The following is a 576716-nucleotide window of genomic DNA, read 5'->3' as shown; positions in this document are numbered from 1 at the left end:
AAAATATCAGGCACAGGTTCAAAATTGTATAGAATGGACCCCCTGCAAGCTACACATCACAAATGCACAGGGAACCTGCCACTTGCTGTTCTACAGTACCTTCAAGTCAGGGGTGGATTACATTTCTGGGGTTCCAGAGCACACACCCCCACCCCTCAAAAAAAAGACTCTCTAGCGGTCTCTCTGGAAAAGACAGTTGTAGTTACAGAGACTATGAAACAGCTCAGGAACAAGCCAGTGACACCAAACTCACAGAGAAACTTCTGGGCAGACCACTGCCAGCCAGACATTGGAAGCAAGGCAAACGCTCTCCCCCACAATTGCACCCCCTAATTCTCCAAAGGCAGGTTCTGAAGGACAGAAAGGCAGACATTCCCAGAATTTTGACAGGGGCTCTGCACAACAAAGTAAACCCACAGCAGCGTGGCAGGCACCCCAGCCACACAACACAAGCAGTGGAAGCATGCTCAGAACTCTCACAGCCTCCCCCCACCTGATTAAAACACACAAATCCAGAGCACACCCATCAACAGGGATGTCTTATACACAGCAAAGGAATGGAAGCACATGTTGAGCTGACAGAGCCACCCCCAGGCCTCCAAAGGTTCTGAAGGACAGAAAGACATATTCTCACAGTTTTGACAGGGGCTCCCCCAGACGGTAGGGGAAAGCATCCCCCCTTTTTACATCCCAACTCCCTGTTGCTGGTCCCACCTCAAAAGCACCCCTCCATGGTTCCTCCCAGCCTAGTGCCAGAGGGCGACTATGCATCCTACCTTCTCCAAGCCTGGGGCCCCATTTCCAGCCCACACTTTGGAAATGTTTCCACACCCTCCCCAGTGGCCCCTGTGTGGCAGAGTATCACATGTGCCATACCCATGACCAGAGGGGTGCAAACTCCCAACACTTGTCCTTCTCCATCCTCCATGAGCACTTGCAAAGGGTGTCCCCAACTATGTTGCTGCCAGAGGAAAGAGTGGTGGTCAGCAGGAGGAAGGCCAACTCCCTCCCAGCAGGGAGAAGCATACAGGAAGCTGGAGGCTCCTCCAAGAAAGGCTGTCCACACTCAAGGTGCCATGGGCAATGTTCCCTGTAAGTTGTGGAGTCTTGTGAGCAAAAATTCTACTTTGTGAGCTACTGGCATTAAAGTTGTGAGCTACTGCATAAATTAGTTTGCTCTAGGACTATTTTTCCTGAGTTGAGACAAAAATGTGTGATTAGGAGGCTAAAAAATTACGAGTTAGCTCATGCTAGACCACCCTCCAAGAGATCATTCCCCTGCAGATGTCATCGTCAGCAGTGCCATCCAAAAGGGCTACTTGGAGGACCCAGTGAGCAGTCACTCACTTTGTCAGTGAGATTATTGCTGTGATGGCCAGCCCTTCTCCCTCATGAAGGATGTAGCCTTTTACTGTCTGCTGCAACACCTGGCTCTCCAGTACTCTGCCCCTTCACAGAGGATCATGAGCCAACAAGTATCCCCACCACACACCGCTCTGCAGTGGTGATGGTCAAGACTCAGCTCTCCAGAGCACCAAGGCAAAGCCATGCAGTTCACGGTAGATGTTATGTCTTGAAACATAAGCTGATGTACCGCATGGCGATCGCTACAGAGGCGACCCCACATGTCCCCGGATGTAGCTCGCCAGATGCCCCGCCCATCAAGATCTGTGGCGGGAAGTTTGACTGACCAGGATTGGACTGGTCAGACTGGGGGGCAGTTCCGGGTAATGTATATAAGTGGGACCCGGCCCGCGTGTTCCCTCTCTTGTAATGTACCACTGAATAAAGCATGTTGCCTTTAACCCGTCTTGCAACTCAGTACATTACAGTAGACCTCTGGAGCAGCCAGCAGCACAGCTATCTCTCCCTCACCACTCACTAGTGGCAAACAGAGGGCCTCTCTGTCTGCACTGTCAGGGCACAGCTCAAGCCCCAGGAGGGGACAGTCCAGCCACAGGGCTACAAGGTGGTTCTGCTCCATGTGCAGGGGATGGATACTGACCACAGGGGCAAAACATCACTGCTATGATACAGGGTAGCTGGATGTCATGAGCCAGTCAGCTGCCTCCTCCTCTGGGGATGAGGAACTGGAAGAATCAGCCCCTAAAATCTGTCACAAACTTTAGTTTGTGAGCCGGTTCATGCCCTTCCTTAGAGAATATTTTAGGTTTGTCAATGGGGTGCACACTGCAGCCTTTATGATTTTTTTAAAGCTAACAAGTATTTTAATTTCCTTCAATCCTCCTTAATTTATTTCTCTAATTATACCAACTACTAGGTTGATTAAATGTTTGAATGGAAGAATCAATTTAACTAAGCATTGGTTTCAGAGTAAATTGGCAATTTCCTCCAATGCCCCCTTCATCGCACCCCCAGCCCTTTCATGAATTTGTCAAGGTCCCCAAGAGCAGTATTTCATGGAGCTTATTGCACTGATGTGGGAGAGAAGGAGGCAGGAAAGTTCCATTCTGTTATTAAAACATTTGGATCCAACCCTAAGACTCTAATAGTAGATGGTATTCATAATAAACCAGATTTTGCCCTGTGTTCTGAATAATCAGTCCCATAGGTATAGGAGGCATTTGAGACCAACACCCCCCAACCAAAATATGTCATGCCCCATTTCCAGATTTCACTAAAAATAGTTTCTATCCCTTTCTGTTGTGGAGATACAATGATAAATGTACAACCAGATTTGTAGAGATTTCAAACATCAGGTCAGCTGGAACTGAGTCAATCACTTCATGTCCAAATTCATTCCTATCACATCCTCTCTCTGGTCCTTTGCTTCTTTCGTGTTTGTTTCTCTTCTCTTTAACAGAGACAAGTGAGAATATTGGGCAGAAAACTGGAGTAAACAACTGCAGGTTGTTTTCTCTGTTTGCAGTGGGAAATTTGCCACAGGGTAAGGCATGTCCATGCAGCAGAAAAATTAATCCTCAGTTTCACTCAGCCTGGTTGTCTGGATTTAATCATTCTATAATATAGTGGGTTCCACGCAATGAAGAGGTGAGGTGGTAGTGATCATAGTTCTTTTTATTATCACAGCATAGTATAGGACTGTGCTCTAAGACTACCTACTGGGCCAACAGGCCCAACTATATATACACTCAAGGTTCCCGCGCTAGCATGCTATTGGACCATTGAAGCCAGCAGGAGGCTCGTGATTGGAGCAGGACAGCAGGAATTTGGATCCTACTGTCCATTGTTTCTTAGTTTCCAAGCTTGGTCCTACGGGCCCCAATGAGCCAGGCAAGAACCCCATACATCATACACGTTTCCGATCACATATACAACATCCTTCCCCCTCACAAGCTTGCAAGCCTAGCAGACATAGTCCTGTAGATAGGCTGGCTTGCGATGATCCTGCGTGGACCGCCTGGGCTCCAGAATGGGCAGAGGAGTGGTCATGGTTTACATGGCAGCAAGCAGAGGAGCTGGTGATACAAGGCTTTCAGCCGGCGGTTCTGGGTTATAAGTAGTTGCTGGCTCTGCCTGAAAGGCGGGGGCCTGGGCCTCTGACTCGGCCACGTCAGTTGGGGAAGGAGTCGGAGCAGCAGGCTGGTTGTCGGGACTGTAGTCCTCGACCTCTTCCTCAGGGGCCTCTTGTGACTGCAACTGGTCTATGTGCCGCCTTAGAGAGGACTCACTCTTTGTAGTTGCTTCATACATCACTGACCCAAGAACCCTGGTGACCCTTGCCAGAATCCATGCTGGGTCCCCCACAAAATTCTTAGCCATGACCAGGTCCCCTGTATCTAACCCGCGGGGTGCCCTGACTACCTCTGGTATCTCCTGGAAGTCCATTGCCCGGTCTGAGTGTAAATGGCGGAGGGGATCGCATGCAGGGCCAGTAAGAACTCTGCAAGGTGGGCCTCCCAGTCTCCTTGGATGATGCAGCAGAGATATTCCTTAGTCATCCGCACCATCCTGTCAGCTTGGCCATTGGTGGCCAGGTGGAAGGGGGCAGACCTGATATGCCTAATTAAGTTCCGGGCACAAAAGTCTTGGAACTCTCTCAAAGTGAATGCCATTCTGTTGTCGGAAACCAGAGTGTCCAGCAGGCCATGTGCAGCAAAAACTTGGCAGAGGCCACTGTTGGTGGTCCGATAGGAGGTAGATGCCACAGGAAGCACCTCCAGCCATTTTGAGTGAGAGTCCACTATTAGAAAGAAAGTTTGTCCCTGGAAGGGTCCTGCAAAGTCCAGATGTAATTGGGACCAGAGGTTGCGTGTGGACTTCCAATGCTGTGTTTGTGCAAGGGAAAAGTCGGTCAGGTCTCCTGGCAGGGCTGGCGTCTGGTGACCCAAGACTCAATCGCATCATTGATCCCAGGCCACCAAACGTAGCTGTGGGTGAGCCCCTTCTTTTGCACAATCCCTGGATGGGTCTCGTGCAATGCTGTGAGGACTTGCTGCTGCAATGCCGGGGGCACCACCACCCTGCTCTTTCACAGCAAACACCCCTTATGTACTGATAGTTCATCCCAGTGGGAAGCAAATGCTGTAAATTCTGGGCCCACCCAGCCGGTGGGCCATCCCCTCCACACCCAGTCCAAAACTCAGGAGAGGATCTTGTCCCTGGTGGAAAGGTGGGCAATGTCCTTTGTGTGCACTGGACAGTCCAGGAGAGTCTCAAGAAGCAGTATCTGGTGCGCTGGAGCTGAGTCTGAGTCCCCTGATGGCAGCGGTAGATGGCTCAAGGTGTCCACATGGCCCATCGCTTTCCCTGGGCAGTACTGAAGGGTGTATTGGTACCCTGCAAGGAAGATGGACCACCACAAGACCCATGGTGACAGCATCTGGGGCGTTTGGAGGTCGGGGGCAAAGAGGCCTAGCAAGGGTTTATGGTCAGTAAAGACGGTGAAGGACCAGCCGTAGAGGTAATCATGACTTTTTTTTTTTACCCCGGTCACTATCACCAGACCCTCCTTATCTATCTGTGCATAGTTGCACTGCGGTTTTTGCAGTGTCCTTGAATAGTAGGCTACCAAGACCTCATGGCCATCTGACAGCACATGAGCCAGGACTGAGCCCACCCCATAGGAAGAGGCGTCACAGGTCAAAATGATGGGCAGCTGCTCGTCGAAGTGCACCAGCAAGCCATTTGAGGTTAAAATGCTCTTTACTGCCTGAAAGGCGGCAACTTTCTGGCAACCCCACACCCACGGAGCCCTTTTGTCCAAAAGCTTATGTAAGGGCTCTGCTACAGCTGCCTTGTTGGGGAGGAAGGCGTGATAAAAGTTCAGAAGGCCAAGGAAAGCCTGCAGCTCAGCCTTGTTGGTAGGGGCTGGCATGTCGCATATGGCCTTGATCTTGTCCTGCGCTGGGTGGATTCCACTCGTGTCCACCGTGTAGCCCAAAAAGTCTATTGTTGGGATCCCCAGCATACATTTCTGCATTGTTTTGGTAAAAATCCAATGAGCCATTTTTAAGGAACTGGAGTTACACACTGGGACAACACTGCGATGATTACAAAGTTGTCTGAATACAAGGGCGGAAAACAGCAAGTAATGAAAATTGAATTTTAAGGTAGTCTGAAAAATACTAGTATTTCTACCCAGAAACAGAGTGGGGAGAAGATAAATTGCCAAGTAAGCCTGCATTGAGCCATCCACAATCACTCTGCCATTTATGAAGCTTCACTAACAGCCAGGACTGTGAAAGCAGCCATTAGATTAATTTATTGTGATTAATGTATACAATAATTTATTAATTATACAATACCAATGGCATTTAGGGATAACTTAAAACATGACAAACTTTCATTGAAACCCATAAATCTCCAACCTCTATGCTGTAAATGTAGAGTTGTACTAATAGTCTATCTACACTTTTAATATTAATGTAGTGAGCGGCAACTCATGAAAGCTAATATTCTACCACAAATTTTATTTGTCTTAAAGCACATATTAATGTAGTGTTTATAGTTGTGTGTGTATATTGTTGGAATAAAAGCCCAGACACTGAGAAACGCTACATCATTCTAAGTGTGTATAGATGTTATCTCCTTGAATGGGATGCCTCTTTTCATCTTAATTGGGAGCTGCCCTCTGACCTCTTCTCTCATGCCTTGTCCTCTCACTTTTTTACATGGCCTTCCATGAAGAGAGAGTCTCTCCAGGTCTCTCCTGCAGATACAATGACCCCATATTCCCACACACATGATGGTGGACATTGGACAAGTTCACCATTTGCGATAAGGAAATTACTCTTTAGATTAGGCTTTTTATCTTCTGACTGCAGCCTGAATGTGAACTGGATCTACTTGAATAAATAAGTGTACTTTTTTTTTTTGTACAATATACCAGGGGTGGCCAACAGTAGCTCTCCAGATGTTTTTTGGCCAGTATGGCCAATGGCTGGGGCTGATGGGAGCTGTAGGCAAAAAACATCTGGAGAGCTACTGTTGGCCACCCCTGCAATATATTTCTTGGGAGATTTATTTACTGCACTCAGTATCACACTTTATGACGGAACAAACTTTGCTATATTAACCAAATATCCACACACATAAAAATCATAAACTTCTAGTGAACAAAATGGGTAGCCATGTTAGTCTGTCTGTTGCAGTAGAAAAGAGTAAGAGTGCTTTAAGACAAATAAAATTTGTGGTAGAATATTAGCTTTCATGAGTTGCCGCTCACTTCTTTAGGTACCTGAAGATTATTGGTGAGCTGATAGTTGGAAAACAGCAGTTGGGAATTGGCAGTGAGGGAAATGAGAAGGAAAAGAACGTGTCTGGCTGAGTAAAACTGTAGAGATAAACTATTTGTAACAAATGATCCCTATTGCAAAAATAGGGGAACAGTTCAAAAGTAAGTTTATATAAGTCTGTACTGGAAAGAAGGTTTTGGGCCTAGGTCTATTTGGTAAACTGCAGATACTCAGATAGTCCTTAGGTCAGACCAAGCCAGGAGATACAGTGTTGCCAGGTGCCCTTACCTAGCCAGTGGAGGCCTTTGGGGGAGTTCCAGGGGGTATGTAGGTACATCCGAACCCCAAATGACATTTTGGAACACTTTTCGTAGCAGAAACTGGCCCAAAAAACAGCAAGTGGGATGCAGCCATTTGAATGGTCCTTTTAGTAAGGCGGAAGTGAAAAGGACCACTCAAATGTCTGCCAGACATTTCACAGCCAGTTTCACTCCACACTGGTTTCTAATCGGAGGTGGGGGAGGGGAGTGAAACTGATTGCTGAAAAGGCTTGCAGCTGGTTTAGGTGGTAAGCCTAAACTTGCTGCAAGCCTTCTCAGTAATCAGGGTTGCTGAAGGCTTGTAGCCAGTGAAGTAGTGAAGTGAAAGAGACCACTCAAATGGCTGCTTTAGGGGCAGCACTTTTGGGTTTTCTGGCCACTTCTGGTTTTATCACCATGACTAGGAGAGATGGTATAAAACAGAACTGGATTAGCTGGAGGGACAAGGGATTATTATTGAAAAGTGCTGAAGGTAGCACTCTCTGAAAAGCAAAGTCTGTTTCCAAGCTTTGAATCCAAAAAGGACACAGAACTTAAACTGCTAGTTGGGAAGAACTGAACACTCCTCCCTGAAAGGCCAGTGGTGGCTAGGAAGAGCTGAAGAAGCTGGGAAGGAGCAGGAATTGCTTAAAGATGAACTCTCCATTGACTGACTGAGATCAACACCCTAGTATAGAGCTGCCCCACTTAATCTTGCCAGGAGGAAAGGGGACTGCACCCATGGCAACAAACAAGCTTGAGTATTCCTTCAGCATCTTCACAAGAATTCCTGCTGTTGCAAAAAAGGCCTTCTGGATATCTGGGATTCTGTTCCAGGTGTAGCCTCTAGATCAGGGTTTCCCAAACCTTCCCCCCCTTCCGGTGGCCCATTTTTTTCCCTCATGGTCCGGGTGGAGGACCCTCAGGAAGCAATACAGAGACTGTGTGCTGGCCAGGAGCTTTCCCTGCCCTTGCTTCTGTCCAGCGCACAGTCTCTGTAGTGCTCTCTGAGCATCCTGGTGGTGACATGGGGGAGCGGAAGCTGGAACGCAGTGCTGCATTGCGGCGCCGAAGATAAATAGAGAGGGGAGGGGGCAGTCGGGCCAGTATTGAGGCTTGCATGGCCAGGTACCGGGTCACAACCCTGCAAATGGGAAATGCTGCTCTAGATGAACCCACAGTACTGTTTGTACCTTTTATACAGTGGATTGTGAGCAGGACTCTGCTCTGGGGACACTGGTTAATGAACCAGTATTGATATCTTTGGGAACTTTTTCATAGTTGCATTCTGTTATATTTAAATAATTTGGATTTACATTTTTAATTTGTGAACATTACTCTAGAATTTGAATCTTGAGTCTCAGGGGGTTACATATATATGGTCACACACATCATCAAGATGTCCTGATAATCATAGATTATTTGTATGCAGAAGTAGGAAACAACACAGAATCCAATATTGTTGGAAGATTTGGGCTAGAAGCACAAAATTAAGCAGGAAAGTGACTCAAAGAATTCTGTGAAGACAACAATTTGCTAATTATAATTCAGGCACCCAAGCAGACAATGTACAAATAGACATTACCTGAAAGGCAATATCAAAATCAAATAGATTACATAATTGGAAGCAGAATATGGAGAAGCTCTATTCTCTCTGCTAAAACCAGACCAGGAGCCAATTGTAATACAGATCATCATGAATTGTTAATATTAAAATTAGAATAAAGCTAAACAAAAAACACTATAATATTGATAGGGCCAAAATACAATTTAAGCAATATTATTACTGAAGAGTTTAAAGAACATGTAAAGAACAGATTTGCATTTTTAAGTTCATAAGAACATAAGAGAAGCCATGTTGGATCAGGCCAATGGCCCATCCAGTCCAACACTCTGTGTCACACAGTGGCAAAAAATTTTATATACACACACACTATGGCTAATAGCCACTGATGGACCTGTGCTCCATATTTTTATCTAAACCCCTCTTGAAGGTGGCTATACTTGCGGCCGCCACCACCTCCTGCAGCAGTGAATTCCACATGTTAATCACCCTTTGGGTGAAGAAGTACTTCCTTTTATGCATTTTAACCTATCTGCTCAGCAATTTCATCGAATGCCCACGAGTTCTTGTATTGTGAGAAAGGGAGAAAAGTACTTCTTTCTCTACTTTCTCCATCCCATGCATTATCTTGTAAACCTCTATCATGTCACCCCGCAGTCGACGTTTCTCCAAGCTAAAGAGTCCCAAGCGTTTCAACCTTTCTTCATAGGGAAAGTGCTCCAGCCCTTTAATCATTCTAGTTGCCCTTTTCTGGACTTTCTCCAATGCTATAATATCCTTTTTTAGGTGCAGCGACCAGAACTGCACACAGTACTCCAAATGAGACCGCACCATCGATTTATACAGGGGCATTATGATACTGGCTGATTTGTTTTCAATTCCCTTCCTAATAATTCCCAGCATGGCGTTGGCCTTTTTTATTGCAAACACACACTGTCTTGACATTTTCAGTGAGTTATCTACCACGACCCCAAGATCTCTCTCTTGGTCAAGTGAACATAGAAGAACTATGGATTGAAACAGAAGATATTATCAAGGAAGAATGTACAAAGACTATTCCTATAGCCAAAAGAAATAAAAAGTCTCAATGGATGACTGTTGAAATTATTTAAATTGCTAAAGTTAGATGAGAAGCGAAGGTGACAGAAATAGATTCAAAAGCCTAAATGCAGCATTCCGCTACTCATATGTTGAAATAAAGAGAATGTTTATAATAACCAATGTGAAAACAATAAGAACAACAAAAAAGGAAGGACAAGAGATGTGTTCCACAAGATCCAAGAAATCAAGGGGAAATTTAAAGCATAAGCATGCTGAAAGATCAGCACAGAAATGCATTAACTGAACAGGACAAAATGAAGATGGGAACAATACATTGAAGAACTATACAAAACAGATGAAAAGATGAGTGACAGAGCCTTCCAAGAATTTGACTTCTAGTTGACAAAGAGAACGGGGCGGACAGTGGGGACGAGGATGCCCGGATGAAACCCAGTTCCAGGTTTTTGGCGAGGAAGTCCTGCAGGGCTGCTAGCTCCGGTTCAGACATGGGGTAGAGCCACCCCATAAGCAGGGTGGCCCTGGTACCAAATTGATGACGCAGTCATAAGACCGGTGCAGGGGGAGCTGGTTGGCCCCCTTTTCCTCAAAGACATCGGCAAAGTCTGTGAAGGCCAGGGGAAGTAGAGGACCAGCAGCCAGGATGGCCGACCGGGCCTGGTGAGGACAAGGGTCCTTGAAGCTCAGCTTTCCCTGTGCCCAGTCCACAAGGGGGTTGTGCTTTACGAGCCAGGAGAGTCCCAGAATGAGGGGAAAGCGGGGCATGTGAGCAACATCAAATTGTACTTGCTCGTGATGGTGTTGGAGCGTGACCAGGTGGGTCTGGAGCGTGACCAGGTGATCTGGAGCGTGACCAGGTGGGTCTCCTGGGTCACCGGAACAGAGGAGGCGCCCGTCAATGGCTTTGACCAGGGTTGGGGTGTCTTTGTCCTGCACCGGGATCTGATGTTGCTTCACAAATGCTACATCGACAAAGCAGTGGGCAGCCCCGGAGTCGACCATGGCGTTGACGAACGGCCAGCACCCGTCCAGCAAGCTGAGTGTGACCGGTACGAGGAACAGGCCCTGGCTGGTAACATAGGGTTCAGGGGACCCAGCTAAGTGCCCCAAGTTGGGAGGATCCACTCAGACTTGGGGCTGGTCTTTTACTGGCTATGGTGACACGATACTGGGCTGGGTGCGCTTGGCAGGGCGCCAGAGAGAAGTGCACCACCCCTCCACAGTACAGGCAGAGATTCTGTGAGCAGTGCCAGGCTTTTTCCTCCGGGGGGAGCCGCGGCCCTGCAGCCCCAAGTTGCATGGGCTCAGAGTTGTCAGTCTCGGAACTGGTGTGCATCAGGGTTGTCACCGTCACTAGGAGGCGGGTCAGCTGAAAGGGACACGCGCTGCTTCATGCTTGGTGGCCGCTTTCCAGGTGGCCATCAATGCGGAGACGCAGCATTATTAGGCCTTGCAGTGTGGCCAGTCGGTCTACTCATGGCATCTCATCAAGGACTTCATCAGCCAGCCCTTCCATATATTGGTCCATGAGGGCAGCCTCATTCCAGGCCAGGTCTTGGGCCAGAAGCTTGAACTCGGTGGAGTACTGGGAAACCAAGTCCCTACCCTGCTTCAGGGTCCGGATCTTCCGATTGGCGGTGGCTGCTTGCTGGGGGTTAGCAAGGGCAACCACCATATGATCCAGAAAGACCTGGTAGTCAGTCAGAAGGGGTGATGGGGCTAGAAGCAAGGGGGTAGCCCATTAAGCTGCCTGCTCCTTTAAGAGGCTGACAATGAAGCATACCTTAGTCTTGCCATTGGGGAAGTTAACAGAGAAATAACAGGGAAGTCTCTGGGACGTAATTCAATATACAGTTTGCACTGTGCCAGGAATGCAGGAAACTCCTCCACCTTCCCAGTGAACTTCTCTGGGGGAAGCACCGGGCACTTGGGTGGGGCAGCGACAGTGGCTTGCTACTGCTGTTGCAGGTGAGCCACCATTTGAGTGAGGTGCTGTACCTGAGCGAGCAAGGCTGCTAGCTGCCCAGAGCCTCTGCTTGCCTCCTCATCCATCTTGCGGACAGATAGCTTCTTGGGTGAAAGCTATCTGTCACGTTCTCAGGGTACAGATAGGCAGGAGTCCAAAACCAGTCCAAGGTCAAAGTCCAGGATGTCAAGCAGGAGCCAAGTCACCAATGCAGAATCACAAACCGGAATCAGAAGTCAATGTCCAAAAGCCAAAAGGTCAGGGTGCCAAGGAAATCAAGCAGGTCAGGATCACAAAGGAGCGTGGATGCAAGCCAGAGAATAGACTTGTTGCTTCCGCAAGGTTACCAGATCCTGGGTGGGAGCTATATGGTAGTCTCAATCAGCCTGCTCCCTGGGTGGCAGTGACTCTGCTAGAACTCAGGGCTGAGAGATCTGAAGTATCGTTGTGCCTCGTGTCTTCGCTCTGAAAGTTCTTTCCGGAGCCTGCTTCAAACTCTTGTGATGGGAGGAGGAGAGCTTGGAGAAGATTGATCGTCAACAGCTGACACAGGTGCCTGGAGAGTGATTGATGGGCCAGCTGCTGTTTGTTCAGCTGAGGAACTGGCTGGCAACTCTTCCAGGTCTGTTAACCTTTCCAGCTTCTCATCAGGGCTCAGGGATAAATAAATTCCGCTAGAGCTAGAAAAATAGATGTACATGCTAATATGAGAGATAGTGATTGTGTTTTGATGTTAGATGGTGTATGCAAGAATAAGACGTTGAATGACGTATGGAAAATGGAGAGCTTCTTTCCGTATTCTCTATCCTCATTTTATGTATGTCGAATTTGTGTTGATGTTGTATATGTTTTTGTTGGGTTTTATAACAAAAAAAATTAAATACGAATTTAAAATTTTTTTCAATGGCACCTTTGAACTTTACAGTAAAGTTCTGAAAGTGATATTTTATTGTATTGTCACTTCATTAATACAACAGATGTTCCAAGTTCCTGAATATTAGGATATGAATGTTAGACTATTTTACTGAATAACTGACATGAATATGAAAAACACTACAAACGGCACTCTTCCGCCATGCATTTTTATTATGACAACACCTGCAGCAATGGGATCGGCCCATAAAAACATTACCGATGGTCTACCTCATCACGCCATGGTGATCCTAGGACCTCTTAGAATGGTTAACCACCAATGGTTAACCACGCTGTCTGAAACCATGATACTAGCACACGTAGATGTTTCAGAAATTGTTTTTATGTTTTTATTGTTGTTTTATTTTATTTGGTCACGCTAATGTGACTGTGTGACCTTTAATTTGTGAGCCACCCTGAGCCTGCCTTCGGCGGAGAGAGCGGGATATAAACCAAATAAATAAAAATAATAATAATAAAGTTAATCTGAGCAGAGAACCAGCAGCTCAGGAAATGTACTTCCAGGCTGCATTGGTTCAACCAACAGTGCATCATCATCTCAGCTTCCCTCTTGGAAGGAGATATTTCTTTCACCTTTCTTACATTTATGTCATCTCCCATGGCTTCTCTGACCCTAGCTTTGCCTGTGCATATCAGAAAGTACAGATCTTGCTCCACTCTCAGGATTTGACTGTCATAAACAGTCTATACCAAGAAGGGCTGAGACAGGCAACCTTTTTGGCCCAAATGTGGGGAAAAAATGACACTGACCTGTGAAGATGTTGATGTGCCAACAAACAAAATGAGGAGCAGGAGTGAATGTTGTACTTGGTCATAAACACTGTATGTGCTGATTATGGATTTTGTTAAAAGGATTAAAATAAGAATGCTTCAGAAAAGCCCACAGAAAATATCAGTGGTTTTTGCTTTCAATGCACTTATTTAGAAATGTGACTGCAATGAATGACAATAACATTGTGTAATTTGTGTTTTGTGAGCAGGGTCTTAGTGGAGTACAAGTGGAGACACAGAGGTTATATTCAAACTTCCATTGCAGAACTACCCCATACCAAATTCTAAATTTACATAATTGCTGCTTATCAATAACCTGTTGGCTTCCAGTCTGCCCTTCTACCTCCCAGCCATGATCTGACCCAGCCCAGCTGGGTTAGACCCATTTTAGGGAAGAAGCAAAGAAGCTACCATTCTGGCACATATGCCATGGGTTGTCTACCCCACATCCAGTCAATGGTAGCTTCATGACTCCTTTGGAAAGGATTTCCCACTCCCTACATTTGTCAGTTCAGCCAAGTTCTGAATATTAAACTGGAATACATGGTCAATCATAGGCCACCATAGTTGTTTGAAATAGGATGATTATCTCTCCAATCACATTATTGAGTCTGAAAATATCTGTCCATAGCCCTCATGATTAATAAGCAGTTGTGACAGAGCATCTAGCGAGGTGTGAGGCAAAGCACCCCAGCCTTCCTGCAAAGCTTGATGTGAATAGCAGTGGGCCAGGTCCATCCTGCAGATGTTGTTAATTGGTCTCTTGGCCTGCACAGTTCTTATCACCTTCAAGGCCAGAGATGGAAGTGGGATTATTAGCTTCTCTCAAGAACCTGCAGTTGGTGTGATGGAAGGGAGAGAACTGGAAATGATGTAATCTAGATGCTTCTCTTCAAAATGTGTTCTGATTGGATGTCATCCTCACCTGATATTGCTGGGCCAAAAACTTTCAGCTAAGGCCCTGAAGGAAAGAGACTAACTGGGATTTTGACAAGAATATAAACTTAAACTAAGACCTGCTTGAATTGCAATTGCTAGCAACATAGAGAACTCCTAAGCCACAGCTTTTAACTGGTGAAAATAAGGTTTGTGCCATCTAACACAAGTACTGAAATATGTTAGATAGTTGAGCTAGTTTTCTTGTTGCATGATTTTATAGTGGGTTGACTACAGATTAACTTTTGTGTTAATTAAAGATTGAAGTAAACTTTATAAACATTTTTTAAAAATAAACTGGTCTGGTGACTTGTGTACAACTGTCTTGGGGACCCATGGGGCTCAGCCTTGAACTCCTGATATGAGTTTATATGTTTTCCCAGTTTTCAAATGTTGGTGCCTTCAGGTGAGAATGACATCATAACACAATAAATAAGCTACACTGCGTAGTCTGTGGTCCTGTGGTCCAGATATGTCACATGAGACTGATAATATAAACTCCATGACTGCACAAAGATGTACACAGTTTTAGAGATGGTCCCCCTTTCATTTTAAGCACATGCACTAATCTTCAGCTGCAGAGCAAGCTTCAAGTTTTCAACAGAAGTCAGATTTGCACAACACTGGTAGACTGGCCCTTTCATCAGCCATGAAACATTAAAGTGAGCATTGCACCAATATGAGAACAGCTGCTTGGCTGGCAAAGGCACCACCCTGCCTGCTCAGAACTCTTTGTAAAGGTGTGTGATTTTTAAAATTTTATCTGAAAGAAGGCCAGATGAAAACAAAAACAGAGCAGTAGAAAAGAGTCCAATAGCACTTTAAAGATTAACAAAATTTGTGCAAAATATGAGCTTTCATGAGACACTGCTCACTCACTTCTTCACATACAGCTAGAATGTGAGTCCATTTGTCCTATATCCTGGAGAGTGGAGTGATTTCAGATGCCAAATGGCATTAGCAGGCAAATGACAATCGCAGATGAATGACAATAACAGGCATGATTGGATTAGGTGTGATATGCAGAGGGATAGTATGTGTGGAGATGCCAGCCTTGGCAATGAGCCAGGAAATCTAGGTCTCAATTCCATCCAGGAGGATGCATTGTTTTGAGCTTTATTATCATTCATTTCATTTATTCAATTTATATCCCACCCTTCCCACAAAGCAGGCTCAGGGCAAGTTCCATCAGTAAGTCATACAGGTAAGGTAAAACACTTAAAAACAATATAAACTGCTAAAAATACAAACAAAAACTTAAAACCAGACTGAAAAAGCAGGATGTTATCAGTTGTAATTCAGTGAAGAAATTTCAAAGGGAGATTAAAAAGACAGACTGCTGAATTGCTACTGATACTGAAGCTCAAGACAATGCATCCACCTGGATTGAACTGAGACCTATGTTTCATGTCTCATTACCAATGCTGATTTTTCCATGCCTACTACCTCACTGCATATCATACCTAATCCAATCATGCCTGCTATTTATCATTCATCTGCTATTGCCATTTGGCATCTGAAATCACTCCACTCTCCAAGACGTAGGAGACGGACTTACATTCTAGCTGTACCTGACGAAGTGAGCAGTGACTCAAGAAAGCTCACATCGTGCCACAGATTTTGTTAGTCTAGGTGCTATTGGACTCTCGCTCTTTTCTGCTGCTACAAACAGACTAACATGATTACCCATCTTGATCTGAAAACAGTAAACAGCCCACTGCGATGAGAAAACAGTGGGTTTGATCAGATGAAAAATTTGCCAGGGCGGTCTTCTGGCTTTGAGAAATCTGGTGCTCTTTGAGGCATACCACAGCAATCCCACAGTTTATGCCCTGCTGCTGGGAGTAGTACAGACCGCACATTCACACTGCTCTTGCATGTGCTCAGCACATGCATTGTATGCCCTGTTCAGATGGCCAGGAAACGTGACAATATGCATTTTGGAGATTTGCTACTGGGAAGTTCCCAGTGGCTCTTTAATCCAATCCCAGCCCATCCTATGACAAGGTAAGGCTGAGTGGGCCATGGGGGTCAGATGTGCATGTGTGAATGTGCACATTAAATCCAGGGGTGGCTATGGTGGATCAAATCCACCATGTGATCGCACCCAGTATATATGTTTAAAATGCAATTACTGCATTGGAGCTTTGGGTATTTCCATCACTCTTGTTCTACATTCATTTTGCCTGCAAATTTAGAACAGCTCAGTTACCTGCAGGGACACAAATGAAAAGAAGACAAAAACATAAATATAATTAAGTGGTTTTTATACCTTTGTAGCAGACTCTAGCTTGCAAGTTCTGATAATTTATTGGAAAGATCAGACAATACTTCTGACATTTTAAAATGGTTACCTGAGACAAAACAGGAGATTGGCACATCTTGGTCCCCAACAGTCATTTTGCAAACAATTTATTCACAAAAGTTTACTTTCTCAAACAGGAAAGTCTCATTTCAGCTAGAAAGATATAAATACATCTTCATGCATATTTGCCTTAATCTATTCATTTACCTGAAAAAAATGTAGTAATGACAAAAAAATCTGAGTTAATCCTGCAGTAATAAAATTTCAATATTGTCATGAACTCCTTGTAAAAGCAGCTCTCCAGGATAACTAACGATCTTTCTTCGTTTTGCAGCTTTAAGAGTACCCACTAATGCTTCAAAAAGGTTGGCACATTTTTCATCAGCAAAGAGTACACCAAACTTCACACTCAACATCCCATCAGCATCTAAAGAAAAGAAAGAGTATTACAATACAGAAATAATGCTTCCTATGCAAAAAAAAAAAAAGGGATTTTAAATAATATCAAGATCAGAAATCCAGAAAAAGCTATTCATGATTAGCTGACAGTGTGATCCTATCCTGCATTATTCCTGCTGGGTGGAGCAGGATTTCTGTTACACTGGTAGAACTCAAAAATACACCACTGTACAGAATTTATACCACTGCTGGGCTATTGGTAGCAAAGACCTTTTACCAGAAGATTACTGGCCACTTAAGACATGTGTTGCTCCTGTGTCTTATTGCAGCGCAGACAGGTAGCGATGTAACAGTTATAGCAGCCTTCAACCATGAGGATACAGTTACTATAGTAGATGATTATGTTCAACTTTTCCCAAAGGAAGACCACAAAGTTTGGAATTCCTTTGTTTGTGAACACCATATATTTTCAGGTGAGATAACAAATCAGCATCCAATCTTAATGGTGCGTGTCCAGGATCTCTTGAAATATTGTGGAGGATTATGGAATACTTTGCAGATCACGCAACATAGATGCTTTCAGTGGCAACAAATTTGGCACTGCTGAAATTGCCAATGATCTTTCCTTATGATGTTTGAAAATCAAACATATGGACAACTTTTTTTACCATCAGATCACAGCCAAGCAACCCCAGTCTCATCAGATCTCAGAAGCTAAGCAGGGCCAACCCTGGCAAGTACTTGGAAGGGAGATCTCCAAAGGAATATCAGGTCAGGGTGCAGAGGCAGGCACATAAAGCCACCTCTCTGAAAATGCCCAGGCCCCAGTAGGGGTCACTGAAGCCACCATAACTTCCAGGCACACAAGCACACATACATCCACATTCACACATCTACAAAAATACAGCAGCAGCAGCAGCAGAAGTCACGTCTGATTTACAGCTACCCTGTAGGATATTCCAGCCAAGAGACATTCAGTGATGGTTTGTCATTGCCTGCCTCTGATAGCAACCCTAGTCTTCCTTGGAGGTCTCCCATCCAAATAGTAACCAAGGCCAACCCCCTGCTTAGCTTCTGAGGTCTGATGCTTGCTTGGGCCACTCAGGTCAGAGCAGACAAATCTTTACTAATATGTAAAGAAAAAGAGTATGGTTTGAGAATGAGCCAGGTATTTGCCTAATATTTTGCTGCTATTTGTAAACCACAAAAATCTTATTACTTACTTCGGGTCCCCAGCCGCTGAATCTCTTCAACTAAAAGACTGATTTCATGTTCAACGTTCATTGTTGCCTACAAATGAATTGTTATTTAATAAGTTATTACTTGCTTTGCTCAATCTTCTTTCGTCTCTGTTCTGTCCCAGCTGAGACTGAAACCCAAAGAAGCAATCCACAGAGCATATAACAGAGCATGCAGAGCTTTCCTCTGAAGTTTGTTTTTTGAAGCTGCTCCCTCTCCCAAAGAGGCAAGCCACCATTCAGTTTCCCAAGCAGCTTGCCCCTTTGGGGAGCTGCTGAGAAAACTGCAAAGGAAACAAATTAAGTATGTGGTTCTCTTATTCACACAAAATTTGATTATTCATACCGCAACCTATCATTTTAAAGAACGTACCATAAAATACAGTTGTCTTGCATATTTTGTTAACATGTTAATTTCTTTCATATATTTAATTAACTCTTCAGAATGTTTACCAAAAACATGGTTTGTAATATTTTTAAATGAAATGGTCTAGGAATATAACATAAAAATGTTTTCTATAGCATCACATCTTAATTTGTTTTCTACAATATCACTTCTGATGAAAGCAACTTTGTCCTAAAAAATATTTGCCATTCATGAACACAAATTTGTAAGGATCTCCTCTTCCTAAGGAAGAAAAAAAAAACCTGACTAGTTTGCAGGGTGTATAAGGGCTGTTTATTATAATACAAGTTGAGAGTCAGTTTGGTGAAGTGGTTAAATGCGCAGACTCTTATCTGGGAGAACCGGGTTTGATTCCCCACTCCTCCACTTGTACCTGCTGGAATGGTCTTGGGTCATCCTTAGCTCTGGCAGAGGTTGTCTTTGAAAGGGTAGCTGCTGTGAGAGCCCTCTCAGCCCCACCCACCTCACAGGGTGTCTGTTGTGCGGCGGGGGAGGGAAGTAAAGAAGATTGTGACTGCTCTGAGATTCAGAGTATAGGGCAGGATATAAATCCAATATCATCTTCTTCAGATAGACACACAGTGTGTGTGTTAGGGGAGGATTAAAATGGCTGAAACTGCAGTAGCTCATACTTTTCTTAGTAACTACTTCCGTATAGTTTGTCCAAGAAGAGCAGCCATTGAATCATAGGGTTGCCAGGTCCGACAAGAAATATCTGGGGACTTTGGGGGTGGAGCCAGAAGCAAGGGTGTGACAACCACAATTGAACTTTGAAGGAGTTCTGGCCATCACATTTAAAAGGACCACACACTTTTTAAATGCCTTCCCTCAAGGTTTTATAGGAAAAGCCCAAGCCCAGGAGGAGTTCATTCGCATGTTAGGCTACACCCCCTGATGTCACCATTGTTTCACACAGGACTTTTTTGTAGAAAATGCCCAGCAGGAACTCATTTGCATACTAGGTCACACATCCTGATGTCAAAGCAGTCGGAACTGCGTTCCTGTGCTTTCCTGCTCAAAAAAAAAAGCCCTGCCTTTCTCCATTTGGAAATAATGAAGGATAGGAGCATCTTCTTTGGGGTCTCATAGAATTGGACCCACTGGTCTAATCTTTTTGAAACTCTGGGGGGTGTTTGGAGGAGAAGCACTGGATGTTTACTGAAAATTTGGTACCTCAAAAAACAGCCCCCCCAAGAGCCCCAGATACCCATAGATCAATTCTCCATTATACCCTATGGGAATTGGTCTCCATAGGATCAGGGCCGGCATGTGGGAGTCAGCAACCTAGGCAATTGCCTAGGGTGCCAGCTCCCAGCAAGGGTGGGGGTGGGTGCTCCCTCCCTGCTCGCACTGTCCCTGAGCCTCCAACTGGACGGTGAGGGGTCGGAGGAGCTCCCCCAGCTCCTCAGCGCCCAGAAAGAATGGCACTTCCAGTCCTCGGTGCCCTCTGAACTTGGAGAGCACTGAGGAGTGGAAACGCAGCATGTTCTTTCTGGGTGCTGAGGGATTGGAGGAGCTCCCTTGGCCCCTCAGCACCCAGAAAGAATGGTGCTTCCAGTCCTCTGTGCCCTCCGAACTTGGAGACCGCTGAGGAGTGGAAGTGTGGTGTGTTCTTTCTGGGTGCTGAAGGGTCAAAGGAGCTCCCCCGGCCTCTCAGCGTCCAGAAACTAAGTGCCCAATGTGATGATGTCACCTGTGGGTGCTGTTATCATGTCCCCCATTTGTGCTAAAACTTCTTCTGGTGGGGTGGGCATGCATTGGGTTTCTGTCTCGGGTGGCAGAACCCCATCTGCCAGGCCTGCATAGGATATAATAGAGTGCCCCACAGACATTTCCCCCCCACACACACTTTCTGATAACCCTCAAGCAAGGGGAGGGCCTCCAAACCAGGAGGCCTCCAAATGTACATGACTGAAATGTATGCAGGGCAGGTATAATTAGGTACCCCTGTACAGGTATTGGCACCCAGGTATGTAATATATTGTAAATGCCAACTACAGATCTGAGGGTATAAATGGTTGCTTTCTTCAGGCCTGGTCTGCATTAGGAAAGAGTCATTATGAGAACAGTATTTATCTGTCTTCATGAATAGTGTGTGCATGTATGTAAATCTACATTGTTCCAGGTACACCAGTGTAGTGTGGAGGTTAAATGTATTCAAACAGAATCTGGAAGACCCAGATATGAATCCCCAATTGTGCCATGGAAGCTCACTAGGGCCACTTACTTTCTCTCAGCCTAATCTACCTCACAGAGTTGTTGTGAAAATAAAATGGAGGAGAGAATGATGTAAGCAGCTTTTGGTCCCTGTTGGAGAGAACAGCAGGGTATAAATTGGTGTATACACAGAGTATTCATATTTTCATGCAATATGTACAGCTTTTCAAACTCTGAGAGTTTAGATTTTAAGATCATTATATCACAGTACATTTAAATTATTTCACATTACATTTATGGTAACTTTGCTGTAGCAATGTAGTAATAGTGCGCATTTCACCATGCACTTTATATAGTTTTCATCATCTTGTCAGTACAAACCTTTATGATCATTTGGTCTGAGATGGAGAAATTGACCTATTTAGTACTAAATTTATGTACACAAATAGTTCACAGTGTGAAGATAACAATGACCACATGAAGCAATGTAAAAGCTGTCAGAACATGATTTCAATAATATGTAAACCGGTATAGAAAAATTATAGATGGTTGAGGAATCATGTGAATTGGTACCCTGCCACTAGTAACATTATATACATTATGTGGCAGAAATTCTGAGTTGGACATTAAATATACAATAAGGAGCAGTCACTAATTGTGGCTTTCTGTTTAGTGAACAGAAAACCATGTTTAGTGTTTAGTGAACCATGTTTCTGTTTAGTGAACCATGTTTTCAAAGGCATGTTTGTCTCATTTACATGCTGCACATTTAGGTGTGCCCTTTAAGAAGCTATGTGCTGGGTACCCACTTGGAACGATACATTAAAAAGGACAGAACTCAGTTATACCATAAACAGACAAAGACAGCAATGTTTCAGCAGAACCACCTCTTCAAAATGTGCCTAAGCCAAAAGGCAAGGCAATATCAGAATTCCAGTCATATTGACCTGTGGAATCCAGTTACCTCTTCACCACTTGAAAGCTTGTTTCTAATTAGTATGCTAATAAAATCATTACTACTGTACAAGAAATCATATATATTCTCATAACTGAACCCATAAACAGGACTTAACAAACATTCAAGACCTATTTTAAGGATTAAGCCACAAAGTATTACATAGGAGCATCCGCATGATCACCTTGAAATTCAAAATTTCAAATGGGAAGCAGTTCCAGTAGTCTGAAAAATGTAGAGAGACAACCATTTCTTCAAAAAACCTCGACATGTTTTTCATAGAGCCAAATTCTATGTGAGAAAATAATCCTGTCTCTACTGTTACAATAGTCATGTCATAAACATAAATATATCCCTTGTTTCAGGATGGAACAGTTAAAAAAAAAATTACCCAAGTATACTTCAACTGTCAAATTAATCCAGTGTGAAATAGATTCTCTAATGATGGCTGGCCTCCCCTGCTAAGAAAGAATTTGTCAGAGACATGCTAAAACCAATGCATATTCAGGTTCCTATCACAGGTGAGAAGGGAAATCGGTTTTTTTGCACTACAGGCTTATAGCCACCTTTAAAGCATTGCTGTGCAAACAAGTAGGAAGAGCGCATGAGTAATTTCCTTCCTGAACTGCACCAAACCTAATTTGGTCATGGCGCTTCAAGGCACGGAGGTCTGAGAAGCCAAACAAGCCCCACTCGACTGGGTGGTATTCTTTTCCTCCTGCTTCTCGGAGCACCACAGTTTCCTTGCAAGCTACTCCACGGGATTCACAAATAGCTTTGGTCTCTGGAACTCCCACATGCCACACGTTTTTCATCGCACACAAGCCGGGTGTCAGCAGCACAATAAGAAAGCCTGTCTTGAGTACTTGCAGAGGAGGAGAACGGGGAGGAGACGTGTGAACTGCTGGCATGGAAACAATTAGAGGGACGCACGGAGAGAAGCGGCAGCGCAGCCCATTTTGAATCCCGTTTGTTTGGATGAAAGTCTCATTCATTTCAGCCAGGCGTACCTCTAAGCAGTCATGCCTTGCGATGCAGGCGCTGGGAGATTTACTGGGCTATGTTGAATCCCCAGAAGTCTCTTTTAAGGCTCGGGAGAACATATGGGAAGCCATAACGCAATGCCAAAATTACCTGGCGCAAACGCTCCCCCAATACACTAATAGCAAAGGGTTGCCGTAGACAGGGGTTGTTTTTTTTTTTAAATCTCCACGCGGATTCATTTAAAGCACGCTACTGGTTCCTCCCTATTCCCAACCGCGTGCAGTGTCACATGGGAGCCTGGTGCGGAAATCCCGGATTTTACTGCCTCCGTTTGCATCAGAGCCATGGGAGAGCACCACCCCCTCCAAAGGAGACACCGGCTTGCATCGAGGAACGTCAGAGCCCTCATCAGACTTCAGTCGGCGTCTCCCTGCCCTTCCCCAAGCGAGCCCACATCAGATCTTCCCGCTAGCCCGAGCCGCCCCCTCTCCATCCTCCTGGCTCAGCTCTGCCTGCTGGGCGCCGTCAACTCACCTCTCTTTGCTTTGGCAGAACGGACGGTTGACAAGGGAGCCGCTTGCAGACGCGAAGTCCAGGAAGAAGTGCGGCAGGGAGGGAGTGTCAGAAGGCGGAGAGCCGCTGCGGAGGTGGGGGGAAGTAGACTGAAAGTGAAGGCAAGCCTGCACGGGAGCAGGAAAGAAAGACTTGGGCTGCAGTCACACATGCTAAATAATGCAGTTTCAATCCACTTTCAGTGCACTTTCAAACTGGATTTTGGCAGTCCACACAGTAAAAACCAGTTTGAAAATGTACTGAAAGTGGATTGAAACTGCATTATTTAGCATGTGTGATCACAGCCTTGTTGTTGGTCAGATTCGCCTTTGCGGTGTTTTCTGAAAAAGGCGCTCACGTTCTCGCAAGTGACGTGAAGACCTACGTCGTCCAAGGGACACGTATTTACTGCTTGAGGACTAGTCTCAAGCGGTGACCGGCACAACAGGAACTGTGATGTCGTCTCTCTCAACAGCAACTCTTCCCCATCCCCCATAGGTAGCTTGCACCTTGAGCTACTTTTTGATGTATATGCAACATTATGCCCAGTAAATCAGTTGGTCTTTAAGATATCACAGGACTGTACACGCATACAAAGAAGGGTTGGATTTTATACCCTGTTGTTCTCTACCCTAAAGCAGCCCTGGATTAACCATTAAGCAAAATAAGCATGTGGTTAGGTCACCAAGGTAAAGGGGAGGGGAGGGACACCCAGGGTTGGTTTTTTTTTTAAATTTTTGCCTCTATTGTTTGCTGCTATTTAGTATTAATTTTTTAAAAAAAGTTTATATTTAATATAGTTGTGGGGGATGGCCTGGAAGACAACTGAATTTTTAATCTCTTACTTCAGCATTTATTGAGTCTTAATAGCTTCTTGTCAGTTAAGCAGTCGAAGGAATGAGGGGCACCTGTGTTGGGCCATGTTTGGGGCATCAATTGGCCTTAATTTGGCCCTGCCCAAGGAACTGCTCACAACCACTTTCCCTTCCTCTTCCCACATTCCATAAAAGGTGTTCTCTCCTAATACAAAGGGCCTTTTCAGATACATCTCTATGGTTTATTTATTGAAAACATTTTTATGCCCCCTTTTCACCCTATCTGGGTTCCCAAGATGGTGCACATAAAAACATTTAAACAATTAAAAACATTTAAAATTATAAAATGATTCAGTGAAAACACAAACAAACAATACCAGAACCAGGAGGGAGGGCCAATACTGGTATACTAAATGAAACACTGGAAGAAGACACCGATAAAGAGGCTGATGAGTCTCCCTGGGGAGGGAGTTCCAAAGTTTTGGTGCCACAACCAAGCCAGTCCTTTCTTAAGGAAACGACACACACCCTTCCTCTAGCCTTTGATGGTGCATGGAAAGCAGGGCCTCCAAAGATGAAAAGAGTAAATGGGTATGTACATACGGGAGAAGTTGGTCCTTGAGGTATGTACATAAGGAAGAAGTTGGTACATTGGTCACCAGCACCTTGAATAGAGCCTAGAAGCAAACTGGAATAAGACTGGAGTGATGCAGTCCCCATCAGGGGTTTGTTTGGTGTGTTTTTTTTAGCAGGAACGCAGTTCTGGCTGGCTTGGGGTCTGGGGGTGTAGCCTAATATGTAAATGAGTTCTTGCTGGAAAGAAAAAGCCGTTTGTGAAAGAATGGAGACTAATATGCAAATGAGTTTTTGCTGGGCTTTTTCTACAAAAAAAAGCCCTGGTCCCCATGACCCATTCCAGTTAATATTCTGGCTGCAGCATTCTTTACAGAATGCAGCTTCCAGGGCAGACTCATGTGAAGGACACTGCAGTAATCTAATCTAGATGTTACCAGAGCACAGTGGCAAATTCTTTTCCACCCAGAAAGGTTGGAAAAGGGATTATTTATGTTATCAAATTTTATTTTGGCTGCAATCTTAAACACAGTTCTTTGAGCACAAGCTCCACTGCACTTAATGCCTCCAGTGGCCTAATATAGGGTCCTGTGTCTCAGCAAGCCAGAAGACAAAAACTAGATTAGTACATTTTCTCAGTTAACACAAAAAACTAAGCAAAACTGCATTAATATCAAGAATGCTATATTGCTGTACAGTAGACTCAGCACTTGGCTACCAAGTTGCATAACCCCAGAATGTGATTAGCTATGAAAGATATGTATATTAGGGTATATTAGCTCAGCACAATGAGAAAAAAAGTGCTTCAGATTAATAATAACTAAAAACGAAAGGCGGAGGGCGGGATGTGATGACACGTGTACCCATTCCAAGTTACAAGAGGCGGTTGCAAATCTGAATGCTCACCACATAAAAACAAACAATCAAAAATCCTCTGCATTTGAAAAACAAATATCAGAAGAGATTACCCTAGCTGTTTCCCTGACATACCGGCAGTATACATGCAAGGTTGCTGTTTTTTTTAATGTGAGGTACACTTAAGTATATGATTGACTACACAAGGAGGGGTTCAGCTCAAGAAAGATTGTTGTATATGTGCTTAGAATCCTATCTATAAGCTGGAATTCTTGCCTGGCTCATTGGGGCTTGAAGGACTGAGTTTGGGGACTCAGGGACAATAGGCAGTAGGATCCAAATTCCTGCTGCCCTGCTCCAATCAAGAGCCCCCGGCTGGTTTGAATGTCCAATCACAGACAGCACGGGAACTTTTGGCGTGTATATAGTTGCCCCTGTGGCTCCAGTCTTCAGTCTTTTTAAGGCAGCGCTATACCATGCTGTATTCAATAAAAGAGCTATGTTCACTACCACCTCACCTCATCATTGCATAGAACCCACTATAGTAGGTCTATATAGCGACTTGGACCCAGAAGTGTTTGATTATAGGGCATAGCCACCAATTGTGATAAAATGTAGAGCGAATACCACATCCCTTAGTGCAGATGGGAGACAGGACTTTCAGAAAAGGGCGATTGGCATCAAAGGGGCCAGGGTAGTCAAGGTACAATATCGGAAATTTTCAGGGAACCTTCCTTTGTTGGTGGCGGAAGGGAATCTGAGTACCCTGTTGGGCCGGGCTTGGTTTGCACCCTTGGGGATCCAGGTAGAGGGAATCCATCATGTCCCTATGAGTATGGATTTTCAGGACATTTGTGGGGAGTTCGCATCCATTTTCGATGGGACTCTAGGAACATACACAGGTCCCCCCATGTCGTTACAGATCAACCCCAACATGCAGCCCATACGGCTGAAGGCCCAGCGGGTACCCTTTGCCTTGAAACCCAAAATCAAGGAGGAACTAGACTGCCTCGTGGCACAAGGGGTCCTGGAGTCGGTGCCAGCGCACAATGGGAAACCCCAGCCATTTGTGACACACCAGCCCCCACTAACAAAGTCAAATTACAAGCATTCCTCGGTTTGCTCAACTATTACCATGCCTTCCTTCCCCACAAGGCGGTGGTAGCAGAACCCTTGCATAGAGTCTTAGACAAATAGGCTCCATGGGTTTGGGGTTGCCGACAAGCAGCTGCCTTCCAGGCAGTTAAGGACCTCTTCGCTTCTAATAGCTTGCTGGCACACTTCAAGAAATGGCTGTCCGTCGTTCTGGCCTGCAATGCCTCCCCCATGGGGTGGGCGCTGTCCTGGCCCATGTGTTGCTGGATGGCAGAGAGGTCCCGGTAGCCTATTACTCCAGAACATTGCAGAAACCGGAGCACAACTATGCACAAATCGATAAGAAGGGCCTGGCAATTGTGGCGGGAGTTAAAAAATTCCATGATTACTTGTACAGCCAGCCCTTCACCATCCTTACAGACCATAAGCCCTTACCAACAAACGCCCCAGATGTTGTCACCCAGGGTACTGTGGTGGTCCATTTTCTTGGCTGGGTACCAGTATGGTCTTCAGTACAGGCCGGGGAAAGCCATGGCCCCCACACGGATGCCCTCTGGTGCCTGCCGCTGCCATCAGACAATCCAGATCCTGCCCCAGCGCACCAGATCCTGCTTCTGAAGTCCCTTCCAGACCGCCCAGTTCACGCAAAGGACATTGCATGCTGCTTGGCCAAGGATAAAATACTCTCCGGAGTTTTGAACTGGGTGTGGAGGGGAAGGCCCAAGGGCCGGGTGGGACTGGAGTTTGGGGTGTTTGCATCTCGCAGGGACGAGCTTTCTGTCCATAAGGGGTGTTTGTTATGGAGGAACAGGGTGGTGGTACCCTCGGTTTTGAGACACTGAGTCCTCACAGTGCTGCATGAAACCCACCCGGGGATCATGCGCATGAAGGCACTCGCCTGCAGTTATGTATGGTGACCTGGGATTGACAATGCAATCGAGTCCTGGGTTGCCCAATGCCAGCCCTGCCAGGAGACCTGGCTGGTGCCTCCCCGGGCTCCGGTGCAGCACTGGCAGTCCACATGAAATCCATGGTCCTGCTTGCACCTGGACCTTGCAGGGTCCTTCCAGGGACAAACGTTCTTTTTAATTGTGAACTTGCACTCGAAATGGCTGGAGGTGCTTCCGGTGGCTTCCACCTCCTCCCAGGCTGCCATCAGCAGCCTCCACCGGGTGTTCGCCACGCACAGCCTCCCGGACATACAAGTTTCGGATAACAGGACGGCCTTCATTTTGAGGGAGTTCTAGGACTTCTGCGCCCAGAAATTCATTAGGCATATCAGGTCTGCCCCCTTCCACCTGGCCACCAACGGCCAGGCCGAAAGGATGGTGCGGACGACTAAAGAATTGCTCCGCCACATCATCCATGGGGACTGAGAGGTCTGCCTTGCAGAATTCTTATCATCATAGCACATTATCCCCTCCACTACTACGGGCCACAGCCCAGCCGAACTCTTCATGGGCCACTGGTTAACCACCCTACTAGACTGGTTACATCCAGACAGAGCCCTCGATCTGCAGAAGGTTCCAGAGGTGGTCCGGGCACCTCAGGGGTTAGATACAGGGAATCGGGTTATGGCTAAGAACTATTTTTTTTGGGGGGGGGGCGCTTGGATTCTGGCAAGGGTTGCCCAGGTGCTGGGGTCCATGATGTATGAGGTTACAACGGGGGGGGGGGTCCACTATAAGGAGGCACATTGACCAGCTGAGGTTCCGTGAGGGACCTGAGGAAGAAGTTGAGGACTACAGTTCTGATGACCAGGCCGCCACTCCCACTCCTTCCCCAACGGCCATGGTTGAGGCAGAAGCCCAGGGCCCCGCCCTTCAGGTAGAGCCGGTAGTCACGGAGACCTGGGAGCCGCCGGCTGAAAGCAATATAGTGGTGGCTCCTTCACTCACTGTCGCTGCGACTGCGTCTGCTCCGCCACCCACTCTGGTGCTCAAGCAGTCCACCAGAGAGAATCACAAGCCAGCCTACCTTGAGGACTACGTCAGCTAGGCTTGTGAACATGGGGGGAAGGGATGTTATGTGCTTAGAATCCTATCTATAAGCTGGAATTCTTGCCTGGCTCATTGGGGCTTGAAGGACTGAGTTTGGGGACTCAGGGACAATAGGCAGTAGGATCCAAATTCCTGCTGCCCTGCTCCAATCAAGAGCCCCTGGCTGGTTTGAATGGTCCAATCACAGACAGCGCGGGAACTTTGAGTGTGTATATAGTTGGCCCTGTGGCCCCAGTCTTCAGTCTTTTTAAGGCAGCGTTATACCATGTTGTATTCAATAAAAGAGCTATGTTCATTACCACCTCACCTCATCATTGCATAGAACCCACTATATTCTAAAGGCATAACTGTTTTCATCTCTTAGAGCCAAGCTAGCAGCTTATCTTGGCTTCTTTTTTGCTTCTTGTGCACATGTACCATGCAGTTCTGGATATCCAAAAATCTCTTCTCAAAACCAGTTGTAGCTATATTGTAATGTACACTATCCTTCCAGCCTTCACGGTTCTTTATCCATAGCTGTATATTCTTTCTTATCCTCTTCCATGGTGATCTTTAAATCAAAAGAAGCCTCAGTTGTGAAGCAGAGGAAGTGGTGGTGACATTATTTTATTTATTTATTTACTTTAAATTTATATGCCACCCACTCCATGCAGACTCTGGGCAGCTCACAGTCATAATACAACAATAACAATACCTTATAATTATAAAATCAAAACACATAAACAATTTATAATTTAAACTTAAAAATGGTGCTATAAAATTTCCTACATAGGAAGTCCAGCTTCATTTTGGTTCTTAATTCTCTGTAATTGCTCTATTAGGTGTCTTATAGATGGATGGTAGTATTCAGCAACATAACAGTAGCAGCTCCTCCCGCATTAGTTATTGTAGGCCTGCCAAAAAAGGTCGGTTTTACAGGCCCTGCGGAATTGGGAGAGATCCCGCAGGGCTCTTGTGGCTTCTGGGAGTGCATTCCATAAAATAGGTGCTGCCAAAGAGAAGACCCTCACCCGTGTAGAGCATAATGTGGCCTCCCTTGGTCCAGGGATGGATAACAGATGTTGACTTCCTGAACGCAGTGCTCTCTGGGGTATATATGGGGAAAGGCAGTCCCTTAGATAGACAGGTGCTTGGATATATAGGGCTTTAAAGGTCAATACCAACACTTTGAAGCAGATTCGGTACACAATAGGCAGCAAGTGCAGCTCTTTCAGTACCGGTTGAATGTGCTCCCATTAAAGGAGCCCCATTAACAACTATGCTGCAGCATTCTGCATTAGCTACAGTTTCCGAGTCAAAGGTAGCCCCATGTAGAGGGCATTACAGCATATCCTCGAGGTGACCGTAGCATGGATCACCATTGCTAAGTCACGGTGCTACAGGAAAGGGGCCAACTGCCATACCTGCCGCAGATGAAAAAAGGCAGACTTGGCAGTAGCTACCACTTGGGCCTCCATAGTCAGAGAGGGCTCCAGAAGCACTCCCAGGCTCCTGACCTTAAGGGCCAGTATCAACGGCGCCCCGTCAAAGGCCGGCAAGGAAATCTCCTTTCCTGAACCATGACTCAGATAGAGAACTTCCATCTTTGTCGGATTCAGCTTCCGTCAACTCAGCCTGAGCCAGGATGTCACGGCTTGTAATGCCAGGTCTAAGTTGTCCAAGGTGGAGTTGGACTGGCCACCCATCAACAGATAGAGCTGGATGTTATCCGCATACTGATGGCACCCAAGCCCGTACCTCCTGACAATCTGGGCAAGGGGATGCATATAGATGTTAAATAACATCACGGATAGAATTGCCCCTTGCGGCACACCACATATAAGTGGGTGTCTCTGGGATGATTCCTTCCTATCACCATCCTTTGTCCCTGACCTTGGAGGAAAGAGGCCAGCCATTGCAGGGTGGACCTCCGAATCCCCATGTCGGCAAGGCCGCTAGACAGTAGCTGATGGTCAACCGTATCGAATGCGGTTGACAGATCTAATAACAGCAGCACTGCTGAGCCGCCTCGATCCAGATGCTGCAGGAGGTCATCTATGAGGACAACCAAAACTGGCTTAGTTTTCTCCTCTCCTTGAAGATACTTAGATCTGAGCATAGTCAAAGGGCAGGAGCCAAAGAGCTTATGGCCCTTGACTTGCAGCCTAAAATAGCAAACCCAGGATATTTGTTTTCTTTGTTGTCTTGCTTACTTACATTATTGTGTTTAACATGACTGTTTTGGAAACATCTATAAGGCATTTTAGGTCAAAATGCACCATAGAAATGCCATGATAATATCCAAAAATCCAAGCAGAAAAAGAATAAAAGAAAAATGAACCAAAGAAATGGGGTTCTTGGAGCCTCCCTTTAACACGTTGAAGAATTTGCAGTGCTGAGGACTGTTATCAGAAGTCAAGCCTGTCTTTCTTTTATAGTAAACAGGAGTATTTAAAAGCCAAGAAGCTTTTAATGTGGCATAAGATATTATAGACCAGCATCCATTTCTTCAGTTACAAGGCCGGCAGAAGGAGCAGCCAGCTTCTTAAGACTGCAGCTCTGGGCAGCAAAAGCAGAAAAAAGAGCAAGCATTTAAAGCCAAACCAGTTCTTTAGGAGGAATGCTTCTTCTTAAGGTAGTATTTCTGATACATGGTTCTGGATTAATAGTTTGCCATGAACATTTTATAAGAAGCTATAATAAGGCCTATTAAACTGCTATCTGGAAATGACTACTCAACTTACTTTTGAGTAAGCATGCAAAGGATTAGAGTGCTAGGTTGGAAATACACAACTGACAGCCAGTGTTCCCTGTAAGCTGCAGAGTCTTGTGAGCAAAAATTCTACTTTGTGAGCTACTGGCATTAAAGTTGTGAGCTACTGCATAAATTAGTGTGCTCTGGGGCCATTTTTTTGCTGAGCTAAGACAAAAATGTGCGAGCTGGAGGCTAAAAATCTGTGAGCTAGCTCAGACTAGCTCAGCTTAGAGGGAACACTGCTGACAGCCTATGTGTCACAACTGATCCCTCCCTCCACTATTAGTGTCACCTAATAAGTTAAAAACTTCTCCATTATGCATATAAACTGTGTGTTATTTCCCGAGCCAAACCAGTTCTTTAGGAGGAACAGCAACATATAGGGCTCCAGATCTCTCTCTCGGCTTGGCTTCGCGAACGAAGATTTAAGAAGGGTGCAATAGTCCACGTCTGCTGCAGGCTCGCTGGTGGCTGACAAGACCAATGCGGGACAGGCAGGTCCGGCCACAGTGGCTGCAGGGAAAAGTCTGATTTAGGGTTGGTGCTGTAGCAGTGCGATTCTTCCTCAATCTCCTTTTGTCCTCAAGACCAGCTATGCGTGCGTTCTCAAAGGAAGAGACAGCCTGGTGGATGGTGTGTCTCCATGCTTTGCGATCTGAGGCTAGGTCAGACCACTGGTGATGGTTGATGCGACAGGTGCCAAGGGATTTCTTCAAGGAGTCCTTGTACCTCTTCTTTGGTGCCCCTCTATTTCGATGGCCGGTGAAGAGTTCGCCATACAGGGCAATCTTGGGAAGGCGGTGGTTTTCCATCCTAGAAATATGCCCTGCCCAGCGCAGCTGCGTCTTCAGCAGCAGTGCCTCGATACTGGTAACCTCCGCCCGCTTGAGGACTTCAGTGTTGGTCACAAAGTCACTCCAGTGGATGTTGAGGATGGTGCGAAGGCAGCGCTGATGAAAGCGCTCGAGGAGTCGCAGGTGATGACGGTATAAAACCCACGATTCGGAGCCGTAGATGAGGGTTGTCATCACAACCGCTTTGTAAACATTGATCTTTGTGCCTTTTTTCAGATGCTTGTTGCTCCGCACTCTTTTGTGCAGTCGGCCAAATGCACGGTTTGCCTTTGCCAGCCTGTTGTCAATCTCCTTGTCGATCTTGGCATCTGAGGAGATGATGCACCCCAGGTAGCTGAACTGCTGGACTGTCTTCAGAACTGATTCACCCACAGTGATGCAGGGAGGGTGATAATCTTCCTGGGGTGCAGGCTGGTGGAGAACTTCTGTCTTCTTCAGACTAACTTCTAGGCCGAATAGCTTGGCAGCCTCTGCAAAGCAGGACGTCATATGCTGCAGAGCTGATACCGAGTGGGAGACGAGTGCAGCATCATCAGCAAACAGTAGCTCTCGGATGAGTTTTTCCATCGTCTTGGAGTGGGCCTTTAGTTGCCTCAGATTGAACAGGCTGCCATCAGTGTGATAGCGGATGTAGACACCATCGTCATCATCTAGATCTACTGCGGCTCTTTGAAGCATCATGCTAAAGAAGATCGTAAAGAGAGTTGGCACGAGAACGCAGCCTTGCTTTACACCTGTGCCTATTGGGAAGGGCTCTGAGAGGTCGTTGCAGTGTCTGACTTGGCCTCGCTGGTCTTTGTGTAGCTGGATGATCATGCTGAGGAACCTTGGGGGACATCCTAAACGTTCCAAGATTTGCCACAGGCCTTTCCTGCTAACGGTATCGAAGGCTTTGGTAAGGTCGACAAAAGTCACATACAGAGCCTTGTTCTGTTCCCTGCATTTCTCTTGGAGCTGCCTGAGAACAAATACCATGTCGGTGGTGCTCCTGTTAGCTCTGAAGCCGCACTGGCTCTCTGGGAGGAGTTCTTCTGCAATGGTGGGCACCAGTCTGTTCAGGAGTATTCTGGCAAGGATTTTGCCTGCGATGGAGAGCAGGGTTATCCCCCGGTAGTTGGAGCAGTCTGACTTTTCCCCTTTGTTCTTGTATAGGGTGATGATGATTGCATCGCGAAAGTCCTGTGGTAATTTGCCTTGTTCCCAGCAGGTGACAAGTACTTTGTGAAGTGAGCTATGTAGTACTGTGCCCCCATGCTTCCAGATCTCTGGTGGAATTCCATCAACTCCTGCTGCCTTGCCACTTTTCAGTTGCTTGATGGCTTTAACAGTCTCTTCTAGGGTGGGGATCTCATCCAACTCTGTTTTCACTGGTTGAAGTGGGGTGAGGTGGATTGCTGAATCTTGAACTACGCGGTTGGCACTGAAGAGAACCTGAAAATACTCTGACCACCGGTTCAGTATGGATGCCTTGTCTGTGAGGAGCACTTGGCCATCTGCACTACACAAGGGACTCTGAGCCTGATATGATGGACCATATACTGCCTTCAGGGCTTCGTAGAACCCTCTTAAATCACCAGTGTCTGCACACAGCTGGGTTCTCTCTGCAAGCTTGGTCCACCAATCGTTCTGAATGTCTCGAAGCTTGCGCTGGAGGTTGCTACATGCAGCGCGAAAGGTTGCTTTTTTCCCAGGACAGGAGGGCTGAGCAAGATGTGCTTGGTAGGCAGATCTCTTTTTCGCCAGTAAATCTTGGATCTCTTGATTGTTCTCATCAAACCAGTCCTTGTTCTTCCTTGTGGAGAACCCGAGGACTTCTTCAGAGATCTGCAGGACGGTAGTTTTTAGGTGTTCCCAGAATGCTTCTGGAGAAGGGTCTGTGGGGCAACTGGGGTCCTCAATTCTTGACTGGAGTTTTGCCTGGAAGGCAGCTTTAACTTCGGCTGACTGGAGACTGCCAACCTGAAACTTCCTCCGAGGGATACGTCCTCTCCTGGGTGTGGGTTTAAAGTGAAGACGGAGATTGCAGCGTACAAGATGATGATCCGTATGACATTCTGCACTGGGCATTACTCGGGTGTGTAAGACATCTCGAAGGTCTCTCTGGCGCACCAGAATGTAGTCGATAAGGTGCCAGTGCTTGGACCGTGGGTGCATCCAGGTTGTCTTCAGACTGTTCTTCTGCTGGAAGGTAGTGTTGGTGATGGTGAGCTGGTGCTCCATGCAGAATTCTAGCAGGAGGTGCCCGTTGTCATTGCAGTTGCCAATGCCGTGTTTGCCAAGTACTCCTTTCCAGGCTTCCGAGTCTTTACCTACTCTGGCATTGAAGTCGCCAAGGATGATCACCTTGTCCTCTGTAGGGGTCTTCCGTACGAGGTTGTGTAGATCAGCATAGAACTTGTTCTTTTCTGCAGGATCTGCTTGAAGGGTTGGGGCATACACACTGAAGAGTGTTGCATGCTGCTTGTTTTGAAGTGGGAGGCGCATGGACATGATGCGATCTGAGTGACCTGTTGGCAGGTTTTCGAGTTTGGAGGCAATGGAGTTCCTGACCATGAAGCCAACGCCAGAAAGGCGGCTCTCAGCCTTTGACTTACCCGACCAGTAGAGGGTATAGCCAGCACCGTGTTCTTGAAGACTACCTTCCTCAGGGAAACGGACCTCACTGAGAGCTGCTATGTCGATATTCAACCTGAGAAGTTCGTGGGCAACTAGAGCAGAGCGTCATTCAGGGCGACCACTGTCTACTGTGTCAAGCATGGTTCTGATGTTCCAACATGCAAGCTTTAGTCTTTGCACACTTTGTGAGGCAGGTACATGCCTTTTCTTTGTTGTTATTTTTTGACCGCAAGTAAGGATGCCCGTTGATCGCGGCTAGCCAACTGGGGTGGAGGAGACGAGCTTTGTTTAGGCCACCTTTTCTAGGCCCCTCTCCGTGTGGAGCAAGCAGTGCTGTCCCTAGATAAGGCTGCTTGGTCGTTCAGGGTGCTGCCGAAAAATGCTTTCGTCTCCAGGTTAGCATCAGGCGACCAATACCCTGAACCGCCTACATGCAGGATCGGGACTGCGGCTTCCAGTGGTACCTTCCACCTGCCGTTTCGCCCCTTACCCATCGCTTCAGGACTTGATGCGTTGTGGGTTGTGTATGTGGATATGCCCTTCAGGCCTGCGCAGAGGAATTTTTTAGGTGAAGCGCAGTGTGCGCGGTACTGGCTCCACCCTTTCACCTGGGGGTCATCTGCCATGGCCCAGTAAGCCGGGACGCCGGCAGCGAGTCCTCCAGGTGGTAGGTGTTACATTAACGAGCTCTATCTGCCCGGGTTTGATGTTAGAGTTTTCCTTCTCTTAGGCTGGCGAGGTTGGTGGGCCTAGCCTGCCCATCCGGTTATACCGCCGGACAATTCGGTCGCACCATGACGTAGCAAACTCTGTGAAAAACGGGGGGGGGGGGGGGACCAGCGAGAAGGTGTTGCTACGGATGCAGTAATGCAGGAGAGGCCATTGCAGTGACCATCTGCCAGGCATAGCCAGACAGTGACCACGCGGCGTTCACTACACCAGGAGAGGAGAGGCTATGTATTGCGCATACACTTTCCCTGGGGGGGGGGGTAGGATACCCAGAGGGAGTCCCCCACCCCCGCCCCCCCAAGGGGCTCCAGATATCGAAGTACAAACTACTTCTAAACAACAACTGCAAAGAGGACATTTCAGCAGTTACTGTAGCTTTTCCAGTCTTTGCAAGTCAATTTGTGTCCTTAAGAAAATTGTCTATTCTGTAGGCTTGTTAAAGCACAGAAACTTCATGCTCTTTCGAGCTGGGAGAGTGGAAAGATGGCTGCCAGCTAATAAGATCCAGGCTGAGTGTCCTGTCTCTTTCCAGTCCAGGTACTTAAGGGCAAAGCATGGTTGTTTGTGCAAGCACTTAGCTGAAAGTGACATCTGTTCTGCATTTAGAAGCCTTTCTCCTGCTTGTATTTGCATTATTCTAATTTTGTTGTTGTTGTTGTGAGCCTCCTTGGGTCCCCAATTAAGGAGAAAGGTGGTATATTAATGCATTGAAATGTAGGAACACATACTTTGGCACAATGTTTCCCTGACAAAGATTTGAGAAGAAGAAGAAGATATTGGATTTATATCCCGCCCTCCACTCCGAAGAGTCTCAGAGCGGCTCACAATCTCCTTTACCTTCCTCCCCCACAACAGACACCCTGTGAGGTGGGTGGAGTTGGAGAGGGCTCTCACAGCAGCTGCCCTTTCAAGGACAACCTCTGCCAGAGCTCTGGCTGACTCAAGGCCATGCCAGCAGGTGCAAGTGGAGGAGTGGGGAATCAAACCCGGTTCTCCAAGATAAGAGTCCGCACACTTAACCACTACACCAAACTGTGGCACAAGTAGGGTTGCCAACCTTAAGGTGGTAGCGAAACTATAGGATCTTAGCATACAGCTGTGTAAATAAAAAAATCTGCTAAGAGACATCATAAATTTTAAACAAGACAGTGTAATGTAAAGGTCAATGGTGTTCTGACAAAGCTTGCACATAGAACTTCAAATAGACAAGAGCATATAGCAAAAAGACATTCACAGAAGACAGTTCAAAAACAGTCTTTCCAATCACAAAGAAGTAACAATATTCCAGTATTTAGTTCATAGAACTAAAGGAAGCCCTTCCAAAGATGTCGGTTCTAGATATCAAGATGTTTCATCCGTCTTTCTTCTGTTTGGAGGCTTATTTATCATTGGAACCCAGTCTTTACACTACATTTACAGAAGACCAACAAGGTTCAGAATATGTCTGTAAGAGAACCTGGAAATCTTACAGGAAGGATATTCATTTTTATCGAGGCAATTCTTCCTATTAAGGATACATTCAGGTCTTTCCACCTTTCCAGGTTCTTTTTAATTTCTTTAAGTAATTTATCTGTCTTTAAACTACAGCATTTATTTGCAATTTAAATCCCCAGATATTTCACTTTCTTTTCATAAGAAAAACCTGACTTTTGTTGAAAAAAGATGGATTTGCTCCATTGTCACATCTTTAGTTAAAAATTTCGTTTTTTTCATAATTAATTTTCAATCCTGCCATTAATCCAAACTGGTTTATCTTATTCATAAAATAATCAATGCAGTCTAATGGTTGTTCTCATATGAAAACAAGATCATCTGCAAATGCTCTCAATTTATGCTGTTCCCCTTTGATCAATGTACCTTTAATATTTGGGTCTTCTCTGATTTGATAACTCAGTATTTCCAAGATAAGAATAAAAAGCAGTGGCGATAGAGGGCAGCCTTGTCGAGTTTCCTTTTGAATATTAATTGATTCTGACAATTCACCATTTACCATAACCTTCGCAGTTTGACAGGAGTATATAGACTGCATCATCTTTAAGAAATCATTGCCACACTCCATAATGTTCAGTTGTTGCAGCATGAACTGCCAATTAACATTATCAAATGCCTTCTCAGCATCTAGAAAAATTAATGCTAGTTGTTTTTCTGGATGGTTCTCAAAATATTCCAATATATTACATATTGCTCTAACATTGTTCTTCAAATATCTCCTTGGAAGGAAACCTGCTACTTTTAAAAGTTTAGCATAGTCTGAGTGTTGAAGAAAAGCATGAAGACCCTTCAGTTTCACTGTGTCTTGATACCCATGCTGACATCAAATGTCCATTATGGTCTTTTTTAAGAAGCCAATCGGCTCTAAAGTTGTACTTTCCCATCATTAACACTTCAGTTCACAGATCAGCAGCCAACCATTTCAACATGAATCCTGAAAGGAAGGAAAAAGGAATCAGAAAATGAAAAAAGTAAAGCATTAAAGTAAAACACCAATACTAAAAAAAAACATAAACAAAATGAGATACTAATAGAATAAAACATAACACTGTAATAAAATGCAACATGCTTAATATGTGGAGTGCCGCAGTGAGCTATTCTCTCGCCCATTTTATTTAACATCTATATGCACCCCCTTGCCCAGATTGCCCGAGGTTTTGGACTGGACTGTCACCAGTATGCTGATGGCACCCAGCTCTATCTGTTGATGGATGGCAGACTGTCTTATGCCCCTGAACAGCTGTCCAAGGCGTTAGGAACCATGGCTGGATGGTTACAGCAGAAGTTAATTGGTTACAACTGAAGTTAAATCCAACTAAGACGGAGGTCCTTTACTTGAGTCGAGGGGGGGGGGGGTTCGTGCATCCAGCTCCCAGTCCTGAGCGGTGCCGTTCTGGTACTGGCCCAACAGACAAAGAGTCTGGGGGTGATTCTGGACGCCTCCCTCTCCATGGAGGCCCAGATCACAGCGGCTGCTGGGTCTGCCTTTTTCCATATTCGGGAGCTAGCACCATACCTATCCCACCAAGACCAGGCTACAGTGACCCATGCAATACTGACTTCCAAGCTGGACCACTGTAACTCACTCTATGCTGGCCTACCCCTGAAACTGATCCAGAAACTGCAGCCGGTGCAGAATGCAGCAGCTCGCCTGCTGACAGCATCACCTGTACAGGTGAGCATATGGCCAGCGCTCCGTGACCTGCACTAGCTGCCTATAGTGTACCGGATCCGTTTCAAGGTGTTAGTTTTGACTTTTAAGGCCTTGTGCGGCCTGGGACCAACATACCTACGGGACTGTCTCCTCCCATATATGGCACAGAGGTCGCTTCGCTCAGCCTCCCAAGATCTTCTGATAGTACCCAGCCCAAGAGATGCCCGTATTGCCTCTACCAAGGCCAGGACTTTCTCACTCCTGGCCCCGACCTGATGGAATCAGCTCCCTATGGAGATCCGGGCCCTACCTGGCTTGCTGATCTTTTGTAGGGCCTGCAAAACGGAGCTGTTCCGCCAGGTCTTTGGAAGAGGCAGCAGGCATCTATTTATTGATCGATTTGCCTCCCCCCTACTGCTCTGCTGCACTACTGTACTGTAATGTTGTATTGCGGAACTATTTTGTGCTATACCACCTTGCTGCCATGTCATCTTGCTGAATCATCTTGCTGCGCTTTGATGAATGTTGTAATTGGTTTTATTATGATTTTATTTATATTTGCTGTACTCCGCTCTAAGCCCCTAATGGGGGAATGGGTGGAATATAAATAAACTAATAATAATAATTTATACTAATGAAATGTAATATTTTCAAGCGGTGTGCAGGAAAATGATACAAGTTAGCTTCTTCTGAGCATGATAACTCACACAAAGAAAAAATTATGTGCATTGAGCAAATTCTCATCATAAGAAACTCATAAAAATAAATATTGACTGTACATTTAGTAACACAAATCACATACCTTTACTGCATTTGAAGAATAGCACATCCCACAATCCTGTTCCACAACTGAGCACTTGAAGGCACAAAAAAGGAGAGAAAAGAGACTTATTCTGAAAAAAAGAGACTTTAAGAGACTAACCCAGAAACAAGAGACTAAAAGCTAAAAAAGAGACCCACTTTTCGGCCTGCATATGGCATTGTACCCTGCTGAGCCCCCACCCCATCCCTCTCCCAGACCCACCCCTGAAGTCTCCAGCTATTTTCCAACCTGGCAACCCTAGGTAAAGCAGCTTTCTGACAGCATACACTGCATGTCTTACTTCTTCCCTTTAAGGATTATTCAGATTCTTGGAGCCCTCTACTAGGAGCTTCATGGATTGGTTACTAGTCATCTCTATTTTCCCTGTCTCCCCATTTTTTGGTCCCATGCTTCTCTTCTTGAGGATGCTGGGAGCAACTGGCTCTTTACATGGGCTTCTAATATTGAGTGCTATTGTTGAATGCTTGGAACTAATTTGACAGCTTGAGTTTCACATTCCAGATATTTATCTCTTTATATAGTTGTACTGTTCTTCTCAATAAACTTTAGTTCTGTTTGCATTCTATCCAGATGTCAGCATTTCTTCAAAGCTTACAGTAGCACACCATTACTGTCAAAAGTCTCTTACTGGAAGTGGGGGCCACAGTCTAAGCCTCTTAGTTGAAGAGTGATAGGCTATGGAAGGAAAGTTTTCTTCCTAATACTTCGGCTATTTTAGTGTGAACTGGAAAGTGAATCACACTGACACATATTTATAATTACACATTTCTGCCCAAAGTGCCATTTTTATCCACCCAGCTTTTATTTTTGTTTAAAAAAACCCCATGCCATTTTGAACATATCTTGTAGCAGCCCCGTGGTGTAGAGTGGTAAGCTGCAGTACTGCAGTCCGAGCTCTCTGTTCATGACCTGAGCTCGATCCCTACAGAAGCTGGATTCAGGTAGCTGGCTCAAGATTGACTCAGCCTTCCATCCTTCTGAGGTCGGTAAAATGAGTACCCAGCTTGCTGGGGGGGAAGTGTAGATGATTGGGGAAGGCAATGACAAACCACCCCAATGTGGTGTCACCCCAGAGTTGGAAACAACTGGTGCTTGCACAGGGGACCACCTTTACCTTTTACCTTTTTTTACTGTAGTTAGTACCTGATTTACAATGAAGAATCTGCACATTCTCTCAATGACACTCTGAAAGAAATCTTTTAGGCTCCACCCCTATGAATAGCAACAAAAGGCTTTGCAGAGCTTACAGTCTGTTAGAATTCTCACTGTAGAAATGAGGATAAAAGACAAGAATTTTGACTTATGTCTAGGATTGCCAGCTCCAGGTTGGGAAATACTAGGAGATTTTGGGGTGGAGCCTAAGGAGGTTGGTATTTGTACGTCATAGTCCACCTTCCAAAGCAGCCATATTCTCCAGAAGAAGTAGAACAAATTAATTTAATAAATATGCAATCTATGCAACCAGTTGTAATTGGGTTGCCAGGTCTGACTCAGGAAATAGATGGGACTTTGGGGGTGGAGCCAGAAGCAAGGTTGTGACAAGCATGATGCGAAGGGAGTTCAGGCCATCACATGTAAAGGGATCACACTCTTTTTAAATGCCTTCCCTTCATTGGAAATAATGGAGGATAGAGGCACCTTCTTAGGAGAGCCAGTTTGGCATAGTGGTTAAGTGTGCGGACTCTTATCTGGGAGAACCAGGTTTGATTCCCCACTCCTCCACTTGCACCTGCTGGATTGGCCTTGGGTCAGCCATAGCTCTGGCAGAGGTTGTCCTTGAAAGGACAGCTGCTGTGAGAGCCCTCTCCAGCCCCACCCACCTCACAGGGTGTCTGTTGTGGGGGAGGAAGGTAAAGGAGATTGTGAGCCGCTCTGAGACTCTTCGGAGTGGAGGGCGGGATATAAATCCAATATCTTCTTCTTTTGTGGCTCACAGAATTGAAACTCTGGTCCAATCTTTTTGAAACTTGGGGTGGGGGGTGTAGGAGAGGCATCAGATGCTATGCTGAAAATTTGGTGCCTCTGTTTAAAAAAATAGCCCTCCCAGAACCCCACAGATCAATTCTCTGTTATACCCTATGGGGATCAATCTCTGTAGAAGTGCCCAGCATACATTTCCACCTCCCTCCGCTTTCTGAGAATCCTGAAGCAGGTGGAGGACCTCCAAACCAGGACATCCCCTGCTCCCAACTGTGAGCTGGCAATCTATTCCTGAAGATTTCCCGACCCCATCTGGAGGCTGACAACCCTACTTTCAAAACAAAGTTGGAGTCCAGTAGCACCTTTAGGACCGGGGTGGCCAAACTTGCTTAACATAAGAGCCACAAAGAATAAATGCCAGATCTTGGAGAGCCACAAGACATGAATGTCAGATGTTTGAGGGAAGGAAGGAAAGGAAGATGGGGAAAGGAGGGAGGTGGAACGAAAGCAACTTTAACTTTAAATGCATTCTCCAAGCTATTGGCTGGCTTGGGGAAGTGATTTAAAGAGAGAAATGCCTTCTCCAAGCCAGCTGTTGGGGTAGTGGGGATTTTGAGAGCCACCCTATCTAGATAAAAAAAACCACACGTGGCTCCCAAGCTGCAGTTTGGCTACCCCTGTTTAAGGCCAACAAAATTTTATTGAGAATGTAAGCTTTTGTGTGCTTAAAGCACAATCCATCAGACAATAGTATGGGATGGAATTAGTAGTCCTATTTATATAGAGAGTGGGCAGTGAATTAGTATGCAAAATATTGAAAATGTTTTCCCCAGATTAAAAGAACAATACATTGAGGTCTGGTAACTGTCCGTTTAGGTTGACTGGGCAGAAAAACCAGCAAAGGCAATAATAACCAAAATTGGAGATTGATATCTACGTCATTAGGTTTGTTAATTGTCAGGAGTAACAAATTAGAGTCTGTTGGTCTCCTCCAAAGCATGGGTTAAAATAACATTTTTCTGTAGAATGAAGCTGGAATCCACTCTTCCGATACTAACACAAAAATACATTAGAATATTGGGGATGTACACCTCTCAAGTAATTAAAAGTTTTTGGAACTTCAGCCTTGTAATTACACGATTTTAAAACTTCCGGTCAGATATGTATTTTTTCTGCCTTCAGAATCGGTTGGCCATTTAGTTTTGGAAGGCCAGAACTTGCCAATTTCGCTATACCTGAAAAGGTTTTCTTTACTACCTGTTAAGCAGAGAACCTACACCACTCCTCCGCACCTCTAGGGGTCGATGTAGATCGCACCCTGCATTAGAGGTAGCCGAACTCAACGTCATGCTAAACTTCGCATCCGGGTCCCGCGCGCCAACCCAACGACGACTTCCCTTTTTTCCGGGAACAGAGTTCGCATAAGAGTGTCTGTTTCTAGTGGAGTGGGCGTGGCCAGAGTCGAGCAGGGAGACGTACAGAAACTTTATTAGAAAACCCTTACGCACAAATACATTACCTATCCACTCATATACATACACTTACGCGCTCAGCCACGCCCCCTTCCTCCTGGCCTGTAGCGCTTCATCTGCCTTCCCACCTAACAACTCTGAAGAAGGCAGACAGGCTCCGCGAGATCAACAAGCAGCAACTAAGGCGGCGCGCTCAAAAGAGGGCGCGCGCGCGCGCGCTGTGGAGGGCCACTCGAGCCGCTACCGGCGCGAGGCGGTGGTGGCTGTGGCGGCTCCGCTCGCGGTCCCTCCCTCCCCCGCCCTACCCCGCCCCGCTTGGTCTGGGGATCGATTCCCGGGTCGGTGTAAAATGGAGGGTCTGACGCTGAGCGAGGCGGAGCAGCGTTATTATTGCGACCTCTTCTCCTACTGCGACACCGAGAGCACTAAGAAAGTGGCGTCCAACGGGCGGGTCCTGGAGCTCTTCCGCGCCGCGCAGCTTCCCAGCGAGGTGGTCATGCAGGTAGTCCGCCGCCTCTTCCTCATTATCCCTTTATACTTTCCCCCCCACACGCACCCTTTGCCCTCTTCTGAGGGGATGACACGGGGCGAGACCAACTCCCCTGCCCTGACAGGCCAGCCTCTGCCCACCCACGAGCCCACAAGGTTGTGTGTGAGGGGAGAGCTTCTCGCCTGGTGAGACGCGCCTCTAAAAGGAAGGCGCGGTGGCCTAGCAGTTACAGTCAGAGGGCCAGGGAGGGGCTGGTTTGTCTGTTCTCTGGGGTGTCTGAGGGTGGTCTTGAGGTTAGAAACTGCTTTAGCCGAATGTAAGTGCCCTGTTGCTCTGCTACTTGACACTACCGTGTTTCTTAGTGAATATTCTTTCAGAAGCCCATAGCTTGATATACAACAATAAATCCTGGAGTTTTGTTGTTGCTTTCTACCTTATTTTTAATAGTAACTTGCTAAAAAAACAACATGAGTTAGTAGCTGGTTACTGTTGAGATGTGATACTTGCTTGACTTACTCTTGGCTTCAAGAAGTTTAGAGGTAGTTTGGACACTCAAGAGATGAAACATTTTTAAACCTTGGGAGGAAACATTACATAGACCTTTGTTTGAATTATGCATGCTATTTCCCCCAACTTTTGTCAGTATGTTCCAATTACAAATATATTGCTACCTATTCAGTTTGACTACTGTTGCAAGAGCTTTGTATAAAGGATAGGAGATACTGACTCCTGGCAACATTGTGCTGCTGTGAGAAGTTATCTGTAATAGAGCAGTTGATTTGTAAAAGTTAACCCCAGCAAGATTTTATGGTCCTTAAATCCTCATCAGGTATCTAGTCTAGATAATGCAATCATGAATGTGTCATTACCATGCATCTATGTGGCTGTTGCTGAATTAATAGGTACTTGTTTATTAGTCACAAAATGTATATCCTGCCTTTCTGCCCTTACAGGAGCCGCCAAGGCGGCTAGCAAAATGTGAATTTTGAAGGTGAATGCTTCTCTTTCTCTGTCAGTAGTTCACTTGCAGTTTTGTGTCTTGTTGCACAAGAACCCTGAGGTACTGCAGTTCCTTCATTTCTGCGAGTGGGCAGACATGAATGCAGAACTTGGCCACAGTGCTGATATTGGATCTCAGACAGAAGCAGTGTATCCCATAAAGACTATGATTTCAAATAGTTTAATATAAATTTGTAATATTTATTTTCACTAATTTTGTAAATGTTATGATAAAATTAAGGGATCTATCTAGCATGCAGTGGTAAAGTTCATGTGAACAGAAACTAGCAACTTCTACTTGATAACTATAGCTGGGTAGTCAAAAACTGTATTACATGTTGATAGATCCAAAAGGGGAGCCGTGTTGGTCTTCAAGGTGCCACTGGACTCAAACTTTGTTCTGCTGTTTCAGACCAACATGGCTACCTCTTTGAATGTATTACGTTGCTTTAGTGTATGGTAGGCTGTTGCTAAAATACATGTGCATAGGAACTGTACTAATACTGCATGATTAGTAGCATTGTACCCAATGTAATATGGAATGGCCTTGAAGCTTGACGTAACCCAGCTTCATCTAAAAGATAAACTCTCTGGCAACTGAGTCTGTTTGCCTGTGAAAACAACCATGTATAAACAGGTTCAGCCTTCAATTACAATGGTATAAGACCCAAAAAGCTGTTTTTAAGGATAAAGTGTGTTTATTGGGAAGTTTCAGGTGACCGACTGTTGTGTTTGATAGAAGCAATTGAAAGCAAAAATAGCATTAAATGCCTTCTGTTATTAAAATTAATAGTTTTTTTCCTATCACTGTTTTTTAAAAACTTTGATTGCTCAGCATTTGGTGTAATAACTGTCATTATTATTATTTACTGTCTTCAATATTAATAAGATTTCAGACAGTTTTTTTTAATAGAGCAGTTTTTACCAGAAACTAAGGTTCATTCAACTTCACTTGAATGTGGTGTTGGATAACTGTAAACCTGTTGATCAAAAGAATTTCAGTCTGCTTTATCATTCTCTTCAAGTGCTATAAAACAGAAACATTGGCACATTTCACATAAACTGATGTATTTTTCATTAGCAATTACTTGGTGGCTGTTTAGCTCAGTGAAGAGGAAGTGTGGCAGAAAGAGTTCCAAGATAAGATTTCCTACATAGCTATCTTCCTAGTTCTAATGCTTATCTGTAGCTCATGGTCTGAAGCACCATGTTTCCTTTTCTACATGAGGATTCATAGCTGGCTTTGTGCATAAGTTGATATAACCCTGTGCTATGTGTCTTAAAGCAACTTTATTTATATGTTGGATGAAACCCAAAATTTAGTATGGTATGTTTTCTAGTCTTTTATCCTTTCCCCAACTGTGAGCAAAGTAGAACTTAGGAAACTCAGAATTTAAAACACTAACTTGTTGAGGTGCATAAGAGATTTTTGGCTTTGAGTCTTCAGATTGATCAGCCATGCTTCCCCATATATCCCCCAGAGAGCACTGCGATCAGGGACAAAAAATCTGCTGTCTGCCCCTGGCCCAAAAGAAGCCAAACTATGCACAACAAGATCCAGGGCTTTCTCGGTGGCAGCACCAGAACTTTGGAACACCCTCCCAGAAGCTATAAGGGCCCTGCAGGATTTGTCGGCGTTCCGCAGGGCCTGTAAGACCGAACTGTTTAAACAGGCTTTTCTGGTTGATTGAAAATGGGCTGCCACCGGACATCCTTACAGAAGCTGGCGATCATAATCAGAAGCTAATACCGCCAGATTGGACTGAGAAAGCGCAAATAGTTTTTAAATTGATAAGTAAATTATGGTTTTATATGTTTTATTGAATTGATTGTTTTTATGATGTTGTAAGCCGCCCTGAGTCCGCTTGTGGAGAGGGCGGGATATAAATGTAAAGTAATAAATAAATAAATAAAAAGTGCACAACTAAGCTAAAAGAAGTAGTATTACTTTTATTTTTATTTTTTTATTTTGTGTGTAAGTTGATATAACCCTGGCAGAAGCATGGTGGGATATACATTTAGTTAATTTTAGACCTTTCCACATAAGGATTTGGTCTTTTTATACCTTGTGCTAATGCCTGTGATTCTGGGCTGTTTCACAAAGCATCTAACCACGTTTTAGTGTGTAAACATGAAAGTATCTATTTATCTATTAAAGTATAAAAGGCACTGAACTATTTACTATATAAAAGCCAGTGCTTGGACTGTCTTACGATTTTTCACATACCATAAAAATGGCAGATGGGAAGTAGCCTTTAGATAACTCAAGACATATGAGGGAAGTCATGGCAAATCATCTATGGGAAGTCCCAGGATGCAAAGCATCTGTTCTGTGGTCTAGATAGTCTGTCTAAATCAGTTAGATAGATCCAGGTGGGCAGCTGTGTTGGTCTGAAGCAGTAGAACAAAGCAAAGTCAATAGCACCTTTAAGACCAACAAAGTTTTATTCAGAATGTAGAGCACATGAAAGCTTACATTCTGAATAAAACTTCGTTGGTCTTAAAGTTGCTACTTGACTCTGCCTTGTCTCAGTGTCTTTGATTTGCCTGCTGTAGAAATCATCTGAGCAACTTTCAGCTAATGCTGATCAGTTTTGCCGGATATTGACACTGCTGCAGTAAGGTCACAAAGCTGCATTCTCAATATCTTGTCTGATAGCAGACAAAAGTTGTGCAGTACTTTCTCTTGAACATCTGTCCTGATGTCTAAAATGCATGCTAATAGTGTACAGTTTTGTTTCATGGTCAAACTGCTTTTTAACCAGCTTAAATCAAGTTGACTTATTTATACCCTATTTCCAGGGGGAAGTGAAATCAGTTATCAAGGCACAGGCAAACTACAGCCAGTGTTGTAACACGTAATGGTAGTGGAAAGTGCTGTCAAATTGCAGCCTGGACACGTTATGGTGATGGAAAGCGCTGTCAAGTTGCAGCTGACTCATCATGACCTCTCTTGGGATTTTCAAGGCAGGAGACATTCAGAGGTAGTTTGCCATTGCCTGCTTCTGCTTAGTGAGGCTAGACTTCCTTGGTGGCTTTCCATCCAAAAACTAACTAGGTGGCTTTCCATCCAAAAACTGCTTAGCTTCTGATATCTGATGAGATTGGGCTCGTCTGGACCACCCAGATCAAGACAGTAAAATAGCCAGTGTTGAAGTGCAAAGCAGTGAATGTCCTACTTTCTAATAAGTTTATGTGAATTTTACCTTACATTCATTCAGAACTGAAGAATTTATCTGATAGTATTTTTAGAGAGCTCCAACTCAGTAGAGATGGAATGTAAGCATATATGGCAAATCAAGTGTTTTTAAAAAAAACGTTGGGTCAGGTTTATTTGCTCCTCATCAAATTGGAACTTTGTTATTTGTACATCAGACCAGTTAAGTGGCACAGAAGGATCACCAGGTTCAGTTCCAGTTTTTGTCAAGCCACACAAAATAAAAGGTTTAGGAACCCACAGGACTGTTATTATACTATTAACATGTATACATCCTTACATAAAAATGGAGATTTCTAATATTTTCTTGAAGAAGCTATTATTATTTGTGCCACTATATGCTGTTCTTACTGCATTTTTAAAAACTGTAATCCAGTTTCAGAAAGGTAAATTGCAAAAATACTGTACAGTACAGATTACAAATTTCAAGTTTTAATTATTGGTAATTTAAGCAAAATGAGCAGGAATAGTTAATGAAAATTAATATTATTTATTTAATAAATTAAATTTCTAGACTGCCCATTGTGGAGACAGTTGTGAATGTTGCTTGAGAAGAAATGTTACATTTCAGAGGTGGATGTTTAGGCCATTTTTATGCCCCCCCCCCCCCGATCCAAAGTAATTGATAGAAATTTCCCAAATAGTATAATTTAAATAAGACAAAGAAAGCAAACACATCCTGGGTGACTTCTTGCTCACTTGGCTGCCTATTGTATGCTACAGGCTACAGACCAAGGGCCATGATCCATTGGACTTGCACCCAGACCATGCCCAGGCTTTTATATGCCTGTAAGGAGGAAAAGCAAAGGCCGCACAGGTATACTCCACTGCTGTTGGCAAACTAGCAAGCTCTTCACAAATACTTCCTGTGCCTGAATGTGTGTGAGATCCTGCTAACTGTATCTTTGCTATGGGCATCTATACTGATAATTCACTACAAAAACATGGAACAGCTTTGATAAATACTACAAAGTACATTAACAATGACAGTAACCATATGTCATCTGTATTTTATGGTGGGAAAATTTAACATGTATTCGCTTTTTGAGTGAAATTTTGAACAAACTTTAGTAGGGTTACTGAGAGTAGATAGATTTGTGTTGTAGACTATTTATCGGTTGCCAGTTGGCCATCTCTGAACATAAGCATCCCTTTTTTTCCTGCATGTTAAAGGTCACAATTATAATGAGGGAGGGAGGGGAACTAAGTACAAATGAACCAGAAATGAAAGAGCAAACAAATTGTAAGAAAAACATATAAATTCATAGTATTAAGAATAAAAAACCAGTGAAATTAAGGAAAACTTACAAAACAATATGGAATTTTTTCCCACCATACAGTGCAGTTGAGAGAAAACTAGTACAAATGTAGATTGATTAAATATAAAATAAGTACACACAATTCTCATACATAGTACTTGCTGTTGGGTGAGAGAAAATTGGTCAGGTACACTGCTGCACAGAAGTGCAAGTAGATATAGAATATGATAAACGGAGCCCTCAGGGCTTATACATTGTGTAGTATTACTTTGGATTGTCTTAATAAAAGGTAAATACCTTTTATAAATTTATGGTTTGACAATGAATTAAAAGTTCCATCTGATTATACTTCGTACAAATGGGCATTACTAATAGGTCTTAAATCCTAGATTGTCTTTGAAACACATCAGATGAAGAGAGCCATGTTTCTCGAAAGCTTATGCTACAGTAAAATTTGTTAGTCCTAAAGTTGCTACTGGAGTCTTCACTATTTTGAAACTACACTTTTATTATTGTTTACACATTTAGAACTGCTGGTTTTCCATCATGTACGCATAGGTATTAATGTTTATACTGAGCTGCAGAGAAACTATCCACAGTAATGGAAGAAAATTCAAACCCAGAAGTTTGCAATTGATTTTATTGCAAACATTATCAGTGGTGTTACAATGCTGTTAGTTTTATTGAAAGAGCTTGTCCAATCTCCATGCAAAAATGTAATCTGATTGTAGATATTTTTGGTTTTCATCAGATCATGGAACTCTGTGGTGCAACAAGACTTGGATACTTTGGAAGAAGTCAGTTCTACATTGCTCTGAAACTTGTTGCAGTAGCTCAGTCTGGGCTTCCACTGCGAATGGAAAGTTTAAATTCTGGTAAGCCTTGAAATGATATTGAAACATAATTTCTGGTTTATTAACATGTGGCTGTTTCATGGTTTTGTCCAATATATTCCATTTCTGTTTGTGATCACCATCTATATCACCTCATGCCATAAATCTTACAGCATTTCTTGAATAGTTCTCTTGTAAGGAGAACTTGTGAGAAAAAAAGCTTCTGATTTTAAAACAATAGAAGCTATTCTATGGCTGCTTTTTTTCTGCTTGATCCTTATTTACCTGCTGTATTCCCCAGTGGGGACTCAAAGCAACTTACATAATTCTCTGCTCCATAGTTTCCTCACATGTGCTAGATTAGACTAGGAGTATGTGACAAGCCCCAGGTCACCCAGCAAGCTTCTGTGGCAGAGTGTGGTTTCAAATCTGAGTCTCCTAGGTCCTAGTTTGATACTCTAATTACCACATGACACTGATATAGAAGATTCAAGATGCTATTGTCTATTTCTGGTTCTAAAAAGATGGTTATTGTTATTATATCACAACACTCTTAACAATTTTCACTACCATCATAATATAAACGTTTATGGAGATGTGAAATTAAGTGCCTTAAAACAACTCTGAATAAAATATTTTATGAGTTAAGCATTTTGTAATTTAAAATATAATAATTTTTATCATTATTTTAACAGTCAAGGACCTTCCCCTGCCCAGATTTGTCATGTCAAAGAATGAACAGGAACTGAGGCATTCGTCCTTGTATTCTTCAGATGCTGATAATTCCTCCTCCTATTCAGGTGCAATTCCTCCTCCTCCTCCAGGCAGAATACAGGTGAAAAAAGGCTCAGTGAGCCATGATGTAGTCCAACAACGTCCATCAACAGATCAACAGGTAAGACAAGCTTTAGATGTTTTTGTATTGTATTGTACTGTATGGAAAAATACAAAGAAATATACTGCAAGCTGGGCAGTGTCTTTGTTTTATAGTTTTCCAGAAATTTATGCCAAACAGAACAGAGATGCTGGCTATTACTTTAGTCTTTGAAATAATTTATTTCTAGTCTGTTATTCTAGGCTTAAAGTTATTTCCTTAATATTTTGGATGTAACAAATCTTTTTTAAGTTGGCCTAAATGATTATGCAGTTGCATGCATTGGAAATAGTAATCAGAGGTGTCAAACTCATTTGTTAAGAGAGGCCAGATCTGACATAACATAAGAACATAAGAGAAGCCATGTTGGATCAGGCCAGTGGCCCATCCAGTCCAACACTCTGTGTCTCACAGTGGCCAATATGTGTGTGTGTGTGTATATATATACACACACACATATACATACATACACACACATATGTATATATATGTGTGTGTGTATACACATACATACATACTGTGGCTAATAGCCACTGATGGACCTCTGCTCCATATTTTTATCCAATCGCCTCTTAAAGCTGGCTATGCTTGTAGCCGCCACCATCTCCTGTGGCAGTGAATTCCACATGTTAATCACCCTTTGGGTGAAGAAGTACTTCCTTTTATCCATTTTAACCCGACTGCTCAGCAATTTCATTTAATGCTCACGAGTTCTTGTATTGTGAGAAGGGGAGAAAAGTACTTCTCTACTTTCTCCATCGCATGCATAATCTTGTAAACCTCTATCATGTCACCCCGCAGTCGATGTTTCTCCAAGCTAAAGAGCCCCAAGCGTTTTAACCTTTCTTCATAGGGAAAGTGACATAAATGCCACTTTGTTGCACCAGGCCATTTGTACCATAAAATGTAAAACAAGGTACTGGAGATATGAACTTTATAAAGATGATTTCAGATGTCGAATGGCAATGGCAGGAGAATGATAATAGCAGGCTTGATTGGATTAAGTATAATATGCAGAGGGGTGGTAGGCATGGAGATACCAGTGTTGGTAATGAAACAGGAAACCTAAGTCTTAATTCCATCCAAGAGGAATGCAGGAGAATCCAGTCCAGGAGAATGCAAAGAATAAACCTGCCGTTAGAAACTACAACAAGCAGTTGCTGACCTAAGAGTAGCAGTGCTTTTACAAAAGAATTTCATAGGAAAGAGAGACTGCTGAATTGCAGTTGATGATGATGCTCAAGACAATGCATCCTCCTGGAATGAACCGAGAGCTAGTTTTCCTGTCTCATTACTGATGTGTGGTATCATTTGACATCTGAAATCACTTCACTCTACAAGATACAAGGACCAGTCCAAGTTTTTTATTTCATAATCAGGGTCTTTTTGAAAGAAAAGAAATCAGATAGGAATAGAGAAATCTAATTTTTTTTAAAAAACAACTTTTCAAAATAAGCCAAAATAATTTCCCCAGTGTACATTGTGTTTGTCATAAGAATACATCCTCCCTCCCTCCCTCAATTCGAAGAAGTGTGCTTGCACACAAAAGCTTATACCTAAAACAAAACATTGTTGTTCTTGAAGCTGCCCAACTTGCAATATATTTCTTTGATTTCCAACTTTGTTTTCTGTCTCTCTTTTTCCTCCCCCTCCCTTCCTCCCCAAAAGAGGAGGAGCAGCCCTGAAGAAGAAAGCAGAAGCTCTGTGTGTGTGCATGCAAGAGAAAGGCTTGTTTTTATCTCTCTCTCCAGGAAGCAGCCATGGAGCTCTCTTTGTGCTTGTGTGTGTGAGAGTGTGTGTGTGAGGGAGGGAAAAGGAGGCAAGAGGCCGAAAACAGGAAGCAAAGAGCCACTGAGGGAGTTGGAGAAAGAGCAAGCAAAGGTGCAGCTGCAGTAGCAATCCTGGAAAAGGATGCAGGAGAAGGAAGTTGCTTGGGGGACAGATTTGAGCACTGCGCAGGCCAGAGCCATCCCATGGGCTGCATATTTGACACCTATGATTTGAATGATTACAACTGATATTGCTGGGGGGGGGGGCGGGTGTGATGCGGATATTGAGCTTTTTGCTTGTAAGCATTTTCTTTTTTAAGCATGATATTAACTTACAATTAAGTAATTTGTAGTGCAATCCTATGTACTTACTCCAGTCTAAACTAATTGAAATAATGAATTTGATCTGGAATAAACATGCATAGGATTGCACTGTTAATTTACCATTAATATGGATTGCTTCCTATTAACATAGACCATATAAAGATATGGTTTATTTTGTAAGCTTGAAACTGTCTTAATTATTGCAATATTAAGCGTCATTAAGGTATATCTTCAAATGTTTTTGATACGGTAAAACAAGGGTACGTGGAACTTCTGTTTATTCAAAAGAATGTCCACCTTTTGGGAGATGGGTTCTGATAAACTTGTATGTTCCAAAGGTGAAAGTGTGAATAGAATAATTCCTCTGGCAAAAAATGTATATTCATGCTATACCTCTTGATTTAATCCAAACTGATGAATTCTGATCTGTGTTTGTTATTGCAGTTCTTTAATTGTTAGCAGAATTATACATGTTCAAACAAACTGCTTCAGTTAATCTAAACACACTACATCTTCATAGAACATTCATTTCAGTAAATCGTATATGGGTTTTTTTTAAAAAAAAATGTTCATTTGTTTTGTTAGGAGTCCACATCTCCAGTTGTTTCACCACAGCAATCTCCACCAGCATCTCCACATTCATGGAGGAAGCACAGCCGCCATCCTAGTGGGGGGAATAATGAACGACCTCCTGCTGGACCAGGACCTTTTTGGGCTCCGTTTAGTGAAGCACAGTCATCAGGTATAAATAAATGTCTTGTTTAGACTTCGAGTGTTACCTTAAAGTGTGACTTTTTTAACAGAGAAAATGTTATGAAGGCCACAGATTTCTGCTATGTTTGGTAAGGTAGGCCTCTCTAGGAATTTATGTACTTATACCACAGAAAGTACAACCATAATTCATGACAATTCCATCTTTATCCTAGTCAGTGCAAAGTCAGTTTCAAATATTCCCATTCTTTCCTTACTTTTCTCTTGCCCCAGAAAAATGCCCTCCCTTTTTTTGCATTGGCCTTTGTTCTTAGGATGTTTGGGAAAGCCCTTAATTTTACTGATGGTGTTTCACTTCCACAGCATTTTCCCCTATGACACCATATTGCTCTGGCTTTGCACTTTTTCAAAATTCTATGTGTTCAATACCTTAACCTGTTGTAAAACTGAATCATCTGTCTTTTTTGGTCATGTTTGCACTTGACAAAGTCCAGATTTTGTTTTCATTTGGGGAGACTTTGTAATAACATAGGGTGATGAGAGCCATTAACTTGAAATTAATGTTCTTGAGGGCTCATTGAAAGAAAGTAAAATCTTGAGCTTCATCTAGGTTATTGCATGCTAACAATTTTAAGTTTGTGCTAAATTGCATAATGCTCAGTAACTTCTGTTCAGGGCTCACTTTCTAGCAGGAGCTCCTTGCATATTAGGTCACATTCCCCTGATGTAGCCAATCCTCCAAGAGCTTACAAAGCTGTTCTTACAGGGCCTATTGTAAGCTCATGGAGCATTGGCTATATCAGGGGGTGTGGCCTAATATGCAAAGGAGCTTCTGCTGGAAAGTGAGCCCTGGTTCTGTTTAATGTGAACAAAGTTCAGTTCGTAGAGTCAGAGGCTAGAGAATAAGAACATAAGAGAAGCCGTGTTGGATCAGGTCAATGGCCCATCCAGTCCCACACTCTGTGTCACACAGTGGCATAAAATTATATATATATATATATATATATATATATATATATATATATATATATATATACACACACACACACACACACACTGTGGCTAATAGCCACTGATGGACCTCTGCTCCATATTTTTATCTAACCCCCTCTTGAAGCTGTCTATGCTTGTAGACCACCTCCTGTGGCAGTGAATTCCACATGTTAATCACCCCTTGGGTGAAGAAGTACTTCCTTTTATCTGTTTTAACCTGACTGCTCAGCAATTTCATTGAATGCCCACCAGTTCTTGTATTGTGAGAAAGGGAGAAAAGTACTTCTTTCTCTACTTTCTCCATCCCATGCATTATCTTGTGAATCTCTTATGTCACCCCGCAGTCGACGTTTCTTCAAGCTAAAGAGCCCCAAGCGTTTTAACCTTTCTTCATAGGGAAAGTGTTTCAACCCTTTAATCATTCTAGTTGCCCTTTTCTGGACTTTTTCCAATGCTATAATATCCTTTTTGAGGTGCGTTGACCAGAATGGGAGGAAAAACTTGATAAAACATGGTTGTAACCATCACAAAAGTTCAGAGAAACAAAATACTTGAGAACTTTACATAGTGATTTAAAGAAAGTAAAACTCCAGTCTGTTTTTCAAATAATATTTCAGAAGATACTTATTAAAAAGTCCTTGAATTCTGCTGTGGCAGCACCTCTCAAACTAGGGTCCATTGGTGGTGATACTCAATGTATAAGTTTTTTCTAAGAGTGAAGGTTAAGCCTCTCATAACTGCCTGATGTGAAAATGGAATAATCTCAGTTTTCTAATAATGAGGATTCTCTGTCTTAAGGAAAGGTCTGGGTGTGGAGTTGGCTTTTTCGTATTTTGGAAAGCAGAAACTTGCAGATTGGCTACTACCTAAAGTCAGCTAACTTGTAGGACACATCAGAACACTCCAGAAAAACTGCTGATTAGTTGCTGGGATCTTATAGCTCATTCTTAGGAACTCTAACTGACTTAGTGGCTCCAAGAAAGTATAGTCCTAATGCAGTTGTCATAACTATTGCAGGTGTAAAGTGGAACTGGTTTTCCTTCTGTTTTCCAGTGCAAAGGTTTAGTCCCCACTCTGCATCCATAGATAGTAGTGGTTACTGAATGTTTAGTTTTGTGTGATGCTGGTCTTTTTCTACCTTTGTCAGCAGCTCTAAAAAAATTTCAAGGCCCCTTCCTACCACTGTTCATCTGGTATCTGTAAATTATTAAGGAGCTTCTTGCTGTCTCTGGTACAAAGTTCCTTCCATTCAAGTGGTGATACTGATTACAATTGAACTGGTGACTTCTGAGTTATGGTTCTATGGAACCAGTTTGAGATGAGACCCAACTGTCAGGCCACATACAAAAAAAATTACTTTAAAAGCAAGTTTGCGTAGTTAATGTCACTGTATTATTCTGAATGCTCTAGAAGAACAAGACTTTGGTGTGTACATGGATGTTTAAAAGGATGCTGTCTGGCGTATAGGAGCAGGCTCTGGAGATCTGTAAAAAACGAACAACAAAACAGTAGTTTGGTTGTTGTAGATTTTCTGGGCTGTGTGGCCATGGTCTTGGCATTGTGAGACCTGTCATTTCGCCAGCAACTGTGACTGGCATCCTCAGAGGTGTAACCCAGAAAATGGGAGTTCTCTCTGGGTCAAATTGAGAAGAAGTTGGTAGGCAGGTCTCACAGTGCCAAGACCATGGCCACACAGCCCGGAAAATTACAACAGCCAATGGACTCCGGCCATGAAAGCCTTTGACAAAACAGTGGTTCCTGGGTTGCTAAAGTCTGAGGATCACTGTTTAAAGAAATACTGTGGTAATATTTATTTTCTCCAGTTTTACCCCCTGCCCCTTCTTCTAAGTGCTCAGAGAGTGACATACACGGTTACTCCTTTCATTCAATTTATTCTCACAAATAGTGTTTTGAGTAGGTTTCTGACATTCTAACCACTGATGGTGATGGAGATTGCCATCAGGTTGCAGCCCAGTGTATGGCAATCCCATAGAATTTTCAAGGCAAGAGATGAACAGAGGTGGTTTGTCATTGCCTGCCTCTGTGTAGCAATCCTGGACTTCCTTAGTAGTCTCCCATCCAAATGCTAACAAAGGCTTAGCTTTGGAAAATTGATGGAATCAGACTGGCCTTGGCCATCCAGGTCAGGGCACTCTAGCTGCTGTGCAGGACATTATCTGGTAACACATGGTTTCTAGTCGAGGCTCTCTTGCTGATTGGCATCAAACCTAATGACATTTATTTAGAGTCCTCTTAAGGCCTAGCAGGAAATAGGAGCTCCTAATTAAGGAAATGTTATGCAGGACAATGTGTACTCTGCATTTAAAAAAAAATTCTGTACTAAATCAAAATCTGTTTGAAGAAAAGCTGAGTTATGCAGTCTTTAGAAATTATACACCTGTTTGTGTGGTTTGTCTTATTGTCCATAATTTTGCAATTTTTGCTCTTGCCTTATTTATTTTTACTTGATCATTTGGGAACAGGGTGATCCCCTGCTGCAAACCATTAAAGTTCAGATTTAGTCACTACTTAAGCTTCTGAGATTTTCGCAACCATTGTTCAAGTTATCAAAACCTTTCTTTGCAGTTGTAAGGCACAGAAGCCTACATCATTTGAAAAGAAGAACTTACTAGTTTGAAAGCTGTGAATTTTGTATCTAATATTACATTCTAAGGGTTTCTGTGTGGTCTTGTGGATTCATGTGGGCTCACAACACTGGAATTAGGTTTCTGGAATAACCTAGTACTGGAAATCTGTTCTCCCATCTGGTTCCTGCTTGAGACACTAACTTTGCTGCTTAATTTCTGTCCTCTTCCTTCTCCATTATTCTTTCAACCATCGTTGTGTTTCTGTCTCTTCATGGTTTCAGTACTTCCTGTTCCCCGCCGGGCCACCAGAGTGAATGTTCAAGAGGCCATGTAGAGCTCACATTCAATCTTGACAAGTGCTTGAAGTACAGATGTATTAGCCTTTGATTTTGCATGCTGTAAGATATAAAACCACTTGCCTAAATCTCTGCTTAACTCAAAGAAAATCTTCTCATAGCTTCTAGTTTCAGGGGTTAGCAACTAGGCTTCACTGGGAGGCACAAAGAGGTATCAAAGAAAATCCATAACTGGCTTGCTCTCGTATTTAATTTTATATTGTTGTTCTATCTTTAAGTTGGGTCAAACAATTTGATACAATCAATTACAAATACCCCTGACCTCAATAAGCCAGGCTAGCCAGATATTGGAAGCTGAGCAGGATCAGCCCCAGTTTGTACTTCAGTGAGAAACTACTAAGGAAATCCAGTTGCTATGTAGGGACAGACAATGGCAAATCACCTCTGAATGTCTTTTGCCTTCAAAGCTCTATGGGGTCACCATACGTTTCCTGTAACTTGACAGCAAAAAAACCCCCCAAAACCCAAATGCTTTACATAAAAGCTCTATGGAACAGCTACACAGAACTGAGCCAAATACTTTACAACACTCTAAGAAGGGAGATGTTCTCTGTTTGTAGAGCTTGTGGAATTGGGAGCAATCTAGTTTCCAAGGATATTGCTTGTACCAGTAGCTGGAAAACAAATCATAGAGGTAAAGGTAGTTCCCTGTGCGAGCTCCTGTCATTTCCGACTCTGGGGTGATGTTGCTTTCCCAACATTTTCACAGCAGACTTTTTACAGGATGCTTCCCCAGTCATCTACACTTTCCCCCAGCAGGCTGGGTACTAATTTTACCCACCTCGAAAGGATGGAAGACTGAGTCAACCTCAAACCAGCTACCTGAACCCCACTTCTACTGTGATCAAACTCAGGTCGTGAGCAGATCTTAGGACTGAAGTACTTCAGCTTTACCACTCTGCACCACGGGGCTGCTTAAAAGAAATCATAGTTCATCATTATTCACTATTTGTTCCATAGTACTCTAATTCTCTCACCACTGCCTAGAAAATGATTGCCATAGGTGTGTGTGCACACATATGCGTGTGATGTGAGTACCGTATATTGTTGGGATTTTTGTACCTACTTCTCTGTCTTCTCTCTGTAAGCCCTTAAGGTCTGCTGAGTTTCAAACAAGAGTCGTGGTTCAGGGGGCAAAATGAATGGGAAGAAAGGATAAGGAAGCAATAGGAAGGAAGAGAGATGTCAGAAGGCTGGTAACAAGGCTCCATTGGCCTATTGTACCTTCCTGCCTCTCAAGTACAGTTGAAACAGAGGTTGTTTTGTGTTATGAAACCTAGAGATCCATAAAAGTACAGGAAGAGCACAATATGGAAATCTCTCAAGGATTTTTTTAAAAGTTTGCAGAGGCTTGAGCAGGCTTCCCCTTTCCTCACCCCTTTTATAGACACTCAGCTTTTCTCAGCATTCTGTGATCCAGGAGCAAACTCAGTCCTCATCAGTCTGTTCTGTTTTGAAATAGGCATTTTTTTTTCTTTTGGTTGCCAAGTCACATTTTTTTTGTCCCTGAGTTTGTAGAACTCCCTTGTCTGAGAGTGGCATGGCTGCACAACTGATATAAGCTGCTCAGTTTACTAGATATAGTGATTATAAGTAGTGGGAAGTATGAGCAAATGAAAAAGATGTATGAGCAATTTCAAATTGTGGTTCTTTATTTCTAACTATTGTAATTTAAAGCTAGTAAATTGATAGTAAATATACATGAACTGCATTCCCAATGTCAATCTCAGAATTTAAAAAAAAAAAGTTTAGGTGCCTCTTGTTTTTCTGAATGAAATGATAATAGGTTATTATTTTAGTCTGTTTAAAGCCTTAGTGGAATACTTCCACATATTAGGCAATGCTGGATCTTTTGCTTTTTAATTTTTTTTAATTGTAGTGGATTGTCTTAAATCAGTGGAAGACGATTTTTCCATGGACCGGGGGGTGGGGGCTGAGAGTTTTGCAGCCCCAGGCTGCCCCCCACTCATGCCCATCCCTGCCCCCATGGAGGTCTTTAAATGGGGGGGGAGACTGGGGCAGTTTCCGCCACCCCCCATTAGGTGGCCAGGCACCAGAAGGCCTATCTGCCTCTCCTTCCCATTTAAAGACCCCCGCCGATCACATGATTGGTGTGTTGGTCTTCCGCGTTTATTGAGTAAGAGCTCTGAAGACGCCAATAGATCCAGTCCTGTACACAGCTGTGTTTAAACTAGCTATATACAATTTATTTACAATTATGATACAGACTGTCAAAGTGCTCCGCTTACAATTCACCATCCAACCTCCACAAGTAGTGAAGTACTTCTGTACATTTATACAAGTTCTCCAGGTGATGGACCAATCAGGTTTGTGTTGAGTCATGCTGACCTCAGCCTGGCTGATGCAATCTGGCAGTCTGCCAAATGCCCCTGCCAGCCAGATCATCTACTGTCATTTAGATCTTGTGCTGTCAGCAGTGGTCTGATGCCTGCACATATACTAACATGGTGGGGGTCTATAAATGAGTAGGCTAAGGTCACAGCAGCACTGCGCCTTCCACCAGCCTGGAGCGAGACCGCACTGCCTCTTTTGTCCATCTGGGTCCCAGGCAAAAGGGACTGCAGGGCTGCTTTGCCTTGCTCCGCTGCCCGGTTGCTAGCAGGCTACAGACTGGTACCAGTCCACGGCCCGGTGGTTGGGGACCCCTGTCTTAAATGATACAAGTGGCCTCAAAGGTCTGTTTAGATATAAGGAAGTATTGAATTAGAAAAAAAATAAAGAACTAACTTTAAAGATCTCTTTGGATATAAGGAAGATATTTAATTAGGAAAAATAAAGAGCTAGCTTATCTACATTGGCAGGTATAATTTCAGATTGAAATGCCTAACACTGGTCCCCCTTCACAGGTAGTGCAGGGAGTTTTATAATAAGCTGATTTCTGCTAAGGTATTTATTTTCTAGATCTAAGGAGAAGAGAGCTTTTTACCTTTTTTCTTACCTAGTTCAAATAGTCTCTTAACCAAAATCCTTACTGGAGGAGGATTAATGTTCTTCCATCATCAGGAGTCAAAGTGCAGGTGCCGGTGTACAGAAACCAACTAAGGATCAATGTGAGAGTTCTAAACTATTCTACCTGTAACTTAAACAGTAAAAACCTGAATCACTGGGCTTTCTGACAGATGTGCCGCTAGTTCAAAGTATTAGATAGTGCCACTATAATCTGTGAATGTAGTGTGTTCTTTTTTGTCTCTCCATTGTTTTGTTATAATTTGCTCAACCTATTAGAAAGAAGACAATAGGCAGAGAGACAAACTAGACTGGAGGCCTTATCAGTTCCATGGGCCCTTCTATCCAAAATCACATCAAGATCACTAGTTGGACGTTCGTAGAATAAACATAATGAGATTATAGAAGCTTGCTGTAACTCGTGGAACTTTACATTTTTCCACTTGAAACGTTCTTCATTCTATTTCAAGTGTTTGGAGCGGGAGTACTATTTAGGGTCATACAAGCCTAAAGATGCTGTGAGTTCTTGTTGTTGTTCTTGACCCTGGCCAAATCATTTAAGAAAAGTCTTTATGTAGCATTTGCTTGTCCTTAGATGGGTTATTTCTTTGTAGTTTCTGCACATCACACAGGTGAGTTTTGTGCATGCACAGAACACAATCTCAATTTTTTAGAGCTACAAGTTAAGTACTGCGGGAGGGGGGGGAGGCACTCTGTGATGGACTGTGCATGCTTGAGGATGAGTTGTGACTTTTTTACTTGTGGAACTACTTTTAACTTGTTATGTGAGTTTTTACCTGATTGAGGTACCTTGACCCTTCTCCATTTCATGGTAAAAACTACCTCCATTAAAAAGTGCAATGATTTGGGGAGAAGCTTCCATCTGTGGATGGTCATGAGCTTGCTGTGCCCTGGAGAGGCTTGTAATACTTAGACTTCTAGACATTGTCTCCAGTTCACCAAAGAGGAGAAGCACAACAGGCAATCTTTCCTCCATTTTCTGTTTTGGGACCAAGACTTGTTGCCTGCCAAGTCAGTACTCAATCCCAGCTGGATGTTAGACACATCTTCCCTATTGAAAGATCCCCTAGTATCAGCTGACATCTCAATGCCAATTCCATGTGCCCCTGCAACAGCTCCTTCTCCAGCACAAGATACTTCCACGCCAAGGTCATGTAAGAACAAGGACAAATCTCTGCAACTGGAAAAGAAAAAGAAGCCAAAGTGCTCCTACTTCTTCGGCTTCTGCTGTTCCCTCTTATGTTACCTACGTTGAACCTCACAGATCTGCCTCTGGACATCCTACTGGAGACTGAACATATTACGGAATCTATGTATGGCAAGATTTCTCTCCCACCAGAGAGAACTCACCATCTTCCAACCCACCTACTTCTAGGAAGATGGGAAAACTTTATAAACTTCAGGCCAATGAATGTGCCTTCCTTTCCCACATACACCTGCTTACTCAGTGGTTGTGAAAGCTGCACTAGAAAAGACTCGCTCCACTCCCACAGTTGAGGGCAGGTAGCTGAACAATTTTGGCTGTTAAGTATGTATCTGGTGACATGGCTTTCAAGATAGACAATGATCTAACAGACATCTCATGATACCAGTTTTTCACCTTCCATAGAATACCTCCTTGAATCACTTTGCATTGTGGCCCTCACTTTTCATGTTGAGGCCCTAAGAATGAGTAAGCCACAAATACGCATAACTAAGTATGTTGCAGAGACAAGTGCAAAACAAATGGCAACTAAGCATCTCCTTTTGTCCATCCTGAATCTATCTGTCAATTAATTTCACTGGATAAGCTTGAGTTAACTTGCTTAGTTATTTGGCAAGTGATTAAAATGTGGAATTCACATGTTAGCTCTCCACAATAATTGGTTGACCACTGTGTGAGACAGCTGGACTAGATGGAATAATGGTCTGATCTATCAGGGGTCTTTTTTTATTCTTATGGTACTCTAAACTTTATCCAAGACCTCAGCACTGCTGCCAGATCCATTCTGTCATTGGATCTTAAATTTGTACCATTTTGCATTCTGAGCCACTGCCTACCAGCTATGTGTGGCTCTGCTCACTGTACCGGATTCCTCGTCTGATGAAGTGTGCTTAGAGCACACAAAAGCTTACGTTCTGAATAAAACTAAGTTGGTCGTAAAGGTGAAACTTGACTCCTGTTTTGTTTTACTCACATGAGAAATTAATGCAGTGGTCTTATAGGTGTTGCAATTTTTGTCTCTTCAGAATTAGGCTTGCCAATCCCCAGGTCCCAGTGGAGGATCTCCCAGTTTTGTGAGCCCCTTCCTGCCCCAGTCAGCTAGCCGGTGGGGGGAGGCCCTGCCCAACAGCCACCATGTGCCTTTCCACTTTGGAAGGCTTAAATGATGCTTGGAAAGGTTTGCTTTTTAGATGGTGTGTGTGCCTTTAAGTATGTAGGAGTCAGGCTGAACGGGGGGCAGGATGAGGGGGCAGAACAATAAGAGTGAGCAGTATGAAAGGAAGGAAAAGCAGCCCAGACCCTCCGTTTGTTTTACAATCTTTTCAGAAGTCGTTTGCATTGTAAACTAGAACCTTTGGTTTTCCTGTGTTAGTCTGAAGAACTTGGAACTTCAGCAATTTGTGAGTTAATTGCCCCAGTGACACCACACAAGTGTGGGTTTGCAGACTGTTTATTTTGGCTATGCTGATGATGCAGGGACCACTCCATTCACCTGCTGTCAGGATAACGTTGTATGTTGACCACACTTCTTTCTATGTTTTTCTTGTCTTATGGAGTTCAGTGTAAGGGCAGCCTGTATTATCTCAATGCATCAATTGCTGAATCTCACACACCATTGAACACCATTGGGAAGGATGATGGCTCAGTGATAGAACATCTGCTTGATAAGCAAAAGGTCCCAGGTTCAGTCCCCGGCATCTCCAACTAAAAAGGGTCCAGGCAAATAGACATGAAAAACCTCAGCTTGAGATCCTGGAGAACTGTTGCCAGTCTGAGTAGACAATACTGACTTTGATGGACTGAGGGTCTGATTCAGTATAATCAGGCAGTATAAGAACTAGCATTAAAATTTCAATAGGAGCATACTCAAGTTAAATCTGTGGCAGTATCCCAGGCGTTTGTCAAAATCTGCTCTCTGAGTTCTGTTGAGTGGCTTTATGAGTGCAACCCACTGTGTTTGTGAAGTGCTAGGCACTCAACACAAGGCTGTGTGTAGATGCTTCCTTTGGCAAGGCTGTTCTTCAGTTCATTTTTCCATGAACGGTACTTGTACCATCTCCAGCTAGGCCAGCTTGCTATTGTACACCCATCACTGTGATGCATAGAGACCACAAAGAAGTAAATACAGGTTGAGTGGCCATCTGTGCATTTACACAATCTGCCTTCCCCACTGCAGGTACGTTGATTAACAGCAGTATCCTCAAATGTTTGAAGGAATTGAGTGGCAAAGGTGCAACTCTTCCTCAAGCATATGCAGTCCCGTCTATCTACATTGGGGGTGGGGTGTGTGTTTCATGCCTAGCCATAGAACTTTCCAAGATTGTGTTCTGGCCAGGCATAGAAGCCATTTGTGTGAATGCACAGATGATTACTTGAAGAAACAGTTACAGGTAAACATCCTGTCTTTTCAAGTCATACCTTGAAGAGACTGTGCGGCAATCTTGAAACTAGACTGTTTTCTGATTTCAGGCTCCTGTAATGCTGGTGATCCAATGTGGTCTGGCCATTCTCCTCCACCCCATCAAGAAAACTGGGTCAGTTTTGCAGATAACACACCAACCAGTACTATTTTACCCATGCATCCTGCTTCTGTCCAGGTGTGACATTTTTTGGTATTGTTTTGATTTGCTTCATTGCAGTTGCCAGTCATTTTTGTTATCACAAAACACTCATGCTATGAATGTGAAGTTCAGGCTCTGATCCATTTTTAATTTAAATATATGATTTCTTTTACTGAGCCAAAGTCACTAAAGATTCCAGACTAAGACACTTGCATTAAAGCATGCTGGCATGTCCCAAATAAACTTTCAGCTTTTTGTTTTGCTTAGATTTTTTAAAACTATTATGTGCATTACCTTGAGTTGCATACATGAATGTTGCCATTTCTGTCGCTTAAATGTTCAGATGATAGTTTTGATTTCTTTATAGTCTTACCTAACTACATTATTTTTAAAAACTATTTCAATAAACAGCTGTCTTTTCCTTTTTGTAGGCAAATAATATAGAAAGTGTAGGGCATCTGTTAAATTTAGATAATGCTGAACAATATTTCATTACAGGACCAGACAACTGTACGAACTGTAGCATCAGCTACAACAGCTAATGAAATTCGTAGGCAATCGAGTAGTTATGATGATCCCTGGAAAATAACAGATGAACAAAGGCAGTATTATGTGAATCAGTTTAAAACCATTCAGCCTGATCTAAATGGATATATTCCAGGTGAGTTATTTCAGCACACAAGTTAACAAAATTGCAACAGGTACTAATTTCAATTTTCTGCTTGTGAAGACAATATTATGGTGGTCTTTATATAGCTCTTTGTAACAAGTGCTGCAGATTTGCCTTTGGACTTCACAGTAACATTTGAACTAAGTTTTGCTTCCATTTGCTGTCACTTCTGTAGAAATGCAATATTGTTTAAGCATTTCTGCAGTGTATTTTAAAATGCATATAAATATATTTCATGAAGCCCTTTTTAATACCACTTTTAATATTTCAGGATCTGCAGCTAAAGAATTTTTTACTAAATCAAAACTCCCTATTCTTGAGTTGTCACACATTTGGTAAGTGTGAAATATGTCTAACTCCTTGTTAAGTATCACAGTTCTTTAATAGAAGTTCAGCAGATACATACAGATTACAAAACATTGTATTACAGAAGTTTGCAACTTGAAGGCTTAGTCTTGGATCCAGCCAGCTTTTCAGTAATCAGAAAAGGAAGATGGGGTCCCCCTTAAGCTCCCAAAAAGGCTGCACTGTAGATAATAGAACCTGGATGTACAAAGTCATGTGGAATGGGGGCTATGATGAGGGGAATTAGGCAATATTGTGTTAATAAGCTGGCTGGATCTAATCCTTAATTCTGTTTCCATTTAGGGCAAGCAATAAACTTCCATTGGACATCATTTGCATATTAGGCCACACCATCTGACATCATGAGAAGTGATGTCACCCATTCAGTAGGTTACTTTCTGCATATTGACACAGAACAGTACAGTGCCATCAGCCGCATTTCATGGATGTGTGTTCTCACATAGCCCAGTTAGAGACCTTGTTTTGCACACACCCCAAACATGGCTGGAAAGAGAGCCACGTGTGGCAGAGTGGACAGTGGTACACCCAGCTTCTTCTGGGAGGGGGCACTTGTGGGCAGCTCCACATCTCTTACTCTCTTTGCAAGCCTGTTGGAGGCAGCAGAAAGGGCGGACTGTGCAGTCTGGAAGTGTGTGGCTGCCTAGTGCCTTCCCTCCGCCAGAGACCTTTTTTTGAGCCGGAGCCCTGGCCAAGCCAGCCGAAAATGTGTCCTTGTACATTCCTGCTCAAAAAAAGACCTGAAAAACTGTGTAGTAAGCTAGAAATAAGGCTATTTGGGTCATGCAAGGTTTCATTTTAGTTATCCGTGCTTCAGAAATACTTAAGATAAACCCAATAACTTTCTCTCCTCCTCTGACCGACAGGTCTTGAGTAGCATTGGTCAATTCCAAATAGGAATAAGTGGCAGAAAGGAATAATCAAGCCAGAGAAAGAAGTCTTTGCCACAGGCTGCCCAAGCTTTTTGGCGTGAACAAGGAATTTAGCTAAAAAGATTATTTGATGAACTAGAATCTATTAAAACTTTAGTAAATAAAGTATCTAGGGGAAGCTGATTTTGCTGGAACATAAGTGTTTGATCCATATCTCTCTAGCCCTTACACTACAGACATTCAAATAGAATATGCATCTATTATCCCTAAACCTCAACCTCAATATCTGAGAATGGTATACCTAATATATGTCATTCAGAGAGCGTGGACAGTAGCGTATTTAGTCTTGTGAGCATAATTGCAGCACCATGGCACCGAATAGTAAAGCTGCAGTACTGCAGTCTGAGCACTCTGCTCATGACCTGAATTCGATCCTGGCAGAAGCTGGGTTCAGGTAGCCGGCTCAAGGTTGACTCAGCCTTCCATCCTTTCGAGGTGGGTAAAATGAGTACCCAGCCCCTGGGGGGAAAGTGTAGATGACTGGGGAAGACAATGGCAAACCATCCCATAAAAAGTCTGCCATGAAAATGTGATGCAACGTCACCCCAGAGTCGGAAACGACTGGTGCTTGCACAGGGGACTAGCTTTACCTTTTACCTTATCTTGGAATTGTAAGGTTAACGAGTATTTGGGGATTGTAAAGAGCAATGGGACACTCATATGGAGAGTTCAGCAAATGTGCCTAGCCTGGTAGATGGTATTGACATCAGTCTCCGTAATCAACTGCTTGATAGTCTTACATCCTGATAACTGCTTAAACAGTGTCTGATTTTTGCTTAGTATGTTGGATGCTTTGTTCACAAGAGATATTATCTCTTTCAGAATTCTCAAATCTAGTGTATCTAAAAATTTTGTCTTGTGTAATCTAGACCAGTTTTGCTTGATAAGGAGGGCCCTTTGCAAATATGTGCACACTTACTGTTGCAGTGTCTTCAGATGAAGCTACTTTACAGCATCAGATGATCAGTCCACCTGGCTCAGATCTGCCTTCTCTGTTTGGTGGTGAATCTCCAGGGTCTTAGGTAGAGAAGGATCTTTGCCACTTAAGACCTTTAAAAAAAAAAAAAAACCTGGCTATGCCAGGGATTGAAGCTGGAGTCTTCTGCGCACGAAGTATATGCTCTGCCATTGAGCCACAGCCCTGAGGTGGAAATGTTCATTATTCACTCTTGCCCAGAGGTAGCTTTATACATGCAAAGGAATGTACAGTTGGCCGTTCCACCTCTGTTAAAGTGAGTGGAAAAACTAGTAGTGACTACATTCTAGTGAAACCAGATAGCCAGTAAAAGTGTAAATGCACATATCGGTTCTGTTAAGTAAAAGGGAACTACATCATGACTTGAAGACAGAATGGGTAAACAGCAGTTTCTAACTTCAAATGGAAACTGAGTGTCACCCACATTAGATATTATTTATTTAGGGTGCTGCCTGTTCAGAGGCCTGCTTGAGGTGGCTTGCATTTGAAACATAATAATGTTTAAAAGTCATTAAAAACAAGCTGTTCCAAAGATAAGGTGAGACCACAGAAAATGCCCCATCTCTAGTCACCACCCACCTCACCTCTGAAGGTAGGGCACAGAGGAGGGCTTAAGAGGCGGATCTTAAAATATTCCTTTAACGAAAGCACTAATATGTCAGATGCCTAGCGTTTACCCTCTTCTGTATTATGCTAGTTGTGCGGAGAAAATTTAAATGTGATACATTCCATCAGAAAATTCATCATAGCTTGTTTTGCCTTCCAGTTTTTACAAGTGTGAACATGTATATAAGAATTAGAATGTGAGACAGTGTAACAATATTCCTTAATGTTTTCATAGTAAAACAGGATGTGTTGTAAAACCTGGTCTTGACTATAACTTTTCAAGTATTCAGTATGTTCAAAGGACATAATAAAATAAATGTTACTTTTCCAAAGTTCAGAAATAATGTTTCCCCCCTCCCCTTAGGGAACTATCAGATTTTGACAAAGATGGTGCATTAACACTGGATGAGTTCTGTGCTGCTTTTCATCTAGTAGTTGCAAGAAAGAATGGCTACGATTTGCCTGAAAAACTGCCTGAAAGTTTAATGCCTAAACTGATTGATTTGGAGGACTCAGCAGGTATTTTTCACCCAAAAATGTTTGTGGCAAGATATTAATATATGCTTAGCAAACTGAAATATTAGTACTCCTTAATTTGCTCATTTATTTGAAGTCACTTCTCCATCTGAATTGTATTCTTTAAGAAAGAATTCCTCCCTTTTCATGTACAAATCTATCTGTTAAAACAGCCGTGGATCTGATCTGCACACAAGATAGGGCTCAGATGAAGAGAATTCTCACAGGGTTCCTTTTTCCTGTCCTCATTACCCATTCCTTCCATCAAACAACCTCTGCAGCATAAGGACCTTTGCTGTCAATTTGCATTTCAGTATTCTACATCCCTCCTGCATTGCTTAGTGAATGGCATGCGCACTTAGGGTTGACAAATGTACAGACTCCTTGTTCTCCAATGGCTATGGCATGAAAAGAGGACAGGGAACACAGAACCCTGTGCATCTTCTACAGCACTATGCCTATGCTTGGACTAGATTGAGCACTAGAAATATGCCGTCTGTCATATGGCGACTTTGTGGAACATTTAAAAACTTGATATGTTCATAAGTTCAGTAAAGGATTGGTATCTCTTGGTAATTTTGTGTATTGTCAATTTCGCCTGGTTGAAAATATGAAGGCAATATGTGAGAAGACTCAGGCTGGCGAGTAGATATGCAGATACAATGTCTTTAAGCTAGAAGTTTTATTTTGTATCCAAGAACACCTCTGCCATTCTGGATACTATAAATGAACAGAGTTGAATAGCATTTTGTGAAAACTTGTCATGCCTCACAAAAAGGCAAATTTAAAGTAAGTTGTTGAATTTTTGTAATAAACAGGTATGAAAAAACTGCCTTGGAAGGTAGGGGACATTTTGCAAGAACTGGTTTCATTCCCATCTCAGAAGTGCTCTGCAGCTGCATGCAGACACACTTTGGATCCCTGCCAGCCCTGACACCTTGTTCACAAGTTGTGGTTGGGTAGCCATCAAATGAAATTAAAATAGGAAGCATCTGGATTTTCTTTTTTTAGAGAAACAAATGGTTTTAACATTTATGAAACATAAAATTGCAATAATGCAAACTGCTAGGAAAATGTTTGGAAACAGTACAGTGATGTTATCTTCCTTGTATCATGTAATTTACAATTTTTTACCATGCCTATTTGTAGCAAATACGCATAATATCTTTTGTTTTAAAAAACTTCCATAATGGTTAACTGAGGTTCATCTTACACAAAACTAATGGCGAGTAAAAATAAGTCTATAATGAAAAGTTGTAAGACATTTCGTACAACATTGTGTTTTGCCTTTGTAGTAGTTCCTGTTGCAGAAGTGGGAGATCAGTCTGGTGAGGTAGGTTATGCAAGTTCACCAGCAGAAGCCCCTCCAAGCAAATCACCATCTATGCCATCGTTAAATCAGACCTGGCCAGAACTGAATCAAAGCAGTGAGGTTAGCAAAAACTTCTCACTTCCTCATTTTCAGATCTAAGTGTGAGTGCACTGTGGCCTACATCTGTGGATATCATTTCAAGATATCTCTGCAGCCTCAGTCCTAGGCCATAACATTTAAAACAATGTTTTGAGATAATAGTCAACAAATGCTCAATCATTTCTCTTAACTAAATAAGGATTATTTAGATTTCTTTGCTTTGACAAAATGGCTTGCTTTTATCAGTCAAAGGACAGTCAGTATATTCTACACTGAATTTAGCAGCTGGCCTGTTGCTAGATATTCAGTGGTATTATTTCTAGATGTATTTTCACAGATGTAATACAAAAGTCAAGAAGACATTGCCTGTGCAAGTCATTCTGGGAGATTACTTGGGCTTAACTCTGTGTGTGTGTGTTTTAAGTTGTTTGTGACTTATGGCAACTCTATGAATTCATGACCTCCAGAACATCCTATGATTAACAGTCTTGCTCAGTCTTGCAAACTGAGGGCCATGGCTTTCTTGATTGAGCCAATCCATCTCATGTACGTTACTTAACAATAGATTATCCCACTTAGCTTGCTTACCTCAGAAAACATATGGAAGTTTAACAGTGCCAAGATCTGATATAGTCAGATACAGTGCACAGAATGATATTTCTGAACACACATCTCATCATCAACTTATATTGTGATCTTGGGTGTCATAGAGTAATAAGAAATGCATATTACAACATGACAGAAATAGCAGGTGCTGTTTAGATGCAGCTTTGCTAGACAAATATGTGTAGTTATAGGAAAACTCTGATCTCAAAATAGTCCGAGATCTATTGTTCACTTCACTAGATATGTGCAGTTTGGTGTAGTGGGTAAGTGTGCGGACTTGTATCTGGGAGAACCGGGTTTGATTCGCCACTCCTCCACTTGCACCTGCTGGAATGGGCTTGGGTCAGCCATAGTTATCCCAGAGCTTGTCCTTAAAAGAGCAGCTTTTGGGAGAGCTCTCTCAGCCCCACCCACCTCACAGGGTGTTTGTTGTGGGGGAGGAAGATAAAGGAGATTGTGAGCCACTCTGAGACTTGAGTGGAGGGCAGAATATAAATCCAATGTCTTCATCTTTAGATATGTGCAATTCTGGGATTCCTTGCTGCAAGAAATGGGAATGCTTGGATGACATTTAAATTTTAGACAAATCCAGTGGCTGATAGCCGTAACGACTATGCACAGAATTGGATTGAGCATGCTACACTGCCGGAAGGGAATTTAACCCTCCCCCAACTGTTTTTCTGTTTGAAATACCTTCCCAAGCTGATTTCCTTGGATGAGGGATCCCTGTCCAGAGAGAACACTCTCCCTCTCTAGCAAGCCCTTTATAGTCCTTCCTCCCAGGTCCCACCCCTCTGATCTTTACTGGGCAAGTTTTCCCTCCAAATCTGTTTTTACCCAATTAGAGGGATAGAAGGGATCCTGGGAAATGTAGACCCCATAGCTACTCCTACACAGGCTTCTCTGGAGCATCTAGGCCACAGTAAGCCTTGGATCATGACAGACTCCAGCTTTGTATTTTAGCTTTATGTAGACAAAGAATACTTTTCTAAATGGATTATTAATCTAAAATCCCTTTTGTATATTTCTTTCTACTTTCTCCTCTGTATCATAAATACTCTCAGGATACAAGTACCTGATTGAATAGTTGTTACTAGCAAAACTTTATAGTAAATTATTACTGATTATCTTTTAATAATCCAAGGTATCTTTTATTTGTGTGCTCAGCTATGAGGGAGTAGCTGTTTCTGTAGGAAAGACCTACCTGGTAGGGGTCACTTAAACAATTTCCAAGCTACTCACTGTCACGCCCCTACTGGCCCCCGCCATGCCACGCCATGACCGCTGCCCGCCCAGTGACCTGGCTGGGGCCGGTGCCCATCTAGGCGTCCCAGAGGTCTCAGAATACAGTTCTGGTCGCCGCACCTCAAAAAGGATATTATAGCATTGGAGAAAGTCCAGAGAAGGGCAATTAGAATGATTAAAAGGCTGGAGCACTTTCCCTATGAAGAAAGGTTGAAACGCTTGGGACTCTTTAGCTTGGAGAAACGTCGACTGCGGGGTGACATGATAGAGGTTTACAAGATAATGCATGGGATGGAGAAAGTAGAGAAAGAAGTACTTTTCTCCCTTTCTCACAATACAAGAACTCGTGGGCATTCGATGAAATTGCTGAGCAGACAGGTTAAAACGGATAAAAGGAAGTATTTCTTCACCCAAAGGGTGAGTAACATGTGGAATTCACTGCCACAGGAGGTGGTGGCGGCCACAAGTATAGCCACCTTCAAGAGGGGTTTAGATAAAAATATGGAGCACAGGTCCATCAGTGGCTATTAGCCACAGTGTGTGTGTATATATAAAAAATTTTGCCACTGTGTGACACAGTGTTGGACTGGATGAGCCGTTGGCCTGATCCAACATGGCTTCTCTTATGTTCTTATGAGGACAGAGCTGGGTTACTTCACCCACTTATGCTCTTGTCCTCCCCGGCTGTGCTGGGGCTCCACTCTCTCTCTGTCTTGGCAGCCCATTTCTTACATCAGCCAGCTTCCTCCCTGACCTCTCAGCCTTGCGGCCTTTTATCCCTCTCCCGGCCCCCTTCCTTCCACCCAGGTCCCACCCCCAGGTAGCTCCACCTCCACTTATAGGTGGGGACGCTGAGGAAGGGCTTCCTGGGGCGTGGTCTTCAGGTGGCTGGGGCGTTGCGGTTGCTCGGGGTTCCTGCCTCCCCTGCCCTCCTGGCCAGATGGCGTTCCTGCCCCCTCTCACTGCCATAGGTTGCGGCTCGGCCACCTGGCCTGGGCTTGGGGGCGGGCCCGTGTGTTCCCGGCTTCTGCTGGTGTTGCGGAGGGCTGGGCCGTGTCGGCCGGCCAGGAAATAGGTGGCAGCCTGGAGGGGTGCGGGGTGGGGGGCTCCCGACGGAGTCCCGTCTCAGCCGGGACGGGACAATCACAAATAAGCAATTTCCAAATGACTGGGAGAGCATAGAAGGAAGAGGCTGCGACTCATTAGTAGAGCCTCTGCTTTGCATGCAGAAAGTCCCAGGTTCAATCCTTAGCTTTGCCAGTTAAAGGGGTCAGGTAGTAGGTGATATGAAAGACCTCCACCAGAGCCCCTGCCAGTCTGAGTAGACATTACTGACTTGGATGGGCCTACGGTCTGATTCAGTATAAGGCAGCTTCACGTGTGAAAGGCATCTCAAAGTTGACTGTAATGTCTTGGATATTTTACTAATAACTTACTATTCCACTAACTGAGAAATATTAACATTCTTCATCTGAGAAGTAATCTGATTTTCAAATACTATACCAAATTCTTACTTGCTTTGAATGCTTGATTATTCCTGTTATGTCTGAACTTTGTTTTGTTTTCTGAGCATGAGAAACTCATTTTGCAGTTACGACAAAGCATGTCCTGTATCTTATTGAAATGATTGCAAAGGCAGATTTCCCTGTTGATTTACAGAGTTTGTACTTCTGATCCATTACCTTGATTCAATTATAAATTAAATATTCTACATTTGTATAAAAATTGAATACTAGTAACTTTCAGATGTTGCACTGGTGTTGAATTTTATCCCATTTGCAGTTTTGTAATCTAACATATGTTAATGATACTTTGTAATGAAAACTTCTGTTTTAATAACGTATTGGGGTGCAAAAAATGTTCCAAATGCCAGAAAAACAAGGAACCTTGTTTAATTACATGCATCAGCAACATCATTTTTTTAAGTTGTGTGTTCTGTTACCTGTATTCTGTTGGTAAACTTGGACCATCTTTCACATATAGAAATTCTTTAAATTTTCCTATGCTGGTTTCTTAGACCGTTTAGTCCTTGAGGCAGTTTAATATACCAGTTGCACTGAAAAACTGCAAAAACCCTTAAGCTTCCATTACAAAAAGAGCTTTGACTCTCAAAAGCTTATTTCTTGTTGGACTCTACCTCAAGCTTTCAGTGTGCTTTAAAAATACATAATGTCAGTTTTCACAAAACATCCACCAGTGCAACCTCTGAACTCTGCTAAATCTTCTCTAGGAAAAAAAAAACTTTTATTCCATCTCTTGTGCTGACTTGTCTCTCCTCTGTCTGTTCAGCAGTGGGAGACATTTAGTGAACGCTCCTCAAGCTCACAAACTCTGACCCAATTTGATTCTAACATTGCACCAGCTGATCCTGTAAGTCAATCACTTAGCTTGCTTGTTTGAAATTAATTTTATTAACTCTGATTTTTTTTTTGTTAATTGTGTTCCGCCTGTTAATGCATGATCCTACTATGCTTGGTGGGAAGTGGTATCAAGCTTGATAATTTTACCTACTCTTTAAGTTGACAAATTTTGTATGTGGGCAAGAAAATAGAAGGTCATAGAATATTTTATGCAGTATTGATATGGCATTCATTTCTGTAGTACTTTCAGTGTATCACAGTACATTGTGATGCTCATGTATTGCCCAGAATAAATATTTTTAATTATGGTTGTTAACTGCCTGGGGCCAAAAATGAGACAGAAATGGAAATATAAATAAAGCCTCTTTGTGAGTACCAGAGGTATCTGATTTTCCACCTCCAGCCCTCTATCCATTGCATCCCACTGACACATATACACAAGCCTTTTGTATTCATGCTTATAACCATATGACCTAGCTATTTATTACCATTGCCCCTTCCCTCCATGTGTAACATCACATGGAAATAAATGCCTGTGTACTCGTGCAGTAGCCTGCAGCCCTTCTGTGGATGTGATGGCATTAAGAGAAATCAAGTAAGCAAAATGAATGGATGGCTTGCGATAACTGGTCTAGAAGCCAGTAGTTTACCATATTCATCTTCCATTTCCTTCTAGAGAAGAATTTCTCAAACGTCTTGAATTCAGGCATGCTTACAAACTGACTTTTTTCTCAAAATAACTAGCAGCCCTCACTTTGACATGTGAACACACAGAATCATTGCACACAGCTTTATGTATGGTGAGCCAGCATGGTGTAGTGGTTAAAGAACAGTGAACTCTGATCTGGAGAACCAGATTTGATTCCCCACTCCTCCACAGAAAGCCTGCTGGGTGGCCTTGGACCAATCATGGTTTTCTGAGAACTCTCTCAGCTCCACCTACCTCACAAGCTGTCTGTTGTGGAGAGAGGAAGGGAAGGAGATTGTAAGCCGCTTTGAGACTCTTTAGGGTAGAAGAAAATGGGGTATAAAACCCTATTCTGCATTTTCATGTTTGTAGGTAACTGCTGGGTGTGATAGGATAGAGACTCCTAATACAGGCATAAGACAAGAACTAGGCTTCTCATTTATACCAGCTAAATGGAAAAGGAGGTGTTGTGGCCAAAAGAGTGCTATAAGTGACTGAAGCTGACCCATGGCATGAGATTATGAAATACATTGTTAAAATCATTTATGAAATTTAATACTTAAGCTTAGCTTACAAGTGTTCTTGTAAATTAATAGTAAATGCCACATTTACTCTGGGATTGAAGATTCTTCCAGTATGTAGAGAAATGGCTATGAAGTATGATAATGTAACTTCACAGTGCTCCTATTTGTCAATACAACCCAAATATCCTTTTGGCAGCACTATATGTGGTAGTATGTTGTTAAAAGATGTAGAACCTGTTTCTTTGCATGGTGGAAAAAGACCTCGCAGACAAAAAAATGAAGGGTAAACCTCAGGTTAAAGTAATGGTTTAAGCTATATATAAAATGTTTATTTCTGTCCTAGGATACTGCTATCGTTCACCCTGTTCCAATTCGAATGACTCCAAGCAAAATTCATATGCAGGAAATGGAGCTTAAAAGAACTGGAAATGGTGAGTTTAGTTGCTAGAAATTATTCCTGTTCTTTTATGAACAGGGTCTTGTGGCAAAAGTTTATTGCAGCATAAAATTTTGTGGGCTAGAACTAATTCTGCAGATGTAATCAGTGGACACACACTAAGATCTCACTTTAAGTCAAGGGTCCCCAGCCTTTTTGAGCCTGTGGGTACTTTTAGAATTCTGACGCAGCATGGTGGGTGCAGCCACAAAGTGGGTGCTACAGAATGGCTGCTGCAGGAGATGGAGCCAGCTACAAAATGGCTGCCAGAGCTTACCTTCAGTAACAGCGTGAAGATCCCTGTGCTGTGGTAATGGCTGCTGCCAAAACAACATTTCTAGAAATCTGAATCACCAGTCAAATTTCCAGTGGTCAGTTAGAAGCCTTGCTGGACAGAAGCCCTGCACATTTTTTAAAAACACTTGGTCGATGCCAGGTACCACATTGGGTACCCCTGCTTAAGCAGACAGTAGATTCAAGAGACCATGGAGTACAGGGTGATATTTGATTATGTAAAATTCATATCTAACAAAGAAAATTACAAGGGCTAAGCTAGATCCAGGTGTGTAGTTGTGTTGGTCTGAAGCAATAGAACAAAGTTAGAGTCCAGTGGCACCTTCAAGACCAACAAAATTTTATTCATAGTGTGAGCTTTCATGTGCCAAGCACACTTGTCTGATGAAGTGTGCTTGGCGTACAAAAGCTCACACCATAAATATGGTCTTTAAGAAAAAATGGTCTTAAAGGTGTCACTGGACTCTTACTTTGTTCAAAGCCTAAGCTAGTTAGCATCTGAACAAAGTGTGATTCCTGTGGCACCTTTAAGACATTTGAGGTGCCATTGGACTCAGACTTTATTTTGCTGCTTCAGATAAACATGGCTACCCACTGGAATCTAGTTATCATCTGTAATGTCTGGGGAAGTCTCGGATTTTGCTTAAATTCTTACAAATCCCTGTTCAACCTAAGGAAAGAATTAGTGTCCATGCTTGTTTCTTCCCACTCTTAAAGGTACAGGAATAGTTGCAGTCCCCATCATATTACATAAAAGCAATCAAAAGAAGATTTTCTTGGTTTACTGCCCAAAGCAGGGACGTAGCAAGGCAGGTCTGAGAGGTGGGTCACTCTAGCACACCCTTCTGGAACCATCTCACTGCCACTGAGGTACAAGGCAGACTCTCCCAGCCTATGGTAATTCATGTCTGAGAAGCATGGTTCTCCTACTCCTGTGTTGATATTACCTAGCTGGGTTTGAAGATGAGCTATAGGGGTGTGACTTCTGCAGTGCAAGTTGAGAAAGTAATCTGTTCCCACAGTGGGATGCAGCAGTCCAGGTTGGGATAGCAACCATGAGAGCAATAAACCTCTGAAACCAAGATTTCTCAGTGCAAAATAGGACTGAGTGCCACATGAGTCAAATTCTGGTTGGTTAAAATAAAGCAGAGTTTTCCATTGTGTTAGAAGTGTCAAATTTCCGTCATTAGCTAAGACCATCAGAAAAGAGCTGGGGAGTTGTATTGCTGTGCTGAAAATATTTTTTCTTATATTTTAGATCACACAAATCCTACAAGCCCTTTACTAGTGAAATCACCTGATCTTGCAGAAGAAAATAAAATGAGTTCATCTGTAAAATTTGTAGGGGGAAATACAGTTGGTAAGGACTCATCTTGATTTTCCTGCTAGTTCAGTGATAATTGAAAGTAATGATTGCTTTACCTTTCAACTTATCGCAGCATGAAATTTTCCGAAGCAATTGTTTTATAATGTTAGAAGCCATGTGTGTAGGTTTATTCTTAATATGTACAAGATTTGAGAAGGTAGTACTTGCACAGCTTCTCAATCATGAATATGCAATAGAGGGGAAAAACACTTTCTATTATTTAAAACATTACACATCAGTTCTCATAGATTAATGTTGACGTTGGGAAAAATAAATGTGTGAAGTAGCCCTCCAAACACACTCAAGATGAAAGTGAGTTGCCTTTCACCACAATCTGCCTTCCTTGTACATTCTTGGAGTTATACATATCCCCAGGGTATGATCAATCCAGTGCCTTCTGTCCATGTAGTTGAATACATATGAACCTGGCTTATATCAAGTCAAATCATGGTTTATCAAGGTCAGTACTGTGTATAGTGACTGGCAGTGGCTCTGGAGGGTCCCATGCAGAGGTTTGTCACATCACCTGCTACATGATACTTTTAACTAGAGATGCTAGAGATTGAACTTGGGACATTCTGCGTCTAAATCAGATGCTTTTTCACTAAGCCATGGCCTTCCTTGAGAGTTACTTCCACTAAATAATGTATTTAGCGTATCAAACGAGATTTATCCGTCTCATTTTGGGAGTGTGTCTCTCACACAGTATGCTAAATACACTTTTAGAGAAGCCATGCACATTTTAGTTTTGCATAGAACTCAACCACTATGGGAGCAGGAATGGAGGAGATAACAGCCAGCCCCCTCCCCGCCCAGGGATATGTAAAACGAGCACTATGGTCAGTATGGTGAAAGTAGTTAAAGTTCCTTTTTTTACTTGTCCAATACTGGTCAGGTTCATAGTAGGAAAGTGACTGTATAGAAATTGTTCTGCTAATAATTTTGATCAACTATGTCAGTTATGTCCAGTATATTTTTTATTTGTTGAACATGTAAATTTTATTTTGGTGGAATAATCCAACACTGCTGAATTGTGAAGTGTTGTGCCTTATTTTTTTTTTCTGTCAGCAGATGGTTACAGCAGTTCAGATTCCTTTACTTCAGATCCAGAACATATTGGAAGCACTGTAACTAGGCAACGGTAATTCATTGATAAATATTAAAGATGTTGAAATAGTATGCTGTGACCCCACTCCACAGACAGTACCACCCATCACCACCTCTGTCACACAGGTTTAGGGATACCAGGTAGGTCAGGCAGTCACAGTTCACCACCTGTCTTGTCTCTTTTTAGTATACAGAGAGCCCTGTCTTCTACACACCAGGTCTCCTCTCTCATTCAGTATTTCGAGTCATTTGAACTTTTGAACTCCAACTCTGCATTCTTCCTAGCATTTTTGTTACAAGTTATCATTCTGTCAGCCAGTGTCAGGCTACTATTTTCCTGCTCCTGGCTCAAGCTGTTCTCTCTTCCCAGCTGTAACTCTCCCTTCAACTACTTTAATGGCTCTAACTGCCAGCTCTACTCCCAGCTTTTCATAGCTCCCATTGGTCACTCTTAGAGAGAGGCAGAACTGGATCTGTCCACATACGCCCTTTCCTAAACATCCATTGAACACATAATATGCTTTGGTGCTCATATATACACAAGCTCCAAATGTTATATGCCTTTTCATCAAACTTTACTCTAAAAAAAACAAGTCCTATAGTATTTATTATTTATCTGTTCATATAATGCATATGGCTTGCTGCCTCTACAGAGAACAGCTTGAAGCAGCTCATATCTTCACATATGCTCTGAATTATATAATTCAAGGGAATACATAGTTCTGGAAAGAGACTTTTGCTAGCAGTCTGGTGATTAAATGGAAGCAAGTTGTGCTCTAATATGAAATTAATTGCATCAGTTGAGCCACAGCTTTGTTGTTTAAGATTTCTTTTTTAAAAGATGTACAAGTAAAGAAAGGAAAAAAGGTAATCACATGCAAAGCAAGACCAAGTTCTATCATTGCCAGTAGTTATTGCAGCTTAGATATTTTATAGGTCCATATTTTTCAATTTTCAATATTCTTATGGTGTGGGGTTGACACAGAACCTGCTACACCTATTTGCCAGTGTAGCATTCATAAGATTGAAGTCCAGGCAAGGTCCAAATATCAAAATGATTTTGTAACGTGCATTTAAGTAATTTGGTCACTGGGTTCCAAGGTAAGCAAGTTGGAAAGCGCTGGTCCAGTAATGGGAAAATCTCAATTATGACTAAATTTATTTCACTAAAATGTTTGTATCTTGTCTTTCCTTGTGGCTCAAGGTGGCATTAATCAAAATTTTAAATGTACAGAAGAAATAAAAGCCAGACCCTTCTAATACCCTCCCAAACACACATGCATTTTATTCCTCATTAAGTCTCAGCAAATAAAATGGCCTTGCGGAACCTTCTGAAAACTGCTGGAGATGACACCCCTCCATATACATACTTCTTCAGGGATCCTATTGCACAGAGCAGGAGCTACAATAGAAAAGGCATGGCTCCTGGTTGTTGCCAGATTGGGTACCTTAAGTGGGTGGCAGCCTGAGGATTGTAGTTGATGCACTGGGACGTATTAAAAGAGGTGGTTGTTTAAATGTTCACATTAAAGAGTTTTAAAGGTCATAGCTGGCTTTATTAGACATGTTCCCCCCCCCCCTTGGTTTTGAGTTATACTCACTAAAGCATTTTTTTGCAATCTGTACATCACTTATCAGCATTGTTTGATGTTCACAAAATAAGATAGATTTCCTTTTGTCCAGCCCTGAGTTTGGATGGACAATATGCAGTCTTTGTGTCAGTGGCTATAAGGTTTTGTTTTGTTTTTCATTCTAACTGGTGAAAAGGCCCTTGCTAGAAAACCTTCCACTGAAAGCAAAATACAGTGTTGCTGTTTGTGGCAGGTTGACAGCTTATTAATGAAACCATGTCACAATAAGACCCTGCGGTCTGAACAAGGTGGCTCTTTCCAGACTAGCAGACCTTAATGCTGGAGAGCAGCCACCTTCATTACATCTTGGCTGACAGGTCACATAATTCAACACTTTGCATTTTCGTTATCTTCAGTTGTTACAGTTCTGAACAAGCTTTGGCATTAAGGAATCTGTTGCTGTTATAGTCTATCAGAGGATCATGTAGGAGCAGAGCATTTGCAACTGAATTTTTATAATGCCCCATTGCTTTTCAGATCACATTCAGGGACATCTCCAGATAATGCTGCTCCACCTCCTCCACCACCAAGGCCTCATCCCTCACACTCACGATCATCATCTTTAGATATGAACAGGACCTTTACGATTACTCCAGGTACCTGTTTTCAGAAGCTCATGTTGTGATATACAGTGGCAATTCAATATGTTTTTCTGGTGTGTGTTGAGAAACACTTGAATTGGTTTGCCATCTTTTGTAAAACTGTTTTTCTGAATTACAACTGGTAACGAGCACTTTAGGACTGCTACTAAGTCTTAATCTTTTGAAAGCTTATGCCACAATAAATGTGAACTTCATTTTCCCTACAGAGTGGCTCCAAGCATGGCTCCTTTTATGGAACATGTTAGAAAATGCTTAACTTTCAAACCTTGTAAAAATATTTTTGGTTTTCAGATTCCAGACTTTGCAGTTCAGAGGAAGTTGAGTGAAATGCTTTTTAAGGGACTTTGCTAAAAGGAATTTGCAGCTGAATCAGGCACTTTTACTTGAAAGCATGTTTCAGTGGGATATTCTTCCAAGAGCTATATCCTTGGGAATTTAATTCTCTTGCCATGCATTGCCCAGTTTGACAAAGCAGTGTGCAGGAAATTGTAGTCATACAATTAGGCCTTATGGCCTGATGATAAATTACTTGTTTTGAAAAAAATTTAAATCATAGAAATGTTTCCAAAGTTTTCTAGATAAGCATTGCATGTTGTGCAAACAGGCTGTAGAGTGTTTGCCAGTTTATGCAGATTATGACAAGACCTTTCATGCAGTTTTTAGCTATGCTTTTGTTTTATGTAATGCATTTTTAAGAAGACTGTTAGAACTTAAGAGAAGCCTGTTGGATCAGGCCAATGACCCATCCAGTACAACACTTTGCCACGCAGTGGCCAAAACCCACTAACCATCAGAAGGTCTAGCAACAGGGCCAGAAGCTGTTGTCCCCCAAGCACCAAGAGCATCACTATCCTAGACATAGTGTTCCATCTATTCCTTGTGGCTGATAGCCACTGATGGACCTCTGCTTCATATGTTTATCCAGTCTCTTCTTGAAGCTTATGCTTGTAGCTGCCATGTCCTGCAGCAATGAATTCCACATGTAAATTACTTTTTAGGTGAAGTTCTTCCTTTCCTCTGTTCTAAGCTTACTGCTAATTAATTTTATTGAGTTCTTGTATTGTGTGCGTGAGAGAAAAGTACTTCTTTCTTTGCCTTCTCTATCCCATGTATAATTTTGTAAACCTCTATCATATCACCGTTCAGTTTCTCCAAGCTAAAAAGCCCAGATCTCTTTAACCTTTCTTCATAGGGAAGGTATTCCATCCCCTTAAATCATTTTAGTCATCCTTTTCTTCACCTTTTCCAATGCTGTAATATCTTTTATGAGGTGCAGTGACCAGAACTGTACACAGTATTCCAAATGAGGCCACAGCATAGATTTATACAGGGGCATTATAATGTTGGCTGGTTTGTTTTCAGTCCCCTTCCTAATAATCCCCAGCATAGCATTTGCCTTTTTTACTGCAGTTCTATACTGAGTTGACATTTTTAGTGAGTTATCTACCATGACTCCAATATCTCCTGGTCAGTTACTGGCAGTTTGAAATCCATCAGAATATATTTATAGTTAGTATTTTAGGCTCCACTTTGCACTTTTGCCCACGTTGAACCTCTTTTGCCACATTAATGCCTACTCACCCAGTCTCAGCAGATCCCTCTGGAGCACTTCACAGTCCTCCCTGATTATCACTGCCCTGAACAGTTTAGTGTCATCCACAAACTTAGCCACTTCACTTCCATTAACTTTAATGGACAAGTTCAAAAGCATCAGACCTTGTACTGATCCCCGTGGTACCCCACTGCTTACCACTTTCCACTGTGAAAACTGCCCTATGCTACTGTTAAATATGTTCTAAACTGCCAATCAGAACAGGTCAAGAGGCATTGAGACTGAAAAATAGTGGTGGGTGGGGAAGAAAAATTAGAAGTGGGTATAAATGAATGGCAGATCAGGGAACAGGGCTGCTGATAGCGACCATGTGCCCCAAACAAAGATTCCATCTGGGCTGCTGCTCCATATTCTGAACCAAACTAATTTTTGTAAGAAAACAAATTGCTTGGCTGGCTGCTGCCATGTATCTATAATAATTAAAGGATCCACATGTTCATCTGTCTGTCCATTGTGGCTGGCATAACTCTGAAAACAAAACTTGCAATCTCAGAATTGGCCACCAGCGTCAGAATGATTGTGGGAGTGCTAGGACCAAAAATGAAAGGATTTGGAATATCCTGGTCCCAGTTATCTCCAGACATCCCCCACATGCTTTTTGCAATGGAAACTAAGCTTGTGTAGTTGTTAAAATTCAGACTATCTGGGAAAGTCAGGTTCAAATCCCCAGTCTTCCATGGAAGATCACTGGGTGACTTTGGGCCAATCAGCCTAACTTTCTTCAGAGAATTGTAGTGAGGATAAAACAGAGGAAAGAAAAGCAGGATATAAAATAAATAAGTTCTAATTACTGTTCCTCATTTGTTACTACTGAGGCAAGTTGATGTTTATTATTATGCATGTTAAGAGGGGAACATTTTTACTAATTTGACTGATTATGAGGAAATATTAATTCCTGCTTCTGTTAATACTAGATTATGGGGAAATATTGTCCCACTTCTATTCATACTATTAACAAAGTTTTGCTCCTATGCTACTATTAAATATGTTCTAAACTGCCAATCAGGATGGGTCAGGAGGCATTGAGACTGAAAAATCGTGGTGGGTGGGGAAGAAAAATTAGAAGTGGGTATAAATGAATGGCAGATCATGAAAGGAGGAGAAAAATGTGGGAAAGAGCTGGAGAAATGCAGGAAAAGACAATTAAGGTTGTTGTTTTTTAATTTTTTGCTACCACACACTAACAAGGCTGCCCCTTTGCATCATCTGGCAGTTCAGGAGCTAGGTAGAACTAAAGGAAAAAGGAAACCATAGACCTTGTTAGGAGGCCACATGCTGGCTTTGACTGTATCCCTGGATAATTTTGCTTTGCTATAATGCTGACTTGGCTGATAGCTTTAGTAGGATCTGAGAAAGAAGAATTACCTTCTAAGTTCATTGTAAACTTTGCAGAAAGGCACATTCCAGAGTTTACTGTGCTCCTAGTGGCTGCAGTGAGAACTGCATTAGAAAAAAGATTTAAATGCATTCCATGAATACAGCATGACTTGGGCCCACTGAATCGGCAGCCAGCTGCCCTTGTTTCCCTTTAAACCTGTGACTGTATGAAAATATAATTTAGAAATACTTCCAGAACTTGTGATAGGAAAGTATGTATCCAAATGGCTGTTAAAAATATCTAAAGAATAACTGTTTTCAACAAACTACAAGCTGCCATTTGAATTAAAAATTTCAGCTCCCTAGCCTTTCCATTGCTGGTGCACAGCACATACAGGAACAGGGCTTTCTTAAGGTATGTGCAGTAAGCCACTTATACCCTACGCTTCAGTCCTCACATTTCAAAACAGTACAGTGTGACCCTTATTAGCTATAGTAAAAAAAAAAACCCTTATGAAAATGTTTTATTGCATGTACATGGCTTTAAAGGTCTTAACTTGGAGGGCAGCTGATTCTGTAGGGCCCTGACTCAATTTACTATCACTCCCCTTCTTGACTAGAACAGACTTTGCACCACAGATAAGCAAAAAAATTATTTATTGGTAGCTGAACAATATGAAAGGGGCCTAAGAAAACTTTCAGAGCTGCCCGTAGAAAATTATCAGTGTGAAATATTTCATTGTTTCCCTGGCAGCCACCACTGATGTTGTATATGACATCTGTCCATCTCTTTGGGGAAACCTTTCTGTTGAAACATACACAGCCAATCCAGGTTTACCAGAAGTATCTGTATTAAAACTGTACCTCCTTGTCACTTAACCAGTTAGAGCTGAACCATTGATTCCCACAGCCAGTCAGTACTTTTCTGGCAAGTGGTCTATGGTAATGTAGAAGCTGTATAATTGCAGGCATAGAAGTTCTGAGCTTTCCATTCTTTGAAAGAGGGGGCAAGCACATTCTGTCTCTTCCCCTGAAGTGGTGAATCCTTGCTTGCACTCTTAAAAAGTAGAAAACCATACATTTTCACCCTAACCAAATGAGCTTGTAGTTTGTCCTCAGAGGCCACAGTTTGAGAAACTCTTCTCTAAAAGGTAATATAGTTGGTAGCCCGACCTCTTATAAAAGTCTCATCAGCTTTTGTCATCTAAATCTTATTACCTTACAGGTCAACAGCAAGCTGGAGTGATTGCCTATCCCCCTGCAGTGCCTCCTAGACCTCAGCCCTCGCAGGTAACAATGATTTCTTCTAAGGTGCTATCAGTTCATAAGCTTAGTAGCATTCTTGCTGTGTCTCTCACATGAGCCTTTTCACCGTACTTTGAAGTGAGCCAGCATGGCATACTGGTTAGACTGTTGGACAGTGATCAGGAAGGTACAAGTTCAGATCACCACTCTGCCATTAAAGCTTACTGGATGTCACCCTGCTTTCAGAGAACTCAGTGAGACATACTTTTATCCTCGACAAAACAATGAAATGGGTTAAACTGAGAGAGGTGAGCAGTCTGAGATACTATCCAGAGAGCTTAATGGTTAAAGAGGTGTAGCGTACCCCAATCCAAGTCCAATGGATTATCCATGAAACTGCAGCAACCATTTGCCTGAGTTTGGCCTGTGTTTCATTGTTTGTGCTTCCTTCAGATGGAATCATTTGTGGGGAAACAATTTAGTCAAATTATTATTTATTACGTTAAGTTTATATCCCGCCCTCTCCGCAAGCGGACTCAGGGAGGCTCGCAACATCACATCACTTCCATTAAAAACCAATAAAACACATAAAACATAATTACATATTTAAATTATTTAAAACATTTAATGGTGCTGTATTAATACAGTACAGTATAGAGGTTCTGAAAGTTCAATGGTGACCCTTGGTACTCTGCATGGTGCTCTATATGATGTCCAGTGGCAGCTTTCTCTCAGTTAAATGTCGAAGGCCTGTCGACATGTTTGGCCCTTTTGCGATAGGAAGAGGGTATAGGTACAGGGTTTTTTTCTAGATTCTTTTCAGACCTGTTACAAGGATAGGCAAAAGAACATTGATAACTTTTATTGCACCTAATACAACATTATAGTACTGTTTCAGTACTTTGTCTTTTAATTGTGAGCCAGTTGAAACATTCAGCAGTTAGGAGGTAAAGTCTTCATGTACATACCACCACAGAAAACACATAGGGATCATGATTGTATGGCTGTCAAGTCTCCATGTGTTTCAATAATGACACTCTTTGTATTTTCAAATAAGTTCATTTATTGTAGAAGAGTATGACATCTCTTAGATACTGGCAGTGAGGAAATAGACTAGCAAGATCAGAGTAAGGGTTATATAGGTAGCTAATAAGGGTTATATAGGTAGCTAGTAGCCATCACGGAACTGGCAAGCATATTTCAAACGGCTGAAAGGTGAGAGGCTAAAATAATACACCTACATCACTACTAATAATAGCATGCAGGAACTGATAAGGGAAAGAAGGACCTGGGAAGAAAAGGGAGGATCAGAGACCTTGAACACCCTCGCTTTATTATCTGCATTCTTTAGAAGATATAACACAGGCCTAAGCATAAAACATGAGTTACTGCTGCAAACTGTTAGGAATAAACATGGACTTGACAGTGGCTCATACTGAGGTGTCCTTCCATGTGGAAAGCTTGAGAATCACCACTGTCCCTTGTGAGTATTGCTTTTCCCAGTGAAGAGAGTTTTTGATAAGGAGTGCTCTGAAGCGATCAACCCATGTCTCATGATGCTGTTTAGACTATACATATTGGAGTGGATCCTATCACTCCAGTGAGCAAAGTTGGAAGCCTTCCTCCAACTTAAGTGGCTCTTCCTTTGGGGGGGTAGTCTTCTTGGACTGGAACAAGGTTGGATCTACACAACTATATGATGTGCCCTTGTTGAAGAGTGGTCAGTTCTCCTAGAAGTGTATCTTAGGCCTGGTCTACGTTTACAGCAGAATGAGTTGGCAAACCATTTGGGATTAAAGGGAAGGAATAATATTTTTTTTACCAGTAACTTGCTTTTATTATGCTAAATAAGTGGGAAAGAGCATGTGTAAAACATTTCTCTTTTATATGCTGTTCTTTAATTTGTAAGGAATTAGCATTAAAAATGTTATTTCCCCCCTCCCCACAACCTGCTGTTATAACAGTGCATTCAATCCATTCTACCATTTCAGAATTCTGCCACCTCATTATGCTGAATGTGTAGTCCTCCTTTAAACTTCTATAGAGAAGAGAAGAACTTGGATAAATGCAGCCATATGTCATCTTCAGGTTAACCATTGGAAATTTCCCTTTTCTTCATGCATTTGCTTAGTTTAGGTGTTCTTTAAATACTTGACTTGAAATGCTTTCAGTGACAGATCAAATGCTTCCAAACACTCACTAGAGCAAAGTAAATGAAAAAAGCTGTTTAATAAGAAAAAATTTTCTTTATGATCTCTATCCATTGCATCTACCCATCCTGAACTCTGAACCTTTTATAGTTAAGTCTTTTAGCATGAAATTCTCTGTGTATGCCCCCGGAGGGGGGAAGTCAGCTGTCTTGGGACTTACCTGTATCCAATGTTCTTCAAGTTGTCATCTGTGCAGTCACACAGCTGTCCCTCCTTTCCTGCAGCAGGCACCTTTTTAATTTGTGGTGTTCTCTTTGAAAAAAATGAGGAGAAAGTGAAGACTGCTGCCCGGTAAGTATGCACAGTGAGCATAGATTCAGAAAGGGAGAAAAATTTTGTACCCTGTATGGCTGTAGAAGATTCAGAGTTCAGGCTGTGCACAGGGACAGACACTATTGGTATGTCTGCACATATTACCACTCAAAGAACATCAATTACAGTTTGAAGACCTTTGTTTTTTCTTGCTTAGTATCCAAACAAGATTTTCAGAAGAACTGAATTATTCTGTTTTTGGGTCGTTGTTTTTTAGGGTGGAGGTCATGTTCATCGACCATCAGATTCTGAAGGTCTAATAGCTCATTCCAGTACCTCACCTCAACAAATACCAGAACAGCCAAACTTTGCAGATTTTAGCCAGTTTGAGGTTTTTGCTGCGTCAGGTGTGAATGAAGAAGAGGATGAAGAAACTGAGAGAAATGCAGAGGTATTTCAAGTCAGTATAAGCACTGATACATAGTTCTTGAAATTGTTATGTCCTTGCTTCTTATGTACTGTCTTGTATTGTTGATCCCAATAGTTGTTATTGACAGCCTGATTGAGCTTCTGTTTTCACTAGTCTGCCAAAGTACTCCTCTCTTTCCTATATAGCTGCTGCAAAGAACACTGATGGTGTTAGTGATATTGTAATAGACATGGGCCAGGATCCAGAGAGTTAATTCAAGTAAGCCAAAGAGCTTGGATATGCACACTGGGATTGTGGGTTTCTTTAAGAAACAGATCCCTGTGCTATATAGAATGATCCTGGAAATCTGCTACATTTCAAAAGCAGCTTCCCGTGTGATATGGAGGCTGTTTTAGAAGCAGAAGTCCAAATGTCTTCAGATGTGTGGAATTAGATGGATTGTACTTTGGATTCTAGTCTAGTAAATATTGAATATTTCAAACACAGCTTCTAATAAGCATTTTTACTCTTAACCAGGTGGCAACAAGATATTCTGTGGTCAGACTATCCATTTGGAAGTGCAACTTTCATCTATATCTATACTTTTTTCATACCATCTGGTTAAGAGAATATAGTTATCTACAGTGACAATGAATAACTTTTGTACTTTTCAAAAAATTCTGATTTGTAATTTCTACATAATGTTCTGGGGATCAGGAGTGGTAGGTTCCATAAAAGTGGCATCCTCTAGTAGTAGTTCACAGTTATACATACCTGACCATAAATGCCCATTAACTAGTGCTGAACCACCTTCACATACTTTGGTTTCTTTCCAAGCAAAAACTAAAGTGCTGATTTTGACCCAAGTTCTAAAGAGGATCTAGCCAAAGTATCAGAAAATGCATCTATTCCTGTATGTATATGCCTGAGGATTGTCAGCTGCACCCCAATTCTGGGAGCCCAAACTTTGTAAGTTAGATAGGATGGTTTCAGTGAAAGAGCAGTGGAGCCTCAATTATGAAATGTACCATATGGCCACTACATTTGTCCTCAAGGTCCCAGATGAAAACCTTGTTCTCAGCTTCATAGAACTATGGAAAGTTTGGGCTTTTTACCTGTTGATATAGTTTGCATTGTTTTGTGTTTTATTCTTGCATTTCTTTAATTTTATACATAGCTGCCTTAAAGGCAGGAATTGGAAAGGTGGACACTTTAAAAATGTAGTAGTTATAAGAAAGTAAGAAGAGCCCTGATGGATCAGACCCATGGTCTATCTGGTCCAGCATCCTGACTCACACAGTGACCAACCAGTTCCTCTGGATGGCCAATAACATGGCATAGAGACTGAGGCCTTTCTTTGATGTTGTCTCCTAGCTCTGAGATTCAAAGGCTTAGTGCCTCTAAATGTGGAGGTTCTGAAACAGAAAGTGCTTTGGGTTTCCTTCTAAGTGGGGAAATCAGCTGGAATACCCAAGCCTGAGCATAAATGAGCTGGTCTCCATCTTGGGGCCTTCTAGGGACACACAGGCTAGTTTGAGGGGGGCCCCATGTCCTTTAGGGCTTCCCTCTTTATTTGACAGCGCTCTGGTATCAGTTCCCCTCAGTCACCATGGCTAGTAGCCAGTATTATGCCTCTCCTCCATGAATCTATCTAATCCCCTTTTAAAGCTGTGTATTCCCATGGCCATCACTATCTTCTCTTGCAGCAGATTCCAGATTTTAATCACTGTCTGTGTAAAAAAGCTTTTCTTTTTTGTTGGTTCCTAAATCTACTGCCCATCAACTTCATTCAATGCCCTTGAATCCTAGTATTTTGGGAGAGTGAAAATTTTTCTCTTCATCAGTTCTCTCCACCTCATGCATAATTGTATAAATCTCTATCATGTTCTCCTCCTCCCCCTTAGTCATCTCTTTCTAAACTGAAAAGTCCCATTGTCTTCAGCCTTTTTCTCATAGGGAAGGTGCACCAACCCCCTAATCATTTTGGTCACTGTTTTCAGAACTTTTCCAGATCTGCAGTGTCCTTTTTGCAGTACAGTGACCATAACTGTACACTATATTCCAAATGAGGCTGCCCTCACAGATATATACAGCAGCATTATATTTTTGGCAGTTTTATTCTCAGTCCCTTTCCTAATAATTCCTAACATAGTTTACCTTTTTCACAGCTGCAGCACACTGGGTTGACACATTCATTGTGGTATCCACTATGATCCCAAGATCTTTTTACCTCTTAGTCTCAGCAAGTTCAGGCCCCATAAACCTATAGTTGAAGTTGGGATTTTTTGTCCCATTATGCATCACCTTACACTTGCCAACATTGAACTTCATTTGCCACATTGTCGCTCACTCACTCAGTTTGTGGAGATACTCTTGGAGCTCTTCACAGACATTCTTGGTTTTCACTATCCTGAATAATTTTGTGTCATCTGCAAACTTGACCACAACACTATTCACCCATAATTCCAGATCATTGATGAATAAATCAAATAGTACCAGCCCCAGTACTGAGCCTTGTGGGACACCACTGCTTACCCTCCATTGTGAGGTCCATTTATTTCTTTTTACTTCTACTCTTTTCTTCCTCTCATTTAACCACTTTTTTAATCCGTAAGAGAACCATCCTCTTATCCCTTGACTCCTAAATTTACTCAGGAGTTATGCTGCGTACAAAATCCCAAGGGGAGAGAGGAAGGAAAGTTTATTTGCAACTTCAAAATGTTTTTGGCAGGGTTATCAAGAACCAGAAAGTGGTTTTACCCAATTGTCCATTCCTGTCGTGCTGTCAAGGTAGAAGGCACTGCAAACTAGTGATGGGAAGATTGCACCAGCAGTCAGCTAGAGCAACCTCTATAACCTTTATAATGCAACCTCTAAATAACCACATGGTAGAACAGAAGAGCATTCTGATTGTTGCTTGTTTCTCTTTGCAGGCAGAAAAACCCTCTGATTCTGCAGGAACTGTTAGAGTTGCCAAAACTGATGGCAGATTAGAGGATAAGACAGCTTCTAGTACTCCTGCAAATGCGGTATGCAAAATAAGATATTAAGTAGCAACTTAAATACATTTATTGTGTCATGAACCAAAGCTTGTCATTTCATCATAAGAAGCATTAAGTGTTCTACCCAGCAGATAGAAGTGTTTATATATACACAAAGATACAAACAATGGCAGTGTCGATATGCAATACAAAGATTTTTGAGATCAGATATGCGTGATTGTGGGAAGCTTTATTGTAGTTACCATCCCTTTGGAACAGTATAACCTAGAAGCTGTTGTTCCACATTGTCTCTCAGTCCCTGTTGACTCTTAAAATAGGCTTTATAGAAAATGCAGCAATATAACAAGCAGTACGGTGGCTCAGTGGTAGAGCATCTGCTTGGGAAGCAGAAGGTCCCAGGTTCAATCCCCAGCATCTCCAAAAAAGGGTCCAGGCAAATAGGTGTGAAAAACCTCAGCTTGAGACCCTGGAGAGCCGCTGCCAGTCAAGACAATACTGACTTTGATTTATTTATTTATTTATTTATTTATTTCATTTATATCCCACCCTCCCCCACCTTGGCAGGCTCAGGGCGGCTGATGGATCGAAGGTCTGATTCAGTATAAGGCAGCTTCATAGAGAGCCAGTTTGGTGTAGTGGTTAAGTGCGCGGACTCTTACCTGGGAGAACCGGGTTTGATTCCCCACTCCTCCACTTGCACCTGCTAGCATGGCCTTAGGTCAGCCATAGCCCTGGCAAAGGTTGTCCTTGAAAGGGCAGCTGCTGTGAGAGCCCTCTCCAGCCCCACCCACCTCACAGGGTGTCTGTTGTGGGGGAGGAAGGTAAAGGAGATTGTGAGCCACTCTGAGACTCTTCGGAGTGGAGGGCGGGATATAAATCCAATATCTTCTTCTTCTTCTTCTTCATATGTTCATATGTATCACTGCTGTATTTATTTTTCTAGGGCAAAGGCACCACATCTCTAGCTCCACCACCAAAACCTATACGCAGAAGGCCAAAATCAGAAGATGAACTGAGACCTGAATCTGAGGAGCATACACAGAAAACAGGTGTCATAGCTGCTGTTCTTGCTTCACAGCCATCTATTCCTAGGTAACCCGAGATGTGTATAAGTACCTCTAATTGATATATTTGTTAAGGAAAATGTCTTGGCATTATAGAAAGAAGTAGATGTCTATAATATTTGAATAATTGTTCTGGTAAATGAAGAGAACAGACAAGATGGAATTCTAAGAACAATGGCTTTTTACTGAACAAGAGTAAAACATAACTAGTTTAGTGTTACAGTCCATAAATATTAGAATTTTAATTCAATTTTTTAAAAATTGCACTACATCAAATTTGAATACTAGATGTACAGCTTATTCTATCACACTTTCCTTGCTTGTTACAAGAATAGCTGCATGCCTTTGATGCATTTATTGGTTCACCAAGTAAACATTGTTTACAGAGAACTCAGCATTTTGAAATTATCATTAGAAACCTAAAGGGGGTTAGTCAGACACTTTGATCTCTTTCATGTTACATTCTAGTTGTTGTTACTTCCAAGCTGGTCACATGCCTTCTTCCTGCTGCTCCACAGAGAAGCATATGAAAAATGAAATTATTAGAGAACCATGAATTCTGAAAAATTTGCAGAGTAAATAGATATGAATGTATTTCACATAACTGTTCCATCCCTTAGCTTTTCTCTGCACTAAATCTGGATTGGCAAACGCTTTTGGATGTAAATTTGTAGTTGTCAATACAGAAAGTAATTTTTAATGACAGCATAATTCAGTACAATGTACTTATACTAGAAGCATGCTACATGATGACACAAGTGTCACAATATAAAAAACTTATACAATTCAGTCCATGTAGTAGGGCTTTGACTTCTGAAAACAGCTTTGCAACATAATAAATTTGCCAAGGTAGTTTGAAATGTCATTTGGAAAGGTTGTCTGCAGGCCGGCCATAGTAATCTGTAGTCTGGCCAATGACAGGATGGGATGCCAAACATACAAAATCCATCCAACTAGAAAAAGTTAGAAGGCTAAGTAACATTGTAAACTGCTGTAATTTCAGAATACCTGTTTAATTGAGTCATTTGGAAATACATTCAGCCATTTCTGAAAACTATTTTGTGATATGTCTCCTCAGGTCAGTAGGAAAGGACAAGAAGGCAATTCAGGCATCAATCAGACGCAATAAGGAGACAAATACTGTTTTAGCCAGGCTTAATAGTGAATTGCAACAACAATTAAAGGTAAGTAATATTTTGAAAGATTTAAGGGAACAAGGGATTAATTGGATACCTTACAAACATGCAGTTTTCCTTTATGCTAAACTGGTGGAGGTAAGATTAATTATCTTTGAAGGCTGAAAATATGGTTTCCAAATGGGAAAACCCAGATTTCAACATGGATTGTTCTTTTAGTCTCTGTCAGCTTTCTCAGTTCATTCTGCTGTTTTTTTCATGCAGTGTAGCCTACCTTTTGCATTGGTTGGTGATGCACAAGGCCAGCCACCAGCTATTTTAGATTTTTCCTATGGATGACATAGCATAGATATTTTTCTTTGCGCATGTGTTTAAATAAGTAGCAATGTTTAAATAAGTAGCAATATTAAAACGTAATAGGTTGCATGTAAAAGATCTAGACTGAAATAGGAATTATGCATGATGAATGTTAATGCCTATAATTGTATCTTTTAAAATGTTATAGTGTTCTTTCACTCTAGACTATAAAATACAAATCTGTTCTTTTCAGGATGTTCTTGAAGAGAGAATTTCACTGGAAGTTCAACTGGAACAGCTTCGACCTTTCTCTCACTTATAAGCCGATTGCCATTAACTGTGAACTAATTAACTTTGAAAGGGGAAATTGGGTAAAAGGCCTAATTAAAAACTCATATGTTCAGCTCAGTGCACTCTAACATTCTGTGATTGTTTTGTCCTCTGTCCACAGTTGTATTTAAGTAACTTTTATAATTTTAATACAAAGAATTGGAATTAACGTTTCCTTGAATGTTCTATATATTGGCACTGCCATCCCTCCCATTTTTTGGGAACACAGTCTAAGTTGGAGCCAGGTTTTTACAATTTCAGTGGCCTAAAACTCAAACTGGAATTCATTACCTGATGCAATTTTTTTGTATTTCACATTATGGAAAAAAAAAAATTCCAGGTATCCAAATGGATGCCTTTGTTACCAGTTACCTTAAATAAACAGCAAAAGCACATTTTATCACAAATATGTGCTATATCTCTTCCTTTTGACTGTAAAAGTGAGATTTACCTGCTCAGTTTCTCATCACCATTTATTGCGACATTGCTAGTTAACTATAATTTCAAACAGCCACCATTTTGGATAAACCAACTTCTTCAGGTTGCATACTACTTTGCCATGTGAAATAGATTTGGTTATTATTTCATGTTTAGGTATCTTCTACAACATGGCCACAGCTTTACAGTGGTTGTAATTCATGACCCTTATTTTGCAGCATGCACATATACAACCCTTTTGTGAAAGAAATGGGTGTTCCTCTCAGTCAGGCATATTTCCAGAACACCTGTAGTTGCATGATTTGCACATTGCCTTTTTAAATTAACTGACACATTCACCAGACTCTCTTGTAAAAGAATCCATGGTCAAAAAAATGTGTCAACACTTCAACTCTTCTTTTCCTTCCCTTCAAGATGTGTGGTTTAAGAGGTTTGGGCTACACTTTCTCCTCATGTCTCCAAGCCTTACTCTTCTGGCTTAAAGACAAGTTGCATTATTAACAGAAAGTTCCCTGACTGTATCCTGCTCTTCAGGTTGATGTACTGTATTAGGATTTGTTGTATATTGTATAATACACACCTTTTGATCTCATATGTAAATTTGCATTAATGCTGACTAACAGCAGATATACTATTTAATGGCTTATTCTGGCTGTGGGATCATAGATGTTAAACTGCATGAATGTATCTCAGCAGAATCAGAACTAGCAATTGTGTGATTTTTACACCAATAAAACAGCACAATATTTTAATTTGGGGAATCTTTTTTAACTTTGGCTTAGTGTAACAAGAACACACTCTCTCCTGTTCTGTCAGTACAGTTATTCTGTGAAGTATTTGGTGGTGGTAGAACAGCTACTTCAGATATAGCTGGGTCACTATCTGTGTGATGACTTTCAGTACTGAATGATGATCTTAGAATGTCCTAGGAAACAGACCAGCAGCAATAGCTGGATGCAGATTGTGCTCTTTATTAGACAATAAACGTGGTGTTTTACAAAGAGAGAACAAAGTGAGATAACATATGTGCTTGAAATTTCAAGCAGGAAAAGTAAAAACAGTAAAAGGTATAATTAAGAATCACTGAGTTTGGCACGTGCATGAATTAATACATATTTTGACACATTGAATGAAAGGAAAAAGAATATTAGTCACAGTAAATAGAGTACTACTGATACTGAAATTCCATTCTGTTCATGTTACCTACAAGAAATATGTATTCAGGCTTGTATATGACAGGGATGGAGAGTAAGTCATGCAACTTGCTTGCTTTGGACTGCCATGATACAAAACACACACACACCATTTTCTTGGGAGTACAGCAGGAATTTGTAATTGCTAAGGCTGTTTTCAGAAGACTTTAGAAGGCACCATTGAGAGTACTGATCACCAGACTGCCCTTTGCTCAATACCGCTGGCACACAGAAGATTTTTTTCCAGCATCATCAGTGCTAGGGGTGAGGCCATCTTTCCAGCGCTGACCCTAAGGATTGGTGTCAGCCTAGTACTTTAAAAAACCACTCCCTTGTTTTGTATTCAGAAGAAGGAATAACATTTATGACAGGATGTTTCAGTTTTTCCAGGGACTGCTTTTAATACTGTAAATTAATAGAATTCCTATGTGTATACAATTTAACTTTTTCATGTCATCTGTCTATAGCTAATTGTTAAATCAAAAGTGGATTTGAGCAAAGGTTAATTGGAAATAGATTCATTTCCTGTGTCAAAGCTAGTGAGCATGGAATTAAGTTGCAGGCAGTTGTAAATCTTAAAAGATGCTTCCATTCTCCTCAGTGTTATAGATAAGTGCTCTTTGCAGTGCGGAAAGCCATGGGAACTTGTCAGCTTCCTCTGTAGAACAAATCAGTTGATGCCTTGGCCCTTGTAGAAGAAAAGCATTCTTTATATCTATGAAATAGAAATGGTTGATATTTTTCAGGACAACTTTACTGCAGTTATGCATATAGATGCGATGCTCGAAGATAGTAATAGGATAACTCCTGAAGATTTCCCTCTAGCCAAGCTAGAAGTCAAATGTGTGGTTATGAGAAGCTTCTGGTTTTTCTTATATTGCAGGTATTCTCTAAATTAACAATTCTGAATGTGTACCCATGGTACCATGGAAACTGCCAGTGAGTTTCCTGGGAAATTGCTGAGCAGTCAGGTGGACATTCAATGAAATTGCTGAGCAGTTGGTTTAGAACAGATAAAAGTAAGTACTTCTTCACCCAAAGGGTGATTAACACATGAAATGCACTGCCACGGGGTGGTGGTGGCTGCAAGCATAGACAGCTTCACGAGGGGATTGGATAAACATATGGAACAGAGGTCCATCAGTGGCTATTAGCCACAGCATATTGTTGGAGCTCTCTGTCTGGGGCAGTGAAGCTCTGTATTTTGGGGGAGGGGGCACAGTGGGAGGGCTTCTTGTGTCCTGGCCCCACTGATGAACCTCCTGATGGCACCTGTTTTGTTTGTTTTTGGCCACTATGTGACACAGAGTGTTGGATTGGATGGGTCATTGGCCTGGTCCAACATGGCTTCTCTTATGTTCTTATCCACTTGCTTCACCCTAAAGCAAAGAGCCAGTACTGGCTTGGAGTAGGAGGTGATTTAGAAAAGTATAGGAGGTATAATCTTTATGTGCACAGGGAGTACTGATTTGGAATGGCAGTTTCCATCACAGGAGAATTGCTTGGCTCAGAATCTAACAATTTATTTCCATTAATTTATACCCCACCCTTCCTGCAAACAGCTCGGGATTAGACTCAGGCCCCTGGCAACCATATTGTGGAACCAACTATCTGCTCACAGAATTCTGAAGGTGTGCAAACTTTTGTTAAGATTGTGGAACCTTCCTACTGAAATATCTAGCATGATTATAAACACTTTAGCTTTTACAATAGAACAGCTCCTCCAATAGAACATTACTAATACTAATCGTCCTTCATTTTCTTCATCCTGGTTTTATCTCACTAATATATATTTCTGCATTACTATTCTTCTGTGCGATGCCTAGCACTCATAGTGCTATATAAGTTACAAAACAGTTCTTATACAAAGGAATGAACCCTATCTAAATTTATTCTCAGAATTATGTACACTTTTCAGTTTGGATGTATATGGCTGGAAAAGATTTTACTCTTGCTTCTTGGGGATTAAGAAGACATGAATGGATTAGGTGGACAACTTGTTTCTGGGGTTTACAGTTCTTGCACTTCAAAAACCCTTTTTTATAGAACTACTGTGCAGCCATTTCTTGCACTTCTAGTTTTTAAACATTTTCAAAGAACCCAAGTGTACGTATGTGCAAGGGTATTATGCATGCCATAGGATCATCTACACATTTTGCACACGGGATAGCTACACATGGCTGCCTGAACCTAAAGTGCAGAATGTAGATCCTTGGTGGATCTTCCGTTTGTCATTGTTTAAAATGTTATAATGTCCATGATATAAAGTTACAGGGATTAGAAACCACACTATAGCACCCATTGGGAAGGAGCATAAGGTGACAGAACAAACTAAAAAGGTAGTTCTTAAAAGCAACTACTGTGTATGATATGCTGCAAGACCAGGCTACACATTGTATGGACTGGTAATCAAGGAAAGCTAAAATAAATTAATCTGAGGCACTGTGTAATGAAGGAGGAATAGCCAGTATACAAAGAACTGCATAACTTATTCTGTTTGCTTACAGAAGTTTTAGACATGCTTCTTAAACAGCAGTATGGCATACTACATAGTAAACTGTTTTTTAATACCATGGACTTTTTAAATACTATTTAAAGGGTGTGTTCACACTGCACAAAATAATGCGTTTTGGAACTGGATTTTTGCTATTCTTACACAGTAGAAATCCAGTCCCAAAATGCATTTTTTAGTGTGTGAATGCACCCAAAGAGTAGCAGCCTGTGAGAATTTCTAAAGTAACTATTTGGAAAATGCAGTAAAAAATTTCAAGCATATGTATTTCTTCCAAAGGCCACCAGTGTAAACTGAAACAAGACTAGCCCAGTGGGTTTTTGACTCTTCACATTTGTATTAACTCCCACACTAATGTGATCTATTTAGGATATCATGCCTCAGAACCATTTTTAGGCCAGCTTACACTTCCTGCATAAAATAATTAATTTCTTTGGATTTTGAAATATTTCATTTACTATCAAATTTATGCTAGAAAATTAAAATCCTAACGGACTAGTTTTACATGACATGTTCATATCAGTTTAAGGCACTGAAAAACATACATTTGGTCTCTAGAATATCTTCAAAAAAGAGTTGATGAAGTGCCACCATCTCCAAGAATTGGTGAGTTATCTTTGTGCTCCATTCAAAAGGCTTGTGTGAGATGCTACGCTGAGCGATAACAAGTATATCGTTGAAAAGGAAAAGGCTAAAGTCGCAGATGTGTTCATAGAGTCTGTAAAAATAAAAGCAAATAATCCATCTTCCAAACTATTTAAATATAAGAGTATTAATACAAGACTTCTGAGAAACTAGCCTAGATATTTTGCAGTTGAGGTCTTATAGTACTTTTTAAAAGTGAAAATAATAAAAGACAAACATACAGTAAGAAAAATGCAGAAGTGCAGAATAATAGGTTACAGCAGGATGCTGCTAGTTAAGATCCTTCTCTCCAGTCAGTGCAGCTGTGCTGACAGGGCAGTTTCAGCCTTTCTCCTCACTTCCATTCCTGAGGTATAAAGCTGCCTTAAAGCAAGTCAAACCACTGGTCTATCAAGGACAGTATAGTCTATTCTGACTAGCTTTGGCTCTCTGGGATCTTTCACATCATCTAACTGTCTTATTCCTTCATTCCTAATATCCTGTTCAAGTAGACTTTTAATTTGTTGCAGTTGAAACCAATTATATTTATAATCCAGTTCTTCCACTGATTTTAATTCCACCTTGCCGCCTTGTATTTTTAGCAATTGTTTGTATGTTATCCGTTTTCCTTCCTCAATATCAGAATATAACTTTATTACGTCTGTCGGCACAATCCAAAGTGGTTTCCTCTCATCACCAAATTTCTTGTATTTCAACCATGTCTTTAACAAATTACTTCTTATATAATGATGTGAGAAAAAACCATCCATCTTACTTTTCCCATAGCATACGTATGCATGCCAACCAAAAATATTTCCATGGCCTTCTAATGTTAAATAATTTTTTATTTAATAACATTATCCATTCCTTTACCCACACCAAACAAATTGCATCATGATATAATTTTAAATCCGGCACTTGGAAACCTCCCCTTTCTTTTGCATCTGTCAAGATCTTCATTTTAATTCTTGGTTTCTTACCAGCCTATATGAATTCTGAAAGTTTCCTCTGCCATTTATTAAATTGTTTATCTTCTTTCACTATTGGAATTGTCGGGAACAAGAACATGATCCTTGGTAATACATTCATCTTAATTGCCGATATTCTACCCAGTATGGACAGGTTCAACCTATTCCATTTTAATAAATCTCCATCAATTTTCCGCCAGAGCTTTTCATAGTTATTTTTGTATAAATATTTTTGTTGTGATTTCTTCTAGATATTTTACTTTAGAAACCACTTCACAATTTGTTAAGTTTTGTAATTCTGCCTGTTTACTCTTTGACATATTTTTACACAGAATTCTTGACTTTTCTTTGTTCACATAAAAGCCTGCCAGTTCACCATATTCTTTAATTTTTTGAAGCAGCAACAGTGTAACTTGAGTCGGGTTTTCGTTTATAAACATAACATCATCTGCAAAAGCTCTGTATTTGTAAGAACAACCTTTCAATTTCAGACCCTCTATCTCCTAGACACTGCATTGATCTTTGGAGCATTCATAAAGAATATGGTCTCTACTCATTTATCACCAAGAAATGCAATTGAAAGAGAATGAAGAACATCAAAGCCCATGTATTACAAAACCAGAAATTTGTGAATTGTACACCTCAGCAGAAAATTACATATACTTTTTCATTTTTATTCTTTTTTATTCTTCTACATCCATGGAAAAAATACTATCAATTTAACAAAAAAAATTAATCTAAACAATTAATCAAGAACACCATCACATTTAGATTACTCACATTTAGATTTTCTTCCTTAATACCCCAACTAATACTTACATCGATCCATTTACCTGAGTGGAGCACTGACTTTCTCAGAACAGCAGCGTAGCTGGGCTACATCTTGTGTTTTAATTAGATATCTGTTGGCTTTCAATAACTGCTGTAAGTTAAACAATAAAATATAAATTATGAAAACAAAATGTGACACATGGTGGTTGAGATCACACTGTTCCACATACAATTCTAAGGTGCCATGCTTAAACATCAACAGGAAGCATGTACGTTGGTATGAAAGTTGGCATGAATTTTCACATTTTTTTCTCAAATATTCTCCAGTAGCCCAAGGATTGGGGTGGTCCTTCACATATGGGATATGGCTCCTCGTCAGGGTTGGTCTCTTTGTTTGATCCATCTGGGGAGGGCTGTCCCTGGGGGACTTCCCCAGTCTTTCCAGCCCTGCGAAAGGAGCATGATGGTCTCACAGGCACTTCATTAGAGCACAACGATCCACAACAACAAAGAGGGGTGGAAGCAATGCCTACTCACAGACCCTTCCATCCTTCCCCACCTGAACAGTTGGTGGCAGGCAGAGAACACAGGCAATACATGTGCCCAGCGTGAACAACAACAACAGCAGAAAAGAGAGCCAGCAGCGCACATGGCTGGCAGCAGCCACAAGATGGAGGTGCACTGTGAGCGCCCAGAGACTCTCACTTCCAGAGAAGCTGTGGACCACGTGATACCCAGTGGCAGATGCCACAGAGACCCCAGCTGAGCACCGAGAGGCTGTCACTCCCAGTGAAACAGCAGACCACGTGGCACCCAGCAGTTAATGCTGCAGAACCCCCAGGCAGTCCTTGAGCCATGGCCAGCAGTGAAACCAGACACTGATCCCCTGCAGTTGCAAATTACCCACAGACTCCCACCCAGTCTTCCTGCATTGGCAAAAGGGCACCTTACCTGACGCTTGCTTCAGGGGAGGCGGGAGAGGCTGCTGGGAGCGCAGGGCAGCACTGAAGACCTGGTGACCTCCCAGCCCCAGATCCTTGTAGCATCCCATCTGAATCCCTGAAGTATGCCCAAGACAGAGACTAAATGCTCAGAGTTGCCACTCCTTGCAGCATTCTACAACCTGATGAAGGCAGAGTGGGAGCAAACTAGCACTCATTCTCTAAGCTTTATTCGCTGGTGCCAGAGTCTTCAAGGAAAATTAAGCTACCCATGGTGGATGACCCAGTGACCAGTCTGGTTTCCATGTTGGTGCTCCTGATGGAGGAGGATGGCCTGCCCAGGGACCAATGAGACAGACGGATACAGCGTATACGTAAAGCTATTGTATTCCCAGTAGTAATGTATGGCTGTGAGAGTTGGACCCTAAGGAAGGCCGAGCACAGAAGAATAGATGCTATTGAGCTGTGGTGCTGGAGAAGACTTGAGAGTCCCTTGGACTGCAAGAAGATCAAATCAGTCAGTCCTAAGGGAAATCAACCCTGACTGTTCCCTGGATGGTCAGATGCTGAAGCTGAAGATCAAATACTTTGGCCTGGCATGTCCACAGGGTCGCAAAGAGTCGGACTCAACTGTGTGACTGAACAACAAAAATCTGTGTATTGTAAAACAATAAAATAGGTGTTCAGTGGATATTGGCTTTTCTGCTAGCTGAAGGGTAAGATTGCCCTTTGGACCACCAAAAAGGCTGTGGTGCAGATTTGTAGGATCCATGTAAAAAAACCCACATGAGAGCGCAGCTACAGTAAAGCAATAAAATGGAAGAGAAAAAGTAGAAAGCTGGTAGGATCCAAACCAGTAGTTTTTAATCTTTCTAGAACTGTTACCCATTTCTAATTTGTGAGCAAATTTTAGTATTTTACAAATTTTATTATATATGTGTGCACCTTCCCTTTGTTATATTATGTTATATTTGTGACTACCATCTTTGTACCATGCTGCACTGTGTTAACATATGGCTATTTTCCTCTACTAATTTTTATTACTCTCCCAGTATAACTTGACATCAACAGAATACACTACAAACCTACCTTTTATCAGTATTATATTATTTCTATTAATGAGTACTCCATCACTATGAGTTATATTGCAACAAAGCACTCTTGGAGTGCATCTGCTCCACAATCTCGAAGATCTCTGACAAGATGATGCTAGAAGTCATGGGACCCATATGGATAAAAAGCATATGGATAAAAAGCATGAACACAACTTCCTTGAGTCCTGTGAGGGCAAAGCTTCCTCCAGCCAGTCCCACAGTTAACATACCTGGTCAATTGTTTTCAGAATTACTGCATAATTGTTGTAGAAGTTTGTGTATGTTTGAAACTGCTTGTCAAATTTGATGAATATGTTTCCTAAGTTTTGGGCTAGGCCCCATCCCTTAAGCCTTTGTATTAGCGCTGCCAAAAACCAGCTGCATTTGAAAAGAAATAAGGGTGTTTCTCAGTATCTGGCTCCAGGCAAGTGTCAATAGATAATAAGAATTCTGCATATTTAAAAATGCTGCCTTCTCATCCGAGATACATTTGCATGAAGGTAGTGATCATGCAGACCATGCTGTTTGCCTGTATGTTTTCTAGCCTCCACTTGCTTGTTCCCCAAAGCAAAAGGCCAACACTGCCTTTTCCCCACAGCACTGCAGAAGAGTGTGCTGCAAAAGACATCAGGAGACATAATATTTCAGACTACAGAGTGCATGCATTAGGAAATAGCTACCCAATCACAAGATTACACTTGCAAACTCACAACCTTTTGTGATTTGCCTCCCAATGACAGCCAGCAAGTCAGCAGTAGCCAAATTCCATCTGGGCTGAGTTTGTCTTCGACCGATTTCCCATTCGCCTTACGCTCCTCTTCTCAGCGGGGCTTCCCTCTGATTTCACACTATATGCCCTGGGGCTGCAACTAGCATTGGCTTTTTTGCTTAGCAAACAGAAACCTCTAAAAACCAGTTTGTTTGCTGCGCGAAAAAGCCAATGCGTAGTGTGAAATCGGAGGGAAACCCTGTCGAGAAGAGGAGCATCAGAGTGGCGTAGGGTGAGTGGGAAATCGGTCTTCTTCTTACTGCACATACTATACTATAAAGCTGAGATGTGAGCTAAAGAGCTCTTGGCCTTTGACTTCTTAGCCCATAGTTCACAGGTGGTACTTGTAGATGAACCTGCAATTTATTCCCAACCCAAAGTCATATTCCTCCCCTGGATTACATTTAACAGGAAGTTTCACTGAATCCAAGTAAAAGCATGTAGGTCTGAAGCCTTAGTTAATTTGTATCCTAATGCACTTCAGAACCATCTCTAGAAAGTACCTGTTGAGTTCCAAGATGTCCAAGATATCAGAGAAAATTATCTGAACATTAGCATGGTTTAAGATGGGTCGATTGGATGCTAATGCTGCTTTCAATGGCTTAGTATAAACATCTCTTATAATTTCTAGTACATGGACATAATTCTTCTCGCTGATCAGGAGTTCTTTAGCAAATTTCTCTCACTTCTCTGGTGTGTTCTCCTGAAGTTTCCAATTCTAAAAGTCAAACCATTCGAAAAGCCAGTTGACGTTTCTGTTTTAATGGTTTTTGCATCAGCCACCTGCTGCCTGGGATACTAGTGGTTATGGAAGGAGACTTGGAATATTATTTGGAAAAGATACTAAATTATTTTCATTCATCATTTCTAACTGCTCTGAACCTTCATAGTTAGGCCAGGTTTATCATCTAAATAAGCAAACTAAGATAAAGAACGAATGCCATGGGAAGACCATAGCACACATATTGCCTCAAAATAGGAGAAAAACCCTTTTAACATATTATGTAGGTTGCAGTTTAGATTCCAAATTCCAAAACAGAATAATAGGATCCAACTATATATACAGTTGGTCTGACAACACATCTAATCTGAAGCTGTTACTGAAAATAATTTAGTTATGGAGATACAGAAATGTAACAGCCAGTTTAGTGTAGTGGTTAAGTGTGCAGACTCTTATCTGGGAAAAGGTTTGATTCCCCACTCCTCCACTTGCAGCTGTTGGAATGGCCTTGGGTCAGCCATAGCTATCTCAGAGCTGTCCTTGAAAGGGCAGCTTCTTTGAGAGCGCTCTCAGCCCCACCTACCTCATGCAGCGTGTTTGTGGGTGGGGGGAGGTAAAGGAGATTGTAAGCTGCTCTGAGACTCTGATATTCAGAGTATAGGGCGGGGTATAAATCAGTTTGGAGAGCCAGTTTGGTGTAGTGGTTAAGTGTGTGGACTCTTATCTGGGAGAACCGGGTTTGATTCCCCACTCCTCCACTTACACTTGCTGGAATGGCCTTGGGTTAGCCATAGCTCTGGCAGAGGTTGTCCTTGAAAGGGCAGCTGCTGTGAGAGTCCTCTCCAGCCCCACCCACCTCACAGGGTGTCTGTTGTGGGGAAGGAAGGTAAAGGAGATTGTGAGCCGCTCGGAGACTCTTCGGAGTGGAGGGCGGGATATAAATCCAATATAAATCCAATATCATCATCAAATATGATCTTATCAAAGATTTCAGGTTTTCACGGCTGGTAACATCATTAGGGTTTGTAGAATCTTTCGGGATCAAGTGCCGTGTTCTACTGGAGAAAGTTTTCCTTCCAGACGTTTCGTTCTCAGCTGCGGAGAACATCCTCAGTGGCATTGCAGCCGGAGCAGGCGCTCAGACCTGCTCCGGCTGCAACGCCACTGAGGATGTTCTCCGCAGCTGAGAACGAAACGTCTGGAAGGAAAACTTTCTCCAGTAGAATACGGCACTTGATCCCGAAAGATTCTACAAACCCTAAATATGATCTTCATCATCATCTAACACATTTAATATAGCAAGAGGTTTGATAGGTTTGGCCTTATTCTATCTTGGCTGTTAGTTTCCATTGTGCCAATTTATACATTACTCATCTCATTAGAACAAAGTTTTTAGTCCAGTGGCAGGTTTAAGTCCAATTAAGTTTTATTCTGGGTATTTTTGTTAGTCTTAAAGGTGCTTCTGGACTCAAACTTCAGACCAATGTAGCGTTGCAAAGTCCGCCACAGCCTCTGGCAGGGGACTTTTTTCGCACAAGGTGCGAAGACGTCACTCACAAGTGATGTCATCGTACTGGTGACATTGTGTGCCAGCTGCTCTAGGAGCTTCCGGGAAAACTCTATGGTTTCCCTCCCAAATTGCTAGAGCTTCTGGGAAAACCATAAAGTTTTCCCAGAAGCTCCTAGAGTGACTGGCGTGCGACATTGCCAACACGATTATGTCATGTCAGGAGAGGATCCCCCCCCCCCACAACTCACTGTGGGCCAGTGGGTTGGGGACCGTCAGAGTGGGAGAACCCCCGCCCTTCCTGGGAGCTTGGCAACCCTAGACCAATGGCTACCCTCCTGAATGTATCATCTAATTAGATTTAGAAAATTAATTCACCTTTAAATCTTACACTGAGTCAGACCACTGGTCTATCAAGGTCAGTATTGTCTACTGTCCAGGGTCTTAGACAGAGGTCTTTGGTATCAGCTTCTACATGATCTTTTTAACTGGAAATATTGAGAGTTGAACCTGCAGCTTTCTGCATGCACAGCAGGTGTTGTACCACTAAACCACAACCCTTCTCCCCTTAAGGAGCAGAGAGGTAGAATGAAATATAGACCTGGACCACTGAAGTGTTATTGTATCATTTCTCTTTGACTAAACTGCCTCAATCTTGTCTGAAAATTATACAACATAATGAAATGAGATGTCAGACAACTACAGTGGTTGCTTCAGCTAGTAAATTGCTGAGGGTACCTTAACTGATGATCCAACTCTTGCTTCTGGATTATATTCGTCAAAAAAACTTGGCTTCTGAGTTCCTTGTTTTTACTATGGGCGTTTTCTCACAGGGCTTACCCCAGAGCGACATCCCTCTTCACCGTGCAGCGTCTGCGCAGATTTCGCACCAACTGCTCCGCAGAGCTGCGAAGAGCTGCAGCTTTTGCGTCGCAAATGTAAACTGGTTTTTGGCGGTTTACATTTGCAACGCAAAAACCATGGCACTTCGCGGCTCTTCCTGGTTCTGCAGAGCAGTTGGTGCGAAATCCGCGCAGACACTGCGTGATGAAGAGGGACGTCGCTCCGGGGTAAGCCCTGTGCGAAAACGCCCTATGTTTCTTTAACAGGAAATGTGATAAGAATTCCAAAGGGTTTTCCTTAAGAAACCATAATGTTAATTATTCAAAATGAAGCATATATCATACCTTTTTGAAGTGCGATTAACTATCTCATCCAACAAGACACTTGCAGAAGACTGTAATAAGACTAGTTCTCTAGTGCCAGTTACAACTGAATAGGAATAGAGACTGCACAAGAACAGTCTCTATTTTTTATTGTTTTACTGTTTGGGTTTAACCGTTTTATTGTGTTTGAAATCTGCCCTGAGCCCATCATGGGAAAAGGTGGAATATAAACTTACTAAATAAAACAAACAAACAGTATTTTATTTGATGGTCTGGTTTAGTTTACAGTCTGAAAATAATGTGAGTCTGCTAGATATTATTCTGTACAAATGTCTCCATATTGGTATCAAAGTTTAAAACTGAGTCCTCATGTGGATTGCCCCTTCACATAAACTCACATGCTTGTGCTGGCAGCTGTGGAAACAAGGCACATTAGCATGGAAGAGTTCAGGGAAACCCATGTTAGGAAGGCTTTTGAATGTTATGTCCCTTAAAGAACACACCAGCAATCTGAAGTGTTTCAACTAGACTTCTTAAGCTCTAAAAGCAATAAAAACACATCCTTCCAAGGTGGGTAAAAATAAGTACCTAGCTTGCTGGGGGTAAAATGTAGATGACTAGGGAAGGCAATGGCAAAACCACCCCATAAAAAGTCTGCCATGAAAATGTTGTGAAAGCAACATCACCCCAGAGTCAGCAATGACTGGTGCATGCACAGGGGACTGACTACCTTTACCTTTTTACAAGAAGGATATATACAGAAGCATATACAGTTGTCCCACAAGAATGACTCCTTGCTCCATGGGTGCTTGCTGATACTCATTATTTTTGTATCAGAAAATTATGTTGTTGTTGTTGTTGTTTGCAGCATTATACAAAGAAAAGGCTGCACTTCTGCATCTTTTTTGCATATTCCATTTTTAAGCAACAGTGCAAGAAAATGTCACATTTGTTTGCTTTCCAAAAGTTCAATTTGTACTTAGAGATATTCACCCACTTGCCGTATCTTACACATTCAGGAAAGTGTGAGTATGCTTGCTAATCACTGTCCCAGGGCCTGGAACATCAGGGCTTTTTATGAGTTGGGTCAGGAAAGTTTCAATGACAGAATTCACCCTGCCTACTCGATTTAAGTGTTGGAAAGTGCCTGGTGTGATGTCCTTAACATTAAGGTCCTTTAAATTGGTTCTGCTGCAACTCTTTGTGATTGTTCATATTGTTTCTTAGTTGTTTTGCATATTGGAATGGAAACACACAATATATATGAAATAGAATCAACACAGCGCAGCAGTCCCCAGTTGAATGTAAACTGATTTTTGAAAAATAACACCACTACAGGTCAGAGAGTGTAGCAATTCTGTTTAAAAACATAACAAATTTAGCTTACACAGTTTCCTTTTGAGTGTTCAATTAATCCATCAGTCAAAGCCTTAGCTATTGCTTAGTTATCCTATGCTTCTGACCAGCTCCGGGCATCAAATATAATCTGACCTGCACATATGGTGAATATTACATTAGTCATACAACAAAGGAAAGATTCAATAGATGATCCAGCTTCGGAATCTATCTCCTGATATTTGTAATCTACAACAAACTTGACTGCAGGGTCCAAGTGCAAATGGCTGTAAGAAGACCGTCACCCCTATTCATCAATTCCAAAGCTATCACCCATCTCCTAATGGACCTGTGCCTGATCATTGGACCTAACAAGTGAAATGTAACTGAATGAGGACAAATTTTATTATCTTTTTAAATGAAACTATCTACGTAGGTCCTAAGTCACTGCTGAAGAGTTGAAATCAGGAACTCCTTCTCCTCACTCCTAAGGGGCATATGAATCTTCTTGATGGACCTAAATGCTTTCAGGAAAACAGTCATGCAACAAGTAACCTAATGATTTGGCCACCAGACTACAATATTTTCTGTATTCTACTGTATTTCAGTGGACAAAATAGATAGCAGGAAGAAGAATTGGTTTTTATACCCTGCTTTTCTCTATCCTAAGGAGTCTCAAAGTGGTTCACAATCACCTCTCCTTTCCTCTCCCCACAATAAGCACCTTGTGTGGCAAGTGGGGGTGAGAGAGTTCTGAGGGAATTGTGAGTGGCCCAAGGTTACCCAGTGGGCGTCATGCAGAGGAGTGAGGAATCAAACCTGGCTCTCCAGATCAGAGTCCACTGCTCTTAACCACTATGCTACGCTGGCACACAGACAGATATCCAGGGGCGGGGAGCTTGTCAAGAGTTAACCATAAGGAACACACACAAAAAACAATAGTAGGTTATACAGCTCAGTGAGAGCTGGTCTACTCAGTCCCATTATTCAATGTATCATAGTGAAGACACATTCATGTGGAAAATGCAATATGCAGTCCACGTATTCCACATATGCCAAGTGAGTTCAGACATCATTCAGAGTCATTTTGGTGTAGTGGTAAAGAGTGGTGGACTCTATAATCTGGGGGACTGGGTTTGATTCCCCACTCCTCCACATAAAGCTAGCTGGGTGACCTTGGGTCAGTCACAGTTCTTTCAGAGCTCCTTCACCCCCGCTACCTCACAAGGTGCCTGTTGTGGGGAGAGGAAAAGTAAGGTGATTGTAAGCTGCTTTGACACGCCTTAGAATAGAGAAAAGGGGGGGTGTAAAACCGATACACTTCTTTATGCCATTTTTAATATAAGCATGAACAGAAAATAATATTTCTTCTTGCGGATGTTACATACATAGGAGCCCTAAATGTTCTGGCTGCCAGAAAAATCCATGCAATAGTGGTGTCTGAAACTTAACAACTGTAGCTTTGTTATCTGTTTTAAGTCTGTTTTAAGACTGGAACTAATCTGCAACTTCCTCATATCTGTGTTATTTTGAAGGTAAAAGGTGAGAAGTTACCAATAATCTTTCCAGTCATGTTCTTCTGTAAATCATAAAGGTATGGTCTCAGTTGTTTCCTGACAGCCTTCAGTGTATCTTCTAAGAGTTCTGTCAATCTCAACCACATCAGCAACTTTGCTTCAGTGAAGTACAGAGAAAGTGGAGGGTCCTCTCTCTCATTTCCCAACCATTCACTGATGACTTTAAATGACATAGCAAAGGAGTTTTCTCAGTTTCAGATACTTCTTGTCACTAGCAAATATAAGGTCAACTACTAAACCATCAATAATATCAGAAGGGGTGAGCATTTCTGTCTGATAGTGAACTTAAAAGAGAGCCAGTTTGGTGTAGTGGTTAAGTGTGCGGACTCTTATCTGGGAGAACCGGGTTTGATTCCCCGCTCCTCCACTTGCACCTGCTGAGATGGCCTTGGGTCAGCCATAGCTCTGGCAGAGGTTGTCCTTGAAAGGGCAGCTGCTGTGAGAGCCCTCTCCAGCCCCACCCACCTCACAGGGTGTCTGTTGTGGGGGAGGAAGGTAAAGGAGATTGTGAGCCGCTCTGAGACTCTTCGGAGTGGAGGGCGGGATAGAAATCCAATATCTTCTTCTTCTTCTTCTTAAAATGCAGTCCAAAAATACCTATATAAGCTATAATACCATAATAAATGCCTAAATGATTTATCAGACTGTTTAAATAAAAGCTAGCTGTGTATTGTATGAATTAAAAAATCACTAGACTATGTGCACAGAAAAGTGTTGACTGACTTAATGTTTGCTTTTTCTGTTTAAATCTTTATTTGGATTCCCAGGCTTTGTTCTACATGTGTGACATTTCAGGGTGGAAAAGTGCTTCAAAATGTACTTAGTTTTATCTGAAAAGGACAATTCCTACATATCAAGCAGCGTTGTTATTTGAGCAAGCAGTCATAACAAAATGATATTATAGGACTCATTAGCTATGTTTGGTCCAAGGATCTAATCTGGAAGAGGTACCCATGCTTCTTCCCAACTGACCGCTGCTCCTCTAACCAACAAAGAAGCCACCTGGATTCCCTTTTTTAAAATGTAGTACCTCCCCCACCCCACCCCCATTAGTCACCTGGATTCCCTTCTTTTAAAATGTAGTATCCCCCCCCCTTAGAAGAATCCCATTATTAAAATTATTGCAGCAATATCCAAAGAATACATGAGATATCTTAGATCACTTATCCATTTAGCTTAGTACTTTCTATTTTGATTGGCAGCAGCTCTCCATAATTTAAAACAAAGGAGTTTCCCTATCTTGTAACTATCAGAGTGGTCCCTGTTTCCCAAGGCCAACGTTGGGCTGGGGAAAAAGTACAGTAAGGATGCTTATAGACTGCTGCAGCAGTTATAGTAAGTGAGAAGATCCAAATATAGCTGATTTTTAAAATGTCTTGAAATTAACAATTTTAAATGCACTCTCCAAGTAGATATTACTAAAACAATTCTAAACTGCCTTTTGGGAAACTCTCCCACTGTCCTTCCACCTACTGTGCTGATATGATCCAGTTGCTATGCCTGTGGGAGTTCTGAAGAATGCTCTAGTTAGACAAGACAGCTGGGAAAGAAGCTCCATTCCTGCCTCTGGACAAATTAAAGAATGTACTTTACGGTGTAATAATTAGACATCAGTAAAAACAGCAAGCAGTAAGGATTTTCATTAATGCAGTGGCCACATTAACCTACATTTTGTTAAAAATCTGGGGAAACTTTTTGCATATTTCTGAATTATCCCTAGGAAATTTGATCTTGCACTGGATATTTGAAGGAAGAAGACTTGCTAATTGTTCACAGTCATCTCCTGTAGGAATGAAGACTCTCGACACGTGTATTGAGGAAGTGAGGAAAGCTTGCTCGCTCTCTGCAAGTCCTCGTTTTATTTATACATCTCTAGCTGATGCTAATAATCCAGCAGTTAATGAAACAGGAAGCTTTTGTTCAAAAGCATGAGGTTATGTCTTCATAGCCTCCAAGATTCGATACAGCCAGCAATTTATCAAGAATACACGTGTCAGCAAAAGGAAGCGAGAATATGAGTGTACGATGTCTGCGCCCTTTTAGCCTTTCAGACACAATGTGGGTGGCTCAGGCTGATATGCCAAATGCGTGATCCACCCACATTTCTGTCTTCAGGCTTTGTGGGGTCTGGGGGCTCAAGCGCATGAGCCCCACAATCTCTTCTCATCCTCTAACAGCAATGCGATTGACATTCATGAAATGGTGAAGGCTTTATGGCCCAATAGTAATGAAAACATCAAAATTGCTGGCAGAAAGTCCAGTGTTGTATAGATAGTAAAGGCACAGGCAGGGCTGGTTTTTTTGTAGAAAAAGCCCAGCAGGAACTCATTTGCATATTAGGCCACACCCCCTGGCGCCAACCCAGCTGGACCTGCTTTCCTGCTCAAAAAAAGTCCAGGGTACAGGATAATAAAAGTGAGGACACCTTATAATGAAGAAGGTGTTGGAAGAGACAATGTCTGGTGTACAAAGAAGAGCAGAAGACAGTGAGGTCAGGCACCTTCTCTCCTGTTAAGTGTCATTCCTTTTCTTTCTCCAGATTGCCACTCTTAGGGCAATTTCCTCTTTCTTCTTGGAAGTTCCACACATATTCAGTTTACCCTCAGCTCTCAGCTAAGGAATGTAGCTGTGAACCTATCTCTGTCTCTTGTCCTTCCTATCAAGTATGTCAGTTCCTAAATAAATATTTACCTACACTTAATCAGATTCTACACTGTTACTGTGTTAATTACTCTGTCAACAGGAAGGAAAGGGAGAAAAAGGGAAGCTGATCTGAGAATTTCTATGCCACTGATCATGGAACATGGTAGAATGGAGTTCTGGAACCTCATGGAAAGAAAATTCTTTAAAAAACATGTTTAAAAGTTCATGAGGGTCACCCATGTGTTTCTCCTTCATTTCCCTCTTGAGAGTTCTGGCACCTCTTTTTCCAGGAAAAAAGGGTCTGCCCTTGATGAAAGAATAAAGGAAAATATATCAACTGTGCTCCTGATTTTGGGGACTAAAGAGCCTGTTCTTGTTACGGCCAGAAGGCCAATCTATTTGAAAGAAAGGAGTTCTGGACGTGGGTCAAAGAAGCAAGTAGTTTTATTGCGTGGTTTGCAAAGCACGGAAAGATCAGGGCAAGTAAACCCACCCAAAAATCTTCAGCACAGCTCAATTTAAGCCTACCTTGTCCCGCCTAGTCTGGCTCTGCTGACCAATCGGTCACACAGGCTCACAATCTATTCATCCTATCGCGTACACTCTAACATCTGCGCAACCCATGTTTCCCCCCTCCCCTCGGTGCTTTTACGGCCGTTAAATCTTAAGTTTCATTTTCTTACTTTTGGCTCACTTTAAATTTTGTTTCTTTGTTCTGAAGCATAGAATGGATAGGAAGCATAGAATGTAAGCCCTTATCTACTTGGCTAAGTGAAGCATCCTGCTGCATAACTGTTTGACCCTGGGGTTTAGCTACATCCTGCTACACAGCATCACCAAGTGTCTTATAACAAAATGAAACATAATTTTCCCTGCTTCTTTATACTTTATCATTCTGACCATAGAACTACATTCAGACATGGTTAAGTAAAAACTGCACAACAAGAGTTGCCAATACCCAGTTGGGGGCAGGGAATTCCCTGGCTTGGAGGCCCTTCTCCCACTTCGGGGTTATCAAAAGTATGTGGGGGAGAGGCAATGTCCACTGGACACATCATTATACCTACGGAGACCGGTTCCCATAGAGTATAATGGAGAATCCCTGTGGGTATCTGGGGCTTTGTGTTGGCCAAGAGGTGCTGCCTGATCATAGAAGCACCCTAACAAGCAGTGGGGTCCCCATTTTCTGACCTGAATCAGAGTTACCTGTCACAGGCCAAGTGAAGACACTCTCTGCATGGGCCAGAGAACTTGCCCAGGCTTGTCTGACTGCATAAGGTTACAACATAGGCTTCCTCCAGGCTAACCCCCCCACTCTCACTCCACCCAGCTATGGAATGTGTAGTAGTAGTAGTTCTTTATTCACAGTAATCCAACCAGCTTAAAATACAAACAAAACATAAAAAACAGAAACAAACCCATCGCCTCTTACACAAAATTCCAAACTCCTACTATTACATATATTGTTAAAACCCATAACCAAGATTTACACTCTCAATTTCCCTCCTTTCCAACTGAGCAGTGTAACAGAAATGGGCAATCTTAGAGGAAACATCAGAATGAGCGTCAGACAGGAGGAAGACAATTTGCTCATCCTCCTGCTAGGGAATGTGTGAGACAATGGTTTGCAGGTAAATTATGTCTTATTCCTTAAACTCTGGTTAGCACTGCTAGTTAATCTCTCCTGTCTTCATACTCCAACTAAGCACCTTTTGTGTTATCTCTATACTAATACAGACAACATTGCAAAAGTCTCTTGTTCCTTTCCTGACCCATCCACAGAATATCAAGATGAAATTGATGACAAAAATCAACCCATCATGGCTCTTCTTTAACAACTATTAAGAGCCATCCTCCCCTTTTGTCTTAAACTGGGAATCTATTCAGAACACCCAGGAAAGCCTATCCAAGATCATTAACTCAGTCATATTTCAGGAGTGGGTCTCCACACTTACACATACTATATAAACTGAAAGCAAACCACACCTCTGTTTGTTCAATCTGTGGGCACATAGATTGCACCCCCATTACTCTAAGTAATGGGTCTCTTAGATGTGGCACGATGGCTGTGCCCATCTTTAATTTCTACATGGACTTCTGCATATCTGGATTAGGTAAATATCACCTCTGTAATAATTCCTAAAAGTCTCTATTCCTCACCCCTGGTTTCCTCAGGGTTTTGATTGTGTGATTGCTTATGTGTGATTATATCCCTACATATTTGTCTAAGTAAACATTTTAAACTATTTAAACCTGGAGTTTTCTTTCTGATACTGGACCTTCATATTATTGGTGTGAAAATCCTGCTCCAAAATAGCTCTACCTAAGTCTACCTCTTGTTAATTTCCCCCATCAAAAGAGACCCCAGCAATTAGCTAACATTTGTGGAGGCTGTTTTTTGAGGTAGACACCACATTGTCAGCATAGCATCTAGAGCCTTTCCTCACCCCCTCCCCCAAAGTTTCAAAAAGATTGAACCAGGGGGTCCAATTCTATGAGCCCCCCCCCCAAAAGGGGAGGCATTCAAAAGGAGCATGGTCCCTTTAAATGTGATGGCCAGAACTCCCTTCAGAGTTCAATGTACTTGTCACAACCTTGTTCCTGGCTCCACCCCCAAAGTCTCTTGGCTCTTCTTCAAGTTCCCAGATATCTCTTGAGTCAGACCTGGGAACCTATGCACAACCCAGCCTTGTTGTCTGACTTGCATGCCTCACTTTTCTCCCTTCCCTTCTCATGAAGAGAATTGCAGTTTAAAAGGAGCTCTGGTTGTCTGTGACATAAGAATGTAGGAACAAGTTAACCAGAATTAGTTTTTATCTCCCACTAAGCAGTGGATTGGACCTGATCTGGATGGCCCAGGCAAGCCCAATCTCATCAGATCTTAGAAGCTAAGCAGGGTCAGCCTGTATTTGGATGAGAAACCACCACAGAAGTCCAGTTGCTTTACAGAGGCAGGCAATGACAATCCACCTGTAAATTACTCTGGGCCTCGAACACCCCACTGGGTCTGTGACTTGATGGCACTTTCCACTACCAAGCAGGATCCTGCTGGTTATGTTAAATTATGTGCCTGCATTTCTATGTTGCTGGTAGTCCAAGTTACCTTTTAACCACTATTCTCTGCATTAAGAAGAGAGGGAGAAAAGAGCAAGAAGTGCAGATCAGCCTGGCAACAAGTCTGGTGTGTGCACATTATTACTTAGCTGTACTTGAGTGCAACATCTGATTGCAACCTAATTGTACCAAAACTAAGGCTTTAGAAGAAGAAGATGATATTGGATTTGTATCCCGCCCTATACTCTGAATCTCAGAGTTCCAGAATGGTCACAATCTTCTTTACCTTCCCCCCCCACCCCCACAACAGACACCCTGTGAGGTAAGTGAGTTGAGAGAGCTCTCACAGAGGAGTTGTCCTTGAAAGGCCATTCCAGCAGTTGCAATTGGAGAAGTGGGGAATCAAACCCAGTTCTCCCAGATAAGAGTCCACACACTTAACCACTACACCAAACTGGCTCTCTTTACAATTGAATTAGTAGCTATAGTGGTAGAATTTCAAAAGCATGCACTGTGGTTAGTAGAAGAAATCATCTGAAGAAAAATAGTCTGTTTTTTATTGCCAGCTGATGATCTTATCCCAGAAGGCCTGGGGTTACTAAGATAGCTCTAGCTTGGTCTTAGCTTTGCTGAAAAAGATACCAGGATCTTGTATCTCAGACATAGACAAGAAAGCAGTAATAAGAGTTTGTATCAGCCTCTTTTAGTAAAGCAGATATCTTCACAATAAACTTGTTTCACAGCCCAGTCAGGTCGGTGGATTGGACCTGTTGTAGGCAAAGCAACAAAGCCTAGTCATTGCAGCATACATTAAAACAGAACTGACCTGATGCTGCAAGAGGAAGAAAAATGTCTACATAGCCACCTTCTTGTTGTTGAGAGGTGACAAAGCTTCCTAACTTCTTCCAGAATTCTCTTACTTCAGGATTAAGAAGGTTCTTCATGCTGATTCAACAGCCTAAATAAAATTAAATACGTCAGCTAGGAGAGCCAATATTTTAAGGTTGGTTTTTAGACACTCTAGTAGATCCATGATGGGAACACGCCTTCTTCTGACAAAGACTCTGGGGAGAAGTAAGGGTCAGTGATGCTCAGGAAAGAAACCTTAAGGATAAATAAGGTGTTTCAGCAAACTTGTTGTTTCAAATTGAAAGAAGTCACAAGAAGCTTAGTTTATGTGGAAGAACAACAGAGGAATGGCTGCTTGAACTTTTCCCCTCTACTTGTTTTTAGCTAAAAATCACTCAGCTCCTTTATTTTAATTTGTTATTTATAATCCACTTTTCTCACTGGGACTCAAAGTGGATTACCCAGAGTGAGTCAATATAATCAACAAGATGGGACATTCAATAAACAAGGAAATAGGATTTGGGTCTAAATGAAACAGAGCTGAAACAAGGCAAAAGCATTCAATGGTGTAAAACTACATAGTAGGATCCACAACAAACTATACACAGTGGTAGTACAGACCACAGTTCCCAATAATTTATGCAAGTAACTTTGGGACACCAGAAAAGAGGCATCTTTTCAACCGCTATTGAGAAAGCAGTGGGATGGAGGGAGAGACTGCAGGAAAAAAATGGGTGTCAAGGGAAAAAGTTAAACAATGCCACTTTCTTCCCCACCTCCATTCACCTTCACACTCTCCATAACAGCTTTTGATTTTTCAATTATATGAGATTATTGCATCCACCTCCTGTGCAATGTTTAATTTAGCCCTTGGGTTATTCAGATGGAGCCCCACATGACTCCTGAACAATAAGAACAATTCAAGTATTGTGGGGATGAAAAGTTCAAACATATTTGAGGGTTCCAGGAAAATAAAACACAGGGCTTGATGGCTTTCATCTAGCTATGGAAGTTCAGGTTTAACAAAAGCATGCAAATATGCTCTAAACTTGTTAGAATCTGAGAAGAGAAAGGCTCTAGCCTCACTAACAATAAGCTTGGATCCAGCCAAATCTTTCAGTGGGTTGGAAGGATTTTTCACATGTGGAGTGAGACTTTTTCACCCTTCCCCTTCTGTTGCAGCATATTCTAAGTTGAGGGTACTTGAAGTGGGAGGGTTGAGGTTGAGGCAAGAAAATCATGTTCCACAGGTGGAAGAATTTCTGCCCACATAATCATTCAGCTGGACTCAAGCCATAGTGGTAACTGTGCAGATATCTTTCAACATGAAGAAAACTGTCATTGTTAAAGTTGCCTTGCACATTTTGGGAAAGAGATGAACCAGAAAAACAGGCAGGTCTAATATATTTTTATCCTATCTTTTCTCTCAGGAAAGTACATACAGCTTCTCACCCTTATTGTACCTTTACAACAAAATTGCAAGGTACATAATGTCAATGGGAAACAACTGGCCCCTGCATTAGTAATTCCATGGACTTCACAGCCAAGAGAGGATTTGAACCTGCGTGTCCCTGATCCTTAGCTAATCACAAAGGGTCTCTTGCTCCATTGTGCAAGCAAAAGTAGAGTCCTGAAAACAAAAGCTTGATACAGGAATCAAAGTTGCAATTCACATTCATCTCTTTGAAATGTTTGCTATTGAATGGTAATAATGAATTATTAGTTAAAAGCATCAAGCCATTTCAAATATTTCAAGTTGAACCCCACCTTGAAGTAAATTAATCCCTCTGGAATCTCCATCACTAATGATCCCAATTCTCTTCAGTGTTCAGCTATCCAGCTCTTTTTCTGTGTAATAAAAGAGGTTTTTCAGTGTTGTGCCACAATGTTCATATACTAGAGGGATTACTCCAGGCTTAACACTGTCCACCATCACCTGAAATAAAACATGGTAAAGAGAAGCAACAGTGAATGGATAAGTAGCTGCACTATTTGCAAAATAAAAGACCAAATTCTTGCAATGCAATATCTCTGAAATCTTCTGCAAGTTGTTATGATTTATTTGTTAATCGAAAAATGACAGGCGTTTTAACTACAATGATAATACAAATAACTGGAACAATAGATTGCAAAGTCATAATTTTACTTTAATGTATTATTTTTAAATGAATAAATTTACATTAGAAAGTTGCAATTTTAAACAGATAATTATAAAATTCACTCAAGGAAATGCTTAAGCATCTCCAGCAGATTAAAAAAAGAAGAACCTCCAACAGTCCATTGTTTTGGGAAGAAGATGCTGACAGCTAACAATGGTATATGTGCCACATCAGACATCTGTCAGTACATACAGTATAAGAGTTCCCAACATAACAGAGGCAATATTTCTGACTCCTGTACACTGATCTTCTCAGTTCAGGAAGTTCACTTGGAGCCAAAAATCAATGTAATTGATTTACATTACATTAATGTAATTAATTTTTATCCATTTCCAGCACAATCTTAAGAATTGACGCAGAATCGTACTGAGTCATGGCCAGGACTGACCCAAACCTGGGCCATATCCTGTGAAAATCTGTGCCCCAACCCCAGGATAGCATGGCCCTGTCTTTGGAAAGATATCAAGCTATCAGAATATGGTTGTGTATATATATTTCTTGTCAGGGCTTTTTTTTTAAGAGAAAGCCCAGGAGGAACTCAAAGGCTCCTTAGAAAGCTTGAGAGTCATGGAGTAAAAGGACAGGTCCTCTTGTGGATCAAAAACTGGCTGAGTAATAGGAAGCAGAGAGTGAGTATAAATGGGCAGTCTTCGCAGTGGAGGACGGTAAGCAGTGGGGTGCCGCAGGGCTCGGTACTGGGTCCCATGCTCTTTAACTTGTTCATAAATGATTTAGAGTTGGGAGTGAGCAGTGAAGTGGCCAAGTTTGCGGATGACACTAAATTGTTCAGGGTGGTGAGAACCAGAGAGGATTGTGAGGAACTCCAAAGGGATCTGTTGAGGCTGGGTGAGTGGGCATCAACGTGGCAGATGCGGTTCAATGTGGCCAAGTGCAAAGTAATGCACATTGGGGCCAAGAATCCCAGCTACAAATACAAGTTGATAGGGTGTGAACTGGCAGAGACTGACCAAGAGAGAGATCTTGGGGTCGTGGTAGATAACTCACTGAAAATGTCAAGACAGTGTGCGTTTGCAATAAAAAAGGCCAACGCCATGCTGGGAATTATTAGGAAGGGAACTGAAAACAAATCAGCCAGTATCATAATGCCCCTGTATAAATCGATGGTGCAGTCTCATTTGGAGTACTGTGTGCAGTTCTGGTCGCCGCACCTCAAAAAGGATATTATAGCATTGGAGAAAGTCCAGAGAAGGGCAACTAGAATGATTAAAGGGCTGGAGCACTTTCCCTATGAAGAAAGATTGAAACACTTGGGACTCTTTAGCTTGGAGAAACATCGACTGCGGGGTGACATGATAGAGGTTTACAAGATAATGCATGGGATGGAGAAAGTAGAGAAAGAAGTCCTTTTCTCCCTTTCTCACAATACAAGAACTCGTGGGCATTCGATGAAATTGCTGATAAAACGGATAAAACAGATAAAAGGAAGTACTTCTTCACCCAAAGGGTGATTAACATGTGGAATTCACTGCCACAGGAGGTGGTGGCGGCCACAAGTATAGCCACCTTCAAGAAGGGTTTAGATAAAAATATGGAGCACAGGTCCATCAGTGGCTATTAGCCACAGTGTATGTGTGTATATAAAATTTTTTGCCACTGTGTGACACAGAGTGTTGGACTTGATGGGCCGTTGGCCTGATCCAACATGGCTTCTCTTATGTTCTTATGTTCTTATGAACTCATTTGCATATTAGGCCACACCCCCTGATGCCAAGCAATCAGGAATTGCATTCCTACGTGTTCCTGCTCCAAAAAAAAGCCCTGTTCCTTGTTTAAATCAATATATATTTGTCATAATCTAGCAACCATCTTAGTGCCATCCTTTAATGGTCATGTAAATAATTTACACTCATAAGTTAAACAGGAGAGAATGTGGTCTTTATTCCACTTTAGATCTCTTGGTGATGGAATGAGAACACATCTGTCTCAATCACATACTCAGACCAAACACTGAATCTCTCTTTCTCTTCATATATTTTAGGAAACATTTATTATAGATTGGCTTGGATTCAAACTTCCTTTTCTTCTTGTAGAAGACACTTCTTCCAGAATGAGGCCTCATTTTCAGCTACTGTCTTCTCCCATGACAGTACCCTGTTCCACCCTCCCTGAGCATGACTGTGATCCATCTCATTGGCATGGCACTGCATCATTACAGCCAGTGTCAGAGATATGTACAAATTTTATGCTTGCCACAACAGGCAAGACTGTGTGAAGAAAGGATGTATATCACTCATAAGTTGATAAGTTCCTTGTTTCTCCTCTTTTCTCTCCCCCAGTTCTTCAGTCCACCAAGCGGAAAATGCTAGCACTGGGCAAGCAGGTGAGGGTGGAAGGCTTAGAAAATGAGGACTTCTCCTGTCCCACTGTTTTGTATTATTGCCATACCACATTTTATCTTTTAAAGATCGAATCCGATAGTACCCTTACAGTCCTAGCGCTTGTAGAGGGAAGAGAGCAGCAGGTTTCACAGCAATCCCCCAATAAGACAATCACTCACAATGTTTTGGAATAAAATGGCCATGACTTTTACTGGTTACAACTGTAAGAAGTCTTGACACAGCACGGGCCCACCAGATCCTGGCATCAACTGCCCACCTTCCAGTTGATGTACCCCATCCCACCCCACCCCACTTGCTGAGGTGGGGGAAACCATAGGATGGCAGGACGTTGGATTCCACAAGGACTATCACCACTAAGTGGTATCCCCTGCCACTTGAGTGTGATGATAACTTGTTGGGAGCCCCGAGCTGGGTATGCCCCTTGAAAACCCAAGATCCCTTAAGGGAATCCCCACATGCCCCTTGAAAGCCCAAGATCCCTTAAGGGAACCCCCTTTTCCCCTTGAAAACCCAAGATCCCTTAAGGGAATCCCCATATGCTGAGAAAATGGGCATGCAAGCCAATTTTCCTAAAATGAATCTGGTCCTATACTGATATCACCCTAAGAATGACAGATAAATGAAGCAGAAAACACCATGAACAGAAACATAGCCTATACATCCCCATAATATCACCTTTCCCCCACCACCCAAGCAAGACTATCCACAACCTCCACATGCCTTCTTCCCACAAGGTATTAACACACAGGGAGGGATGGGTAGACAAGCCATGCCACAAGGTCAGGTGAGCTGGCCAGGTGGTGCAGCAAGCTTTCCCCTCGGTGGCTTCTCCCCTTTCGTCTTCCCCAGCTCAACCTCCATCATAGGCCACCTGGGAGGGGTAGGGTCAGGTTTTCCTGCCATTGCTGCTACCTGGCCCCCAAGCTGCCCACGCTGCCTGTTCTGCCTTGCAGAATATGGCTAGTCATGGCCATCACCTCACTGGCTCCTCATCAGCACAGGACTGCAAATGGGACCCACAGATGAGCTGGGGCTCCCACTTCTGCTATGTAATTTTCCACTGTTCCTCCAACAGAAGATTCCTTCCTTAGTGGAAAAGAATCACTGGATCCAATCCCTAACACTTAGTAACTACATGACTGGAAAATCTGCATTCTTTTACAGCACTTTCATATTGCCCTGTTTATTTTTGGTCTTATGTTCAATTCCTTAATTAATCCATTTCTCTCTTCCCCACAAAGAGAAAAAGTCAAGACCTTATGCAACGGTTATACTTCATAAGCTGGAACTTGGGATGATAACAAGATCAGGTGTGGCAGAAGAAGATATGCCTTACTGGCATATCTTTGGGAAACAGTTAGACGATGTGTGTGAGGTGAGACTGGGTAATAGTTGCTCCCAGCAACATTCTTTCTATAAGAAAGTGAAAAATTGAGATCGAAATGAAGTGGAGTGACTGTTAAGATTGAAGGAGGGTTACATGAAATTAAATTGCTGAGCAGACAGGTTAAAACAGATAAAAGGAAGTACTTCACCCAAAGGGTGATTAACATGTGGAATTCACTGCCACAGGAGATGGTGGCGGCCACAAGCATAGCCACCTTCAAGAGGGGGTTAGATAAAAATATGGAGCAGAGGTCCATCAGTGGCCATTAGCCACAGTGTGTATATATGTGTATATATATGTGTGTGTGTATAAATATACATATATATAATTTTTTTTTGCCACTGTGTGACACAGAGTGTTGGACTGGATGGGCCACTGGCCTGATCTAACATGGCTTTTCTTATGTTCTTATGTTTTTAAACTTGCTGCACCAAGGAAGAAGTATGAAGAAAAGAATATTGTGCCAGTGGCCACATCAAGATCATCAGATGTGCCATGGTCAAAGTATCCATTTTACTTGGAATGGGGATTGTTTAAAATTGAGTTCAGGAGGAAGGAGATAGAGGTCCGGCAGCACCAAGATAGAGGATTTTTTGTCCTTTCTGCTTTCCAAATTCCTCACCCAGCAGTTAGTTGAGACTGCCTTACAGTGGGTCAGACCATCAATCCACCAAGACCTGTACTCCCTACTCTGATCTAGGCTGCCTCCATAGTTTGTTTGGAGTAAATGTGGTGGGAGTAAAAGAGGTCTGTAAATCATAAGATGGCGTGAAGTGATGGGGTTCCTTCTTTCTCTCTTTTTCTCTCCCCCATATCCTCAGCCCAGCATCAGTTGAGCTATAGAAATAATTTCCAGTTGGACTTTCTTATGATGACAAGACAATCAAGGAGATGAATGATAACAATAGTATGGTGATAGTACAATATCATAAGAACATAAGAGAAGCCATGTCAGATCAGGCCAATGGCCTATCCAGTATTGTTTGGATGCAGCTTGAAGCAGGTTTTTCAGTTTCTGGCCAAGGTATTTTCCTTAGAGTCTCCTTGACTAGGTTGCAAATTTGGAGCCAAAAGATGACCATGCATCTCAGCTTCCACCCAGAAAGCATAGTGTAAATGCAAGCCTTGTTCATTCCCTGAGTGTGCAGCATTTTAATGTCCCTTCCTTTGGACTTGAGCCCATCACAACTATTCCCTTCAGTCACCCAAACTTGAAGCCTTAGCCTGTAGCTCCACTCTGTTTTCTGACCCCCACAGCAATTTAAGAGATCTTTAGGCAGAGAACCTCATCAACCATGCATTTCCCTAATTCCTGATCTCCCACATCTTCATATATGAAGTTTCAAACAGATAAACTATTCTCTAGGTTTCAAATAGATAAATTATTCTCTAGGGGTTTTGAAATCTCTCTTCTTGCTTACCTTTTTGGCAAAGGTTTAAAGGAGGCTAATACAAAATGCTGCTCAGTTGCCAGACTGAAGTTTGGTACAGATTTGACTTCTTTGGAAACTTGTTCTGAAAGTATGCAGTTTGAGGACATTCTCTTCTGAAAACAATTAATAAAGATATTAAGAAACATTGTCCAGAATCCTGAGGTATAGGGGGGAAATGGGGCCAAAATGCCAGGCCTGCAGGATGCACTGAAGATCTGGCTAGGGTTGGGGAAGAGGGAAGGATGAAGGGGATGCCATTCTCAGAAATAAAGTATGATATAACACCCTGTCCCTCCAATCTTGCCCCCTACTGGTTTTTTCAACCAGCAAGGAACCATGGGAACAGATATTTGAAATGAAAGGCAAGTAATGCAACCTCATCACTGGAGTTGCTAGCCCTTTCTCATGTAACCCTGCTTCACTCTTAACAGTCACTCCACTGTCTGTCTCTAAATTCAACATCATTGGAATACTCAGGTCTTGACAGCAGAATATTTCATAATCTGTTTTATTCTAATTTGTATATCATGCTAACTGCAACACTTTAAACTTGGTTTAGGAGGATGTGCAAAGCTAAGGGTGAAAGAAACTTCCAGAAATAAAAACTGATCCTCCTAAACCCATTTCTGAAAAGACAGGCACACCCAAAACAAGAAATTACACAAATACTGCTGCTCATCCTTGGTGTAAGAAATCAAAAGTCTTCCGCGCTCTCTTTTGATTTACAGAATCCAGCAACATGCTAGGCTGTACAGAGCTTAAAAGTAACACTGTGTAGACACAGAAGACAGACAGAAGGCTGGGGAGCTGAGCACATGAAACTGCCTTACACTAAATCAGCCCATGGCTTAGTATGTATTGCCTGCTCTGGAAGTGGCATTCCAGGGATTTCAGGTAGAGATAGATCTTCTCCACATCAGCTGCCTGGGCTGGGATGCTTTCCAACTGGAGTTACCAAGGGCTGAGTTAGGAATCTTCAGTGTGCAAAACAGGTGATCTACCACTGAGCCAAAGCCTCTCTTGGAAAGGTGTGTGTGTGGCGGCGGGGGGGGGGGGGGGAGGGAGGGGAAGCAGCTTCATATCTACATGCATAAAGACTGAATCCCCTGTTCATAGGCTGATAAGTAAGATCTGAGCACATATACAGAATTATCCCCGGTATACCGAGAAATAGCTCAGGAATCTTGGCAATTCTCTCTTGACAGGGACATGAACTGTCACCAGATTCAAATATGTCCTGCATCAAAGAAGAAGAGGGGGAGGGGGGAAGAGGAGGAGAAGATTGGATTTATACCCCACCCTTCACTACCCAAAGGAATCTCAGCAGTTTACAATCTCCTTCCCCTCACCACAACAGACACCCTGTGATGTGGGTGGGGCTAAGAGAGCTCTGACAGAAATTGCTCTTGAGAGAACAAATCTGACAGAGTTATGTTGGACCCAAGGTCACTCCAGCAGTTGCATGTGGAGGAGTGGGGAAACAAACCCAATTCTCCCAGATAAGAGTCCACGCACTTAATCACTACACCAAACTGGACATGAGTTTTCACAGTTGCCCACCACCCTTGCACACCAATGTAAAATAAGAGTATGCAGAAGGTTTCAGGTTTGATCCCTGGCATCTCTAATTAAAAGGGTCACAAGAAGCAGGCATGCCCCAAGGTCTTGAAAAGCCAGTGAATACAGACAACACAGGGTTAGAAGGCCTTGGTTCAAATTTCCATTTTAAAAAAAAGCATTTGTTTTAACACTGAATATTTCAGTTGAGCAAAAGACAATTGCACCTTTGTCCCAACTCTAATATTTCCATCTGACCAGAATACTCACAACATTTGGAAATATCCTTAATGACTCCATAAGCATTAAGGCACTACCCCAAGAAGTGGGATAGCCAACAGATATAGCAGACACAATTCCTCCAACATCATCCTTCCATCAATCCTTTCTCAAACCCATGAATGTGTTGTATTTGAAAGAAAGAACAGCGAGAGGAAGAGCAACAAATACAGCCTTGTTCCATGCTTTATTGCAATAAAGGCAAAAGCAACCAGTCCAGCATTTTGTTCCACACAACAGCCAGCCATCTGAAATATAGATTTATATTGTCATAATTCCCCAGTATGGAATTTGCCTGTTTCAGCACCACTATACATTGATCCTATATTTTCATTTAGCTATCAATCATGCCTCCAAGATCATCTTCTGCAGTATCAAAGCCAGCTGCGATCCCACAAGTGTATATGTAGGTTTGGATGTTTTGCCGCACAATACATTAATTTATGCTTAGGGCTAAACTATATGTTACATGGGAGATCCATTACTGGATATTCCAGGTGTTGTTCTGCACTGACACATAGCCATGGGAAGCCATATGATTGATAATCAGAGTAGTGGTGTTGGGAGAAGTGGGCTTAATTTCTATCCATACCATGTTACAAATCAAAATTGCTTCATATAGCTGCTATTTTCCCAAATTGGCAGTCACCTGTGTCTACATTCCATCTAAAAAGGCAGAAAAAACTATTCTCAGAATTCACAATTTGTGTGTGTGTGTGTGTGGTCATTTTTATATAGAATTTTACTGCCATTTTGGAACCCGTTCTCCAAAGCATGTAGATTCAAGAAAAATACTGTCTCTCTACCTAATTTTAACCAGACTACTGAGATCAGATGAGAATTTATTGTAATTTTTACCTGAACTTATAGAAAATAAGGCAAAGCCCACTGTAAAGTCACGTAACTGCCAAACCACTGACAGCTTCAATCTTTTCTTACTTTGTTCTGATAGAAAGACACTCAGTACAAACTCTGATGTTTTAGTGCTACATCCAGTTACTAAAAATAGGTTCTTGAGCTAAGACCATACACAAAGTTGAGCTTCTACAATGAGTCAGCTACAATGCGGAAAAATAATACCTTCATTAGTAACAATGCTTCTGGTGATCCAACATGAGACAAGTATGGTTGAAATCCTGATTTGAAAAATCTGGAACTCTGTGTTCCACTTAGCCAAGGCGGATGCATTTTCAACAGCTTCTCTGAAAAACATGCACTGTTTTTAAAAATAACATTTAATTCAATAGGTTATAGTATGAATCTGTTGTCTCTCTGGTCACCCAGTTTATTCTCAATAAAAACAGTCCATATTCTGTTTTAAAACATTCTTCTAAACAGCAGTATATAAATTAAGTTGAAGGTCACTTATCCATGTTACAGAACTTTACAGAGAAGGTACTTACATAGGTAGGAATCCATGTATACATTTCATCTGTGTGTTTTTCATTTCACATATAAGCTGAGAAACTGTCCAATCAAAACCCACGCCACATGTTCATATTGCATTTTATATATTTTAATTACACCTTCAGTAGGTCGTATCCAAAGTACAAGTTCTGCAAGGTGAAGGCATTTATGCATGTGCAGGTGAGGGAAATCTGTTATTTCCATGCTGTTCCTCAGAATCCCTCAACCAATTCTTCAGGAAGCAAAAAATATCAATTCTGTGAGCAGAGCTCCACCTAGCTCCACCTAGCAATTTGAATCCAACCCAATATTTTTATGAATATTATACAAGTTCTTTCCTTTCTTTTTTTTCAGAATGCCTCTATAATGAAAGCTTTCACTTACAAATGTCGTCAAATAATTGTCTGAGAAGAAGGAAAGTTATTTGTAAGTCAGCTTTTCTGCAAGACCATCACTTCAGAGTCAGAAATCTGACAAGAACACATTAAACCTGCCTGGTTTTAGACACATACAAGCCAACTGCCGAGAAAGGTTTAAAAACACTTTAAGAGGCTAACATAGCCTTCTTCACTTATCCACATCCTCCAGATTTGAAATTCTATGCAACTGTATCTGCCAACATAAACCGAAGGTAATCCCACAGCAGACTATTTCCTTCATGTGAGGAGCTTAATTTCAACAACACTCGGTTTCTACAAAGAGAGTTTTCCCCACATGGAGAGTAGCAAGCTGTTACATTACATCTACAAGATACTGTCTGTACTCATTCTGAGAACAACCTATGAGTTTCCTGAGGCTTTCCCCATTAAACAGGACTAAAGAAAAATCTTCTTGGTCTGGTTCAAATAAGAAGCAAGGTGGCTGTTGGTGAAGAATCTGTGTAGATGCTTCACACACTGCCAATATTGGGGAAGGGAGCTTGAAGGGAAGGGAGCTCTATTTTCAAAATGGAGGCAACTCACTGCCACATGCTGCACCTTCACCTTAACTCTTTAAATGTTATTTTCCCTTTCCTAGCCTGGTCATGCTGCACCCTGGGAAAAGAAAAGTGAGGAGAAGGGGGTGTTTTCTGGGCCACATAAGGGCTCAGTAGGCTCGCCAACCTCCCACTGGGACCAGGGGTTCTTTTGCTCTGACAACTCCTCCACTGCTTTTAAAATTATTGGCAGTGGGAGACAAAATGGTGCCCATCATGTGATGCTCTAGTAATTCTTCTCTATGGTACCAAGTGGAGGCTAGAGCGTCACTGTGTGGAGGACTCCCCTATCTTCCTGCTCATTTTCTCCTTGCCTGCAGAGAAGGGAGGGGGAGAAAAGTTTGTGTGCCTCTGTGCATATCGGGGTGTGTTTGTGTGTGAGAGAGCCTCTGCCTATGTTTGTGTTAGAGGGAGAGCGAGCAGGGGGGGACGGACATGTGTGTTTGTGTGAGAGATGAAGTGCCTCCATTTGTCTGTGTGAAAGAGAGAGAAAGCTTGCCCAAGTTCCTGCCCCCGCCAAAGGCCCTGCACTGGAGTTCACTCATCATCGGACTGCCTCGGGAGGACTGCTAAACAGGTCGCTTGTTGAGTTGCTGGCTGCCCCCGCCACTAGAATTTGAAGGTAGCTTCAGAGTGCGCTTCAAAGCAGCCGCATGTGGGCATGGGTAGGGTGGTTTCAGCCATCCCCAGACCTTGGGACGATTTGCTGCCGCACTTTGGAGCCGTTGGAGGGGGGACAGTGAAGAGGGAACCCTGAATAATTATGAACACCCCTATAATAATAAATGAAAATATGGTTTTTGTGCCTTCAGAAGAGAATGTCTGAAGCAATATTTGAAGCAGCTGTAACTGTTAAAACCAGACAGGCTAAGGGTGGAATCCAAGGTTGTAAAATAGATAACAGACAGGGGCCCCGCAGAGAAGGAGCTTCTTGCTGATTACACAGAGGAACAGAGCAGTGGAAAACTACAAGAAATTACTGGAAGGAAAACAGGAAGGTGGGGCATTTGAATAGATAAGGAGGAGGGTTGTCTGCTTGTTTCGTGTTGTGAATAAAAATGGTCTGAAGGCTGATGATTTTAACTTTGTCATTTTGGGCTTACGCCGACAAGTTCTACTTTGATGTCAAAGTAAAATACCTCATTTCAAACCAAGCAATGTGTGGGCTTCGTTATTTTCCTGCTACATAAAATGGTTGCATTGGCCAGAGAATGACGTGGTAAGCATTTTTCCTTCCCTTGGATGACTGCATAACTATCTGCCCTCCACCCTCATGGCAGGAAGTAGACTAGACACCATGGTCACATTTTTGACTGAAGTCCAGCTCTCTGCCCTGGTGGAGGAGGGTGCCCCGGTCAGTCAACCAAGAACCCGTGCCTGGTTGAACCAATGTGTGTAGGGAACTGGAAGATCTTCAGGATTGTGAGTATGAACTGTTTGGAAATTTTGATTGCCTCTCCTTGGGAGAGAAGAAGGGTCTGATCACCCCTTGAGCTCTGTCTATTAGGCTCTGCTTTGGAGCTGAAGCACAGACGCTAGGATCTGGGAGGATTTCTGTGGTGTGTGTGAATGAGAGACGAAGTCTCTAAGCGAGAGGGATTTTCTCTTGTGTAGTTCCCAGTAGGGAGATCTTACGGGGTCACGAGAGAAAGGGAGTGTAAACCCTCAGGGCTCCCTGGCTGCCAGACTCCTTACTGGCAGCTCCTGTTTTTGTTTGAGAGCCAGTTTGGTGTAGTGGTTAAGTGTGCAGACTCTTATCTGGGAGAACTGGGTTTGATTCCCCACTCCTCCACTTGCACCTGCTAGAATGGCTATGGGTCAGTAATAGTTATCACAGAACTTGTCCTTGAAAGGGCAGCTTCTGGGAGAGCCCTCTCAGCCCCATCCACCTCACAGGGTGTTTATTGTGAGGGAGGGAGATAGAGGAGATTGTGAGCCACTCTGAGACTCTTGAGTGGAGGGCAGAATATAAATTCAATGTCTTCTTCTTTTTCTTCTGTTTTCCCTAGAAGTGTCTTGTCTAAATGTTTGGTGCCATGGGGAACTTAGAAGCCAGAATTCTGGGAAATGTTAGAGAATGGTAGTTCCACATGGGCAGGCAAGGCTCCTTTGTCCCTAAATCTCCCCTACAAGAAAAATCTAACTTTTGGATTGAATATCTTTTAGAACGGAGAGACCTGGTTTTGTAACGTAGCAAGGACCTCTCTCCCCTTAATAAAATAAAGAACAGAAGAGCAATGATTTGGACTAAAATTAGATGAGGCCAGTTCTTAGGGGGAGGTCTGGAGATCTCCTGGAATCACAGCACAGAGTTCCAGGCTGCAGACTTAGTTTTCTCTGCAGGGTAATGGAAGTTTGGTGTGAGTGAGAACTCAGAGCCTGGTTCCCTTGGGATCACATCTTTCTTTAGCCTTCCAATTTAGATCTCTAGCAATCTGTCCTGTCTGGATATGGCAACCCCATTCCGGAAATAAAACTAACTGCAGAGAAGGTGGCCTTGCCCAAAAGATGAGATCTCTGTTAGTGTGACAAAGTCTGCCACCTGTCTGGCCAAGGTGGGTCAGCAGACTTGCCAACTGATAGTCCAACACAGGTCCAAAGTCTGGTATTTCCCCCAGAAACACCAGGAAGGTAGGTTGCCACCAGACTGGATAAATCCTTTAGCACAGAGGCCCTAGTCAAGCCTCTGCCTATTAGGAAAACTCTAGAGAAAACCAACCCACACCACTGCAGCAAGGGGTTCCCCAAGTCAGTTTTCACAAATTGATAGTAGGTATTTCCAAAGGGTAGTGGGTAAGTTTGGTGGCCCTGAAAACATTGGTTTTAGTAACCATCTTGAGGGCATTCACTTTACCCCACAATGACAATGGGATGGGTTTCCATCGGGTAAAGTCAGCTTGTGTTTTCTCCAGGAGCTTTCTAAAATTCATCCCCACTAAGTTTTGACTTCGATTGGGAATTTGTATTCCTAAGTATTGAATCGAGTCCTCCTGAAGTCTAAACCGCCTTCCCACTGCCTCAGGAGTCTTCTTACCGCCCACTTGGAGTACCTCTGTTTTCCCCCAATTCACTTTGTTGCCTGCAAGTTGGCCAAATTCTTCAGTAAGCTTAATAATTGCTGGAAAAGAGGACTCTGGCTCAGTCACCATCAAAAGGGCATCGTCTGCATATAACAGAATTTTAAATTCGCTGAGACCGTGCTTCATACCATATATGTTCGTCCTTTGGCGCACCGCCTGGGCGAGAGGCTCAATGCAGATGTTAAACAGGAGTGGGGAAAGCGGACACCCCTGTCTTGTGCCGCATGCCAGATCGACTACTCCAGACTGCTCTCCATTGACTCTAATTCTCGAGGTCGCATTCTGATATATCAACTGGGTCCACCGAAGGAATTCTACCGGAAAGCCCAGGTATGTCATCGTCTTCCTCAGGAACCCTCTGTCCACACGGTCAAATGCCTTCTCAGCGTCAATAGAGATTAGAAACGCAGATTCCGGCTTCTCATTATAAGTGGCTATTAAGTCAGTAATTAACCGAACATTATCAGCTCCCGAGCGACCTCGGATAAAGCCTGCTTGAGCTCTGTTCACCACCGAAGCTATTACTGATTGAAGGCGTTGTGCTAATATAGCCGTCAGTATCTTGTTGTCAACATTTAACAAGGATATTGGGCGATAGCTTGAACAGAGATATGCGGGCTTCCCCGGTTTAAGAATTAGTGTAATCCAAGCCGCATTGAATTCTTTTGAAGGCATACCTTTGTCAAAAATTGCTTGATATGTCTTCAGCAACTTAGGAGCTAAGATATCCCTGAATCGGAAATACCAAACCGGAGAATACCCATCTGGCCCCGGGGCTGAACCATGTCGAAGTGATTCTATTGCAGCCGTTACCTCATCCAATCTTAGGGGCGCTGAGAGGATCCTTTGAGCCTCTTCCGACAGTTGTGGTAAGTCAAGCTGACGTATAAAGGCATCCTGTTTGTCATCTACCTCTTTAACATAACCCTTGTATAGCTCTTGGTAAAAGAGGCGAAACTGGTCTGCTATTCCAGAAGGTGTAGCATGGTTACTTTCCCCCGCTTCTTTTATGTTCTCCGAGGTCTCCATCAGTATATTCCACAGAAGTGGTTTAAAAGAGTCAATACTCTAATAACAAACTTCTTATGGGAAGGGAAAAGGCCGCGACTTTCCTTGGCTAGGCTCCAGCTCCCAATTGATCAAGGTGGCTTTGGTATGCCAGACTTAAGTGCATACCATAGGGCCTATATGTTGGCAAGTGTTAGTAAGTGGAGGCAAGATGTAGGGAAGGAATCTCCAGACTGGGTGGCCCTCGAGGCTTCAACAGTGGCCCCTCTTTCTACGCTAGAGGTTTTGGGTTCGAAGCACCACCAAGGGGAAGTATTGCTTCCAGCAGTTCAGGCCACCAGGCGATTATGGCAGCTAATAGGTACCAAGCAAGGCTTTAACGCCTTCTTACATGGATCAATGACTCTTTGGGGAAACCCAGAATTGAGGATTGGAGGGTGCCAAGTGGTCTGGAAGGGTTGGATTGAAAAAGGGATAACATCTCTTGATCATCTACGAGACCCAAACAGAGAAGAATTCTGGACATTTAAGGAGCTTCAAGACAAGTATAATCTTGAATCTAACCAATGGCTACATTATTACCAAATAAAGACGGCGCTGACGCAGTTGCTGGGTCCGGATGCCTTGGCTGCCCCTGATCCACCATCCCTTTTAGCTGTATTAAGGCGGACATGGCAACAAGATAATTCAGTGCAAGCCCTGTACACGCACTTTCGATATGGGACGCAACAACAACAGCTAATTGAAGAATTACGGGTAAAATGGGCAGATGAACTGAACCTTAATATTTTACCATTCCAATGGTTCACAATCAACAGGGCGATCCGAAAAGTTTCTAAAGATCAACGCTTGATATTAATTCAGCAAAAAATTCATTTCCGTATTTACTGGACACCTGTTCGACTACACAAATTTAACCTCTTGACTTCACCAGCATGTTGGCGATGCCAGGGAAGTGAAGCGGGGCTAAGCCACATGATCTGGGCATGTCCGGTGCTGCTTGATTTCTGGGGTGATATACTCAGGTGGATAAACCGCGTATTGGGAGGTCAGCACAGATTTACAGCCATGCAAGTTCTTTTAAACCACTTCCCGTCAACATGGGTGTTGTCTCGCCCACAGCGATATTGGGGATTTCGGGCACTGATGACGGCAAAGAGGATAATCATGCAGATGTGGAGAACGGATTTTTCAGGAACCGTAGCGCAATGGTTAGAGGACATGCTGCGATTGGCGGTGGATGAAAGGCTGGTCTACCGACGAATGATGCAACAACAACAATTCGAGGACATTTGGGCACCATTTTTGGCGGCTGTCAATAATTTACAGGGTCCGGGATGTGATCTTGAACATAGTTCCCTCTAGGCTGTGGGGGCCAAGGTGGTCCAGAGAGCTATATCAAGTATTAGGCATACAATAGGCAGTGATAGATAAGTATGGGCAACAAGGGTGACGGGTCACAGGGTGTTGGATGAGTGGATAATTATGAACTACGTAATTTTTGTTTGTTTAATTGTTAAATACTTATTATTACTATGGATCTGTTATATATACTAATCTCAATAAATGATGAATGTTGGGGGGGAAAAAAAACATTGGTTTTAGTGAGTTGTTCATTGTAGCTAGCTAACTGGGTATAAATTCAGAGAGCTAGATATTATCATACAGAGTTCAAGTGTTCAGATGGAATCCAAGGGTTTCCCCAAATGGAATTACGTCAGAAGGCTGTTCAGCATAATAGGCTCTAGTCTAGGTTAGGCTAGGCAAAGAAATGTACTTATTATGCTATTTTTATGCCTCCCAGACTCTCGTGGTGTATCCAGTTAAGGCTATTCAGCTATCTCAGCACTAAAATTCAGTTGGAGCATGGCTACTGCATTACAGTTAGCCCAAAAGAACTTAGGTTCAGCTCTTTTAAAATGCAGCACGGATGCAAATTAAATAAATACAATTTATTGTCATGACTGAGAGAGAGATTCAGAGTTGTACCTTTATTTTCACCTTTAAAATGCCAGAACCAAATACCTCTGAGAAAGAGAGATTAACATAGTTTTGTTAAATATATATTGCTTTAGTTCGATAAATTTCAGGCACAAGGAAAGGCCTCTGAGCATGTACAGAGAGTGCCTAAATTAGCCCCAAATTGGAGCCTGGCTTAGAGAAGTTAAAGACTGCAAATTTGCAGTCCTCCTGCCCTTCCCCCACAAGAACACCATGGCACACAGTGTTAGAGCTGCAATACTGCAGTCCTAAACTCTGCTCATGACCTGAATTCAATCTCCAGTGGAAGCAGGGTTTTTAGGTAGTCGGCTCCAGGTTGACTCAGCCTTTCATCCTTCTGAGGTTGGTAAACTGAGTACCCAGCTTGCTGGGGGAAGTGTAGATGACTGGGGAAGACAATGGCAAACCACCCCGTAAAAAGTCTGCCATGAAAATGTGAAGTTGTGAAAGCAATGTCACCCCAGAGTTGGAAACAACTGGTGCTCGCACAGGGGACTTTTCCTTCCTGCCCCTTCCCCCACCAGGAAGGAATGCTAATCCTCTTCTCTTTACTCAATCTGAAATCTTTAACAGAACCAGAAAAGAGAAGTAAATTGCCAGCATCTTTGCAAAGAGTCAAAGTTTTCTCTTTTGCAAGGAATTTATGTCCTAGAACATAAGAACATAAGAGAAGCCATGTTGGATCAGGCCAACGGCCCATCAAGTCCAACACTCTGTGTCACACAGTGGCAAAAAAAATTATATACACACATACACTGTGGCTAATAGCCACTGATGGACCTGTGCTCCATATTTTTATCTAAACCCTTCTTGAAGGTGGCTATACTTGTGGCCGCCACCACCTCCTGTGGCAGTGAATTCCACATGTTAATCACCCTTTGGGTGAAGAAGTACTTCCTTTTATCCGTTTTAACCTGTCTGCTCAGCAATTTCATCGAATGCCCACGAGTTCTTGTATTGTGAGAAAGGGAGAAAAGGACTTCTTTCTCTACTTTCTCCATCCCATGCATTATCTTGTAAACCTCTATCATGTCACCCCGCAGTCGACGTTTCTCCAAGCTAAAGAGTCCCAAGCATTTCAACCTTTCTTCATAGGGAAAGTGCTCCAGCCCTTTAATCATTCTAGTTGCCCTTTTCTGGACTTTCTCCAATGCTATAATATCCTTTTTGAGGTGCGGCGACCAGAACTGCACACAGTACTCCAAATGAGACCGCACCATCGATTTATACAGGGGTATTATGATACTGGCTAGGAAAGTCCTAGCAACTTTCACTGGATTTTGGCTAGGAAAACTTTTGCTGACATCTTTAGCTGTTTTAGGAACGAAAAGGCACTTAGCCAAATTTAGTCTTAATTGTACAAATATGAAGTGTAAAACCTGAACCACCACCAGGCAGATATCTCATCACCTTCCCTATCTTGTGTTTATATATATGCCCCATGGTGTCAAAGGGGGGGAGGCACAATTGAGATATTTTTCTGAATTCTCATATTCTCCTGATTTTGGGTCTAAGGATACAAATTCAAACTTTTAAAATTCTGCAAGAATGTCTCCATAAACAAAATGAGTAGTTCTATATGCCTGGAAGGAAGATGTGCATATGTTAAAAAAAGCAAGTCAGTTTGAAACCTCCTTGGCTTGCTCAAAACACTACTGTTTTGCAAGGTGGAACCTGGAGATCACTCCCAAAAATATAATGTAATGCCCAGAACATTAAGGCTAGTGCCTCTGGGACAGAAAGTGTCCAGGAGGGTGGACTGCATGTCTTGTAATCTTCAAATTTGATTCAGAGATTCAGAAATCTCCAGCCTGGAGCTGGTATCCCAAAGTTCCACTTACAGCTAATCTTTCTCTTCTAGAGAAAAGACCCTGCCTGAGGCTAAGAGTTCTTCTTGAGGCTAAGAGTTCTTCTAGATTAGAAGATATTCCTCTGATAATTTATATCTTTTTGCTTTACCTTTTGAGTCTGAGAATATTTTTCTAGTGGTTATCAGTTTCTCTTGTACTTAGATTTTGTAGCTTTAATTTAAAGGGGAATATTTTTAAGATATTTAGCTTGTGATCTCCTTTGTTTTAAAGAAATGGTGCACCTAACAGATCTCTTGTTAAGTTTTTTTGATCTGGGACAATGGGTTGGAAGTTTATATTTGTAATCTTGGGGTTATATGGAGCATCTATTCTGCTAAAGCAATACAGTATCCAACCTTTTGGAAATTTTATTCTTTTGGGATTTTTGTTAAGAACATCTCATATCCCTCAGAGAGCACTGCATTCATGGACAAAAAATCTGCTGTCCACCCCTGGACCAAAGGAGGCCAGGCTGCATTTGACACGAGCCAGGGCCTTCTCGGTGGCAGCACCAGAGTTATGGAATGCTCTCCCGGAGGCCATAAGGTCCCTGCAGGACCTTCCTACTTTCTGCAGGGCCTGTAAGACCGAATTGTTTCGACAGGCCTTCGATGCTTAAACTGAGAGAGAGCTGCCACCTGACATCAGCTAGAGTTCCCGGTGACCAACCGTCTGAAAAGCAGAACCGCCAACATAGTAATGGTACAGCACTGTGGAATAGTTTTTAAATTTTAATTGTATTAATGTTTTATAGATTTTATTGACTTATTGTTTTAATTATGTAAACGACTGTTGTAAGCCGCCCTAAGTCCACTTGCGGAGAGGGCGGGATAAAAGTCTAATGTAAATAAATAAATAAATATCAGAAGCATGTGGTCTTCAGGTGTTGCATCTGGCAGTTTCTCTGTCTTACTTTGGGCTGCTTTCCAATTTTTCTTTCATTTGAATCTGGGGGTTCCTTTTGATGGTTGGTACTGAGTTTTTGTTTAGAGCAGTGTTTTGAAGTTCTGCCTTATAAATGTTGGTTTCTACAAGACCTCTTTCCATTTGAAGTTATAACGTATTATAGAGAAACATCTGTGCCCTTCCTTGGGTGGAACTGCCCTCTCACTGTGCATCTTCTCTCTTAAGTCTTGAGAAAATAATACTTTGCTTTACCAGCGAGCCAGTTATTCTTAGTGTCATGTTTCCTATGGAAATACTCTTTCTAGATTTGTTAGTAATTTAGTAGGCAGGATTCCTGAAAACTCTTGGTCTTCATTGGAAATCTGGACTTTAATACTGTTCTGCATTCCTCAAAAGGTATATCTTCATTTGTTCTCTTGATGTCATTTATAGTTATGATCCATCTATGAACTGTGCATCTCAATCTTCCTATTCAGATATAGTGTGAACCTCTTACTTGTGGAAAGAGGCATCTATATGCTTATCCAACATATTTTATGCCTCCAACTATAGCATTTTGTTACAGCATGGCTTTTCTGAGTGTTTTGTTCAGAAAATTCTTTCTATGTTTCATGTTCTTACTATGGTAGGGCTCCAATTCTGCTTGATTTTGTGTTTCAATCCAGTCTCCAGTCCCGGCCAGGCTTGCTACTGGATAACACATTTCCATTTACTTGTTTTAAGTTCCTGCCTCTCTGTTATTTCAACCTTCTTTGTCAAGGTGTATTAACCAGAATTTGCCTTCCAGGATTGTTTTGTTATATATGAAGAAAATCGGGATCTGCAATTCAAGTTTAGTGCATGCTCATTATTATATAGTAATTTTAAGAATTACTGGTATGTCTGCTAAAGAATTGTTTGTTTAAGGATTAACTATTATTTGCTTTTAGGATTTTTGTTGTTAAAAGTTTGATGAAACCCACTCTCACACTTATGTGAGACCCACAGAACAAATTTTGGATGAGCTGACAAAGAGGAAGATGGGGTTCAGAGGGACTTGAACACCCCACTGATGTCCGATGGTTTAAATTCTCTAATCCAGTTCTCTAATCTTTTGGGGTCTGATCCCTCACATACATGTATGTTAAAAGCTGGCATTGTTCTATTGAGGCCTCGGTTTTGTTTTGTGTTTGTTTTTGAAGTTTTTCTTCCCTTTTTGTGATCATTTTCATAATCAGGGGTAACTTCAACTCTGGTAATCTCTTTTTGGAGCTCTCAAATTTTGTGCACAATTTTATGTTTCTTTTTAGATTCATATCTGTTGCAACAAAATAAAAAGCCTCTCATGAACCACTAGGTGCTCATTTTCTATATGGGTATGCACTAGCCTGAATCATGAGAAGTGATGCATAGGTTTATATTGTGAATTTATGTTTTGTATAATGTATGGTGTATGAAATCTGTCCTTTAACATTGGAAGGGTAGAGACCTTGTCAAACTGAAACACCATGTGAGAAGGAGGAAGTTTCCTGTCCAAAGTAAGTTGGTAATTTAGCTAATATGTGTGAAACTCTATCTCAACAGGGTTGGACTCAAGTTATGGCAATTTGTGGACAGCCAAGGAAAGCTTTAAAGGGAAAAAGCACCTATTGCTGTTTTATTTGTTTGTTTCTCCAAGTATGTTTTCCAGGCTCTTCCATATCTACCTAGAGGTCCTGAAATTTGCCTGGTCATGCCTCATTGATGTTGGAAGGAAGGCCTCCCCCAAAACCCCATCCAAATTGAGTTGTGGAGAAAACTTATTTCCAGGGAAATTCCTCTGCCTAGCAAAAGGCTGGTTGCCCCAGCTGATCATAACAGCAGCCCCACTGCCACTTCCAAGTTGTGCTTCCAGGAAAAGGAATTCCTTTTGGCTGCAACAGAAACAGATTTCCCTGTGAAAAGATTGTCATTTGGGGCTTACGCTGACAAGTTCTACTTTGATGTCAAAGTAAAATACTTCGTTTCAAACCAAGCAATGTGTAGGGCTTTGTTATTTTCCTGCTACAACAGTGCGGGTGAGGGCTTCTCCTCGTAGCTGAGATGCTTTCCTGGCAGCAGGGAGCCAGTTTGCTATAAAGAAGTGTGTATGAGGGAGTGCTCTTGCCCAACCTCAGATCCAGATGCTGCGCCTGCACCTTGGAGGAGGGAAGGAGAGGATGTGGATGCCACATGCTATTCCTCAGCACCGGGAAGCTTTCCTGGGTTGCCAGTCCACCTAGGCATGCTAGGAAGAAGCGAAGGGGGTGGGGATGGTTCCCCTAGGTTTTCAATTGGTGAATGTCCATGTGAGGAAGCAAGCAAGACTTGAAAAGAATGGAATGGGGTGTGTGTGTCTTCTCCTTTTAGTAAGGAAGATTTGTAGAGCCTAAGCTGATATCCCTTCCCCAAAAGGGTGGTTGGTGTGTAAATAAACATTCCTTCCAGGGGTAGAGGGACAGAAGATCATAGTGGAGATCTAGCAAGATTTTTCTCTTCACAGATGCTTTCCTTATGCCTTCACTGCAAAACAGAAAGCAGGGACGGCGCATGGGAGTAGGCCAAGTAGGCGGCCACCTCAGGCGCCACTTGGTCTAGGGGTGCCATGAATCTCCCCGTGGCCGCCCGCCCCCATTCGACTCCCAGAGCCCACTCCCGCTCACCTCGCAGTGCCAGCTCCTCGCTCACCTCCCCCCCGCCCTGCTGCTGTTCACCTCCCCAGCACCCACCCCCCACGTCCACTTGCCTCGCAGTGCCGGCTCCCCACTCACCTCCCCCCATTCGGCCCTCACCCAGCCGCCATTCACCTCCCCAGCGCCCGCCCCCGCTGCTGTCTGAGCCTGGCTCAGCTTTCTGGGGGAGTGTGACAGTGATATCATTATGACTTAGGATGTGTGCGTGTGCCCCATGCATGCGAAACTGACACGGGGAAGGGGGGGTGGAGGATAGGCCTTCAGCCTAGGGGCACAGGCACTCCTAGCCCCGGACCTGACAGAAAGGCATGAGTTGTTCTTGATGAGATTTTGAATGATGCATTGATAAACTGCCTGTCAGTAGCAACTTTTGCAGACTTTTGCAGTAGAATACTTATTGAGACCTTTTGAGGTTGCATTGCCTTTAAGAAAAACAACCTCTCTTCCAGATCAGGAAGTGACAGTGGGCACTGGGCATGCCAATCAAGCAGGGAGTAGTCTCCTGCCTCTGTTTTACTCTGGGACTAAGGTGTTTTGTATAGTGTTTATTTGATTTTAAATTATTTTAAAAGGTATTGGTTTAGAGAGCTTAACTGTTCATTTTATGTGCTTTTCAGCCAGGTTGAGCTGAGCAGAGTCCCAGCTGTGTTTTCTTGGTCTTGTGGATTCTGTTTCATGTTTAGTTTAGTCTTATCTGATTTATTGCCTCATCTACTTTATTGCCTTTCTCCTTTGACATATTTGCCTGCCCAATATTCAGATTAACTTTGGTATATGCTGGCTCGGTGGCTGGAATCTTCTGAAGAGATTTGTCTTAATTTTAAAAACTTTGTTAAAACTCTGAGCGCAGTGGTCCCTGTCCTCCCCAGGCTCCACCTCCAAGTCTCCAGGAATTCCCCAACCTGGAGCTGGCAACCCTACCCCTTGCCTCTGGTTGGAGGCAAGGCCTGGCAACCCTAGGGCTATTCTATTACATGATGGTAACCACAGCTGCTTGTTAGGGTTTTTGTTAGGGGTGATGTATGCAAACCTCCCCTCCCAATTGGTAGACATAGAGGAGGATGTAATATTCTCTACTGTGCATATAAGAATTTTCTCTGGTGTGAATTATCCAAATTGCCAATTTCCTAAAGCATAAAGAGCTGCAAATTCTTTTCTGTGGCAAAGGGAATGCAACTGAGAAATACCTGGCCACAGAGTTACCAGAGGTCTGATAGAGCTACTTAGGCTTGCAATTGTGTGTGTCCTGAGATAAGAGCAGTAACTGAGTCGTACCAGGCTGGGAATGGCTTCCAGTGTTTAAGGGGGAAGCCCATATTTATTTTGAATTAAGTGACATTATCTAGCAGGCTTTCATGCTAAAGTAGCCTGTGAGTATGGATAAAGGTAGAGTAGAAGCAGGTATGGGGGAGTGCCTTGAAAGTGATGTCACATGAAGGGTGGGTTTTGGTGCAATGTGCTGGAAGTGACATCGTTGGAATGGGGTGGAGCTCAGGAAGTGACATCACTTGACCTTTTGACCTGGAAGTGGTTTCACAGGACATGACATCACAAAAGTGATGTCAATTCCTTACTCCTGGCACCACCCCAAAGTCTCCTGGCTCCACCCCCAAAGTCCCCAGGTATTTCATTAGTCAGACTTGGCAACCCTAGGGCTCAGCACAATCTTTATTGTGTTATGGTCTCATGTGTGCATGAGGAAGGATCAGAGTTTGGGGCAACAGTAGTGAAGGGACCAAGATTGAAGGCAGTAATTGATTTTATGAAGACCCCATTCTCACTCATCCCTACACTTCATGGAGCTGTGATTGCACCACAAGGGTAGGTATCACATCCCCATGTTGATCCAGCCTGTTTGGAACCACCCAGAGTTCTGGATTATTCCTGTTAAATACTGGGTTCAGTGAAAGTGAATAGGTGTATTCAAACTTCTGCTCAGGCCCCCTATAGGTAGTCCGTGGCAGCCTGGCCAACCAGACTGCAGCTGTTTCAATCCCACCTCTCTATTGTCTACAGGGTTGAAGCTCACAGTTCTAAGTAATAAAGCCTGGCTACAACAATTCCTAATAAATAAAGCTAACAGTCTGGGTGGCATCTCCAACACCTCAGTAGCAGGACTACCCAAACATTAGGGAATCATTCATTACCCAGTAGGTGAGGAAACATAATCCCATGCCATGCCCAATAAATATTCACAGCTCTCATATTTTTCTCTCCAAATAATTAAACACACTTATTTGCAATTTAAAAAAAAAAAAAAAACAGGAAAAGAAATTTCAGATGTTTGAAGCTTCTTAAGGTGTTCCCTTTTATCAATACCTGAATCAGGTCACAGTTTCATCCAACTTACTCTTGTGTAATGATAGTCTCTTTCAAATTATTTTTTGTAGCAATTTTTCATATATTCTCTCTTTTTGTTTCAGGTCCACTGAGAGCCTCATGCATTTTCGTGGTTTCCATAGGGGCTGAGCCATCCAGTTGGGTTGCACATGCAATATAATGTTGTTTCCAAGCACTGTATTCATTTTGTGCTGGACTGTAGGGAAGAAACCATCCAAACCAAACACATTTTGGCATCCACAGACAATCTTTTAGTGAAGAAAGTAAAGACATTATTTTAAATCATACTTTCTTTTTAACAAATGAAATATCACTTTTTATGAAGCCTCATAAATCAACTTGGTTCAGACCTACTAGTAAAGTGAGGAAGCCATTTTGGTTGAAGGATCAGGCCATGGGTTTATATACAAATGGCCAGGGCTTTTTTTGTAGCAGGAACTCCTTTGCATATTAGGCCACACACCCCTGATGTAGCCAATCCTCCAAGAGCTAACAGTAAGCCTGTAATAAGAGCCCTATAGGCTCTTTGAGGATTGGCTACATCAGGCGTGTGTGGCTTAATATGCAAAGGAATTCCTTCTACAAAAAAGCCCTGCAAATGGCCATTATTCTCCTGGACCAGGTTTCAAAGTTACAGATGACCAACTTGGATAAAAGTGAAATTGGGTAACTTCTTAATTTAGAGAACCCTGGTAAAATCAGGGTTCTCTGACCCAGTCTAGGCTTTAACCAGTTTCATTTAAACCCACAATACTAATAGTCAAATGTAATGCCTATGTACATGTGCATGCACTGTGGGAGTGGGAAGACAGTAATTTGCTGGAAAAGTGAAGGATAGGAGGAGAACATTCATACCAGGCCACAGAATGTTAATCACATTACAGTCTGTGGATTGTGTTACTCAACAATGGCCACCATTCTGAAGCGGAAAAGGCTGTAAAGCCATGTTGGTCCATGCAAAATGTATAATAGTGTTTAATAGAATCAACCAAATTGACACTGATGTTTTGTATCAGATTGATTGGTCCTAATAAAAGGTATTACATGTGGGGTTTTCCCCCTTGTTTTACCTTCTGAAAACCTCTGTGATTTCACCTCTGCTCACAGAACACAGTGATTTTACTGTAGCACTAGAAATATCAACTTCTTAAGGTGTTCTTTCACAAATATATGTCGTGAAATGTTCTTTCACAGATATAAGCTACATAAAATATACAGAACAAAAGCCGAAAATTGGGAGTGATGCAATTAGAACAGAGAAGTTAGCAGCTGAATTAGGCAACCCTTTTTTCTATCTACCCCCTCCATTTGTATGCAATTCCAAATATATCTATCTCTATAAACATTAATTTGGAACTCTAATTGGAAGGGAGAACATATTAGGGTGGTCTACACTGAAGAAGTAGTAGGGAAGTTAAGTACACATGCATGCATTCACACAAACAGACACAGAGCCTCTTCTTCATGTCACTAGCTTCTCTTTCGTATTTTGCAAAGTGTAGTTCCACAACTGTAGACATAAGGTTTAGGACATTCTACTGGCCTCATGTTATGTATTGCTTGATTATATGGCAAGAGATCTAAACCAAAGCACACTCAAAATGCAGAGCAGATTAGAGAAAGTCTGTTTGTAGTATTGCCTATTTATATATTTGTTTATATCTTAATTTCTAGCCCTCCCTCCCCACAAGTGGGTTCAGGACAGGTATAACAATGAAATAACTCACTGACTCCATCCTAAATGCTGCCTTTGGATTTTCACCTGCCCAGCTTCCCATCCCTAAACTGTTTATTTAAACTGTCTACACATATAACAGGTCAATCCTAAAGGGGGCCCCCCGAAAGTGCTTTGGAAGCTGGCTAGCCGGTACGTCGGCGGAAGTCGCAGTTGCACCATGGCGGAGGGGACATATGCGGGCAGGGCCCTGCCTGACATCGCCCTGCCTGAGGGCAGCAGTGCCTGAGGGCTCTGCCCGAGCGGAGGTGGAAGTCTGGCAGAGAGAGCTGCACCGGCATTGGAGGGGGTGGAGTTAGGGGCACAGCCAGGATTAACTGGCTCTCTTAAGAACTTTGGGCCATGACACAACTCCCCGCCCCCCAAGAGGTGTAAAGTTACATCCATGAAAACGGTGGCGTATCCCATAGGCACTTGTTGAAACTGAAAACAAAGATTTCCCCCACCGCCGCGGGAGCTTGCAAACCCCTTAGGAAGCCATGTAATTGCCTCACCAATCCCCTCACACCCCAGGCTGGGTGAGCCCCCCCCAACACCCAATCACCGCTCCCCACCTTCTAGAAAAACATCAACTGTGGCCTCGCACAACTCTTTACGTAGGGGAGGGTGTGTGGCAAAGGGGCTCTACCAGGGAGCTCTTTGCCATGCAGACTTAGAACGAGGGCCGGGGTACTTTGGTGATGGGCACTGCACAGCGAGGTTGCTTAGGCAGTACAGGGCGAGCTCTTTGACTTGTGAGGAAGAGAACGAGGTCTCTCCTCTATGGCTAACCTCTCATTTCCAAGTCCCAACAGGTAACCAGTCTTCAGGGGCTCAGAGTGAAGAGATGGAAACACATGGATGGGTAAGTGTGACCATGCATGCCAAAGTTCCTCCCCCCCCCCACCGCGCTCACAGCTGGGCAGAGTGACCGCATCTCCAGCACTTGATCTGGGCTGCAAGCTCAGGTAGGGGCTCTGCCTTGTTTCCATCTCTGGCAGGGCGCGGGGGGGGGGGGGAGGAGGGGTCTGGCAGCTGCTCCAATGCCTGTGGGAAGGTGTTTCAAGATCTGTCCCTTTAAGAGTTTCCCACAGTGAAACACAGCCACACGCTGCAGCTGCTGCCCCTTCGGGTGCTCTTGATCTCTGTTTCTGTTTTGCAGGTGGGAATCCAACACAGCGCCTTCCATGTGTGGTGATTCCAATCCCCTCCCATACCCAGTCAGCTGTTCCTGCCCACCTCTCTGAGTGGAGCCTCGCACCCTGCAAGATGGTCCAAATTGTTCCTGGGAAACTGTTGCACTCACTTCCTGACCAATAATGTCTGAGATGTGCCCTACTTTGTCTCTCGTGTGTGGCAACTGCTGCATGTTACCTGTGCCCCTCCCCCTCCTCTCTGCCACTCTGTCAGTGGGCTCCCCAAGGGACTGTCTTGGAGGGCGGGCTAACTCATTTCTTGGGGAGGAGGAGGGGGTGAACAAACTATGAGCTACCTTGCCACTGCAGGGCTGGACAGGGGAGGGGGGGATCTTTGCCCCACTCCTCCAATGGGAGGGGGTGGCCTACAGCGAGTGAGGAGCGCTAATGGAGTGGCTGTATGGCCGGTGCCTCACTCTCTGCGTTCTGTGGCTCCTGGGGGAGAGGTTTCATGCACACAGCAGGGGGCGTCAGGGTGTCCTGGAGGGACTCTGAGTCCTTGCCAGGCAGGGCTTCCCTATGGGGCTTGGTGGCATGCCTGGACTCTGTCTGCTTGTTCCGAGACACACATTTTGCCTGGGGTCTCTGTGTGCAGATTGCTGCACTATGTGTTTCCTGTTTATGGCTGGAAGAGAGGTCACATGGCTCCACTCGTCTGCCTGCCATTGGCACAAGTCTCTGACAGTGGGTGGGCTCAGCCGCGGGACTGGCCAATCCTGAAGCTCCAACCTGCCCCTTCCCTCCCTCCGCCCCCACCTCGGCAGCGAGTCACGCTTCTCTTGCACCTCACTCCTTTCCCCTCTCTTTGTCGGTGGGATTTCTCTCTTTTGGCCTGGCCATCTGCTTGTGATTGGCTCAGTTCTCTGTCAGGGGGCAGGTTGGGGAAGGCAATCAGCCTCTCCAGGGCAGCCTTTCCCCAGCCCTGTCATCTGCCACGGCACCTGTGCCAAGACTGGCCAATCCGGGGGAGCCTGTGCTAGCCTGCCCCTCCTGCTGTCTTTGCATCATGTGCACATGGGGGATCCCATGCCAGCGGTGCTGCCATGGTGATGGTCTCCCATGCGGCGAGCTGTGCTTCTTCCCTCCGCTCGCCCCCATGCCCGAGCGGGTCAAAGCCCTTAGGGTGTCTACTAGCAGCGCCACACTTATGCCACAGCTGAGTGCCATGGAAGTAAGGATTGGGCTGTCCGAGTACTAAAGTCTGTTCTCATATCGGGAACATAGCATTAGAGGAATTAAAATACTGAACATGTATTGTCATAGAATCTATTTTTATTTGAATCAGAGAGATATTTTGATTGCCATATTAGTATTTGACAGAGTTAGATGGAAACAGGTTATAATTACTCTCTTATCACTGTTTCACATAATTAAACTATGCTCAATTTAACAAACTGCTTTACAGTTAATCATGCAGACGAACATTTTGATACTGTAAATATTCCCCCTTATTTGATCACAATATGTAAGGAAGATATACCTTTGAAGTTATAATTTTTGAATTGTACTACATATGCTAGCCAGGATGAAGTGCACAGTAGAGGTGGGTTTAGTCCATCGAGATCAATGGCCTTAAGACAGCTCTGTGCTGTGATGTGACCATCCTGTTTTTGACACCACATGAGATGTGATATCCAAGGCCAGCCCAAACACTAAACTGAGTGACGAAGCAGGTGATAGATTTGGCACAATATTTAAAAAGCAGGAAATTATTATTTGTGATATGAGAGGAGAGACAGGCATGCATAGTGCATAGTAACATAGTGACATGAATCACAATGCATCTGATTGCAATCATTGCAATTTTGTGTATTCTTCAGCAGGTTTCTTAAGGCTGCTTATAGCCTATTGGTTTCATTAGTGTGGTTTGAAAGTACAGCAATTTTCTTTTCTTGTACTAATTGGACAACTCTTCTATCTAGTGAAGATCATATTCATCCTGAACTTACCAGTTCTTCCAGCTTACTTGGGCTCCTGTACATAGATCGTGGCTCAGAAAGGAGAATATGTACGATATGAAACGTGGTAGCAAGCTGGTGAAGTCCACTTTGATCTCTGGGATATTTTCAATAAACCATTTTCCAACAAACCTGTGAAACAGACAGGAGACTGAAGTTGTCCCAAGGAAATAGAGTTCTATTTGTTGGTTGGTTACTTGTCTCCCTTCTGAAATTGTGATGGGCTTCCAAAGGATTGCCATGAGGCTCACAAGAGTTTCTATGAGTGTGACAATGTGGGTTACAGCAGTCAGTTATAAACACTTATTCATAACCCACAGATTCACTTTCTTCAAAAGCTCATAACAATTATATACTAGCAGCTATATAAATTAAAGGCTGGCTAGCTAAGCTGATCAGCTCCATATTATTGACACAGGACCAATTCTGGAAATTATATTTGAAAAGAGATTTGAATTATGAATGAAGATCCAGGAAGACCATGGTTTGGATGCCATGGATCCTTTCTGTGGATGGAGGTTAATTCCTGTTATCAGATTAATGTTTCCCCAAAGGCTCCTCCTAAGGGAGTGGGAACCCCCAGGAAAAGAAGATGGAGAATTTTATAATGATGCAGATAATATTGAGATTTCAACTTCCTGATCAGCTCCACGTTGCTATGCCTGAAGGCACTTGTTGCTCCCCCCTCAATTGAATTTTATAATATGTGTTTTTATTTTTCATGAACCACCTTGTGAGCCTATTCTGGGCAGAACAGTGCAGATGTGAATAAAGTATATAAGAGCAAATAACTATGGTTACTTGAAATACAATGGGATATACTTACTTTGAAGAATGGAACCACTTCTTCCCCCTCCTGAAACTCTATAGCCTTAGGTTAGTATGCATGCCTCCTGTCTTAAGAGAAGCAGATTCCCTTACTGGCTTTGCAGAAGGGAATGGATCAGTCCCCCCTCATCTTGAAAGGTCAACAGCATAATCCTATGTATTAGGGTTTCCCTCTCCCAACTTGTCTATGCTGCTATATTTTTAAAACTGCAGTCCTAGGCACTCACAAGATGAAAACCTTGAGAGGTACTACGGCATGAATCGGGCTGGGAAACCCTAATGTGTAGCTCCTGGAAAATCTGTCTTTAAGCCAGAGACAACTAGTTTCACTTCATTTACGGCATTGTGCAAATACCTGTTGGACCACAGAACTGTTGAACTGGCAAAGCATATTCTCAAAAAGTCAGCAATGCAAGGCTTCATGCCAACACCCAGATTTGAACAACTGTGCATGTGTTTCTTCTTGAGAGTGCATTAGATTACACCTCCAGTTGGGTGTCTTCCAGGTCTCACATTTCTCCTGGCAAAAGCTTTATGTCTTTAGTAGCTTGTGACAAACAAAAGAACAGGAGCCATTTCCCCCCTGGCATGTTAGCAATGCAATGATGGGGAAAGCTTCATCTGTTGAACTCACATCTCTCAGTTTAGCAGAGGCAAAGAGAACCTATCAGGGTAAAAACAAATTGCAGCCATCCTCTCTGCTAGGGTTGTCAAGCCCAATTCAAGAAATAACCAAGGACTTTGGGAGTGGAGCCAGGAACAAGGTTGTGACAAGCATAACTGAACTCCAAAGGGAGTTCTGGCCATCACATTTAAAGGGACCACACACTTTTAAATATCTTCCCTTCATTGGAAATAATGGAGAGGGGCATCTTTGGGGGCTCATAGAACTGGATCCCCTAGTCCAGTCTTTTTGAAACTTGGAAGGTGTTTTGAGGAGAGGCACCAGATGTTATGTTGAAAATGTGGTGTCTCTACTTCAAAAAAACAGCCTCTCCAGAGCCCCAGACACACAGAGATCAATTCTCCATTATACCCTATAGGAATCAGTCTCCATAGTGCCCAGCAGACATTTCCCTTCCCTCCACACTTTCTGATTACCCTGCTCCACCTGGGGATTGGCAGCCCTACTCTCTACACTGATCAGCCGTTTCACCATTTCCAGATTTCATTGGACTGCATTGATGTAAATGTTTTATTTTCATGCAGTCATTTCTGGAGTGGTGAACTCACTGTGGCTATGCACTGACTCCCTTTCAGACAGATGTACAACCTTTCTCAGCCAGCTATATGGTACAGAGTCCTAAATGGCTGTTTCACAGTTGTGGAACTATTCCCTACTTCCCTGCCGCAACATCAGCTAAACTGGGAAAAGACTTTTTAAAAAGTGTAAAATAAGCATAAAACTAGATAAACATGCAAAGGTATCCAATTGTCTTTCTTGACTAAGAGAAACAGGCTGCACAAAGCACATGGGAATCCTGTCAGGCAGGTAGCAGAAGAGGAGTTAATATAAGGAGAAGCAGAATTCACCTTGCATAAAATCCCACAGTAGTTACTAGAGGCAGGCATTATCTGTACATACCTTAAGGGGAGGGATTAACTCTTGTTATCATGGAAACAAATTCTTTTTATCAAACTTCACTTCTCTGCATGGCTTTGCTAAATAGGCCTTAATTAAACACTCATTTCACAAGAGTACAATGAGTTTATCACCCCTGTGCTTGGCTCTCCATGGACTGGTATTTAGTTTGCTATAAGCAGCAGCTGATTACAGTGCTGAACCCTACAGATGCCAGCATTGGCATGGACAAAAGATTAATGGGCTGGAAGGGAGACTTTGAATAACTTATTTTTACCCACACAAAAAATGTGGGAAAAGAACTTGTGACTCACTTATTTACTTCAGCTGTGATGCACCACACTTCAAGATAATCCAGTGCAAAAACTGCTTATGCTGCTTGTCAGTCCACATGTCAAACCAATGGCTTATAAACCTGACTCTTTCCTGAAAGAGCTAAATCAAACCACATGTTGGTCTCAAAGCACAGCTCAGCAACACAAACATTACAGATTAATACACCACTGATGCTACTGTGCTTTCTGTGAAGTACCAGCATTCTGTGGTATCAAAATCGTTTCATAATTTTTACCCTAGAGCACTTCTTCAATTAAATTTCTTCACAGACAAGCCACAGTCTGTCTGGGCTGAACACACTCTAAGATGTATCCAAGTGGGTAGCCCTGTGGGTCACAAGCATCAGAATAATGTTTGAGTCCAGTAGCACTTTTAAGACCAACGAAGTTTTATTCAGGGTATTCACACTCGAAAGCTTATACCTTGAACAAAAATGTTGGTCTTAAAGGTGCTACTAGACTCTAACTTTACACTCTAAGATGGTTTTGCTGACAGCTTATTTTGCATACTTTTAAATATGTTTCAGAAATTCACTGTTCATTATAATTAAAAAACAGTGAAAGCTGTTGGATCCTGTGCAACATTGGAACCTGTGCAACTTTCTTGCAAGCTAGGAGGGTTTTATGGTGCATGAGCTAGCATAAAAGTCTCCTTCACAAGCTGGTAAAGGAAATTATTGCCACTGGAAGAAAGTATCTGTAGAATCTAGCCTTCAATTACTAATTATATCTTTAATCTCTTTTCTTTTTCAAAGGCTGCTATCTTGAACATACTAACTAGGGAGTAACTAGGATTAAACAGAAGGTATGTGTAGGGAAAACTTTTGGAAAATATACAAAGGCTGATGTTTTAAACTAACATCTGTAGCAGGAAATGCAGGAAAAACATAATCCCATATAAGTTCTAACTGTAGTATGTGTTGGAGCAGTGGTCCCCAAGTTTTTTGGCACCAGGGACCAGCTTTGTGGAAGACAATTTTTCCATGGACCAATGCAGGTGGGGGTGCTGAGATTTTTCCTGCCCCAGGTTGCCTCCACACGCCATCCCTGCCACCCATGGGGGTCTTTAAATGAGGAGTAGGTAGTCACTGCTGCGCTGTCCCTTCCACCCACCTGGGACCCAGGTGAATTAAAGAGGTAGTGCTTCAGAGTGAGGCTGTGCTGCTTTTTTCAAAGTTACTTAAGAAGAGGCAGGTTTGGGGAAGTGCCCTGGAAGTGACATCACAGGAAAAGGTAGAGTTTAATGTGCCCTGGAAAAGACATCACTTGGCCCTTGACCCAGAAGTGATACCACAGGAAATTATATAATTCCTGTTTCCCGGCTCCACCCCTAAAGTCTCCTGGCTCCACCCCTGAATTTTAGTGGGCCATAAAGGAGAAGTGTAAAAATAACCGGGCCACAGGAAAGATAAATTTGGGAAACCCTGCCATAGAGTATAATGTAATGCCCAGCAGACATTCCCTCCCCCCCCCCAGCTGCTTTCTGATAACCCTGAAGTGGGGGGAGGGCCTCTAAACCAGGGGATCCCCTGCCCCCAACAGGGGATTGGCAACCCTACTGATTCCTGTTCAGTGAGCTTCTCCTGTGAGAGGTCATGCTGGGTAAGTCCAGAATTCCCTAAACAGATGATACTTGCATTCAGCTAATGTTATACAACCTAGCCAGTTGTCTTATATTAAAGTATTATTTAGGTTAGGCTTTCATCTACCCCTATTATAATGAATATGAACATACTTCAATAAATGTTTTATCTTTTTTTCTAATATATTTGCTTTGTAGGTTTACTTGCTTCCAGCCACAATACCTTAGCCGTAGCACTTTGCTATAGAAACTAATAAATACTCCCAATAGTAAGGCTAGGGTTTTCAACAGGCCTGGAGGGGAAATATCCTGTCACTGATATTAGTCTAATAAATGGAAATTGATAGCTAAAAACTTTTTATGCCATGGACGTAAAAAACCCTCATTAATTATTTTAGTTGCATTATTTATAGTCCACAATTCTCACTGAGACTCAAGGTGAATTACATAAGACAAATACAATCAACAGGATAGACATCCAGTAAACAGTGCAGTAGGGTTTGAACTGAAGAAATCTGAGAAAAACAACTGAAACAAAACAAAAAGTACTTAAACATGACACATTAAACCAGGAGTATCAAACATATGGCCCACAGGCTGTATCCAGCCTTGCAGGGCTCCAATCTGGGGTGTTCTTACACTGACAGTTTGTGACTCTCTATCATCACATTGGAAATTCACCTTTTACACTACCTAATGTTCTCACAACTGTTTTGCATCGTTGCTGCTCGAAGCATCTACATTTGTTAGGGTTTGTAGAATCTTTCGGGATCAAGTGCCGTGTTCTACTGGAGAAAGTTTTCCTTCCAGACGTTTCGTTCTCAGCTGCGGAGAACATCCTCAGTGGCGTTGCAGCCGGAGCAGGCGCTCAGACCTTCTTGGCTGCTGTGCATTGAGTGGGTGCATTGAGTTTCGGTGAGATGGGTTTTGGTGCTGCTGCTACGTTTTTCTCAAAACTAGTTTTGATCCAGTCATTTCTCTACAGGCATTTCAAACTTGTATTGTAGAAGTTTTCACGTGTTTTAAAAGACTCCTCAGCAACAGTAATTTGCATGAGAACTGACAGCACTTGAAATTTTTACATATCATTGCTTGCTTCATCTTGTAATTTAAATTTGTATTGTTTTTGCAGTGCTGACATGATTTCCAAGCAATCATATACATTTAACTAAGCACTGGTATTCCGGCTGCCCTCTGATCAGAGACCACCCCCCAATTGAAATGCTTTCAGCAGGCAATATAGAAGTCTGGCTATGCAAAATAAGCAGAGCAAATCCACAAATGTGAAAGGAAAATAACTAAAGCGGAACGGTGGCAGGCGATTTGAAGGCTCTAAAACTCTGGATCAAACTGAATGTAAAAACACCCCTGGTCTGCTGAGCAACTGAGTGTCTGCTGCTTCCTCCTTCCTGTTTCTTGCATCGCAGCTCCTTTTGCCCAGTCTCCCCTATTTCCTGCTTCACAGAGGAAAGAATGAAATATTCTCCCACTGGCTCCTGGATAGTGCCTTTTTGTGCCTGATTTGTATCCAGCTATTGCAGTGCTTCAGTAGGGAGGTTCCAGTGTGAAACAGCTCAGCTTAAATTTAACCCACAGCCCTCAATTTGCAAGACCTGTGCAAGGCTGTTAATGATAGGGTGCTTTAATTCATAGGGTTACCATAAGTCAGAAGTTACTTGACAGCATTTCACACACACACACACTTAATCAGCAAATTTGATTCTCTTTCCAGTTTGGATTTATCAAGTTTCGGTAACTCATGCCCACTGCAAAGGATTTCCTGGGCTACTCTGAAAGCATTATCAGTGATTGCTGTTGTAGGCAGGTCACAATGTTCTTCTTTTTTACCTGCATACCCAATCCATTCCCAGGTCTTCTGGCCCCATTGTATTAAAATTTATTTCCCCTGTCCCGTCTATGTACATCTGCCAAGTGGAGATAAAACTTCATGTATCTGACAAAGTGAGCTCTAGTCCATGAAAACTTATCTTGCAATAAATTTCTTAGCCTGCTTCAACACAACAAAGAGACTTGTGACACCATTAGAGATGAATGTAACTGTCCCCTCAGGAAGAAAAAAACCCATAATTTTATTGTGCATAAAAACTCTTGGAAGTTCACTCAATTTTTCTGTTGTTTTTCTTTCAATGGAGAGCCATTCGTCCTGTAGCTTTACAAAGGAAATAGATTCTCAAGATCTCTCCTAATTGAGTGTGTGGTACTTCTACCTTCTGTAGCCAAAAGGGTTCCCCCAAAGTAAAAAGTGTGTCCTCTGGCATTTTTCTTCCACACCCCTAATAGGGGAGGGAGTGGAAGCAGTAGCCACTTTTTCAGCTGCTTGCTGGTCTGGAGAGTGCCCAAAGGCTGGCATAGGAGCACTGGCCTCAGCGCAGCTTTTCCCATTGATCAGCTGATCGGCTGGGGGGGAGGCCTTGAAAGAGCCTCAGGAACCGGCGCTTCACCAGGTGGGGGGGAGGGAGGGGAAGGCGCCGTGGAGGGGGGAAAGGGCCGCCAGAGCGGGGGAGGGGGCCTCCATCAGAAATTTTATTCAGTGGGCCCCCCCCACCTAAAATTTTCAGGCTATGGGCCTGGCCCCTATACAGATCCATCTTTTCTATGTGCTGCACTTTGGACAGGAAAGAGCTATGTTACGGTTCCCATTGTCTTCCAAGCAACACACTTCTCTCTCTTTTTAAACTGTCAGAGGAATACCACACTGGGAATTAAACATAAACTTCTCTAAAAGGGAATCTACATTTCAACAATTTTTAGATCCCAGATTTTAAAAAATAAAGTATGCTTTACGTAGGCACAGTTCCACTAGTCTTAAAGAGATTACCAGGAAGTAACCTATACAACACACACTAGGTCTTTTAATGAGACTAGGTCTTTAAAAAAACAACCCTACATTTAACAGAAAGAACTGATGACTTACATGGAGTTTGTGCTATGGCTAACTATGGTCACTGTACAACATGATTCTTCTTCTATTCCCTTCACTGAAGAGGAAGAACTCCTTTAACATTAACTGAGGGATCAACTGAGTCTAACCCATTGAATATGGCATAGCTGTTCATGTGGCATCCTAATCACACTACTAGTACTTTGGTGGGAATTTTAGCATTTCCTTCTCTTTTTTTCTGTCAATCATCTGTGGACTGTGGGAGTGGTATCCCAAATAAATTATGGCATAACATCTAGTGCAGGGGTGTCAAACTCATTTGTTATGAGGGCCAGATCTGACATAAATGAGACCTTGCCAGGCTGGGCCATGTGTGTCATAAAATGTAATGCCAGGTAGCAGAGATACAAACTTTATGAAGTACACAGACAAACACAAAGATTTTTTTAAAAAAACCCTTTAAATAAAACATGCTTGAAACATTAGCACTTGTTGGTCTTAAAGGTGCTTGTTTTGTATCTTTCCTGTGCAATCTGGGCTCTCTCAGTTGCACAGCACAGCTACTGAGCCAAGCCTCTCTTCCTTCTATTGGCTGAGGCTCCTCCCCCTCCTGGTCCCCTGGGGAAGGAAGGAAAGAGCCAGAGCTTCCTTTGAAGCAAGCTTGCCCTTCCTCCTCAAGGGAGGAACCTCAGCCAATGAAAAAAATAGAGGTTTTGCTCTGTAGCTCCTGTGCAATTGAGCAAGCTTGGAAAAGTAAACTGCCATGCAGAAGGAAGCAAGAGAGGGGGAGAAGGAAGCAGATGACTGCCAGTTGTTCAGGGGCCTGATAGGAGCCCTCTGGGGGCCTGATTCGGCCCCCAGGCCACATGTTTGACATCCTTGATCTAGTGCATCTGTCAACAATAGGCAGGAAACCACAGGGAAGACCACTAGGCTACTATGCACCTTAAGACATGAATAATTAATATGTGGGGCAGTTATACTTTGTATCCTTGGTGCTTGGGGGACAACAGTGAGAGGGCTTCTGGAGTTCTGGCTCCACTAGTAGACCTCCTGATAGAACCTGGGTTTTGGCCACTGCGTAACACAGAGTGTTGGCCTGGTTGGGCAACTGGCCTGATCCAATATGGCTTGTCTTATGTTCTTATTCACATATTTGTACTGGCAAATAAGACATTATGCACATAGGCAAAACACATAAATGAACAACAAAACAGGAGTCCAGTGGTACATAAGCTTTTGTAAGTTAGCACTCACTCCAAGTGGAAAACAATATTGCATTGAAACTTCCAGATGTGTATTAAAATTTCCCTCAGAATTGGATGAGGACCAAAGCATGCACATATATGCCATGCTAGTACTGGTCATCCCACCTTAAAGTGCATGATTTTGAAGCTGTCAGTATTCTGGTGCATTCTTTGCACAATGATTTCTGCTTGATAGCAAATAGAATCCTGCTATAGACAAGTTGCCCTCATCTGGATAGCTCAGGCTAGATCAATGTAGCTGGAGCTATCCAGGCCAGGGCAGCTTGTCTATAGTGGGATTCTTGGGAGCTAAACAGGGTCACCCCTGCTTTGTCCTTGGATGGGAGACCCCAAAGAAGTCCAGAGGTGCTAGGCAGAGGCAGGCAATGGCAAACTACCTCTGAATGTCTCTTCCCTTAAAAACCCCACAGGGTCATCATAAGTCAGCTGTGACTTTATGGTGTGTATACACCCAAACACACAAAGCTGATAAACTTCCCAGCTATGGAAGTGAAATGCAAATATTTTAACATCACTGCTGATAAGATTTCCTATTCCCTTTGTCCTTACTACAGACTAAGAACAAATTTTATATAAATATTAATATAGTAATACTATGAATCAAAAGACAAACAAAATAATATAGCACTTCCACAACTGCAGTTCCTACTTTTGTGCCAGCTGAAGGCTGGAGAAGCCTGCAGAGCTGGAAAAAATGGAAAAGCAATGTTGTCAAAGCAATGGTTAACCAGATATTTTGTGTGCACTGGAAATGAACAAAATTTTATTTGATATAGTTTTGGTTCACTGAATTTTATTGCAGTATCTGTTGGCTGAATGTAATGGAACAGTTCAAAATTATAGGTTCTTAACCATCTCTACTAAAACTGGAATTACACCTGGCATTAACTCCTCACATGATTCCAGTTGAGGTAATGATGATGGCTCACAGGACGCCTGACAATGGTTTCCATTTGCCTTGCTCTCTAAAGATTTCAAGAATTTGTGTAGTTCTAACACCAAACCCTCCCGACAAAGACTCACCAGCATTGAATGCCTAAAATGATCAAGATTACCATTCAAATATATTTTGCAGTACAATGCACACAACATGATACGGCTTGCCATGCTGCATCACTAAAAAGGTAAAAGTAAAGGTAGTCCCCTGTGCAAGCAGTAAGACATCACTGACCCACGGGGTGACATCACATCATGACATTTTCTTGGCAGACTTTTTACAGGGTGGTTTGCCATTGCCTTCCCCAGTCATCTATACTTTACCCCTAATGCTACCTTTATTCCCAGATGTTCTACAAACGATACCAGGTAGAGGTTTCTTATACAATGTAAACAACCACAGACCAAGTTGCCCTCTGGTCAGCCCTGATCTGCAGTTGCCAAACAGTCAGGTACCCCTCAAACTGACTTACGTGATACAGGTCTTGCAGTTAGTGTTTGGGACACAGCTTGGCATCTAATTGGGCAAATAAAAACAGAAGTCAGGCATGAATGGAGCTGGAAGACAGAATTCCTGTCACACCAGATTTTTGAGATACCATCTGGCTCAGATGCACAATTACTCCACTCACTTGTGTTGCAATGATGCTGACAAACAGGATTAATTTAATATGGGAAACATTTAAGCACTTCCTGTTTAAATTACAAAAGCATTAATGTATATGCATTAGAAGGGGGAAAGCCATGTTCAGTGTGGAAGTAGTTACAGCACTTTAATATGCTACAAAAGCACAGCAGTTTGAAAGAGGTGCTTGACTTCAGACATTTTATTTTACCTGCTTGTTAAGAGATTGGTTTTCAATAGTTGTCCAAGAGCTGAATCGTGTATGCAGCATTTCTGTTGTTCAATTTGGGCTGGGGCTTGTCGTCCCCAAGCTCTCCAAATGCCACTGTTTGACACTGTGTGGTTCAGGTATCATGTTTGTGGCAATCATGATAGAAATAGAGGCAGTTTACTCAAATAACAGTTGTGCTCCACACTTCACACTGACTGACAGCTGTTAGAGGTCTCCTAGAAACAGAAAAGAAGCATGATGCTTTCTCACAGAGAATAAATTGGGGTTTCAGAATTTGATTTGGTTCTGCATTGGGACACAACCACTCTGAAAAACAAGGAGTTATTGGACTTTGCATTGCATCTGTCTGCAACCTACAAATGCTTAAATTGTTCCTGCTGCTTTCCTATCCATCATTTTTTAAAATATATATTTTTGCTTATAGGTTTATCCAGCATGTCAAAGTGAATAGCAAAAATGCAACAGAAAGGAACTTAGTACTAGTTAAAAATGGAGGGGGCAGGTATAAAAAATGACTAATTTTTAAAAAATAAAGCCTTAAAAATGTATGTGGTCTTTATAGCAAGTGAATTTCACCGCTATGAGTATGTTTTCCAATCATCATCTTATGGTAAATGAGTCTTTACTTCTCGCCCTTCTTTCAGCTTACTAACTAGGCACTAAACCTTTTTGGTTTTGCAAATATCTGTTAAACAATTGGGGCAATCAGTATCACTATAACCAGGCGACAACATGAGAATTATAGCAGAGAGATGTGCTAGATTAGTGTTACAGAAATGAAATACCAGAGCTATGATTCTCTGCTGTATCTGTGCATTTCAATCACATTTTAACTGCTAGGAAGCTGTTCCCATCACCCCGCTGGTATGTTACAAAATAATCCTTATGGACATTGCCCTAAGGGTTTCCCAAACTTTTTTTCCCCATGGCTTGGTTATTTTTACACTACTCTCCTTTGTGGTCCACTAAAATTCAGGTGTGGATCCAGGAAACTTTGGGGGTGGAGCTGGGAGACAGGAATTACATCATTTCCTGTGGTGTCACTTCCAGGTCAAGGGCCAAGTGATGTCACTTCTAAGGCACACTGAACCAAAACTCCACCTCTTCCTGTGATGTCACTTCCAGGGCACTCCCCCAAACCTGCCTCTTCTTCTGAAGTGATTTCATTTTCAGAAAAATCTCTCTGAAACTCATGCTGAGTCAAAATGTCAGCCTTCAAGCCTAGCTTTTATCTGCATAACACCGAGACAGGGGAAGGAAGGAAAATGGAGCTCAGGCTTTGCAGCCTCTGTCAGTCTTCAAGCCTAGTTTTCTCTGCACAACACAGAGACATTGGGGGATGTAAGGAAGGAAAACATAGCTCAGGATTTGAAGCTTGTGTCAGTCTTCAAGCCTAGCTTTTATTTGCACAACACAGAGACATTGGGGGACGGAAGGAAGGAAAATGGAGCCCAGGCTTTGTAGCCTGTGTCAGTCTTCAAGCCTAGCTTTCATCTGCACAACACAGAGACGGAGAAAGGAAGGAAGCAAAATGAAGCTCAGGCTTTAAATCCCGTGTCAGTCTTCAAGCCTAGCTTTTTTCTGCACAACAGAGACGGGGGAAGGAAGGAAGCAGAGCTTTGCTGGGGGCGGGGCTAGCTTTGGTTTTTCTTGGAACCTTGTATTGAGATTTCCGTGGCCCAGTGCCGGGTCGCAACCCTGCAAATTGGAAACACCGCCCTAGTGTTGTTACAGAAAATCTGCATGAAATATACACTTAATTCTGATTCCTTTTCTTACCAGAACCTGCTGTGTTTTAGTCCATTGAGTCTGAGAGGTCTAAAGACCATAAACTTTATTAAACATAGTGTTGCAAGAAAAATTATGTTTATCTCCCTCTCCCCATAAGAACAAAAAAAGGAAGTGATGAGAATGTTGGTTACTTTACCTCAAGGGAGAACTGCAGCCACTACTGATATCTTCTGAGAGCCAGAGTTGCTATTGGATTGGCTGAAGGTCAATACATCACAGCATTTTCATAGGAACCAAACTGCACAACTAATGCTCTCTGGGCTTACAGCCAATGCAGGGGAAAGAATCTTTTGTCACTCTGGACTGAGAAGCTAGCTTATTTGAGAAACTTTATAAAATGTTTTTCAAACCAATGTACACATAAAAACAAATCAATCCATCAATAAAATAGTAAGATAGCAATTTAATCATCTCAAATAAAACCAGAAACAGCAACAAAAATAATGTTAAAGAAAAACAAGAAAGATAATTTACAATGGCATCCTAAGCAGAAGTACAGCCTTCTGCGTCCATTGGATTTAAAGGGTATTTTTCTGCTTAGAATGGCATCACTAAGTTATTAAAGAAAAAAAAGGGGGGGGGGGAATCTGCAATAAATAAGCCTGCTGTTTTCAGGGGAACGTATTCCAAAACTCTAGGGCAGCCATAGAAAAGGCCTTGCCACTTGTGGAAACTAGTGGTATTTGAAACAGGGGCCCTTCATGTGATCTTAAACTGGCACAATCCCTTGGATTTAGTAGCCTTAGAATGTGTATGTTACTCTACTTTTCCTTAACTGTGTCCGTATTTTTAGCAACTAAAGATCCTATTTTAAGAGAAATCAGAAACTGGCAGGTGAAGGTTTTCCTGATATCAATAAATGTACAAGCAAGAGTCAGGGGATCCTTGCTGCTACCTTCATGGATTTGAAGGTGACTTTTGATACCATACCCTGTGCTCGATTGTGGCACAAGTTAAAATGAACCTTAATGCACTACCACCTAGAGTTTTACAAAGGAGGTATTTTAAGGCACCCTGTATCATGGGCTCTTTGAATGTAATTTTCTGAGCCTAGAAATCGTTTAATTCTTCCTTTGCTCCAAAATATATATCATATGGAGACATTTCATCATTTATTAGAAGATAACAGTAGATTCAGCAATGGGAAGTTTCATTTGTTTTCTGCATTCTTTGCAGCTCAAGGTATAGGAACCTGTCAGGACAAAAAAAAAGTTGACAAACCTACATTTAATTCACTAATAGCTCAATCCTAAAGCCTAATTATGAGTCTAAAATAGCCTTGGACACCCTGGTGGATGATCTGTGCTGGGAGTGGGCCAGGGAACGTGACTGTTTATTCTCTGGGGCCTAGCAGTTTTTGATACCCTCAGCTACGGTATCCTTCTGGACCACCTTTCCAGGCTGGAATTGAGAGGCACTGTTCTGTGGTGGTTCCAATTTTATCTGGAGGGTAGATCTCAGATGGTGGTGCAGGCAGATTGCTGCTTAGCCCCTTGGCCTATGGAGCCCTGCAGGGCTGCACCCTATGCTCTTTAACATTTACATAAACTGCAAGGTGAGATCTGGATGATGTAGTGCTTAAGACTGTCAGGCTAGTACCTAAGAGACCTAGGTCTGAATCCCCACTCATGCCATGAAGTGATTTTGGGCCAGTCACACCCTCTCAGCCTAACCTACCTCACAGAGTTGTTGTGAGGATAAAATGGAAAACTGTGTAAGCTGCTTTGGGTCCCCACTGGAGAGAAATGCAGAAAATACATGAATTAAATAACTAAATATTTCAAAAGATTTGGTCTGGGTTGTCACCAATATGTAAGTTGCATTGAGCTCTATCTCAGACCCAAAGCCAATGCTAGGAACATAAGAGAAGCCATGTTGGATCAGGCCAATGGCCCGTTCAGTCCAACACTCTGTATCACACAGTGGCCAAATTTTTTTGTATATATATATATATACACACACACACACATATATATACACACTGTGGCTAATAGCCACTGATGGACCTCTGCTCCATATTTTTATCTAACCCCCTCTTGAAGCTGGCTATGCTTGTAACTGCCACCACCTCCTGTGGCAGTGAATTCCACGTGTTAATCACCCTTTGGGTGAAGAAGTACCTCCTTTTATCCGTTCTAACCCGACTGCTCAGCAATTTCACTGAATGCCCACGAGTTCTTGTATTGTGAGAAAGGGAGAAAAGTACTTCTTTCTCTACCTTCTCCATCCCATGCATAATCTTGTAAACCTCTATCATGTCACCCCGCAGTCGACATTTCTCCAAGCTAAAGAGCCCCAAGCATTTTAACCTTTCTTCATAGGGAAAGTGTTCCAAACCATTAATCATTCTAGTTGCCCTTTTCTGCATTTTTTTCCAATGCTATAATATCCTTTTTGAGGTGCGGTGACCAGAATTGTACACAGTATTCCATATGAGACCGCACCATCGATTTATACAGGGGCATTATGATACTGGCTGGTTTGTTTTCAATTCCCTTCTTAATAATTCCCAGCATGGCGTTGGCCTTTTTTATTGCAATCGCACACTGTCTTGACATTTTCAGTGAGTTATCTACCACGATGCCAAGATCTCTTGATCAGTCTCTGCCAGTTCACACCCCATCAACTTGTATTTGTAGCTAGGATTCTTGGCCCCGGTGTGCATTACTTTGAACTTGGCCACATTGAACCTCATCTGCCACGTTGACGCCCACTCACCCAGGCTCAACAGATCCCTTTGGAGTGCCTCACAATCCTCTCTGGTTCTTACCACCCTGAACAATTTAGTGTCATCTGCAAACTTGGCCACTTCACTGCCTACTCTCAACTCCCAAATCATTTATGAACAAGTTAAAGAGCATGGGGCCCAGCACTGAGCCCTGCGGCACTCCACTGCTTACCATCCTCCACTGCGAAGACTGCCCATTTATACTCACTCTCTGCTTCCTATTACTCAACCAGTTTTTGATCCACAAGAGGACCTGTCCTTTTACTCCATGACTCTCAAGCTTACTAAGGAGCCTTTGATGAGGAACTTTGTCAAAAGCTTTCTGGAAGTCAAGGTAAACAATATCTACCAGGTCTCGTTTGTCCACATGTTTGTTCACCCCCTCAAAGAAATGTAACAGGTTAGTGAGGCAAGATCTTCCCTTACAGAACCCATGCTGAGACTTCCTCAATAACTCGTGTTCATCAATGTGCCTACTCATTCTGTCCTTGATAATGGTTTCCACCAACTTTCCCGGTATTGAAGTCAGACTGTATTGAAGTCAGACTGGCCTGTAGTTACCCGGATCTCCTCTGGAACCCTTTTTAAAGATGGGGGTGACATTTGCTACCTTCCAGTCCTCAGGAACGGAGGCAGATTTCAATGAAAGATTACATATTTTTGTCAGAAGATCCACAAGTTCAACTTTGAGTTCTTTCAAAACTCTTGGGAGTTCTGAAGAAGTTTGGGAGCAAATAAATTGACGCTTAATTCCAACAAGACAGAAGTGCTACTGGTAAATGGTCGGACCTGAGAGTTTAAGATGTCACTTGTTCTGGACGAGCCTGCACTGAAGGAACAGGTCCATAATCTGGGTGCTCTTGGGCCCAGGCCTCCTGCTGGATAAGTAAGTGGCAGCTGTCGCCAGGATTGCCTTTTATGAGCTTTGACTGGTTAGCCAGCTGTGGTCTTTGGTGGAGAGGATCTGGCTATGGTGGTGCATGCTCTGATTACACTTAGATTACTGCAATGGGCTGTGTCTGGGGTTGTCCTTTGAAAGAGTTCAATATCATCAACTGGTACACATTGCTACAGCCAGGATGTTAACTGGAATGGGTAGTAGGGAACAAATAACATATCTTGGCCTCTCTACAATCTGTGTCTAGGCACTATTCAAGATGCTGGGGTTGATCTTGAAAGCCCTATATGTTTTGGGACCAACATACCTGAACAAATAGAGGTGTACATTCCAAAATCCCCTAGCTGAAAATATGCAAAAAATAAAGTGCTGTTTCAAGTAGTTACAATTAGTTCCCAGAATGGTAACACAAATCCAGGATTCTTAGGCATTCCAAAAAGCACTCTCCCCTCCCTGAATAAATCCATGTTTGTTGTTGTTGATAGATCCAAGTGGGCAGTCATGTTGGTCTGAAGCAGTTGAACAAAGCAGGAGTCAACTTGCACCTTTAACACCAACAAAGTTTTATTCAAAATGTAAGCTTTCGTGTGCTAAAAGCACACTTATTCAGACCAGGGGATTTAGCACATGAAAGCTTACATTCTGAATAAAACTTTGTTGTTGTGTTTGGATGCTTACAATCAGCAGCAACAGGTGCTTTACTTTTGTTTGATTCTTCTGATTTCTGAGCCAATGGCATTTGTCCCTTCTAATCAGATCCTTGAAAGGCATCAGGAGGTAATCACTGACAGCTAGCCACTTTTGGAAACAAGCCCCAGAGAACAAATTTCCACAAATGTTAACATGTTATAATTTGTTAGCTACTCTGGTGGCTTTTATGACGGAAGAAAGACTTGAGTATACATGTTTTAAAAAATTCTATAGAAACAAGTCATGGCCATAATCTTTAAAACAAGTTTTATTGCTAAAATAAATTAAATATTCATTAAATGAACAATACCACTGTCCAAAAAACCCACACTAAGCGGTATGTTGATTTTCTACATTGTGTGAAAGAGACAGCAACATTTATTACTAACTTAACCAAAACTCTGTTTTATTAGAACTTTATATGAAATTCCAACTGATTTGAACACTGAGAATTCAAATGCACTTTCAAGTTTTCCCAACATTCTGTGTCGGATAAGGCAATAATACAAAGCATAGCAGCAAGACATGGCAATTTAGTACCCTATACTCCAACCCTGGCACAGTTGCAGCATTCACATCTGCCAAGAGGAATGTATGAACAGAAACATTTGCATTTGCTGCAGGAGATGCAGAAAGAATGCACTGCAAATTAAGATGACATCCAAAAACTGCAGTTTTAACTTGTGCTGGTATTTGAAACACCTTGAGCATCTGCTAAATGAAGTTTTTGTCTGCAATGAACAGTTAAGGAAATGAGTTTTAAAGAGTTTGAACTATACAAGCTTTAAGTTTCTAGCATTATCCATACACTGGGAACAACTAGATTCGAGATACTTGGGAAAGTGTTACAAAAAAAGATGGGCAGAGACTAGGCTTGCCAATCCCCAAACCCAGCGGGGGTTCTCCCGCTTTCCCAGGCTCCTTCCCATCCTCATTCAGCTGGCCAGCGGGGGAAGCCCCGTGCTCCACAGCCACCATGTGACTTTCCAACTCCGGAGGCTTCAGTCTCCAATTGGAAAGGCTTCCTCTTGGGATGGTGTGTCTGTGTTACTTTGAAGAAGTTGGCAGCAACTCGTGAGTAGAGATACTAATCTCTCGCTTCAGAGTCGCCAGAAACAGGGGGGGGGAGGGAAATGTCTGCTGGGCACTTCATTATTCCCTATGTGGAGATCGATTCTCATAGGGCAGGGGTAGCCAACGGTAGCTCTCCAGATTTTTTTGCCTTCAACTCCCATCAGCCCCAGCCGTTGTGCTTGTCACACCCTTGCTCCTGGCTCCACCCCCAATGTCTCCTGATTCTACCCCCCAAAGTCTCCTGCCTCCATCTCCAAAGTCCCCAGATATTTCTTGAAGTGGACTTGGCGACCCTAGCAGAGACTGTTGCTCAGTGGTTAAGAACTGATAGGAGGCAGTTGTTAGTAAAAAGAGGTTATGTTTTGAAGACTGAGAATCAAGGGTTAGGTTCTGAAGGTTACAGATGGGTGAGGAGATCTCAGAACTTTGGGTTATATTTCTTCATTATGTGAACTGAATATACTGAAGCATTACAGTAGACCAAGTAGGGCTTTGCTGGGCCTGATGTGTAACTCAGTTGCAACAGAGTACTTTGTTGGTAAGTTATACCTGAAAGAGAGTTTTCCTAATGTATATATGATTTAAACCCTAACATCCTGCAATTCCTTTTTAAGTGAATATTTACCTCAGTTCATGTATGCAGTATTTTTTCAAATTTTTATTTGTTCATTCTTGTTCATTTTAAAAAGCAGACCATCACATGCTGGTTAATTTTACCTCAGCTATAAATTCAGGCTTGAGTGGGCCTATACTAGGGTTGCCAATCCCCAGGTGGGGGCAGGGGATCCCCCGGTATGGAGGCCCTCCCCCCGCTTCAGGGTCGTCAGAAAGCAGGGGGGGGAGGGGAGGGAAATGTCTGCTGGGAACTCTGTTATTCCCTATGGAGATTTATTCCCATAGAAAATAATGGAGAATTGATCTGCGGGTATCTGGGGCTCTGTGGGGGGGCTGTTTTTTGAGGTAGAGGCACCAAATTTTCAGTACAGCGTCTAGTGCCTCTCCGCAAAATATCCCCCAAGTTTCAAAACGATTGGACCAGGGGGTCCAATTCTATGAGCCCCAAAAGAAGGTGCCCCTATCCTTCATTATTTCTTATGGAAGGAAGGCATTGAAAAAGTGTGCCGTCCCTTTAAATGTGATGGCCAGAACTCCCTTTGGAGTTCAATTATGCTTGTCACAGCCTTGATCTTGGCTCCACCCCTAATGTCTCCTGGCTCCACCCCCAAAGTCTCCTGGCTCCACCCCCAAAGTCCCCAGATATTTCTTAAATTGGACTTGGCAACCCTAGCCTATACTCTCAAATCAAGTTTTCCCTTTTTAGTTTCTGCTGGGAGCTGCTGGAGCAGTGAGGTAACATGGGTAATTGTACTGCCCTGGGAAAGAAGATTTCTATGGGGTGGTAGCTAGCCCCCTGGAAATCCATACATTCTCTTGATATTAATAAATACTAAAATTCTCTTTCAGAACTATTGGCAGCAGGGCTTTTTTGGTAGAAAAAGCCCAGCAGGCACTCATTTGCATATTAGGCCACACCCCATCACCCTTATTTTGCACATGTTTTTTGCAGAAAAAGCCCAGCAGAAACTCATTTGCATATTAGGCCACACGCCCTGATACCAAGCCAGCCGGAACTGGCTGTGCATTCCTGCTTTAAAAAAAGCCCTGATCGGCAGCATATTAATTGTAAGCAGGGCTTTTTTTTGTAGAAAAACCCAGCAGGAACTCACACCAAGCCAGACAGAACTGTGTTCCTGCTAAAAAAAAGGCAAAACCCTGGTTGTAAGACATAAAGCAATGTTACCCATGCTCTTGAGCAGAGTAGGTAACACTGCCATTTGGACAAAGAGGAACTAAGGAGAACCCAGTTGATATTTATGTGTGTGTAAACTGAAGACAAATGAGGGGGGAGGAGGTAAGTTGTTTATAGAGAAGGAAAAATATTGAAAAAGTGGACAGAAAATGAGAATACACATAGCATCAGAATAAATGCACTGTTTGAATAAAACAATATGCTATGAAAAGGCTTTGTGTATATTAAGAGTGAAAAAAATACAAGACAAATTCAGGGGGCAGGGAAATTTAAGAGAGAAAAATCTACAGGAAAAAGAACAAAATTTAAAGAAACTACATTTAGACTTCCTTTAGGACTACTCAGTATTAGTAGTCTAATTTAAATATCTTATCAAAGGTCTTTGAACTGGATTTCTGGATGGATTTTCATCCAGTATTCATAAAGTTTACTGATTAAAAAAGCAAATCAGTGAAATATTTGATTATTTCTCACCTATTTTCCCTATTAATCTTTTTTTCACACAACTACTAAGTATTTTCTCTTCTTACAGTAGCATCTAAATGATTTCATTGTTAACAAAACACTGTCACAGATGGGAGATCTCTGAACTAAGGAGAAGTGAAGATCTGTTTTTATCAAGGGCCACCTGCTCTATTAGAAATAACCCATACTTCCCAAAGCCTCACAGGACATTTTTTTCCTGACCATCCGCTACCACCACCCTGAGAATCCTCAAATTCAGTCCTCAGAGGAGCAATTTATTCTCACAATTGCCAGTGCAAAGTTACTTCTAAAAAAGAAAAAGGGTTTTATGTCTGAAGCTTGAAAATACTTTTTCAGTTGCTTTGAGCTGCTAAACTCATGCCCAGTTGCTTATTCTGTACTAAAACTGCAGGTCACATAAAGTAAGGTGTACAATTTGAGCAACTAACAGTGAAATCCTAAGCAGATCTACTCAGAATCCTACTAAAACCTATTCATTGGGATTTAGGATGGCTATCCTGAGGAGAACAAAATAGGAGTCGATTGCACCTTTAAGACCAACTTAAAGGTGCAATCGACTCCTATTTTGTTCTACTACTTCAGACCAACATGGCTGCCTACTTGGATCTATCCTGAGGAGAGTTACATGCTTCTAAGTTAATTGAAGTCAACAGGCTTAGAGGTATAATTCTACTTAGGATGGCATTGTAATACCTATTTTGTCCATTTAAAAAAAAAGGATACATCGAAGAATTCAGTTCTTCTAGCTGCAATATAAAGAAAGAGAGAAAAATGCCCTCAGGCTGCTGCTGCTTAGTTGTGAAAACCATTACTTTTCTGTAAATTATATTTAGTGACCATTGCAGAATTAAACTCATAAACTGGTTAAATTACAACTTAAAGTCAGACTGAAATATTTCCCATTAGACCTGGAAAACACTGGACTCTGTTCCATAGCTTTGTCCAGTCAGCCAGTGTAGAAAAGTCTTAGCTCATTTACACTGGCTTCCATGTGTTCCCAGGCCCCATTCAAGGTGCTGGTGTTGACCTTCAAAGCCCTGTATGGCTTAGGAACAGCATCTCAACTGCTTGACTGCTAAGATATTAATTCGAGGCCCTGCTTTGTGATCTCTTCTCCATGGTCTATGGCCCTTTCTACACATATGCTTTGCCTCTCTTTCACTGCTGTTTTCCTTTGCATTGTAAAATCCCATCCACATCTCATTCACTTTTCACTTCCCTTTCCTGTTGTGTTTTCCTCCTTCTTTTACATCTATTCTGGTCCAAGCAGCTGTCAGTTCTTGACTGCCCCAAATCTACTCAAAGTGCTATTGTCTCACTGCTTTCATTTGCCTTGGACCAGATTCCAAACTTTCCTGAAGTAGAACTGTTTCCTTGCAGCGCTTAACTCCTCTAATTACCTCTAGCAATCACATGCCCATTTTTCAACCTACAGGATGCATCTCCTCCCCTCACCCAATGCCTGCTGGGATATGCTCTGTGTGTGTGTGTGCCACTGTGAAAAGAAATTGGTGCAACTTCAAGAGCATAGAGATTTTTTTTTCTTTTTTTTAAGTATAGAGATTTTCCAAAGAAAGCTTCTCATGTGCTGTCTGCTTCATTTAAAAAAGTGTACTGAAAAGCATGTTTGGTGTAAGTTCAAGACAGGGAGGACTACAACTTGCTGTACACTCACTCTGGCAAGAAAGATTCCCATCCCCTCCTCTGCTTGAGTTTTGGGGAAAAATAAAGGCTCAGGTGAGCATGCCTGCCTTGTCTGTCTGACTGCATGTAAGTGAAAGACAGAGAGCCAGCAAATGAGCTAGGGAAGAGGCAGGGTGTTCATCTCCCCTCCTGGTAGCATAAACAGATGAACAAGAGGAGCAAGCTGTAAATGTAGAAAGGCACTCTGGACCACTGAAGAATCGAAACAAAATTAAGAGTGGGTCAAAGCAGCTGCAGGTAGGAAGTATAGAAAGGGCCTATGACTTAATTACAGTTTTAGGAGCTTTTAATACACACACACACACACACACTAAATGGTTAGTTTAAAACTCCAAAATATTTACTAACTAGTAGTAAATATTACAGCTTTTTCTCTTGCTTGATTTAGTTAGTTTAAAACTCCAAAATATTTACTAACTAGTAGTAAATATTACAGCTTTTTCTCTTGCTTGATTTAGTTAGTTTAAAACTCCAAAATATTTACTAACTAGTAGTAAATATTACAGCTTTTTCTCTTGCTTGATTTTTCTGCATGCAGATCTATCTGTGCAGGGAGTCAGTCTTCTCCCTATATTGATACTTACATCTGATAGCAATCTGTCCAGGTTAGAATCACTGGCTACTTTTCTCTTGTCTTCAGGGAGTTCTTCCAACTCCCCATAAAGCTCCAGATTCAGACGTGCCAGCTTCTCCTGCATCCCTCGCACATGCTCCATTTGCTCAATGGAACATTCATTTCCTGAAATGATCAAAATGCAGAGTTACTCAGCAGTCCGATAGTAATTTAAAAAACAACAACAATCTGCCACTTGCATCAAAATGGAAGAGCTTTGCCCAGAAAAATCACATCAATGTATCTATTAAGGTTCCTCATTAACCATAAAAATGAATAAAGATAATACAATATTTTAAAGCAAGACAGGCCTTCTACCTTTCTATTTGTTCCTGTTATTACTTCAAACTGCTGATGTCTGTTACTCGATTAGTGATTAAGTTCAGATGGGAAGGAGTTTGAAGAGGCACAACTGATGCATATTCCAACTTTATCCCATCCCTCACAGTTTGTGTGTGTGTAAAGTGCCATCAAGTTGCAGCTGACTTATGGTGACCCAGTGGAGTATTGAAGGCAGGGGACGTTCAGATATGGTTTATCATTGCCTGCCTCTGTGTCACTATCCTGGTTTTCCTTAGTGATCACAAATCTAAATACAAACAGGTACATTTGCATTAAGATTGTCTTCTAAAGCTCTCCATGATCACTGTAACCTTTTCTCTTTAAACTCGTATTTCCTCAGGTATTGCAAAGTGCTCTTCCCACTCTCCAAAAATCTCTAGGTCTTATTACACTTTTGTGCTTACTGTTAGGCCTTAAAAGATTTATGTAAACCATATGCCTTTGTTTGATGGAGTGCAAATTATGACACAAGGGCAAATCAGAAGGAAAGCTATTTAAGTCTGTTTGTGGGCATAAGGATCAAATTACAGATAAAATATTTTTCCCTGCGAGGAGTTTTGTTTTTTAAAAAACCACCCTAAATGTAGCCATAGAGATGGGAAACAAGTAGAATATCTGTGCATTAGGGGATAGGCAGTCTTAAACTTGACTCTGATTATAAAGATTTATGAAGACCCAAGCACAACAAAACACCAAAGTATTCAGGTAGCCCAGAAATAATTAAGATCATCATAAGACAATTCTGCTCTGCCACATAATCAACAATCTAAGAACATAAGAGAAGCCATGTTGGATCAGGCCAATGGCCCATCCAGTCCAACACTCTGTGTCACACAGTGGTAAAAAAAAAAGGAGGTTTACAAGTGGGGCTAGAAGCTTTTCCACTTTGCCCCCCCCCCCCCCCACAAGCACCAAGAATACAGAGCATCACTGACCCAGACAGTTCCAATAATATGCTGTGGCTACTAGCCACTGATGGAGCTCTGTTCCATATTTTTATCCAAACCTCTCTTGAAGCTGGCTATGCTTGTACCGCCACCACCTCCTGTGGCACTGAATTCCACATGTTAATAACCCTTTGGGTGAAGAAGTACCTCCTTTTATCCGTTCTAACCCGACTGCTCAGCAATTTCATTGAATGCCCACGAGTTCTTGTATTGTGAGAAAGGGAGAAAAGTACTTTTTTCTCTACTTTCTCCATCCCATGCATAATCTTGTAAACCTCTATCATGTCACCCCGCAGTCGACATTTCTCCAAGCTAAAGAGCCCCAAGCATTTTAACCTTTCTTCATAGGGAAAGCGTTCCAAACCTTTAATCATACTAGTTGCCCTTTTCTGCATTTTTCCCAATGCTATAATATCCTTTTTGAGGTGCGGTGACCAGAATTGTACACAGTATTCCAAATGAGATTGCACCATCGATTTATACAGGGGCATTATGATATTGGCTGATTTGTTATCAATTCCCTTCCTAATAATTCCCAGCATCGTGTTGGCCTTTTTTATTGCAATCGCACACTGTTTTGACATTTTCAGTGAGTTATCTACCACGATGCCAAGATCTCTCTCTTGATCAGTCTCTGCCAGTTCACACCCCATCAACTTGTATTTGTAGCTGGGATTTTTGGCCCCAATATGCATTACTTTGCACTTGGCCACATTGAACCTCATCTGCCATGTTGACGCCCACTCACCAGCCTCAACAGATCACTTTATAGTTCCTCACAATCCTCTCTGGTTCTTACCACCCTGAACAATTTAGTGTCATCTGCAAACTTGGCCACTTCACTGCCTACTCTCAACTCCAAATCATTTATGAACAAGTTAAAGAGCTTGGGACCCAGTACTGAGCCCTGCGGCACTCCACTGCTTACCGTCCTCCACTGAGACGACTGCCCATTTATACTCACTCTCTGCTTCCTATTAATTAGCCAGTTTTTGATCCACAAGAGGACCTGTCCTTTTACTCCATGACTCTCGAGCTTACTAAGGAGCCTTCGATGAGGAACTTTATCAAAAGCTTTCTGGAAGTCAAGGTAAACAACATCTATTGGGTCCCCTTTGTCCACATGTTTGTTCACCCCCTCAAAGAACTCTAACAGGTTAGTGAGGCAAGATCTTCCCTTACAGAACCCATGCTGAGACTTCCTCAATAACTTGTGCTCATCAATGTGCAAGGCTATATATAAATGCTGATCTTACAGAAGACATGATAATTAGTAAAGGTACAAGACAAGGTTATCCACTTTCTCCACTGTTGTTTATAATGACTCTTGAAATAGTACTGATGCAAATTCAAGCAGATAAAGAAACAGAAGGATTAAAAGTAAAAGGATTTATTTACAAACACAGAGCATTTGCAGATGATATGTTTATAAATGAAAACCCCATACAAGTCACACCTTGGTTGTTAGCCAAAATACAAGAATATGGGGAGTTGGCGGGACTTTGTATTAATAAAAAAAATCAAAACTTCTATGTAAAAATATGCAAATAAATAAGCAACAAGAATTGCAGAGACTAACGGGCTGTGAAGTTACCTCCAAGGTAAAATATTTGGGTGTGGAGATAACAATGAAGAATATTGATTTGTTCAAAAATAATTATGAGAAGCTATGGCGTAAAATGGATGAAGATATGTTAAAGTAGAACAAACTTAATTTGTCACTGTTGGGTAGAATAGCCGCAATTAAAATGAATATTCTACCAAGAATAATGTATTTGTTTCAAGCTATTCCGATTGTTAAAGACAGTAAACAATTTAATATACAGCAAAGAAAAATTTCAGAGTTTGTGTGGGCGGGGAAGAAACCAAGAATTAAAATGAAAATTTTAACAGATGCAAAAGAGAGGGGAATTTCAATTACCAGACTTAAAATTATATCATGAAGCAGTTTGCTTAGTATGGATAAAAGAATGGATAATGTTGTTAAACAAAAAACTCTTAGCGTTGGAAGGTCATGGAAATAAATTTGGCTGGCACGCTTATATGTATTATAGGGGAAAAAAGATAGACGGCTTTTTCTCTCACCATTATATAAGAAACAGCTTGCTAAATACATGGATGAAATATAAGAAATATGGAGATGAGAGAAAACCGTTATGGATAGTGCCAGCCGAAGTGATAAAAATAACAGCTGAGACGGGTGAGGAAAAGTGGTTGTCATATAATCAACTATTAAAAATACAAGTGGCAAAAAAGAATTGAAAACTGCTGAAGAGCTGAGTAATAAATATGATTGATTTCAAATGCAACAAATAAAGAGCTTGGTGGAGAACGACATTAAAACTGAAGGAATAAGAAAAGAGCAAACAGAAATGGAAAAAGTTCTGCATGGAGACAACGAAAAATTAATTTCAAAATTATATAAATTACTTTTAAAATGGTCTACGGAAGATGAAGTAGTGAAATCTCAAATGATTAAGTGGGCAATTAATGTAAATAAAGAAATACAGATGGAAACTTGGGAATATTTGTGGAAGAACTCTATGAAGCTTTTGATGTGTCATAGTATTAAAGAGAACTGTTTTAAAATGATGTATAGATGGTATATGACTCCTAAGAAATTGGCAAAGATGAATAATAAGATGCCAGACAGATGTTGGAAATGTAAAAAACATGAAGGTTCTTTCTACCATATGTGGTGGACTTGTGAAAGAGCAAAAAAGTATTGGCAGATGATTCAACAAGAAATTTCTAGGATCTTGGGATATGAATTTTAAAAAGTTGCAGAGACTTTTCTGTTAGGATTACAAATGGAAAAATTTCCAAAAGAACTATAATTTGGTACTTGCTTTCAGCTGCTAGGACATTATATGCGCAGTTGTGGAAGCAAGAAAAAATACCAAAGAAATGGGATTGGATTGTAAAAGTTATGACATGGAGTGAAATGGACAAATTAACAAGAATTTTAAGAGACTATGATTTAGAAGTTTTTAAGATGGAGTGGAAAAGTTCAGAAGATATGTAGAAAAAGAGTGGAAAATGAAAGGGCATTGGACAATTTTTGATAATGATTAAATCTTAGAAAAAAGAAGAATATTAATTTTTGTTTTTATTAGTTAAGGGTACCTTTAAACATTAGTACTTTAAGTAAATAACACTGGCGGGGGTCAAGTAACGGGGGGAGGAGTGGGTAGAAAGTAATATATGGGATAGATAAAAGAAGTTATTAATGATGCAAGAAATATCATTTGTTACCATGTTACCAAATAAAATTGTTTTAACTATAAAATAACTTGTGTTCATCAATGTGCCTACTCATTCTGTCCTTGATAATGGTTTCTACCAATTTTCCCAGTATTGAAGTCAGACTGACTAGCCTGTAGTTTCCCGGATCTCCTCTGGAACCCTTTTTAAAGATGGGGGTGACATTTGCTACCTTCCAGTCCTCAGGAACGGAGGCAGATTTCAATGAAAGATTACATATTTTTGTCAGGAGATCCACAAGTTCAACTTCGAGTTCTTTCAGAACTCTTGGATGTATGCCATCCGGACCTGGTGACTTATTAGTTTTTAGTTCATCTATCAGTTGTAGGACCTCCTCTCATGTCACCTCAATCTGACTCAGGTCTTTCTTCACCCCTTCCAAAATTAGTGGTTCTGGAGTGGGCAAACACTTCTCATCTTCCACAGTGAAGACGGAGGCAAAAAATGCATTCAGCTTCTCAGCCATTTCCCTATCCTTCTTCAATAATCCTTTTACCCCTTGGTCATCCAAGGGCCCCACTGCCTCCCTGGCTGGTTTCCTGCTTTGATATATTTGAAGTAATTTTTATTCTTGGTCTTTATGTTTTTTGCAATATGCTCCTCATGGTCCCTTTTTGCCTGTCTGATCACAGTCTTGCATTTTATTTGCCACAGCCTGTGTCCCCTTTTATTAAACTCACATGGACTAGCTTTCCACCGCTTAAAGGAATCCTTCTTACCTTTTACAGCTTCTGTAACTTTGCTTGTTAACCATGCAGGCCTTTTCTTATACCTGCTTGTGCCTTTCCTGACTTGCAGTATATATTTTATCTGAGCTTCGAGGATTGTAGTTTCAAATAGCCTCCAAGCTTCCCCAAGGGTTTTGGCTGCATTTACTTTCCTTTCAGTTTCCTCTTTACATGCCTCCTCATCTCAGAGATTTTACCCCTTTTAAAGTTAAAAGTGGTTGTGCTGGTCTTTTGAGGCAACTCCTTATTTATACAAATGGTGACATCAATAACGTTATGGTCACTGCTCCCAAGCGGTGCAATCACTTTTACATCTCTCACCAAATCTTGGGCATTACTTAGGACCAAATCCAAGATCGCCCCACCCCTGGTAGGTTCTGTGACCATCTGCTTCATAGCATAGTCATTGAGAACATCTAGAAACTCAACCTCTTTCTTTTGACCAGAACACATATTGACCCAATCAATCTGCAGGTAGCTAAAATCACTTACTATGACACAGTTTTTGTTTAGCCACTATCTTTAATCCTTCCATCATATTATAATCATCCTCTATATTTTGATTTGGTGGGTGATAACAAACTCCCATAGTTAAATTTCCTTTTGGGCCCACTATTTTGACCCAAAGCATTTCTAGAAGGGAATCTAATTCTCTGACCTCAGTCTTACTGGACTGTATACCCTCTCTGACATACAGAGCCACCCCACCTCCAACTCTTCCCTCCCTATCCTTTTGATATAACTTATATCCAGGAATCACTGTATACCACTGATTCTCCTCATTCCACCAAGTTTCTGAAATTCCCACAATGTCTATTTCTCCCCCCAACACTAAACATTCCAACTTACCAATTTTACTTCGAACACTTCTAGCATTTGTATACAAACATCTATAATTTCCCAGGCAAGTTAGGCTCGCAACCCTCCTCCTGCTGCCTCAAGACTTTGGCAGACAGTCCATACTGTTTGTCACCATCTCAGTGGACAACTCTGATCCATTACCCATCTTTTTACAATTCTCCTCGTTAACTCCCAGGTCTCAGTATATACATAACATTATGATAGATGCCATAACCAGCACAAATAATCACTCTAGAGTAGAGACCCAATATATAGCACATTTGCTCTCATGTTACAGGGTGTTTAATCAATTTGCTTGGAAAATTTACATGCTGCCTCTCTGGAGAGTCTGAAATACAATACCTATGTAAATGTGAAACGGTAATTCATGTTAGCAGTAAATTTAACAGCACAACTAACAACAATCTTCTATAACAAAATGTGAACACTGAGCAGTCAAAGTGGGCTGAATGACTGCTACAACCTGGTATCCACGTATCTTGAAAGAAAGCCTCTCCTGGTATGAACCCATTTCTTTCTCCTATTCCACAGAGTAACTGTTGGTGCCAGCTTTGCTCTTCTCAAGATTTTTTACTATCCTGTTCCTCTATGCAGTGCTAACATCTTTTAATACTACTGTCATCATGGCCCACAAACTCATTCTGTCTTAAGAGACTGCCACCTCATATGTGAGATTTCAGAGAACCGAGTGAAATACATGTTTGTGTTTGGCTGAACAGGAAGGCTTGGGAGAACAGGAAGGGGCCACAAAATTACCAAATGCTTGAAGTTTGCCAGAGTGGAAGTCATTCAGAAGATTCAGAAGCCCTTTTTCCATCTCTTGAACATCTGATACATCTGTAAGAAATGAGTGTTGGATTGGAGCTGACTGTGCTCCTTTGCTTTCTGCTCCAAGTGGTTTAACTCTCTCTTTTATGCCTCTGAGGAGAAAATAGATATTTAAAAATTACTTTCAGATCTCAGGTTTGTTGAATAACAACTGTATCAGAAAAGTCTTTAAATTGAGAGATATCACATGGTGTGGATGTACTTCCCACAGTCAATCTAAACTGTGGATTACTTCCCACAGTCAAGGCTAAGCTCTGCTTTCAAAATGGCAGAGCCTGGATAATGCCCCCCACTATGGGCTTCTCAGCTGTAGACAAAATGGTGGTCCAATTCTGAACCATGGCTCAATTGTGAAAAACAAAATAGGGGCTGCCAGGTTGCGGGGGGAGGGGGGCGGGGGTGTTGATATGATCATCAGAGCACCAGTGCCTTTGGGTGCATTCACACTACACTAAATAATGCATTTTGCAACTGGATTTTTATTGTGTATGAAAAGCAAAAATCCTGTTGCAAAGCACATTATTTAGTGTAGTGTGAACGCACTCTTTGTGTGAACACAGAGAGGTGGGGGCAGTGACAGTAGCAAGTAGTGCGATGAGTGCTGATGCTGTCTCTGCCTGCTTCCGCCTTGCTTGCTGCTGCTTCCTCAGAGGCGATGAATCTTCCTGCCCCCTTGTAGAAGTGGCCAATATTGTTTTAGAGAAGAATCAAAATGATTGGTACAGCAGACTATAGAATTCTGAAAATGTGTAGCGGACGCAGCAAAACAAGTGCATACAAATCTAATCAAAATCACATTCTTCATGTAAGATGCACAAGTTTTGTTAGGGAAAAATACTGATTTTACATATGATTAATACTATAATTTAGGCATGGGATTAAAATGTTTCTATTTACTCAAATATTTTAATTAATACTGTACTATTCTACTGCTTTTTAAAAATCATTCCAGGTTGGGAGTGGGATTACTTATTTATTTATTTAATAGGCTTATATTCCGCCTTTTCCCGTAAACGGGCTCAAGGCGGATCACAACATATAAAAATAGCAATAAAAACCTACATATCAAAGTTAAAACACCAATTTAAAATTAACAGTAAAAACAATAAATAAAACGCACCACCGGCAGACAGGGCACAGCATATCAATCCAGCTGCACTGTAATAAGCATGATGTCACCACAAGGGAGGCCAAATGATGGAATAGTAGGGCACCCGCTGCCTCAACCATAGGCCTGGTGGAACAACTCCATCTTGCAGGCCCTACGAAATGGCAGTAATTCAGGTAGGGCCCGGATCTGCACAGGGAGCTGATTCCACCAGGCAGGGGCCAGGGCTGAAAAGGCCCTGGTTGAGGCAAGTCAGATGCCCTTAGGGCCAGGGGTGGTCAGGAGGTGTTGTGTAGCCAATCGCAACGACCTCTGGGGCATATATGTGGAAAGGCGGTCCCTCAGGTATGTTGGTCCCAGACCATGTAAGGCTTTAACTGTCAGTACCAAAACCTTGAAGCGGATCTAGTACTCAATAGGTAGCCAGTGCAGTTGGCACAGCACTGGCTGAATGTTCGCCAGTAAAGGCAATGCAGTTAACAGCCATGCTGCCACATTCTGCACTAGCTGGATTGCATCTGTTATTGTTATTTTAGAGGGTTTTAGGTTGTTTGTTCAATTTATCATTGGAAGTCTTGCTGCAGAAAGGTAATTGATTAGTTACAGTAATGCAATTCTAATGAAGTTTATTATTTACAATCATTATTGATTTGAACCAGCTGTTATTCCATTCTCCTTGGAAATTGCAGCACTCAGATTTGTAGGTTTGCCATCTGTTCCTTAGTTCAATGAAGTATTCCTGATTTAACTATTTCAGAAATATGTGTAGAAAATGAAGAGGTGCTTCAAAACTGCAAAAGCAACTTCAGAATATACCATTCTTATACTATTAATAAAGTATTGCTAATATTCTGATTCATGTGAACAATCATTTTCTTATGGCTTCACAATGTGTTTCTTATACTGGAGCTTTCTGGGTGAAGACCCTGGGTCAACCTGGTAGGCTTTGATTGCAGGCAACATCTGAGTCTCTTACCTTTTCAGCTTTGGTTTCTGCAAAGACGGCTGTGGTGTAGAGTTTGAAAAGGCAGTACTTTTACTAGGAGGCAAAGAACTTTTCTTACTGTTGACCACCTGAGTGACATGAGTGTTGGATGTTTTGGGACTCTTCCTTTTGGTTTTTCTTTCTTCCATTCCACAGGGTAACTGTTGGTGCTCCAGCAAATGTGTTTCTATGTTATGAGGGGAAATTAAAAAAATCTGTGCTCATAAAAAGGAAAGTTAAACAACAACAAATGTATAAATATTTTTTAAAAAGGGTTTAACGAACTCCATGGAAACTTTAAAAGCTTTTAAAACTTGATCAGCACTTTAACAGCCTGATATTGTGTGTGTTTACTCAGAAACAGACTTTGAAACTTCAAGGAGTTTTACTCACCAACAACCATGGATAAAACTAAAGGTTTAGCTTTGCAAAGGATTTGGGTAGTTAAGATCTCTATGGGGAACTCTTTTGAAAGGCATCTTCCAAAAAGCTAGTATTTTCTGTTGATGGAGGAAAAGTGAGGCACTAGACTTTCATGTAAAAAATATGCCAATATTTTAAGATGCTTAATAATAGATTTCTCTGGAGCAAAATATCATGAAAGATGGAAATCCTGGTAATTAATTTAACTGAACTTAACAGGTTCCTATTGCATCAGAGTAAATCAAAGCTGGTCTCAGGGCCAGTGCTAGGGTTTTTGGTGCCCTAGGCAAGCTGCCCACTAGCACCCCTCCCCTGAAATTTGAAAACAGAATTGTAGGAGAAATGAAGAAACTTGAAACTATTTACATTTTAATTTACAGGGTTTTTATTTTAATTTTTTTAATGGGAGATTAAGCAATAAAAATTGTGAGAATACTACTTGATCCTTTTAGCTGGAGGTGCCAAGGAAAAGACCTTCACATGACCATTTCTACTTGATCCTTTTAATTGCAGGTGCCAGTGACAAGACCTTGTGCATGTGAGAAAGATGCTCTACCACTGAGCTATGGCTCCCACCCCATGGCTCTGTTAAAGTAGAGTAGGAAGGATGAGTGGCAGCATACAACTTCAACATGAGCCAAGTTTTAGAAATTGCATTTGGCTCTTCTTCAGCTTTTACAACTGGTTAATTTATCCCTGCCGGGCTCCAAGGAGTGCACCGTGCAGGTGCCATCCACTTTTGCATTTCCAGGGTCTGTAACACACTGGTCATGGCTGGGCTATCTGGGCCCAGAGCCCTTAATGGAAAATCCATTCCATGTTTTCCTTGCAACTTTGTCTGAGCTGCAACGTATTTCAATGGAGTGGAGCTAAAGTGGTTTCACTTTTGCAGAGTTTATGGCCAGCTGCTCGTAACTAAAGGGTTGATGCTTTGAGCCAGTTTTGTCTCTGCTGAATGGGCCTGAGAACTGGTGCCTAGTGAGTACTCTAACCTGGGAACCCACAGCCAATGGGAGCTATTACACTAGAGAGCCATTGTCAATTTGAGTAGATTTGGGGGGGGGGGGGGGAGAGAAGCTTGCAATGCCCAGCCATTTAATGGTTTCCTAGACTCAGAACATTTTACATTTTTAGTTTCTGCTGTGATTCTTGTGCTTTTTCTTTTATTTTAAAAGTTGCATTGCCAAATCCACTATTTCCCCACCTTCCATTTTAAGCAAAATATCACAAGAAATTTAAGCATGTCCACTTTCCAACATATGGCCAGTTGAAGCTGTTGCTTGCTGGAGTGGTCTCCTTACAAATAAAGGCTTTGAGCCAGCTTTCTCTGTTGAATGGACCTGAAAACTGGTACCTACTGAGTATTCTAACCTGGGAATCCACAGCCAAAGGGGGATATTACACTGGAGAGCCACTGTCATTCTAGAATCATAGAGTTGGAAGGGATCTCCAGGGTCATCTAGTCCAATCCCCTGCACAATGCAGGAAACCCACAAATACCTACCCCAAGTAGATAAGTAGATCTGAGTAGATGAGGGGTGGGGTCAGGGGAGAAGCTTGCAATGCCCAACCATTTCATGTTTTCCTAGGCTCAGAGCATTTTATGTTTTAGTTTATATATTTAGTTTCTGCTTTGTTCCTTGTGCTTTTTCTTGGTGTTTTATTTTAAAAACCGCATTGCCAAATCCTACTACTCCCCCACTTTTCCATTTTAAACAAAATATCACAAGAGTTTTAAGCATATTTGTATTTTAAGTTTAAAAATAATATCTCTGCTACCTGGCATGGCTCAGCCCCACAAAGTCCCATTTGTGTCAAATCCAGCCCTTATAACAAATGAGTTCAACACCCTTGCTCTAAAGTATTCTACTTTCTTTTTAGAATCTTAATTGCTTTTCACAGCACTAATATTGGATTCTAATTATAAAACTGCTTCTCGGACTCTGTAGACTGCTGATTGACTTCTTCCTTCTCCCTCTCCACACACACTTCACAGCTCTGCCTCTCTACTCTCAGTCACCAACCAATCGCCTCACTCACTCATCCCCCCCTTTCACCCCACCTTGTTCTTCTGCAACTTACCAAACATTTAAAGAAACACACACACAACACTTTAAATCATTACAGCCTGTTTATGCACCTCAGCCAGGCTTCTCTGACTACCTGGGGACCTGGGCTGCTTTCAAACTAACATCTAAATAAATAAAATCTTCTGTGTTTATATACAATTCCTGCTTCAGTGACCTCCATGTTCTAGTTGCTCACCAAAAAACTTATCTCACAATAGTGAACTCAAAGCATTTAGAACTTGCTGTCTTTTGAACTGAAGGGAAGGCTTATAGTTTAAAACAAACGTTCCTCAAAATCATAGGGGACTTGTGTGGTTTCCTCAGTTGGTAGGAAAAGCCTGCCAGAGTAACCTTAGACCAGTCATACACTCTTCATCAAACCTACTTCACAGAGTTATTGTGAGGACAAGATGGAGGAGAGGATAATAATTTAAGCTGCTTTGAATCCCCTGGAGAGAAAGATCAGCACAAATGAATAAATAAACACATGGAATTCACTATAACAAAATGTAATAATGGTTAGCAGAGTTGGTAGATTTAAACGGGGATTAGCCATGTTCATGGAGGTAATTCAAACAGGTATTCAATTATTCTTGGCGATCAAATACTACGGAGACAACAAAAGGGAATCTGTGAGTACTCTGATATGCCAACTATTTCCTAAAAATAATTAACAAAAAAAGTATCAGAGCATACTTATCAAAAAGATAAGTATAAGCTTTAATCAAATTCACAGTTATATATTAAAAGCCATCAACCATAATGGTTAAATGGAGCTGCATTCAGTGGCAGTGTAGATTTCTGAATTCTAGATGGCAGGAATGGGGAAACACAGGGGTAGGTTTTGCTTCTGCTGGGACCCTCATGGACAGTCACTTTAGGAAAGACGATGTTGGAGTAGATGGATCTGTGGTCTGATCCAAAAGGATCTCTTTTATGCTGCTGGATAATGTGAGCTAGGGTTGCCAAGTCCAATTCAAGAAATATCTGGGGACTTTGGGGGTGGAGCCAGGATACTTGGGGGTGGAGCCAGGAGTAAGGTTGCGACAAGCATAATTGAACTCTGAAGGGAATTCTGGCCATCACATTTAAAGGGACTGCACACTTTTTAAATACCTTTCCTCCAGCAGAGATGTAGGATAGGGGCACTTTCTTTTGGGGCTCATAGAATTGGACTCCCTGGTCCAAACTTTTTGAAACCTGAGGGATGTCTTGAGGAGAGGAACGTGATGCTATGCTGAAATTTTGGTGCCTCTACCTCAAAAAACAGCCCCTCCAAAGCCCCAGATACCCATGGATCAATTCTCCATTATTCCCTATGGGAACTGGTTTCCACAGGAAATAATGGAGTGCCCAGCAGACATTCCCGCCCCCCCCAGCTTTCTAATGATCCTTCAGGGGGGGGAGGGCCTCCAAACCGGGGAATCCCCTGCCCCCACCTAAATGCGACTGACATATGTGGAAGAAATACCGTTCCACGCGTCGCTCCTCTGGCGTCCTACTGTTCTTCCTAAGGTATTCCTCCCCCTTTAAATGATTAACAAATCCCCCCCAACCGCGAGAAATACGACCCACCTTTACCTGCAGCTTGACATTTATCCGATCTACCGCTACTGCGCCCTCATATTTACGGAAGCGAAACACATTCGTCACCTGCCTATTTGAAAGGCCTCGTTAATAAATTTCAGTATCACATGACGGAAGGAGAGCTCTTGTGGGTTTTGTAGTGCAATTCCGGCTGAACGATATGGTTTTCCGCAAGGGAAAAAATACAACTCCCACAATTCACCGCGATAAGGGACCGGAACAAGAGGTAGCTTCTGCCATCAAACTGAGAAGGGACTAAGAAGAACAAACCGAAAATGCGGTTTCCTGCTGCCACGCTTTTAAATAATACCGTACACTCTACAGGCTTGCTTACTACAAGCCATAGCCAGAAATTTGTGGGTGGGTAAAATGGGGGGGGGGGGCGTAGGGGCTTGGCTGCTTCTTCCAGCGGCCAGCCACCTGGCCCCGGCTCTCTCTCTCAGGCTCTCGGGGGTGGGAAGAGCCCGGGGAGAGCAGCCACCTGTGAAAAGAGGGCTGCAGGGAGAGCGGGGGAGATAAGAAGGGGGTGGGAAGAGTGGCGGCGAAAACAGGGCCGCAGGGAGAGCAGCGGTGACCAGTGTGAGGCAGCGAGGGCGGTGGGTGGCGGTGGGCCATACAGCTGGAAGGGGGGGGGGGGGTTGGGTGGAGGGGCCTAGTCCCCCTGCCCCTCCGCCCCGTAGCTAGGGGCTTGTGGACTGCATTAGTTCAGGGGAGAAAAGGGGACGAGCCATTCCTTTGAAAGCCGCATTGATAGGGTGCTTTATTTGTCTTTATTGGAATTTATTGGTGAAATTTGCATCAGCGCCGGTATGAAGAGGATGGGCGTGTCTAGATTTGAATTCCGGTTTAATGAGTGGAAAAAGCATGCCATCGAAGTACATAACAGACGATGTTGCTTTTAAAAAGTATTTTTCATTAGCTAAACAAAACCGTTTCCTTAATAAGCATAATGAATATTCTAATATATTTACTGGTAGTTAAATGCTTCCATTATTGTTATTACTGTTTAAACGTTTTCTGTTGTTTAATTAATAATGTATTAACAGAAGAACGCTCCAGAGTGCTTAGTCTAATAGTATACACTCCCTTCGTGAGCCCGTTGAGAATTGTAACTAGGCAATAGCGACTGGCAAGAAGGAAGTTAATAGGCAGGGCAATCCTCTCTAACCTTCTGTGCTTAAATCCTGCTTGGAAGAAAAGGCTGGCAAAAATTGCAGCCGGTTGGGCTAAAGAAACTCCTGCAGAAGTGAACCATGGTTGAGAAGAGACAAAGTTTGTGGTTCTACTGGCATATCTTTTGCCCCCTTTCCTAATCAGCATTCCTCCCAGTTGCAGTGTCCCAGCTCAACCTGCTGAGTCGTAAGAAATCGTATTCTCGAATAATCATCCCTGCCTAGTCCTAATATAAATCTGGCCTACATATGCGACAGAATGAGCTGGTATTGTTTCTACTCAGACTACGAAATCAGACTTCCATTTAGACTTAACCGCCCCCCCCCCCCAAAAAAATGGTTCTTTGTATATAAACTTGCATAGTAAGTGGTGTCAAAGCCGGTATCTTTCTTTTCTATGTGTTAATTAGATGCAGTCCAGAAAGAGTTTAATCATTGCAAGACATTTCTGCCCTATTTTGCCACATAACTAATTCTCATACAGTTCTCTCGATAACATCCAGGTCTCAGTAGTCACAAAATTATTGTCAGTTGTAACGTACTCGAAGCGGAGACGAGAGTAGGGCAACATAGTTTATTAGGAGCACGTTGCAAGAGAGCGAACACGCGGGCCGGGTCCCGCTTATGTACAATCTCCGGTACAGCCTACTGGACAGGTCGGGCCAATCCTGACCTGTTAAACTTCCCGCTGCAGCTGTTGATTGGCGGGGATTACGCGCCCCGCGCTGGAGGCGCCTGGGACGGCCCAGTCGCCTCTGCGCATGGCGCTTGTGGCTGCCGATACACTACACCCCTCCCCCCCTGGTTAATGAACATAGTCTTTAAGATACGCGGGAGGCCGGCGCTCCCTGGTGGACCGTCTGGGGAGGTCCTGTGGAGGGGGCGCGGTCGCCGCTGTCGGTGCGTCTGTGGGTCGTGGTGCGGACGGGGGCTGCGGGTCTGGTTCTGCTGGTCCATCGGGCTCTGTTGGCCCCGGCGCTTCTAGCGGGGGTATAACTGGTGTTGGGGCCGCGTCCTCTGATCGGTCTATAGTCGGCTCCACCCCTGCTCTCTCCCCCTCAGTGTCTGCTGGTTCCTCTGGTAGCGTGCGGCGGCGCAACTGGTCTATGTGCCGCCGTAATACTTGGCCCCCCTCCGTGGATATATCATAGTGGTGGGACCCAGTTACTCGTAGCACTCGGTCCGCCACCCAGTCGGGGCCCCTCGCATAGTTCCAGGCGTATACGTGATCGCCCGCAAAGAAACCTCTGGCCGCGTCCCGGACCTCTGGACTCTTGCGGGTGTCTGAAGCCCGGTCGGGATGTAGTCTGTCCAGTCGGGTTATGAGCTTGTGCCCCATGAGGAGCTCTGCCGGACTAACCCCTGTGACCGGGTTGGGTGTGATCCTATTATCGAAGAGGAACGCGGCCAACCTGTGGTCCCAGTCCGCCCTGTACAATTCGGCTCAGGGCTTCTTTTGTTGTGCGGACCATCCGCTCTGCCTGGCCGTTGGTGGCCAGGTGGAAGGGGGCCGACCTTATGTGCCTAATCAGATATCGCTGGAGGAACGCCTGGAAGTCGGCTGAGGTGAACGCGGTCCCGTTATCGGAGACTATGGTGTCCGGGATACCGTGTGTACATAAGACCCTGCGCAGCGCTTTGATTGCGGCGGCTGACGAGGTGGACCCTACGGGAATGACCTCCAGCCATTTGGTGTAGGTGTCCACGATTATCATGAAGATCTGCCCCTGGAATGGCCCCGCGAAGTCGAGGTGGAGTCTCGACCATGGCTTCCTGGTAGACTCCCGCCGTATCGCGGGGGTGCTGGGAGGCTCGGGCCGCGTTTCCTGGCATGTCTGGCACCTCCGAACCCAGGTCTCAATCTCCCCGTCCATCCCCGGCCACCAGACGTAGCTCCTGGCTAACGCCTTCATTCGGACTATGCCGGGATGGGTCTCGTGTAGGGATTCCAGGACCCGCTTCTGCAGCGGGGGCGGGACCACCACCCTGCTTCCCCATAATAGGCACCCTTTGTGGGCTGCTAGTTCCTCCCGCCTGGTCTTATATGGCTTGAATTCTTCCCCCATGTTCCCTTCTGGCCAGCCCCACACCACCCAGTCGAGCACCCGTGCCAGTGTCTGTGTGGCCTTGGCTACCTCCGCTGCGTGGAGGGGCTGCTCCGGGAGGCTCTCCATCACCATGACCTGGTGTGCGGGGGCGGGGTCTGGACCCGTTTCAGGAAGCGGCAAACGGCTGAGCGCGTCTGCGTGACCCATAGCCTTGCCGGCCCGGTGGACCAGTGTGTACGTGTATGAGTTGAGGAATTGGTTCCACCTCAACACGCGCTGTGAGAGTATTTGGGGGGTTTGTCGGTCTGGGGCCAGTAGACCTAAGAGGGGCTTGTGGTCCGTGGCAATGGTGAACCTTCTCCCGTATAAATACTCATGGAACTTGCGGACCCCCGCCACGATTGCCAGAGCCTCCTTATCTATCTGCGCGTAGTTGCGCTCGGCTGGAGTGAGTGTGCGGGAGTAGTAAGCGACGGGTACCTCCCTCCCATCCGGAAGCTGGTGCCCCAGGACTGCTCCCACCCCATAAGGCGACGCATCGCAGGCCAGGGTGACGGGGAGGCCCTCGTCAAAATGGTGGAGCACCGCATTGGACACCAGGATGTCCTTGACCGCCTGAAACGCGGCGGCTTGTCGTTTGCCCCAAACCCAAGGGGCTTTTTTGTCCAGCAGCCAGTGAAGGGGCTCTGCCAGGGATGCCTTGTGGGGGAGGAATGAATGGTAAAAGTTGAGCACCCCCAAGAAGCTTTGTAGCTCCGCTTTACACGTGGGGGCCGGGGCTTGCACGATGGCTCGGGTCTTTTCTTCCGTTGGGTGGATTCCTGCCGCGTCGACGGCGAACCCCAAGAACTCCACCCGTGGGACCCCCAGCAAGCATTTCTCCCTCTTAACCTTGAGCCCCGCTGCCTGGAACCGGCGGAGCACCTCTCGAAGGCGGTTGCCGAATTCTTCGAGGTCCGGGGCGGCGACTAAAACGTCATCGAAGAACGGCTGGACTCCTGGGATCCCTTTAAGGAGGGCGTCCATTATACTCTGGAAAATCCCCGGAGCGACGCTAACCCCAAACTGTAGCCTCTTCACCCGGAAGGCCCCCCTGTGCGTCACGATCGTTTGGGCCTCCGCCGTCTTGTTGTCTACTGGGAGCTGCTGGTAGGCCTGTGCCAGGTCTAGCTTCCCAAATATCTTAGATCCCGCTAGGGCGGCCAGGACGTGGCTCACCACCGGCACTGGGTAGGGGTTGTCCTGTAGTGCCTTATTAATGGTGCATTTATAATCGGCACAGATCCGCACCTCCCCGTTTGGCTTGATGGGGGTTACGATGGGGGTTTCCCAGGTGGCGTAGTCCACCGGCTCTAGGACACCTTGGGCCGTGAGGCGGTCTAGCTCTGCCTCTATTTTAGGCTTCAAGGCGAACGGGACCCTCCTCGCCTTGAGCCTAATCGGCCTGACCGTGGGGTCTAGTGGTAGGGAAATGGCCGGCCCTTTGTAGCTCCCTAGAGACCCATCGAACACGTCTGGGAACTCCCGGCATATTTCCCCGAACCCCCTGGGCATTAGGGTTTGCTCCACCCCCTCCACGCAGATCCCCAAGGGTTTGAACCATGCCAGTCCTAGCAGGGTGGTCAGCTGGCGCTTTACCACCAGGATGTCTAGTGGGCCGCAGAAGGACCCCCGCTCGACTTGCACCCGGGTCCACCCCGCGATTTGCACCGGATTCTTCTGGAAGTCCCAGAGTGTTAAGTCCGCCGGCCGTAGTCGAAGCCGCTGGCCGGGGCACAGTTTCCTCAGGGTTTCCTCGGCTATGATGGAAAGGGAGGAACCTGAGTCCACCTCCATTTGGCAGGGGTTCCCTTCTATGAGGACCGCCAGTTTAATTTTGCCGGGGGTGTTGAGGGGCAAGTTCAGTACCTGCGGGGTTGTGGAGTCTGTGGTGTGGAACTCTGCCGACTCGCGATGCGTGGTCGGCCTCCGGCGGTTGGGCTTGGCTCGGCAAGCTCGTGCAATGTGGCCGGTCTTTCCGCAGCTCCGGCAGTCCCAGGTCCGGTACTGGCAGTCCCTCCGGTCGTGTGGGTCGCCGCAGCTGGCGCACTTGGTGGCAGGGGCTCTCTCCGCCGCTGGGGGTCGTTCGGACGCTCGGGGCCGTTGGGCTGCTCTGCTGGGTTGCCCGGCTGGGCGGCACAGCTGGTGGGCCTCTCCCTCCTCTGGACGGTCGTGGGTCCAGCTCCTCGTGGTGGACGGCTTCTGTCCGGGCCTTGGGAAAGGTCCTGGAGGTCCTCTCGAACGCCACGGCTTCGTTGAAGGCGCTCTGGAGGGTGAGCTCTTCCTTGGCGAAGAGCTTCTGCTGGAGCCTCTCGTCGCGGAGGCCCCACGTGAAGCGATCGGCCAGGGTGTCTTCCAGCTGGGGGAAGTTGCAGTTCCCGGCGATCCTGTGGAGGGCCGCCAAGTAGTCGGCGGCCGACTCTCCCGCAGCCTGGTCCCTCCTGTGGAACAGGAACCGACGGGCCACGCGTGAAGGCTGAGGCATGAAGTGGCCGGTGAGGAGTCTGCTGATCTCCGCGAAGGACTTCTCCGTGAGGCGGGCGGGGGACGTGAGACCTTTGGCGATCTCGAATGTGGCCGCCCCGCAGACGCTCAGGAGAACGTCCCTCTTCATGCTGTCCTCCGTGACTCTGTTGGCCCTCAGGTAACATTCGACCCGTTCCAGGTAGGTCTCCCAGGCCTCTGGATTCGCGGGGTCGAACGGCTCAACGTGACCGGTGGTTCCGCCCTGGCTGGCCATGGTGGCTGCGGCGGCGGTCGTGGCCGGGTGATGCCCTTGGTCTCCGATGTAGCCGATGAGGCTAGAATCCCATCCTCGTCGCCAGTGTAACGTACTCGAAGCGGAGACGAGAGTAGGGCAACATAGTTTATTAGGAGCACGTTGCAAGAGAGCGAACACGCGGGCCGGGTCCCGCTTATGTACAATCTCCGGTACAGCCTACTGGACAGGTCGGGCCAATCCTGACCTGTTAAACTTCCCGCCGCAGCTGTTGATTGGCGGGGATTACGCGCCCCGCGCTGGAGGCGCCTGGGACGGCCCAGTCGCCTCTTCGCATGGCGCTTGTGGCTGCCGATACACTACATCAGTAATAGTTATAATTTTTTGTGGGGGAGTATTCAAAACCAACATCCAGCACCACATGTTGAAATGTTATAGTACTTTCTTCAGCTTCCTTTAACTGCATGTGCTACCATCTAATTCGATAGCGCAGAGTATAGTTGCTTGAGGGTGGGTGGTTGGATGTTCCTTCAGATTATTTGGCATGGCCAGTTGCCTGCTAAACTGCTGGTTTGGTTGACTCCCTGCTTTAAAAAATAAAAACCTTTTTGCCACATGATGTTTTGACAATGTCTCTTTCCCCCATTTTATGATGATTCTGTGATTTAAATTGTGCATTTTGCTCACATTTCTTGAGATATGCAGTGCTGGAAACTTGCCTGACCAGTTTGAGTACTGTATTGGATAGGGCGCAAAGCGCAGGCAACCTTTTTGGCTTAAATGTGCCCCCCATCAACATCTATTTGTACAGATATTGATGTTCCAGTAAACATTAGGAAGGAGACACCAGTTGTGGTTGACAAGACATGATGGGATCAACCTTGTCTAGTACCTTTGCTAATTTTCATATCTTCTGTAAGATCTTTGTTTATACACAACCTTGCACTTTGTTCAGAATATATTGATTTTATCATTCTTATAAAGCCAAGTCTCAGCAGTACTGCCATAGCATCAGGGACTACTCTTGAACCCTGTAAAGACTGTGTGAGTCCGGGAGGTGATATTAGGTATAAGCTATACCCTTTGCCTTTTCCAGCAGTGGCACTCCCATGGACTTGCCTTACTTGCCTTGGTGGAGAACTGATCCTGTGTGTCCATAGCCACCCGCCCTCTATTCAATGTTAACAAGAACGCAGTCCATTTTCTTTGGTTTAAAACAGTTTTATTGGTAACATATGGTAATAAATCTATATCTTACATCTTTTTAAAAAACTTCTATCTACACCATATATTGCTTTCTACCCACCCCTCCCCCCGTTACTTGACCCCCCCACCGGTGTTATTTACTTAAAATGCAAATATTTAAAGGTACCCTTAACTACTAAAACAAAAATTTATATTCTTTTTAAAACTTAATCATTATCAAAGATTGTCCAATGTCCTTTTATTTTCCACTCTTTTTCTACATATCTTCTAAACTTTTTCCATTCCATCTTAAAAACTTCCAAATCATAGTCTCTTAATCTTGTTAATTTGTCCATTCACCCAGCTCCATTTTTTCCATTACTGCAAACATTTAAATTATCCAATAATAATTATCCAATAATAAGTCCCAATTTAAATTATCAAATGCTTTCTCTGCATCTGCAAAGAATAATGCTACTTCTTTTTCTGGATGTCTTTCATAAAATCCTACAATATTTACAACAGTTCTAATATTGTCTCTTATTTGTCTTTTGGGAAGAAACCCTGCTTGATCTTCCTTTATAAAGTTTATCAAATGTTGTTTAAGCCATTCTGCCAAGATTCTTGTAAATATTTTATAGTCATTATTTAATAGTCATAATTTTTTACATTTGTAAAATCTCTATCTTCCTTAGGTATCAACGAAATAACAACTTCTTTCCATGTGTTTGGTACTTTCCCTTTTATTCTTATTGTATTCATCAACTTCTGCAATTTTGGTATTAACTCATCTTTAAAAGTTTTAAAATATTTAGCTGTATATCCATCAGGCCCAGGTGCTTTTCCATTCTTCATTGCGTTAATTGCTGCTTCAAATTCTATTTTTTCAATTGGATCATTCAAAACTTTTTGCATATTTTCAGTTAAGGGCTCTATTTTTATCTTTTGTAAGTACTCATCCATCTTCTCTTTCTTTATTTTAACATCTTTAAACAATTTGGCATAGTACTTAAAAAAATCTCTTTTTATTCCCTCTTGAGTAACCACTTCTCTTCATCTACCACAATTCTGTTAATAATTATATTTTCTCTCTTTTTCTTCAATTGCCAAGCCAAATACTTTCCCGGTTTATTTGCTCCCTCAAAGGATTTCTGCTGAAGTCTTTTTAAACTCCATTCCATTTCTTTATTTAACAAATGTCTCAATTGAGTTTGTAATATTGTAATTTCCCTTAAAATTTTCTTTTTCCCTGGCCTTTTTCTCAACTCCCCTTCCTTTTTTTAAAATTTCATTTTGAATGTCCAACAACTGTTTTTCTTTTACTCTCTTATCTTTATTATTCAAAGTAATCAACATTCCTCTCATTACTGCTTTATAGGCATCCCAGACCATCTGAAAGTCAATATCCTCTTTATCATTCACTTGGAAAAAAGCTTTAGTTTCATTTTCTAGGTATGTCACTGTTTCTTTATTCTGTAGCAAATCTTCATTCAATCTCCATCTTCTCACCTTCTTGGACAATTTTGTAATCCACATTATTGGGTTATGATCAGCACCAATTTTAGGTAAAATCTCTATTTTCCTTGTTATAAGACCTAAATCTTTAGTTCCCCATAACATGTCAATTCTAGAAAAAGTTTTGTGTCTTGCAGAAAAGAAAGTGTAGTCCCGAACTTCAGGGTTAAATTTCCTCCATATATCTTCTAAATTTTCTTGTTTAACCAGTTCAAAAAAAGACTTTGGCAATTTTCCTTCTTTACTATTTTTTTTTCCCCTCCCGACCTGTCCAATGAGTTCTTAACTGTTCCATTAAAATCCCCCATTATCAAAACTTGGTCATAGGTCAATTCATCAAACTGTTGTATAATGTCTTTTAAAAGACATCCTTTGCACCATTAGGCACATAAAGTCCCAATAACAACATTTTCCCATCTAATATTGTCTCTACTGCTACAAATCTTCCATCTTTATCTTTAAATACTAATTTTGGCTCCAATTCTTGTTTAATATAAAAAACTACTCCTCTTTTCTTTTGTTCAGCCAATGAAAAAAATTCCACTCCCAATTGTTTGTTCCATAAAAAATTATAATCCTTTTGTTTGATATCCACTTCTTGCAAAGAAATTATATTATAGTTTTGTTTCTTAATCCAATGAAATGTTGCCCTTCTTTTTTGTGGTGAATTTAGTCCATTTACATTCCAAGACAATAATTTGTAATCCATCATGGTGCAAATTATTTTCTTCAAAAAATCTACGCATATCCTGTGCATTTGTAATTGTGATTCTTTTCCCCTGGAGTTCAAAGCTCAGGCCTTCAGGTATTATCTATCTAAACCTCATTCCATTGTCTCTCAATTTTTCTGTCAACTTTTTATATATTATTCCATCATTTATCACTTGTCTTGGCAGCTCCTTCATGATTCTCACTCTACTGCCTCCCACTATCAATGTCTTTTCAAAGTTTTTACTCATGATCCTTCCCACCATTTCCTTTGTCATATATATATATATTATGACAACATATCTTGGTAAGTTGTTTTTCTTGGCATAAAGTGAGTTCACTCTATACATATAGTCATACATGTTTTTAGTCTCTTCAGGGTCTTCCTCTAAAAATTCTGCAATTATTTTTATTATATATTCTTTTATATCACCATCCTCCTCAGGTACTCCTCTCAGATGTATCTGAGTCTCCATCAATTTGTAGTCATGGATTGTCACTTTTTCTTGCATTTTCAATAAGGTGGAATCATATACTTTCATTCTGCCTTCTTGGATGTTTCCTCAGTTTCCTTTCTGAGATCTTCCATATCTTTTTTAATCTCTGCAATAATTTTTTTTCTGATTCATTTATCATCTCTCTCACCCCTTTCATCATTCTGGCCTCCATTGCCACCAATTGGTCCTGCATTTTTTCCAATGAAGTAGCCCTTGTATGGGGCTGCTTGTGTTCAGACATTTAAAAAACAACGAAAATTTGGACCTCACCAATTTCCAATTTGACTATCAGATTCAAAAGAGTAGGACTTGCCCTTTATAATAAGCCCAATTTTGCCGTCCTCGGAGCTCCCAAAGTCAAGATATTTATTTTTAAAGTTTTTAAATCTTCCAAAATGGCGGTCGCAACTTTTTACTGCTCCTTACAATTTTTTTCCCCTTTTAAAAACATCCGAGGTCCACACCAATAATATGACCAATAGTATTTAACTTCTTACCCTCTTCCCAGTTAACTCCAATAATTTTTAATGCCCCAAATTCTTTAAAAACATTGTTTTTATTTTGACCTCCAAACAATGGCCGCCGATGTTTCTCAATGGTAGTAAATTCCTAGAGTAGGTTTTCCTTCCGCTACTTCCTGCTTTTGTTGCCATGAAGTCTCATTCACACTGGTAAGGAGATCTCACGATACTTGACGTACTTCCTGTCTTGCTTGAATGTGCTGCAGGTCTGTGACGATGGTGCTCTTTTTTTAAAACTGCAGGTAGACTAAACAATAAATTCCTTTCCTCTTTTTAGCACTTTTTAACACTGTCTTTTATACTTATAAAGTCCAAATTTCACCTCTTCCTCCCCTCTTCTTTCAGACTTTCTAGATTTTCCTTTCCCACCTTTTAAATTTATTCCATTAAGCTGTAAATAGTTTCAGAATGAAAGATAGTAATTTGTACCTTCTCTTCCAATTATCCAAGTTTCCACCGGTCTTGCAAAGCTTTAGATGTTTAGCAATGTCCAAGAAGATTAGGATCCTGTCGAGCTTATGTCAAATAAATGACTCTGAAAACTTCTGCAGATGATGAAAATGCAACTCTTCCTGGAGACCCCTCAAAGCCACAAGGGAGCTCCCCCCGGGACTCCCTTTTAGCCAAAGTCAATCTCCTCAAAGTTTCCTGCGCATACCTTGGACTAATCTCTGACTGAGAAAAGTAGGCAGTAGGCATTAAATTGCCTTCCACTACCCCGAACAGAAGTTCCAGCCTGCTCCTGTTATGAGAAGCAGCTCAGCTCAACATTTTCCTCCCCTGGAAGTCCTCAGAACGCAGTCCATTTTCGAACAATATTTTACTGTGGAATCCTTTTATATAGCTATGTATACTTACCTAGTCAATGTGATTTTTGTGGCTGTTCTAGTAGACAAGGCATTAGTGTCCAAGTCAAGTCAATTAGGCAGATCATGAGAAGGAGGGCAGGAAAGATTGCATCAGTGCTCAGTTCTCTCAGCCCTTTCTTACATACCCAGGGAAATGCTGATTGCCACTTTGGGGTCAGTCAGCAATTTTTCTCCAGGCCAGTTTGGCAAGGAATTCTGGAGGTTTTTGCCATCTTCTGGACATGGAGCAAGGGTCACTGGGGATGTATGTGTGTGGGGGAGGTATCTGTGAAATTTCTGCATTGTGCAGGGAGTTGGACTAGATGACCCTGGAGGTCCCAACTTTATGATTCTGTGGTTTGTGACAGACACCCTTAAAATGTCATGTAAATGTTCATCTGTTAGTCTTGACGTACAGATGGATTTCACAATTTTCATCTTGGAAAATGTTTGTTCCCCGATGTAGGTGGTGCCAAAGACTATGAACATGCCTCTGCAGCAGATTTCTTTCGGCTGATAAATGTGCCAGGTAGACCAGAAGAGAAATATAACAGACTATTTACTTTGTAAGTGTCTCTGAGATGATCATTGGCTTGCAAGGCTATTATTTTCATCTGAAAAAAGTTACTTGCATCTTCTGGTGCTACTTCAAATGGATTCTGAATTTCCTTCCCATGTCTATTTCAATCAGTGAATCCGTTTTGGAATTCCACCTGCCATAGGGTCAATGTTTTGATGTATCGTTCAACATTGAATTGTACATTCCCATCCTTCTCACATTTTAATCCATTGCAGCATGAGAAGTTTGGAAAGTTCCCTTCAGTAACTTGCTTCAAATAAATGTTTAGTTCTGCTTCTTTCAGTTCAGAATACATGTCACACACAAGCTTTCCTTTGCCTTGCAACCTTAGATTCAATGTGTTCAGATGCCCTGTGATATCAGTTAAGAAATCCAAATCAAAAATCCATCCAGAGTCAGAAAGTACTTCTTGGCTTTTTCCTTTCTCTTTGAGAAAGAGATCAACCTCATGTTGAAGACTTTGCCTTGATGCTAGCAAAGCACCCAGAATGGCCAAAAATACTAATATAGAGGATAAGATCAAGAGGAGGATGACAGAAAGAACCATAGAGATCTGAAGAAACAATGCTGCTATTGTGTTTTTTGCAAGAAATGGACAGGAAAAACAGCAGTAAATTGTGCCTCTTGAGGCTGGAAGAACAGTGTGGGTCTGAAGGAAAATGCCTTGAGGGTGATTGCAGCAAACAAGAAGATTGGAGGGCCATACAGAAAGAGCTTGGGGGCTGCATATAGCCTGCAGGCTACAGGTTGAGCACCCCTGCAACATCCAAAGCTATAAGGATTTTGATCAGAATAGGAAGGGGATCACCATGAAATGACATCTTATGTTGAAATATGACATTCCAATAGAATATGAGAAATTGTATCTATTTTTCCTAGGGAGCAAAAACAAATTCTGCCAGAATAGGGGAAATGCAAAAAGTGGCCTCTCATAACTTGTTATATGGCAACAATTCTGTTACATTAGTTTAACAATTAATGGATACCATCTGACAGAGAGAAAACAAGTATTCCAATATTATCTTCTGCCTAAGCAGGAATTCTTTACAATAATAATTAATGTTATGATACAGATCATGCTTCACAGAACTCAACAACCACAAAAGGCAGCTTGCTGCCTCTATGGTGTTTACAATCAAAACATTGGTGGTAGGATGATAAAGAAAGTAAGGCAGGAGGATGAACAAGGATGTCAAGCAAGTATTTTTTTTGTAGCAGGAACTCCTTTGCATATTAGGCCACACACCCCTGATGTAGCAAATCCTCCAAGAGGCCTGTAAGAAGAGCCCTGTAAGCTCTTGGAGGGTTGGCTACATCAGGGGTGTGTGGCCTAATATGCAAAGGAGTTCCTGCTACGAAAAAAAGCCCTGATGTCAAGGAATGGATGGAGAAAGGCAGTTATAATTGGGTCATAGATAAGGTGTTAAGCCAGAGGCTTTATGGGTAATGTTTGTTTATTGTGTAAAAGATTACTAACTCACCTTTCCACTATTTAGGTCTTCAAGACAAGTTACAAATCAGATTTGACACAGTTGCCTTTGGTCTGAGCAAAACAGGCTTTCATCTGCAGATTTCCCAATGTGGAAAAGGCTTTCTTGCTCTACACTTGATATCCATACTATAGGGTAGGGTTGCCAGCCTCCAGCTGAGGCCAGGCAGTCACCTGAACTGATCACCAGATCATTTCCCCTGGAGATAATGGCAGATTTGGAGTGTAGAGACTAGGGAATTACATGCCTGTAGAGCTCATTCCCTTCCTCAAACTTCTCACAAGCACTGACCCCAATCTCCAGGAATTTCCCAAGTTGGAGTTGGCAACCCTAACCACAGGACATGTACAACTAGTTGACAGTTTACCTAAAATGCAAGCTGTTCCAGATGCATCCACTCCTTGAACCACAGTGGCAGGAGAACAGATGAAAATATGGGTTGGGTTTGGGAAGGTCAAGATTGTTCCTGTCACACAGTTCTACCCAAAAATACTTAGTTTGATGGCAGTTGAAGTTCCTACAGGAAGACCGACAGAAATTGCTCTCCTTCCTCATTTATGTCAGTGGCACTCTTGGGCCAGGACAGTGACAGAGCAGATGGGAACATCCAGATGTGGGGGGAGAACACACAGTCTTTCCTGCAGGCAGCTGTCTAATGATTACAGGAGGGTGCTTTTCAGGAATCTAAAAATGGAGACAGAGGACACACACTACATGGAAGTACTTCCAGAAATAAGCAACAGCATGCCATCTTATCTTAGCATGGTCTGTGGTTCTTCAGTTATGGGGCAGACACAATGAACAGTAAACATGGCTGGCTGTCCCACGTAGTTTGACCATTAATTTGCAGTCTCTGTAGTGTAAATAAAGAAATTACTGATGCCAGACTATCTGTTGGTTATATTTTTTAAAAGACAATATTGTTTGTTTCATATTTTCTCTCTTAGTGGGAAAAGATGTGTGCTATTTAATATGTAATTTTGTGTATAATTGTGGCTGTGTATGAAAATGATTACTTAGAATTTTCAACACAGTTCTAGAAATTGGACATGTGGCAGACCAGTGCACAAATAGCATCTTTACTACAATTATAAATCTTTGCCCAGCACTTCACCCTGTATTTGTCCTGTACTAAATTGTAGTTTTTTTCTATTTGTTTATGCAAGAGTTGCAGAGCCATTTTGCAAAAATATGTTAGAAATTAAAGTTAGGAAAGAAAAAAACTTGCTGAAATTAGATTTTGAAGTGCATCCTACTGTTGCAGGGAGACATCCAAACTGTATTAAATATTTGGTAGAAAGAAAGTGTGAATACAACATAACATTCAAGAAAAGCAGCAACTTTAAGTATACTGAATTCTGTTTTATAGGTAAAGTACAGAGTAAAATGTAATTGTATGAAATCCAGCATTTCACACTAGATTCTCCATTTGTAGTTTTGAAGGGGAATTGAAAATTTAGATTAACAACCAAATTCCCTAAAAGATTGAAATGTTCTCCCACTAGTTTCTGAAGGAGGCAATTTCCAGTAATTCTCTCTGAGGAATTAACCATCTGGAGAACAGGCTCTGACCAGCTCATCTCTAGATATAGTTGTTGCTTGCTGATGGTAATTTGCATGAGATTTTTTAAGCTGTTTTGCTGCTGTATATTTCCACTGGAAAAAAGCATCAAGCCAGAGAATGTTTCCTCTGCATGGCTGCCTTTAGAGAATAGTATTTTCCTCCGTTTTCAACAAGCTTTGTCTGTGGTTGCACTTTAAAAGGATTCCATGAATGATTTTCATCCTTTGACAAGGTCATTGTATTCCACAGCCACTCCCAGAATTTCAGTCCAACATAAACTAAAAGCCAAATCCATAGTTGCCCCCTTCCATCACTGGCTACTATACACAGGCTTTTCAAGTGCCTGGTTGGTTTTGTAAAGAAACCTTAAGAAAATTGTAAATCTGGAACATCTTAGAATACTTCTGGGAGAGCAATGCAGCAAACACTTGTATTTATGTTTGTGGACTTGTTTGCTACTTGCTAATTGAAAGTTTGAAAACCCCATGGACAGTAACAAAAGGCTAAAAGATATGGCACTGGAAGATGAACCCCTCAGGTTGGAAGGTGCCCAATATGCTACTGGGGAAGAGCGGAAGGCTAGTACAAGTAACCACAGAAAAAATGAAGCGGCTGGGCCAAAGCCGAAAGGACGCTCAGTTGTGGATGTGTCTGATGGTGAAAGAACAGTCTGATGCTGCAAAGAACAATACTGCATTGGAACGTGGAATGTAAGATCTATGAACCAAGGTAAGCTGGATGTAGTCAAACAAGAGATGGCAAGACTGAACATCGACATCTTGGGAATCAGTGAACTAAAATGGACAGGAATGGGTGAATTTCACTCCGAGGATCATGACATCTATTACTGTGGGTAAGAGTTCTGTAGAAGAAATGGTGTGACCTTTATAGTTAACAAGAGAGTGAAGAAGGCAGTAATGGGATACAATCTCAAAAATGACAGAATGATCTCAGTTCATATCCAAGGCAAACCATTCGATATCACAGTAATCCAAGTCTATGCCCCAACCACTGGTGCAGAAGAGGCTGAAGTGGACCATTTCTATGAAGATCTAAAACACCTAGAATTAACACACAAAAAAAAGATGTCCTCCTCATCATAGGGGACTGGAATGCCAATGTAGGAAGTCAAAAGGTGACCAGAACAACTGACAAGTTTGGCCTTGGAGAACAAATGGAAGCTGGTAAAAGGTTAATAGAGTTTTGTCAAGAGAACAAGCTGGTCACAGCAAACACCCTCTTCCAACCTAAAAGGTGATTCTACACATGGACATCACCTGATGGGCAACACAGAAATCAGATTGATTATATTCTCTGCAGTCAAAGATGGAGAAGCTCCTTACAGTCAGCAAAAACAAGACCTGGAGCTGACTGCGGCTCAGATCGTGAGCTACTCATTGCAAAATTCAGGCTTAAACTGAAGAAAATTGGGGAAGCCATTAGGCCATTGGATTTGACCTTGATCACATCCCTTATGAATATACAGTGGAGGTGAAGAATAGGTTTAAGGAACTAGAGTTGATAGAGTGCCTGAAGAACCATGGACGGAGGTTCGTGACATTGTACAGAAGGCAGCAATCAGCACCATGCCAAAGAAAAAGAAATGCAAGAAAGCAAAGTGGCTGTCTGATGAGGCTTTACAAACAGCTGAGGAAAGAAGGAAAACAAAAGGCAAAGGTGAAAGGAAAGATTCAATCAACTGAATGCAGATTTCCAGAGAAAAGCAAGGAAAGATAAGGAGGCCTTTCTGAAGGAACAATGGAAAGCAATAGAGGAAAATAATAGAACGGGAAGAACAAGAGATCTCTTCAAAAAAATTGGAGAAATCAAGGGAACGTTTCATGCAAAGATGGCCATGATAAAGAACAAAAATGGTAAGGATCTAACAGATGCAGAACAGATTAGGAAGAGGTTGCAAGAATACACAGAAAAATTATACAAGAAGGATCTCAGTGTCCTTGACAACCATGATGGTGAAATTGCTGACCTCGAGCCAGACATCCTGGAGTGTGAAGTCAAATGGGCCTTAGAAAGCATTAATAACAACAAAGCGAGCGGAGATGACGGTATCCCACTTGAGCTACTCAGAGTCCTAAAAGACGATGCTGTTAAAGTGATGCACACATTATGTCAGCAAATTTGGAAAACCCAACAGTTGCCACAGGATTGGAAAAGGTCAGTTTATATTTCAATCCCAAAGAAGGGTAATGCCAAGAAATGTTCAAACTATCACACCATTGCACTCATTACACATGCCAGCAAGGTCATGTTAAAGATCCTACATCATGTGGAATGCTGGCCTGGATGAAGCACAATTAAGATTGCCAGGAAAAACATCAACAACGTCAGATATGCAGATGACACCACTCTAATGGCAGAAAGTGAGGAGGACCTAAATAACCTTGTTGAGGGTAATAGAGGAGAGCGCAAAAGTAGGCTTGAAACTCAACATCAAAAAAACTAAGATCATGGCATCCGGCCCCATCACACCTTGGCAAATAGAAGGGGAAGACATGGAAGTAGTGACAGACTTCACATTTCTAGGATCCAAGAACACTGCAGTTGGTGTCTACAGCCATGAAATTAAAAGACGTCTGCTCCTTGGAAGGACAGCTATGGTGAACCTGGACAGTATAATAAAAAGTAGATGCATCACCCTGCCAACAAAAGTCCTTATAGTCAAAGCGATGGTATTCCCAGTAGTAATTGTATGGCTGTGCGAGTTGGACCATTAGGAAGGCCGAGCGCAGAAGAATAGATGCTTTTGAGCTGTGATGCTGGAGAAGACTCTTGAGGGTCCCTTGGACTGCAAGAAGATCAAATCAGTCAGTCCTAAGGGAAATCAGCCCTGACTGTTCCCTGGAAGGTCAGATGCTGAAGCTGAAGCTCAAATACTTTGGCCGCCAAATGAGAAGGGAGCACTCACTGGAGAAGATCCTGATGCTGGGAAAGACAGAAGGCAAAAGAAGAAGGGGACGGCAAAAGATGAGATGGCTAGACAGTATTACTGATGTAACTTAAGATGAATTTGAGCAGACTTCAGAGGATGGTGGAAGACAGGAGGGCCTAGCGTGACTTTGTCCATGGGGTCACAAAGAGTCAGACTCGACTGTGCGACTGAACAACAACAAAACTGAAAGTTTGAGGGGGGGATCCATTAAGACACTGAAACAGACAAACATAAGATGTTGTAGTTGATGATGTCTGATTGGGATTTGGAATGTCCTCACAGAATTTCTATATGACCCCTGAGAAACAGATTTATCTCAAGATGTGCTGGATTCATTCCATTCTTTTTTGGACAATGACTGTTTTTCTGTATCAGTGTTTTGCTTTGTGTTGGCGTTTACGCTGGATTTTGCTGATTTTTTGCCGTTCTTTTGCTACATTCAGCTGTATGAGAATATGTTCTGTTTTAAACAGTGCTGTCAGGATTAATCATGTCTGGTACTGAATGTCCTCCATTACTAATGGCTTAAATGAGAGATGGAAATCTTCAAGACAGTGAACCTGAGATAATGGAAAATAAAGTTAGACATTGGAAATCACAAAATCTTTCATTAATTACAGGCACATAGCCATGATGGGCATGCAGGGGTGTGTGCCCCATCACTGATGGCCCACGCCCCACAATTCCCGCTGTTCCTGCCCTTATCTGCCAGCTGCTACAGGAGAAGAGCCAGCTGGCCAGTGTAATTAATACTCAGGGAGTATGTGTTCTGGGCTACAATAGCAGGTAGGCGAGATCTACCACTAATGTAGCGCAGAGTGCATATTCACTGAGTATTAATCGCATAAACTTGCTGACTCTCCCTCCTGCCCAGTCTGGATGGGGCAGGTAGGCCTCACTGCAGTCATGTGACCTGGTCTGGATCACATGAGTCCAACAAGGCCTGCCTGCCTCATCCACTCACTGCCCTGCCACCAGGCTGGGGAGATGGAGAGCCAGCTGATGTGTTTAATACTCTGCAAGTATGCCTTGCCTGCTCACTACTGTAGCATACTTTTGCATACTTGCTGAGTATTAACTGAACCGGCTGGCTAACTCTCCTCCTATAGTGGCTGAGGTGAGCAAGTACAGCCAGCAGGTAAGGAAACACCCTTATTTTCTTTGCCTGCCAGCAGGCTCTCTCTCCCTCCAGTGCTCCGCTCTCCTGTTCCCCTGCTGCACAGGATTTCCCAATGTCCTGCCAACCAAAAAATTCTGACTATGTCCATAGCCTAGGTTAGCCCAGTCTCATGAGATTCTGGCTAAGCGGGGTTGGGTGGTCTGTAATCAGGAGGGTGCTTTTCAGGAATCCAGACATGGATACAGAGGGCGCACTACATGGAAGTACTTCCAGAAATAAGCAACAGCATACCATCTTATCACCACCAAGAAAGGCCAGGGTTGGGACACAGAAGCAGGCAATGTCAAACTACTTCTGTTCATCTTTGCCTTGAATATATCTTTTGCCCTATGTGGTTGCCATAAGTAATCTACAGCATGACAGCACTTCCCACTTCCACCCATATTAGTCTTTTGCAAAAAATTTCAGCGTCTGAAAAGCTGTGTTTTTGTCCATGAAAGCTTATGGTGGGATAAAATTTTGTTAGACTTTAAGATACCACAAGACTTTTGCATATCATCTATATTAAATCACCAAAGCACTTTAAATCTCTTATTGTTCCATATCCACAGCATATTTATGCTTTTTATAAGTGTAAAGCAATGTATTAGTCAATCAAGCAATAACAGTATATAATAAAACAGAAGAATCACACATTGTATCAGCAGAAACCACTGTGCTTGTAAAAATACTTCAGTGTCATTATAGTATGTTCAAATCAAAAAGCACTGCATGTGAAACTTTCAACCTGGAAACTTCTCAAAGGAAATAATGATATTTTTTCTGAGTAAGCAGTTCTTAGCCTATGCCTCCAGTGCCCAGGGTTCTAGTTGGATCAGTGCTAGGATTTAATTGTGCTCAGTGAATATCTCAACAATGTGGAATTCTTAAAAACACAAAATCCCCATTTGGGTGAACACACTGCAAACCTGTATGAGGCCACTGTGATATTGCATTGATCTAGTTGAAACAGCTAAAAGAGGAAAAGCATATGGATATTCTGTAAGAGAAATATTCAGTTAGAAACCCAAAGTAACATTTACTTATGTTTATGGAGTCTTTCAGAGATCTTGAATTGGTTCAACAGCATAGGCCCAATTATAGGATTTTAGAAGAAAAGTTTGCCCTTTATAAAAACAATGAACAGAGGACAATAGCATGGTTAGGGGGTAGTCAGATGCTACAATCACTTTGATACATAACAGCTAGAACTCATTATCCATCTAATCATTTCCATTATCTTTCTTGCCTGGTTGATCTTGTGACTATAGTTATCATGGCCAACTTTTCTATTAACTAGGTCTCTAAAACCATCATATTTTTATTATCTGTGTGTTGATGACTGAGGCTGTGGCTGAGGCTGAAATAGAGTAACATGCATAAGGACACTAACAGAGCTATCCTAAACCCAGGTATATCTTTTCATGCCCACTGACATCAATTGAGTTAAAAGGGTATAATTATAGTTAAGATTTCAGAAGCCAGTTTCAAACCAGAGTTTTCCTAATTTATAGCTGATAACTGCAATCCTACTCACAGTTACACCAGTCTAAACCCATTAATTTTAATAGGCCTAACAGAGTGTAACTCTACAAAGAATTGCAATGTCAGCTCCTAAAAATAAAGTTTAAACAAATTAAGTCACATATATTATTTCTATATTATGCGTTACAGATTTAAGCCTGGCTTTTGCATTGTGCTATTGTTTGGAGAGTCAATACAGGCCTCGGTTTATACAATATTTCATCTGCATGGAAAATAAACAACCAGCCATGCAATGTACAGGTTATGTGGATGTGCACTGAATGTAATATGTTTTGATCTTTTAATTGAGTGCGGGGTTTTTTTCATTGTTAAGCTTCTCTGGAATAACATGCCCGTCTAAAAGAACAAAACACAATATTCAATGAACAGAGAAAAGAGTTTCCACTCATCTTTTGTTGATACACCAAGGCTTTTCTTTATAGCTTTAATTATTTATCTCCAGCAGCACTTATGGAATAAGAACCCTTTAAAAAGTAAAACAGAACTCAAGCTTGCATTTAACACAAAGCATTTATGTACAGTGTAATTTTATCCTCTTTTAAACACCCTCTGAATGACCTGGATAAGTTCACATTTGAATCCTTTTGCATTAGTCAGTGCAGTGAATCTAATCTTGACATGCAAAGCTGCAGCTAACTGGAAACTGTAGCTGTCCACAGCCCAACATCACTAACTAGATGCTTACTTGGTTACACACTTTGGATCACAAGGGAGATGATTTCTGACTTACCACCACCATTTTTATGCCCTGTAAAATTCCCATTTTGATTTTGTTTCTTGTGAATTGATCCTTCAATTCAATGTCATTTACTCTGTCCTTGCAACATTTCTCTCATATATATTATTCAATCATATTTGTTTATTAGTAAGTCAAGGTATGACTTACTACATACAAACATATGTTTTAAGTACAAATATGTATAAATGCCATATAATATATATATAAACCATACAACTTCTGTGCACAATACAAATAAATCTACAAAACCAACAGTGAAAAAAACAGAAAAGAAACAATATATGAATATATAAGGCAGGTTGGAAGACATGAGTACAAATAATCTACCAGTCAATTGCAGGATAATACCAAGCACATATAGGGTTGCCAGGTCTGACTTAGGAAATATCTGGGTACTGGAGACTTTTGGGGTGGAGCCAGGAACAAGGCTGTGGCAAGCATGATTGAACTCTGAAGGGAGTTCTGGCCATCACTTTTAAAGGGACCACATTTCTTTTAAATGCCTTCCCTTCCTTTGAAATAATGGAGGATAGGGGCACCTTCTTTTGGGACTCATAGAACCCTCTGGTGCAATCGTTTTCGACCCTCTGGTGCAATCTTTTTGAAACTTTGGAGGGTTTTTGAGGAGTGGCACCAGATGCTATAATAAAAATTTGGTGCCTCTACCTCAAAAAATAGACACACACACACCCCCCCCCGGAGACCTGTGGATCGATTCTCCATAGTACCGTATGAAGACTAGTGCGCAGTGGACATTTCCCTCCCTTCTCCTTTTTGATAACCCTGAAGCAGGGGGAGGGCCTCTAAACTAGGGGATCCCCTGCCCCCACCTGAGGATTATACAACACACAGAGAGTAACACAGCAAAAGGACAAAAAAATCAAAGGTACATGACCCACCATGTAAACCAGCTTCTATTATTAAATTATACAAGGTCAACAAAAATAAACACAAATTCCACCATCATAAATTACAAAACAAGGCAAGGTTTCCCAACCTTTTTAAGTCAGCAGGCACCATTGGAATTCTGGCACACAGGATCATGGGTGCAACTACAAAATGGCTGCTGCAGGAGGCAGCACCAACCAGGTGTCATGGAGTGAGGTCATGAATAAATCAAATAATAACTCTTCAATATTTCAGGCTGAAGCTCTGTTTAAAATGATGCCTTTTAAAATGAACACATTGTCTAAAAATACTTCCTTGCAACACAAAGCTTACCTTCACATTCAATGAAGATCCTTGAGCTGTGGCAGCACTTGCTTCTGAATCTGCAAAACCAATCAGATCTCCAGTAGCCAGTCGGAAGCCTTGCTGGGCAAAAGCCCTACTTAGCCCTGCCCACCTTCTAAAAATTCATGACGAAAGCCAAGAAAGTGGTGGCAAGCAGCATGGTGCCCACAGGCACCACAGTGGGAACTCCTGATTTAGTGTTTGAAACAAACTTCATAGTTACTAGTTATTATTATGAGCATTAAAGGTTTTCCTGATAAAATTATCTTAGATTTAGAGTAATTAGGTATTAGTGCAATTTTACTGAGAATTAGGTTAGCCCTCAGGTGCTCCCTCCATTATAAATTCTGGATGTTGTGTCCTCAGTGTGTCCCTGTGTCCACTTTCAGCCATGTTGTGTTTCTCTTCCTCTGCTTATCACGTAGGGTTGCCAATCCTCAGGTGGGCAAAAAAATCAAAGTTACATAACCCACCGTGAAAACCAGCTTCTATTATTAAATTATACAAGGTCAACAAGAATAAACACAAATTCCACCATCATAAATTACAAAACAACCATAACTTTTAGTCCTTAATAGAAAAGGAAGCAATAGCAACAAGAGTCTTTCTTTTCATCCTATGGTAAAACTTCCCAACTTATTCAATGCAATCCTGGTGTAGTACTCCAGATGTTTAATGTCTGTCCAAAGATGCAGCCAATAATCCAAGTTTCCAAGGACAAGGTTGTACTGAACCCCCCAGCGCTCCAGTTGCCTGTCCACTGCTGCTGCAGTGGCAGTGCTCCACTCACTCCCTTCTCCCTGTCCGCTGCAGCTAAAAGTAAGCTCTGCCGGCTTCATAGCCCATGCCCACGCGTTTTGTTAAGAGACAAACTGGCAGAGCTTACTTTTAGCAGCAGCGAACAGGGAGAAGGGAGCAAACAGAGCACCACTGCCTCTGCAGTGGTGGTGGGCAGGCGAGCGGAGTGCCGGGGGGCGGTGGGGGGACAGCTATGGCCCGGAGGGGGCTAACGGCAGCTGCGGCAGGGAGAGGGGAGGGAGGCAAACTAAGCGCTTGCTTGGGGCACCAGAGTGGGGCGGAGAGCCCAATTTGTCACCCCCGGCCTCTCAGCTCCCTAGGCAACCACCTAGTTTGCCTAGCAGGCGAGCTGGCCCTGCCTATGAGGAAAGGTTGAAGGAGTTGGGCATGTTTGACCTGGAGAGGAGGCAGCTGAGAAGTGATATGATCACAATCTTCAAGTACTTGAAAAGCTGTTATATAAAGGATGGTGCAAAAAATTTTTTCTGTGGCCCCAGAATGTAGGACCAGAACCAATGGGTTGAAATTAAATTAAAAGAGTTTCTGGCTCAACATTAGGAAGAACTTCCTGACAGAGCGATTCCTCAGTGGAATGGACTTCCTCAGGAGGTGGTGGGCTCTCCTTCTTTGGAGGTTTTTAAACAGATGCTAGATGGCCATCTGACAGCAATGAAGATCCTGTGAATTTAGGGGGAGGTATTTGTGAATTTCCTGCATTGTGCAGGGGGTTGGACTAGATTGACCATGGAGGTCCCTTCCAACTCTATGATTCTATTGTATATACACAGGCTCACGATACAAATTGGAATATTTATCAAATCTATATAGGACCTGTCCGCTGCTGCTGCAATGGCAGCTGTAAAGAGGGCTTTAAAGAGAGAGAACGTTCATAGTTACTAATTATCAAATTTATCTTGTACCAAATTATTAAATCGTGTATACATTTAAAAACTAATTACTCATTTATAATAGGTGTAAATTGGCACAAGGCATAAATATGTTAATGAGGCCTCTTGCAGTAAAGTTTTATGTTCTAGTCAAATGCATACACATTGAATAATGTTTCTAGTGTATGCCTGAAAATAGTGAAAGATTATTCTAATATATAGGTTTAACCATTATGAAAAGTAATTCAAAACAACAAAAATATTTGGAAAATTACCTCCCAAAGAGATAATGTATAAATGGAACAACACATAAGCCATAACCTGAAATACTAAATCTCATTTGCTAGTAAAAGCTGCTGTTGATAATTGCTTATACATCCATGTCCTTAAAGTTTAGGATTTAAATTATGTACCTTGTGGAAATTTGTTGTTATGCCATCTTATATAATGTTAATTTCCTGGCCTGTGTGAGGGAACAGGATTCCCTCTACTTACGGGCAGAGTGGTAGTTTGGCAAGAGTTTGGCACCTTGTTTTTTTGGCCACTGTGTGACAGGGTGTTGGACTAGATGAGCCATTGGCCTGATCCAACATGGCTTCTTTTATGTTCTTATGTAGAGCTGGAATTCTTCCTGCATATGAAAGAAATGGCAGAGTTATCTCTTTAAAAGGTTTCTAGAGGTAAAAAGGGTAGGAGATTGTGGCACAGAGTGGTAAAGCTGCAGTACTGCAGTCAGAGCCCTCTGCTCACAACCTGAGTTGATCCCAGTGAAAGCTGGTTCAGGTAGCCGGCTCCAGGTCGACTCAGCTTTTCATCCTTCTGAGGTCGAAAAAATGAGTACCCAGCTTGCTGGGGGGAAAGTGTAGATGACTGGGGAAGGCAATGGCAAACCACCCCGTAAAAAGTCTGCTGTGAAAACGTCACCCCAGAGTCGAAAACAACTGGTGCTTGCACAGGGGACTACCTTTTTACCTTTAGATGTAAAAAGGGTAGGAGATTGTGGTGCTGGGGCACTGCTGCTCTGGTCCTTGGTGTTTGGGTCCTCCCCCTACTTTTCAATATCTAAGCTCCTGGCAGAGGTCATCTGGAGATCTGTACTGTGCTGCCACAGTATGCAGATGACAGTCAGCTCTGTCTCACAATTCCAGCAGATCCCAGAGAGGCCATGAAAACCATGAATAGTTGTCTAGAGGCAGGTTTGGAATGGATAAGGGCTAACAAGCTGAAAATTAATCCTGGTGAAATGGTGGTGGTACTGGTGTGGGGGAGGTCTGACCCACAAAATGGATTATCCCCTTGTCAGAATGGGATTGCACTCCATCTAAAGGAGCAGCTTCATAACTTGGGGGTGCTGCTGGACCCAGGCCTCCTTTTGGATAAACAGATGTGTGCAGTGGTGAGGGATCCCTCTCACAGCAGCTTTGGCTGTTGAGCTAGCTGTGGCCCTTCCTAGACAGAAAAGATCTTGCCACTGTGGTGCATCCCCTAGTACCATCTAGATTAGATTATTGCAATGTGCTCTATGTGGGGCTGCCATTGAAGACTGTCCAGAAGCAGCAGTCGGTATAGAATGCTGCAGCCAGAATGTTAAATGGAGTGTGTCATAGGGACTATATCAGTCCAGTCTTGTTCCACTCACATTGGCTTCCATTTTGCAGCTAGACTAAATTCAAGGTGCTAGTATTGACCTTTATAGCCCTGAATAGCCTGGTACCAACAGACTTTAAGGACTGCCTTCTCCCATACAACCCTATCCACTCACTCAGGTCATCCTTGGAGGCTTGTCTTTGGTTGCCCCTGCCATCTGAAGATAGACAGGTGGCTACTCAAGAAAGGGCCTTCTCTGTCATAGCAATAAAACTTTGGAAGTCCCTTCCCGGGGAGATTAGTTTGTCTTCCTCTTTCAGTGTTTTTTGCCAGCAGATGAAGAAGGCTGTTTTCTTTCGTCTGGCATACCCCCAATAACAGCTCTTGGCCCTCATTCAAGTGCCATTTGTTTATGTGTTGTTAACTGGATTTTATATTTTAACTATTTGATTGTTCAAATATTGTATGTTTTTTAATATTCACCACATGGATCATGGTTGGGTAAAAAAGTGGTATTAAAATGTTCCAAATTAATGAAGGGTACAGAATGAAGCAGAAAGGACAAAAAACTGGTACCCAAAGTTACCTGAATATACCAACCAGAAGAGCCACATAGTGATGAAAAAGATTCTGCATATAAATAGGTATATTATTATGATTATTATACTCTTATCCTGCTTTTCTGCCAAAATTGGCTCACAAGGGACTTGGACAAATTAAATTACATTGGCTGGCATGATTGATAGCTACTCTTACTAGCAGATCTTTTCCTTCTTTCTACTTCCCACAGCTGCCCTCCGCAGTCCCCATAAAAACATTGCTGAGTAGTGGGGCAAGGGGGTGGGACTACAGTGAAAAGAGGGAAGTACCACTACCTTGCGCTAACAGATAATTTACTTAATCATAAAGAGAGCCAGTACAGCGTAGTGCAGGGGTGTCAAACATGCAGCCTAGGGGCCAAATCAGGTCCCTGGAGGGCTCCTATTAGGCCCCCGAGCAACTGGCTATCATCTGTTTCCTTCTCCTTCTCCCTTCTGTGTCACAGCTTGCTTTGCCAGCCTTGCTCAATTGCACAGGAGCTACAGAGCAAAACCTTTATTTTCTCCATTGGCTGAGGCTCCTCCCTTGGAGAGGAAGGAGGGGGGGAGGCAGAATTTGCTTTGCCAGGCTCTCTCAATCGCACAGCAGAGCTAGTGAGCCAAGCTTCTCTTCCTTCTATTAGCTGAGGCTCCTCCCCTGCTGGTCTCCTGGGAAGGAATGAAAGAGCCAGAGCTTCCTTTACCCAGCTCCCTGGATCTCATAGGAGAAATACAAAGAAAGCACCTTTAAGACCAATGAGTCCTTATATTTTAAGCATGTTTTAAGTTTTTTTATTTAATTTATATATAATATTTAATTTTATATTTAACTTATATCTCTGCTACTTAATTTTAAATAGGTACACACATGGCCTGGACCGACATGGCCCAGCCCAACAAGGTCTCATTTATGTCAAATCTGGCCCTCATAACAAATGAGTTTGACACCCCCGAATATCACATCCGTCTTCCTCAAACTGATGCCTTCCAGCCTCAATTTCTTCACAACAGCAAAAGGGCTGTCAGCAAAGGAGTAGGGCTGTTCTGGCACATCCTTGAAGGCCTCGTCCCCAGATACCTCTCTCTTTCTGTCTTCGCTTCTCCAGTTTGGCAGCTCTAGCCTCAAGGGAACAAATTTGCTCCCTGAGAGCCACAAGCTCCATGCAGCAAGCACCCACCCACAATTTCCACCCAATTGGTAGATAATCATAAATTTGGCACTCTCTGCCTGGGACCAACATACCTGCGGGACCGTCTCTTTCCATATATGCCCAGGAGGTTGTTACGTTCGGCCTCCCAACATCTGTTGGCTGTCCCCGGCCCAAGAGATGCCCGCCTCGCCTCAATTAGAGCCAGGGCTTTTTCAGTCCTGGCCCCAACCTGGTGGAATCAGCTCCCTATTGAAATCCGGGCCCTATCTGGCTTATTAGCCTTCCGTAGGGCCTGTAAAACAGAGCTGTCCCACCAGCTTTTAGCTGAGGCTGTGGGCATCTATTCTTGATCTGGTTGACCTCCCCGACCAGCACTGTCATCTGTGCTAGGAATTGGAATAAAAACTGCCATCCGTATGATATATCATGATGTAAGATGGCTAGGCTGGGCAATATGTGATGTCATGGTAATCTGAGTGCTGTTGAATTGTCTGTTTTAAAATGTTTTTATTGTATTTTATTGTTTTATTATATGTTGTATTCCACCCTGAGCCCTATGGGGAATGGGCGGAATAGAAATTTACTAAAATAAATAATAAATAATAGTGGCACCTTTAACACTGACAAAGTTTTATTCACGGTATAAGCTTTTGTGTGCATGCATACTTCAGATACAAGTGGAGTTAATATTTAATAATGCCTATGGATTTGAAGTGTACAAATGAATAACAAATTAAATTAATACCTATAATGGAATATTGGTCTTGTCTTCTATTCAGCATAGGATGAAAGGACAATGAATACTTTTTGAACTTGAAAAGGCATCTGGACTCAGCCAAAGAGAGTTGTGATTTTTGGGGCTTACAAGAATGTCTGGGCTTCGACAAAACAGAGATGTTGGTATTTGGGGCTTGAATGGAAGTTGGTTTCATTAGTACAGTAGTGTAACTAGAGTGGATAAAAGGAATATTTGTCCCAAATTTAACCTGGATAGAAGAGTAATAATTGGCATTAAAAATATGAAATGTTCAGTTATAAGATCTGTTACAGAAATTATTGTTTCCTTTTCGGTATGGAAAAATTAAGCATGACTTAAAGATGGTAGATGGTAAGTCAGAAATCAGCATGTTTAGCTGTTTAGGCTTAGCATAGTGGCACCATCAGTTCTGACCCTAGTGTAAGCCAGAATGCCCCCCAAAGAGGTTGGGGAATTGACAAGTGGGCAACTTTGGCTCAAAAGGATCTAGAATCTATGTATACAGGATTCGACTTCCAGAAATTCTTGCTAAATTTACAGAGGACACTAATTAAGTAAAACAATTATGCCTTTATTACAGAAAACTATAGAACACACACATACAAGGTAATGAATACATATAACATACATACAGACCTAATAAAATAGAGAGAGATATACAGAGGTAACACAAGGATGAACAGGGTGATAATTACCGATCGTAGTCTTTGAGGAAGGCTGAAATGGCGACAAATGAGGGAGATGGGGGAAGGGACCGTCAACTGATCAGGTATCGGGGGCGTATCTAAACAGCAGGATTGGGGCACTGTAAGATGCACACCTGTGGGGAGTTGGGTCAGAAGTTATAAGGACTACCTTGAGCCCTTAGGGGGTAGGAGGTGCAGGGGCGGATGACAGGTGGTCAGCTGCTACGTGACCTCAGAAAAGGGGAGGCTGTGTAATGACCAAAAGGCCTGGACTTATGCGGTGACCAATGGCCAGTTTATTAGGGACACCTGATTGGATAGCCATATCTGGCCAATGAGTGGACCTGGTCCTGGTTACCTGATTGGGTTTCCAAGCAACAACGGGCAAAAGGGGGAGGCTCCAGGGTGACCATTAGGGTAAAGAATGGGTGAGATTATTGGGGTGGAAGTCATTAGCAAGTTATCAAACTTATCTATAGATGACAATAGAGAGTCAAATTGATACCTATGGAGACACCCGATTTATACAATAACTATGACCCTGAGTTAAGCTGTTCTTCCTCTTCTTTACTCCTCTACTGGCACCATCTTTTGTCTTGGGTTCTGTTGGACAAAAGCTTAGGCAGTCTGACAGGATCCAAACCTAAGATAAGCTTGAATGCCTTATGCATACGTGACAGCTGTTGGGTACGTGAGCCTCTCGCTTCGCTGTTATGGAGTCTGGCACTGCAGGAAAATAGTTGCTGATGATGTTAGCCTACCAACATGGATTTCATGGTCAAAACTGGAAGCTGCTTGCCTGGACAGTTCCTGGCGGCGCAACTTCTTCTGCTGCAACGGCCGAGATGGTGTGCGCGCGGAGCAGCTGAAAACCAATCTGTCCTCCTGGCTAGCACTCCTCCAGAGATAGAGTGCTGCTGCAACGCTGTGGCTGTTAGTACTCACATAAGTCCCTTACATTCTGGTAGACAGAACCCTCGCTTCCCTGGCAGATGTGTGTGAGTGGATTCTCCAGGCACCCTGGCAACCAAATGGGTGATTACGATGTCTGTATATCACTGAATATAGGGGTCTTTTTCTCACAGTGGGGTCTGGCACAATACAATAATCCAGCTATTAAATACTGTTGGAGGGGGTATGTGGCTAGGAAAGACAACTTTGAATTTGCATAGCAAAGCCTTTCTAGGTCCACAACCATTTTATCTGCTATTCCCCGCATAAACCAATCCAGTATAAAGATAGGTAATGATATTAGGTAACTTCTTTACCTAATATGTATACCATCACAGATTAGTTTGTGTGTGAAGAGCTGTGAACTCAGAAAAATTTTCATTGATGTTTTCCATTCTAACTGTAATGAGCCACTTTGAAAGACTAATTTTGTTCAAAAAGCAAGATAAAAGTCTTATAAATAAAATAATAAAGTGATGTACACTGCAATGCATCTGATGAAGTGCTCTCTGATAAGAGTTCCCATGGGAGAGGAAAGGTTGTTATTCTTTAAGGTGCCACTGGACTTTTTTATTTTGCTGCTGCAGACTCATTATGACTCGGCGGCAACTCCAAGGAGGAGCGGGCACAGGTAGCATTACAGCAAGCAGATGTGAGATTTAATAGGCGATTATTGAGGAGATACTTCCTGGAAAAACTAACACTCGGACCCGGAGGATGAAATATTCACTGACGCCAAGCGGCAGAAAGTTAAAGCAAAGGCTTGCTGGCGGGCAAGGAGTAGCTCCAGTTTGGGGAGCCGCAGGTAGGTGGCGGCCTTTTTTCCGATTCTCTTTCCCAGGTTTCTGTTGATTCGAGGGTTCCCCGCCCCCCCTTCCCTCCTCCCACTACGGTGCTTTCACTTTCCGGGTTTGGAGTGCCGCTGTTACTCAGGCAAACCAGCGCAGGGAATTCCAGGTGTCCGTGCAGGGGGTCGCCTTTCTTCGATCTCCTCCTTGGCCGTGCCTTTCCGCAAGGCACTTCCAAGCCCCCTCCCACGCTTCCTCCTCTGCTCGGCTTTGGGAGCAACTCGACTCTTTCCTGTTCCAGTAAGCTGAGCGGCAGCGGCAGCAGCAGCGAGGGTCCTGGCTTTCCCTTTATGCCACCCAGAGTGGAGCCGCTTCCTCCTGTTTTCCTTCTGTGTCTTGCCCGAGACAGCTGCCCGCCAAGCAAAGTCGCTCCCTGGCCGCTGAGGAGCAATGTACCTGTGGCGCCTCCTCTTTGACCCCTTGCCCAACTGCAGCAGCTCCCACACGTGAGCTACGGCTTCTCTTTGTGGCCTTACCATTTTTTTTTTTTTAACAAAAGGAGGCTAAGCTTTCGAGGCGGGGGGAAGCTTCAATTTTCTTTTGGATGCAGTTTGCTTTTGCTCAGGCAAGCTCCTCACAGAAGAGCGCGAGATGCCTTTTCCTATGAGAACTGTGGCACCCCTCAAGCTGTGCCGCCTGGAAGAGGATGTTGCCGCTCCGAGGGACAAAGAAGGTTACGCCGGGCGAGGTGGCGGCGGCGCGGGGCTCTGTTTCGGCTCTCTGGAGGAGGTCTGCTCACACTCGCTGGTCTCCCTGCTCTGGCAGCTCTCCGACCTTTCCCGCTGCGCCAGTGAAGTCTTCGGCGGGATCCAGGAGCAAGCCGACAGCCTGGGGCGCCGGAGCGCCCACCTCCAGCGTCGCCTGGACTGCCTCAGATCTCTTGTCTCCCGCCTGGATCACCGCAAAGTCAAAATCCGTGAGTGTGCCGCTGCTCTGTCTCCCGCCTAAACCATTTGGCTCTCTGCACTGATTGGCAAGCTGCCGGAGGGCCTTTCTCTGCCCCCTCCCCCAGTCGCTTGTGGCTTATGTTTGTTGTGTGGCTAGGGATTTGCTGGGCGGCAACTTGGGCAAAGCTTCTCGAAATAGTGGGGAGGAGGGCCTTAACGCCCTCACCCCAATTTCCAGGCCGCTAGCACGTGTCCACCTCATCCTGTGCAGACTGTGAGGATCAGGGAAGATAGTCATCTCACTAGTCCGACCTTCAAGTGGGTTGTCGGCACAAGTTGTGCAGGCTCCACGGGTTTGGTCACATTGTTGAGCTGCCTCTCCCAGATAGAGATCCAGCAGCAAAACGTTACAAAACAAAAACAGGACAGGGGTGTTTCTTTTGTAGTGTTCACAAATCAAGGCAGGATGAAGGCAACTGGAGTATCTTCACAGGTTCCGCCCAAGCACGTGTTCATTGTTTTTACCTAGTGAAATGAGGGTTCTTGCAATGAGGATTGTCTTGTGGAATGCTTCCTCCCCTACCCAAGTATGGAAGTTTCTTCTTTTGAGGAAAAATAGGATGTGAAAAGTAACAATGAGATGCTATTAATTAAAAATTTCTATTAAAAAGGCATATTGGACCACCATGGCTCCATACCTTTTTTATATAAAGTCACTATATATATAGTGACTAAAGACAAAAGTTGAATGAAGCAGATAATCCAAATCCAAAACTATTTTGTGATTTTCTTCCTGGAGAGCCTGCAGGGGCAGTCTTAAATGATTCTGGGGCCGGGGAACAAAAGTCCAGGGATGGCACTCCAGGTTCACTGCCCCTCTGTGACCAAACAAGGAGTGGCCCTCACTGGATGCAAGGTGGATGGGAGCTGCTGCTGCAAGCAGGGAAGGGGGGGTAGGTGCAAGTGGTTCTAGAAGCCTGTTTTTCTTGTTCTTCTCCCTCACTCCTTTAAGGGGGTGGGGCTGTGGGCAGTCAGGGAAGCTGCCCATGTTTCCCATTGGCTAAGACAACTTCAGGAGCCTCTTTTTATCAGTGATGATGAAGTTAACTGACTCTTTATTTCTAATCAAATGCTTCAGAAGCTTTTCAGGTGTTCATGGACATGTGGTTAATGGAGGTTTTACCTGATCAAAAGAAGCTTATTTTGGTCACTTGTATACTGATATTTCTCTCCTCTAGGATCATGGCCTATTCCAGGCCTGAACACAACCTCTATATTGCTTTGGATCCAGCTTACAACAGCTGGACATTTCCCTAGGAATGCTAAGACCTTTTAGAGCATTATTGAATATACCTCAGAAAAGGCTGTTTATTTATTTGCTTTATCCTGTACTTTTCTCCCCGGTGATGACCCAGAGTGTCTTATAACATTCTTTCCATCTCCATTTTATCCTCCCAACAGCTTTCTGGAGCAAAATAGAGTTGAGTCCAGTAGTACCTTTAGGAGCTTTGACTCTCGAAGCTTATACCACAGAAATCTTTTTTTAGCTCTAAGATGCTATTGGATTCAGGTCTAGGTTTTCTACTGCACACCGACACAACTGCCCTCTGGAAACTCTGAAGTAGTATAGGCTGAGAGTGTGAAGCTGGCCCAAGGTCACCCAGCAAGCTTCCATGGTGGAGTGGGGGGAATTTCCTAGATCCAAATGTGGCAGTCTAACCACTACTCTGTGCTGGTGTTAAGCTCCACTAGAACAATTGGGAATTGGGCAATTCAGTGTTTTCCCTGTATCAGTTCTGATATCTACTAAATCATGAGTTTTCACAGATGAGTCAGTGGCCGTTTTCGCACTAGCGTTTACTCCGGCGTAGCACCCCATTTACCTCCGGATCTTTTCCTGGTTTTCCCACCTGTTGCTCCGGCGCTGCAGGGGTTTCACGCCGGAGTATCTAGATCCACCTCCTTCCGGAGTTTTTGAAAACCTCCGGATCCACACCGGATCCACTCCTCGGAGTTTGCTGTGGGAAATCCATCCACGCCGGATCGACTGCTTTGTGGGCGTCACCCTCTCCCTTTCCGTCCTCCCACCCCATCTGAGTAACAAAATCATTAAGTATGCAGATGATACAACGTTGGTAGGGCTCATCTCTGAGGATGATGAGTCTGCGTACAGAAGGGAAGTTCAACAGCTGTCCCTTTGGTGTAAAGTAAATAATCTTATTTTAAATATAAATAAGACAAAGGAAATTATAGTGGATTACAAGAAGAGTAGTTTGGACACCCAGCCGTTGTTTATTGATGGTGTTATGGTAGAACAGGTGACAGAATGGAAGTTTCTGGGAATTACCATGAAACAGGATCTAACATGGGGGGCAAATACTTTAGCTCTAGAGAAGAAGGCCCAGCAACGACTATACTACTTAAGACTCTTAAGATCACTACAACTGTCAGGGAGTCTGCTGGTTGCCTTTTATCGTAGTTCCATTGAGAGCATTTTATCTTATTGCCTCTGTGCGTGGTTTGGGAGCTGCACGGAAGCAGAGAGAAGGGTGCTCCAAAGAGTGACGAGAAGAGCACAAAAGATTTGTGGATGTTCTCTCCCCTCATTGGTGGATCTGTATAATATGGCATGTAAAAGGAAGATACAAATGATCCTAAGGGACCATACACATCTGGGCCATTTGCTTTTTGAGATCTTACCGTCAGGTAGACGATATAGAGTGTTGAAGGCTAGGACAAACAGATTTAAGGACAGTTTCTATCCAAGTGCTGTGGTTAGGTTAAATGCAGGGTTATGAAGGATTATCTGTTTTAGATGTATTTAATGGTTTAAATGGTTTTAATGGTTTTATGAATGTTTAATGGTTTTATGAATGTTTATTTAATGGTTTAAATGGTTTTAATGGTTTTATGAATGTTTATCCGTTTTAGATGTATTTAAATGGTTTTAATGGTTTAAATGGTTTAATGGTTTTAGATGTATTTAAATGGTTTATGAATATGTGTGTTTGATGTGTTGGTATGTTTGTGGAAGAGCACCTCATTTCGTTGCTCTCTTTTTGTTGAGAACAATGACAATAAATTCATCATCATCATCCACCCCCTTGGCCAATCATCAGCCTTTCGCGGCGCTTCCCCAAAGTGCCAGCACGGCCATTTTTTTTTTAAACTTCACAGTTTTGCGTAATAGTGATATTTCGAAATTAACAAATAGAAAAAAAAACCCCTCCTGGAATAGCCTCAATTGCCACTTCAATTGGTTTCGTTAGAATTTTTTAAAATTATTATTGACTTTAGTTGCGTTATTTCGCTGTTGCGTTATCTCAATAATGCGAAAACGACCATTGTTGGGGGGGGGGAATCTAGTGCCGGTGCGGGCCAAAGCGTTCATGTGTGTGTGTTTTAAAAAGGGAATGCCTCCCTCAGCTGTGCCACCAGGATTTCTGGACCTGCACAAAATCGCCATGTATAAAATGGGAAGTTGGAGTCCTGCATTCTTCTCCCTGGCTACATTCCGCTCGGTTAGAAAATAGACGCGAGCTCGCTCTTCACACGCGCCACAGAAGGGGAAGGAGAGAATGGGGCGGGGGGGGGAGCTCTGGCAGCAGGAATCAGTCAGGTCCCCGTTGCAAGCGCCAGCCGGGGAGGGGAAAGAGAGCGGAGGAAATCCCAGCTTCGCCACCCGGGAGGGAGCGAGGCTGGGAAAGGAAGAAGCTGCCACACACACACACACCCCTCGATTTCTCTCTCTTCGTTATTGCGATATTTCGCAACTTCAGAATTTGGGGGGGGAATCTAGTGCTAGGATTCTCCACTGTGAATGCTTCTGTTAATACATAAAGGGCTATGGAGGATACTACAGCTGCAGCCAATCCATAAGCAGAAGCAGCACACGTGATGCGGTTTGTCCACGAAAAGAAGGGGAGGGAACAGCTGTGCCTGCTCGATGTTACGTTAGTACGTTAGTACGTCCTTACGCAACCAGACTTGCGCTTAAAAAAAAAAAGATTGACAGGGCATCGAACTCAAGTCGATGCCAGTGGGAAAACGATTTGAGCCGGGGCTTCAGGGAAGGCGACTCCGCAAAGAGTCACTAGTGCGAAAACGAGAAAAATGATCCGGACATAATTGCGCCGCGGAATAAGGGGAGCAAACGCTAAGTGCGAAAACGACCAATATTTTCATTTTCCGTGTCTGAGTAGCACTGATTAGAGTATGCATTTGACTCCCAGTTGTGAGTTCAGTGACTGTGAATGCTACACTGAGAATACTTTAAAAACATGGTAACTCTAGTAAGATGTCAGTCTTAGATAAAACATATAATCCTTGTGTTGCATTAACAGCAGACCTCAGATTCAGTGGGAGCTCACAGGAGCACAGCTTCTGAACCTTTCTGAGAGTTTCACCTTGTCCATTGAATAGTATTGCAGCTGCATAACAATCCCTAGATGAACTCCACCACCTATTTTTCTACAAAACGACCCCTGATTAACAGTATACAAAATCATGCAATTTTAACACCCCCCAAACCTTTTATGTTATACTTCATAACATATATGTTATATGTTATACTTCATATGTTTATGCCCTTTTAACCCCCCCAACCTTTTATGTTATACTTTGTAGCATATATGTTATACTTAATATGTTTATGTTATACTTCATATACTTCATACTGGTGTTCACAAGCTTTTTTAATAGTGTGCCTTGTGCTCTATATGGACATATTTTGGGGTGTTTCTGAATTCTAAACAATAGTTATTAATTGGTTCAGGCACTTTGTATTTAGAGGTTTGTATAGAAATATGCAGACTACAACAACAATAATACTTAGTCTGCATATGTTTTTTGTGTTCTAAATGAGCCCAGCTTTTACTGTTCAGGATGCATGCAAACTAAGCCAGACAAGCCATGCTTCTTTTGTGCTATCACATACCCTGTCATCTGAAGTTCAGAGATGGAACATGACATAGTTTTCTCCCTGTAAGCTCCAGCCTCATTCCAAAAACTTCGTTGTGTGCAGACTAAGTTTTGGAATTTTCTGCTGGCTCAATGTATTGAAACTGTAAATCTGTGTGTATGCATCCCCCTTCTCACTTCTGCCATTTGTCCCACAGAATGAAAAACAAGGCTACCGATGTGTGAAACATAGTGAGTTTGGTAGAGCAGAGAAGCTTGTTTGTCAGCATTTCTGATGGATATCTTTTTTCAGCTTTAATTTAGTAACTAGCCCAAGGAAGAATTTGGGTTTTCTTGCTTACACTGGGCTTTGTATGTTGATTTCTTTTTAATATAACCATGTTTCTATTCATTTGAACATAATTAATTGTTTATCAGACAAGAATATTAATACAACAAAAATGAATGCAGCCCATTGCTGTATTTTAAAATTATCTGTAATGCAATTAATAATTTTCTAGCATTTTCTACAGCTAATGCAGTTTGTTTCTGTTTAGTTATCAGTTTACAACATTTATATGAATTTCCTGGAAAAATACAAATAAAAATCTAGAACACTTTTCAGTATCTGAAGCAGACCATGATTTTGTTATATTTATTTCAACATATTTAATAAACACAATTTAAGAATTGCCTCATATTAATTTTATGCCTTATGGACAACTAATCAAGCTGAAAGATTTTAAATGTTCAAATACATTTGCAGCTTTATGTGGGAATTGGGAGCGGGGCTGTGGCACAGTGATAGAGCATCTGCTATAGATGTGGAAAGTCCCAGCTTCAGTCCCTGGCAACTCCAGTTAAAAGGATGAGGAAGTAGATGATGTGAAAGACCTCAACTTGAGGTGCTGGAGAGCTGCTGCCAGTCTTGAGTGGACAATATAGACCTTGATGAAATGATTGTCATATTTAGTATGAGGCAGCTTCTTGTGTTCAGTTATTTTTTGTTGGGATAATACAATTAAAGAAATACAGCATGTACATCTCCATTGAATTAATTGAAGATAAAACCCAAAGGCACTGAAAACTGTTGACACACTGATTTTAGCACACCCAAAGAATGGTGGATGATATGCTACAGATGTGGTTGACCAAGCATCTTTCAATGGAATTTAGCTGTCTTCATGTAAGTCACTGACAGTGCTGTTTTAAGCAAAGTTACACCCTTCTAAGTCCATTGAATTTAGAAGGGTGTCTTTGGTTGCATTGGGTGGCACCTTGGTTTTGCTGTCATTCTTCATAGCATCACTCGTTAGTTCCATATTACGATATCCCTTCCAGAATGAGTTTTTCTGTTTTGTATTGACAATGGCAGGCCTTGAATTCAGCAGCAGCTCACAGGAGCACAGCTCCTGAACCTTTCTGAGGGTTCCCCCTCTTCCTCTCCACCTACCTTGTCCATTGACTAGTAGGTGCAGCTGCATAGCAATCTCTGGATTAGGAGAGCGAGCAGCCAGCCACTAGGAGCTTTGCCACACTCCCAGCAGCCCTCATTATCCCGTGAAGAAGCCCACACACCCCTTTCTCCGCTTCTTATGTGATTTTGGACAGCAGGTGGCTTGCTGGCCTTTTGACTGTGGGGCCCCAGCCTAGGAGAGCCCAAATGAGCGAGGCCTGCTTGGCCTGGCTGGATTTCTAGCCAGCCCAAGCAGGCCTTGCTTGCCTAGGACTCTCCTTTCTTGCGTCAGGTTGCTTTTGGCTGGTGGGGGGGGGCAGCATATGCTAATGAGTTGTGCTAATAAACTCCACCACCTATTTTTCTACAAAATGACCCCTGGGCAATGGGATCCATTAATTGCTGTGAATTTTATAAAACAATGTTTAGAAACTAAACATTTTCCACATAGAAATAACACTAGAGAATTTGCTGCCTCACATCTCTGGTTTGTGGTGTTGTATATCCTTCAATCAAAATGGCTAAAATCAGTATCTTTGTTTACTCCACACTGGCTTTCTGAAGCTTGAGTATCAACGATGTGAAACTTGTGTATTCATCTATATCAGGGTTGTTAAACATGTGGGCTGCGGGCCAAACCGGCCCTCCGGAGGGCTTCAGTCAGGCCTGCAGGGCTCTCTCCCCCCCCCCCCCCCAATCTGTCCTCACCCTGCGAAGCTCCAAAGCTGCTGACATTCACAGCTCCTTCTGCCTTCTCTTTGTAGAGGTTCAAGCAGAAGCAAAGCTGCAGAGAAAATGTAGAATGGATTTTCCACTCAGGCCTGTGGACAGTGCAGACCGGAATGGGACATTCAATCCACGTTTTCCTTGCAGTTTTGTTTCACTGGAGAGGTTTAACTTCCCAGAGTTCCTATGGCCAGCTGAAGCTTCCTGGAGTTGTGCGCCTGCAAATCAAGGGTCCGATGCTCTGAGTCAGCTCTGTCTCTTAAGGGATATGAGGACTAGTGTCTACTGAGTGCTCTGACTTGGGAACTCACAGCCAAAGGGGGATATTACATTGGAGAGCCATTGCTAAGCTGAGTAGACCAAGGGGGAGGGGAACGAGAGAAGCTTGCAATGCCTTGCCATTTCATGTTTTCCCAAGCTGAGAGCATTTTATATTTTTAGTTTTCTGCTGTGTGATCCTTGTGCTTTTCCTTGATACTTTATTTTTAAAATTGCATTGCAAAATCCCACTATTCCCCTACCTTTCTGTTTTAAACAAAATATTGCAAGAGTTTTAAGCATGTTTGTATTTTAAGTTAAAAATAATATCTTTAATTGTGTTTGCCTGTGTCCTTTATAAAGAGTTTATCTCCTCTATCTAGCATTACATTTTAGGACACGCATGGCTTGGTCCCACAAAGTCCCATTTATGTCAGATCTGACCCTCCTAACAAATGAGTTTGACACCCCTGATCTATACCGTGGGCAATGGTTGCAGTTATTACAGTACATCCAAGTTGGCACTTTGGATCAGTGCCTTTTGCTGGCTACAGATCATGAGAGATGACCAATCAGTTGCCTAACTGTATTTAGATGAAACTGCCTACATGCAAATTGTAAGAAGATGGTTGCTGCTGTATGACGTTCTGTTTATGTTTCAGAAGAGTCACATGAACATGTTATGTAAATATAGCAATTCTTAGAATTTTTTATTCAATCCCCTCTTGAAGCTGGCTATACCAGCTTTATAGGTAGGTTTTGTCAAATGTTCAGTCTTTGATATTTTTATGTGTTCGTGGTGTGGTGATAATATATTGAGGAATGTCTTAATACTGATGTCTGTTTAGAAAAATGCATGTAGGTTTACTTGGTTCTTTTCTGTTTTATGACACTGATCAGTTTTCAGTTTCTCTGTTAATGTGCTACAACAGGTATTCAGTTTGCAGATCGTGAATAATACTTGGTAGCTTATATTAAAGAGGCTAGCTCCCATGAAAGCAGTACAGCATGGCCACTCATAGGCAACAGGAGAGGGAAATCCATGTGCTCAAGCCCCCAAAAGGTTACAGAATCTGAAAGAGGTCAATCCAAGAGGTGTGAGGGATTTTGAAATTGTTTTTCCTTTCTATGATTGCTGGCAGATTCCCAGAATGTTTCAATTGAATATTGATATCTGTTTATTGTTGTTCATCATGTTCTTTTAAGCAAAAATAAAACTTTATGTGGTGATACGCTAACATTATATGTTCATAATCAGGTTGCTGGGACCCTTTTGCATTCTTGGCACTTTTGTGGGCATAATTAACAAGTTATAGAGGCACTAGGATATCTACTGTCTTGTTGTACCTTTATTGGTAACATGCAGTGACTATGCATGACTAAGATAACATGTAATAGACAGTTTATACAGAAACAGGAAAGATCTTAGGAAGGATTGCAAGAATAAATATGTCTATTAGTAGAAATTATAATTTTATCTTGAAATTGTTATTGCTTGGTAGGATATAAAGGAATTATGTCATTGCTTGTGATGAAAGCTAATTGTCATTTTTTAATGAATCTGTAGTTGTGGTTAAAGTAGTATGGTATCTAGTTATATAGAGTATATAAACTGGGTAGGGGATAATTTCTTTCATTTTCAAATTGACACATTCTATACAAGTTGGTTGTTGGAAGGTTCATTGTCTATTTTTCAGAGACTGCTTCTTATATGTATGAGAATGACAGGTTCCTATAGTTCAGATTCATAGAAAAAGCTTCTAGCACCACCCTGTGTTTCTGTAATGCTTCTAAGAGAATTCTAGCTGTTTTCATTATTCTGCAGGATGCTGGCAGTGTGCTTGCTTGCTGTTCTTATGTCAACAGTATAGTTATCATTTCACACTATTCTTTGATGGTATCTTGTTCTTGTATGGAAAACAAAGGGAAGGCTAATGGTTTTGTTTTCTTTTTTTACATCAGAGATAATGATTGTACATTATTCTGTGTGGAAGAACTTCTTTGTTGGAATGAAAGCTTCCTTTCCCATTTACTCTAGTGATTCATACAGTTAGACAACTGGAGCTCATGTCTCCTCCATAGTCCTTGTTAGGAAGGAAATGCTGTGCAGTGCAATCTGTTACTTTTTGTTTTGTTTTGAATCAGCTGTTTCTGCAGGGAAGATCACATTTGACCCTTTACTCTTCCTGCAGTAATGAAAACAATTACCATTGTGGTGGTTATCCTGTGTACTAAATGTATTATAAAAATAAGAACGGGAATTGAAGGAGGAGTACCTCCATTCTTTTGGTGATTTGCTCATGAAAACATTTGCGTACTGCCAAAGTATGATTCTGTGGATTGTGAGCCATGATACAATTTATTTGACTGTTCGTTTATTTTCTTCTGTATATATGTTTCCCACTTTAAACCTTGTCTTTCCCATTTTGTTTTGGAAACTTCACCACCTGTTGGTGTGGTTGTTGGGCATTTGCTAGAAGTGGGCCAAATTTAATAAAGGGCCTTTGAGATTTTGAAAGAAGCCTGATATAACCTGTAGGACTATGCTTTGTTACTCCCTTAAAAACAACTCCTTACCCTTTTGTGGTTATCCTTACCTCTCTGAAGATGCCAAGTTTGCTTCTGTAACTATAAACTGTTTTAATGCACCACAAACCTAGCTGGGGATGTTGCTTACAGTTAAAATTATGTTAAATCCTTTATTATAAAATCTCCTTAGAAACTGAGTTAATCAGATTCACCAATCTTCTGTATACCCCTATTCTGTAATTATGCCTAGGAGCAGTCTGTCAAGAGTTACCAACAGTCCAAGACATATTATTTGTCAAAATGTTGTCTTTACCTCCAATAATTCTATTAAAACTAACAATATGATTTTATTTGAATGCAATTAAAAAACAAACCCCTACAAGCCCTTTTCTTCCAAGCCACCATTTGAATGTATGAATATCTTTTTACACTTCAGTCAGAATTTTGGTTTTGCCTGAGATATAAAAATATTTTTTATCTATGGAGCCTTAAGACAGATAATTTAAAAAATGCCCTCTTGCCTTCTGATCCAGTTATCTTCAAAAGTCTAATGTTACTTGAATAGGTAGTTAGTACAGTGAATAGGCAGGTGTGTTTGTTTACAGAAATAGCTCCTTCCCTTACAGTGAACAATTCTTACTTTTTCAGTAACTTTCCTTTAAAAAAAAGGTAGTCCCCTGTGCAAGCACCAGTTGTTTTCAACTCTGGGGTGATGTCGCATCACGATGTTTTCACGGCAGACTTTTTTACGGGGTGGTTTGCCATTGCCTTTCCCAGTCATCTACATTTCCCCCTCAGCAAGCTGGGTACTTTTGTTACCGACCTTGGAAGGATGAAAGACTGAGTCAACCTTGAGCCGGCTACCTGAACCCAGCTTCTGCCGGGATTGAACTCAGGTCATGAGTAGAGAGCTCGGACTGCAATACTGCAGCTTTACCACTCTGTGCCACAGGGCTCCTTACATTTCATTTAATTAGCTGTTGCTCCAGTCTTTTTTCTTGCAGATAACACTAGACGCCATCTGCACCATCTGTAAGGTAGCATGGTGTTCCACTGAAATGAACTGACTGCATCTATTTTTCTACAGCCTTCATGGAAAAGTAATAAAAGAAGAAATAGATCTGTTATGAAAAAGAAAGTGAAATATAATGGAAGTTATAAAGTGCATTTCCCCCCTCTATTTTCTATCATGCTTATCCAACAATTTTGTGAAGTAGGTTGTGAAAAAGGTAGTATTTCAAAGTCACCCCACAAGCTTTATGGCTAAAATGGGTATTTGAAAATGGCTCTCATCCTTGATCTGAATTCAGAACTCTGCCAGCTGTATGCTTTGGACATTTTGACTGATTTGGATTTATAATTGTAATAGCCTTTTCAAAAGAATAGTATGTGTATATCTAACTTTTGACCACTGCTGCATTGTGGTCAAAGAAAGTGTATTTTTCCCCAAGAGATTCATTTGGTAACTTGCTGCAGTTTGAGTGGTACACTGAAAATATTCACATTGTCCCTCTACTGATCTTGCCACTCTGTCTTTCCTTATATGAAAATATAGAACTGGAAGATATCAAAATGTGTGTTTAAAACTCTAGTACTGTTCAAAGTTCCTATTCCCCTTGCTTTATTGATAAGTAGGTGTTGGTAGCTAGCCCTTACCTGGGCAGTCCAGGCTAGCTTGATCTTATTAGCTATTGGCCCTGGTTAGTGTATTTGGATGGAAGACCACCAATGGAATACGAGGGCTGCTACTCAGAGGCAGGCAATGGCAAACCACCTCTTAATGTCTCTTGCCTTGGAAACCCTGTGGAGTTGCCATAAAACGGGTGTGACTTAATGCCACTTTCCTGCTAGCATAGATCCAGGTGGGCAGGCCTGGTCTGAAGAAGTATTTATGCATATGAAAGTTTACATTCTGAATAAAACTTTGTTGGTCTTAAAGGTGCTACTGGACTCCTACTTCGTTTTCCTGCTAGCAGTTATTGGCAATATGCAATCAAGCTGTGTCCTTGGCAACTGTTTACAAATCATACCTAACTGCTAATTACATTAATTATTGGGTATGTTAATCAATGGGTGTAGGTCTTTTCCTTGGTAGCCAGGTACTTGAAATATTGGAGAATATTCCCTTTGAAAGAGGCTGATTGATTTTGTGAGTTTTTGCCATCATTTGGGAAGAAAACATATTCCTGAATTTGTGATTTGTCAAAATTAGTATTGAAAATATATGGTGGCATTGTGCAATACTAGAAACACGAGGAAAGGCAGGGTAAAAATGTTTTAAACAAATACTTGCAGTTGGTCTGGCTGTCTGAAGAACCTGGTATACAGATGCAATAGTATTGTGCCATTGGTTATTGTTTTTTCAGTAAACAGTTTTTAGTTTTGGCAGTTGGAAGTTGGTAACCAAATGCACAGATAGAAGTGTTTTGCTTTCCCCAAACCAATGAAAGTAAAAGATCCATGCCTTTGTGACCTGGTCAAATCTTATTCTCCCATTCCATTAAAAGGGGGAGAGGAGAATATCAAGAGATTTTTGCCTCTCATATTTCTTCAGAAACTTGCTGTTACTTACGTGTTCTGCAGTTTCAAGTCCCTAACAGAACTTCTAAATCTGCGATGAGGGACCAATATATTGACCAATATATCTGAACTAGTGGTAGACAAAAGAGTTGCCAGCACCACCTAAAATGCTGACTTGCTTTCAAATATTTACATTTTTTCTATTTATTGAATTTATTCCATATTCCAAATACAGAAATGCTATGCCTTTATCGTTCTCAACAACAGCTATTTAAGATAAAGTGTGGTGGTTGTTTTTGGAGTATTTCCTCATTGTCATACCAAGTCTAATTTATGTTGTGTTGATTTACTTATTGATTGGATGGCTTGAGTGAAAATGTACACTTCTGTGGTGCTTGTATCAATTTGGCACCTGCCTCATGTTTTCTGTTTGGATTAGCAATGGCTTTGGTAACAGATGGAGTCTTTCAAAGGCAGCTCATTCTAGGGTTGCAGGCCTCCAGGTGTGGCCTTTAGATCTCCTGCTTCTACAACTGATCTCCAGCTGGCAGAGATCAGCTCCCCTGGAGAAAATGACTGCTTTGAAGCGTGAACTCTATGGCCTTGTGCCATGCTGAGGCCCCTCCCTTCCCCAAACCCCACCCTTTCCCAGATCCACCCCAAGAATCTCCAGGTATTCCAACACAGACCTGGCAGCCCTAAGCAGAGCTATGTGTGTGTTCAGTGTTCTTTGTGCAGAGAGGATCATGGGATTTACTGAGATAAAACCCTCTTTTTTCATCCCATCCACCAAAATGAGTGCACAAGTACTCGCAGGCAGAGTGAAAGGATGTGGCATGAAATGGAAGTTTGTATCCCCATTTATCTTTCCATATTTTCATCCAGCACCCAGTTTCTGTACCATCCAAGTGACTTGTGCTCTGGTGAGTGAATCATTTATAAGGAAAGGAGGGGTGATGATAGGTAAGGGAGATGTATGTGTGTGTTAAGTGTCATCAAGTCACTTCTGACTTATGGCAACTCTATGAATTAATGACCTCCAAAACACCCTATCATTAACAGCCTTGCTCAGTCTTGCAGACAGATAGCTGTACTGTTTTCTTGATAGAGTCAGTACGAGTACATCTCACGAAAGGAGGTGTACCTCCCCTTTTCAAAATGCTCCTTCCTGGTGCTTGTGTGCATGCTCTGTCATTCATGGTGTGTGGGACAGGATGGTTAGCTCTGTGGTCTTCTCCGTGTTTGGGCAACCCGCTATGCTCAAATGGATTGTGCCCATTTTGTTTGATTACAGTAGACATTAAAGGAAAATACAAGAATTGGATTGATGAGATTACATAGGGTGGATAGTAAATTCTATTTTTAAAATAATTCTTGCTGATCACTTACCTTCTACATTTTCTCAGCTAAGTTTTGTTTTTCTGTTTGTTTTGTTGCATTCAGCACAAGCAATAGAGGTCTGGGTGGGGAATGTACAAATGAGGGCCAGATAGATACATGGGAACCTGATGAAAGGTAAGATAGGTAAAACAGGCTAGAGCAGCAGATCTTCATATAACAGGACCAGTACTCCACCCACTTTCCACCCACTTTCTCCAGGTATTAGCATCAGACTCATTAGTGCGCACACAAAGAAACCTGTCAAGCAGGCCTTGTCAGAGCAATAATCAAAGCGAATAGTTAGAATGGGCTCTCTTTTGCTCCTTAAATTGCAGGCGTGTCAGGTATCTTCTGTCTCTATCCTAATCTAGCTAATAATTGCCCAGTGACAAACGTTACAATAACACCAAACATACTGAAAGAGCAGCATAGCTTTCTGGATTTTTCTTTTCTTTTTAACTTTCTGGATTTTTTGAACAAAGCATGTAAATGTGGATTAGTTATGTAATGTTAAATCTTTTTTGCTGCCCTGATTACACCTCTGTTAATCATATAATAAGCCTTCGTTATCTTCTCACTTTAGAACAAATCAATTTTTGAGTCTTTGGGGGTATTATTGCATGAAATCCAGTTATTTTAAAGGTAGATGCTTTATTGTGTAAGGTTCATATGCTGGGCAAAAATCTCCAGGTAACTGTAATTGTAAATATAGCTCACAACAGTTTCCCTCCATGATAATTGTGTCTGGTTCAGAATTTTTCCTCTGGTATTGTACAGTATTGGTATACAAAATTGTAGGTAAACAAAAGCCCTACAGAATGATAATGACTGCTTGGAAAATCCTAGAAATATGAGAGCAGAAAAAGTAATACTTTTAATTTGGGAAACTTGAAAACCAAGGGTTTTTTTGTTTTGTTTTTTGGAAAAAGCTCTGTGTAGGATTGATACCTGAACAATGTAGCCTGATAGTTAATAATACTGATAAAGATAACAACAACAGAAATTGCAGCTGGAAATTTGACAGGTGATACGAAAGAAAGTAGAATGCAGTAGGAATAACTTTAAAAAAGGAAGCAATGAGTGATAAACACAAAAAGTTGACGAATGTAGGTGTAATGGAGAAAGTTGGTTGGTAATGGTGCAAGGAGCCTAGAAACAGGAACAGCTCTGCATTGCTGTCAGAGTATATAGACAAGGGAAATTTAGAGCGATTAGGGGCATTTGTCTATGGTGAACCAAGCAAGAAATTAAATGGGTATCACAGTGTGGTAACAGAAAATATTTCGTAATCAGAAAATATGGTTAGTACTATGCCTGATAAAAAAACCCCCTCATATCTGAAATCATTATCTGTTGATCGTTCAGAATTGATTATGATGCTGACTATTCCTTGTCCTGAACCATTGTCTGGTGAACAGGGTGATCCTGCCATTCCTAGTCTGTAGGCTTATTGAGTTGCTGTCCTTTCAAGAATGCAGTAGAAGAGGGATTTTGAGTCCAGTTGTGGTTAGCATTGTAATTTGGAAAGTCCATTTGGGTGATTAACAACTGAAGTCAAGGAAGCCATGAAAGGCAGGAAAAAAGGCATTATTTAAAAATCTTTACCCAAATGAGGTATACAGATGGGAGCATAGGTTCTGGTTAAACAAATGCAAGCTGAGTAAAAAGAGAATTTGAGGAGCAAACTACTGAAAAACTTTAAGACAGATGATAATGATTTCTTCAAGTATAAAACCATGGACAAGAGGGGGGAGAATGACTTAAGGAAAATGGATAGACGGCAGAATAAACTAAATGAAAATGTGGGGTGCGCATTCATGCTGGAGCTGTTGTTTTTGGGAAGTGTGTTTGAAGAAATGAGTCAAATGGGAGGTGACAAGGAATAAAGTTATAAGACTAGTAGGCAAATTAGAAAGTAATAAATTTTCCGCAATAGGGTTTTCCTCACTATAACAAACCCAGTGTTTTCTCCTTCTCACTTTGCATTTTTGGAACCTCCAGTTCTAGTGAGTTCTGAAAATGTATGGTAAGAAGGAGAAAACTTTGAATTTGTGCCTGGTGAGGAAAAATCTATTGCAGAAAGTTTCACGTAATGCACAGTTTTAAAAATGTCAATACAGGGATTTACACTACTGCAGAACAGTACTCCCTCTAAGCTGTGGAATCTTGTGAGTAAAAATTCTACTTCATGAGCTACTGGCATTAAAGTTGTGATCTACTGCATAAATTAATAAGAGCCCCATGGCACAGAGTGGTAAGCTGCAGTACTGCAGTCCAAGCTCTGCTCACGACCTGAGTTCGATCCTGGTTGACTCAGCCTTCCATCCTTCTGAGGTCAGTAAAATGAGTACCCAGTGCTGGGGGTAAAGTGTAGATGGCTGGGGAAGGCAATAGCAAACCACCGCGTAAAAAGTCTGCTATGAAAACATTTTGAAAGCAACAAGGTCACCCCAGAGTTGGAAATGACTGGTATTTGCACAGGGTAAGATTCTCTTTACGTTTTTACTGCATAAATTAGTTTGCTCAGGCTAAAAAACTGTGAGCTAGCTCACGCTAACTCTGCAGAAATAGTCTAGAATCTAGATAAACCACTGGTTCAATTCAGCTGGGCTCATATTCTTAACAAGGTCTAATAATTAAGGATCGATGCTGAATTTCACATGCTAATTGGCATGGATTAGCTGTTCCTTTTCCTTCGTACAAATCTAGTTGTGTTACATCTAACTTCATCCAAACAAGTTCTTTTTATTATTGCCTTCTTCCATGCAGATTTGAGTTTATTTAATACTGTTTCTGATTTAGAAATTGAGACGTGAGAATTTATTCTTACATTTTTCTGTTGATTGTTCCATTGCTGAAGGACATAAGATGAATTTGCTACATCTAGATACCTTGCTATCCTTGTCTTGGCTAGGGTTGTTTGGTTAAATTAACCAGCATAACTTGACATCAAACCTTTAAATCTAGTCTAGACAAGAACATCTGTTACTGTACATCACATCTTAAGACATCAACTAAAAAGGGCGGTAGAGCTGGCCTGACTTGTCCTGCTTGGGACTTAGAAAAATATGAGATTTTCTTTTGATCGTAAGACAAATCACATGCAGATTTTTATTTTATTTTTTTCTTTGGTCATTCTCTCCTGCTAGGTGTGGTATGTATTTGACTCTGGGTGTATCTCTAAAAACTAATGTGATTAAAAATAATAAGCTAAATACAGACTCTGCCCCAATCTCAAATTTCAAACATAGGTGTAGCCAAGCATAATTCCTCCAGGTAAAATCCTGGCTAAATTTATAAATCTGATACACTGTTGCTAAGGCTTCATGGTCAGTCTGAAATTTTTGAAGTACCTTTAAAGCAGCTGGTACTGCTTAATCATTGCTTCAGGACCATATTCTTAAGTGATAGTCATCTCTGTTCCTCATCCTGGCTGAACATCAGTCAGGGTTAAACTGGGAAGCTAAAATGGCTTGCGGGGGGGATTGTAATGGCACACAGTCTTTGTGCCTCTTAGCCCAACATGGGGCTCTTGAAGCAGACTGCATTCCGATGCATGTCTACTTAGAAGTAAGGCTCACTATGTTCATTGGGGCATCTTAGATTTCAAAAAGCTGTGCCTATCTATGTATTTTGTCTGGTCCTCTTTTAAAAAGCCAATTACCGTAGTTGTATTCCTAGAGTTGTAGTATAGATTCAAGGATCTAAGATCAGTCAGTATCAGTAATAAATAAAAGCCCAACCACGGTGGCAAATCTGAGAATTTTCATTTGTTAGATGTGGATTGGCTTGCACTCTAGAGTGCCGTTGGCGGATTCTGCTCTCCCCTGCCCACCCACCGCCGGCCCTGTCAGGCAAGAACCCCACCAGAAGGCCACTGACTGAGAGGACAGTTCTCTGCTGACAGGTTCTTCTCCTGGGGGCTTACTGACCACTACTGCCTCTCCTCAGGGCCCACTTTAGGAAGTCCAGGACAGTCTGTCCTGCCCCCACATACACACAAACAATGCTGCCATGAAGCAAACAGTAAAGTGTGAGAGACATGTTCATGAGAAAAACAGTAACAGTTACTTCTCTTCAACTGGCACAAAATGAATGTTCATTCACAGCAGGGAGGGGCAAGTTCCACAGCAGCAGGTAAACAGGCTGCCCCCTTTCCAGAGATCAGTTCTGCTTGAGGGCTGGGGGAGTGAATGCCTTCACTTGGGTGGGTGGGAAGACAACAATGCTGGGGGGGGGGGCACTCTCCCAGAGGCCTTTAGTGATACCTTTCCAGGTTGGTGGGAAATTCCTAAGGTATCATTACAGGCCTCTGAGGGAGAGGTCTTTCCTTCTGGGGAACCACTATTGCCAGTCTCCAGGTGAGGGCCGTGGAAGCTGACTGGGTGATTTTGGACTGGTCACAGACTCCCAGCCTAACCTGCCTCATGGGATTGTTGGTCAGATCAAACGGGGGAGAGAATGATGTAAGCTGCTTTGCCCCCCCACACACACTGTGAAGAAAGACTGCCCTTTTTCTATGTAGAGACTTCAGGGAGGGGAAAGGCAATGAAAATCTGAAGTCAGAGGGGCAGATAAATGGGAGAAGGGTTGTCAACTCCAGGTTAGGAAATTCCTGGAGATTTAAGGAGTGGAGCCTGGAGAGGGTGGGGTTTGCGGTGGTACAATGCCATTTCCTCCTGGGGAACCACTGGAGATCACTCAGATTTACAACTGCTCTCTAGATGGCAGCTCCCCTTGAGGTGGGGGGGGAGGGAGTCATTGCCTTCACTTGGGTGGGTGGGAAGATAGCAGGTGGCAGGCACTTGCCCAGAGCTTCCTTCTAGAGCACGTTGTATTTTTCTTCACAACAGGTCTTATACCTAGTTCATGTAATAATTCTGTAGTCATAGAACCATCATCTATTCTGAATCTGACACTTTTCTGTCAATTCCTGTAAATGTAGTTAATGTACATCTTGTAACTCCTGTGTTGTGATCCTCAACCACCCACAGCATTACAGAATAGATCTTCACCCATTCCCAGGAAGAGATTAATAGTTTAGGTTGTAAATCCTGGGAGAATGAATGAGTGAGACCTCTTTTTATTGTCAGCTAGCATTGTAGATGACTGAGGAAGGCAATGGCAAACCACCCCATAAAAAGTCTGCCGTGAAAACAACATCACCTCAGAGTTGGAAACGACTGGTGATTGCACAGGGGATTACCTTTACCTTTTAGCATTGCTATGGAACCTAATATGTGGTTTGCAATAGGGAATAACTAGGTTTCTGTTAATCTGGGTTTTCATTCTGTACTCCATTGTCATTTCATTGATTTTTGCCCGTCAGATTGACCACTATCATGAATTTCAGTAATTCATAGCTGAGGTGTAGATTTTCAGGCAGTTATGCTTAGATTTAGAATGCCCACTTATATGTGAGTTTTAATACCACTAGCATAAATATCCTCAATAGTAACTTTTAAAAGTCTTTGTAATGAAATAGTGTAAGCTAAGACTCCATTCTGACAAACTCTGAGCTTTATGATGCATGAAAATAATAGACAATTCAAATGGACTCCGGTTATACCTCCAGCTTTTTTTTTTTTTTGCTAAATAGCTTAAAATATTTTATATGTTGTAATATACATTATATATAACATAGAGATGTATAGCTTTATAATTATTTGGTTATAGTTAAGAACATTGCCTTTACTAATATGGAAATATAGCTGTAAAGAATATAAGAAAAAGAAATGCTATGTAAAAGTGTTATGGAGCATTTAAGTCACAAACTTTGGCAGCTTTGCTGCCCTTTTACAGTTCCGCTAATAGCCGCACACACACACAAACACACACACACAAACAAGCACAAGGAGAAGAATTAGCAGGATATGGGTTTAGATCAGCATAGGGAGTAGGATGGCTGGGTTTTATTCTTCTCAGCTGAAGCTTTTATTTGTTTATGAGGGTTTTTTTAAAATGCTGACACTACCAAGGATTGCAAGAACAAGCTGTCTGAGTGTATAATTGCAAAAGCAAGAAAGCTTACAAAGAAACTAACTTTATTTTTGTAAGTGCCAGTAGATTTATTCTTCTATGGAATTCTTCTATCTCTCATTCAGTTGACATCTGAAGATTGCTGCCTGAAAATCTCTGCAGGTTGACTGGTTCCGAATGTTTTCACACAAGAACATTAGCCTTTAAATCGGTACATAAGCTGCCTTTTAAAAATAAGTGAATGAGCTTGTGAAGCAGTGTATTGGACGCTCAAAATAGGTCCTTGTGTTTTAGAGGCACATCTAATTCAGAAGGAGCATCAAAATAATTGTCACGATTTTCATTTTAAAAAGAAAGCAAGAAATCTTGGCGAAAGTATAAAAACTTTTTGTTGCTGCCTGGTTTGTGGCCTAGTACTAAATATTTGTTTCACGGAATCTTCACCAAAGACAGGAAACTGTACAGCAACTAAAATGCATTCAGTTGTCTGTCAGGCAGAGGAGATACCTTTAAACTCACATAACTTGTTGGAAGAATAGATACAAAACAGAAAAAAGAGTTTAAACTTGGATAACAGTAGAGAAAAAAAGTGTTTTGTAGAATTTTTAAGATTTGTTCAGCCACTTAGGTACTTCAGATTTGTTGCATTAAAAATATGCTTGTTTTTGCAGACCATCAAATTTATTACCTTATGATTAGCATTACTAATGGTTGCTTAAAATACTTCTGAACTATAAATCAGCAGCTACTTTGTCCTCTATGACTTTGATCCAACATAATTGTATACAGCCACATATGGTTAGTGGTTTTTATAAATTTCTGAATATTTAGGAAGAAAAGCTCAGACACTTCAGTTTCCTTTCTACTCAAGGAATGTAGCAGACATGCCATTTCAGTGACATTCTGGATATAGGCCTTTTGCAGCCCTTTGTTCTTTCTTATCTACAAATCAAGCCTGTTTGCTGAGTTTCCTCCTGGATTTTGTTCTGGTCATGCTTTAATGTGGTGGAATTATGGGCCAGGGCATTCTTTTGTTTGTGCGTGTATGTGAGTGTGTTGTGCACCTGGAAGTCATGGCAACCTCTTGTGACTGACCCCTACTGTGGGCCTGGAGGATATTCAGAGAGGTGGCAGAATAGAACTTGCCCTTGTCCTCCCGACTTTTGGTATTCCAAGGAGGTCTCCCATCCAAGTACTTGACAGTCAACCCTTCTTAGCTTCTAGGATCTGACAAGATCAGACTTTGCCTGTGCTTATCAAGATCAGGGTGGATCAGGGCATTTGTAAAACATCTACATTATGAATTCCGACACATATATAAATGGAAAGGAATCCTGTTAGTCATTAAAGCTGGATGTTAGTAGCCAAGCATTCATATATGGACTAAAAATATTCTTTCTTACTATATCATGTGGTTATTAGTTTCTAGTCTGTTTACAACAAAACCCTACTGATTCTCCAATCACAACACCTTCAATTCCAGATGAAGTTGCTGATTAATAAAGAAAACTGAAGTACTTGGCCATTTTACTGTTGGTTCAGTTCCGGTTTGCTCTGCTCCATCAGTCTGTCAGCAAATTTCCAAAGGTATTAATTTTGTACTTTTAGAAAATGTTATGTGTTACAGATGCTCCATGTGTATGTGTTTGCACATGTGTCTGTGCTTTTGGGTGGCCATAAATGGACTGTGTAATATTTATTATTTTTAGCAAAAACAATTTGATCTCTTTCCATATGCTTGTGAAATGTGTAGAAAAAGTTCTGATTTATTTTGGAAATATGGTACATAGTAATACTCTAGGTGTTACAGGTATTAAACATACTATCATAGCCATTTACTTTTTCCAATCTCGGGAGATTTTTTTTTTACTGATCTACTAACTTTTCAGTGCTGTTCAAAGGCTCAATACTTTTAAATAAGGTAAATGGAGGCTAATACGAAGCATCCTTCAATGCATAATTACTGAAAGTCCAGTTTGATTGGTTAGCAAGGTGGTTCTTTGTGTGCTATGCCCCCCCCCCCTTCCCATTGAAAAGGATGAATAAATTTCCATTTTTTAAAATTTTAACTGACTATAGATTTTGCAATTAAAATAAAAATACATATGGGGGGCAAACATGGAGCTCCCAAACCTGTTTGCCTCATAGTCTTAATTCAGGGGAAGAAGGAGTTTTTATGGGAAAGGATTAATTTGGAGTAGGCTGTAATCCTATGAACACTTTCCTCTTTGAATATAATGAAATTTATTTCTGAGCAGGTGTATTTAAGATTGCTGTCTTATAGTGTACACCTCAGAATGGTCCTTCAGTCTATTCGATGGGACTTTCTCCCATGAAATTGTTTTTAGGATTGCGTTGTTAGTGTGCTCTCTTCTATCAGTTATTCCTGCCACAGCTCCTCTACTGCAGCTGCTTTTCCTGTTTTTTCTTTATCTCAGAGGTGGGAATTAGCCAAAGGAAGGGGTTTTTGCAGGGACAAAACGTGTCTAATGACCTGGGATAGTTTCTTAAATAGGCTTCAGTGGTACTTTCCCCAAAAGATACACTTAAAGAGAGATTTTTGCTTTGATTTTGTTAGATATTAATGTCTCTGTGTGTGGGGAGGAGTAGTCAGGAAGATGCCAACTCTCAATGCTGAAAAGCCTCACGTATGTGTTTCTGCTTTCTATGTAGTGCAGTTCTAAACAGAATTAATCTTTCCAAGCTGATTGACTAATGTTGTTTGGGATTGCACTATGGTTGTTAAGCTCAACCAAGCAACCAGTGGGAGAATAGTGTGTGTGTAGTGGTGGTGGCAGGCAATCACAGTGTGACATCACTTCTGGGAAAACTCATAACTGATGCTAAGCAAACAGCCAGAAATTTTATAGTGAAACCATAGACTTTTTAGCACTTCCTTGACAGGAGTGATGTCACTTCTGGGGGAAATCTATGGAGGTATTTATCACAGATTTTCCAGCAATTCCTAGAAAGGCATAGCATTATATTTGGATTTTCCTTGGGATGCCAGTTTCCAGGTGTGACCTGGGGATCATCTGGGATTTCATTTCATCTGCAGAGATCAGTTTCCCTGGAGAAAATGGATGCTTTGAAGGGTGGACTTGGAGTTGCCAGGTCCAACTCAGGAAATATCTGGGGCTTTGGGGGTGGAGCCAGGAGACTTTGGGGGGTGGAACAAGGTTACAACAAGCACAGTTGAACTCTGAAGGGAGTTCTGGCCATCACATTTAAAGGGACCACACACCTTTTAAATGCCTTCCCTCCATTGGAAATGGAGGATGGGGTACCTTTTCTAGGGCTCATAGAATTCAACCCCCTGGTCCAATCTTTTTGCAACTTGGGTGGGGGGAGTTTGAAGAGAGACACCAAATGCTATGCTGAAAATCTGGGTCCTCTACTTCAAAAAACAGTCTCCCAGAGCCCCAGATGCATACGGATCAATTTTCTATTATGCCCTGGTCTCCACAGGGTATAATGGAGTGCCCAGCGGACATCCCCCCTGCTCCCCGCTAGCCCTGAAGCAGGCAAAGGGCCTCCAAACCAGGGGATCCCCTGCTCCCAACTGGGGATTGCCAACTCTGGTAAACTCTACCCACTGAAATCCCTTTCCACTCCAGACTACATTCTCAAAACTTCAGGAGTTTCTCAGTTTGAATCTGGCAAGCCTAAAAGCCTCTGTGCTTTCTCCCTCTCTCTGTGGAAGAGCCTAGAGCTCCAGTTAATCAGCAGACTGTTCCGGTTTAAAAGTCCAGGTGTGATCATAAAAACATCTATTTTGTGTAATAACAATATATATAATGGGAATGTAGTTACAGGGTGTCATTGACAGAACTACTTTGATCTCACTGCATAAAATAGTGAAGTCACATCAATAGTTTAATTAGTTGTACCTGAACTAAAATAAGATTTTCTTGTTCATATATATCTATTTTCTGGTGTTCACATCTTCAGATTACCAGTTGAGGTTATTCTGTTTTACAGTGCAGGCCTGTCCACGGCGGAGGCACTTGAAGGCCACCCCCACCCCTGCTAGCAATTCAAATCACACGGGAGAGCAGCAGGAGTGTCATGGGTGCTGGGGACCCTTCAGAGGAAGTTGAGTCTGATGAGGAAACTGTGCCCCTGCCACCTGCACCAGTGCCCCTGCCTCCTGCTGGAGAAGATCCCAGCCCCCCTGCCTCGCCCTCTCGGGTGGCTCGTGTGCGTGACCGCCTCCGGCAGGACCTCAGGGATCGGAGGAGGGCGGCACGCTCACAAGCAAGACGCTCCCTGAGCCCTGAGTTCTGAGAGGATTCTGGCCCTTCTAAGAGCAAGGATGCTTGAGTGGTAACAGGATCCTGGCTGCCTCCCTGAGCCAGCAATTAGCCCAAACGGGCAACAGCCAGCAGAGGGCTATATAGCTGTGGGCTTTGGGAGGAAGCTTTGTGGAAGCAACTAGTCATCTCCCTGACATTCTAGCATCCACTCCGGCTTGACTTTGGTTCCTGACTCCCTGACTTTGGCTTTGGACTTCTGGACTCCCTGACCTCGGCTTCTGGACCTCAGACCTGCGATACTTCTACAGTGATTCGGATTTGGCGCCTCGGACCCTCCTGCTTACTGGCTACAGACCTCGGACTGCCTCTGGACGTTGCCTGACCCGGCCCCAGCCGTGACAGATTGCTTCCACCCACAAACACCCACTCCACAGGATGGATGCTGAAGCAAGTGAAACCACAGAACTACTGGCTGCGCTCCAAGCCCAGGTACAGCAGCTAACACAGGCAGTAGTGCACTTGCAGCAACAACCTGCGGCCAGTGCTCCAGCCAAGTGCCCAGTTCCCCCACCTGACAGATTTGGGGGTGCCGTGGAAGAACTTCCTGCCTTCCTAGCACAGTGTCGGCTGTACTTTGAACTGAGAGCACGGGACTTCCTCAATGACAAAACCAAGGTGTGTTTCGTCATCAGTCTGTTAAAGGGGCAGGCAGCCAAATGGGCCACACCCTTACTGGTCGCGTCCTCTCCCCTACTGACTGATTACCAGGGGTTTGAGGCCCACCTGTCTGCTGCTTTCTCAAACCCAGTCCAAGCAGCCACAGCCAACCGGAAGATCAGGGCACTGAAACAAGGCAACTCCTCGGTGGCTCAATATGCCACTGAATTCAAGCTCCTGACCCAGGACTTGGCGTGGAATGAGGCTGCCCAGATGGACCAGTTTACTGAGGGGTTGGCAGAGGAGGTCCTGGATGAACTGGCCAGGGTGGAGCAGCCACCCACGCTCCAAGAACTTATCACCCTCTGCCTCCGCATCGATGGCCGCCTGGAAAGTCGCCGCCAAGCCAAGACCAGAGGGCGCCAGCTCCCTGCGCCATGCTACCTGGCTCCTCGCCCGTCCCCAGCTAGTACCAGCACCAAGGATGAGCCTATGCAGCTTGGAGCTGCTCGACCCCGCCTGACCCCAGAGGAAAAGACCAGACGCCGCACGCAGAATCTGTGCCTCTACTGCGGCACGGCAGGCCACTATGCCTCTGGCTGCCCTGCTAAGCATCGGATACCTGGACCTTCGCTGCCACCGCCGCCAAAAGGGCAGCCCCAGGCGTAAGTGGACCCCCCAGCCTGGGGCGACTAGCTGGGTCCTCCGAACAGCGGGCTGATACCCCAGGGCCATTCCTGCTACCAGTCAAACTCCGTCTGCCTGACGAACGCTGGTTGTTCGTGTATGCCATGCTGGACTCGGGAGCGGCCCACTGTTTTATAGATGCCGCCTTTGTGAAGCAACACCAGATCCCTGTGCAGACAAAAGGGATTCCGTCGCTGGTGGAGGCTATTGACGGGCGCCTCCTCCGTTCTGGCCCCGTCACCCAGGAGACCTGTCCCATCACCTTCCACGTCCAGCAGCACCAAGAACAGCTGCGGTTTGATGTCGCCCGCATGCCTCGCTTCCCGCTGATTCTAGGCCTTTCCTGGCTGAAGCTGCACAACCCCATCGTGGACTGGGCCCAGCAGGAACTACGCTTCCGAGACCCATGCCCCCATCTGACTCCTCCCACCACTCTAGCAGCTGGCATCCCGAGTGGTGGTCCTCAGCTCCCTCAGAAGTATGTGGACTTTGCTGATGTCTTCGAAGAGACAGGAGCTGATCAGCTTCCCCCTCACCGGCCCTACGACTGTGCCATTGATTTGGTACCGGGGGCACCACTCCCGGTGGGGCGTCTGTACCCAATGTCGGAGCCGGAGTTGGCAGCTCTGCGAGACTTCCTGGACAAGAACCTGAAACGCGGATTCATCCGACCCTCAACCTCTCCCCTATCTGCTCCAGTGCTCTTCGTTAAGAAGAAAAGTGGGGAGCTCCGGCTGTGCAATGACTACCGGGCCCTGAACAAGATCACCATCCGCGACCGGTACCCTCTACCACTGATCCCTGAACTCTTGGATCGCCTAAAGGGGGCCCAAATCTACACCAAGCTGGACCTCCGTGGAGCGTACAATTTGGTGCGCATACGGCCCGGAGACGAATGGAAGACCGCGTTTGGGACCCGATACGGGCAGTACGAGCACCTGGTAATGCCCTTCGGACTGACCAATGCCCCCGCTGTCTTCCAGAGGTTCATGAATGACATATTCCGGGACCTGCTCGACCGCTTCGCGATCATATACCTGGATGACATCCTAATTTACTCCCGCAATCCTGCCCAGCACGCCGAGCACGTCCGCCAGGTCCTGCAGCGCCTACGAGCCCATGGTCTCTACGCCAAGCTGGAGAAGTGCGACTTCGACCTGCGCTCCGTCGAGTTCCTTGGGCACATCGTGTCACCGCAGGGGATCCTCATGGACCCGAAAAAAGTAGAAGCGGTCCTGACCTGGCAGGCTCCTCAGAATCGCAAAGACCTGCAGCGGTTCCTCGGTTTTGCCAACTACTATCGGCAATTCATCCCGGCCTACGCATCCCTGACCACACCCCTGACTCAACTACTCCGCCCCAAAGAACCCTTCCACTGGTCCCCAGAGGCTGATAACGCCTTCTCCACCCTGAAGACTCGCTTTGCCACCGGGCCACTCCTGAGATACCCCGACCCCCAGCTTCCCTTTACGGTGGAAGCTGATGCCTCCAACGTGGCCCTGGGAGCAGTGCTGTCCCAGCGCGAGGAGCCGTCCCAGCCACTACAGCCCTGCGCCTATTACTCGCGGCAGCTCACTGCTGCAGAGAGGAACTATACCATCTGGGAGAGGGAGTTGCTCGCGATCAAGGCGGCGTTTGAGGTTTGGCGACATTACCTCGAAGGGGCTCGCCACCCTGTTCAAGTGCTCACCGATCACCGGAACTTGGAACACCTCCAGACCACCCGCCGTCTCAACCAGCGCCAGATCCGGTGGTCCCTATTCTTCTCTCGCTTCGACTTCCGGATCTCCTACATCCCCCATACCCAGAACCGGAAAGCAGACGCGCTCTCCCGGAAACCGGAATACGCCCCTGCCTCAACTGAGACCGCGCCCGCTGCTCCAATCCTGCCGCCCTCAGTATTTGCAGCCACCTCCACTTCACCAGCACTCGTGGAGGACATTCGGGCTAGCCAGGCCAATGATCCCTGGGTCCAGCAACACCTCCAGGCTCTCCAAGATGACCCAACAGGGGAGTTCACGACTCGAGGCGGCCTCTTGCTACACCGCGAACGCCTCTATGTGCCGCCCGGGCCCTTGCGGGCAGAAGTGCTACGCCTGACCCACGACTCGTTACCCGCCGGGCACTTTGGACAGCATAAGACCACCCACTTGCTGACAAGGGAATTCTGGTGGCCACGAGTTCGCGCTGATGTTGTCCGCTATGTCAGCTCCTGTGACGTCTGCCGACGGGCCAAAGACATCCCAGCCAAACCCTCAGGGTTGCTGCAGCCCTTGCCCACATCTTCAGGACCCTGGGATACCATCTCGATGGACTTCATCACGGAACTTCCACGCTCCAAGGGTCAGACTTGTATCTGGGTGGTCGTCGACCTATTTACCAAGATGGCCCACTTTGTTCCGTGCCCGAAACTCCCCACAGCTCAGGAGACGGCCCAGCTTTACCTGCAACACATCTTTCGTCTGCATGGACTCCCAGCCCATCTGATCTCCGATCGGGGCCCTCAGTTCTCCTCTCGGTTCTGGCAAGCCCTCCATTCCAGCCTGGGTACTCGAGTGCACCTATCCTCGGCCTACCACCCACAGACAGATGGCCAGACAGAGCGCACCAATGCCACGCTAGAGCAATATCTCCGCTGCTACACCTGTTACCAGCAGGATGACTGGACCACTCTATTGCCCCTAGCAGAGTTTGCATACAACAACGCGGTCCATTCATCCACCCAAATGACCCCGTTTGCTGCAACCTACGGGTACCACCCTCGGTTCTTCCCAGCGATCCTACCACCCACGAATGTCCCCGCCGTCGATGCCTACCTGCAAGAACTCCGTGCCAGCCAAGACTTGCTCCGAGAGCAGCTACAGCAAGCCAAGGAGGCATATAAACGGGCTGCGGACCGAAAGAGGCAAGAAGGCCCTCCAGTGCAGCCGGGGGATCAGGTGTGGCTCTCAACTCGCTACCTGCGCCGGCCTGGTCGGTCTCACAAGCTGGATGCACGGTTCATTGGACCCTACCCCGTCGTTGAACAAATAAACCCCGTCGCCTTCAGGCTCCAGTTGCCACCCCACCTCCGCATACACCCCGTGTTTCATCGCTCCCTCCTTGTTCCGGCTGCACCCCCTGACCCAGCTCGGACTCCTTCCCCACCGCCGCCACCACCAGTGTTGGTGGATGACGAGGAAGAATATGAGGTGCGCCAGATCCTGGACTCCCGGTACCATCGTGGAGGCCTCCAGTACCTGGTGGACTGGGAGGGATACGGCCCAGAAGACCGGTCTTGGGAGCCCGAGGACAATCTTCATGCCCCGGACTTGGTGCACCAGTTCCACAACGACCACCCCGACCTTCCAGGTCCCTCGACGGAGGGGGGCCCTGGGGGGGGGGATAGTGTCATGGGTGCTGGGGACCCTTCAGAGGAAGTTGAGTCTGATGAGGAAACTGTGCCCCTGCCACCTGCACCAGTGCCCCTGCCTCCTGCTGGAGAAGATCCCAGCCCCCCTGCCTCGCCCTCTCGGGTGGCTCGTGTGCGTGACCGCCTCCGGCAGGACCTCAGGGATCGGAGGAGGGCGGCACGCTCACAAGCAAGACGCTCCCTGAGCCCTGAGTTCTGAGAGGATTCTGGCCCTTCTAAGAGCAAGGATGCTTGAGTGGTAACAGGATCCTGGCTGCCTCCCTGAGCCAGCAATTAGCCCAAACGGGCAACAGCCAGCAGAGGGCTATATAGCTGTGGGCTTTGGGAGGAAGCTTTGTGGAAGCAACTAGTCATCTCCCTGACATTCTAGCATCCACTCCGGCTTGACTTTGGTTCCTGACTCCCTGACTTTGGCTTTGGACTTCTGGACTCCCTGACCTCGGCTTCTGGACCTCAGACCTGCGATACTTCTACAGTGATTCGGATTTGGCGCCTCGGACCCTCCTGCTTACTGGCTACAGACCTCGGACTGCCTCTGGACGTTGCCTGACCCGGCCCCAGCCGTGACAAGGAGCAGCCATTGCCCTTCCAGCATGATTTAAAGATCCTGCTGACCAGCTGCAAGCTCTTTAAATGGAGGAGGAGGCCAGCTCGGCTGCTTCTGCCAGCACTACCTGTGATTGGGAGAGCACCTAGGAGCAGGTGCTGGCCTCCTGGGCAATTTAAAGTCCTCATTGATCAGCTGATTGGCGGAACCTTTCCTGGGTGTGGGAAGCATAGTGGCTGCTCCTGGGCACCCTCCCACACAATTTAAATCACCCGGGATGGATGGGAAAGTCCCCACCCTCCCAGGGGATGCCCAGTTTGGTGCCCCCCAGGGCCACACCCTAGGCAACTACCTATGGTCACCAGTGGGTGTGCTGGCCCTGACAGGAAGGAAGAAGAACTCAAACAGGATAATAACTGTGGTGCAGTGATAACGATAACCAAACTGTGGTAAATTTCCTCATATAAACTGGAATAACTGCATTTAGAAACCACTTTGAATCAGTCTGTCAGGTTGAGAGTGGAGGAGAGACCACTGTTGCGGAAAAAATTAAAACTGATCTTCTTATATCAATAACCCATGTCAATTTTTCTGTTTGAAGCACTTAGAAATTACTGGAAGTCAAAGCTTGTAAAGTTAGCTGCTAGAAGAAAGTAGGTCAGTGAGAGAGAGTTTATCTGAGGATAATCTTAGATGTGAAAAAACTATTCTGGCAGAGAAGATGTTTAGGTTTAGTAGATAGGAAAGAATCAGATAAGGAGGAAGTTCTCACCGGACAGTAGCTGATCCCAGCATGAGATCTAAAAGATAGATGGACATTAGCAAAGGTGAGAGCCCATCAGCATTTGCAGCTGGTGAGAAAAATGTTAGATTGACCTGGGAGGGAGATATTATCACAGATAAGTGATAAAGTTCTCAGGCTAGAACCTATATAAACTTCAGAAATTTCGCACCATCTTGCTGCTTGCATCAGAGAGCCAAACGATGTCTCTGGGCAGGTCAAGGCAAAGCTGGGTTAAATGATCTTTTAACTAAAGACTGGGCTGATAGATTTTTAAGACAGAAGAGAAAATTGGGAATTTACAGCCCAATCCAGACATAAGTGGCGGCCAGCCATGGCATAGCTGCTGCGCCGCTAGTAGACTTCCTGAGGACTTCGGCATGCTGGAGCATGGGGAGGGGAGAGGCGTAGCTTGCCGTGAGGGAGACTGTCGCCATGGCAACGCCGCTGGCATAGGCATGCAAGGGAGGTGGAGGCAGCCGGAAGGGAGGGCCAGCCCACCCACCCCCATTGGCCAGTTCTTGCACATGCGCCGCGGCTCATGACAGTAAGGGATGGAGAGAGGCAGCCCTAGAAAGGCTGATAGCCATCCCCAACCTGCCCCCAAACAGAGAATGGTGCCAATGATGGGCAGACCATCAAAGGCAAAGGAGAGATGTCCCACCAACGTGGGGAGGGAACAGGAGTGAGGCTGGGCATGCATGCACGAGAAGCCTGGCTTGGTGGCGAGGTGGGGGTGGGGGCGATACAGGCCCGCACAGGACCATGGAGAAACCATCAATCCCCTCACACCTTCCCGCTGTCAGAGACTCTGCCAATGGCAGGCAGATAAGCAGGAAGTGCCAAGTGCAGGAGTTCGCTGTCATAGACAGCGGCTGGAATGTGTGTCTGGGAGTGAGCAGCCCAGCAGCAGACACCCCCCTACCCAGAGACCCTTTGTGTTGCCCTGAAGCCCCCTGCCATTTGCATGGAACACCTCCCCCGGGGGGCCACAGAACTCCAAGTGCGAGGTGGGGGTGGTGAGGCGGGGGTGGGGGTGATACAGGCCCACACAGGACCACGGAGAAGCCATCAATCCCCTCACACCCTCCCGCTGTCAGAGATTCTGCCAATGGCAGGCAGACATGCAGGAAGTACCAAGTGCAGGAGTTCGCTGTCATAGACAGTGGCTGGAATGTGTGTATGGGAGTGAACAGCCCAGCAGCAAACACCCCCCTACCCAGAGACCCCCTGTGTTGCCCTGACGCCCCCTGCCATGTGCACAGAACACCTCCCTGGGGGGGGCACAGAACTCAGAGTCTGAGTGCATCAGCTGCAGAACTCTGAGTCCACTTCATCAGCCCCCCCTTAGTGCCCTGCACACAACAGCTTGGGGTCGGGTAGGCTGTCAGCCTGGGCAGGCTGAGAGGCAGCACTCCCCTCCCCTGTCCAGCCACGCGGGGGGCAGCGTGGTGGCTTATAGACCGTCCCCCCCAATACCAAGTCTGCCAACCCTCCCAGGCATTCCCTTGGAGAGGCTACTGATGGGGGCGGGGTTGCCCAGGGAACGTGCAGCAGATGCCAAGCAGGAGAGGCAACAGAGGGCACAGCTCAGACTTTATTTTTCCGGAATAGAGCTTAACAGTCTCCCTGGCGCACGCTGGGCAGTCTCACCATGGGTGGGGCTCTATTCCGACTGGCAGGCAGAAACCACTGAGGGAGTGGGGGGGCGGTTGAGCAACACACGCGGAAGCCTCTGTGTTGGAGTCCCACCTGCAAAACGGAGATAGAGATCAAGAACACCTGCAGGGGCTGCAGCTGGAAGAGCAGGTCGCATTTCAGCTGAGCACCCTCTTAAAGAGACAGTCTCTGACCCACTTCCCTGTAACAGGGCAGCTGCCACACACACACACCCCGTGCCCTCCCAGGGGTTGGGAACGCGGCAGAGGGCAGACCAAGGGAAGGGAGCAGGCGGCAGCACAGGGGAGCGGGGTCAGCAAATTCCCCCTGCCGAAGCCCACTGCCTGGTTCAAGTGCCAGAGACGCTCGCACACCAAGCGGTAGAGAGCAAGGGGAGGGGGAGGCTGGGCAGGGGGGGGGACAGTGAAACTTACCCAGCCATGGGTGACAGTCCTCACATGCAGAGCCTCCAGGAGCCCGGAATTTGTGGAGATCTGGAAACAAGAGCAATTAGCCCTTGCAAGTCAAAGATACTGTCAAAGCAACCGTGCAGTGCAAAACCTGTCACCAACGTGCCTGTCTGTCCCTCACTCTAAGTCTGTATGGCTGAGAGCTCGCTGGCAGAGCTTTCCGCCACACACTCCTCTCCCTAACAACTGACTTGTGCGGGGCCAGAGTGGAAGTATTTCTAGGAGGGGGGAGACCGCGATTGGGTGCTGGGGAGGGTGCTTTTCAGCCTGAGGTGCAAGAGGATTGGCGAGGCAATCATGCTGCTCCCTAAGGGGTTTGTGAGCTTCTGCAGAAATGGAGGCAACCTTTGTTTTTGGTTTCAACGAGTGCCCGATGGGACACGCCACTATTTTTGCCGGCATAACATTGCGCCTCTCAGGGGGGGCGTGTCATGGACCAAACTGCTCAGGAAGGTGCCTAAGCCTGGCCGTGTCCCCAACTCCACCCCCTCCTCCGCCTGAACCCCATGCTTCACCTCACTTCCGCTCATGCTCGGGCGCAGCCCTCAGGCACCGCTGCCCTTGGGCGGAACGGCGCTCAGGCGACCCCCCACCCACATAACTCCCCTCCACTGTGGCAGTGCTGGTCGTACGTCGGTGCAAACCCTTCCTGTGCCCACGTAGCGGCTCGTCTGCTCCCAAAAGACTTTCGCCCCCCCCCCCCCGGATTGTGCTATTAGACTCTTAGCAAAATGTAGACTTAGAAGATATAAGATTGTATGAGGTTTATTAATTAATAGATAGAGTAAGTCTTAACTTCTGAAACTGGAAATTGTTTAACTGGATTCTAACTGTATATGAATGTATTTGAGTTTTAACCGTGAGCATAATGTGAATGTGCTATCTGTTTTGCTCTTCTATATATAGTATAAGTGCGCTGTCCTGAGAGAAAACTGGAGTATAATAAAGCTTATCTGTTGTTTGTGAAAAGTTATTGGATCTCATGTATTAGGTTCCTGAGAGCTTCAAATTGTTTGGAGGGAATTGTGGGAAGAGACAGTGTTTATGAAAAATATAAATAGAAATTACCCAACAACCACACTGGTATCTGTAAGCCAAAATGCCCTCAAAACGAGGTTGGGGAATTGACAGGTGGGCACCTGGCTTAAAAAGGATCTTGAATCTATGTATACAGGATACACATCCAGAAATTATTGCTTAAAATTGCCAAGGTTAATTACTAATTAAGTAAAAACAATTAAAATTTCATTGTAAAAAATATAGACACACATACAAGACAATAAATTAATAAAACATATACAGTCCTAAGAAAAATAGAGAGAGATTTACAGATAACACAAGGATGGACAAACAGGGTGATAATTACCGATCGTAGTCTTCAAGGAAGGCTCCAATGGGGACGAACGAGGACTAGAAGGAGGGGACCCTCAACTGATCAGGAATCAGGGATGTATCTAGATAGCGGAACTGGGGTACTGCTAGATGCACACCTGTGAGGAGCTGGGTCACGGGTTATAAGGACTACCTTGAGTCCTTAGGGGATGGGAGGTACAGTGGTCACCTGGTACATGACCTCAGAAAAAGGGGAGGCTCTGCAATGACCATAAGGGCTGGACTTATGCAGTAGCCAATAGCCAGTTTATTGGAGGTCCCTGATTGGATGCTCATAGCTAACCAATGAGCAGACTTGGCCTTAGTTACCTGATTGGACTTCCAGGTAACAATGGGCCAAGGGGGAGGCTCCAGGATGACCATTAAGGGAAAGAATGGGAAAAATTATTAAGGTGGGGGTTACTTAAGTCTATCAAACTTATCTAAAAAGGTGACAATACATGGCCAGATTGCTACCTAGGTAACACCCGGTCTATACAAAGAAACTTGGCTCTGGGTGAAGATGTTCTTCCTCCTCTTCGATCTTCTATTGGCACTAGTCTTTGCCTTGAGTTCCGTTGGACAAAGGCTTAGGTGGTCTGACAGGATCCACGCCTAAGATAAGCTTGATGGCTTTATGCATAGGTGACATCTGTTGAGTACGTGAGCCTCCTGCTTTGCTGTGATGGAGTCTGGCACTGCAGGAAGAAAGCTGCTGGTGGTGTTAGCCTCCCAAGATGGATTCTATGGTTGAGGCTGAAAACCGCTTGCCTGGACAGTTCCTGGCGGTGCACCTTCTCCCGCTGCTATGGCCGAGATGGGGATCGCATGGAGTGACTGGAAACCATCTGTTTTCCTGGTCAGCCCTCCTCGAGAGACACAGAATTCTGCTGCAATGTTGTGACTGTTAGTACTCATAAGTCCCTTCCAGTTTGGTAGGCAAAACCCACGACCTCCTGGCAGATGTGTGTGAGTTGAGTCTCCAGGCACCCTGGCAACCAAGTGGGTGACTACAATGTTCTGGAATTAGGGGTATTTTTCTCACAAAACTTCAAATTACACTACCTCTACCCTAATATTATCTAAAGCCATGACCTTTGCTGTCACTCTATGGAATAATGGGCTTAATGTCAAATTCAAATGGGCGGGGGGGGGACTGAGCTTTAAGTTTCCAGTCCACGACTAAGTTCACTAGAGTAACTTTGGGTCAGGCTCTGTCTGTCTTTTTAAACCTAATATACAGGGCTGTTACGATGAAATATAGGGGAAAAGGTATGTGTGCAGTCATGGGCTCACTGGGGGAATATAAAAATAAATATACATTCCATACTTTTAAGGCACTTCATTCCTTTTTCAAAAAGATTCCAACTTCCTGTCTTATTTTACACTCATGATTTCTTCTCAGTGTAATACAACCATTTTCCATTGTTTATTGGTAAAGACAGTAGATCTGTGCAATTTCTTTCTGTATTTAACATCCATGCATGTCACTTCTACTTTGGTCTTCAACTTCAAATCTGCTGAGCTCATTTTTTCATATGTAAGGCAAAGGCATAGATTTTCCATCTTTACAAACCAAGAAATTGACCTTCTTATTTAGCAATGTCTCCTTTGATCATTTTAGAAATAGATTGGATATACTGGATGTATGCCAGGAATGTAAAAAAATGTATAAGGCTTGTGGGATTTCTAAGAAAGACTTTATGAAGACTAGAAGATCTGGTTTCCATCACAGCAATAAAATTCCATTAGATGCGGAGAATGCCTGTCAGATTTGAAGGAAATAAATATTTTTTGCAAGTTATATAGTCCTGCATTCACAGGAAGATGAACCCCAGGAGGCTGGGTTCTAAAGGGCCCTTGGGGTATCTTTAGGATTAGATAGCTCATGAAAAACATCTAATTGAATGACACAAGATTGTTTCCCCATTGAGGCTTTTTGAATATCTTATAGGTGCTAATTGGATGGTCCCAGAGACAGTAAATGGATGAAAACAGAACGCTGCTTATGAGGTGTAGAAAAAAGGCAAATGCAATGCTAATTTGAATCTATTTTTAAAAATGTAGAATTCCCCCTAAGTTTGTGATTCATATTTTCTACAATTTTTTTCAGAACTGAGAGCAGTAAACAAATTGAATAAAATGCTTTCTACAAGGCTTACAGTTGTGAGAAAATTCTTGAGCGAATATTGATACAATAAAATGTCTGTCTTCCACATTAACTGTTTACTGTATGTAAATTACTGGACTTTCCCCTTTTAATTTAAAATACAGGATCAAATGGGCATAGGAAGGATGAGCCTGTAGGAAGTGCTGTTAGATATAATGACTTGATGTGGCAATTGGAGTTGACTGCTGATTTTATTTCCTAACTTTATGCTGTTTAATTCGTAATGAGCCAAAATGTAAAATGACAGGTCCATGTGGATTCTGTATTGTTTGTTTAGCTATTTCCAGGAATTTGTAAAGGCCATTTCTCCTTTAGTTGGGGAAGTAATCTAAGTAATTAGTTACAACGCCCACCCACCAGGCGGGTCACATGTTAGACTTGGTCTTCACAGCGGGAGTTTTAGTGAACGATCTTGCTTCTATAGCAGTGCCATGGTCGGATCACTATGCCCTCAAGGCTCGTGTGGACGTCCCACCCCAAGCCCGTTTAGGCAGCGAGCACATTTTAGCTCGCCCGCGGAGCCTGATGGATCCAGAACGGTTCCTGATGGCTCTGCAGGATCCCTGGCCCCCTGGCGATTCCCTAGATGACCTGGTGGAGTCTTGGAACGACAGGCTCTCCAGGGCCATTGATGAGATCGCACCTAGGCGTCCTCTGCGCCCTCGTTTAAAGCCGACACCTTGGTATAACCAGGAGTTGCGGCGTTTAAAACGGGGACTCAGACGACTAGAGAGGCAATGGCGGCGTACTCGAGACGAAGCAACTCGAACATCTTATAGAGAGTTTATGAAGTCCTATGAGATGGCAGTCAAGGCCGCAAAGAAAACATACTTTGCGGCCGAGATTGCGTCTGCAACTTCGCGCCCGGCACAACTGTTCAATATAATTCGGACTCTTACAACACTGCCACAGGGCAGACCAAATTCTAACTAATTGGAAATTGGCTGTGAGGCTTTTGCGAATTTCTTTGCGGATAAAATCGCGTCGCTCCGCTCCGACTTCCCTGCCATATTAGATACAGTTAGCGAACATGAGGCCCTGTGCCTGTCTTCGGATCGTGTTCTGGACGGCTTCAGTGCCCTCAGCCTGGAAGAAGTTGACAGGATCCTCCTATCTGCACGCCCAACAACTTGCAAATTGGACCCGTGCCCCTCCTGGCTTATTAAGACCTGCCAGAGGGAGCTGAGATATCCTGTGCGGGATATCATAAATAGATCCCTATTGGAGGGGCATTTTCCATCAGCGCTTAAAGAGGCGGTGGTCCATCCCCTCTTGAAAAAAACGTTAGACCCGGCCGAACTGGCACATTATCAGCCGGTCTCGAATTTGCCCTTTTTGGGCAAACTTATTGAGAGGGCAGTGGCGTTGCAGCTACAGAGTTTCCTGGAGGACGCTTCTGTCCTTGACTCCTGCCAGTCTGGTTTTCGCCCGGGCCATGGGACGGAGACAGTGCTGGTCGCCCTGGTGGATGACCTTCAACGGCATCTGGATCAAGGCGGCTCGGCGGTGCTGATGTTGTTAGACCTATCGGCAGCGTTCGATACGGTCGACCATTGGTTGCTGGCTTGCCGCCTTGCCGACGCGGGGATTTAGGGGCTGGCCTTACAATGGCTTTCCTCCTTCCTTGATGGTCGGGGACAAAGGGTGGCGATTGGGGACGAACTGTCCCGGAGACACACGCTTGATTGCGGAGTGCCTCAAGGGGCGGTACTTTCCCCGATGTTGTTTAACATCTATATGCGCCCCCTTGCCCAGATTGCCCGAAGGTATGGGTTGGGTTGTCATCAGTATGCTGATGACACCCAGCTCTATCTACTTATGGACGGCCGTCCTGCCTGCGCCCCAGAAAATTTGGACCGGGCGCTACAGGCGGTGGCTAGGTGGCTTAGGCTGAGTGGGCTGAAGCTGAATCCGGCGAAGACAGAGGTCCTTTGCTTGGGTCATTGTGGCCCGGGAAGGGAAATCCCCCTACCAGTCTTTGACGGGGCGCCATTGACAGCGGCGCACAGGGTCAAAAGTCTGGGGGTACTATTGGAGCCTTCATTGACAATGGAGGCTCAGATAGCAGCCACTGCCAAGTCTGCATTTTTCCATCTTAGGCGGGAGAGGCAGCTGGCTCCTTTCCTGGAGCACGACGACCTAGCAACGGTGATTCATGCTACGGTCACCTCGAGGTTGGACCACTGTAATGCCCTCTACACGGGACTGCCCTTGTGCCGAACTCGAAAACTGCAGTTAGTGCAGAATGCCGCCGCCCGACTGCTATTAGGGCTCCCTAGATGGGAGCACGTTCGGCCGGGGCTTCGGGATCTGCACTGGCTGCCAATAATATTCCGAGTCCGGTACAAGGTGCTGGTCATTACCTTTAAAGCCCTATATGGCCTAGGACCTGCCTACCTTAGGGGCCGTCTCTCCCCACACATTCCCCAGAGAGTACTAAGATCGGGCTTGCAAAATCTGCTAGTAATCCCCAGGCCAAAGGAGGCCCGTCTGAAATCCACCAGGGATCGGGCCTTCTCGGTAACGGCGCCTTACTGGTGGAACCAGTGATTCAAGATTCAAGAATCTGCCTGTTCTTGCAGGCAGCTTCTAATGTGGGTGGAAAGGAATTTCACCAGTCTAAAGGCAGAACACCTCAAAGGCCTACCCAACCTGGAAGAAGACTGGTTAAGTAGAAAGGACTTAGACCTAGGAGAGTAGAGAGGTTTTCCTTCAGATCACGCACAGGTTCAGGAACATAATGATGGACCTGTTACAGTCACCAAGCAACTGTCAAGTAAGGTGGTTTCTATCAAGATTCCATGACCTCAAGGTGGAGGATGAAGACACACTGTCTCACTTCTGACTCATGGGCCTGCTGTACACTTTCCCTCCTGTTCCCCTCATCAGCAAAATGCTCAACAGGAGCAGGAGAGAAGAGGCAAAAATGATATTAATGGCATTGTTCTGGCCAAAATGACTGTGGTTCTTGGACCTACTGCGGATGTCAGTTACACCACCCTGGAGTTTGGTGACCAGATCAGACCTCTTTCATCAAAGGCCCATCCTTCATCCAGACAGCTGATAGCCTGGAAATTGAAAGGGCAGACTTAGAAGCTCAAGGTTTCTCTAGATAAATAGTGAACATTATACTACAATCAAGAAGGCCTGCTGCAAGGTGCATCTATAACCACATGTGGCTCATGTTCAGGAAATGGGCAAAAGTAGGAAGTTGGACCCATTACGTCCCTCCTACATCCTATAAAGACATTATGGCCTTTCTCTATGACAGCTGGAAGCAAGGTCTGAATGTCAGCACATTGAGGAGGCAGGTTGCAGCCCTCAACTCTGTTCTAGGGCACTGGTGATTCAAGAATCTGATCATGAATAGGCACATTAAGTGCTTCCTAATGGGAACAAGAAAATTGGCCTCTCCTGTCAGACATAAGTTCCCCACTTGGAGCCTCTCAACAGTCCTGCGGGTGATCATGAAACTGTCTTTTGAACCACTGAAATCAGTAGAGCTTAAGCTCCTGTCATGGAAGGTGGCTTTCTTAATAACAGTAACCTCAACCATGAGGGTGCCAGAAATGGCAGCATTATCAGCCAGAAAGCAACTAAGCATCTTCCAAAAGTACTTGGTGACACTAAGAACAAAATCCTCCTTTGTACTGAAAGTTAACTCCTTGTTCCACCTCAACCAGCTGCTGATTCGTCCATCCTTCTGCCCAAACCTGAGGCAACTAAAAGAAAAAGCCTGGCACAAGCTAGATGTGCATAGAGCTCTGCACATTTACTTGAACAGAACATCTGCCTTCAGACTCTCAGATTCTTTGTTCATATCACACAAAAGAGTATCAAAATCCACCATCACTTTCTGAGTGCATATTCAAAACATATGAAGCAAAAGACTTGATGCTGCCCAGAAGGATCACCACACACTGAACTGGAACTGCAGTGGCTACAGCAGCCTTCCCCACAAGGGCATCAGTTGTGAAGATTTGCAGAGCAGCCACTTGGACTTCTTTTTCAACCTTTGTCAAACAATGTGTGATTGACCAGAAGGTCTCAGCAGAAGCAGCCTTTGGTAGAAGAGTACTGCACCAGGTGATGGAACCTTAGATCTTGGAAGGACTGCACCCAGAAGTACAGCTTGGGTAAAGCTAACTAACTTGGATGACTTCCCCCACTGAAGGAGAACAAAACAGTGGAACTTATCTGAAGGGTTCTTTTCTTCAGTGGAACGAACTCATCCACCCTACCCTCCAAAAATAGGGGGGGGGGAAGAGCTTCAAGAAATATGGTCATAAGGGAATTAAGGAAAACACATGTGGAAAACATATGCAGCCAGGCTTGGACATGAATGGAGGATCAACTCTCCAATACGGATATACACAAAATTTTCATAGCCCTCACTGAGCGAGCAGAGATTTGACCTAACCAGCATGGAAAACTTCACCTCACTAAAGAAAAACAACCTTCAGGTAAGTTCCAGTGTTTCAATCTTTGCCACTAGAGTTGCTTATTCTCTCTGTTCTCTTGCAGCCTGGGTTTTGTTTGCTCTTTTCAGCCCTCAGTATTAGACATTGGGATGTGCGTGATGGCTGTGTGAGCCAGTAGCCAGCATTCTTTCTCCAGCCATGTCCAAGCAGATGTCTCTGGAAAGTTCACATGCAGTGATGGTGATAGCCCTTCTTTATTGTTTGCTCTCAGTAATTGGTAATTAGAGATTTACCAACTTTGAACATAAGGCTTCAGTTCTTAGGTTTAGCTGTTGATTTGTCTAAGCCTTTTTAAAAGTCCATCCCATCATCATGAGGCAATAAATTCTACATATGAATTTAGAACTGAGCAGATCACTAAATATGTCATTTGTATTGAATCAGATCATTAGTGTATTCTTTTTGAATCTTTGGAATTCCAACACAGGGTGGTGGATACAGCCACAAAATGGCTGCCTTAGGAAATGGAAGGAACCGCATAATGTCAGGGAGTGAGAATATGTATAACTCCAATAGTAAGTCTTCAGTTTACTTTTCAGGCAGATCTGTTTAACGGAATGCCTTTTAAAATGAACATATTGTATTAAAATATTTTGTTGCATGCATATGCACAGCTTACTTTCAGTTATGCAGTGAACATCTTTGTTCTGTGGTATCAGCTGCAGCCATCCAGTGTTTTTAAAAAGATGCCAAGTCAATCAGGTCTCCAACAGCAAATCAGAAGCCCTGCTGAGCAATAGCCCTGTCTGGCCCTATCCGCTTTATAAAAATGCTTGGCAGACACTAGGAAAGATGTAGGTGGGTGGCACGATGGTGCCCAGAGATGCCACACTGGGTCTGTCTTGCCCTGTTTCATCCTGTGGAGTATTGTCTACTCTCATTGGCAGTGGCTCTGAAGGGTTTCAAACAAATGTTTTCATGCCCAAGATCATTTTAACTGGAGATGTATTTTGCTTTATTCTGTCTTAAGCCTGTATGTAGTTAACGTTAGGCAAGAGGTCAGTCATTAGTTACCTTCTTTTAATTTAAAAAAAAATCCTCAACAGTTTTCTTCGTACAGAAGATACTCCATTGATATGTCTTTAGTTGTCCATTTTTATAGACTTTTTAAAAGGCGAGGTTGCCTGTGCTGCACACAGCTTTGTCCAAATGCTTTGTATAGGTCGGTTGAAAAAACATTGATAAAATAATCAAGCCTGTAGTAGAACAAGTCTTACTAATGATGAATTAGCATGGCCTTTGTAAAGAGACAACATAGAACACCAACATTTGGGAGTTCTTTGAAAGTGTTAGAAAATATGTAGAGAGAGGAATCTAGAAGACATTATATATTTGAACTTCTAAAAACCTTTTGACAAAATCCATCACCAAAGGGTATTTTAGTCATAGTGTAAAAGGATAGGTAGGAACAGGGCTTTTTTTTTGTAGAAAAAGCCCAGCAGGAATATTAGGCCACACCCCCTGACACCAACCAGCTGGAACTGCGTTCCTGTGCATTCCTGCTAAAAAAAAAAAAGCCCTGGGTAGGAAATTGGTTAAAGATTAAGAAGCAAATGGTGGGAGTAAATGTACAGTGTTTGCAACAAAGAAGGAAGCAGTAGGATCGCACAGGCATCTGTATTGTGATTGGTGCTATTTATAACATTCATAAATGCTGTAGAACCAGTAATGTTCAATAAGGTTGCAAAATATGTAGGCTACATATTATTAAGAATGGTTCAAACACAAGCAGATTGTATGAGTTGCAAGGATCTCACCAAAAACAGGTCAATAGCATGGCAAATTAGATTGTATGTAAATAAATGGAGGTTAAAGTATATTGTGGTGATGTTCACATGCACATATATAGTGTTGGGTTCTGAATTACAATAACTGTTTAGGAAAAAGACTGATCTCAAGTTTGATATTTATTTATTTGTGTTATTTATTGGCCTGGTCAAGGTATGGGGGCCTCTGTTGCGCTAAACTAGGTTGGAAAAAGCATTTTTTGTGTGTTGTCTGCATTTACTTGCTTCTCCAGCAGTAACACTGGCTCTAGTATAACCCTCAGGTGCCTAACCTGGTCAGCAAGGGTTAGCTGAGCCCCATCAAAAGCAGGACGCACCATAGCCGAATTAAACCCTGTGGAGGCCCCTGGACAGTCTAAATTTCAGGGGCCCCCTCGCAGATTATCTTAGTATCAGAATGCCAACCCTGCTGCCCATGGCCCCTGCTGCAGCCTGCAGGCACCTTCTCAAAAGCCCCCTTGACTAAGCTGCAGGGGAGAGGCAGAGAGAGGCAAACTTGGTGACGCTGCCAGCAGCAGCCACATCAGGCAAGTTGGGCAAAGAGCAGCTCAGTTGCTGGCTGTGCGTGCAGGCTGAGAAGGCTGCAAGCAGGGGGAAAACCAGGGGGGAAAGCTGGCCCAGGGCCCCTAAAGATGTGGGAGCCCATAGGCGAGTGCCTACTTGGCCTAATTGTTAATTCGGCCCTAAGAAGCAGAATAGTGTTGAAGTCCTCAGGTTTCCCAATCAGTATCACTTCTATATTATCTGGGTTCAATTTCAATTTGTTCATTTTCAGCCATTTCATCACAGCGTTCAGGCAGTGACTCCTCTACCACATCACCAGGGGATTTGGACAGAGAGATACAGAGACGAGTGTCATCAGCATATTGATGACATCCAGTTCCAGAGTTAGGAATTATTTCTCTTAAGGGCTTTACATAGAGGTTGAAAAATGGGAGGGATAAAATTGCACCTTGTGGAACCCCACAGGACAATGCCCACACTGAAGACAGCTGGTTTCCAACAGCATTATTTGAGTCTGACCCATGAGGAATTATTCAAACCAGACCAACGCATATCCCCTGATACTTACCTTTGTCTTAAAGTGCCTCAACAGTATCCTGATAGCATGACTGGCTGTATTAGAAGCTGCAGATAGATCCAGTAGAAGAAGAAGAAGAAGAATTGCAGATTTATACTCCACCCTTCTCCCTGAATCAGAGACTCAGAGTGGCTTACAATCTCCCGTGTCTTTTTCCCCCCACAACAGACACCCTGTGAGGTGGGTGGGGCTGAGAGGGCTCTCACAGCAGCTGCCCTTTCAAGAACAACCTCTGCCAGAACTATGGCTGACCCAAGGCCATTCCAGCAGCTGCAAGTGGAGGAGTGGGGAATCAAACCCGATTCTCCCAGATAAGTGTCTGCACACTTAACCACTACACCAAATTGGCTCTTACACCAAACTGATGCAGTAGAAGCATCAAAGAAGCATGACCTTGTATTTGTACTTTTTTTGAAGACCCAGGGTTTCCCTTGGTTTGCAAAAACTTACTGAGCAGATATTTGATCTACATGCGGGGGCTCCTCTGTGACTATTGGATATAAGATTATTCCTCTGGAAATGTCAATTAATGTTTTTTTTTTTTTGCATAACACAAGGTGTTGGAATCAAAGAGATAAGAAGTTTTATGGAAATGTTAAAGCGGCAATACATGTTGATCTCTCTTATTTGACTTGAGGCAAGACAGCTTAAAGTCTCTTGTTAGGTGTCATCAGACAGCAGTTTTTACAGTTGCTAACCGTAGATATTGTAAGTATATAGCTTGTCACTTGTATTTGATAACAAACACTGTGATGATGAACATGACAGTATGTCCCCTAAGGAAACTTTTATCTGATTAGATCAAGGGAACATGAAACCTTAGCATGGAATAGACTGAGTAGCTGTGTCAAGAGCTGCCAGTGTTACAAACAGAAAGCTTTGGATCTGTGTTCTGCTGTCCTTTGTGAGATGCCACTTAAAGCTTCAGAGCAGATGTTTCCTGTGGCTATGATATCTGGGGGTAGGGAGATTGCATTAACCCAGACAGTTTAGGGATTATAAAAACTTCTGAGTGATGTTTGACTTTTCCTTGCCAACAGTCTACATTGTGCTTGCCTGACTAGTTGTTATCCTTTACTCTTTTTGCCCTACCTACAGAATTCCCTTTAAGCCCCAATCTGTGGGATGCAACCCAACCTTCATTCAGTTTGGTGTAGTAGTTACGAGCAGAGATCTCTAATCTGGAAAACTGGGTTTGATTCCCAACTCCTCCACACAAAGCCTGCTGGGTGACCTTGGGTCAGTCACAGTTTTTGCAGAACTCTCTCAGCCATCACAAGGTACCTGTTGTGGGGAGAGGAAGGGAATGTGATTGTAAGTTGCTTTGAGACTCCTTAAGGTAGAGAAAGACAGGGTACCAAAACCTACTTTTCTTCTTCATTCATGAATGTGCTGTCTCTTTAGGCTGCCTTTGGCATCACAGCAATTTACATAGTCACATTTATAGTTATAACTTCATACAAATGATTTTTTGTCATTCTGCTTTATATCTATAGAAGAGGAAATTACTATAGAATGAAATTACTAAATATGAGGAGAAAGAATAACTTTTCTGAGAATCCAGCACTTGCTTCCATTCGCGGGAGTGCCAGTATGCACCTTGAGATTCCAGTTTTGCAAAGGGATATTCTCTATCCTTTTCAGAGCTTAGTACAGTAGAGATTTGGATCTAGCTGTTTTCAGTTTTTTTTTTCTTGAAGCTACTGTTCTTGGTTTTTAAAAACCCACTGGATATTTACCATGACAAAGCCTTAACTTGAAACACACTTACAAAATATCTATATATCTGTATCTATATCTATATATATCTATATCTATATATATAAAAGCCTAACTTCCTGGCATTTTCCAGCTCTTCCATTGGCTGTGGTGTGTACCACATCAGCCATTGGCCCATGAACCGCCAGTCAAGACAACTTGCATTCCATTGGCTGGAGTGGAGCCTGGAGATGGCAGAGGTCAGATTCCTTTGAGGTGTGGGAGGAAGTGAATGCCTTCACTAGAGTGAATGGGAAGACAGCAAGGGTGGGGGATACACACCCAGAGCCTCTTTCTAGTGTCCATTGTATTTTTCCTCACAATGGGCCTTATTCCTAGTTCGTTTATATTTCTCTTTCAGGCTTTTGTTTTTGTATTCCATGAATGCTATCTAAATATTGGTTGATTCAGACTTTTTTTTTTTAAGATTCAGGAAGAAGTAACATGTCAATCATTGCCACTTTTGTCTCTATTGTCACTTTCTAATTTTAGATTTTATATATTTTAAATTGGTCTTTTATTGTTTTTACTGTTGATTGTTTTTATGATGTAAGCTGCCCTGAGCCTGTCCTATGAAAAGTAAGGGCTAAAAATCGAATAAAATAAATAAACTGTCATTCATAAAAATACATGGTTGACATAAATATATATGAACCAACATAATTGTGTGTGGCTGTTTATAGCTGGCCAAGCATCAAACCAATATTTCCAGAGGTCTGAATTCTCTTGAAGGTGGTGATAAAATTGTTTTTCTATTTAAAAGCAGCATAGTTTTGAGCATACAGTTTTTATATTAAAAAGGTAAAGGTAGTACCCTGTGCAAGCACCAGTCGTTTTTGACTCTGGGGTGATGTTGAATCACGACATTTTCACAGACTTTTTTACGGGGTGGTTTGCCATTGTGTTCCCCAGTCATCTACACTTTCCTCCCAGCAAGCTGGGTATTTATTTTACCAACCTTGGAAGGATGGAAAGCTGAGTCAACCTTGAGCTGGCTACCTGAACCCAGCTTCCACTGGGATTGAATTAGATATTAGGGAATATCTAAACCTGCTGTTGTCATGTGCAAAGCAGCTTAGTTTCCTACTGGTGTCGGCATTTTTGAAAGCTTTTGAAATAAATAAGGAGAAAATTAAGTCTGCAATCCCGTAAACATGTATTAGGGAACTTGGAATAAGGCCTGTTGTGGAGAAAAATACAATGGGCTCTATCTAGAAAGAGGCTCCAGGTGAGTGTCCACCACCCTTGCTGTCTTCCCACCCAAGTGAAGGCATTCATTCCCCCCCACACACACACATCAAGGAGGAGATGATTTCTGCCATCTGGAGAGCAGCTGTAATTCTGGGTTATCTCCAGCCCTCACCTGGAGATTTGGCAACCAGAGTGAGTCACATGGGAAAGACAAGCAGGGGAGCAAAAACTGCCGTGCACATGTCATGAAAACTTCATGAAATGGTAACACAATACTAAACACTATATATCTAAAATAGAAAAAACAGAACAGGGAAAGAGAAGGGTAAACAGATTGCAATTTTAAGTCCTTAAAGGGCAAATGCTTCGCTCTCTTACCTTTTGTCTTTTCTCCCTTGATGTTATTCCGACTCTCCCAAGTGGAAGGCAAACTGAACAGACCTCCGTCTGTGCTGTGTTGTTTGGCAAACTTCAGTCCGTGATTTAATTCAAAGTAGAATGAATATTTGAAGTATTTCAAAGACTCAAACAGGCTTTTCTAGAAACCTCAAGCCTCATTTTCATCATCTAGGCTTTATCAAAGCTTTTGAATTCAAGACAAATATTCTTCCAGAACAGTAACTGCTTTCTTCAAAACATTCCCAAAAGGCTTCTCTCACCTGGAGATTGGCAATAGTGGTTCCCAGGAGGAAATGGAGGTCCCATCCCTCCTCAAACCCCACGCTCTCCAGGCCCACTCCTTAAATCTCCAGGAATCTCCTAACCTGAAGTTGGCCTATCTCCTCCCCTTTATCTGCCCCTCTGACTTCAGCTTTCCATTGCCTTTCCCTCCCTGTAGCCTCTACATAGGAAGCACAGTCTTTCTACACAGTGTGTGTGTGTGGGGGGGGAAGCAGTTTGCATCAATTTCCACTTCCTCCTTTGATCTGAATAACAACCATGTGAGGTAGGTCTGTGACTGGTCTGAAATCACCCAGTCAGCTTCCTCATCAAGAACCTGGGTCTGGTAGACCCTGCCCTGAAGCCCTAACTCCTATGCCTTCCTCAAACTCCACCACAGAATCTCCAAGAATTTCCCACCAACCTAGAACTGGCAGCCGTAGTCAGGACTGGCCCCATTGAGTTCTGTCTCAAAGGCCTTTAGTGATACTTTTCAGACCATCAGTCTATCTCTGATAATGTTATTGGTCTTAAGCACCCTGCTTATTTGTCCACCCTGCAAAGCAACCATTTTCTCCAGGGGAAGTGGTCTCTGCCATATGGAGATCAGTTGTAATTCTGAGTGGTCTCCAGGCCTCACCTGGAGATTGGCAACAATGGTTCCCCAGGAGGAAATTGTTGGTTTGCCATTTATGGCATTGTACCTGTCTGAGGTCCCACCCCTCCTCAAACCCTACCCTTTCTAGACTCCACCCCTCAAATCTCCAGGAATTTCCCAACCTGAAGTTTGCAATCCTATTTCCTTCTCAGCCCCATCCTGGGGTGAGGCTGGGGGGAAGGAGGGAGAGAGAGAGAGAGAGAGAGAGAGTGACAAGAAAGAGGCAGGAAAGACAGTAAAGGTGGGACAGCCATGCCCTCTGAGGAAACACTCCTGGTGGTGGCAGGCCTTGCTGCCTAGTCACATTATGGCAGTTATGGCGGCTCCCTGGCTATTTTGGTGGCTTTCGGAGACTGAGTTTGCTGTCTGTGTGGGCTGTTGATGGGGCAGCAGAGGTATGTTGCCAGCAGTGGCAGTGATGCCTTTTGTGAGGCTGCAGTACAGCAGCAGGCCTTTCTGAGGTCGGTTGATAGAGAAGACACAGAGAAGCTTCGGAGATGTGTCTGTCTCTGAGGTAAGACTGTTTTGGTGGTTTGTTCAACATTCCTGGGCCTGCAGTAGGCAGGGGACGGAGGAATCAGCCAATGGGAGGCCAGAGACGGTGACAGTCACTTTATTAGCCAATAATTGATACCCCACATCCGACCAAGGAGGGAGCTGGGATTTGCTAAGACAAAAATGGAATTATATATAAAAGACAGACCCTACCAAAGAATTAGTAGGAATTATGTCCAAGAAAACATAGGATTGAGGTGTAAATCTTGGCAGTGGTGGCAAGATGCTCAGCTTTTTCTAGTTCTGTTGCCAGAGAAGAATGTTGTAACTAATGGTGTGTGAAATTAAATGCACCATGGATTTTTATTTTCCTGTTGGTACTGAAATACTGTTTATAGCTGTAGTAGTCAGTAATCTGGCTGGTTAAGTAAGAGATGTTTCCAGGTAAGCAAGCTAGAACATTTTATAATTTAAAAAGACTTAGTTCCCGTTTTTCCCTGGGTCATCAGTGTTCTCTGCAGCTGCTTTATTTAAGTATGTGTGAGTGTGAAAGTTACTAGAAAAAAATGTGGGCTAGGATATCCTTTGTTGTTTTAATTGCAAGGCTGCTGCGCAATTATGTAATTATTTACTTGGGATAGTTGTATGCCAGCTTTCAATTTGAAAATGCTCATTTGGAAATGGGTGAATATGATTTGTGCTAACCCAGGCTTTGTGTCTGTGATTTTGCAGCAGTTTTGCATCTTGGCAGTTTACATGACATTTTTTAGTTTGGGAAACAATTTTGGGCCATTTTGAAGAAGAACATGTAATTACTTCCCTCTCTGAAGTTACCCAGCCAGCTGAATAGCTAAGAGCCCTGGAAGTAGTGATTTGGGAGAAAGCCCCTTTCTAAGTAAGAGTTATTTGAAAATCTTAAGATTTAGAATGCAGACACTTCTCAGCAGAGTTACACTCTTCTAAATCCATTGATACCAATGGGCTTAGAAAGGTGTAATGCTATTTAGGGTTCCTCTGCCACAAGCATCATACATTTGGGTTTCTTTTTAATGTTTATTTTGATTTCAGAGCCCTAGGCACATGCTACAATTATATTTTTTCAAACTGTGTTTCTGCAAATGGGAGTGCAGCATTTTTAAAGATAAAAAACCCATGTATTCTTAGAAATCTAATAACTGTTAGCAGTCTTCTTCAGTCAAGTTCATTTTTAAAAATGAAATATTTGACTTTAGATAAGTTCTGACTCCTCAAGTGGTACTTTGAACACTGGCAATTCTGTTACAAAAGGTCAAGACTGGCAGAGTACTGGTCCTTTAAATTGCCTTCGTTTGTTAGTATACCTGTTTTTAAGTACAGAAAGATAGTGCAAGTTTTCCATTATTGTAACACATTACTATTACATGTGGTCTGAGAGGAGCAGAACAGAGCAGAGCAGGTCTGAGAGGAGCAGAACAGAGCAGAGCAGCTCTGATAGCTGAGACAGCTGGAGAAGTTGCTGAGAATTTCTGAGTTTTGAAAGACTTCATTCTGAGGTTTGTGGGGCTGCCTAAAATTCTGAGTTGTGATAGCTGGGGAACTGCTCTTTGTTTGGTTGAGTGGGCTAAAGGTGAAAGAGATTGAGAGTGATTGCTGCTGATTGCTTAGGAGTGCCTCTGCTCCCCCCTCTTTGCATTTTAAGCTGTGCCTTGCCAAAGGGCGAGAGCTAAAGGGCTCTTGGCCTGTGGCACTTCGCCTAGGGCCTCCCTAAGGACCAGGAACCCAGATCCCTTATTTCCTTGTTCTCCCAATAAGGTAAGTTGACCCTCCAGAAGGGGAGCCACTTAAACAGCATTTAAAGAGGACTGTATATTTTTTAAAATATATATATATATCATGAAGATAGAATGCCAGCTGGGGGGTGGGGGCTTTCCAGTGTTTTGCACTGAGTGTCACATGTACGACTATCTGCCCAAAGGACAGAAGTCTTGGGTGTGTGCTCCATGCAAGGAGCTCCTGATCCTCAAGGAACGAGTTCGTACCCTTGAGGCCGAGGTGACTGCCCTGGAGAAGCAGAGACGGTCAGTTAGGCACTAGGGGAAGACTCTTGGGGGCGTATTAGATGAGCCCCGCTCTGAACGTAGCAGCCTTGTTGCTGCCAGAGAGCGTGAGGGTTGAGAGGAACAGGGCACCGTGCTGAGGATAAGGGGAATGCTCCCTCAGAAGGGACCTCTTCTTCGGTTGGTGAGCAGGAATCCTTTCGCGCCAAGGAACCATCCCTGGGCAGGGGGAGAGGGAAGGTTTTGGTAGTTGGTGATTCGATCCTTAGGCAAGTAGACAGCTGGGTGGCAAAACCGCGTACTGACCGTATGGTGACTTTCCTGCCTGGTGCGAAGGTAGCGGACATTACGTGTGTAGTAGATAGGCTGATAGACAGTGCTGGGGAGGAGCCTGTGGTCATGGTGCATGTTGGCACCAACGATGTGGGGAAATGCAGTCGTGAGGTCCTGGAGGAAAAATTTAGGCTGCTAGGCGGGAGACTTAAGGCCAGGACCTCCAAGGTAGCCTTCTCAGAAGTGCTACCTGTTCCACGTGCAGGGCAGGAGAGACAGGCACAAATTAGAAGTCTCAGTGTGTGGATGAGATGATGGTGTAAGGAGGAAGGGTTTAAGTTTGTTAGGCACTGGGATGCTTTCTGGAACAAGCGGGAGCTGTACACTTGTCCCTGGGTAGAACCAGGCTGCTGGTGCTTAAAATCAAAAAGGTGGCAGAGCAGTTTTTAAACTAAATCTTGGGGGAAAGCTGACAGGAGATGAAATATCTCTGGTTCGGGAGGACTCATCTGAAAGAGATGAAGGGTTGGCTGCTATTTTTTTACCGGGTAACGGATCAGAGCTGTCCACTGTGATGGTGACAAACAGTATGGACTGTCTGCCAGAATCTCAAGGCGGCAGGAGGAAGGTGGCGGGCCTAGCTTGCCTGGGAAATTATAGATGTTTGTATGCAAATGCTAGAAGTGTTCGAAGTAAAATTGGTGAATTGGAATGTTTAGTGTTGGGAGAAAACATAGACATTGTGGGAATTTCAGAAACTTGGTGCAATGAGGAGAATCAGTGGGACACGGTGATTCCTGGATATAAGTTATATCAGAAGGATAGGGAGGGAAGGGTTGGAGGTGGGGTGGCTGTGTATGTCAGAGAGGATATACGGTCCGGTAAGACTGAGGTAAGAGAATTAGATTCCCTTCTAGAAATGCTTTGGGTTGAAATAGAGGGCCCAAAAGGAAATTTAATTATGGGAGTTTGTTATCGCCCACCAAATCAAAAGAGAGAGGATGATTATAATATGATGGAAGGCCTAAAGATAGCGGCTAAACGTAAAAACTGTGTCGTAATAGGTGATTTTAACTACCCGCAGATTGATTGGGTCAATATGTGTTGTGGTCGAGAGAAAGAGATTGAGCTTCTTGATGCTCTCAATGACTGTGCTATGGAGCAGATGGTCTCAGAACCTACCAGGGGTGGGGCGGTTCTGGATTTGGTCCTAAATAATGCCCAAGACTTGGTGAGAGATGTAAAAAGGATTGCGCCACTTGGGAGCAGTGACCATAATGTTATTGATTTCACTGTTTGTATAAATAGGGAGTTGCCCAAAAAGACTGCCACAACCACGTTTAACTTTAAAAGGGGTAAATTCACTGAGATGAGGAGGCATGTGACGAGGAAACTGAAAGGAAAGGTAAATACGGTCAAAACCCTTGGGGAAGCTTGGAGACTATTTAAAACTATAATCCTAGAAGCTCAGATAAAATACATACCACAAGTTAGGAAAGGCACAAACAGGCATAAGAAAATGCCTGCATGGTTAATAAACAAAGTAATGGAAGCTGTAAAAGGTAAGAAGGACTCCTTTAAGCGGTGGAAAACCAGTCCAAGTGAGATTAGTAAAAGGGAACACAGGCTGTGGCAAATCAATTGCAAGACTGTGATCAGGCAGGCAAAAAGGGACTATGAGGTGCATATTGCAAAAAACATAAAGACCAACAATAAAAATTTCTTCAAATATATTAGAAGTAGAAAACCAGCCAGGGAGGCAGTGGGGTCCTTGGATGACCATGGGGTAAAAGGATTACTGAAGGAGGATAGGGAAACGGCTGAGAAGCTGAATGAATTTTTTCCTCCGTCTTCACTGTGGAAGATGAGAACTTTTTGCCTGCCCCAGAACCACTAATTTTGGAAGGGGTGTTGAAAGACCTGAGTCAGATTGAGGTGACAAAAGAGGAGGTCCTAGAACTGATAGACAAATTAAAAACTAATAAGTCACTGGGTCCGGATGGCATACATCCGAGAGTTCTGAAAGAACGCAAAGATGAACTTGTGGATCTTCTAACAAAAATCTGTAATCTTTCATTGAAATCTGCCTCCGTTCCTGAGGACTGGAAGGTAGCAAATGTCACCCCCATCTTTAAAAAGGGTTCCAGAGGAGATCCGGGAAATTACAGGCCAGTCAGTCTGACTTCAATACTGGGAAAGTTGTAGAAAGCATTATCAAGGACAGAATGAGTAGGCACATTGATGAACACGGGTTATTGAGGAAGACTCAGCATGGGTTCTGTAAGGGAAGATCTTGCCTTACTAACCTGTTACATTTCTTTGAGGGGGTGAACAAACATGTGGACAAAGGAGACCTGATAGATGTTGTTTACCTTGACGTCCAGAAAGGTTTTGATAAAGTTCCTCATCAAAAGCTCCTTAGAAAGCTTGAGAGTCATGGAGTAAAAGGACAGGTCCTCTTGTGGATCAAAAACTGACTGAGTAATAGGAAGCAGAGATTGAGTATAAATGGGCAGTCTTTGCAGTGGAGGACGGTAAGCAGTGGGGTGCCGCAGGGCTCGGTACTAGGTCCCATGCTCTTTAACTTGTTCATAAATCATTTAGAGTTGGGAGTGAGCAGTGAAGTGGCCAAGTTTGCGGATGACACTGAATTGTTCAGGGTGGTGAGAACCAGAGAGGATTGTGAGGCACTCCAAAGGGATCTGTTGAGGCTGGGTGAGTGGGCGTCAACGTGGCAGATGCGGTTCAGTGTGGCCAAGTGCAAAGTAATGCACATTGGGGCCAAGAATCCCAGCTCCAAATACAAGTTGATGGCGTGTGAACTGGCAGAGACTGACCAAGAGAGAGATCTTGGGGTCGTGGTAGATAACTCACTGAAAATGTCAAGACAGTGTGCATTTGCAATAAAAAAGGCCAACGCCATGCTGGGAATTATTAGGAAGGGAATTGAAAACAAATCAGCCAGTATCATAATGCCCCTGTATAAATCGATGGTGCGGTCTCATTTGGAGTACTGTGTGCAGTTCTGGTCGCCGCACCTCAAAAAGGATATTATAGCATTGGAGACAGTCCAGAAAAGGGCAACTAGAATGATTAAAGGGCTGAAACACTTTCCCTATGAAGAAAGGTTGAAACGCTTGGGACTCTTTAGCTTGGAGAAATGTTGACTGCGGGGTGACATGATAGAGGTTTACAAGATAATGCATGGGATGGAGAAAGTAGAGAAAGAAGTACTTTTCTCCCTTTCTCACAATACAAGAACTCGTGGGCATTCGATGAAATTGCTGAGCAGACAGGTTAAAACGGATAAAAGGAAGTACTTCTTCACCCAAAGGGTGATTAACATGTGGAATTCACTGCCACAGGAGGTGGTGGTGGCCACAAGCATAGCCACCTTCAAGAGGGGTTTAGATAAAAATGGAGCAGAGGTCCATCAGTGGCTATTAGCCACAGTGTGTGTGTGTGTATATATATATATATATATATATATATATAAAATTTTTGCCACTGTGTGACACAGAGTGTTGGACTGGATGGGCCATCGGCCTGATCTAACATGGCTTTTCTTATGTCCTTATGTTTTAAGTTGAGAAAGGGAACAAACTTTTATACATTACAGACAGTAAATCGGAATGGCAGCATAGTATCATTGAGTTTCATTAGATCCAGAAGCTGAACAGGGTTGGTACTTGGATGGGGGACCACCAAGGAAGACTGCAGAGGAAGGCAATGGAAAACAACCTAGAGTTTCCAGGTCCATCTGGCAACTGGCAGGGGATGGGGAGAGGACTTACAAGGAGCAGCAGGGAGGCCCATCCAACTACAACAACATGTATATATCACTGCCTATGTGACCCAGATGTTAACTTTTCTGGGACACTGGTATTTGGGCAAAAACTGGTAAATTTGACTTCTCCCATAGAGTTTTTGCCCAAATACCACTTCTGGGTCTCGTGGGTAGTTACATGTGGGAGGATCTTGCCTCTTTTGGGGGGAACATCCACCTGCCCCTGGCAAGCTAGCACCTCCACCAGAGGGCCTGGCAGCCCTAAACCATCGCTGCTTCTCACTCTCCTTGAAAGCCCCTTGCTGGTGACAGCACTTAACATATGTCAGTCAGTCAAAAATGTATTGTGTATAGCCATTGACTGTTACAAAACAGAACGTGTACAACAAAGTTCCCAAACAACACCTTAAAAGTTCCCCAGAAAGGCCAACCTCAAGAAGTTACAGCATTTGATATCACTCTTGCTCTTCTTCGCTGCAAGGGCAAACAAAGAAACTCTATAGGACACATGAGCATCATTGTCAGATAACAGAAATATAATATTTTCAATTTCTGAACGTGCTTTTAAGGAGGTTAGTACTCCAGACCTAAATTTAATTTTGGGGGCATTGTAGAGTGGACAGGATAGAATATAATGAACCATAGAATTGGAAGGGACCTCCAGGGTCATCTAGTCCAATCCCCTGCACAATGCAGGAAACTCAGAAATACCTTCCCCTAAATTAACAGGATCTTCATTGCTGTCAGTTGCCCATCTAGCCTCTGTTTAAAAACCTCCAAGGAAGAAGAGCCCACCACCTCCTGAGGAAGCCTGTTCCACTGAGGAATCACTCTAACTATCAGGAAGTTCTTCCTAATGTTGAGCCGGAAACTCTTTTGATTTAATGGGGAAGGTTCTCTATCATAGGCGAACCACAAATGCAAAAACATTGTTCTCTTGGGATGTGAGAATATCGACCAGTTAACAGAGTCGTTTGCATAGTCTGAAAGCGAAGAGCTGTGAAGGATGTTCTGATGTTAAATCTGGAGATATTAACCAGGTGTGAGGATCTCAGATGATCAGATTTGATTAGTTTGAACCAGGGGGGCTTAACATATGTAATTTATAGAGAAGACTGGGTGTGTGGGTTCCCCATCCTTTATGTTATGGGTTATCAGGGCACATTATTATATAACACATTTATCATTATCTTGAGACTTGCTAGGTTCCTTCTTCAAGAAAGGAAATGATAAATAATTGGACATTGAGCATCTATAAAGCTATCCATATAAAGGATGTATTGGATGTGCTATTGGGGAACACAATAGCACAGACTAATCTGCATTTGGTTTGCTAGGCTGATGTCCTTTACTCTTCCATATTCAATTCATGCTCATCAAACTTTACCTTGATTTTTTACTCTTCCAGCTCTAACCTTATCTCAAAGACCAACAGCTACATGATCTGATAAACAGAATTTTCTGTTTTCTGTCATTTGATTTTCCCATGTTACTTTATTTTGTTACTATTGCTATTATGAAGATAGCAGCCTGAGGGACATGATATCGTGTGGGACAGGAATGGACGCCTAGAGCAGTAGCTGTCTCCAAACCTGACTATACTAAATCAATATCTACTCTATCTAAATACTATATCCTATCCTATGCTAAACCTGTAATTATTAAAGCTGAATAAACTATCTTATATAATTATAAGCCTATAATAAACAGTCTTTCTGAAGAATATATTATAGCAAAATCACTATAAATAAAATTACAACTAAACCCGTTGGTTCCTGTAAACAGGAGAGTAAAAACCTGTTTTTACTACCAATTCTGGCGTCTCTCTATGTATTGTACTCCAAATATTCAAATTTCACACTTCTCTACTACAACCAACCTTAAACATTGTGCTCCTTTCCTATTCAGTATGTATGCCAAAACAATCACGAGGAAGTTAGAGCTGGAAGAATAAAAAATAGAGGTAAAGTTTGGATAAAGAAATATCAACGATGTTCAATATGCTGACAACACAATCCTCCTCTTGGAAACTAAAGAAGGCCTGGAATATCTGATCAAGAAAATCAAAGATGAAAGTGAGATGTTTGGCCTTTTCCTAAACGTCAAAAAGACCAGGATCATGACTACTGGGAAGTGTAGAAACATCAGAATAACACGGTCATCACAATGACAATGAAATTGAATGTGTGGAAGAATTCACTTTCTTGGGGTCACTGATCAACCAAAGCAGTGGATGCAGTCCAGAAATGCTACCTCCTTTTAACAGCATGCCCCTCCCTTCTCTTTCCCCCCCCTGCAGTGGTCCCACACACTCACTCACAACTCCATAGCCTGTCAACTCTCCCAGGTTAAGCACAAGCAGAGGTCTTCCCAGGTGTTCTGGGAGGAGAAGCAGATTCCTCATTGGGGCAGTACCACCCACCTCCCTTCCCTCCTTTCTTGGCTAGCAATCCTGCAACTCCTGGGAGTCCGGAGCGCTGCTGAGAGGGGATTAGGGCCAGTCGTCAGTTGGGATTGTCTCCCAGGGGCTGGTAGAGTCCGGACCCACCCTGAGGTCTGGAAACCACCATAAAAGTTGACAACAGCCTGAGTGTGGAACAACTCAAACAGTACAGGTCTGGAAAACATGGAGAGAGCTGGCGCATAAAACTGCCAAGAGTCAGACGCAACTGAATGGTTAACAACAGCTCCAGGCTTCTGCTGGGTTTCCACTTGTGGAATATGTTTGCACATGCATGATGAATAAAGTACTTTTATTTGCCCGAGAATGAAATTTACTAAATTATTTGTCTTATTCCCAGTGGAGTGGTGTGATGGATGGCCTTTAGTTCAGCCTTAAATTCCCCCCTCCAGGTGTTGCAGCCAATCCCTACCTACAGGGGGAGTGTACTAAATCCCTGTGACATCTACCAGTGCAAGGCTGTGGAATGGGGAGGGGAGGTTTGGAGACAGAGAAAGATGATAAAGTGATACGGAGCTAGGGTTTAAACTAGAAAGGATAGGCTTAGGTGTCCTGGGTTAAGCAAAGGAAGCTATCTCAGGGAGCTAGGAGGTTAGGCTTTAGGAATTTGATCACTCTAGGATCCAGAAAAGCTAATATGCTATCTGTGGTTGAGTCCTGAGGTAAATTGGACTAGGTAAGTGTGGGGACTGAACAGAGTTCAATAACGATGAACGTCACCATTCTTCAGTAATTTGTGAGGGGGGAAAGGCTGAATCAAGAGTGTTGCTGAGAGGGGGTGGGTTTCCAGCTCTGGGTTGGGTAATTCCTGAATATGAATATTTGGGTGTAGAGCTTGGGGAGAATGAGCTTTGGGGAAGCAAGGTATCTCAGCAGGGTGTAATGCCGTACAGTCTGTCTTCTAAAAAGCCATTTCCTCCAGGGGAGCTAATCTCTGTAGCAGGGGTGGCCAAACTTTCTTAATGAAAGAGCCACATAGAATAAACATCAGATTCTTGAGAATCACAAGACGTGAATGTCAGATGTTTGGGAGCCACAAAACAGGAAGGCAGGCAGGCAAATATTTATTTTATTTTATTTTATTTTATTTTATTTTATTTTATTTTATTTTATTTTATTTTATTTTATTTATTTATTTATTTATTTTATTTATTATCTCGCCCTCCCCACTGGAACAGGCTCAGGGCGGCTCAACAATAAAATAAAAACAACCAATTTAAAAATTGCATAACATTAATACAACAATTTAAAATTCAATAATTAAACACTCAAAATAGATGGAGGGACGGAAAGGTGGAAAGAAAGGAACTTTAATATTAAATGCATTCTTCAAGCTGATGGCTGGCTTGGGCTGGAGAAGTGATTTAAAAAGACAAAGGCCTTCTCCAGGATGCCTGACGGGGCAGTGAGGCTTCAAGAGCCACACAATATGTGTGAAAGAGCCACCGCTGTTCTGTAGTCTGCAGATCAGTTGTAATCCTGTGATCTCCAGGCACCACTTGGAGATTGGTAACTCTACTCCCCTGCAAGGTGGATCAGGCATTCCATGGAATTCAGTTGAAATTTAGCTGGAAGCCTAGACAAGTAATTTAGTTGAAAGCAACTAAAGTCAGGTGCTAATAAAGAACCTCCTTCTCACTAGTCTATGGGAAAGAGGTGGTTCTTTTTTACCAGTCAAAAAGTGGGGCTTATGCAGATGTTCCAGCCAATACTATGAGACCCCAGGATTGTATGGATTTTTGCCCTCAGCACTTTCTAGTGTGTTCAGAGCCAAGAACAAGATATGGTGGACATGAGCTCTAGGTGTCAGATAGGAATTTCCCCCAATTAATCCCCCCTCCTCAATCATTGGCATGCTACTTTGACAGTCATTAAGGTGTCAGATTCTGGCTCACTTGCCTTAGCTCCTTGAAAGGAGTTTTGTTCAACTGTGATCCCTATGCAAAACTGGACTTTCCCCCAGTGTTAAGGATATCCCTCCCTTATAGTCTGGAATGTGAACGTTTATTTACTTCATTTATACACCACCATTCTTCTTAATGGAAATCCAGAGTGGTCTTCACATTCTCCTCTAGCAACTTTTCCCAGCCTATGTTTTCTTCCTTGATCATGTTGATTTATGAGAGGGTCTTGATGGAAATGGTAAACTGGATTTGTGAATGACTGACTAGTTATGTACATATGCTCTGATTTCATAGCCGCCCTGAGCCACTTCGGTGGGAAGGGCGGGATATAAATCGAAATATAAATAAATAAAATAAATATTGGGTCAGTGTGCATAAAGGAGAAATGGGTACTCTGCCCCTTGCCTCCCTGCAGTTGTTTGCTCATAGTCACAGAGTTGCCACATGGAAGAAATGTACATATGTGTGCACTATCTTGTGGTTGAAAATGCTGGTTTTCATATGATCCACACTGTGGGAACAAATGAACGTGTATATTTCCTCCACTCATAGCTACCATGTTCTTGAGCTGGTGGTCACATGGAGGCCAGGATGGGTGGGACCAGCATGGTTGTACCCATTCTCCTCTGGGGCATTGATCAAAATGTGCAGTGGAACATATGTGTGGGGCAATCTCGCTGCTGGAAGAGCAGTTTTTGTGGCAGTTTTTCTTTTGTTGCTGCGAAAGGCTAGAACCTGTTGTTCAAACAGAAATTTGTGACTACATTTTTAGATTTTTAACCATTATTTTGTCCATTTTTATGAGCATATAGCAAAATAAATAAATAGAAACAATTGCTGTATAAAGATGGAATAAGGAGCAACCAAAATGAAAGATGCATCATGGTTAGAAATACTGCTTTCATAGCCTCTGTAATCACCACATACTTCAGTAAGGCTTTTGTTAGCAGAACTGACTTGAGAGTCTCAGAGTAATGAGTTCAGATTTACAGCAGAGCTGACCATTTTGGGATCCTTGTATTAATTCATTCCAGATGTAGGAGATTATAATTTGAGGCATGAATCAGAGCTGTACAAAAATGGTTTTAAATTTGCTTAGAAGCACATGCCCTTTTGATTGGGTTTTGGCTCTTTCAGAACCAATTTGCATGGCATTTTAAGATGAAACACTTCACCTGCCTTTTCTTCTATTAGAAATGAGTAGCAGTGAAAGGGAAATGAATCTTTCAAGTGATTTTGTGCAGAATGTGGGTTCAAATTCCAGATTCATTAACAAGTTTTTATACATGTTTGTGCAGGATTAATACAGCTTGTTAGCATGGCAGATGTTCAGGAAAAACACTGTGAAAAATGCAAAACTATTTACCTTTTTGTTCATGAAGTATACTGCAGCTGTTTGTTTCATGAATTGAATTAATGATTTTTTGTGCACTTGGGATTTATTCAATAACTTGTTAGTAGCAGAGTATATAGAAATAAAGTATCTCTTCTGATAAAATACTATGTTCATAGGCTATATGAAATACAAATTTAGACTAACATTTTTATGATGTCTTTCATCATGTTCATAGGCTATATGAAATACAAATTTAGACTAACATTTTTATGATGTCTTTCTTCCAAGTAACTCAGGATTTTTGTTCAAGAGCTTTGTTCAGCCTTTACAATGGCCTGTATTCAGATAGTCACACTAACCATAGTTAAACCATTGGTGTTATGTGTCTAAACTGAGCCTAGTAGAATATACGTGAGGACCTGTGATACCTGTGGGGGGATCTTAATACTCTCAGGGATCCCTCCCCCTATAACTGGTGATTTCCCTTGGGAGGGAGACTTGCAGAGGGGATCCTAGCGCAGTTCCTCAGCCCAGCATCCCCCTCTGCTGGATCCCTCCTCCCCCCTGAGATATTGATAAACCTTTGTCATAAAATCTTTCTTATAGCACCTTTTATGTAGTTTAAATTGTTTATGTTCTTATTCCTTTATAATTGTATTTTAAACTGTTTTATCATGACTTTTAGCAGCCCAGAATCAGCTTGCTGTGTGGGCGGCATATAAATCTAAAGTAAATAAATAAATATCGTGGGTCCTCACATGCAGGGCTTTTTTTGAGCAAGAATGCGCAGAAACAAAGTTCCGGCTATCTTGACGTCAGGGGTGTGTGACCTAATATGCAAATGAGTTCCTGCTGGGCTTTTTCTACACCCCTCTGCTCACATATATATTAATAATATTCTGTGATTTCAGTGGGTTTTTTCAATAAAAGTTTTGTTTAAACTGAAAATATATATATATATATATATATATATATATATATATATATATATATATATATCATTTTTCCTTGTAGCTCAAAGCAGCTTACAAATCATAAAGAGAAACAAGTAGGGAGCTGTGCGATTTGTGTGTGAGGATATTATCTTCCCCCCTTTGTTTGCTTTGTGCTCAGGCTTGTGCTCTCCTCAGGACCATTCTAAATTCATGGAGGAGGGGGAAATCTCACTTCTTTCTTGCCTACCCCCCAGAGCATCCTTTCTTGCTTTCTGACTGCTCTACTGGGATGCAGTTGCTTGTGCATGTGCAGATGATTGGATAGGCTTTTATTCTTCTGCAAACCTGGGTTTCTTCCCCAGGGTTGGAAGGAAATTCTCCTTCAGCTCTATGTTGGTGGTCAATTGTGATTTTAAGTATCTGCACATGAGGCCATATTGAGAGTTAGGTGTATTGATAAAAAGACCCAGGTAATGCTCTCTCTCTCCAATATTCCTAATATCTGTACCCCATTAAAAGTGCTTGCAAATAAAATGGCCTTGCAGTGCCTCCTGAAAATCTCTAAAGATGTTGCCCTCTGCCTCCACAGGCTGTCCACTCCACAAAGTATGATCTGCAATGGAGCAAGTGCAGGGTTTGGTTGATACCAGGCAGGCTGTCTTAAGCAGGAGAACAGTCAGTAGTTGGCAGCCTGAAGATTAACTTCTTCTGCAGATAACTTCCATTAAATATTGCATATGGTGAATTTCAGTTGAAAACATGATGTAGTTAAGCTGAGTACCTAAGTACTTCCACATCCTCAATAGAAACATTGTATTTTCTGATTCTCTGTGTAGCTCCTTTTAGCCTATCTAAGATGACTCTTGAAGATTTCTACTTCTGGAGTGGCTCCCTGGCCTGTGGATACAGATAACCCAGACATGTAATCCAGGAGAAACTTCTGGTGCTTTCCCTTGGATCCTGTGCATAGTATATGATGCTTATTTCAGTTTCATACCTTTATTGGCATAAAAGCAGTGGTAATTTACAATCAGAAGTAGATACAGAGGCCTGATAAAAACAGGAGCATAAAACAACCAGTTAAAATAATAACCGATGATATGAGTCAAGAATGAATAGATGATGCTGCTTATTTATGACACGACAGATTCAAGTCCTGTAGCTGTTGGTGGCTGAAATGAGCTTTTGGTCTTGGAATAGGTGAGGAGCTGCAGCACAAGGCTTGCACACTTTCACTTAGGATCAGACCATGAACATCTTGAGAACTGAAAAACAAACAGGACTTGTGCTGCCTTATTTCCAGTTTTCTATTATCCTGCCAGCCATATACATTCTGCTTATTTCTACATCCTTGAGGGCCAAAAACGAAAATTAAATAACAGTGGTATTTAGATTTAAACAAGATCCTCTGGGACCATATGCTGTTCCCCTTTATTATTATTATTTCTTTCTCTCGGCTTGGCTTCGCGAACGAAGATTTAAGAAGGGTGCAATAGTCCACGACTGCTGCAGGCTCGCTGGTGGTTATTTCTTAAGATATATATATAATATATAAAATATATACATTTTCAGGGGTAGCAGTGGAGGAGATGGGCTTGCAGCTGGTTATTTTGCTGTGTTATAATGCTTTTGATTAAAATATAACTCCTATTTTATGCTTGTGTTACAAATAAGTGGGTGTGCCTCATTGCTTTGATTCTAAGAAAAACAGCACTGTCGACAATCTGATGTATTTCAGAAGTCTTATACATCCATGAATTGTATTGCTTGAAGTGTGCAAAATATCTTTTAACTTGCTGCTTAGGTCAGTGATTTCTATCTGTTGCTGATCATTAGGAGAACTTGCAACATTTTTACTTACATAAAATACTATTTGTGTTCAGCCCCTCTGTGTATTTTGCAGTCATGCAAGCATTGTTTAATTTTGCATAATTTTTAGATATTTCCTTTCATATTGTTAATTTACTTTGTATATTAAATATTCCCAGATGAAATGAGGTAAAATGAGGATATTTTATATTTGGATGTGGCCACAAACATATTACATGTTTTGTGTTGGTTTCTTCATCTTTATAGACATCCAGAAACCTTTGAACATATTGTTACCATTTAAAAAATAATTGAAACTGTCTGACGACAGGTGTGTACAGAAGTGTTTAAGCTTTTCTACTGGCATCCTAACGCAAGGCTTTTATACTCTGGGACATACATTTCTGGAATCTAAGTTCAGAATTCATATATCTCTGGTGTGATTCCCATGAGTAGAAATAGAACAGCTTTGCTAAATTAACACAGCACATTCCATAGTTTCTGTTTTCATTGTATCCATTACAAATGCTTTCCTGACTCTAGTCTTTTTTAGCAAACTTAATACTTTTTTGAGCTTTTAAAAATGATTTTTTTTCAGCTTGACTGCATAATCCTAACAAGCATATCTGTTTTCTTTAAAGCCTTCTTCCCTTGCTCTCTGACACATTATACTTTATATACTGTAATATTCCTACATTCCGGATACCCTCCAGCTATGTTTCAGACCACAAATCTTAATTTATGTGTTGATAACCAAAAAATGTCACAAATCAGTTAGGGAAGGGAAATTAAATGCTAATAGCTATAGGATAACGGGAAATGGTCTGCATAAATTGTAGTTGTCTGTATGGGTTTATGGTTTTCGTGAACCCCTTATGATGGGGTTGATGAGATTGATAGATGATTAATATTTGTTAGTATGTGATGCTCACAAGAACACCCTGTGCACAGCTAAATTTTTTGACAAACAAGAATTTTCTTCTGCTAGCAGTGATGTGGCAAAGTTTGCTGAAGACACCAACTTATTCAGAACTGTAGGGGAGTTAATTTCCCTGGTATGCTCTAACTTACGTGATTCTATGCCCTCATTGATGTACAATGCAACACCACCACCAACCTGCCCTGCCTTGCTGTATAGAGCTTATATCCCATAGATTTTCTCCATTCCACCATGTTTCTGAGATACTTACTATATCTAAATTGTTATCCCTATATGCAGCCCTTGTTGATCTTGCAGCTGCTTTTGACTCAGTCGATAGAGACAAACTCTGGTCTAAACTGGCAAAATACTAAAATTGATAAACGTCTTTTGCATCTAATAAGGAACTCTGTAGTACTATATTACCCAAAATTAGAGGAGGCTTCTCAGGTTCCCTGGCTGACAGCATCTCAGTAGTCAGAGATGTGAACAGAGTGTCAAACATCCTACCAGACTTCTGAGCAACTGGCTATCATCTGCTTCCTTCTCACTCTCTCTTGCTTCCTTCTGCATCACAACTTCCTTTGAAAGGCTTGTTCAATTGCACAGGAGCTACAGAGCAAAGCCTCTATTTTCTCCATTGGCTGAGGCTCCTCCCTTGGGGAGAGGAAGGGGGAAGGGGGAAGGAATAGCTTGCTTTGTCAGGCTCTCTCAATTGCACAGCAGAGCTACTGAGCCAAGCTTCTCTTTCTTCTATTGGCTGCGGCTCTTCCTCCCTCAAGGTCCCCTGGGGAAGGAAGGAAAGACCCACAGCTTCCTTTGCCCAGTTCCCTGGATCCCATAGGAGAAATACAAAGTAAGCACCTTTAAGACCAATGATATCTTAAGCATGTTTTAAGTTTATATATATATTTATTTAATTTATATCTCTGCTACTTAATTTTAAATAGGTACAGACATGGCCTGGACCGACATGGCTTGGCCTAAGCCTACATGGCCCAGCCCAGCAAGGTCTCATTTATGTCAAATCCAGCCCTCATAATAAATGAGTTTGACACCCCTGAAGATCACATCCGTCTTCCTCAAACTGATGCCCTCCAGCCTCAATTTCTTCACAACAGCAAAAGGGCTGTCAGCAAAGGAGTAGGACTGTTCTGGCACATCCTTGAAGGTCTCTTCCCCAGATATATCTCTCTCTCTGCCTTAGCTTCTCCAGTTTGGCAGCCCTAGCCTCAAGGGAACAAACCTGCACCCTGAGAGCCACAAGCTCCAAGCAGCAAGCATCCACCCACAATTTCCAGCCAATGGGTAGATATCATACATTTGGCACTCTCTGCAAAACACAGGATAGACCCTGCTCCCCTACTGGCTTTCTACCTTCATAACTAGTTAGTGGTTTAAAGGTATCTAGAGTGATGCAGAGTCTTCAGATTCGCAGGCTAAGAGGCACAGATTAAGAGCCCCTTGACTCTCACCCTTCATCTCACACCAATGTCTCACACCTTCGCCTAGAAGGAGCCTTAGAGTTCAGAGGCCCACAACCTAGTTTATCTTGATTTCAGTAAGGCTTTTGATAAGGTTCCACATACCACCCTTGTTGACAAGTTGGTGAAATGCGGTTTGGATCCTGTTACCATTAGGTGGATCTGTAACCGGTTGATAGATCACACACAAAGAGTACTTGTGAATGGTTCCTCATCCTCTTGAAGAGGAGTGACAAGTGGAGTGCCTCAAGGATCTGTCCTGGGACCTATTTTGTTCAACATCTTTATCAATGATTTGGATGCAGGAACAAAGGGAATGCTTATTAAATTTACAGATGATACTAAATTGGGAGGGGTTGCAAACACAGAAGAAGACAGAAACAGGATACAGGATGACAGGCTGGAAAACTGGGCTAAAATCAATAAAATGACTTTTAACAGGAATAAATGTAAAGTTCTGCATTTAGGTAGGAAAAATCCAATGCATGCATATAGGATGGGGGAGACTTGTCTTAGCAGTAGTATTTGCGAAAAGGATCTAGGGATCTTAGTGGATCATATGCTGAACATGAGTCAACAGTGTGATGTGGTGGCTAAAAAGGCAAATGCAATTTTGGACTGTATCAACAGAAGTATAGAGTCCAGATCACGTGAAGTGAAGGTATAGCTTTACTCTGCTCTGGTAAGACCTCACCTGGAGTATTGTGTTCAGTTTTGGGCACCACATTTTAAGAAGGCTATAGACAAGCTGGAACGGGTCCAGAGGAGGGAGACGAAGATGTTGAAGGGTCTGGAGACCAAGTCCTATGAGGAAAAGATGAAGGAGCTGGGGATGTTTAGCCTGGAGAGGAGGCGGCTGAGAGGTGATATGATCACTATCTTCAAGTCCTTGAAGGGCTGTCATATAGAGGATGGTGTGGAATTGTTTTCTGTGGCCTCAGAAGGTAGGACCAGAACCAGTGGGTTGAAATTAAATCAAAAGAGTTTCCAGCTCAACATTAGGAAGAACTTCCTGATAGTTAGAGTGATTCCTCAGTGGAACAGGCTTCCTTTGGAGATGGTAGGCTCTCCTTCCTTGGAGGTTTTTAAACAGAGGCTAGATGGCCATCTGACAGCAATGAAGATCCTGTGAATTTAGAGGGAGGTGTTTGTGAGTTTCCTGCATTGTGCAGGGGGTTGGACTAGATGACCCTAGAAGTCCCTTCCACCTCTGATTCTATGATCCTCCACCTCCCAGCAACAACTGAAAGACAGTATTTTTTGTGGATATAAACCATAACAAATATATGGAACTTCCAGGTTCAGAGGTGGAAAACAGGTTTTGGGGAGTGGTGGAGCAAGCAGTGCTGTTTGAAACAGGAAACTGGACAAAGATATGTCTTTGGTCTGATCCAGCACAGCTCTGGATTGGGAAATACCTGGAGATTTTGGGGGTTGAGCCTGGGGAGAGTGGAGTTTGGGCAGGGGAGGGATTTCAATAAGGTACAATGCCATGCAGTTCATTTTCCAAAGCAGTCAACTGATCTATGTTGCCTGGAAAACAATTGGGGGCACCTCTCCTGAGCAAATCATGGCAGAAGTGAAGCCTTGACATAAAAGCTGTTTTGATTCTCTATTGAAGGAAGGCTTCTACCTTTTGGAACTGGCTGGTCCCGTGTTGCATTAATCATTGATCTGAAATCCAGCAAGTACTTTCAGAAGAAGAATATCGGTTAAGGATTGTCTTGGAACAAATTCTTGCCTCCTTTATGTAGGAGGAGGTTTTGTTGTCATTGTTCATGTTCTGTGTTAATTTGGACTGTTAAACTTAAATTGGGAAAAGTGGTGTTTCAACAGACTTTCTGGCAATGGCTTCCAGATGTTTAAGAGAATTAGGGAAGAGAAACCTGTCATTTGCTAGGAACAGGAAGTGGAATCAAAGCTGCATTGGGATTTGCTGTCACCTTCTAGGCATTATATTTCTCCAAGAAAGATTCACCACCTCTGTTGTTTCCTGATTCCTTCCACTATATGTTTATTCACAGTAGTCCTAAACAAAATCTGTGTAATACCCTTTATTAGGATCTATCAAAATGATGTAAAACATTGTTCAGTCTTTTGAATTATTCAGATCTCTTAAACAGGCTGATGTTAAAACACAACAAGGGAGAGAAAAAAAGTGTTTCTGTCTCTGATCTTGAGTCACTCCTTCTGCTCCTGTTGTAGGGACCTACATACTCAAAAATCACAGGGGTGTGGAATGGTGGAGTTGGTATCAGGCACCCTTGACCTTGGGGGAAGGAGATATTGAGAACAAAGACAGTCTCTGTTATGGATACAAAAGCAAGTTACTTGGGGGGGGGGGTTAAGTAGATTGTAGCTGCTGTTCTCCTGTAAATTCAAATAGTAAAGTATGAAGGTTCAGAGTTTGCTCAAAGGTTTCCACAATAGCCGACAAATAACAATGGCAGTATGATTTGGAAAGTTAAAGATTTGTAAAAGGAAATAGTTTCTGGAAATTGGAAAGGAAATACATTTCCACTAAATTTCAAGAGACTGTCCTAGCAAATTGCAATAACTAACGGCTTCCAATGTAAAAACCAAAAAAGAAATTTATCTCAGTTACAGTACTCTTCTGCAGTATTTGTCTTTGCTTCCTCATGCTTTGTACTAGGAATCAGCCCAGCTGATTGTTTCTCTCTTAGCATTCACTTTGTGCCTGCTATTTGGGTACAAAGTAAGTCTAGTATCTGCAGTAAAAAGGATGTTCTCTAGCACTATATATATTGCCACACCTTCTCAGAATTTCCCAAAATGCAAGATTCATTATTGTGTGTATTTTAAGGAAGTGCAATTTAAAGGAAATAAGCATGGATATGGATATCAGTAGACAGTTTTTAACCTCAGTTATATTTTTTGAAATAGTAGGACTTTGAAAGCTCTGATTCTGTTCTTTGCATACCTGTTGGTGTCTTTCAAATGTACTTTATATGGCTTTGTTAGGGCTTTGTTAAACAATGTCAAAATCTATAGAAAATATTTTATACATGAAATACAGAAATTTAAAGTTTATGAATGGAATGAGAAATTATCTACAAAGGATCCTTTCCAAGATAGTATTTATGGTAGTAGAAAGTGCCATTTTTACGGCTGATTTATGCAACACTGTAAGGTTTTCAAGGCAAGAGATGTTCAGAGGTAGTTTGCCATTGCCTGTCTCTGTGTCATGACCCTGGTATTTCTTGAAGGTCTCCCACCCATTTACTAGCCAGGGCTGATCCTGTTTAGCTTCCAAGATATGGTGAGATTAGGCTGGCCTGGGCTATCAGCTCAGTGAGAAAATAGTTTCTGATATCAGAAGAGAATTCTCCTTAGCCTGATCTTCTGGGGCACAAGTTCACAATTTAAAAAAATTGTTCATTTATTTCTTTAGCTTGTACCTAGTGGGGAACCCAAAGTGGCTTGCAACACAAGCACGTATGACAATACACAAGAAACAACTGAACAGAAGAAGCAAAGGGGGAAGGCTTCTATATGCAGTGTAGGTCTTCCTTTCTCTTCCTCTCAGCCAGGAGATCCTCCAGCCGGTTCTAGGCTACAGTCCTCGGGGAAACTGAAAAAATTATATTTTGTAATATTTTGGGTTGTATTATTCAGCTGCTGTCTTAAAAATATACCAATATTTTATTCATACAGTGACACTGCAATTAATAGACCAATCACATTTTAAAAATGTTCAGCAAAATGTAGCCTTTTTGGAGTTCTAGAGATTCCTAGAACTTCCATATAATTTTTATGCGAATTAATATCTTGCTGGAATGTTAGAAAAGAACAACACATAATATAATTTGGGCTTGAAGAAAGCAGCCATTGTACTACTCAATATGTCTCAACCTCAACATTACCAAATGCGTGGATACTTAAATCCAGAGACTGGACCCTTGAACAGACAAGACAGATTCTTCAACAGATCTGAAAAAAAGCCCCAGGTTTGCAAAAAATGCTGAGAAATAACTGGAGGTTAACTCCCCAAATACAAAAGTTATAGTGCCTGTAATTTAAGAAACAGAAATCTATGGCCATTGCTAGGCAGCCACAAAAATATGGTCAGTTGCAGCCTCGGTTTCTGTAAGTAAAAAGCAGGGAAGGTGGCAAAGCTGTTTTGGCCTTTGTGGGAGAACTCAAGGTCTGACCTGGCAAAAACCACCATGTGACTTTCTAACATATGAGTTCCATGACTCAGTCAGGCCCAGTTTCTTACCATGGTTCAACAGCAACCACCCCATGAAAGCCAATGTGTGATTGTGGTTAGTTTCAGACTAAGATACTGGGAAACCCAGACTTCAATCCCTACTTTACCATGGAAGCATGTGGGTGACCTTGAGTCAGGCCATGTACTCTTAGCCTCACCTACCTCACAGGATTGTTGTGAAGGTAAAATGTAAGCTGCCTTGGGTTTTCATTGTGAAGAAAGACAGGGTATAAATATAATAAATAAGTAATAAATATAGTTGAAGATGGGAGACAGTCAGATAATGTGAAGGTTGGTTGTTGGGTAGAATGAAAGCAGGAAACAAAGAAATATGAGGATATGCAGGTTGCCAGGATATGAAGGGAGTGAAAATGAGATGCCTCTCACAAGTCCTTGTGGGTTTACCACCACACAACTTGGCCTAGCCAGGCAGCTGGCACTGTGCATCTCTGTCAGACTTTTCCCAGAAACCGGCTACTACAGGTAGAGACGGAAGGTGGTGGGCTCTGCTTCCTTGGAGGTTTTTAAACAGAGGCTGAGGGCCTTCTGACAGCAATGAAGATCCTGTGAATTTGGGATAGGTATTTGTGAGTTTCCTGCATTGTGCAGGGGGTTGGACTAGATGACCCTAGAGGTCCCTTCCAACTCTATGATTCTATGATTTAAGGGAAACTGAATATATAGGTTGATGGCTGGTGGGTGAGAAGGGGAGAAGGAAGCAGGAAAAAGGAGAGGTTATGGTAACTTTCACTACATCTATTATTGTGGGCAAGAGTCCCGTAGAAGAAATGGTGTGGCCTTTAGAGTTAACAAGCGAGTGAGGAAGGCAGTAATGGAATACAATCTCAAAAATGACAGAATGATCTTGGTCCATATCCAAGACAAACCATTCAATATCACAGTAATCCAAGTCTATGCCCCAACCACTGATGCAGAAGAGGCTGAAGTGGACCAGTTCTATGAAGTTCTACAACACCTTCTAGAATTAACACCAAAAAAAGATGTCCTCCTCATCATAGAGGACTGGAATGCCAAAGTGGGAAGTCAAAAGGTGACCGGAACAACTGACAAATTTGGCCTTGGAGACCAAAATGAAGCCTGGCAAAGGCTAATAGAGTTTTGTCAAGAGAACAAGCTGGTCATAGCAGCGAGCACCCTCTTCCAACAACTTAAAAGGCGACTCTACACGTGGACATCACCTGATGGGCAACACGAAATCAGATTGATTATATACTCTGTAGTCAAAGATGGAGAAGCTCCTTACAGTCAGCAAAAACAAGATCTGATGCTGACTGCGGCTCAGATCATGAGCTATTCATTGCAAAATTCAGGCTTAAATTGAAGAAAACTGGGGAAGCCATTAGGCCATTCAGGTTTGACCTTGATCATATCCCTTATGAATATACAGTGGAGGTGAAGAATAGGTTTAAGAAACTAGAGTTGATAGAGTGCCTGAAGAACTATGGACGGAGGTTCGTGACATTGTACAGAAGGCAGCAATCAGCACCATCCCAAAGAAAAAGAAATGCAAGAAAGCAAAGTGGCTGTCTAATGAGGCTTTACAAACAGCTGAGGAAAGCAGGAAAGTGAAAGCCAAAGGTGAAAAGGAAAGATTCACCCAACTGAATGCGGATTTCCAGAGAACAGCAAGGAGAGATAAGGAGGCCTTCCTGAAGGAACAATGCAAAGCAATAGAGGAAAATAATAAAATGGGAAGAACAAGAGATCTCTTCAAGAAAATTGGAAAAATCAAGGGAACGTTTTGTGCAAAGATGGCCACGATAAAGGACAAAAATGGTAGGGAAGCAGAAGAGATCAGGAAGAGGTGGCAAGAATACACAGAAGAATTATACAAGAAGGATCTCAGTGTCCTTGACAACCATGACAGTGAAATCGATGACCTTGAGCCAGATATCCTGGAGAGTGAAGTCAAATGGGCTTTAGAAAGCATTACTAACAACAAAGCGAGCGGAGATGATGGTATCCCAGTTGAGCTATTCAAAGTCCTAAAAGATGATGCTGTTAAAGTGATGCACACATTATGTCAACAAAACTGGAACACACAACAGTGGCCACAGGATTGGAAAAGATCTGTTTATATTCCAATCCCAAAGAAGGGTAATGCCAAGGAATGTTCAAACTTATCACACCATTGCACTCATTTCACATGCCAGCAAGGTCATGTTAAAGATCCTACAAGCTAGGCTTCAGCAGTATGAAGATCGGGAACTAGCAGAAGTTCAAGCTGGGCTTTGGAGAGGTAGAGGAACTACCGATCAAATTGCCAACATTCGATAGATTATGGAGAAAGTACAGGAGTATCAGAAAAACGCCTATTTCTGCTTCATTTACTATCCTAAAGCCTTTGATTGTGTAGATTCCAACAAACTGTGGCAAGTCCTTAAAGAGATGGGAGTACCAGACCACCTCACATGTCTCCTGAGGAACCTGTATAAGGGTCAAGAAGCAACTGTCAGAACGGGATATGGAACAACTGATTGGTTTACAATAGGAAAAGGAGTTCAACAAGGATGTATATTGTCACCCTGCTTATTTAATTTATATGCAGAGTACATCATGCAGAATGTTGGCCTGGAAGAAGCACAAGCTGGAATTAAGATTGCCAGGAAAAACATCAACAACCTCAAATATGCAGATGACACTACTCTAATGGCAGAAAGTGAGGAGGACCTAAAGAACCTCTTGTTGAGGGTGAAAGAGGAGAGCACAAAAGTAGACTTGAAACTCAACATCAAAAAAACTAAGATCATGGCATCTGGCCTCATCACTCCTTGGCAAATAGATGGGGAGGACATGGAAGTAGTGACATTCACATTTCTGGGAACCAAGATGAAATTTCATGTTCACATTTCTGGGATCCAAGATGAAATTTCATGTAGACATGAAATTAAAAAACGTTTGCTCCTTGGGAGGACAGCTATGGCAAACTGGGCAGTATAATAAAAAGTAGAGGCATCACCCTGCCAACAAAAGTCTGTATAGCTAAAGCGATGGTATTCCCAGTAGTAATGTATGACTGTGAGAGCTGGACCATAAGGAAGGCCGAGTTCAGGAGAATAGATGCTTTTGAGCTGTGGTGCTGGAGAAGACTCTTGAGAGTCCCTTGGACTGCAAGAAGATCAAAACAGTCAGTCCTAAGGGAAATCAACCCTGACTGTTCCCTGGAAGGTCAGATGCTGAAGCTGAAGCTCAAATACTTTGGCCACCAAATGAGAAGGGAGCACTCCCTGGAGAAGATCCTGATGCTAGGAAAGACAGAAGGCAAAAGAAGAAAAGGACGGCAAAAAATGAGATGGCTGGACAGTGGTACTGATGTAACAAACACAAATTTGAGCAGACTTCGGAGGATGGTGGAAGACAGGAGGGCCTGGCGTGACTTTGTCCATGGGGTCGCAAAGAGTCAGACTCGACTGTGCGACTGAACGACAACAACAACAAAATGGTAGCTTTCAGGGAAATAAAAGAGGGAATAATGGGAGATGGAAAGATGAGATGCCTCCTGCAAGTTCCCACTTGTTTGTGTTTTAATTTCAATGAAGAAAAGTAAGTTTAGCGTGAAGTGTTGAGATTTAACAGCTTGCTGAATTTTAGGCAACTCCTAAAGGGAGAACAAAGAAGTGTCTGTGAATCATAGGATATAAACAACTGCAACCACTATTTTATTACTATTATATAAAGTGTTAAAATGAAGACAGATGAGTGTTTGTCTCCTGAAGTTGCTCTTTTATACAAAGACTAATATTTTGTTTAATTTACATCCAAGAATTTTAGACAGGTTCTTGTTAAGACTACATTTTATTTAGCTGTCATCAGTTTAATTATTTAAATATATAGTTGCAGTGCTGACATCATTATAGGGCCCCACAGAGAGTTCTGAATTTTCAGGTATGTATTAGGGTTAACTAGACATCAGAGAGTGTTTATGTGAAACTCTGTAGGATTGGTCCATCAAGGTCAGTATTGTCTACTTAGACTGGCAGCAGCTCTCCAGCGTTTCAGGTAGAGGTCTTTCATATCTCCTGTCACCTGATGATCCTTTTATCTGGAGAGACCAGAGGTTGAACCTTGTACCATCAGCATGCTGAGCAAATGTTCTGCCTCTGAGCCTCAGACTGTCCCTTGGGGATTAATTGCATATTACTTCTTCTAGCACCACCTGGCAGGGCCTTGCTTATTCTTCCCCTTATTCACTCTTCCTAAATCTAGAGAGAGTTGTCTTTTTCTTGTTATCATTTATAGCAGGGGTGGCCAACGGCAGCTCTCCAGATGTTTTTTGCCTACAACTCCCATCAGCCCCAGCCAGCATGACCAATGGCTAGGGCTGATGGGAATTGTAGGCAAAAAAACATCTGGAGAGCTACCGTTGGCCACCCCTGACTTATAGTATAACTAGGAGTAAGGCCTGTTGTGAAGAAAAATACAGTGGACTCTAGAAAGAGGCTCTGGGTGAGTGCCCATCACCCTTGCTGTCTTCCTATCACCCAAGTGAAGGCATTGACTTCCCCTCCCACCTCATCTAGAGAGCAATTGTAAATCTGAGTGATCTCCAGTTGTTCCCCAGGAAGAAATGGCATTGTATTTGTCCAAGGTCTTATCCCTCCTGAAACCTAACCCTCTCCATGCCTCACCCCTTAAATCTCCAGGATTTTCCCAACCTGGAGTTGGCAACCTATTTCCTTCTCTTTATCTGTCCCTCTGACTTCAGGTTTTTATTTTCTTCCCCCTCCCTGCAGCCTCTCCATAGGAAAATGAATCTTTCTTCACAGTGTGTGTGTGTGGGGGGGAGGACCAAAGCAGTTTACATCATTCTCCTCTCTCCCCATGGGATCTGAACAGCAACCCTGTGAGGCACGTTAGGCTGGAATTGTGTGACTGCTCCAAAATCACCCAGTCAGCTTCCACAGCAAGAACTGCCCTGAGCCACCTGGTGGGAAGGGCGAGATATAAATTACAAATAAATAAATAAATAAACCTGGGTCTGGCAGATTCCACTCTGAAGTCCTAACTCCTATGCCACAGTGGCTGTCATAGAGTGGCTGCTGCTGAACAGTATGAAGCAGCCAGGTGTAGGATAGCTAACCCCCAGGTGGAGCCATCCCTTTATCTGCTCCTCTGACTTCAGGTTTCCATCACCTTTCTTGCTTCCTCTATATAGGAAAAAGACAGTATTTCTTCACAGTGTTGGGGAGCTTACATCATTCTCCTCTCCCCCTTTTGATCTGAACAACACCCCTCTGAGGCAGGTTAGTTTGTAAGTCTATGATGGATCTAAAATCAACCAGTCAGCTTCCACAGCAAGAACTTGTGTCTGGCAGATCCCACTCTGATGCTTTAACTCATATGCTCTCCTCAAACTTCACAGAACCTCCAGGAATTTCCCGCCAGCCTGGAAAGGTATCACTAAAGGCCTTTGTCTTGCCCCCCCCCCAGCCTTGCTGCTTCCCACCCACCCAAGTGAAAGCATTAATTCTCACACACACACACACCTCAAGGGGAGGTGATCTCTGCCATCTGGAATTTCCTAACCTGGAGTTGTCAACCCAGCAGCCTCTACATGGGAAAAGGACAGTCTTTCGACACGGGGGGGGGGGACCAAACAACTGGAGGTTGGCAACGGTGGTTCCCTGGGAGGAAATGGCTGGTAGCATCAAGCAGCTGACACTGTGAAGAAAGCCATTGCATGCCTCCCTTTCACTCCCTCTGAAGTGGACCCTCTCTGCTGTAAACAAACATTCCTTGTCAGTTGAAGAAATGTTAACTGCTACTGTTTGTGTGGATTAAAGAGAGGAAGGTAGACAGACAGATTTAAATAAAAAGACTGAAAGACAGAGATACAGAGAAAGAATGAGAGAAAGAACAGAAGGGGGAGGTAGACAATAGAGGGGGAGAAAGGAGTGAGAGAAAGAAAAATGAGAAGAAGGAAGATAGACAGGGCCCTGAGGAGAGGCAGTAGTGATCAGTAAGCCCCCAGAAGAGAACTGTCTCCCTCAGAGGTCAGTGGCCATCTGATGGTGTTCTTGTCTGACAGGGTCAGCGGTGGGCGGGGGAGAGTAGAATCAGCCAATGGCACGGCAGAGACAGTTTGCAAGCCAATCCTGCAAAGAATGTGGGGAAGGCTGCAGTGGATGGGATGGTAGTGGAAAGTTGTGACAGAGTGTCAACCAGTACTTGGTGCAGTACAGTCCTGTTGACTGCAATGAATCAGGACGCTGGAATTTAAGAACATAAGAGAAACCATGTTGGATCAGGCCAATGGCCCATCCAGTCCAACACTCTGTGTCACACAGTGGCCAAAATTTTTTTATATATACACACACACACATACATATACACACTGTGGCTAATAGCCACCGATGGACCTCTGCTCCATATTTTTATCTAACCCCCTCTTGAAGCTGTCTATGCTTGTAGCCGCCGCCACCTCCTGTGGCAGTGAATTCCACATGTTAACCACATGTTAATTACATAATTTTATCAGGAGATCCACAAGTTCAACTTTGAGTTCTTTCAGTACTCTTGGATGTATGCCATCCGGACCTGGTGACTTATTAGTTTTTATTCATCTATCTCTTGTCACCTCAATCTGACTCAGGTCTTCCAACACCCCCTCCAAAATTAGTGGTTCTGGAGCAGGCAAACACTTCTCGTCTTCCACAGTGAAGACGGAGGCAAAAAATGCATTCAGCTTCTCAGCCATTTCCGTATCATCCTTCAGTAATCCTTTTACCCTTTGGTCATGCAAGGGCACCACTGCCTTCCTGGCTGGTTTCCGGCTTCTAATATATTTGAAGAAATTTTTATTGTTGGTCTTTATGTTTTTTGCAATATGCTCCTCATAGTCCCTTTTTGCCTGCCTGATCACAGTCTTGCATTTGATTTGCCACAGCCTGTGTTCCCTTTTATTAATCTCACTTGGACTAGCTTTCCACCCCTTAAAGGAGTCCTTCTTACCTTTTACAGCTTCTGTAACTTTGTTTGTTAACCATGCAGGCCTTTTCTTATACCTGTTTGTGCCTTTCCTAACTTATGGTATATATTTTATCTGAGCTTCTAGGATTGTAATTTTAAATAGCCTCCAAGCTTCCCCAAGGGTTTTGATTGTATTTACCTTTCCTTTCATTTTCCTCTTCACATGACTCCTCATCTCAGAGAATTTACCCCTTTTAAAGTTAAACGTGGTTGTGCCGGTCTTTTGGGGCAACTCTCTATTTATACAAACGGTGAAATCAATAACGTTATGGTCACTGCTCCCAAGCGGTGTGATCACTTTTACATCTCTCACCAAGTCTTGGGCATTACTTGGGACCAAATCCAGGATCGCCCCACCCTTGGTAGGTTCTGAGACCATCTGCTCCATAGCACAGTCATTGAGAGCATCAAGAAACTCAATCTCTTTCTCCTGACCAGAACACATATTGACCCAATCAATCTGCAGGTAATTAAAATCACCTATTACGACACAGTTTTTACGTTTAGCCACTATCTTTAATCCTTCCATCATATTATAATCGTCTTCTATCTTTTGATTTGGTGGGCGATAACAAACTCCCATAGTTAAATTTCCTTTTGGGCCCTCTATTTCAACCCAAAGCATTTCTAGAAGGCAATCTAATTCTTTTACCTCAGTCTTGCTGGACCGTATACCCTCTTTGACATACAGAGCCACCCCACCTCCAACCCTTCCCTCCCTATCCTTCCAATATAACTGTCACACCCTGGGCACCCCTCCCGGTCTCCCGGTGCCGCCGTTGCCCCTTCCGGGCACTCTGGGGCGTTCCCCCGGAGGTCTCAGAAACAGGGGTGGGAGCCAGGTTACTTCACCACCGGCCCCCGTTCCCCTCCTGGCTGTGCTGCGGCTCCTGTCCCCCTCTCGCGCGAGGCAGCCTCAATAAGCACCAGCCAGCTTCCTCCCTGACCTCCTGGCTGCTCTTCCCTTTATTGCCCCATCCCAATCCTCCCTCTTCCTGTGTTCCGCCCCTCTCTGGCTCCTCCCCCCCTTCAAAGCCCCAGACGTCCGGGAGAGGCGAGCCAAGGCTGGGCTGCCTGGGCGTGCCTCAGGCGTCCTGGACCTCTGCAGCGCGCTGGGGTGAGGCGTCTCTCGCCGCCACGGGTCAGGCAGCTCTCTTCCTCCCTGCCCAGCACTGGGCTTAGCTTCTCCCTCCTGTTCCCTGGCGTCTCGCTCTGGCCAGGCTTCTTGGACCCGGAGACGGGCTCGGTGGCTGTGAGGTGTTGCTGTTGGCGCCCCGTCGGCCCAGGTGAGGGGTGGGGCTGCCCCAGGGGCTTGGGAAGGTGTGGGAGGCTCTCGGGGTGGCAACGGGGGCTGGGAGCGGCTGGCAGGTGCCGGGGGGTCCTCCTCACGCAGTCCTCGCCCCCACTGATTCTCCTCATTCCATCAAGTTTCTGAAATTCCCACAGTGTCTATGTTTTCTCCCAACACTAAGCATTCCAACTCACCAATTTTACTTCGAACACTTCTTGCATTTGCATATAAACATCTGTAATTTCCCAGGCAAACTAGGCCCTCAACATTCCTTCTGCCACCTCGAGACTTTGGCAGACAGTCCATACCGTTTGTCACCAGCTCAGTGGACAACTCTGATCCATTACCCGGTAGAAAATTAACAGCTAACCCTTCATCTCTTTATTTATTTATTTATTTATTTATTTATTTATTTATTTATTTATTTATTTAATTTAGGATTTATATCCCGCCCTTCCCACCGAGTGGCTCAGGGCGGCTTACAACATATATAAAACTAACATAAAAATAAATTACACTTTAAATTTAACATTTCATAATAAATAATTAAAATCCAACATTTGTTATAAATATACATATCGTTAAAAATCAGACAGCGGTCGTGAAGCTACACTCTATTCAAATTCAAATACTGATTCGGTATACAGTCTTCAGCATTCCGGTATTCCATAATCAATATTCAGTAGTCAGTATACAGGGATACAGGGCCGGTTAGTTGTGGGCCAGCCGGAAGAGGATTGTCTTACAGGCCCTGCGTAATTGAGTAAGACCCCGCAGGGCCCTTACCTCCTCCGGCAGCTGGTTCCACCAAAATGGAGCCATTACAGAGAAGGCCCGGTCCCTTGTGGTCTTCAAGCGGGCTTCCTTTGGCCCGGGGACAACCAAAAGATTTTAAGATCCCGATCGCAGTGCTCTCTGGGGAACATGTAGGGAGAGACGGTCCCTCAGGTAGGCAGGTCCTAGACCATATAGGGCTTTAAAGGTAATAACCAGCACCTTGTACCAAACTTGGTAGGATATTGGCAGCCAGTGCAGAGCCCGAAGTCCCGACTGAATGTGCTCCCATCTTGGGAGCCCCAGTAACAGCCAGGTGGCGGCGTTCTGCACCAGCTGCAATCTCCGGCTTCGACACAGGGGCAGCCCCATGTAGAGGGCATTGCAGTAGTCCAGTCTCAAGGTGACCGTAGCATGGATCACCGTTGCTAGATCGTCGCGTTCCAGGAAGGGAGCCAGCTGTCTTGCCCGCCTAAGGTGGAAAAATGCGGACTTGGCAGTGGCTGCTATCTGGGCCTCCATAGTTAAGGAAGGCTCCAGAAGTACCCCCAGGCTCCTGACCCTGTGCGCCGCCGTCAGTGGCGCACCGTCAAAAACCGGAAGGGGTATTTCCCCTCCCGGGCCGCGACGGCCCAAGCAAAGGAACTCTGTCTTCGCTGGGTTTAGCCTCAGCCCGCTCCGTTTGCTCCACCCAGCCACAGCCTGTAATGCCCGATCCAGGTTTTGTGGGGCGGAGACCGGCCGTCCGTCCATGAGCAGATAGAGCTGGGTGTCATCAGCATACTGGTGACAACCCAGCCCATACCTTCGGGCAATCTGGGCGAGGGGACGCATATAGATGTTAAATAACATCGGGGAGAGAACCGCACCCTGAGGCACCCCGCAGTCAAGCGTGTGCCTCCGGGACAGCTCATCCCCAATCGCGACCCTCTGTCCCCGACCTTCAAGGAAAGAGGAAAGCCATTGCAAGGCCAACCCCTGAATCCCCGCGTCGGCAAGGCGGCGGGCAAGTAACCGATGGTCGACCGTATCGAACGCTGCCGATAGGTCCAACAACATCAGTACCGCCGAACCGCCCCGATCCAGATGCCGTTGCAGGTCATCTACTAGAGCGACCAGCACCGTCTCCGTCCCATGGCCCGGGCGAAAGCCGGACTGAAGAGGATCAAGGACGGAAGCGTCATCCAGGAAGGTCTGTAGCTGCATCGCCACTGCCCTCTCGATAAGTTTGCCCAAATAGGGCAAATTCGAAACCGGCCGATAGTGAGATGAGTCCTCCCGAACCAGAGATATTTCATCTCTTGTCGGCTTCCCCCCAAGATTTAGTTTAAAAACTGCTCTGCCACCTTTTTGATTTTAAGCACCAACAGCCTGGTTCCATCTTAGGACAAATGGAGACCGTCTCTTTTGTACAGCTCTCGCTTGTTCCAGAAAGCATCCTAGTGCCTAACAAACTTAAAACCTTCCTCCTTACACCATCGTCTCATCCACGCATTGAGACTTCTAATTTGTGCCTGTCTCTCCAGCCCTCATGTGGAACAGGTAGCACTTCTGAGAAGGCTACCTTGGAGGTCCTGCCTTAAGTCTCCCGCCTAGCAGCCTGAATTTTTCCTCCAGGACCTCACGACTGCATTTCCCCACATCGTTGGTGCCAACATGCACCACAACCACTGGCTTCTCCCTAGCACTGTCTATAATTCTATCTACTACATGCGTAATGTCCGCTACCTTCGCACTAGGCAGGCAAGTCACCATGATGATGATGATGATGATGATATTGGATTTATATCCCGCCCTCCACTCCGAAGAGTCTCAGAGCGGCTCACAATCTCCTTTACCTTCCTCCCCCACAACAGACACCCTGTGAGGTAGGTGGGGCTGGAGAGGGCTCTCACAGCAGCTGCCCTTTCAAGGACAACCTCTGCCAGAGCTATGGCTGACCCAAGGCCATTCCAACAGGTGCAAGTGGAGGAGTGGGGAATCAAACCCGGTTCTCCCAGATAAGAGTCCTCACACTTAACCACTACACCAAACTGGCTCTCCCCATATGGTCAGTACGCGGTTTTGCCACCAGCAGTCTACTTGCCAAAGGATCGAATCACCAACTACCAAAACCCCTCCTCTCTCCCTGCCCAGGGATGGTTCCTTGGCATGAAAGGATTCCCGCTCACAAACTGAAGAAGAGGTCCCTTCTGAGGGCGCATTCCCCTTATCTGCAGCACAGTGCCCTGTTTCCTCTCGACCCTCATGCTCCCGGACAGCAACGGGGCTGCCACGTTCAGAGCGGGGCTCATCTAGTACACCCCCGAGAGTCTTCTCCGAGTGCCTAACTGACTTCCTCTGCTTCTTCAGGTCAGTCACCTCGGCCTCAAGGGTACGAACTCATTCCCTGAGGACCAGGAGCTCCTTGCATCGAGCACACACCCAAGACTTCTGTCCTGTGGGCAGATAGTCATACATGTGGCACTCAGTGCAAAACACTGGAAAGCCCCCACCACAGCTTCGGCTTTATGACTAAAGGATGCTGTGGAAGCTCTAACATTGTGTGCAGGGCTCCCAAAAATTGTACTATATTCTTGAGCATATGAACAAATGAAGCTGCCTTATACGTAATCAGACCCTTGGTCCATCAAAGTCAGTATTGTCTTCTCAGTCTGGCAGTGGCTCTCCAGGGTCTCAAGCTGAGGTTTTCCATGCCTACTTGCTGGGACCCTTTTAGTTGGAGATGCCGGGGATTGAACCTGGGACCTTCTGCTTACCAAGCAGATGTTCTACCACTGAGCCACCGTCCCTTTTTCTATTCTTTACAGTTATGTTTTAAAATGTGCTATTTCTGAGTTTCTGTTTTCCTGGTGAATGACCAGACTTCTTCAGGAGTTTGCATTAACAATGTTTCAAAGCTTTGGAAGAAGGCTCTTGAGTTTTTTCATGTAATTATGCGATGAATTTTCTGCTTCATTGCAGGCAAAAGAGTAGTAAAATGTTAAAATAACGGACTTTCCTGCAATATTTTTTTAAAGTGTCCTAGACATTTTCTTTACATGTTATACAGAAGATGAAAATAAGCTAAACTATCCAAATTATGTGAATTCTAGTGTGATTTCATTTTGTTGGTGATGGATGTAAAAGCTAGATACTCACCCTCTCTCCTATATCTTTTCCCCCTTTGTAGAGTCCTCCTTATAAAGAAAGGAAGTAGTTATTTGTGGTTCAAGTTTCTAGGGTATTTTGCCGCAGAAGATTTTGTATATTATGAAGCCACAACCACATCCACACACAATCTTGAAGTACTAATGTGAAATATGATATTGGCACGCCCTTAAATGTGGTACTTTCTCCTGGGACTGTTTGGATAAAAGCCATGTTTGAGTGCAACTGCCCCCTCCAAGGGATTAGGTTAGCTGGAGACAAGTTTACTGGCAGGGACAGCCATAAGAGCTAGAGCAGAACAACATGATCTTTCAATAAATTCATGTTCCTAACTCATGTTTGTTGAGATATCCAGGGTGTATTACCTTGTCTTTTTATTCTGTCCTCCCTGCTCTTTTCTACCAGCTAGGCTTCTGGTTTTAAAATGGGATATCACTTGATGATGTCACAGAGAATTTTGGAGAGACTTACCACCTAGCAAAGTTTGGGCAGTGTTCATTTGACCCACAGTTCCGGAGTAGCGAGCCATTCATTGCCACCTTGAGTTACTTGGGAAAGATGTCCTATTTTCCTGAAAAGTGTGGGTATTTGTAAATAATTGGAATGTAAGCATAGAGTTGAATAAGATTGAGGATAATAAAATGGCCAGTTTAAATGCTTATATATAAAATGCTTTTATGGTTGTTTCAGAATGAAATTTTTTTTTAAAGTAGACTATGTATTTGTGCCTCTGCTCTGTTAAGAAAGCCAGCGTGGTATAGTGGTTAAGACCAGGGGATTCTAATCTGGAGGATCAGGTTTGATTCCCCACTCCTGCACAAGTCTGCTGGGTGACCTTGAGCCAGTTCCCGTTCTCGCAGAACTCTCTCAGGCCCCCTATCTCACTAGGCGACTGTTATGAGGGAGGGGAAAAGAAGGTGATTGTAAGTTGCTTTGAGTCTCTGTAAAGGTAGAGAAAAGCAGGATATAAAAACCAGCTCTTTTCTTCTAAGATTGGCAGATACCCTGGTTCCTAGTTTTCACAGTTCTTTTGCATTTTCTTTTTAGGATATATTTTCTGACTTCAGACTTGTCACCTGCTGGCTTTTCTCTATCATTCAGTAGAAATTATCTTTAACATCTACTGTTTTACTCCAAAGCAAGCTTGGTTAGGATGATGAAGATGAAGATATTGGATTTATATCCTGCCCTCCACGCCGAAGAGTCTCAGAGCAGCTCACAATTTCCTTTACCTTCCTCCCCCACAACAGACACCCTGTGAGGTGGGTGGGGCTGGAGAGGGCTCTCACAGCAGCTGCCCTTTCAAGGACAACCTCTGCCAGGGCTATGGCTGACCCAAGGCCATGCTAGCAGGTGCAAGTGGAGGAGTGGGGAATCAAACCCGGTTCTCCCAGATAAGAGTCCGCACACTTAACCACTATACCAAACTGGCTCTCTGGATGTAGGTGTCTCTCTAGTTTGAAAGACAGCTATTTGAATCTCTCTCTTTTGCCTTTATTTTTTTTTCTCACCCACTCCTTTTGGAATGTTGCCATATGGAACATCGAGTTTTCCTGTCTTGCTGGGTTTGCAAAGATGCAAACTTGTGTGGTGAGGAAGCATGAATTGTTTCATGCTGCCATCTTGTGGTGCTACCTGTCATTTGTAATACCAGCATGCTTCAAGAATACATTCTTGTATGCATACTGTAACACTCATAAAGATTTTAGTAGCTGTCCATTGAAAGAGTGAAATGTTCTCCAACAGGTTTCAGAATGTTGCCATTGTTTATGCCAAATTTGTGCCATTTATGCTTTTGCATGGAGTCTAGTCTGTCCTGGGTAAAAGACAGAAGGGCATTTTTCTAGGTACTGTAGATTGCTAACATGTTCTAGCTAGTATATCTTGATAATGAGGAGCAATTCAATTCATGGAACACAATGCAAAACTAAAAATACAGTATGTATTGGTGAAGAAATGACAAGGAATGTTCTACATAGTACCACATCAGGGCATATCTTCTTTTTGGAGCTACCTGCTGTACCTCAGCAGCCACCACCTAGGTACATAAGAACATAAGAGAAGCCATGTTGGATCAGGCCAATGGCCCATCCAGTCGAACACTCTGTGTCACACAGTGGCCCCCCCCCAAAAAAATTAACCCCCCCAAGTGCCATCTAGAGGCCCATCTAGAGGCTAGAAGCCCTTCCACTGTGCCCATCCCAAGCACCAGAATACAGAGTATCACTGCCCCAGACAGAGAGTTCCAACAATAAGCTGTGGCTAATAGCCACTGATGGACCTCTGCTCCATATGCTTATCCATTCCCCTCTTGAAGCTGTTTATGCTTGTAGCCTCCGCCACCTCCTGTGGCAGTGAATTCCACATGTTAATCACCCTTTGGGTGAAGAAGTACTTCCTTTTATCAGTTCTAACCCTACTGCTCAGCAATTTCATTGAATGCCCACGAGTTCTCATATTGTGAGAAAGGGAGAAAAGTACTTCTTTCTCTACGTTCTCTATCCCATGCATAATCTTGTAAACCTCTATCATGTCACCCCGCAGTCAACGTTTCTTCAAGCTAAAGAGCCCCAAACATTTTAACCATAGGAAAAGTCTTCCAACCCTTTATTCATTTTGTTGCTCTTCTGTGCACTTTTTCCAATGCTACAATATGTTTTTTAAGGTGCGGTGACCAGAATTGTAACCAGTATTCCAAATGAGACCGCACCATCAATTTATACAGGGGCATTATGATGCTGGCTGATTTGTTTTCAATTCCCTTCCTAATAATTCCCAGCATGGCACTGGCCATTTTTATTGCAATTGCACACTGTCTTTTTCAATTTTCAATGACATTTTCAATGAGTTATCTACCACGACCCCAAGATCTCTCTCTTGGTCAGTCTCTGCCAGTTCACACCCCATCAGCTTGTATTTATAGCAAGGATTTTTGGCCCCAGTGTGCATTACTTTGCACTTGGTCACATTGAACCTCATCTGCCATGTTCGCTGCTTACTCCCAACTCCATATCATTAATGAACAAGTTAAAAAGCATGGGACCCAGTACTGAGCCCTGCGACACCCCACTGCTTACCATCTTCCACTGCGAAGATTGCCCATTTATACTCACTCTGTTTCCTATTAATTAGCCAGTTTTTGATCCACAAGAGAACTTGTCCTTTTACTTCATGACTCTTGAGCTTACTAAGAGCCTTTGATGAAGAACTTTTATCAAAAGCTTTCTGGAAGTCAAGGTAAACAACATCTATTGGGTCCCCTTTGTCCACATGTTTGTTCACCCCCTCAAAGAACTGTAACAGGTTAGTGAGACAAGATCTTCCCTTACAGAACCCATGCTGAGTCTTCCTCAGTAACTTTTGTTCATCAGTGTGCCTACTAATTCTCTCTTTGATAATGGTTTCTACCAACTTTCCCGGTATTGAAGTCAGACTGACTGGCCTGTAGTTTCCTGGATCTCCTCTGGAACCCTTTTTAAAGATGGGGGTGACGTTTGCTACCTTCCAGTCCTCAGGAATAGAGGCAGATTTTAATGAAAGATTACATATTTTTGTCAGGAGATCCACAAGTTCACCTTTGAGTTCTTTCAGAACTCTTGGATGTATGCCATCTGGGCCTGGTGACTTATTAGTTTTTAATCCGTCTATCAGTTGTAGGTCCTCCTCTCTTGTCACCTCAGTCTGACTCAAGTCCCTTAACACCCTCCCAAAATTAGCGGTTCTGGAGCTGGCAAACACTTCTCATCTTCCACAGTGAAGACGGAGGCAAAAAATGCATTCAGCTTCTCAGCCATTTCTCTATCATCCTTCAGTAATCCTTTTACCCCTTGGTCATCTAAGGTCCCCACTGCCTCTCTGGCTGGTTTCCTGCTTCTAATATATTTGAATAATTTTTTATTGTTGTTCTTTTTGTTTTTTGCAATATGCTCCTCATATGCAGTGGATGGGTGACAGAGAGGCTACCCAATGGTAGTGGAAAGTTGTGACAGAGTGTCAACCAGTACTTGGTGCAGTACAGTCCTGTTGACTGCAATGAATCAGGACGCTGGAATTTAAGAACATAAGAGAAACCATGTTGGATCAGGCCAATGGCCCATCCAGTCCAACACTCTGTGTCACACAGTGGCCCAAAAAATTTTATACACACACACACACATATACACACTGTGGCTAATAGCCACCGATGGACCTCTGCTCCATATTTTTATCTAACCCCCTCTTGAAGTTGTCTATGCTTGTAGCCGCCGCCACCTCCTGTGGCAGTGAATTCCACATGTTAATTACATAATTTTATCAGGAGATCCACAAGTTCAACTTTGAGTTCTTTCAGTACTCTTGGATGTATGCCATCCGGACCTGGTGACTTATTAGTTTTTATTCATCTATCTCTTGTCACCTCAATCTGACTCAGGTCTTCCAACACCCCCTCCAAAATTAGTGGTTCTGGAGCAGGCAAACACTTCTCGTCTTCCACAGTGAAGACGGAGGCAAAAAATGCATTCAGCTTCTCAGCCATTTCCGTATCATCCTTCAGTAATCCTTTTACCCCTTGGTCATGCAAGGGCACCACTGCCTTCCTGGCTGGTTTCCGGCTTCTAATATATTTGAAGAAATTTTTATTGTTGGTCTTTATGTTTTTTGCAATATGCTCCTCATAGTCCCTTTTTGCCTGCCTGATCACAGTCTTGCATTTGATTTGCCACAGCCTGTGTTCCCTTTTATTAATCTCACTTGGACTAGCTTTCCACCCCTTAAAGGAGTCCTTCTTACCTTTTACAGCTTCTGTAACTTTGTTTGTTAACCATGCAGGCCTTTTCTTATACCTGTTTGTGCCTTTCCTAACTTATGGTATATATTTTATCTGAGCTTCTAGGATTGTAGTTTTAAATAGCCTCCAAGCTTCCCCAAGGGTTTTGATTGTATTTACCTTTCCTTTCAGTTTCCTCTTCACATGACTCCTCATCTCAGAGAATTTACCCCTTTTAAAGTTAAACGTGGTTGTGCCGGTCTTTTGGGGCAACTCTCTATTTATACAAACGGTGAAATCAATAACGTTATGGTCACTGCTCCCAAGCGGTGTGATCACTTTTACATCTCTCACCAAGTCTTGGGCATTACTTGGGACCAAATCCAGGATCGCCCCACCCCTGGTAGGTTCTGAGACCATCTGCTCCATAGCACAGTCATTGAGAGCATCAAGAAACTCAATCTCTTTCTCCTGACCAGAACACATATTGACCCAATCAATCTGCAGGTAATTAAAATCACCTATTACGATACAGTTTTTACGTTTAGCCACTGTCTTTAATCCTTCCATCATATTATAATCGTCTTCTATCTTTTGATTTGGTGGGCGATAACAAACTCCCATAGTTAAATTTCCTTTTGGGCCCTCTATTTCAACCCAAAGCATTTCTAGAAGGCAATCTAATTCTTTTACCTCAGTCTTGCTGGACCGTATACCCTCTTTGACATACAGAGCCACCCCACCTCCAACCCTTCCCTCCCTATCCTTCCGATATAACTTATATCCAGGAATCACCGTGTCCCACTGATTCTCCCCATTCCGTCAAGTTTCTGAAATTCCCACAATGTCTATGTTTTCTCCCAACACCAAGCATTCCAACTCACCAATTTTACTTCGAACACTTCTTGCATTTGCATATAAACATCTGTAATTTCTTATTGTATTTTAAGAAATTTTTATTGTTGATCTCTTGGGAGATGGTTTCCACCTTACGGCAGTAGGAAAAAGGGTGTTTGGTAACAGCATTGCTAACCTAATAAGGAGGGCTTTAAACTAAATTGTATGGGGGAGCGAGACAATAATTCAAAGCCTCGTATGATGCCAGAAACTGGGGTTAAGAACATTAAAGATTTGCAAAGAGTGGCTAGGTAATGTTAACTTGCAGGTTTTTACAGAAGCTAAACCCTCGGGATGCATGTGGATTCTGATGTCTCTACACTAATGCACAGAGTATGAGAAATAAACAGGAGAAACTGGAAGTCCTAATACAGGAAGGAGACTATGACATAATAGGCATTACTGAAACTTGGTGGGATGACACAACTGGAATATTAGAATTCAGGGTTACTACTTATTTACTTTGCTTTACTTTACTTTATTTGATTTATATCCCGCCCTTGCCACCGAAGCAGGCTCAGGGCCGCTGAGGGACAGACAAATGAGAAAGGGCATAGGCGTAGCAATATATGTGAAGGAGGTATATACATGTGAGAAAATATGTGAATCTGAGCATGGCAGCTCAGTTGAGAGTCTCTGGGTAAAAATAAAAGGAGTAAGTGATATTATTGTGGGGGTCTGTTATATACCACCAAGCCAGGCAGAGGACTTGGATGAGATACTCCTATAACAGATTGCAAAGTTCTCCAAAAGAAGGGATACAGTGATCATGGGAGATTTCAATTACCCAGACATCTGTTGGAAGTCCAACTCTGCTAAAAATGTAAGGTCAAATAGATTCCTGACTTTTCTTGTTGACAATTTCCTTTTCCAGAAAGTGAAGAAGGAAACAAGGGGATCTGTTATCTGGGATTTGATTCTCACCAACAAGGAAGAATTGTTTGAAGAAGTGAAAATAGTGGGCACCCTGGGCAGTAGTGACCATGTGATTTTGGAATTTATAGTCTTAGGGAGGGGAAAAGCTAGACGCAGTCAGACTTATAGGTTGGACTTCAGAAAGGCTATGCTGGGTAAAATCCCATGGTCAGAAATACTTAGGAAGAAGAGGGTTCAGGAGAGGTTGGAGTTTCTTAAAAGCGAAATACTGAAAGCACAATCACAGATGATTCCTATGAGAAGAAAAAATGGAAAAAGCCTAAAAAAGTCGAGGTGGCTCCATAAACAGCTCTGTAAAGACTTGAGAAATAAAAAAGACTCCTTTAGGAATTGAAATGAGGGCCTCATAACCAAGGATGAATATAAACAAATCACCAGTGTTTGTAGAGAAAAAGTTAGGATAGCTAAAGCTCAGTATGAGCTTAGGCTGGCCAAAGATGCTCAAAACAACAAAAAAAGGGTTCTTTTCTTATGTTCAGAGTAAGAAAAAGAGCAAGGACACGGTAGGCCCATTGTGAGGGCAGGAAAGTGAAATTGTAACAGGTAATGAAAAGAGGGGAGAACTGCTCAATTCCTACTTTTCCTCAGTCTCCTCTTCTGAGGGAAACGGTGCTCAACATGGCAAAAACAGAACATATAATGAGGGTATGAAGTTCCAACCTAGGATCAGCATAGGGGTAGTACATAAACACCTTGTTTCTTTAAATAAAACTAAGTCCTTGGGGCCAGATGAATTGCATCCAAGGGTTCTACAAGAGCTTGCGGATGTAATTTCTGAGCCTCTGGCTATTATTTTTGAGAATTCTTGGAGAACAGGAGAGGTGCTGGAAGATTGGAGACAGGCAAATGTTGTCCCCACCTTCAAGAAGGGGGAAAAAAGAGGATCTGGGTAACTACTGACCTGTCAGCTTGACATCTATACCTGAAAAAGTTTTAGAACAAATCATCAAACAGTCGGTCCTGGAACATTTAGAAAGAATGGATGTGATTACTAAGAGCCAGCATGGGTTTCTCAAGAATAAGTCATGTCAGACTAACCTGATCTCTTTTTTTGAGAAAGTGACTACCTTGCTGGATCAGGGGAATGCTGTAGACATCGTTTTTCTTGTTTCAACAAGGCTTTTGATAAGGTTCCACATACTCTCCTTGTTGACAAGTTGGTAAAATGTGGTTTGGATCCTGTTACTGTTAAGTGGATCTGTAACTGGTTGACAGATTGCACCCAAAAGTGCTTGTGAATGGTTCCTCATCCTCTTGGAGAGGAGTGACAAGTGGAGTGCCTCAGGAATCTGTCCTGGGACCTGTTTTGTTCAACATCTTCATAAATGATTTGGATGAAGGAATAGAAGGAATGCTGATTAAATTTGCCAATGATACTAAATTGGGAGGGGTCGCAAATACAGTAGAAGACAGAAACAGGATACAGGATGACCTTGACAGGCTGGAAAACTGGGCTAAAAATCAATAAAATGAATTTTAACAGGGATAAATGTAAAGTTCTGCATTTAGGTAGGAAAAATCCAATGCATGGTTATTGGATGGGAGAGACTTGTCTTAGCAGTAGTATGTGCGACAAGGATCTAGGGGTCTTAGTGGATCATACGCTGAACATGAGTCAACAGTGTGATGCGGTGGCTAAAAAGGCAAATGCAATTTTGGACTGTATCAACAGAAGTATAGAGTCCAGATCATGTGAAGTGATGGTATCGCTTTACTCTGCTCTGGTAAGACCTCACCTGGAGTATTGTGTTCAGTTTTGGGCACCACATTTTAAGTAGGCTATAGACAAGCTGGAACAGGTCCAGAGGAGGGCGACAAAGATGTTGAAGGGTTTGGAGACCAAGTCCTATGAAGAAAGGTTGAAGGAGCTGGGGATGTTTAGCCTGGAGAGGAGGCGGCTGAGAGGTGATATGATCACTATCTTCAAGTCCTTGAAGGGCTGTCATATAGAGGATAGTGTGGAATTGTTTTCTGTGGCCTCAGAAGGTAGGACCAGAACCAATGGGTTGAAATTAAATCAAAAGAGTTTCCAGCTAAACATTAGGAAGAACTTCCTGATAGTTAGAGCGATTCCTCAGTGGAACAGACTTCCTTGGGAGATGGAGGTTTTTAAACAGAGGCTAGATGGCCATCTAACAGCAATGAAGATCCTGTGAATTTAGGGGGAGGTGTTTGTGAGTTTCCTGCATTGTGCAGGGGGTTGGACTAGATGACCGTGGAGGTCTCTTCAACTGTATGATTCTATGATTTATGCTTTTTGCAATATGCTTCTCATAGTCCCTTTTTGCCTACCTGATCACAGACTTGCATTTGATTTGCCACAGCCTATGTTCCCTTTTATTAACCTCACGAACTAGCTTTCCGCCACTTAAAGGAATCCGTCTTACGTTTTACAACTTCCATTACTTTGTTTGTTAACTATGCAGGTATTTTCTTATACCTACTTGTGCCTTTCCTAACTTGTGGTATATATTTTATCTGAGCTTCTAGCATTGTAGTTTTAAATAGCCTCCAAGTTTCCAGAAGGGTTTTGACTCTGTTTACCTTTCTTTTCTGTTTCCTCTTCACATGCCTCCTCATGTCAGAGAATTTACCCCTTTTAAAGTTAAAAGTGGTTGTGTTGGTCTTTTGGGGCAACTCCCTATTTATGCAAATGGTGAAATCAATAACATTATGGTCAGTGCTTCCAAGCGGTGCAATCACTTTTACATCTCTCACCAGGTCTTGGGCATTACTTAGGACCAAATTCAGGATCGTCCCACCTCTTGTAGGTTTTGTGACCATCTGCTCCATAGCACAGTCATTGAGAGCATCAAGAAACTCAATCTCTTTCTCCTGACCAGAACACATAGTGACCCAATCAATCTGTGGGTAGTTAAAATCACCTATTATGACACAGTTTTTGTGTTTAGCCACTATCTTTAATTCTTTCATCATATTACAATTGTCCTCTATTTTTTTGATCCAGTGGACGATAACAAACTGCTATAGTTAAATTTCCTTTTCGGCCCACTATTTTGACCCAAAGCATTTCTAGAAGGGAATCTACTTCTCTCACCTTCTCAGTCTTTCTGGACTGTGTACCCTCTCTGACTTATAGAGCCACCCCACCTCTAATCCTTCCCTCCCTATCCGTCCGATATAATTTATTTATATCCAGGAATCACCATGTCCCATTGATTCTCCTCATTCCACCAAGTTTCCAAAATTCCCTCGGTGTCTATGTTTTCCCACAACACTAAGCATTCCAACTCCCTGATTTTACCTTAGACACTTCTAGCCTTTGTATACAAACATCTATAACTTCCCAGGCAAGTTAGACCCAGAACCTTCCTCCTACACCAAACTGGCTCTCCAGTTAGAGGTTCAGTAACACTGTTACAGAAAGCTTTTATTATCCAGGGACATGGATCCAATCTACAAGTGGTGGTTTTCACAGTCTCCAGAACCCTGTCAATGTCCATTAGGGAGAGCTGGCAGAAACCATCCACAGAAATACCAGACAGCACTTTTCTGTAGCCTGTTCCATTCCCAAACTTAGGGATCTCACTGATTTTATCAGCACAAAATGAGCGGAAGTGTCACAGTCAATTTCAAGTTTATTTATTTTGTTAGATTTATATATACCGCTCTTCCCACAAAGCAGGCTCAAGGAGGGTTCCATCAGAAATTTAACATTTAAACAGTATTAATTTACAATATAAAAACAGCTAAAATACACAACATTGCCTCAACAGTCATGATCAAATCAGGTCCAGAGATCCATCAGATCCCCAAGGTCACGGGGGGGGGGGGGAGAGGCTTAATAGAGGACAGCATTCACTGCCTCAACTGAAGGCCTGGAGGAAGAGCTTCAGTGAGACGGGAATTCTAGTCTCCTATCAATTCATTCAATGAGGCATCAGAAGGCTTTGGATCCCACAGAGAATTCAGAAACCAATTGGGTCCATTAGTCTCTGTGGGTGAGCATAAATTTGCTCACAGCCTAGACAGGGAGGAGTGGGAATTCACATATGGGCCTTCAGGACCAAGTGGTCTGACCATGGCACTTCTTTTAAAGTCAGATCCACATTCATCCCCATGGTAAAGATCAAATCCAGGGTTGGCCTGCTTGATATATGGGACCTGAAACAAACCGGGAGAGTCCTAGTGCTGCTGTGGAAGACACCAGGTCTGAAGCCTTAAATGATGTGGAAAAGGAAAATCTCTTTGCTGCGATCACTGCCACCTCAGGCTTTCAAATGAGCTCTATAAACATGCTCTGATTTGGCACATCTTCCACCAACAGTTGTCTAGCTGTCGCCCCATCCCCCTCAGATTACCCATGTCCATAGGGTTCTTACACGAGAGAAGGAGATGACACTGAGGAGAAATGCTGTCTGTTGCTAGGAGCTTCAACAAAACTGTTGCTTGGGCTGGCAAAATCCTTCAAGGAATCAGTCTCAGAGTTTGGACTATTCTAATTGGTCCACCACCCTTTTCTGTTTCTGCCTTCTCATAAACTACAATGCAATAGAATTTAGTGTGTGTGGTTTCAGTCAGTATGATCTGAGTTCAAATTCATGTCTAGCTGATTAGCCTGCTTACTGGGTGATCCAGGTATGTTACATTGAGCATTTAGAGAAGGAATAGAATGGAAATGTAAATATAATGCAATTGGAAAAGTGATGAAATGTCTCTGGAATCACCCTTTTTGAAAGGGCCTGTAATACTTTGTAAATCTGAAAAACATTTATTTGTGTGCATGTTCCTATTTTCTTTCAGATTATTTTTGTTTAAATGATACTCATCAGTCACACTATGTGAGGTAGGCTTTACTTTTAAGACTTTGGAATGCAGACTGAATGATTCTGTGATGAAGCAGTGTCTGAGCAAGCATGAGCAATGTTCATTGTGGGCAGATCTTGTGTTTACAGATGGTGTGGGAAAAGGTGCATCTACAAACAGGGGAGCTTCTTTTGATGGTAACCTTGAATATGTCTCGTCTGGCTAAGCAAGGAATTCTGATACCTGAACAGTTTTTTTTCACCCTTAAGAAAATTTGTTTTTCAGAATTACTTCAGGGAAACTTTCAATGGTTCAACAGTTGCTTTGCTGAATCATCAAAATGAAATTATATGAATTGCAAGGTTTGAATTTATGTCGGAGCAATGCCAGAAACATGCACCAATCAGATGTCAGAAAACTAATGGTGTAATCCAAAGCAGAATCATACTTAAGTTTGTTCACTTCCATGAATTTAGAAGGTGCAATTCTGCTTAGGAGGCACTGTAGGAAATAGACTAAACTGAAATGTGTGGCCCATCAGTATATATAATGGTGAAATCTGTGGCTTATTAAATCTAGAGACTAGAGCCATGAACAGACCAGATAGACATTTATACAAATCTGCAAATGCCCCAGGTTTGTAGTTGGTAGTGGGTGAAGAGAAGGAAACAGGGGAAAGTGAGGGTTTGTGGGTTGCAAGGAGGAGGGAATGGGCAAATAGTATGGGGAGGAAGACTGGGGGAAAGTGGGGCACCCTCCATAAGTCCTTGGGGATTCCCCACTGTGCAACCTGGCCAACCTGGTGTCCAGCGCCGCACAACTGGGCCTTAGTTTCTCAGGTAGAGGCTGTCAGGAGGAGGAAAGGAGAAAAAGCCAAAGAATGGTGGTAGATAAAGGCAGATTGGCTGATGAGTGGAAAGGAGGCGGGAAATGGAGAGAGGTTATGGGGGCTCTCAGGATCAGGAATCAAGAAGGAGCGTGGATGCAAGCCAGAGAATAGACTTGTTACCAGGTCCTGGATGGGAGCTTTTCAAATTGTGACACAGGGTGGTGACTGCAGTCGCAAAATGTGCTGCAGGAGTAAGAGCCACATACAAAGAGGAAGCTCAAGGGGACAGAGGGGGTAATTTTTTTTTTTTTAAAAAATAGAGTTGGAAAGATGTGACCCCATTCATGTTCTAGAAACACTTGGTGGGTGCCAGGAAAATTGGGGATCACTGATATATATTGAAGTTAGTGATCTGGAATTAATACAGTAAAATACTGGAACTGATGTTATTTTGTCTGTGTGTGTGTTTTGAGAGCATGTTTATATAGTGATATCTTCTGCTTTTTTGCTGAAAGCTGGTTGTTATAGTTTTAGTCCTGGCATGGGTCAGGCTTCAATTTGCTTTTGGTTCTTTGCATTGGTTCTTTGCATTGTCTCTAAATTTGGCATTATTTCATTTCTGATTGAATGACAACCTGATTTCCATGGGATGCATCAATTCAGGGGTTTTAAAAAACAGGAGCTTCATCATGACATCTGTCACGTTCTCAGGGTGCAGGCAGGCAGGAGTCCAAAGCCAGTCCAAGGTCAAAGTCCAGGAAGTCAAGCAGGAGCCAAATCACCAATGCAGAATCACAAACCAAAATCAGAAGTCAATGTCCAAAAGCCAAAAGGTCAGGGTGCCAAGGAAATCAAGCAGGTCAGGATCAGGAATCAAGAAGAAGCGTGGATGAAAGCCAGAGAATAGACTTGTTACCAGGTCCTGGATGGGAGCTATATGGGAGTCTCAATCAGCCTGCTCCCTGGGTGGTAGTGACTCTGCTAGAACTCAGGGCTGAGAGATCTGAAGCATCAGCGTACCTCATGTCTTCTCTCTGAAAGTTCTTTCTGGAGCCTGCTTCGAACTTTTGAGATGGGAGGAGGAGAGCTTGGAGGAGATTGATCTTCAACAGCTGACACTGGTGCCAGGAGAGTGATTGATGGTCCAGCTGCTGTTTGTTCAGCTGAGGAACTGGCTGGCAACTCTTCCAGGTCTGTTAACCCTTCCAGCTCCTCCTCATCAGGCCTCATGACACTATCCCCCTCCTGCAGGACCCTCCCCCCACAGATGGGCCAGGCTGGTCAGGATAGGCCGTGTGGTATTGCTGCACAAGGTCAGGGGCGTGTAGGTTGTCTGCGGGTTCCCATGAACGGACCTTGGGGCCATAGTCTTCCCAGTCCACGAGGTACTGGAGGTCCCCGTGGTGGATTTGGGAGTCCAAGTGGCTTCTTTAGCCTGTTGGAGTCACTCTCGGACCAAGTCCTGCAGAGCCCGGAGTTCATGCAGTTGCGCATCAGCAGCAAGGACTGCTGTGGGGGGCAGGACTGCGGGGAAGAAGCGAGGGTGGTACCCATAGGTAGCAGCAAAAGGGGTCTGTTGCATGGACGCATGTACGGCGTTGTTGTAGGCAAACTCAGCCAGCAAGGCGGCCCAGTCATCCTGCTGGTAGCTGGTGTAACAACGCAGGTATTGTTCCAGCGTGGCGTTGGTGCGTTCAGTCTGCCCATCCGTTTGGGCATGGTACGCTGAGGACAAATGCACCTGGGTTATAAGCTGGAGTGCAGGGCTTGCCCGAATCGAGAGGTGAACTGGGGGCCTCAGTCTGATATCAAGTGTGCAGGAGCCCGGGCAGGCGAAAGACGTGCTGGGTTGTTTCAGGAGCCATGGGCGGCTTGGGACATGGAACAAAGTAAACCATCTTGGTGAAGAGGTCCACCATCGCTAGGATGCAAGTGTGCCTCTTGGACCTGGGGTGCTTGGTGATAAAGTCCATGGAGATGATGTCCCAGGGTCCTGCAGACATGGGTAGAGGATGCAAAACCCCTGGGGGCTTGGCCGGTACATCCTTGGCCCGCCGGCAGAGCTCACAGGAACCGACATAGTGGGCCACGTCGGCGCGGACACGAGGCCTCCAGAACTCCCACGTGAACAGGTGCAGGGTCTTGTGTTGGCCGAAGTGCCCAGCAGGAGGGGAGTCGTGGGTTAGGCGGAGCACCTCGGCCCGGAGGGGTCCCGGAGGCACATATAGGCGCCCGCGATGCAGAAGGAGACCTTGGCAGGTAGATATGTTCCCAGCCAGGCCATCTTGAACTTCCAGGAGGTGTTGCTGAGCCTAGGGGTCTTGGTCCTGGCTGGTCTGGATGTCTGCAGTCAAGGTTGGGTGAGTCGTGGTGGCAGCGAAGACCGAGAATGAGCCCAGCTGGAGCCTCCTCCGTTAGAGGCACAGCGTACTCCGGTTTTTGGGAGAGGGTGTCTGCTTTCTGGTTCTGGTTCTGTGAGATGTAGGTAATCCAGAAGTCGAACCGGGAAAAGAAGAGGGACCACCGGATGTGACGCTGGGTGAGGCGTTGAGCAGTCTATAGATGCTCCAGGTTCCGGTGGTCAGTTGGGACCTGGACAGGGTAGCGGGCCCCTTCAAGGTGATGCCTCCAAACCTCGAAGGCGGTCTTGTTGGCCAGGAGTTCCCACTCTCAGATGGTGTAGTTGTGATCTGCGGGCATCAGCTGCCGCGAGTAGTATGCACAGGGTTGTAGTGGCTGGGGGGAGTGGTCTTCCCACTGGGATAGCACTGCGCCGAGGGCCCCGCTGGAGGCATCAGTCTCTATTGTGAACAGCAGCTGCGGGTCTGGGTAACACAGGAGCGGCTCGGTGATGATTTTGTTCAGGATGCGGTAGTCATTGCAGGGCCAGAGCTCGCCGCCTTTCTTCTTGACAAAGAGAACAGGGGCGGACCGCAGGGACTTGGATGGCCGGATGAAACCCCATTCCAGGTTTTTGGTGAGGAAGTCCCACAGGGCTGCTAGCTCTGGTTCGGACATGGGGTAGAGCTGCCCCATAGGCATGGGTGCCCCTGGTACCAAATTGATGGCTCAGTCATAAGGCTGGTGTGGGAGAAGCTGGTCTGCCCCCTTTTCCTCAAAGATATCGGCAAAGTCTGTGTAGGCCGGGGGAAGTAGAGGACCAGCAGCCGGGGTGGCGGCAGCCAGGGTGGCTGACTGGGCCTGGTGAGGACAATGTCCTGCCCCTCCACAGTACAAGCAGAGATTCTGTGAGCAGTGCCATGCTTTTTCCTCGGGGGTGAGCCACGGCTGTACAGCCCAGAGTTGCATGGGCTTGGGGTCATCAGTCCTGGGACTGGTGTGCATTGGAGTTGTCACTGTCGCTAGGAGGTGGGTCCTTGAAGCTCAGCTTTCCCTGTGCCCAGTCAACAAAGGGGTTGTACTTTACGAGCCAGGAGAGTCCCAGAATGAGGGGAAAGCGGGGCATGCGAGCAACATCGAATTGTACTTTCTCCTGATGGTGTTGGATCTGGAGCGTGACTGGGTGGGTCTCCTGGGTCACCAGACTGGAGCGGAGGAGGCACCCGTCGATGGCTTCGACCAGGGTCGGGGTGTCTTTGACTTGCACCGGGATCTAGTGTTGCTTCACAAAGGTCATGTCGACGAAGCAGCGGGCGGCCCCGGAGTCAACCACAACGTAGACAAACAGTCAGCACCTGTCTGGCAAGCTGAGTGTAACCGGTATGTGGAACGGGCCCTGGCCGGTAACGTAGGGTTCAGGGGACCTGGCTAGGTGCCTCGAGTTGGGGGGTCCACTCAGACTTGGGGCTGCTCTTTTACTGGCGGTGGTGGCACAGTACTGGGCTGGGTGCGCTGGACAGGGCAGCCGGAGGAGAAATGTCCCGCCCCTCCACAGTACAAGCAGAGATTCTGTGAGCAGCGCCATGCTTTTTCCTCGGGGGTAAGCTGTGGCTGTACAGCCCAGAATTGCATGGGCTCGGGGTCATCAGTCCTGGGACTGGTGTGCATTGGAGTTGTCACTGTCGCTAGGAGGTGGGGCAGCTGAGAGGGACGAGTGCTGCTTCGCGTTTGGTGGTGGCCTTCCAGGCGGCCATCGATGCGGAGACACAGCATGATTAGGCCTTGCAGCGTGGCCGGTTGGTCTACTCATGCCAGCTCATCAAGGACTTTGTCAGCCAGCCCCTCCATACACTGGTCCATGAGGACACCCTCATTCCAGACCAGGTCTTGGGCCAGAAGCTTGAACTCAGTGAAGTACTGGGAAACCGAGTCTCTACCCTGCTTCAGAGTCCGGATCTTCCAATTGGTGGTGGCTGCTTGCTTGGGGTTAGCAAAAGCTACCACCATATGATCCAGAAATCCCTGGTAGTCAGTCAGCAGGGGTGATGCAGCTAGAAGCAAGGGGGTAGCCCATTTGGCTGCCTTCCCCTTTAAGAGGCTGACAGTGAAGCATACCTTTGTCTTTTCGTTGGGGAAGTCTCTGGCACGTAGTTCAACATACAGTTTGCACTGTGCCAGGAATGCAGGAAACTCCTCCACCTTCCCAGCGAACTTCTCTGGGGGAAGTACGGACACTTGGGTGGGGCAACGACAGTGGCTTGCTGATGTTGCAGGTGAGCCACCATTTGAGTGAGGTGCTGTACTTGAGCGAGCAAGGCTGCTAGCTGCCCAGAGCCTCTGCTTGCCTCCTCATCCATCCTGTGGAGTGAGTGTGTGGTGGAACATTTATCTAAATATACTTTAAGGAGTGAACAGCTCTGGAGCAAACAAACATGGCATCATGGCCAAATAGCAGGAAGGACAGTGGTCAGGGGTGTAGCCAGGATTTTTTCAGTTGGGGGGGGGCTTTTTAAAAATTTAGGGGGCACTCCAATTCTTAAAAAGCCCCCCTGAACAAAAAAAAAAAATGGGACCAGTAACCCAGGTTTTCGTACTTCTCGCAGACAGCCACCTTCAAGAAGCAGGGAGACCTGCCATCTCTTGTCTCTTCTCCTGCAGGAGCAGAGAGAGGGAGGGAGGGAGGGGTGGGGCCTGCAGCCTGGGTCTCTGAGCTTATGCAGCTTGCTTTAAAGCTGGCTGCAAAATCATGGAGAATGCTGCCTCTTTCTTTCTGTCCTCCTCAGGTTGAGCAGGATGAGAGAGAGAGGCAGGGCGAGCAGCCCTGGTCTCCATGCTTTTGCAGCCAACTTTAAAGCTGGCTGCAAAAGCGCTGAGACCTGCCACCTCTTCTCTTCTGGAGAGAGAGGCAGGACCAGCAGGACAGGTCTCTGTGCTTTTGCAGCTAGCTTTCAAGCCAGCTGCAAGAAGCAGGGAGACCCACTGTGGCTGCCTCTTGCCCTTCCCTGGTTGGGGGTCTCTGCCAGAAGTCAGGGGGCAGGGTCCCCAGGGTCCCCTCCCAGTTGGTACGATCTTGCGGTCAGTGCAGAGCAGAGAAAGCTGATGGTCCTGATTTCCCACATTGCTTACCTTTGCCTGTGTAAGGCAGAAATGTCTGTGTAAGACAGAACCGTTCTACTCTCCCCACAAATATCTTACCTTTTCTTAGTACTTGCTAATACTTTATATTTTCCTTTTTTTGCAGTTAACCATAATATAGTAAAACAAGTGAAAATTTCATCTTCTTTGCTTAGGCAATAGCTGTTGTGGTCAACTTCCATTGAGGGTGGGATTATTTAAATGGTCTTCCTTTGTGTAATTCATTTTATTTCCTGGAAAGAAATATATACTAAGTGATTTGTTTATAGTTCAATGATATATTTACCCTTCCTAGGTCATGCCTTCCTATTAAACTGTAGAATTAGATTTGCTTATGGATGATGGGCATTTATGAAATAAATTAGTTTTGTAGGAGTTTGGTGCTCTATGTGTAAATAAAGAAGGATGTTGTTTGTTGGACAAAGTGTTTTTTCTTATTTATTTACTAAAGTTACTCTCATTTGTATACTGAAGTTATTCATAACCTGAGAACTGACGATACAGGTACAGCAAAAATTAAAAAATACAACAAGAACATCCAGAAGTGGTTAGTGAGTGATCTGGTGAGGTACTAGATGTTGTCTTCTGGGTCCTATGACTTGCCCATAATAATAATTATAATACAAACATAGGAAGTTGCCTGATGCTGAGTCCTGTCTTTCTGCTGAGGCTACCTTTCTACTCTCACCAGAGTGTTGCTTTCCTGGGTCTATAATCTGAACATATTTCCTGTTTTTTTTTTTTTAATGAAGGGTTATGTAGTTTAGTATATGCTTCGATGTGTGTTTGTATTACTTTCAAACTTCATTGTAATCAAGATTATTTTTGTAAAGCGATACTATAAATAACATTTGAAAAGTCATATTAAATCAGAGTTTTTGCTGTCATTTTTTATTCAGCATGGTTTGGATCTTGCAATCCATCAGCAGAAAGCACTAATAGTTGCAGATCTCTTATATTCCCCTGTAATCTTCTGATTCCTGGAAAACTGATTCCTGGAGTAATAGCCTTGCGGGTTAGTGGGCTACATTGTGGGAAGCAAAGGATATGAAATTTCCATTCCACCTATTGAATCAGCAGAGCTGGTGCTTGCCAGGAGGCGGAGGGTTTCAGATTCTTTTCCTGCCTCAGTGCAGCCCCCCAACACACCCACCCCTCTTTCTCTGCCTCTTAATCCATTCCGGTCCCATGACAATGAGAATCAGCTTTCTTGGTGTCAGAAATGACTACAAAGGTGAGGAAATTTATGAAAGATCCCTGATACTTGTACTCACAGATCATGGGATCTAGTCTCATGTTTTTGATGCTGCCCCCCCAGAGCTGATAAAAGAAATGGAAGCTGCCAGAGGAAAAGCATGAGTGAGAGAAAATATGTTGTTTGTGCCCTTTTGCATAGGATAAAATATTTGAGCGTGTATGTATCACAGTGCTCAATTCAGAATGAACACCTTAACGCAGGAGTGTCAGACTCATTTGTTATGAGGGCTGGATATGACATACATAAGAGCTTGTTGGGCGGGGCCATGTGTATTTAAGATTAGGTAGCAGAGATATAAACTTTATAAAGGGACACAGACAAACACAATTAAAGATTTTTTAAAAGAAAACTTAAAACATGCTTAAAACATTAGCACTCGTTGCTCTTAAAGGTGCTTTCTTTGTATTTCTCCCATGGGATCCAGGGAACTGGGCAAAGGAGGCTCTGGCTCTTTCCTTCCTTCCCCAGGGGACCTTGAGGGGAGAAGAGCCGCAGCCAATAGAAGGAAGAGAAACTTGGCTCAGTAGCTCTGCTGTGTGATTGAGAGAGCCTGGCAAAGCAAGGTATTCCTTCCCCCTTCCTCTCCCCAAGGGAGGAGCCTCAGCCAATGGAGAAAACAGAGGCTTTGCTCTGTAGCTGCTGTGCGATTGAGCAAGCCTTTCAAAGGAAGCTGTGATGTAGAAGGAAGCTAGAGAGAGGGAGAAGGAAGCAGATGATAGCCAGTTGCCCGGGAGGGCCTGATAGGATGTTTGACACCACATGTTTTACACCCCTGACTTAGCCATATGAAAAATACTGAAATGGATCTGTGAGTAGTGTGTAATGCCAATAATTATGTTAATATACAGTTTAACCATGTATTGTTGCCTTTTTAAACTACACATCCTTCTTAAAATGAGCAACACAAGGCTTATGACTCAGCAAGTGATTCACCTGAGAGTCCAGACTCATAGGCTGAATGCTTTAGAATGTAGTGTCTTCTTATAACTTTGATTTTAGTTCAGAAAATCAGGATTTTTCTATTTCAATCTATTTGCTTGACAGATAATAGAATAAACTCAACATTTCTCCAGCAGATTAAGCTTCTTTTCCTTCTGTTGCACTGTAGGGGAAAAGGTTTTAGTGTAAGAAAATATGTGATGTCAAGTTTACTAGCTCTAACTGAACTGGCTGCATCTTCCATATGAACAGGGACTTTATAGCAACATTGACCTTGTCACAATAAATTGGGCTATTTTCCTTCTCCTGCTATAAAATATTACAACAAAATGACACCATATTTTAAGTTAAATGTCACATCATTACTTCCATTGGATTGTAGAAATAGAAAAATTTTCAGTTGATTATTGTAAGTTCAGTACAATATCTAGGTGTGAGAGGAAGACTGCAGAGATAGCATAATTACAGTACTGGAGAGCCTTTGTAATTTAATTGTGAAGGTTAGGGATGTATTTGATTGCCCATTTCTTCTGTTTTTCTCTTGCTTGGAATTGCAAGTTATTATTCTTAAAATTCTTTTTACTTTATACATATTCATTAATTGTGGCAAAAGTATAGTTTCTGAACCATACCTTTGGAGTGACCCAAGTGCTGGTTGAAGTTAAATATATTTTCCATATTAACTTTTAGTGGTACAGAAAGTGTGTGTGTGGGGGGGAGTGTTTTCTCAAAGGAGGTTCTATATAAATACAGCCTATTAAATTATTTACTGGAGACAGTTGGCCAAGCCATTGTTCAAGAAGCCAAAGGTCATTTTGGTGTGCCTAGCTGATTCATAGGTAATCTGATATAGTACTTAGCTATTTGCTACCCAGGCAGAAGGTTAAGCCTTATCCTTTCATTATGAGTCACAGAACCATAATTTTCAGGGGAACGGAGTTATTTGCATGCTTTCTGAAGTTGCTGCTTAGCCAGTTTTCAGAGAAAGTATGTCTAAGAATGCTGACCAATGGCTTGTGACAGCAGTTCTGACATAAGCGGTGTAATTTTGCTCCTAGGAATGCAACTTACTTCAGCTGTCTTTTTCTTACTTAGCATAATTTTCATTGTTTTGAATCTAAAAAGGTGATTACTGGATTCAGGAAACAATTGTGCACAAGTGGATTATTCACAGACTACTTGCATTGATGGGACTAAACTAGGGTAAGTGGCCTGTGGCATTTGCAGTGTTTGCTGACCTAGAAATTTACAGTGAGTTTAGATATGCCTTCAAGGGCTACTCTTTTAATTTACAGTTCTTCTGTTTAGAAATATTGATGACAGTCATTTAACATTACAAATATTAGCACCATAGCATGGTGTTCTCAGAAGCAGCAAGTTAGCTTCTTAGCTAAAGGATCATAGTAGAATACTGAATTTTGCAGTCCTCAGCGATATCTTGTACCCTGCACTGCAGTTGCAAAGTACTGCATCTTTACTTGTTTTCTGTTGACAGGAATTGGCAACAATTTTTGGAAAACAACATACCAAATATTGAAGTGTAGTTTTCCTTTCCTTTCATTGAAGCTTTTTCTTTAGCAGTCATGTAAATGTAGTTTTCAATAAGTTTTTAATTAATAGTTTTAAAATTAATAGTTTAATTAATAGTTTTCTTCCTTTTTCTAAATAAAAGTAAACATAGCTTAATTTAGGTGGAATGTTTACCATACTATAATACAGGGGTGACCAACGGTAGCTCTCCAAATGTTTTTTGCCTACAACTCCCATCAGCCCCAGCCATCAGCCATGCTGGCTGGGGCTGATGGGAGTTGTAGGCAAAAAACATCTGGAGAGCTACCGTTGGCCACCCCTGCTATAGTGGTAAGCAGAACAAAGCTGAAATCTTTGCAGCTGTGTACTGAAAACTTCCTGTTTTCAGATCTTGTTCTCAATACCAATTAAAACAGCAATGCTTGCAAGTTCATCATTAAGCCTGCCATGTGTGTAACAGTATTAAGTGGAGAACAAAGCACTATTTAAATATTGAGATTTTTGTTGGTCTTGTATGAGTTGACTTAGGTGCCCTTGAGCTCTGTATTCCCAGCTCAAAAGTTTGCACTGCTTTTGAGCTCTCTGAAATGGAAAGGAGGAGTTTACTGCCCTGCCTTTAGGAGAGAGAGTGTGCGAGAGACAGAGAGCCTATCATATTTCACCCTATCCTAACCGATAGCTACAGCCAGGCAGTCTCTTTTATTGTTAGGAGAATCCTTGTGGAGATCCTTCTCTAGGCTTTTCATTAACAAGCGAGCAGAATGGATGGGTTTCAGAATCAGAGCAGCAGAGTCCTTTCCGTACAGAAAAAGGAGAGCTACTCTAATTTATATCTTGGTCCTGCAACTTGTTAGCAGCGTTTCTGTCTTCCTGAACTGAGGAGCTGTGCTTTTTTATTTTTATTTTTTGCATGGGATCAAAGAGAAGACTGGATTACAAACATACGGCTGGGAAATTATATTGGGAGAAGAGAGGGGCTTCGTCGAAATTGAGTGGTGTTACTGATAAGCTTTTCTGAAGCGTTGTTTTTTGGGTGCAGGTCTGTTTTTTCTTTTTTTTTCCACGGTGTTTTGTTTGGCAGCTTGCAAAGCACGGTAGGCTAACTCCTTGGAGAGTTGAACAGCAGTCACTTGGTTCCAGGATCGATGCAGGTTTAAACAGGGCAAATGTTTTCATTTAAGTTCAAAGAAATATTGCAGTATTGGTACTAAAGAGGGGGCAGAAGACAAGACTTAACAGAAGTGTTAACTGTTGGGTTTTGGAGAAAATGAAAAAGGAGTCTGTCTCAAGGACATTCCAGTTTAAACCTAACTCAGGATCTCTCTCCCGTGCTGTGAGCTGGATAAACTTCTCCACTTTGTCCAGGCAGACAAAAAGGTTATTCCGCAGCGATGGTGAACTCACATCTATATGTGGGCAGCAGGTGGAAGAGGATGAGAATTGGACCTACAGACCCCAGCACAGAAATGGTGATCATAGTTATTTTTAATGCCCATTGAATGATTAGTATTGTTTCTTATAATGTTTCCCTTCCCCCTTCTTTCCATTTTCTCCACAAACAGCCAGCCTTTCCTCTGACCTTTTGGACTCTGTGACAAGTGTTTCCTCATAATGCATCCAGCTGCTTTGTAGTATGCTGCTGCAAACCATCCATCCTAGGAATCCCACCAATAGGAAAATGTGTTCTCCCTTCAGTGCTTCATTAACACAGCAGCCGTATTGTGATAGCAGCACCGCACATAGCAAGGGTTTCACTAAATCTGCATTAAAATGTATAGAAATCTAAAGGGATGAAAAAACTGGACTGTGAGAGGGATTTAACAAAAGCACATTGATTATTTTGAGAGAAATTGTCTTGCCATTTGGGGTGGTGATAGATAAACAGAGTTGCAGAAAGTTTCCATGTACAGAATGGTGAGTCATAATTGAGACAATAAACTATTAGTATGTTCCACTTGTTGAAGGGACATGAAGTGGTGCTAGGAAGTGTAACCAAGGAACCATAAAGTTTTGGGGTGGGGTGAGGTGTTTGCTGTGTGTGCATATGTTTTAGTGTCAGTGGCAACAAAGCAGGAATAGCTGTTACTCTACTTGTGTTGTGATACACAAATGCATTTCAGTCTATCATGGGTAGAGAATCTGGCTTAACCTGATGCCCTTTCACAGCTTTTTATCAAAACCATCCATTTACATTGTGTGATTCAGCTGTGTTACTGGGATCCCCCACCCATCACTCATCCTTCCTTCTATTCCTGTGTGTCTCATCACTAGCTGCTACTTTCTTCCTGCTAGCCAAATGAATCTTTCTGCTTAGGTCTAGCTTTATTTACTACCCACAGAAAGCATGTCCAGTATTTAATCAGGACTTGAAAGTACAGATAAAGGAGGTTTTATTGCACATTGAAGAAATCATTATCCATTTTGGCTGTTCTTGAAAGTGTATCTCATTATCCTAACCCAGAAAATTACCAATTATGGAAACATAGTTTCTTATAATATGACACAATTATCTTGGCAGGGCACTATATACTTAGCAGGTGATAATCCTATTTCAAACTATAGTGCAGTTTGCTGGCATGTTCACTGGACCAGAAATGTCAAACTGAGAATATTATTGGCAACAAAAGTCTCGGATATTCTTTTTAAAAGTAATGAATTCCATATAAGGAATATATTGATGGAGTCTTTGTTAATATTTAGTGTCCCCCTCTACTTAAATCCATATAGTTTCTGTCATCCAGAATTCAGAAATCAAAACCTGAAAATATTCTCATGAAACTTAATTTAAAAACCAGTTAACTTGCTTGCATAGTGGCTGATTTCTGTTTACCTAACTACTCAATTAGGTATGATTAACTCCTGAGCTGTTTATGTTGGGAGCTGATAAACTCTTTATAGTTCTGGCAAAATGGAGAGGTGTTTTAGTTCAAGTCTTTAGAACTCTGGGGTACCTAAGAGCAAAGTTAGTTAATGGAGAGAGTGAAAGTGACTGAGTAATTTACAAAGGCAAGTTTTTGATGGACAAGGTTTATATTGGTCACGTAAATCTTAGTCAGTTAGATAGTCCAAATGGCTTGCATTGTACCAAACACTGCTGCTTGTTTAGTACTTTTGATTCTTTAGTTCAGTCAAGGCAAATATAAATAGCTGGCTAGTACAGAGTAAAAAAAAAAGGTGACATAAAGATTGGGGTTAAGCTCTTATTAGGTATGGGGTCATTTCCATGGTTCATGTTTGGAGTTTGTACAAACCAATGAAGAGAATGCTTGTACATGAAAACACTGCTTGGAACACAACATTTCAGGATGTATAACTATAACAGATTTCTGTCAGATTGTTTGCTCAGATTCATCCTCCAAAATTGCCATGGATGGCTAGTCTCTCTAATGTTTCATCATGGAGATAACTTGAAGAGGTCTACCAAAGAGTTCAGAGGATTGGGTTGGATCTGATGCAAAATTTCTACTGACAGAATGATTGTCCAGTTTAACAGCAGAACTTCCCCACCTGCTCCATGAAATGCTGTTCCTGGAATGTAGAAGACCACAAAAATAGTATGATCATAAAGCTGAAGGTTTGTCTGGGGGAGGGAGAATCACACCTCTTCTGTCAGTGGATTTTTAACATAAGGTGAGCCCTGCTGGATCAGACCAGTGGTCCATCTAGTCCAGCATCCTGGTTCACACATTGGCCAAACAGTTCCTCTGGACAGCCAACAACAGGGCTTAAAGACTGTAACACAGATGCTGGTTTTACAGAAAACATTGGTCCATGCTATCCTCAGTATGCTATGCATATTGCTAAGATTACCTGAAAAACCAAGTGAACCAAAATTTTAAAAACAGTACTCTTAATAGTTGATTTAATTGTGAACAGTTGTTTAAGCCATTACCTACAAAGGCATGTAGAACAGATAATGAAAGGACATGTCCAAGCAGGGTTGCCAACCAGTGACTGGCAAATGGTGGGGCTCTGAAGGGTAGGGACTCAGGGGAAGGGTAACATTGGACAACAGCATTATGTCACTTGTGGAGGAAACCTTGGAATCACTGGAAACTCTATGGTAAAACCGTAGAGTTTCCATTGATTCACAGGATGGAGTGACATCACTTCTGTGTCTGCCTCTCTGAAATGATAGAATGCTGTCATGCTAATGATGATTTTAATTCCACCCCCCCCCCCTCTTGAGGGCAATGGGAGCTGGGGTGAGAGATCTCCCATCCAGCATCTGTAAATGACAAGCCCACTACCAAGCCAATAATTTTTATGGCAGTTGTATTGTTGTTCACCCAGATTATTGGTTTTACAGCATCTTCAACTGAAACTGAAAATAGGGTCAAGAGACGTCCCAGAGAGTACTGGTCTGCTACAGAATAGCTACTGGTCTGCTGCAGAAGAGCTAGATTTGAGTCCAGTAGCACCTTAGAGACTAACATGCATTCTGAGGTATATATTTTTGAAGGTGATTTTTGATTGTTAAAGCTCCCTTCATCAGATACAAATAGGAAGGTGTCCCAGTCAGAAGGTGGGAGGAGTGTTGCAAAGAAAGGAGACAGGATACAAAGGTACAATGTGAAATATAATCAGCTTGATTAGAGCAGGGGAGAAAATTAGCATCTGTAATAAGATAAGAATCCTATGTCTCAAGGTATGGGAGGTGGTTCATAGTTCTCAATATTTGAATGAACTCAAGTAGATCAATCTCAAATTATAATCTCCCCTTGGAGCTTCTCCTTAAGGGCTGCCACTCTTAGGGCAGCAATGCAGTGTCCCTGGAAGATAAAAATATTCTCCCACTGGTTTTTGGGTGCTGTGATTTTTGATATCAGATTTATCTCAATTTATTATTTTGCATAGGGATTGACCTTTTTGTCTGATGTAGAGTGTGGAAGGGCATTGCTGACACTTAATGGCATCTCTAACTTTGGAAGATGAACAAGTGACAAGTGGCTGGTGGTGTGGTGTCAGAAGGAATATGAGGGCAGAGTTGACATCCTGCTTTTTGCAGACCCTGGTCCCAGAGTGTGTGTTAGGAAGCACATTATTGTGGGTGAGAGGTTGTTTATAGTTAGGAGGCTGACTGTGGGCAAGAAAAGGATTGCCTCCCAATGTTTGTGATAGAGTAGTGTCATTGTCCAGCATAATTTGTAGGTCATTAATGATGTGTTGAACACGTTAGAACTGAGTGAGAGCTATGTATAACCACCAGTGGAGTTCTTTAACTGTTTCATTGGTTTTGTCTTGTAGCTGGTTTTCCCTTTATATTATTCTGGTTTTGTCGATTGGTTTCCTCGCTACATCAAGTGGGTATTGTAATTCCAAGACTTTCTGTTCTAGGTCCTGCAGATGAGAATGTCAGAGAAGTTGTAACAAATGTAGCTGTAGAGCTTAATTGTATTCAATAGATCGTTTGGTGTGTTCAGGATGGTGACTGGAGACATGTAGCTTTGTCTGGCAACCAGTAGGTTTCCAGTTATAAGGTTGTTTTTATGCTTCCATTATGTAGTTGTACAATTGTGTCTAGAAAATGTACATCTTGTATGGATTGATTCATGGTTAGGTTGATGGTGGAGTGGAAATTGCTGAAAGCCTTGTGAAATTTCTGCAGTGTTTCTTTTCCATATGACAAAAACATCAGTAAACCTCAAGAATAAGGGGAGTGTTAACAGATGGGAGCTGAGGAAATGCTGCTCCAGATCAGCCATGAAAATATTGGTATATTGTGATGCCATATTGGTGTTGATGCCTGTTGTCACTGATGTGAGGGAGAAAGTCATTACCATATCTAAACTAGATGTGGGTGAGGTCAGATTGGCAGAGCTTGGTGAGGTCAGCTGTGATGTTGTTAGAGATACTATGTATAATGGCTTGTAGTCCATTTTTGTGGGGATGTTAGTATACAGAGACTCAACATCCGTGGTGGCTAGGAGAAGAAAACCAGGGGAGGATGAGGAGGTACCAAAGTAACAGTATTCTAGCAAGCAAGATATTAGTTTATTTTCTTGAATATTGCTGCTTCCATATTTTGTTCTTATCTTTAGTTATAACTTTACTTTAAAATTAAATAAGTGATATATTTTGCTTCTGTAGCACATAACTGTTGGATCCATTAAGATATATGTTCTTTCTTGCTTGATACATTCCCATAGACTTTCTTGCAAGATGTTCTTTAATGAGAGTTCACACAGACAGTGATGGGGGAGGGAAAGGAAAATGCAGTGCATTGATTTTGATTGCAGCATTATTGTACACTTGACTTATAGAAAATAAAGGAGTCTATTGTACAGCGCACAGTACGAGTTAGTAAGACAGACCATTTCCCCCCTGTAATTGGACAGCTACTATAAAAGCTTGAATCACTTGTATAATAGAGATTGTAGAGCACTTTTTTTTAAAGTGAAGAAAGGGGGAAGAAAAATGTTGACAGCATTCAAAATATTCTACCCAGTACGGGTGGAGAGCAGAAGGATTACATTTCATGTAACTAGCACAATCAATGTATAGTGATTATACGCTGAAATTCTAAAACGTAATGTTTGAAGCCGTTTCAATATACAGAATTCCTGCACAGGAAGCAACTGGCTTCTACATTGCCATATGTAACAATCAGATCTGTATATTTTGTTTTATATGCTGACAATATAAGTATGCCAGGAAGCCACAGCTAACTTTCTTCTCTCATGTGCTAAATGCAGAGAAATAAACAAGTGATTATTGTATGTGTTATAGTCATTAATGTTGTGCAATGTTTCCTGCAAAGAAATGCTTATTTGTAGGAACTGTGCAATTTTAACTGTTGTGAAGGGAATATGGAAAATGAAACAGAGTAGAAGTGTATTTTTTATATCCTGGGGAGGGAGGAAAGACAGAACAATGTATAATTCAAATGCAATTTTTTTACAATATAAGATCCAAATTATATTTAAACTATTACAGAGGATGTTACAAAGCCTCTTATTCCATTGTGATATGTTTACTGTGTGTAGTTGTAATTGCCAGTGCCCACAAACAGTATGGCTAAGCTGAAAGTTCACCTGCTAGAGCTGTAAAGCTTTGAATAATGATAATTCCCAGAGGTTGCTGAGTCTGTGACAAAACTTGGTTTTATTGTGCTATTAAGTATATAGGGGGACTGTGTAGATTATGGTCTTCATAATTTTAAGGAATGGCTGAGAAGGAGAGAATGATGCGGAGAAGGAAGAGAGGATATGGCAGATGCCAGGCGGAGGAAAAAAGGAAACAGTGTGGGGAGGGGGGGTACAGGTAAAATTGAGGGGCCACCCCATAAGTCTCTGAGGTTCCCTGCCATGCAAGTGGGTTTGGGCCAGTGATAACTGGGCCACAATTTTCATAGAAAGAGACTATGGGGTGGTGGAGGAAATGCTGAGGACAGAACGGGCAGATAAATGGAGGCTGATTACTGGGTGGGAAGGAGAAAGAAGCAGGAAAAGGGGAGAGGCTATAGGAATTTTTAGGAAAGGAAAAGAGGAAATAGTGTGAGAAGGGAAAATGAGATTCCTCTTGCAAGTCCTTGCAGGTTCCTACTTTCATATTCTAATAGAGGTCCTCTGTGCAAGCACCAAGTCATTACTGACCCATGGGGTGAAGTCACATCATGATGTTTTCTTGGCAGACTTATTGTTATGGGGTGGTTTGCCATTGGCTTCTGCAGACATCTACACTTTACCCCCAGCAAGCTGGATACTCATTTTACTGACCTGGGAAGGATGAAAGCCTGAGTCAACCTTGAGCTGGCTACCTGAACCCAGCTTCCACCAGGATCAGGTCATGAGCAGAGCTTGGACTGCAGTACTGCTCCTGGACCTCCACCTCTTGAACTGCAGTACCTGTTCCATAGGGCTCCTATATTCTAATAGTGATGGCCAGGCCTTGAATTCAGCAGGAGCTCACAGGAGCACAGCTCCTGAACCTTTCTGATGGTCCCCCGACCTCCTCCCCAACTACCTTGTCCATTGAATAGTAGGTGCAGCTACATAACAATCCCTGGATTAGGAGAGCCAGCCACCAGGAGCTTTGCCACACACCCAGCAGCCCTCATTAACCCCTGGAGAAACCTGCATCATCCTTTCTTCACTTCTTATGTGATTTTGGGCAGCGGGTGGCTTGCTGACCTTTTGACTGGAGGAGAGGTGGCCAAGGAGAGCTCAAGGTGAGCGAGGCCTGCTTGGGCTGGCTGGATCTCTAGCTAGCCTAAGCATGCCTTGCTTGCCCAGGGCTCTCCTTTCACACACACAAGACAGCCTTTATTGGCATATATAAGAATATAAGATAGACGGTCGGCCATGTTACATATTAATACATAATCCATACAGAATAAAATTAGGATTACAAGATAAAAACAAAGTAGCAACACAGTAAAACCTGATACATAGTACTACTTATCAGGACAAGTAACCATAGTTTATAGAAAAACTTTGCTACTAATTCTGTTATTTCTGGATCAGAATTATCAAGCAAGAAAAGCACCTTAAAATCATCAGAGGTCTCTAAAATTTGGGCCAATATGGGGTATAAAAGATCCCGGCAGGACGCCAAATAGAAAGGACATTGGAGAAGAACATGGGCAAGAGTCTCAACACAATCCATTTTACAGGTACAGCACCTGCTTGAATAGGAGTCCCTTGGAATCTGCCAAATAAAATGGGTGATGGAAGGGCATTGAATCTGGCCAAGGAAAAGGCTCTGCACAAATTTGGAGCTAGAAGTTGGTAGAGGTACACAGCTGGAATATTTGCATTTGGGACAATCCCTAAGTTTAGGTAAGAACAAATTCTCTTGGTAAGACCATAAAGAGTTTGTATCTCTGAGCTCAGTAGACTAGCTTTTATTTCTAAAACAGCCTTGGACTCAGAAAGCAAGGATAAGGATTCTAAGGATATAGATTCAGGGAATTTATTTTAGCTTCAATGTAAGATTGCCAGCTAGAGTTATCAGATTCAGAAAGTAGCTGGTACAGAAAACTAGCTCTCCTTTCTTGTGTCGGGTTGCTTTTGACTGGTGGGGGGCAGCGGCATATGCTGATAAATTGTGCTAATGAGCTCCACCACCTATTTTTCTACAAAACGACCCCTGGTGATGGCCAAAACTGAAGATACTTAAACCAACTGGAGCTGTGAACAGACAAGACACATATTTCTACAAACCAGAAAATGATGCAGGTTTGAAGAAAATGTAAAATCTGAATATATATATTGATGGAGGAGTAAAAAAATCCCAAAATGATAAATAAGTGCCTATCACTTCCCTTCTCCTGGACCTGCACCTCTTGTTAGATGGCAGCAGTGGCTAGGAATATCTTTCACCAGTTTCAACTGCAGAACCAGCTGCAATTCTTCCTGGGGTGAGGGGGAGATCTTGCCACTGTGATGTATGTCCTGGTATCTAGATTAGATTACTGCAGTATGCTCTGTGTGGGGCTACCTTTGAAGACTGTCTGGAAATTACAGTTGATACAGAATGCTGTGGCCAGAGCATTGACTGGGGTGGGTCAAAGGGACCATATCACTCTAATTTCATTCCATCTACACTGGCTCTTAGTTGCTTCTGGGCTCAATTCAGGGTGCTAGTATCGTCTTTAAATTGGCCTACATGGCTTGGGACCAGCATACCTTAAGGACCCCCTTCTCCCATCTGAACCTACCTGTCTGCTCCAGTCATCTTGAGAACCCTGCTTCAGTTGTCCCTGCTATCTGAAGCTAGACGTGTAGCAGCCCAAGAAAGGACCTTCTTGATCACAGAACCAAAACTTTGGACCTCCCTTCCTAGGGAGGGAGCCTCCTTCTTTTGTTGTCTTTGACCTGGGGGGGGGGGCGAAGACTTTTTTGCTTTGATGGCATACCCATAAAACTGTTACTATTATTGGCCCTCTTCCCTGGTTGTAGTGTTGTGTATATATATGTTTTATTGAATTATTTTGTATTGTCTTTATTTTAAATGTTGTTTGATGTTGAAATATTATGATGCTCACCATCCTAGGAACCTTATTTGCAAGGAAAGGCAGCACAGAAATGTTTTAAATAAAATACCTTTAAAAAGGCATGTAGATGATGTTCTTCTGTAGAGAGTTCTTTGCATTTCTTTCTTTTTCACCTCAACATCTGCCTGATAACAAATGTCTAAACTCAGTAATTTAAGTGCTAACAATTGTTTTAAATGCCATAGGAATATCTACATACAGTTTTGGTAATATATATTTTTGTATAATCACAAGGATAGCTTGGGTAATTATATTTTACTGACAACAAATGTTAACTTGGATATGCTAAAACTATAGGTTAGCTTATGATGGTTTGGAAGTGTGCCTTTTGGTCTTCATTTGGGCTATTATCAGTGTGTTAAATTTAGAACATGCTTTGGGGGGGGGGAAGACAGTAAACTAAAGCAACAATATTAGAACTTCCTTTCCCATATTTTTAGAAACTTGGCATAATAATAATACTCTTGCCTTCTGTGATTCAGAATGGTTGATGGAATTGGTACAAAGATTCAAAGAACTTTTGGCAGTCCAGGATATGGTTTGGTTCCTTCCTTCCTTCCTTCCTTCCTTCCTTCCTTCCTTCCTTCCTTCCTTCCTTCCTTCCTTCCTTCCTTCCTTCCTTCCTTCCTTCCTTCCTTCCTTCCTTCCTTCCTTCCTTCCTTCCTTCCTTCCTTCCTTCCTTCCTTCCTTCCTTCCTTCCTTCCTTCCTTCCTTCCTTCCTTCCTTCCTTCCCTCCCTCCCTCCCTCCCTCCCTCCCTCCCTCCCTCCCTCCCTCCCTCCCTCCTTCCTTCCTTCCTTCCTTCCTTCCTTCCTTCCTTCCTTCCTTCCTTCCTTCCTTCCTTCCTTCCTTCCTTCCTTCCTTCCTTCCGAATTCCAGGTAGCAGAGTTCTGTTTTTCTTTTCAATAGCACTCCCATATAAACTGTTTTATGTATTGTACCTGTCTGCTTTAATTCGTTCATAATTTATATTTTATAAAATTGTATGAATATGTATTTTAGTAGTTGGTTAGTAGCTCTATTTTGGTAATAACTTTAATAATGCAGTTCTATGTACTGTATGCCCTGTCCCTAGGATGGCCCAGGCTAGCTCAGTTTAATCAGATCTTGGAAGCTAAGCAGGATTGATCCTGGATAGCACTTGGATGAGAGATCACCAAAGAGGTCCAGGGTTGCGACACAGAGCCGGGCAATGGCAAACCACTTCTGTTCATCTCTTTCCTTGAAAGCCCTATGGGGTTGTGGTAACTCAGCTGGGACTTGATAATGCTTTCCTCTACCACCATATATGGTATGTGTGGACATGCTGATTTTTCCAGGGAGAAATTGATATGCATATTTAATGCAGACATGAATGAATTATTGTATATTTAACACCAAGACATAAATAAGTTATTTTGCTTTGTTAAAGCAATAATGTGTGGCAACTTACAGCGTGTCTAGAAAATCGTACATAGATCTGGAATGTATAAATACTTAAGTGCTGAATTTTATGAAGTTTGGTAAGGGCTTGTTCCAAAATTGGCAGAAATTGCAGCAGAAGCACAGAACTGCTGTGTCTCAGTAGATAATACTGACCTTGATTGACCAAGGGTCTGGTTCAGTATAAGGCAGCTTCCTGTGACATGTGACAATGTCTACTCAGACTGGCAGCAGTTCTGTGTTGACAAAACAAACTTAACAAAAACAGAGAGAGAGAGAGAAAACAGCAAGGCAAAAACCTTATACCTTGAATAAAATTGTGTTAAAGATCTTAGAGGGTTTTTTTTTTTTGCATTTCTCCAGTGGGATTGAGGCAGCTGAGCGAAGCAGCCTCTGCTCTTCCCGTCTTTGCCCTTCCTCTTCCCCAAGAGAGGAAGAGGGAGGAGAAGCCTCAGCCAATGGAGGGACTTGGCTCTATAGCTCTGCTGTTTGGTTAACAGAGCCAGGCTCTATCAACTGCACAGCAGTGCTACAGAGCCAAGCCCCTCCTTTGGCTGAGGCTCCTCCTCCCTTGGGAAAAAGGGAGGGTCTAAGAGGGAAAGAGCAAGAGGCTGCTTGGCTTGGCTGCATTGCACAGAGAAACAGAAAAAATAGTGACCAAAGGAAGCAAGAGAGGGAGAAGGAAGCATATGAGGGCCATTTGCTGGTGGACCTGATTGGAGCCCTCTGAGGGATGGATTAGGCGAACACCCCTGCCATAAAGTATGCACCTCAAGGTGACCGTTTTCTATAGGGAAATTGATCTGACTTCAGCATTCCATCTCGTCTGCCCTCCCTGCAGTCTCTACCTAGGAAAAGTACGGTCTTCTCTGCAATGTGGACCAGAGCAGAAGGGAAGCATCCTTGACAGGGTATAATGACACACAGTCCATGCTGCAAAGCAGCCATTTTCTCCAGGGAAGCTGATTTGTGCCATCTGGAGAGCAGTTGTGATTTTGAGTCCTCACCTGGAGATTGGTAATAGTGGTTCTCCCGGAGGAAATGGCTGGTTTGGAAGGTGGAGTATATGGCTTTGTACCTGTCTGAGGTCCCATCCCTCCTCAAACCCTGCCCTCACCAGGCTCCACTCATCAGATCTCCAGTAATTTCTCAACCTGGAGCTGGCAACCTTATCTCCTTTCTAGGCAACTAGCAACCTACCATTATTGGGGCCCCTGAGTTCAGCTCTCCTCCCTGCAGGTTCTCCCTAGGTTAAAAACAGTCTTTCCCTGCAATGGGGACAAAAACAGCTTACATCATTCTCCTCTTCCCTTTTAATCTGCACAACAACCTTGTGAGGTAGGTTAGGCTGAAAGTCTGCGACTGGTCCAAAATCCCTCAGTCAGCTTCCAGAGCAGGAATCTGGATCTGACAGACCCCGTTCTCAAGTGGTAACTGAGAGCCAGCTTGGTGTAGTGGTTAAGTGTGCGGACTCTTATCTGGGAGAACCAGGTTTGATTCTCCACTCCTCCACTTGGACCTGCTGGAATGGTCTTGGGTTAGCCATAGCTATCTCAGGAGTTGTCCTTGAAAGGACAGCTGCTGTGAGAGCCCTCTGTGCCCCACCCTCTTCGCAGGGTGTCTGTTGTGTGGGAGAGAAGATATAGAAGATTGTAAGCCGCTCTGAGTCTCTTGATTCAGAGAGAAGGGCGGGGTAGTCTTCTTCTTCCTGGTACGTCACGCTGGCTGTTATAGGAAGGCTGCTGCTGAACAGTAGCAAGCAGCCAGGCCTATGGTAGCCAACCTCCAGGTGGAGCCTGAAGATCTCACGTTATCACAACTGAACTTCAGACAACAGATCTGTCTTCCCATTGGAGAAAATAACTGCTTTGGAGGGTGGAGTCTCTGGCATTATATACAGCTGAGGGCTCTCCCCTCCCCAAACTCTGCTTCCTTAGATTCCACCACAAAATCTCCAGGAATTTCCTGCCAACCTGGAGCTGGCAACTGTAGTCAGGACTGGCCCCAATGAGTTCTTCCTCAAAGGCCAAACTAGGCCTGGAAAGGGCCTCTTTCCCCTGCCTGTTGGTTGGTTTTAACTGACAAAAGCATGCTTAGTTGTGTAGCAATAGCCACTGCCTAACAGTTTCTCCAGTGGCCCAGCAGCTGGGAGAGAGGAGTGGCCTCAACCAATGGGAAGTAAGTACAGTTGAGTGGTAGCTGATCTGCCAATGGCTAATGCGGTATGCACCAGAGCCAATAGGAGAGGTGGAAAATGCCAGCATGCAAGGCTTTTATATATATAGGATTCAATAAAAACACGAACAATGCCAGCATATGTTAGTGCTATGCTTAGTACTGTGCAGAGCCCAGATGTTAAGCTGCAGGTTTCCAAAGGACTTGTAATCAAGACATTACTAAACTGTCCTATTGTAGAATTAGAATGTTAATTTTCATATTCAAAAATACGGCAAGATGGAAAAAAAATCTTAGTTATGCCTGAATATGTTAGAAAAATGGTTTTGCTCATATCGCCTCACTTCTGAAGAATGCTTGAAAGTTTAAGTAAATATTTTAATTATTTGTTTACTTCATGACCAGAGGTTTTGCAGCTGGGAATAATCCTTTTATTAAACTACTGAATTACTAATATTTGGAACAGAGAATTTAAGATTTAATGTATTTTTATTTTCATATTAAGTACTGTATCTCATGATCTCCGCCTCTATAAAAATGTTGTTTTTGTTGGCTTTCTAATTCATTGTTGTGATTCAACATAAGACTTGCAAATGTAGTTTAGCCATTAGCTATAGGGCAAGAAATCATGTTTTCAAATTTGCAAGCCTGATTTAATGACTTCTAACTTAAATTATGTTCCCCTGCTGGAAGATCGCACAGTCAAGCATAGTAATAACACTTTGCCTGATAGCTGCACCTGCTGACCATCCCTTGAGCAAAGCAAAGCGTTTTATTGCTACTGGTGTAAATCTCAAATGATGGCTCTTATCTTCTTTATTCATTCTCTTGCATTCCCTCTACTGTTCATGCCTTTTCCCTTTTAGATTTTTGTTTACTATCAAACTTTCTTTAATGTGTCTATATAATATAGTTTGCATTCTCTAATGATTCTGGTCATGTATCAGGCAGGCTTAGTGGATCCAGAATTGTTTCCTTGCTGCTAAATATATGAACAAAATAGGAGTCGATTACACCTTTAAGACCAACTTAGTTTTATTCAGAACGTACGCTTTCGTGTGCATGCACACTTCTTCAGACTTGGATCTGCTAAATATATGTTCTCAATATCAACCAATAGTTATGTTTTGTACAGTTATCTTTGTACTATACTGTACAAATGTAATACCCCCCCCCAAATGATTTCTGTGCCTTTTGTTCAGATAGGTTAAAACATGAGAAAGCGACCATATTATGGCCAAAAGCCTTGATCTTTATTGGTGCAAATAAGATTTATGTAAAAAATTAATAGCAGATAAATGTTGTCAGCATTTAAAGATATACAGCATTAGAATATATCCAAAAATATTCAGAATACAAAATAAGCAGCATTCGTTCTTAGAGTTAAAAAAAAAAACTTATACAGTAACACCTTTACTTTTGAATACAGAGGTACGTTTTTATTTAATTTGTTCACATAACCAAGACATCCCTGCCTTTCTTCCAGTGGGGATCCAAAGCAGCTTACATAATTCTCTTCTCCTGCATCTTATCTTCACAACAACCTTGTGAGGTAGGTTAGACTGAGAAAGTGTGACTGACCCCAGATCACAAAGCTGGGCTTCCATGGCACAAGTGGGTCTGCCAAATTCTAGTCCAGTGCTCTTAACCATGGTCTCATATCGGCTGTCTCTACACCTGGGGATAGCGATAAATCACTAAATTGGTTGTTGTAGATTTTCTGGGCTGTGTCTACATCCATGAAAACCGTCATCAACATATTAAATCACTAAATGTTTAATTTTTCCCCATTGGTGCTTTCATCATCTCACTAGTTCATGAGGAATTTAGGATGCAATAGAAGTTGTATTTTAAAAGATAATACAGTCAGTGTTACATTCTTTTTTAAAGTTAGGAGTAAAACCATGATCAAAAGCTCAGATTGAACTACTTACGGTATGTCCCTCATCCCAGCCTTTGAAAAGACAGGAATTATTATTATTATTATTATTATTATTATTATTATTATTATTATTATTATTATTATTATTATTATTATTATTATTATTATTATTATTATTATTAATTTTCCTAGCTTTGTCATTGACTTAGTAAATACTCCTTGTTTACATAGGTATGTTCTGTGGAGTTTGCTTTGCATGATGATCTAATTTACCTGTTGCTCTGGAAATGGCCCTGAGTCACTGTGCAGGAAACAACTTGTTTGTTCCAAATTGGCTTGAACTGCTTTGTAACAGGTCTCTTTTACACAAAAGGTAGTGGAAAACTTCACAGTTTTTCTGGTTTGTCTCATAAGAAACAAATTGAATGGGAATAATACAAGGACTCTGCAACATTTGGCAAGTTATCTGCATTTTTGTAGCCTGTTTAATACTGTAAATTGAACACAGCTACAGATTATAACACAGTGAGCTGTAATCAGTGATGCATATGCTGATACTCCTGAAGGTTTAGTATCTCAAGAATGCCAATAACCTGAAAATGAAACAAAACCCATGGCCAGTTGCTGGAAAAATAAGGACCAAGACCATTTCCTACCTTGCTGAACTAGTCTTTAAAAAAAAATATTGTAAATTTCAGCTGAATGGATCCATTTTATGCTAAACTAGGGGCGCCCAAACCACAGCTCAGGAGTTACATGCAGCTCTTTCATACATATTGTATGGCTCCTAGAGGTTGAAGCCTACTCTTGAGTAAGTGTGCATAGCATTGGGACCTCAGTCAGCTTCTGAGTACTGACTCATATGTAGGCAACTCATTTCTACTATGCGTGAAGGGGGAATTAGGCAGGCTTGCAAGCTCTTCTCCACCACCACAGAGGTTGCCCAGAGACCTACAGTGGGGAGAAAGCACAAGAGCCAAAGGAGAAAAGAGAGCATATAGGGGAGGGAAGCTGCCAGCTGCGCCACCAAGTCCAGTCTTAAAGAGTTTTATTAAAAATGTGTGTGTAGTATTTCTTTATGTATTGTGGTTCTCAGACATCTGATGTTTATTCTTTGTGGCTCTTACATTAATTATGTTTGACCACCCCTGTGATAAACTGTGGCATTGGACCCAACAAATGCAATCATTATTTGTTCTGGTCTATGACGATATTAATAAAGACTTCGACATAACCGTCACTATATAACTCTTGTAGATTCTGCATCCTGACCCTGATAGCTGTGCCTCTCTAGGTCCTACCTATGTACCAGAATTTTTGCTTTCAAGAGTTGACAACAAAATAGTTGGCAGAAAAACTGGCAATGAACAGTTGAAGTGGAAACATTTTTGGCTCAATCTGACATTTTCTTGTATGTGGCAGACTTTTCATTTAGTTGAATGAGGGGACAACATAGACCCCTCTCAGCTGAAAGCAAGAAGGAAGACCCCACACATGACAGGTCCATGTGAGTTTCAGACTACATATGATACTCCTAACAGTACTGCCTCTTTTTCCAAACCACTTTGTTGGATTCTACTGTCATTGCTGCATATTTTGACTTTAGCTCTTTGCCATGATCTCTACAAGTGTTTTCATTACTTGATAAACTGATAATTTCAAACAATTACTGCCCCATTTCAAAACAATATCTTGATATTTGGCTATGGTGGTGTGTCTCCTTGAGTTTATTTGTTAAATAGTCAACTGTAGTAATTACTGTTGTTTTCTTGCACTTTATTTTGATGTGAGGCCCTTTCTTTTCTCCTATGTGTCAATTATCATTTTTTGTGAGTCATAACTGTTATCACAGAACAGTTTCTAGGCCAATCCATGACTAGGAGATGTTAGCAGTTCTTTGCACACGCAATACTTATCCAGCCTTCTGCTTAGTATAAAACTACTCTTTGCTGCCACCAAGTGTAAGTCTACTTGAGTTTGGCTTACTCCACTGAAGTCTCACTATCCACTGGTTTCCATCAAGGGGAACTGTGTGAGTGAAATAATCAGAGGAATGCATCATAGGCAAATATCCAAATAAGTACATGCTGTCAAGTCACAACTGACTCACGGTGATTCCATCCACAGAGTGTTCCAGGCAAGAGATAAAACCTGATCTTTACTAAAAGTGGGGAAAAAAGAGATGTTGCATAAAGAACTTTGAAAGGGAAGTTCCTTTAAAAAAAAAAGCTATTAGCAGTAAAATAACAGTAGGTGGACTCAAAGTCCCCAGCCAGCCAGATTCTTCAAGGTCAAGAAGATAGATCATACAGTTCTTCCTTCTAGCTTCTACTTCTTGGGAGGAGATCAAAAGGCCAGAGTCAAGATGTGAACTCAAATGCAGGCTGTGGTCTGGTTATCCAAGGAGGTGATGGAGAGGCCAAGGACCAGAGTCTAGAGACAAGGTCCGGCAGCTAGGTGGTCTAGGGAGGGACAAGCAAACTCAGACTTGAATTAAATCTGTTCATGTCTGACATGTCCAGACTGAAGAACCTGTCTGCAAACTAGGCCTTTATAGAGATGAACTGTTCTGGTTTTCTCCAGTTTTCATGTGCTGTGGCCCAGAAGCATTGTGCATGAAGCTGGAATACAGATTTTAGCCAAGATTGAGCTGCTGAGCTACACACGTCCCAGATTCCCCTGTGAGGGCAGCTACAAAGTTCTGGGGACTGGTAGAAAAGATCTGCTTTCTCCTATCTGAGCGTGTTAATCAAATATCAAAAGTCTATATGCCTCCTGTGAGGACGAAACAAGGCAAATGTTTTCACTGACTATTGTCTTATTAAATACTTGCTCCTTTGACTTTGTGTTGAACTCTAATATTTTGGATGCTGCTACTTTTACATATGTCTTTTGCTGAGGAACTTCAAAAGTATATTTGGAGATGTAAGATTACAGTGGTTCGTTTGCCCTTTGGCCCAGGAGGTGTTGCCCTTTGTATGTTCCAGGTCTTTTGTTTGACTTGCTGTTAATGTGAGGCTAACTTTATTCAAGGCTGAGATTTGGCTTCATGAAGAGTCTTGGTGGCTTAATTGATTCTGTTCATTTAAAAAGAGTTGAGCAGTGCCAGATCTAGAGGCTACTTGTAGAGAATTCAGTTAAAATTGAATAAAACAAACTTGGTAGTGCAAAAAAAAAATAGTTATACAAAAAAAAAAAAGAGTTTGGAGCAACTACTTGTATATCTATTCATTTGTGAAACAGCAGGGCAGCTAACATGTTTCCAACCCCACAAAAATATAAAATACATTTTCAAATATGTTAAACTCACATCACCAATTTCTAGCCCGAAAGTTAAATCCAAAAGTGCATAGGGTTGAGGAGATCTCTGAAGTTGCAGAGCAGCCATGGACAATAGTACTCTTGGTGTTTTCTTGTGGAATTTCCTGACACCCGAGTTTTCAAGGAAGGCCTGACAGTGCAATCAATTTTCATCACATTTTTACTGGCCTGTGTTGCAACCCAGAACTAACAGGGATGTTTCAGCAGTGGCCGGACAACAGCCTTTCTAGTTTCTAATAATCTTAATCCTGGAACAGAGCTCATATTAACAGATGTCTGTGGAACTACAATGGCAGTGTCCAGGCTCAAAGTAAAGTAACTAGAGCTGGAAGACGAGGAGGTGGTACGGGTAAAGCTATAGCCCATGTGTATAGATTTTACAGCATAGGATATTTACATGTTGGGATGATTAGGGGCCTGTTTCCTTATTACTTGGTTTTATATTGACTGACTGCATAATTTTGTCATCATGTGGGGGGGACAGTCACAGTATTACCAGTTAAAGGATTGCGGGTAGCTGGGAAAGGTTTCTATTTGTCTGAGATATGGGGGTTCCACTGCAAATCAGAGTAACATTGAGCTGGAGGCACAAATGGTCTAATAAGTATTATCATATGACAGTGTGTGTAGTATAGCCAGGAGATCCTAATATTGTCCAGCAGCCAGAAATTCTAGCTCTTTTAGCATTATGCACCACTATGTGGTGAGCTAGGCTTGTTTTTAAGGCAAGGGTAGTTTCAGAGGTGGTTTGCCTGCCTCTGTGGCACACTCCTGGTATTCCTTGGAAGTTGCCCATTCAAATACTAGCCAAGGCCTACCCTGCTTAGTTTTAGAGATTTGATGAGATCAAACTAGCCGTAGCTATCCAGGTCTGGGCGGACATATGCTCTTGTGAGGGATCAAGTCAAAAGCTTACTCAGGAGGGTGACCACTTTAAATTTCTCCCAGTCATCTTCCTTCAGTCAGACTCACAGATATTCCGTCAGAACTCTTAAAAATTGGCACCAGACGGTTTTAAAGTCAAAAACCACAAAAATATTTATTAGGTAACAAAAGGCAAAGGAGAGCAATGAAATAATATTGATTATAACCGTATACTAATCAAAAGGCAAATCATTGGCAGATAGTTGTCAGAATAAATCAATTACTATTCACAGAGATGTATCAGGCTGAGGTAAAATATCGCAATTATTGTGGCAGAGGATCTTTAAAATAACACTAAACCAGGCAGGTTTCAGAATCCCACTAGATTCTGCTCCATGCAGTCTGTGCCTTTTGGGCACTCAGAATGCTGTTACTTCAGATGTTTAACCCTAGCTTCAGCAGTGCCAAATCATAAAAATAACAAACCACAATCACTCTTTCCACACACACATAGAGAACTCCTGACTGATGTCAGTATATTCTCCCTCACAGACCTTCTCACACTAGCTATCTTTCATGACTTGCACCCCTCAATACCGATGTGTCTCAGCCCCACAGCTAGTCTTCTGGTCTGAGTCTTGGGTAACCCTGCTGACCACCAGAATCCAGTTCTCCCCTCAGTGTGTATTTGTGTGATCTAGTCTGTACACAGAGATTGCCTGATGCGCTGGCAAAATCTCCCTCAGAGAGTTTCAAATCACCTTAAAACTCACTCTTCCAGACAGAGACTACACTGCTCTGTCTCCCACAAGGAGCCCAGCCTCTCTGACTGCTCTTAGCCCCTCATCCAGTTTGTTTTACAATTGCCTGGCCTAAGCCCACCGTCTTCACTTCAGACTCCTTCTCCGAAGACTTCTCTCAAAGACCCCCTGGCTAAGACTAAAAATCCTGAGGTGTTCCACTGCTAAGCAAAACTCAAAAGGATACTTTTTCGTTGCTTGGGCAACGTTGCAACCAATCGCTGCAAGCCTGTTTCCCAGCTACTCAGGCTAAGTTCCTGAGTCTGTCACAGCTCTGATTTAGTGTAAGGCAGGTCTGAACTTTTTTTTGTGGCTGACCATTTTAAATAAGAAGAGAAGAGATTGGATTTATACCCCACCCTTCACTCAGAGTCTCAGACAATCTCCTTTTCCTTCCCCTCCCTACAACAGACACCCTGTGAAGTAGGTGGGGCTGAGAGAGCTGTTGAGAGAACAGCTCTGAGAGAGTTATGACTGACCCAAGGTCACTCTAGCAGGTTCATGTGGAGGAGCGGGAAATCAAATTCGGTTCTCCCACATAAAGGTCTGCGTACTTAACCACTACACCAAACATGAACAGCTTGTTTCAGAGCATTTTATTTGGCTTCAGTTTCTTTGGAAACTTTGGCATATGGTCTTACCCAGTAATACAAAAATAGAATTTACATTGAAAATATGAAGAGCTATATATTGAGCACCCTGACCTGGATGGGCTGGGCAAGGCTGATCTTGTAAGATCTTTGATGCTAAGCCAGGTGGGAGACTGCTATGCAGAGGCAGGAAATAGCAGTGAATTTCAGTTCATCTGTTGCCTTGAAAACTCCATGAGATAGACTTGCCAGTCCCGAGGTCTGGACAGGGAATTCCCCAGTTTTGCAGACTCTTCCCTGCTGCCAGCCACAACGTGCCTTTATATCTCAGGCAGGGTTAGAAGCTTGCAAACTCCTTGTATTTGGAAGGTGTGTGTGTGTATCTTTAAATCTCAGTGAGACTGAAGCTATGAGGGTGGAGCGAGCAGGCAGAGCCACGTGTGTGAGATAGAGGAAAAGAGAGAGCTCCATCACTCTGTTTTGCATTCCTTTCAGAAGCTTCTTGTAAAGTGAAAGGGATAATAAATGGTTAACTGGAACTGGATTATGGAATAGAGGAAAACTCCACGCCCTAGACTTCTGTCTCCTTAAATTGGTTGAAATACAGCAGATTGTTACATTCAGCAACTTAGGCTAGTAAAACTATTGATACCATTGCCCCAGGGAGATCACAAAGTTATGGGAATGCAAACTGTTTATTTTGACTGTTTTGTGAGTGTGTGTTCACTTTCATTTAGTGGAAGTGCAGCTGCTGGGGAACAAAAAAGGCAAAAAAAAGCAGGAGAAAATGAAGATTGTATTCAGGGGAACAGCACTGCTGTATTTTTATTTATTTATTTGGAATGGGAAAGTTTCCTAGCTCCACCCCCAAAGTCTTCCAGCACCACCTCAAAAGTCCCCAGATATTTCCTGAGTTGGACCTGGCAACCCTACCATGAGGGGTCACCATAAGGGTTTGTGACTTGATAGCATTTTCCAGCACCACAGACCAAGCAGTGCTGCTGCTCATCCCATTTCTCATCAGTGGATCTTTGTTGGGAGCTTGTGTCCATGGATTCTGTGATTTTACATAGGTATATTCTCCTTGTGAGTGGCTTTGTTTGTTCATAAATACTGTGGTAGATTGAATAAACAGAGTTGTTGCTGCTTTTATTGCCTATCTTTTCCAGAACTTTCTTATAATTTTGCCTAGCTTCCTCTGGACTTTCTCTATTTTAAAAATAATTTTACCCTTGACTTCCAATAGAATAGTCAACACAGTATCGTAATACTTTCTTGGCAATGAGCCTTGAGCTGAGATTCCCCCATCTTTTTACATTAATATAATAGGATTTCTCTGATGTAGATGCCGGAGCATGTAACTGGAATGTTTCAAGCAGCACCTGTCTTGTGGGAACGCTCGTTCCCAACTGCAGTTTGATATTCAGAATTAGCAGACAGCAGACTTTATTCCTAGTGTGGAGATAAACATTACCTGCTAATGGCTACAAACCAAGTTGCTAAGGAATACAGCTAGAGGAGCCAGTTGTAAAAGTTGATACAAGTTCCAAGTAACTGTATTGGTCTTCAGAAAAATACAAAACAAATCCATTTAATTAAGACCAACCCAAATGATGCAGAATGGCATGCTAGCTGACTTCAGGTTGGATGTTATATGAAAATGAGGGGAGGGGAGAGAGAAAAAATGTTTCAGGCCATGATCTTCAGGCCATCCTTTTAACATACAGCTGATGAAGATTTCTGGAGAACTCAAAACCATGGATACTACTTTGTTTCTTTTTTGTTAGTCTCCATACATCATTTTAACATGGATTTTATATGTAGTTTTATAATTTGGTAACCTTCTGATTTCACCAGCATAGTGGAAATGGCTTCTGAAGACACTTTAAAATATTTGTGCTGGGGCTGTGCTAGAACTTTGATAATGGTGTATATAAGGGGTGGCCAACGGTAGCTCTCCAGATGTTTTTTGCCTACAACTCCCATCAGCCCCAGCCATTGGCCATGCTGGCTGGGGCTGATGGGAGTTGTAGGCAAAAAAAACTTCTGGAGAGCTACCGTTGGCCACCCCCCCCCCCCCCGGGGCTACTTCAGGTAATAGGCTTTTTAAAAAATACTGATTCTTAATTAGCTGGTTATATAGGAGTGCAATTTATTTATTTTTTTTCAGCACTGCTATCACTTTTTGTTGCATTTTAGGTTTCAGTTGTGCACTGATTTTATTATGATATGTTATTACGCTATGTGCATACATGCACATTCATGTGTTTTACTTCTTAATGACCTCTTATTGTATTCCTCAGTCTGAACTGGTTTTCACAGCTGCTCACAATTTATTGCCCCTTGGGAACTTCATTAATGTGTTGTTTATTTTCCCCTCCCAAGTAATTAATGAATGCATTTTTTAAAAGACTGAACAGGCTCTGTGGCTGTTATCCAAGTGCTTGTTCAAGCACATGTTTGTGTGTGCATGTACACATGCATGAAATGTCATCTTTTGGACATTTCCCCAAGAAACAAAATGGCAAATAATAAACATTTAAATGGCAGTGTTAAAACCACAAGAAATATTCATCTTACATACTGTTTCTAGGATGAAGCTTGTTCAGTCATTACATCACATGTGTGTTGCATCCTTCCTTTTACAGAACCAGATGGAGTTGAAAATTGTGTAGGGAGATTAAATAAAGGAATAAAATAGCAAACAATGGCAGTAGAGGATCAAAGACTATCTAACGCAATAGACTCCTTACTCTAGTATGTGTTCTACCCCAGGAACCAGTCCCTCTATTACAGCATGAGTATGATCCAAATGTTTCCCTTTTTTGCCTTTGCTACTGCTTTAAGGCCTACATGGTGATATTGTCTTCTGCACCTCCTCCCCTTTATCACTGTCTGCTTTCCTCTGTCCTTATTCTACTTCTTCTCTCATATGCTATCTCATAGGGATTCTGTATTCTGGAGGACAGGTTTGGTGTTGTGGGTAGAATGTTGGACTAGGATCTGGGAGGCCCATGTTTGAATTTCCATTCTGCCATGGAAGCTTCCTGGGTGACCTTGGGATAGGCATACACTCTCAGCCTAACCTACCATAAAGGGTTGTTGTGAGCCTTTTGGCTTGGGCCTACAGATAAATTATTGATATTCTCAGTTTGTCTGCACACTTTATGCTTCAGACCTCTGACTGGGGTAACTAAGAAGTAACTTTAATATATCCTTTGTTCTCTGTCTGCAGAGCTATTTCCCAAACTTTCACTGAGCTATCTGCTGTGACCCCAAGGTCATTTCCCTCTCAGTCTCAACAAGTTCAGACCCCATTAACCTATACTGAAAGTTGGGATTTTTTGTCCCAACATCGCCTTTACACTTACCAACTCTGAAGATCATTTGCTACATTGTTGCCCACTCACCCAGTTTGTGGAGGTCCTCTTGGAGCTCTTCACAGTCAGCCTTGGTTTTCACCATCCTGAATAATGTTGTGTCATCTGCAAACTTGGCCAGGACTCTACTCACCCCTAGTTCCAGATCATTGATGAATAAATCAAATAGTACTGGCCCCAATACTGATTCTTGTGGGACCCCAGTACTTCCTTCCCTCCATTGTGAGAACTGTCCATTGATTCCTACTCTTTGCTTCCTGTCATTTAACCAGTTTTTAATCCATAAGAGAGCCTGTTGTCTTATCCCATGACTACTCAGAAATCTTTGGTGAGATAATCTGATGTAATATGGAAAGAAACAGGTATAGTATTTTTAGAGGACAGTTTTTTACAAGAGTTTGTGATTGACATTCAAGGACAATGATAACTATGTGTCTTCTTTTTGTTTTTGTACATTTTATGTGTGTACACATGCACATGAATTATGGAAGGCTATCCAAAGTACTTTAGAAATAATGCATTCCAGGACATTTTGGAAGAAAGTGTAGAGAAGCAGAGTTTAGTTTTCATAGACTGAGGTAGATTGAGTGGTTTGTTTTTCCTAGCCCTGACCAGTTGCTGAGCATGAACTGTGTTCTGTGGAAAACCGTTGACAGTGGAGGTAAAACAAATATATGCAACTTTGTACAGTGCTGGATGTGGCTGAAGAGTTCTGCCTTTTTTTGAATTGCTTTTTAAGAATACAAAGACAAGGGAGATAAGAGTTGTCAGTCGTGCTGTTTAGAAATCAGTGGATTGGGCAGCTGCTTCTGATAATAGCCAGAGTTGGCTAGCCGCCAGGCTTCTCCGGCTGTGGCTGTGCGCTTGAATGGAGAGGACTGGGGAACAACTGTACCTAGCACTGGTGCATTGATTGCACTCTCTGTGGCCAGGGCTCTTTTGCTTTCCTCCATGGAACTGTCTCAGGATGTTTTGTTTGAAAGGTAAGTGACACTTTCATCACAGTGTAGTTCTCCTTGTATGCTTGACAGGACTGTAGTGCTGCTTTTTTGGCAGTGTGGTTTTGACTGTAAACTCTCAGCCGTGCTAACAACTCTTGGAAGTATATGAGAAGTTTGATTTATTGTGTGGATCTGAAACAAGAGCACAGCAAAATTCATTTAATCCTTTGTCCTTTATAAGCAGCAGGAAAAGAACTCATTTTCTTCTTGGAATTCTTCCCATGCTAAGCATGACACACTCACACCCCTTCCATACAAAAGGTTGCCATATAGGTTGTAAATTGCTGAACATGCAAATTGAAATGCATTGTCTGTTTTGGGAACTTTGGGAGTAGTTTTGTGGAAGTATGAGCTCTGGCAGTGTTGCTTAATAGGTCTTTGTCAATCAGTACTATTGTTTAATTATTGGCAAAGTGGTATGAGGTCTAATGAATGCCTGGAGGAGGATATAAATGTATTTTCATTATATAATAAATACAAATGCTAGCTATGCCTGTAGTTTCTTTTGAAGTCGAGTCCTAAATAAAAAGTTGTGCTGATGTGTGATGAGAAGCAAAATTTAGAGGTTCTTTGTTTTGCTGAAATCTGGTCTTAAGTTTTATTCTTTTCCTTCCTTTATGAGCAAAAAGGTGTTTCTATGCCCTTACAACTGCTTCTGCTTCTCAAATAACTGCATTTATTTTTCTCAAATAATTTAATGATGTGTAATTGTTTAAATGCAGGACTACTGGACTCTTTTCATCTCATCTTGTGATTGGGGGCAGGGAGTTACCAAAGAATAGATACAAAATTTAATATATGCTTAGAGGAGTTCTTTTATTACCATATTAAATTGGTATTAATTCTTTTTACTATTCAGATGTATAAAAGTGCATTGCATTTATGTGCTTGTTCCTCTCTGAGAGTGTTTCTTCATGCTATATATCATGATGAGAATATATATTTTGGTGGCAAAATACTGCAGATATTGAGTACATCTCAAGAACTGTGAACACAGAAACAAATACTCCTTTTAAATGACCTGACTGAACCACAGCAGTCATTTCTCACAGTCCCATCTGCATCTACCTTTTTGTGATTGTGTCACTAAAGGGCTGCTAAAGCAAGCCAAGAGTAGTGTTCAAGGATCACTAGTATCTCCTGTTGCCTCCTTAGCTTAGTAGTTTGGGATAATTGCATATATCAGGCTGACTCAGAAATCAAGGCAAAAGGAGTGTGCTGTGCTTCTTGGTCCTTTAATTAGGTTAAGGTTTGAAATTAATCTCTTGCCATCTCCCCAGCAGATTCTGTTTCCTATCCTCCCCTATTGTGAAAAAACAAAACATTGGTGGTTTGCATCTATGATGTTTGTGTGTTTTAATTGCAAAGTGAAGAGCAACTCTGAGACAGTTGGTGAAGTTGGGGAAACAAATGAGGAGGGGAAGAGGAAATTAAATCCTATTTGTATCCCTCTCCCAGAGTTTCCTGGACTGGCAACCAGCGGAAGAGTGCGGGAAATGGGGAGGGGCATCAAAGACAGTTTGATATAACTCCTGGGAATATCTAGAAGTGATGTTAGTCTTCTCTAGGAAACACTGGAGAAATCATAGAAGTTCTGGAAATACTTAGATCAAGATAAGTAACTGAGTTAATCTGTCTATAGCAGTAGAAAAGGTTCCAGTTGCACCTTAAAGACTAATAAAATTTGTGGTAGGGTATGAGCTTTTGTGAGTCACTGCTCACTTCTTGAGATGCAGCTAAAATGTGAGCCCCTCTGTCCTATATATTGGAAAGTGGAGTGATTTCATCTGAAATCTGAAGTGATTTAATCAGAAATCACATCCAGGAATATCTGGAAGTGATGTCATGCTGTCAGACCAATGGCCATTTAAATCCCCCCCCCGACATTGCTCAGAGCAGTGGCAGGAAAGGGGAAGGGGGGGGCAGAGGATCCCTGCTCTGACCATGTTGCTTTCAACAACCCTCCCCCCCACAGCTGCTAACTAAATGTAGCCCAGTTTGAACTAAAGTGAATTATGGGATTTTTTCCTTACATATCTTTGTTAGATGGCTGAGATACTCTCACGGTTCCTATTGTTACATGTACTGTTTTTTAAAAATCTCTTTGGAATCATTATCTACGTTATAAATTACTAATATAGCCAGTGAGAGCTGGTACAGCAATACAGTTTTGGGCTAGGATCCAAGAGATCAGAGTTCTGTTTCCCACTTTGCCATGACACTCTGCAAGTTATTCCAAGTTTATGGAAGTCAGTGGACTGTGTTTAGGATTGCACTATTAAGGCCAGTTCTTTGTCAGCCTAGTCAGTCCCCCAAGTTCTTGTAAGGATAAACTGGGGAAGGGATAACCATGTATTTAGTTGCATTTTGCATTTATTTATTTATATCCAGTTGGGACTCTAAGTGGCTTAGAATATTGTTGTTAAAATGGAGGAGAAAACAATCTTGGGATGTAGGCCATGCTGACAGTTTGTGATGAACCCAAAGTCACGTAGGCAGCTTCCATGGTAGAAATGGAGATTCATACCCAAGGTCTACCACTCTATACACTACACTACAATGGCACTATACTGTGCTGCCCTTAACTGGTTGGAGAAAAGGCACACTAGAAAGGTACAAGATTATTGGTCTTCAAAATACAGTCCGATATAATGAAATTTACCGTAGGATGAGAAAAATTGGCTGACAAAATTTACGGGCAGCAGTAAGTGCTGACCTCACTATGCAGGAGGTGCATTCAGAGGACCTTGCAGTTACTGTCAATATTATTATTTATTGAATTAATCACCCCATCCCAGCCAAGGCTGGGCTCTGGGTGATGTAAATCAGAAAAAAATACACAAAAATAAAACAACACTTAATTTAAAAACAATAAAATTTCAACCCCAATGGCAATTTGCTAATTATATTGATTTTCAACAGACTATCAGAGAATACCGTGGAGGGGGGGACATTCCTGGAGGGGGATAGGCAGAAAATAGGAAACAGCTATCACTGTCCTCCATCAAGTCTGGTGGAACATCTGGAAGTGATGTTATGCTGTCAGACCAATGGCCATTTAAATCCCCCCCCTTACAGGCCCTGCAGAATTGTAAGGGATTCCACAGGGCCCAGAAGTTGTCTGGCATAGAGTTCCACCAGGTAGGGGCCAGGACTAAGAAAGCCCTGGCCCTGGTTGAGGACAGCTGAGCTTCTTTAGGGCTGGAGATCACCAGCAAGTTGTTGCCGGCAGACCACAATGCCCCTACTAGGGACATAGCGGAGAAGACAACCCCTTAGATATGTTGGTCCTAGACCACTCAAAGCCTTAAAGTTCAACACCAAAACCTTGAACCTGACTCTATACTCAACCAGAATCCAGTGTAGCTGATGCAGCACAGGTTGTATGTGTGCTGTCCATGGTGTTCCCAACAGGACTTGTGCTGCCGCATTCTGGACCCATTGGAGTTTCTGGATCAGTACCAAGGGTAGGCCAGCATAGAGTTAGTTACAGTAGTCTAAACTGGAAGTGACTATAGCATCGATCACTGTGGCTAGGTCCAAATGGGACAGGAGGAAAGCCTGCTGTCGGATTCAGTGAAGATGGAAAAAAGTCACTTTGGCAATCTGCATGACCTGCACCTCCATTGAGAGTGTGGCATCCAGTGTCATGCTGAAACTCTTGATGGATGACACCAGTGTCAATGGTGTCCCATCAAGGGTCAGTGATCTGTGCTCCAGTCCTGGTCCCCCAGCCATAGGACCTCCATCTTTGATGGGTTCAGCTTTAACATGCTCTTTCTTAGCTTAGCCCACCATGGCCTCTAATCCCTTGGCCATATTTTGTGGGACCATAGTCTACTGGCCACTCAATAACAGATATAGATGGGTCTCATCCGCATATTGGTAACATCCAAGCCCAAAACTTGCAAGCTGGGCAACAACAGGGAGAGGAGTGCCTCCTGGGAACTCATGTGATTATATTGCAAATAGGGTCTGGTGCCACTCTGTAGAATGGAATTGTTTGATGCCTCCTAAAATATATATGAGAAACAATGTTTTTGAGATACAGTTGACAACAGTAGTTTCTTTTCCCCCTTCTTTCTTTTGTACTTTTAAAAACTCTAGTTGGCTCTTTTTCAATGACCTTTATTTGTTTGTTTTAGTCTAGTCATCCTATTTACATACAGCTAAAGAACAAGTTCAGAGGAAAATAATGAAAGGCAGAATGAAAGATTATGTGCAGTTTCTTACTGTTCTTTGGGCATAATTATCAACATATCCACAGAAAGTTTGATGAGTACTAGGCAATTTGAGGCCTAAGGGATCCAGACAGATATGGAATGGAACTTTCCTGCAGTTGCAGTCCACTGATTTACACAAAATTCTGCTCCTTGCAGACAGGAAATACTGAAGAATAACATGGGGGGTGGGTCTGTGGTAGAAAGGGAGAATTGGTGGAAATTGCCAATTTAGTCCAATCCACTGTGCCCCACAATGTTCCATTCAGCTGTGGTACACAGCATTGCTGTCTGTCTACCATTTTTGACCCAATATAATTTTATTTTAGAGGTAGTAAGTCCCATTTATGCATGTTCAGGCAGGATGGTTCCCTGGGGCTCAGCAGATGCATGCTGCAGTTCCTTTGGAAGTACTGTGAAGTAGAAAGTTGGCAAGCACAATTTTTGGCTGGTTGTCAAAGCTAGTTAGCATGTGGTCTGCTTTTTTAACTGGAGAGTTTAGAGGCCACCTTTTGGGCTCAAGAACTTCCTTTACATCTTGTAAAAGTTCTGTCCAGCTTTTTCTTATTCAGGTTATCATTACTGTATAGTGACAGATGTGCACCAAGGTTATTTTTGAACCAGCGGTCATAGTTCTTCTTAAAACCCAGATGAAACCAACCATGTTATTATTAACCAAATATAAAACTTTACCAGTGTAAATGCTGAAAATGGAAAGGATGGAGGGTTTTGTGCTAGATGTAGCTAGGGTTGCCAGCCTCCAGGTGGGGCCTGGGGTTCTACTTTTTCAACTGATCTCCAGCTGACAGATATCAGCTCCCATGGAGAAAATGGCTGCTTTGAAGGGTGGACTCTTTGGCATTGTACCATGCATTGTACCCTTCCCTCCCCAGTACTGTGCCTATCCTTAATCCAGTATCTGGAGACTTTGTGGGTGGATCTGAGAGAGGGTGGATTTGGGGAGGGAAGGGTACAATGCATGGTACAATGCCAAAGAGTCCACCTTCAAAGCAGCCATTTTCTCCATGGGAGCTGATCTCTGCCAGCTGGAGATCAGTTAAAAAAGTAGGAGATCTCCAGGCCCCACCTGGAGGCTGTATAATAAATAAAAAAGGGATCACAGTTAATGAGACAAGCAATGAAAATTAAACAACTACTGTGATATGCTGGCTAACAAAGTTTAATAAAACCATTTAAAAACCTTCATATATTTAAATACTTCATATTGTAACAGAGGTCCAATTTTAACATTCCCATATTATAAAAAAAGTCTATGAGCATCCAGATGTAGGCTCATTTTGTCAATAGACTTCCTCGGGAGTAATCCTTTCTATGTTTCTTCCAGGGTTAACAGCCAAATGTTTTCTTCTGCAACATCTTCTCTCTCATTCACTCAATGACACTTAAGTGTATATATTTTTCATAAGGAGCTTGAGCCAGTCCAAACTTATTTAACCAGATGCACAAACCTTCTAGAGTTTGCTGGCCTATAGCACTCTACAATATATTAAGCAAGCTGTTATTTAGATGGCCAGTTGCTCTTATATTCTTTATAATTAATTGTACATTTTTCATTTTAATTTCAAACAAGCCCTTCTTTTGACAGCAATGTAGCTCAAAGCCACTTAAGTGTATGATTTTAAGCAGGCCAGTACTGTGCCTATCCTAAATCTAAAGTCTCCAGATATTTTCCAACACAGACCTGGCAACCCTAGATGTAACAGGAAGAAGCACAGGGCACAACTGGCTTCTGATCATTTTAATTATGGGTAAGAGGTTGAGAAGTGTTAGATTTCATCCTGAGCCCTTGGAAAAGAGGGGTACAAATGGCCTTCTTGATATGTCCCCATCTTCAGATGCATGGTAGATGGCTGTTAGAAATAGAACCTCTTCTGTGGTGGCTTCGGTTGTGGACACGCACACCTACCTGCCATCTGCCTAGCACCCAATTTAAATAGTTTCTTATTCACCAGTCTTTTGGTTAATTTCACAGTTCTATTCTTTGTTAACTCTGAGTGCTTTGGTAGCATATTTTTTTGTTTTTCCTGATGGTCTCTCTTTCCATACACAACAGTTTTTTCTGTATACTGTTTTATTTTAAGTGTTGACTCGTGTTTTATTGATGTGGTAGTTCAAGTGCTTTAGTAATCACTGACTGATCTCTTTGTTAGCAACCTTGGGGGCCATATGGTTGAGAATTGTGGGGTGCATGTTTTAAACGTTAAAATTCTTGGTCTTAAAGTTATGAATGTGGAACCTGTTTGTTTTAATCAAACTCATAAGCATAACTAATAATTTATGTTTCATTGATTGAGTCTGTACAGTCAATAAGATTGATCATTTTATGATGTATTATTGTTGGACTAGAATTTGTAAGAGGTGTCAAGATACTGGAACTCAAATAGGGAATTGAATGAATGATATATTTTGAATAGTTTGGATTAGGAGATGAGACAAGGGAGACTTTAAGAGATGAAAATATTGTTGTTTCCAAAGTTATTTTTGAGAAAAATCAGACTAAACACGATGTATTATCCTGTACTGAAACAAGAGTTCCTGCTTGTCTGAACCATATTATGATTTCACCATAAAGAACATACGGCCAAGTACTGTAAACTTGGTTTGGCTGCCTTTAAGGACTATTTTTCATAGTACTACTTGTTTTACAGCTGTGGATCTGAGGAAGGAAAGCATAGCGAGTATTTTCTGCTAATAATAGCAATAAGTTATGTTGGATGCTATTCCTGAAAAATCCTGGGCATGTGGTTGTTGCTCCCTAGAGGAAAGATCTGTTCTAGAAATGCAGATTTATTTTCTCTTCTTTGAAAATACATCAATGGTCTGTTCACCAGTTGTCTTATATGTAGTGTGCATGTAAGGACATTCCTTGGATTCTTTTCTTGGCAATGTTCTTAGCAAATATCAGAAACAGATTGTTTCTGGTGTCTTTGGAGCACAAGCATTTTTTTCCCAGTTGTGCTAGGCAAGCAGTAGCAATTCTTAAAGGTGAACCTTTTTGTTTCTTTTAGTAAGAAGAAAGTGTTCTTGTTTTTAAACTATGATCTCTACAAGGTGGCAGAAAGAATTTAATTCTAATTCATTTAGGCTCAATGGGTTGGACTCCAAGGTGCTTGTGGGGGGACTGTCACTATGATTGCTGTGGAATTCCCATTCGAACTGTAGCTTTCTGTGCAACTTCTCTTATTGTTTGTGAGGAGGTCCCTGCACTTTGAGGGGCAGTTTTTGGCCAGTGAAGGGGGCTACTGAATCCTGCTTCCTGGAGATTTCAGAGTGGTGCCTGGGAAGGGCAAACTTTGGGGAGAGTGCTCAGCAAGCCTGTCACTCTAACACTTTGGGTTCTTCTAGACTCTCTAGTATATCATAGAGCTTGCAGTTAAAAGCTGTCATTTCCTCTGGGAAATTGTTATCTGTAGTCTGGGGGTCAGTTGTAATTTGCAGAGAACTGAAGGCATCACCTGGAACGTCCTATGACCACAGAAGGTGGGAAAAACCCCAAATGGTGCTCTGCAAGCCAGTGAATGCAACAAAGCAATGGGAAGTATCTGCACTCATGTATCTTCTTCGTGGTCTCTGTGCAGTCCCACACATGGGGTTTCGCCGCCAGGACGAACCCTACATCGGAGATTTTTTAAAAAGCTAGCCTAGGCATTATTTTTGGCGCGCGTTCCCTCCCGCTATGGGGAGCAGGCATCCACTGCGCATGCCTGGAGCAAGGGGAAAGCGCTCCACCCACCCAGTTTCTTTCCAACCGCCGCCCGGGATAGTCCTACCTCGCTGCGTCTCCTCACGTCTACTAGCCTTTTTTCCTCATCTCTTCGATAGTTCCTCCAACTTGTCCTTCGTTTCACTCATTTTCATCTTCCTCTACCTGGTATCGTAAAAAAAAAAAATTAACGTTACCCGCTTTTCCTCACTATTTCCCTTCCCTCTACCCCCCCCCCCCGGGCGTATGGAAGGAAAAGATAGTAAAATTACTTTCAAAAAGTGCTCGCGTTGCGGAGCTAAAATCCCCACCTCAGACGGCCACTCACTGTGCTTGTTTTGCCTGGGGGAAGGCCACAAAACAGACGGCTGCGCTCATTGTACGCAATTCGGCAAACAAGCAAGAAAAAACCGCGCCGCGAGACTAAGGAGTCACCTCATGGAATCTGCTCTTAAACAGGCTATGTTGCATTCCGCTGGGTCTCAAAGATCTCCACCCTCCCTAACTCCACAGGGGGACGGAGCGAAGTCGGCAGCTTCAGTGGCTTCGGATCCCAGGAAGCTTAAGTCCGGCAAACATACAAAGAAATCACATGACGGAAAGAAGAAATATTCAGATTCGTCGTCTTCTAAGACCCATAAGGAACCGAAGAAGATATCGGACCCGACCCCTTCGGATTCCAAGATGGCTGAATCCGGGACTTTGCCAGCGATCACCAACCCGAGATCGCCCCCGACCCTGGCACAGGGAGCGTTACAAATGGATAGGATTGAAGAAGAGGTCATCCGAATCCATTCACGTTCGCCTTCTATCCCTGAATCCATGCCGGAAGTCTTCCTCGAAGAAGAGCCGATGGAACCGCATGTCGATACACATCCGAAGGACCCAACGGACCCCTCACTTCAGCACAGACAACATCAGATTGATGTGCGCTCTTTCAAGGACATTTCGGATCCTAAGCTTAGGAGTATCACCACATCACCACTCCGACTGGCCCCTCGATGCCGAGATCCATACGCTCATCGGTACCGGGAAGCATCTCTCAATAGAGAGGAGGAAAGATACGCCTACATGCACCGCTACCATGATAGGTCTCCAACTCTGGAAAGGGAACGCTACCGGTACTATAGCCGATCCCAGTCGCCGTCAAGATCACCATGTAGGCGCTACTATGCCCCCTCGAGGTCTCCATCGGTTGACTATTATCGTCACCAATATGCTGACCACTACTACCACCACTACTCTGGGCACCGTACTGATCGCTACCAAGAGGCGCAACCTCGACTCCGTGAGGACCCCTCTCAATACCGGGAAGCAGTACGCTCACCTGTGAAGCCCACTTCACCAACGCCCTCGACATCGACTTCGAAAAACCAGCCCAAACCTAAGTCAACCCCGACTCAACCAATCCTACCTACACCTGTGGTCCGTGAGGAGGAGTCTGAATCCGAGGCTTCGGAGTCATCACACTCTCCTCTCCGGCCTCACCTGTTTCAGATATCGCAAAACCAGCCGACCTCTCCCCTTCTGAAGCAGCGAAGTCATATTTGGACCTAATCTCCAACATGGCCACCACCCTTAACATAAAGTTAACAACTGATGCACCCAAAATATCCGATGTCGTACATGACCTGGTGCATGCTGACCTTCCTGCTGGGTCCTTCCTGCCCATGCTTCCTGTACATCTAGAGGCACTAAAAGAAACCTGGGACAAGCCAGCTTCCATCCCCCCATCATCTAAAAGAATAGAATCATTATACAAAATTCATGCACCGGAATCTAAATTCCTGTTTAACCATCCAGCCCCAAATTCAATGATTGTGCACTCTTCCTCAAAGTCGAAACAAACACGACACCCGGTACCCCCTGAAAAAGAAGGGAGGAAACTGGACACGCTGGGCAGGAAAATGTACTCTATCTCAACAGCGACAGCGAAGATCAACAACTACCTCGCCTACTTCGCTGCTTACTCCTACAACATATCCTCACAACTAAGTTCCATGATAACGGCGTTACCTGAACCATCCCAAAAACAAGCATCTAAACTTCTCCAAGAATTAAACAGGATAAGCAAACAACAGATCAATACCATACGTCACTCAGTGGGCTGCTCCTCCAAGGCAATGGCTGCCTCCGTGGCACTGCGAAGACATGCCTGGCTGCGATCGTCTTCACTGCAGCCGGACATAAAATTTAAAATCGAAGACCTCCCCTTTGACGGTCAAGGCTTACTTAACTCCACCACCGATGACATCTTAACTACGGTGGATGACAGTCGCAAGAGGGCCAAAAGACTTGGTGTCAACCAACAACAGCCACAACCTTACAGACAAAGATCCTGGAAACCTCAGGCCTACAAACGACCTCGTTCACCCAGACAGAACGATTATTGGAAGTGAAAGGCTCCACCAACAAAGCAACCTTTCCACCAACGTCAGAGACCCCAACCAACCAAAAAGACCGCTACTACTACTAAACAGTCTCTTTGACTTTCCCAACCGACTGATACAATACGACCAGTCCATTGCACCCAGACTTCTACCATTCCATCATATTTGGAGGTCGATAACCTCGGACTCTTGGGTTCTGAACATCATTTTAAGAGGCTACATAATAGAGTTCTCTTCACCCCCCCCAAAACCATTGCTTTATACCTACCCCCCCTTCACCTGCTCTCCAACAGGAAATTACCACTCTACTCACCAAAGAGGCTATAGAGCCAGTTCCACCTCGATACCACCACACGGGGTTTTACTCCCGCTACTTCCTAGTCCCGAAAAGGGACGGGGGGCAACGCCCAATATTAGATCTGCGCAAACTCAACAAATTCATCCAACACAAAAAATTCCGCATGATTACCCTGCAGTCCGTTTTACCTCTAATTCTCGGGAACGCCTGGATGGCTCTCATCGATCTCCAGGACGCATACTTCCATCTCACCATCAACCACTGCCACAGAAGATTCTTACAGTTTGCCATAGGGAACAACCACTACCAGTTCCGAGCACTTCCATTTGGCCTGTCTACAGCCCCCAGAACTTTCACAAAGTGCATGGCAGTGGTAGCTGCATTCCTCAGACAACAGAGAATTGCAGTTTACCCATACATAGACGACTGGCTGATGGTAAGTCCATCACGGGAACAACTGGAAAAAGACATCTCAACCACTCTCCAGCTCTTGTCGAGCCTGGGACTACAAGTCAACACCCAAAAATCAAATCTTATTCCTACTCAAGATATCCAGTTTATAGGGGCTCGTCTATCCACTGTGGATCGCAAAGCCTATCTACCCACAGACAGAATCCTCAGTATCCAGTCGCTGGCTACCACTATAATCAATCAACCAACTCAAACAGCCATCACTTTCCAGCGCATGCTAGGCCTCATGGCAGCTACAACCGCAGTACTGCCCCATGCAAGACTTCGCATGAGGCCCCTAAAGCTCTGGTTTGTTCGCACGTTTCTCCCTCAACGACACTCGCAACAAACCCTGCTGACGGTCCCACAACATATACTACCACCTCTGACCTGGTGGGCAGTACAGGAACACCTCCTCACGGGAATGCCTTTCCTACGGCAACCCCCATCTACCATCGTTACTACAGATGCCTCGAGATGGGGCTGGGGAGCTCATCTCGACCAATTAACAGTACAGGGGCAGTGGACAATATACGAAAAATCTCTCCACATCAACTGTCTAGAACTTCTCGCAGTGCACAGAGCTCTCAAATCCTTCCTCCCATCACTTCGCGGTCGCCATGTCCAAGTCACATCGGACAATATTGCAACTGTATTTTACATAAACCGACAAGGTGGGACCGCGTCCACCCGTCTCTGCAAGAGAGCTCTAGCTCTCTGGTACTGGAGTATTGCACACCATATACACCTTACAGCAGTGCACCTACAGGGAGTCGAGAACACCAGAGCCGACACCTTAAGCAGACAACTGGTCAACGACCATGAGTGGTCACTCCACAAGAAGTACCTCCAACCAGTCTTCTCGACATTCTGGACTCCCCTCATCGATGTGTTTGCCTCCCTGGAAAACGCACAATGCGCTCAATTCTACATGCGAGGCCCCCCTTCGAACCTCTCCCTGGGAGATGCCTTCCTTCAGCAATGGAATGGGCCGCTTCACTTCCTCTTTCCACCCATCCCCTTGATAACGAGGGTGCTTCAGAAAATACAATTGGACGGAACAAACTGTATACTAGTCACGCCCTGGTGGCCCCGCCAACCATGGTTTACAACACTTCTATGTCTGTCCAACAATGTATTCTACCGCTTCCCTCCAATGAGGGACATACTCTCACAACAAGAGGGCAGAGTCCTACACCATGCCCCAGACCGACTTCGATTGACTGCATGGAGAATCTATTCCCAGAATTCCCTCAGGGAGTCAGACATGTCTTGCTGAACGCAAGGAAACCAACTACTAGAAAATCTTATAATCTAAAGTGGAAACGATTCATCACTTATGCAGTTGATCACAAATTCGATCCTCTTTTAAAGTGGAAAAGATTCATCACTTATGCAGTTGATCACAAATTCGATCCTCTTTTATCCTCCGTGCCACAAATTCTATCCTACGCTCTCTCCCTCTCTGAGAACGGGCTCTCTTATTCTTCACTCAGGGTGCATTTAGCAGCCATCTCAGCCTTCCATCCTCATATAGAAGGACACACGGTGTTTTCTCACCCTGCTGCGAAATCCTTTCTAAAGGGAATTTTACATCTACATCCTCCCATTCGTCAGTTATACCCAACCTGGAGCCTATCGTTGGTTCTGAGCCAACTTATGAAGCCTCCCTTTGAGCCCATGGCTTCGATACCGTTGCATCTGTTATCATGGAAAACAGCACTACTTGTTGCACTCACATCGGGAAAGAGAGCAAATGACATATGTGCATTTCGAGCGGACGCCCCATACACAGTTTTTCACCGAGATAGGGTAGTCCTTTGACCGGATCCCACTTTTCTCCCTAAGGTGGTGTCACCATTTCACATACAAAAGACAACCACATTGCCTTCTTTCTTTCAGAATCCCACAGACAGGGGTCAGAAAGCCCTCCACAATCTGGATGTATGCGGAGCCCTTGCATACTATATTGACAGAACTAGCTCATACCGTAAGGACTCGAGACTTTTTGTTGCCTACGGCTCTCGCAAGAGAGGGCAGCGAATCTCGACTCAGAGACTCTTGAAATGGCTAGTTGCTACCATTGCCCTATGTTATAAGCTGGCTAAGCAACCCGCCCCAGAGCACTTACGAGCTCACTCCACAAGAGCTTTATCTACATCTTCAGCCTTTTCCAAGGGCGTATCCATGGAAGACGTCTGCGCTGTTACAGTTTGGTCCTCCACATTGACTTTTGCCACACACTACGCAGTTGACGTTCGTGCATGGCGAGACTCATAATTCGGTCAGGCTGTACTCCGTTCCATCTTTGACTAATTGAAGCTCACGGCCTCACCATCGGTAAGCTCCTTTTCTTACCGTACTACCTAACTCTCATTGACTGATATATATAACCTATGAAGTTTCTTTTCAGAACCAGCACCCACCTCCGTGCAGTTTAGCTTATCAGTCACCCATGTGTGGGACTGCACAGATGTCAGAACTTGTAACTTTTCCTCTATCTGCCTTGACCAAACCGACTCCATGCTGTAACCTAATACTAACGTAGAGTGCCTAGCCTCAGTAATTAACCCTGCCCTCTTAGCTATGCCAAATATTTAGGGCAGCAGAGCAGGCGACAGATAGTCTCTGCTTAACATCCACAGGTGCCCTTTGAAGACAGGCCGTTTGGCCTTCACCACAGGGGAGCATCCTCCCTTCTGATAACGAATGCTGGGAAAAGAGACACTTGTCTGTGACCGTGTGAATGATAGCTTTATTGTGCTTTGCTGATGGCATAAAATGTAACCAACTGCCAAGAATTGGCATTACTGTTATCTCGTTGCTCTAGCACTGTAGTTCTTCAATAAAGATCCTAACTTTGTAACAAGTCTTGGAATCGTCTGAAGTTCGTCCCAGTTCTGACAACAGAGACCATGAAGAAGATAAACAGGTTTCTTACCTGTAACTGATGATCTTCGAATGGTCATCTGTGCAGTCACACACGCCCGCCCAGCCATCCCCGCTGCTGGTTACTCAGGCTACTTGCTGCTCTCCTACTTTACCACTAGACAGCGGCGGGAAAGAAACTGGGTGGGTGGAGCGCTTTCCCCTCGCTCCAGGCATGCGCAGTGGATGCCCGCTCCCTAGAGCGGGAGGGAACGCGCGCCAGAAATAACGCCTAGGCTAGCTTTTTAAAAAATCTCCGATGTAGGGTTCGTCCTGGCGGCTAAACCCCATGTGTGTGACTGCACAGATGACCACTCGAAGATCATCAGTTACAGGTAAGGAACCTGTTTTTCCTTAACTTGTAGAGAGCTTTTATTTTCCCGTCTTTATTATTGTTGCCTTTCTTTACCTTCTCTTTATTTTTATTTTTTCATCAGTACAAGATAGTTACCACTGGTGTGCACTTTGTAAAATTATATAGGTTTATTAAACTGTTCTTCTCTATATTCTAAAAAACCTTGCACTGTAAAATGCAGGGTTGAGAAAGAAGTGAGGAAAAGGTGGTGTCTTCTCATCAGGCTTGGGAATTGCCTTTGTTAAAGTGGGAGCTGACATTATGGAAGGTTGATGCATGATTGAACTCAGCTGTCCTAAAACTTTAGCTCTTCTTTCATGCTGGTTTAAACTATCTGATCCATATCTTTGGACATATGTTATTCCAAGCTGTCAGTTAACCAGCATCTCTGTATAAAGATGTCATAAAAAAGAAGAAAAATAATTTTATTTTGTACATCTATTTATTTTGTCCTGATGTATAGATTATAATATCATTGGTAAAATCTTGAACAAAACTCAGTTCCTGGGAGATCAAATTAACAGATTAGCTTTGGTTGCTGTGTCACCGAAGCAGAGCTCGTGCGCACAAAAACGTATACCCAGAGTAAAACTTTATTGGTGTTAAGGGTGACACTGAACTTAAACTTTATTCTGGAAAAAGTTTGGAAAGACTTTTCTTAAAATTAACTCTGTGAACTGTTAAATCTGCTGTGTATTCTTAAAGACAACCTAAAGCCATTCCGTGGTGTGGGTTTTTTAGGATTTGAGGGGTGAATGGGTGCTGAACAAAAAATGGGCTAATCTTCAGGACTCACAGTGCATATGCTTCTTTTAGCACTGGGCGCTGAATTATACAACCTGTGATTGTTAGTTAAAATGCCTTACTTTAAAATTTAAATGCATTCATAGCAGAGCAAATATTCAAGTATGTCAGAGAAGTATGTGCAACTGTTCACAACTGTAGGTATGGAAAGAATGTAGCACTGATGTGGTGTGTGAAATAACTTTCACATAGTTTAACTAAACCCTATGTACAGAGGGGAAAAATAATTCTCTCTGGCATTATTTTAGGTTGTTTAAGTGTTGCCTTACCAGCACTCCAAACAGACAATTATTTCAACCAAATGTCAGGAAGGTGCCAGAAATTACTTGAGATTTTTTTTGATGTTTATTCAACATAACCTAGATAGCAAAACTTATATCTTTTTAATAAGTTTTGCCACTTTTCTTCCTTTCAGATGTGACCTTGACATGCTTTTTACTTCAGAGGTTTTGTGGGTTTAAATAATCCAATAATGTTATTTTGCACTCATCAATAGAAAAGTCTTTGTCTTTTGCCCTGTTTTGCTTCCATATCTCTGCAGGTGAAATAATAGATGTAGGCAGTATGAAAGACGACCAAAGTATTGTAATCCCTGCATTCTTGCTGTCGGACAGGTAGCATGTTACAATAGATGTTGAATAAAACACTAGCAAATTCAGAGGTTAATAGGTTGCTATCTTTTCACATTTAGCTTTTTTATTTTCTATTTTATTTTTTATTCTACCAAATTTTGAAGAATACTTTAATACAGCTGTTATTGAGTAAGACAGTACAACACAACCAAGGACATCTTAACTATCACTTGCTGACATTCTTTGTTCACAATTACATGGTTTTTGCACAATATCATTGCTTCTAAATGCTAGGAGATGCTGTTCAGAGCAGCAATTGTAGTAAAGCCTCACAGTATGCATCAATTTAAGAGAAAAATTGCTGGAATGAAAGATAAATGCTGTAATTCTGGGCAAAGCATGATATGCCACACCACTGTGCTGTATTTGAGTGCCTTGACGTTTTTGCACATGGTTGATACTAGTTTTTATTAACTCTTCATTTTCTTACTAAAACTTCTTATGCCAAAAGTTATCCAGCATACCAGTTACTTGCCTCCAAACGTAATCAGGTTTTAGTTAATTCAGGGGTGTCAAACTCATTTGTTATAAGGGCCAGATCTGACATAAATGAGATCTTGTTGGGCTGGGCCACATGTCATAAAATGTAATTCCAGGTAGCAGAGATATAAACTTTACAAAGGACACAGACAAACACAATTAAAGATTTTTTAAAAACTTAAAACATGCTTAAAAGATTTAACACTCTTGCAATATTTTGTTTAACAGTCTCTGATAACTGTCACCTATTGTTCTGAATTATTGTATCAAAATCTGGAGACAGTGTCTGTGCTGTAGCAATCTTGAGCATGCTGTTCAGGTGTTGTTCAGGTTTGTATCCGTAAGTCATAAACCTACTTTTGATTTATTGACATTCATTACAGAAATCTCATGGTCATTGCTTTGAACCTAAGACCCAGAGGAAAACATGAAATGACTGGGTACTCTGAGTTTTTGTACATAAGTTGTTTCTTGTGCTGGTCAAGAACATGTGAAGTCACCATGACACAGACTGAGGGCTATGTGTTTGTCTACAAAACGATAGTCTTCCCCAGAGAAATAACCACAACGCCTATGAAGCAGTGGAAGATAACAGAGACAGTAACACATACAGTGGTCAGTATCAGCCTACTTATATGGAAAGTCTAGGTTAAAATCCCCAGTCTGCAAAACAAATGTGTTGGTTGAACTTGGTCTGGACCACACATTCAGCCTAACGCATTGCACTGGCTTGTTGTTATTCCTCATCTGCTTTCCTACTGAGAGAAATTGGATCATGAAGGCATTAATACAGAGAAAAGGGAGAGGCAAAACTCAGTTGCACCCAGGAGAGCAAAATACACACACTCTCATGGGCCTGGTATCAGTCCTCCACGGGCCTGATCTGGCCCCTGGGCCACACATTTGATACCCCTGAGTTAATTCCTATTACATTGTCCAACATAAGAAACTAGCTAGCAATAAACTTAGGACCAAACTGGACAAGACGCTGGCCCTGGCTTTGCATCAGAGATACACCTGCATTTTTTAGGTTTAGGGAATGCCATTTTAGAGTTCTGTGGTAGCCCAATTGTGGTTGGCACTAGCAGGCTACAGGGGGAGGAGGGGTTCCTGCCTTCCCCTCATGTGCTGTTCTTCCAACATTTACTTTTATTATTGCACTCTTCTGACCAAAGGTCTTGAGCAAAGTCAAAAACAAATGCAAGATAAAATACAAAATAGTATACATTAAAATACAACATGGCAAATTAAAGCCCATCTCTGTAACAGCATAGAGAAACCACAAGTATTTGAAATTTTATTTAGTAGATTTTATTTTATTTAGTAGATTTATAGTCTGCCCTTCCCCATAACGGACTCAGGGCAGATCATAAGCATGATAACTGTACAGGCAGTTCAGTCAACAATTGTGCTGCCACATTCTGCATCAGCTGGAGTTTTCGGATCAGTCCCAAGGGCAAGCCTGCGTAGAGCAAGTTACAGTAGTCCAGCCTGGAAGTGACCGTTGCATGGATCACTGTAGCTAAGTCCTGGGGGGCCAGATAGGGTGTTAGCTGTTTGGCCTGCCGAAGATGGTAAAAGGCAGAGCGCACAACTGCTGAGATCTGTTTGGTGTCAGTCTACCAGCAAAAAAAGAGATTGTGCTCAATTCATAAGGCAGCTCATATTTACTCAGGATAGATGTAATCCAGAGGTCCCTGAGTGGCATCCATCCATCACAGAATAATATGAGGTGATCTATGATTTTTGTTACTCAGATACGCAGAAACAGGAGCTGTCAGAATATGGAGTTTTGGTAAAGCACCCCTGAGCTCTACAGTTGGCAAGACATTCAGTCTGCCTAAGTGTGCCTATGTCTAGGAGTTGTAAAAAGTTACAGACAGGGTGGATAAAAATAAATGGTTTTTTAAAAAAAAAAAATCAAAAAAATCAGATTTTTTAATTTAAATTGGATTTTTTAAAATAAAATGCTTTTTGAGGAAAATATATTATCATCCAAAGGTTATTCCATCATGAAATAAGGATTAGTTTTTAATTCTGAAGCATAGGGCAGTATATTCATACAATCATAATGCCCCTGTATAAATCGATGGTGCGGTCTCATTTGGAGTACTGTGTGCAGTTCTGGTCGCCACACCTCAAAAAGGATATTATAGCTCTGGAAAAAGTCCAGAAAAGGGCAACTAGAATGATTAAAGGGCTGGAACACTTTCCCTATGAAGAAAGGTTGAAACACTTGGGACTCTTTAGCTTGGAGAAACGTCGACTGCAGGGTGACATGATAGAGGTTTACAAGATAATGCATGGGATGGAGAAAGTAGAGAACGAAGTACTTTTCTCCCTTTCTCACAATACAAGAACTCGTGGGCATTCGATGAAATTGCTGAGCAGACAGGTTAAAACGGATAAAAGGAAGTACTTCTTCACCCAAAGGGTGATTAACATGTGGAATTCACTGCCGCAGGAGGTGGTGGCGGCCACAAGCATAGCCACCTTTAAGAGGGGTTTAGATAAAAATATGGAGCAGAGGTCCATCAGTGGCTATTAGCCACAGTGTGTGTGTGTGTGTATATTTGGCCACTGTGTGATACAGAGTGTTGGACTGGATGGGCCATTGGCCTGATCTAACATGGCTTCTCTTATGTTCTTAATGTTTAAATTTTTTGGTAATAAATTCTGTTAATCCATTCACAATGTCATGCTCTTCCAGAGGTTTCTGTAAGATTACTGGGCAGTTTGTCTGTCTACAAGATATTATCACAGAACACAGATGCTTGGTTTTGCAGTTCTCAGAAATGTAATTTGTGTCTGCAGAGATCACATGCCTCTTCTACACAGCAAAAATATTATAAAATGAACAGAGTTGAGAAAAAGACCTTGATCTCATTGTTCTACAAACCTATGTACACAGAATCAACCCCTTAAGTGCTAATTTTCAAAAAGTTCAATGAACAGAAAAAGATTGCTTGGAGTAGAATAGATCTGTACAAGACGAAACTTAAGTGTAAGGAGGGAGGGGAAAGCAGTAAAAATTAAAGTGAAACTTTTTGAGCAGAATACTCCACAAGACTTTGGATCTTTTGTGTGTATAACCCGAGGTTTATCACATTCTTTCCCTGGAGGAGAAAATTTATAATGGCAGCAGGCTGTAAAAGAGATCCAGTTTGGGAATATTTTAATGAAGTTCCTCTACCTATCGGTAAGGCAGGCATGCGTGCAAAAGCCAAACACTGCAACAAAGAAATGCAAGGCCTGGTGGCCCGAATGAGGGAACATCATGAGAAGTGCTATACTGAAGATGACAACAGAAACATGTTTGAACAGGCAGGATCTTCAGGTTGGTAAATATTTTTATTTAATCATATTTCTTAAAGAGTGCCTTGAATTGTCATGATAGAGCAAAATTATACTTCTTATTATTACTGCATGTTACTGTCATTTTGATATAGTTATGAAGAAAAGCAAATATTCCTTTTTGGGCAGTGCTGCATGGCAATGAATGCAATAAGCAGTAATTTTATAAATAATAAAATAACAGCATTGATTTTTTTTTTTGTTTAGGGGAATTCATCATCAACACTAAGGATTCTGGAAACTATCGACCTTCAAGATCACCATCCTCCTGTTCTACAGTTTCAGAGTTATCTATCCAGAATAGTGTTTCAGTTGCACCATGTACCTCATCATCAGACACCCGCAGTATATCACCCAAAAGAAAGAAAAAAAATCCTTCCCTCTTGGAACCACCATAGATTTGATACAAACCAGCACATTTGAAAAAGAGTTAATTGACGAAAAAATTGCCCAGTTTGTTTATGCAACAAACTCTTCTTTCTGTCTGACTGAGAACTCACACTTCATTAATATGGTTCAATCACTGAGACCAGGATACAATCCACCCAGCAGAGCAGATGTTGCAGGGAAACTGCTGGATAAAATGTATGATAGAGAAATGGAACAATGTGCAACAGCTCTGGAGGGTAAAATTGTTAACCTAAGTCTTGATGGGTGGAATAATGTCCACAGTGATCCAGTTGTATGTGCTTGTATAACAACAGAAGAAGGGAAAGTCTTCCTTGCGCAAACAATTGATACGTCAGGAAATGCACACACAGCAGGATACTTACAAGAAGTGGCAGCAAAAGCTATAACATGTGAACAAAAATTCAAATGTCTAGTACGCAGTTTGGTCACAGACAATGCTGCAAATGTATCCAAGATGAGAAGAAATGTAGAAGAGCAGGAAGGGAATACAAAGCTAATAACATATGGTTACAGTGTTCGTTTGCTGCACCTCCTAGCCAAAGACTTCAGTGTTCCAGAAATAAAGACTAATGTTGTTGATGTTGCTAAATAGTTCCGTAACAATCATTTTGCTGCAGCGGCTCTGAAAAGAATGGGTGGAACCAAGCTAACGCTCCCACAAGATGTTAGATGGAACTCTGTGGTGGACTGTTTTGAGTAGTATATCAAGAACTGACCTATTCTGATGACAATTTGTGAACAAAATTGAGATAAAATAGATGGCACTGTCACGGCCAAAATCCTCAACATTGGGCTTAAGAGAAATGTTGAACATATGCTGAGCATCCTGAAACCCATTTCTGAAGCTTTTCAGAAAAATAGCTGGTTTTTTGCTGATGCTGTTGAAATTTGGAAGGAACTGAGCACTTGAAAACAGAACTACACATTGACAGAATTAAATTACAATTCAGACACACGAGAAGGGTGTGTAACACACACAACAAACCGATAGGCACACAACCTATATTGCTGCAAACACTTGTATACAAGACTTATACAAAAAACTTATATGAATTCATGAATGCATTTAATCTTGAGTGCTGACTCAATAAAAATACTTGAAACAGTTCATAAAGAGCAGTCACTCCATTTTACAACGACCCTTGAGGACACACACACGATCTGAAGAACAATTTCTATGGCTTCGTAGAGCTCCCAATATTGATCCACAGTCCAGAAGAGTCCAAAGTCCCTTATGTGGAGGTCTTGCACAACAGGACATCAGTAAGACCCCGTTTCCTGGAATCGCTTCCTCAGGCACATACGGGCTTCAAGCTACATATTTAGAGGGAGTGGCTGCCAAGAGTGTCCTCCCAGCTCTCCTCCCCTGAGTTCTGCTGCTATCTATAATGTGTTTCTAATAGTATTAAAAATCAATATTTTTATATAACTGTAAAACTAATATGAACAGTTGTTATTCTAAAAATGAACTCTTCAACTAATTGTGAATATTACCAGCAAAAATGAATCCTTGTGTAGAAACTATGGTTTAAATCAAGTCTTACTGACTAGTGATTTAAATCATGATTTAAATTAAATGCACCTTGGTTACGGAGCAGAGGGCAAAGGGCGATGGGAATGCCTACTGCAAAAATAGAGCATACGCTTCCTGCATGGGCCTATGTGCCGGCATGATCAAGTTCAATATCCTTTTCCTTACCAACCTTACAACTTCAGAATAGCTCATATCCCTGACCACAACAGGAGAGAAACCAAGAAACATTTAACATTATCCACGCATTTTCCCCATGCACTTCTAAATCTCACTCAGTAAATGTAAAAGGCTACCCCCATGTATTGGGCTTTGAAAAGAGGGCCTTCAGTCTTAAGCTGAAGGCATATATCCAGGCCCTTGACTCTAATGAGTGCTGCACAAACTCCAGTCAGATGGCAGTCCCTGCCACACAGCTGTATTGTGGTATTGCTGCTATCCGGCATAAAACTAAAGAAGTGAATGATCAATAAACTCAGTGACCATTAATCCAAATGCCTGCCTCCAATAAAACCTGTGGGATAACCTTACTAATAAAGGTCTTTAACTGAAAGAACTATTTTTCCAACTTGAAATTGCACCGGAGGGGGGGATATTATTTGCCAGCATGTCCCTGTCCTTACTCAACAAAATGGAGGCATGAACCCAAGGACAGTATCTTTAGCCCATAGTGATGGCTATCTGTAGGAGATTGCTGGTTTTGTCTATCTGTGCTCTAATGTGATAACTGACTATATCTAAAACATAGATTTCATTAGCTGTAAAAACTTTATATTTTGGTCAACTTTATTCAAAGTCTATTCTGTAGCATTTACCCTTTTGGGATGAAAATTAGTTCATTTTGTTTAAATCCAGAATACATCAAGAGGTGTCTCAGACAACTGCAGAAATTCTTTAATTCCAGATCTGAGAACATTTGACACTAGCTCTCTTTCCTTGAACCTTATGACTGTTGTGCATGCTGAACATAGGGTTTAAAATGTAGGAAGCCTTGCTATCTGTGGTGAAGGACAGTTTCCTTTTGTCTGTGCTGGTTGCTGTGGTGGACCAAGTGGTAAAATACAACACTTGCTGTGCTTATAGCATAGTATTTTCTAATAACTACACACAGCTGAAGCTTGTGTTCCTAGTTCCTTCTGTGAATGGTGTTTAGATTATTTTGAAGTAAAATTCTTCATAGACTTCTTTTAGGAGCGTAGCCAGGATTTTTTTTTAGGTAGGTAGGTGACTTTATGAAAATTCAGGGGGCTCCCAAATTTTTAAACAGCCCCCAACCTAAAAAGGTGGGGCCAGAAGGCCAGGTCTAACTTATTCTTGCAGCCTCTGGAGAACTCTCCAGCCAGCTACAAGAAGCAGGGAGACAACCCGACTTGTGACCTTCCCTCCCTGCCTCCACTTCAGGGCAGCGCCCTCCCTCCCATGTGATTCAGATCACATGGGAGGGCTGGAGGAGCAGCTGCCAGCCTCCCTGCATGATTTAAAGAGCCCACATATCAGCTGGTTGGCAGGCCCTTTAAATTTCATGGGAAGGCCAGTGGCTGCTTCTGCTGCCTCTCCTGCATGATTTGAATTTCAGGGGAAGGAGGAGGCCTTGGCAGAGGCCACCGCCATGGTGGGAAGGGTAGGCCACAGATTGGGGGCCCTGAGTGGGACGTCCTGCCAGAAGTCAGGGGCAGGACTCCCCATAGCTATGGACCTGAGTTCTTTACATTCTAAGAAGCAAAATATCTGACTGTTTTATGATATAATCATACCTTTAACATTTGTTAGATGTCTTCCACCAGAACTGGCATTAAATGTAGCAATATATTTAAGATTCCATCATCTTTCAATCTGTTCCTCCTCGAAGGTATGCTAGGGTCAAACTTGCAAAAGATCAAACCTGGATTCAGGAACATCCATAAACGTATTGTTTCGACTGTCCATTGCAATCTGTTCCACCATTCCATGCAGCATCATCCAGGATTGGTCTTTAATATGTGTGTTTTAAGAACCCTACAGCACATAAACAAGAGTTCAGCATCAGAAAAATCAGGGGTGGAATTCTAGCAGGAGCTCCTTTGCATATAGGCCACACACTCTTGATGTAGCCAGTCCTCCAAGAGCTTACCAAAAAGAGCCTTGTAAGCTCTTGGAGGATTGGCTACATCAAGGGTGTGTGGCCTGATATGCAAAGGAACTCGTGCTAGAATTCCATCCCTGAGAAAAATAATAAGATTGTGCCTAATAATTGCCAGAAGAGGACACTTCCTTTTGGAGCTGTAAATCGCCAAAGGGATCATGGAAATAGGGTTGTTGTTTTTTGTTGGTTTAACATGGTTATCTAGGACAGTAATGTGTTGATATTAGTGGGCCTGACATCGGTAATCTTGCTCCCACTGTATCTGAATTGCTACTTAAAGCCAGATGTAAATTTAGCTGCATTTCACAGATGTAAAGAATGTTTTGCTTTCATAGTGCTAGGACGTACCAGCCTTGGCAGTTTTGTCATTCCATTGTTGCTATAGATCAGAGACGTTTCTTTTTATTTATTTTTGGCAGCGTATCTTTGGTCCCATGTTTTTCAGATATTTCAACAGCTGCAATTGGTTTAAACTTCTAATATCATGAAGCAATAATAGTTTTTGTTTCAGCATTAGCTAGCACCTTGGAAGAAATATCTTGGGTTTAGAATATGTAATCTCTGTTTTTCATAATTCAGATAGTCTTTAACCCCCAAAGGGATCATAGCTTAAACTTGATGGGAAATGAAGCAAGAAACCTCTCACCAAATTTCATATTTGGCCCTTGGATTCCCTCCCTCCACTTATTACTTACCAATCTTTAAACTCAAGACTGTCTTCAGTCTAGGAATTATTTGGTATCAAATGGTTAAGTACTCATACTAGCCTGCTATCAGTTGTGTTAGGGTGTTATTTGATGCTTTGCCCTCCAAGGTCAGCCACCCCCACAGAGGTTTTATAATCCTTTTTCTTCTTTCCTTTTCCTTCCTATTGCTGTGTCTCTAGCCCATTATGCTTCCTTTCTGTCTCATTGGTCAGGTGAGTCAGTTGTCCCCACTGAAGAAAACACACCTTTCAGCTCTAGTTCCCATGGTACCTTATGTCACAGGACAGAAGGTGGAAATCATTGTGTACCTCTTATTGAGATTGGGGATCAAGTCCAGCAGGTTGAAGTGCTCTGGCAAAGCAGTAACATAAGTGATCCTTTCAACAATCTTGTACTGTAGACCAGTATAATTATTCCCCTGTTGTTGATGGTTGGGGAGATGGTAAAAACAAATATGGCTTTTGTTAAGGCCATCATATGACTGTGAAATTTAAGATTTGAAGCCAGGACTTCCCAGCTCCAGCTTGTTAACAGCTCCATCTGACACAAGGAATTGTAGGAGTGGGAGGACATTGAAAATCCTGTCCCATTCATTGAAATGTCATTTTCTTTGTTGTTTAGGCCATTGATGCTTGCAACATTCATTATTTTAGTAATACTGCCAAATGATATAAAAACTGGGCTTTCTGTGAAAAGTAGATTTGTAGTTAATCCCAGGCTTTGTTGCCACCTGTGGAATTGTACTGGGTTTTTTCTGTTCTTTCAAACTTCTTTTTAGGCAATTTCATAAAATCATAGGGTTGAAATGAACATATAAGTAACTGAGCACAGTCTCCATTAGTATGATTACTAAATTGAACTCTAAAACTGTGCTTGACTTAATTTGAGAATAAAGAAGACAACTGCAGATTTATACCCTGCCTTCTCTCTGAATCAGAGACTCAGAGCAGTTTACAGTCTCCTATATCTTCTCCCCCAACAACAGACACCCTGAGAGGTGGGTGGGGCTGAGAGGGCTCTCACAGCAGCTCCCCTTTCAAGGACAACTCCTGCAATATCTATGGCTAACCCAAGGCCATTCCAGTAGCTGCAAGTGAAGGAGTGGGGAATCAAATCCAGTTCTCCCAGATAAGAATTCGCACACTTAACCACTACACCAAACTGGCTCTCTGTGTGGTTTAGCTTAGGTTTTGTAAATATGCTTTAGCTTAGGTTTTGTAAAATTTTAAAATTGATAATAGACTTTATTAGAATATCTCTGTGGATTGTGATATGTTGCAAAGTGTTTCTGTAATAAAGCTATGTTTATAAACAGTAGGCTTGACCCAGCAGTGGTTTTCCACCAGTGGAGGAGGTGACAATTTTTACTGATTCCATTTCCCACTGTAGATCCCCCTAGTTCATCTTTTATGGTCCTGTATCTCCCAAGATCGACATTTCATGGAGTTCAGTGGGATACATGAAAAGGTGGGATACAGGACATTTCCTTACCATCAACAGAAGTGTCTGCCACTGGATCCAACTACCGTATTTGCCGGCGTATAAGACGACTGGGCGTATAAGACGACCCCCCAACATTTCCACTCAAAATATAGAGTTTGTTTAGACATGTTTAAAAATGAGTGGAAGAAATTTAAAGGATATATAGAGCAAGAGTGGAACGTAAAAAGACATTGGACAATTTTTTAGTATGAATGAGAAGAGAAAGACATTGACCTTTGATTGGTTGGGGGTACCTTTATAATTGAACTCATATAACTTCAGTGGAAGTCTAGTAATGGAGGGAGGGGGGATTGAAAATATCATATGGGTTAGAGATAGAAAGGATATAATTAAATATTGTAACCATATGTTATCAATAAATTGTTAAAACACAAAATATAGAGATTGTTATATACTCGCCATATAAGACTACCCCCTCTTCCGCACACCATTGTACGGCCGCAGTGCGACCGCAGCGCCTCCGGCCCGCCCCTGCATCTCCCTGTGACCGGCACTAGTGCGCATGTGCGAGCTCTGCGTAGACAAGGGGCGGGCCAGAGCGCCGCTGCTTCCCGCTGAGCAGAACGGGCCGGTCACGCCGAAAAGGCTGGCACCTGTCTCGCTGCTGATGCCGCAGCCACGCTGATGACCCGCCGCAGCCGCGCTGGATACTGCGCGATACTGGATGGTATGTAGAACGAGGTGGGCGGGCATCGGGAGGCCACTATGGGCACCGGGCAAGCATCGGAAGGCCACTATGGGCAGCTATGTCTATCCCAACTGAAGTGCACCTGGCGTATAAGACGACCCCCCCACTTGGAGGCATGTTTTTCAGGGCAAAAAAGTAGTCTTATACGCCAGCAAATACTGTAAGTATCTTTTATTTTCACAGCTTATAAATGGTTTGTGTTTAAATGGTTCTTAGCAGTATATGGATATTCAGATAAAGTGAGAGTGAAGGTTGAAATAAAAAATCCTAGAAACAGTGGAGAGAGCATTTCTATTTCCAGTTGGTAGTGTTATGAATGCCTTCCCTTGTACATCTGCGTCACTGCGTGTCAATAACAGTTTACTTTACTGTGGTCCCTGTTTCATGTTGTCAGTTTATTAAAATCTTTTCTAGTAATTCCCTTGAATTCAATGTAGTTCTAATTGCAGGACTTCTTACACACTAAAGTAGTGGTTTTTATTTTTTTCACATACAAGCAAATGCCAGGAAGTTATGTGACATCAGAGTCAAATGACAGGAAAAGCCAGAGTTATGACCACACTGCTATCAAGGCCAGGGCTGTGTTCAACCAACCAAGAGGGCTAGGAATCATAAGCACTAGAAGTGTATGACAGTGAGGGAAAAAGTGAAAGGTCAGCTCCATAGGAAAATCATCTCCAACCACTGAGTTATCTTCACCTTACCATCCATTGTTCCTCCCAGAGTGAATGGAAAGGGAGGGAGGAGGCAGTGCTTGGTCTGTATGTATACGCACAAGCTGTAGGTCTTTTGAAAAAAGTGACTCTGTAAAGAACTTATGGCCCAGCAGGCATACTTGAAGGTATTGGCCCAAGGGTTGAGGGCCACTGTTCTAAAGTTCTACATAAATTCCAGAATTATATTGCCAGTTTTATCTGTCTGCTTTGATAGTGATTTGTTTTACTTTAATTAGTTTTGCTTTATTTTAATTTGTTTTATGGAATTGTAAGGTGCCTCAGGAGTTTTAGAGTGTGGTTAAAAGTGTCCTTAGGCGTTTTGGGAGTGAATCTCATTGGACTTCCTCTGTATTTTTGCTTAGAAATGCACTGTAGGACTTCTAGTGGAAGATGTGTAAAAGGACTTAAATTTCCAGAAATCAGATTTGAATTTCCAGTATATGAATAAAATACTGGGGGGTGGGGGGAGAGAATGAAAATGAAGTTTTAAATAACTGTGTAGTGAATATGGAAAGATGATTAAAATGTATGAAGGGGCAATCTGCACTTCTCAATATATACCACCAGTACAGGCAAATATAAATTAAACTGAAAAGTGTTATTTTGCTTACACTGGAATTATAGTAAATTCAGCAGGTTTTTTTTAAAATATCCAACTGATTTATCTATCCATGATCCTCTTCTCCACCATCCCATTACATGGGAGAGATGACACTTATCTGTGGGTAGAGCTGTGGGACCCTAGATATTTTTTTGATCCTGCCTTTTACACTTAAAGCACAGACAGCATACTAAACCTCTCTGAATCTCTTTTCTCATCTTTTAATGCAGATAATGCTTCCCTCAAGGAGGTTTCTAAGGATTTGCCTATTTTTATTCATCACTTATAACATACATTTAATTATTACTTACTGCAAATTTAGTAGAAAGGTCAGAGTTTGGAGAAATTTGTGTTCAGCAAGTAAGGGATTTTTAAAAATTTCTTCTCTGGTTTTAATAATTTTACTCCAGTCCACATGTGACAATGCTTTATTTTAATTTTCTTTCTTAAAATTTGTGTGAGGTTTTTTATTTTTATTATTTGAGTGGGAAATAAGGAAGTGTGGCATGCTTCCCCCCTACTTTTTATGCTCTGTCTGCTGCACCGTATGCAGCTTTAAATAAGCTTTTAAGATATAGCCATCTGTGTGGGTGACTGTAGTACCTGTTCAGAGAGTTACAAATAATCTGGGATAAAGCTTAAGAGAAGCATCAGAGTTCAGCTGGAGTATAAAGAGGTTTCAGATCTGTCTTAGATGTCCTCGAGCTGCTGGTGGATTTTTCTGGGTTAGTTAGTACAGCACTGAGACTCCATTTAGCACTTGAAATGACAAAGTCATATCTGTGCATAGGGATTGAAAATTCAGTTGCCAAATAGTTCATACGATTATATTTGTTCTAGCTCAGTTAGAACAGCAAAATATCTAGTCTGCTGCGCCTCTTCACCTGTAGGGTTTTATGCAGGGCATCACAAATACCAAGATTATTTATTGATTGGATCTCCTCCTTAAAATGATCGCCTATATGCAGTGCGTGCCTTCAGATCCAGTAGTTTGCTGCCTGCATAGAAATAAGTGGCAGCCTAGCTGCATTGATGATGATGAAGAAGAACTTATTCCACTCTATTCCAGCAGTCACACTAAAATCCATGAGCACCTTGGAAACACATTGCTGAATACAGATGACAGTACCTTGTGGCCAAGTAAGAATGGTTCTTGTGTATTACTAATAATTTGTTTTCAGCTGCCTCATGTGTAACTTTTTCATATAGATAAGTGTATGTTTTTATTTTGCAGTTTATTTTAGATAAATATAATTTATGATTGTATTAATGTTTTTAAGTAGTAGATGACAGATACTGCTACTATATAATATTTGTTTAGCTCTAAAAGTGTTTGATTTACATTAAAAAGAAATGTGATGCTATTATACATTTAGAATTTTTTTGTTCCATAAAACTACCTTTTGTTCTCCTGTATTGAAAACACCAAGTTTTGCCATTAACTCAAAGATATGGATCTTATGGAGGATTTTTACCAGTTAAGCTCACCCAGAATAGGTCCCTCATTGCCCGCTTTTCACTGTTTTTGGGGATTACCTGACTTCCAGGAGCAGCATATGGGGAGGGGGGGCATTTTGATCTTCAGCAGGAGATGGGAAATGAAAAAGTTACTGTCTGCTAACAGAAATCCTTCTGTATCTGAGGAAGTGAGCACTGACTCATGAAAGCTCATACCCTACCACAAATGTTGTTAGTCTCTATGGTGCTTCTGTCAGATGGAAATCCTTGTCAGTGGCTGTGTTCAGTGGGATGCAAGCCAAATAGTTTAGCCTATAGTTATAATTTTGTTCCCAATCTGTGTGTTCCACTAGGGCACCCAGCAATTCTTGGGAAGGCTCAGGAGAGTATGTGAGAGAGGAAAAAGCATATTCTAACAACTTCCTAGTGATCTTTTGTCATAAGGCTCTACTGATTTCTTAGTTATCCTACTTTTCTATCTATTAACTATCCCCAACTCATGAAAATGCCCCAACTACATCCCTTGCACTCCCTTGTCCTTCTTTTTTCTTCAACTGACCATTTTTTCACCTAATAGCAATCACGTTATCTCTGCCAATCAAGGGGTGAATAGGTTATACCTCTTCATCTGTAATTTGCAAATCAAGTAATCAGCAGAGTACATCACAACAAAGTTTTGTTCTGTGTCTAAATGTTACAGATTCCTTTCAATCCTTCTGAAGGTCCTAAATTAAAATTAAGGTAATTTACAAGAAACTTAATAGTAATAGCTAAAACACAGTGGCTTACTTTTGTTGTACATTAGAATTACAGCTCTATTTTTAGTTTCCTGATTTATCCAAAAGCTATAATATATATTCCCTGCCTCTTACCTAGAATTTATTCTTCTTATTAAAGTGGTTTAAAGAAGTTGTCATTATTATTTTATTTAAGAATACATATATTCAGGGCTTTTTTTCTTTTAGGTCAGGAACACAGTTCTGACTCAGTTGGTGCTGGGGGTGTGGCCCAATATGCAAATGAGTTCCTGCTGGGCTTTTTCTACAAAAAAGCCCTGCATATATTTATGTCTTAAGTTCCTTATTATTGAATATTTTTGTTTTAATAAGCAAACAATTTGTTTAAATATGAGGAAAGTCATTTTTAACATGTTTTCATACTTTCTGAAAACCTGCTTCTAAAGAAAAAACACAATTAGTTGTCACTGCAGAAGCCAAAATAAAATATAACCATTTTGAGAAAAGATATTCCCCTTTCCCAGAACAATTTGTTAATGTTATTTTAATGAAGTAGGCAAGAAGTGAAGCGAAGATCTAGAAACAGATAAGTGATCGATTTTGATGCCCAGTATGTGCTTATTGGAAGGGTAATCTTTCATTATGAATATAAGTTGCCTTTTGACTTTATTTCTAAGGATCGCAACAGCAGCAAACATTTTTCATTGCCTTTCTTTCTGTAAGCCCCACCTTACCACCCCATGCCCTGCAGAAGGAAATCTTCAAAAGGAACTGTTATGGAGATTCTTTCCTAAAGTGGTAAAAAAATAAATCATGCTTCCACCAGTGAACCTGAGCCAAAACAGAGATGAGCTGCTTGACTAATTGAGCTCAGTAGCAGGTGCAAATCAAAGCAGAAAGGGACAGAATAGGTCAATATAGATTTAAGGCAGTGCAACTCAATTAATTGCTGAGAAAACTGTACCTCTTGACCTCAGGGCTTCCACTAGTCCCTATGCATCTGCTGCTTTGCCTGGCTGCCTGCTTTGCATTCCCTGTTGCCACATTTTCTCTGTGCATCTGAGGATGAAGAAAAGCATTTGAAAGATCAGCAACTTGTACAGAGACTGTGATGATAATGATAATTTTTACCTTGTACATGCATAGTATTAGAAAGGAAACAAACTTGGTAGATTTCTGGTGCCTTTATTGAACACCAGAAATGTAAAAAGTTCCATTACAATTAGAATTGACAGCCTCAGATGGGTTACAAACAAAGCAAAACCAGAAAAATTGCTATGATCCAAATATCACAAAATCTCAATGAATATTTGGATCATAGTAGTCCCCCCCATTTTGCTTTGTTTGTAATCCACTGTTCCATTACTCTCTCTTGGGTTGAGCCTCCAGTGGGGCCTGAAGATCTCCTGGGAGTACTGCTGATCTCCAGATGACAAATATCAGTTCTCCTGGAAAAAATGGCTGCTTTGGATTGTGGACCCTAAGGCATCATACCTTACTGAGCCTCCTCTCCCTAAATCCCAACCTAGACTAGGGGTGTCAATGATGATTAGCTTCTGTACTCTCTACCAACTACACTACTTCCTGGTCCCTGGGCCCAGCCTTTGACCACCATTTAGGTTCTTCCTCTTCCAAGTTATACCTTGTTTCCCACTCTATACCAGTTCTATTATCTTCCTTCAGCAATCCTAGATTCTCACTTCCTGAATGCAAACAGGGTTAGGAAATTTATCTCACTGAGCTTCCTGGTCCTCTTTGATATATCCTTCCGAATGCTTGTTCTCTTCCTGTTAAAAGGGCACAACATCACCTTAATCACATCTTTAATTTAATTGAATAATTTGCAGTGCTTATTAATATTTATATGATTTTTCTTACACAGTGAGAATGTTTATGAAGATTCTACAGTCTCACAACTCAGCCATTTGGTATATGGTCACTCAAATAACAGTCCATTTTTAGCTATGCATGTGATGACTGGCTGCATTTATGTCAATTTGAGTTACCCTTATTGCAAATATAAAACTTTATATTGACTGACAGGTTTGTTTGAAATGCTCCATTTAAGTGGTAATACTCAGAATATGTAAGGTAATTAGTTGCAAAGCGCACAGCTATATAATTCTTTCTTTGAGATTTATTCTGTATAGATATGGATAAATTATTCTGTATAGATATAGATAAATTCTGTATAGAATAAATCATCCATGGCCTAGTTGAGAAGGCAGGACAAAAGGGAAGCAGTGGGCAAGTGAAATGCTCCTGTGATATCCCTTTCTGTCATGGCCTGCACGTCCACAGTGACATACAAACCCAACAACCTAGACTAGGGGTGTTAAACTCATTTGTTATGAGGGCCGGATCTGGCATAAATGAGACCTTGAGGGGCCGGGCCATGTTGGGTTGGGCCGGGCCATGTCAGGCTGGGCCATATGTGTACCATAAGATTAGGTAGCAGAGATATAAATTTTTATAAAGGACACAGACAAACACAAATATATATATCTTTTAAAACTTAAAATGTGCTTAAAACATTAGCACTCATTTATCTTAAAGGTGCTTTCTTTGTATTTCTTCCATGGGATCCAGGGAACTGGGCAAAGGCATCTCTGGCTCTTTCCTTCCTTCCCCAGGGCACTGGGTGGGGAGAAAGCCTCAGTCAATAGAAGGAAGAGAGGTTTGGCTCAGTAGCTCTGCTGTGCGATTAAAATAGCCTGGCAAAGCAAGCTATTCCTTCCCCCTTACGTCCCAAGAGAAGAGCTTTAGCCAATGGAGAAAATAGAGGTTTTGCTCTGTAGCTCCTGTGCAATTGAGCAAGCTTGGCAAAGCAAGCTGTTATGCAGAAGGAAGCAAGAGGGAGGAAGAAGGAAGCAGATGACAGCCAGTTGCTCAGGGGCCTGATAGGAGACCTCCGGGAGCCTTATTCAGCCCTGAACTGCATGTTTGACACCCCTGACCTAGACTGACTTCTGGCAGACAGCCAGTGACAAAGTACAGGGATCAGGATTTAAACTGCTAAACATATACTGTGTCGGAAATGCCTGCTCAGCATCAATTTACACCATAAATTACACCTGAGCCCGCTTCGGCGGGGAGGGCGGGATATAAATTAAAAATTATTATTATTATAACTGACTGGTGGTTTTTTTTTTTTAGCATTTAGCAATTTCTTTTTTTAGCATTTAGCTATTTCTTTTTTAGAAGCTATTAATTTTTTAGGGTAAGTGCTTCATAACACCTTTATTCTTAAATTAGATTATTCAGAAATGATCACTCATTTCTACAGCTAAATTAGAATGATTGCTTCAGTATGTTTTCATGATGGTGAGTCAATAAAGATAACTTTTCTCACTCACAAAGAAACATTGTCTTTTATTATTTCAGTTGTAAATAGAACATGGAAATCCATAATTTATTAATTCTAGTTGCCCAGCAATATCTGCCTTTATGAGTATCTTTTTAACATCTCTGGCATGACACCTTGATGTCTTTTTTTTAAAAAAAAATACAGGCATTGTTTAATTGCTTCTTAAGACAGAAAAAAAGTAGAAACAAATGCCAAGGTTCTGATACTTTAAAATGCATGTGATGGAAATTTAAGTTGGAAATATAAACTAGCATTATTATTTGTTTATGCTACATTAATACTGGGTCAGGGCAAATAAATATCTTATATTAAAAATGCATTCCATGAAACAGAAGTCAGATTAAACAGATGTTAACACAATAAATATCTTGGCTTTCAAGCATTGCATGCTTCTGAGGTGGTGTGTTTTCCTCTGACCTAGAAGGTGCAGACACACACCAATAGGGCTTGTGAGAACTAAAGAAAGTCCTTGGTTGTGATAGAGATCTGTGGTGGTGGGTAGGAAGAGAATAATTCCTTCCTCTCTGGTGGTTTTGACTTGGGCAGGAAGTCTCAACTAACATTTGTAAGAACCTACTAGACATATGCATATGCAAGCATGCTCATATGTGTGGTGACTTGCTGTTAATAACAGCCTGGAGAAAAAATGTTCTGTCTCTCCCTATAGAGGCTTAATGTGTGCAAATGGGCAGGTGAAGTTTTTCATGGCATGTAGGCAAATAGGGTTGCCAATCGTCAGGTGGGAGCAGGGGATCCCCGGGTTTGGAGGCCCTCCTCCTGCTTCAGAGTCATCAGAAAGCAAGGAGGGGGGAGGAAAATTTCTGCTGGGCACTCCATTATTTCCTATGGAAACCAATTCCCTTAGGGAATAATGGAGAATTGATCCATGGGTATCTGTGACTCTGGAGGGGCTGGTTTTTTTTAGGTATAGGCACCAAAATTTCAGCATAGCATCATGTTCCTCTCATCAAAACATCCCTCAGGTTTAAAAAAGATTGGACCAGGGAGTCGAATTCTATGAGCCCCAAAAGGAGGTGTCCCTAGCCTACATCTCTACTGAAGGGAAGGCATTTAAAAGGTGTGCAGTCTCTTTAAATGTGATGGCCAGAATTCCCTTAAGAGTTCAGTTATGCTTGTCACAACCTTACTCCTGGCTCCACCCCCAATGTCTCCTGGCTCCACCCCCCCAAAGTCCCTAGATATTTCTTGAATTGGACTTGGCAGCCCTGTAGGCAAATCACTTGGTAAATAACATCCCATTAAGCCTCTGTTAATGGGGCAGGCATTTTTTTTCATCCAGGTTGTTGATAAGGCTACTCACTCATGGATGTGTCTGCAGTTAATACTAATCACTGTTCTGGGTATTTTGCTAGCACATCATAAAATTAAGAAATTACTAGAATTTGTGGAGAAAACTACAGAGAAACAGAGTGGGGGTATTTCTGCCGGAAGCTTACTGACGTGTTCTTTTAGGCTAGTTTTGCACTTGACAAGTAGTTGCAAAAAGCAGTTTTACAGGTGTGCTTATGCTGTTGTTCTCTGAAACATCATCTTGTGTTTAAAAAAGGGAACTCTCATCTTCCGAGAGAGAGAGAGAGCTGTGTGCTCTCTAGTTGCAAATCCCTTTTTCATATGTGCATTTGTTAGAATGCTTAAGTGTGGTGACCTCACACATCTGGGTTGTGCTCTATGTACATGAAATCACTTTGCAGTTTATTGTCATGCTTTACAGCTGAAACCTGTGGAATTTAAAATAATTGGTGGAAATTATGTACCCTTAAACACAAACAATTCAGACTATACTATATATGGGAAATGATGGGTTTGAGAAAATGTACTCATTGTAATCTGTTTAATCTCCTTGAAGATAGTAGATTTTTTATCTCAAGGAGCTGTTTCCTCATCCATGTGTCCATGTTTCTTCTGGCCTAGAGGAGGTCACTGGCATTAAGAGATGCTCTCAAATTGCAGTGGAGTGCCTAATATTTTGTGAAAAGAAAAGAAAAAAGCATGAATTTACTCCATTTTCATATGTAAAAGTGACATGGAATATGCAGCATATCCTGACTTTTTAAAACCAAACCCAATCGAGAATTCCAGCCTTTTCCAATGACACCAAAAGTTTTGATGACTTTCCAGTGAAGCAGAGTTTCACTGTTTTGAGTCAGTGACCAAATGTACTTATCTGTAGTTGTTTAGGAACTTACAGGTTCCACAAAGGGTAAAAGAAGGTTGGAGACAGTGTTTCCTAGTGAGGAAACAGGAAAGGAAAGGGTTAACGCGGAGGTGTTAAACTCATTTGTTATGAGGGTTGGATCCGACATAAATGTCACTCTGTTGGACCAGGACATGTGTGCTATACCGAAGATACAAACTTTGTAAAAGTTATTTCAGATGGCAATTGCAGGTGAATGACAATAGCAGGCTTGATTGGATTAGGTGTGATCAGGGATTGTTTTGTAGAAAAATAGGTGGTGGAGCTCATTAGCATATGCCACCCCCCAGCCAAAAGCAACCCGATGCAAAAAAAGAAGAGCCCCGGGCAAGTGAGGCCTCCTTGGGCTGGCTAGAAATCCAGCCAGCCCAAGCAGGCCTTGTTCACCTGGGGCTCTCCTCCCCCCGCAGTAAAAAGGTGAGCAAGCCACCCGCTGCCCAAAATCACATACGAAGTGGAGAAAGAGTGGCACTGACTTCTCCAGGAGTTAATGAGGGCTGCTGGGGGCATGGCAAAGCCTCTGCTGACTGCCTGCCTGCTCTCCTAATCTAGGGATTGTTATGCAGCTGCACCTATTCAGTGGACAAGGTAGATGGGGAGGAGGGGCCGTCAGGTTCAGGAGCTGTGCTCCTGTGAACTCCTGCTGAATCTGAAGCCTGTGATATCCAGGGGGCTAGTAGGTGTGGAAATACCAGCATTGGTAATAAGACAGGAAACCTAGGTCTCAGTTTGGTCCAGGAGGATATAAAGGAAAAATGGATATAAGTCTGACATTAGAAACCACAACATGGGGAAAAAAACAGTGGGAGAACATTTAATCTTCCCATGTGGAGGGACAGGGAGGGGGGACATGGTGGCAGGGCAGGCTCACGAGCACTGAGGAGGCCGCGATGGCTGGCAGGTTCCAAACTTAACGGATCTGTGGAGGCGGCTGGGCGGCAGTTGGCAGCTCTGACTCGCTTGAGTAGTCGCTGCTATCGCTGCCTGCGGGGTGACAATGGGAGGGGGCTGCTGCTGCTGGCGGCTTCTCCTGCTGTGGTGGTTTGGGTGGGTCTCCTCTTGGCTGTGCTGGGTCCAGGACTTTGCTTCGCTTCACCAAGTTATTTTATACCAAACCAGCCAGTTTCAGGCGGGGAAGGAAAAAGGAGAGGGTTTTTTTTTTAATAATTGTTTTTTGGGGTTTAAGGTTTTTTTTAATTTTTAAAGGTTTTTTTAAAGTAATAAATGGTGCGGTGGAGGTGGTGTGTCCAGGAAGGCCGGAGCACCCATACTGCACACACAGCACTGTCAGCGGCCAGGGGACAAGGGGGCTGATATTGCTGTTTTGAGAATTACCTAAATTGTAGTTGCTAGCAAAAGAGCTATTGACAATGTTAACACTATCTACAGGATGTACAATTAGAGCTGTTTTTCACTGCTTCTCGGAGCAACATTAGGAGAAAACAACAAAGTGGTCATCAGTCCAACAATGTAACATCACTTCCAGGGGAAAAACCTGGAAGTAATGTCGATTCTTGCTAGGAATCTCTGAAAACTCTGTGGTTTTACCATAGAATTTTCAGCAAATCTTCTTCGTGGTCTCTGTGCATCACACTGATGGGAGAAGGCGCCTGCGCCGATCACGATCGGTAAACTTCAAAGCTGCGGATTTCCGCGCCCGCCCCAGTGCGCATGCCCAGGAGCCCCACCACGCATGCCCACTGGGACGGGAGCGGACATCCCGCCAGTTCTCTTCTGACCGCCGCGCTAATCAGTCGATCTCTGGCTACGGTCGGTGAACTTGTTCTACTTCTTTAGTTAGGTAGCTGGTAGTTAGTTTTCAGTTAGTGTTAGTGATAGTTAGAGTAGAATTTGCTGCGCGGGAATGTCGGGTGAGTTTTCCCGCCCTCGGGCGGCCTCCCCGTCCACCTTCCCGCAACTCCTTCCCGCCGTTTCTTTCCCTCGCATGGAAAGGCGGTGGGGCTTCTTCAGACGGTGCGTCAAGTGTGGGAGCAAGATCGCACCGCCTGACGGACATTCGTTGTGTCTGTTGTGCCTTGGAGAGCGCCACAAACCGGACTCGTGTGTGCACTGCTCCAAATTTTCTAAACAGACTCGGAAAAATCGGGCGGCGAGACTGGTGGCGGCGCTAATGGAACAGGCGCTTTCCCCCCAGCAAAATGGCCGAAGGCCAGAAGACCGCCACCGAACAGGTATCGGCGCCGAAGCAGGTCGATACCAAGCAGATCCCCTCCGATGCCGACCGCCCACAAAAACGTTCGGGCTCGGCGGAAACGTCGGAGTCCTCAGTGCCTGTTAAGTGGCACAAGGAGGATCGCGGGGAGCATAGCAAGAAGGCCAAAAAGGCTGAGAAGCCTAAGCCTCGTAAACCAACCCCGCCAATCTCACCGGAGTCGGAAGGCCCGTCGGATTCGGCGAGGACCGTCCCTCCTCTGAAGCTGTTTGCGTCGCCTCGTCGGCAGACCCCTCTGGCGTCCATGTCGACCCAGCTGGTTATTTCGGATTCGGACTCTGAAATCGAACCGGCCCAACGCTCCGGCGTCGACAGGAGCCCTCTTCCTCGACTGGGGACCCCCCGTTCCCGAAGCCCTCGGGACCGATGGGATCCTTCCCGAGAACATCGATTGGAGGCTCACTCACCACGCCACATCGAGGGTATCCGCTCTCCGCATCGGCCAGCGACCCAAGTCCCGTGGGACCAACGTCAATGGCAGTACTTATACGGCGCATATCCAATGCAACCGCCTTTCCCGTGGCTTCAGCCACGACGGACAGACTGGGATCAACGATCGGAGTCGTCGTACCGATCCCGGACGTCCTATCGTACTCCGAAGCACTCCGCATCGGCATCGATCTCGAAGCCCCCCGAGCTCGAACCTCGTCGGGAACCGGTAAAGACCCCGGTGGTCAAGCCGAAAGCCCTGGTCGACCCCAAGTCGCCACCCCCCCCCGCGACCCGTCGGAACCCTTGCACTCCCCAGGAGACTCTACCAGGTCTGTGCGGGACTCTTCTCCAGAGGACCCGGAGGACTCTTCCCCAGCGGAACCCTCCCCCTCGGGGAAAACGTCGGAGGAAAACCCCATCTCCCCGTCGGAGGACTTGAAATCCTATGGGGACCTGATTAAACGGATGGCACTGGTACTATCGTTACCGACGGAGCAGCCACTACCGGAGGTCACGGACACTGTGTTTGACATCGTCCAGCGCGATACCTCGACGGCGGTGGCGCTTCCCCTTACGAACATGATGCTCCAGACGGCGAAGTCCTCATGGGACAAACCCGCCTCGACACCAGTGTCTTCCCGCCGTCTCGATCACATGTATCGAATTCAGGAGAACACGGCGGACTTTTTATATAATCATCCGAAGCCCAACTCGGTGGTTGTGTCAGCGTCTTCGAAGGCTAAGAAGACACACTCTATGCCCCCGGATAAGGAAGGCAGGAAGCTGGACTCTATTGGTCGCAGGCTTTACTCAGCAGGCTCCCTGGGTGTGAAGATAGCCAACTACTCCGCATGCATGGGCAGGTACCAGTATGCATTATGGGACCAGGTCTCTGACATTTTGCTCACTCTGCCAGAACAAAGTAGGTCCGCCCTCAGGAAGTTGCAAAGAGAAGGGATGTTGCTGGCTAAACAGCAGCTGAATGCCTCCAAGCACTCTGGAGACACCTGCTCGAAGGCGTTGACTACAGCAGTATCGCTGCGGCGTCATTCGTGGCTCAGATCTACTGCCCTCCAGCCGGACACCCAGGCTTACATTGAGGACCTCCCCTTCGATGGTTCGGGCCTTTTCAGCTCTAATACAGACTCTGTCCTCCAGGAGCTGGATAAGAGTATGAAGATGTCAAGGAACCTGGGGGTGTCAACGTCCCGCCCTACGACAAAGCGTCAGTGGACTAAGTCGTGGCAGAGGAAACCCTACGCAAAGTCCCCGGAACGCTCCTGGCGCTCGAAGCCGGCAGCTTCATTCCAGCGTCAGCAGTACTCTGCTAAGCCCAAGTACTCTCCACCGGCCACCCAGCCGGGCAGGCAGAAGGGCTCTAAGCAGCAGAAGCAGGGCCTTTGACTTCCTCCGGGCAGTTTGCCCACCCACGGCTGTGGACTCTATTCGCCTTTCCCCCTTCCTTTCGGTCTGGGGCCGCATTACATCGGACCTCTGGGTCCTGGCCATCATCCGGCGGGGATACAAAATAGAATTCCTCCCAAGTTCGTTTACACGTCACCCTCTCCGACCCTCCGAGAGGAGGTGCAATCTCTGCTTCAAAAAGGGGCCATCGAAGTCGTACCAGAAAATCAGCGGGGCCAAGGCTTCTATTCCCGCTACTTTACGGTGCCAAAGCGGGATGGGGGCCTCCGGCCTACCATGGATCTCCGTGCGCTGAATGTTTTTGTCCAGTGCGACAAGTTTCGTATGACCTCCCTGAAGTGTATTCTTCCCCTCCTCAGGCCGGACACTTGGATGGCCACCCTAGACCTGAAGGATGCGTATTTTCATATATCCATCCTTCCTTCCCATCGACAGTTCCTACGCTTCGCCATTGGGGACTCCCATTTCCAATATCGGGCCCTCCCCTTTGGCCTCTGCACTGCCCCGCGGGTCTTCACCAAGACCATGGTGGTCGTCGCTGCCCACCTGCGACTGCAAGGGGTGACGGTGTTCCCGTATATCGACGATTGGTTGATAGTGGCGACTTCACAGGGCTCACTGCTGCGACACATCGACGTCACTCTTGCCCTCCTAGCAGACCTGGGCCTCCAAATCAATTGGAGCAAGTCTCATCTACAGCCCTCCCAACGGGTGCAATTTATCGGTGCAGTCCTGGACTCGGTGGCCTGCAGGGCCTTCCTTCCTCTAGACCGCGCACAGGTCATCATCAGGACGGTTTCTATCCTCCGCCAGAACCCCACGGTGCGAGCTCGTCAGGTTCAACGGCTTCTGGGACTCATGGCAGCTACGACGGGGGTCCTGGGCATGGCGAAGCTTCGCATGCGCCCGTTACAACTCTGATTTCTTCGGGTCTTCAATTGCAACAACGATCCATTGTCTCGACTGCTGACAGTCCCTCCAGAGGTTCTGGAGTCCCTGGTTTGGTGGGGGACAGAATGCAACCTAGTGGAAGGGGTTCCCTTCCAGAGGCCCCCGCCTTCCATCACAGTGACGACGGACGCGTCCCTGTGGGGATGGGGGGGCTCACGCTTCGGGACTGTGCGTGGGAGCCCCATGGCCCAACCGGCTCCAGGGTCAGCACATCAACTTCTTGGAGCTGATGGCGGTGTCTCACGCTCTGCACTCTTTCCAGACTCTGGTTCGGGGCAGGTCGGTGGCCATTCTGACCGACAACACCACCGCCATGGCCTACCTGAACCGGCAAGGGGGCACGGTGTCTCGCAGTTTGTGCAGACTGGCCATGAGCATCTGGGAGATGTGTGGGTCCCTGGGGACGTCCCTGGTGGCCACTCACCTTCCGGGGGAGCAGAACGCTCGAGCGGACTTCCTCAGCCGAGGCGGGGCGCTCCTCCATGAGTGGGAGCTGAACTGGGACTATCTGGTACCGGTCTTCCAGCGTTGGGGCACACCGGACCTCGACGCCTTTGCGACGAGGGGCAACAAGAAGTGCAGGCTGTTCTGCAGCAGAGGGGGAGTAGACCCCAAGTCCATGGGAGACGGCCTCCTCGTCCCGTGGAGCTGGCACAAGGTGTACCTGTTTCCCCCCGTTCCACTCATAACGAGGGTGCTGCAGAAGATTCTGCAGGACCGGCCGGTGGGTATCCTCGTAACACCGTGGTGGCCACGCCAGCAGTGGTTTCCGCTTCTTCTGGAGCTGGCCAGGGGAGAGTTTCACCACTTCCCGCAGGTGCAGAATCTCCTACTGTCACATCAAGGTCAGGTACTTCATCACGATGTCCCGCACTTGAAGCTCACAGCATGGCGTTTGAGCCGCGACAGTTATCAGAGAGAGTGCGATTTGTTCTGTTGAACAGCAGGAAGCTTTCCACGCGCAAGTCATACTCCTACAAGTGGGGCAGGTTCTCACAATTCGCGGAGGCGGCAGGGGTCCACCCGCGTGAGGCGGGCCTGCCACTCATCTTTGATTTCCTACTCTCGTTGCTGGATACGGACTTGGCAGTATCGTCAGTACGCGTCTACCTGGCTGCCATCTCGGCAGAACACCCGCGGGTGGATGGACAGTCTGTTTTTGCCCACCCGGACACTAAGAGGTTCCTGAAGGGCCTTGCTCGGCTATATCCAGCAGTGCGGGTGCCCGCGCCAGCTTGGGACCTGGTCTTGGTGCTCAAGGCCTTAACTGGAAAACCATTTGAACCAATGGCTACCTGTGCTCCGCACCTTCTGGCCTGGAAGGCGGCCTTCCTGGTCGCAGTGACGTCGGCCAGACGTGTAGGCGAACTGGCGGCCCTCCGATGTGATACCCCCTATTTAACCTTTCACTCCTGAGGGGTTGGTGCTCCGTCCGGACATTACCTTCCTTCCGAAGGTCCTGTCGTCCCTCCATCTCAATGATGACATCTCTTTGCCAGCGTATTACCCCAATCCGGCTTCGGAGGCTGAGCGCCGGTTGCACGCTCTTGACGTGAAGAGAGCGTTATCCTTCTACGTGCACCGTACGAGGGACTCTCGTAAGGACCCTCGTTTGTTTGTATCCTACGCGGCTGTGACGAGGGGTCAGAGGATATCGTCCCAGCGGTTATCCAAATGGATTGTCGAGACAATCAGGCTGTGTTACCTGCTCCGCAAGACGCCGCTCCCGGGGCCGGTGCGGGCCCATTCCACCAGGGCGACGGCCACCTCGGCGGCATTCATGAAGGGCATACCTCTTCAGGACATCTGCAAGGCCGCTACGTGGGCGTCGCCACACACCTTCGTGTCGCATTATGCCCTGGACTTGAGCCGGCGTAGGGAGTCCTTAGTGGGCCGGGCAGTCCTGCAATCTGTTTCCTACTGACGTACCGTGGCACCCTCCTCCAGGTATGCTGTAGCTTGCTAATCTCCCATCGGTGTGATGCACAGAGACCACGAAGAAGATAAACAGGTTTCCTACCTGTAACTGATGATCTTCGAGTGGTCATCTGTGCAGTCACACTACCTGCCCTCCTTCCCCTCTGCGGCCGGTCCGTCAGTGGGCTGACGCAGCGGTCAGAAGGAACTGGCGGGATGTCCGCTCCCGTCCCAGTGGGCATGCGTGGTGGGGCTCCTGGGCATGCGCACTGGGGCGGGGCGCGGAAATCCGCAGCTTTGAAGTTTACCGATCGTGATCGGCGCAGGCGCCTTCTCCCATCGGTGTGACTGCACAGATGACCACTCGAAGATCATCAGTTACAGGTAGGAAACCTGTTTTTCCTGGAGAGGCGTGACATCACATCCGGGTTTTCCCCAAAAGTTGCCAGCAACTATCACTCCCCTGCCCCCATTGGTCTCCTACTGCCTGGTAATCCTATGTACAGTATAATCCTAAATGGAGTTATTTCCTTCTCAGCCCATTAAGTTCAATGGATTTAGGAGGAGGTACATACAGTTGTTTAGGATTGTCCTGTTAGTATGGTGATATAATTGTTCCTTCTGATGACAATGAAAATTTGTGCCTCTGTTTTGATACCTGCACTGATGTCTTTAAAAATATTTAGAAAGCAGTACTGAAGCTTCCTCTCTCAACAGCATTTATAGTGTTGGGAATGCTGAAATGAAAAACAGTAGGAGCTTTAGCAGTGCACTTTTAGCAAATAGTGCCTGACCTTGTTTGTTAAAAGAAACCTCAATTTTCTTTTAATCTATACTTACATCCAAAGATTGTTGTGGAGTAGAGGGCATCAGGATATTTCCACCACTTCAATGAGCTATTAATTGGTTGGTGTAATAGTTCTTTTTTGTGGGAAATGAATCTTCTGTGCTCTCATTTTTTGCTCTTTATTGACACTCCTTTAGAAAATCTTAAGACGACTGGTTATAGTAGCCTATCAGTTCATTGCTGAACAAAAGTGGTCCATCTTCATTTGGCTAATTAGCATTTGATATATAGACCAGCTGCCTCTTTGAACAAAAGGTGAATGATCAGAGAGTTTTATTAATTGCATATTAATTCATGCATGTATCTTAACCATATGGAAGACATTTCTGAATGCACTGAGATGAATTCATTATGAGAGAAGGGTAAACAAAAGACCAATTGTATCTTCAGGGAGCAAAAAACAGTGGTGGAAGATGGTAAATCATCCTAATATGACCCATCTGTTTTCCTTTTGATCTTTATGTTACAAAATTGAAATGTATTTAATAACAAAGCTAAACAATTATAGTTGTGTGTGTTTGATAGCTGTATTTCCATGACTGGGATAGCTGTCTTAAATCTAACACAGCTTTAGGGATGTGTTTAGATCAGTGGCCCTCAACCTTTTTGGCACTAGGGACCAGCCCCAGGGCTGGCCTACCCACTGCAGCCCCAGGGCCAGCAGGGTGGGAACAATGAATTTGACCTCACCCCGCCCCCCTGCGGTGCCTCCTCCCCCCTCCGTTTTCACAATTTTAAGGCCTGGAAGGGGCAGCGAAATGCCTCTGGGGCTCTTTAAAGGCCGACCACCCCAGCTAATCAGCTGATCAGTGGGGAAAATCGCAGCAGCAGCGGCAAGCAACCCACTGAAAAAGCGGCATTGCCCTTGCCTCCTCCCTAGTTCCTTCCTGGGTAGGAAGGAAGTGGGGATGAGGTAAGGGCAACACCGTTTTTTCAATGGGTCGCTTGTCATCGCTGCTGCTGCGGTTCTCCTCACTGATTAGCTGATTGGCTGGCTGGGGGGGTCGGTCTTTAAAGAGCTCCGGAGGTGCTTCACCGCCCCTTTCCAGGCCTTAAAATTGTGAAAACGGAGGGAGGAGGTGGCGCCATGGGGGGCGAGGGGGGTGAGGCTGTGTGGCCTGGTTGCCAACAGGCTGTGGACCGGTCCTAGTCCACGAACCAGGGGTTGGGGACCCCTAGTTTAGATATATCCGGTCCAAATATATATCTGAAAAATGCCTGGGGGGGAGGTTGCAGAATCCAAATACCAAACCAATTGGAACCTGGATAACCTGGAATACTGGGGGGTTTTTTTGGATCCTTGATATCTGCATCTGAAAAATTCATCTCTACCCAAGTCTTCATTTCCTAGCCTTTTTCGATCCCAATATTGCTATTTTCATTGATGGAATATCAGTAGTTTATGCAGTTTTAAACAATGAAAACATTTGAAACAATCACTGATGTAGTGGTTAAGAGTAGCAGACTCTAATCTGGAGAACTGGGTTTGATTTCCCACTCCTTCACATAAAGCCCAGCTGGGTGACCTTGGGTCAGTGACAGTTCTCTAAGAGCAATTCTCTCAGAGCTCTCTCAGCCCTACCTACCTTATAGGGTGTCTGTTGTGGGAAGAGGAAGAGAAGGCAATTGTGAGCAGTTGTGAAATTCCTTGGGGTAGAGAAAAGTGGGATATAAAAACCAGCTCTTCTTCTAAGTTCAGTGCTTTATGCTATTTTAAACTATGAACGTTGTTCTGTAACCAGGATGCTGTATACATTCAGTTTATGCAGAGAATACAGAGTTCTCTATTGCTTGCTGCCTTTAGATAAATTATCATAATTTAGTTGTTACAGATTTTTGTGATGAAGATTACCGTATATGTTCTGCTCTTATTAGTATGTAGAGGGTTGAGAACTAGTGTGGCTGCCTGCAGATGGCAGCATTTTGCTTTTTTGCTGATTCTGAAAATTTTTACAGCTTGGGGAGGCAGCTAATTAAATTTCTCTTCCCACCCCAACCATCTGTTCTTTTTTATATTTCTGAAATTAATATAACAGGTATATACTGCCTCCTTGTGAATATTCTTAAAGTCCTTTTGCTCAAGCACGTGTCTCTGAGCACATTGCAAGCTTCTGTGTCTGTTTTGGTTGCTTAGTGTGCCATTCTGGTATGATAAAAAATTATAGTTCTAGAATATTTTATTACATTAGCTATTTCAAACAGTGTTTGTGATGGACAAATATACAAAACTTAAGATCTGTCAATCAGATAAGGACTGCTGATTTGTCAGATGAGAACTGCTGTATTCGAGTAATAAATGTCTGTCACAGATTCAAATCCTCTCTGCTATGAAGGCAGCTAGATGACCTCTTGGGGTAGTTATTCTCCCAGTTTAACCCTTTTCTTGGGATGTTATGAAGATAAAATTAGACTTGCAAAATTATGAATACTGCTTTGAGCATGTTAGAGGGAGTGGAATTAAAATATACTAGGTAATTGAAGCAATATTATTGGATGAAATTGCCTGAAATTATTTAAATGAAACAGTGGGCTTTATAGCAGGAAATGCTAATCTAAAATTCAATTTTTTTCTCTGTGCATAAAAAGACTTATTGAAAGAATTCCTTGCAAATCCCTGCTGTAAAATAATGGAGTACAGGTTTACTGTCCTTATTCAGAATATTCTTGATAACTGAGGCCTCGTATGCATGATACAGTTTTTGACATCACTCTTGCAGGAGCTGCATTGGTTCAAATGGGGTATCGGATCAGATTTGAGGTGCTGGTATTTACCTTTAAGGCCCTTAATGGTCAGGGACCCACATACCTTTGGGATTGCCTCTTCTGTTATTCCTCCAAGAAAGGCCTTGTGCTCTAGTGATTAACATCTGTGGGTGGTGCCTGACACGATAGAGATCCTGCTGTCTTTGACTTGAGCCAGGGATTTCTCTGCCTGGCCCCAACCTGGTGAAACTCTCTGCCAATTTCCATCTGGGCCCTGCAGGAATTATGACCGTTCTGTGGGACCTGCAAGGCAGAGATGTTCCACCAGGTGGTTGGATGAGGACAGCTATGGTTTACATCTGTCCTCCCTCCCCTGTAAGATAGCAGCACCACTCAGATATGATGCCATCTTGTTTTAGGGGAACTGAAATGTTCTTACTGTATTTGAATGGTTTTATCTGTATTTGAAATGTTTTATTGTGCACCACCCAGAGTCCTGCTGTTTGGAAGCGTGGTCAAAAATCAAATAAACGAACAAATAGCATGTTCCAGAGTGATGACGTGATATTGCCACAAGTGTTGAACGTGGCAAACAATGATATGCGTTGCTCCATATAAATTACTTTAAAACACTTTTCCATGGTGTGTCCCCACCTTTCTCCTCTTTGAGCTCCTGAGGTTTCTTTTGTCATAAATCATTACTCACTTTCTAAAGAAAACTTTGAAGGAGAACCATAAACACACAGATGGCTAGATAGTGGCCTGTGCTTCCATGAAGTTTGGAATCAGAATTCATTGGCTGGCAGCAGCTGAAACTTTTGTTCCCCAGGATGATGCAGACATTCAGATGATCCTGGGCCAAAAAAATTACACAAAATTATGATAGGATTCCTGAAGTTGATTCCTCAGATTGCAAGCTGCCAACTCAACATGCCAACTTTCTTAGTGTAACCTGCTTTTCACTCATACAAATGTGAAAACAAAAAACAATCAGAAATCCGCCAGCTTGGATACCTCAATATATTTAGGAGCCTTTTAGTCCAACCCTACATGTGGGGTTTGAAGGAAATTTGTTTATTTTCATGTAGCCCAAAGAGCAGTGTTGTGAGTTTTCTGTAAAGATTTGATTTGGAAATGGGAATGGATTTGGAAGTCTCTCTTTAGCTTCACCTTTTTTCCTTTATTTTTGGTAACTGCATTGTCTTTTGCTATTCAGTACTTAAGCCTAAAACTATGATAGCAGGGATAGGTCAGTAAGACTGAGCTCATGGTTTGAAAGTGAGCAAACAATGCTGAACAGATGGTAACCATAGTGTGAGTTTAAATAATTCAATAGAATCAGAGATGGAAGCATGCTTTCAGTGTACAATTAATTGCAGATTTAACTTGTTGCTGTTCCTCTACAGTGATGATTATTGTACTCTGCTGTCATAATGCACAATTAGTATTAGTTGAAGCAAATGACAACATACTAGTTTTAGTAAATTTTTATTTTGTTTCTTAGACTGTAGCATTCTGTGAAAACCATGCAATTTTTTTTTTTTAGAACAATGAATTAGGTTGCTTTTTTTCAGTCCAAATAATGATCAACTATCTGCCTCTGTTAATATAAGAACTGATAGTTCTGTACTCGCAGAAACTCTGGCTTGGATCCTATGAATGAGTTTTATGCACACTAGACGGAGCCACAGAGCCAAGCTAAAAGTTCCATATGTACAAGATCAGTGGCTCAAACGAAAATTTTAATGGAAAAGGAAGCATTCTTTGTTGCAGGGATTATCTAGGCTGCACAAACTTATTAATAGGATCCAGTCCTCTGAGTAATACTGATAGTTCCATGTTTAAATGTGTGGACTTAAGATCCAGAAATAGAGACTGCATTCAGACATCACTATATACTGTGGTCTGTTTAAACTGCAGTTTATTCAACAAACTCTAAATAAGGGATGTCGAACTCATTTCTTATGGGGGCTGGATCTGACATAAATGAGACTTTGTTGGGTCAGGTCAGGTCAGGTTGGGCTGAGTCGTGCTGGGCTGGGCCATGTGTGTACCTATTTAAAATTCGATAGCAGAGATATAAATTTTATAAAGAACACAGACAAACCCAAATATTTTTTTAAAAAACTTAAAACATGTTTAAAACGTTAGCACTCATTGGTTTTAAAGAAGCTTTCTTTATATTTCTCCCATGAGATCCAGAGAACTGAGCAAAGGAAACTCTGGCTCTTTCCTTCCTTCCCCAGGGGACTGGGGGGTGGGAAGGAGCCTTAGCCAATAGAATGAAGAGAGGCTTGGCCTAGTAGCTGTGCTGTGCAATTGAGAGAACCTGGCAAAGCAAGCTATTCCTCCCCCCTTAGGAGTCTTAGCCAATGGAGAAAATAGAGGTTTTGCTCTGTAGCTCCTGTGCAATTGAGCAAGCCTTGCAAAGCAAACTGTGATGCAGGAGGAAGCAAGAGAGAGGGAGAAGAAAGCAGATGACAGCCAGTTGCTCGGGGGCCTGATGGGAGCCTTCCAGGGGCCTATTCAGCCCCTGAACTGTATGTTCAACACCCCTGCTCTAAATAGTCTGCCTGTGTACAAGGACCCCACTTCATCTGCTTCTTACCTGCGCTCCATTTTCCCTCAGGGAGGACATCTTCCCTGTACTGCTGTCTCTGTGGTTAAGTAGACATAAAGCTGCTCAGGAATCCATGATTTGCAGATTCAGACATCAAAATAAACCACAACAAATACAAACTTGTGGTTAATAAACCGGCTACAAACCCTAGTTTGAATTCCTGGGTTAATGCTAACCAACTTTGTCTTTTCAAACTGTGTGCATTCAGATACCAAAACTACGGTAATTAGGATTTTTAAAAAGCAAAACAAAATAAAACAGATTTCTTTTATAAACCACAGCTGATAGTGACACTTGAATGAAAAGGCTCACTTACTTAAGGAATAGATCCAGTGTTTTCATTGGTAATTGGGGAAGTGCTTCAGAATTCTGCCCCCTGAGTCTCCATTGGTGCTTTGCATATAATAAGACAAAGAAATACTAAGCCATTTCACAACACAGACATGGTAAAGTAAACCTGCAGTTATGAGCTTTTATTCACTGGGCTTTTCCCCAGGGAACTGGTAATTCATTTGTATTGATTATTTCGTTGACTTTTCTACACTTTAATCAATTTTTTATCTTTTACAATCAGTCCTCCCTTTGACCTACAGTTGAATCTCAGATATATATTTGATTTTTCTCTGTGTTGCTGACTCAAATGCTTACATTTAAATTGGGCATCTTAATTAATTGGGTACTTTGACTAAAATTTAATTAAACAATGTATGAAAGAGAAATCCTAAGAAAGTGATATTGAAATTATATATTGAAATAATAAAGTGAGATAGCAGATCTGAGTATAAATGATGGTAAGTCAGAGATATTTGTGTTGAACAGCATGCAGACAGAAAAAAGGAGCTGAGAACTATTTCAATCTTTCCAAGAACTTTCTTTTAAATTCTTGTATCTTTTTGTTTTTATCACACTGGTGCTGCAGTCAATATCATACTCTTTTGAGTTCTTAGTTAATAAATGTTCTTCTTTCATATTTCTACAATTCCTATATATTTCTCCAATAACAGTTCTGGATAGAAGAACTACTGGGGACATTAAGAATATGTCATAATGATTCCACACTATGAAATAGCAACATATGTCATAACATATATTGGTTTGCTGATGGTTTATTCCTGTCATATGGAGACTGATGCACTTTTTTGGTGGCAGCTGGTGCTTAGGTGTGAGCTGTTTGTGTAATGAAGCCTCTCAATTTAAATGTGTAAGGGTGCTTCAATTATGGCTGCCAGGTCTAACTTGGAAAATACCTGGAAACTTTGGGGGTGGATCTGGGAGAGGGTGGGGTGTGGAGAGGGGAGGGGGCTCATCATGGTTCAATGCCATAGAGTTCACCTTTCATAGCGGACATTTTCTCCAGGGGAGCTGATCTCCGCCAGCTGGAGATCAGTTGTAAAAGCAGGAGATCTCCAGGCCCCGCCTGAGGCTGGCGACCCTAGCTTCAATATCTATACTGAGGCAGACTTATCAATGCATAGCTAGGGGTTCATGGTGACCAAAACAATGATAGGGGTTTTTTTGTGTATTATAGACTGAGTCAAAAGGCAGAACATGTGGTGGGTTTGGTATTTTGATTGGTATACAGTGCTTGGCCCCCTTCCAGTCTACTTCCCATCCCAACGGTGACAGGTAGTGGAACCAGGAGGAATTGCCCGCGCCCGTCATTGGTGGTATACAAAACAGCGCTCGGCCCCCTTCCAGTCTACTTCCCATCCCAACGGTGACAGGTAGTGGAACCAAGAGGAACTGCCCGCACCCATCATTGGTGTTATGCAATGCCAGGTCTATAAACAACAAGACCGAGACTCTAAGAGACTTCCTGCTTCGGCAGGACACAGACCTGGCTTGCGTGACTGAGACCTGGGTGCAAGAGGTGGAGACAGTGGCTCTCTCCCAGATGACCCCCCCCCCCCCGGGTTACTCAGTCTTTCACCAATCGCGGGTTAGCGGGCGGGGGGGAGAGAGGGCGCTATTTATACGGGCGGGGGTGAGCTCTGCCAGAGACGCACACTACATTGTGGGGTGCCTCAGGGAGCAGTCCTCTCACCGATGCTATTTAATATCTATATGCGCCCCCTTGCCCAGACTGCCAGGAGGTATGGGCTTGGGTGTCACCAGTATGCAGATGACACCCAGCTCTATCTGCTAATGGATGCTGTGTCCCAGAGAATTTGGACCTGGCACTGCAGGCCGTGGCAACTTGGTTAAGGCTGAGTGGGCTGAAATTGAATCCAGCGAAGACAGAGGTCCTTTGCTTGGGTCGGGGCGCACTGGGAGGGGAAATATCTCTCCTGGTCTTTGACGGGGCGCCATTGAAAGCGGTGCGCTGAGTCAAAAGCCTGGGAGTTCTACTGGAGCCTTCATTATCAATGGAGGCCCAGATAGCAGCCACTGCCAAATCAGCCTTTTTTCACCTGAGGCGGGCGAGGTAGTTGGCTCCCTTCCTAGAGCGTCAGGACCTGGCAACAGTGATCCATGCAATGGTCACCTCGAGATTAGATTACTGTAATGCCCTCTACATGGGTCTGCCTCTGTGCCGAACCCAGAAGCTACAGCTAGTGCAGAACGTGGCTGCTAGACTGTTGCTGGGGCTCCCAAAGTGGGAGCACATACAGCCGGGGCTGCGTGAACTGCACTGGCTGCCAGTTACATACCGGATTCGTTACAAAGTGCTGGTCATTACCTTTAAAGCCCTATATGGCCGAGGACCTGCCTACCTTAGGGACCGTCTCTCCCCGTACGAACCCCAGAGAGCACTGAGGTCAGCAGGGAAGAACCTGCTGACTATCCCCGGGCCAAAAGAGGCAAAACTCCAGAGTACCCGCACTCGGGCTTTCTCTGTTATGGCTCCACAACTATGGAATCAGCTTCCAGAAAAAATGCGGGCCCTGCGGGACTTTGAACAGTTTCGCAGGGCCTGCAAGACCATCCTGTTTCGAATGCCCTTCACTGACCAGAACTGCTAAGTAAAACTTGCCATCTGAGTAATAGCACAAAAATATTAATTTTATTGTTTTTAGAATTTTAATAGATTTTAATTAATTGTAGTTAAAATGTTATATTGTACAATGTATGTATTGAATTCTTGCTGTTAGCCGCCCTGAGCCTGCTTCGGCGGGGAGGGCGGGATACAAATAAAATGTGATGTGATGATGATGTATAGAAATTGGCAATCTGATAGTAGGAGTGTTTCACTGTTGTCACTGCTGGATATAACTGCTTTTTATTTGCTGTTAGAGACTGTGAAACAGACTTTTCTATTGGATTTATTTGCTCATGATTTAGCTACCACTTGCCTATAGGTAACTGATGGTTCCTTGACACCCTGATTCTTCATTAGAGAGAAAAAGTAAAATAAACATCTTGTTATGTTGAGCAGTTGGAAGTTTTTGAAATGCCATGGAAATGTCATGAAATTCAAATGACAGAAAACCCTTACTAAATCTTGTCAATTGTAATTGAATATAGATTGAAAATAGAAATACTATGGGCATTTGCAGAGCTTTTTTTTTTTTGCAGAAAAAGCCCAGCAGGGACTCATTTGCATATTAGGCCACACCCCCTGATGCCAAGCCATCCGGAACTGCATTCCTGTGCATTCCTGCTCAAAAAAAGCCCTGGACATTTGGATCAGCCGTTTGGATACATTTCAACGTTTAATTGATTTTCTCAGTGGATGCTGACAAACAGCTAGTGGGAGTGTGTGCAACCACATGTTACTGGTCCCCTGTCCTTCATGACTAATTAGATCAGTGGGAGAAGAGTGACCCAATTCTGAGCTATATAATTAATATTGTTAAGAAAGAGGCAATTTCAAGTGGCACTTAAGGAGACAGTGATAATTCCTCTAAAAGAAGCTATTTTAATAAAAAAAAACTGTATCATCCCTTGATTGCTGCACACCAGGTTTAGATTAGGTATTTTATAAAATATAAATCCCTAATGGAATTGGCCTAATCTGGCTCTCGCATTGACTGTGATGTGCACTGCATTAGTGATTGGCCCATGAACTTCCAGTCAGTCACTCTCCTGTGCTAGCTACGTTCCTCTCCCCACCCACTGCTAGATCCAGGACAGACACGGATTGGGCCACTGGGGAAGCTACTACATAGTAGCTGTAGCTAAGCAACTGATCTTGCTTATTTCAGTAAAAGGCAACAAAATTTGGTTGTCTGATTTAATTGTGAGGGGGAGACCCTTTCCAGACCTCTTTTGCCTTTGAGGGAGAACTCATTGGGCCCAGTCTGACTAGGGCTCCCAAATCCAGGTTGATGGGAAATTCCTGGAGATTTTGTGGTGGAGTCTATGGAATCCAGAATACAGAGAGAGGAGCTGAATATAATGCCACACTCCAAAACAGTTATTTTCTCCAGGGGGAGAAAGAGCTGTCATCTGCAGTTCAGTTGTGATAACAGGAGATCTTCAGGCTCTACCTGGAGGTTGTCTACCCTACACCTGGCTGCTTGTTACAGCTGCTGGGAAGGAGACAAGGTTGCCAACTCCAAGTTGGGAATTTCCTGGAGATTTGAGGAGTGGAGCATGGAGAAGGTGGGGCTTGAGGAGGAGTTGGACCTCAGACAGGTACAGTGACCTCAGACAGGGACCCCAGACATGTACAATGCCATAGACTCCACCCTCTAAACCAGCCACTTCTTCCTGGGGAAACATTGTTGCCAGTCTCCAGGTGAGCGCTGCTCTCCAGATGACAGAGATCAGCTCCCCTTGTGTAAATGGCTGCTTTGGAGCTTGGACTCTATGTCATTATACACTGCTGAGGTCACTTCCCTCCTGCTTTTGTACACACTGTGATTTTGGACCACTAAAACTTTCAGCCTAACCTACCTCACAGGGTTGTTGTGCAGATCAAAAGGGAAAGAGGATGATGATGTAAGCGGCTTTGGTCCACACTATGGAGAAATAATGTACTTTTCCTAGGTAGAAGCTACAGAGTGGGGGGAGGGTATGAAAAACTGATCAATTACCCTACAGAAGTAGGTGCCTTGGGTGGATGGGAAGACACCAGGGTTGGGGGGAGTGAATGCCTTCATTTGGGTGACTGAATGGAAAGACAGCAAGGGTGAAGGGGTGGTTGCCCAGAGCTTCTTTCTAGAGCCTGTTGTATTTCCCTCCACAACAGGCCTTATTCCTAGTGTAACATAATTTCTTTGGCTATTTAAACTTCTAATGTGGTTGCAGATAAGTTTGGGGTCAGTGACACACACACACATGTGTATATATGTTAAAAGGAAGTGGCATGTTGGAATAAGGGGAAAGGAGAATTAAAAGGAAATTATTTTGACTTATTCTGAAAAGTTTTTTTTTAAAAAAAAGATTAGATTTCTCTGTATTCTCATTCAAAAAGACCCTGATTAGGAATTAGAACACTTGCATCGGACTTCATTGTTTAATGACTGGAAATAGATGGCTAAGTATTTAAAAAATGTATCTACAATTTTATATGTTCCAGTTCAAAACGTCTCCCTTTCTCCCCTCCCACATTCCTGGCTGCCATTCCCCCTGTGCTTTTTAAACGTCATTCTACTTTTGTTATTCAAACTTTCATTATTATCACTAGTCTGAAATCAACAGATTATTTCATTTGGACAGATCCTCCTCTCCAGTTTAAACAGATGAAGAAAAAAAGAGAAAGAAACCTAATAGCACAGCTTGCAATCTTTATTAGTGGAAAGAGGCAGGAGTCCCCTAGTACCTAGCACAATTTGTGGCAGGACATGAGAGATTTCGTGAATCATTGCTCACTTCTTCAGATACAGCTAGAATGTGAGTCCATTGGTCCTTATAGCATAAAGAGTGGAGTTGTTGCAGATGCCAAATAACAATAGCAGGTGTTAGTAATTATACAGGAAACCTTGGTCTCAGTTCAGTCCTGGAGGATACACTATCTTGAACTTCATTATCAGTTGCATTTCAGCAGTCTGCCTTTCTAATCTCCTGTTGAAATTCCTTATAACTGCTACTCTAGGAAAGCAACTGAATGTACTGGAACGTTAAATGTTCTCTCACTGTTTTTTCCCCCATGTTGTGGTTTCTAATGTCAGACTTATATCCATGTATCCATTACATCCTCCTGGACCAAAATGAGACCTAGGTTTCTTGTCTTATTACCAGTGCTGGTATTTCCACACCTACTAGCCCCCTGGAAATCACACCTAATCCAATCAAGCCTGCTATTGTCAGCCATCTGCAATTGCCATTTGGCATCTGAAATCACCTTTATAAAGTTTATATCTTTGGTATAGCATGCATGGCCCAGCCTGACAGAGTGACATCCCTTGTAACAAATGAATTCAACACCTCTAAGCTAGAACTTCTGGCTGCCAGACAATCTTAGGATTTCCTGGCTATACTGCATACACTACCATACTATAATTAATTAATTACTTCTGGCTATACCTTGAAAGGCTATCATGACACTCTAGAAATTCTTAAATTCTTACCATAGATATTGAGGAATTCCTAGAGTGTTGTTCCTTCTGGGTACATCATGTGATACAATTCTGCCCCTATTTTTGCTCCCAGTATAGGAAAGGGGCCAGCTATCTTCTTATTGTGGAAAATAGATGTTTGTTTTTGTATACTTTCTGGTTCACAACACATTCGTGATTTACCAGCATACATGCATCTACTGGCATACATGACAATCATGTATCACGAATGTGATGTGAACCAGAAAGTATACAAAAACAAACATCTATTTTCACGACTCTTCCTCTGTCTGCCCTTTACCTTCACCAAGATATTCTCAGTGTAATGACTAGATCTTCTTCGTGGTCTCTGTGCTTCACATTCATGGGATATAGCTCCTGCGCTGATCCCCCGAATTGGTACCTAAAAAGCCCGGGATTTTTCACGCTTGGCACCAGTGGGCATGCGCAGGCGTCCCAGTACACATGCTCACCGGAGCCAGCGCGAGGATCCCACCAGCTCCTTTTTGATGGCTGCATTGATAGGATCTCCTATCGATTGCTCCGGTCGGTACTGGTAATCCTTTGGATTTTTTCAGTTATATAGCCCGTTTGTTGTTTTTCTTAGTTAGTAGTTAAATGTTATAGTTAATTGTTTGTTTTTTTAAAAAGACTTGTTGTTGGACTTTGCCCTTCGGGGCTTTATTTCCCACCCCCCCACCCCATTCTCTCAGAAATCTTTCTGTGTGGGTTCCAGTGCCTATGGAAAGGCGTTGGGGTTTTTTTAAATGTTGCCGCAAATGTGGTAGCAAAATTGCACCTCCTGGCGGTCACTCCCTCTGCTTATTGTGTCTGGGCGAGGGACATCGAGTTGACTCGTGCTCGTATTGCTCGAGTTTCTCAAAACAAACCTGCAAAAATGGGGCAGCAAGGCTATCGGCAGCACTTGTAGAATCGGCTCTTCGTCCGCCGAAAATGGCAACGGGCCCGTCAGTATCGATGGGGGAAGTCACCCAGACCCCGACGGTTACATCAGTCGATCCATCATCATCGGTGCAGACTGACATGCCGACCGAACGAGGCCTACCCACAAAACGACCCTCTGAAGGGTTAGTGGTGACTCTGGCTAAGAAACGTTGGGACGATTCGGGGACCTGATCATCCCTCCCAAAGAAGTCTAAATCAAAGGAGAAGCGGAAGAACAGACTTTCCCGCACTCCTTCCCCTTCTCGGGATGCTTCAGTGTCGACTCAAGCTGCTCCACCCCGGAAGATCCTGGCGTCTCCGTGTCCACGGAGTCCTTCGGTGTCAAGAATCAGAGGCTCGCAGCTGATCCATCTGTCGGGATCTGAGCAGGAGATAGACCTGACCCAGTGCACCCATTCATCAAGTTCGGGATCGCGTCATCGGAGTGACAGTGGTTCGGTATCGGAGATCGAGGCACCTCTTCCATCGACTATGAAACGGAGAGAGCTTGAGCCGGCTGCTATGGTTCGACGTTTCCTGCCTCCTCCACTGTGGGATCAACGGCAGTGGCCTTGTTCCTATGGATACCCGTACCCACCGCCATACCAGTGGTACCCTCCACGTGACTTTCCAGAATGGGATCAGCGGTCGGAAGCCTCACATCTCTCAAGGGTTTCACATCGCTCCATGCATCGTGCATCGGTGTCGATCTCTCCAGAGAGACACAGAGAGCAGGTGGAGGAAGTGCAAGCTCGCTCATCGGTATCGCTCCGGTCACCCGAGCGGGTGTCAACCCCGATACTTTCTGAACACTCGGTGAGAGAAGACCCTTCATCATCGGACTCTGAGGTCGGTACCAATGATCCTGACAGGGCAGTGGAACCTTCGCCAGAGTCACATATTGCCGAGGACCTTCCCATATCTCCATCGGAAGATCTGAAGTCTTATGGTGACCTGGTGAAGCGGATGGCACACTCTCCCTTACAGTGGTCCAACCACAGCCAGTCGTCGATGACATAGTCTTCGACATAATGCAGAGAGACACATCGATGGCGGTGGCCCTTCCAGTGACCAAAGTTATACTGCAGCCAGTGAAGGAGCCCTGGGCAAAGCCGGCATCTACACCAATCTCTACTGGACCGTATGTATCGCGTTCAGGAGGCTGGTGCTGAGTTTTTGTTCGCCCACTCCAAGCCCAACTTGGTGGTGGTCTCCTTGTCCTCTAAGGTGCATAAAACCCATTCTTCTCCACCTGACAAGGAGGGCAAGAAATTAGATAATGCGGGCAGAAAATTCTATTCAGCTGGAGTATTGGGATTAAAGGTCTCCAATTACGCCGTGTGCATGGCTCGCTACCAATACTCCATTTGGGAGCAGCTCACACCACTAATGTCTTTGTTGAGCGAGGAGAAGCGATCTTCGTTCAAGAAACTGCAAAAAGAGGGCTTTGCTGTGGCCATGCAACAACTGGCTGCAGCAAAGCACATGGTGGATGCATCGGCCAAGACCCTCACTTCTGCCGTCTCCCTGCATCATCACGCTTGGCTACGGTCCACAGCTCTTCAGCCTGACACCAGGGCTTATGTTGAAGACCTTCCTTTCGAGGGTGAAGGTCTTTTCAGTTCAACCACTGACAGTGTTCTTCAAGAGATGGACAAAAGCATAAAGACCTCAAGAAACCTAGGTGTCCCGGCTTCGTCTAGGGCTGGCAAGCCTAAGCAATGGAATAAATCTTGGCCGAAGAGGCCCTACCAGAAATTTCCCCCTGACCAGCCATGGAGACCTCGCTCTTCGCAAGAGAGTAGGTCTCCCTATAGGGAAAAAAACAAAAACAGATTTGCTTCAGCATCTGCAACCACCAGCAAATCTAAGGGTACCCACCCACAGAAGCAGGGCCTTTGACTTTTCTGTAGCACGCATTGTCGCCTCTCCTTCATCACATATCCGCCTCCGTCAATATCTTCCGGCTTGGGAGTCCATCTCCACAGACAGGTGGGCTCCTTCCATCATAGCAGAAGGATACAAGATAGACTTTGTTCAGGTTCCGACTCAGTCAGTGGTTGTCACAACATCCCCTTCCCCACCTCTGCCGGCAGAGGTGAGCAACCTCTTGCAGAAACAAGCCATAGAACCGGTCCCTGTAGAGGCCAGAACGGGGGTGTGTGTGTGTGTCTATTCTCCTTATTTCCTGATTCCCAAGCGGGATGGGGGATTGAGACCAATTATGGACCTTCGAAATCTGAAATTCCTTATAACTGCTACTCTAGGAAAGCAACTGAATGTACTGGAACGTTAAATGTTCTCTCACTGTTTTTTCCCCCATGTTGTGGTTTCTAATGTCAGACTTATATCCATGTATCCATTACATCCTCCTGGACCAAAATGAGACCTAGGTTTCTTGTCTTATTACCAGTGCTGGTATTTCCACACCTACTAGCCCCCTGGATATCACACCTAATCCAATCAAGCCTGCTATTGTCAGCCATCTGCAATTGCCATTTGGCATCTGAAATCACCTTTATAAAGTTTATATCTTTGGTATAGCATGCATGGCCCAGCCTGACAGAGTGACATTCCTTGTAACAAATGAATTCAACACCTCTAAGCTAGAACTTCTGGCTGCCAGACAATCTTAGGATTTCCTGGCTATACTGCATACACTACCATACTATAATTAATTAATTACTTCTGGCAATACCTTGAAAGGATATCATGACACTCTAGAAATTCTTAAATTCTTACCATAGATATTGAGGAATTCTTAGAGTGTTGTTCCTTCTGGGTACATCATGTGATACAATTCTGCCCCTATTTTTGCTCCCAGTATAGGAAAGGGGCCAGCTATCTTCTTATTGTGGAAAATAGATGTTTGTTTTTGTATACTTTCTGGTTCACAACACATTCGTGATTTACCAGCATACATGCATCTACTGGCATACATGACAATCATGTATCACGAATGTGATGTGAACCAGAAAGTATACAAAAACAAACATCTTAGGTCTGCAGGTTAACGTGACAAAGTCTCATCTTACACCATCAAGGACAGTTCAATTTATAGGGGCTTTGCTGGACACAAATCTTCACTGCGCTTTCCTGCCTTAGCAAAGAGCGATGGATATTATCACTCTCATTCATCTTATAGGGGCTTTGCTGGACACAAATCTTCACCACACTTTTCTGCCTCAGCAAAGAGCGATGGATATTATCAATCTCATTCATTTTTTCCAAAGTCGAAAATGGGGCACAGCACAGCAACTGCAGCAGATGTTGGGGCTGATGGCAGCGACTACAAGCGTGCTGCTGTTTGCAAAATTGAGAATGAGAGGACTTCAGCTGTGGTTTCTCAGAGAGTTTTGGCCTCTACGGGACTCACCTCGGAAGAGGTTTACAATTCCACCCTTGATCATCCAGACCTTGCAATGGTGGAAATCCAGAGACAACATCTGTCAGGGAGCTCCCTTCCATCTATCTGTAACAACAGTTACGGACACCACAAATGCGTCTTTGTGGGACTGGGGTGCTCACATGGATTCTCTGTGTGTAGGGAGCCCTTGGCTTCCATAGCTGACTCGTTGCCACATAAACTATCTGGAACTGCTGACAATTCATTTTGCCCTTCGGTCTTTCCATCCTATGTTGACGGGGAAGGCGGTGGCCCTGTTGACGGACAATACTACAGCCCTTTGTTATGTCAACAGGCAGGGCGGGACAGTCTCTCGACAGCTCTGTGCGCTAGCAATAGAACTGTGGATGGAATGCCTGGAGCATGGCATCTACGTAAAGGCTGCACATCTTCCAGGGGTGTTCAGTCTGCAGGCGGATTTGTTGAGCAGAGGAGCAGCATCTCCACACGAGTGGGAGATGCAGTGGCGCTTCCTTCAACCCGTGTTTCAGCTCTGGGGGTATCCTCAGGTGGATGTGTTTGCCACAGCCAGGAATCGGAAGTATCCTCTGTTCTGTTCCAGGGGGGGGGGGGCACGGATCCAGAGTACCCTTAACTAATAAAAACAAAAATTAATATTCTTCTTTTTTCTAAGACTTAATCATTATCAAAAATTGTCCAGTGTCCTTTTATTTCCCACTCTTTTTCTACATATCTTCTTAACTTTTTCCACTCCATCTTAAAAACTTCTAAATCACTGTCTCTTAAATTTTTTGATAATTTGTCCATTTCACTCCATGTCATAACTTTTACAATCCAATCCCATTTCTCTGGTATTTTTTCTTGCTTCCACAACTGCGCATATAATGTCCTAGCAGCTGAAAGCAAGTACCAAATTATAGTTCTGTCTTCTTTTGGAAATTCAGTCTCTTCATCCTCAGGTACTCCTCTCAGACGTATCTGGGTTTCCATCACTTTGCAGTCATGAATTGCCACCTTTTCTTGCATTTTTAACAAGGTGGAATCATGCACTTTCACTCTCTCTTCCACCTCTTGCACTTTCTTTGATGTTACCACAGTCTCATTTCTGAGATCTTCTATATCTTTCCTTAGCTCTTCAATGTCTTTTCTAATTTCTTTTTTAGAAGCAGTTATCATATCTCTCACCCCTTTCATCATCCTGGCTTCCATTGCTTCTAATTGCTCTTGCATTTTCTCCATTGAGGCAGTCCTTGCATGGGTTAATTTATGCTCTCACATTTAAAAAGCCTCAAAAGAGCCCCCCCCCCGGACTCCCTTTTAGCCAAGGTAAATCTCCTCAGAGTTTCCTGTGCATATCTTGGACTGATCTCTGACTGAGAAAAATAAGCAGTAGGCATTAAATTGCCCTCCACTACCCCGAACGGAAGCCCCAGCTTGCTCCCCTTCTGAGAAGCAATTCAGCTTGGCATTTTCCAACCCCGGAAGTCCCCTGGATCTATTTTCTCCTGATATTCCAAGTGAGGAGGATAATGAATGCTCCATTGCCATAGTATATGTACTGCAGGCTGCCCTGTGATATTTGTAACAGCATTCATAGTTACTAGAAATCACGAGCAATGAAACATCCGTGGTTCCTCATAGTCCTACAATATGGTAATGCATGGCGTCAAGGGCCTGATGGCTTGTTTATCACAACGGAACCATCCCTGTCATTCTAATAAGTGTGGATAAACAAGGACAGCTATCGACTAATGAGGTATAGCAAAGAAAGCTCTGGGGCAGTGATGCTTTGTATTCTTGTGCTTGGGGGGGCACTGTGGGAGGGCTTCTAGCCCCACTGGTAGACCTCCTGATGGCACTTGGAGTTTTTTTGGCCACTGTATAACACAGAGTGTTGAACTGGATGGGCCATTGGCCTGATCCAACATGACGTCTCTTATGCTCTTATGTTCTTAAGCTGTTGTGTTGGTTAGCAAAGGAGAGTTCTGGACCTGTCTTGAACAAAGAAGGTTCCTGTCCTTGGTATGAAGGTGTGAAGGCTATGGGTATAGACAGTCTTCAGGTTTTGGGCAATTGTATCAAACTCCAGGGCATGTTATCTGTCCCCACTGGAGCCTTTCTGCCAGTGGCAGCACCCTGAGTATTGAGTGCCCAGCTTCATCTTAGTTATAGGGTTTTTCTTTACTGGCCCAATTTAAAATTTGATTAATTTTGAGTGTCCAGTGTTCTCCAGATCAATTTGATGATGCAGTTGGACTGATTTAGAATCAGACTGGGGACTTCAGCCACCAGTAGTGAACTGGTCCAGTGTCATCAGTGAACAGTAAAGGTTTGGAATTTTAAAATGTGAGTTTGTGAAAAAGAGAGAGGGAAAATTGAATGAATATATCTAACAGGTGTTGAATATAGGGGCAAATTAAACATTTGTTTCAGCTAAATGATTTTCAGTCTCTTTATTTTGCTTGAAAGCTGCTCGCATTGGGCATCTGTGGTTCAGTTTTGTCCTGGCTTCCCCTAAAGTCGTGAAATGTTCAAAATATTCCTTACAGATATTTGTGACTCTTGCATAACTTTGTGCTTGGTTTTCATGGTGGTAATGATAGTTCTTTCTAAATTGTGAAGAGAGAGGTTGCATAGAAAGTAGGAAAAATAATGGTTCTGCTTTATTATGTTTTTCCTAAACAGGATTACTGCAATAAATTATGGTTTTTTTCTCCTTTATATTCTTTATGCTGCATTGTGTCTCCATTCTGTTCACTCATCATTCTCCTAGCCTCCTTCCCAGAGATTTCTAATCTCCTGTGCAGACAATGAGAGAGCTGCCATGACTTTCTGTAAAGTAGTTTTCTACTCAGTAATTCTTGCAAAACCTCACCGTATGCATAGTTTCCCTGTGGGCTAAGTAATATATGGGTCTTTTCTTTTACAACTATTAAGAGAAAACTTTCCTTCCCCCTGCCTCCCCACACTCTCTGCTTTAAATAATTATCAGTCCTTAGTAGCTGGAGAAATATCAAGATGCATGAAGGCTGAAATTGCTTGGTTGAAAGAGTCCATTGTGAGTGACTTGAGTTTGAGATGGGAGGAGCAGCCTCTTGGGGGCTGCCTTGTTGGTGGGAACTTGCTTTTGTTCCCAAGAAAAATACCTTGGCTAGTTTGAAAGAGGAACAGAATGCCTCATAATTTAAAAATTACTTATCTTTACTTCTTGTAGAAGAATACTTTTGAAACTTCTCAGTAAGAAAGGTTGATCAGATTCACACTAGAATACTAGTAGGCAGGACTTGATAGCTTTTTCATATTTTAATTTCATAGTTGCTTGTTTCGAGATTAATGAGAGGAAATTAGTGTAGGTTAGGCTGATGTTCCTTCATTAGATCTTGTTTATCTTTTTTAAAAAAAGTACTTAAAAAAGTATCCAGCTCCTACATCTGAGAAAGGTCGTACTGTTTTCTTGAATCAGGCCCTAAAAGAGAGTTCCCTTTTTTTTGTACAGTTTTTCAGAACAGAAATAGCAAGTGTAATCTGCTCCTCATTACCAGCTAGAGATCAAATGTTAAACTTTTAAATAACAAGCATTCATTTACCATTGCCAGAGTAGCTGTTAGAGTGTTAGACCCAGGGTTTCGGTCTACCCAGGTTTGAATCTCCACTCTGCCACGGAAGCTGGCAACCTTGGACCACTCAGCCTAACCTACCTTGGAGAGTTATTTGTGATGATATGATGTAGGAAGAGAACAATGCAAGTTGCTTTGAGTCCCTGTTGAGGAGAAAGGAGATACTTTATTTTATATTGCTGTAAAAGTTGAAATGTTTACACAAGCCTTGAACAATTATCTATCGACAGGTCATTACTCCTTTTTCTTTTTTGTGCATGTCATTGTCAAGACTGTGTGTGCTTCTTGCTCTGAAAACGCAGTCACAAAGCACTGCAATGATTTGCTTTACTGCCACAGAGCATCATTTCCATAGCACCATATTTGTGGATATTGCAGTGGCTCAATTATATCTGCCAAAACAATTCCAACATATCTCTCTCTCGGCTTGACTTCACGAACGAAGATTTAAGAAGGGTGCAGTAGTCCACGTCTGCTGCAGGCTCGCTGGTGGCTGACAAGACCAATGCGGGACAGGCAGATCCGGCCACAGTGGCTGCAGGGAAAAGTCTGATTTGGGGTTGGTGCTGTAGCAGTGCAATTCTTCCTCAATCTCCTTTTGTCCTCAAGACCAGCTATGCGTGCGTTCTCAAAGGAAGAGACAGCCTGGTGGATGGTGTGCCTCCATGCTTTGCGATCTGAGGCTAGGCCGGACCACTGGTGATGGTTGATGTGACAGGTGCCAAGGGATTTCTTCAAGGAGTCCTTGTACCTCTTCTTTGGTGTCCCTCTATTTCGATGGCCGGTGGAAAGTTCGCCATACAGAGCAATCTTGGGAAGGCGGTGGTTTTCCATCCTAGAAATATGCCCTGCCCAGCGCAGCTGCGTCTTCAACAGCAGTGCCTCGATGCTTGTAACCTCCGCCCTCTTGAGGACTTCAGTGTTGGTCACAAAGTCACTCCATTGGATGTTGAGGATGGTGCGAAGGCAGCGCTGATGAAAGCACTCAAGGAGTCGCAGGTGATGACGGTATAAAACCCACGATTCGGAGCCGTAGATGAGGGTTGTCATCACAACCGCTTTGTAAACATTTATCTTTGTGCCTTTTTTCAGTGCTTGTTGCTCCACACTCTTTTGTGCAGTCGGCCAAATGCACGGTTTGCCTTTGCCAGCCTGTTGTCAATCTCCTTGTCGATCTTGGCATCTGAGGAGATGATGCACCCCAGGTAGCTGGACTGTCTTCAGAACTGATTCACCCACAGTGATGCAGGGAGGGTGATAATCTTCCTTGGGTGCAGGCTGGTGGAGAACTTCTGTCTTCTTCAGACTAACTTCTAGGCCGAATAGCTTGGCAGCCTCTGCAAAGCAGGACGTCATATGCTGCAGAGCTGATACCGAGTGGGAGACGAGTGCAGCAGCATCAGCAAACAGTAGCTCTCGGATAAGTTTTTCCATTGTCTTGGAGTGAGCCTTTAGTCGCCTCAGGTTGAACAGGCTGCCATCAGTGCGATAGCGGATGTAGACACCATCGTCCTCATCTAGATCTACTGCGGCTCTTTGAAGCATCATGCTAAAGAAGATCGTAAAGAGAGTTGGCGCGAGAACGCAGCCTTGCTTTACACCTATGCTTATTGGGAAGGGCTCTGAGAGGTCGTTGCAGTGTCTGACTTGGCCTCGCTGGTCTTCATGTAGCTGGATGATCATGCTGAGGAACCTTGGGGGACATCCTAAACGTTCCAAGATTTGCCACAGGCCTTTCCTGCTAACGGTATCGAAAGCTTTGGTAAGGTCGACAAAAGTCACATATAGACCCTTGTTCTGTTCCCTGCATTTCTCTTGGAGCTGCCTGAGAACAAATACCATGTTGGTGGTGCTCCTGTTAGCTCTGAAGCCGCACTGGCTCTCTGGGAGGAGTTCTTCTGCAATGGTGGGCACCAGTCTGTTCAGGAGTATTCTGGCAAGGATTTTGCCTGCGATGGAGAGCAGGGTTATCCCCGGGTAGTTGGAGCAGTCTGACTTTTCCCCTTTGTTCTTGTGTAGAGTGATGATGATTGCATCGCGAAAGTCCTGTGGTAGTTTGCCTTGTTCCCAGCAGGTGACAAGTACTTTGTGAAGTGTGCTATGTAGTACTGTGCCCCCATGCTTCCAGATCTCTGGTGGGATTCCATCAACTCCCGCTGCCTTGCCACTTTTCAGTTGCTTGGTGGCTTTAACAGTCTCTTCTAGGGTGGGGATCTCATCCAACTCTGTTTTCACTGGTTGAAGTGGGGTGAGGTGGATTGCTGAATCAACATATAAGATACTATGGAACATGCGTAACTCTGTGGTCATGCAGGTGTTGACACTTGCCCGAGCTGACATCTTGGTCTTGGGTCCCAATCCCTTACCCAGTGGAAGAAGCTGTGAAAAGGGCCATCCTTCAGCAGCAGAGGGAGACTAATGGGGAAAACGAACATGCCTGACCCCAGTCTCAGTGGCCCATTGGCAAGGTTAGTTGGTCAGCTCCTGGTGCCAGGCATCCCAGCTGAGCTACTAACCATGCACTGCACCTTGAGGGAGTCTTATGGGGGAGGGGGGTGAACTCTGGCTTGGCAGGAGTGACTCTGTGGTGATGGAGGATTCTAAATAGCCTTGGGAAGGCAACCAGCAAGAAGAAGTGGAGAAAGTTGAGGATATAAAAGACAGAGTGGGAAAGAACATGAGATTGAGCTGGGGAAGTGGTAAAGGCTAGCTCTTCAGAGCAGGAGGAAGAAAGTTGGTGTGGAATGAGGGAGAAGGAGATGAGAATGAAAGGGAACAGCCAGTTAGAAGGGGAAGAAGGATTAGTAAGAAGAAAGGGCCCCAATCCTGAAAGGGACACTGGGAGAAAGCCAAAGCAGGTGAGCCACATGCTGCTACTTGTTAATGTTTAAAAGTTTAATAAAAATTAAAACCCTGTTGTCAACATTTGTCAGTTATGGTGATCTATACACTATGTTGCCAGTGTTTGCTGTGAGAAACCCTGACATTCACATAGCAAATATAGAGTAGATCCTCCGTTTAAAAATGTACTCATTTGGAAAAATACCATGCAAGTACAAGTGTGTGTGTATGTGTAATTTTTATTTGCATTTCGAAGAGGCACATGTATATGTAGGTCTGTTGTCTTCTAATGTTGTTGATCTGAACAAGCTTCTTTATATTGTTTCTGTATTTTCCCCTTCCAAAAATTATTCGATTGTAGATCAGCGATTCTTGGAGTATTACAAGCAAATCTGCAGCTTTCTGGAACTTTAAGAAGTTGCATGGTGTTGGTTAGACAATAGCGGTTATATCAGTTTGAGAATACTGATAAAGTCCAAATCCAGCAATTATGAATTAGTTTTTAAGTTCTCAATTTATAGAACTGAACTGTTTGATTAGTACTGAATAAATCATACAGGACTATTGTCAGTACCTTATTTTTATCTATTTATTTATTTTATACACCTCTTTTTTCCTAAGTGGGGACATAGAACAGCTTACATCATTCTCCTATCTTCCATTTTTATTTTCACAACAACCCTGTGAGGTAGGTTAGGTTGAGAGTGCATGACTGGTCCCAGGGCATCCAGCAAAGCTTGTATGGCAGAGTGGGGGATTTGAACCTGGGTCTCTCAGTTTCCAGTTTGATAATCTGATTACTACATTTGCTTTCACTGATCTTCACCCATACTTTGTTGCCACAAAACTGCAATATTAAGAGATCATTCATATTAATACATATTCTGTTTCTTATCTGTTTGAAGTATTTTTAAAAAATTAGATGATAGATATTGCAATAATTATTCCTGTGGAATCTACTTAATTTAGTGAAAAATATTTCCGATTTCCTCATTTTGGAAACTTGTCACTAGGGTAAGTTGTTTAATTTTAGTAGCAATTTTAGCATGTAGAAGAAGTAGTAGATCCATCTCATTAGAAATATAAGAAAAAGATTCTGTGATAATGCCTTGAATCAATAGGATTTCATACTGGTGGGCTTCCGGTTTCGGCGACCAGATCTAAGGAGCGACTCGGACCGGCTTGTCCTGAGCCACTCCTTAATCGCACAGTCGAGGGGTCTCTCTCTTCAGAAACCCGACTCTGGAACCCGGGAAGGGCCCCGGAAGGCGGACAGCTTGAGCTGAGGGTCGGGACTGACAGCGGTGGCTGTCTCCTGAGCCTGGCTCGCTGTGAGCCTCGCTGCTCCGATCGCCATTTTTAAATGGAGTCGGGGTTGACTGCCGGCCCTCTTGTTTCTTCTTAACCAAGCTTGCTGCGTGAACTGAATAAGCTACATCATCATTACGAAGATTGTAAGTCTCTGCTTTTCTTCTAATATTGAGTTTTGAAGTACTACCTGCTTAACTAGGGATTGGAGAGTCGGGAATGAAGCGGAACACAGATAGAGAGAAAGGGGGGGGGGAACTCTCTCTCTTTCTCTGCGGAGGCGTCTAAAAGTTCCTGCCTAATCTGGTGACTTTTCTAATGCTATCATGGATCACACCAATCTCTAAAGATAGAAAGGACTTGATGGCTGAATTGAATTGACTTTTCTTGAATCTTTTTCTGGGAAGAAGATTTTGCTGTTGGAAAGTTGCATGCAAGCATATGTAAGCATATGTGGATGAGAAGGACAGATACAGTGTTATATAAACTTCTGAGACTTTGAAAGATATAACAAAAGGAAGCAGTTTGAAGTTTATGCTGTAGTATCCTGAATAAGTTCCTGTGGGTCCTAAATAGACATTTAAACTCTTATGGGATTTGTGTAGTGGATTACAAAATGCAGCTATTTTGTTGACTGATGGAAGAATAGCTGTGAAAGCTTCTAAATGGATCATAAACTCCTGATGATGGATATAATGGATGTGACCCTTTAATTTTGACTGTATTTTTATATGGTCTGAATATTTTTTCTTTTTTTCCTTTTTACGTTTATTTTTCTCCATCCTTTTTTTCTCTTTTTTTCACTTTCTGTGGAGTTTTCATCCCCTCATTTTTATTTTGGAAACATCTGAATTGCTTTATGTTTGTTTATCCTTTTTTTCCTTGAGCTATTTTTTAATCTTTGATTTTACCTGTGGATTATACAAATGGGGCACTCAGCTCTGGATTACAATTTATGCAATCAGATGATCCTTCTAGGACTGGGATTCTATTGAACTATTTGCTTTGGAAAAGACACCATTGTGAACTGTCTCTGTTTCATGGAGCTGAATTGTTTTGACTAGATGATACTAAAGATTGTTGTGGCAAAAAGGTTCTGTTTAATATAAGTTTTATTGCTGTTTGGCATTTGTCAAATTGTTGATAGAATAGTAAGATTAATGTGGCAAGCTGGAGAAGCTGAAAAGAATTTGAAAGCACAACTGACAAAACAGGAATTTCAAAATAAGGTTGAAGAAATACAACACCAACTCAATTTACTGCGTATTGAGGAAATGGAGAAAAAAATGAGATTTGCCAGACAAAACTTTTTTGAACATGCTAACAAACCTTGAAGGTGGTTGGCCTACAGAATGAGGAAAGAGAATGCCAAAAGAATAATACCGGTATTGAAAGACGAAAATAACAAAGAGAAGTCCAAAGACAGGAGATACGCCAAATTGTGGAACAATTTTATAAAAGACTTTATGAAGATAAATAAGTTCAAAAGGTAGACTTAGAAGAATACATTAACCAAAATAATCTTAATAAATTTACGGAAGAAAAAAAATTTAAAATGAACCAATAATGATAAGGGAAGTGGGAGATGCAATAGCATCACAAAAGAATGGCAAAGCTCCAGGTCCAGATGGCCTATCAACTGAGTTCTATAAAGCCTATGAAGAGCCTTTACTGTTACCATTTAAACGTCTTCTTGAAAGGATTCAGGAGAAAGCTCAAATACCAGTTTCATGGCAAGAAGCTACAATATCTCTAATTCCAAAGGAAGGCACAGACTTGAAAAATATAATAAGTTACTTGCCAATCTCTCTCTTAAACATGGATTACAAAATTTTTGTAGCAATACTGGCACAACGTTTGAAGAAGGTTTTACAGTCCACAATATACCAAGACCAGGCAGGATTTCTTTCTAGAAGATATTTGAAAGATAATGTCAGAATAGTATGTAACATAATGGAATACTATGAGAACCATCCAGAGAAGCAATTGGCATTAATCTGTCTGGATGCAGAGAAGGCCTTTGATAATGTTCGTTGGCAATTTACGTTGCAACAACTGAAGGGAATGGAATGTGGTGAGAATTTTTTGAGAACAATACAATCAATATATTCCTCATAAAGGGCAAAGATGATGGTGAATGATGAACTAACAGAAGCAATTGCTATTCAAAAGGGTACAAGACAAGGTTGCCCACTCTCACCACTCCTTTTTATTTTGTGCTTAGAGATAACCAAATAAGAGACGATACAAGTATTAAGGGAGTGGTGATTAAAGGTGAACAATACAAATTGAGAGCCTTTGTGGATGATTTGGTTTTTATATTAAAGCAACCAACAGATTCAATTGACTGTCTGATAAATAAGATTAACCAATTTGGCTACTGGGCAGGATTGAAGATTAATTATCATAAAACAACATTTCTGACGAAGAATATGACGATAGAAGACATTCAACTTCTCCAACAAAAAACAGGGTTTTTGTATGAGAAAAGAATTAAATACCTAGGTGTACATATTTTGAATAAGTGTAGCAGCTTAAAGATGGACAATTATGATAAATTACTTAAAGAAATTAAAAAAGACCTGGGAAAATGGCAAGATTTGAACTTATCCCTAATGGGAAGAATACCTTCAATAAAGATGAATATTTTGCCAAGATTGTTATTTTTATTTCAAACTATTCCAGTACTCTTAACTAGTGTGTTTTTTCAAGAATTGAATAAGATGGTTTTCAATTATATTTTGGCAAGTCAAAAAACCAAGAATCAAATTAAAAATATTGCAAGACTCTAAATTGAGAGCAGGCTTGGGTCTTCCAGATTGGCAGTTGTACTACAGAGCTTCTGTGCTTTTGTGGGTAAGAGATTGGGTACTACTGAACGATAAGAGACAGTTGTTGCTAGAGGGACATGACCTTAATTTGGGTTGGCATGCGTATTTATGGTATCAAAGACTTGAAGTTCATTCTTACTTTAAAAATCACCGGAAATCTTTGTATCATACATGGTCATGGCTAAAACGGAGAATTTACCAGAAAATTCCAAGGTGGGTATCTCCAGTGGAAGCATTCACCCCCCCAAAACCTTTTGAAACCTAATCAGATTTATAGATATGAAGAACTGTTGAAAAATGATAACCAACTGAGAACCAGGGAAGAGCTGGAAAACATGGACATTAAAATGAGTTGGTGGTTAAGAACACAAGTTGAATCTAGGTATGCCAAAGACAAGACAACAGACTTTAATACAGAGCAATATCCATTTGATAAAATCTTCTTAGGTCCTCAAGAAAAACTAATTTCCAAGCTATATTCATACTTATTACAGATGAAGATGCAAGATGAGATAGTGAAAGACTGTATGGTCCAATGGGCGAAAATTTTGGGGCGTAACATCATGTTAGAAGAATGAGAGAGTCTGTGAAAATTCAATATTAAACTAACTAAGTCAGTAACCTTTAAAGAAAATCTCTACAAAATGTTTTATAGATGGTACATAACCCCATAGAAATTGTGTAAGAGGTATACTAACATGTCTAACAAATGTTGGAAATGGACCAAACATGTGGGGTCTTTTTATCATATGTGGTAGACTTGTGGGGTGGTGAAAAACTATTGGGAGATTGTTCATGAACTATTACAGAAAATTCTGAAGACACAGATCCAATTTAAACCAGAACTGTTTTTATTAAACATATATCCTGGTGATTATTTCAAACAGACGAGGCATTTGTTGGCGCATATTAACACAGTAGCTAGGATGCTTTTGGCTCAGAGATGGAAACTTCAGGAGAACCCCACGAGAATAGGGAAAATTCTGGAAACTGCTGAGATGGACTATTTATCCCAGTTGTTGGCTGGGAAATCTAGAAGAAGCAAGAAAATATTGGGTGAAACTACATACTTGGTTAGACACTCAAGACTCTTAAGATTCTTTGATGTGAACTTATATCTCCTTTTTCTCTCCCCCCCCTACATCATTTATTATAATATTCTTAATGGAAAGGCTAGCTTAAATAGATACTTCAACTAGAAGACTTACAATATAAATGTATCAAAACATATTACCTTGATGTTGATAATTTAATGTAAAGAGATAATACGTGACAATATTTGTATTCTAAGAAAGTATATTACATGCAGATTAGATTTTTTCTGTAACTCCAGTTTTCTACTCCCTCTTACCCATTTTCCTTAACTTTTTAGAAATTAATAAAAAATTTCAACTGAGGATTTCATAGTGGCAGCTGGATATAAATAAATCATACGAATGCTTCATCTGGCATAATTCTTTTTTGTTTTAATAATGTGATTAGGTTTCCTTTATCTTCCTCTTTTTCATCTTTAGTCTCCTCCCCTACAGCTCCAAAACACTTAATAGATGCCACGATCTTTTTTAGCATGATGCTTCAAAGAGCCGCAGTAGATCTAGATGAGGACGATGGTGTCTACATCCGCTATCGCACCGATGGCAGCCTGTTCAACCTGAGGCGACTAAAGGCACACTCCAAGACAATGGAAAAACTCATCCGAGAGCTACTGTTTGCTGATGATGCTGCACTTGTCTCCCACTCGGTATCAGCTCTGCAGCATATGACGTCCTGCTTTGCAGAGGCTGCCAAGCTATTCGGCCTAGAAGTTAGTCTGAAGAAGACAGAAGTTCTCCACCAGCCTGCACCCCAGGAAGATTATCACCCTCCCTGCATCACTGTGGGTGAATCAGTTCTGAAGACAGTCCAGCAGTTCAGCTACCTGGGGTGCATCATCTCCTCAGATGCCAAGATCGACAAGGAGATTGACAACAGGCTGGCAAAGGCAAACCGTGCATTTGGCCGACTGCACAAAAGAGTGTGGAGCAACAAGCATCTGAAAAAAGGCACAAAGATCAATGTTTACAAAGCGGTTGTGATGACAACCCTCATCTATGGCTCCGAATCGTGGGTTTTATACCGTCATCACCTGCGACTCCTTGAGCGCTTTCATCAGCGCTGCCTTCGCACCATCCTCAACATCCACTGGAGTGACTTTGTGACCAACACTGAAGTCCTCAAGCGGGCAGAGGTTACCAGCATCGAGGCACTGCTGTTGAAGACGCAGCTGCGTTGGGCAGGGCATATTTCTAGGATGGAAAACCACCGCCTTCCCAAGATTGCCCTGTATGGCGAACTCTCCACCGGCCATCGAAATAGAGGGGCACCAAAGAAGAGGTACAAGGACTCCTTGAAGAAATCCCTTAGCACCTGTCACATCAACCATCACCAGTGGTCTGACCTAGCCTCAGATCGCAAAGCATGGAGGCACACCATCCACCAGGCTGTCTCTTCCTTTGAGAACTCACGCATAGCTGGTCTTGAGGACAAAAGGAGATTGAGGAAGAATCGCACTGCTACAGGACCAACCCTAAATCAGACTTTTCCCTGCAGCCGCTGTGGCCGGACCTGCCTGTCCCACATTGGTCTTGTCAGCCACCAGCGAGCCTGCAGCAAACGTGGACTATTGCACCCTTCTTAAATCTTCGTTCGCGAAGCCAAGCCGAGAGAGAGAGAGACACCATTTATTTATGAGAGGCCCATGGCACAGAGTGGTAAGCTGCTGTACTGCAGTCCAAGCTCTGCTCATGACCTGAGTTCAAGCCCGACGGAAGCTGGGTTCAGGTAGTCAGCTCAAGGTTGACTCAGCCTTCCATCCTCCTGAGGTCGGTAAAATGAGTACCCAGCTTGCTGGGTAAAGTGTAGATGACTGGGGAAGGCAATGACAAACCACCCTGTAAAAAGTCTGCTGGGAAAACATCATGATGCGACATCACCCCAGAGTCAGAAACGACTAAAAATATGGAGCAGAAGTCCATCACAGTGTGTGTGTGTGTGTGTATATTTGGCCACTGTGTGACACAGAGTATTGGACTGGATGGGCCATTGGCCTGATCCAACATGGCTTCTCTTATGTTCTTATGGTGCTTGCACAGGGGACTACCTTTTACCTTTACCATTTATTTACTACCTTTTTTTATCAGTGTTTTCCAAAGTGGACTAAAAAAGTGGACTTGGGGAGGGACGGTGGCTCTGTGGTAGAGCATCTGCTTGGAAAGCAGAAGGTCCCAGGTTCAATCCCTGGCATCTCCAAAAAAGGTGTGAAATAGGCAAATAGGTGTGAACAACCTCAGCTTGAGACCCTGGAGAGCCACTGCCAGTCTGAGTAGACAATACTGACTCTGATGGACCGAGGGTCTGGTTCAGTATAAGGCAGCTTCATATGTTCATATGTTCAAAAAGTGGAAACCTCTGAAAGTGGGTCACGGGCCAGCCGTCCCTAATAGCCACCCTTATCCTTTCTGTTGCTCTTTTATATTTTGGAAACAAAGATCTGATGCTAGAAACTATCTTCCATGTGTAATATATTAGTTGGTATTCTTTTCACTGCATATACATGTTGATCATTTAAAATGTGTTCTGATAGATACTAGACTGAGAATCTTGGGGTGCAGGGTTAGAAGGAGTAATGAAGAAGGAGGGGGTGGTCAAAGGCTGGGATGTAACCTCCATTTGAAAGGCAATGTATGTCATAATACCACTTGCTTGGGATTCATATAGCTGTGCTCTTTGTATGATGTTGGTTTCTCAAAAACAGCTGACTGGCCAGTATAGAAAATGGAATGCAGACGCAGATGGATGCCAAGGTCATAGTTTGCGTAGGTGCCAAAAAACCTCAGGCCTACTTTGGATGGGTCACCATACCAAATAAATTTGAACTTATGGATCACTATACTAAGCAATTTGGGAACTGTTATTCTTGATAACAAATTGGGCAGGTAAACTTTCCTGCCCCTAAACAGTTACATAGCTCTGTTCATAAACCCATCCAACTCTCGATGATATATTGGAGCATAACTAAGTTCCACCTACATGTAAAATCTACTATGTGATCAGCTTGAGGAATGGCAACAGGACTCTCTATCAGTCAGCTCACTATGGAAACTTAATTTAGAAGCACCATGGGGGGAAGGAGGGAGGTGACATTATGTATCCTGATCTCACCAGATCTTAGAAGCTAAACAGGGTCAATACTTGGAAGGCACAAGGAAGACTCCGCAGAGGAAGACAATGGCAAGTCACCTCTGCTTTATACCTGTCTTGAAAGCCTCTTAACTGGGGTCGCCATAAGTTGGTTATGACTTGACAGCACATTTATTTATTTATTTAGATTTTTATTCTGCCCTCTCTGCAAGCGGACTCAGGTAGGGGTGTGCATTTGGACATACCAAATGGATATAAGGTAGGGGTGTGTATTTGGATATACCAAAGCTAAAATTATACCCTAAATTAGCTGTTTGGGTTGGCTCAGGTTTTGGTGCAAAACTCCACCTACAATGTTTGGTGCAAAATTCCACCTAAATTTATAAAAGGCGGTAGAATCTCAGAGTGTGAAATTGATATTCTTTTTTCACTCTTTAGTGGTCATGTAATCTTGCTTATATGTGCTATTCTGATGCGTCTTCAAAATGTAGGCTGATAACACAGGCATGTTACAGAAGTTACATTTTGTGTTGAGAATGCTGGTGAAGGCTGCCAGTGTAGTTATGTAACTTTTTGCAATGATGCCATTTTCTTTAGTCCCTCAGCTAAATTTATGTCATTGATCGCTATTCAGAATTGCATGGGGTTTTTTTCCCATTTGCACATATTGAACAGAGTCAGATGAGTGTTCTTTTCAGAAGACAGCTAGTGAGAGAACAAATAATTCTCTTTTGGATATTCTGTTACAGCTAAATAAAACTGATTGTGGCATTAAACACCAAGGCTTAAAAATGGTCAGATCCTTCAGAATAATGAAAGATAACATAAATGACAAATAGCACTGTTTTATATTTATCCTGTAGGAGAAGTTTATGTACTTGTAATCTGTTCTGGACACATTTGCTGAAGCTCAAACTGTTTCTTAAGAGCACCTTCTTCTGTGTATACGTACAAAGGTTCAAATCCACGTTGGCCTCATTTGGAGCAGACTGGCTGGCTGGCCCCTGCTGTTGGTGTTTCTTTGGGGAAAGGGAATTCTTTTCAACATAAAACCAAGCATTGCCAAGCTTTCTCTGAAAGGGCAGGCTGACTTCTTAGCCCTCACCATTGTGCTACAGGCATGCCCCACTGAGCACATTGAAGCTCTGCTTAACATTTTTATCTGCAAAATTATGAATTGCTTCTAATGGGATAAAGAGCTGCTCATTTCTAGAAATAACATAAATGTTTTATTTCAAAAGCTCTTCCTTTACTGCCCTAGGGAGGTTTTTTTTTTTTTAAGTTTCTAGGAGGGTGCATTTCTGTGAAGCCAAATGGTCTTGCTTAATTAATTATTAAGCATTATTTCTTTTGTTGTATCATTGCTAAACTTGCTTTGAACAAAATGCACGAGTGGCTGAGTGAATGACAGAGCATTCAATCCACCTTGTTTGTCATTGATTTGTAGCTGACAAATCAGATGTATGGCGTTTTCAAGAAGCAAGCATGTTAGAAACAACTAAGATATAGCGATTAAGAGACAAAAGGGTGAAATGTGCACAAAAAAGCAACACCTCTTCACAGCTCTATGCATAGCATGTAGCAGAGCATAACTGCAGTACTTAGAATGGGAAGGAGGGGCTGGGAGGCGGGGACGGGTTTGGGAAACAATAGTTGAGAGTCTCACTGTCCCAGGCAGTTCAAATTCCATATCCTCACAATTAGCTTGGGAAAATAGAAAACATGGGCAAGAAAGCATCCACTGGTTCTTCTGTCCTGTAAAAGATTGTGAAGATGCTATTAAAGCAGTGGCAGGGGGAAATTCTTACGATTATTCATCTTGGTTGTGGAGTACAACCTGGAATGGCAGAAGAAATAGAGGGGGGAACTGTTGATTTGCTGGAGGAGAGGCAGGGGGAGACATGTATGGAAGACCGCTGAAGCAGAAATCTCCATCTTGCTTCCATGCAAACATGGACAAAGATTGGCTCTCCTCTCTCCACCCTTTCGTTGCATGTTGTAACTGGCCGTTTGCAGTCAATAGCATTATGTTTCAGAAGAAAGCTTTCAGGTTCAAGGACTGTTAATGGCTTCTAATTGATAGGACATTAAGGACAAACTCAAAGTTACACAGAAAGAAGAAACAAAGGGGGGGGGGGAGCAGTGGCAAGGGGAGACACAAAGTTAGTAGGGTTTGCAAGAACTGTTCGGAAGCTCTGGAAATTAGTTTTCCCAAGTGAAATTCTTGCTTTCTATGGGATGCAAACTACAGAAGCATAGACAAGCTGCTCTGAGATGGTGGTGTTCATCAATACAAAGCTCAAATCCTTAATCAAATTTTTCAAGAAAAAGAGTAAGTAAATATGACTCCTCATTTCAGTTTTTAATTTGTTCTTGGAATGCATTTAGATATTTTTGGTAGAAAAACTACATCAGCCTTAAAGAAATGTTAAGTAACTTGCTTTCTTTCCCCCACGAAATAACTTGTTTAGTTTGTCACTTCACAATGTGTGCAGGTAGCTTATTAAAGTGTCCTTGGGTACCTGCTCTTTTTCTGTTGTCCAAAACTTTTGGATCATAGCCTGCTGATTTTCCTTGTTTGCCCGGGGTATTTTGGAAAAGCAAAATGAGTCTTTTGTTTTTGCAATGCAGTGTAGTTCAGATGCATCATTTGTTGTGCAGAAGCAGCTACATGCAGAAAGCACAGTCTACACTGATTTCTGTGTACGTAAACAGCTTCTGCTGTGATAGCACAAACTTGTAGTTGATGTTTTAGTGGTTCCAACACAATTCGCAAATAGTTTTCATTTATAGCAAAAAAAAAAAAATCTGAATTAATCATGTTAGCAACAGGCATGTTCTTTTTTTAAAAAAAAGTATTTTGTATTTAGCCCCAAACTGATTTTTTTGTGTGGTACGGTTCAAGCTCTAGGCACTAAAGGGGGTGGGGATGGGGGGATGATAATAACATACTGCCAAGCAGCATTTGTCAGCTTCCCTATAAAAAGGGATTTTCCTCTCCTTTCTGTTGTATAAACACATCTTTTGTTTTCTGAAGACAAGAATCACAACTGTGATCAGATAGTTGGGTGTCATCTCTTTTCATTACCTTTTGGATTTGACCTTTGATTTGGAAGGACAGAGAAGTTGGTCATGTACCATGTCAGCATTATCTGCCTTACTGCATGATGTGTTTCTGGTCATATCCAAGATAATGAATTTAGATGTAGAAGAGGTCAGCAGCATAGTGCATGAGGAAATCTAAGGGCAAACATATCATGTACATGTACTTAGCAAAATGCTGAAATTATGGTTAAATAGGGAACTGTGTACGTCAAAGAATAAAGAGTAACTGAAAATGTCCTAACAAAAATAACAAAAAGCAGTGTAGTTGGTTAATTTGCTATATCAAGAAGCAAATCACTTTTACATGCTGCTGAATGATTTCCCACCACATTTATACCTTTTGGCATACAGTGTTTCTAAAGTGAAATAATGCTGCAAGTGTGTGTGTTGTTACTGTACATACAGTAAAAAGCAGTACAAGGCTTGCTCATTATTTGAAGCATATTTCATGTTTAGAGACAGATTCAGCATTTGATTAAGTTCCTCCATTCCTGATCCCCGAGGCTGATGAAGTGGTCAGTTATAGATATCAGGATTTTGAAGAGATGGTATATTTCTTTAGGGAGGAGGAGAATTTCCTCTGTGTGGGGCACTGAAGAGGTGTGGTCTTGTTATTAAGCAAAAGTGATAATGAAGATTCAGTCACAGGGAAGTGATGTGTGCTGTCTTGGATGAGTTCACATGTACGCATGGATAGTAAGAGAGTGATGAATAACGCGGACCAAATGTTGCCTGGGGAACAATACAATGTCCTTGACTTTCTGCCTCCCTTTCTCTTACTAATCACCATTTTCCTGCTAGCACAGGTTGTCTCAAAATGCTACTTCAACTAACATTTACTGAAAATTACTACCTGATTTGTGTTTTAGTTTAGATCTCTTGAAATTGTATATTTTAAATGAAATGCTGGATGTTAGGTTACTGCACAAAAGTAGAGAGTTACTGTTGGGATTTTGAAAAACTGTGGTCTGGGTTGCTGCTGTGATGGGGAAAACAAGGCAATTGGTGCAAGTACACTAATTAAGCCAGTTCCATGAGAACTCAGTCTGCTTATGTGACAAGGCACAGGAGTGAGTCTGAAGTTTTTCCTAACTTCCCAGCCATTCATGCCACAACTGCTATAGACCCAGAGGCAGACCAGGAAGTTATGGCTCTGAAGCAAGTACAAGCTCAGTAATATCTGTGGTTCTGTGAAGCAGCAGTTCAGGAGCAACTCAGTTCAGACTCCACAGCACCAACAATGGGTGGAATGTCACCCATTGCCTCCACCTGCACTGCTGCCACCCAGCAGTTGTACCAAAAGAGGCAACTGAAAGTCCAAGCTAAGCAGCCCCTGCAGTGCGTGTAAAGCTGCTACGGCTTTTCTCTGTTTCTTCCTGGCTGCCAGTATCCATCCAGGGCAGTAGCCAACTGAGAATATTCCTTGTAAGTTAAACAGTTGGCCCACCCTTCTGTAGGCCATCCAGTGTGGATGTGTATACATCTTATGGTGATTTGAAGATCCAGTAATGGAACTTTTACGAAGTGGTTGCCAGACGATACATCACCATTTTATGAAACCATGATGCTATTCAAGGAAAGCCAAAATATCCCATTCAGTGGCATTCTGTTCCTGTAGCATGTGATGGCGCGGGGGTTATGGAAAACTGGGAGTGGGACTTGCTGCATTTAGATTTAGAATCTACAATATTCAAAAACCATAACATGAGTAATCTCTTCTTAGTTTTTGCCTTTTAAAATGTGCCTTTTTGTTGTCATCAAGTCACAGCTGACATGGCAACCTCATACTGTTTTCAAGGCAAGAGATGTTCAGAGGTGATTTGCCATTGCCTGCCTCTGTGTTGCAACCTTGGTATTAGTTGGCCATCTCCCATACTAACCAGAGCTGACCCTGCTTAGCATCCAAGATCTGATGAGAGTGGGCTAGCCTGGGCTATCCAGGTCAGGGCAAAATATGCCATTACAAGTAAGCAACTCTGGGTAGAAGGTTAGACCACAAATAAGTAGTAGCCTTGTTTTGCTGTTAAGAAGCAAAGCAGCCCCAGTGGAAGAGCTGCCTAGCTCTTACAGTAAATCTGTGACCAAGTTTGTTGAAGGCAGAGGGCTACAACTTGTTCGGTGATGGTGACTAGTGAGTGGTATCTGAGATTGGTGCCTACACTTTTAAAATGTGCTGACTTACAGATATGGGATGCAGCTTCCATGTTTCTCTTGCTGTTTGTTCTCTGTTCTGTCCACTTCTGGCAGTTGCTAGCAGGGCTCTGATTTTATTCTATATAGGGTGTGGTGCATCAGGGTATTTAAAGATCTTTGACTGAGGTCCTAGCAGCTACTCCGATAATGTATAGTAGTGATAGTAGTATTTTATGGTTGGAGAATCAACGAAGGTGAGCTGATATGGTTCACATTTTTTCCTTACATTTCTGCAAGTTACTTTGACAGTTTTTGAAGTGCTGTCACAACTGAGTTTAATCACAACATTACAGTTTCTGTCTTTCTGTTTTACAGCTGTCTCCAATCTAGATGAAGAAAGTAGATGGACGGTCCATTACACTGCCCCCTGGCATCAGCAGGAGAATGTGTTTCTGCCCTCCACAAGGCCACCATGCGTGGAAGATCTTCACCGTCAAGCCAAGCTGAATCTGAAATCAGTACTAAGAGGTAGAGTGTCACCAGCAACATTATGGTTAAAACACTGAGGGTGCCATGTGAGCAGCAAAATACTAAGGCTTTTTTTTTTGCCACTTTTAAGTGGATATAATCTTTTTTTAGTTTTATATGCCACTTCTCCAGAGGCAGCTCACAAAGTAAAACCATAAAATAAAATCATTAAACCAACAGCATAAAAACAATCCATGAAACCAGGACATTAAAGCATCATAATAGCATTCTTAAGGCAAAACTGAGTATTCATAAAATACTCATCAGACTAGAAGCTCTATAAAGATGAACTGCAGGGCGCAGAGTGGTAAAGCTGCAATACTGCTGTCTTAAGCTCTGCTCAAGACCTGAGTTCAATCCCAGTGGAAGCTGGGTTCAGGTAGCCAGCTCGAGGCTCGCTCAGCCTTCCAGCCTTCCGAGGTCGGTAAAATGAGTACTCAGTTTCCTGGGGGGAAAGTGTAGATGACTGGGGAAGGCAATGGCAAACTACCCCGTAAAAAGTCTTCCGTGAAAACATTGTGAAAGCAACGTCACCCCAGAGTCAGAAACGACTCATACTTGCACAGGGGACTGCCTTTTATCTTTAGCAGAGATGTAAACTTTATAAAGGACAGGACACAAACACAAAGATTTTTAAAAGAAAAAACTTAAAACACAACATTAGCACTTGTTGGTCTTAAAGGTGCTTTCTTTGTATTTCTCCCATGGGATCCAGGGAACTGGGAAAAGGAAGCTCTGACTCTTTCCTTCCTTCCCCAAGGGACCAGGAGTGGGAGGAGCCTCAGCCAATAGAAGGAAGAGAGGCTTGGCTCAGTAGCTCTGCTGCATGATTGAGAGCTTGGCAAAGCAAGCTATCCCTCCCCTCCCTTTCTACCCAAGGGAAGAGCTTCATCCAATGGAGAAAATAGCAGTTTTGCTCTGTGACTGCTGTGCAATTGAGCAAACCTTGCAAAGCAAGCTGTGATGCAGACAGGCCCAGCGCCAGAAGTTCTGCTGCTCCCGGCAGACCCCTGCACTGCCCCCCTCCCACAGGCTCCCTTTTTTTCTTTCACACACGCAGCGGAGTGATGTCACCAGTGACATCATCATGCAGGGTGGCATGGGGGAAGAGAGTGATGGGCAGCACACCTGTTCTCTTCCTTGGAAGCCTCCGAATAGCACAGTGTATTAGTGGCGCTCGGTCGCTTTCTGGTTGAAAGCGGCTATGTGCCGTTAAAACACCATGCTATTAAGAGGCTTCTAAGGAAGCCTCCAAAGAGCACGGCAGCCGAGTGACGCCTTCCAGCCGGGTAAGGGGAGTAAGGGGGCGCCTGATGAATCCCCCAAACAGGGTAGCGCCCTAGGCAGCCGCCTACCCCACTTACTTCCATGCGCTGGCCCTTGATGCAGAAGGAAGCAAGAGAGAGGGAGAAGGAAGCAGATGACAGCCAGTAGCTCGGGGGCCTGATAGGAGCCCTCCAGGGCCTGATTCATGTTTGACACCCCTGGAATAGGTGATGTAAGAGTCTAGGTCACACATAGTTGTGTTTGTATGTATGCGTTTGTATGCTCACACATAGCCATTTCAGTACTTGAAAAGGTGCTGGGGGGCAAGAGTCCCTCAGTTGTCCATATTGCTTGTGGCATTTTCAAATCACTTTAAAATAGTGGCAGGCAGCATCCACAGGTCAGACTTGTGGACACTGTAATGTCTAGTTCAGCCCTAGTTTGCCGTATATAGTTTGTTCTTCATCTTTTGGGCCTTTCTCTCCATTGCTTTATTTAATCTCTGACGCCTTCAATCTGTCTCCAGCTTTATTGAAATCTGGTCAGATACCAAAAGATAAACTATAAAACCAATGACAAATTGTGAACCTCTAAACTTTATAGGCCACCCTGATTGGGTTGAAAAGTGTCATTAAAATGTTATAAATAAATAAATATTACAAAGTATATTTTCTTTAAAATCTGTCATCCATTTCTTGGGTTGTTGATTTCTATGCTAACAAACTTGTATATGATTTTTATTTTTAAATATGACACACAAAAACCTTGAACAATGATGCGCAGGGCTTTTTTTGAGCAGGATCACAGCTGGCTTGGTGTCAGGGTGTGTGGCCTAATATGCAAATGAGCTCCTGCTGGGCTTTTTCTGCATAAAAGCCCTATGCGTAGCAATGGTGCCAGGGGGTGTGGACTAATATGCAAATGAGTTCCTGCTGAACATTTTCTACCAAAAAAGTCCTGCTGATGTCCATTATCTGTCCTACTTGTGTATAGATTGGCAGAAGAAGCAAGATGGGCGTGGGCGGGGAATTTGTAATTATATATTTCAGTAATATCAATTCTGCTTTGTCAATATACACTTATATATTGAGTTTGTTGCTGCAGGATACTGTATCTGGGATTATTATTGAAGATTTAGATCTAAGATTTTCCTATAGCCACCTTGTTCAGAAGCAGCTTAAACCAATAAAGATATAAAAGCTTGCATTAAATGTCAAATTTATCTGATAACATAAAAGAGAGGATCAAAATGATTTGGACCTTCCCTGCGTATTTTTATCAGGGTTTTAAAAAGTGTTTCAATTGGATCAATATGTAGATAAACAAAGTGGGTCATCCCCATGTCATTATAATCAAAGCCAAGCAGTTTCTATGCACATGATGGAAAAGTGAAAGTAACAGAACTGCCAGGTAGATCATCTAAGTGACAGAAAGTGGCTGGTTGCCAGATTGCATCAACCTGAACAATGTCAGCATGACTCAGCAGCAAGCTGATTGGTTACCTGGGTGGATGATGTGTATAAATGTACAAAGACACTTTACTAGGTGTGGGATATGTATGGTGGAGTTGCAGTGGAGCATTCTGTCGGTTTGGAGAGTGGAGGTGTAAATAAATTGTATATAGTGGTTTTATCACTGCTGTGTGCAAGCCTTCATTCTTTGCGTTACTAAAGACCACCCTCACTAAGCACAGGCGGATTAACAAGGTTATGGGCCCAGCACGCTTCCGCTGAGCCTCTAAGCTCTGAGAGAGGTGGTGAAGGAGGACGCTGAGGTGCTCCAGAAGCTGTCTTGGAGGAGAGGACCAGCAGTGGCTGAACGTCGGAGGCTGAGCAGGATGGCTACAGCAGCAGCTACTGTGCTGGTGGATAAACTGACTACCACCAACTATAATACCTGGTCGTTGAGGCTTGAGCGTTTCCTGAAGCGAGAGGGGCTATGGGACTGTGTGTCTGCTCCTCCCGAGGATCCCATGCCGGCAGAGACCGTTCAGGACCAGAAGGCTGTAGCCACAATCATCTTGAGTGTGTCTGACAACCAGCTGGTGCATGTTCGAGGGCACCAGAAAGCGAAAGAGGCTTGGGAAGCCCTCAGGGCCGTGTATGTCCAGAAATCAGCAGGCTCGCTGATATCTCTAACTCAGAAGCTGTACAGGAAACGAATGCTGGCCGGTGAGTCGATGAGGGACCACCTCGACAGTATGTCTGTGTGTTTCCAGGAGTTAGAGCAGCGGGGGAAAGCTGTGCCTGATGAGGACAAAGTCTACTTAATCCTCAGCTCTCTTCATAAGAGATTTGACATGCTTATAATGGCGTTTGAGGGCCAGGAAGCAGATAAACTGACTTTGCCATACATAACAGGAAAGCTCCTGGCTGAAGACCAGAGGCAGCTGGAATGCAAAGAGCAGGCTGACCGCGACCACAGGGAGAAGCAGAAGCCTGGGGGAGTCGTTTCCAGCTGGCAGGCAGAGCTGGAGGAGAGAGCTTTACAAGTGAAAAAGAAAAAATGTTATATCTGCAACCAAGGCGGGCACCTGCGGAGGAGTTGTCCCCAGCAGAGGAGAGGCCAGCAGCTGTCTTCAAGGACACAGCAAGCAACTCTGGTGAGAATTGGCTCAGGGCTACAGAGTGTGCTGTGGATTATAGACTCTGGAGCAGCGCAGATGTTTTGCTGCAAGGAGGAGCTGTTGAAGGACACCAAGCCGGCCAGTCAAAAAACTGTAAGCCTAGCTGACGGCCGGGAGGCTGACGTGCTTTGCCAAGGCATGGTGCATTTTCCGGGACTAAACTATACCTTTGATAATGTACTTTTTGTGCCAGCTTTGGAGACGAGCCTGCTAAGCGTCTCAATATTAGTAACAGCTGGTTTCATGGTATCTTTTGATGTTAAGGGCTGTAAGATACTGAAAAAAGGTAAACTGTTGGCAAAGGGTGTGTTAAAGGAAAACGTGTATGTGTTAGAACAGACGGTGGGAAAGGCACAGGTAGTGTGGAATAAGCAACCCCACAGTAGGTGCATTCATTGATTGCACAGACGTCTGGGACACGCAAGCTACAATACCATTAATAAAACACTGGCTATATTGCAAGGGAATAAGGTTGATAAATATGTTGTGTTCCTAGATTGCAATATATGTGTTCCTAGAGGCAAAGTCTAAAGCGTTTCCAGTAGCTAAAAGGAGTGACCGGGTGTCAGTAAGACCACTCCAATTAGTGCATGCAGATGTAGTGGGGCCGTATACACTCAGTGTATCAAAGAATAGATATGGTTTAATCATAGTAGACGATTACAGCCGCTTTGCGTGGGTGTATGCAATTAAGCAAAAATGTGATGTATTTTCAACTTTCCAGTACTGGGCAAAAAGGGTACAAAGGCAATTAAACTGCAAAATAGCAGCTCTCCAAAGTGATATGGGAGGTGAATTTTTGAGTAAAAACTTTGAGACCTATTTAAAGGAGGAAGGCATCAATCACAGAGTTGCCAACGTCTCCTCTCCAGCCGAAAACAGTGTGGCGGAGCGAAGAGGAGGCATCCTCCAAACCATGTGCCACGCTTTACTAGCAGACAGTGCACTGAAATTGGCATATTGGGGAGAAGCATTAAAAACAGCTTGTTTTATATCTAATAGATTATGGACTCAGGCTCTGGATGATATACCATATAGAGTACTGTATGGAAAAAAGCCAAACCTTGACTACCTTAGGATCTTTGGGTCTAAGGCATGGGTGAATATTCCTCTGGACAAGAGGAGGAAAGGGGGAGCCAGAGCCAGAAAGCTATTATTTGTGGGCTATCAGAATGGCATGAAAGCATATCGGTTTGTGGACTCAAATGATATGGTGAGGTTTGGTAGAGCTGCTTCGTTCTGTGAGGATGAAAACTGGACTAGAATCCATGCAAACGAAATGCCTAAGAGTGTTGAATTACAGCTATCTCTGCAGAGTGAGGAGGGGCACGGTGATGTAAACAGAGAAGCTCCCTCACTGAAACAGAGAGAGGAAAGTGCTGGCAGTTAAGACAGTATAAAGCAGGAAATCTCTGAAGCTGTAAGGTGCAAAATGCCTGAGGTCAGAGTGTCTGCAAGAGAAAACAAGGGAATACCACCTAAACGGTATGGATATGACAATGACATAAATTATCTGTCTAATGGGGAGCCCAGGTGTTACCAGAGTGTACTGGATCTAGATTATGGTACCTCTTCCACAGAGGAGGAAGAGTCACAAGCTCAGAGTTCTGAATAGGTAGAGGCTTCAATAAGGTATTTGGAAAACGGGCTCTATGTGCCAGCAGACTGGTAGTGTTAATGCATTGAATGTAACTCCAAAGACAATGCTGGCTGCTATAAATGTATTAATTAATGAAATAAACTCAGAGTGTCAAACCAATGTGTAAGCTCAAAGCTGTAAAAATAGTGTGCCTCTATAATACAGATGATACGGTATGTGCTCTGGCAGAGCGGCCAGAGGAGGAAAAGGGATGAGCCGGGGGAGGCTACCTAAGTAAACTATCTAACTGATAAGAATGTACTTGGAACAGTAATTAAAGAACAGAACTAAACTTGTGTGCCAACACAGAGTCACAGAGGCAGTGTACTGAATGGTGATGACTGTATATCTGAAAGCAATGTAGCAATATGAAAGCAAATGTGAATGTAAACTGTGTATCAATGTTACTATAGAACATGTGTAATATGTAATATTATGATATGTTGCAGCTATGTGCTTTATAAACTGAGGAGGGGTGTCATTATAATCAAAGCCAAGCAGTTTCTATGCACATGATGGAAAAGTGAAAGTAACAGAACTGCCAGGTAGATCATCTAAGTGACAGAAAGTGGCTGGTTGCCAGATTGCATCAGCCTGAACAATGCCAGCATGACTCAGCAGCAAGCTGATTGGTTACCTGGGTGGATGATGTGTATAAATGTACAAAGACACTTTACTAGGTGTGGGATATGTATGGTGGAGTTGCAGTGGAGCATTCTGTCGGTTTGGAGAGTGGAGGTGTAAATAAATTGTATATAGTGGTTTTATCACTGCTGTGTGCAAGCCTTCATTCTTTGCGTCAGTAAAGACCACCCTCACTAAGCACAGGCGCATCAACACCCCACTGGTGGTTAATTCATTTGAGAAGATTACTGTATTAATTGTAATCATATGTTCAGTTCATGGTCTGCTAAGCAATGGAGCACCATGGAATATGAACATAAATTTTAGCTTCAGGTTTACAGTGTTGAGATACAAGCTTTCTGCTAATTTAAAATTTTGGAATTAAAAAAAAGTCAAAAATTAGCTTTCTCCTTTATTTGTCAGTTAGGCCACTTTGTTTCCACATCAGGAATTCTTCATTATTTTTGTTTTAGCAGACACGCTGGTAGTTTATACCCCTTTATTCTGTTTTTAACTTCTTGAATCCATTCACACTCCATCTGTTGTTGGGTTTGGCAACTTTCCATCTTTCAGCTGCTTCTCTGAAGGACTGTGTGGAGAACCAGGCAGAATCTCATTTATGCATAACAATTGTACATTCCATTCTGATAGATGGGATCTGCTGAACCATATAAAAAACACAAGTTTTAGTATTTAGTATAACTCCACACTAGTGGGCATGAAACTGTAGAAAAGATGACCATTTGTGTTCATTACTTGTTAATCTGTACAGAAGGAACAAAGAATTAGTGTATTTATAACTCCTTTGTCTGGAATAAGGTGGATTTTAAATACTAGAACAGTAGTAGCCGGTGTGGTGCTCTAAAGCTAAGAGGCCAGAAGTAGTAGCTGCTGCTGCTGGACAATTCCTAAACTAAGCAGAAGCAAAAAGAAGCATTCTTATTGGCAAAGCATTGCAGGCAACTGGAATCCATGCATGCTGTAGTGCTAAGGGGATCAATATTTGATTGTCCATAATAGTTCCACCTGGTCTACATGCAGATCTTTTCCCATATGAGGTATGTACTTTGTCAGCTGCCACAAATGCCCAGCAGAAGCCCTACCTGATCTTAGAGGAAACATTTTGGCTTTGATACAATGCAAACCTATCTTCCCATTTCCTTCTAAAACCCCTCAGAAATATCAGTAAGATAATGGAAATTTGTCAGTGAATACTAGCTTATTTTTCTTTTACTGACTCCCATTGGGCAGGAGCCATAATCATGCGTTGGCCCAATTTAGGGTTGCCAAGCCCAATTCAAGAAATTTCAGGGGACTTGGGTGGTGGAGCCAGGAGACTTTGGGGGTGGGGCCATTAGACATTGGTGTTGGAGTCATGACCAAGGTTGGAACAAGTACAATTGAACTCCAAAGGGAGTTCTGGCCATCACATTGAAAGGGACTGCTTTCCCTCCATTAGAAATAATGAAGGATAGGGGCACCTTCTTTGGGAGCTCATAGAATTGACCCCCCCCCCCCCCCGGTCCAATCCTTTTGAAACTTGGAGGGTGTTTTGAGGAAAGGCATTAGATGCTATGCTGCAAATTTGGTGCCTCTACCTCAAAGAACACTGCCCCCCCCCCGAGCCCCAGATACCTGTGGATCAATTCCCCATTATTTCCTATGGGAATCATTCTCCATAGGGAATAATAGAGTGCCCAGTAGACATTTCCCACCCACCCCACTTTCTAAAGCAGGGGAGGGCCTCCAAACCAGGGAATCTCCTGCCCCCTCCCTCTCTCTCTCTTACACACACGCTTACTGGGTCTGGTTCCTTCACAACTTTACTTGCTCTGAAAATGAAAGCAAAACAAATGGAGGGTGTGTTCTCTGATGAAACTGCTGCTGACCCTCCCCCATGAAGCACTTCCTGTTTCCTGCTCAACTTTAATGGCACACATTTTAAAAATGGACCTGTTTGCAGGTTTCTAAACCTGCCAGAGCTCTAGAGATACATGGTGATTGTGGGGGCGGGGCTTCCCCCGCCGGCCAGCTGGCTGGGGGCAGGGGGCAGCCTGTAAAACTGGGCAATCCCCCGCTGGGACCTGGGGATTGGGAAGCCTAGCCCAACCCCCCCCCCAAATATTCCTTTTTCTTGTGCCTTTCCCCCCCTTAATAAACTTCAAAATTAGACTGAACATTCTGTGCCAAGTAATTGCCACTCCCCTCCCTCTCCCTAGGTGGGTTGCTAGTTTTGCCCTACTGAAATATAAGCTGAGGCATGGAAAGTGACAACTTGACAAAAAATGAATGTGTGCAGGATTCTCCTTTTGTGGAATGCATCCTTACATATATTTCTACTCTTCTCCGGTACAAGCAGTCTTCTAGTGCAGAAGGAGCAAAGGAATACAATTGTAGAAGTAATAGTGGATTCTGTTGAAGTTTAATGGGTTGGATCCAATCAACTAAATGAAGAAAAAATTCCTAAATGAAGCGGGGGGGGGGGGAAGTTCAGTGTGTTGGATCCAATCAGGTTTTCATCTGGTGAAAAATAGAGGATGTCTCCTTTGACATCCTCTATTTTTCACCAGATGAAAACCTATTATTCCCTTTGACCTCCAAAGTAGTTTATATCCATACTTGTGCATTCTTTAACATTTTTTTTAAAAAAATATTATTATTGCAAATTTAAAGTCCGTCTTTTCCCATAATGGGCACAGGGCAGATTACAACACAATAGGGCAATTAAACAATATACGACATTGTGTATCTACATGCATTTTTTTAATGTACAGATACAGATGAAAATTTTACAATAATTAGAGGTGGCCACTGAATCAACCTCCTTTTAAGGACCCCAACCTGATCTGTTTTACTCCCTAATAAGTGTGTATGAAATTGTGGCCTGAATGTACGTTAAGTTTTTACATATCTCAAAACCCCATTAATACAAGAGTATTTGTCTCTTTTAAGAGAAATGGTATTGACTTTAACTTTCAGTTAATCTTTCCGCTTTTGATAGTTTTCCATTTCTACACTATATCTAAGATCAGTTGATATAAATGTGTGTATCTTTGTTTCAGAAATCAGCTGTTACGTAACACTTTCTTTTATGTCTCTAATGCATTTTATAGCATTAGAGATAGCCTGTTCTAACTCTTAAAATAAATCGTCCAGAAATTAAAGAAGATAATAAACACCATAGTTTAGGAATCCCAGCTGAAAGTACAATATATTACCATATTTAAACATATCCTTTATCTCATTCTCTATCTTCATTCTTGCAACCAGAGAATTTCAACAAAGTAGCTGAAAGCCACTATCAGCATGATTCAAGAACTGAACAAGCTTTCCAGTAGCATGAAGTGGAAACAGCCATTGCAAATGATATTTGTTAACATCATGTCACTTGGGAGTGCTCAGTACGATTATCTCCATTTGTCTGGGACTAATTTGGATTTCTATGGGGATGTAATTTTAGTACACTTAAGGGTGATAAAGCATGATTGCTTCAGTCATGCCTACTTATCTCTCTGCATTTTGCAAACTGAAAGGAAAAGGATTTCTATCCCGTGTCTGGCTCTGAATTGCTGTTTTTGAAACAGACCCCAAAAGGTCAAAATTTGTCTGCACTTGCACATGCCTGATACAAATGTACACATTTCAGCTTCAGTTAAAATAAGTTTGACAATAACCATAAAATTGTATAAGTGTCAGTGATTATTTTAAAAATTATCTCTGAAATAGGGTTACCAATTTCAAGTTGGGGAAACACCAGCCTCTATCCCCTGTTGCCTGGCATCGCTCTAGTGAGGGGCAGGGGAGAACTATAGGAACCAGAATGACATCCCACAATATCAGGTGTCATTTCTGGCCACAACAGAAGTGATGTAATCCCATTGCTGGAAATTCTAGTATTGTCCAGCCATGGATTGGAGCTCCCAAAATCAGGGGAACCCCCACACAGACTGGGGGGGGGGGATGGCAAGTCTATCCAGCATTCATTTTAAACTCACAGGCTTTACCATAAGGTTTTGAGTGAATCCTGGAGCAGCTGGCAACACTGTGACGTTGCTTCCAATTTTGTGTGCAGAAATAATGCCATGATGTCACAGCATGCCAGTCTGTGATTGTTCATTCTACAAAGTTTCCTGTTTGTGTACTGAAACACTGATAGTCACAGCAGTACACATGACAAAAGTTCTTTGATGTCAAACTTAAGAGTTTAAGTAAGCACTACAGGATACTTGGTATTCCTTATGAATTCATGAAGCTGCCTTATGCTGAATCAGACTCTTGCTCCATCAAGGTCACTTCTAGCTACTTCGACTGGTAGCAATTCTTTTGGGACTCAGGGTTTCTTACGCCACTTATTACCTGGTGTCCTCAACTGGAGATGCCAGGGATTAAACTTGGGACCTTCTGTATGCAAAGCAGAGATTCTACCACTGAGCCACAGTTTCTCCTGTTCCTTATTTTGGTGCCAATTTGGTGTAGTGGTTAAGTGTATGGACTCTTATCTGGGAGAACCGGGTTTGATTCCCCACTCCTCCACTTGCACCTGCTGGAATGGCCTTGGGTCAGCCATAGCTCTGGCAGAGGTTGTCCTTGAAAGGGCAGCTGCTGTGAGAACCCTCTCAGCCCCACCCACCTCACAGGGTGTCTGTTGTGTGGGAGGAAGATCTAGGAGATTATAAGCCACTCTGAGTCTCTGATTCAGAGAGAAGGACGGGGTATAAATCTGCAGTTGTCATCGTCTTCTTTTATAGTATAACTAATGAAACATGGGCACGGACTGAACCATTATTCACAATTCATGCACAAATCAGGCCAATTCATGGTTTATCCCAAACCAATTCATTCGCTCATGCCATGTCTGAAATGGAAAATGAATCCCCTTTTTCCCTTGGTGCTTCATTTGGTTCTTTTTTTGTGTGGTTTGTTTTCCCAGACAATGTGGCACTGATTCAGTCAATTCCTAGACAACAATGGGGGTGGACTTCTGGGAGCCGTAGAAACACCCATAGCAGTTGTCCATAGCTTGATTGGAAGCTCTGGGAGCCAAATACAGAGCTCCCATTCTGCTTTATGGGAGCAGACACCCAGATTCTGCTACTTTCACTTCGCACTTCAGAACAAAGAGAGGAAAGTTAGTTTTCATCACAGGAGGGCGGGTGGAGAAGAACCTGCTGAAGACTTCTAGTGAGTTTTACCTCTCCCAAACAAAACAAAACAATGAACCACAAACTAGTTCAGGCAACTGGACAAATCACAAAATGAACCTATAGTTCAGGTGATGAAATGGACCATCAACCAATACAAATCACCATTTTTACATTCCTTACATGTGCCTATAACCAAGGCTTTTTTGTAGAAAAAGCCCAGCAGGAACTCATTTGCATATTAGACTACACCCCTGATGCCAAACCAGCTGGAACTGCATTCCTACTCAAAAAAAGCCCTGCCTATGACTAACTCTTTTGTATCTTACTTTCCTTTGTGCTAGTGGCCCTACCCAATTTTATGATACAGTAGGGTTGCCAAGTCCAATTCAAGAAATATCTGGGGACTTTGGGGGTGGAGCCAGGAGCAATGGTGTGATAAACATGACTGAACTCTGAAGGGAGTTCTGGCCATCACATTTAAAGGGACCACACACCTTTTAAATGCCTTCCCTTTATTGGAAATAATGAAGAATAAGGGCACCTTCTTTTGTAGCTCATATAATTAGACTCCATGGTCCAATCCTTTTGAAATTTGGTGGGTATTTTGGAGAGAAGCACTGGATGTTATGCTGAGAATTTGGTGCCTCTACCTCAAAAAACAGGACCCCCACAGAGCTCCAGATAACTGTGGATAAATTCTCTATTATACCCTTGGGGATCGGTCTCCATAGGGAATAATTAAGTGCCCTGCAGACATCCCCCCCCCCCGCTTTCTGATTACCCTGAAGTGGGGGGAGGGCCTCCAAATCAGGGGATCCCCTGCCCTCACCTGGGATTGGCAACCCTATGATTCAGAGATAGAGGCAACACACTACGATACTCAATGTGACTCTTCTAAGAAACATGCTAAGCCTGTTATAATTGTTTGCCCAGGCTTTGGGCAATGTAGATGTTTCTGGACAATGAACTGAGATCTCTTTATCTCTCAACCCTATTCTGTTTGATTTATTTTTTTTAGCGTCTAGCATTTTAAGTGTTTTATTGTATTTATTGTATTTTAATATTGTAAGCTGTCATTAGGGTGAAAAACAAGATCTAAAAACAAGAAATCTGCTCCCCCACCTATAATATAATCCACAAAAATCTATGTAGTGTGATTGAGCTACACTCTGTTCTAATATTGTCTCTGAGCTGGGAAGTGGAGAAGTTTGGAGATTATTTAGTTCTATACAGCTCTTCATAAGGTGACCTTATGTTGTTTGTTGTTTTCCAAAGCACACTCCACAGTATATTTGCTTGATTCTACTATTACTACCACAAAGCTAGACAGAAAAATCCTGTCTCTTTCCACACAACATTATTTGGGGAAAAAAAATTGACCAACAAGAGGTGAACAACAATCTTTTCACATGAATCCTCGCAAAGTTTGGCCAGAAAAAAAGCATCTACTTTTCCTAGCATCTGTAAAGCATATCTTTACCCTTTTCCCGCTACCTGGACAGTTAAAATGACTAGAAATCTCTCTCTTTGATTGGAAATTTAGAGGAGATGTGTCTCAAGAATTGGTGATGCAGAGAACTATTGAAATGCATGCTCTGAACTTTCTCTGGATTCTCAGACTGTTAACAAATGCAGACTAGTTTAGAAGATGAATAATAGCTTACCATTACCATTTCAGCTCCCCCCACAGAAGAAAAACACCCTGTCTCTAACTACACGGTTGGTTCCTAAACGCATGCAACGCTCCTTCAAATCATGGCTGGTTTGCTGAAACAGTACATATGGTTGTGTTATCCATATTAAACGTGACCATGAAATAGAGTTGTATAGATAATCAGCCTTCTGTTGTTTAGGGGATTTAATGATAGAAGGGAAGTAGTTTCTGTTAGACCAGTATTAGCCAAATCAGCTAGATTCTGTTAAACCAAACATATTTAAGTTAATCTGCTTTGGCAGAACATATGTTAGAATTCCTGACTCTGTAAAAAACAAGAAAACAAAAAGTAAGGGGGAATAGTCTTTTCAAAACTGAACTAGACTGCATTGTGCGTAGAGTTCATGAACTTGTTCTGTATTTTGTATGGACTGTATTTTTAAAGCAGTGACCCAGGAAGAGCTGCAGTGGTGTTTCTGTGCAGCATCTTTGGGAACTAACTACTCTTGTTGTGGAGTAGTCTTTATGGTAATCTGTTTCTGATTATAACACAGAAATGTTGATCTGCAGAAATAAGTCCTGTTTCTAGTTGAACACCTTCTGAGCCAAGCTCCTCCCACTCATGGCCCCCTGGGGAAGGAACAAAAGAGCCAGAGCTTCCTTTGCCTGGTTTCCATGGGAGAAATATAAAGACCAATGTGCTAATGTTTAAGACCAATGTGCTAATGTTTTAAGCATGTTTTAAATTGTATTTGCTAATGTTTTAAGCATGTTTTAATTGTATTTGTCTGTGTCCTTTATCTCTGTTAGCTGGCATTACATTTTATGACACACATGGCCTGGCCCACCATGGTCTCATTTATGTCAGATCTAGCCGTCGTAACAAATGAGTTCGAAACCCCTGCCTTAAGGGTTTGCAACAGAGCCAACAGTCAGAGTAACCTGACAAGTACTCCTCCAGGGGACAACAACAGAAAAAAAACCTACCCATCCTGGGTGTTCCATTTTGGCATAATTTCCTTCCCGTTTGACACCTCTGGTTCACGGCTGCCCAGCAGTTCTTTGAAGCCCACTCAGTATTTTTGTTCTCCACTTCCAATTCTGCGCAACTACCAAAAGAGCTGAGTGCAAAACCCAAAGCACCCTGAGGAAATAGTTCATTGGTCTGGATAGTTTTGGAAGGAACATTTGCCTATTTTTTGATTGACAGATGAGCTGCCTGCTTTCGTGGGGTTTTGTCACCTATCAAAAGCAAAGCTTGAAATGCATGATGCACCACAGAGGAGGTGTAAAAACAGATTCCTTGTGAGTTTTGGGTTAGCTAGAAACTGTCCTTTTATTTTGTTTCTAACTTCTGTGTTTCTCTTCTACAGTTTTGCTCATTTGCCTATCTGTAGGTGCTTTAAATAAACCCTTTAAAATTATACCTTAATTCTGATAAACTTTTCAGTCCAAGCCTCCCCCAGTCATTCTGGTTACAGTACTCAATGTCCAGGAAAAGTGGAGAAGAGACCTGTGCCACATGTGCACGGACAGAGAGGAGAGAGAGAGAGTGTGTCTGGCTATTGTGATTAAACAGCTGATCTTCATGGTCTCTGTGCTTTACACTCATGGGATAGAATGCCTGCGCCGATCCCCGAATCGGTACCTAAAAAGCCCGGGATTTTTTCGCGCTCAGCACCAATGGGCATGCGCAGGCGTCCCAGTGCGCATGCTCGCCGGTGCCAGCGTGAGGATCTTGCCAGTTCCTTTCTGACCGCTGCACTGAGAGGATCTCCTTTCGTGTCCCCGGTCGGTAAAGTAATCTTAGGATTGCCTTTCTTGTTGTATACAGCCCGTTTGTTATTTTAGTGTAGTTAGTTAGCTCGCCGCTTCCCACCGCTTCCACCGTGGGAGCACCGCCAGTGGCCTCCTTACGCCTATTCATACCCACCGTACCAGTGGTACCCCCCTCGGGAGTTTGCAGACTGGGACCAGCAATCCGAGGCGTCCCATATGTCGAGGCTTTCCCAGCATTCTAGACGGCGTCCCTCGGCATCGATGTCCGTCCCGTCCGAAAGACACGGCATGGTGGTGGAGGAAGTTCAGCCTAGGTCGGTGTCGATCCGGTCACCCATCAGAGAGTCAACGCCGGTGCTCTCGGACCATTCTTTGAGGAGAGAGTCTTCATCGTCGGACTCCGAGGTCGGTACCGATGATCCGGACAGGGCTTTGGAACCTTCGCCAGTGTCTCATACCGCTGAGGATCTTCCCATTTCACCATCGGAGGATCTGAAGTCGTATGGGGACCTGGTGAAGAGGATGGCACTCTCCCTCTCTCTCCCGGTGACACAACCGCAACCCGTTGTAGACGACACCATATTTGACATCATGCAGCGGGATACGTCTACAGAGGTTGCCCTGCCTGTAACGAAGGTCATCTTACAGGCGGTGAAGGAGCCCTGGGCGAAGCCTGCTTCTACACCGGTGTCATCTAGAAGGTTGGACCACATGTACCGCATCCAAGAGACAAGTGCTGAATTTCTCTTCACGCATCCAAAGCCCAATTCGGTGGTCATATCCTCCTCGTCAAAGGCCTGCAAGACGCAAGACTCCTCTCCACCAGACAAGGAGGGAAAGAAGCTGGACAACGTTGGGAGGAAGTTTTACTCTGCTGGGGCGCTGGGAGTAAAGGTATCTAACTATGCTGCGTGCATGGCTAGATACTAATACTCAGTATGGGAACAACTTACCCCCCTCTTGTCTTCCCTGAGTGAGGAGAAGAGGTCTGCTGCAAAGAAGTTGCAGAAGGAAGACTTTGCTGTAGCCAAGCAACAACTGGCTGCAGCAAAGCATATGGTGGACATCTCAGCAAGAACCATTACTTCTGCTGTCTGCCTCCGCCGCCACTCCTGGCTCAGGTCAATGGCCCTCCAGCAAGACACCAGGGCCTTCGTTGAAGATCTGCCCTTCGAGGGCGAAGGCCTCTTCAACTCGACCACCGACAGTGCTCTCCAGGAAATGGATAAAAGCATAAAAACTTGCCGGAACCTGGGTGTCCCGGCATCTTCTAGAGCTGCGAAACCAAAACAGTGGAACAAACCTTGGTCAAAGAAGCCATATCAAAAGTTCTCCCCGGAACAGCAGTGGAGACCTCGCTCTGCCCAACCTGAGAGCAGGTCCCCATGCAGGGGGAACAATAGAAACTGCTACGCTTCTGCACAGACCACCGGCAAGTCCAAGGGCGCCTTTGACTTTCTGGTAGCATGCATCACCCTCCCCACTTCTTCATCTATCTGCCTCCGCCCATTCCTGCTGGCCTGGGAGTCCATCTCTACGGACAGGTGGGTGCTTTCCATCATCGCGGAAGACTACAAAATAGACTTTGCTCAGATTCCGAACCAATCTGTGGTAATCACTACACCCCCTTCTCCACCTCTGCTGGCAGAGGTGAGCAACCTCCTACAGAAACAAGCCATAGAAAGGGTCCCCGTGGAGGCCAGAACAGGAGGTTTCTACTCTCATTACTTCCTGGTTCCCAAACAGGACGGGGGTCTGGGACCAATCATGGACCTTCAGAATCTGAACAAGTTTATTCTGTACCAGAAGTTCAGAATGTCCACTCTGCAAACAATTCTGCCCCTCATCAACCAAGGGGACTGGATGGCAATGCTGGATCTCAAGGATGCCTACTTCCACGTCAGCATCCATCCTGCGTTCAGACATTTCCTTCGGTTTGCAGTGGGTTCTCAACACTTCCAGTTCAAGGCCCTTCCGTTCGGCCTGTCCACTGCACCTCGCATGTTCACGAAGATAATGAGCATTGTGGCTGCCCACCTCCAGCTGCAAGGGATACTCATTTTCCATACATCGACGATTGGCTCCTTGTGGCGGAGTCGAAGGAGAGTTTGTCAAATCATATTGCCACCACTCTTCGTCTTCTTCACACCTTGGGTCTGCAGGTCAATTTGGAGAAATCACACCTGACTTCATCACGGACAGTTCAGTTCACAGGGGCTTTGCTGGATACGAACCTTCATCGTGCTTTCCTGCCTCAGCAGAAAGTGATGGACATTATCAACCTTGTCGAATTTCTGCAGAGTCGAAAGTGGGGCACGGCACAGCAGCTGCAGCGGATGCTAGGGCTGATGGCGGCGACTACAAGTGTGTTGATCTTTGTGAAGCTGAGGATGAGAGGCCTACAACTTTGGTTTCTTCGTCAGTTTCGACCGTTACGGGACTCACCTCGAAAGAGTTTTGTAATTCTACCTGTGACACTTCAAACACTGCAGTGCTGGAAATCAAAGGACAACATCTGTCAGGGAGCTCCCTTCCACCTACCTGTACCAACAGTGATGATCACAACAGATGCATCTTTATGGGGTTGGGGGGCCCACATGGACGCTTTGTGTGTGGGGGGCCCTTGGCCTTTGAAATTGACTCACTGACATATAAATTACTTGGAACTGCTGGCAGTTCATTTTGCTCTTTGATCCTTCCACCCCATGGTGGCGGGGAAGGTTGTTGCTCTGCTTACGGACAATACCATTGCCCTGTGTTACATCTGACAGTAGAAGCGCCCACTGGGTAACTCTGATCAGACTCAGTTGCAGTTCTAAGGAAGACACTCACACCGACAGCTGGTTCAACAAACTGTATTGGGTTCAGGCAGATATCAGAGTCAAGAAGCAGTCCAATTGTCATACACTTACATCCAATAAAGCCAGGCAGAAGTACAGATACACAGTCCAAGAGATTAGTCAATACACAGTCCAGTCATCAGTTCCAATATCCATCCAACAGTATGCCACGCTATATCCGTCCTTTCCTATCCCACACTGAACAGGTAGCTGGCTATTGCATTTCAAGTCTCCTTAGCCAATCCCATTTCAAATTGGTTAATGGCTCACACCTGATGACACTATAGCACCTGTACTCAAGGATGACACAATCTTTTGGCAGTTCCATTTCACCTTAAAGTAATAGGACACTGACAACATCAACTGACAGGGAGGGACAGTTTCTTGACGGCTCTGTGCACTGGCACTGGAACTGTGGTCGGAGTGCCTGGACCACGAAATCTTCGTGAAGGCTGCGCATCTCTCAGGGGTGCTCAATCTGCAAGCAGACTCCCTCAGCAGGGGTGTGGCTTCCCCACACGAGTGGGAGATACAGTGGCGCTTCCTTCAACCCGTGTTTCAGCTCTGGGGGTATCCTCAGGTGCTCGTCTTTGCCACAGCCGAGAACCGGAAGTGTCCTCTGTTCTGCTCCAGAGGGGGCTCAGATCCAGAGTCGCTGGGAGATGGTCTGCTGTTCCTGTGGGAAGGTCGGTTCCTATATCTGTTCCCACTTCTGCCACTGTTGACAAGGGTGGTCAACAAGATTGCAAGAGAGAAACCATGCTGCATCCTGGTGACTCTGTGGTGGCCTCGGCAGAACTGGTTCCCAATCTTGCTCCAACTGGCGAGGGGGGTCTTCTACCAGTTTCTGGCGGAACCGGATCTTCTGTCATCTCAGGATGGTCATGTATTTAATCACAACGTGCCCCACCTGAAGCTGACAGCGTGGTTCATCGACCCTGTGTGTTCTCCAACAGAGTCCAACATGTTTTCCTGAAGAGCAGGAAGCGCTTCTTATGATAGGAAGTGGCGGAAGCTTCTTCAGTTTTTAGTTGACCCTACAGTTTCGCCCCAGAGGGTGGGACTGCTGGTTATTTTTGAGTTTTTGTTATCTCTGGTGGATGCTGGCCTTGTTTTTTCCTCCATTAAGGTTTATCTGGCGGCAATATCTGCATTTCATGAACCAGTGGAGGGGCATTCAGTTTTCGCACACCCTCATTATAAGAGATTTTTGAAGGGTTTGCTTAGGCTTCATCCTCCTCCGCCGAAGCAGCCTGTCACTAATAACACCGGTCGAGATGCAGGACAGGAACCTGGAAGTGACCGACAGGCTGCTTCAGCGTGCCGCTGCGCCGGCCCCCTGGGCCCCACAATGATGGGACCGATGCCACAGGGACGGGCTCGAAACACTCTATAACCCCTCAAAAGAACAGCAGTCTAGCTCGCTTCCCCCGAGCCCTGCCGCCATAAGCCTCAAGGGGCTCATTTTGCGGCATCTCCCGGCGGGAGGGTGGCACCCGCACGGGACACATATCAAATGAAAGAGGGGGCGCAGGGCTATCAGAAACAGCCGGCGGAGGGAGTCGGGAGACCACTCCACTGGGGGATCCACACCCCGAAAGTGATGAAGGTGGCGCAGATAGAGCCAACAGAGCCAACAGGACAAAATAAATAGGCTGCATTATGCAGCACAGTTGAGAAAGTGCCTTATCCCATATACTGATGAAGTAAATACAGGATCTGAGAACAAAATTGCACTAGAAGACACAAACACAAAGCTCCCTTACACTGAATCAGTGCTTGGGTCCACCAAAGTCAGTATTGTCACATAAGAGAAGCCCTGTTGGATCAGGCCAGTGGCCCATCCAGTCCAACACTCTGCGTCACATAAGAACATAAGAGAAGCCCTGTTGGATCAGGCCAGTGGCCCATCCAGTCCAACACTCTGCGTCACATAACAACATAAGAGAAGCCCTGTTGGATCAGGCCAGTGGCCCATCCAGTCCAACACTCTGCGTCACATAACAACATAAGAGAAGCCCTGTTGGATCAGGCCAGTGGCCCATCCAGTCCAACACTCTGCGTCACATAACAACATAAGAGAAGCCCTGTTGGATCAGGCCAGTGGCCCATCCAGTCCAACACTCTGCGTCACATAACAACATAAGAGAAGCCCTGTGGGATCAGGCCAGTGGCCCATCCAGTCCAACACTCTGGGTCACATAAGAACATAAGAGAAGCCCTGTTGGATCAGGCCAGTGGCCCATCCAGTCCAACACTCTGCGTCACATAACAACATTAGAGAAGCCCTGTTGGATCAGGCCAGTGGCCCATCCAGTCCAACACTCTGGGTCACATAAGAACATAAGAGAAGCCCTGTTGGATCAGGCCAGTGGCCCATCCAGTCCAACACTCTGCGTCACATAAGAACATAAGGAGGGAGGGAGGGAAGGAAGGAAGGGAGGGAAGGGAGGAAGGGAGGAAGGAAGGAGGGAAGGAGGGAAGGAAGGAAGAAAGGAGGGAGGGAAGGAAGGAAGAAAGGAGGGAGGGAAGGAAGGAAGGCCACCCCCTCCCGCCAGCCCCCCCCCCACTTTCGGCCCCCTTACCTGCGGCGAGTCCGGCGGCGGCGGCGGAGAGGCCTTCCCGACGCCCTCCTGGGCGGAGGAGCATGGGGGGGTGGTAGAGGCCCGGGAAGCGTCGGAAAGGCCCGCGGGGGTCGCTGGAGGGCCTCCAGCGACCCCCGCGGGCCTTTCCGACGCCCTCCCGGGCGAAGGACAGCGGGGGGTGGGGGTGTAGAGGCCCGGGGAGCGCCGGAAAGGCCCGCGGGGGTCGCTGGAGGGCCTCCAGCGACCCCCGCGGGCCTTTCCGACGCCCTCCCGGGCGAAGGACAGCGGGGGGTGGGGGTGTAGAGGCCCGGGGAGCGCCGGAAAGGCCCGCGGGGGTCGCTGGAGGCCCTCCAGCGACCCCCGCGGGCCTTTCCGACGCCCTCCCGGGCGGAGGACAGCGGGGGGTGGGGGTGTAGAGGCCCGGGGAGCGCCGGAAAGGCCCGCGGGGGTCGCTGGAGGGCCTCCAGCGACCCCCGCGGGCCTTTCCGATGCCCTCCCGGGCGAAGGACAGCGGGGGGTGGGGGTGTAGAGGCCCGGGGAGCGCCGGAAAGGCCCGCGGGGGTCGCTGGAGGGCCTCCAGCGACCCCCGCGGGCCTTTCCGACGCCCTCCCGGGCGAAGGACAGCGGGGGGTGGGGGTGTAGAGGCCCGGGGAGCGCCGGAAAGGCCCGCGGGAGTCGCTGGAGGGCCTCCAGCGACCCCCGCGGGCCTTTCCGACGCCCTCCCGGGCGAAGGACAGCGGGGGGTGGGGGTGTAGAGGCCCGGGGAGCGCCGGAAAGGCCCGCGGGGGTCGCTGGAGGCCCTCCAGCGACCCCCGCGGGCCTTTCCGACGCCCTCCCGGGCGGAGGACAGCGGGGGGTGGGGGTGTAGAGGCCCGGGGAGCGCCGGAAAGGCCCGCGGGGGTCGCTGGAGGGCCTCCAGCGACCCCCGCGGGCCTTTCCGACGCCCTCCCGGGCGAAGGACAGCGGGGGGTGGGGGTGTAGAGGCCCGGGGAGCGCCGGAAAGGCCCGCGGGGGTCGCTGGAGGGCCTCCAGCGACCCCCGCGGGCCTTTCCGACGCCCTCCCGGGCGAAGGACAGCGGGGGGGGGTGTAGAGGCCCGGGGAGCGCCGGAAAGGCCCGCGGGGGTCGCTGGAGGGCCTCCAGCGACCCCCGCGGGCCTTTCCGACGCCCTCCCGGGCGAAGGACAGCGGGGGGGGTGGGGGTGTAGAGGCCCGGGGAGCGTCGGAAAGGCCCGCGGGGGTCGCTGGAGGCCCTCCAGCGACCCCCGCGGGCCTTTCCGACGCCCTCCCGGGCGAAGGACAGCGGGGGGGGTGGGGGTGTAGAGGCCCGGGGAGCGTCGGAAAGGCCCGCGGGGGTCGCTGGAGGCCCTCCAGCGACCCCCGCGGGCCTTTCCGACGCCCTCCCGGGCAAAGGACAGCGGGGGGGTGGGGGTGTAGAGGCCCGGGGAGCGCCGGAAAGGCCCGCGGGGGTCGCTGGAGGCCCTCCAGCGACCCCCGCGGGCCTTTCCGACACCCTCCCGGGCGAAGGACAGCGGGGGGTGGGGGTGTAGAGGCCCGGGGAGCGCCGGAAAGGCCCGCGGGGGTCGCTGGAGGGCCTCCAGCGACCCCCGCGGGCCTTTCCGACGCCCTCCCGGGTGAAGGACAGCGGGGGGGGGGTGTAGAGGCCCGGGGAGCGCCGGAAAGGCCCGCGGGGGTCGCTGGAGGGCCTCCAGCGACCCCCGCGGGCCTTTCCGACGCCCTCCCGGGCGAAGGACAGCGGGGGGGGTGGGGGTGTAGAGGCCCGGGGAGCGTCGGAAAGGCCCGCGGGGGTCGCTGGAGGCCCTCCAGCGACCCCCGCGGGCCTTTCCGACGCCCTCCCGGGCGAAGGACAGCGGGGGGGTGGGGGTGTAGAGGCCCGGGGAGCGTCGGAAAGGCCCGCGGGGGTCGCTGGAGGCCCTCCAGCGACCCCCGCGGGCCTTTCCGACGCCCTCCCGGGCAAAGGACAGCGGGGGGTGGGGGTGTAGAGGCCCGGGGAGCGCCGGAAAGGCCCGCGGGGGTCGCTGGAGGCCCTCCAGCGACCCCCGCGGGCCTTTCCGACACCCTCCCGGGCGAAGGACAGCGGGGGGTGGGGGTGTAGAGGCCCGGGGAGCGTCGGAAAGGCCCGCGGGGGTCGCTGGAGGCCCTCCAGCGACCCCCGCGGGCCTTTCCGACGCCCTCCCGGGCGGAGGACAGCGGGGGGTGGGGGTGTAGAGGCCCGGGGAGCGCCGGAAAGGCCCGCGGGGGTCGCTGGAGGGCCTCCAGCGACCCCCGCGGGCCTTTCCGACGCCCTCCCGGGCGAAGGACAGCGGGGGGGTGGGGGTGTAGAGGCCCGGGGAGCGCCGGAAAGGCCCGCGGGGGTCGCTGGAGGCCCTCCAGCGACCCCCGCGGGCCTTTCCGACGCCCTCCCGGGCGAAGGACAGCGGGGGGTGGGGGTGTAGAGGCCCGGGGAGCGTCGGAAAGGCCCGCGGGGGTCGCTGGAGGCCCTCCAGCGACCCCCGCGGGCCTTTCCGACGCCCTCCCGGGCGGAGGACAGCGGGGGGTGGGGGTGTAGAGGCCCGGGGAGCGCCGGAAAGGCCCGCGGGGGTCGCTGGAGGGCCTCCAGCGACCACCGCGGGCCTTTCCGACGCCCTCCCGGGCCTCCGCCGCCACCGCCGGGCCCCGTGCGCGGGCGGGGAAGGCAGCGAGGGAGGGAGGGAGCGTCCCTGCGCGTGCGCAGGGCGATCTGCACACGCGCAGGGTCGCTCCCTCCCTCACTCGCTGCCTTCCCCGCCCGCGCGCGCAGCCCCCGGCTCTCTGGCTGGCTAAACCGGGACCTCTAATGGTCCCGGTATACCCAGCCCGGGAGCCGGGAATTGGGGGCCAGATTCGGGAAAGTCCCGGGAGACCGGGACGGTCTGGCCACCCTACCTGCAGTTAAAGTTGGAAACTGCCCTGGGTTGAATCTGCTAGGATGAAATGCTATGATCCCCACCAACCAAGCTGGAAACACTTTCTAGCCATCTCTGCTGAAAAAGTAGACCCAATGGGATTTGTAGTCTTTGAAGTATGGGAGACCTCCACTCCAGCAGCACATTGACTTATTATGGTGAATCTGTGCATCATTTTAAAGATGCAAAGTACTTTACAACTCCTGTCTCTTCCTCATAATCCCCCAGCCATTCCCTCCCCCCAAGTCAGATTGTCTTTCTCCAGAATCTTGATGGATTGTTCACATTTTTGGGACTATACAAAGTACCGATATTCAGTAGAAACGCTAGCAATAGTGGGATATACCTTACTTTTCTTAATTTGAAGTTTTGAATTCATTAGAAACCAAGTAAAATAGCAATGCCAGTCTGTCGTTCTCATGATGTATGTGTCTGAGTGCTTCAACCATTTTATGACCATTTTATAGAAGGAACATAGAAGAGGAGGCACAAAGGAATAAGTTACAAAAACAACTTAGATGTTGTTGGGTAAATGAAGCCTGTTCTTGTAGAAATATTGTGTTCTACCACATCAACTCAAAAACTGTAGCAGTGCAACCCTGATAACACTTTCCTAGGAATAAACCTAGTTAAGTAGACCTTCACAGAATTCTGAGTAAACCTGTTTAGGATTGCTCCCCACATTTCCAGCAGAAACAGTTCTGAATTAGGGACATGTTTCCCATGATTATACTGTGATTGCAATAAACCCTTTGATTCCTTGTCTTGTCCCATTGACCAAAGGAATTGCTGAAACATTGATATGCATGCTAAATGATCAGATTAAAGATGCAATTCTAAGAAAACTTTCCAGGGAGTAAGCTTCTGAATAGACTTGGATAGGATTGCTCTCTAAATATCCAAATAGGCTATTTTACATCTGAATGATAATTCTGTTTATACATATTTCTAAAAAGTTCTCAAATTATGCTGAATTTCACTGGACACCAGTCTAGTTAATAAAATGCCTCCTCATTTGGAAATAAGATTTCACATATTTGTCGGTGTATGTTGCAGAAATTTTGAAATTCTGAATGCAGTTCTTTGATTCAAAGATGTACACAGTTACAGTACATAGAAACAAAAATAAGCTTTCTGGTTTACTCTTACTTTACACATTTTTAAAAAAATTCTGGTAACTGTTTTATAGATGAGATTTTGAAAGTGGTGCATAGCCACACATTACCAATTCTCTCCCCAGCTTTCTAATATACTATCCTTACGAAGCACTTCACGGCATAGAAGAGAAATTGCTTCAGATATTAAAAAGGCACAGAGCTGGCAGTAATCTAGAAAGGAGGAAGATGAGTCCAAAGCGTTAAGATTCCTGTACAATTGCTAAAGTTATAGGTAGAGAATTGTTGGGGAAATTCTCACACTTCGGTTGGAAAAAGCAGTATTTGCTTGAGGGAACAACAACAGAATTAACTTTTAAAAAATCATTTCTTTCCCAACAGTGTTTATGAATTTATATGCTTGCATTCTTATTATTCAATCAAACAATGACATGGAGTGGAGTACTTAAAAGTGATGTAGTTTTTAAAATATTTTTAAATAGTTACAAAAGACTGGATAAATAAATTAGCAGATTTTTCTGGGCTAAATGTCTTTTGGGAAATAGTGTAACATCTTCTCTATAGACAGTTTATGGCTTCATATGTTTAATAGCAACAATCTGTTGTTAGAACCTGTACATGTTTGCCAATTAGAAGTTTATTTCTAAAAATAACCATAGTATTCAGTTAATACAACATATGACTTTCACTGACATGTAGATCTGTTACCACAAGGGCAAAGGAGACGTGTAATAGAAGAGGTTTTGAACACGATGCAGTTCTGCATTACCACTTCTCTCCTTCAGTTTCCTAATATAACCTCATCACAACATAGAAGGGAAATAGCTTCAAATATCAAAATGACACAAAGCTGGCAATAATCTGGGAACAAGAAAGAAGGAACTGTCATTCATTCTGTTTTCCCTGGCTGCCACACTCCATTTCTCCTTCAGACAAGACAGACTTTAGGTGCTGTTAGATAAATGGAGAGCCAGTGTAGTATAGTGGTTAGTGGATAACCCTTGCTTTACCTCCAGAAAATCGTAGACTGAATTAGCCCCAAAACACACACACATAGTGATGGTAATAGCAGTGATTGTAGTCTGTTTGTGGCAGGCAAACCCATCAGGAAACAAATCTAGGAGTTTCAGAATTGGCCACCAGCTTCAGGAAGATTATGCCATCTTTTAAAACAGGGGTGTCAAATGTGCAAAGAAGGCCCCTGGAGGGCTCCTAGCAGGCCCATGAGCAATTCACTGTCATCTGCTTCCTTCTCTCTCTCTCTTGCTTCTTTCTGCTTCACAGCTTGCTTTGCCAGGATTGCGCAATCGCACAGAAGCTGCAGAGTAAAGCCCCTGTTTTCTCTATTGCCTGACCAGCTCATAAAGTAACTTATGTACAAAAGCTTGCAATGCCCAGCCATTTCATGTTTTCCTCTGAGTCTTAGGCTCAATGCATTGACCATAAGTTTTCTGTAATGAATGTCAATAAATCCCAAGTAGGTTTGCAATTTACAGACACACACCTGAACAGCATACTCAAAATAGCTACAGCACAGATATTGTCTCCAGATTTTGATGGAGTAACTCAGAGCAAAGGGTGTCAGTTATCAGAAACTGTTAAATAAACAAAGTATTGCAAGTGTGCTAATCTGTTAAGCATATTTTAATTTAATTTTTTAAAATCTAATTGTGATTGTCTGTCCTTTATAAAGTTTATATCTCTGCTTCCTGGCATTACATTTTATGACACAAATGCCCCTCCCAACAAGGTCTCATTTATGTCAGATCTGGCCATCATAACAATTGAGTTCAACACCCTTGTAAAAAGATTCCAGAGGAGATCTGGGAAATTACAGGCCAGTCAGTCTAAAGTTGATACTGGGGAAGTTTGGTGGAATCCATCATTAAAGATAGGATTAGTAGGCACATTGATGAACAAAAGGTGTTGAGGGAGAATCAGCATGGATTCTGCAAAAGAAGATCTTGTCTTACTAACCCATTAGAAGGGGTGAACAAACATGTGGACAAAGGTGACCCAATAGGTGTTGTTTACTTAGACTTCCAGAAAACTTTGGATAAAGTTGCTCATGAAAGGCTTCTCAGTAAACTCAGTAGTCATTGGTTGAGGACAAGTCCTCTTGTGGATTAAAAATTGGTTAATTAACAAGAAACAGAGAGTGAGTTTAAATGGACAGTTTTCACAGTGGAAGATGGTAAGCAATGCGGTATCACAAGGCTCGGTACTAGGTCTGATGCTTTTTAACTTGTTCATTAATGATTTGAAGTTGGGAATAAGCAGTGAAGTGACTAGGTTTGTGGATAACACTAAGTTGTTCAGGGTGGTGAGAACCTGGGAGGATTGTGAGGCACTCCAGAAGATCTGTCAAGGCTGGGTGAGTGGGTGTCAATATGGACAAGTGCAAAGTAAAGCACATTGGAACCAAAAATCCTAAATATAAGTACATACTGATGGTGTCCAAACTGGCGGAGAATGATCAGGAAAGAGATTTTGGAGTTGTGGTAGATAACTCACTGAAAATGTCAACTCAGTGTGCAACAGCAATAAAAAAGCTGTTCAAATGCTGTTGCTAGGAAAATGCTATGCTAGGGATTATTAGAAAGGGGATTGAAAAGTATCATGATGCCCCTGTATAAATCGATGGTGCAGCCTCATTTGGAATACTGTGAACAGCTCTGGTCACTGCAACTCCCAAAAGATATTTTAGCACCAGAAAAAGTGCAGAAAGGGGCAACTAAAATAATGAAGGGAATAGAACTCTTTCCCTATGAAGAAGAGGTTAGGGCTTTTTAGCTTGGAGAAATGATGACTGAAGGATGACATGATAGAGGCTTACAAAATTTTGCATGGGACAGAGAAAGTAGAGAAAGTCAATTTCTCCCTTTCTCACAATACAAGAACTTGTGGGCACTCAATGAAATTAATGAGCAGTAGGTTTAGAACAGATAAAAGGAAGTACTTCTTCACCCCCAAAGTAATTAACATGCAGAATTCACTGCCACAGGAAGTGGTGGGGGCTTCAAGCATAGACAGCGTCAAGAGGGAATTTAAAAAAACATATGAAACATCTATTAGCCACAAGGTATAGTTGGAACACTATATCTGGGGCAGTGATGCTTTGTATTCTTGGTGCTTGGGGGACCACAGTGGGAGAGCTTCTGGAGTTCTGGCCCTGCTTGTGGATTTTCTCATGGCACCTGATTTTGGCCACTGTGTGACAGAGTGTTGGACTGGATGGCCCATTGGACTAATCCAACATGGCCTCTCATGTCCTGTATTCTTAACCAGAAATCATAGTTACACAAAAAGGTCACTGTGACTTTTAAAACTACCTCTTCCCTTTTGTAGGTAGCCATACATTTCAGCCTTTTGTATCCTTAGCCTTCTGTATAAACACTGTTATCTTTCTACCACCATAATCTAGTATACAGCATACACTGTACTGTCTTAATTTAACAAAGGCTGGCTTTGAAACATAGAAATCTGCTGAGGTTTTGCAACTTCTCAGTTTCGTATAATGTTTTTAAAAAGATAACCATGTAACATGATGAGCTCAGGAGATGAGAGATACTGATGAGAAAACAATGAAAATTGTTATCTGCCATAATCCTGTACCTCTGAATTTAATGATTAAGTGATTGAGTTTGTCATTGTACTCTATTCAGAATACTGCAATTAAAATCTGCTATTGTCTAGGGAATTCAATTCCTGGTCTCAACAAAAAGGACTTTCTGTTTTAGAAGTAACCAGAGAGCACATTTCAATTTGTTTTCCCTTGCCATTGCTTGCCTACTTTGTAGAAGTCTTAAAACTGGTTAGGTTACAGAAAGCTTGGTTCTGACTTTGCATGGATTTGACACCTTTAGAAAGCAAAAAGAAACATCTGTTTCCAGGTTATACCCAATTCTCCCTCTAAGGTGTGGAGTCTTGTGAGCAAAAATTCTACTATATGAGCTACTGGCATTAAAGTTGTGAGCTCCTGCATACATTAGTTTGCTCTGGGGCCATTTTTCCTGAGCTAGGACGAAAATATGTGAGGCTATGAAGGCTAAAAATCTGTGAACTAGTTCATGCTAGCTCAGCTTAGAGGGAACACTGGTTGCACCTCTAGTCAGTCATTCTGTACAGAACATTCCTGAAAATATTGAAACTGGAAGCATTTTTTTCTGCAGAAGAAATAGTTGAACATGTATGTTTAACAATTGCATAACAGTATAAATCAGATACTTCCAGGGCTTTTTTTTTGAGCAAGAACGCACAGGAATGCAGTTCCAGCTGGCTTGCCATTGGAGGCATGGCTTAATATGTAAATAAGTTCCTGTTGGGCTTTCTCTAAAAGCCCTGTGTGAATCAGTGGTGATGTCAGGGGATGTGGCCTAATATGCAAATAAGTTCCTGCTGAGTTTTTTTCTACAAAAAAGCCCTGGATACTTCTCTTTGACAAAACAGGGAATGGTGCCTATCAGACCATGAATCTTTAAATGGCAGATCTTTCCTTGTACAGATATAAGAATTTCTTCCCTCTTTGTTAAAAGATTTGATAGAATATGCAAAGAGGAAATGAAGACTTGCTTCCTAGTACTTGTATGTGAAAGGGAGCAGCAATCCTACAGTGAACCTTTTTCTATTTTTTTTCTTCTAAACACATTCCTCACATAACATGGGAGCAAACACATGTTTATACATTGACAGCCATGTATAGTAAATCTTAGCTTTCTTTGTATCTATCTTCATGATGCATTTTTTCCTAATGGTACTTCCAGTTGGATAGCCATGTCAGTCAATAGCAGAAAAATGACAGGAATCTAGTGGAACCTTAGAGAATTTATTCCAGCATAGTTTTCGTGAGCTGTTAGTCTCTAAGTTGCCCCTGGACGCCTGTTTTGTTTTATTTTCAGATATACTATCTCATTTATAATAAACCACCTAAAAACATCAAGCAGGAAGTAATATATTTTCATATAAGGAGTTACATTTGCTTTTCTGTGCCTCTGGAATGGTTTCTTCTCTACCCAAATTTTCACAGAGTTTACAAATAATCATATATGCACCATATTCTTGTGCTGGAGAAATAGGACTCAGAACGATAGGTGGGATACTACTGTGTTTTCTTTCCTGCAAAATGGTTTCCTACAAGTGCTACTGAGCATACTTAAGTATTGATAAATTAAAATAGTCATGGTTCTGGCAACTATTTTTTTTTTTTTTAATTACTGGTTCCAGGATACTATGTCATGGGGAGAAAAATCAATACTTGTAGAAGTACAAAGAAAGGCTACCTAAAGTAGTCTGAATTGCTACACTGGTTCTTCATATTAAACCTGTTAGTATCATAGTAATCTATAGTGTAACAACAAAATTAAATTTATTGGAAATATAATCCCCTCCCTGCCATTTTGGCTGATTTTCTGGAAAGGTAACAGTAGCATTTGGACTAGATGGATTAATGTGTTCACCCACATGAAGATTTCATTATTCTGGGGGGGAGGGGGGGCGGAGTGTCACCGACGATCATGGCAGACGGCCTTATTTCCTTACCGTTCCAGCGCCGGATCATTCTTACAGCCCTAAACTATGCAAAAAGCTGGTGGAACAACTTCGCCTTCCCCCAAGAAGACAGAACGACTGGCTAAAGCCTCTCCCTGGGGAGAAAATCCTCACAGAGTAACGACTGCAGCACAAGTGATTAAAAAAAAATGGCAGCTTCCCCTGACGACAGGGAAGGAAGTGCAGCCTACAACGAGGCCTCTATGGAGGAATTCTTTCAAGCCACCTTACAAACGTCTCTTCAGGCCATGTAGATGTCTCTGTTAGATAAACTTTCTGCACAAATGGCTGGGTTATTGAAACCCATTAATGATCAGCTACAGGACTTTACTAAATCTCTCTCACACACTGCACAGACTGCAGACACGGCCTTGAACTTTGGCATGGCTTTACAGGATGAAAACCTTCAGCAAAATGATCGTATTCTTCAGCTTGAGGCCATGGTAAGACAAAATAACTTTAAACTGCGTGGTTTTGCAGAGGGGGTGGAAGCTTCTAATGATCTAATTGATTTCCTGACACCCTGGCTGTCCCAAGAATTAAACCTTACTGATGACTCTCCATTAATTCTTCATAAAGCTTATCACATTGGGAATGCTAAGTCTCCTAACAGAAGGCTCCCCAGAGATTTTCTAATTACAATATCTGATCCACGATTCAAATCTTTGCTTCTGAACACAGCCAGAGAAAAAGGATACTTAAAATACCAGGACTGTAAAATTACCATTTATCCAGATCTTCCTCAGGATGTATTGTCTCTCAGGAAAACACTGAAGCCAATCACCACCAAACCGCAGCAGGCTAACATAAAATACAGATGGACAATGCTGTACAAATTACAAGTGTGACACCTTAGCAAACAATATGTAGCCATATCTGGCCTCTGAATTGCTATGTTAAAGGCCCTACGCTTGGAAGTCCCTGCAGACTTACTGAAGAAAACAGCTAAGAGGAAGCTCTCACTTACCTCAGAGAAGTAATGCAAGATTCCCATCCTGGAAAAGACCTGAAACCTATGAACTGAACATTTACTGCTGACTTTCTAATTGAATATGTGGAAGCTGTCAGAACTGATTTCAATGAAGAATACCTGATACCTGATTTATGATTGTAAAGGGGGGGGGGGCTAGGGGAGGGGGGTACGTTCTTCTTTCCTTGCCTTCTTTGCTGTGTTAATAGTGTTATAACTGCTGTTTTATTTTGTTGGTTAGAGTAGGTATAAGTATGGAACTTAAGTGAAGCTTAGTATAAGAATTTACCAGTTAAGATTTCAATAACAGGAATTAAATAGATATTTTTGAAGTTAAATTTAGTAGTATAGACTTAGAGTTTTACATTGGGTATTGGGTGATCTTAATACTTACAGGATACGATAGCACATTTCTAGAATTTTGTGACTAGATTCTTAGCATATTTAGAGTGTTTAACTTGCAAAATGAATTATTTAAAAGTTATGACTTATAATGTACGTGGCTTACACAACAAAATCAAACAAAAACGTGTACTCTCTCAGATTTTAAAAGATAAGCCTGACATTTTGTTCCTAAAGGAGACACATCTGAAATCTAAAGATCACACAGTCTTGAAATCCCCCTGGTTTGCTATTCAACTCCTTGCCCCTGGGAACTCAAAATCGAGGAGAGTAGCCATTTTACTTGCCAAGCACATCTGCTTTGAACTACAATACACCATCTCTGATCCTCAAGGTAGATTCCTTTTTGTAAAGGTCAGTTGGAAGGCTTTCCCCTAACACTAGCAACCTTATATGCTCCAAATATGAATCAGTTAGAATTTCTAAACCAGTCATTATTTCAGCTACAAGCCTTCCAAACTGATAACGTTATACTAGGAGGGGACTTTAATCTGATAGCCAATAAGGCTTTAGACAGAACACATAGGCAGCCCAACCCTCAAAACTTAGGTAACACAGATAAAGGTTTAACTTCCCTTCTTGAAAGCTATGGTCTATATGATGTATGGTGTCATTCCCACCAAAATGAGAGAGATTATACATATTACTCAGCAAGACATAACATTTATACACAAATTGATTACATAATTCTATCCCAATTCTTAATGAAATTTTTATCAGACATACAAATTGGCATTAATATTTGGTCAGACCATACACCAATCCTTTGTACATTAAAACCATTTAGACAAATACAAACAGAAAGGCACTGGAAATTTGAGAAAAAAATTTTATTGGATGACACCATGAAACAACAAATTGCCCAAGGCATACAAAACTATTTTAAAGAGAATAACACAGATGATATCTCATTGAATACATTATGGGATGAATCTAAAGCAGTTGTTAGAGGCTTGGTATCTTCTATGGCAATACACCTGAAAAAAAAGAAAAGATACAATTAATATTGGAAACACACAAAAAATAAAGCATTTGGAACTACTCCATAAACAAACTGGTAACTCACATATTTATAGGAAATTAGAGGCAGAACGGAAACTCATACAGGATAAGGAAACTGAAACAATTCAGAGACAGCTGATATATATTAAAAACAGGCACTGGGAAAAATCCCCAAAATCAATCAAATACCTAGCATGGAAGGTTAAACAGAAGCGCCAAGCCTCTCACATATACGAACTTGTGGACAAGGAAGGATCCAAACAAGTAGAAACTCAAAAAATTGCCAAAATTATAGCTGATTTCTACACAAAGATATATTCCACCACAAAACCTGAGACACCTAAAATAAATGCTTTCTTAAGTAAGCAAGGGTTGCTGCCTAAGCTAACTCCTACCCATGTTTACTTGCTGGAAAAAAATATTACAACAACTGAAGTCATTGAATCTATTCAATAGCTGAAACAAAATACTGCACCCGGTAGGGATGGCTTCCCTCTCGAGTAGTATAAAATTTTTAAAGCAGAGCTAGTTGGTCCCCTAACAACTCTATGCAACAATATTCTAGAGTCAGGGTCCATGCCAAAAACTTGGTCAGAAGCCAATATAATTATAATTCCAAAACTGAATAAAGATCATCAAGACCCGGCTTCATACCACCCAATTTCGCTCCTTAATGTGGACAACATTTTCACAACAATTTTGGCAAACAGATTAAAAGTTATATTAGCTGATTACATTAAGCCTGACCAAACTGGCTTTATTTACAAAAGAAACATTGCTGATAACATACATCACATTTTAAAAATTATTTTGCATTGTAAAGCTAATCAACATGAAGCCTTACTATTATTACTAGATGCCACAAAGGCTTTTGATAGTGTTGAAATCCACTATTTGAAAATGGTTTTACATGGTATGGGTTTTGGCACTAAGTTTAACAATGAAATCCACGCTTTATTTATTTTATGATTTATATCCCGCCCTTCCCAACAAGTGGCTCAGGGCGGCTTTATATGAGGAGCCCTCAGCTAAGCTATTAATAAACGGCTATTTTACTGAATCAGTCTCACTGCAGAGGTACGAGACAAGGATGTCCCCTATCCCCGCTCCTCTTTGCAATAGCCATAGAACCTTTGGCTGAGACAATTCGTACAAACCCTCTAATTAAAGGAATAGACATAGGTGTTACTACTTCTAAAATATCCTTATGTGCTGATGATATTGTCTTATGTCTCTCCAAACCCTCTGATTCTTTGCTAGAACTACAATCGATATTACATAATTTTAGCCTAGTCTCTGACTGTCTTTTAGTCAAACAAAATTAGATATATATCCAATTAATATGTCAAACTTTAATATCCAAAATATTAAATAATTTCCCCCTTACAATTGGGTTTTAAAAAATTGGAAGTATTTAGGGGTGACTATACCTGTAAACCTGTTGCAGTTATTTTCTGCCAATTTCAGCACCTTGCAGACAGAAATTAGAAATTTAATTAAAAACTGGAATGCTATGTCTCTATTTTGGACGGATAGACTAGATCTTATCAGACACTTTATCCTCCCCAAATTTCTTTACTTTTTTTGGACCATCCCAATTGAGATCCCCAGGAAATACCTATACCTTTGGCAAAAAGAACTTTTATAATTTTTATGGGCAAAAAAAAGACCACGCACTAGCCAAAAGACTCTACAGATCAATACAGTATGGAGTACAGTATCAATACTGTACTATGAGTCATCCAATTTAGCCTCCTTATTTAGAGCTTTAGCTTCTCCCACCTTAGCTTGGGTACAAATAGAAACACATGATATTCGGCCTCTAAATTTATTTGACTATATATGGAACCTTCCTGCTAACAAGTTGAAACCAAAAGCTTCTCTTTCAAAAAGCCACTTATATACTGCCATTAAAATATGGAACAAATATAGAAATAGAATCACCCCTTTTCTGTCCATTCAATCCTCATACTTGAACCAAGAATGGTCACCCACACATACTGCAAATGTTCTGACATCTTGCTATAAAGCTGGACTTGCACGAATTATAGACTTCTTCAGCAAAGGAAAGCTTTTAGAAAAGAACAAATTAGAACAAAAAACTGGTCTTAAGTTATTTTGGCTACATTCTTTTCAAATCAGAAGTTTTTTCTCCATACCACTAATACAGAATGCCCTAGCCAGACCGCAGACATTTTGAAAATATATTACATACACTAGCTACTGAAGATTCTAAACTCATATCTAGATTGCGTAGTTTTGCTCAACTTAGACCATACCCCATCCTTAAAATATCAAAGAATATGGCAAACTGATTGTAACACAAATTTTTCTGACAACAACTGGAAAGAAATATGGTTTTCCCCATCTTATACCTCTAAAATTTCCATCATTAGGGTACAGTCCTATAAACTGTTAATGCATTGGTACTTACCTCCAAAAATACTTCACCAAATGCACAATAACGTAAGTTCAAACTGTATAAAACAGTGTGAGGAAATAGGCAACTATTTTCATTGCTGGTGGTCATGTAAGCACATACAGAACTTCTGGGAAAACATCATTCAAGATATAGCACTTATTACAAGTACAAACTTACCTTTAAAACCTGAAGTCTTCCTTCTTGGCAAATGGACTGACCCTGGAAAAAATAAGACAAATTCAGAAAGAGTACATATATTAATATCTGCTGCACACATCATCCTGGCGGAGCACTGGATTGATAAAAATCCCCCATCTATCCTAGCTTGGCAACAAAGACTGTGGGAATATTTCATAATGTCTCAGATTTCTGTTCAGACTCAAACCCCTTTGACAGAAAATTATGAAACATTTTTTATTGCTGTATGGTACCCGGTGATAACTTACTTATCTGAACAAAACATTTTGCCACGTTGAATGCTATATAGAAAGATGTTATATTTTTAGTCCTATTAAGTGTAAACTCTTTTACTTTAGCTATTCTGGAAAGGTTAAAACAAAAAATAATATAGATAATAATAATAATGGAAATACCCATTGTGCTTTAATTTTAATTATTGATATCAATAATGCTTCTTTTTTCCCCTTGATTTGTTTTTATTTCTGAAAGGAATATTAATTATAACTGTAACAAAAATTGTAGCTATTTCTGCTATGATTATTAGCTTTGAATATTGTAACCAAACTTTAAAATTAAAATAAAGTTTATACTGTTGAAAAAAAGAGAGAGAGAGCTCTCACAGAAGCTGCGCTTTCAAGGAAGACTGTGGGTAGCATGCTCTCCCAATACATGAGGCTGGCAGGTTCCTTGTGCACATAGTCAAAATGTCTGGAAAGTACGTATGTGTATGTGTGTTTCTCTCTCTGTTTCTGTGTGAATAGGTATCTATATCTGCATGTGTCAATGTGTATAATATATATGTATAATAAGTGCATAATATGGCCCAACTGATAGTTCATTATCTGAGGCTAAATATATATTTTAGCTGATCCTGGCCTGCAATAGTATATCACATGTCACTTACAAGATCTTATGATTTCTGCTATCTATATTCAGTTTGCTGGAGGGATCTCTAATCTCATGGGGAACATCAGCTGTTCTCTATAATAAAATGCTGTTATACTAAAAAAAAAAAAGATTTCATTTTTCCCTTATGCTCCAGCGTCTGTTTATGCTTTAGCCATATTTCACTGAATATCAATTAGGGAAGTAGACAGAATAGGAAGCTTCTACGGAAATGATAGGATTCTGGCCAGTTTTAATGCTATGGGAGTTGGTTGGAAAACGCACAGAAATATCATTTCATCTTTACTCGGTTTTTTCATCACCACACTTCACATTTCATTTGCAGATTTTTAAAATTTTTGATGTCTTCTAGGTATTATTAGGAAAATGTTATAATAACTTTTGTCCCCTCCATGCAGAGAGGTTAGTTCAGTAGTCTGTGCCAAAGCTGCTTAGCAGATGGTGCTTGAGTAGTGAGCAACATCCATCCTCTGGTTTAAAGCATATTATGGAAGTCTACCAGATTGGAGAATAAAACTGCAGCCCTCCCTCATCAATCTTCCCATCTAAAGGGAACAGCAGACAGCCATCTGTCAATCCAGTCTATATTTTTCAAGAAGGTCTTTGTCCATTTATTTTGACAGTTTTTGTCTCCTGAAAACAAAAATTAAGTTTGTTCGTATATTTTATATTATCTATGTTTTCATATCTATGTTGCCATGTATATAGTAAATGCTTTTACCTCTTACGTTGTATAAAAGCATAGTTTATGGTAGTATAATGGTTTCAAAGTCTTTTTCATCAAAGCATGTGAATTTATAATGGCTGCAAATAGAATGGCTTATTTTAGAGATTACAGAGGGTTAAAATCTAAGGGCAAGCTTGGAGTGTGTCAGATGTAACATTCCAACCAGAAACCTCACTTGATTTAACTCCAAGCCACAGTTAGAAATGATGCTTTGAAACTGGTCTGTGATCCTGGTTTGGAGGGCACAGGCATGAACACTGGAATTGTTTGCATATGGTTTGACATTATATCTGAACCATCCCTGGATGTGTAATGTACTGTCGTATGAGAAGCTCTTACAAATAACTGAAGTATGCAAGACTCAAAAACAATTCCTTACTAGCAGTTGCTTCGCCCCCAAGCTTCTACTTTCCCTGGCTCAAGCAATCAATTCCCCATCAGTTGTTGTGTGGGCGCATTTTGACCCATGCCTCTCTCCAGTTTCCCTCACAGCTTCGGGATCTCTAAAAAACAAGATGAGGTAGAAGAATGACAGCACCAGCTGTTTGCCTGGAGGTTGAGAACTGGATTCAATTTCCAAAGAATGGGTGTTGGGGGGGACTCTGCTTCCTGCATGGCAACAGGGAGAGGCTGTCAAGCCCAGAGACATAAGAAAGTCTGTGTTTATTGCCAAATGGTTACAATATGCCTCCATGGGATAATCGTAGCATTTTGCCTTTTTCTGTTTCAGTCAAAAGGTTTTAGATTTTTTACTTAAGAAGTAACAGGACATCAGGAACCATCTGTGGTTGCCATAGCACACCTGTGTGCCACTATGGCGATTGCTGGTGCAGATATTTTAAGGTTTTATCTGTTTAATTATTTAATTGCTTATACCTAAAATTGTTTAATTTTATGCTTGATAAACTGTTGGAAGCCGCCCTGAGCCACTCGTGGGAAGGGCGGGATATAAGTCCCGAATAAATAAATAAAAAAATAAAATAAATATAGTAATGAGAGTTAGTGATAACTTTTTGTCCTGTTTCCTCCACCACCCACAGAATGTGACAAACTCCGGAGAGATGGCTACCGAAGTTCTCAGTACTATTCTCAGGGTCCAACCTTTTCCTCCTCTTCCAGTCCGATCTGTGGAAATTACCAAGATGAAGAAGATGAACAAAAGGTAAGGTAGAGACACCGTGAGAAACAGTGTTATATATTAGATAGATAGTACAAAATCAAATCTTATACATACATACACACAAAGTGTGTGCACAATATGCTTTATTCAGAGACTATGCCCTTACTCTTAGAGGTGTTCTATTTGAAAATGTTTACTTTGGTTCTTCTATAGTGGTTCAGTTTACACAGCAAACTAGAGTGCAAATATCCTGGCTGTATGACAGATGAAAGCTCTGATTTTGAAACAGGTTAGGTTAGTTTTTGCTTTTATGAACAAGCAGACAACACTGCTATTATCGCTTTGTAAATATGGTAGTTCTGTAGAAAATACAGTGAGCAGAATTCACATATTATATTTCAAGTATGCATTTCGTGAAAGCTGTTGTCATAGATAAACGGCAAACTTAGTCTTTCGTAGTCTGTTCTCACACATACAAGAGAGCATTACAACAAAATTCTGTACAGAATTTTATACTCTTTTAGACCATTGTTTAGAATTGTAGCGTTAATGTAATTATGTTGTCTGTTGCTTGCTGTTAGTTGGTTTATTTCATATTGTTGTGATCTCCTGTAAATAAAGCCTTCTCTTGGTAATACTGGCCCCTTATGGAACTATTGTGTTCTGTTTTGTATTCTTAGTATATAGTAATTTGTAGTTGTTTTTAACTATTTGTCACATCATGGGCTTGGAAACCCATAGTTCAGATTTCACTTCAGCTGTGAACTGGTTACTGGTATATATAAGCCACTAATAAGCCTTATTAACCCCTCCCCCTCAAGGTGATGTTGACTATTGTACTGATGATCAAACTCATGTATGTGGAGGACTTTGACTACTTGAGAAAAGCACCATATTAAAAGCTATTATTTCTTACCTTTTACCTCATTTTATCATAGGTTGAAGGCTGAGTAGCAGTACATGGAAAACAATAGGCATAACACAGAGGATTCAATTAATTAAGCCAGCTTGTCCTCAGCCATGGTTAAACACATATTGCAGTCAGTGTTCCCTCTAAGCTAAGTTAGTGTGAACTAGCTCACAGATTTTTAGTCTCCAGCTCACACATTTTTGCATTAGCTCAGGAAAGATGGCCCCAGAGTACACTAGCTCACCACTTTAATGCCAGTAGCTCACCACTTTAATGCTAGTAGCTCAAAAAGTAGAATTTTTGCTCACAAGACTGCAGTTTAGAGGGAACATTGATTGCGACATGCTTGCAGCCCCATTCTTCTTCAAGTGTCTCTGTGCAAACATAGTATAATTTACTTTCAAGTAAACATATTTGGAATTGAGTGAGTTTGAAATTCAGATATTTTTATCTTAGATGGTTTATGGATTAGGTTGCTTACCATAATAACAGGAACAATTTATTACTTGATAAATTATATTTGGGGAAGATTACAGACTAAGGGTAATTTCAAGTCTAATATAGTTTAATAACTAAGCACAATAATCACTGACTACATTTCTATGAAATGTATCCTGTAGCATTGTATAATCATCATTGCTCCAAAAATAGTTTACTGAAAAAGAAAAAAGATGAATAGTTATGTGTTATGTGTAGTCTGCGAACTTTTAAATAATACTTTAGAACCATTCATCATTTCAATGTATTGCAAATTTAAAACCCTGTGTGCTTTTAGGATTCTAACTGAAAGGTTTTAGTGAGCTTATAAATACATGGTTTTAATTATTCTTTCTGTCCAGATGAATGATCTTTAATAATAGTTTTGGTTAAAGTCCAAAACACATAATGTCTAATTAGGAACAGCCTTTTCTCCATTTACTTGCAAAATGATATTATTCTTAATTGCAATTTCTGTCCATTAAATATAACATACCTTATTTGGTTATTTTTCCAATCTAGTATCTTCAAATTTTCAATATGTTGAGGCAGAGGCCCCCAACCTTTTTTATCCCAGGACCGGCCCCAGGGCTGGCCAGCCCACTGCGGCCCCAGAGCCAGCTGGTCTCCCCGCAGCGCCTCCTCCCGCAGCCTCACCACCCGCCCCTGCGCAGCCTCACCGCCTCCTGTTTTTACCACTTTAAGGTGAAGCACCTTCCAGACCAACCTCCCCCCACCGCCGATCAACTGATCCAATCCGCAGGGGAACCTATGGCAGCACAGCTGTTTCAGCGGTCGCTCACAGCTGCTGCCGCAGTTTTCCCCGTTGATTTGATCAGCTGATTAGCAGGGGGCGGGGGAGGCTGGCCTGGAAAGTACTTCATGGCACCTTCCCCGGCCTTAAAGTGGCATAAACGGGGGACGGCGAGGCTGCGCAGGGGGACGATGAGGCTGTACGGGGGGGGCAGTTGCGCAGCCCACTTAGAAACAGGCTATGTACCGGTCCAGGGCCCGGGGTTTGGGGACCCCTGCGTTAGGGCATAAGAAGGTGAGGGGTATGTGTAAAAATTGTTGTATTATTATATTCATCTGTTTTTTCTCATTAGCTCAAATGGGAGGAATCCTCTTTCCAACTGCAGGATAGATTATTCATATCACATCCTGGCATCCCACCTACTCTTCGTTCAGTTGGCTTAAGAATGAGGCTGTTATCTGGACAGTGGAGATTCTTCTGGGATTTACTCTAGCCTGATGTGCAGGCTATAGCATGTATCAGGGAATCCTGTCATATAGTTCCCTCCCTTGGGATGATGTTACTGCCTGTATATTGGCAGAGAGTGGGGAAATATATATTGTACATTCCTGCTATTTCTGCGGAACATAACACAATGGCTTTCAGTTTCAAGGTATATCTCAGCTCCTCTTGTGGCACATTAATTACTTTTTGGCACCTAGTGATCTATCCACAACCATGAATTTTTCTCTGTATGCTGCAGTTTTTCATTGAAGATAAAGCATCTCAAAGGCCAGACACTTCTTGAAACTTTGCTTTATTATTCATTTAATAGCAGTTAAGCATCCAACAAGGACATACCATGGACATATTTCATGTTATAAAAATATATAATGCTGAAATAAGAGAGAAAAACAAAATAGGAAACAGGAATAAGGCAATATAAGTCAGACATCTAACCAGCCAACCCCTTCCCCTTTCAGACATTTTTATGCTCTCACTTTTTACCCAGGGGTCAGATATAGAGGCATGGAGTAATTCTAGCCATAGTTGGATTGCAGATTTTGGCTGGCAGGCAATTGTGGTCACCATAGCTTTCTACATCAGGACCTGGGACAGTGCACTGTAGAAGCTGTAGGCAAAACCAAGGCTAGGCCCTAGGTTAGTGAGCAGGACAACTTGTATGCTTGGTTAGGGCTTGCCTGAAGGACTCAGGGAGGTGTGTATTCTAAGCCCCTTTCCCTGGCAAAAATCAACCTCTGTTAAAGGACCAGATCTTAGTTTATGAATTGTGCCTTCCAACCAAGGTATTTTGTCTCCTATTGCCTCACATGACAACAAGTAAAAGTGTGTGTGATTTCTGTAGCTGAAGGAGTTTTCAGGGAGAAAGTGTGTATGGTGGCAAGGAAAACACTTTCATGTACATCTTCTGTTGGGATTCTTCATCTTAATTCAAGGATACCTTAATGACTGCTTCTTTAGATGGTTCAAGAAGTGGGTCTGTATTAGTAAGCATCCTTGATGGTTCAAGATTCTTCTTCTCATGTCTAGGCCCTCGGCTGTGACATTCCCATTGTCACTTGTTTCTGGCAATGAACAAATCCATATAATATTAAAAGTGCTTCATAATAAAGCCATCACTGTGTTTGTCATTGTGGTTCACACATTGTTTCCCCCACAAACTCAAAAGGAAATCAAAGGCTTGGAGAAAGGAGAAGGTACATTGTGTATAACCCTTTTGCAGTGTATGAAATGACTCTAACACAGGATAATACTTTTAAAATAGTGTTATTTCATTTACTCACTTGTTTATGTCTCTCCATTGTGAGCCTGTTTCATTTTTGACTGGTGTTCTTCCAAACAACCCATCCAAACCCCAAGATATATCCTTTTAACTGAACTATGATATTCCAGATGTACTCCGCTTTCTCATATAATACATCTACACTACATAGAAATGCTTCCCAGCTTTCCGAATCTTTTTGTATCATGTAAATGTTTGATGTGGTTGTTGTGTTATTGTATATGGGTGTTTTTCATTCTTTTTTCTTTGTCATTCATTCTCTTTCTTTTTTTCTCTCACTCAACAGTCTAGTCTGTTAGACTGCCTTCCTCAGTCTTGCCTTAGCATCTGCTGTTGTTTGATTCCATGGAAGATCAAGGTACCTAGCCAAAAAGTAGGCGCATCCAGCTGTAATGCCTGCAGCTTGATGTTCTGGTCCCATTAGAATATCCTCAAGTCTTGTGCTCTTACTCATTATTTGTCATCTTCCTTTTATTAAAAAAAAGTCTTGCAATAATATTTACTTTCCATATTCTTTTCATTTTAACTTTTTTTTTCAGCAACCCCAAACCCTCAGTTTGTTTACATGATTGTTTTTGTAACCCTCCATATTTGTTAACATCAGCTGTTTCCCCAAACTGACTTTAAGAATGATTACTAAATTTATAATAAACTTTGGATAATTGTATCTGTCACAATAATTAATGAAAATTGTAATTGCAAATCACATTATACATCACAAGTTTGGAAAGTAATTTTGTATCTAGGATGGAAGAGAGAGAGACTTTGGTCATAATTCAGTGCAATTAATATCTGATTCCAGCTTTAGTTCATTAAAAAGATATTATGTTCTGTCATTGTTATTGGGATTTGAGTCTGGTCTTCAAGTAGGCCCAAAGGAACTGGATAACAACACTACTGGAACTTAAAAATCCCATTTTAAATGTTAAATATGTGAATAGATATTGAACCTACTGCTTGGTTAAGGGCTAAGTCTTGTAATGTCACTATGCTTCTTTGAGTATGTGTTGCTTTGTAATTCCTTAGAGTGAATGAAAGAAACCATTAGGTTCCTCTAGTTTCATGTGTCTCAAAGGAACAGTACACGTGGTCAGCTTTCTGTAGTAAGTATGGATCTCTCCTATGGGAAAGAAAGTCTACTTTTCCCTGGGTTTTATCCTGCATTCTCCACCATGTAAATGAGAGTGAAGGAGCCCCAAGGTTGGATCCTATCAAATAGATCCATGTGTACAGGTGAGGGAAATCTTCCTCCTCTTGCAGCAGCCTTCTGCCTTGTGCTGTTCTTGGGGTTCACCATAGGACAGGAACAGCATTTCTGAGAGCATTTGGGGTTGCATCAGGAGAGGGGAGGCAAGAAAGCTGTATTCCGTTGGTGGAAATGCAGTAAATTTTTAATGGAATCCTAGACCTATTTGGATATGGTAAAGGCCATATCAAAGATGGTTCTACACCAACCCCAAATCTAATTAGAGTAACCAAATGGGATCGCTGTTGACATTAACACACTGCCTATGTTTACACAAAAATCATGTCATATTTTGACTGATCAGGATACATTTTTTGCCCGTTAAATTGGTGCTAAACCTGAAGATGTAATGTTAAAAGATAATGATAAATAGAAAGTGAAATTAATTTTATCCTTACGTGTTACAAAGATCTATTTAAACCTTGATTTCTTTGCTTACACTTGCCATAATGATGATTTCCAAGGAGGTATATTCATTGAAATGGTTGCATGGTGAAAGATATTTCTTTGCTTTAAGGGGGAGATATTTAGAGAATGAGTTTGCCACATGTGATTTCTTGATTTCTCGGAGACCTCCCTCTAGAACATACTGAAGCTTTTTATATTAGAGAGAAGTATATAGGAAGGGCCAAACTTAGAAAATAAAACTAAGAAAAGAGATTATTACTATTTCAGCCACTAAAGCAAGCAAATTAATTTCAGAGCTATGCAGATTAACATAGAGGCAAAGCTAGCGCTACGAAAATGTGTTCTGCAAATTGTATACATCATCCAAACAAAAAAAAATTATATCTTTCTTCAGTTTCTCAATTCTGCTTTGGTAAATAATTGAGGGGGGGAGAATTACACAGAATTTCACTAACAGTCTTGTTCCATTCCCTTTAGGTTATGAATTTCCCCCTGATGAAATAAGGAAAATTACTTTAGCGCTCTTTGTCTACAATATTGATTTCTCTGATTGCTGAGCAGTGATAAGAAATCTCTTAGCTTGACTATTTTTCTAATGGTTGTTAAGGTACAGAAGATTTACTTTAGTCCGTAATAACAGGGAAGGGAAAAAATGGTTGAAGAGGGAGTTGACTTTACAAAGGGTTGTAGGAGTGACTGACTCTTAAAGCTACTTAGTGCTCATGATGTTACAAGCTCTGAAGTTTCAGGGCTGGATACTGCTAGTTTGTTCCACTGGTGAAAATGGGAAGACTCCCTTTGACTAGTCAAAAAATTGTGTTGGATAACATGGTATCTTTGTGAACTATAGCTGTAGTGAATGGGGGCTGCTACAAGGAGGGAAATCGAACATGAACAGAAAAACTAGTTGCATCCGACTGACAGTTGACGCTTTGATTGAAAATCTGCTTTGCTACCCACAACCATTCTTATTATGTACACAGATGAGATAGCACTGAAATTTTGTTTCTTGTATCTGTTGGGAATGTAAAGGTGACAGTTCCTATCAAGAAATTTGGCAAAGGAATAGTTCAATTAATTTTCAGGAGGATGTTTGGCAACAAATCTGGTCATTTCCTTCGTTTGTTTCAAAATCATTGAATATACAATTACAAACTCAAAAATTTTTGTTTCGGTGGTATTTAACACCTCAGAGATTAAGCCATATGGCGATAAATCAATCCTCCAAATGTTGGAAAAATTGTGGAGAGGTGGGCACATTTATACACTGCTGGTGGTCTTGCCCGAGGGTGCAGTCGTTTTGGGCAGTAATTGTGGCGAAAATCAAGGATATCACGGGCTATAGTTTACCCTTAAGATTGGAACTCATTTTGCTTGACTGTTGGAAAGATTTTTCTATTACTTCTCTCAATAAATCCCTGATATCCCTTTTACTAGCTGCTGCTAAAATGGTGTTAGCCCAATTTTGGAAATCTCCCAATATTCCTCCAGTTAAAACCTGGTATGCTAAAATCTGGGAGGTCTATGCTATGGACAAGATAGCAGATAGTTTATGCAATATAAACAATTCAGAAAGTAACGAATCTCTGATGTACAAGTGGCTTCCATTTCTTAAATTTTCTTTTGGTCCTGTAGATCAGATGCGTACATGTATACCTGGTAGATATTATGACATTATTAATTTGATGTAATTAATATATGGACAGAGTACTTATTTTTTAATTCAGCTGCCAATTATGTATGTGTGTGTGAATGTATGTATGTTTTGTTTTGTTTGTATTTTGTATATATATTTATATTTTGTTTTCTGTTGGTATGCTATACTTATACACAAGGAATGATTGCAGATACAGTCATTGATTGCTTTATTTGTATGTTTATTAAATTCAATAAAAACGTTTTTGGACAAAAAAAAAGGTGACAGTTGAGTAAAGCATTTATCTTTTCAAGGAATCCTATGATCTTAAATGTTTAGTTATCTAATGCACCATTGGTAAAGGGAACAGTGGCAAGGTGGGTTGAATCAAACCATTTAAATATAATACCTAATTTTAATAATTTGTAAAATTTTTAGACAGACATGAATGGTCAATTTACTGGCCAAATGGTGACCTCATTAATTTTCTCCATTGGGTACTTTTACTAAATTTTATTGTATATTTTCTTTTTAATTTTTTATGTTGTTTTTATTTGTTGTTAGCTGCCCTGAGCCCATCAGGGGAGGGCAAGATATAAATCCAATAAAATAAAATAAATAAATAGAGTTCTGTTGTAGATTTCTTTTTATGAATTTGCCATTCAAATTCCTCTGAAGTATTTATAGAATTTTTTTTGCAGTGATATGATTTTTTGTGGGTGGTTCCATAGAACAGATTTACATCTTTGTCTCTTGTCATGTTCAAGCAGCCCCTGGTGACTGCCTTATGGCAGCTGGGTTCTTGAATACAATACAGGGTCAACGTAGCATGACAATTATTCATTTTGACAGTGTCAACCAGCCAGATGAAAAGTAGGTTACTGGGGCTTATTGAACAGCAGCACCAATCCTCCACACATGAGTCTAGGAGAAAAAGAAGCCTCTTTGGGTGTAGCAGTAAGATAAACAATTTATAGTGACTTGCTTTATTGCATTTTTCTGCTTTTAAAAGTGCAATCCTATGCCAAACTCTAGCCTAAATCAATTGAAATTAATGGGCTTAGACAGGAGTAACTTACTTTAGGATTGCACTGTAAACAGTTCAACTGTTTGTTTTTTAAAGATGATTTGGTGGCAACATAGTATACACATTTTCTTTGTTGTAATTGTTCTTTAAGACTATATACACTTGAATGAACAAATGAATACAAAAAAGCTTTCTTAACATAGCTATCAAAATCATGTATTCTGAAGCACAATTTCCCCCAGATTTTTTTTCTTTCAAAGTTTAACCATCATATACTGCAGGGGTGGCCAATGGTAGCTCTCCAGATGTTTTTTGCCTACAACTCCCATCAGCCCCAGCCATTGGTCATGCTGGCTGGGGCTGATGGGAGTTGTAGGCAAAAAACATCTGGACAGCTACTGTTGGCCACCCTTGATATACAGAGTACATATGTACTATTCAGTATGATCATAACTCAAATATAAAGCACAGTAAAATTCAAATATTAGCTAGTATAAATGATTGTAAAGCTGAAACCTTCATAAGGAAATTTACCTATAGCTTATATAGAACCTAATGGTGATTAACCAAGATCAGTAGTAGTAAAAAACTCTACCATAAGGAAAGGTCATTAATTATATTAGGGATTGCTTCCTGTGAAATGAGATATTCTAGAATAGGAAACCAGACTAGGGTTGCCAAGTTCCCACCGGCTGCCAGCCCGAGACGGTTTCTGTCTGTGCACAATGCGATGACATCACCTGGAAAAGACGTATTGTGCCAGGCACGCTCCTGCAATTTTGGGGGAAACTCTATAGTGCTGTAGTTTTCTCCCAAATTGATAGTATCCCCATGCAAAACCATATGGTTTTCCCCAGATTTCTAGAGCACTTCCACACAGTGTGCCTGGCACGATATGTCACTTCCAGGTGATGTCATCACGCTGCGCATGATGGGGCTCTTTGGGGGCAGGGATCCCCTTGGCAGCCCACTCCATGCTGGTGGGTTGGGGGCCCCCAAACCGGGGAAAACCCCACCCCCAGCGGGAGCTTGGGAAGCCTAAACCAGACAGCCAAGAAACTATAAGAAAAAAGAGGGCATTCAAGTTGGTCAATATTGTTAGAGAGTTTGCCCATTATGTAGGTACTCCATAGTTTTTTATGCCAGAGATTTAAGTCAAGAGGTTCATTCGATTTCTGTCTAGTTGCTACAGCTGTTCTAGCTGCTGAGAGAAGAAAGGAGACAATTTCATTTTTATGAGGTAGACAATCTGGATCAATGCCCCCCATTTAAAAATAGTTAGGTTAGTGATTCTTTGAACCTGTTCTAAAAATTTTCACCTGAACCCACGTAGATTAGGGCAAAAGGCCAAGCAATAGAGAGCCAAATTTTTTCCAACAAAAAACATTTCACTGAGGATATCATATGGGTTAGCTTGTTCAGAGTCATATACCATAATGAGAGTAACAAAAAATTGCAGTTTTATTTCAACCACACTAGATTTAAATGGAGGTGAGGCCGATACCTCCTCCCATTGTTCCATAGTGATTTCATGATCACAGTATTTCCACCCAGATTTTTCATTACTTGGTCTTCCTATTATCTTAGCTTTTCTGATATTTCTGCCATAAGTGTTTCAGTATCTTTGGAAAAAAAACCTTTCAAGATCTGAATGGAATTCTTCAAGCTTGTATAACTAGAACTACTGATTTTTTTTAAAAAATTTTTAAAGGGTTTTTATTAGAAAAGGAATTAACACACAAAAAGTGAAAACACATTGACACACAAGAAATGGACATAGAACAAGCACAAATACCATCAACATTATCAAAATTACAAACACAAAACATTCAAGAACACATCAATGCGCAATACATTGAAAAAAAACAGAGCATTCATGACACTTCTATGCGCAGTACATTCAAAACACAATAATAAATCTAACAACTATACAACCACCCACTCAAACACACTAGGAGATGGAGAGGGTTTGCAAAGCAAAGGGAAAATATTGTTACTCCATGCTAAAACCTTTACTTTTAACCCATTTATAAATAGGGTCCCATTCCTCCTGACATTTTTGGACATTACCATCTCTTAATCTTGTGGACATTAAATCAGATTCTGCGGCGTCCAACAGCTTGTTAATAAATTCATCTCTGTTAGGAATTCTGTCAATCTTCCAATACTTGGCATAAAGTATTCTGGCGATAGTAACTATGTACAGTAGCAGTTTCAGTTTTATCATAGGAAAGTTTTGTCTACAAATGTTCAGGAGATACAACTCTGGCACATGGTTAATATGTATATTCAAGATTTTTTGAATCCATATATTAACTTGGGTCCAGTATTTTCTTGCATCTTTCTTGCAATACAACTAGCCTTATAGTACAAGTTCCAATCCGGAAGAGCAAGACCGCCTCTTAGTTTACTGTCTTGTAGAACTTTCAATTTTATTCTGGCCTTCTTGCCTTGCCAAATAAACGTCTTAGTCATAGAATTAAGTTGCTGGAAAAATAGTTTGGGTAAAATAATTGGGATTGTTTGGAAGAGAAATAAAATTCTTGGAAGAATGTTCATTTTTATTGTGGCAATTCTACCTAAAAACGATATTTGAAGGTCTTTCCAATTAATTAAGTCATTGCGGATTTCTTTCAATATTTTTTCATAGTTGTCTCTATACAAAGTCTTTGAGTCACTTGTCAAATAAATTCCGAGATATTTTATCTTTTTTTCATGCTTAAATCCTGAAAGTTGTTCTAAGGATTCAATTTGGGCTTTCACCATATTTTTCACTAAAATTTTAGTCTTGGAAACATTCAGTTTAAAACCAGATATTTCTCCAAATTCTCTCAATCTTTGTTTCAAAAAAACTATCGAAGAAATAGGTTGTTCCAAAGTAAATACTAAATCGTCCGCAAAAGCCAAAGTCTTGAATTCCACGTTGTTTATTCTAGTTCCTTGAATTTGGGGATCTTCTCTAATCTTCTTGATTAACGGTTCTAACGTCAAAATAAAGAGCAAGGGAGATAACGGGCATCCCTGCCTCGTACCTTGTTCTATTTCTATTGAGTCGGACATCACTCCATTGAAGCTCACTTTCGCTGCCTGCTTCGAATAAACCGCTTCGACCATTCTGCGATATCTTTCACCACAACCAATCGCGGCCAATGTCACTTTAATAAAGTTCCAATTAACATTGTCAAACGCCTTTTCCGCATCGACTAAGATACCTGCAAATTCTTTATCAGGGATGAACTACTGATTTTTAATGGCTCCATATTAAGATCACTACTTGAAATATGGGAGATCTTCATGTGTTATATTTAGGGTCTGGAAACTATACCTAATTCATGAAATGAAATCCATCCATAGTTAAACCCTTTAATGCCATTGTTTTCAATGAGTGGAAGAGATTTATGTGTAACTTTTACTGTTCTATTCAAATCTCCAAAAGTACTTGGTTTGATTTGATTTTAATAGTATGTTGTCCTGGCAGTTGGAAGATTTGGTTCATGCTTTCTAATTAACATTTAATGGGAAGTGCAGACACCTTTTCTCAAACACTACAGAACTCTGACTGTGATAAAAATATATGCACACATCTTCCCTTCTTTGACTGTCCTGACTCAGAATGAACCCACTTTGCCATCAGCCTTCCATGCTTCCGAGGTCGGTAAAATGAGTACCCAGCTTGCTGGGAGGAAGGTGTAGATGACTGGGGAAGGCAATGGCAAACTGCCTCATTTAAAAAAAAGGCTACCATGAAAACGTCATGATGCGACATCACCCCAGAGTCGAAAACGACTGCTGCTTGCACAAGTGACTACCTTTACCTTTTTTATTTAGCTTTGTTTTTGGGTTGACAGGCATAGCCAATTAATTTATAACTTCATTTTTAATTTGGGCTGTTAGAGTATTTGTGTTTTTATCTCTCACAGCATTTACAAATTAATAGAAGATACAGGTATTATCCCACACAGTTTCTAGGAATAATCACCTGAAAAACAATTATAAATCTGAAACTGCCAAACTTGTCTGATACTGCATTGGTACTGGCATCTATTCACTGTTGTTATCCTTTAAAAAGGAAATTTTTCTGTGGAAAAATAAAGTTCTGGATATTTTTCTGAAAAGTGCTTCCACATAGATATTCTGTCCACATCTCTGCATCGATGGATGTCTTGTTATCTTGTAATATCAGTGTACCCAAGATACATATCTGTGTGAATTCAGCCCAAGATTATACTGGAGTAACATAAATTTCAGGCAGAAAACCTTCCTTGCATCACCTGTCCTAGCAGCTTGCTTCCTTTAGTTTTGTGCCCACTGTGCATTCAGTTTGGACTAACACAGGACAGTTGCCTTCACGACCCCCTCCCTCAGCAATCAGCTCAGAAGGCTGGTACATCATTTGGAAGTGTATTTGTATTATGTCCTTCCAGTTAATAGAAAAGGTAGAAGTATGGGCCTCTTCCGCTAATTGTGTGTTGCTATGGACATAGCTTGTGAACTGTGGAGGTGTTTGGTTAGGTATCTGGTATTTAACAAGTTATTCCTAGTAATGAACTGAAGGATAGCTTGCTACCGAGACCTTGTTTTGGTTAAGTGTAGCTTTTTTCAAAGTACCTTTATAAATACATTTAAGCCAAGTTTCAAAGACCACTTCTTAAAATTATATACATTAATCCATGTGGTAGACTGATTCCCCACTAGCCTTGTTCCAGTCTCATTGCTCCTTTTCCCACCACCGTTTCTGCTGGATTTTGCACAAACTGCCCTGAGGCGGTGAGTTGTCCCACCACTTTTCAAGTTCTCTCCACAGCAGGCAAGATCCTCCGAAAACTGGTTTCTGCCACAGAGGGAACTTGAAAAGAGGTGGGGCAACTCGCCACCCTGGGGCAGCTTGTGCAAAATCCAGCAGCAGCGCTTCAGGAAAAGGAGCAATGAGACTGAAACAAGGCTAGTGGGGAATTGGTTGTAATCTTTTCAACTGAATAGTTCATATATAAATGTGAACAGGATCTGATTATTTTCTTTTGCTAATAGTAACCAAGATGAAAACATCAAGACTATTGTGGTATTGGGCACTTTATTTTTGCAATGAGAATAGCAGTTTTATCATTTGTGTTTTACTGCAAGGAATTTATAGTATGTATTTCTTTTTCTAGTGTTCTACACCTACTCCTGAAAAGGAAAAACTTATTAGCATCAAGAGACCCAAAACACCAACTTCAAATGACTTATCTGATATCAACACTCAAACAAATTGGACCAAATCACTTCCATTACCAACACCAGAAGAGAAAATGCGACAGCAGGCACAGGCAGTCCAAACTGATGTTATACCTATTAATGTTACAGGTAGGCTTTTAATTTTGCTGCCATGTGGTGAGGAAGAACAAAGGTGTTCAATCTGATATTTTTATTTTGTGAGATAATTAAAACTTAATCAGAAAAATGGATGAAATTAGTAATTATGCTTCATAGAAAAATCGTTCCTTTCTCTTAAGAGCTCAAAATGAATATTGGCAAAGGAACACTTTTCATGCCAGGGCCTTCAAAACTAAAAAATGATGGGTGTCCAAATAAGGATTGATGTTGAATGCTTAACTATATGCAGAAGTGTTTTTCATTCTAAGAAAATCAGGATAGCTTCTAGAATTTTTCTTCTTAAAATTTTAGAATAGTTTATATTTGAAACTGCAAAAAGTTAATCAAACTAGGCATTTTATATTCTGTACAATCACAGCAGAAAAATGTTTGGGATATCAAGTAGTAGAGGGATATTGAAGAGGAAGCCAACCTTTCTCTCTTAATATTGCTATTCTGTAGATCTCAATGGAAATTTTTTTAGAGATTTGGCTGTTTTATAAAATGCTAAATTTTAAAGATGAAATTTTAATAATAGAAATTTACACAGCTAAGAACAGCTTGATCTTGCAAAATTCCAGGGTCACTGATAGCATGCAAAGGTAGAAAACTGATTCATTCTCAGTCCACTGGAGGAGGAAGAACTGTTTTTGAGAAAAATTTGTCATCCTGAGACAACCTGTTTTCACTGAAAACAGTGTATTTTTCACTGAAATTAAGCTTCAGTTTGGTGTAGTGGAGAGCCAGTTTGGTATAGTGGTTAAGTGTGCGGACTCTTATCTGGGGGAACCGGGTTTGATTCCCCACTCCTCCACTTGCACCTGATGGAATGGCCTTGGGTCAGCCATAGCTCTGGCAGAGGTTGTCCTTAAAAAGGCTGTGAGAGCCCTCTCCAGCCCCACCCACCTCACAGGGTGTCTGTTGTGGCGGAGGAAGGTAAAGGAGATTGTGAGCCACTCTGAGACCCTTCAGAGTGGAGGGCGGGATATAAATCCAATATCATCTTCTTCTTCTTCAGAAAGGAAGCCTAAACTTTTCTGCCATTATTGGATTGCTCAGGTGGCTGACTCCACTTAAGCACCATAGATTTTTTATTGTGCACTAGTTTTCCCCCGATTAGGTACCATATGTAAAATTTTAAACCAGTTTATTTAATTAATTATTAACCTGGACAATAATTTCTCCTCTGTAATTACTGATTATTATTTAACCTAAACTGTAGTATCTTTTTATTAGCAAAAAATTTCAGTAGAATACTTTCAAATTAGCCTTACTGATTTTTAGTTTAATAAAACAACTACTGAAATGCCACAACTTATGGGAAAAATAAAATATATTAATCAGTTACACAAGCTAACATCAAGTTATTTTCTACCAGTTTCTACCTTGCTGGAAAAATAGGTTGCACAAATATTCAAGATGGTATTAGGAAAACAATATTATGCAGAGAGAGATGCTATTTATTTATTTATTTTTCATATTTATATCCCGCCCTCCCTGCCAAAGCAGGCTTATGTAAGAGAGCAGGTGTTTAGAGGAAATGTCTGCAGTTTAATTCCATGATCCGTATGTTAAGAAAAGAGGTTTGCAGTTTAATTCTATAATCCATAGTTTCATGGATCTTTTGGAGTGGTCATTTGGGATTGGAGTCAAAAGTATGCAAAGTATTCCCTCTCCCAGGAAAACTTAAACAGCAAAGGGCCCAGAGCCCTAATGAGTTATGATATCCTGGAATATGATTCTTTCCCCCAGAACTTTTCACTCCAGTGCAGACAGGAACCAGATAAACATACTGGCTTCTGAGTGTTTTGACAGTTTTGGTTTAGCAGTGGTGGATCTTGTTCTCTTCCTTTGCTGTATGATAGCTGATAACATCATGAGTTAGTAGGGAGTTTAATATCTCCTCTCCATCTGCACTGCGAATGAAGGTTAGTGGCATCTTGTCTTAGACTGAATTATTGAGTAGATGATTTTTGGATGAGAGGAAAGGGAAATGACTGTCATTTCCCACCCCACCCCCTCCCAGACCTTTCTCCATACAACATTAGAGACGTGTTCATCCAGGGATAGGCATGAACCACATTTTTTAGGTTCAGTTCACTTTGTGGTTGAACCAGCACACCTCTTCACAAACTGAGCTGGTTTGTATCAATTAGTGAGCCATTTAAAGTTTAATCCCCTGCTTTCTGCTCACTGTGGCTTTTTGCAGAAATGGCTCTGAGCCATTTAAACCAAACAGCTGAGCAGTGGGGAGTTCAGCTGTTTTTCCTGAAGAGCAGAAAACAGGGATAAACCCCTGCTTTCTACTCTTCACATACCACCATGAATTGCATCAACATTCATGGAAGTTTGTGGCGGTTCTTCAGTTTATGAACATCATTTTGTGAACTACAAACCTGCCAAAATCTGTGATGACCATTAGTCAGTTTGTGCCCATCTCTATGTTTAGCAGTCCCTATCTTTCCAATAAGGCATACCCATGAACAGGGGTCGTTTTGTAGAAAAATAGGTGGTGGAGAGATTGTTCACCCAGGGACTGTTATGCAGCTGCAACTACTATTCAATGGTCAAGGTAGGGAGGAGGGGGAACTATCAGAAAGATTCAGGAGCTCACTCCTGTGAGCTCCTGCTGAATTCAAGGCCTGCCCATGAACACATGAAGTTGTCTTATACTGAATCAGACTATTGGTCTAGCAATGTCAGTATTGCTAGATTAAGCAGCTCTCCAGGGTCTCAGACAGAGGTTTTTCACATCGCCTACTCTCTGGTAGGCGATGTGAAACTGGAGATGCTGGGGATTGAACACTGGGACCTTCAGCATGCCAAGCAGATGTTCTACCACTGAGCTGTGGCACAGCTAGCAAGAGTCTCTCCCATAGTCATTGTGCTTCAAAGTAAATCACAATATTTTGCTGCAGGTCCTCTCTTGTTTCAATTAAGTCCTGCTGAAAAACGTAGTAGATTTCAGCTTACATGTTGATCAGAATCTGATTTTAAAATTACATTTACTTACATTAGAGAGGAAGTGTGGAGAGTGGTAGTGGAGGGGTGATTACAACATTTTATTTCCAGGTCACCCTTGAGTGGATTTAAATATCAGAAAGCATGTATTTGTTTCCTTGCCTCATTTTACATAGGAAGACAGAATTATCTATAAGCTCCATTGTAGTGGGTCTGGGTTGCTCACCAAAACAAGCTATCTGTGAAATTTAAAATGCTTTTTAACGAAATTGGGAGTCTTTTGGAGAGGGTGGAATTATGAAAATACTACGTGACTGTTCTCTTGATAAGAGCCCTTCAGTTTAATCTGTAAGTGCTCTCTAAGACATATTGTTGGGAGGAGAAACTTAAAAACAATGGGGCGCCACATTAAGCTGACTAGCTGCTGACTGGCCAGCCAGAACTCAGAATATTCAAACCCTGTGGACTTAAAGAGCATTTAAGAAATGTGAAGTATTTGGGGAGGGGAAATATAAGTGAGGCATTTTTACATATATCTTTGGTCAGCTGAGGGAGTGCAGAGCTTACTGTGGAAAGGAGATAGAGACTGACGGCATCGTTGTGCTGAACTGAGACACAAAAGATAAAGGAATTCCTTTTGCATATTATTGAAGCATGTGTTTAGAAACACTGCTGACTTCACTTGACTGCTCCTTGATGAACAAGATGCATTTAAGGGAGTGTATAAATGGTCTACCAAAGTGGAATGAAAGAAGGTAGATCAAAATGGGTGTGTGTGTTTAAATTAATTTAAAGTGTAAAATTTTTATCACACAGTTAAAACTTGCTGATTGCACAAACTCATGTGTCCTTAACAGCCTTAATTTATGTGATTTCAGACAACCATTTTATTAGAAACAATCATTTACAAAGTTTTAATGTACTGAAGTGTCATTTTACCACTCAATAAACATTCATTTATAACATCTTGCTAAGTGAAGAAGATAACTTTTGTCACATGAACTGGTAAAACATAGGAATAGGATAATACTCACCATAGAAAATTATTACAGTCACTGACTGGGGAAGGAAATGAAATCTGTATTCACTTTCTAACTTAAAAAATCTTTTGCCATTACTTCCTTAACTCACACACATTTTGGTGCAATATACAGAACCATGTAACTAATTCTGTGTGTCCATCCTCCACCCCTCCAAGCCTGTACCAAAGGCTAGCTACTTTGGAAAATCACAGGCATTTCAGAAATTCTTGTGATGCTAAGTGGGAGAACTGTTGTTTAAAGAAAAGAAAGATCAGTCTCCCAGGAAATGTTGAATGGGATGTTGCCATATTGTCTGAATCCTTATAATGTATAAGAACTCTCAACACTTCACTCTGATCTCAGCTGCTGCAGAGTTGCAAAACTCTCACAGAGAAAAATAACTTTTGGGCTCTAATATTATGAATGGAAAAACTGTTCCTTTGCAAATGGCAACTGAGACTAGAACTGTTGTATTTAGTCTTTGTTTTTTTGTTCTGGAGGAGTCAACATGCTACATGTATTGTGTAGTATGTACTGTGTAGCTCTTTTGAATTCAGTGGTGTTTCTCTCATCTTCCTTATGTCATGTGCCCTGATGAATTTTCCTGATCCAGGAAGGTGTATGACATTAACAGCAGTTTCTTGCATGTACCAAAGTCACTTTTCAGTGAAAAATAACTTGGCTATGAAGATTTTAAAAAATAATCTTAGAAGAATGATGCAAATAAAATTATTTCTGTTTAAAAAACTGAAATTCTTCCTTTGTTACAATAATTTTACCCTGCCTTAATATAGCTAGAATTCTGCCTATGAAAATGTCTGTATTAACTGTCTTGCAGATCTGAGGAATGTAAATTGGGGGAGCGTGTGAAAGGAAAGGCAGGTTAAAGTATTTTAAATAAATGAAAATGGCCAAGTTATTAATTAATTGGAAAGTGAATTTGTTAAAAGCTATTCAACTTATGCCACTGGGTTCAGTTATGATACAGCACATAGTCAGCTATAAGGCTATAAGGCTTTCTTCGTTGTAGCACATACTCTTCTTGATCATAACAAGCTATCTAGAGTGAGCTTTTTAAAACAAAAAATCCTGTTTTAAATATAATAGATTTCAGAGTTACAGAAAGAATATGTTTAAAACCTCTAAAATTCTGTGCAACCCTGAAATTTTTCACATTCTACTCTTGCACTTACATAAGCTCTGTATTAACCCCCATCTCCTTCCAAATGGCACATTTTAGGCCTGTTTACTGCAGTCTACCATTCTTCCTTCTCAAAAAACTCCCTAGAATGGCTTATTGAAAACATTTAATCATAGCTTTAATCATTAAGACTTTACATGGAAGAAAATGACATTTATTTAATCTTCTGGTTTAGCATGCTTTGAATTGTAGCTGACAAACATGAAAACATGCAGTGAGCATGTTAATTTCTCATTCATTGCATACTTGATATATATACAGATAAAAGCTTTTGTGTGCTATTTGCAGTAACAACACACACTGTCCCTCCCTTGATCCGTCATACAACATGAATCTGACACCATGGCTCAGAGCTTGCTGATGTGCTTAAATATGTGAAAATCTGACATGCTGAAACAGAAGTCTTCATGGGACAGTTAGTCCTTTCTGTTCATGAGTCTTAAAGGGGGCAATGTGTTGTATCTACTCTGTAAGACTTAGCTAACATCATATATTAATGCCTTTTCTTCATTTCTACAATAAGCAAGTGGAAGAAAGTGCATGATGTCAGCGTGCTTGAAAGTAATGGTGCTTTGCTTGTTCTACTGTACATCAGGGGAGAATTTTGACCGCCAAGCCAGCATACGGAGGTCTCTGATTTACACAGACACTGTGGTAAGGCGGCCGAAGAAAGTGAAAAGGAGAAAGACTATTACAGGAGTCCCTGACAACATCCAAAGAGAGCTAGGTATGGCTCATCAGAACTGTATTCCATTACAATTAATAATAATTACTGCATACCATGACTGGAAACATTTCCCTGTGCTCACGAAGCCAGTACAGTCTGATAGCCTGTTAAAAGTTTCAAATAAATGTATGTCTTATCACAAAGACAGACCTGAACACTTTACCCCCTTGTAAATTAAAGATTCTGATTAACGGATTTCACTGAATCCATGAAAACCTATTATTTTAGAAACTGTGTCCTGGATCTACAGGTATCTGTAAAAGGTTTTTCAGATGTTACATTTTCTTTATATGTACTTAAAGCCTATCTCAGAATTTATTTTTCAATGTACCAGGCTCCTTCTTGCAATTCATTCTTGTAATCTGGGAGTCTGTCACATGGGATGGTGTATATTCTGTTTCTTATATGAGGTGATATCAGCGTAAGCAGGGCTTTTTTGGTAGAGAAAGCCCAGCAGGAACTCATTTACATATTAGGCCACACCCCCTGATGTCACCATTGTTTCACATAGAGCTTTTTGTAGAAAAAGCCCAGCAGGAATTCATTTGCATATTAGCACACACCCCCTGACACCAAACCAGCCAGAACTGCGTTCCTGCTCAAAAAAAAGCCCTGAGCATAAGAATTGATGATATATATCAATGTAAAATAAATAACTCATCCTTTCTGAATCTGTTGCCCTGCCAGTTTCACTACCATCCATCAACGACCCACAAACTAATGTAGACCTTTGTTCTCCCCAACAATTCTATAATGCTTAGATCTTTCCAAAATACATTATTGTCATTTTAAAATATATGCCTAGAGGCTGTGTTGTTCAGAACTGGTTCCAAATAATTTCCTAGTCAGTGAAAACTGGAGCTCTTGCCTGGATTATTTGGTAGAATTGTTGTTGGGGTTTGCAGATTGGTTGTACTGTTTTTGGTCTTATTTTTAGGTAGATTTATGTAAACTAGCATAATGGTTTTCAACAGTAAACAAAACATCACTTTTTATTCAAGTGCCCTTTAGACAACAATGTGTGATGCTTGTCATAAAGATGTTACCAGAAAGGGCATGCTGGTATAGATTTCCATTCTATTTTCTTCATAAACTTTAGTTAGCCTGTCACATTTCCTTTATTGTTCCATATAACTAGTTGCTGATGGCAGGAAAACCCCTGGCAAATGACATGAATAAACCGGATTAAATATTATGGAGTCAGAGAAGGGGTGCCTCTACACAGAACTGCCATTTTTGGCAACTGTTGAGCATCACATGCAATTCTATTTTCAGTATAAAAACAGCTTTTTCCCCCAATTAGATCCTTTTAAGTGTACTTCCGCATGAAAAAATTAAAGTTGTTAAAGCAATTTATTGCCATAATGATATAGGGAATTATGAGAGATTGGGTTGTTGTTTTTTTCATACTGTACTGACCCTTTTGGTCAGTACAGTGAGCTGTGTTTCAAATTAGTGAAACCAAATCCCAGTTTCAGAAAATGGAGGTCTAACGTTAAATAAGCCCAATGTAGATGTTTTCAGGAGTGGCATCTGTGATTCATGAATGCAACTGTTGCCAGATTAAACATCATAGGAGTACACAGCTGCATGATGGTGTATGGGAGTGGCCTATCCTTTCATGTACTGGGTCAGTTTTTCACACTTGCTGCAGTTCTTCATTACTATGGATTGTAGCTAACCAACTGCCAATATGATGCGTGTGGATTCCTGCCACATTCCCCTTCCCCTTCTTGGTCCTTGGAAGAGTAATTCCTGGAACCCCCAGTCCCATGTTGACAAAAAAGTGCATGTGTTTGTGAATTGCAGAGAAGATGGGGAATAAGACAATGGAGCACATGGAGCTCAGTACTTTCTGCTGGCAGTTAGTGGTATTACAATCTTGGGTTTATTGAAGGGTGATTTCTTCCATATATCACATTATGTGGATGTGATATATGCTTGCCGTGCTGCTTAATCTGGACCAGTTTTTGGAACATATGAAAATATTCACGGAATACTTCAGCTAATTAGCTTTTCAGAGTGAAATTATTGGGTTGGATTCAGAGGTTATTGAAATTATTGGGTTGGATCCAGACTATATGGGCAATGTCTGCTGGTTGCCCCCTCCCATGACACACCTCAGAGACCCCTACCTCCAGGAGTTGCAATTCATGAAGATCAGTGAGCTGCAGTGGGATGGAAGAGGCAAGAATTCTGCCATTGGAAACCAGTCTAGATCGAGCCCATGATTATGTTTTGAAGTGGCATGATTATGTTTTGAAGTGGCATTGAGGTCAGAAAAACCACTTGGGGGAAAGGCAGGATCCCACCCTCACCCAAGTGGTATGGTTTAAAGAATTCCCAAGTGGGAATTTACTCTTTAAAATGGCAGTGCGTCTTCAGAGTGAGCTCAGGAATGCCCATCTCATCTAATTTGGTCCTTAGAGAGCCATTTCTGAGTGCCTGGATCAGGTTTCATACTCGAACTTGTTTAGGCTGTCCATCAAACATCATTTGGAATGGGATTCAATCTAGTGAGCAGCCTGATGGTGGGGAAGTCACTTCAGTTGCAAAAGCTGAGCTAAACAAGTTTTAGTTATGAAATCTGACCTAACTGAATTGTGCAGTCATCTTTAGTTTGTAGCATGACAGTTTCCAGAAACTTTCAACTTTAAAGAGCTGCAGAGATGTCGTAAGTGTAGCTACCACACTGCTATACTGCTTCTGAGCAGTGTATGGTAACATTAGGGTGGCTACCAGTCCTAGTTATAAAGAGCCTGGGCAACGTCTGATGCTGCAGCTATAGCAAGGAAGGGTACTTTTGCCATGTAAGCACTCTCTGAGGAGCTGTGTGGCTCTTTAGACATGCAGCCAAGGAAAACATGTACTTTAACTTTCCTAATATGATCTGGCATCTAATCTTTCAGTTGGGCAATCTGGGGTCAGATCAGTGTCAAAAATATAATACTCTTAACAAAGGGTCATAATTTTAAATCAGTTAATAGGCTAGATATTAGTAGATCATAAAAAATTAGTAGATAACTATCATTAAAATATTAGTAGATCATTAAAAAGATGCATTTATGTTTTGCATTATACTACATTATGTCCACTGTGTCAAGTCTCTCTGAGGAAAGCAGGGTAAAAATCGTTTAAATCATAGAATCATAGAGTTGGAAGGGACTCCTGGGTCATCTCGTCCAACCCCAAGCACAATGCAGGAAACTCACAAACACCTCCCTCTAAATTCACAGGATCTTCATTGCTGTCAGATGGCCATCTAGCCTCTTTTTAAAAACCTCCAAGGAAGGAGAGCCCACCACCTCCCAAGGAAGCCTCAACAAATACATTAAAATACATTTCTGAACAATCAAGTATATGTGATAAATTAGAAAACTGGGAGTTGTAAATAATGAACTGACAAAAATAGCCTGTTGTAAAATTCCTACAGAGTCTATTTAGGAGACTATATTCGAATGTCACTCCTAGTTACTAGCTACAGTAATGGTGAGTCACTAACCATTGCACATAAAGATTGTCATTAGTTGTGCAAGCTTCTCTTTTAAGTACTGCTTTTGTGTAATTAAAGGGCTTTGATATTAGACATATGTGACCCATAGGGTCCTGTGATATTTGGAATTGGCATGTGAATAGATTGTGTAGATTCATCTTTGAAGGACAGAAGATAGACTTGCAACAGATTTTCAAGCAGATTTATCTTGTTCCCCATGCTTGGAGTAAAACCGAAAAGACTTTGTGCCAGTTGGCCACATTCTCACTCCAAAATATATAATTTCAAGATTTTCCCATGTTAGTGTATTATTCGGCTGAAGTCTATGTCTGTCACCATTAATGAAACTACTCTTTTGATTGATCAGGCTGCTTTGAGCAGGAAAGGAGTATAATGTAATTTTTTGCTTGAATCTGTTGTAGTAGAAAAATGCTAAAGAACTTCTGGCTGCATTGATGTTCTTGATAAAGCCTCATTGAGCTCAGTGGGATCAGGATTTAAGTTTTTGCTCTAAAAAACCCAAAATAATTCCCATAGAAGGAGGCAAAATACACTAAGGTAGTATTTTGCTTTTTAAAAATTTGGTACAGTGAAAACCAGTTAACATTTTATGAACTGCTTTGTAATTAACCTCTCCCTAAGCATCCATTTTCTTCCATGATACTGAACTGTATGCCAAGGAAAACAACAAATGGGCTGTGGCTTAAGCCACTGTTAAAATTTATGGGAAGAATGCCCTTAGTTTCACAGTCCAGTTGCAGTGAACAATTAAGAGAACTGAAAGGCTCTGGGCAAGGGCTCCTTATCTGACATGCCATAAAAACACTTCAAGTGCAGCTTCCAAGCAGGCATTTCAAAACGGCTGCATTTTCCTTGGCAGTGGCTTGCAACACTTTAGGTAGCAAAGCCTTTCCCTCTCCCTTTCTATGTCATCACAATAGAATTTGGTCACAAAAAGAAAAGGCTCTTTATAGAGCTATTTTAATGCAACACCCTGTAAGTATGCCAATTCACAGTAGAATGTAGACTAAATATTTCTCAGAGCATGTTCAGTGCAGAAAAAGTTGCCTAAAAGCAGAAAGTTTTAAATGAAAGCTATTTTGGGCCCAGGCTAGCCCAATCTTGGAAGTGAAGCAGGGTTGGGTCTGGTTCGTATTTGGATGAGAGACCACCAAGGAAGTCCAGGGTCATGATGCAGAGGCAGGCAATGGCAAACCACCTCTGAATATCTCTTGCCTTGAAAACACTGTGGGGTCACAAGAAGTTAGTTTTGACTTGACAGCACTTTCCACCACCATCATTTTATTAACCTAATGACACACTTTTAGATTATTAATATAATTTATTTATCTTCCAATTTGAGTTTATATGGCCTTCGCTATATTAATCAGTTTAAAAGAAAGAGCGGGTGACTTTGAAACTGAAGTTTTAAATGGATCTGCACACTTGATTGTGCTGTCCACACTTGATTCCATGCCAATCTGTTTTCACCAGTACTTCAGAGAAAAGCCATTGTTCAGGGAGCAGAGTCTGAGCCAAAGGGAGAACAATTTCCCATGCTACTTTTGTTCATCCTCAGAGATTAATTGTGTCTTCAGTTCCCATTTCATACCAAGTTGCGCATAAAAGAGATTGGAACTCTGCTGTTCCAGACATGCACTAGGTTTGTAAAGTTACAGCCTTTCTCTTCTGGCGCTGTTGATTTTATAGGGCTCCTATGACAAAATGAGTATTCCATGATACTAAATCTACTCAGAGAAAAATGTAATTATGGTAGATACTAACAATTACTTTAGGGCTCCTAGGAAAGAGTAAGAATCCAGTAGCACCTTAAAGACTAAACAAAATTTGTGGTAGGATATGAGCATTCTGGAGTCACTGCTCACTTCTTTAGGGTTCCTATTCAGAGTCTTATATTCAGACTTCATGAACAAACGATGATATAGGCGTTAATTTGGTCTGCTGCCTTGCTCCTGCCTCCCTTCCTGCAAAAATAATTTACATTTTTCACTCTGGTTTTAGGTTAAACAGTTTTAATAGCAGTCATATGGGCTACATTTTTCCTTCTTTGGTATAGCATAGGCTACCAAATCACTATTATGTGATTGAAATAGAATTAATTGTAAATTTATAAAAAGCTTTCATGGAATCCCATGGTGCTTGTGAATGGAAAGTATTTCTTTAGCAATGAAATGATAATCATAGTTTGAAAAGAAGATTGATTAATAAACAGCTTTGGAAATTCTTTTTATTTTCGATTTTCTTCCTTTATCAACTAGAAATGAGAAAGATAATACACATATGTGTGTACAGTATAATACAGTGACAGAATTACTCCAATCTAAGCCACTCATTTTCAATGAAGCAACTGCATGGAATTTTGTTGTTAGTTTATTATTGACATTTGGGCAAACTTTGCAAGGCAGCAAATTAAATATGACCAATTATATATTTTTGTAAAAAAATTACTCCATACAGCCAGTTTTAAAGGTGGGGATATATAGTCAAATGTGTAATAATTGTTTTATTTTATTTTAACTTCAACAGTTGGCACTGTTCAGAATGACTTTCGTAGCCATTCCTTGTGTGTCCCAGATCACTATTCCACCCTAGGAAGGCTTGATAGCTGTCATTCTGCCTTGCTGAGGTCTGAGACCAAGGACTGTAGTTGTCAGACAGAGGAAGTCAAAGTGGTGCCACCTTCAGTGAGGCGAATACGTGCACAGAAAGGACAAGGAATTGCCGCCCAGATGTCTCAGTTGTCCAGCTCCTCTGGAAACATGTCTGTGATGAGTGATTCTGCAGGGGTTGTATTTGCCTCTCGGCTTAACAGTGACTTGGGTTTTCACAGTCTACCTCGTTCAGGAGCAAGGGTTTCCTTGCGTGTACTAGAACGGAGGCATAGCATCTCCAAGTCAACAGACGATGGAACTGTGTCACACCAGATAAGCAAATTGCAAGTGGATGATAGTGTGGTTCCCATGAGGAACAGCAGTAGGACAGGAATGCTTCAAAGGCCGAAATCTCAAGAGGTAAAGAGTTTTGAGAGTGAACTGGAAGAAAACCCAATAGACGTGGTCTCTGCACATACTATGTACTCAACCCATGTCATACCAAATACTGCCGTACCAGCCTCTTCAGAAGTGATTGCTATTCATACTACACCAAATGCTCGATCACCAGATAATAGACTCACCAACTCATCTTCATATACAAACCCAAGAGACAATCTTACTGCCAACGGCATGGTAAACACAAAGGATCAACACTATTCTTCTAGTAGCTGGAACAAGAACAGTTCTACACAGAACTCACAGTCCCTGGACACTATCTCATCAAATCCTATGGTGGTCCTTTCCCTAGGAGATTCAGAAGTGCCACTTAGTGGTGCAGGAGGTATGGAGAATGGGTCCCAAAATATTACCTACAGCTTTAGGAATAATCTTAGTCTAAATCATTCTCAAAGCAGTGATATTAAGACTGAATCCAGTTACTCAGTAGATAAAACACAGGGCATAGGTCAAGGCAGCATAAAGCACTGCGGGTTCAAGCCTACAAGAAATGAAGAGGTAGCCTTACACAAGCCAAATTGTGCCACTCCCGGATGCACCACACCCGTTAGCAATATGAGTACAAACAGCCTTGAACGAGTCTCAGCCAAAGAAGACTCAGGCTCTTTGTATTCCGTAGACCATGATGGCTATTACACTTCCATGCATATGGACTCCGGTCTGAAGTCTAGTAAAATTTGCATTAATAATAATGGATTTGGAAACCCCAGGCACAGTGTTGTTAATGTGTTCGACGGAATTGAAAAGAGATCACTGGGAGACTTGTCAAACTGCAGTGACAAGTCTCTCTCACGGAGCATATCCTTAACAAAAGCAAAGAAACCACCTCTTCCACCTTCTAGAACAGACTCTCTCAGAAGGATCCCCAAGAAGAAAGCTCAGTCCAGTGGGCAAGTTCTGGATGACAAGCTAATTGCTAGCCTCCAGCACTCCCTGCAATTGAACCTTAAATGTAAAAATGGTGGCTCCCCATCTCAAAGCCCCTGCAGTGATTATGATGACCCATGGGTGCTACGCTCTCGTAGCCAGAGCTCTGTGAGTGCCAGCAGCAGTGTGATGTCTGCCACAGGCCTGAACATGTACTCCATCTGTGCTGTCACACCTTCTCAGAGCGAGACAAGCAGCATCAAGTCAGAGTATGTTGACCAATGGAGTTACAATAGTGACTGCCCTGGGATACAGGATGATAGGTTAAGATCTCCAGTAGTTCATTCTGCACCCATGCTGAATGATTATAGCATTAACCGCCTCAATGATGGACCACGTGTTTCTCTACCACAAGTGCCCAGTGGGATGGCCAAACCAAAGAGCACTTCTCCTGAAAAGCCTCATAGAGTTACATCACCATCTAGTGGTTATTCCAGCCAATCCAATACACCCACAGCACTTACACCTGTGCCTGTTGTTTTAAAATCTCTATCAACAGGAAATGGGAAGCCCAAGGTGAAACCTAAAGTGCCTGAAAGAAAGTCATCTCTATTGTCTTCTGTTTCAGTGTCTTCCTCTTCCACATCCCTTTCTTCCAATACTTCTACTGAGGGGAATATGAGTGTAAAGAAATTGGACCCTGTGTTTTCCTTCCCTCTGATTACTCCTTCTCCATTAATGTCTCCAGATTCTACTGAACATCTTCCTCCTCCCCCTCTTCCCCCCTTAACAGATGTCATGAATCAAACTCACCAATCAGCTTCTCCCAGTTTCCCACCACCTCCACCAGAAACAATTATGCATGCTTCTTTTCCTCAGAATGATCCATGGTTTCATTTTTCACCTCAAGATGAATCAGTCAATGATTGCTCTCCCTTGTCACCCCCCATTCCATCTCCCCCTCCCCTTCTTTCCTCAGTTCCTCCACCAGCCCCACCTCTGGACCCAAAGCTTGCAAAAGGTGCATATAAAAAAATGCTTTTCAAGAAATATAACCCAGAAGGTAATTCTTGTAACACAAGGATACAGCCAATCAGCAAAGAAGATTCCACTAAGCCTACAATGCCTCTAATAACCACCGAAGCACTGCAAATGGTACAACTGAGGTCTGTGAAGAAAGCTGTGATGTCAGTGATTGACCAGTCAGCCGAAGCTACTTCTGAAACCAATCCTCAGGTAAAAAATAATGAAGTTTTTTCAGCACAGTCACCTTTAAAACTATGTGTGCCAGTAGAACACAACAGTCAGGATAAAGGTGAGATGAATATCCATAGTTCTTCTGACAAGAGCTTTGTTTACAATCCTGGCCAGGGATCATGTAGCAACACCCCTGAACTTGCCAGTGGCAAAATGTCTGGAAGTGAAGCCAGTGTAGCTCAGTCCATTGCCAGTGATTTATTACCAGTCAGTGTTGAAGAAGTGCTATCACAGAAGGAAGGTTCTCACTCTGATCTTGAAAGTTTGCCGCTTCAGGGGCAGTTGGAATCACCCAGTAAATCTCAGGGTATATTGCCAAACAAGAAGCCACCACCTGTTTCAAAGAAGCCCAAACTGTTCCTGATTGTGCCACCCCCACAGCCCGATGTTGCTGCAGAAAAAATAGCTGAAGTGGGAGAAACAGTCAGAAGCGCTGCAAGTCTGCCTACAAGGGATGCTGCAATTGCACAGTTCAGCCAGGCTAAGGATTATCCCACAGATGGACTCTGTTCCTATGAAATGAACTCTGGCAACCTAGGTCCAGAAGGAAGAGATGCAGATTCCACCTTGTGTGAGACAGAGGAAACCAGTGTCTCGTCACTGCTGCCAAAGCAGGAGGAGCTGTCTGGCTTGTGTGAAGGAAGCATTTCTGACAGAAATGGAGATAGCATCACTAGAGCAGATGGACAGCCATCTCCAGGGGATGAAAGTGGTAAGTCTGTTTGTCCTTTTGCCCCCCTACTTCTCCCCCCTATTTGTCCTTTTGCCCCCCTACTTTGCCCCCTACGTGTATTAGTGATTGGAAAGGGGGGAGTGAAGTGAGGGGGGTGGTTGTAGTACTGACTTAATTTCAAAACTCTCAATGCAGAGACTCTTTCCTAAGGGAAATCACAGAACTAGGGTTGATTATGCATGCAGAATCTCTGTTGGCATTTTTATTTAACTTAAAATGGAGATTACCTGTCAAAAAGATTTAGTCTACTGTTTTAAAGTTTATTGATGTATTTGTAGCTTTTAAACTGACACAGTAATCAAGGGGGGGGACTTCAATGGGAATTTCCTGTTCCCGATAAACAAACTTAAGCCTTTTAGAGACTGCAAGTACCAGAAACAATTGTGGCAGCAGTCACCTCTGCATTTACATATGAGCAAGCCCCATTTAACCCAGTGGAATAGACTTCTGAATAAACATGCATGGTATTGCACTTGCTTAGGTATTTTTGTAAGTGAAAAGATGACTTTTAAAAAAAGGAATCTTCCTATATTTCTTTTCTTCAGTCAGCCACTGAACTGGGATTACTCTGTTTTTCTGATGCTCGTCATCTTATTCTGCATGATTTTCCCACTTCCTTTTCAGCTGAGGTGTTTGACTCAGATGCATCCAACAGCTTTTTCCTGCAAAGCCTCAGTTATAGGGAAGTCAGTGATGCTGTGGCAATGCCAGCTAGACCACGAACAACAGAGGATCTTTTTGCAGCCATTCACAGGTATTTCTTAAGCAGCCACATTTGTGTTGCATCATATGTCCTGTCCCATGATTTTATTAATAAAGTCCTCTCAAGATTTTAAAAGATTCTAGCTATTCTGCTTTTAAAATTTAGATGCAGGTGATACATATTTGTAGTTAGAGTATACCATAGAACACCTTTATTAATTTTGCTGGCAGAGAGATAAATATGGTAAAACTGCCAGCCTTTGTCCCAATGAAAATGCCAGGTGAACGTGTATATTGTGCTGTTGCTCTCGGTCTTCTTGATTTAATATATACTGTTACTTTCTCTGTGTATCTTTTTTGTTTTGTTTTCATTCCCTCTGCCCTCCATGCCTTTTTACTCTTCTTCGCTGATTATATGGTGCAGTTTGGGACAGAGGCTCAACGCTAATGCTTCATGGCAAGCGTGGCTTAAACTGGCAAGTAAACGTGATTTGTCAGTCATATGGCAAAACATATGACAGTAGCTGGATTATAATATGTCATAATCCAGAGGAGGATGGGCTATTTTGTGGCACGCTAGTTTGTTGATTGAAAGGTGCAATACAGACATATACATCCATATCCCTTGATTTTTAAAACAAAACCTCAAAACCTGGGTTGGGACACATCCTTAACCCCTAAACCACAATCCCAAGAGGAAATGAGCTACAAGGATATGATATCACAATCCTATGACAGGATACACAGTTATAACCTCACTGTTAACCATTGTCAAGGCTAGGGCCTTAAGCAGCAGACCAAGAGAATGTAGGAGATGGTGTAGCATAATAAGAAATAGGATAATGGTCAAAGACATGAAAGAATTATTTCAGTTGTTGGGTGGCCTCACCTCTTCCTCTTCCATACTGCTCTTTCCCCTGGGTACACAAAGAGAGGCTGGAGGCTGCAGGGCAGCTTTGTTCTCTATGCATGTGCATCAACAGCAGGTCCTTGCAAATAGAAAACAGAAAAACCTGGAAGTTTGTGTCCCAACCTCAGCTATAAGGGAGCTGCAAGAAGAAAACTTAATATAAGAACATGAGTGATTTTTGACTTAAAAGAGCTAATGTGCAGCACTGGCTCCATCTTGTGGACACCTCTTGGCATGTATTGAACAGATTTCTGAAGAGTAATGGAAACTAACTGCATATATCATCACAGGGATAGGCATCTCAACTGGGTTAATTTGTGCAGATAGCAACTGCTTCCTAGTTATTCAGAGACTTTTCCATTATCTTCTGTTATCTGTTTACTTTTTGCAAAGAGAGAACAAAGATTTAAATCATGCCCTGTTTATGTTTTATAGTGTTAAATGTTAAAAAAAAAAATCCTAGTCTTGCTGTTGCAGAGCAAATATCCCTCTGTGGCAAGCAGTTATGCTTTCGGAATAATATAGTCTGTGCTTTCTTGCAAGTTCTGTAAATTCATGTAGACTATATATAAATTCAACATATATATGGCAGAATCCAAAGAACTGCTTAGCTGGTCCTGTGTGTGAGAAAGTTACCCAGAATTTAGATGGGCAGCCGTGTTTGTCTGCAGCAGTAGAAAATTGTAACAATCTAGTAGCACCTTGAAGACCAACAAAATTTGTGGTAAAGTGTGAGCTTTTGTGAGTCACTGCTCATTTCTCTCCTCACCTACCATAGATTTTGTTAGTCTTTAAAGTGCTACTGAATTCTTACTCTTTTCTTTTTGTTGTTGTTCAGCCGCACAGTCAAGTTCGACTCTTTGCGACCCCATTGACAAAGTCACGCCAGGCCATCCTGTCTTCCACCATCCTCCAAAGTCTTTTCTACTTACTCATAATTAGTTTCTTTTGAAATGGAGAAATTCTTTCAAAAGAAGACTGGGAGTCTACCATTTAAAGGGAGAAAAGTCAGTATCCCTCAGCATATCCTAGGCTTTGGCTATGCCAAAATCACTAATTAGGATTAATAGTATTCACAATACCATTCCTCTTGATACCACCCAAGTCTTCTTTGTTAAAATGGCCAGTGCTGGTATGAACTCTTACACATGAAGCTACCTAATACTGAATCATACCATCAAGGTCAGTATTATCTACTCAGGCTGGCAGGGGCTTTTCAGAGTATCAGGCAGAGGTCTTTCACATCATGTCCTACCTGGTCCTTTTAACTGAAGGTATTGGGGACTGAGCCTGGGACCATCTGTATGCAAAGCAGAAGCTCTTCCATTGAGCCACAGCACCTCCCCAACTGGAAAATATTCTCTAGCATTAGAATACTTCCTGTGGGTTATTAGCTGGTTTTTACACTTTGGTATTTTGCTTTTCCTGGTGCTGACGCATTGCAAACTGGCTTTGTCCTTATCACGGAGAATTCCTATTATGGCTGGAAGGAGAAGGTGTGGAGCAGGCTAATATGGCCATAATAAGAACAAGTGTTCTTAAATACAGTTGAGCCCCATTGTATCAGTAGATTTTTTTTTAGTCTGTTGACTGTAATTGATGCCCTTTATATTTTTTACAAGGGGAATGGTCTGTATTGCACATTTTAAAAAAGTAATGTGTGTATTTTGTGTTAAATCTTATATATGTGATGGTTACTGAGAATGCCATTTTACTTTTGTTGCAGTATCCACATTGTTAGTAAAATACAGTATTGCCTTTCAAAGACTAGTATCATTTAGCCTCTTCTGCACGTTTATATGGCTTTGTCTCCCACCCCCCTCCATTTCTAGCCTGTAAAAGTACATTTTAAAATTCATCTAGCTCTTGACTTTGTGTATGCATTGTAAATTAAAAAGTTATTTTCTATGGGCAAACATGTCCACATGCACTCAGTAAATGCAGTAAAATTCCATCCTGCTGCATTCTAAGAAATGACTCTGGGAAGTGATATACTGCTGTCTTTATTGTATGGAGTAGGTAAAAAGTGAACTGGGAAGTATGATATTTATTTCATCACACCCTCTGTATCAACACAGAATTTAACATCCCTGGTATTTCAGAGGCAGGTCAAGAAAAGTGGTGCCACAAAACCTGTAGTTTGTTGAATCCAAGAACTGAAGGTTCAGAAGTCATAAGGTTATCACACTCCCTCTCCTCATCATGTGCATCTCAGACTAAAGACTTCTTTGTTTGTAACAAACTGCAATTTTTTGTGATATCCATGCCAGATGAAACAGTGAATTGTGATTTGTTTCTTGTTTACAAAGTGAGATTCCACAGTTTAATTCTGCCCAGTTATCAAAGGAGAAGCCACAATTTGATAAAGTAAATAGTTTCAGGTGGTTACAAATCAGAGTCCTCAGTTCGAGGGGGAGGAGGGAAAAAGAAAGGCTCATGGATTTCTGAAGTTTATTATTGGCCAAGCAAGCTACAGAGTTGGCTTTTGCTTGCAGCCACTCAGTGTTCGAATAAATACAGTACAACCCTGTTCACACAATACTTCCTCCCTTCGAAAGGGAAGGGCAGACAAGAGACAGGCTAGACCCCAAGACTAGGGATAGTCATGAACAGGAAACTGGGGGTTCGCGAGGTCTCATAAACCATAGTTTGTGAACCTCCACAAATGTTTCCATTTCTTGAACTGATTCAAGTGCATAGGATTTTTAAATGTTCCCCCCCTTTCCCTCCCTTACTTGTGCCACAGCGGCGGCACACTTCCAAGAGTGAAAGGAGGCCTTCCCTTCATTTGTGGAGGTATGCTGCCAATGTGGCATGACTCCAGAGAGGAAAGGGGGGGATTTTTAAATGTATCCCCCTCCCAGAGTTGTGCCACAGAAGCAGCACACTTTATTTATTTATTTAATCTTTGTAGATTTATAGTCTGCCCTTCCCTGCAATGGGCTCAGGGTATATCACAAGCACAATAAAACAGTAAAAATCCAACAGTAAGACCATAAAACAATCAATAAACAATCAAAATATGCTGCATGGATGGTACAACGTATTTTATAGATTTAAGATATAAATATCATGAGTTTCATAGATGTCATAGCTATAGGCCCGATATCCAGCCATCTGATTAGTTGGTCAGAGCAGGGAGGTCTGTTAGATGATATAAATAGTAAGGTGAGGATGCCCGCTTGCCTCAGCCAAAAGCCCAGAGGAATAGCTCCATTTTGCAGGCCCTACAGCAGGGGTGGGGAACCTCCATCTCGAGGGCCGTGATACAGCCCTCGAGGTCACTTGGTGTGGCCCTCGGGGATTGGTGGGCTGAACCAAGCCATGTGAACGTAAGAACATAAGAGAAGCCATGTTAGATCAGGCTAGTGGCCCATCCAGTCCAACACTCTGTGTCACACAGTGGCAAAAAAAATTTTATATATATATACACATACACACTGTGGCTAATAGCCACTGATGGACCTCTGCTCCATATTTTTATCTAAACCCCTCTTGAAGGTGGCTATGCTTGTGGCCGCCACCACCTCCTGTGGCAGTGAATTCCACATGTTAATCACCCTTTGGGTGAAGAAGTACTTCCTTTTATCCGTTTTAACCTGTCTGCTCAGCAATTTCATCAAATGCCCACGAGTTCTTGTATTGTGAGAAAGGGAGAAAAGGACTTCTTTCTCTACTTTCTCCATCCCATGCATTATCTTGAAAACCTCTATCATGTCAACCCGCAGTCGACGTTTCTCCAAGCTAAAGAGTCCCAAGCGTTTCAACCTTTCTTCATAGAGAAAGTGTTCCAGCCCTTTAATCATTCTAGTTGCCCTTTTCTGGACTTTCTGTGGCAGCCTCTCTGGGGCCTGGCTGGCCAGCGAGGATCGTGGGACCCAGTTGTGTGCTGTGCAGCAGCCTCCCCAGGACCAGGCAGGGATCACAGGGCCCAAATGTGCTGTGCAGCAGCCTTCATAGGGCCTGGCTGGCCAGCCAGAATTGCTGCAGGGCCTGGAAAAGTTACTGTCACAGTTCAGTTTGCACTTGATTATCCCAGATGGTGTGGCCCAGGCCTCAGATTTAGTGGAAGCTCACAGGAGCACAGCTCCTGCACCTTTCTGAGAGTTCCTCCTCCTTCTGAGAGTTCCACCTCCTTGTCCATTGAATACTAGGTGCAGCTGCATAACAATCCCTGGATGAGCTCCACCACCTATTTTTCTACAAAATGACCACTGATGTGGCCTAATATGCTAATGAATGTGTGACCTATATTAGGGGATGTGGTCTAATATGATACTGAGTTCCTGCTGGGCTTTTTCTACAAAAAAGCCCTGGACCTATGCATTTGCCTAGGGCAGCAGGCCATGTGTGTGTGTGTATGTGTGTGTGCCAGATTAGGCTCTCCCCACGTGACTTCAAATATTATCCCTCAGTGAAGCAGTTTTTTAAGTTGATAATTTTTTGTGGCCCGCGAATGTTGTTATAAATATCCATATGGCCCTTGGCAGAAAAAAAGTTCCCCACTCCTGCCCTACGGAATGGTAGTAAATTTGGTAGGGCCCGAATCTCCATAGGGAGCTGATTCCATCAGATAGGAGCCAGGGCCGAAAAGGCCCTGACCCTGGTCAAGGCAAGCCGGAAGTCCTTTGGGCCATGGATGGTCAGAAGATGTTGATTGTAGCAATCTCCGGGGCTCATAAGGGGAGAGGCGGTCCCATAGGTATGTTGGCCCCAGGCCGCGCAAGGCTTTAAATGTCAGTACTAGTACCTTGAAATGGATCTGGTACTCAATTGGTAGCCAGTTCAGATTGCACAGCATCAGCCGACTGTATGGGCAGTTCAATCAACAATCGTGCTGCTGCATTCTGCATCGGCTGGAGTTTCCGGATCAGTCCCAAGGGCAAGCCTGCATAGAGCTAGTTACAGTAGTCCAGCCTGGAAGTGACCATTGCACGGATCACTGTAGATAAGTCCCAGGGGGCCAGATAGGGTGCTAGCTGTTCGACCTGCTGAAGATGGTAAAAGGTAAATCGTACAATTGCTTTAATCTGGGCCTTCATGGAAAGGGTGGCGTCCAGCATCACACCCAAGCTCCTCACCTTCTGGGTTGGCACGAGAGGTGCCCCATCCAGGGTGGGGAGTTGGATGCCTGGTCGTGTCCCCCCTTGACTCAGGTGCAGGACCTCAATCTTAGTTGGATTGAGCTTCAGCCGGCTTAGTTGTAACCAACTGGCCACAGCTTCCAATGCCCTGGTCAGATGGTCTGGGGCAGACTCTGGATGACCATCGATCAACAGATAGAGCTGGGTATCATCTGCATACTGGTGACAGCCCAGCCCAAAACCTCTGGCAGTCTGGGCAAAGGGGCGCATATAGATGTTAAACATCATTGGCAAGAGAATAGCTCCCTGTGGTACACCACATTCTAGTGGATAACATAGGGAGGTCTGCTCGCCAATCACCACCCTTTGTCCCCGACCACAGAGAAAGGAGGAAAACCACTGTAAGGCTATCCCCTGAACTCCATCGTCGGCAAGACGGTGGGTCATTAGATCATAATCGACTGTGTCAAACGCTGCTGAAAGATCTAGGAGCAACAGCAGCACTGACCCGCCTTGATCCAGATGCCTTCTGAGATCATTTGTGAGGGCAACCAAAGCAGTCTCTGCCCCATGACCAGGCCAGAAGCCGGACTGGAAGGGATCAAGGGTGGATATATCTTCCAGGAACGCTTGGAACTGCTCTGCCAACGCTTTCTCAATCACCTTTCCCAGAAACAGTAAATTCAAGACTGGGCGGTAACTGGCTAGGACCATTGGGTCCAAAGATGGTTTCTTCAAAAATGGGCAGACCACTACCTCTTTAAGCCTAGCTGTAAATGTCCCTGATGACAGGGATAAGTTGACAATCTCAGCTAAGGAACCCTGGATATCATCTCCATCCGCTTTAATACACCAGGATGGACATGATCCAGAGGACAAGTAGTAGGTTTCATCACAGCCAGGATCCTGTCCATATCCTCCAGAGAAAGGCAGCTGAAGTGGTCCAACATGGGACCAAAAGATGGACAATGGGCTTCCAGTTCCCATACTGTGTCAATTGTGGCTGGAAGATTTTGGCGGAGAGTCGAGATCTTATCTGCGAAATAGGTCACAAAAGCCTCACAGCCAATATCCAATTCTCTGTCTTTTTGATTGTCTGTCAGCAGAGTAGTCAAAGATTAAATCGTTCTAAACAATTGGGCCAGGCACGATTTCGCAGACGCAATAGAGGTCGCATAGAAATCTTTCTTAGCGGACTTCACAGCCTTCTAATAGACCTTCAAAAATGTTCTATAAGAAGTTCTAGATTCCTCATCAAAAGATCTCTGCCACACTTGCTCTAGCTGTTTAAGCTGCCGCTTCATCCTTTGCAGCTCCAAGGTATACCAAGGGGCTGCTTTGGTGCGACTGCGAAGAGGGCGTGAAGGGAGTGAAGGGAGGTGGCGCAACTCTGGAGAGGGCCACAAACCACTGCAAAAACCAGGCCTTAAATTCAGCAGGAGCTCTCAGGAGCACAGCTCCTGAACCTTTCTGAGAGCCCCCCTCCTCTTTCCCCACCTGCCTTGTCCATTGAATAGTAGGTACAGCTGCATAACAATCCTTGCTGAATCCCTGGATTAGGAGAGCAGCCAGCCAGCCACCAGGAGCTTTTCACACCCCCACCAGCCCTTATTAACCCCTGGAGAAGCCCGCACCATCCTTTCTCCACTTCTTATGTAATTTTGGGCAGTGGGTAATTTGCTGACCTTTTGACTGGAGAGGGTGGCCTCGCTTGCCCGGGGCTCTCCTTTCTTGTGTTGGGTTGCTTTTAGCTGGTGGGGGGGGGCATATGCTAATGAGCTCCACCACCTATTTTTCTACAAAACAACCCCTGGCAAAAACCATGGCAGTCTGTGGGTGGATTGTGAACCATGAGGTGGCCTCATTCATTACAGAACTTGGTTCTTAATTTGGTTTATGCCCATCCCTACCCAAGACTACATTGGGTTTGATATTCTTGAAAAGTGATCCTTTAATAGACTATTCTGATGGTCCCAGACAGAAAAGCAAGTATACCACACTTTCTTTACTTAACACCAATTAAGTGCTACCTCCACCTGTGTTAACTAGAAAGGAACAATGTGTGCATTTTACCCTGTTCAGCTAAACAGTCATTTTTCCTGTGTTTAACCTCTAAGTGTGGTTTCCCTTAAATGCAGATTGATTAGCTGTTTTAAGTGATATATCTTTCCCTCTTTGCAAGTCAATTAGCTGATTTTAGATAAATCTACATGCAAATTACTATGTGATACAGTAAAATGCTTATGTTGTTAGCTTCCCACAGAGTGTATGAATTTAATTTAGATTTCATTTTCTTCTGTTTGGCATTTTGGACACCATGACAAATATAATTAGTATATATTTTCCAGGTTGTGTTATTTACAGAAGGCTACTGCATTACAAACATGTTTCATTAAGAAAATATGGCTAGCAAGATTCAAATATTTTCTTCATGTCAGAATGCCCTCAGTCAATGACTGGATTAATTTAGTTCTCTACAGGTAGAATAAAAATAAATGGTTTAGATTTCCCTTATCACAATTCCTGTTTTTCTAGGAACATCATTCAGTTTTGTGTAATTGCTCATTTGGCTTCTTATGCTATTATGTAGAAGCAATACTTTTTTTGTGAAACAGCATTCCTTTGTTTGTGAAACACATAACTGTTTTTGTTCTCTTTTCTTCTTCTCATGCATGAAAATCACAGATCCAAAAGGAAAGTCCTTGGCCGCAAAGACTCTGATGATGACCGTGCTCGAAATCATTCTCCATCACCCCCAGTTACACCCACTGGTACATCCCCAAATCTGGCTTCCCTCAAGCAGGCAGGATCAATTCAGAGAAATATCCGCAAGAGTAGCACCAGCAATGACAATTTCAAAGCACTGTTGCTTAAAAAAGGGAGTCGATCAGATACCAGTTCTCGCATGTCAGCTGCAGAGATGCTAAAGAACACAGACCCACGATTTCAAAGAGCCAAGATAGATTCTCCTTGGGACCTTTCTGAAAGTAGTATGAACTGTTCTCCTATCAAGAACAGGCGGGCCCAGGAAGAGTGGGCGAAGAGTGAAGGCCTCATGCCAAGGAGTCTGTCTTTTTCTAACATCAGGTATAGCCGATCTCGAACTCCACCATCTGCCGCAAGCAGCAAGTACAATGTTCGAAACCGCATCCAGAGTAGCCCCATGACTGTTATCAGTGAGGGAGATGTGGAAGCAGTTGAACCTTCAGAGAGCAGGACTCATAGGACTTCAAAGGGGTTGCTTGATGTGTTTAATGTTGATGAAATTGACATTAATGAAGAGGCCCACTCCAGTGAAAAAACTTAATGGAGAACACTGGATCCTTGAGAACACTGGATGTATGCCCACCAGCTGAAAAAAAAATTATTGAGAATTAAGAAGTAAGGCGCTGTGACGTTGAGGCTTCCAAAAATATATATGAAATAAGCCAAGCCTAGGAGACAGCCTAAATCATCACCACTTACTTTGCCAAGTATTTAACATGAGTTCCTCTATGGCAGCTGCATCACCAGTCTCTCTCTGGCTTGGTTGGATAGGGCTTGTGATTTTTTTAAAAAAAATTAAACTTAACCAGCAGACTTCTACATTGAAGCCTTTTAAGGAATCCTCTTGTAAGACAAAAATGTTGTTCTCAGATCCTGGGTTGTATGTGACTTTTTTTTTTTTTTTGGAAGGGTGTAAAAATAGAGCAAGTCTGCAAATAAAATGGGAAGCTTCTGTGGTACAGGGTGGCAGTAGCTGTTTAAGTGTTCTATTTATGAAATTTAGAAATATCGCTTGAGCACGGACAGATAGAATGAAATATGTGGCCTATTAGATTAGCCAGGCTGACATTATCTTCACAGTTGCTTCTGGTGTGGACTCCTCTAGGCTTGACCATGTCACCAACAGCATCACTGATCTGGCCATCCACATTCTGAACAGATTCAATATTGTAACAACTCAACAAGAAAGAAGCACTGTTGTAATACAGAACTGCTGTGCAGCCACATTTACAGTCTTGGGTCTCAGAAACCCATGTTCCTGGATGAGTTTCTTTGAAATCAAGATGTTATTTAGGAGGATCAAAGAATAACTGCTGATTTATAAGGAAGGTGTAGTTACCTTCAGGGGTGGATAGGGATAAGCAAACACAGCCATACATTTCTAGATCTGAAAAGCAAGCAAATGCTGGAATACTATAGAGCTGCATAGAGTCCCATTCTCAAATAAACTGGGTAGGAGTTCCATTGTTGCCAGTTTTTCATCAGTTTGTTAAAATGGAGAGGTTTTTGTCAATAACCTATCACTTGAAATATTGAATGCTTGCTATTTTTTGGTTACCAAAGAGTACATTACATTTTTTTTCCTTTTGGGGTGTACATTTGGCATTTTCTTGATTTGAGGAAAAATCTTAACAATTTAGTAGGGCTTGCTTAATATTATTGTGTATTTCACCAATGACACTTCTAAAAAATCTTTTTTCTTACTTGTAAAGGAAAACTGATAACTGGCAGGTTTGATCACCATTTTTTTAAAAGCCTTTAGTTTTTGAAAAGGAACTTTACATGATGGTTTGTGCAGTTTTTATAATGTTTGTACATAATGGAAGTACTTAAAGATAACTTTTGTCCTGCCACCCCTAATATTGGAATTTTTACATTTTTAGACAACAAGACAAAAAAATGTTCTATGTAGATAATTTATTTTTTCCTTCATCTGTGTATTTCTTAGTAATGTAAATTTCAGGGGCCTTCATTCAACTCAAGAAAGGGATGCTGACAGTGCTGTGACTCTGCATCAATAAACAAGGTCGCCATTTGCCATCTTGTCTCTGAAGTCAATAATGCAACACTTGGAAACCACTAGAAGCCATTCCTCTGGAAACCATAAGTCATGGGTGATCAAAGTATCACTGTGGGCAGCAAGGGTATGTGGCACACAATGGGTGACTATAGGCATACAAGCAAGCTATGTGGCATACAGTCAAGGTATAGTCAGGCTGGTATACCTGTTGCTTCTCCTGAGCTATAATGTTTTCCTGCTCTCATTTGCAGTACACCAAAGTTTAACTACTCCAAGGCACCTGTGTCTGTGGGTGCATGCTGATGTACTTTAGTGAGCATAAGAGTGGCCCAATCACATGCTTTGGACTTGACTTGCAATGCCACCAGAAAGACTGACCACTGTTGTCATAAACTATTCATCCATCTAAGTAATATTAAGGAAACCATTCAAATATTATATTCAGGATTCATTTCTAAAAATGTTCTGAGTTAAAACATACTGTATCCAAGCCCAGTAGGAAAACTCATATCTCAGCTATATTCCTACACAACCAGTACATATATGCTCTCTTCTCATTTTCAAGCTTTGTAAATTGAGGCCATTTTTTCCAGCCTTTAATGTTCCTATTTTGCAAGTGGATTATTGAGCTCCAGCAATTTATGATTATGACAGATCATATGAAAAACTGCAACCTCACTTTACCCTAAAATGTGTGAAATAGCAAATGAGTCAAAAGAAATTATGTATCGTTATACGCAACATAGATGGAAAGAGTAGCTGCAGGAACACCCGCTTGTACCTGAAAATCAGTGTTTGCTGGTAGATTCAAGAAATCAAAGGCTGCCACAAAAATGCCTAAGATCCAGTCCTCCATTCAGAGGGAGCAAATGTACCTGTTCCCTAAGTAGAACTCATGCTTATCAAAAGAATGAAGAGAAAAAGAGGTCTTTCAAGAAGCTTCAGTTTGCAGGTGGAGAGATTTATCATGCTGCATTGAGCTTTACATCAGCCAGAATCACCATGTCAGAGTCACACCATTCCAGACTGTATACAAAGCCCAGCACTATATGAGAGGACACCCTCCCCCACAAAAAAAAGAGCAGAGTTATCTAATATGAAGAGAACTTTATGATAGATCATTGAGCATTGGTGAGTGAATTATGACTCACACTGAGTTGTTGCTTACATTAGGCTGTTGTGGCACGGCTCGCTCAGAGCTAGTTTGTACCTAGCTGGGTGACATTTATTTACTTAGATTTATCGTCCACCATTTCCCTAAGATTCAACATTTTCATAACATGGTTCCCTGAAGTGCACTTCATAATTGTAGCCAAGGCTAAACTACATTCTGCACAATTAACTTCACATAAATTGTTAAACTGATTTCAGTTGTTGAACCTTGTGAACACAAATAGGTAAAAGTGTACAAATACTGAAGTTTAATGGTTCTTTATAATAACATAAGGGATGTAGACATTAAGCAGATGGTAAGTTATGTTTCTTTGGGAGGCAAACTGATTTTGTCATTTGAAATCAATCATCTAGATTTTGGAAAGCTAGGGATGCACCCTCTTATTTCTACCCAAAATGCAGAAATAGGTTTTCTGTTCTTGATAAAATCAAAGACACTCAGATTCTGAGTAATCAATGAACATTTATATAATCAAAAGGATATTAATTACAAAGCAGCATAAGCATCATCTGGTTTCAAATGCAGGCACTTTAATATAGGTGGTTATTTAAAAACATGGCAGTAAAACATACAACTGCAGAAATGCTAGTCTTTAGTTACATAATATCACATTCTCTCTATTAAAATAAAAGGAGAACAAGATTGCTATGGACACAATCCTTGAAATATCTCTTGACACAGATTTGAGTACCTAAAATAATTCCTTAAAAGATACCAGTAAGTTTAGCCATAGGCTGATTTACTACAAGAAGGTTTTCAAGAATATTTAGGGAACTGAGATCCCAAAGGTCTTACAAGGGAACTTAATATTTGGAGTTAAAAGGATGTATTACTTCGTTACCCTACTCATATGAAAAGGGATAGAGACTTTAACAATGCATGTAGCTCTGTGGCCAGTTTTTTACAATTACAAGTTGTTTTTGAGATTGGAACGGAGAAGGCTTGACCCCCCCCCCCCCTTACACATTGGCTTATGGACAGAAGAGATTTATTCAGCTACTGCTCCTGATATTTACTAGATGGTGCTAGATTATCACCTACTCCTGTTATAGTCAGAAGGAAGGATTAGAGGGATGTGCTAAATATACTGTATGTGTGTGTAAAGTGCCATCAAATCGCAGTGGACTTATGGTGACCTTGTAGAATTTTCAAGACAAGAGACATGGTTTGCCATTGCCTACTGGACTTCTTTGGTGGACTTCCATCCAAATACTAACCAGGGCTGACCCTTCTTAGCTTCTGAGATCTGATGAGATTGAGCTAACCTGGTCTATCCAGATCACAGCACTAAACATATTACTTCAATCTGGTTTCCTACCAATGTTTTTGAGCATACCAGTTTCTGTATTTAGAAATGAAAATCAGGTGTAATTGATGGGTTAGGGAAAACTGATTTTTCAAGTTATATACAAAGAATAGACAAAGGTGCCCATCAGTATTGGACACAGAGAGGAGACCATAAGCTCAGCAGTTAAGCACTGTGTTTTTGGTGGCTGGATAAAGCACCCTTAACAAAGGGAAGTTTCTAGTCTGGAGATAGTTCTATATTTGAGTAAAGGTGTGTTTGAGAAAAGGAAAAAAGAGAGTCATATTCCTAAAATGGAGACTGGCTGCAGATTTAATCATTTTACCTTGAGAAATGGCTATTGAAAGCAACTATGGTCCCCAAACAAAGATGACAGTTTAATCCAATCATCAGATGAAATGAAATCATACAGACAGTCTAATAATCTTTCTCTGAACTGGGTTTTAGAATACTGGTCAGTCAATCATTTTGCTGCTTGTGCTCAAGTACGCATGCATAAGTGCTACTGAAATCAAAAGGAATAAACACATACAAGTACACATTGATGGACTAAAACCACTGGTCATAATCCATAGCCCTCCACACAGCTCTCTAAGTGAAACCCTCTTTATGCAATGCAAGAATATGCCTATTTATTTTTTTTGCCTCTCACAGAAAAGAACGTCCCTGTATGTTTGTAGATCAGCATGTACAGCAGAGACTCTATATCACGACTATTAAGTCTAGCAAGGCATGATAATATAGATTTGTAACACTGACCTTCAGCATCCCTAAATTACACAATCTAGTATTCATTCTTTTCTCCCCACTCAGCAAATCCCTAAAACAAAGTCATGCCTTTTCCAGGGCAACACTTATCACTGTGTCTTGCATGGGAAAGGAAAATTTCCTTTGTTAGCCCAAAGTAACAATCCATGGAAGGCTGACTGCTATACCTCTGCCTGTTTAAGTCTTCTGTGCAGTCTCTGGGGAAAGGCTGCCTTTCTTTTGTGACTAGAGCAATTCCATAGCAGCAGCCCTCAGAGAAGACTTGTCTGCTGGATCCCGTATGTGTTAATTGCTGCAGATAGGCCTCCTGGTTGGAAGGAAGCAATCTGCATTGACTCATGCAGAAACTGAGATTGTGTTTCCGTAAGCAGGTAATTTTTATTCTTAAACCCTGTGTTTTAAGAAGAACTTTGAGAAACAATGTTCCTCTTTTACTGAGTGAATTTGTTTTGGGTTACAGGAAAAGTGCTGGGGAAATAATACTCCATATCAGAACAATGTTTAAAAATCCTGTCAAACATCTATACAGGAATTTGAATTTTTTACAGGTATACCAAAATAACAAATAAAAGCTGAGAAAATTAAAGGTTGAACATTTAAAAATGAACATCCTCTCCATATTTATTTGTGTGATTCAGAGAAAGTAATCCAGTTGACACGGCAGTGACCACCACACATGCACTGCAAAAGTGTGTGGGAGACAATGTCAGGCTTGTTCATACAGTTTAGCAGACAACACAGAAGTGCCATTCTCCCACTACCTTGGTTTATTAATAGTTGGGGAAGGGCTAAACAAGTTAATTTTGTATGTAAGAGACTCTAATATCACATTGCTCTGCTGCTGCGTCTTCATTATCTGTCAGACGGTATATCAAACAAAACAGATAAGCATTTAGTACTGGGTTAGAAAACTAGTTATAAATCTTTAATTGTAAAAAGCATTTATAAATATATTTAATTAAGTGTCCATTTCCATACTTCCAGTGTCAACAGGAAATGACCCGTCCTGATTTGTTAAAAAAATATGTGCATTTTCTGACTAATCTTTGATTTTTTAAAAAAAATCCCTTAAACCTTGTCAAGTGAATGTTACTGTTCTAGTATTCCATATAAAGGGAACCATAAGTTCATCAGTTTGTATGAAGAATGGGGGTTCGTATCCCACACAAGATTTTATCTAATAAACATCTCTGATACTAGCCTATACTTTTTTTCTGTCTGTCCCAGGTTATCTCTAGAGATTTTCTTGAAACTTGTATGGAGTCATTTTGTTTTCAGTTAACATATGTCCTCCTATCCTTCCCTATCCAAAACCAAAGCAAAGAAAAACAGAACTTTGCTCCCTGCAGCCTGATGTTTAGTAAAAAATACTCCTTGTATTCAACAGGAATAGATATTCTAATCTTCTAAAAAAAAAACCATGGCATGGTGAAAATTACTCTTGAAAAATACAGCTATGTAGCATTTGTGGCTGAACAAACTTGATAATTTCTGTTCAGCAGAAGACAGGAGAAGATTCAGTATGTCTTCTATTGATCTGTAAGTTAGCAAAAAATGTTTCAGATGCTAATGCAAATAAATTTTGAAAGCCCATAGCTTCATAAGTTAGAGACATGATGATCAATACTTTTTCTTGCAGCAAGGTGTGTACATAAAAGGAATAAAAGCATTTAGTATTCCCTGTTGTTAACCCATAAACACTGTTTATAAACATAGGCAGCCTGCCAGTGGTGGTATGTCTATTTTCAAATTTAGTACAAAAAGCATGCTTATTTACTGTGGGCAAGACTTTGTATAAGCCAGCTCTAAGAAAATGGGACAGGATAAGATGAGGCCTATCTGGCTTGTCACACTTTTTGGGGCTTAATCTGGCATAGTTTGGATGCCGCATACTTTCTTCTTTTGTTCTCTGCCATAGAGGCACAAGGAGAGGTGACAGAAAGAAGCAAAGTTGCTAGAAATAACAATGCAATTAACAGCATCAGCACCAATAGTTTTCACTGCCAACCACAAATTCTACAACCCATCTTTTAATCAACCAAGTGACAAATGTCAAATTTTCCAGCTGAAGTGCAAGATCATCATGTCACATTATATATGCAGCATTATCAGTGGTTGATCTTTTAGTATTTCAAAGGAGAAAAAAACCTCGACATCTTTCCAAAGGAAAATAGTAGCTGGATGGTAAAAGTCTTTAAAAGTCTCCATTACATGGAGCTTTGCATGTAATGTAGGTGAAGCATCAATGATCATGGTATCAAATGTTCCTTTTCTCATTTAAAAAACCCCCCTGTCAAACTGTTCCTTTACAAGCACAGCTCTTTGACTGGTTGAATTGCCATACACCCCACTGTGATGACTTATTGATCAGTCATGCTTTTCATACAGAATGCAAGACTCCTTAGGATAAGAGTGCTGATTGCAATGGGTTAGAGAGCCAAATTCCATGCCAGGTTCCTGCCGACAAATCAATTCAATTCTGATGTTTCCTTAATTAGATGCTGCACCTTTGGTAAATTACCTGTAATTACAATGTGTAAGCTCAAAAGATACATACACAGCACAGTGATGCGTATTAACAACTATAAATGACTTAAGCCCAGATTGCCCATAATGGGTAGATGTTTCCTATCCTTGCAGACTCAGTCATTTTGTGAAAAGTGGCGGGGTGCCATGGGTCATATTTTGGATCACTGTACCTTATATTTGAGATTATTTATTTGACTTACATCCCGCACTCTTCTCGCAAAGCAGAGATTTGGGGTTTGGATACTTCTGTCTTTAAGGTGTTCAGGAAACACAGGTGGCAATTCATGACCTTCATTGCCCATGCACTTATTTCTCTAAAAATAGAAAATTCAGTCACACAGAGCAGAACTTGCATGTCCATTCTGAATGCCACTTTGATGAAAAGTTGTACAGGCTCTCTGTTTACTCCATATCACCTTTTTAGAGATTTCAGGAGACAATATATATAGTTGGAAAAACAGAAAAAATTGATTAGAAAAACAAAAAACAAAAATAGGGCCTTTATCTGTTATTGTAAAAGTTACACTTTGTTAAAAATTAAATACTAGAAATTAAGACTAAAGTACTGGGGTTTTATCTCCTGATAAGCCAAACTTCATTATGTCGATTCAGCAATTTAAATGGACTGTCATAGCCAGCAGTATAGTAAACCTTTTCTTGAAAAGTTTTGCCATCCCGTTTCAAACTTTCAACAAGTGCCAGTATTTCCTCTTGGTTCTTTTTGGCATTGGTAAATCCTCCAAAGGATCTGTTGAAAATAGCAACAAATTAAAGTTCTGCTTATGCTTTACAAAGGATGCTGCCAAACTGGCCTAAGGCTATCTCAGTGAAAAACAAAATCTAGGCAAGTCATACAAAAACCGGCACTCAAAACTATTGTTAGTTGAAAATGTCTTTAAAATATTAATCTTAAAATGTTTAACAGCCTATAGGGTTCTGAAGCTTAGATTCATTCATGTTTTAATTAACGGCTGCTATTCGATGGGATATTCCCTTCTACATAAGAATTACTTCACTGCACAGGCACTCGAGTGGCTGCATACATAGATATTGCTTTGTAAAGACCTAGTATACACATTATGGGTCTATAAAAGCTACTTCTGCGTGACACCAACTCTGCCTTCACCCACAGGCTGGAACATCAGCTGTGGCAGGGAGATGCAGATGCTCCAAATTATGTATACATGATAAGCCACTTGACAATCTAGTTCTTGTTGGTAAACCTCTGAGAAAACTTGGTAAGTAAATGGGACCATGGCTGCATTTGGACTTACAATGTAATCCTATGCAAACTGATTTCAGTCTAAACCTAGACTAGAATGGCGCCATTTGTATGTGAATCAGCTGTATACACAGTTTTGAGTCCAGTGGCACCTTTTAAGACCAACAGTTTAATTCTGAGTATAAGCTTCTGTGCACATGCACACTTCAAATACTACACTAAAGCTTATACTCAGAATTAAACTTCGTTAGTCTTAAAGATGCTGCTTGACTCAAACTTTGTTCCAGGGCTTTTTTGTACCAGGAACTCCTTTGCATATTAGATCACACATCCCTGATGTAGCCAGTCCTCCAAGAGTTTACAGTAAGCCCTGTAATAACAGCCCTATAAGCTCTTGGAGGATTGGTTACATCAGGGGTGTGTGACCTAATATGCAAAGGAGTTCCTACTACAAAAAAGCCCTGCTTTGTTCTATCGTTTGAGACCATAACAGCTAACTACTGGAAGCTGTATATGCAGCTACTATAATTTGCACAATGATTCAAAGGAGAGCTGCATTGTTGTGTTGATTGGGTCAATATAGAACTCCCTCTGTGGAGATGCAATCTTAAAACAAAAAATGGAACACCACAGTTCACCCAGTGAATGCTGCTTCCTCAAAAACATAGCCCTGCCCACTTACAGACATGCTGCTCTGGTGCTTAGCACAGACCCATAGCTACAGTGGAGCCTCTTGACATTCATTGTTTAATTTTATCTATGGTGCTTATTGCCGGCAAGCCCCAAGCCTTCCCCCAATCCCATGCTGCTGCTCTCTCTAGCCTCTCACTGGCCACAGCCACTCACTCTCATCACCAGCAACAAACCAGCAAGGCGAGCCCCGCACCACCCTCCAATCCACACTGTGGCCATGTGACCCCATCTCGCTGGCTAGCCCCACCCTCTAATCCCACGCCACCGCTCTCTCTAGCCTCTTGCCAGCCACGGCTGCTCACTCTTGTCACCATCAACAAGCCAGCAAGGCAAACCCCATCAGTCTCTTTTTTTGGCAGGTGGAGCTCAGTTCTTGTGCCCAGCCTTGCCTCCTCAGGTCAGTCAGCAGTTCTGGGTGGGCCGAGGGAGGGCTGGGATAAGGGAAGGTGTCAGGTGCTGGCAGACGCATAGCCTACCTCCCCACACACTGTGGACCACCAATAGTTTAATTAAAGGTAATTTAATCAGCCAGTGCAGCTAAAGAATTTAAACGCCCCCCAAGCAGAAAATTCCTGGCTACAAGGCTGGTCTTACACAAACCAGTCTACCATGCTGCAGCCTCAATCTAAAGCTGTTGCATGAATTTTTTGCGTTGGAAAACCATAATGAGACTGGTTTCACAGAAGATGAGAAGTAGTAGAAAGTAATGTATGTGCAGTTCTTGTCTTAGGAAAAGTTTTCCTCTATAATAGGTGCAGAGCAGTTGAGGTTACACAATGGAATGCAGGGTAGGATCTGAAACAAATGCCACAGATCAGTGAAAAACGTGTGGACAAAATGTCTGCCTTTTCTATTACTACCTAAATTCCTATGACATTTATTTTAGCTATTTGTGGAAGACCTCCTGATATTCCAAATGAAAGTACATTGTACAATATACTTTAGTAGTCACAAGGTGGCAGCCAAACTTAAAATATCTTTAGAGAAAGATTCAACATTACCTAGCAGTTGTGTGTTTTTTCCATGGAGTTTCATTTATTTTAACAGCTGTACTTTACTAACATTCAAAACACAGTGGGGCTGCTATGTATTAAAAACAAAGAAGAAGACCCCGCCCTTCTCTCTGAATCAGAGTCTCAGAGCAGCTTACAATCTCCTTTATCTTCTTCCCCCACAACAGACACCCTGTGAGGTGGGTGGGGCTGAGAGCTCTCCCAGAAGCTGTCCTTTCAAGGACAACTCTGCAAGAGCTATGACTGACCCAAGGCTATTCTAGCAGCTGCAAGTGGAGAAGTGGAAAATCAAACCTGGTTCTTCCAGATAAGAGTCCGCAAACTTAACTACACCAAACTGGCTCGCTAAAAACAGGAAAGTAATTAACAGCTGTAGTGAGATATCTATTCTGATCATTTTGTACACAGATATTGAATTTAAAATCAACAGATTTATAATCTGTATTTTGCAGACACATGTGGAATAGCACTTACCTGACAAACACATTAATTGCTGGCCTGCTTTCAATGAAGACATCAGCCTCTGAAGGCCTAGGTGGATTTGCCTGGTGTTTTGATGGCAAGTAAAAAGCAACAGTTGTGATAGATTCACAGAATGGGCCAGCACCAGGTTCAACATAGCATGTTACTGGAGCAGTCATATCTATCTTCATCCCTGAAAGACGCAAGGTGTTGATATCAGCCATATTGGTGTAGCACATAACACATTAGTACAGAATGAACTCCATAGCAGAATAGCAGGGAGTGGACAACAAATGGCTGCCAAGGCAGATTTGACCCACCCAGACTAAAAGACACAATATTTTGTGGAAGTTCTTGAGCTGCCCGCACCATCTTCCAATGGAAATGCTCCTGTTCCTGGTGCCAACCAACTAGCTTCTTATGTTACCAACCTTTCCTGTTGGTCCCAGACATAGTCTTGCATTTTTTAAAAAAACCGAAGGGCACTGGGCAAGACTGAACCAGCATATGCTAGAAAATGAGCTTAATATTGAGATTAGAGTTGTTTTCAGTTTCAGGTTTCTTACCCAGAAAAAAAATTATTTTTAGTAAGTTGCCATATGACACCATAGTAGAACACATGGGCCACTGGAGAATCTTTAGCTGACTGGATAGGACCTTAACATGGCAATTAATTGCCATAACAAGCAATCCTTTTCCATTTATATATCAAAATAGACTGCAAGTGTTTTAGAATTATCTCTTATTATAAGTAGTACATAAAGTAGCCAAAATCTCCTTCTTTCCCCTTAGAGGCCAGGCATCTGAGACTGCCTGCTTCCTACCAGCAAGCCTAATAAGTGACATAACTGACCCTAGACATAGAATTGCCAACTCTGGGCTGCGAGATTCCTGGAGATTCTGGAGGTGGAGCTCAGGTGGGTGGAGTTTGAGGAGGGGAGGGACTTCAGCACGGTGTAAATCTATAGTGTTTGTCTTGTGACCATTTTCTCCAGAAGAACTGGCCTCTATTGAATTCAGTTGTAATTCCAGGAGATCTCCAAGTACTACTTGGCAATCCTTCCTGGTTGTTCTTTACTCACTATCCCCTTCTTGAGGAATGAATCAGTTCAAGTTTCAACGCTGGACTTTAGGCAAGGGGATGCAGTTTCTTTCAAATAAGCCAGGGCTCTTGTAAATCCTAAATATACCCCCATCCATTTGAACTGCATTGGCCTCAAGAATTTTCTTTCTTCATCAAATCATAGAGTTGGAAGGGACCTCCAAAATCACCTAGTCCAACCCTCCTGCACAATGCAGGAATTTCACAAATATCTCCCCCACACACATACATCCCCACTGACCTCTGCTCCATGCCCAAAAGATGGCAAAAACCTCCTGGATCCCTTGCCAAACTGGCCTGGAGAAAAATTGCTGACTGACCCCAGAGTTGCAGTCAGCATTCCCAAGCATGTAAGAAAGGACCACAAGAACTAAGCATTGATGCAACCCTTTCTGCCTTCCTTCTCATGATCTGCCTAATTCACAGAATCAACATTGATGTCAGATGGCCATCTAACCTCTGACTGAAAACCTCCATGGAAAGACAGCCCACCACCACCTGAGGAAGCCTGTTTCACTGTGGAACCACTCTGTCAGGAAGTTCTTCCTAATGTTTAGCCAGAAATTCTTCTGATTTCATTTCAACCCATTGGTTCTGGTCTGACCTCCTGGGGCAACATAAAACAACTGCACACTATCCTCTATATAACAGCCCTTCAAGTACTCAAAGATGGTGATCATATCACCTCTCAGTTGTCTCCTTTCCCGGCTAAAGATACCCAGCTCCTTCAACCCTTCCTCATAGGATTTAGTCTCCAGACCCCTCACCATCTTCATTGCCCTCCTCTGGACATGTTTCAGCTTGTCCATATCCTCCTTAACTTATGGTGGCCAAAACTGAACACAGTACTCTAGGTGAGATCTAACCAGAACAGAATAAAGTGATACCATCACTTCATGTGATCAGGACACTATACTTCTATTGATACAGCCCAATTTTGCATTTGCCTTTTTAGCCACCACATCATGCTGCTGATTCATGTTCAGTCCACCAAGGCCCCTAGATCTTTTTCACACATACTACTGCCAAGACAAGTCTCCCCCATCCTATAAACATGCATTGGATTTTTCCTACCTAAATGCAGAACTTTACATTAATCCCTGTTAAAATTCATTTTATTTGTTCTAGCCCGGTTTTCTAGCCTAACAAGATCATCCTGTATTAGGGTTGCCAAGTCCAATCCCAGAAATATCTGGGGACTTTGGGGGTGGAGCCAGGAGACTTTGGGGGTGGAGCCAGGAGACACTGGGGTGGAGCTAGGGGGAGGGGGGGGAAACGGCCGTCTTGGAGCGGGCGACGCCGCTGCGCGGCTGCAGCCTCTTCTCCGCTCGCCGTGGCTGCTCTTCCAAGATGGGCTCAGGCTGAGCCCATCTCGGAGGAGCAGCTGCGGTGGGGCAGGGGGGCAGCAGCGGCGCGGCAGCCTCGCCTGCTCTGCTCCGCCTCTGGGGTAGAATCGGAGGGGGGGTGGAGGCGGGCCAGGGGTATGGCGAGCCGCGAGTCCGGGTCCTAGAAGGGCCCGGATTCACGGCTCGCCACGCTCCTGGCCTGCCTCGCCCTCCCCTGCGCTGCTGCTGCCTCTTGGCTGCTCCTCCGAGATGGGCTCAGCTTGGGCCCATCTCGGAAGAGCAGCTGTGGTGGGCGGGGAGGGAGCAGCAGCGGCACGGCGGCCTCGCCCACTCCAGGATCGGGCAGCCCACCATGCTCCCCGGCGCTGTTTCCCCTCTCCCCCCGCTTCCTTTTTTTGGGGAGCGGGGGAAGAGGGTGGAAATCTTGGGGTCCCCCGCCAGGGCAGGAAGGTTGGGAAGCCTATCCTGTATCCTCTCTCTGTCTTCTACTGTATATGACCCCTCCCAATTTAGTGTCACCTGCAAATTTAATAAGCATTCCCTCCATTCCTTCATCCAAATCATTTATAAAGATGTTGAACAAAACAGGTCCCAGGAAAGATCCTTGAGGCACTCCACTTGTCATTTCTCTCCAAGAGGATGAGAAACCATTAACAAGCACTCTTTGGGTGCGATCTGCCAGCCAGTTACAGATCCACCTAACAGTAATAGCATCCAAACCACATTTTATCAACTTGTCAACAAAAATATGTGGAACCTTATCAAAAGCCTTGCTGAAATCAAGATAAATTATGTCTACAGCATTCCCCTGATCCAGCAAGGTAGTAACTTTCTCTAAAAAAGGAGATAAGGGCTGAGAACAGATGGGCATTCTTGAGCGGCTGGGAGGTGTCCTGAATCAGGACGGCTCAGAAAGAGCTATCCTGGAGCCTTCAGACAGTCCCCGGCGACACGGCCCCATCCCATCCGTGAGGTGGCTGGGCGCCACCACACGGGAAGGTGCCCTAGAAGCAGGAGTCCCCTTTTTCCCCCCTTGTGGGGCAAGCGCTCGTGCGCACAAGTGCACCAGTGCTCTGATTGGTTTCCTTCAGGAAGAAAACCCCAGAACAGCTTGGGGTGGCTGGCAGCTCCAGGCTGCCAAGTCGCCTTGTTTGCGCCCTTCCCCGTCCAGACAGCGGGGAGGCGACTGACGGCCAGCTCAAATATTTGCTACCACTTCGAAAGTGGTAGCATTTTGAGCCAGTCAAAGCAGCCGTGAGGATAGGGTGAGGACAAGAGGAGGACAGCCAGCAGATATTGCTGTCTGCTCAGATTTTTTGGGTCAACTTTAGAGGCATCTCTGAGTTGGCCCAAGTGCTGGTCTGTAAGCAGCCAAGGTTACTCTGACATGACTTGTTCTTGAGAAACCCATGCTGGCTTAGTGATCACAGCTGTCATTTCTAAATATTCCAGTGTTTCCAGTTAGTAGTTACCCAGGTTTCATCTAAAAAAACTGTGTACTACCCCTATGCTGATCCTAGGCATAACTGCCTTCCCTCATCATATGTTCTGTTGTTGCATCATTTCCCTCACAAGAGAAGATTGAGGGAAAGTAGGAATTGAGCAGTTCTGCCCTTTCTTCATCATCTATTACAATTTCACTTTCCTGTCCTCGCAGTGGACCTACCATGTCCTTGCTCTTTTTCTTACTTTGTACACAAGGACCCTTTTTTGTTGTTTTTAGCATCTCTTGCTAGCCTAAGTTCATACTGAGCTTTAGCTTTCCCTTTCCCTAAAAGCACTAGTTATTTGTTTATATTTATCCTTGGTTATAAGACCCTCCTGCCATTTCCTAAATGAATCTTTTTTATTTCTCATGTCTTTAAAGAGCTGTTTATGGAGCCACCTTGGCTTCTTTAAGCTCCTCCCATTTTTCCTTCTCATAGGAATTGTTTGTGATTGTGCTTTCAATATTTCGCTTTTAAGAAACTAAAAAAAAAGATATATTGGATTGGATTTTAAAAGTTATGTCTTGAAGTGAAATGGACAAACTTACAAGAATCTTAAAAGATTATGATTTGGAGAAGTTCAGAAAGGAATGGGAGAAATTCCAAAAATATGTTGAAAAATACTGGAAGGTAGAGGGACATTTAGTGATTTTTGATAATAGCTGAAGCTTTGTGGAATAATGGACTAAATCCTATTAAGAAATAATTTCCTTATGTTATAAAGAAATAATTTCCTTTTGTTTTTATTTTTGATGAAGGTGAAAGGATAAGAATGAAGATGGACATATAGGGTTTGATTTTTCTTATACTCATTATTTTTTTTCTTTTTTTACTGTGATAAGGTTTTCATATGAAGATTCTTGGTTTGATATAATTATCTTGCATTTTTACCAATTTAAGTAAACACCGGCGGGGGGGGGAGTCACAAAAAGGGAGGAGAGGAGGAGGGGGGGGAAGTGTAATGTATTGGTATAAATTTGTATTGATTCTCTTATTTCTTTAAGAATATTATAACAATATATTGCAAATTAATAAAAATTGTTTTACACAAAAAAAACTAAAAAAACAAGATATAGATAGATATATTTGATATTTTTTCATTATACCATGTTTTCTTCTTATAAAAGTTAGTGCGTTAACAATGGAACACAATCCATGGAAGCAGAGAGATAATTAGAGGGTTAATTCAGTTTCAAAATTATTCAATACATAGAGTTGCCTAGTAGGGTTGCCAGCTCTGGATTGAGAAATACCTGGAGATGTGGGGAGTGGAGCCTGAGGACGGTGGGATTTGGGGAGGGGAGGGACTTCATAGGGGTATAATGCCACAGAGTCCACCTTCCACAGCAGCCATTTTCTCCAGGTGAACTGATCTCTGTTGCCTGGACATCAGTTGTAATAGTGGGAGAGTGCCAGCCACCCCCTGGAGGTTGGTAATGCTAGTCACTAACTGGGGCCTAGAAATGTCTTCTCCTAGTTTTTTTTTTTTTTGCTTGTTCCTTCCCTTTGGTGTTTGCTCAATCTGCTACAGGCCAGGCGAGAAGTCTATACTGTACCAATTTAGTTACCTGTTCTGTGTGCTCAAAATTAAGTAAAGGTTTTACGTCTTGAAAGACACTTCAGCCTGGCTCATTCTAATTTGCAAAACTACAATGTTTGTCAAAATAGACAGAAGACAGTTAATAATTTATAATTAAAATGATCAGCCAGTGCTTAATCGGTTTAATAAACCATCTATTTATTCACAGCATCAGTAACAAAATTCTGCCAGGACAGTCAAGGATGAAATATGTGCCAGCCAGTATTAAGGACTGTGACATTTCCTAGAAACTAAAGGCCAAATCTGAACTTCAGTCATTTTGAGGACCTGAGATGGCACCTTACATCTGGTTCACTCAAATCTATATGTGTTATCCAGATCTACCCACAACTTCTTTACATATTTTAAAAAGGCCCATTTGCCTTTTTAAAATCAGCATCATCCTATGCCACAAAGGCTTCTAACAGTTCTCCATTTCCAAAGTAACTGGCTGTAAATATAGGAATTTGAAAACTCTTCTAGGCACAAAAGGTTAGCATTGCCATTTTCTTCACTTTGACCTATTACAAGAGATGGTAAATTAAGCAAGGAGTTTTCTCATATCCAATAGAATGCATCACATGTCCAGCTGTAGAATATAAGATTATGTATCCATCTGTGGTGAAGCCCTTATCATTCCTTATTGATTTAAAATGTTTGCCTTTTGAATGTCTCAGAGAGAGCTTGAAAATCTTAATTTAAATCTACCAGTGTTTATTAGAAACCCTGATCAAGGCACAATCAAACTTCAGCATAAAGACATTACAGAAGTACCAGCATAACAAAGAACAAAATCTAGTTACTCAGATGACCAGCATTAAAAGTGTGTGTGTTTTTTATTTGCCAAAGATGAAACACAGGGAGGAACTTCTGTAAAGGAAACACCACCCCAGAGAGCACCTCTGAAGAGAGTAAACACCCTATGCGGGGCCTGTGCTGCAGATTTTTAAAATCTACCCTTTAAGTCCTCCCTTCCTTGTTCAGGCATTCATGTCATTTCCAACTGAAAACATGACATACTCCCCTCTGCCATTCCCCTCCCCCACAAATACCACCAGGAATCTAAAAATGTCCAAGAACAGGCCAGAAAGCAGAGGAGAGAGTCCAAGGACAATATTCCCATTGTCATCCCCACTGAAATCACTTGGCATCATTGATTGTCAGCAACAGAGGAAAGGCTAGCCCTTAGATTTGTATTTTGTAGCGATGCATCTTTGATTTTTGTCAGTTACCTTGAGCATATTAACAGTAATGTAGGCTATGATTTTAATAAACAAATAATGAAGCAGTCCTTGTTAAAGTTATTCCACTGGCTATAACAGTTTAGCAGTAATTGAAGGGAGACCATCAGAATGGCTTATTAGTCTGCAGGGACCACAGTGGCTTCTGGGTCTCCAAAACTAGTGGATCCCCATGTCCATCTGTACACAGCAGGGAAACAACAGTGATGGATTCCCAGCTGTCACACCACTGATACTGGGAATGCAAAACAGCAGCCTTTGCCATGAAGCACTGTGCTTTCACATTCAGGTACTCACAGGAGGGCAATGTCTATCCAATTAGGTGAGCATGAAATTTGTTACTCACGAGGCTACATGTTGCCTTTATTATAGAGTAAATAAGAGGTGAAGATTGCACATCTGATACTTGATCATATTAAAATTAGAAAAGAAAATAACGTGACTGCTCGGAAGTGTATACAATGATATTTTGACATATATGAAGCACATATGTTTGTGGTTTAATTCCTGAAGCAAGGAATCATTGCAATTTTTTTAAAAAAGCAAAATATGTACCTTTTTCATTCCTGCCCTTAATGTAGTTAAAGAGTTTTGTGAAACCGGTATTGATAGCTGCATTCCAATCCACTGTTTTAACAGATGTGCAAACCCATTTGGATGCTTCATACTGTCGAATTTCATAATCAGAAGCCTTCACACACATAGGAGACAAATCAAGAATATTGTTGACTGATAATTTTATACAGTAACTCTGTGCACTTATTAAGAAACCCTTTTAAAGAAGTCAGCAAGTATAATAATAGAGAAAGTGCAACCACCATAGATAAAGGAGAGCCCTGTGCACACTATGTTAATATAAACTGGTTCTATTTTTACATCCTCACCAATACCCAATCTGGTAAGTTTTCTCAACATTAACTCACCCAAATCTTTTCCTGTTGCTGCACTTGACCCTACGCACGCTCAGAAATAAAGGCTTTGGCACGGAACAGGACATAGCAGCTACACAACAACAGTCTCCTGGGTTTTTTTATTTTATTGTTTGTTTTGTCTATTAAAGTGAGTAGTTTGTGGGGAGGAATGGCAACAAGAGCTGCTAATAATTTCCCTATTCAAAATTCTCCCGCAAGCTTCTTTTCCAACTGTGGCTGCACAAAAGAGAAAGCTTCCCTTCTACATAGATGCAAAGCAGCTTGGAAATTATTTTCCATGGGAAATACTGAGGGGAAAGGGTTAACACACACACACATACAACATCTTCTCCTAACTGCAGCAGCCCATGGCTATTTTTTAATTAAAATAAAATTGTGTAATATTTGGTATGACCTTTATTCCTACTGTTGCCAACCTTTAAACTGGTCCCTCTAGCTGCCCCTTTAATATAATTTGATCTGCAGGAATTACCATGAAAATCTTCAGCTGTCCATTTCTGTATATTAAACCTCTATTTTAAAAACAGGACATCTTTCCTGGCAAGCTGGAACCCTAATTTATTCCCATGTAAGTGTTCATAAGATTGAAGCTCAAATGTAGTAATACTGTACTAGCAGATTCTCTGCTTCTGGACATAATTCAGTTATTTGGCTGGTTATGTGACTCTATATGCTAGATCAAGATTTCCCCTTTGTATGCTTTTATTTTTTTCCTCAGGTCCTACCAAGTCTACCATCCTCTAAAGCTGAAGAGCTATTGGCAAGTAGCCTTTAAAAATATCTCTCTAATGACCACAAAATCAGTTTGTTTTGTTTAGCTGTAATGGATACATCTTATTTCCTGCAACTGTTTGGTGATTATTGTAATTCCTTTCAGGAAAAGAAAAAATCAGAAACAACTACTATCACTATGCTTACTATCTAAAACTTTAAAAATATTTTTAAACCTATTATTACTAAGTTAACAGACAGCATATGGATGTATACAATTTGAGGAAGATGCACTTCAGAGGTTTTAAAGAAAGAGCTTTTTAAAAACATTCTGTTATATTTTCTAGAAATATTTACAGTATAGTGTTAAATAATGGAGTACTTACATTGGTCCATTTTAGATGAAATGTTTTCAAATGCCTATTTAACCTGATTTAAAGAGACATCGGAGGATAATTTTTCCAAAACAGTATCAAGGCTCAACTACATGTGTGTGTGTGTGTATCAAGGCACATCTACATTCGTGAGTGTGTGTGTACTCTCCTAACGTAGATATGCTTAATCTTACCTCTGAAAATCAAACTTTAAATTCATTAAATGTACATCTCAACCCTAAACATATTTACCCAGAATAGTTCCACAGAATGTTCACTCCTAATTCATTATGTAGATTGTGCAGTCAGTCCTCTACATTTGTCAATACACACATAAGAAGTAAGAGCAGTATGCAGCCTCTAGTGATATCACTCTGAAACAGATATTCTGTTGAAGCTGTAGGAAATAATGTGCACTGTTCCTTTAACATCATCTTGCCTGAAGTACCTGCAACTATTTCTTAAATTTTCATACTTGTCTAGTCTTTCTCCTCTCTAGCACTTGTGGAGCAAACTTTATGGATGGGACCACACTAGCAATCAAGGAGCAGATCATGTGCTCCAAGGTTCTAACCATTGTGCCTATAACCTGATTCCAGTTGAAACTTTGTAGCTTATAATGAGATGAGTTCTTTGAATCTTGTTCTTCCATAAAACTGAAGGAATTAATCTCTCTCTATATAGGTTTAGAGCAGGACTGCCTTTGAGAAACATAGAGCAACGTTTGAGTCCAAGGGCACCTTTAAGACCAACAAAGTTTTATTCACAGTATAAGCTTTCATAAGCAAGCACACTTCGTCAGATACACATGAAACAGAATCTCCTCAACCCTTACTTACAGGGGAGGGATGGTTGTCAGGAGCGACCTTCCTCACAAACACCTCACCCCCTATAAGTAAGAGTTGAGGAGATTCTGTTTCATCTGTATCTAACAAAATGTGCTTGCTTATGAAAGCTTATACTGTGAATAAAACTTTGTTGGTCTTAAAGGTGCCCCTGGACTCAAACTTTGTTCTGCTGCTTCAGACCACATGACTACCCCACCACAATCTATCTTTTAGAAATATAATTACTGCTCACCTGATTTGGCAGCGCTGTCCATTTGGGCATCTCCAGCCCAGTGGAAAAGAACACTTGTTTTATAGCCTTCAACATCCTGGACAAAGAAAGGGAACAAAATTATAACTGCTCCTCCACACACTGGAATGCAGTTGCAGATTATCTTTATCTGCTCCCTTAAGTTTGGAACTTTTTTTATTCAACACAGACTACACTATTTCCAATATTAAGAAGCAACGTTGGGGAAAGCCGCGCCTTCGTTTTTCGCGTGGTCTATGGCAGCCAAAGGCAAATGTTCTCGCCGTTTTTGAAAAATGCGACCCCTTCTCTTTATCGGAACTGCAAAGCCCCTGCCCGTCCCCACCCCTTGCGTGGCCTAATGCCCATAAGCTGCGCGCGGACATTCACCCTCCAGCCTCTTGCCTGGTTTAGCCGCCTGACGCGAGTTTCTCCCTTTCAGCCTAGCCCGAGCACTTGTATAGGAACACTGGAGCTTGTCTCATAACATTTCACGCGATGTCCTCCGTAGAGGGGGGCAACACTCGCGTATATTGACACCCTCCTCCCACCGTCGAAATGTTGGGGATTCTGACGGCATTTGGGGCAATTTGGCCTGTCTCAGAATCAGCCTACAGGAGGCCTTGCGATTGGCTGCAAGGAAGTTATAAAAGCTTCCAGCGGCTGCGCACGTGGGGTAATTGGAGGGGCAGCCAGAGACGGGCTGTTTTGGTTGTTGAGATTCTAGCGTGTGTGTGTGCGCGCGGGCGCTCTTTTCGCCCTGCACTGGTGCTTGGTGTCAGATGCCGCTTGTTGTGCTGGCACAGCGTCTCTGGGGGATGAACGAGTGAGCTAATAGCACATTGTCATATACTTGGAGAGGGCGGGGGGGACAGATGAAAAGGGCTCTTTGAAATAGAAGGAATTAGCATGTCTCTCTCCTCTGCACTCCTACAGCATTGCACAGCTTTGTGAGGAAACAGAATACCCTTAAGTGGAGCAACTGTAGTACTATAGAATGTATGGGGGCGTTGTCATGTACCTCACATTGTAATGTTTCTGTATTTTAAGGCAAACTCTGTAAGCAGACGACAGTTCTCTCAAGTAGCTCCAAAAGCAAATAAGAGTGTGAAGAAGACATTGCCTCTGAAGCAGTTATTGCTGAGGTGATCCATAGACTGTTATATGCTTTCACTGTAGTTTCGCCACACTGGGATCAAAACTGATGTGTATCTTGTAGATTGGAAGGCCTCCCACATTCACCTTAAACTGGAATCCTCAGTGCTGCTTCACACATGTAGCAACCCAAGTTGTGTTCCATTACTTTCATTCCAGTCAGCAAATGAGATACAAGGAAGGCTACGAGATGAGATACAAGATGCAAGGAAGGCAGTTTAGCCTAGGCCTGCCTGATTGTGGAGGGGGGAGGTCTTATTTAGACATGTTAATTTGGGGACACTTGACAAACTACAACTTGTTTAGATGTGCATCCTGTGTCATCTTTCCCCCCTCTATTGGCTAGGAGTGTTAGAAACTCAAATTTGGGCTCTCTGAATCTCTGAGAGGGTGTGAAGGGGAGGCATTCAAAGCTTTCAGATCACTTGGATCTGCAAGCCTCAGGTGTACAGTTTCTGTGTGGTTGACCACTGACATTTAGGACTGTTAAACTACACGTTAGAAAGCTCACTGTAGTGAAACCAAATAATTTGTTGGCAGTGATGCTGAATTTGCAAACTCTCAGAACTATTCTGCTTGAAGTAGTCATCTTGACTAGGGTCTTGGAGCTCCATGTAAACTGAAAATGTTTACTGTGGTGTTGGGACATGCTTGTTGCATTGCTTTTGTGACCAAGTCCTATGAAGAAATGTATGTTTAGCCTGAAGAGGAGACGACTGAGAGGTAATATGATCATCTTCAAGTACTTGAAGGGCTGTCATTATAAAGAAAGGTGTGGAGTTGTTTTTCTGTTGTCCCAGAAGGTTAGACCAGAACCAGTGTGTTGAAATGAAATCAAACAGGTAGTGGGCTCTCGTTCTTTTGGAGGTTTTTAAGCAGAGGCTAGATGGCCATTTGACAGCAATGCTGATTTTGTTAATTTAGGCAAATCATGAGAAAGGAAGACAGGAAGGGTTGCATCAGTGCTTAGTTTCGTGGCCCTTTCTTGCATGCCCAAGGAAATGTTGATTGCCACTTTGGGGTCAATTAACAATTTTTATCCAGGCCAGTTTGGCAAGGGATTCTAGAGGTTTTTGCCATATTCTGGGCTTGGAGCAAGGGTCAATGGGGATGTATGTGTGTGTGGGGGGGAGGTATTTGTGAATTTCCTGCATTGTACAGGGGGTTGGACTAGATGAAACTGGAGGTACCTTCAAACTCTATGATTGCTAACTGGTAAACTTTTTAAGAACATAAGCACATAAGAGAAGCCATGTTAGGTCAGGACAATGGCCCATCCAGTCCAATACTCTGTGTCACACAGTGGCCAAAAAAGCCAGGTGGCATCAGGAGGTCCATCAGTGAGACCAGGACACTAGAAACCCTCCCACTATGCTCCCCCAAGCATCACTGCCTCAGACAGAGAGTTCCAACAATACGCTGTGGCTAATAGCCACTGGTGGACCTCTGCTCCATATGTTTATCCAATTCCCTCTTGAAGTTATCTGTGCTGGCAGCCATCACCACCTCCTGTGGCAGTGCATTCCATGTGTTAATCACCCTTTGGGTGAAGAAGTACTTCCTTTTATCAGTTCTAACCCAACTGCTCAGCAATTTCATTGAATGTCCATGAGTTCTCATGTTGTGAGAAAGGGAGAAAAGGACTTCTTTCTCTGCCTTCTCTATCCTATACATAATCTTGTAAACCTCTATCATGTCACCCTGCAGTCAACATTTCTCCAAGCTAAAGAGCCCCAAGTGTTTTAACCTTTCTTCATAGGGAAAGTGTTCCAACCGTTTAATCATTCTAGTTACTCTTTTCTGCACTTTTTCCAATGCTATAATATCTTTTTTGAGGTGTGGTGACCAGAATTGTACACAGTATTCCAAATGAGGCTGCACCATTGATTTCTACAGGGGCATTATGATACTGGCTAATTTGTTTTCAATTCCCTTCCTAATAATTCCCACCATAACGTTGGCCTTTTAAAATTTCAGTCGCACACTGTCTTGACATTTTCAGTGAGTTATCTACTACAACCCCAAGATCTCTCTCTTGGTCAGTCTCCGCCAGTTCACACCCCATCAACTTGTATTTATAGTTAGGATTTTTGGCCCCAATAAGCATTACTTTGCACTTGGCCATGTTGAACCTCATTTGCCACGTTGACGTCCACTCACCCAGCCTCAACAGATCCCTTTGGAGTGCCTCACAAATGGTGAAATCAACAACATTATGGCCACAGCTCCCAAGCGGTGCAATCACTTTTACATCTCTCACCAGGTCTTGGGCATTACTTAGGACTAAGTCCAGGATTGCCTCACTTCTGGTAGGTTCTGTTACCATCTGCTCCATAGCACAGTCATTGAGAGTGTCTAGGAACTCTATTTCTTTCTCCCAACCAGAACACATATTGACCCAATCAATCTGTGGGTAGTTAAAATCACCTATTATGACACAGTTTTTATGTTTAGCCACTATCTTTAATTATTTTATCATTTTATAATCATCCTCTTTCTTTTGAACCGGAGGGTGACAACAAACTCCCAAACTTCCTTTTGGGCTCATTATTTCGACCTAAAGCATTTCTAGAAAGGAATCTAATTATCTTATCTTCTCAATCTTACTGGACTGTATACCTTCTCTGACATACAAAGCCACCCCGCCTCCAACCCTTACCTCCCTATCCTTCCAATATAACTTATATCCAGGAATCACCATGTCCCACTGATTCTCCTCATTCCACCAAGTTTCTGAAATCTCTGCAGTGTCTATATTTCCCCCCAACACTAAGCATTCCGACTCCCTGATTTTACCTCGGACACTTCTAGCATCTGTATATAAACATCTATAATTTCCCAGGCAAGTTAGGCCACCAACCTTCCTCCTGCTGCCTCGAGACTTTGCCAGGCAATCCATACTGTTTGTCACCATCTCAGTGGGCAACTCTAATCCATTGCCTGGTAGAAAAGTAACAGCTAACCCATCATCTCTTTGAGATGAGTCATCCCAAACCAGAGACATTTGATCTCCTGTCAGCTTTCCCTCAAGATTCAGTTCAAAAACTGCTCTTTTTGATTTTAAGTGCCAGCAGCCTGGTTCCTTCTGGGGACAAGTGGAGACAGTCTCTTTTGTACAGCTCCCGCTTGTTCCAAAAAGCATCCCAGTGCCTAACAAACTTGAACCCTCCCTCCCTACACCATCATCTCATCCACGCATTGAGACTCTCAGGATCCATAGGAGTAAAGTGGGAGAAAATGACATTTTAAAAAACCTCCCTATAAATAGGCACAGAAATGAATAGACTATGGGCTGGATCCAGTGGAAGAGTTTTCAATCAACAGAATGGAATTTTCTCACATACACCACAGCTTTGTTCCTAGGTCCCAAAGGGTTCTCCTGAATGCCGTTCTTGGGAAACAGGGAGATTCTATTGTAGAAGAGCTTCAGCAAAAATCCTCCTGATTCTGTTAGTGGACATCTACACCTAGATGATCCATCCAACCCAATATTAAGAAAAGGAAAATTTTGGGAAAAAATAGAATCACTTACATGTACAGTGAGGTCAAGAGGCAACAAAAATTAGTTTCATGGAGTGTTTGCAGACATGAAAGATAGACATGCTTAGCAGATGAACATGAAAGAGAATTAGAACTAGTGGATAAGAAGACCATGACATATTAAGTGATTATTTATCATCTGCTTTTCAGAATGAAGGCCCAGACTTAAGTGAAAATCAAATATAAGGGGAATCAGTCAATGCTAATATCTAGAGCAGGGGTCCTCAACCTTTTTAAATAGGGGGCCAGTTCACTGTCCCTCAGACTGTTGGAGGGCCGGACTGCCGTTACTGTACAAAGCCGCGGGCCGTCAGTTCTCCGTCTTCTGCATCTCTCTCCCTTCCCCACACCACACACCCTGGCCTGGGAACTCACCTCACCTCGGTATCACCTCACACTCTGTCTCTGCCACCTCAGCCCAGTGCCGGAAGTGTGCGTTGCTAACGCAAGTTTAGGTCGAACGTCACTTCCGGTCTGATTTTGCCATAACCTGGCGGGCCGCATAAACGTCCTCAGTGAGCCGCATCTGGCCCGCAGGCCGTAGGTTGAGGACCCCTGATCTAGAGTGTGGATTTTTTAAATATATGAAGTGGTTCAATGCTTTTCAAAACATAGTTGCTCCAGAGCTGTGTGGCACACATTTTAAGTACTAAACAAGCTACAACTATGCAGCAGCTTTGACAAATATGCTCAAAATAGCCAGATAGCCAGTTTGGTGTAGTGTTTAATTGTGTGGAGAGCCAGTTTGGTGTAGTGGTTAAGTGTGCGGACTCTTATCTGGAAGAACTGGGTTTGATTCTCCACTTCTCCACTTTTAGCTGCTGGAATGGCCTTGGGTCAGCCATAGCTCTTGCAAGAGTTGTCCTTGAAAGAGCAGCTTCTGTGGGAGCTCTCTCAGCCCCACCTACCTCACAGGGTGTCTGTTATGGGGGAAGAAGATAAAAGAGATTGTAAGGTGCTCTGAGACTCTGATTCAGATAGAAGGGTGGGGTATAAATCTACAGTCTTCTTCTTCTTAATGATGTGGTAGTTCTGTATTGCAAGGAACCTTTTTATCTGAAGGAGCTTTTAATAACTCAGACCTGCATCTTGAGTTATACAATTTAAAAAGATATATTCAGGTGGGTAGCCATGTTGGTCTGAAGCAATAAAACAAAGTTTGAGTCCAGTGGCACCTTTAAGACAACAAAGTTTAATTCTAGGTGTGAACTTTCATGTTAATGCACACTTCTTCAGATATCTGAAGAAGTGTGTATGCACATGAAAGCTTATACACATAATCAAACCCAGAAGTGTGCATGCACACAAAATTAAACCCAGAATTAAACTTTGTCTTAAAGGTGCCTAGGGTTGCCAATCCCCAGGTGGGGCAGGGGATCCCCCGGTTTGGAGGCCCTTCCCCTGCTTCAGGGTTGTTAGAAAGCGGGGGGAGGGGAGGGAAATGTCTGCTGGGAACTCTATTATTCCCTAGGGAGATTTATTCCCATAGAAAATCATGGAGAATTGATCCGCAGGTATCTGGGGCTCTGGGGGGGGCTGTTTTTTTGGGGTAGAGGCACCAAATTTTCAGTATAGCATCTAGTGCCTCTCCCCAAAATACCTCCCAAGTTTCAAAAAGATTGGACTAGGGGGTCCAATTCTATGAGCCCCAAAAGAAGGTGCCCCTATCCTTCATGATTTCCTATGGAAGGAAGGAATTGAAAAGGTGTGCCGTCCCTTTAAATGTGAGGGCCAGAACTCCCTTTGGAGTTCAATGATGCTTGTTGCAACCTTGATCTTGGCTCCACCCCCAAAGTTTCCTGGCTCCACCCCCAAAGTTCCCAGATATGTCTTGAATTGGACTTGGCAACCCTAAAGGTGCCACTCGAGTCAAAGTTCAAAAATACGTTGACCTGCTACTTGTGATAACTAGGCCAGAGTTTCTGACACATTTGTTATCTTGTAAAGTGGGTGGTAATTAAATAATTTGAATTTACTTGAGACTGTTACTAAAAAGTGACATATATTTTTGTTTTATTTTGATGAACTCACTATACAATATTAATACTTTAGCTTTTGTATTGCTTTTTGTGTATCTGAGATAAAAGTGAAATAAACAAGAGATAACTGGAGATTGGGATACTAAGGGGCAGGGAAACAAGTTCATAAGAGGCTTATTTCTGGCCTGGACTTGTTCTCTATTATTACATTTCATCCCTGATTTTATCCTTCCGTTTAGCTCCCTTCAGGTTAGGAAGCTCTGGTGTACTGGATAATGAGAGCTTTACAGGATGGGGTGTCTCATATCTTTCTCTTCCATCCCCATATAAAAGTTTAGTATTAGAATTGACAAGGGCTTTTTTTTGTAGAAAAAGCCCAGCAGGAACTCATTTGCATATTAGACCACATCCCCTGACACCAAGCCAGCCAGAACTACATTCACATTTTAAAAATAAATATTGACCAATTCTGAAAAGGCATCAATAATTTCCCTGAATAAGAAGAATCACTACAATTCTATCTCCAGTTTAATGGCATAAAGTAGGGATCAGTAGAACAGAAAGCCATTGCACATGGCATGATGGACACATTGATGCTAATACTAAATCTTTTTATTCCACACAGTTCCCTGTTCACAGCAAAAACTTCTTTACAGAGGGACAACAGCAATGAGTATGTATACCAAGGGCAACGATAGCTTTGTAATAATGCTTTCATTGCTCTTAAAACTACTGGCACTATTGAGCCCACGGTCTTTACCCTTTCTCTCCTAGCCATGCAAACAATACTGATCAATTGATTTCATGTAGTTTTTGTGAATGGGAATGACATTAACATGAAACAGGGCCTGTGAGGAACTGGAGGTGGGGAGAACAAAATCACACCCCTCTAAAATCTCTTTCTCCATGATTAAAATCTCAGAATCTTAAGCCCAGTTCCATTATTCTTTCCCTTCTTTTTCCCCACTTCAGCTGACGTTCAGTGGCAGATTGACTCATTATGTGTAATACACACACACAAACACATGTTCTTCTAGAGCATATTTAGTAAAACAGACTTCCTTTCTTCCTCAACCTGCCTGTATGCTGAAATCATTGTTTGAGGACAGAGTCTTTTCTGTTGTGGCATATTGCCTGTAGAATGCACTCCTAAATATCTGGTGGTCACCAAAGTCTTTGCCAGGTTTTAATTGTGCACAGATGTCAATTTTATGTATTTAGAGCACTTTTAAAATTGCATTTACAATGTTTTTATTTTTTGTCATATCGTATTTTTATTTTTAAAAACTACACTGAACTTAATTTGATATAATGGAACAAAAAAGCTTTTTAAATAAATCTGATTGTGTATGTGTGCATTTCTGTCTAGAGTCTACATATTGACAGAATGGAGAACTAGCTCTACATTCTACCAGACTCTATGGAATTTAACAAATTGATTATTCCAGTGATGACATGGAGTTTTGGGCTGCTTCATTAATTTCAGCTGACATGGAGTAAAACTGTCAGCAATTGTTCCTTTGGATTTTTTTTTTAACAAAATACAATTCTGAAATTCTAAAAAGTTTGTGGATACCATTTTAACACAACAATTTAGGAGGAGTGACCTTTATTTAAATAAGATTGTCCAATTGACCTCTCAGTTGCTGTATAACTATCACCATAAAGAGCAAGTAAGAGACAATGTGAACAAACGAGTCTGAAAAGTTTGTGGATACCATTTTAACGCAACAATTTAGGTGGAGTGGAATTTAAATGTTTCCTCTATTTACTGTTTTCCTGCTGAAACCACCATTCCCTGAGTTGTTTTTTATTTTGTTTTTTTGGTATAGTAAGGGTACCCCAGTTTTCTCCGAGGCTGGTAAAGCAGCTTGGTCACTGGCAGTGTTCAGTGTAAAATGCCATGAGATGTAAATAACCTCTCTCATTTTCCCTTTAAGTTGAAGTCCTCACAGCTTCATATATTTTGTAAAAAGGGAAAAAATAATGGAACTACACAGGCTGTGTAATTCTGCCCTTAATAGATGGACGAGTATATATAATGTCTCATGTGAATCTGCTGCTTTTACTGAAATGAAGGGGGTAGCCACTGAAAATGAGGGAGTTTGATGTGTTCAATAGTCATCTTCCATTCATAGCCCATATTCACATACTTATCAGTTTCCTTGCTTCACATACTAAAAGTTAGTATGATACACATTCAAGAAGTGAAGCAGATTAAGAAGCTGACTAAAAATTCTGGTTTGACTCAATAGTTATTACATCACCATACTGCTAAATAATCCAGCTGGATAGATATGCTTGTGTCTGTTGACCTTTATTTAAATAAGATTGTCTGATTGACCTCTTAGTTGCTGTATAACTATCACCATTAAGAGCAAGTAATAGACAATGTGAACAAATGAGTCTGAAAAGTTTGTGGATACCATTTTAACACAACAATCTGCTGCTGGTACAGTGCAGCTGATAGTTCAAAACAGCATAATTAATTATATGGAATGGAAAAATCTGAGGCTTTTTTTCAAGGTATCAAGCAGGAGATAGAAGGGTTGCCATAAATCTCCTCAAAACTGGGCAGCTGAATTTATATCTAATGCAAAGCATATGTCAATGTTAAATATCAGACATTAATTTTAACAGTGATTGTGTGTCTTCTCCTCACAACTACCACAAAGTGTTGGGCAAAGATCAAAAGAAGCATTTTTCTTGCTTTATTGGTTTTTGCTTTAGCAGTGTACATTTGGATATTTACAAGCTTAACTTCCATCTAAAGTTTTATTCTTTAATATGCTCAATCTAATTTGACAATTGATAGTTGGTAATTTAAAAAAACAAAACTTCAGCTCCTTTCTCAGTAGCCTATATAGCTGCAGTCCATTACACAAATGCACACACATAGTGCCGTTCAGGGCATTGTAAGAACATTTTCACTAGAGGAATAAAAGCAGTTTGAATTTTTTTAAAAATGGGGAATGGTATAGAAAGTTTCTGTCCCCCATTAAATTGTAGTCCTGGTGCATTAACAATGTTTCTGTCCCCCATTAAATTGTAGTCCTGGTGCATTAACAATACATAATCTTTAGGGAAAGGAGGAAAAATTCACACACTGGTGCTACAGAGTGAGTAGATAGGTTGATTCTACAAATTTATCAGTTGTCCCCAAGCATCCAAATATGTACAAGTGTCTCTTTCATGAATTTAACCTATCTACCCTTTTGTCATGACAAGTTGCGGCTGTAAATATCATTCTGAACTCATGCATATTTCCCCTTCTGATAGAATCTTTCAATCAGGAATATCTTTGGTGTACCACACAATAAATAATTCTTAGTAGCTATGTGGAATGGAAGGAGAATTAGCTGGAGATGGAGAAGGAAGGAAGGAGAATTATCTCAATGACATCCAGAATAACATCAGAGTAATATGGTACCATGTCTGAAAAAAAGCTAACAAAAAGGTAAATTCTTACACTTTATTTTTTAAATTACTTCATCTTATACACAGAACCAAAAGGTTGGAGGACTTCTGTGTTATTTATTGAAAAATAGAAAACAATGACATATCATTCTGTACACTTCAGAGTTCACCATATTTGTTGGAGTATTTTGTTACTATTTCCCACAAGTGCAATTATTTATCTTCCATAAAATTGTTAAATCTCTTTGAAACTTTTGTACTGAGATTGAGACCATTGTTGCCTGTGCCACAGTGATAGTCTGCAGCTCATGATAGTGTATAAAGAGGCATTTTGAGTTCTCACTTTTCAGATTTGTGCTTGTTAACATTGCACTGTCTGTGTTCGGCTTTGTAGAGTCTTCATTTATAATTCAAAAGTGTTAATGTCCAAGAAGTTAGAACATTTTTTAAAAATGTTAAAAGCCCTTTCAATGTGTGTGTATTTGTGTGTGTGTGTGAAATATTTCCAGCATGGTTGCTTTTCATCACAGCTCATAATGATCCAAATAACTTAGATCCAGCCATCTCCTACAATCATACTGAAGAAAACTCTGAGGTACAGCATTTAAAAAAAATATTTCTCCCCCATCCTACACACAATCTGGTGGAGCTGTTTTATTTTCAATGCCACAAAAATGTCATAATTAAACATACTGATCAGTTGAAGCTCATTTGTGCTTGTGGCTGTTCACTTATTTGGAGTTTGTCTTGTTTTAAATTCACCACAGGATGAGAACTTCAACCCAGCATTTTCCCTTGGTTTTACTGTGGTTTGGTCTCTTCATAAGGAGGCACTGGATCCTGAAAGAGTTGAATGTGATCCCCTTCAATGGAGGCTTTCATGGTGGCCTCCTCATAGGATGGAGGCAAGCATACAGTGAGAAAGGTAGTTTCAGGTAGGAGAGTGGAATAATGAAAGTTCTGCTCACTGCTCCAGGGCAGCACTGACAAGAAATCAGTCACTTCATGCTCAGGAAGGGACTCTGGGAGGTCAATGCTGAAAATCTGAGCCTGAGGGCTGCGACGCTGACAACGTCTGTAGAGGAAAAGCAGTAGGAATGCCAAGAAAAGCATCATGGTAGCAGGCAGTATGATGCATAAGAATGGTTCTATGTCTTCTTTGGTTGAGCTTACTTTATGCTGACTCTGTAATTTCATCCAAGAGAGAGAGAAAAAATGTCAAATACAAGAAGGCTTTATCAATCCCCTACCCACATATTTTGTCATATCATGAAACTTATAGGCAAATATTCCTCTATCTGCTGTACCAGTCTGCAGCTATGTGTATATCTGAAGTCATTCCATGGTATCTGGGGGAAATGATTTTGCATTCTAAATTGTTTTATTTTTGTTTTTGAGGCATGTGATGATTTATATATTATGTGTTTTTTTAAAGCCTATAACTTTATAAAATTTTCAGTCAGTATACTAACAGGTAAATTCAGAACTGGTACCTTATCAATTAATTACAAAAATGCTAATAAATATATAGCGAATGTTTGGTTACAGCTCTTGTATATAGTTTTATAATTTGCATAGCTGTTGCATTAGAAATAAAAAAAGAAAATATCACAATAAATCTTTGTTCAAAACAATAACAAACATAAGCATCAGATGTCAGAAAAGAAAGGGTAGTTTTGAAATGGGTTTTACTATTATTTTTAAATGGAAGAGTCTTGCGAAAGTTAAGAGTTGCAGAAAGTTTTAAAATAATGGGAAATAGTTTATTGTTCTGTACATGTATATGAAACCTTTCCAGTAGGATTCTGTATGCAACTAGTATGCTAGCATGATATTATTCCTATGAAGGGTTAAAATCGTAAATAATATTATGCATGATCTATCTCCTCTCACTTACAACTCATGTACAGTACAGAAAACAAAGAAGATCCTCATATGGAGTTAATACTCTCAATATCCTTCCACACCCTCTCCCCATTGAAGGTAGTTAGTTTTTGAACTAGTTGATTATTGGAAATGGCTTTATATAGCTATATAGTTGGAAAAAGATTTTTAGCAGATTATATGCATTGTTTTTAATTTAGACATTTTCAGTTTTTAATTTTGTTGTTAGCTGCTCCCAAGCTTGTAGGGAGAAGAGTCTAAAATGTTTTAAATTTTTAAAAATGGATTGCAGATGGAAGTTATTGAGAAAAATAAGAAACCATCAGAAATTTGAAACCGCCATTCAGGAGGAGTGGAAGTATTAATAATTTGCCTTATGGGTAGGTGAAATTCTTTTAAATCACATGCATTGTTGACAAGCAGCATATGGAGAGATACCTCCTAGTCAACATGACAATAATTTCCATTTCTCACCAATAGGGTTTTTTTTGCTAAGATTTTATTTCCCATAGGTGGCACTAGATTTTATGGTAGTCAAGGTGCTGTCACCACAAACACTGTCTTCCTCATTGTGTTTACTACACAATTCAAGCCAGCCACAGCTAATGATGTGTTATGACATGGAGAAATTCAGAGCATAATAATGGAATATGACATGGTGGACTCCACTTACATTACTGGGGAACAGTAACACAGAGCTATTTGGCCAGGAATGTCTCGTTCTACCCTAACTCACAGTATAAATACAGCCACCAAACTTTTCTGTGTCCCATCAGCTACACAGTAAATAATGTTAGATTAGTAAGGGCTAGTTCATGGAAGCAAATTGATTTCACGCAACCCCGCACAAGTCTTAGGTGTTCATTAATGTACGGTATGGGTATTGTTACACAGTGTGATGGTCCAAAAATGTTCCCCAACGATCATGGAACTCACAGACTCTGGGTTTGTACTCAAAGAATGCTAACTTACATAATATACTTGTCTGCACATGAGTGTTCATTTTATATGATATAGTCAAGGTGCAGATTCTTGTCTCTTCGTTGAAGTGGCTTTAGACACCTCTGTGCAAAATATTGTATACAATCTCTTTTCATTTTATGCACAATATTGTATCAAATGTACAAAGAGCACCATTAAGGAAAGTCTTATGCTTGCTAAGTGCATTCCTTCCTAAGGGATTATGTCATAAACCAATCATATCAGCATTCTCATATAGTGCTAGGAACTGACAGAATAATCGGTAGTGCACTGCTTTGCATGTAGAATAGATTAATGAACAAAATAAAAAATAAAAACATATCCACCTTAAAACATCTTTGTTGGCAAATAATAGCTAAGGAGGAATATAATAATTATATCAGTATATTTTGGTCTGTTCATAGAAATCTACTATGTAACAAGGAGATAATATTGACAGTTATGAGAGGATGGCTTAACCATTGCTTAAAATTGGACAATGTTTGGAAAAAAAAGGTTTATGGTGAGTTATGGATTGCCCCTATTTTAACAAAATTATCTTCTACCTCATCAAAAAACAACATAATTCCTTATTTGTTGGTGAGTAAAGATCCAAGGATTATCCTGAATGTGGCCAAGTATATCTCCACCATATTTTCCTTAAATAAAGGCTTCTTTTTTATTACTCAAGATTGTTGGATCAAAGAAGCTTGAAAGAACAGGACATGGTGTATAGAAATCATTTAACTATTTCTGCACTTGATGTTAATATTCAAAATAAACTGCAGGACTGTAGCTTTGTGAATAGTAAAAAGAAAAGCCCTCCGTGAGTTAAGAAATAAAGCAGATAGAAACTGCTCACATTAAAAGAAATGGTTTGTGATACAGGGGGAAATGGATAGTTTTTTCTCTTTTGGTACCATTTGCAGTTTAATGGTTTAATCATGAATCGGATGCATTCCAAATGAGTTTTAAGAGTGCCTCTATCTTTTGGGGGGTTTTTTATATCTCATCAGGGAAAGGATAAATGAATCAATAGTTCCAAATGCAGGAGCAGTGGAAGCATTAGCAGCATAGATTTTCAATATGAGTCATCAGATGCTTTGAATATCCTATGGTTTGTACATAAAGAAACTTGTATTCATAAATCAGTTTGAAGATTCCTTAAAATGCTGCATTTAGTGAGTTGGCACAAGTGAGGCTGGAGGTAGATTATTTTCCCCCTCCAAATGCTGTAGGTAGGGTTGCCAGCCTCCAGGTGGGAAAAGAAGAAAAGGAAAAATTCACCCAACTGAATGCAGATTTCCAGAGAACAGCAAGGATAAGGAGGCCTTCCTGAAGGAACAATGCAAAGCAATAGAAGAAAATAATAGAATGGGAAGGACAAGAGATCTCTTCAAGAAAATTAGAGAAATCAAGGGAATGTTTCATTCAAAGATGGCCATGATAAAGGACAAAAATGTTAGGGACCTAACAGAAACAGAAGAGATCAGGAAGAGGTGGCAAGAATACACAGAAGAATTATATAAGAAGGATCTCAATATCCTTGACAAGCATGACAGTGAAATCGCTGACCTTGAGCCAGACATCCTGAAGTTTGAAGTCAAATGGGCCTTAGAAAGCATTACTAACAACAAAGCAAGCGGAGATGATAGTATCCCTGTTGAGCTATTCAGAGTCCTAAAAGACGATGCAGTTAAAGTGATGCACACATTATGTCAGCAAATTTGGAAAACGCAACAGTAGCCACAGGATTGGAAAAGGTCATTTTATATTCCAATCCCAAAGAAGGGTAATGCCAAAGAATGTTCAAACTATTGCACCATGGCAGTCATTTCACATGCCAGCAAGGTCATGTTAAAGATCCTACAAGCTAGGCTTCAGCAGTATGTAGATCAGGAACTACCAGAAGTTCAAGCTGGGTTTCGGAGAGGTAGAGGAACTAGAGATCAAATTGCCAACATTTGCTGGATTATGGAGAAAGCACGGGAGTATCAGAAAAACGTCTATTTCTGTTTTAGTGACTATGCTAAAGCCTTTAATTGTGGCAAGTCCCTAAAGAGATAGGAGTACCAGACCACCCACATGTCTCTTGAGAAACATGTATAAGGGTCAAGAAGCAGTGGTCAGAACAGGATATGGAACAACTGATTGGTTTAGAATAGGAAAAGGAGTTCGATAGTGATGTATATTGTCACCCTGCTAATTTAATTTATATGCATAGTACATCAGGCGGAATGTTGGCCTGGATGAAGCAGAAGCTGGAATTAAGATTGCCGGGAAAAACATCAACAACCTCAGATATGCAGATGACACCACTCTAATGGCAGAAAGTGAGGAGGGCCTAAAGAACCTCTTGTTGAGGGTGAAAGAGGAGAAAACAAAAGTAGGCTTGAAACTCAACATCAAAAAAACTAAGATCATGGCATCCGGCCCCATCATACCTTGGCAAATAGAAGGGGAAGACAAGGAAGTAGTAGAAGACATGGACTTCACATTTCTGGGATCCAAGATCACTGCAGATGATGACTGTAGCCATGAAATTAAAGACGTTTGATTCTTGGAAGGACAGCTATGGTGAACCTGGGCGGTATAATAAAAAGTAGAGATATCACCCTGCCAACAAAAGTCCATATAGTCAAAGCGATGGTATTCCCAGTAGTAATGTATGGCTGTGAGAGTTGACCATAAGGAAGGCCAAGTGCAGAATAATAGATGCTTTCGAGCTGCGGTTCTGGAGAATAATCTTGAGAGTCCCTTGGACTGCAAGAAGATCAAATCAGTCAGTCCCAAGGGAAAGCAACCCCTGACTGTTTCCTGGAAAGTCAGATGCTGAAGCTGAAACTCAAATACTTTGGCCACCAAATGAGAAGGGAGCACTCACTGGAGAAGATCCTGATGCTGGGAAAGACAGAAGGCAAAAGAAGAAGGGACGGCAAAAGATGAAATGGCTAGACAGCGTTACTGATGTAACAAACATGAATTTGAGCAGACTTCGAAGGATGGTGGAAGACAGGAAGGCCTGGCATGAGTTTGTCCATGGGGTCGCAAAGAGTCGGACTCGACTTTGCAACTAAACAACAAGGATTACAGTTCATTTCCAGAATACAGAGATCAGTTCTTCTGAAGAAAATGGATGCTTTGGAGGGTGCTTCTGTGGCATTATGCCCCACTGAGATTCCTGTCCTCCCCAGACTCCATCCCCAAATCTCCAAGCGTTTCCCAACCTGGATCTGGCAATCCCCCCCCCCCACCACCACCACCATACCATGCCAGTGGCTAGAAGGGACCTGGCAACTCTAGCTGGAGGCAGTTTTAGCCCTCCCATAAACAGTTTTTTAATACTCTCTTAAACAGTCACAAGGACAGTAGGACAAAATAAATATTTGTATTCAGTATGACAAGTAACACCTTTCTTGAACTACTTGCAGCTTTCCTGTAAAATTATTTCCTGATGTCTTTTCAAATATTAACATTATATAGTGTTTTTCATTTCTGTTTGGTTGACCTAATTCTCTGCTTAGGCATTTTGATTGTCACAAGAATAGTGAAGACACACCAGGTAAGACAAACATCATTTTGTAGGAAGTCACCTGTTGATTCACATACAATACTATATAATTTATCTCTACTAGAGCAGTAAGCTAATACATGAATGTGATGGAACCGGCCCGACTCTGCCTTTAAACCTGGTCCCGTCAACTCCCTTTTGAGTTGCCAACTCCTGAAGAGAGCTAATCTTCTTCCCACCACTAGGGCACACTGCCACCACCTGTTCAATTTAGGGGTTCCTGACTGAGAGGAATATGACTCCCAATCCCCCTTGCCAGTTCTGGGGCCTCAAGGTCCTTTGGCACCCTTGCCAACTGTATGCCTTCCCTGGACCCCCCTCTAACAGTAGCATGGTCTAAGGCAGTTGGGGAACCTTGGTGGTACAGAGGGACTACCTTTTAAACAAATAAAACATTTATTTAAAACATTCAACTATTTACAGGCATTTTTAAATGCAGGGTGACAAGAAGTAATAATTGAAAGTAGGGAGAAACGCTTCTTCTTTCCCTACTATACAACTGGCCCTGACCATACCATCCAGAACCAGCTCACCAGTCTACAAGACTCAATTCAAACTGCCTTTTCCTCCCAAAATCTATAAGACCCAGTTTCCGCCCAGGAACTGGTTTTCCCCCCTGTAGCCTTCTGGGAGACTAGCCTGAAAGACTTCCCGTCTCTCTAAGAGGACTCCTCAGAAGTCCTGCTTCCAGACAGGAGGGGAGGGGGAAGGAGGAATAGACTGGGCCAAAGCCTTGCCTAGAGTTTAATAGACTCATCTAGCCAACTCCCAGACAAGCACAGGCCTAAAATAGTATTTCTCCACACATGGGTAAGGTGCACTTCAGATGCTACATAAATATATATACAGTAGTTGTAATAGATTCAGGTGTATAGCTGTGTTGGTATGAAGCAGCAGTACAAAGTTAGAGTCCAATGGCACCTTTCACACCAACAAAGTTTTATTCAGGATGTGAGCTTTCCTGTCCACTTACACTTCCTCAGATACAATGAAATGGAATTCCTTATCAATACATTAGGCAGAATGTGAGCAGTAAATTAGCATGCAGCACAATGAAATGTTTATCAGATTCAGGAATAACAAGCTTAATTTATATGGTTATCATTTGTTAGGGTTCAATTCCCAGTGTGGGGGGAACATAGTGAAGGAACTGATATGTCTAAATTGGTGACTGATGTATCCTTAATTGTGTGATGCTGAGAGCAATTAATTAATTGAGATCCTGACATTACACTCCATCCATTTCCTCTCAAGCATGAAGTAAGGCTTGTGTGTTTTCGCCAAAATTTTTGTGGGTTTCTTTTATTCACTCTTATGAAAGTTATTCCCAGGGTTAAGTTGCCCAAGGGAAACTACTGTTTCTATCAGCCATAATCTCTGTACACAGTAAAGGGTGGATCTCAGAATGTTTTAAAACATTTAATGGGAGTCAGGTTCACAAATAACTTTCTGGTTCTAACATCAACTGGAGTTGTGCATATATGCATAAGCAATCATAGATAAATTTAGCACAGGAAGAATTTCTATATCTGTCAGTATCATCTCAAGCTTTTTGTCACTACTTTTTGGTAGCGACAAATGTTATCCGGTGTTAAGAATATTTATTTATTTTATACCACCTCTCCAGACAACTTGAATAATCAAGCAGCCAAACTTGACATGTCAAGTGACACGTGAACAAGTTTAGCAAATCCTATGTATATGCATATTTCCCTTGTTTAGGACATTTCTGCAAATAAAATAATTTATTGTATTCTAAGCACTATTCTTTTAGATGTCAATGGTCTGGCTACACTAAATTTACAATATCATCCTAAATTGAATTGAACTTAGAAAGATGTTCTGCTTAGGGTTGCACTGTAAAATAACTAACTATACCAGTGCTATTCTAAGGCATATAATTTCATTTTGACAAGATCATTGTAGTGTACAATGCTGTACAACAACACCTTCCTATGCTTGGCCCAGCTGCTTAATGCTTTGTTTAAGAGGTTGTGGACTATACTGTATTCTGGAGTAAATGTTATCAAGAGATATTAATTTACACCAGGTACAAATGTGAACCTTAAAGTCCCTTTATGATTTCTCTCTTTTCATTATACACTCTGTAAAGTCAGTAAAAGCAGGACAGTTTGTTAATCTCTGAGAAAAGTTTCCCTCGCACTTCCACCTTCCCACATTCTATTAAATCATTTGTACAAGTGAGAGAAGAAGCGTTCAGTGTTGGACATCACTTGCTTTTACATCTGTTGGAAAGTTTTGCAGAGACTAGAGAAGAGAATGAGACAGACAGTGTTTTGAACAACCTTTGTGCAAGAAAATATATTTCTGTTATGAGTTTAAATCATGGACAATATTTATTTTGTCTGTCTGCAAATGTATCTTCTTTTTGAGTTGTAAAATAGGAGCCAGTAGCAAGCAAGCAAAGAAAATGCATTGAATTTTCTAAAAGTCAGTATTTTTTGGTGTGATGTTCCATAATCGCAATCCCAGTCAAAGCATCATCAAATCTGTTAAATTTGCTTCCTCTAAAAAAGATGTTTCTTAAGGATAGAATACACTAAATGAAGCACAAAAAGAAGTTAAGATACAGACCTGTAGTTGTGTTTCCAGCAATGGCACACCTGGTTCACTTGTTAACCAGTCATAGCTTCCTCGGTCGGCATGTCCAAATTTCTTCCAACTGCTGCCTAACAGCCACCTCATGCTTTCAACATGAATGTTCTTCTGTTCTTTGTTCTTCCCCCTCAGTTCGGGTCTTTGGTTTGTTTGTTTTTTAAATGGTATACAATACCACCTTCATATACTTGGCCCAACTGAGAATGCCTCAGCTAAAAATCATGACAAAATTCTTTCCTATTGAATAGCAGTAATGGAGAAAGTAGCACACTGACCAGATGAATCTCAGAAGCTACTCTGTCTTCCAACTCAATCTCTCTGGATTTGCTTCAGTGGCCTACATTACCAGAAAGCTGGCATCAGGTATCAAGGATGGATAGCGCTCTGATTGGAGGGCTGCCTGCATTAGGATTATTGAGAGGGAATTTGCATGAGAATCTGAGACCACATGGTTCTAACTCAGCATGGAAAAATAATTTTCTAAATTTAGAGATCTAATAAATACTTTGGGAGATTTGGGGTGGAGAGGAAGGGAGCATCCATGCTTAAAGAGAGAGAGGTGCTTGCACCTTTACAAAGAAGGGGATGGAAATAATCCACGTTTAGCATTTTCACTTGAATATAATGTAAACAGTGAAGAGATTTCTGGGTAGGCAGGCAAGGGCATAAGGCTGAAAGCTGTGCTGAATTATTTAGGAGTATTAGAATGTAGATGTTAATGATAAATCCGTAGAGAGGTTGCTGCCAGAAAAGGATTTGGCCACTGAGAATATACGGTTGCTTTCAATAACAGCAACAACACATCTGATGTGTTTAATTCTGCCCTTGGTTATTGCTTTTCAAGGAAAAGAATTTTTAGGCTTTAAAAGTTAGTGTGAATTAATAAATATTTACACAACTGATTTAACTCCAATTAACACTTTTTATACATGTAAAATTTTAAGAAGTTTTCTATCTTTGTTTATAGACGATCAGAAAGGGTTTATTGGAGAGGAGGGAGGGAGGAAGGGAAGGCTGTCACTTTGTACCTTCTACACTATTAAGGCAGTAGCTTTTTTTAAGGGACAGGAATGTCCCTCCTTACTAGAATGCTTTCAATGGAATACTAGTGTCATGGGTCAAAACTGAAATCTCACCACCAGTTATGAAAATTTCTTTTTATTATTATTATTCCTTGTTTGAGGCTTCTGCATTTTGTAATTATCACAATTATGGATTAATTGATACGACATTATAGATTGATATGAAAATTGAACAAATTCTCCATCTATAAATACCCTATAGTTTTAAAAAACCCACAATGATTTTATTTTGTTTTATTCTGTCTTGTTATTATCAATTAACCATTATTTTCTTTTGTTTTATTCTGTCTTGTTATTATCAATAAAACATTATTTTCTTTTGTTTTATTCTGGTTTCTCTCATTATTGTAGACTTCACCTTAAAGAGGCAGTATCTTTTTCATAACAGCATAGAATACAATGTTCCTTAGGGCAGTGGGGAGAGGGGCTCTGGGCCTGTCTTGATTGACTGCAAGTTCTAGCCACTAGGTTTACATCCATGGGCGAAGTTTCTCATTTCTGAAAAATATGGGAAGGGACTGTTCATTCTTCCCTCCTCCCAATGCCTGCCTTGTAGGGTTGCTGGGCCTTACTTGGCTTCTGATAGGGATGTTCTTCGTGTGTGCTTTGCATGTGCAGTGCGATGATATCATCCAGAAGTGACGTTATCACACTGGGTATGTCACAGGAGGGATGCTCTAGCACTTTGGAAAAAACTCTATTAGAGCTTTTCCCCAAATGCTAGCATGTCCTCCCACATTGTGCCTGGCACGATAACATCAATTCTGGATGATGTCATCATGTCGGGCACATTATGATGTGCTGGTGCTCATTGGAGTGGGGCTGCCCTGCTGGGCAGTTCCATGGTGGCAGGTTGGAGACCTTGAAATAGGGCAGGGGTGGCCAATGGTAGCTCTCCAGATGTTTTTTGCCTACAACTCCCATCAGCCCCAGCCATTGGCCATGCTGGCTGGGGCTGATGGGAGTTGTAGGCAAAAAAACATCTGGAGAGCTACCGTTGGCCACCCCTGAAATAGGGGGAAAACTCACCCCCAATGGGAGGCTAGGAACCCTACCACCTTGCTCTGCCAGATTTTTCCTTGTAGCCTGCTCTACCCTGCTTGCCTACTGCCTTATCTGCCATCCAAGCAAATCTGCATCAGTGTCCTCCTGCTGCTATCTGCCTGCCCAGATGACTTATCTTTCTTATGCAACCCAGTGCCCTTGCCTTGTTAGTCTGCCTCTACCTCATGCTACTGTTCTTCAAGCTAGTGGCTGCAGTGTTGTCTATGTTACTGTTTGGAAATTTTCCTATCAATTCTCCCATAAACCTTAATGATATACATGGGTACCTTTCATTGCCACAAAAATGAGGTCCCTTTATCATGTCTGTCTGAAATTTAGCAATGTTAGGGTCCTGAAGGAGTACTTTAGTCTCCCAGAATTTTGTTCAGTTTGGTTGGAAAAGCAGATACAGACCTGAGAAAAGGGGGGGGGGGGGAATCTTCCATTGAGATTAATGGGAAGTTATAAGATAGAATGATGAAAATAAAAAAATAACCAAAAAAACCTCATACAGAACAACTCAATTACTACATAACAGTCTCTTTTGGAGTTAATAACAAAACCAAAACAAATTGTCATGCACACGCTAGAGGTGGGCACCAATTTTTAAAGGTCCTCTATATAAAAATCCCTGCAAATAAAATGCACATTAAAAAATAGAGCTTCCAGAACACTTTTCCTAGTGTACAATATGTTCTTATTTGCAGAAAGTGTTTTTCGTTCGTTTTGCATAGACCATTCGTAAATGTGACTACAGAAACACATTTTCAATTTCCATCTGAAATAGTATCCTCTGTCCATTATGCTGCCTCAGAATCACCTTAAATATCAACAAAAATTTCTGGGGTGTCAAAGCTCATTTTGCAAGGTGGGTTTTTTTTAAAACATATGTTGTTTATTTTAAAAATTCCAAATTATACAGAATTTTGTTGGGTGAAGTAGTATCAAGTAGATTAATTCCACATATAACAAAATTCTACTATACATAAAGTACTATGGTGTATATTACATTGTAGAACATCTTATTTACCATTTAAGATAACGTCCAGTTTGCCAATCAATCAATACGTAAATAAATATCTTATTAAGGATAAATTATACCCTGGATAAATTATACCTTCATTTCTTATTGCAGATAAATTGTACTCTAGGTGGATCTGTAATTGGTTGACAGATCACACCCAAAGAGTGCTTGTGAATAGTTCCGCATCCTCTTGGAGAGGAGTGACAAGTGGAGTGCCTCAAGGATCTGTCCTGGGACCTGTTTTGTTCAACATCTTTATAAATGATTTGGATGAAGGAATAGAGGGAATGCTTATTAAATTTGCAGATGATACTGAATTGGGAGGGGTTGCAAATACAGTAGAAGACAGAAACAGGATCCAGGATGATCTTCAGGCTGAAAAACTGGGCTAAAACCAATAAAATGAATTTTAACAGGAATAAATGTAAAGTTCTGCATTTAGTTAGGAAAAATTCAATGCATGGTAATAGGATGGAGGAGACTTGTCTTAGCAGTAGTATGTGGAAAAAGGATCTAGAGGTCTTAGTGGGTCATACGCTGAACATGAGTCAACAGTGTGATGCGATTGCTAAAAAGGGAAATGTAATTTTGGGCTGTATCAAAAGAAGTATAGTGTCCAGATCATGTGATGTGATGGTATCACTTTACTCTGTTGTGGTAAGACCTCACCTGGAGTATTGTGTTCAGTTTTGGGCACCACTTTTTAAGAAGGATGTAGAGAAGCTGGAACGGGTCCAGAGGAGGGCAATGAAGATGTTGAGGGGTCTGAAGGCTGAAGGAGCTGGGTATCTTTAGCCTGAAGAGGAGGCGGCTGAGAGGTGATATGATCACCATCTTCAAGTAGTTGAAGGGCTGTTATATAGAAGATGGTGTGGAATTGTTTTCTGTGGCCCAGAAGGTAGAACCAGAATCAATGGGTTGAAAAAAAATCAAAAGAGTTTCTGGCTCAACATTAGGAAGAACTTCCTGACAGAGCGATTCCTCAGTGGAACAGGCTTCCTCAGGAGGTGGTGGGCTCTCCTTCTTTACACAGATGATAGATGGCCATATGACAGCAATGAAAATCCTGTGAATTTAGGGGGAGGTATTTGTGAGCAAAGGGGGTTGGACTAGATGACCCTGGAGGTCCCTTCCAACTGTATGATTCTCTGATTCTCTGAAATGTTGTTGGTTTTTAAGGTACTGTGGAATTCAAATGTTGTTCTTGTACTACAGACTAACATGGCCATCTAAAACATACTGTCTCATAACTTTACCATCTGCTTCTTCTTTATGTATATTCCAGGTTTCAGGTTCATAACATTGGCTTTGACTGCATTAGAACATAGCCAGTAGAATAGAAAGCAAAATAACACCCTTCTAAGTCCAATGCCTTCTATGGATTTAGAAGAGAATAACTTTGCTTACGTTTGCACGCTAAATGTATGATGCACATTTCCTGGCCATTTGTATTTCCTTGCAATGGCCTGCTAATGCTCATTACATGCAGCATATGGCTTGGATTACTTTTGTGTAATTAAATTATAGTGAAATGATGTGTTGTTGTGGTAGAAGAAAATGGAAATAAAATAAAACTCATCCATCTTGATAGAATCTAAACTACTCCAAAATATGATAAAGTAAATTATCTTTGAGCATGATATTGGTAATTTTAAAAACCAGGAAGCTATATTTCAAAGATTAGTGGATTAATGTTTCATGAGGGGAGATGGCAGTTCACTTTTTCAGCCTAAGTAACAGATCTTAGTAACAGAACTAAGTAACAGAACTCTACAGAGTTCTTGTCTGTGGAGCACAAAACAGGAAATAATTGCAGATGACAAACCAGAAACAAAGATTTAAAAATGAAACACTTATTTAGAAATCTAGGCTATTTACAGTGCAATCCAAAGTAGAGTTATGAACCATTCTAAACCTATGCGACTCACTGTGGATTGTACTGTCAAGTCAAAATTGTGCCCTTTAGTTTGCTTTACTGCATTTGAAGGTGGTTAAACTGAGGACAAAGTAGACTTGAGTGATCTTTTTAAGAAACAGAGAATGTCCCTCCCTTTCTTGACTTTGTTGTGCTCTGCCAGGCAGATTGGGATGGGAAAATGGCCTAAGAAAAGAGCACCACCTTCCCAAACTGCCCTAGCCCTGCCCCCCCAAAAGAGGGGGGAAGAGGCAGCTTGCTTGCCAGCTCTCCCCAAAAAAAGGAGGGAGAGAGGCCTGCCTGTTTAGCTGGCCTCCTCTTTCCAAGCCCTCCCACGCAGCTTGGGAGGCTAGCATTCCCTGAGTGGAATTCTGGTGAGCTGGGTGCCACTACCCCATGCCACATAGGTCTTGGGTGAGCTAGGCACCACTTCCTTCTGGCCATGCAAGCCTTCTTGCCCCTTGGCTGGCCAAACCCAGGTATGAGGGGAGGCCATTGGCCAACCAAGAGACATAGGGTTGCCAAGTCCAATTCAAGAAATATGTGGGGTCTTTGGGGGCGGAGCCAGGAGACATTGGGGTGGAGCCAGGAGACATTGGGCGTGGAGCCAGAGACAAGGGTGTGACTAGGGTTGCCAAGTCCAACCCCAGAAATATCTGGGGACTTTGGGGGTGGAGCCAGGAGACTTTAGGGGTGGAGCCAGGAGACACTGGGGTGGAGCTAGGGGGGAGGGGGGAAACGGCGCCGGGGAGCACGGCGCAGCGACCTCGCCCGCTCCGCCTCGGGGGTGGAAGTGGAGGGGGGTGGAGGTGGGCCGGGGGCATGGCAAGCCGCAAGTCCGGGTCCTAGAAGGGTCCGGATTCGCGGCTCACCATGCTCCTGGCCTGCCTCGCCCTCCCTTGCGCTGCTGCTGCCTCTTGGCTGCTCCTCCGAGATGGGCTCAGCCTGGGCCCATCTCGGAGGAGCAGCTGCGGTGGGCGGGGAGGGGCGGCAGCAACGCGGCGGCCTCGCCCGCTTCAGGATCGGGCGGCTCGCCATGCTCCCCGGCGCCGTTTCCCCCCCTCCCCCAGCTTCCGTTTTTTAGGGGAGCGGGGGAAGAGGGTGGAAATCCTGGGGCGGGAGGGTTGGGAAGCCTAGGTGTGACAAGCATAATTGAACTCCAAGGGAGTTCTGGCCATCACATTTAAAGGGACAGCACACCTTTTTAAATGCTTTTCTTCCATAGGAAATAATGAAGGATAGGGGCACCATCTTTTGGGGTCCAATCGTTTTGAAACTTGGGGGGTATTTTGGGGAGAGGCACTAGATGCTAAACTAAAAATTTGGTGCCTCTACCTCAAAACATAGCCCCCCCCCCAGAGCCCCCAATACCCGCAGATCAATTCCCCATTATTCCCTATGGGAATCGTTCTCCATAGGGAATAATAGAGTGCCCAGTAGACATTTCCCTCCCCCCCTCCCCCACTTTCTAAAATGGGGGGAGGGCCTCCAAACCAGGGAATCCCCTGCCCCCTCCCTCTCTCTCACACATAAATACTTACTGGGTCTTGTTCCTGCAGAACTTTACTTGATCTGAAAACAAAAGCAAAACAAAGGGAGGGACCGTTCTCCAAAGCCCTTCCTGTTTCCTGCTTCCTGCTCAGCCTTAAAGGCACATATTTTAAAAACAGACCAGCAGGAGCACTAAAACTACATGGTGATTGTGGAGGTGCGGGGCTTCCCCCGCCAGCCAGCTGGCTGGGGGCAGGGAGAAGCCTGTAAAAACGGGGGATCCCCCGCTGGGACCTGGGGATTGGGAAGCCTAAAGAGACATCCTGATGTCCATATGATCAATTTGGTCTCTGTAAACTGCATTAAGCCCAGTTTAGTCCACACTTAACAGCAGTATAAAAGAAAAGGGGCTTTAGTCTCCTATACAGCTTACATAAGAGAGATGCTGAAGTGATGCTAAGGTCTTTTAAGATACCAAAAGCAAGAGGAAGCTGAGTGAAGATCCTCAGGTTGGACAAGCTTTTGAGAATTGGTCTGCTGGCGGTGGCATGCCCTGAGTGGAGTCCTGGTTGTGGACCAGCAGCTGGAGACCTGAAATTGGCTGAGGCTCCTCCCTTGGGGAGGGAAGGCAGAGCTTGTTTTTTCAGGCTCTCTCAATCACACAGCAGAGCTACTGAGCCAAGCCTCTCTCCCTTCCATTAGCTGAAGCTCCTCCCTCCCCTGTCCCCTGGCAAAGGAAGGAAAGAGACACAGCTTCCTTTGACCAGTTCTCTGGATCCCAAGGGAGAAATACAAAGAAAGGACCTTTAAGACCAATTAGTGCTAATGTTTTGATCATATTTTTTTTTTAAATTAATTGTGTTTGTCTGCATCCTTCATAAAATTTATATCTCTGCTACCTAATCTTAAATAGGTACACACATGGCCCAGCCCGACATGGCCTGGCCCAACAAGGTCTAATTTAGATCAGATCCGGCCCTCATAAGAAATGAGTTCGACACCCCTGGCATATTTGATCATTGTGTATTCTGAGCCCTGAGGAACACTAATATTTCTCTGGTCAGTTTTAAGCCTCTTCCAGGGGATCATTTTTCTCAAACCATCAGCCACAGAGGTGGGACCTCTGCTTTTTCCCAATGACCTTCAATATGTAATTTGCAATTTAATATAAAGCCATAAGTAAATATATCATAATAAATAATTAATTTGCTGCTGAGATGTGCACTCTGTACTTCCCAGCATTATATCAAAATGCAAAGGTAATGTTTTTTTTTTCTTTTCCATTGTTGGGACTCCTCTATTTGCTGTGCTTGCTACTGGACAGCTAGCTGGGTTGGGTTTCTGCCATGGTATCATCCCTTGTCTGGCCTTTCTTAGCATCAGCATTGTATGAAAGCCATAGTGGGGAGGAAGGACTCCATCAAGAAGATTGAAAACAATATTGCACAGTTTAAGCTGTACTTATAGCCAGCTAGAATTTCCACCTCCAATATGCATAATAAATAAAGGTGTGAGGCTTCAGAAATCAAGCGGTAAAATCAGCAAATCCATTGTTTAGTCATACTGAGTTACTGGTGTATGCATAACACACAGGTTGTGTGCATAACAGAATAATCACTGCTACAAGTCACTGTCTCTCTTGCTGTATTATTCTCTCTCTCATTGATGTGGCTTCTCTTTCCAAGGATGGTTCAGATCAGGGATCAAGCCCCATTGCCTCCTAATTTGAGATCTGATGCATCTCATCTCCAGTCAAATGATGCTGCCAAAGGGTTTTGTCAAGCCAGCCCATTCTGAAGCAGGGTGCAGCAGGACCAAGCCAGTCTTGTTGCTGGCTCCCTTTGGGCAATCCCACTTGCCAATGATTTTTCTTATGTTAGATAAGCAAGAGTTCTTGTAAAGCCATGGTCAGTATGCTAACAATATAGTCAACTGCTACCATTGCACCAATCCACAGACACACATTATGTCCAGACCACAGAAGGCTGAGGAAAGACAAAACAAAAAAGTAAGAAACTCTCTACATGGAGGATTTGAATGACAAAAGTCCTCTAGAACATAACAAACCCCAGGGTTGGAGGCTGACTAGTTGGCATTGGTGCCGATTTGCAGGAGCTGCACTCAGTGAAAACTCAGAAGGGAATGGGCTGCCGGACATCTATTTATTGTGATGTTTGCTCATTTTAATTTATGATTAACTGTGTGCCACAGCTCACCCTAACTAGATCTAGGCTCTTGTAACACTCTATTCAGCTTTAACAGCTCACCTCTTACACAACTAAGGCACTGATAATCTAGATCAAGAACTACGCTTTTTGTAGCATTTCAAGTTACTGTTATGAATCATATGTCAGCTGGTATGCAGTTTGCAAGGTATAACAAGTCATAACTTATCCTTCATATGGGTAATTTACTGCTCACTTAGGTAGCACTGGTAAATCTGTGTCTCACAGGGCAAGAGTAAAGGGGTGGGTGACAACTGAATCACGTTCTGAATTCAGTGTACAGGTTACATGAGTATTATCACTAATAATTAAAAACTTTTTTCTGCTTTGCATGAAGCTTATACAATACAAAGCAACTATCCTCTTTTTTGGCATTAGTGTTGTCAGTTGCACTGGATACAAATGTATTGTCAGTAAATGTATGTGAGCTGTAATGATTTTTTATGGAAACCAAAAAGCAGAAATTTCAGGAATTTGAAATGAATAGAATGATAAAAGCTTGAATGAGATGTTCAGCTGACTGGGAACCGTGGGGGGAATCAATGTATATGAGTTGATTCGTGCCTGCACTGCTTAGCCTTCTCTAAGCAAACTCGCAAAAACCGTGCAGCGAGACTATCTGCGGCACTTGTGGAATTGGCTCTTTGCCTGCCGAAAATGGCAACAGGCCCGTCGGTACCAATGGAAGAGGCTGCATTGACCCCGACGGTTACATCGATCGAGCCATCGTTGGTGCAGACCGATTTGCCAACCGAGAGAGGCTGACCCACTAAATGACCCTCTGAAGGGTCAGTGGCGACTCCGGCCAAGAATTGGGGCTGTGTTATATCAACAGGCAGGGCAGGACAGTCTCTCGACGACTCTGTGCGCTAGCGCTAGAGCTGTGGATGGAGTGTCTGGAGCACGACATCTTTGTAAGGGCTGCACACCTTCCAGAGGTGCTCAATCTGCAGGCGGACTCGTAGAGCAGAGGAGCAGCATCTCTGCATGAGTGGGAGATACAGTGGCACTTCCTTCAACCTGTGTTTCAGCTCTGGGGGTATCCTCAGGTGGATGTGTTTGCCACAGCCAGGAACCGGAAGTGCCCTCTGTTTTGTTCCAGGGGGCGCACGGATCCAGAGTCACTGGGAGGCGGCCTGATGTTCCCATGGAACGATTGGTTCCTGTACCTGTTTCCGCCTCTGCCGTTGCTGACAAGGGTTGTCAACAAAATTGCAAGAGAAAGGCCATGCTGCATCCTAGTGACACCATGGTGGCCTCGGCAGAACTGGTTCCCAATCTTGCTTCAACTAGCGAGGGGGGTTTTCTATCAGTTTGTGGCGGAACCGGACCTTCTGTCAGCCCAGGACAGACATGTATTCCATCACAACGTGCCTCACCTGAAGCTGACACCTGAAGCTGACTTTAGTTTTGGACAGGTTAACTCAGCGTCCCTTTGAGCCAATGGCCACATGTTCTTTACAGCTTCTGTCCTGGAAGACTGCTTTTTTGGTAGCAATCACATCGGCACGCCGTGCAGGGGAACTCATGGCTATGCGTTGTGACTACACATACCTAGTTTTTCAGGAGTCTGGAGTGTTGTTGGCTCCTGATGTTTCTTTTCTTTCCAAGGCGGTTTCCCAGTTTCACCTTAAGTTGGAAGTTTGGTTACCCACGTTTTATCCTACACCTTCCTCGGATGAGGAACGTAGGTGGCATGATCTGGATGTTAAGCGTACCTTATTGTTTTATTTGAGTCATTCTAAGAGTTTTCGCCAGGACCAGCATCTTTTTTTTCCCTATGCTGCTCCTAAGTTGAGCTCCAGAATCTCATCTCAGAGGCTTTCCAAGTGGCTCACTGAGACTATTAAACTGTGCTACTTGCTGGCAAAGAAGCCGTTGCCTGGGCCCATTTGTGGACACTCTACTAGAGCGATGGCGACGTCGGTGGCGTTCCTGAAAGGTGTTTCCCTGACGGATGTGTGCAAGGCTGCCACCTGGTCCTCTCCACATGCTTTCATGAAGCACTATGTTCTGGATGTGCATGCTCAGCAGAGGACTTGTCTGGGAGCTGTGGTGCTGCAAGCTGTCTCTTCTGGTTGACCGTCTTCCCGCCTCCAGGTATGTCTTGCTTGCTAATCTCCCATGAATGTGAAGCACAGAGACCACGAAGAAGATAGACTGGTTGCTTACCTGTAACTGTAGATCTTCGAGTGGTCATCTGTGCATTCATACTACCTGCTCTCCTTCCCCACTGCTGACAGTCTCCCTATGTTAGGGGGCTTCCAGCGGTCAAGAAGGAACTGGCGGGATCCACGCGCTGGCGCCGGTGAGCATGCGTGCTGGGACGCCCTCACATGCCCACTGGTGCCGAGTGCGAAAAAATCCCGGGCTTTTTAGGTACCGATTCGAGGGATTGGCACAGGCGCTATATCCCTTTAGTGTGAATGCACAGATGACCACTCGAAGATCTACAGTTACAGGTAAGCAACCTGTCTTTCTGTTTTCTGTACATTCTCTGTACTCTTTATGTATATATCTGTGGTTTGTACAGTATGTGACATTAAGTTAATATTTCTTTAAACACCACATGGCAACAATTCATAAAATAGGATGCAACTTGACCGTTAAATGACCATGCCATGAAAATAAAGATTATTTCTGTTTACAATTAGAGTACTCAGTCCTCTTAGTGACACCAGTGCCTAATGCTATCTGCAGTTTTCCCCTAATGAAATGTTGTGAGGTGCTCAATTAAACATTTAGTGAAGTCCAAATTTGATTGGGCTTTTTTGTAGCTCTCTTTGAGGAACTCTGTCCCATCAATGTGGTTGAATAGAGCACTTGGGATGCCTTAGCATATAAAAATAACTCTAGTTCTCTGGATACAACCCAAGATTTTCGTAACATCTTAAAAGTCATTAGGAAGGTGACCTGATAAGTTCTTAGTAAGTTCCTGAAAAGGCTTGTCAATTTTCTGTTAGGAATAAAAAGTATAAAAAAGGGTTTCCTATCATAAAGTTTTGGGGAGGTTTTGTGTTGTTATTTTCATATGACAAGACAACCTCTGTAACTGTTAAAGCTTGATTTTATGATGTGTGCCTGCTTCTAGCATTTTACAGTACTAGACATTCAGCTGGAAGTTTACATATCACAACCAGGCCCTATTAGAAAATGTTCCTAATCTGAATAAAATTATTTCTGAAATTTGAAATAAATCAGTTTTCCAATCTGACCTGTATTCTAGATCCACATTATCTGGTTTAATCCTTCTGAGGAACTAAAGCAGAAAATCAGCAAGGAAAGAGAGTGGCTCAGCAAGATATCATCCAATAATAAACGTGAGCCCATTTTCTTGCCAGCAAAATCATCTCAAGTGGTCTTTGTGTGAATATAGCTTTTTTCTGCTAATCATTACCCCATCCCTCTGGTTTTGGGACAACTTTCTGAATTAATTATGGGCCTGAGGTATTCCATTCTCTAGGGCTGTGCATGTGCTGAGCTAGACAACCAGAGGAAAGGAGCTCATTTAGGGATGGGCATGGACTGGTCCATGAACCAAAATCCATCACAAATGGGCCTGGTTTGAGGTACAATTGCCCAGTCCATAGGCTTGCTGTTTTGATGGACCATCCACAGACCACAATTTTTAGGTGGTCTGCTGGGGTGGTCTGTGGGAAGTGAGCCAAAAAAGTATTTAAATGCTGCCTGAGCCCACTTCTGGATCGGGCCGCAATGGCAGCATAACCCAGCAGTGGGCAGAGTCCACTTCTGGGTTCCTACAGACCTCATGAACTACAAACTGGTTTGTAAACTGGAAAAGCCTTTCAAGTTTGTGGTTTGTGAAATTCATGAACCATGAACCTTTGTGGATTTCAGATTTTTCCGGTTTATGCCCATCCCTAGCTCCCTTGTCTCTTCTGGCAACCAGGAAAAGCAGATGAAGCAGGGGACAGAGGGGGACGGGTGGAAACACAACCTCATTGGCTTGTCTTAATCTCCCTCACTATTTTAAAGGGTCAGTACTATCATCCCACATGTTACAGGCGATGGAGAGAAACATTTTGCTTGGACTAGTTGGTAGGTAAATCTGCAGAAATGGGAATAGGTGGGAATAGAAGCAAACAAGAGGGAAACCTTTGAAGACCTGTTGGGGAGAGCTAATCCTACCCCCTCCTGCCTTCCTCTTCCTTCTTACTCCCATTCTGTAATTACCACCACTTTCTCCCTGACCCCAACACTCTTGTCCCTGCTTTGCCTTGTCAGTTGTAAGCTACCACTTGTGCACTGGGAAGGAAGATAGAGGTATAGGCTGTTCCCAAACATGATGTGTTTCCTGCAGACAAAGGGTAACTCCCACCACAGAAACTCTTTCTCGCCTTTTAATAATGCTTATGTAGCATTGGATCTCCCTCTTGAAGTAGTGCAATGGGTGATTTTTTAAAATTTAAAATGATTAAGCTGAGGTTGGTGGGTTGGCTTATTGAAGCTGCTAATTGTTTTCATTGTGGCTGCACATTGGTTTTAAAGCAATGTGTTTGAGTTTTTTTATTCTCTGTTGTCAGTTTTTTACAATTTTGTAAGCTTTTTTGACCGTTTGTAAGAAAATAAATAGGCATTTCCAATAAAGGGTAATTTGGAAGAAAGTACAAAACTGTGTGATGAGGAAGGGGTGGGGGGTGGTAAAGAACTTTAAAAGTGCAGTGCTGAAGACCACAGTGCCAGTTCTGCCTTTGGATTCAAGCAGGTTGGGCTCCAAATGGCTCCTAGATTTATGCTCAAACTACTGGAACATTATTTTTCTTTCTAAGATCAAGGAGTGACACTAAGCACATGGTATCTGCATCCAAGTGAAAGTTTTTGAATTGAAGTGTGCATTATTAAAGAGAACTTTCTCTGGAGGACTCCTGGGGATTCTTGCCGCTGATTTAATTTAGCAAAATCCGAGGTGGAAAAATCAGCATGATCCAAGCGCAGAGATGTGTGCATGACTGCTTTAGGAGAGGCTTCACAGCCTAACCCTTTTGCAGTCAGCAGTAAGCCTGTCATGGTACTCTCCCTGCTTTGAACTCTGTTCACCAAAATCATGAGCCCACGGAGATGACAAATGAGAAAGAATGAACCTGTGGAAATGCGGCCAAGATAGTACTCTACGACCCCACCCCTTAAGCTATATATGTTCTCTGCTCAATGTGTATATATCTAAGCAGGATGAACACAGTCTTTCCTTACACAGCATTCTGAAAACAATTCGGTATGCAAACTTTGTGGAGAGATGAACTCTTGTGCCCATAGCTTCTGGGCAGGGATGCTGCAGTTTGCCACAAATGAGTTTGACAGCTGTGATCACCTGCGAGCCCTGCTCTGGATATGTTTGGTTCACTGCTGCTCAAACCAAAGAGCTATCAAATGGTTTTGCAGATATGCAGTAGCAGTGATGGTGACATTTTGTTTCCTTGTTTTGTTGGAGTTTTATTTCCTTGCCTTATTGGCACTTTTGCATGTGTGCAGTAGGTAAAATTGATTCTCCTCTGAGGTCATGGATGATTGGGTCAGGTAATTAAGTCATATGGGAGGGGAGCTATGCCTTCTGTAGAAGTGAAAATATGTGTGCAAGAAATAACCTCAATAACAGACTGAAATGAACATTAAATGGTAAGTGGTTGACTGATAGATCTGCTCACTATATATTTATACAATAAGAGACAGGTCTGGGAGGGAGGGGAATCTAAAACCCTTACTGAGTGAGAATACAGGCACATGAAATCCTCCACTGATGAATTAGAAGATGATGCGCAGGTTCTAATTGCTTGCTAATATCCAAACAATTGATGAAATTGGTTCCCTGTTCATAACTGGTACACACAATATGAGCCGAATTGGCAGGTTTCAAGGATCACTGCTACTGTACACATAAGCTCAGTACAAGTACAGGCCGCACAATGTCCCTGGCATGACAATGTCACTTCCATGTGATGTCATAACATCAAGGACATCGTGCTAAATTGTGGCTGTTGGGGTGGGTCTCCCCCTGCTGGTTGGTGGCCGGCAGGAGTCCGCAAAATCACTCCCACCTGGGGGCTGGCAACCCTAACTCAAACAGATCCAGACCAAAACACCCCTATCCAGAAGGCTACAAGCACCCACTCAATCTTAGAGTTGTCAAGTCCAATTCAATAAATATCTGGGGACTTTGGGGATGGAGCCAGGAGACGTTGGGGGTGGAGCCAGGAGACATTGGAGATGGAGTCATAACCAAAGTTGTGACAAGCACAATTGAACTCCAAAGGAAGTTCTGGCCATCACATTTAAAGGAACCGCACACCTTTTAAATGCCTTCCCTACATTAGAAATAATGAAGGATAAGGGGACCTTCTTTTGGGGCCCATAGAATTGGACCCCCTGGTCCAATCTTTTTGAAACTTGGAGAGCATTTTGAGGAGAGTCATCAGATACTATGCTGAATATTTGGTGCGTCTACCTCAAAACAGCTCCTTCAGAGCCCCAGATACCCCCAGATCAATTCTCTATTATATCCTATGGGAATCAATCTCCATAGGGAATAATGAAGTGCCCAGCAGACATTTCCCTCCCCCCCCCTGTTTCTGATGACTCTGAAGCAGGGGATTGGCATCCCTACTCATGAGTTGCTGAACTTCCAACTTCTTCAAAGTCACACAGAGCAACCAAAGGTTCAAGTTTACCTTTCCTATGCAAACGACCTCTGAAATGCTTGGGCAACCAACAGAGGGTCTGGGCTGCTTTCACAGCCACTGGGAGCAGCCATGTTGTTCTGTCCATGCCCCCCTTCAGCCTTAAAGACACAGACACACCATCCCAAGAGGAAGCCTTTCCAAGTGGAGTTTGAAGCCTCCAGAGGTGGAAAGGCACATGGTGACCGTGGGGGCGGGGCTTCGCCCTGCCGGCCAGCTGATTGGGAGCAGGAAGGAGTCTGGGAAAGCAGGAGAGCCCCCACTGGGACCTGGGGATTGGCAAGCCTAGTCACCCTCAAACTATGTCGTCTCACAAACCAACCTCCACTAATGCTCCTCAGTAATTTAGCAGTTCAGGAAAGGCAAAGATACACTCAACTTCCCAGCAACTCTCTTTTAGCTGAAGATCTGGGTTTGTCCACAGTATGTAATCCCAAACTTCATTCCAGGATTATTACTGTCTTTTTAGTGTTGTGCATTCCTTATATTCAACCAATGCAAATTTTATCTATAAAGTGAACAGATAGTCATTCAGCTCAGTTTCATGTAGATTTACTTAGAAGCAGGACTTTTTTTGAGGGGGGGGGGTAGGAATGCACAGGAATGCAGTTCTGGCTGGCTTGGTGTCAGGGGGTATGGCCTAATATGCAAATGAGTTCCTGCTAGGTTCCCCCCCCCTACAAAAATACTGCTCAGAAGTAAATCCCATTGAATCCTATAGGGCTTAATCTAAAGAGTCCATACAGAGACCACAGTAAGACTGAGGTCAAAGAATTAGATTCCCTTCTAGAAATGCTTTGGGTCAAAATAGAGGGCCCAAAAGGAATTTAACTATGGGAGTTTGTTATCACCCACCAAATCAAAAGATAGAGGATGATTATAATATGATGGAAGGATTAAAGATAGCGGCTAAACGTAAAAACTGTGTTGTAATAGGTGATTTTAACTACCCGCAGATTGATTGGGTCAATATGTGTTCAGGTCAAGAGAAAGAGATTGAGTTTCTAGATGCTCTCAATGACTGTGGAGCAGATAGTAACAGAACCTACCAGGGGTGGGGCGATCCTGGATTTGGTCCTAAGTAATGCCCAAGACTTGGTGAGAGATGTAAAAGTGATTGCACCGCTTGGGAGCAGTGACCATAACGTTATTGATTTCATCATTTGTATAAATAGAGAGTTGCCCCAAAAGACCAGCACAACCACGTTTAAACTTTAAAAGGGCTAAGTTCTCTGAGATGAGGAGGCATGTGAAGAGGAAACTGAAAGGAAAGGTAAATACAGTCAAAACCCTTGGGGAAGCTTGGAGGCTATTTAAAACTACAATCCTAGAAGCTCAAATAAAATATATACCACAAGTTAGGAAAGTTATGCAATGCCAGGTCCATAAATAATAAGACCACGATCCTTCGTGACTTCCTGTGTGAACAGGATATAGTCCTGGCATGCGTGACTGAGACCTGGGTACGTGAAGGGGAGACGGTAGCTCTCTCCCAGGTAGCCCCCCCCAGGATACTCAGTCTTTCACCAGTCACGGACTAGTGGGCGGGGGGGAGGAGTGGCATTATTCATACAGGCTGCTTACTCCTTCAGGGAGCTACTGGCGCCAGAAATCGACGGCGTTGAATGTGCGGATCTGAAGTGGGATGTGGGAGAGGGGTTGGCGATCTGGCTGGTATACCGGTCGCCTAGCGCACCAGCCAACGCCTTACCATCCCTGATGGAGGCCGCGACAGGCTGGGCGTTGGAACACCCAAGGCTTTTAATCCTGGGTGATTTCAATGTCCATGCCGATGATGCGGACTCCAATCGGGCAATGGGCCTAGTGTCATCCATGGCTACGCTAGGACTCTCTCAATTTGTAGCCACACCCACTCACCAGGCCGGGCACATGCTGGATTTGATCTTTGCGTCAGGGGTTACAGTGATCCGAATTACTGCTGATGCAGTGCCATGGTCGAACCACTATGCCCTGAAGGCCCGCGTGGATGTGCCACCCCAAACCTGTTTAGGCAACGAGCGTATTTTAGCTTGCCCAAGGAACCTAATGGACCCACTACGGTTCCAGAGGGAACTGAGGGATCCCTGGCCCCCTGGTGACTTGCTTGATGACATGGTTGAGCTATGGCAAAATGGGCTCCCCATGGCCATTGATGAGATCGCTCCTCAGCGTCCTCTGTGCCCCCATGAAAAGATGGTGCTGTGGTATAATGTGGATTTGCGATCGATGAAACTGAGGCTCAGACGACTAGAGAGACGATGGTGGCGGACTCACGACGAAGCAACCAGAGTATCTTATAGAGAGTATATGAGATCCTATGAGATGGCAGTCAAGGCCACAAAGAAAATTTACTTTGCGGCCAAGATTGCATCCGCGAATTCACGCCCAGCACAATTATTTAGTATCATCCGGACTCCTACAATTCTGCCACAAGGCAGACCAAACTATAGGGAATTGGAAATTTGCTGTGAGGCTTTTGCAACATTCTTCACGAATAAAGTCTCGTTGCTCCACCATGACCTCCCTGCCACAATTGAAACAGTAAGTGAACTCGAGGCTTTGTGCCTGTTTTTGGGGTCGGCTTTAGGCAGTTTTACAACACTCAGCTTGGAGGAAGTTAACAGAAACCTCGCAACTGTACGCCCAACAACATGCGATTTGGACCCTTGCCCATCCTGGCTGATTAAAGCTTGCTGGATGGAGCCTCAATATCCTCTCCAGGATATCGTAAATTGGTCCCTCTTGAATGGGCTTTTTCTAACACCTCTTAAAGAGGCGATAGTCCATCCCCTCTTGGAAAAACCAACATTAGACCTGGCCGAATTGGCGAATTATCAGCCAGTCTCAAATTTACCCTTTTTGGGTAAAATTATCAAGAGAGCAGTAGTGTTACAGTTGCAGAGCTTCCCGAAGGATGCTTCCATCCTAGACCCACACCAGTCCGGATTTTTCCCGGGTCATGGGACGTAGACGGTGCTGGTCGCCTTAGTAGATGATCTCCAGCGACAACTGGATTGAGGCGGGTCAGCAGTGCTGTTGTTGTTGGACCTGTTGGTGGCGTTCGACATGGTCGACCATCAGTTGCTGGTCCACCACCTCACCAATGCGGGGATTCAGGGGTTAGCCTTACAATGGCTTTCCTCCTTTCTCTGTGATCGGGGACAAAGGTTGGCGATCGGGGGACGATCGTCCCAGAGGCATCCGCTTAATTGTGGGGTGCCTCAGGTGGCGGTGCTTTTCCCGATGTTGTTTAATATCTACATGCACCCCCTTGCCCAGATTGTCAGGAGATTCGGGCTGGGTTGCCATCAGTATGCGGATGACACTCAGCTTTATCTGCTGATGGATGGCCGGCCTGCCTCCACCCCAGAAAAACTGGCCCCGGCATTACAAGCCATGGTGGGGTGGCTCAGGCTGAGTTGTCTGAAGCTGAACCCAACGAAAACGGAAGTCCTTTGTCTGAGCCGTGGTGGCCTGGGTAGGGAAATCCCTTTACCAGCCTTTGATGGGGCGCCACTGATATCGGCGTCTAAAGTCAAGAGCTTGGGGGTGCTACTGGAGCCCACATTGGCTATGGAGGCCCAGATAGCAACCACTGCGAGATCCGCCTTTTTCCATCTTAGGCGGGCACGATAGCTGACACCCTTCCTAAAGCACAGTGACTTTGCAACAGTGATTCATGCTACTGTCACCTCGAGACTAGACTACTGTAATGCCCTCTACATGGGGCTGCCCATGTCTCGAATCCGGAAGCTGCAGCTGGTGCAGAATGCTGCAGCCAGGCTGTTATTGGGTCTCTCTATTTGGGATCATGTGCAGCCAGGGCTGCGGAGACTGCATTGGCTGCCAATAGTATTCTGGATTCGCTACAAGGTGCTGGTCATTACCTTTAAAGCCCTATATGGCCGAGGTCCTGTCTACCTTAGGGACTGTCTCTCCCCATATATTCCCCAGAGGGTACTGAGATCTGGATCACAAAACCTATTAGAAATCTCCGGGCCGAGGGAGGCGAGACTGAAGGCTACCAGAGAACGAGCCTTCTTTATTGTGGCCCCCCACTGGTGGAACCAACTCCCTGATGATGTTAGAGCCTTGCGGGACCTTGCCCAATTCTGCAAGGCTTGTAAAACAACACTTTTTTGTCTGGCCTTCAACTAAAGTAAAGCGCTGCTTAACATCATGGTAAGGAACTTAGCAGCAAACTGTTTTAACAATTTAAAGATTTCAGGTTTTCATGGCTGGTACCATCATTAGGGTTTGTAGAATCTTTCGGGATCAAGTGCCGTGTTCTACTGGAGAAAGTTTTCCTTCCAGACGTTTCGTTCTCAGCTGCGGAGAACATCCTCAGTGGCGTTGCAGCCGGAGCAGGCGCTCAGACCTTCTTGGCTGCTGTGCATTGAGTGGGATTGAATTGTTTTAACAATTTGTTCAATATTTAAAGTGCAATTGTTAATTTTAATTGATCTTACTGTAATTGTTTTTATTGCTTTATGGTTTTATTGTTTTATTGTGGATTTAATGTTGTTGTTAGCCACCCTGAACCTGCTTCAGCGAGGAGGGCGGGATATAAATGTGAAAATAAATAAATAAATAAATAAATAAACAAAAGGCACAAACAGGCCTGCATGGTTAACAAACAAAGTAATGGAAGCTGTAAAAGGTAAGAAGGACTCCTTTAAGCGGTGGAAAGCTAGTCCGAGTGAGATTAATAAAAGGGAACAGGCTGTGGCAAATCAAATGCAAGACTGTGATCAGGCAGGCAAAAAGGGACTATGAGAAGCATATTGCAAAAAACATAAAGACCAACAATAAAAATTTCTTCAAATATATTAGAAGCAGGAAACCAGCCAGGGAGGCAGTGGGGCCCTTGGATGACCAACGGGTAAAAGGATTACTGAAGGAGGATGGGGAAATGGCTGAGAAGCTGAATGCATTTTTTGCCTCCATCTTCACTGTGGAAGATGAGAACTGTTTGCCTGCTCCAGAACCACTTATTTTGGAAGGGGTGTTGAAAGACCTGAGTCAGATTGAGGTGACAAGATAGGAGGTCCTACAACTGATAGACAAATTAAAAACTAAGTCACCAGGTCCGGATGGCATACATCCAAGAATTCTGAAATAACTCAAAGTTGAATTTGTGAATCTTCTGACAAAAATATGTAATCTTTCATTGAAATCTGCCTCCGTTCCTGAGGACTGGAAGATAGCAAATGTCACCCCCATCTTTAAAAAGGGTTCCAGAGGAGATCCGGGAAATTACAGGCCAGTCAGTCTGACTTCAATACTGGGAAAGTTGGTAGAAACCATTATCAAGGACAGAATGAGTAGGCACATTGATGAACATGAATTATTGAGGAAGACTCAGCATGGGTTCTGCAAGGGAAGATCTTGCCTCACTAACCTGTTACATATCTTTGAGGGGGTGAACAAACATGTGGACAAAGGAGACCCAATAGATGTTGTTTACCTTGACTTCCAGAAAGCTTTTGATAAAGTTCCTCATCAAAGGCTTCTTAGTAAGCTCGAGAGTCATGGAGTAAAAGGACAGGCCCTCTTGTGGATCAAAAACTAGCTAATTAATAGGAAGCAGAGAGTGAGTATAAATGGGCAGTCTTCGCAGTGGAGGACGGTAAGCAGTGGGGTGCCGCAGGGCTCAGTACTGAGTCCCATGCTCTTTAACTTGTTCATAAATGATTTGGAGTTGGGAGTAAGCAGTGAAGTGGCCAAGTTTGCAGATGACACTAAATTGTTCAGGGTGGTGAGAACCAGAGAGGATTGTGAGGCACTCCAAAGGGATCTGTTGAGGCTGGGTGAGTGGGTGTCAACATGGCAGATGAGGTTCAATGTGGCCAAGTGCAAAGTAATGCACATTGGGGCCAAAAATCCCAGCTACAAATACAAGTTGATGGGGTGTGAACTGGCAGAGACTGACCAAGAGAGAGATCTTGGGGTTATGGTAGATAACTCACTGAAAATGTCAAGACAGTGCGCGATTGCAATAAAAAAGGCCAACGCCATGCTAGGAATTATTAGGAAGGGAATTGAAAACAAATCGGCCAGTATCATAATGCCCCTGTATAAATTGATGGTGCGGTCTCATTTGGAATACTGTGTACAATTCTGTTCACCGCACCTCAAAAAGGATATTATAGCATTGGGAAAAGTCCAGAAAAGGGCAACTAAAATGATTAAAGGATTGGAACACTTTCCCTATGAAGAAAGGTTGAAATGCTTGAGGCTCTTTAGCTGGGAGAAACATTGACTGCGGGGTGACATGATAGAGGTTTACAAGATTATGCATGGGATGGAGAAAGTAGAGAAAGAAGTACTTTTCTCCCTTTCTCACAATACAAGAACTTGTGGGCATTCGATGAAATTGCTGAGCAGTTGGGTTAAAACGGATAAAAGGAGGTACTTCTTCACCCAAAGGGTGATTAACATGTGGAATTCACAGCCACAGGTGGTGGTGGCAGCTGCAAGCTTAGCCAGCTTCAAGAAGGGGTTAGATAAAAATATGGAGCAGAGGTCCATCAGTGGCTATTAGTGTGTGTGTGTGTATATATATATATATATGTGTGTGTGTGTGTGTGTGTGTGTTCGTGTGTGTTTATATGTATAATTTTTTTGGCCACTGTGTGACACAGAGTGTTGGACTGGATGGGCCATTGGCCTGATCCAACATGGCTTCTCTTATGTTCTTATTGTTTTTAATACTGTTCTGGTTGACTGTTAGCCACCCTGAGTCCATTTATGGAGAGGGCGGGATATAAATCCTAAGTAAGAAAATAGGTCTGTGATCCACTTGAATCACTGGATATCTGAACATTCATAAACCACCCCAGGTGATATCTCCGAATATGATAGCAATCTCTCTTTCTGTTTTACTTGCTTTCTCTTCTTTCTTCCCTGTCCCTACCATTCTCTGAGGATGGACAACTGTTTTGTGTGGACACTAGAGCTGCATTATGGGTATTGTTAGTTTTGTTTGTGTTATTCTATTTTGTTATTTTATGATGTAACATACTTAAATATTACACCCCCATCTTCCTTCAATAAACTTTAACTGATCAAAGAAAAGAAAAAGCGAGAAGCACAATGTCATATAAGGCCTCAGATTTCTTGACTAGCATCACTTCTGTTTTGTCTAAGTTCAGTTGCTATTTGTTCACATTTAACCACAGCAATCAAGCAGTGGCTCAAGACCTCTACTGCATCACCAGGGGACTAGGATAGAGAGATACAGAGCTGGGAGTTATCCGCATATTGATGACATCCGATTCCAAAACTATGAGTGATTTCTCCTAAGCTTTTTTACACCGAAGCTGAATAAAATGGGGGATAAAACTGTGTATTGTGGAATACCACAGGCACCTCCAGCATGATGCCTTTTATGTTGGAGCCAGTTTGATGTAGTGATTAGGAACACGGGGTGGTTTCACACAGGAGATTTGCCCCGACCTAGCCCTGCCTCCCATTCAGATTAAAAGTGCACAATCACACAAGCACATCTGCCCTCTGAGCGGCACCCATTCTCACCCTGTCTCCATATGCCTCCTATCTGCATCAAAAAGCTACCTGGATTTTCCTGGTAGCATCCCCCTGAATCATATGTAGGTCGTACAATCAGCTGCTGTCTGAATGCCCTGGGGCGACTCATAAGTGGAAGAGCTGTGTGATTGCGCCAAGCCGTCTCCAGCAAGGTCAGGTTCCCTCACCCCTCTCCGAGGTGCGCTTCTCCAATTGAGCGTACACACAGGGCCTTTTTAAAAGAAACAACCCTTTCCACAGCAGGTCCATGGTTGAGCCAGACTAGCAGTGTGAATGGGCAACCACTGGCCACTGCCGGGATCCTGCCGCTTCAGCAGCAGCTGTCTAATTGCCCAGAAACGGTTCAAACTTTAGCAGATTTTTTCTGAACAGGATAAAATCGTGTCAATTTCACAGTGTGAAACTAGCCATGGACTCTAATCTGCGAGAACCAGGTTTGATTCCCTACTCCTCCACATGCACCTGCTTGTGTGACCTTGAGTCAGTTGCAAGTTCTCCTGGAGCTGTTCTTTCAAGAGTAGGGTTGCCAAGTCCAATTCAAGAAATATCTGGGGACTTTGGGGGTGGAGCCAGGAGACTTTGGGGTGGGGCCAGGAGACATTGGGGGTGGAGTCATGAGCAAGGTTGGAACAAGTACAATTGAACTCCAAAGGGAGTTCTGGCCATCACATTGGAAGGGACTGCACACCTTTTCAATGCCTTCCCTCCATTAGAAATAATGAAGGATAGGGGTACCTTCTTTTGGGGGCTCATAGAATTGGCCCCCCTGGTCCAATCCTTTTGAAACTTGGAGGGTGTTTTGAGGAAAGGTATCAGATGCTATGCTGCAAATTTGGTGCCTCTACCTCAAAGAACGTCCCCCCCCCAGTGCCCCAGATACCCGCGGATCAATTCCCCATATGGGAATCATTCTCCATAGGGAATGATAGAGTGCCCAGTAGATATTTCCCACCCCCCCACACACTTTCTAAAGTGTGGGGAGGGCCTCCAAACTGGGGAATCCCCTGACCCCTCCCTCTCGCTCTCTCTCACACACACAAACGCTTACTGGGTCTGGTTCCTCCACAACTTTACTTGCTCTAAAAATGAAAGCAAAACAAACGGAGGGTCTGTGCTTTGACGAAACTGCTGCTGACCCTTCCCCATGAAGCGCTTCTTGTTTCCTGCTTCCTGCTCAACTTTAAAGGCACATATTTTAAAAACAGACCTGTTTGCAGGTTTCTAAACCTGCTGGAGCTCTAGAGGTAAGTGGTGACTGTGGGGGCAGGGCTTCCCCCCCACCAGCCACCTGGCTGGGGGCAGGCGAAAGTCTGTAAAACTGGGGGATCCTGCTGGGACCTGGGGATTGGGAAGCCTATTCAAGAACAATTCTTGAAAGAGCTTTCTCAGTTCCACCTACTTCACAGGGTGTCTGTTGTGGGAAGGGGAAAAGAGAATGTAAGCCACTCCAAGACTTTGAGTGAAGGGCAGGGTATGAATCCAATCTCTTATTCCCTCTTCTTCTTGTTCAATCAGTAAAAGAAGCTCAGGTCTGATAAGAAAGTAAGCGCTACTTATATTTCCCCCCAAATTTCAATTTTTTTCTAGGAAAAAATGTCCTCCACCTTTGGTTTAAAAATATCCAGAAATATTATGTATCTAGTAACAACAAATGCATTCTGGTTATATGCTCAAGGCAGTACTTTCTTAAGAATAGAATTAATTGTGCATACTAAGTGGTGATTTAATTAAGGAAGGGCAGTTTTATTATGTTGCCTCCACATGATTAAGTGAGCCTGTAATTCTACTAGATTATCTCTTTGACCTTAGTATCATAGACATCAAAGCTATTGTAACTCAGCATGTAGATACTCTCTAGCATAATGCTTTGAGCAGCTGGTGCTGTCAGGGAATCTAAAGAACATTGTGGAACTATTAAGCAGCATTGTGTTAGCAGATTTTCTCTTTATTGTTAAAGAGAATCTTTAGACCACACAGTGAATTTAGACAGTACTGTTTGGATGCCATGTTCAGCTTCCTTACCTGCTGATCATTCAATTTAGTATGCAGTCCCAAACACAGAGAAGGCATTGTTGCCATCTCTCTTTGCAGTGGTCCTGTCCTTTTCAATGCCAGTGGAAGCACAAGAGGATTAAGTATCCCTAGCAGGCAATTCAACCAATACCTTTTCCTAGCAAGCAAGTAGAAGTGGCAGTGAGAAACAGATCATATGAAAGCAAACATTGAGACTGTGTATTCAGGTGGCGAGCCATGTTGGTCTGAAGCAGCAGAACAACATTTTCCTTCTTCTGGGGGTGCAGCTGATAATGACCTCCATGGAGCACATTCTTCACACTCCAGCTCTAACACTTAGGAGGTCTTGCCATATTGAATGCTGTCACCATTTAGTTAGGAACCCTGTGTTCTCTGCCATGTGCACAACCTAAGGGCTGGTAGAGACCTTGCCATGCAACATGCTCTTAGTGGTATCTCCATGACAAGACTAATGTATGTTCTGGTTGTAGATGTAGATGTATACTTGTACTCATGCAAGTCTAAATAGCACAAGGCCTGTATTAGTCAGCACTTTGAGTTTTCTGGGAATTTTTCTGAGGCTTTAAATAGAGCATCATCTGATTTAGCCACTTATTTTGACATATTTAGTTAACAACATTTGGAAAGTACCCCATGTTAATGTTATGTACCAATAACAACAGCTATTTGAACTGAAATATTTGATTGGGGGGGAAATCAAGTTAAATATTACATTAAATGCTTTTTGTGGAAACAATTTCATTGGAATAATGTAGCTAAATGAAATAAAGTTCATATAGAAAGCGCTTCCCTTACACTATTTAGATTTAAGAGGTGGGGGAGACCAAACTCAATGAAAATTGTTAACACACTAATTTTAGAAAAACACAAGGTCATGGTGCATTCCTGGTGAGCCCCCAGATGCAGCCCCTCCCTCAAAAAACACAAGGGGAATTTATAATTCCCAAAAAATCCTGGATTTCTATTCCTGCTCTGAGAAATCACTGTAACAACCAGAACCAGTGATTTCTGCGTATACTTCAGCTCAGGAATTTTGTTATACTAGTGGTTGCTGCCATGCCTGGCCCAGATTAGACCCCTCTCCCAATGGCCAGTAAAGGCCTGGAAAGGGTCTTTCCCCCTTCCCCTTCCTTTTACAGGCAGAAACCAAGATTTGAAGGCTGACAATATTGTTGATTGTCTATCAACTCCCACAATGACCACTGCAGAGGGCATTCATTTCTTAAAGGAATAGTTGCTGCTTGTATTTTTTTTAATATTTCAGATTTTTCTGCAAACCAGTGTTGGATTATTAAGTTAGCAGAGTCCTCAAGGCACATAACTCAGAAAAGTGCATCTTGTGTGTGTGTGCTGTCTAGAAACAAAGTTACACATCCAAGGGATGGCATCAGAGCAATAGAAAGGAAAGGATGTTCAGTGTCCTAGCCCCCCCTCTGATTTTCTTGTAGTCTTTCTCTGAAATGTGAAGCTAACAGAGAGCTCAAGGTCCTTAACTCCCAACAACCTGGAGCTTTTATGGGTTTGTAGAAAACTTTATTCATGGTTCAGATCTCTAGATTTAAGTATCCACAGATAGGGTTATTTGAGAAGTAGATGTCTACATAACATAATTGTTAAAATCCTGATCAGGGCCGGCACGTCCATTGACCCGCAGTAGGCAGCTGCCGCAGGTGCCAAGCTGGGAAGAGGGTGCCAATTTGGGCCCTCCCTTCCACCTGTGCTTCTAAGTGGACTGAAATAGTCTGCTTAGAAGCAATAGCAAGGCTCCCGGTGTCAGCACGTGTGCTGCCGCTGCCTCCCACTGCCTGCTGTTGCTCTGCCTCTCACATCACAGATGCAAGAGGCAGAGAAACAGTGGGCAGTGGCAGAGTGCATGTTGACAGCAGGAACCTTTCTGCAGCTGCACTTGCCATCGCTGGTGCTGACAAAGTTCTTTGCCTGGGGCACCGGCCTCGGGCTGGTGTCCTAGCGGCGTCGCTGATTCTGATTACCGGGGCTTTTTTTGAGCAGAAACACACAGGAATGCAGTTCTGGCTGGCTTGGCATCAGGGGGTGTGGCCTAATATGCAAATAAGGTCTGCTGGGCTTTTTCTAACCAAAAGCCCTGTGTGTAACAATGGTGCCATCAAGGGGTGTGGCCTAAAATGCAAATGAGTTCCTGCTGGGCCTTTTCTACAAATAATGCCCTGCTGATTACTATATGTATTTGTGATTTTATTTCCCTTTCTTGTTTACAAATCAGTGAAACATGCATATACACATTCATACAGTTGTTAGGGATAATGACCAGAAAACATTAATTGCAATTTTGGAACTGCTGGTCTTCTCTAAGATGAAACTGGAAAAGTCAGGATAATTAGTTTTATGAAACAATGAACATTTTTAAAAAGATTTTTTTTTTCTCCCTTATTAATGAGACCTTCTTTTCAAACTAAGGTAGCCATAACTTGAAGAAATGCATGCACTACGGGACAATTTTTATAGTAATTTCATCACTTATAATACAATCCTAAACATTTACACAGAAATAAGTCCCACTAAATTCAGTAGAACTGAGTAGAAACCCTAGAAGGGTTTGTTAAAGAAGTGCAACTACTCATATATAAATTTGTGACAATTTTTACCAATTCCCATCTTCTGCAGATTCCAACTAGACTGCTATTGAGGGTCCACTCTCTTTTTCTCTGACTGAGTGGGGTGGGCCTGAGCATGAGAACCGGAACTTGAGAGTACCCCCAAATATAGGTGGATGTACCCAGTAACAGTGAGTACTATCGCAAATGAAGGCCTGCTCCCCAGTTAAGGTTACGTATGTCTCAGCACAGAAGCCCCTGTACTGTTTAAAGCTGTCGATCCTCAGAAGCAACTCAAAGCAGAGCTTCCTCCATATGTTTTGAGAACCTCATGGGTTATATCCTAAACCTCCGATCCTGTTGTGGAAATAATAAGTTTTGGAGGTTAGAGTATTTTTGTTTTGTTGATGCTGGGCAAGTACTTAATAGTTTCTACATATAGGTGAGAAGGAACAATGACTTAATAACTAGAAAGCTATAAATTTAAAAATGTATAGATTAAAGAGGTTTGGCAAAGTGAACTCATTCATTTTAGCTAATGGGAAGTTTTTCGCTTTTATCAATTAATGAAAGCTGCAGCAAGGCACTGAGTTTCCTATTGTTTTTTATTCTTTTTCCAGTTTAATGAGCTGACTGATCCTGCTGAAGGAGACATAAACCTTGAGATTTTTTTAAAAGGAACTTGAGCAACTAAATATTTAATCAGCGCTATTTCCATGACAAACGTTCTGACCTCGAGCCAACAAATGCAGGAAGCGCAAATGTTCTTTGTGTAACTAAAAAGGAAAGCTGATACAATATCTTCCATTCTGTGGGAGTGATGCACTTCACGGACTATGACTTGAACACTCTGCTGCAGTCACAGACACATTCGCAAGATCTGAACAGAACTGCAGCAAGAAGTGATGGACTTTTAGAGGGGACATCTGGGTAAAGCTGTATCGATTTTGTAACACAAGACATCAGAGTAGATTATCATAATTACTTTGGGCCTTGAAAAATAGATGAAGAAGCTGTAAAATGCTACGAAGGTCAATGGCCAAATAAGCCAGAAGAAAATCAAAGGTTCGTAGTGTTGTGCTGCCCTGGAACTTAGAAGAGTTAGAGTAAATTCAGAGAGATTATTTCTCTCAGTTGTTCCTGTTTATGAAGACAGGAGAAAGTTCAATCATCAGCAAGAGATTGAGATATAAGAAGAGGATAAACCTTTTTGGCAGATTTGGCCATGTTTTTGATTGTGTGTATTGGCTTTTAATTGTGTTGGTTTAATTTTATTAGGAGGGATGGAGACATGGTATAGTCCAATCTTGTCAGTTCTCGGAAACTAAGCAGGAGATCATCCAGGAAGATGGAAGATGAAGGCAATGACAAATCACCTCTGCTTCTCACTTGCCTTGAAAGCTCCTTCATGGGATCCCTATCAATTGACTATGCGAAGAAATGCATTTTTTCCTTTGGAGGTTTCAACAGAGAAAAACCTTCACCATGAGTTTTAGAAAGTTTTTCACTGGCCAGAGAATAGGCAGCAGCTTAGTATATTGTGTCTGAAAGTTAGCAAAGTAGGAAATTGTAAGGGGGGGGGGGGCAATCTACTCTGGGAATTTAATTGCTCTCCGGCCTCACCTCAGCCACCTTTTAGAATTACTAATAGTTCTAGCAAGAGACAATGGAATGGTCAACCTCTCCCCTGTCTCTTCCCACAAGCAAGGAACAGAGATTTGGAGGAATTAAGTACTAGAAAGACTTCAGGAAGAAACTCCTGGAGACCTCATGAAAAGCTTCTTTGACCCAGCCTGAACTGGTCACTGGGAGGAGAAACAGAAATCATAAAACTCCTAGGAGTGAGGAGAAGGCTCCTTTTCATACTGATTCCATCGAAGCAGAAAGAACTCATAACTGAGGTCTGTGGAAGGCAGCCATTGCTATGTGCTGGCCTGCACACCTGAAAGAGGCTTGAAGGTAATGCACTCCTGTAAAAATCTGTAACTTTCTAAGAGAAGGAGCCTGCCTTATAATTAACATCTGATAGGGCATGTATAGAGAGACAGACAGAGGAATTCCATTTCACCATTTTCTTTTAAATCCCTTGCTCATTCTGCTGCTGTGCTGAAATTTTCTTGTGAACATTTTTTAAAAAATAAATACTTTATAACTTTGGATACTGGTGGTGATTCTCTGTATCGCAGAGACTTACACCATCTTGGACATGCTATTTTAAAAGGAACACCAGGGGAGGGGTAGTTAGTTAGCAAGTGGCTACTCCCCCAGTAGTGCACAAGGTAGTAAGCAATCTCCATAATAACCAGACATTTGAAAGCAGAACACACAAAGATAAGGCTTCAGAACTTGGAAGGGAAGCTGTGAGCCCTGACCCTCCCAGTGGGCAATTTCTACAAAGGCCAGATGGTGATTACCAGTGCCGGCACTAGGATGCTGGTGGTGGGCTGCTGCCCCAAGCAAGCTACCCTACCCACCTTGACTTCCCGCCTGCTGTGCACCCTGCCCCTCTCCCCACCTGAGCACAGCAAGGGCAGGCTTCCGTTTGCACACTGAAACACTTGCTACTCTGCTGCTGCCTCTACCAGCCACTGGGTGCTCTCACAACTCGAGGCAAGGAAGAGAAGGGAAGACATGGAGTGGCAGGGGGAAGGAGCCAAGAGCTTCCTTGCTGCCTCTTGCCTTGCCATCAGCTGCTTTTATTTGCAGGTGGCTCAGCCTCACTCGCAGGCTGCTTGGACCACCTGCAGGGAGAGGGTGGGGGTTGGAGGGGACGCCCAGTGCTCCTGTAGGCCAGGTGTCGCTTGTAGGTGGTTGCCTACCTGGCCTACTTGGATGCACCGGATCCGGTGATGGCAGCTGAACACACAGAGAGAAAGCCCCTCTGTTACTCAAATTGGACCCAGAAAGGGGAAAATTAGCTTGTTACAGAGTCTCCAGCCAAATAAACAAGAGATATTGTGTCCATGTATATGGAGGTTTTATTCCTGCATAGAAGGAGTAACAAAGATTAACCAATTCGAACTAAATGAAACATTTATTTAGTAGCACTCAGACACAAAACTAGAGGTAGACCAAAATTGCAAGCCCTTTAAAATCACAAATGAGTAAAACCTCAGAATAAAAGTCACCTTCTCCATCCCAATAAACACACATAGAAAGAAACCTGCAATGAGGGATATGATGAAAGGAAGAGGTTCTGAAGAGTGATGCTACCTGATCCTAGGTGTATGGGAAGCTAAGAATTGCAATGAATCCATGAAGTAGAAATCCAGTGAGAAGGAAGAGGAGCCTGCAAAACAGTTTTGCAGGGGCATTCAGTTAGTTGATGGAACCTGGCACACACATTACCGACGTTGGCAAATCCTTTTATAGGGAAAACTTCCTTAGTTCATCATAGGAGCCAACCTTCCCAGAATCAGGATTGGTTCAAGAAATAAAGGTTGACTTTAACAAGGCATTTTGAAGGCAATTAATGCCCAAATCTGGTGGGAAGTGTTATGTACCAGTCTGAGAGACGCGAGTAGGGCAACATAGTTTATTGCATGGTACAAACACGAGGTAAGAGAGAGTAACACGCGGGCCGGGTCCCGCTTATATACAACTCCGGAACTATTCTACCTGCTGGCCAGTCCAATGCTGGCCAGCCATATTTCCTGCCACTCGCTGTGATTGGCTGGTGATCCGTGCACTCGCGGAGGCATCTGGCCGACGCAGTAGCCTGCGTGGGTTTCGCGTACTAACGCTCCTTAGATGGTGCGATATAACGAAATGGTTGCGAGCGCCATACATTACACCCCTCCCCCTTTAGTTAGTACATAATCCTGGAGGTAGGCGGGAGGCCGGCGCTCTCGCGTCGACCGCCGTGGGGCGGCTTGCGGAGGCCTGGGAGCCTCGGCCCCCGGAGTCTCCTCGGGAGCCGGAACCTCTGCGGACTGCGGGCCGAGTTCGGGGTTTTGGGTTGCCTCTGTTGGGGGAGGCAGGGTTGTGGGTGTCGGCAGGGTTGTCGGTGGTTCCTCGGGTCGGGCTTCTTCCCTGGCTTCCGTGGGTTCCTCGGGTAGGGTCCGGCGGCGCATCTGGTCCATGTGCCGGCGTAGGATCTGGCCACCCTCCGTGGATACCTCGTAGTGGCGGGAACCCCCGACCCGTAGCACCCGCCCCGCTAACCACTCGGGCCCCGCCGCGTAGTTGCGGGCGAACACTGGGTCCCCTGCAAAGAACCCTCTAGCTGCCTCGCGGACCTCTGGGGACCCTCTTGTGTCCGAGGCTCGGTCGGGGTGCAGCCTGTCAAGCCTTGTGGTGAGCTTGTGCCCCATGAGGAGTTCTGCTGGGCTGACCCCCGTGACAGGGTTTGGGATGACCCTGTTGTCAAAGAGGAAGGCTGCTAGCCTATGGTCCCAATCGCCCTGCACGATCCTGCCCAGGGCCTCTTTGGTGGTGCGGACCATCCGTTCCGCCTGGCCGTTGGTGGCTGGGTGAAAGGGGGCCGACCGGATGTGCCTTATGAGGTACCTCTGGAGGAAAGCCTGGAACTCTCCCGAGGTGAAGGCGGCCCCGTTGTCAGAGACCAGGGTGTCCGGGATGCCGTGGGTGCACAGGACCCTGCGCAGGGCTTTGATGGCGGCAGCTGAGGATGTGGACGCCACGGGGATGACCTCCAGCCATTTTGTGTAGGCGTCCACCATTATTAGGAATATCTGTCCCTGGAACGGCCCCGCGAAGTCTAGGTGGAGTCTGGACCATGGTTTCCTTGTGGTCTCCCACCGGGTGGCCGGGGCGCTGGGTGGGTCCGGCCGCGATTCCTGGCACGCCCTGCACCTCCGGACCCAGTCCTCTATTTCCCCGTCCATTCCGGGCCACCACACATAGCTCCTGGCTAGGGCCTTCATCCTTACTATGCCCGGGTGTGTTTCGTGTAGCGATTCCAGGACTCTTTTCTGGAGGGGGGGGGAACCACCACCCGGCTTCCCCATAGCAGGCACCCCTTGTGGGCTGCAAGTTCCTCCCGCCTCATTTTGTACGGCTTGAATTCTCCCCCATGTCCCTTTCTGGCCACCCCCTCACCACCCAGTCGAGCACCCTTGCTAGGGTTTTGTCTTTTCCCGTGGCCTTTGCCACTTCGGCAGCGTGGATGGGCTGGTCTGGGAGTGCCTCTACGGACATCACCTGGTGGGCTGGGGCTGGGTCGGGCCCCGTGTCTGGCAGCGGTAAACGACTGAGTGCATTGGCGTGGCCCATCGCCTTGCCCGCCCTGTGTACCAATGTGTAGGTGTATGAATTTAGGAATTGGTTCCATCTCAGCACCCTTTGGGACAAGATTTGGGGGGTCTGGCGGTCTGGGGCCAGCAGACCCAAGAGCGGCTTGTGGTCGGTCACTATCGTGAACTTGCGACCGTACAAATAATCGTTAAATTTGTGAACCCCCACTACAATCGCCAGGGCTTCCTTATCTATTTGAGCGTAATTGCGCTCCGCCGACGTTAGGGTGCGGGAATAGTAGGCGACCGGTACCTCCCGGCCGTCCGATAGTTGGTGCCCCAGAACAGCGCCCACCCCGTATGGCGATGCATCGCATGCTAGAATGACCGGAAGGCGCTCGTCGAAGTGGTGAAGCACCGCGTTAGAGACCAGGACGTCCTTCACTGCCTGGAACGCAGCGGCTTGCTTCTTCCCCCACACCCAAGGAGCTTTTTTGTTCAGTAACCGGTGTAGGGGTTCCGCAATGGCCGCTTTGTGGGGTATGAAAGTGTGATAAAAGTTGAGCACCCCCAGGAAGCTCTGAAGCTCCGCTTTACACGAGGGGGCCGGCGCTTGGACGATGGCCCTGGTTTTCTCCTCCGTCGGGTGGATTTCCTCTGCGTCCACGGCGAATCCCAGGAACTCCACCCGAGGCACCCCCAGCAAACACTTCTCCCTTTTCACCTTAAGTCCAGCGGTTTGAAAACGACGGAGCACCTCCCTGAGACGGTTGCTGAACTCCTCAGGGCCCGGGGCGGCGATTAAAACGTCGTCGAAAAATGGCTGGACTCCTGGGATCCCTTTGAGGAGAGCGTCCATTATACTCTGGAAGATCCCTGGAGCTACGCTGACCCCAAACTGTAGCCGGTTCACCTTGAACGCCCCCCTATGGGTCACAATCGTCTGTGCCGCCGCTGTTTTGATGTCCACTGGAAGCTGCTGGTAGGCTTGTGCCAAGTCCAGCTTCCCAAAAATCTTGGACCCCGCAAGGGCGGCCAGGACATGGCTGACAACCGGCACTGGGTAGGGGTTGTCCTGGAGTGCCTTGTTGATTGTGCACTTGTAGTCGGCACATATCCGCACATCCCCGTTCGGTTTGACCGGAGTCACTATGGGGGTTTCCCACATGGCGTAATCGACCGGCTCTAGGACCCCTTGTGCTACTAGGCGGTCCAACTCTGCCTCGATTTTGGGTTTTAGGGCGAAGGGGACTCTCCTTGCCTTCAGCCGGGTCGGTCTGACCGTTGGGTCGAGTGGCAGGGAGATGGCCGGGCCCTTGTAGCTACCCAACGACCCGTCAAAAACCTCTGGGAACTCTCTGCACACCTCCCCGAACCCACCGGCTATGGCCGTTTGTGACACCTCTACTCTGATTCCTAAGGGCCCGAACCATGTGAGGCCCAACAGGGTGGCCAGCGGTCACTTGACTACCAGGATATCTAGCGGCCCTCTGAAGGACCCTCGCTCCACGTGCACCCTCGCCCACCCCGCGATTTGAACCGGGTTTTTCTGAAAGTCCCGCAATACAAAATCGGCCGGCCGCAGCTGTCCTCTGTAGCCGGGGTGTAACTGCCTCAGGGTCTCCTCCGCAATTATGGAGATGGAGGAGCCCGAGTCCACCTCCATGAGGCAGGGGGCCCCCTCTATGCGGACCGACACCTTAATCTTGTTGGGGGTGGCTAGGGGCAGGTTCAGTACCTGAAGCGTGGTGGAGGCCGTGGAGTGGGACTCGGCGGCCTCGTGGTGCGTGGTCGGCCGTGGGCGGTGGGACTTGGCTCGGCAAGCCCGTGCTATGTGACCAGTCTTCCCGCAGCTCCTGCAGTCCCAGGTCCTGTACTTGCAGTCCCGCCGGTCGTGGGGGTCACCGCAACTAGCGCAGTTCGCTCCTTCGTTGTTGCGTTGGTTCAATCTTTCGTTCGCCCGGGGCCGCTGTGGGGCTCGGGAGGCTGGTCTTGCAGCGCGGTGCAGCTGGAGTGCTTCTCCCTCGTCCTGGTGGTGGGGGTCCAGCTCCTCGTGGTGGACGGCTTCCGACTTGGCCCAGGAGAAGTCCGGGTGGCGCGCTCGAAGGCCACGGCCTCGCTGAAGGCGCCCTGAGGCGTGAGCTCTTCCTTTGCGAAGAGCTTTTGCTGGAGCCTCTCGTCGCGGAGGCCCCAGGCGAACCGATCGGCCAGGGTCTCTTCCAAGTTCGGGAAGTTGCAGCTTCCGGCGATCTGGCGCAGGGCTGCCAGGTAGTCCGCAGCTGATTCTCCCTGGGCCTGGTCCCTCTTGTGGAAGAGGAACCGTCGGGCCACCCGCGACGGCTGCGGCAGGAAATGGCCCGTGAGGAGGCGGACGACCTGTGTGTACGTTTTCTCCGTGAGGCGAGCGGGTGCCGAGAGACCCTTTGCGATCTCGAAGGTGGCGGCCCCGCAGACGCTCAGGAGAACGTCCCGCTTCATGCCGTCCTCGGTTACTCGATTCGCCCTCAGGTAGCAATCGACTCTCTCCGAATAGGATTCCCATCCCTCAGGATTCGTGTGGTCGAAAGCTTCGATGTGACCGGTGTTTCCGCTGGGGCTGGCCATGGCGGCGGTCGTTGCGAAGTGGTGATTCAGCGATGAAGCGATGGACGGCGCGTTGCCCGTGAGTCTCCTTCATAGCCCTTGGCCGAAGGGCTAAGATCCCATCCTCGTCGCCACTGTTATGTACCAGTCTGAGAGACGCGAGTAGGGCAACATAGTTTATTGCATGGTACAAACACGAGGTAAGAGAGAGTAACACGCGGGCCGGGTCCCGCTTATATACAACTCTGGAACTATTCTACCTGCTGTCCAGTCCAATGCTGGCCAGCCATATTTCCCGCCACTCGCTGTGATTGGCTGGTGATCCGTGCACTCGCGGAGGCATCTGGCTGACGCAGTAGCCTGCGTGGCTTTCGCGTACTAACGCTCCTTAGATGGTGCGATATAACGAAATGGTTGCGAGCGCCATACATTACAGGAAGAATAGTAAGTAACACTTGATATCAGTCAACCAACCAGGTGTGGAAACTGTCTTCCTGATGGCCATACTGGCTGGATCAGACATTAGGTTGCTTTGATGTATCAGAGCTGATACTTAAGGGTTGATGAAGTACTCCTTGAATTAGGGATAAGATTGTATGCATGCCTTGGAGCTGGGAGTATGTAAATGCTTTAGTGATTTCTGCCTCTGTGATGGAATGTGTTCTGAGCATGGCAGGCCAGAAGAGCTTTCTGAAATTTATCTCAGAGATTAGGGATGGGCATGAACCACATTTTTTGTAGCTCAGTTTGTGGTTCAACCATGAACCCATATGGACCTAGTTTGTATCAGTTTGTGAGCCATTTAAAGTTTAAATCCCTGCTTTCTACTTCCCATGGCTCTTCATGGGAAGCAGAAAACAGGGGTTTCCAAAAAGAAAAAGAAGAAAAGGAAGAAATTAGATTTATGCCTCGCCCTTCACTTGGCTAGTTTCAGAGCAGCTTACAACCAATCTCCTTCCCTTCTACTCCTAACAACAGACACCCTGTGTGGTAGGTGGAGCTGAGAGGGCTCTCAGAGATCTGTTCTTGAGTTACTCAAGCAGCTGCATATGGAGCAGTGGGGAATGGAGCAGTGGGGAATCAAACCCAGTGATAATAGGGAATCAAATATTGACCTAGGTATCACCCGGTTTAGACAAAAGACTTGGCTCAGGCAGGAGATGGTCTTCCTCTTTTCCTATCTTCTTCTGGGTAGGAGCCTTTGTCCAGGGTTTCGCTAGACAAAAGGAGTGACAGTTGAGTTGATAATCCATTCATGGGGCAGACGGGTTGCTCGCAGGCTAAAGGTGACACCTGGTGTGTACGTGAGCCTTTCACTTATGATGAGACGAAGTCCAGCCTGTTGGGAAGATGGCTACGAGTGGTGTTAGTGTTACACGGTGGATTCCATGTTCAGCGCTTCATAACCGATCGCCTGGATAGCTCCTTGGCAGCGCAGACTCTTCCGTTCCATGGCTGGCCCACGCGACGACAGGAAGACGTCCGTTGTGCTTGCAGGCACTCTGCACCGTTTTAGAGTGCCTACACAACTTGTGGCTCCATGTACACACAAGTCCCTTATATTCCTGGATAGTTTTGCCCACACTCCCTGGCCAGACGTGTGCAAGCTCACTTCTCCAGGTGCCCTGGCAACCATACTGGTGACTACGACATTCGGAAAAAAGGGGCTTTTTCCTCACAGCCTAGCACCATCTTCTAGGGTCAAGAGCTTAGGGGTGCTCCTAGAGCCCTCACTGACTATGGAGGCCCAGGTTCAGCTGCTCCCAAATCCGCATTTTATCACCTTAGGCAGTTAAGGCAGTTGGTTCCATACCTGGAGCGCAGCGATTTAGCAACAGTAATCCATGTGATGGTCTCCTCGAGAATAGACTACTGTAACGCCCTCTACATGGGGCTGTCCTTGACACAAACTTGGAAGGTGCAAAACGCTGCAGTCAGGTTGTTATTGGAGCTACCTTTATAGGAGCATATTCAACCTGCGCTGGAGACATTGCACTGGTTGCCTGTGGTGTTCCAGGCTTGCTTCAAGGTGCTGGTTATGACCTTTAAAGCACTATGTGGCCTGGGACCTGTCTACCTCTGGGACCGCCTTTCCCCATATGGGCCTCAGAGAGCACTACGATTAAGCTCACAAAATCTCCTTACAATCCCTGGGCCAAAGGATGCTTGGCTGTCCACCATCAAAGCGAGAGCCTTTTCGATGTCAGTCCCTACCCTCTGGAATGCTCTCCCTGAAAACATCAGGGCTCTGCAGGACTTGCCACAATTCCACAGGGCCTGTAAGACGGAACTGTTTAAACAGGCTTTTAACATCGAATGGAGGCAACCAGTACTTCAGCATAGATATCCTAACCCAACCCAAACAGAAATGTAATGTGCTAAACAACATCCAATAACATCATGGTAAATAGCGCTAATCAAGAGCTAATAACAACACCATCTAGGGATTAGAACTGTATATGTTTGAGATGTTTTAATACATTTATTGTGATTTTATTGTAACAATTTAATTCCATGTTGTTTTAACTGTTGTTAGCTGCCCTGAGCCCATCATGGAAGAGTGGGATATAAATAAAACAAAACAGTTGAGTGGCAGGGACAGCTGCCTAGCTGCTTTGGGTTAAATGGCTTTGAGCCTTTTTTGGTGAAGAGCAGAAACCACCACAGACTGCACCAAACAACCAAGAGGACAGTGGGGATCAAATTGTGGTGTCTCAACTGAAGAGGGGACAGGGGCCTTACACCTCCAGGTGATGGGAAAACCTTGGAGAGTATGGTGAAATAGGGCCTGCAGGATTGTTCCGTCACAGGCACTTCACACAGACAGAATGGAGTATTGTTTTAAACTTGTTTGTGAGACAGTTATTATTATTTGTCCTTTCAGCTTTTGTTGCTATTTTAGCCACTTTGAGTCTGAAGAGATAAATGGTGAGGGATAAATATTTCAAATAAATAAAATACCCCCAAACCCCACCAATTTTATAAAATAAATAGTTACAATGCCATAACAATATTTATAGAATCTTTGTAGCAGACTGAAGGCCTACATTGCTGACAGCTGTGCTCGTTGTCTCCAAGTGAAATGAGATGTCACTTAATGCTTGTCTTGGAACTGTCTGCAGGATTATGTTTAGCCTCCTGAGATTCATAAATGGCATTTTGCTCCAAGTGTCTCCACTAGTGATGAGGCTTTCTGAGCTTTTGGTATCAGCATTGTGAGTAGGTTGGGAAATGTGAGAGGCTGGAGTTTTTGTCACACTTTTGTCATTCTGTGGTTCCCATAACAATTTCCTGTTGCCATCAGTGCAGAGAAGGAAGATGGCAAAAAATCTTCGCCTTTTTGCATTCTTCCTTACATCCCCCTCAGTATCAAAAACTTCATATCTTTTGAATAAATATTCTGTCTTCTTCTGTTATTTGATTTGGCTGGAACCAAATAAAACACATGGTTGTGTCCTCTTGCAACCGACATGGTGTATGAAAAAAAAAATACATTTTTCATCTTGTTTGACCTCATTCCTATTCTACACCAAGAAATCAAGGAGCAGAAGGCACTGGCAATCTTATCTATCAGGAACTGGTGCAGCTGCCCTGGGCCCTGTGCTGGGGAGTGGGGCCGTTCATAATTATTCTCATAATTATTACTGATATTATTGGCCCTTGGTAATAAAACTTTTGTTTATTAGTTGAAGTAGCACTATTATTGATGCTGGTAGGAGGTGATTTTCTCCACATTCTCCCAGGTACATCACAGTCCAATCCATCCAATGGAGCAGGGGTTTCCCCCAGTTGGGTGTGACCTTTTCAGCCAGCCTCATCACATAGATGCTGCCTGGTTCTGCAACTGATATGAGAAGCTATACTGCCTGTCCAGTGTGGTGGCTGGTCAGTCATTGCTACTTGGAGGGTGCTTCCATGGACAGGAAGGAGCCACTACTACCACTATGCTGAACTAAGATAATGGAGGAGCCTGAAGAGGTGGTCACACAGGAGGCCAAGAACATGGCTCTAAGTCCTCCATCTCTCTGCTGGGGCTACTGCAACCAGTTTTACCATAGAGTTTCTGGCAATTACTAGAGTGGCATGACATTACTTTCAGATTTTGGTGTGACATGGTCAGCTGATGGGGTCCCATGTGTCTACCTCCTGGACTCCTGTCATTTTACAGCCACTGGCTGGAAAGATTATTCTTTCTGATAAGCACAGTTGGTGATCAGACCTTTCCTGTTGCCCTTCCAGGAATTGCTGAGGTGACAGAGAAATTCCTACCATCTCCAGGGCTGGCCTGTTCATTAGGTACTAGAGGTGAAGGGTTGCCAACCAGGCTTATTGCTGCCCTGCCTGCCTGTGGACATGGAGGTCTTCTGTGGAAAGTGGCAACCCTGGGAGGCAGTTTCTGGCCCACAGTGCTCCATGGGTGCCTTCTTTTCCCTCCTTCCTCTTTCAAAGGGTGTGGCTGTGAACAGACCGGGGTGATACTGCAGTGTCACTTCTGGGCTTGTAACCAGAAGTGATGCCATGGTGTCACACAATGCTGTAGGAATGACCAAATCTCTCTGTTTCTGCTGCCTCCTAGGGGCC

At 43.0% G+C, this 576716-nt stretch overlaps 7 protein-coding genes and 1 long non-coding RNA gene across 15 annotated transcripts; 2 read left to right on the top strand and 6 right to left on the bottom strand.

The window, feature by feature from the left end:
• Positions 1-16437: 16437 nt before the first annotated feature.
• On the bottom strand, positions 16438-23286 carry ABRACL (ABRA C-terminal like). The gene is made up of 3 exons (XM_060258869.1): positions 23166-23286; positions 18115-18181; positions 16438-16919 (listed from the first exon to the last, which is right to left on the bottom strand). Exons 2-3 carry the CDS (start codon positions 18173-18175, stop codon positions 16735-16737), a joined length of 246 nt encoding a protein of 81 aa, XP_060114852.1. The 5' UTR covers positions 18176-18181; positions 23166-23286; the 3' UTR covers positions 16438-16734.
• A 13298-nt stretch (positions 23287-36584) lies between these two features.
• Positions 36585-39564, bottom strand: LOC132572808 (uncharacterized). Its single transcript, XR_009555460.1, has 2 exons — positions 39402-39564; positions 36585-37879 (listed from the first exon to the last, which is right to left on the bottom strand). It is a non-coding gene; the product is annotated as an uncharacterized LOC132572808 (long non-coding RNA).
• Positions 39565-42825: 3261 nt separating this feature from the next.
• Positions 42826-94377, top strand: REPS1 (RALBP1 associated Eps domain containing 1). Of its 7 annotated transcripts, none has more exons than XM_060240256.1 (20): positions 42826-43316; positions 49531-49654; positions 50413-50507; positions 53165-53321; positions 63889-64016; positions 64479-64641; positions 64922-64985; positions 67892-68046; positions 69339-69475; positions 73595-73675; positions 75221-75308; positions 76866-76967; positions 78042-78114; positions 80189-80307; positions 84468-84532; positions 87227-87409; positions 90292-90387; positions 91304-91452; positions 92503-92608; positions 93111-94377. In XM_060240256.1, the coding sequence occupies exons 1-20, from the start codon at positions 43164-43166 to the stop codon at positions 93177-93179; spliced, it is 2307 nt and encodes a 768-aa protein (XP_060096239.1). In that variant the 5' UTR covers positions 42826-43163; the 3' UTR covers positions 93180-94377. The 7 variants fall into 7 exon arrangements, with proteins under 7 accessions (XP_060096239.1, XP_060096202.1, XP_060096221.1 ...); XM_060240219.1 differs by having other exon boundaries at positions 42827-43316; positions 50308-50507; positions 63889-63953; XM_060240228.1 differs by having other exon boundaries at positions 42829-43316; positions 50308-50507; positions 63889-63953; positions 78045-78114.
• An 863-nt stretch (positions 94378-95240) lies between these two features.
• ECT2L (epithelial cell transforming 2 like) lies at positions 95241-156119 on the bottom strand. Its single transcript, XM_060237935.1, is given in 22 exon segments — positions 95241-95533; positions 97876-98048; positions 99756-99844; positions 101959-102106; positions 103001-103215; positions 105464-105498; positions 105501-105538; positions 105815-105864; positions 107279-107382; positions 108781-108963; positions 110277-110369; positions 115327-115458; positions 117117-117285; positions 121143-121281; positions 122677-122801; positions 125605-125726; positions 140793-140860; positions 140862-141033; positions 142838-142850; positions 145638-145782; positions 148383-148495; positions 155920-156119. Coding segments are annotated over 22 exon segments (2625 nt in total). The 5' UTR covers positions 156079-156119; the 3' UTR covers positions 95241-95393.
• Positions 156120-162297: 6178 nt separating this feature from the next.
• On the bottom strand, positions 162298-181465 carry CCDC28A (coiled-coil domain containing 28A). Of its 2 annotated transcripts, none has more exons than XM_060240188.1 (6): positions 180865-181465; positions 176789-176984; positions 174633-174796; positions 167706-167860; positions 166141-166163; positions 162298-162778 (listed from the first exon to the last, which is right to left on the bottom strand). In XM_060240188.1, exons 2-6 carry the CDS (start codon positions 176944-176946, stop codon positions 162724-162726), a joined length of 555 nt encoding a protein of 184 aa, XP_060096171.1. In that variant the 5' UTR covers positions 176947-176984; positions 180865-181465; the 3' UTR covers positions 162298-162723. The 2 variants fall into 2 exon arrangements, with proteins under 2 accessions (XP_060096171.1, XP_060096162.1); XM_060240179.1 differs by having other exon boundaries at positions 180871-181465.
• A 30204-nt stretch (positions 181466-211669) lies between these two features.
• On the top strand, positions 211670-498608 carry NHSL1 (NHS like 1). Its single transcript, XM_060240165.1, has 8 exons — positions 211670-212547; positions 420538-420690; positions 458102-458223; positions 471573-471765; positions 477554-477685; positions 483726-487085; positions 487731-487860; positions 496488-498608. Exons 1-8 carry the CDS (start codon positions 212223-212225, stop codon positions 497107-497109), a joined length of 5037 nt encoding a protein of 1678 aa, XP_060096148.1. The 5' UTR covers positions 211670-212222; the 3' UTR covers positions 497110-498608.
• A 5242-nt stretch (positions 498609-503850) lies between these two features.
• Positions 503851-517851, bottom strand: HEBP2 (heme binding protein 2). Its single transcript, XM_060240152.1, has 4 exons — positions 517608-517851; positions 515066-515201; positions 507768-507948; positions 503851-505113 (listed from the first exon to the last, which is right to left on the bottom strand). The coding sequence occupies exons 1-4, from the start codon at positions 517680-517682 to the stop codon at positions 504939-504941; spliced, it is 567 nt and encodes a 188-aa protein (XP_060096135.1). The 5' UTR covers positions 517683-517851; the 3' UTR covers positions 503851-504938.
• Positions 517852-528095: 10244 nt separating this feature from the next.
• On the bottom strand, positions 528096-537467 carry SMIM28 (small integral membrane protein 28). The gene is made up of 2 exons (XM_060240140.1): positions 536706-537467; positions 528096-528880 (listed from the first exon to the last, which is right to left on the bottom strand). Exons 1-2 carry the CDS (start codon positions 536814-536816, stop codon positions 528497-528499), a joined length of 495 nt encoding a protein of 164 aa, XP_060096123.1. The 5' UTR covers positions 536817-537467; the 3' UTR covers positions 528096-528496.
• Between the last annotated feature and the right edge of the window lie 39249 nt (positions 537468-576716).

Source organism: Heteronotia binoei, chromosome 1, assembly GCF_032191835.1.
Source record: "Heteronotia binoei isolate CCM8104 ecotype False Entrance Well chromosome 1, APGP_CSIRO_Hbin_v1, whole genome shotgun sequence".
Classification (NCBI taxonomy): Eukaryota; Metazoa; Chordata; class Lepidosauria; order Squamata; family Gekkonidae; genus Heteronotia; species Heteronotia binoei.
Note: the sequence above shows the minus strand (reverse complement) of the source record. Positions and strands in the feature narration are given on the sequence as shown.

What these genes read in the sequence shown, in the direction of transcription:
- ABRACL (XM_060258869.1), bottom strand. Translation starts at nt 18,175, where the DNA reads ATGAACGTTGAACATGAAATCAGTCTTTTAGTTGAAGAGATTCAGCGG. An exon ending in TCAGCGGCTGGGGACCCGAA is followed by an intron (nt 16,920 to 18,114) that starts GTAAGTAATAAG and finishes TCTTTTCTTTAG; the next exon opens with ATGCTGATGGGATGTTGAGT.
- REPS1 (XM_060240203.1), top strand. Translation starts at nt 43,164, where the DNA reads ATGGAGGGTCTGACGCTGAGCGAGGCGGAGCAGCGTTATTATTGCGAC. An exon ending in TAGTGAAGCACAGTCATCAG is followed by an intron (nt 53,322 to 63,888) that starts GTATAAATAAAT and finishes TTCTGATTTCAG; the next exon opens with GCTCCTGTAATGCTGGTGAT. An exon ending in TGCATCCTGCTTCTGTCCAG is followed by an intron (nt 64,017 to 64,478) that starts GTGTGACATTTT and finishes ATTTCATTACAG; the next exon opens with GACCAGACAACTGTACGAAC.
- CCDC28A (XM_060240188.1), bottom strand. Translation starts at nt 176,946, where the DNA reads ATGGAAGAAAGAAAAACCAAAAGGAAGAGTCCCAAAACATCCAACACT. An exon ending in TGGCAAACTTCAAGCATTTG is followed by an intron (nt 167,861 to 174,632) that starts GTAATTTTGTGG and finishes TGATCATTTCAG; the next exon opens with GAAATGAATGTTCCATTGAG. An exon ending in TGGACAGATTGCTATCAGAT is followed by an intron (nt 166,164 to 167,705) that starts GTAAGTATCAAT and finishes TTTATATTGCAG; the next exon opens with CTAGAAGAACTGAATTCTTC.
- NHSL1 (XM_060240165.1), top strand. Translation starts at nt 212,223, where the DNA reads ATGCCTTTTCCTATGAGAACTGTGGCACCCCTCAAGCTGTGCCGCCTG. An exon ending in TCTGAAATCAGTACTAAGAG is followed by an intron (nt 420,691 to 458,101) that starts GTAGAGTGTCAC and finishes CACCACCCACAG; the next exon opens with AATGTGACAAACTCCGGAGA. An exon ending in ATCTCCAGGGGATGAAAGTG is followed by an intron (nt 487,086 to 487,730) that starts GTAAGTCTGTTT and finishes CTTCCTTTTCAG; the next exon opens with CTGAGGTGTTTGACTCAGAT.
- HEBP2 (XM_060240152.1), bottom strand. Translation starts at nt 517,682, where the DNA reads ATGTTGAAGGCTATAAAACAAGTGTTCTTTTCCACTGGGCTGGAGATG. An exon ending in TAAGGGCAGGAATGAAAAAG is followed by an intron (nt 507,949 to 515,065) that starts GTACATATTTTG and finishes TGCGTCTTTCAG; the next exon opens with GGATGAAGATAGATATGACT. An exon ending in GCAATTAATGTGTTTGTCAG is followed by an intron (nt 505,114 to 507,767) that starts GTAAGTGCTATT and finishes TATTTTCAACAG; the next exon opens with ATCCTTTGGAGGATTTACCA.
- SMIM28 (XM_060240140.1), bottom strand. Translation starts at nt 536,816, where the DNA reads ATGAGGTGGCTGTTAGGCAGCAGTTGGAAGAAATTTGGACATGCCGAC. An exon ending in TGCTGGAAACACAACTACAG is followed by an intron (nt 528,881 to 536,705) that starts GTCTGTATCTTA and finishes ATGAAATTACAG; the next exon opens with AGTCAGCATAAAGTAAGCTC.